The sequence below is a fragment of the Cricetulus griseus genome, assembly GCF_003668045.3.
Source record: "Cricetulus griseus strain 17A/GY chromosome 1 unlocalized genomic scaffold, alternate assembly CriGri-PICRH-1.0 chr1_0, whole genome shotgun sequence".
Lineage (NCBI taxonomy): Eukaryota > Metazoa > Chordata > Mammalia > Rodentia > Cricetidae > Cricetulus > Cricetulus griseus.
The window spans coordinates 112,023,467-112,473,293 of record NW_023276806.1 but is presented as its reverse complement, the minus strand read 5'-3'; the positions used below and the strand labels follow the sequence as shown (position 1 = coordinate 112,473,293).

Here is a 449,827-nt window from a genome sequence, read left to right as displayed (position 1 = left end):
TTTAAAAAAAAAAAAAAAAAAAAAAAAAAAAAAACGGTTCCTGCAGAAGAGTGGTTTCTGAAGATTGCTCTAGAACAAAATGTGGGTAGTTTCCTCCCCAGGAGCAGCTTGATCTGGGTAGTACATGCTATTAGCTTTTGTTAGCGGCAGAGGCAGTAAGGAAATTACTCACCATGGTTGTCCCACTGCTCATTAGAAGCAAAGAGAAGGATGGCCTTCAGGAGCCCTCTGTTCAGACAGCTGCAGTCAGCAGAGGTGTGGGCCTCGGCAGGGGAGGATGTGAGAGAGGAGGAGGGTATTGGTTGGCCTTCGCTTCTGGTGAAGCAGTAAAATTTATAATGCAAAAAGCCACCTAGCCTGGCAAGGGCAATTGGGTTCTTCTGTTGTAGATGAGAAGGGTCCCTGGTGAATGCTTCAAATGGAGACTGGCAACCCAGAGTTTGAATCCCGTGAAAATTTAACTTACAGAAGGAAAGTGATGTCTTAGGAATGCTATTTTTCATATTTTAAAAACACATGCAGAAAATAGATTGTGTTCCCTTTCCTCCTTTGAATCAGAATGACAGTCAATCACCTCCCGTAGATGAATGATTGTGTCTATCACCTCCCATGGATGAGTGACTGTGTCAATCATCTCCCATAAATGAGTGATTGTGTCTATCACCTCCCATAGATGAGTGATTGTGTCTATAACTTCCCATGGATGACTGATTTTGTTAATAACCTCCCGTGGATGAAGTGATTATATCCATTACATCCATGGATGAAGTGATTGTGTCTATTACCTCCCATGGATGACTTGGTACCATGAATTTGGACTCATTACACACTTGTGCATCCGTAGTATCTGGAGTCTTATGTGTCTGTGCATAGTGATAACAACTTTGTTTACTTAAGATTTATTCACTTGACAACTAACCGCCCTTATACCTGTGCTATGATTTTGCATGTGTGAAAAATAGGGTGCCTTTTAGCTGCTTTTCTTTAGACATAACTTGCAAGTTGTTTTTTTTAATATATAAAAAACTTGCAAGTTTTAGCAGGAACTGACTGCTATGTGTGGACATGTCTTCCATGAATCTTTACAAAAATAGTTTGAGTTTTACTCTGCTTGTAAGAGTTTGGACTAAGTGTGGGGAGAATACCTTCAAATCTCAGCTGAAAAGCATTTTAAAAATCTCTGGTTCTCACTGTTCCATGTGTCAAATCAGGGGGCTAGACAGTAGTTCATTTTTAGCCCAAATACAGAGTATTTGGGTTCTGTAGCACAGAGGTCAGGAGCCAAGGCTGTGGGCTCTGGCTACCTGATTTTGTGCCAAAGTGTATGATGTCATATTAATGCAACCTGGAAGACTTCCTGAGCTTTGACTTTATTTATTATATGGAGATAATGATTCTAATTGGTATCCAACTCATAAAATTATGATGGCCTATAGAAAGCATTCAGTACAAAGACTAGGTGAAGCTCAGCAGATTCTCAATGACCATCAACCATCATCATTGATCATGCAGTCACTGTGTGGCCAAGTGCTCAATAACTATCAGCCATCATTGTCATTGCCATTGCCATCATCATCACATAATCATTGTGCATCCCAGGGCTCAGTAACTGTTAGCTGACATCATCATCAATCCATACCCCATGTGATTTCAAGAGCTCAATAACCATCAGCCATTATGATTGTCATATTCATCATGCAGTCAATGTGAATCTAAATCTCCAGAGAACCAGCACGTCCAGCCCCACCCTCCAGATGATAGAGTTTTAGTATCACTCAACTCTGCTACCCAGTGTAGCTCGTCCACACATTCCACACCCCCACTCAGGTCTCATTCTTATAATAACATGATAATTCATCTTGTATTCTTTAACCAGGCTGTTCCTCCAGATACTACTATAATACCCTGGCAGACACTTGCTGCCTTTTTAAGTGAATCAAAAGATGGGTGCTTATACAGATGCCTCCATAAGCTCTTAACATAGCCTCTATGGATTCTTAAGAGATAGTTTTTCAGATATGCTTTCTATGGAAGACAGGGCATCAGCCAGCCTCTTCTCTGTAGCCAAATGGCTCCAAAACCTAGTGGTTAAAAGCAACTGTCCTGGATAGTTTTGTCAACTTGACAAAAGCTATAGTCATCTGAAAGGAAGGAACCTCAATTAAGAAAGTGTCTCCATAAGATCCAGCTGTAGGACATTTTCTTAATTAGTGCTTGATGTGGGAGGGCCCAGCCCATTGTGGGTGCTGTTATGCCCAGGCTGGTGGTCCTTGGTTCTATAAGAAAGCAGGCTGAACAAGCTATAATGAGCATGCTACTAAATAGCACCCCTTCATCAGCTCCTGCCTCCAAGTTGAATTCCTGGCCTGACTTCCTTCAATGATGAACAGTAATGTAGAAGTGTAAGCCAAATAAATTCTTCCCTCCCTAAGTTGCTTTGGTCATGGTTTTCTATCCCAGCAATAGTAACCCTAACTAGGACAGCAACCATCACAGGGTCTGTGTGTTTATCTCGGTGATAGAGGTCTTGATTAGCATGTACGAGTTCTTAGGTTTGTTCTCCAGCATTGAAAACAACAAGCAAAACCACCATTCACTCTCCTTTACCCCTCTGTAAGACTGTGGGTAGCTTGCTAATGCAACTGGCTGATCTCAGCTGGTTAGCTCATGTACCCATGGCCAGCGCTTGGCTCTCCCTCCTTCCTTGAGGGGGTGTTTCAAGGTGAAGGAAGTTGATATGTAATACCGAGTGGTAACCAAAACCTGTTGTGACTCTAACTATGTCAAAGCCAATGAGGAGATGCACCAGCTCTACTGGTGGCACTTCAGCCTGACTCAGTTTCCCTTTAGATCAGAGTCTACATTCAGCTTTGAGCTAACCAGCATCAGCTCTTTTTCTCCTTGTTTCTCTCTCTCTCTCTCTCTCTCTCTCTCTCTCTCTCTCTCTCTCTCTCTCTCTCTCTCTCTCTTCTCTCTCATGACTCAAACCTTAGTATTCTTTCACAAAAGTACCTTGGTGGTTTGGTTGCATGTAGAAGAGGTGTACCCAGTCCTATGTGTCATAACTCTCTTACTTCAGCCTGTTCTGTTGAATTTACACTTTCTGAAAGTATGTTGCAGAGAAAAGAGTGATCACAAAAGTTTTCTGTCATACTGTGAAAGTTGGTCTCATTTTGACAGGTTTTAGAATTAGACTAGGGTCATATTTTCTGTGGTGTTTCCAGAGAGGAGCAACTGGTGGTTGTGGGGTGGGGACCCACCCTCAAATTGAGTAGTACCTTTTAACTGTCAATTCCTAAGCAAGTGCTATCTTGGCTGCCCACATTTTCCTCCAGCACACTTGGGTCTACAGCTGCTGCCACATGCCACTGCATCTCTGTCTCTGCTCTCCCATTGTGGATTGAACACCAGAAGCTCTCCCTGGAGCTCCAGGTTTTCACTGCCAGGTTGGAACTGCTAAGTCTTTATGGACTGAGCAGCTGCCAGTTTCTTGGCTTCTCTAGCATCCAATGGCCATTATTAATCCACCCAACCCCTTTGTAATCCAAAATATATATTCTGTTGGTTCTGCTCCTGCATCAAGCCCTGCTCGATGCAGCTTCTTATGCTTGAGAAGAGGTTGAAGACAAATCTACTGAGGCCCTTTCCAGTCTGTTCAATGTGTTTTGTGCTGTTGTCTTTCCAAAGTGAGCATGTGACCCTACACAAGTTTCTCATGGAGCTGGAATGGGCAGAGTCCTAAGGAATCCATGCTGAGAACTGTGGTCCAACCAATGGTAGTCTCACCTCATCACAGACTACTTCCTCTCTTCAAGGGCCGATGTTCAACAGAACAAACTTTACCCAGTCAGGTCTCTTCCAGCCACTGGCTCTCAAGATCTCTTTAGCTTCTGTCACTCAAGGCAAGTGAGGAGGTTCTATAAGCACCTGTTCATTTCTCTGCTAGTAGTGATTATGCTGGCTGATCTCAGTTGTGGACTTGATGGGGCTAAGAAATACTTAGGAGGTTAATGAGGCACGATTCTGGGCTTGCCCATGAGGACTTTTCCAGAGAGGATCAACTGAAAGAGAAGATATCCCCTGAATGTGGGCAGCACCGTCTCATGGACTGAATTCCCAAACTGAATTTATTTAAGTAGAAATTGTGCTTCCTGGCTGCAGGTACAATGAGACTCCTGCTTCCATGCCTCCCCACCAACAGAGACTGTAATCCCTCATACTGTGAGCCACAATAAGCCCTCAATGCCCTTAATTGCTTATTAGGAGGAGTTCTGGTTACAACAAACAAGAGAAGTAACTAATATAGTTACCTAGCATGCAAGCACAAACACTTCTACACTTTCCCTTACTAATTTTCATAATCTAGTGTTTTACTTCATTCAGCAAATACATTCATTCAACAAATACTCACTAAATTCACACTTTGTGCCACAATAATAGACAAAGAATCCCAGCCCATTTGGAGCTTGTAGTCTGACTGGTAGAGACAGAAAATAAATCATTAATAATACAAAAAAGGAAGTATACCAGAAACTGTCGAATGGCACAGAGGCATAGGGAATGAGGAGTGGACTTGGGTCTATTTTCTAGTTGGATGAAGACAGGAAGTGAGAATGTGAAGTCTGCTAGAAAAACATTCCTGACAAAAGGATTGACAGTTGAGGCTCCGAGAAAGCAGCTAGATGCACAAGTCATAAGTCTGGGAGAATTTGGGGCCAGGAATGGAAATGTGACCAGACTGCATCTGCTGATCAAAGCTGAGTTGCTTTGACATTATCAGAGGGCTCAGTGTAGATGATGAACAGGGGAGGTGTTCACAACAAGCCTCAGAGTTTAAACATTTTCAAGTTGGGTCTGATGAGGAGCAATCAGCAAAGAAGATGAAAAATATTGCCCACAGACAGGAGAAAAATGAAGCAAGGAACCTAAGCAAAGCACTGAGTGAGCCATCGTATAACACTGGGAGATGAAGGACAATGATGGAAACTGAACTGGACACAAGAAGTCACCCAGGTGGCTACATCAGTGAGTTAGTGAGGACAAGACTCAGTGGGATAGTGGGGTCAAGAGAGAACAGAAGGAAAGGGATAGAGACAGCCGGGGAGGTGTTGGTTTGAAGAGTTTTCAGGAATGAGAGCATTGAAATAAAACAGAGAAGGTAGAGCAGTCAAAATTCTTCAAGTTGGCAAAATAGCACCTGTGTGCTAGTGGAAGTAACTGTAAGAAGTGAAGTTGAAGATAACAGAATGGCGGCAAGCTGTTGAAACATCTAAGGAAATGAAGAGGAAGTTGAGAGCATAGGTAATGGACAGCAATGACCACACAATGCTGGTGCAGCTATTGTGAGGACTCATGCCTGCAGTTCCAGGATTTAAGAGGCTGGGCAGGAAGACCACTGTGAGTTCAAGGCCTTTCTGGGTTCTATATAGCAACCCTATCTTGAACAATTTTTTTTTAACTAAAGACATTCTGGTTGCTTCTGTCTCCCAACAGAAAATGGAAGGAAGGAAGGAAGGAAGAGAGGGCCATATGATGGAATCATCAGTCCTCCCATCCATTTGAGGATGGTGGTTACATCATTTTATGAAGACCACTTGGTATGGCTGCGTATTTGTCTCCAGTCAAGCTCAGCTGTATGTGTGAGATAGATTTAACCATGGTTATGCTTTGACCAAGTAGAGAAAATGAGTTGAGAGTGAGTTGATAACAATGCTGGGGAGAGAGGGATGGGGTAAAGTGGCAACATGGGAAGGCGAGAACAACCCACAGGCAGGAGGATCACTTGAAAGCAGAATGAAGGGTGTTTGGAGATGGGATACTAGAGAAAAGAAGCTGTGAACATAGAAGGCAGCGGCAGATGAACTGAGTACCTGCAGCTGGGTTTTGAGGGACTAAGGCGATGGGTAAGAATATGTATCAGGCTCTGGCCTGGGAAGCATGGGAGTGCTTCCATGTGAGACACAGGATACTTAGGAATGGAGCTCAACACAGAATTGTAATCTCACTTAAACATGGGTTATTTTGCAATTTTTGGTAACTTGACTGCACAGTTCTCACATGTGAACTTTATAGATGACAGCATCATGTCCCAGTACCAAAAGGCTGGACAATCCTGTAGGTAGGCAAAACCTTTGAAAGAGACAAGGCTAGGGGACTGACAGGCTAGAACACCAGCATTGTGTGAACATTTGAGTCACCAACAATTGTCAAGAGCAATGTTATGGACAATAAGTGATAGCTAGGAACTAAACTTTCAAGGGAGGATGGAAAGGGACTTTGCTAGTGGGGCAATGTAATAGGAAAAGCGGTCATGCCTGAGCTTTGTAGCATCCAGTTCAAAGCAATTTAATTTTCCAAGCAAGGACAAGAAGAAGAATCTGGAGTCAGCAATCAGGTGCAAGCTGTTTGACATCTCCTTTGCTCTTCATCTCCTCCACTTTTAGAGTGCACTCCTTCTGTTGGGTGTTTGGGGATCAAAGTTGTTTATTCTCCCTTCTAATATTTCTCCACTGTGGCCCTTTATAGGCACCAAACCTCAGCCTTCACTGTGTATACAGTCACCATGACCTTTCCTCTTGGGAACCAAATTTAACTGACCTTTGTTGGGGTCCAGGAAACCAGGAGTTTTTAGATTCTCTAGGTTATTTTAATGAGCTGACTCAGGAAAGGTATGTCTGTATTTGAAAACATTCCTGACCCAAGAAAATTAGGCCCAAGCTTTTCCCTTTAAAATTATAATGTAACTTTAACAAGTTTTTTGGATTTCATTAGGGCATGGGGGTGAGTATTGGGAAAGAGTAAAATCTAGGAAGTAGAATGTCAAGTTAAGCAAAAATTGCTATCTTTTTTTATTGTCATCCAGGTTTTGAAACCTCCTGCTGCTGACTCCAGGGCTTGACCACTGCTCTGTGCATCCACCCTCTTCCTGCTCCTCCCTCCATAGCCTGTGGAGACCAGAATGTGCTGGCCTAGTTGACTGGGTTTGCTTCAGGGCTGGCTTCTGCGTAGGAGTGCAGCACACACCAGGCCCTTAGCACCTGCGTCCTTATGATGTGAAAACTGCATATCCACCATATCACCATATAAGCATCGCCTCAAATTGCATAATTTGCTCTCGTGAAGTGGAAAAAAGAAGTTTCAGAATGTGCAGTCAACCTCCACTGGCCTCCTGTAGTTCCCAGTTGGGTGAAGAAGTGGGTCGCTGGAGGTGGACAGCATTGAAGACAAAGCCCCACTGAAGAAGTGACAGGCTACTGGTGAAGATCCTGGCCTCTCCCTTGGCAATCTATGGGGCCTTGGGTAGTAGATCAGTATTTATCCCTGGTGCACAAATGGACTCTGGGAGCCCATTTCCCATGGAGGGATGCTCTCTCAGCCTGGACACATAGGGGAGGGCCTAAGCCCTGCCTGGGATGATATGACAGACTCTGGAGATCCCCCATGGAGAGCCTCAACCTCCCTGGGGAGCAGAGAGGGGATGGGGTGAGGGATTGGGGGGATTGGTGGGGCCAGGGGAAGAGGGAGAAGGACCTGGGATTGACATGTGAAGCAAGCTTGTTACTAATTTAAATAAAAAATAATAACAAAAAAAGATCCTGGCCTCTCTCTCACTTAGTCTATCATAGCAGAGAAAGAAAACATTTGATGAGTGTGGGGACCTGGTTGTAGATGTCTCAGAAAGCCATTTACTCTACCAAGTACTGAAGTTGCCCTCGCTCACTGGAATACCCAAGAGTCTCTAGGGCCAGTCAGCAGGGCTGGCATTGGCCTCTATCCCCAGCTAATACACACCCGTGCATGCTCTGTATGCTAACTCATTAGTTCTTGAGAATGTGTGTGAACCAATGAAGAGAGCAGAAAGGATTCTAATAGTTAATATGCAATGATATGTTGTATGTGGCAACTCAGAACGGCATCTCAGCATTTCATGAACTACTTCCACTTCACAAAAAGAAAACTCAAGTTGATAACAGCCAAGGAGATCACTCTGTTAAACTATTAGCAAGTAGTGGATCTTGGACTCAGACCCATGAGGATTTTCTCCACAAGTGGGTCCTTTGCAGATTGTACCAAAAAGTTCAAGACAGCACACAGTCTAGGTGATTCTTTCTTCCGGGTCTCATAACTACCAGCTGGGCTGGAAGCAATACAAATGCCCCCATGATATGCCCAGGAATCGTAAGTGCAAACAGGCAGGGAGCTGGGGTAAATGAGGGCAATGGGGATGCTGGGCACAGTAGCCAGTCATCACCTGGGCTCAATGCAGACAAAGTATTCCATGAAAGAGGCTGTGATATCTTCTAATAGTAAATGTTAGGCCAATATTTTTGTTAAATGTAGTGTGGCCCTAACAGTATGTTTGAGATGCTGTGGTCTAAACAGAACACTGACCACTGGCTTTAAAAGCCACTTCCAAACACTCTCCTTGTTTTTCTGTCATCACAGACTCCTCCAAATGTCCACCAAGTGCTAGGGCAGACTGATCACAAGTCAGCTTTGTCATGGGGTTGGTTTGACTTCTTTGGACTTGAAGGTGTATGCAGACCTGCAGATCATAGCTGAGAATGCTGAGAATGGAGAACCAAGCAAGAGGCAGCTAAGACACCTGTAGAGAGAGATAGGCATGTCAAGGGTATACAATGAGTAACTGTGTGGGTGACTGACTCAATGAATTACATGTGGGGGTGTAAACCTAGTGCACAGGTGAAGTTGGCGTACAAGAACGTGTGCAAGAGAGGAAATGTAGGGGAATGACCAATGTTTTAAGAGGGGGGAAAACCACATATACTTTTACCTAGTGCTGCTAATAGGTGCAGAGAAAACAGTGGCCCTTGCTCATGAAACCAGAGCTGGTTGGGTAAATGTCCAAGGGAGATTAATCCAGGAATTTTTTCCTGGTTTCTGGTTTCGTGTGTGTGTGTGTGTGTGTGTGTGTGTGTGTGTGTGTGTGTGTGTGTGTGTGAGAGAGAGAGAGAGAGAGAGAGAGAGAGAGAGAGAGAGAGAGAGAGAGAGAGAGAGAGAGAGAAGCTCTTTCACTGGTCAAGAACTCTCCAAGTTCTAGACTGACTGGGCAACAAACTCCAGGGCGGAATTCACCTCCTTCCATCTTCCCAGCGCTAAAGCACACCCAGCTGGTTTTGGTTTTGCTTGTTACATGGGTTCTATGGAACAAATTCAAGTCCTTGTGTTTGCAGGGCAAGCATTTTACCATCTGAGTACCACTCTGCCCTCACCAGGCTTTCTTTCATGACATGTTACTACAACACCAGAAAGTAACTTATGTAAACACAGTAAGAGACAGTAAATAATTATCATACAGATCCTCTTTTGACAACTGGGGGTCATTTCAATGTGATTCCATATAAATTATCCGTTTGCACCCCCAATATCTCATTTCCAAGCCTTCTAGTTCATTCTGGGGTTTATTGTCACAAAACCCTCAGGTGCGGATGCATTAACTTTTTCTTCTTTGCAGATGGGTAACATGGAAGATGATCTCCAAAAGCCAATGTGGGTGAATGACAGAGCAGGACCATCTCACCAGCTACTCTGTTCTACAAAGCCAGTCTCCACCATCACCAGCATCACTGATGTAGTCTGGACTATCTATATCATTTTTATATCTATATATTTTAAATTATATGATTGCAGGTGTATATTGAAGGAATTCTTAAACATAGAGAATCACAAATAAAACCACAGTTTAAATTTGGCCTTAGTGTAGCTTGGTACCTTTTACTGAGAATAATTGTCCTGTGTTTCCTACTCTGTTCCCCTTGGGAGAGATAGACAGACCAGTGTTAATGATAAATGCACTATTCTTTACAGAGTTCAGCTCTCTATATGTCTTCATGTGCACACAGTATTGTCAGAATTTAGTAGTAGCAAATGGATTAAATGATTCTGGGGCAATTTACTCATTTGAGAAGACAGGCTTATAGATGTCCCAGTTGTCTGGAGAACCTGAAAATTCTAATTCTCCAGAAGATGTCTCATGGCATAGACAAAGCACTTCATGTGGCTCTGTGCACAAACAGGTTATGTTAACTTCAAGGCACTCCGGAGTTCCTTTTCTGGGTATGCTAACCTACAAGCAGCCGTTACTGCCATCTGTTGGTAGTGTGTGGAAGTGATGCATTTCCTCCTAGGTGTATAAAATGGTTCATTCTAGGCAAGTCCTTAAGCATGGGATGCTCTGTGAGGAAAGGAAGGAAGGTCGGGGACAACAAGGAGAGAAGGAAGTGAAAGAAAACACCAAGTATATGCAGAATCAGAGCGATTCAAATAGCAGTACCAGTGTAACTAAACACTCATTGTGTCCCATCTTTAATGGGGATTCTGTCAAGTTCACAGATGATATAAGAATTAAATAACAACACATATCAATTTGACTAAATGCCAATCCAGATCTCAGTAGCTGATCACAGTGGAAGTCAATTCTCAGTCAGTTCTCTTCTGAGTTGTGACTTAAGACAAATGCCATTCTCTCCAATGACTATCATCTTCAACTTGAACTTTTCAGATTGCCTAGGATGCTAACATGCTAGCCAGGAGAGGAAAGGGTGTGGATGTTTGCAAAAGAGGCATTTGTGGGCCAGGCCTAGAAGCAATGCATTACTTCTACAGTACATGGTTAGCTAGATCTCAGTGGCAGAGTGGCATTGGCTACTGGAAAGGTTGGAGATGGCGGTGCAGCGTACCAGCCAATGAACATGTGAAATACAATTATTCCACACCTTGGTGGCCTGGTGGGTAAGCTTTCTATGTGAGGCATCTTTAGGCTTGTCTTTGAGGACCTAATGGCTGTTGCAAGTGGGAATGAGGTGTGGGATGCCACGCAGGGAGTGCTGAAAATCACCACAAACGAAAGGGCCTTGGGAGGAGAGAAGCCTGGCCAAGATGATGATGTATTGGATAGGGTAAAGAGTGAACTAAGATGAAGTTTGCCAGGTAGAGAAAAGAAAGAATTAATGAGAGGCTGCCAGTCTTGGAGAATGGTGCTAGATCCAAAGGACCCAGCAGAAAGCCAATGGCCCTGTGAAAATTGTAAGAGGAAATCTGAGTATGTCATAGTACTTGACATAACGATACCTTTTATCAAATTTCTGAACTTCAAAAATCTGAGTGTTGCATTAAACAGCCCTCTAAATAAATGTTTTCAAGATTCTATCACCATTCCAGGAGATGGGGGAAGGCTTTAAGTAGCGGTGGAGAAACAATGGGGAAATGGCAAGAACCAGTTGGTTACATTGAAGAAAAAAAAAAAAAGAGTCCTCCTGTCTCAGAATAAATAGGTGGCTAGGATGTGAGTCAGAAGCGGCTCAGAAAGCACCTAGAAGCCTTCGCCATTTGAAGCATGCCTGCCAGTTTCACGTGGGTGAAGTTTGGTTTTAAAGTAGACAAACTGAAAACACAACCTGTTTGTTTAGATTTTGCAACTCTCCAGGAGGCTTGAGTGGTTCAGTGGACCATGGGGAAGAATTTTCTTTTTGGTGGCTGACATAGTTCAGGGCTAGAGCACTGAGCTAACAGGTATAGGGTTGGGAAGTCCCTTCCTGGAAACAAAGTTTCTTGGAGAGAACATGGTCCCAGTGTGAATGATGCGCAGGGTACATTGTTTCCTGGTTCACATCTGGTGAAGTCTATGTTGAAGCAGGAACAAGCCAAAGTCCAGAACTGTAAATACCCCGTTCCAGTAAAGGTCTCTGGTGCCCCAGAACGCTAGAGCCTAGAGAACAAACCTTTGACCATCCTTCAACTCCCACCGCATTTAAGAGGCACAATGTTTGTCTTTATTTCTAAGGAAAATATCAGACTTTTGATGAGTGGTTCTTGTTGTGCGCTGCCTCTTTATTTACACAAATGAAATGTTCATTAAAAACTCATATGACCTTGGCAAGTCTCGAGTCTGCTCTGGGCTTCAGGCTTTCTTCTCTATCCAACGTAGGACTTGATTATATAATCTCTGATGTCTCTTTCTGACCTGAAACAACAAATTCTAGAATAACTTCCTGTTTCTGGCAAAGCGACATGAATCTTGAGGTTACTTTATCGCATCAGAGTAAATCTCTACCATTATTGAAAACCCTAGCACACCACGGAGGGAGCAGTCAGGCAGCACTCCTCAGGGGCAGCACCACACCTTAGTGGCTGAGCCCAGCCAGAGGTGCTTCCCTTCCACTCCAGACAGGAGAGGACAGGAACTTTGGTCACACCTTCCTGCTCCCTAAACACATGGAGTTCCCATCATGGCTCTGTAAGAGAGTTCTGATTGTATGTGCTTCCCAATTGGACACAAGTTTCTTTGCTGGTTCTCAGCACTGAAAAGTAATTTTTTAGAGCTGAATTCCTTGGTCTTACATCTCATCCTCCTCTGTTGTGGTCCCTTGTTTTATTATTATTATTATTCTCTCTCTCTCTCTCTCTCTCTCTCTCTCTCTCTCTCTCTCTCTCTCTCTCTCTCCTGAGCCATGCCCCCAGACCCGTTGTTTTATTGTTCTCTCCCTAAGAGTGTTCCTATGTCTTCTCCAGCAAAGCAACAATTATGTAGATTGTGTATCAGTGTACCAGAACCTAAAACACCCACCTTATCTTCTCCCCAGCTCCAAGAGCAGAAATATCTGAGTGGCTCACTTTAGTCTGACAGTTCAAAAGCATTTTGCAAGTAAAAGAGGAAATTCAAAGCCCTGAAGTGAATGACATACTTGAAAATGGTGTCCAGAAGTGAGGTTCTAGGTGTTGGGTTCCATGTGAAAAGGCATTCCTTTCACTTGGGTGATACAGTGTTAATACAGTGACACCACTTAGACCTTCAGGTCTGCTCAGCAGATGCCAGTGAGGTCTATTCTGGGGCAGCAGATAACCAAGATGTTGTTTTTATCCTGCAGTCACTTGCAAAGAGGCCAGGTTTTCCTTTGAAAACTTCGGACTAGAACCTAGATAGTTTCAGCCAACTTTGATAGTTCTGGGTACCACTGATAAACCAGCTGTCATGTTTACACACACAAGGACTACTGATACCCGACTCACTTCAACTTTAGCAAGTGATCAAAATCAATACCCCACCACTAACACCCAGTATTAAGTACAGTGAGATATCCACAGTTGACCACACACACACATACACACACACACATGTATACACATACAAACACATTCATACACACAAAATACACAGATACATACATTCAAACACACATATACACAATAGATATGTATGAATATACATGTATGATGTATATAAATGTATATAAATATATATATTTGACTGCATCCATGAAGTCAACAAACTACCAATCAAAAATATTTGAGAAGATACTGAGTATGTACTAAACACATGCAGATTTTAAAGATATACATATATTATTTGAGTGTATGTGTGTATATGACTGTGTGAATATATACCAACTGTATGCACACCTACAGAGCCCAGAAGATAGCATCAGATTCCCTGGAGCTGGAATAGGCAGTTGTGATCTGACTGAGATATGCTGGAAACTGAACTCAGAATCCTCTACAAGAACAACATGAACTTTTCACCATTGAAGTCCTTCTTGCCTTATCCCCTATGTGTAGCTCAATGCAATATAAGACAATACAACTGGTATAAATAATCCAGAGATGATTTCAACCACAAGAGGATGCACATAAATTATATGCAAATTATATGGCAATTATATGCAGGTATGTAAGGGACATGAGCATCTAGTCATCTGGAGGTATCTGAAAGGATAACAGTGATAGATGATGATGATAGATAGATAGATAGATAGATAGATAGATAGATAGATAGATATGATGCATACCAATATATACATACACATATGTATATATACACAGAGAGACCACATATAAATAAATTTTTATATTAAGTTATGTTTTATGTTTGGTATGGTAATAGTCTTATACTTTATATATAATGCATTTACAATATACCTATTTCTAGTTGCATAAACTTAAATATGCATTTTAATGTGACATGGATGTCTATGTACACACATAGATACTACGGATGGTTTTGGAAGGTACAGGGGAAATCTTTCACTGCAGACTTACAAGAGCAGGGATGGATTCTTGGGACCTAGGAAAGGACACATTTCGATTTCACATTACTATCTCTCTTATATTTTTAGTTTTTACTTTTAAAACAACAAAATAGTTTTATAATACTTGGTTGTCTATATTCCCTCGAAGATGAGTTATATGGTACAAAGTTACAATCTATTCCAGGCGGATTCGACTCAAATTCTATAGCATTTCCCCTGACATCTGCATAGTGTCGCTCTGCCTCCATCACAATGTCCAGCTCTGGGCCGGTGAGGTGTTTGTCCAGGCTGGGTATGCTTGTCCAGCTAGTCACTGTCAGCAGTAGATGAGCACATAGGTGTGAATGGCTGTAATCCAGTGTGTTAACTGTTACACACAGTGCAATGACAGCAACTGGCTCCACAACAGGAAGAAGAAACAGCAACAGGGAAAGCAGGAATTTGCCCAGCGAATGCTCTGAACAGTACAGTATTGTGCAAACATGAGTTTGAAAATGCACCAGACATGCAAGAGGATGTAAGTCCTTGGGTTTGGCTTAAATAGAGAGGGAAGGCCAAGTGTGTGTGTGTGTGTGTGTGTGTGTGTGTGTGTGTGTGTGTGTATGTATGGGTGTGTGTATGTATGTGTGTATACATGTGTGTATGGGTGTGTGTGTATGTGCATATGTATGTGTGCATCTGTGTGTGTGTGTGTGTGTGTGTGTGTGTGTGTGTGTGTGTAAGCCAGCTATGGGCAGTGAGTCCCTTAGATCTGCGGTCATCACATCCTAGCTGATAGGGACAATGAGCCCCTTAGATCTTCGGTCTCCAAGTTGCAGCTGGGATTATGCACGGTTTTTGTTTTTTATTTTTTAAGTGTGTTCTCAAGCTTAAAACAAGGCCTTCATATGTACAAGACAAATACCTTACCAACTAAGCTATTTCCCAGTTTTCATTTTTTTATTGCAAAGCAGAATTTTCTATGTATATCTACCTTGGTAAAATAATTTGCTACTCAGGAATTGAGCAGAAAATATAGAAGTAAATCAGGGGTTTGGGGAAATCAAAATCCCTTTTTTGGTAAGCTGATGAAAACTATAGATTTTTCTCCCATAAAAATGTATATATAGAGAGAGACCCATCAAGATGGCTCAGTGCATTAAAGTGTTTGTTGCCAAAGTGAAAAGCCAAATTCCATCTCTAAGACCTGTATGGTGGAAAAAGAAAATTGACTCCAACAAATTGTCGCCTGATCCACACACACACACACTGTGCATGTAAATAAATGTAAAAACTTTTATGTAGATATAAATTATCACATATAATTACAGGAAGTACACGGGACTCTTTTTTAAAAAAAATCCCTCAATTTAAAGGTTATAGAAGTAATCAATTGGTGGTTTTGTTTTGACAGATTTGGGCTTTTTTTTTCTTTTTCTTTTTGAAGGAAATTGTGTGCAGAGCCTTGGGGACTCACCTATAATCTACTGAGTTCTAAAGAACCTGTTTAGTCTCATTTTAGCATTGAGTTCTGAGCACACCTCCCAAATGCAGAGTGTGGTGCTGGGCCTTCTGAAGCCTTCTCAGTTATAAGAAATCTATGGCAAAATCAAGTGTGTGGTGCTGAATCTAGGTCAGAGGCTATTTAGGGGCATCCAAACAGGAAGTGAAAGGAAAGCAATCCCATAAAACACAGTGAAAAACAATTCCATCACATGGCAAAATTTCAAACCCTCCCCAGAGCCAAGACAAATGTATCAGAGTGAACACAAGCCATGTGTGGAGAGGGGTCCAACTTGAATAAGACTTGCTAATTTTCAAAATAAAATCTGATTCCTTTATTGCTTTTTTGGTCAAGAGGCTCTTAAAATGACACTGTGCAGGGGAATGGAAAAGATTAGATTAGGAATTCAGGTACAGAGGGCTAAGGTGAGAAAACCTGTTATTTGTAAACAAAACTGTGCTTTGAGTACCTTCTTGTCCTAAGTCATGAGGAGCCTTCTCTTGAGACTCGGCGTTAGAGAAGTGGACAGGAGTGGACAGAAACTGTCGAAGATGGAAAGGAGTGTGAACAGCGCTGGGTGGAGGGAGAGGGGGCCAGCAAGGAGGAGTCATGGCTCCCTGGCTGAAGTCCCAGAAAGGAAGGAGCTGCTGGCTCCACTGAATCTCAAACTGTCCTCGTGGCTTGCAGCCCCTGCTGGACTAGCTCTTTTGAGTTTCCCTTGGCACTCAAGCAGCACGAAGCTCAGAAATACCCGCTGGCAGAAAGAAGGCAGCTGTTGGTGCTGGCTGTCTAACAGGACTCTGAAGCCAGGCTGAAGTCAAATGTTAGGGGCCAAGCCACCATTGAGATGAGATCGCGCCAAGCTGAGAGAGCCCAGACCAGATAACCCAGCCTCAGACCTCAGACCAGGCACTTACCCAGGCAGCCCAGCCTCAGAGGACACTCTGGCGCCAGGATGCCCATCTCTCCGTGGTGGTACCTCGGAGCGCAGGAAAGTGCATCGTATCATCACCCCGAAGAGAGACATCCTGAAGAATGGGCATGTATCAAAGACTGAATTTACCAAAGCAACTGTCAGAACCAGATGGGGTTGTCATTTGTCACATATTTAATCAGACTGAGAGGTAAGCCACAGGGATACTGTGTTCGTGGTTAATCACTCACCGATGTGTCCAAACCTCCCTTGTTCCAGCAGAACCTGGGCTCACAGGAAGATGGGCTCCATCTGTGATGGAGAACTGAGCCGGCTGCATGTTCGGTGCATGTATGTGTAGACCTCTGTTATGTAATTCTACCACCAATTCAGGATTGAACCATCATTTATTACTTCCTTTGGAAAATTAGAAAATTGTCAAGGTTTATAATTTAAAATATACTAAATGTCCTTGGACATGTCTAATAAATGACTGGCTCTTCTATGTTCTGTGTGTGTGTGTGTGTGTGTGTGTGTGTGTGTGTGTGTGTGTGTGTAGTACACATGTGTATAACATTGTATTTTCTATTTCCTCTTTTTCTTACATTTCCTGTGTGCTGAGCTGGGTATTTGGTTTTTTTTTTTTTTTTTTTTTTTTTTTTTTTTTGAATGATGCAATGGGTTAACAAGATAATGTATCAGGAAGGAAATCTTTTAAGGTCCAAGGACCTCGACACTACCTTTTGTTTCGTTTTGATTAAGGAGCTGGGATTCCACGCAGTGGAAAGTTGAGCAGGTGGCTGTCTGGGAGCACACACCACCTCGATGAGCAAGTGGTGGGAAGTGATTGGATGAAAGTGGCCGGATGGTTTCTGGCATCTCACTCTTTACTTGCAATTCTCTTCTGCCCTGAGTCCTGATGCTCACAATCCAGGTTCTGTAACAATAAGAAAAAAGTGATGCTTTCACTTGTGAAATTGTAAACCTGCTAACCATCAGAGAAAGGAGTGGGTGATTGCCTGGAAAACAACTCATACATTCCTTGAACATTTCTTTCTGAAAGCAATTATTTTGTGAACCTCTAGGGCCCATCAGGACCTCCAGTAACTGTGGGAGGTTTTCTTTTCTGAATAAAAATGACTAAAAGTATTGATCAGGACTATTCTTCACTTTGTATATTAATGTTTTGGGGATGTCAACAGTCAAACAAAACTTCAAGTGTAATATTTTGGAAAGTTTGGCATGACCTAATTCTAGTTAACTAGAAATATTTCTAATTAAAGATGACTATATTTTGAACTGACAGGATGCTTAAATGATACTTTCCAACGAATTGTAGTATTGAAATGAGAATTAATAAAAAACTATAAGATATAAATTGAACATTTTCACTTTTAAAAAAGACATGTGTCTTACTGATTTAACTACAATGTTTTTCTGACTAGTTGCATTTTTAAAACACACAGAACTGGAGAGATTATTGACACTACAGTGGATATGATAACATCAAGTTAAGTTTGGATGATTCTTTCAAATGAAAGTTAATCCAACTTAATGAACAGGACATAGGCTATATGCTAATGTGTATATGACAGACATGCTAATGAGTATATGAGATAAATCTGCTTGTAATGAGACAGAGAAGATCGTGTCATATGAGAGTATCCACCACCCAGTAAGATTAGATGTTTTTGGTTTTCTGACTTTAACATCTGGGTCACAAATGTACTCTTGGTCTCCCTTTGTTCTCTCTCTTACAGAGAGGGAAGAGTGACCTGCAGCCATAGAAACACTGGTTAGGCCACTCTGTGCCAGTGACCACATTCAGAACTCTGACAGTGTGACTGGGAGCCAACAGTGAGTAGTCTCAAGAAAACCACTCCAAAAACTCAGGTCAGTCTTCCCAAGAGGACAATGTTACCCCAAAGCACCATGCAGAATAAAGTTTGCCTCCAAATAGGGGGTATTTAGGAAACATGGGTGCTTCATGAAGGGGTGTCACAGAAAGCTGTGACATGGTCAGAGCGATAAGGAGTGAGGACAAATGTGGAGACTAAGGGTGATACCTCGGGGTTTCCAACCCAGCTGGTTCAAGCCCCCCAAGTCTCTGTATCTGCCTGCTCAGGTAGGAGAGAGGAATGAGAATAGCACCAGGGAGGACTCAGGAAGAGAACTGAGTGTCAAGTCTTGCCCTGTCTTTGAGAGGACTCCTTAGCCCCCTTAGCTGGTATTTCTGGTAAAACACACTAATACATATGTGCATGCAGATACAATTCTTCAACAGAAACATCTAATTTAATGTGTACTGGGGATGCCCTCGAGCTTGGGAGTAGGTTGGAAGCCTCAGCTGTGCTAGCCTCACATCTTCACTTCCTTGTCCACTCCCACAGGTCACTGTTCAGAAGGTCCAGCAGAAGAGAACCCCAGGAACTATAGCAGCCTACGACTATGTTCCTCATATCCAGAGAAATTCTAATCCTCTCTAGAGTAATTCAGAAATAGCTCAGTTCCCTTTGTCCGTGACTTTAGCTTCCCCAGATTCTCCAACTTTGTGATTATTAATATAATGGTGGCAGAGCCCAGTGACGATGGTTTGCTACACACCCAGCACTGCACTGGGTCCTTTGTGCACATTTGTCCTTCCCATGATTGAGGGGAGCTGTATGTTTTGTAGTTTTATTCACATGTTTTGTGTGTGCTTGTGTGTTTGCTTGATTGATTGTTTTAGACAGATAGCACATAGCCCTGGCTATTCTGGAACTCACTCTGTAGACCAGGCTGGCCTCAAACTCCAGAGATCTGCCTGACTCTGCCTCCTGAGTGCTGGGATAAAGTCAGGCACTGCAGTGACTACCACTCAGCTCTGAGTGTTTCTTGATATCAAGAGCTCTCACTTCCATGACAAAGTTCTTGAAAAGCTGGGCCTCCCTCCAAGCAAGCCACCTAGAAGATCTGGATGTGCAGACCAGAGCTCCCTCCCCTGCTGTTCAGAGGCAGTTCCTGAACTCTTAGCAGCCATCTGCCACCAAAGGATCTGAACTGACCTGGAGGCTATGCAGTGAGTTTCACTTGGTTCAGCCACATCCTGTCCTTTCCTCCCACGCCCTTCCCAAGAGCTGACCTGATTCCTGGGCTTTCATTTTTGCCTAAAGGGACTATTGTTCTTCCTCATGAGGTCTCCTGGACAAGACTCTTGTGATGTCCTCTTGACCCTCTTGTGTCTTCCCCCACAAACTCTCTATGAATTCTGTGGCTGCCACACCCCTTAAGTCCCACTCATGCAAATACATCCTCAATGCTTGAAGACTACTCATAAAATACTCTCCTGATCACCAAGACAGTTGTCACTGTGGGTGATGATGGCTGAGTGTCAAAGACACTAAACAGCATTTCTTGAGATGATTTGGTGGCTATGTCTTAGACTGAGGTCTTGATCCTGTGACTCCAAATTAAGGATTTTTTTTATGTGTCATAGTAGACAGTATCCCTTTCTGTTCCATTCAGACATCACACAAGTCCATGGAAAATACTAATCTTGCTATGATTCTCAGCAGCATTCATGAGTAGCCACTTTTAGCCAATTTACTAGATGCTAAATGTCAAGGAACATTAAGGGCTTGAAAAGTTGAAGGAATGATTCATTTCCACTACTAAGAAAGCTTTCCATGGGAGAAGATCCACTTTAGAAAATTTAAATAAAGTTGAAATAGCCTGTGTACAAATTGTAAGGTGGCAATAGCAAGAGAGAATGAGAGGGGAAACAAAAAAACCTTTGTGGTTGCTTTTCTTTCTACAGAAGATCATTTTACTAGAAAAGGGCTTGATTCATCCTGGAGAGATGCCGCTTTTTGTTTTAGATTTTTCTTGAAGACCTATTGTTCATTTCATCACTTTTCTCTGTCTCCATCTTCTACTGCTTTCTCTGATTCCTTCCTTTCTCTACCCTCTCTTCCTCCTCTGTTTTCTTCCATTGGAGGGGACATTAAAGTTAGTTCTTACCCAAAGCTTCACATATTCCACTATGAAATTAAATCTATCAAAATGGATTTTATGCTTGGTTTAATTTATCCTTTTTCTTTGCCTATAAATGATGAGCTGTTACATTCACCCCAGAGTGATAGAACTATTGGGATGGGTTGTCTATAAAGAGCACGGGCATGTAAGAAAATGAGGAGAGTGGAACTGTGTCTGCCCTGTCCATGCCTACTCTCCTCCCTGGAGTTGGAGGTAGAGATGACAAAGACAAAGGGAGTGACTGGGGCTCAAGAGTGGATCAGTTCCACAAGCAGCTGGGGCTCTCTACTAGGGACTGGCCCCATAATGCCCTGTGTTGGAAATACAGAAATTAATGGCCTTAGTCAAGGCGCTCCCATTACGTTGAGTAAAGGTGGAGATGTAGACATCATTGTCTCTTTCCTGATTTTAGAGGGAGTGCTTTCAGTTTTTCCTCTGTTACTATAGAGTTGGCTATATGTTTCTTATATACAGCCTTCTTTATGTTAAGGTATGCTCCTTCTATTCCTGGTTTTGTCTGAACTTTTATCATGAAGGGAAGTTGGCCTTTTTGTATGAATGGAGATGACCATAGGATTTTGACAAAAACTCGTCCATCATTGATGGATATCCAATCAGTGAGCTTCTTAGGTAGTCCACGCTTGTCTTTCCCTTAGTGGAATTTGCTCACTGATGCTTCCTGTGTCTGAGCTTAGCACCCAATATTTCTGCTCCCACCTTTGAGTTCAGGGGAAAACCTGAGTTTGATCCTTGGCACCCTTGTAAAAAACCAGCATGGTAGTGCACATTAAAAATCTCAGCCCTGGTGGGGCAGGGGCAGTCCTTGGCTTACCAGTCAGCTAGCTTAGCCTAGTGGGTAAGCTCTGAGTTCCAGTAAAAGACATGTTCAAAAGAAGATGGCCATCCAACATCAAGGTTGACCTCTGACCTAAACACACACACACACACACACACACACACACTCACACACAAACACACACACACACAGACACACAAACATACATATACACATACAAACATACACATACACACAAACATACACACACAAACACACACATACACACAAACACACACACAAACATAACAAACAACATACACACACACAAACATAACAAACAGCATACACACACAAACATACATATACACATACAAACATACACATACATATACACACACAAGCATACACACAATCACACATACACACACAAACATGCACACACACAAACATACACATAAACACACAAACACATACACACACAAATATACACACACAAACATAACAAACAACATACACACACAAACATACATATCATACATAAATATACACACAAACATACAAGCATACACAAACATACAAACATATACATACATACACAGACATACACACGGTGGGAGGGGGGAGATAAAGTATGCAAAGCCCCAGGAAGCTTCTGAGCTTAGATTTCTTCACAAGAAGACAAAGCCTTTAAAGTTTTACCCACTTTAAAGAAATGCAGCTTCTGATAATAGGATGGTGCAGTCTGAGTGTGGTTAGACACCTCTCCATTGCACAGACACTGCTGCTGTTTCAGAATAGGCTGTGGCTCCAAGCACATGCATGGCAGCCAAATACACAATTTTGGGTGTTCATACAACATGTTTTATGATTCCTCACTTTGTTGACTTGTTTGTTCAGTCACTTCGGTGTAGGACAGTAAAGACTAACATATTTTGAAGCACTGAATTTTTTTTTGCTGTGTTGCATTCATTTTAATTTGCCTCTCAACATTTTTCAAGTGTTTTGATATGCCTGCATGAATACCTATTAACTTGAAGGATAATGAAAGTAGAATTTTCTCCACAGCTTGATTTGGCACAAAGTGCACTGCCATGACTTTAAAACGAACCACATTTCATGCCGGGAAAGTTGGGTGGTTAGTCTCTCTTTGCTTTCAGTTCCTCCTTGTAGAATAGTAGGACCTACCTAAGAGGGATGAGGTAAGTGTTGTTGCTATTAATATTATTTTGTTTTAAATTAGGACAATGTGTCTGCTGAACAGACTGGGGCAGAGATTAGAGAGTTTTATGCTAGAACACTTTGCCTGATGCCTTAGCTCAGTGTGTTTAAATCCATCCTCATGCAGTGTTAAGATGCAGCTGGAAACAGATAGATTTTGTTCCTAGAATGCCCCACAGCATTTTTCCTGCTCTCATTTCCGTCAGCCCTCTGGCTTTCCAAACTCCCACCAGCATGGCCCATTCAGTGGAAGCTGCAGCACTCTCAGGCTTCTCTAATCCAGGCTTCCAAGGCCTCTCACATCACTCCCACATGCCAGCTCAAGAGGTCTAAGAACCACGTGGTCCGTTTTGTCATGGTAATACCCACACTTCATTGTGCTGATTTTCCATTACATTTCACATCTTTGTGAACAAACACCTCATGGAAGCAACTTCAAGGAGAGGTTTATGTGGCTCACAGTGTGAGGGGCTCTACATCATCACAGTGAGGAGAATCATCACGGTGAATCCATTCTACCAGTGGCAGTAGAGGTATGAGGCACTGGACATGCACATGACATTGGACAGGGAAGCAAATAGAGTGGACTGAGACCAAGAACTTATTGCCCCCAAAGGCCCTCCCCAAAACCTACTTCCACCAGCTAGACTGACCTCCTAAAGCCTCCACAGCTCTCAAAATCATTCCACAAGCAGGGGTGGGATGGGAGAGGGGGAGCACTTAAAACATGAACCTATGGAAAGCATTCCAGATTCAATAATGTAGCTGAATGGGTTAGAAGTGTTTTATATAAATGAGAAGTTAGGTTAACTCTGTTTGAACCCAGCTTTAAAAGAAATGGGTGGTGGAGGAGTAGTGGTGGTGTATTCTTGGATCCGAGCAACTGAAGGCAGTTAGGTACCTGGGGCCTGCTGGTGAGCCATCCAGCCGACCTCTGATGTCCACACATATGTACCCAGGTGAACATCCACTCATTCAAACACACACACATACACACAAGCAACTTGTAAAGAGGAATGGTTCACAGTTTTTGAGGATTCATTCCATAGAGTTTACTGTTGCTTTGGGCTGTTGGCAGTGTGGTGCATCATAGTGGGAACACACAACAAAGGAAGATTGTTTATAACACTGAAGCCAGGAAGCAAGAGAGTCAGAATCCTAACTCCCCTCAAAGGCATGCCCCAGTGACCTAAGTTTCCACAATCCACCTGTGTGAGATTCCTCCCCTGCCCCTGTCAGACATATGTCTTTGGGAGACATTTAAGATACAAACTCTGCTGGGTGTTGGTGGCGCACGCCTTTAATCCCAGCCAGCACTCAGGAGGCAGAGGAAGGCAGATCTCTGTGAGTTCTAGACCAGCCTGGTCTACAAGAGGTAGTTCTAGGACAGCTCCAAAGTCACAGAGAAACTCTGTCTCGAAAAACCCCCAAAAGGAACAAACTATAATAGATATATTTTATAATTCTGGAACTATGGCATATATATGCATAGTTGTGCCATATATAATCTAGGATCATGATTCAATGCATTGTTTGTGATTTTTAGAAATTAGAAGACATAGCTAGAAAGCTGGTGAGGATGCAGAGAAGAGAGACCTTTGCATGGCCCGTCCCCTTCCACCCCTTTTGTTCCTCTGTCCTCCAGAGGAAAAGGACTTTATACAAGATGGCTTGCAGAGGTCGTGGCAGTAATTCTAATTCCTCCCAGCCCAGGGTTTTGACAACCTGATTCCAGTGAAGGAACCTTTTCTCCTTTTGTCTCACATTGCCACATACTTCCCCATCAGAGCTCTATGCAGGCTATGGACTGCAACTTCTGAACTTCTCTGCATTTAGTGGCCCTACAGCTTTCATTTTTCTCCTCTCCTGCTATGGAAGCTAGCTCAGACAAGGCCTGAGAGAAGGAGAGAAGGACACAGCCAACAGTTCCAACGAACCACCAGACAGACATAAGCAAGCCCCCGACACTGTCTGCAAGGCCCCCAAACTACAGGTGATTGTAGGCACAGATGTAACCCAGATAAAACCAGCAGAAGGGTTGCCAAGAGGGCCCGTGGCAGACTGTAGACCCACAGAACTTTGAACAGGTAAAATGGGGGTTGTGTGAAACCACCAAATTTTCAGGCGGTTTTAAGACAGCCAGCAATAGATAGTGATCCAGGCTTAATCTGATTGATGGGTCTCTAGAGATTGCAGGTGACTTTCCCGCCCCCTTCTCCCACTCTGCTCTCTGCAGGAAGAGGCCTGCTTATTCTCTTTCCTCCTCTGGACCATAATCCTTCAGGCCATTGTTTAGGTAGTGATGCATGCTTCTTCCCAAAGGCCAATTAAGCCAGGGTCAAATCCAAGCATCGTCTTGAAAGAAAATAACTCCCACGCATCAGTTTGAAATATAATACAACTTTCCCAAGTAATATAATTTTATTTTGTGATAATAGTTTAAAAGTTGACAGGGAAATTCAAACAGTGTATTCCACATTTCCTGTCAGAATCAAAAGCAATCTATTGAGATCCTGAATTTTTCACAATTTGTAACATTTTAAGACAGCAAAATAGTAATTTACTTAATCCTTACAAGATTTATAAAATGTCCAAATTTGGATATTTATTGAAAACACAGTGTCTACAAGTAGGATTTGGTCTTGACATAACATCTGCTGCTACCAAGGGCAGATGCTGTGTGAAGAGTTCAAAAAGACCTGCAGCAAATAACCTTTTTATTTTTCTCACCCTCTGATGCCCTTGTGTTTCTTCTTCATTAACATACCTCCAAAAGAGTATACTTTGTTGTAAAGAAATATAATTTTTCCTTAAGTCTTAAAAATTCATGATGGGTACAGATCACTATAACACAAGAATTAGAAAAAAAAGCAATGTAGTTCCTTGACCCCATACAGCACACACTCTGCACAGGAGACCCATCAGTGAAGGAGCTTTTAAGGCAGTGGCTTGGCAGGCACTCTGGCTGACAGGGGCTAGAGAGCCCGCTCAGCAGTTAACAGTGTTTTCTGCTCTTTGGAGAACCTGAGCTGGTTCCCAGCACCCACACCAGGTAGCTCACAACTGCCTGGAACTTCAGCTCCAGGAATCTGTCCTCCTCTGGCCTCTGCGGGCACCCACATATGTATGGCGTACAAAATGAACACATACATAACATAAAAATCTTATAGTGTAAAAACCCATTGGCACACAAATTTGTAGGGATAATAAGGCCAAAGGCAGGAAATGTGAGAAGGCAAATGTATTGAAGAACTAACAGTGTGGTCTGTTTGTGGATGCCCCTGCTGCACCCTTTGGGCTCGGTTGTCCCTAGAGAGAAGATTGTACAGTCTTCGGGTGCCATCTGCTGCATCTTGAATGCCTTTCACTCAGGTTTGCCTCTGTAAAATCAAAGAGGCCCCTTCCGCACGCACGGCCTCCTACTTTACTTCAGTGCTCACCTTGCACACAGTGCAGAGTCCCACTTCACACGCAGCGGACGACTCTGTAGTGGTGTCATGTTAGCAGAGCTGCAGACGACTCTGAGATAAACACGTAGAACTGGGTGTGGTAGCATGACTGTAATCCTAGCCCTTGGAGACTACCCCCTGCCCCCCAAGACTGTTCAAGGCCAGCCTGACCTGCATGGAAAGACTGTCCAAAAGTAATCAAAGAGGAGGGATGGAAGGAAGGAGGGAGGGAGGAAAGGAGGAAGGCAAGGAGGGAAGAAAGGGAGGGGAGGAGAAGGAAGAGAGGGAAGGAGGGAGGGAGGGAGGGGAGGGAGAGAGGGGGGAGAGGGAGGAGGGAGGGAGGGAGGGAGGGAGGGAGGGAGGGAGAGAGAATAGAGTAAAGAAGGGAGGGAGGAAATGAATATGTGTAGCACCTAGAAACATAGTAACACTTACAGGCAGTCTCAGCTTTGCCAGCCAGGGTCAACTCTCTGCATTTGTGTTGACATTAGGATGCTGCAGGTAATTTTTAAAGACTATTTTCTGATTATAAAGTTATTATTCTTGGACAAATATAAAATGAGAACGTGTTAGAGAGTTAACTCTCTCATTAGGGGGATGCCCTTTGTATGAACTCTCTCTCTCTCTCTCTCTCTCTCTCTCTCTCTCTCTCTCTCTCTCTCACACACACACACACACACACACACACACACACACACACACACACGCACACTCTTAAGTAATGCTAATGGAACTTCAAGCCAATGGAGAGGACTGTTCATTGTCCACGGCCCACAGCCTACTCCATATGGAAATACTTATTTCTTTCCTGGATTATTAAGCAGCTCAGAAATGGCAAGCCACTTAGAAACACCTGCTTGATGAGGCCTGCTGACCCCCCGCCCCGCTCCCACCAGTCGCCTTGAGAAAAATTGTCCTGATACATAGAACTACAATTCCTTGGTGAGCTAAGAGATTAGAATCAGTGATTGACAAGACCCTTGAGGTCCTACATGCTGTTTACCAGATTCCCTGGCTGTGTCTATGCATGGTGGCCTGCCAGAGCTGCAACACCCCTTTGTACAGGCTTAAATTAGGCATAACTATGAGAGAGGCTTGCTTCTTCTTATTCTTCACTTAAAAACAAAATAAAAATTCTGCCTCTCCTTGGATTCTTTTACGCTGTGGGCTGACTAGTTTTATGTCATTTTGACCCAGTTAAAGTCATCTGAGAGGAGGGGACATCAACGGAGAAAATGCCTCCACAAAACTGGGCTAGAGCATTTTCTTAGTGATTGATGTGGGAGGGCCTAGCTCATGGTAGGTGGTGCCGTCCCTGCAGTGGTATAGTCCTGGATTCTATAAGAAAGCAGGCTGAGCAAGCCATGAAGAACAAGTCAGTCCAGAGCATCCATCCATGGCCTCTGCATCGGCTCCTGTCTCCAGTTTCCTGCCCTGTTGATTTTCTGTTCTATCTGCTTTCAATGGTGAACTGTGATATGGAAGTGTGAGTGGAATAAACCCTTTCCTCCTGAAGTTGCTTTTGTGTTGTTTCACTACAGCAATAGTAACCCAAAAATAGGATGTTTGTGTATATACATGTGTGCACGTGTAGGGAAGCAGAAACTTAGCAGAAGTCACAGAGGCCTTCTTGCTTACCAATAACTTAATGCCAGGAACATACACTGCAGATCCTACAGAAAAATTGGGAGAAGACTTCCCTAATTCTTGGAGAACAAATACAGCAGACCTTTGTGAGATTGTTTGTAACCATGGACATAGTCATGGTAGTGGGTGCAGGACTGTGCTGGGCATGGTTTCCAGCTGGCCCATTATCTTTCTTGAGGTGTTCTTGAGAATAACAGAGGGTGCTCAGGACACTTAAATGCTGGGAAAAGGAGATGGTGAATGGAACAGCCAACCTCTTTCTGCCCTCCCCACCAACCATCCAGAGCAGGCTTTCTCGGATGCCTCAGCCCAACCAGTTACTTTGGCCTTGGTATTTAATCTCAGGCAGGCTGTTTTTGAGGTCCCTTCACTGGGGGGCAATTTAGGCACACATGGTTAAGACCATCTATCTAGGAAGTTTACATGCATGCGTCTTGGGAACCAGATCTCAGTGAGTCTCTGGCTTCTGCTGCCCTCGCTGTCCAGCTCTAAGTGAATCTCACTGCTCGAGTGAGTGAGTTCTGCACACTGTGCTCAGACAAGTTGGTGACCTCTGCCCAGTGAAGCTGCTTTACAGTTGGGGTGTTAAAAACTGGTGATGATGCTGAGACAGGCTAAGTTATGGAGTGGAGGAAGAAACTGAAAGTGGTGTGTGTGTGTGTGTGTGTGTGTGTGTGATTTTGTTTCTTCTCTACTAGACTTTAACCTCTAGACTTTAAGGCACTGAAACAGAAGGTCAGAAACTCTTTTACACAATTATTCTTCTGTATGTCCACTGAATGAAAAATTGAACTATGTTTTTCTTTCTATAACCATAGATTTTATGTAACTCAAAGACCTCTGAGTGTATTCAGGTCATAAAAAAAAAAATCTACCTTCTTTGAAGATGTGAAAATTCAAGAGATGAATATGCATGCATAGATGACAATTTTGAGGGTAAATATTCTGCTTTATAGATTTTTATCTCAACCCAGTTCAGTTTAGAAATCAGCATCAAAACTTTTATTTTTATTCAAATTTGTTTGTTCTCACTTCAATGATTCCTTTTTAACTCAAAGGGTGCTCTTGATGGCAAAATATAAAAACAATCACATTTCTTTGTTTCAGTCTTTCTTTTCTTTCATCCTAGTCATTTTTGGAGCAATGGAGACTGTTATGACTGGGCTGGGGAGGGTTTCTGGTAACTGTACACCTACACCATGCATCTCAGGAAGTGGAGCCCATACCTGGTGGCCAGGACAGCTTGCAACTTGATGAGTCATCTGAGAATGTAGGACTGTTGTTACTAATGCTAAAGATTTCGTCTCAACTGTGTTTGTTGCAGCAGTAACAGAATACATGGATCTAAGGAGGGGGGAGTATAGTAAGCCTAGCTTTCCTTGCACACGTGCACACACAGTTACATCTGTATGGGTGTGCACACACTCAGTGATGATAGTGAGTAACCCAAGGTAGGGTTGGAGTGAAGGACTGGGGTGGAGAAGATAATTAATAGTGATTACCACCTCTGGTGTGGATGCCAGGTGACATCCATTTATCCATCTCATGATTGAAATAACCCTGGAACAGTCACTAGTGACTGTTTCACAGGTGAGAAAAGTGAGTCTCAATAGGCAGTAGCAGAGCCCAGTTCTGAAGCAATGGAAGCCTAGAGTAGACAGGAGTTGTGACTGTCCTGTCAGGAATGAACACAATTTTGTTTGTTTGTTTTTCCTTTTGGGGGGTGTTTCTTTGTTAGTTTGTTATTTGAGACTGGGTTTCTCTGTGTAACAGCCCTGGCTGTCCTGGAACTCTGTAGACCAGGGTGGCCTCAAAGTCACAGAGATCCGCCTGCCTTTGCCTCCTTAGTGCTGGGATTAAAGATGTGCACCATCACTGCCCAGCAAATAGCCTATTTTTAAGAAACACTGGTACCCCTTCCTTTCATCGTTGAAACAGCAAACCTCACCCAACTGAATGCCTAGTTACGCATACTTCTTGCCTTTTGTTATAACCATACTCTAATCTAGAACCTGAAGATGGACTGGGAGTAGGAGGGATATCACCAGGTCTCTATGTCCCTCTTCCCAATGTGTCCACACTGAATACATCTTTTTTTCTGTTTCTCTCTAATACTTTTTCTCTTTACTTTGCCTATTGAGGACAAGTGTCTGGTTTGTTAGAACTGCCAGAGTTCAAGCTCTTACCCTAACTCTAGTAACAAGCATAAGACTTCCATTGTTGCCCTTGAGCTGCATCTAGAATCTCAAACTAAAGCTAAAATCCACCAAGTACCCTACATTTTAAAATCCAAGATCTGCCATACCCCAAGGCAAGTGCATCCCCCCCACCATTGCCATGGTGGAGACTTGCTTCCCAGATGATCTTGTTGCTTAGACCCACAAGATTTAAATGGGGAGCAGAGACAGCATCTTAAGGTCCAAGGGCAATGCTGTCCTTCATTTGTCATTTTTTAAATTGGAACATGGATTCTCTTGGCTGCTGAAGGATGAGGGTGGGACTACATTCTTGGGTGCTGTCTGCAATGAATGAATGTGTACAGTGAGAAGAAGGAAGGAGGATCCTGACAGTGAGACATGTGCATGGTAGGCTCAATACCACCAAATGGGAAACACCAAGAATAAATGGCCAAACCTCATTAAGTCAAGTCACTACTGAAATAGCTTGACTGGAATAAGCCCCTCATTCACAAAGGGCGTTGAACTTCCTCACCAGCATATTCAGACAATGAATCGAAGCCATAGTCAGTCAAGAAGAAGTCTAGATATCTGGCCTCCTTCGTTTCTATTTAAATGCACCTAGAACAGAGGAGAGAAGGAAAAGACAGATCCAGGGCAAGTTCCAGGCATTGGGACCCCCACGGCTGACCAGAAGGTATCTATTTCCCACTACCCCTAGCATGTTCCCTCAGTTTGACATCCATCCTCCCCTTAACCTGATGTGATGGGAGAATTCATGGTTTATTCTATTTGTTACAATTCTGAGATGAAGAGAGGGGACTCAATGGATCAAACTTTTTTCTGTTTTTGGTTTTTCAAAACAGGGTTTCTCTGTGTAGCCTCTCCCTCCCAAGTGCTATGATTAAAGACGTGCTCCACCACTGCCTGGTGGATCAAAAATTTTAAATCTGCATACTTCTGGGTCAGCAGAAGCTCTGTCTCTAGCCACACAGTTGCATGGTGTTAGCTCTCCATTCAGTCAGAGTAAAAGGTGCTGTGTAGACACAGCTCAACTTCCCTGCTGTGGGAGAGTGAAGGTGTCCCAAGAGGGCCAGGGACAAGGGAAGAAAAGAACACAGCAGAGTCTTATTGTAGCTGCATAACCCCAGTGCTCCAGCACTGAGGCAGGAGGCCAGCCTAGGATGCACAGTAAGGCACTGCTTCAAAAACTCAAGGACTGGTGGCAAAGCTCTTGCCTAGTGTGTAAGAAGAGTTGGATTTGATTCCCAGCATCACAGGAAGCAGACACAGAGAGACTGGTGTGGGGCGTGGATCTTAGTGAGTGTGGTTATAGCAGAAATACTTTGCATAACATAGTGAACTCACTTCCATTGTCTTAATAGAAATTGGAATTCAGTTTTACAAAGAAACTGTTAATTAATAAATGTTTCCATTAAACTAGGTCTTTCTTATGACTATCAACAAACAGTTGCAAACACTACGAAAACTAGTCAAATATTTGACATTTGGGGTTCTAAAGGCAGACAACACGTGCCCAAGTAAGCAAAACAACACCGGGAACATGAAGCAAAAACAGGTTGTTTCAGGGATATGTGCGTGTACACCTAGGTGCACACACATACATGCCAATATGTACACTAATCAATCAAAACATTCCAGGAGGATGAGATCTATAGGAAAACAATTCCATTTAAGTGGATGTATTCATTTCTTTTCTTGTCACCTTGGCCACATTCTTGACAAGAAGGAACTTAAGCAAGGGGTTGGGGCATTTTGGCTCATGGCTTGAGGTTACAGTTCATCATGGCCAGGAAGGCATGGGGCAGAAGCAGCTCTCAGTTGTGACAACAGGAATATGAATGAGACATCTCAAGCCTCCCAGGGACAAGGAGCAGGGCCTGACTACAAATCTCAAGGCTGGTGGGTTCCCCAGCAACCGACTTCCTCCAGGAAGGCTTCACCTCCAGAAGTCCCACAACCTTCTAAGACAGAGCCACCAGCTGTGGACCGAGTGCTCAATAAGTGATCCTGTGGGAACAGTTTGTGTGTGACACAACAGTGATTTAGCGTTTAAGAAAAATGCATCTACCAATTTAACTGCTTCATAAAAAATAACTTTGGGGAAGAATTTCCCCTACCTACGGGCATAATTTTGGTCCACTTATGTAGGAACTTCCCTTTGGGACTTAAAAGGGCAATTTATTCAGTGTTTCTAGAAAATTATCATAAACTAAGAAATGAAGTTAAGAGACGTAGTCAGTTTGTTCTAAGTAGTAACAGATAGAGGTTAAATCATATGTTAAAAATCAGCTGTGGAGGGAGAATCCACAAGCCTGCTTGGAGCAATTAGGTCCAAGCAGAACAAAATGGAGTCAAGCACACCTGCCCACAACTGCTTGCCTTGGTGAAAAAGAAACCATGGAACTACCTGGTGCCAGAAGGCAGCGGGCTGTTAGGTACCGTTATGGTGAGCAAATATATGGTGGGGTATGAGAGAGAGAGAGAGAGAGAGAGAGAGAGAGAGAGAGAGAGAGAGAGATGGCACATGTCCTGTAGAGAGAAATGTACGTGAAGAGGCAAAGGTGGTAAGGAACAGGCTAATGTGGGAGATCTGCTGGGGCCACAGTGACATCCTGGGTGGCTGCCAAGGGCTATGTCTGAGTCTGTAGCCCTGCCACAGCCAAGGTCTGTGTTGATATCCATGGCTCCTGGTATCATTGAAGGCTGTGCAGATCCCAGAGATCTGGGCTGCCACCTGGGGCCATGTTGTTGTTGGAGGGCCACCTTGCAGCTGTGCTGATGCTGATCTGAGGGCCCTGAACATCTTCCCTGGAGCTATGGTGACATTCAAGCACAGGGTGCTGCTGAGGACCATATCTGTGTCTATGATCCTACTTTATGTGTGTTGGGTGGGGGGATTGCCATCTGTGTTGATGTCCATGACCTGCATTGCCACCAAAGGCCACAAGGATGCTGGGCTTCTGGGATGACACCTGTGGCCATGTTGGGGTCTGAGGGATATGCTTCTGCCTGAGTGGCCTGCACTGGATCACAAGAATTCTTTTTACTACATTTCCCAGAATTCTCCTTGACTCCTAGTCCCACCTAACTTGCTTCCCTATTGACCAACAGTACTTTATTTGTCAACCAATAAGACAGACATATACACAGAAGGACCTCCCCCATCAATGATGTACCAAAATCCAGAGGCCTGGAACCTGACCAACAGCTCACTACATAAACATTTACAACTGAGCTGTGTGTTTACTTTTAATCTTATTTGTATTATTTGTTTTTTAGTCTTCCTTTTGGGGGGTGACACTACAAGAGTAAAGGGCTGACACATGGAGGGACTGGGAAATAAGTGGGATTGAGATGCATGATGTAAAATTCCTGAAGACTCATTTAGAAATTATATTAATAATAAAAAATCAACTGTGTTGTAATAATAAGTAACTTCACTCTAGCGGGCAACTGCCTTAATTCTCTATCTCTCGGACCTTCCCCTTGATAAAGGAAATGAAGAAGGGCCCAGATTTTAACTGACTTCTTGGAGATTTTGAAATAAATGTCTTAATCACAATTGTAACAAAAGTACCATATGTATTTCTTATGTTTAAATTTTCTTCAAAGCTTTGATATCTTTTTATAGTGTCATCTTGGCGTAGAGACCAAGATGCCACCAACAGCCAAACACCTAGAGTTCTACAAATGGTCCTATTTACCAGTTTTCCTCTGAAGGTACAACAGCCTAAATTCTTTTTGCCAGCACTACACATAATTGCCTGACAGTTTGGAACATCACTTCTCCCCCACTACCCAGAATAGGGCATTGTAGTGACATAGATTCTTCATGTCAAACATGATGGTGGGCTCTACAGAAGAGCACTATTTGATTTATCATCATGGTTCAACTATGTTTGAGTATGACAGAAGTGCTTTGAACTTCTAGGCAGGACCAGTGATTAAATCACGGAACTTCACAAAGGAACTGGAAGGAGACTTAGCTCCGGGTGCTAACTATGATGTGGGACACTTTTTCCCAGTTATCCCTAAGAAGCTGCATAGTGTAACTTAGCAGCATTTGTTGGTACCTCACTAAGATCATACATATGTGAATCACCCCAAACCAGCCTTACCTTTTAGCTGACAGATATTGAACCTGTTTCTGCCAACACAGAAAAATGTCATAGTGAGGGGCAGTGGGCTGGCAGGTATGAAGAGAGGCAGGAAGAGGGGAAGAGAGAAGAAATAGATACACTGTGACACACAAGTATTAAATTCCCTCCTTAAGAACACTCAAAGCCTTTTTTTTTTCTTTACATAAAACTACTATTGGGTACTTTTTCATTAAATTTTCAGAGGGCTTGACCTCTTCAAGAAAAGTTTCTGACTAAAAGGGGTTTTCCTCAGCCACTTGGTTCCTTCTCTGCCTGGACCTACATGAATCAATGATCCTGTATTTGGCCCCTCAGATAGTTGCCATGGACACGGGAGCAACACTTTCAACTTTCTAGCCTGGCTGTGGGAAATCCTGCACAGAGTCAGACCGCTGGCAGAGAACCTCCCTAAGTGTACCCTAGCAAGTAAGAGTTTCCAGGAAAATGGTGACACATGGGAATAAAAATAGATAGTTCAACTCATCTAAAAAAAATCCCTTTTGATTCATAGACTGTCTGCATGATTGAAACATAAGAAACCATCTTGTCTTGATTCATATACAAACACCTCGGAGGGCAAATAAACCCTCCCCATTGTCATGAGGAGAAATCATGTCAACCAAAGCAAAAACAAAGCTCTTGAGACCTAACAAAATGAGAAAACAAAATGTAAGCCAGAGAAAGGGGATCAGATGGTGTGAAGTGAGCCATTGTGGTTCACCTAACAGAATTCTGAACAGCAGTTTAGAGGAACTCTAATAGCACATATCCCTGTAAAGAAATCCTGAAACTATAAAATAAAGAAAAAGTAAAATGTAAGGGATTCTGAGATATGATTTGTGTAAAATTTGGCATGAATAAAACAATATACTTTTAGACATATACTTGTATAGGCAAAAAAAATACCACACAAGCAGTTTAAATACACTTACTAGTATAATACTTGCCCATCATGTCTAATACAGTTGACACAGCAGAATTTTGCTGTTAATTAGAATCAGCCATGTAAGATATCTGGTGGAACTCTTTAACTCAACTTCATGAAGTGAACGAGGCCTCAAAGAATGACTGATTAAGGCAAGAGGTTACATCTAAATATGTAGCTTATGTATAAGTTCATACTACAAATCTACTGAGAACATAACATTGAGAAGATGACCTTAGACATTACTATCTGTCGAGTATACTATACGCCTAGGCAATGAGGATTTAAAAAAAGGGGGGGGGCTCTTGCTCAAGTTAGATCACTATCTTTTTCCATTGTCCATATTTGACTGATTTTCTAGCATATCCCAAACTATTATCATAGGTTGCTTCCATCATCAGAATCTTTATTTGTGGGGGAAGAATAAAGTTTGTTTCCCTGCTTATATGACTACTTATTCAGACTTCATTTTAAAATCCCATCATGGTAAGTAGATGTTTTGAAGGCACACTCTTGTCCCAGGATCCCCTATGTTCTCCAGCCAGATGAGGCCATGATAAGCCCCTTCTGGCAAGATGGTTTAACTCCAGTTCTTTGGGAACAAAGGAGGTATGTCACTCGGGTTAGCAGTAATGTCAGTCAGGCAATATTACTTCTTGTATTCACATTAAATACTACTGTTGGATGTCTGTGGGTGGTATTATGGGGTAGCTATTTTCATTTGTAGATTTTTACGTCATCATTTTTATATGATTTGGCATTTAATATATTCATGATACATGTCTAAGAGAAGTTAAAAAGTACGTACAGGTTTCTAATAAAAAGTAATATAGTGGCTGGGTGGTGTTGATGTGCACTTTTAATCTCCAGCACTTGGGAGGCAGAGGCAAGTGGAGCTCTGTGAGATTGAGGCCAGCCTGGTCTACAGAGCTAGTTCTAGGACAGCTAGGGCTGTTACAAGAGAAACCCTGTCTCAAAAAAAAAAAGTAATGTAGTATATGTATATATTGTTCCACCATCTTAAAATTAACATAAAGAACCTTCTGTTGGACATAATGTATTTTGACTATAATTTTTATTTCTATATTGTTATATCTTTCGTATATGTTAGATTTCTCCAAATTGAGTTGTATTCTCTCTCTCTCTCTCTCTCTCTCTCTCTCTCTCTCTCTCTCTCTCTCTCTCTGTCTGTCTCTCCAAGACAGGGTTTTTCTGTGTAACAGCTTTGGCTGTCCTGGAATTCACTTTACAGACCAGGATGACCTTGAACTCACAGAGATCTGCCTCCTTCTGCCTCCCAAGTTCTGGGATTAAAGGTATGTGCCACCATACCCAGCTCTAATTCTTTCATTAAATGTGGAAAAACATGTTTAATTGTCAACTAAGCTGGAATAACACCAAATCAAATTTATTCCTTTTAAAATTTTATACTAAATAAATAGCTTATTTATTCAAAATAGTTCTCATCTTACTACCCATTTCAAGATTAGAATAAAAAATGAACAGTTCCTACTCTTTACCATTGTCATATAAAGTAAGAGAAAAGCCCTCTTTGAAGATGCAGTGTAACACTTACTTTTTGGGACTGAATGTTGAATGCCCACTGATGACACATTGATGCTGTATTTCTCCATACCTAGGCAGACTATATATTTAGACATTTAAAATTCACTTTAGTAAGTATTGCTTATTGTATATGCAATTGATTTTTTCTTTTTAATTTATAGTTTTAAAACTTATGTTCATAAAAATTCAAATAAAGCTCAGACATCTCCCTGCTTTCTCAAATCACGTTCTTGTCAACTGTTTGATGAGACTCTTTAAAAGCTACATTCATATCAAATAATTTAGTTACTCTTACTTACAGTCAGAGGAAACATCAGACATCTTTACAAGTGTGGCATTAGGGCAAGTCTTTCTCAAACTTTCAAATATTTTTCCCTGAAAACTCAGTGACTATAATTATAGGACAGGATTTTAAGAGAAACTGTTGACTTACGTTTGCATAAATGATATTAAGTAGGTTGAAGGATAATACAACTTACTAGATAAGCTACAGCTTTTGCATTGGTCTGTCTCTAAAACCATCACTTCTTTATGTAAAAGTCTCCTAATGAACACAAATCAGACCACACCCTCCTTAGGCAAACTGAGACACGACCTCAACGCCCTCTAGTGGGAGAGCTTGACCCCACTCCATGCACGACAGAGCCACTAATTGCAGTGATGAAACTTGTGAGCACCTAATTGCTGTTAGCATCACTCTCCATGGCTCATTCATTTGCTGGGCAAATATTAAATTTGCTTTTAATATAAATTAAGTCAAAAATGAACTATCCCTAGAAAATCAGATAAAATTGAGGAAGGATGTTCTGATACAAGATGTTAAGTAACTCATATTCTTCTGAGTGATTCACTGACTTCCTGAGTCATCTGTCTTGACTATTACTACTGACCACATCACACCCCCTACCCCTGATTACAACATGTATTTATGCTTAGTTTCTTTTTTTTTCACTAGTACTTTTCAGAAGTGTTCCTTCTTTTATTGCTCTAAATAACAAAAATTCTGTTTTTTCTTCCCTTGAAAATGTAAACAATCAGCATTTCTCTTTTGAAAGAAAACTTTAGTAGAGTTAGGAGCCTGAAGGCAGCAGGCCTGGGCTATGACAACTAGTCATTGAAACTCACAAACCTACCCGATTCCCTACACCCCAGCATTCTCCTCCTAAAATTAGAATGAAAACAGTATCCAAACAAGAAAGGAGATGAAACTTCAGCTACCCTGTCAACACTCACTCAACTCTGGCTTGATGGGAATTTTCCTCAGAGTAAATGAAAACAAGACAATGTGAGGGAAGCTTTGAATGGAAACTCATTCTCTAAGCAGAAGTGGCACAGGCCTGCCTCGCTCACTTGTTAGGACATGGTCCAAGAATGGAATCATGCAAGAATTCTGAGTGCTTCTGAGAAAACTCCAAGGAAACAAGAGTCTTGTGACCTCAGTTTCTTCAAAACATGGAATTGGTCTTGGAATGTGTTTCCATGCTCCTCCCAGCAGATAGGAGTGAGTCTACTTCAGATCATTCATTACAATTGACTATTGTGATCTGTTTATACGCCTCTATGGTAAAGGTTTTCATCCTGTGTGGCCTGCCAATCATGTTCAGCTTGCCCTTGAGATTGTACACTCTACTCATGTGAATCTTCTTTTTTCTAATGTTATTTAATTAATATTTTTTTTCATTCACTCCTACTCTGTCTCCATTCAGAAAGGGGCAGGCCTCTCGTGAGCTTGAATCAAGCATCAATTCCTGAGTTCCTCCCCCTGAATCAAGGCTGGGTGAGGTAATGCAGCATGGGAAACAGGCTCCCAAAATCCAGCTGAGTGCCAGAGACAGATCCTTATTTCACTGCTGGGAGCCTTACAAACAGAAAAAGCTACACAACTGTCACACATAGGCAGAGGGCCTTGGTCAGTTCCATTTAGGCTTCCTAACTGTTGGTTCAGAGTCCATGAGATCCCTTGAGCTCAGGTCATTTGTCTCAGTGGGCTCCCCCATCATGACCTTGACACCGCCCCCCAGGCTCATACAATCCCTCCTCCCCTTTTCCAGTAGGACTCCTGGAGCTCTGCCCAGTGCTTGGCTGTGGATCTCTGCATCTGCTTCCATCAGTTACTGGATGAAGGCTCTCTGATGACAGTTAGGGTAGTCATCAATCTGATTACAGGAGAAGGGCAGTTCAGGCACCTTCTCCACTATTTGCTAGGAGTCTTAGCTGGGGTCATCTTCATGAATTCCTGAGGGTTTTCCTGGCACCAGGTGTTACGATAAATCTTTCCACCAAAAGCTGCTTGAGCCCCATCGCCACATGTGAGCTTTACGCCAGCCGCCAGCCCGAGTTAGGCCCAAATGAATACACAGAGAGACTTGTATTAGTTACAAAGCTGCTTGGCCAATGACTAGGATTCTCATCTGTTAGCTCAGTCTCAATTATCATACATCTATATATTTTATGAGACTTATCTTATCGGACGCCTTATTGATGTCCCTCCTTGCTGGTGAATCACATCCCACCACTGGAGCAGGAACCGGAAAAGAGAGCGACACTTCCTTTTTCCTCTTCTTAAATATGAGTCTCCTTGCTATGTCACTTCCTGCCTGGAACACCACTTCTCTACTAAATTTCCCAGAATCATCTTTGAGTCCTAGTCCGGCCTAACTTGCTGTCTCATTGGCCAAGCAAGTACTTTATTTAACAATCAAAAGATAAACATACACAGAAGTATTTCCCCCATCATCTCCTCTTTTCTGTCTAAATAAAAAGGGTAATTTATGTTTTATAATAACTGAAGAAAACTATAACCATAACTATCTGTCTTCAATTCCATCAAAGACCATAGAAGGATACTATATATAAACTCTAGAATTGACAGAGACATCTTGCTACCTGGACAGTCACCCAAAGTTCCTCTGTGATGTTGAGGCATCTATCTTCAGCCTATAGGCCATAGTGTTAGTCTAGCACACTTCTCCATTTCAACAGGAACCCTTCAGTCCTGTCTTGTTTTGTAAGTTTAGCAGTCACTTTCTTGTGGGTCCTACATGTACAGCAACAAACAGTCCAGGCAAGAGCAGTTTCTTGCCCAAATGGCTAATCTTGCCACGAAGAAATGAGTTTCTTCGATGCCCATCCTCCTTTCTGACATAATTGGTGTGCCAGGAGCAGTTGTGTCTCACTGCCAAGAAAAACCCTAAACCATTTAAATGCCATATTTCTGTAGGTCTTTGAAAGGTTTGAAGAATACCTATCTATCTTAAATACATCTCTATATCTAGAAAACCTAGCTAACCTAATTATAAATTCTGACTATTATAGGTAAAAGATCTGTATAAACACAATACCTAAACAAGAGGAGACATATACATATCACAAAATTGACCTTAAAGTTGTATCAATAAATGAAAATCTATACCAATGCAAAGTATTCATTCCTATATCCTATTCCCCTTTTTTTTCTTTAAAAGGAGATTGACTCTGCTCATTATCATTTATAACTAACCTCATTTAAATGAAAACAAACATTTATAAACAATATTTGGGAATATGGGTGTTGTTTTTTCTAAACTGCTTCCTGTTGATTGGGGACGATGTTCATATACTATAGGGATCATGATAAAACATAGAAACCTGACCAAGTCCTTGTTTTTGTATTCTGTAAGGCTGTATCGTCTCATCTTTAGGGTGTCTTGCTTGATCAAACCATATTAGTCTGGAAGGAATCTACAGCTTTTGATTTTCTGTGGAAATACAAGAAAAACCTTTATTTCTAAGTAGCCTGTCCTTAAACTCAAATCCTGAAGTTAGAGCATTTTTAAAATGTATAAGTTGGATTAATTTAGCAACATTTATAATTAAATGTATTTTAGTAGCAGTAAGTCCTTTCTCAGCAATCAAACAATTTAAAGACAACAATATGGCATATAGTATCTAGATTCTCTGTGTATTTTTTATCTTTATGTGGCTTTTTTATTTATTTTTACTTTTATTTGTTTCTTTTTTCCCCGAGACAGGGTTTCTCTGTGGAAATACATCTGCCTCTGCTTTCTTTAGCAAATCCTACCGGTGTGTGCCATCATAACCAGCTATTCTATTTATTTTTAAATGTAATGTAAACCTTTAGAGGTTTTTCTTTATCTGGATCTGTCTTTATCATCTCGGGAGTGTCGAGTCCAACGCCCTAGAGCGCCGAGATGGTGCGAGCATATGGAAGCTGTTCCAATGCCTCTCCACAGCCCGACAGGGCAGGCTGTGGCGGCAGGTTTTTTTCTTTCTCTGGAAACCTTGGTGCATGGGGTTATCCCACTTCTGACACCATTCTGTTACGATAAATCTTTCCACCAAAAGCTGCTTGAGCCCCACCGCCACATGTGAGCTTTATGCCAGCCGCCAGCCCGAGTTAGGCCCAAATGAATACACAGAGAGACTTGTATTAGTTACAAAGCTGCTTGCCAATGACTAGGATTCTCATCTGTTAGCTCAGTCTCAATTATCATACATCTATATATTTTATGAGACCTATCTTATCAGACGCCTTATTGGCGTCCCTCCTTGCTGGTGAATCACATCCCGCCACTGGAGCAGGAACGGGAAAAGAGAGCGACAACCAGGTTTCTCCCTAACCCTGAAATGCTCCCCTAACAAGACATCTCTTTCATTGCTCTCCCCCTCCCTGAACCCACCTCTGGCACCCAGCCCTCCCAACTGGCTCCCTCAAGTTCTCCTCCCCCCATCAACCCCACCCCTTCTCCAGATCTCTATTTCCCCTTCCCAGGGAAATCCATGCATCCCTCTTTGGGTCCTCCTTGTTACCTAGCCTCTCTGGGGCTGTGGATTGTAGGTTGGTTATCCTATACTTTACTCCTAATATCCACTTAAGAGTGAGTACATACCATGTTTGTCTTTCTGGGTCTGGGTTACAGACTATGCTATGAGCATAGTTGAGCAAGTATCCTTGTGCTATGATTGAGTATCCTTTTGGTGTATGCCCAAGATAGCTGGGTTGAGGTAGATGGATTCCCAGTTTTCTGAAAAATAGCCGTATTGATTCCCAAAGTGGCTGTTCAAGTTTGCACTCCCACCAGCAGTGGAGGAATGTTCCCCTCACTCCACATCCTCTCGTTAGTTTTTTTATCTTAGCCTTTCTGACAGATATGAGATGGTATCTCAGAGTTGTTTTGATTTGCATTTCCCTGATGACTAAGGATGTTAAACAATTCTTTAAATATATTTCAGACTCTCTCAACAGAGAGTCTTCTGTTGAGAATTCTTTGTTTAGATCTGCACCCCAATTTTAAATTGGATTATTTGGTAATTTGATGTCTAGTTTCTTGAATATATATATATATATATATATATATATATATATATATCAATATCAGCCCTCTGTCAGATGTGGCATTGGTGAATCTTTGCCCATTCTGTAGGCTGCCATTTTGTCTTATTGACAGATCCTTTGTCCACATGACAGAGGGTAGATAAGGAATATAATTTAAATGTAAGAGTTAGCTAGTAACAAGCCTGAGCATTTGTAATTAATATAAAGCCTCAGTGTGTTTATTTGGGAGTTGCTGGCAGGACAGAAACTTCTGCTTACAGAACTCACCTGAGCAGTATTCAAAATAGTTCTCAAGTGATCCTAACTATGCTTGTCCTTCAGTTTTGTTCCCAAAGCAAAATATAACAAGGTGGGCAGTCTTGTGTCATGGGAGTCCTTGATAAAAAGACTACTGTTTTTCTGTGAAGAACTCACTGTGAGCACTCATAACAGAACATAAACGTGCAAGCCTCTCCCCCTTTTAAGTAGACTTAATTTTAATTGCATTTATGGTGATTGGACAGATGACTCAGCAGTTAAGAGCACAGGCTGTTCTTCCAGGGGCCTGGGGTTCAATTCTCAGCACCCACATAACAGATCACAATTTTCTGTAATTCCAAACCATCTTCTGGCTTCTGTGGGCACCAGACACTCAAGTGGTACAGAGACATACATGCAGGGAAAATACCCAACACATAATAGTAAATTTAAATTACATGTATGTATGTGTGTGACCCCACACACTGTAACAATCATGTAAAGATCAGAGGACAACTTGTGGGAGCTGGTTCTCAGTTCTCACTTTCCACTACATGGAACCAAATTCAGATTTTCAGGCTAGTGACAAGTGCCTGGCCTGCTGAGTCATTTCAAGCCTTGAAGACTCTTTAAAGGGGTCTTAACATCATTAATAAAGGAAGAACTCTAATGCCCTTATGTTTTAGAGAATCCATTACCATGTTGCCTGAATTGGGTTAGGGAGTCCTTCAAAACACAGTAGTAACTACCAGAAGAAAATTAGAAACACTGAATGTCAGTCAGTTTTATTAATACTTTACAAATTTGAAGAAATGATTAACAAAACAAGTTTGTCAGGTTTTTTTTTAAGTCATACAAAAGAAAATAATGGAACAATATTGTTTTCAGACTTTTTACAAACAATTTCGTTTGGATGTGGGAGCCAAGTTTATTAAACTGAAAAAAATTTTAAAATGTCTTTGGAATCTAGAGCCTTAAAAAATAGCACATGAAAATACTGTTTTGAAGTTCAAGGTTCAAATAAATCATGCTTGTTTTATTCCTGCTCTTACAGATTTAATAACATTGGTAGGGACACATAACTTCTTGCATGGATTAGACACCAACGGTAACCTAAGTGTATAAACTAAAAATGGAAATGAATGAGCTAAATAAAGTATTACATTATTGAACTGCTTAACATGCAAGCTGTGTAAACTTCCTAGAAGGCAGGAAGCAGAGCTAAGAAAGACTGGTCCTCTTCATCATCCTCAAAAACTCTTCCTCATTAATCTCTCCATCCCCATCACGATCTGCTTCATCTAGCATTTCCTGTAACACAAAACATAACATGATAGACTGAAACCATTAAAAATGTATAATGGTGGAAACCCAACAGGAATTTTTTGTTTTTACTGTGTAAATACAGCAAAGTTACATAAAACCATGTAAAATTATATGCACATTGTAATTATAAACAAAACCATTTACCTGCAATTCATCTTCTGTTAAGTTTTCCCCTAGTTCCTTGGCAACCCTCTTGATATTATTTAGTGATATGCTGCCAGTAGCATCATCATCAAATAATTTAAAAGCCTTCAGTATTTCTTCCTTCTCATCTTTTTCACTCTTTAGAAAAGAAAAATGTCATTGGTTTTTTTGTTTGTACTTGTTCTAGCAAGCTGAACTTAGATCTATTAATTCTAGAGCTCTCTGTGCATACTTGTAGCAAGAGTCAGAGTTCTCAGCCTCATGCCCTTTTAACAACTATTTCAACATGCTCACACCTGCCCTTGAGGTACATAAGACAGCAAGCTCTAAGAGCCAGGGGTATTCTCAGGGACAGTGGCAAAGCAGGCACTCAGTGATTGCTGGGTATAGGGCTTCAGGTTTGTGCTTCTTCCACCTTGCCAGATGTCAGTATGTCCTGACAACACGTCTCTACAGTCTTTACCACTCTGAAGACTTCTGTTCCTTCAGTGCTATCATATCCCAGCCACCCTTAGCTATTTCTCCATGAAATTCCTCCAGTTCCTCCATGAAATCTCTACACCCCAGGCCCAACCATGTACAAGGCTCTGAAGGCATTTCTTTGAAAAGTAGAGTGACTATACCATTTTCACACTCATAATGGCAAAAAAATCTTCAAAACCAATAGTGCCAGTCCCTTTGTCGATTTCCACTGTCATTTGTCTAACTTCGTCTTTCTTTGGCTCAAATCCTAAGGCCCGCATTGCAATCTGCAACAAGAAGGGAATATATTTTAATATGCCATGATCTCATTTTGAACTTTTAAATCACTAATAGCCTCTTGTTCTCTAACACCATCTGAGTATAGAGCCAATCCTACTGTGACAGAGTATGTAATCTTCATAATTCTGGGTCTTGACTTACCCATCAACCAAGGGCACAACTAAAATGTTAAAAGATAGTGTATTGTTTACTCAGGGTGGTATATGTGCATACCTTTCAGAATGTTAAAGATGTAAAAGGATATATAGTGGCTGTGGGCAAGCCTAGTGGTAGAGCCCTGGGTCCCATCCCCACAAACCCCCCCACACACACACACACAATGTGGTTTTTCAAATGTCTTAGAAATAATTTCAGAACCTTCAATTCTTTCACATCTATGGTTCCAGACCCATCAACATCGAACAAGTCAAAGGCCTCTTTTATTTCTTGTTTTTGGACATCATTCAACTCAACTTTTGCTGCTTTTTTCTTCCACTGCTCTAAAGTTGTTTGATGGCTGGATGCCTGCAATAAGTATACATGTGAGTGAAAAACTGTATTACTAGAATTCACAAATTCAAGTATCCCATTTCCTTCTATAGAACGAACTCATTCCCCGTTGTTAATGCTTTTGGTTACTACTATCTTTTTTTCCACCTGCCTTTTGAGACAGGGTCTTCCTATGGAGCCCCAACTGGCCTGCAACTCTCAGTCCTCCTGCCTCAGCCTCCTGAGTATGACTATTAATCTCTTGATTGAAAGTGTGTTGTTATTTTTTCCCTTAGATTTTCCTCATAAAACCAGTGTCTTTGAAGAAAGAAGCAGCTAAGGAAGATGGCATAGAACTGTGTGTTGTGTCAGAATGCAGTTAGTCTATGTAGTTAGTCTTGGTTTATCAGAGAAGTATTAACTTAAGGAATGTGTGCTTTTCATATGTGTATCACAGTGCATGCTGGGGGGAATGCTTACTAGAACACAATTGCTCTCTCCCATTCTCCACGAGCAAAAGAAGAGCAAAAGTGAAAAACCATGGTTTTGGTGAACAGTTACTCCACAGATCTGCATGAAAATGTTTGGCTTACTGTGTGGAAGATGAAGGTCCTCTCTGTTGTTTGCTTCTGTCTGTCACCAAGCTGGGCTGTGGATCTAAGTTGCCTGCTTTATATTAGTTATTGGCTGAGGTCGCTATGGATTCTTGGCTCTGGAGCTGCAAATTTTGATGCGTGGTCTTCCTAGACACTAGCGCAGCCATCTGAGTCTGCATTTTCTCAGCAAGAAGTCAGTGATCCCTTAGTTGTGAGTGGCCTGAATTGATGGACCCTGACCATCAGAACTGAGTCAGTGGCCCTTCCAGAGAAAGAGTTACTGACTCTCTAATCATCAGTGGCTAATCAGGTGCCCAGCTTCCTGTCAGCAGCTGAGTTGGTGGTCCCCTGACCCTCAGTGGTTGAGTCAGTGGCCCCTTCCAGTCAGCCGCTGAGTTGATAGCCGGCTGGCTGTAGGTGGCCCGCAGTTGAAGGCCTCTGTCGCCTTCTTGCATCCCTATCTTGAAGGTCCTCAGTTTGGACACGGATCCCCGAGGCTCCAGGGTGGTATCTTTATATAGACCCTCCCTCATAGACCGCTAGCGTCGATGGATAAAGGGAAAGGGAGACCCATCTCTGTCTCCTGGCTTAGTCACTAAAGGTATCCAGGGATCCTGACACGAAAGTCGGCAAATTGGGGCAAACACCTAGGTCCCACAGCACTCACCATGTTCCCAACCCTCTCCCCCGCCCGAGGCCGCGCCTCTCAACAGCTGCCCTCCCCTTCCTGGCTGGAGCTCGGGGCGGGCGGTTGCTAAGGCCACGCTCGGAGAACAAGCCCGCCCACCAGCTTCCGTGATTGATGGCCATTTCACCCAATGGAAGAAAGGACTGCTCTGACTGCGCGCAAGTTGCGGCCGGGCTAGCTGGGTCCTGGCGCTGCGTGGAGCGGCTCGCGGTGAGGAGGTTCGAGGGCCCCGCTGGCCGGAAGGGCAGGAGGGGTAGGAGCGAGAGCTGTCTCCTCAGACCATCCCCACTAGACCAACCGTCCTGCGGCCTTCCCGCCTCAGAGCCGCTCGAGGGCGGCGTGAAGCCCGAGGTGCTGCGTCGCGCTCGCAGACGGGGCGGAGGTGGGGGTTGCTCACCGCACGGTGTCCTCGCGGGGCGGAAGGTCCCTGTGGAGCGAGGATGGCTTGAGCCACTGGCTTCCTCCTAGGCAGCAAGAATGCAAAGCAGTCGTTTCCTAGTGTAGTGAGTAAAGCACGGCACATTCCCAAAGCCGCCGCCTCACCTCGCAGACACGTTGTAGTCCTTAAATCTCCTTAGGCTCCTGGAACAGGTAAGTTTATCCTTGCATTAGAAGCCGTTTTTCATGTCTTCAGTTTCCCAATGGGAATACAGATGATGCAAATTCAAAATATTTTGTGAAGTAGTGTTAAATCATTTAGCTATAATCTATTTATTTTTCAGGCAGCTCTGGCTGTCCTGGAACTCACTATGTAGACCAATTCCTCAGTTTGAGCACCGATCCCTGAGGCTCAAACTCAAGAGATCCACCTGCCACTAAGCCCATGTATGTATGTGTGTATATATATATATATATATATATATATATATATATATATATTTCAGATTCTAATATCTAGACGTTGTTTAGGATACGCCAGTCTTGAAAAGTGACTGTTGCTATTCTGTACATAAAACTTTAATAATAGCTAGCGAGATAGTAAAACCGTACACATTATTAAATTACCAAATTTATCCAGTGCATTCTACATGTCACACCGTGGCAGCTACTGGTGAGCTTGGAAGAAACTTAGTAAAAAGCAAATGTTTGATTTGGGGCACTTGACCATTTAGTTATGTTTTTTTTTTCAGTGATAATTCTAATTGTCATTTGAAGGAGGAGCAATTAAAAATTTAAAAGCAATTAAAGTGCCCCAACTAAGGGTCCAATGGTACTTGGAAGAGGAATAGTAACAACATCTCATTGCTTCTTTAATGTTTGTACTCAAATCGGGACAAGGTGGCCCTCAACAGGTATCTGTTGAATGCCTATAAGATGTCAGGTAGTGTTCTAGATACTTGGGATGTTTCAGTGACTAAAATTGTCATCTGGATAATTTTTTTCAACAGAAAATGATGGTCTGTAACTTAATAAAAGTACTGTGCTCATTTTGTGAAGTTTCAGAGGATAAAAAGAAAGTAGAGCAGATAAACAGTATCTAGCATCTGGAAGGAAAAGGGGTTTGTGGTTTGTAATAGGTTGAGCAGGGTAGACCTCCCTGAAAAGGAAATTTGGGGAAGTATTTAAAGATTGTTATGGCAGTAGATTTCTTGGAGTAGAGCATCCTAGAAAGAGGGACATGTACAAGTACTGAGGTAGGGAGCGTGCCCTGCATTTTCTAAAAGCACAAAGTAGGCCTGAGCAAAGCAGAATAAACAAGTCAGGAAGGAAGAATTTTGTGGGTTTTAGGATATCATGGTATTTACTTGGAGTGAGTTGGGGAGACTGTAAGATTCTGAGCATAGACACGAGAGGGAGTGACTCGCTTTTGTGAAAGCTCCTACTGCCAGACAAAGGAATGAAGACTTCTGAGAGGCTTCTGAGCATTGGAGTGGTGCAGCTTAGGTTATCTTGTCAGATGTACACTGGAGGTGAACAAACTTGATTCTGATGATAAAAATTCTAGTTATATCCATGAAGAAATATAACTGCTGGAAAGCATATCTAAGTGTTCTAACCTGAATATTTACCCAAGATAAGTTATGATCTTTGAAAAGAAAACTTCTGAAATCAACATCCCAATTAAGTAATCTGACTCTGCCCTCCCATTGCAGATAAAAAGTTAAGGAAACATTATTGGGACAAGCAACGACATTGACCTGTTTACCGAAAGTGCTGTGCCAGGTACTGCAAAACAAAAATCGGGTTGTGTTAGGACAATGCCGATAACAGTTACCAAAGGTATTTAATCACTTTTGAAATTACCCATTTTCCTATCCTCTTCACTGTCATTGCCTCTTTTATACCCAACCTCTTAGAAATTGAGGCATTCTTACTTTGAGTTTGTATCAGTGACTAGCCCATTGCAACCTCTTCAAAACCATTTAGGAATTCTTCCAAAGTTAGGAATGCTAAGACAGTTATTACTCAAACTTGAAGTAGATTCTTCAGCTGTTAAAAGATCTCTTTTGAGTATTAATTTTCATATCTGTTTCATATGACTTTTTCCTTGTAGATGGCTGAAATCCATCGTTTGTCTAGAAAAACCTTTTGTAATGTAATTCAATACAGACTGAATTTGAAATACCTATGGGTTTTTCCTATTGTTCCAGGTTGTGTTCCACTCACAGAGAGTGGTGTCTTTTAGTTTAATTATGATCTAGGAGGGAGACCATACTCAGAATTCTCATCACAGCCCCCACCCTCTGTAAAAGACATAGACATCTGCAAGTCAAGGGTCTCCACAGGGCTCAGAAGAGGGCAGAGGGTCTGAAAGAGGGAAATGAAGATGCTAAAGGAGAGAGAATAAGTTAGGGTCGAAGTGAAGCAAAATGTAGTTGATGCATTAATTAATACTATAAACTTGGGCAGTGGTTACACAGAGGTTTTACCTTTTTATGTAAAGTTAGGAGATTTTGTAATTTTTTTTTTTTTTTTTTTGAAATTTTGGGGCAGGGTTTCTCTGTGTAGCCCTAGCTGTCCTGGAACTATCTCTATAGGCCAGGCTAGCCTTTCACTCACAGAGATCCACCTGCCTCTTCCTGAGTGCTGGGATTAAAGGCATGTGTCATCACCGCCTGGCTAATGTTAGGAAATTTTGCACATGTTAATTATCATGCTTGATTTTCCACAAATAGATTAATTATTTTAGTATCAACCTTATATTTTTGTTGTTGATTGTATTTGTGATGTGTGTCAAGCATCTCATCTCATACAAGGTAAACTCAAATTTTGCTAGCCGTGGAAAATAGCCAGACTTTTAAACTTCACAATTATTTCTCCATCAACTAGATATTTGTGAAGGGAGAAATAGACCACTTTCTCCAAAAAATCAGCCTGTGGCAAATTATAAATATAAATGTAAAGAAGAGAACAGTATTTAAAACAGAAATTTCCTGGCTTCAGCACTTAACAGACAGTTACAGTTTTGCAACAATATGGTGTTGGCATAAAATGATTACATCCTCTAATGCAATTACATTGACAGCCCAGAAATAAACCCATTTTGTATAGCAAGTTCAATCTTGATAAAGATACTAAGAACATATAAGAGAAAGACTAGTTCATTTAACAGGAGGTGCAGAGACAGCTAGATAGCCACATGCAAAAGGACCTCCACCTCACACCATACGTAAAAGTTAGTCTCAAATCAATCAGTAAACTAAATAATGTATAGAATTCTGAAGAAAACACTGGGTAATAAATGTATGATTTGGCAATGCATTCTGCATGTACCACCAAGAGCATGAGCAACAGCACCAACAAATGTTAAATTTTACCAAAACTAAAAATTTTTATGAATCAAAATGCATTATCAAAACAGAAAAGACAGCCTATAGAACAATAGATTGTACTTGCAAATCAAATAGGGTAGCCCCTCAGCATCCATAGGGGAATGGTTTGATGACTCCACTATGGAAACTAAAGTCTACACATACATAAGTGCTTTACATAAAATGGTGGAATATTTAAATCTAGCCTACACACATGCTTAGGTATATATTATCCTTAAAATTACTATAATAATAAACTAAGAAAATGTAAATGCTAGGTTCATAGTTGTTATTATACATTGCTTAAGGAATGATGATAGAATATATGTTACATATTCAAAACAGATGCAGAGTTCATTTTTGTGTTTTTCAAATATTGTCTTATCAGTGGTTGGTTGGATCTGTGAGTGTGAGAATTGGCTGTTTCATAAGAGTTTACTATCTGAAAGGAGTAAAGAATACTTACAACTCAACCACATAAACCTTTAATAACCCACTCTTAAAATAGGCAGAAAACTTCAATAGATATTTCTCCAAAGAAGATATACAAATGTCCAGTTAGGCCCATAAAGACATGCTTAGATCATTAGTCATTAGGAAAATGGAAGTCAAAAAATGATGGGCTATCTTTTCACATCTCCTAGGGTGATTATAATTTTACAAAAGCAAAACATTAATGTTGAATGTACTAGTGACTGAATAGTGCGTTCTCTATCTCTCTCTCTCTCTCTCTCTCTCTCTCTCTCTCTCTCTCTCTCTCTCTCTCTCACACACACACACACACACACACACACACACACACATACACACACAATCAATTCATATCTACCCAGAATGTGATTTTATTGGAAAGTAGTCTTTGTAGATGGAATTAGTTAAGATGAAGTCATACTGGATTAGGGTAGGCCGTAAGTTCAATAACTGGTGTTGTAATTAACAAAAAGGACAATTGAAACAGGCAAAGATTAAAGTTATGCAACTAAAAGACAAAGAATGCCAGAAGCAACTAGGAATTGGAAGAGAAAAAAAGGATCCTTCCCTAGAGCCCTGAGAGGAAGCACTGCCCTGCAACATCATCATCTGGAGAATATGAAGATGTATTGTTTGAGCCTCCTGACAGTTGTAATTTTGAGTAGCAGCCCTGGAGAACTAACGCAGTAAGAATGTGGAGAAATCAAAACCTTTGTTCATTGCTACTGGCAATGCTCTACTGTTTGGGAAGACATCTGGGTAGTTCCCTAAGCTAAACATAGAATAACCATATGGTCCAGGAATTTTACTTCTAGATTTATAGCTAAAATATGTGGAAGTAGGTTCAGAAATGTACTTTTACAGAAATGTTCACAGCAGCACAAAGACAGAAGCTCAGTAGCTAAAAGGTGGAAACAACCTAAATGTCTAGCAGTAGACAGATATATAAAATGTGGTACCTACCTAGGAATATTATTCCACTAAGAAAAACAGTGAATTATTGTTAAATAATAAGTCTGAAAGAACTCTAAAAATAAGCTAAATAAAATGTAGAAAGATCTAAATAAAATGTAGAAAGATCATGTATTTCATGATTTCATTTATATAAAATACCAAGAATAGGTCAAAACAGATTAAAAGCAAATTAGCAATTACCATTTACAGAAAGAAACAGAGTTACTGCTTAGTAGAGTAGCTTTCAGGTTTTCTTTCATGGCTGTTAAATCTTTGGAGCAAGGTAGAGGTGGTTACATAACATTGTGAACGTGCTAAATCTAAATTGTATTCTTTAAATTAAAATCACTTCATTTCATCAAGATTAGTAGCCTTACAAGGTTAGTAAGAAGAAGTCAAAGAGAGGCAGAGGATTTGAGGATATGATGCATGGAGTGAGTGAAGCCATTGATAAGTAGAACTTAAAGTTTAGTGGGGAGATGGTATTGCAGGAGGAGGACAGAAAAGTAAGACCAGACAGATGTCACCTCCCAAGGCAGTAGTTTCATTATAGATGGTTTTTCATTTAAAAAGTACCATTGTTAGCCGGGTGTGGTGGCACACACCTTTAATCCTAGCTCTAATCCCAGCACTCAGGAGGCAGAGGCAGGAAGATCTCTATAAATTCAAGGCCAATCTGGTCTTCAGAGTGAGTTCCAAAGACAGCCAGGGCTACACAGAGAAACCCAGTCTCAAAAAACAAACAACAACAACAACAAAAAAAAAAGAATAAGAAAGTACCATTATTTGAAAGCTTTTTAGTATTGAAGTAATAGTCTTTCTCTTGGTGGTATTCATTTTGGATGTGACTTCTAAAATATTATCTTGAATAATTTTAATTGCCCTTGGATCTCCCTTTAAATAGAACCTTTTTTTCCTTCATAATGTAATCAATACCCAAATCTTTGTCCCCATTGTCTGACTTCATTTTTCTTAGACGATGAAGTGGCTGCTCTACTTCAGTCTGGTATTTAGCTGGTCAGTCCAAACTTACCAGAATGGTAATATATCTGAACACACAAAACTGTGTGCTAGGAACTGTTCTGAGCACTGTATTCCTCATACTAGCTGTGAAGTAGCCTATGTATTAGTCTCATTTTCCAGATGTGTAAAGTGAAGAGCTACCCACCTGTTAGCAGTGGAACAAAGTTGAAGCCCAGGCTTCTAGACTCAGAAGTACAAGCTTTCAAGCACTACAGGTCATTCTTAATCTCAACACGAGTGATTCCCATTGTAGGAGAGCATGAAATGTCCTCAATCCAACTCCTCCTCTGCTGGAGCCTTAGGTCCTTCTGCTCCTTTCCATGTATGCTATATTCCCATAATACCAGGCTTCTTGTACAACTCCTATTTTTGCTTTTCTTTTTCTTTTTCTTTTTTTAACATATTTGTACATTCACTACCACTCCTTCAGCTTGCTAGCTCAGCTTGCGCAGTTACTCTGCAGATGACATGATGGAATACTCCTGTAATTCCAGCACTCTCTAGGTGGAGACAGGGTGGTCACAGATTTAAGACTATCCTGAGCTATATTGTAAGATCCTGTCTCAAAAAAATCACAGCACAAGTATGTTTCAGGTCTCATTCTTCAGATTACCTTCTGGAAACCTTCTTGTTGCCTCGTGCTCCTCTCCATTTCCTCTGCCTTGTGGAGTGGTCAACCCTCTCTACACCACCCTGTCCCCCATGCCTTTATGTTACTCTTGTGTATCATCACACTGATCATAGTAATTGAAACTTTATCCAAAAGTGTGAGCTGTGTTTTCTTCATTTGTCATCATCAGTCACCCAGTAAAGTTTCAAGTATTTATTTATTTGCAGGTAATTACTTGTGATGGCTTGCAGAGTCATAAACAAAAGAAGACACTTGGGACTTCAACAACTTTCATCATTCGCACAAACCGGAAGGAGTTTCCTAGGCCCAGTAAAAGCCACCAAGTTTATTACAGATGCAGAGTGTCATGAAAGTTTGTTAATCAGCTCAACAGTCAGGCTTCTTGAAGGTTTGGATTTAACCTGTGCTGTGGGGCAGCTTCTCAATGAAGCAGTTCAAGCACAGAGTGGCACATATAGAATTGGAACCAGCACTCTCTTGTTTCTTGTTGGTGCATGGAGTAGAGCTGTTGAAGAATGTCTTCATCTGGGTGTTCCCACTCCAGTAATAGTGTCAGTAATGACCGAAGGCTTGAGTTCTTGCATTGAAGCAGTAGTTTCCCTTCAAGTACCCATATACAATGTGTTTGACCACATGGACAGCACAAGTACAGTTGATGTCAGCTTGTGTCCTTTTCTACAAGTCCCTTCAGATCCTGGGTTGTTAAAGGAAAAGCATGATTTCAAAGATGCTACGTCTCAGTTATTGTCCACTTACGGTCTTTCTGGGAGACATGCAGAATCACCCAAATTCTTCAAAACTCAGGCTAAGGTTGAAACAGAAAAAAAAACGCCACAAGCTCTGCAAAATAGCCTATATACATATTCCTTCTGCAGAAAGTCAGCATTAATTCACAGTAGGCATTTTAACAGGACAGATAATAGCCACTGGATAAACAGACCCAATGGATTTCTAGAACAATATGGATCGACTCCCAGAACTTCTGGATGTAATAATTTGGTGGAGTTAGCAGTTGGCTTGAGCCATGGAGACCACAGCAGCATGACATTGGCAGAGGCAGCTGTGCGGCTGCAGTGGCAGAGTGTGTTTCTGCAGCAAGCCAACTGTAAGGCACCATTTATGTTTGATATTTCAAGACTCCTCACTTGCTGTCTCCCGGGCTTACCGGAAACTTTTTCTTGTGTTTGTTTAGGATATGTCACTGCTGTACCCATGTCTAGTATTGCTCTGATAAAGGAATTGCAGCATCAGTCTTTCCGGATGATTCTCATCGAGGGTGATCTCACAGAGAGTTACCGCCACCTGGGATTTAATAAGTCCGTAAATATTAAGACCAAGTTAGATAGTGGGAAACCTCCAGAAGATAGTGCAGAAGAACTGTGGACTAAAAGTGTGTTGCAGGTGTTAATCCAGTTCAATGTGAATCTCGTCCTGGTACAAGGAAATGTATCTGAATACTTAACTGAGAGATGCATACACAGTAAGCGGCTGGTAATTGGTTCAGTAAATGGCAGTGTGCTGCAAGCGTTTGCAGAGGCTACAAGAGCAGTGCCAGTAACCTATATTACACAAGTGAATGAAGACTGTGTGGGCAGCAAGGTCTCTGTGACCTTCTGGACAAGTCCTCACGATATTAACAGGAGCAACAGAATGGCAATCTTGTTAAAAACAGAAGGAATTAATTTGATTACAGTAGTACTCACTAGCCCAGTGAGTGCTCAGATGGAAACCAAGGAAGACAGGTTTTGGTCTTGTGTATATCGTTTATATCATGCCCTAAAAGAGAAGAAGGTCTTCCTTGGAGGTGGTGCTGTTGAATTTTTATGTCTTAGCCATCTTCAAATTCTTGCTGAGAAATCTTTAAATAAAGAAAATCATGCTTGTTCAGGATGGCTTCCTGATTCTTCCTCTTGGATGGCCTCATCTCTGTCAGTCTACAGACCTACTGTGTTGAAGTACCTGGCAAGTGGGTGGCATGAATACCTGTCAGCTGTCATGTTTAACACTGCCACTCACCCATCGGCAATGGAAGCCAGCACATTCATTCAATATCATGTACAAAATGCTACCAACTCTGGCTCTCCTTCATCTTATATCTTGAGTAAATGTAGTAAACTAAGTAGTGGACTTTTTCATTCCGGTATTTCAGATAACCCGGAGGTAGTTCCAAGAGTTTATGATACTGTTACACCAAAGACTGAAGCATGGCGCCGAGCATTGGATTTAGTGCTCTTAGTGCTTCAGACAGACAGTGAAATAATTACTGGACTTGTCCACACACAGATAAATTCACAGGAATTAGATGGAGTTTTATTTTTATAGGGTTAGTTAAATCTTTGGGAAATAAGCAATATCATATTAATAAATTTTAAAGTATGTGTGTATATGTGTGTGCACATGCCCAAGGAGGTGGATCTCTTGGAGCTGTAATTATAGGTTTATAGATAGACACCCAACATGGGTGCTGGGCACCCAACTATGCAAAAGCAGCAATCACTCTTAATCTTTTAGCCATTTCTCCAGCCCTAATAAATGTTTATAGTCAAATCATAGTTTCTGAATTACTAGTGATTGCCAAGAATGAGTTGATGTCTATCAATAACTGAAATTCTGGAATTTACCCTTCTTATAAGCTAACAAATTAGCCTGTTATTGTTTTCAGAAGCAAAGAACTATTGCCGTTTGCAGCAGAATCTGCATTCAAAGTGTTGTGTTGGTTTTGTCAGTTCCTTGACCTGTGTGTCCCACAAGAGCAGCACAGAGGGCCAGTGGCAGGACCTGAAACAATGGGTGTTCTCTTGTAAAACAAACACTGAACTTGTGATATTTACTACTTGAGCATAAACAAACCCACTTATTTGTCCAACGGGAGTGATTACATCCTTCAACATTGCTTAAGTCAAACCAGCCATGGACATGGACTAGATAAAGGTTGTCCAAGGCCTTATATTCTTTACATGTACAATAAGTATAGAGATGCTGTCTCAGTTGCTTCTCTATTGCTATAATAAGACTGTGACCAAGGCAACTTATAAAAGAACGTTTAATTGGGTTTATGGTTTCAGAGGGGTAGAGCCTGTGATGGCAGAGCAAAGGCATGGTGGCAGTAATATCTGAGAGCTTGAATCTTGATTCACTAGTAGGAGGTGGGAGGTTGTGGTGGGGGGATGGTGCAAGTCTTCAAACCTCAAAGACCTCACCCATTGTAACACACCTCCAACAAGGCCGGCCACACCTCCTAGGCCATCCCAAATAGTTCCACCACGCCTGCCTTCTTTCCATTATTCTTCAAGCACATCTTTAGAGGAATGTCTTGGTCCTTTTTTTTTTGTCTTTCCTTTTCAATCCCTACAACCAATGTAGTCATTATTAACATTTAGGAGATGGTTTTCCAAGGCTTCTTAAATGTGTATGTCTGTGTAAATACATTTTGACCCCAAAGTGGCATCATTGGACATACCACCAAATTGTCTACTTCTGTAGATTAATCTATTCAGCAATTTACCTAATATTCTAAGAAGAGTTCAGTGGTGTTACCATCATACTCACCACCACCTATTTATGTGGGGTTCTCCACCTTACAGCCAGTTCCCATGTGGAAGATAGTAACAAGTCTTTCTGTCCCACCAGCCTGCTCCCAGATGATGACATGGAGACTTATTAGCTGTAAGAGCTCAGCCTATAGCTTAGGCTTGTTCCTAACTCTTATAATTTAAATTAACTCATGAATATTAATCTGTTCTGTCATGTGGCATTGCCTCTCTTCCATCTTGCACCTCTTGTTTCTTCTCTGTGTTCCCTGGCTTCACCTGTGTGCCTATATTCCTCCTCCTCTCCCTTTCTCTCCCTGGAAATTCCTCCTATACCTCCTGCCTAGTTATTGGCTGGTCAGCCTTGTATTACACCACTCACAGCAAATACATTCACACAGTGTACAAATATCCCACAACAGAAGATGAAGAAAGATCTTTGCAACTTTAAGACTTTGTTACAGTCGAGTAAAGGCTGTTAATTCTCCCAGGCTCGTATATACATAACTCATCTGGACTTTATCTTGGTAAACTATATGAATTAAGAACCTAAACTTTTTCTAAGTAAGTGTTACCCACAGTGTTAAGTTTTATCACTCATTCTGGTAATTTTTAGCAATGAGAAGGAAATACTAGGGGCGTGGAAGCTCATATTCTCATTTCTATTTTTTTTAGCTGGGGATTCATAGTGTTCAGCAGCACAGCACAAAACAATGCAGTGTGTTAATGAAATGTTAACAAAGCAGAAACATAAAGGCAGCACCTCTTAGCAAAAGCCTCTTCTTGTGTTGCACTTGGTTATTCTCCTAAAATTGTACTTGGAACACTTGATTCCATTGATCTTTACTTTGCTTAAAAAAAAAAAAAAACACTAGCGAGGCCTTCTTTCCTTTGACCTGTAGGTGGCAGAGTTCCTCTCTGTGATTCCCCAAATTTTCAGATCATATTTAAAACCCTCAAAATGAAAGATTGTTTCAGAGCAGGGTAACACCAGTCTGCAGGGCATTTCCTGCACAGGGGGCTCTGTGGGCAGTTCTTTCTTTGTTCTCTGCTCTAGAGGCCTTCCTCTGCTGTTACCAAGCATTGGCTTGGGAAAGTGATTCTAGTTCTCTCAAACTACTCCCAGGCCTTTAAATGACAGTTGAATAGCATGATCTCCAGCTCTAATGTTGGTGATTTAGTTATAGTAAAGCTCATTTAAAGGGATAAATATGTAGCTTTATTTTTCTTAAATAAAGCCAGACTTGAAAGTGTGAGTGAACTTAATGCTGACAGATTTGAAGGCTCGGGGGGCTGAACTTGGGACTTCTGAAAGAGCCAGAAGTACTCTTAACTGCTAAGACATATCTGCCCCTCCAGCAGGTACTGAATAACTGCATGATATATTCTTTACTATAAAATGGGCTTTTGTGTTAAATGGTTTTGCCTAGCTGTAGGCAAAACCTTCTGAGCATGGTTAGGCAGAGCTCAGTTATGATGGTTAGCAGGTTAGATTCTTAAATGCATACAAAGCTGCCAGTTGCCATAGTTCGTGGAAATGTAACCCACTGTAAGGTAAGGACATCCATACTGTGTAAAGAGCTAAACCTTACCCTTACTCCCATAGTAGAAAATGACAGGGCAGAGTGCCAGCTCTGACTTCCACGTGTCTGTATTAGTCAAAATGTGAAGTTGTGCCTATTAGTCTGCAATACCTCATTTAATTTGTTTCAGACTATTCTGATGTTTGTTTGCCTTTTCTGGATTTTTTTTCCCAGTCTTTCTTGGTAATTGCATTAGAAAAAATTCCAATATGTCTATCCGGTGTTCTGAAAAAAATAAAAAAACCTTTATGCACAGTCTATGAATTAAAGAAAATTGAGACACTCCTGACCTAGCAACTGTGTCTTGATGCCCCCAAACAGGTAGAACCCTTTCCTGTGTTGAGCAGGGGTAGAAAAAGCTACTTCCTAATAGGTTTCTACTTTGGAATAAATGCCAAATTAGAACTAAGACAAGCTAGGTGTAATAGTACAATCCCAGCTCTCTGAAGGCTGAGGCAGGGGACATATGGGCTATATGGAAAGATCTTGTATCCAAGAAAAAAAATGATATAATACATTTTCCTTTATCTCTTGATCAAATAAAATAATCACAGGTTTCCAAAGTGTCTCAAGAATAAGGATCTGGTAAGATGTCTGTCAAACTAAGGAGCCCCAGACCCAGAACCTGACTCTTGAACTGGAGCCTCCTGGTCAGGTAGGGTTTCTGCAGCAGTTCACACTTAACTGTGCAGCAGGGTTACCTGAGGAGCTTTGACAGCTGCTCATGTGCCATTGCTTTTCTTATTCTAGGGAGAGGATACACACCATTGATTTGGGGATTTTGTTTTTGTTTGCTTTTAAGACAGGGTCTTGGGTATCCAAGGCTTTTTAAACTTTGATGAGTAGGTATGGATGACCTCAAACTAATCTTCCTGTCTCCCACTCCCACTAAGTGCTGGGAGTGTAGATTAAGTCTCAAATTTATCTGACCAGCTGCCATAAGATCCTAAAAGAGAACTGATTTTGCAGAGCAGGCTGTTTATCTGAGTTCAAAGAGACATTCTGCAACCTTCTCTGTCAAACATTCCAATATCACATGTTATCTACTATGAAAAGTTGCCCTCATGTCTCATGAAACTTGTTGTGTTATACGTTAAGGTGGAATTTTGGTCAGTGTCTCCTTTGTTATCACAGGAAGGTTGAATTTCTTTTAACCATCTCGTCTTTCCAAAGCACAAATCATGAATATTTGGGCAAAATGATCTCAAAGTTAGTTCGTCTTGTACCCAACACTGGGTAAGGAGTCAGACTAGGCAGCTTCTAGAACTTGTCTTACTTTCCTAGTTTCTTCCACCCCAAGACAGCTACTAACCCGGTCTAGCCCTTGGCTGAGAAATGAAATTATAAAAATGGTATTAGTGTGTTTATTAAGATACTTTACATATACTATAGCATTCTCCAGTTTAAAAGCACAGTTGAGTGGCTTTTGGCACATCTAATGTTCAACAACCACCATCAATCCGTCTCCCTCCTCACCCCCTGGAAGCTCGTACTTATTAACAGGTGGCCATCATTACTGGGCACTCTTCTAGGTGTTTTTGCCCAGCCTGAGGCTAGTGCACTCCACATGCTGTGTCAGCAGCCAACGTGTTTCAGAGAAAGCCTACAGAGCCCAGAGAAGGTTTTTCTAATTGTGCTTCCAAACAAAATGCCAATGGTTTTTGATTCGTTGATTGGTTTTGTTGTTGTTGTTTGGGTTTGTTTAGATGCTTTTTTCTTCTTTTTGTTACACACTAGTCTTCGCCACAGACAGAGGAAAAAGGTACTGCTGTGAGGCTAAGGATGTGGCTCAGTTGGCAGAGAGCTTATCTGGTATATATGAAGTTCTGGTTTCCATTTCTACTTGTGTCTACTTCTTCAATTCTATAAATCAAAACAAGATAAAACTTGGTGATCTTTGGATTCCAATATCAGATATATGGCTTATTTCTCTCATTGCTGTGACCAAAAAGGCCTGACAAGAAGTATTTTGAGGGAGGGTTTGATTCGGCTCTACCAAGGTGGGGAAAATACAGTGGAGTTCATAGTGGTGGTGTAGGTGGCTGGAACTCATACCTTGCTGACTAACAACCAGAGATACTGGCTAGTGGTGGGGTGAAGTTGTAACCCTGCAGGCTGACTTCCCAACCAACTCACTTCCTCCAGATATGTTCCGTGTCCTAAAGGTTCCACAGCCTCCCAAAGAGCACTACCACCAGGGACCAAGTGTTAACAGACAAGCCTGTGAGGGCATCTCACATCCATAAAACATGGGTTTTTGCTGTAGAAACTCACAGCAAACTTTGTTGTGATTTAGTAGTATTAAACCACAAACTAATTTCCCCTAAGTGTGCTTTATTTTTATTTCTTTTATCTTATTGCCAATACCTTTTCCCACTTACTGCTAATTCAACAGTCCCACACTCTATCCGCCTCTTTCTTCACTGATTGCTTTTCCAGACGGTGTGACTGGTTCTTTCTACTTCCTTTCTTCTGTGCTTCAGGGTTTCCCGATTTAATACCGCCTTTTATATTTCTCTAGCTCTCCCGACATTCCTAAAACCTCCAGTTTCCAGAAATGACTATGATACTGAGTTCTGGAAAATAACTTCCTTCTACGGATGTATTTGTGAGCTAACAGTATGCTTCAGCATTGTTCAGTACTGACTCCTGCTTCCATCTGTGGAGCTGAATCTACTTAGCATTGCCTCTGATTTCATAATCTATCTTAAATGCAATCCATTCCCTTTGAAATGTCATGAGTTTCCAGAACTCTTTATTCTGTTAACAGCTTGTATACTATACCTTTATATTGTTATATGTAAGTTTTTATTTATTTGGTAAAAAAGCATGGCAATTTAAAACTTGCTCTGTTCCCCCTGTCCAGGATATTAACATAAGAACTAATGATATTAACTTTTTCTACCTGTTAATTGTTTCAATAGTTTTACCATTGATTGACAAAACTGTCAAATTTTTATTAATGATACATTTTTATTTTCATTTAAGGAAAACAAAATCACATAGAGAAGAGTACATCTTGTTTCTCAGATGCATGTAATGGATCAGATTGCCCCTGGTAGCCAGCCATACTTTTCTAGCTAAAAGAAACTATATTTCCTTCTTTAATCTCCCTACTTTACAGGTAAGAAAACTCAGGCTAGAAAAATCTGTAATTCCTAATTGGGTCATTTTTATCCACATTTTTGTATCCCTTAATTGTATCTTTATCTTTTTCTCTAAGGAATATTAATATGTTAACATATGTCTAACATGAGTAGCCTGAGGTTTTCTTAAACTTTTCTGTTATTTAAAACTTTTTAGCAAAGTGCTTCTCTTTTGGTACCAGTTGTTCAAGCTAAGCACATAAGTACTCTATAATATAATATTAACCTTCCTAATGTTCTGTATTTAAACACAGATCTTTGGCAGACCGAGTGTTTGTGAGTGAAAGAAGACAACAAAACCAGAGCATGTCAGATGACCACAAACACAGGGAGTAGTATCTTGTGTCTAATGCATAGAGCCCTGATTCTCAACCTCTGGGTAGCGACCCCTTTAGGAGCCACATATCACATATCCTGCACATCATATATTTAAGTTATTTGTAACAGTAGCAAAAAAAAAAAGAGTAATGAGGAGCTGTATTAAAGAGTTGAAGCCTAGGAACGTTGAAAACCCCAGCCCTAGAGGAATCTTAGAAGTAATTCCAGAAAACACACATAAACATGCGTAAGGAGAAAGCCAACATCTGAAATTGGCCTATTTCTCTATTGCTGGGCTATTTCAGTAATCCCAGGTTTGTTCTTTTCGTTCTGGTTCACAAAAAGAAAACTGTTTTACACTCTACTTGGCCTCTCTCCTGCTGCTTTCCTGGTGTATATTACTTCGAGAGAATTGAATAGTGCCAGAGTTCGAAAGCTATTGTTTGGTTGGGAAATATGCATAAAAAAGACCCAGCACAACATCAGCTCTGGGGCATCGGCTCATCTACACCCATATTCTGTTTAAGTATGGAAGAACTAAAGTGGGGTGCAAATAATGCATACCTCTAAGGAGTCAGACCAAGTTTGACGAACAGATGTTTTAATAGGAAAATACTCACGCAGCTAATCAGTCCTCTAAACCAGGGGAACTATGGAACAGAGAGAGAGCCGCCTGCGTGAGACCCTCATATTTAAGGTCTTGCTATGTTGCTACGTCACTGACCACGCCCTAGTGTGCCTGGCCTGCATCACCTGTGCCATCCCCCAAAAGGGCGTGGCTAACATTTCCCCTACAAAGAACAAAGCCAGTGTTCTCTTGCTTGTAATACTTTTTCCTGTAAAAGTCCTTTGGTTTTGTTTTATTGTTGTTTTCCTCAAGTCTTGCCATTTTGATCTCTTCAACTTTAAAAATCCATCAGTGTAATCTTACACAGAGTCCACACTGGAGGAAGCCTTGACACGATATAATGGCTCATATGTAAGAATTGGTTTAAAACATTTTTGGTTATGCTTTGGCATTCCTTAAGCCATCAGGAAGGCATTCTGGAAAGGCTGGGGTTGTGGTTATCAAGATCTCACCTTCTAGATGGCTCTGCTTTCTACTCTTGGTTTTTTGCTTTACTGCCTGCCTTGAATGGGATGTAAAGGGTGAGGGACTCTCCAGGAAATGAGATAAAGATGTTTAAAGACCACATAACAATAAAATGAAATACACATTTTCCATCTGGATATTATATAATCTGATAGCCAGATTTTCTGTTAGTAACCCATGCTCATCTGCTTAATATTTGCTATGTGAAAATCAATACTCTTGAAAAATCATTGGCAACATTTAAATAAAATGTAAAATGCATAGTATTCTCATATTTTAAACAAAAAGTTATTTTTATGGGCAGTTTTAATAATACCTTTAAATTTCTTAAATACCAGAACTTCTCTCTCTCTTTTGAAAATTCTCATTAAAAAGAACAGTTTGGGGACTGGGGAGATGGCTCTGTGGGTAAAGTGTTTGCTGTGCAAGCATGAGGACCTGAATTTGGATCCTTGGCACCCACGTAAAAGCTGAGCATGGTGTACATCTAACCCCAGTGCGGTGCTGGGGGAAAGGGGAGGGGCCACAGAGAGGGACCTGGGAGTCTCTGGCCACCCAGCCTAGCTAATCAGTGAAATCCAGGTTCAATGAAAGACCCTGTCTCAAAAAATAAGGTAGAGAGGAGTAGAGGAAGGGAGCATATGGCCTACCAGCCTCCACATACTCATGCACACAGGGACTTGTACACATGAAATAAAAATCACAAAACAAAGGCCAGTTTATCTTAAAATATGCTTCATAGGAGAGATAGAAAATCAGTATTGTGTGATTGATATAAAACCTCTGCATTCCTGTTCATCAGTTGTTGAACTGAACGTGTGTCAGCGATGCTAGCAGAAAATAGTCTAGAAGTTTGGGGGTCTTTAAAATAGACTTTTACTGAAAGCACAATTTGTTACTATTACTAAGGATTGTACATAATAAGCTAGAAAATATGCTGTATGTTACTTTTTAAAGTGGAGGTTTGAACTTTAAAGTTACAATACTTGATAAAAAATAAAACTCAGATTCCTGGAGGACAACTAAATTTGAGCTAAAGTTAAAAGAAAAAAATCCGATTCTCCTAGTGATGATAAATGGAGCTGCTGGAGGCCAAATTGGTATTGATAGTCAGCCTCAGTCTTCAAATAATGTGTGGTGTGGGTGTTAATTCAGTTCTTCAAATATGTGTGAAAGGTGTTTGTGAGAATATTAATCTTGCCCGCCCCCCTCTCCCACACTTAGGTTCCCTGTGTCCTGTGTACTTGAGGGTATTTCCTGATTCAATTACCTTCACCAGTGTGTCTCACAGTGACCTGAGTAGCCAGTTATGTAGAGGAAGAGGGTTATCAAGTTAATCAAGACGTTGCTTCCAAGAACTTGCAGGGTAGTGATGAAAATAAATAACTGAAACAGAAAGCTAGAATAGAATAGAAACCACAAGACCTTGGTGTGGGAGTTCAAGATGATGTCATTTTGTTGGAGAAGTGGAAAAACTCCGACAGATAAAGTATTGTTTAGTATGGACTCTGCAGGAGGCAGAAGTTGGGATACAAGTGGCAGAAAAATTGTGAGGCTTGGTGGGAAATCTGTATCATGGGCAATGACTATGGCTCCCAAGCATAGAAGAGTTACAAACAGTCCCTCTATTCAGCTGCAGTGTTAAAAGTGGCAAGTAACTGGCGGGCAGGAAGGGTGGGAGGAGTCAGAGATGTAGTGAAGCCCACTGTAGAGAGCTCCCCTTTATTCAGAAGACAGTGCAGATCCCTTGGGAAACCTTTAGCAGACAAATTCTTTGAAGGGATTGCTGCTCAGACATCATTTGGCTACAGACTGGCTAGCAGGTATATATATGCATCACCCAGAGAGTCAGGGCAGGGAATAGAAAGCTAAAAGGGCCCTCCAGCTAGAGAAACCCGATCGCTCGATCACTCGCAAGTACTTTTCTTCCCCTTAACCCTTCCTCTACATTGAAAGTCTCTGCTTCATACTGGCTTGTCCTGAAATAGTTTTCTACACTAAAGCCAAAGACTTGGTTCTGCATAAACTGAGGTCCCTAAAAAAATGATGGAAGTCCTCAGGCTGCTGTAAGCAACAGTGTAGAGTTGTGTCCCATTCCCTACCCTTGACAGTTCCATGTGTGTTTTCTCCTCCCTCTGGCTCTCTTGCTAGGCCCACAGCAGACCTGGGGCTCCAGTATTGCAAACCACCTTCTTCCTCTCCAGTTCTCCTCTTTCCTCCGCCACTCCCGCTCTACAAAGGTTTGCCAGCACCAGTGGCTCTTCTACTCTCTAGCCCTTTGCCACCAAGTTCAGCCGCTGTTGTAAAGAAAGGCCACCAAATTCCTCTCAGCTCTAGAAAGTTGGGTCAAAAAGACTTTGCCAACCCATTTCTACCTTAGCATTTTTGATTGCTTATAAACAAATGCTGTTTGCTTTTAGCATTTTGTCCTTTTAACTAATAGTTCATCTTCAGTAGGTTAGCTCTAAATTGGCTTTTAGTTGTTGATCATATTAGCATTTAGAGGGATTATAATGCTGACTGCAAATGTGGTAGTTCATTTAGTGTAGCATTCCCATTTCACAATGAGAAAAGTATGGAACTTTAAACACTGCACTCCAGGTACCAAGTGCCTTACTTGAAGGGTCTCAGTTATGCTGAAGATATACTGATATGTAAAAAATATAAGCAAAAAAAAAAAAAAACAAGTAACATGCCCATTTTCTTAGGAAAGAACATAGAAGCAAAGTTAAAATATGCTCTTGCTCAAAAATTAATTTCAAGATGGAGACAGCAAGCTGGTGTCTAATCTGATCACAGAGCCCTGTGAGGCTGTCTGTGTCTAAATAACTCTTAATGGAAGTTCTTCTTTTGTTTGTCACTATTACATGAATTGTGTATCTTGCTTTGGTAATAACAAAGCAACAGAGTAAAAGTTCTCAATAGGGTGGGAGCAGGTATCCACATGAGCACTGTTACTTTCTCCACTGCCTACCTCCTTTCTCCTTCCTCTCCTGCCTATTCCAGTGTGAATACTGCTAGTTCCTGCAGGGCCATATGCTGAGGACTTGGTACTGAGCGGCGGTAGAAACTTTAAGACCCAGTAGGACCTAGTGGGAGGAGATTGGGTTACCCTGGGAGAAATGAATGTCTTTCTGAGACATTAGTTCTTATGAGACTGGACTGCTTAGGAGAGAGCAGGCTGCTGAACAGAGGTGTGACTTTCTCACCCAATAAATTGTTGCTTCTTTCCAGACAACCTCTTTATCTCACGTACACAATTTTGCCACATATGTGGTTCCATCTGCCATGAAGCTCTCACCAAACACCGAAGTCAGTGTAATTAACTGTGAGCTTTTCAAATTATCCAGCCTTAGGTATTTTGTGACAGTATCACAAGGCAGACTTGTGCTTGTGATATGCTCCCCCAGGAACCCCCATGGAGGGTCTTACCCTCCCTGGGGAGCAGAGGGGGGATCAGGTGGGGGGCTGGTGGGGGAGGAGAGGGAGAGGGAGAAGGGATTGACATGTGAAACAAGCTTGTTTCTAATTTGAACTAATAAAATAAATAATAAAATAATAATAATAATAATAATATGCTCCCCCAGACTTTTTGGTGAGGGGTCACAAACAACCAGGAGCACTCCCACCCCCACCATGGCCCTGAATCAACAGAGGATACACACAGATGGTGCTCCCACATACTTTTTGGTCTGGGGGTGGGGGTCACAACCAGGAGCCATCATTCCAAGGTACCATCATACTAAGTGTTGCCTGGAGTTTCGAGGTCCAGGCATGGGAGAGAGGAAAGGAAACAGCTCCTCACCATCCCTCATGGTTGGGGCAGGAAGTAGTCAACCAAGCGCCACCTGTGACCCAATCTAGAGCCCTGGTATTGGGCTGTTGGGCACCATTGTGGTGAAAGAGTACAGGGTGAGGAGGTGGAAGAGAGGTAGAGGTGGAATGGTTTGTAGGCTAAGGAGAGAGGCAGATCTGGAGAGGTGAGGGTGGTGAGGAACAAGCTGACATGAATGGCCAGCTAGCCACCTGAGTCCAGGGAGATGTCTGGTCCTGGGCTATGACCAAGGCCAGGTCTTGGTCCTGGGCCCTGTAGCAGCTGAGAGGGCCTGCGTTGATGTTTGTGGCTCATGTCATCACTGGGGGCCATGCAGGGGCCTGTGGTCTGGGCCGACACCTGGGGCCATGTTGGTGTCTGAGGGCTGTGCTGCCACCAGGCCAATTTGGGTGGCCAGGGCTGTTAACTGGGGCCATGGTATTGTCCAGACCAGGGCTCTAGCCAAGGGTCATGTCAGGGTCTGTGTAGCCTTGCTGTAGCCAGGGTCTGTGTTGATGTCTGTGGCTCTTAAGACCTTGGGAAAGGGAGTCTGAGCCTCCACCTGGGGCCATGTTGGTGTCTGAGGGCCACACTGGGCCAGGGGAGGGTTTATACTCTGCACTGCCACCTGGAACCATGGTAACAACCAGGCCTGGGTTGTCACCTAGGACTATGTCTGGGTCCATGATCCTACCACAGCCGGGATCTGTATTGAAGTTAGTGGCCTATGTAGCCACCAAAGGCCACATAGATGCCCAATGTCCTGGCTGTAATGCCACAAGGTCTTCCAAGGGCCATGCTGCCACCAGGGACATCCTGACCTGAGGGGCCTGCACTGTCACCTGGGGCTATGGTGTCATCTGGGCCAAGCCTACTGCAGAGGGCATGTCTGGATCTGTGGACCTACAGCAGCCAGGGTCTGAGTTGATGTCCTGGGTTCCTGTTGTCACCAGGGTCATGTGGATGACTGGGGTCCAGTCGGCCATTTCAGACCATGAGTGTCCAAAAACAGTGCCACACCCGTGGCCATGCTGATCTGGGTATCTGGTGTTACCTCCTGGAGCCATGGAGATGTCCAGGTATGGGCCACTGCCTAGTGCATTGTCTGGGTCTGTGGCCTTGCAGAAGCTGGGGTCTGGGGTAGTGTCCATAGCTCTAGTTGCCACCAAGGGCTTTGCAGATGCTTGGGGTCTGGTTAGCCACCTAGGACCATATTGGTGCTCTGGGGCCATGGTGATATGGATGGCCCATGTCTGGGCCTGAGCTATTGCCTAGAGCCAAGTCTGGGTCCATGGTCCTACTGCAGCTTTGGTCTGTGATGATGTCCATGGCCCTTGTTAACATGGGGGTCATTGGAACCATGCCATGCTGAGTCAGCCCCACCCTTCATTGTCCCTGGGATGGCTGACTCCCATCCTTGCTGGATACTGTAGCAGGACAGCTGCCCCTACCCCTCAGGGGAGAACTTGACCTGGCACTTTGGAAAGATGGTCCCGCCTCTCACCATCGGTGTATATCTCACCTAGGAAGCATACTAGAACTGACCCTGTGGTTGGGGACACAGGTGAGCCAACCCTTGACAGCAGGAGATCTGAAGCACCCCCACCTCTGCCATGTGGTGGCATGGGTAAGGGAGCTACCCCTCCCATTTTCACCTGGGGCACATGAGAGAACTAGCTTTGGGATCATAAGAATGGGGGAGCTAGCCCTGACCCTCAGCAGCTGCAGCACAGGAGAAAGCAAGCTCTGTTCCCCATCTGGGCAGCACACTAGAATGAACCCTGTTGGGGGGATGCAGGTAAGCCAGCCCTGAGGACATGAGAGCACAGAGATGACCACCCCCATTCATCACCCATGAAGTGGCAAGCGTGAAGGAAAGACTGTCCGATCCAGCAGACTTGTCTGTTCATTGGTGCTTTAAAGGAGGAGTTAGGATTGAGAAAGAAACGGACAAGAGTTGGAGAGTGTTCAGTGAATACTGTGGTCAGCCCCAAGTTTATTACTCAATGTAATAAAGGCAAAAGACTTCCTTACCATGATACAAAGAACAAGCATAATTACCTCCTTAATACCCCAAAACATCAAGTAACCACACCCTAAACTAAATATCCTGTTTAGGCAAGGCATCCAGTTGCTACACCTTAGGCCAAACATCTGCTGTTTAACATTGAAGGAGTAAGAATAGACCATTTCTGTGGGCCTCCACAAAAGATGTCCTCCCTGCTCTGCCCCTATGGCAGATGAGAGAGCTATCCCTGGGGTCACAAGAGTGAGAGAACTAGCCTTGCCTCACACCAGCTGCAGCACACAGGAGAGAAGGCGCTCTACCCTGCCTGGGCACCACACTAGAGTTGACCCTGTTATTGGGGGCAGGTGCAGGTGACCCAGCCCTGAGGGCATGAAAGCAGGAGAGCCATCCCCTCATAGTCCCCCTAGAGCAAGCAGGACAGAGGGCCATGCCCCTTGCGTGGGCAAAACAGTAGAGCTAGCTGGGGGACTTGGATCTAAAGACCCAAGAGCAGAAGAACTGGCCCCGATCCTTGCTGCAGGCTTCATTGGGTGGGCTGGCTGAGGCAGTGCTGGAGAGCTCACCCAGATGGTGACAATTGGAGAAAGCTATCGAGGTGACAAACACAGCTACCACCCAGGCCCAGAACCAGGACTATGAGTTGGCCCACCCCAACATCCATCTCATCTATGAACTCTTGGAGCATGTGAGGAGGTCAAACCTACAGATCCAAAACAGCAGGATCTCCAAGACACAGGTCAACAACAGGATATCTAAGAGGAGCCCCAGTGAGAGCCCATTATCAGTGGTGTAGCAGAAGCCAGCGGCCTGGAGCCAGCCCAATGACTTGAGGCAATGAACACTTGCAAGTAAAGATGAATGGACAAAAGGGTAAACTGTGTGACTCAACAGGGCCACATTACAGCTTTCAGGACAAAATTCTTCTTTTTGCTTTGTTTCTTTGCTGTTTCGTTTTCTTTTAAATTTGGTTTTAATTTGGGAGGGAGGTTGCAAGGGCAGAGGGCAGACATGAGGAGACAGGAAGATAAGTAATATTGGAATGCATGATGTGAAATCCACAAAAAATAATAATAAATAAAATACAAAATAATCAGTAAAAGTAAAAATAATAGCAACAATAATTAAAGTCACTGCCTTAATAATTTGGTCCTAAAAACAGCAAGAGGGTCTGAGTGAAGCATTCATATCAGGGAATTGTGTGGGTAGTCATATTGGAGTTGGAGATGTATGTTATGATAAATCTTTCTGCCAAAGCTGCCTGAGCCCTTCCGCCATGTGGGTGGTCTTCGCCAGCTGCCCGAGTTCTGCCTGCCATGTGGCTCGGTCTAAATTATCATAAATCTATATATTTTGTAAGACTTATCTTATAGAGGATGGCTTTCGCTGGCGCCCGCTCTTGCTGGTGGAGACGAAGGGGGAAAGGGACACTTCCTGTTTCTTCTTGCTTAAATATGAGTCTCCTAGCTATGTCACTTCCTGCCTGGATCACCACTTCTCTACTACATTTCCTAGAATCTTCTTTGACTCCTAGTCCTGTCTAACTTGCTGTCTCTTTGGCCAAACAGTATTTTATTCAATAATCAATAATATGAACATACACAGTACATCCCCCATCAGATGTAGTAATATATTATTTATAATTTATTATTAAAGCTTGCCTGAGGATTCAGAAAGCAAAGTCAGTCACAAGCCATAGAAGCCAGGCACACACCTTTAATCCCAGCAGCCAGAAGCTAGGAGGTGGTGATACACATCTTTAATCCTAGGACTCAGGATTAAGAGATAGACAGATCTCTGTGAATCCAAGGCCACCCACATCTACACAAGAGTGAATCAGTCTAAAAGAGAATTATAGCTCATACCTTTAATCCCAGCATTAGGGAAGTATATAAGACAGAAGCAAGGTCTCAGAGAGGCCTTCGTTCTCCAGCCACACTGAGGAGAGGCAGCAGTTTGAGACTTGGTGAAGAGCTTGTGCATGGATCAGCTCTTTGAGCCTGAGCTAGAGGTGAGAGCTAGTGGCTGGCTGCTTTGCTTTTCTGATATTCAGCTTGAAGTTATGAACCCCAATATCAGTCTCTTGGTCACTTATTTATTTGTGTTACACTGAGAGGGGTGAGAAGGGTTTCTACATGGTGCAAGGGTGGCACAGTGATACCTGGCTAGATGAGGAAAGCACCCATAAAAAAGGCAGTCCCCAGCTAGCATGTGGAGGCACAATGAGGTGACGAAGAAGCACATTTGGGAGCAGTATTGAGGAGAAGAGACTGGTCACCTTGCAAGATAGATCCAAAGAGCAAATGCATAACAGCGGTGACATAAGGTTTCTCACAGTTATATACAACCACATGTATAGAAAGGGAGAACACTGCTAACAAGTCTCATGGCATGTAAGATCAGAATGGACATGTCACTTACCTAGTGTTTTCCTAGTGTGTGTGTGTGTGTGTGTGTGTGTGTGTGTGTGTGTGTGTGTGTGTGTGTAGGTGCATATACTCCCCATTAAGAAAGCTGAGAGCAAAATCTCTTCAATAGTGTAGAGCTGATCTTGCATGCAGATCTGTGTCTAAATTCTGTCCTGTGCAAACTTCCCCCAAATAAGTACAAACATATCTAGATCTCACGAACCCAAACTTTCAGGGTTGGGGCAGGATATGTGCTAAATAAATTTAGAGCAGTTTCATGGTGTCAGAAACTAGCAAATCATGTTAAATGGATGGCTGAGATGTGTTAACACAAAGCCAGCCTGAAGAGCTAGGCAATTCAGGCATAATTCAAGTATCTGTAAACAATGGTAGAAAAAGACATTGCCTAAGTGAATCAACAGCTATGAGTTTATTCCATATACAAGTGGATGAATGAATGGGTGAAGAAATGAAAGCTTTTCCGAGGAGGGATAAAGTTAGGAAATACTACTCAGCATCATGCAAAAACCTCATGCTTCTAAGCAAAGAGACCACTTCAAAGTAAACTGCCAGGAAAGACAAAGGGACTAGTCACAGACTTCTATATGCGACCTCATTGAGTAAGATCATTGCATTAATGTGACCAACACATAGATAGCTCTTAGCAATGCTCCTGTATCAGCAAATGTATCCTGAACATGTGGCTGCCAAATGAAGTTCTTGAACTTCTCATGTCCTCTGAAAATGCATGACCACATATCACTCTGAGAAATGATCCCATCAATTGAAAACAAATTTTATGATAAGAAAGATGAAAAGTTCCCAAAACACCAGTGAACAATGAAACTTGCAATGCTCTAAGTGGGTGATGATGGTTCACTGTGAATTACACTCTGACTTCCTGTGGAATCCTGTAATTGTGTCTGGGATTGAAGTCCTGTAATGAACTCCAAATTTGGTCAATAGAGAGGAAAATTGGGACATTCTAAGGTCTTATTTCAGCAGAAGCAGAGAAAGAAGCACAGAATGAGAAATACAGTCAAAAAACCAAAGTGGCCAACGCTGTTCCTTTGGCCAGAAGTACACAGATATAATCATGATTAGAACTGGAAGACATCATTAGCAGAAGAACTCACCAGCATGTGAGATTTGTCCTATTAGCTAAAAGTCATGGAATTTGTGTTGGGGTGGTGTTACTGAATATCCATTCACAAATAACCACTCCCAAGCCAAGCAGCCTCAGTAGACTGCTAGAATCTAGCAGCTAGACTGTTTGGGCACATTAACCAATACCCACTGACCAAGTTCAAAAGAAAGGAAAAATAGGGACATGATTTGTGGGCCTTAGTTAAATGGGTGCTTTGGGTGAGAGTCCCTTGAAGGAGTTCAGAAGTACCTGCAAGGTATGACTTGTATTGCTCTATGGCTGCATAATTGTTGAGGTGAGAATATGCAGCAGGTTCTACCAAGTGCTGCTTCCAAAGCAATGCTGGCCAGAGAGCTCTTGGGAGAGGACTATGGTCTCCCAAAGTGTGGGCCATGCAGGACCATGGACATGGTGACTGCCTCTGGTCTAGAGGCTCTTAGGGCAGAGACAGCAAGGTGAACCATGGTAGCAAGGCTGGGTCAGGAGAAAGTATGTAAGAAGACAGGGCAGCACTTCTCCTGGTGCTGGCTCCAGCTGTCTATGATATTATATAGGGTCCTCAAGTGAACTATTGGCTCTTACAGCTTAGGCACAAACCACTGTTTGAAAGATTCTAGGCTGGAGATATAGCTCCAGTGCCATGCACAAAGCCCTAGGTTTTATTTGCCAGTACTGCATAGACCAGGTGCCATAGAGCATCCCTGTAACCCCAGTTATAGGAGACAAAGGCAGGAGGATCAGAAGTTCAAGGCTACCCTGGGTCTATATTAGCAAGTTTGAGGCCAGTTTGGGATACATGAGGCCCTATCTAAAAAAGAAAACAAACCAAAATCAGTAAGACTCTGCTAAAATATGTGTGAAAAAGCAAATGCCACTTTACAAATTCTGTACCTAAAGTACATAAACATTGGGAAAAATAACTTAAATAGCCAGAAATAACAGGGTGGGGAAATGAGTTGTACACACACCCATTTGATGGCATTTAATGCTTAACAGAAAGTTCTACCAAAAATCTACTGTTTTCATTGTACACAGTACTGGGATAAATTAGGACATCTCCCACAAATACTCTGTGCTTTGCACATTCCTCCATTCTTGGCTATCCTGGCCTTTATCCCCACCTCCTGTTGGTCCCCTTTCTTCTCCGAGAGCCACTGTGGGGGTCTAATCACCCTTTAACAGGGGCTGCCTAAGATGGTGGGAAAAGACAGACATTTACATTACAATTCGTAACAGTAGCAAAATTACAGCTATGAAGTAGCAACAAAAATAATTTTATGGTTGGGGTCACCACAACATGAGGAGCTGTGGTAAGGGTCCCAGCATTGCTTTAAACAATCTCACTTACACTTTCATGTAACATGTACATATATAATCTCACACTTTCATATGACATGTACATATAATCTCACACTTTCATATGACATGTACATATATAATCTCACACTTTCATATAATATGTACATATATAATCTCACACTTTCATATGACATGTACATATATAATCTCACACTTTCATATGATACATACATATATGGTTTTATGTATTTGTACAAAGTCTAGAGACTACAAATGAGAGGCAACATGAGCTATTCATCTTTCTGAGACTCACTTAATTCACTTAATATCAATATCTCCAGTTGTATCCATCTTCCTGTAAGCAACCTAACTTAAAATTTGATCCTTAAAATACTAATTCTACAAATTATGTAGCAAGCTAGGAAACTATAAGGCTAAGTAGGAGGAATACCAAAATATTTGTATAAAAATAACCTTAACATTGGTTGCAGCAGTGTACAAACAAAACAAGAATAATTGGTGTCTTAGACCAGTGGACTGTGAGAGATTATTCATTGTATTCATTATTTTGTTCTCGTGAAGTTGCTTAAGCAATAAATTAAATCAAATACTTAAAAATAGGCGATAAGTGGGTGGAAGCAACAACAGCTATTAGAGAATGCTTAAGGAATTTTGCTGGAGAAGGAAGCAGAAAACCCTGGAATTGTCTGGAAAGGGGAGTGGGCTGCTGGAAGGGAAAGGCTGTTTTGAGATAAGCAACAAGGATACATATTTGAATGCCGACGAGAATAATCTGATAGGAGAGGAACCTGTTTTTAGAGAAAGCAGGAGCCAAGGGCTCCAGGAAGGGTCAGGGACAAAGCAGTTACAGGGGTAACTGTGGGTACTGTGGGTACTGAAGGGATCCATGGGGGTTGGCTCCTTGACAGCAGAAAGCTGAGGAAACTCTGCTCTGGTTGGTTCCATCGTCTCAGTGGCATAAGGGAAATAAGAACTTGACTGGGTTGTAGCTGCTGGAAGAGAGTCACAGTCTGAGGAGGGTGGGAAGGGTTCCAGAGAGAACCAAGCAACCTACCATGGCTGCTATGATGGATTATGTCTTCTTGAATTGTAAGCCAGAATAATTCCTTCCTCCCTTGAGTGGTTACAGCAATGAGAAAACAACCAATATAGTTCTCCTTTGGGTTTCCATGCTGTTCTTGAATATCCACCTCAGGGCCCATCTCTGTGCAGAACTGGCAGTCTTTCCCTTCAGACTTCAAGTTAACACTGAATGATTTCAGCCTGAAGTGATGCCTGTCTCTGGTGCCTTGCTTCAGACAGCACTGCTTTGCTCACTGATGTTTTAGGCCCTTCTGTGGGTAACAGAGCTGTTTCTTAGAACTAGCCAAACTTAAACGTAATAGATTACAAAACAAAAAATACACAAATGTGCAATTAAAATGTTTGTTTCAGTGGTAATTTAAAAATCTATATGAAACCAATAAAGAGCTGCCACTGTTTGTGTGTGAAGTTATTCAAAGATAGCTTCTAGACAACATCTAGTGTCAAAGGGAGACAGAGGAAGGCAACTTCACACTAACTTCACACTATGCGTTTGAATAAGACTTGAGGATACAGATTGCTACTAACTTGGTCAAATGTATTCCAAAGTCTTAAAGCATTCATTTATTTAATCAAAAGTATTTATTGAGGGCCAGGGAGAAGGCCCAGTGTGTAAAAGTGATTGATGCACAAGCCTGATGATCTGTATTTGGACCCCAGGGTCATGTAAAAAGCCAAACGTGGTACCAGTAATCTATAACCTCAGTGCCGGTTTGGTGAGATGGAGGTAGAGACAGAGTCATCTAGAAACTCACCGACCAGATAGCCTGGAGTGTGCAGCACAGCAGCAGAAACAGCGAGAGACCCTGTACAATCACCATGGAAACCAAAAATCAGCTTGTAAAAAAACTGTTCTTGACCTCCGTATACAGGCGTATACACACACACACATAAGAAATATACATATTTATTAAATCAATGAAACTGAGTAGATTCAATAATAAAGTTGTCCCAAACTGCTTCTTGAAAAGATTTATATTTATTTTTAATTATGTTTAAGTGTTTGTATGTGTGTGTGGGTGGGGGGGGTATCTGCATGTGAGTACAGGTGCCCACAGAGGCCAAAAGAGGGTATCAGATTCCCTGCTGTTATCAGTAGTTTTTGAGCTGTCTGATTTTAAGCTGGGAATCAAACTCTGGTCCTCTGAGAGTGGAAGGGCATCGTGTGCTTGCACCAATGAGCCAGCTCCACAACCCAGAAAACTACATTATAATGTAGAGGATATATTATCTTCATACTATATTGATAAGTGGAAAATAAGACTATAAAAATAGTTTCATGTGACTAAATTTTGTAGAAATAAAGCAAAAATAAAATATACATGTATATTTCTGTAATTTCCTATTCATCTATCTATGATGGGTTTACCAGAAAAATGTATCAATGACAATTTAAGACTAGAGGCATTTAGCTTATTTTCATGATCAATTCATTTATCAGGATAAAATGCCTATAACTGGACATAAGAAAGCCGACAGTGACAGGAACTGAGAGGCACATTAATCACCCTCCCCTTTAAGTTATCTGAAGTCTGTCTTCTTAGATTAGATCAACAGAAAGTAATGTTCTTCAAACATCATTTTAATCCCCTGAAGTAATTCTGTTGCATAGCTATGAGTAAATATTGAACCCTTGGCTTTTATTAAGATGAAATGAACATTTTCTTTCTCTTTTGCAAAATCACAGTTATCATTGCCCTTCCCACCACTCACTACTCTTGAAAAGAGCTGCTAACCAGGGTTCTGGGAGCACCAATACAAGAGATACCTGTAGTGAGCTTTCACCTTAGAGAGCGGATCTTAGCGCACATCTTACTTCCCTCATTGCCTGCCTGCCTGTGTTTGTAATTGTAAAGAGCTGGCTACAGATCTTGTATAATTAGGTGTTATCCTTTAGCTGATGCATTATCCTCACTCTTAATTTTACTTAAAATTAAATTGTGCATGTTGTGTGTGGGTATCCTTGGGTGGGGGGATATGCATATTTGGGTACGTGAAAGTTCAAGGCTAATATTGAAAGTCTTCATATTCACTTCCAGCTCACTAATATGGCTGATGTTGCTAGCCAGTCTGCTCCAGGGGTCCTCTTTTCACCTCCTCAAAGCTCAGGTGGGCCACCACAAACACCTCACATTCATGTAGGTGATGGGAATCTAACTTCAGTCCTCACACTTGCATGTACATGACAAGCAATTTATCCAGTTTGCCATTTCTCTAGTCCCTTGCTTTAAAATTTTGTCTTCTGTCATGTTTTTGATAGTTCCCCTCAAATTATTTCTCATACTAAAAGGTAAGTTCTGAGACCTCCAAATATCCTATAATAAATAATAAAATTGGAAAAGTAATGCTTTTACTAATTAAATAATTACATGTATTTCTAAGATCTGGGCTTAAACAGTTGTCCTTGAGGCCATCAGAATTTCCTGTGTATTTATTCTCTTATATGCATGAGCCTAGCCTATGGCTCTTATTGAACTTTCCCTACAATCACTGACGGAAACAGTAACTTTCCAAACAGTGCATTGTTTTGGACACTTTAGTGACATGTATTTTCCTACCTAAGAGTAATGTTCTAAAAAAATGAAATTTTCAAATCTAGCCAAATCTCATTCCAACTTTTAAAAAACTACCACCCATTTCTTCTGACACTTTGAGAGAAGACATGGACTCTCAGAACACCGCACTGAGCTGGAAATCTGTATTCTCCTGAGGACTGCAGGCTAAGGTGACTAAATGACCTTTTCCATTCCATTGGGGAGTGGGTGACTGCTGTAGGTCAGTATTGAGGTCACTGGCTGGAAAGTTACAAACAAAGTCATAATTTTGGCTAAGGGAAAGTAAACTTGGACTACAGACAAAGCCAATGCTTCCTCAGTGATGAAAGAAAAAGTTCCCATTTTTCTTGTGTCAACGCAAACACTGGGCATGCTCACCCGTCTGGATGGTCAGAGTTTGTCGTGTTCCTGAGCCTGGTGTGCATCACTGATTGCCCATGTGTGGTCAGGGTGAAGCTACTGATGTCTGGGATGTGTCTGGAAAAGCAGGAATATTTCTTAGGGAGCAGAACTTTGAGCTGTAGAGATGGAAGAAGCCTGTGGTGGCTGGACCTTTTGTCCAGAAAGGTCAAGTCCTGTAAGTGTCATGGTAACTGCATATTCTACCTGGTGATCTGAAGGAGGAGTGTTGCTTTCTCTTGCTCTGTGCAGCATCACTCAGTCTCTTAACAAGACCCTGCTGGTACATAAGAACCTGTGCATGTTCTTCATCCTGCATTGTGTCAGTGTGGCTCCTCTTTCTCTAAAACCATCTGTATTACTGTATTGACTGGGGGTGTTCCTTGGTCGGTAGAGTGCTCATCGAGCATGCCAGAGGCCATGAGTTCATCAGCTAGCACTACATCAACCTCAGAGTGATAGCTTATGCCTGTAATCTCAGCACTTGGGAGATGGAAACAGCAGGATCAGGAATTTAAGGTCAACTTCAGCAAGTTCATAAGCAGCCCTGGAAATATGAGATCTTGTCTGAAAACAACAGTAACGAAGCTGCTTCATGCACTTTGAGCAGTTAGGTGTGGCAGTTACTCTTGGTCTCTGCTTACCAGGTGTCTGTCATGTTCCACTGGCCAATTGTCTTTTAACCTTAGATGCACAACCTTTCTTAGATCTACACTGTTAATTTTAGTTTAACCTTCAATTTGTAGAATGGCCTTTTCAACTTTTTGTCATCTGTCTACTTATTAGCCTTCTCAGCTTCTTGCTTGGACAAGAATGACATAGTTGCCTTCACTGTTGGTGGGTCTATGGATCAACACAGATGTCTCAGGGCTAGACTTGACAGTGCCCTTAAGATTGAATGACTCTGTTGAGCAAAGTCTGGGGAAGAATATTCTACATACATGCACACAGAGACAAGTACCAAAAACATTATTGCAGCAAACACATGTGTAGCTTGCATGGGCATTAGCACTGGATCCTCAGTGTGTGGCCATGCTGTGTCCTAAGTACCTAAATGAGCCAAGTAGATGTTCTAGGACCACCATAGAACATCTAGGTCACAGCTGGAGTGATGACAGCTGCTAAGAGATGCCGACAGCACTGGACCATATCTTTCCAAATACACACAGTGCTGCTTCTTTCCTGTGGGAGCAGGCACATTTGCAAACACACAGAAAAAGGTGTGAGGGGAGCTTGAAAAATGAGTTCAACTAAAGAGAAGAGATAGATTTGGATAGATGGATTCCAAGGACATCCTCATTATTTGTTAACTCTTGGTTTTTTGCTGTTGTTTTGTTTTGAGTTTGTTTTTTGTTTTGTTTTGCCTGTGTGTTTTTTAAAGCAAAAATATTGTATCTTAAGTAACTAAAAGCACCGGGCGTTAGTGGCGCATGCCTTTAATCCCAGCACTTGAGAGGCAGAAGCAGGCAGATCTCTGTGAGTTTGAGGCCAGCCTGGTCTCCAGAGCGAGTGCCAGGATAGGCTCCAAAGCTAAATAGAGAAACCCTGTCTCGAAAAACCAAAAAAAAAAAAAAAAAAAAAAAAAAAAAAAAAAGTAACTAAAAGCTGGTTTAAAAAAACAAAAATAATGGGGGGTGGTAGGGGAGGACGGGAGGGACAAGGGAACTGGGACTGTCATGTAAAACAATCTTGTTTCTAATTCAAATAAAATAATTAACAAAAAAACAAATAAATCTACTTCAAGTTATCAACAAAGTATTTAAAAGGAACATGGCTTTAAACTTATATTTTAAATGGTTCCTTTAATTAAATACTAAATTCATGGGCTGCTGGAGAGCACTCAGTGGTTAAGCACATACTTCTCTTGCAGAGGACTCAAGTTTGGTTCCCAGCACCCACATACAGTGGCTTACAACTGCCTACCTGGATGCCAGGCATACACATCTTGCATAGACAGACATTCAGGCAAAGTACAGATGTACACAAAATAAAAGTAAATAAATTAAAAAAAAATAAGTACAATACTAAATTCAAAAACGAAAAACCCATGTTAGAATACTAGGGACATGAAAAAGGCTGAGGCACTGCCCACTTCAGGAGTCCCATATGCCCTTGTGAAGGTCTTAGGCTAGGCGCCAAGCCACGACACATTGTTTATTGTCTCTGAGTCTTCCTTGTATTGACTGAGCTCTGGATTCATGTGTATTTCTGTTTCACCTCTAATTATGGAACTGAACACCAAACACATGAACCTCGGATAAGCAAAGTGAAAAGCAAATCAAGAGATACACAAGTGCCTTGGAATATAAGGGAGACATTTTGTTTATCTAGTTGAAAGGATAAGATGAAGTGCAGAAGTGACAAGAGAGAGAGGGAGGGAGGGAAGACAAAGGGAGAGAGAGAGAGAGAGAGAGAGAGAGAGAGAGAGAGAGAGAGAGTCCCTGTCAATTTATAGGACATAGCCAGAGGTGACTCATGGTATGTGTTTTCTGGACCATCTACTTGTGCTCTTTTTCCCTCCCTAGCACACACACACACACACACACACACACACACACACACACACACACACACATACACACCCTTATTTCCTTTGCTATCCTTCCAAAGTGTCATTTTCTAACTTAGTCTTAAGTGACAGTGGTTGTGCCACCACACTCTCATGGAGCATGCTGGGTTCTGACGTACATACTGTCAGCCCACACAGGCTTCCCTCTGCATGCTATGTTTTTCTTTTCCTTTTAGACAACCCCATAAGTGTAGTAGGGCTCTTGGTAGACTCCTTCCAGCTTTTCCTGAGCCCAGGATATTTGAGGATCCTAGTACTCTCTAACCTTCCTGTGTATAATAAAGATTTCTGTAACCAATACATCCACTTGGCTTTTGTTGGAAGTTGTATTGTGTTGAGGTCGAGACTGGTCCTTTCTGAGTGTCTCTGTACACTGTCCCCTGGGTGGAGGGGGGCTTTATCTTTTTCTTGTGGATTTCATATCAGATTATGCTGTATATGCCCATGGGAGTATACAGCAAGATTATTATATCTCTTTATTATGTGTATTTTAAAATCAGCTGTGGAAGTAGAAAGCAATTGAATATGTATCTAGTGTAGCTTAAAAAAGTCAAACAGTATAAACACAGTTTGAAAAGACCTCTTCCTCTGACTACAGATGCCTAGAGGCAGGTGTTCCTGGAATACAGCATGGCTATGTTTGTTGAAGAAATGATCACTGCAAAAAACAATTGCAGGATACCTTATATTTTTCACTTGTTTCCCAGTTTCTCAGTACATACAGAAAATCATTTATTAAAAAAACAGCAATAGTTCATTGTAGAATTACATCTAGTAATGACAATCTCATAAATCTTTAAGTGAATTACTATACTCACTAATTAATATTTATTATTACCAGTCATTTTATTAAGCATGCTCCTACTGATAACCATTCATGCTTTAACTTTGAGTTGCTTTCAACTATAAGCCATTTATCTTGGAAATCTGGATTTTCATAGAATTGGTTTAACCATTTTCTACAATATGGTTGGGATTTTTAGGATGTGGAAAGATTTCAATAGATATCCCCCTCCTGACTTTTGAGGGAACTAGGTGTGGAATGGAATATAGTTCTGTAAATCCCTGGCCATGGCCAGTTAACTATTCATCATTGATGCTCCTCAAATTTGTGTGGTAGTTGCTATCCCTTATCTTGTATGCCCTGCAGATGTGGTGTTGGGCCTGTTACACCCTCCCTAGGCCATTCTCAGCATCTGGAAGGGAGCTGCTTGGCCCAGTGGATCCTCGGTGAAGATGAGAGTAATGTATTGCAGAGAACTGATGGGGTTGAGGGGATGTTGTCCCCAAAAGGCACCTCAACATTTAAGAAAAAAGCAAGGCCAGGCAGTGGTGGTGCAGGCCTTTAATCACAGCACTTGGAAGGAAAAGAAAAGAAAAGAAAAGGCTTCTCTTACTCAGGTCGTAAAAACCACATTTGAGAGGTGACCATCCTAAACCTACATTTACTATGAAAATCCAGATTTCCCCTCTGAGGAAAGGGACACAGAATCAGAACAACCAAGATTAATATTCCAAGCTTGTTATGGAATATTAGTTGAAGATGTGTTCCATTTGTTTATGCTGTGAAATATTTGTTTAATGATGAAAGGGTGTGTTGCATTCTTTTATGCTGCATTTGCTTAACTCTGTAAAGCTGTGTTGTTTTGCCTGTCTAAAACACCTGATTGGTCTAATAAAGAGCTGAACAGCCAGTAGCTAAGCAGGAGAGAGAAATAGACAGGGCTGCCAGGCCTAGAGAATAAATACAAGAAAGAGAAGAGAGGAGCAAGAAAAGGAGGAAAGGAGGACACCAGGGGCCAGCCACCCAGCCACCTAGCCAGCCACAGAGTAAGAAGGAAAGCAAGATACACAGAATGAAGAGAGGTAAAAAGCCCAGAGGCAAAACATAGTAAAGGGAAACGGGATGACTTAAGTTAATTTAGAAAAAGTTGGCAAGAAACAAGCCAAGCTAAGGCTGGGCACTCGCAAGTAAGACTAAGTCTCCTTGTAATTATTTGGGAGCTAGGTTGCAGGGCCTGTAAAGAGTTACAAACAAACAAAAACCCAACCACACCAGCTTATGCCCATTAGATGGCACCCCGTTCAATCATTCTTTTCCCTAATTATACACAACTTTGCCCAACCAAGAGACACACAGGTTCCTGTGTAGCTTCGGGCCTTTGTTTCTTTCCAAGATTCCAGATTTAAATTAAATAAGTTAGCATTTTTCTCATGTTAATTTGTAGCATGTCTTGGGGGCTTCAGCCATGAGCCTAGCAGGAGGCAAGGGAGAAATGAACATGCACACACTCCTCTGATTGCTGGAGAAGAGGCTTGGTCTTAAACTTTGAGGAATTTACTAAATCCCTTCACGTACTGAGTCAAGACCTCCCTGGTCACCCTTCAGGGTGACCTCTGACAGTGGCACTTCTAGAAGCTTCCCTAAGTCTACATTTCCCCAAGGCAGGGGCGGGGGGGGGAGGGAGTACTCTGCTGTGTCTGAGTCCTCAGAGAAGTTACTCGTGTTCACCCTCCTGGCCTTACCCTTTCTGTATCCGTGCCTCGGACCGCACATCTCCGATGCTTTGAGCATGGACACTTGATGTGTGCAGATTTTCCAACCGGTATTATGGTAGTCAGCCTCACTGGAGAACTGTGCCCCAGCAGAGAAGGACCTAAGGGAGAAAAGCACTTAGAACACAGAGGTGCGGAGAATCTGAATGTGCACCCTCTTGGGTGGGATCTACTGAAAATCACCAACCGCAATTAACTGCAATTTTGTGAGACTGTTCTTTCCAAGAAACATCTAACAACTGAGGCACGGCAAGCGCCAGCTCCGGGCTTTTACGTGCTGAGGACTCGAAGCCGTTTTTCATCTTCCCACGCTGTCTCGGGCTGGGCGCCCAGAAAGGAAACCCAGGCGCCCCCTTCTTGGCCTCTGTCTCCTGCACCCTGTCCTTCACAGCTCGCGCTCTGCGGGACTGGAGATTTCCAAAGTCTGACTCCATCCCTCCCCAGATCAAACCCTTTCTACTGTTTTGGGGTGGAAGGCGTGTCGCCTGCGTTAAAAGGCAGGCGTGTGGAAGGCAAGCGAGAAAGTTGCTTTTTAAACTTTAGCAGCTGCGTCACCGCAGTCGCCTGGAGAAAGCTCCGGAGCAGGACAGATTCCTTGCAGCTTCTCAGGCGCCGGGCGTGGGGAGGAGGCGGCGCGCGGGCGGGGGTGCACGGGGCTGGGGTGCAGGCGGGGACTTGGGGTGACGCGGTCCGGGGCCGCTGTGCCATACAGGGGTTCTGGGCTTCGGGCAGAGTCCTGCACGGGGCTGTGTGTGCGGCGGGACGCGGACCGGGAGGCTGGCTGCCCGCGGGCGAACCGCGCTGGGAGGCCGAGGCCGGGGTCGGGGCCGGGGAGCCCCGCGAGCCGCCACAGCTGGGTCCCGGGGACGCGGAGGGACCATGGCTGCTGGCAGCATCGCCACGCTTCCCGCACTGCCCGAGGACAGCGGCGCCGCCTTCCCGCCCGGCCACTTCAAGGACCCCAAGCGGCTCTACTGCAAGAACGGCGGCTTCTTCCTGCGCATCCACCCCGACGGCCGTGTGGACGGCGTCCGCGAGAAGAGCGACCCACACGGTGAGCCGTCACCTCCCACCCGCGCGCGTGGTCTAGACCGTCCCGCTTCCTCGCCCTCGGGGACCTGGGAACACTGACACGAGGCTCCCTTCAGCCCCTAGGCACCAGGGACCCAGGGACTCGGGAAGCAGCTCAATTCCCGTGCTGGCAGGAGTAGGGTCCCCGCCCTGGACCTCCTTCCGCAGCTCCAGGTGGCCTGGCTCCCTAGTCTCAGGTTCCTCACCGGTCCCCTGCTGCAGCCTGGATGCTAGGATGTTTGAGGCGATGGTTCAAGGCTCTTGGGGGATGGGGGTGGGAGGTGGGCGTGTCTCCTCCAGGGTTCTAGAACTCCTTGGCATTCTGCAGTCACCTAGGGAAACAGAGGCAAAACGAGAAGTTCCTCAGCTGAGCCCTGCACTTCAGTTCGGACTTGGTGACCAGAGGGATGTGGCCCTTACCTTCACAGCTGTCACACTCTTCCACCATCCAGCTTCCCCAGGTTATTCCAAAGAGGAAAGCTAAGGGAACCAAAACAGGCAAGAGACTAGCAAACCAACTTTGACTTCCTTAGTAAAGCTCGACAGACCTCGGTTCATTGTGGAGTCAGGAGCGATCCTTTGACAACGCTGAAGTTGGGGTACCTCTCTTGCGGTGGATTGAGGGTGAGAAAAGGATTACAGTTTTAATTTATGTAAAAAAAATATACGTGGTAGTGGATATAGAAACTGTCCTGAATCATTTGGCTCAACTTTAAGGGCTTGCAGATATCACCTGCAGCGTTTGCTGTAACAGGTTTAGCCCAGCTCTCGGAATCAGGGATGAAACACCTGCATTTCTGAGTTTGTATTCTCAGTAGTGTTCCTCCAGGAGCCACCCTTGGAGAGCCACTGGCTAGAAAAGGCCCAAGTGGGATTATCTAGGTATCTAAGGGTTGGAGGTGAGAGAGATGACCTGAGGTTAAAAATAAGTAGTTAAAACATCTGCTTAAAAGGCTGTATTCATCTTAAGGGGTCGAGTGAGGGGCCTGTTTTTTTTTTTTTTCTTTTTTTTCTTTTTTGCCTGAAAGAAGAGTGGTCGAGGGCCTGAGTTCCTGGGTCCGGAGGTTTTTCCATTCAGGAGTTCTATGTCTTAAGATGCCCAGGAAATTCTATTCACTATGTAAGGAGCAAAAGACCAGAATGCCCCATGAACAAAAGGAGCTGCCATGCAGTTAAGACATATACTTTCATATTTGCTGAGTATTTTTACAGCATAATAGAAAATTTAACTGACCTGTAAAATATAAAAGATGTGCATATTAATGAGATAGGGTGATTTTCCACACGCTGTATGATGTTTAAATGGATAAAACGAAACAACAGCAAAAAAACTACCTACCTCCTCACTTACATTTTTATGGTAAAACCTCATCTGGATGCTTTTTTCTCTCCCTTTAAACTGTGACACAATGTTTTCTGTCATCACTGCCTGCATCACTGCTGTGTCCACACAGAGAAGCATTTTGTTGCTACCTCTTGCTTCATAGGGACCACTAAGAGGTGGTATGTCTATTGTTTCGGGCCTAGTGTAATTTGAAAAGCCTTATCAATTGAAAAGATGTTTGAAAGCTATTATATGAGTTAGCACTGCTTCTCTATTTTAGTGTAGAGTAGATGTTTTAAAAAAAAGTATCTTTGTCTTTGAGATTTGTATGCTACTGGCTCAGCTGCTAGGACAAGCTGCCTATGTATCCCAAGTGGTTTTATTCTTTCCTGAAGCATATGTTGTTTGAAAAGCCTGTTTCATGACTAAGGGCAGTAGAAATATCTTCCAGTCTGGGTTCTGTTTGGCGCTCTTGTTTTTTAATGGTGTATTAGTTGCAGAATTAATTTTTTTCTTTGAAGCTGTTTGCCTTATAATAAGACAGAGGTGAATGGGGATAATTCTGAATTGCATAACATATTGCCACACTGTAAAAACAGCTGTGCATTCTTCCCAAGTATTGAGTGGGTTCTTGTGCTTTTTTTTTTTTTTTTTTTTTTTTTTTGGTAAGGCCTCCCTATGCTGCTTTCAAACTAGAGATTTTCCTGCCTTGACCTCTTGCCTCTTGAGTGCTTATAGGATTATAATTATGTCTTACAATCTTGGGATTGGCCTTGTGTCATGATGCCCAGCTCAGTCTGTAATTTTTCTTAAATTTTCCTTTTAGATTTATTTCACTTTATGTGTGTGAATGTTTTGCCTGCATGATTTATGAGCACCAACTGCATGCAGTACTCATGGAGGCCAGAAGAGGGCGTTGGATTTCCTGGAACTGGAGTTAGGATTACTGTGAACCATCATCACGTGGGTGCTGGGATCTGAACCCAGGTCCTTGTCAAGAGCAGCAAATGCTCTTAACTGCTGAGCCCATCTCTCCAGCACCCCCCCCCCCAGTTTTGTAGTCAATGATTCTCAAGTGGAATAATTTGGCAACTCTTTGAGACATTCGTAGACATCTTAACCTAAAATGACACTTCTGGTATTTATTGGGAGCATTCCTGGATGCTTAATGGAGGGCACTCCTGAGTGCTTACTGAGGGAGTACTCTGGGTTCGAATGTCACTCTTGAATGTTTAGTGAGGAGCATTCCTTGGTGTTTAGTGGGGGCGCTCCTGGGTCTTTGGTGGGTAGGGGCCCAAGATGTTAAGCATCCTGCTCCACTCAGGACATTCACACAACAAACAGATTCTACAACTAAGGTCCAGGATCTTCCTGACTTTATCATTAGCAAAGACATGATGCTCACAATCAAGAATAGAATAACTTATCCAGATGTGTGCCAACAACTAACTCTCCTAGAGGGCATCTTTCTCCTGACAAGAATACCAACCTAAAGGAAAACCAAATAGATCACTTTTGTATAGTCTCATGTGGACATAACCTTATGTACGGCATGTTTTCCTAGCATGTGCAAGGTACACTGATGGGTGAGCAGATCAGGATGAGGCTCACGGGGAAGATGCAGGAAAGCGTAAGGAAGGACAAATTGGTGGTATTTCCTCAACCGCACACTTCCCTAAACAAACCAAGAAATACAGGCAGCAGCTTTCCTACTGCAGTAATGGCTCAGAATCTCAGCTCTTTGTGGTCTCAAAGTGTCCAGTTGACACAGAACTCTATCACCCAAGATTTACTCCTTTCTGTTTATATCTCTTCCAATGTGCAGGAAGCTCTGAAAGGCAAGCATAATCCAATGGTGTCTCTGCTTGCTAGTGTTGACATGAGCTTAACAGAGGCTAGAATCAGCAGTGTTTTCCTCTTTGAGAAAATACCTCCATAAGACTGGGCTTTAGGCAGACATGAAGGCATTGTCTTAAGTAGTGATTGATGGCGGAGAGCCCAGCCCATGATAGGTGGTGCCATCCTGGGCTGGGGATCCTGGGTTCTATAAGAAAGTAGTCTGAATAAATCAGTAAACAGCACCCCTCCATGGCCTCTGCATCAGCTCCTGCCTCCAGGTTCCCTCCCAGTTTGAGTTCCTGCCTTGGCTTCCCATAGAGGACTGTGATCCAAGATATGTAAGCCAAATAAACCCTTTCCTCCCCAAGTTGTTTTTGGTCATGGCGTTTCATCACAGCAATAGGAAGCCTAACTAAGACCGTGACTCTGAATGAAATCATGAGTTCTGGGGAACAGACTTTGAAGACGATGGTCTACACAGTGGTTGCTGGCTAGTGAGTAGTACAGTTCTGCTCCAGAAGGAGCAAGGTGGGGGACAGGTGTGAAATGTCCTGGAAAGGAGGCCAGAGATGACGACCAAACATGGGTGTTTCCAGGTTTGAAGAGTTGCTGATGGTCAGGATGCCCCACTCAAATGGGCCTGTTTTCTGCACCTTTTCATTTGTAGGCCTAGCAGCTCTTTATTTGACATGGGAGGTGTGATAAAGGCAAGGTGCTGCAAGTGGTTGCAGTCTGCTTCTCCAGCACACATGTGTGCACTACTTCCTTTTGGTATCCTTGATCTTGATCTCAGTAAGCCTCTTCTAATGCCCCCGGAATGTATTGCATTGTGTCTGTTCTAAAGAACTGAGCAGGGGGTCATGTGAGATGTTCCAAGGGAAAGAACATTTTTATCCCGGGCGGCACGTACGGCATGTGGAGGAGTGTGAGGTGTGGGCTGCTTATGGGCATGCTCACATTAAATCTATTCCAGATGCTCTTTCTTAGGGGAAATGAAGGTAGTTAGAAATGCTGCCTCTACCCTGAGCTAATCCTGACTACTCATTGGTAACAATTCTTTGCTTCCAGTCATCGGGGAACTTGAGATTGGCAGAGGTTGATGGTTAGCCCACACCCATGAGGAGTGGGGATGATGGCCAGGAAGGGTTGCTTCCTGAACTCTTTGCCACTGCACACATTCTACACAGTGCCAAAAATAAAAACATGGATTGTGAAATTTACAGATCTCGTTTTATAGAAGCTTGGAGTAGTAGCCAATTGCCTGAGTTACTCTCTCCCCATCCCCCGCAGATTCACTGTCCTGACCCAGCTTCTTGCCCACCTGGCCGATGGCCTGCCAGGCCTGCTTCTACAGTCTCTTTGCTCTCTCCCATTCAGGAGTTGTGGTATCTTCTGGATGCCTGTGGCCAAGCTTCCTCAGGACACTGAAGACCAATTGCTTCTCAGGCTCCATGAGCCCAATATTGCTGTATTCTGAGGATTCTGGGCAAGGCAGTCTTAGCTTTTCCATTGCCCTGTGTAAATGCATCCATTCATTTAATGATTCTAGATGCTTTGGCCTTCCCCTCCTTTGGTCATATCTGGCAAGTAGTTCCTGCCAATTTGCCTTAATAAGCATGGTATTTACTGTAATGCTGTTTGTGTGCAGTAAACAAATGAGGTCAGACTCTCAGAGCTTATTAATCCTGGAAATCATGTAATCTTTACAGAGTGAAAGGACAATTCATGAGTCACAGATATTACCACACCTTAGGAGTCTTTAAAGATGCACTCAGTGCCAAGTGACTTCAGCCTGGGGAAGACAACATCCCCGTCTGATGTGCCCTGAGGGCTTTTGTTGGGTTTATAAAACATCCGTTATATAACCAGACCTCTGACACTATGACAATCTGAGTATTCTCTGATTATGTCATGCAACATGGACAGACATGGTTCTAAAGTTCAATTTGAAAATAACGTCTTGTAGATCCAGTAAACAAACCAGAACCAAGCTTAGTACATCACAAGTGAAAGCCCAGAGTGATGCTGGGAAGTTGTCATCAGCAAGGATAGCAGAGGCATTTAGGGTCCCTGCTACAGGAAACTGCCGTCCACTCACACGAGAGGCTGACAGTGGGATTGGTGGCTGCACATGTTGGAAGTCTTCTCATCTTTTCCCAATTCCTATCCTTGGTGATTTTTCCAACACTCTTCCTGGGCCTCTTTGTCCTGTAGCAAATTTGTAAGGCAGCTGGCCTGGGGTAAAAGCCTGTGACCATGAAATGATCACATCTGGGGCACACATCTTAACCTCATTAGCATAATTTGCCCAAACAAGTCTCTCTCTCCTTCTCTCTCTCTCTCTCTCCTTCCCTCCTCTCTCTCTCTCTCTCTCTCTCTCTCTCTCTCTCTCTCTCTCTCTGTGTGTGTGTGTGTTCTTATTTTTTTTTATCAAAACAATTAAGCTGAGAGTCTAGGCCAGTAGGCTGCTATGTGCTTGGTAATTAGGATGTCCACAGATTTGCCTGTCGATCATGTTTTACTTTATACCTTCTTCACACAAACAATACTATATTATTATAAAGGTTATGGTTATCTCGTGTAAACAAATATCTCATTAAGTAGGGAACTGTTGGTGGGTCAGGCAAACATACACACACACACACACACACAAAAAAAAAAAAAAAAAAAAAAAAAAAAAAAAAAAAAAAAAAAAAAAAAAAACCTGCAGGCTTTCACTGGGAAATCCTCTCCAGTAAGAATGGTTTGGGAGAAAGCCAAGCCACCACAAGGTCCTTGAGATGTAGCAGGCCAGGAGGATGGCACCATTGGAGGTCCCAGAAGGTCCTTGAGAGAGTGAAACAAGGGGCTAGTGCTGGTGGGTGGGCATGTGTGAACTAAGCAAGCCAGAGTCACACAGTGGCCAGTCATAAAGTCCCCTTGTTAATAGGAATCAGCACAGGGGCTTGAGATGTTGTGTCTCAGGAGCATGATAGTGCAATTCTGGGAGCTGTCTACAAAGCTCCAATTTTTGTATTATTCCAGTGAGTATTAGCTTCGGGGCTACTGAAGCTCCCAGCTTAGGGCTGGTTCATTAGCTTACATACCGAAGCCTGTCTTCCCTCATGTTGGAGCTGCTTTGTGGCTTTCTCCTATCTTGAAAGCATTACATTATTCCAATTCACACAAATGGTTTTCAAGTTACATAAAATGGCTTCACTTTTGTTACTAACAAGGAATTCTTATACCTGCAGGACTCCAATGAAGCATTAGACAGTAAGAATTAGCTGTGATTTTGGGGTGTTTCCTTCTTCTACCCACTGCTAGCTCAGCAACTAATTATCTTCCTGTCAAAGTGATTTTTAATAATTATGTCGGGACCCTATGTTATGGATGCTTAGGTACTTAGGGGTTGTGAGCAGATTATGACTTCCCTTTTGAGCCACAGACTGTGGCTCTTAGAAGTCACGGTGGACTGTTTTTAACCCTTGTCTGATATTTTTAGTCAGAAATGCAGCAGCAGTGAGCCAGTATCCAGTGTTTAACTTATGTCTCATGCTAGTCGACCTATTACCCTCCCTACACAAGGTGACTTGCCTGTGTAACCCTGCCTGCTTGTTTTTAGAAACCTGGAATGTGTGTGTGTGTGTGTTTTCAGAGGGTTATTGACCTTAAACTAACCTCTGTCTTATGTTATCCAGTAGAATTCCTCAGCAAAATTTCCAGGTTTTCAAGGTATTGTGGATATTAACAGTATAAAGGAACACAGGTCAAGAGTAAGGGTTACATCCCAGTTATAACTAAACTATTAAAAAGAATGATTTGATTTAATTAATACTCAATCTTATATTAATTTATAATGGAAGTTTATTAGTAATAATTAATATTACCTCCTAAAGAGGTAGTTTATCTAAGAGAAATATTTGCAAAGGAATAATTATCCAGCTGGGTTCCGTGAGTTTACTGTTCTTTGTTCATAACTGAGGCCTGGGAGAGGATTCTGGGACGGTGGAGGGGCCCTGCGAGATGAATCTGTGAGATGAATTTGATTCCATACACCCTGAGTGTTAGAGAATGGCAGAGGCATTCACCATGGACATCTGCTCAGCTGAGGGTTATAGTCTCTGGTGTACATTCAGATACTTGCTTAGACTTCACTTGAGGTAATTATATCTAACACTGTTATAGTTGGGGAATTTAGGGACTCTTGGAGGATAGTTTTTCTCAGGTAGTCACTGCTCAATGAAAATGAACCTTACAGCTTTTATTAGTTCTGATTTCTTTTAAAAGCATTTACTATTTTTGTTTTAGATTTGAAAAAATTTATGTGTGTCTGTCTGTGTCTGTGTCTGTCTGTCTGTCTGTCTGTCTGTCTGTCTGTCTTATAACTGCATGTCCATTGAGGCCAGAAGAGACAGAGTAAATCCCCTGGAGCTGGAGCTACAGATGTGAGCTGCCTATGCTGGGGCTGAGCTTTGGACTTGTAGCAGTACAAGTGCTCTTAGTCGCTCAGCTCTCTCTCCAGGCCCAGCATTTTGTTTTGTTTGAGACAACAGTCTTACCCTGTAGCACAAGCTGGTCTAGAACCCTTGATTATCTCCTTGCCTCAGTCTTCCCAAGTGCTGGGATTACAGCTATGAGCCACCATGGCCAGCTGCATTTAGAATTTTTTTAAAAAAACTATGTGCTGTAGGATTGATTTTCCTCAGGGTTCTGAGAGCTGTTAATGGTTTCTCAGTGGTTCAAATCCTGGAGTTCTATACTTACTTCCACTTTACCTGCTTTTCATTTTGTGAGCTCCTTTCGAGCTCATCCTGGCACTAGGATTCTATGTCAGTTATTGGGAGACTTGCTCCCAGTTCCTAGTTTGTCATCCTCCTATGGCATGTGGCACTATTGCCTGCCTCTGGCTTCTTGGGGTTCCTTTGCTTTTATTACCCCACACTAAGGGTGCTCCTGCCCAGATGGTTTCCCTGCATGCTCTCCTGTGTCTGGTCTTTTGCTTGCCTGTCTTTCTGCTTTAGGCTCTCGCTTTCTTCTTCTGTATATGTTCTAGAATTTCTTCAGCACATCATTTTTAGTCTCTTGTGGTACCCTGCTCCTTCCTGTCTAAGGACAGGCACCTCACCACAGCCTCAGTGTCACACATCACTAACTCAGACTGGCTCCTTTTCCCACCAAGTTTCCATGTCTAGTTAAGCTGCTTTTCCAGAGGCCAAAGTTTGATACCTTTCCCTTTCCCTTTGCTTTCCTCAGAGTGCATGTATGCATGTACACACCTGGGTCTCTGTGTTTCTTCTTTGCCCTACTCTTCGTTTCTCCTGCTACTTTCCTGAAGCATTAATTAGACCTGTTGATATTCTCAAATATGGCTGTGTTAGTCTCATTTCTGTTGCTATGCTAAAATACCTGATGAAAAGCAACATAAGGAGAAAAGGGTTAGTTTTGCCCACAATTCCAGGTTAGCAGGGAACTAAAGGAGGCAGGAACTTAGAGCAAATCACGTCCACAGTCCAACAGAGAGAGCCATGAAGACATGCAGGCTTAATGTCTTACTTTCCTGATAGTTTGATACAGTCCAGAACCTAGACCCAGAGAATGGTGACCCATCCTCTCATATCTGTTAACATAATCAAGGTAGTCCCACAGGCCACAGACATACCCACAGATACAACCACAGACATGCCCACAGACCTATCTGACCATGCTTGGTGCCTTGATTCCCCCCAACATGGTAGCTCCACCTCTTTCCATTGTTGGTCTTCCCTAATATAATTCTCATTTTCCAAAGACTTGTCTCAATTCCCCTCTCTTACCCTCTTTGCTCCCATTCTTTCTCTGGGAAAATCCTATATAAACTCAACAGTCCTCTGTGACCCTTCTATCTTCCATAGAATCTCTTTTCCCATAGTTCTCAGCTCCTTTTCTTTATCTGGTGGTTTGTGTGTCTGTCTATTGAACTGGGTCTCTGAGATCCTTGAGGGGAAGGAGTAGGTCAGATTTTCTTTATCCTCATACACAGTGGCCACTCAAAAATATTTGCTTGTGTTAACTGTTTTCCCAATAAACCAGCCAGAGTTTTTCACTGACCTTCCAGCCTCCTGGTCATGTCCCTTTCTTAGTTCAGTTAGGGTGATCTTTGGAGCTGGAACCTGGCTCCTTTCCCTCCCAGCCCAGGTCCCATGTATTGTGCACAACTCAGTCAGTTCACTGAGTTTCCATCCCATGTCCCAGTTGGATTGAGCTGATTTTTAAGACACAAAGGTAATCCTCGTTGTTCCCTAGGAGCTCCACATTTTCTGGGAGTCTGAGGTTCAATTATTCACTGGAGGCTCTCTGTGGCTCAACAGCTGAAGGTAGGGTCAATTTGAGGTGTATGAGGCTTCAACCCATCCTCTCCCTCCCTGTTGCCTTCCCTGCCTCTATTCTTATCTCCTTTCTTTATACTCCCTTTCTTTATCTTTCCCTGGTCTCTTCTTTTCACCTTTCACTTTCTTCTTTCTGTCTCATCTGTCTCTACCTTACGCTAGGCAAGTGTTTTGGCACAGAACTGTCTGAAGCACACTGTGGCATGTGAGGTATGTGAAATGTGAGTGGCCAGGACAGCCCCACCTTCCTCATTAGTCTGAGGAAGCAATGCAAGGACAGCAGTCCTTTGTCCTAGCCACTTGCTACTGAGGAAGACTTTCTCCCCAGCTCTGGATGAGAGATTCACTGTTTCTGTTTGATCTTGATACTCAGTTCACACTTGGAGTGCTTCCCCATAACCTTACCCAGGAGTTCCAGCCCCCGGGAGTGCACACTTGACTCAGGCACCTTAATGCCCAAGTCACTTTTCCTCCCAGTGGCAAACCAGAACCACATCATAAAGGAGGGCTGAGGACATCTGGCACTGTTGCTGGTACCCTTGGCTGTGAGGAAATGGCACAGAGGGCTTCATTCATATTTATGAGCCAGTGTTCATCATAACAATCTACAAACTCTTGGAGGGCCCGAGCTGGTGTTACAGTGAGTCAGGCTCTTTGTGATGGGATGTCTGCAGGGGAGGGTGGGGGAGAGAAGGCTGAATAACTGTCTCCTTTGCCTCCTCTCTAAGCTGAATCATTTTATAAACAGGAAACAATTCATAGGTTCTGCAATGGTCATTATACAAATAAGAACCCGAAGAGCATCAAAGAGTAGAACAGTACCTCCATTAAAAAGTTCCTTTTCAAGGGACAGTGACAGGGTGTTTGAACACAAGCCGGAAATGTATTTTGCATGCTTATTCAAATTAATGGAAGACAAAACTTACTTTAGGGAACATATTACCTGATGAGCAGACTTTGTATTGAGTTAGAGACAGAATTAACCCTATACATAAATATTAGGTATCTCACATATAGTATCTTCTAAAACAGTGTCTGGCACATGTCTTTTCCTCTTTGTTTATTTTTTTCTATTGTATTTTAATGCAGTTTAAAGTTTTTCTTATAGCTATTTCAAGCTTTGGTTTCATTTAAAGATGGAGTGTGCATGGGATGCACGTGGGTGTTGCATGTGCTTGTCTGTGTTGGGGAAGGTGTCATTTGCTCAGTGGATTGTGGGGACTCAAGGAGAGAAAGGCCCCTTTGACCTTGGAAGTTATGGTCCTCGGATGGTGTGTTCTTGCATTTTACATAGTTGGTGTCTTCTGTTACCTTTCAGCTAACTAGAAATAGATGTTGATAGATCCTTTGTATAAGCCATGTTTACAACTTCCATGAGACCTCTTAACCTTATATATGGAATTGGAATATAAGTCAAGTGGGATTGGAAAGGCAGCCTTTGCTTTGGTGGGGTTTACTAACATGTGAAGAAATAATCTACAGATGGTGCCAGCATTAAAAATAATTAACTGCAGTGATAATACCCTCAGCTATTAGAGGGCAGGGAAGTGGGGCACATGCTGTTTTCTGGAGAGGTTGATATGAAAGCCATGATGGATTCATGGATCCAGCCCTGTTCAGATAATGGAAATGAATTCCTACACTGAGTGGCAGATTCCCTACATCCTACAGGGAGAGGAAGAGCCAGGTATTCAGCTTTCTGAATCAGGACCATAACTGAGAAAACCTCATGTACAAACTTATAAGGCAAGGATCATCCCTCATTTTACAGGTAAGAAAAGTTTTGTTTTGTTTTTCTTACTTCATCCTTTTCAAGCTATAGTCTCGTCTATGATAGCAAGCAATGGATTGCACATTCTAGAATCTTCCTGTTTAGAATACAGGCTCATGTGGTCAGAAATGTGAACAGAAACTGGATTTGTGATAGTGAGATCCAACTTCTGATTTTTCTTGACATACTGAAAAATGCATCCACACTAAAGAGCATGGCAGGTAAGAATCCAGGCTCAGGGGCCGGCTGAGGAGCACTGCTGTCCTGAAGGCCTAGTGGCTGCCCGAGGAAGACCATGATGTGGGACGTAGGAACATCCCCAGAAGCAAAGACAGCCTTCTCTGTTGAAGAAAAGTTGTCCTGTTTTCGTTTAGATTGTCTGAGTTTGTAGGCATGGGTACCTGGATAATACATCCTTGGTCTTCAAAGTTTTGACATTTCTCTTTGGATGGGAGAAACTGTTAAACTAATTTAACTAGTGGCTCTATTTAAAAAAAAAAAATGGTTGGAAGTAGTTCCAAGGCTGTGTTATGCCAGAGTTAGAGAAGACGCCTGCCTTCCTCCCCATTTGGCTCTTGCACACTCCTTCTCTTAGGAAATAGTTCTGTTTTAGTTCTAAACATTTCTTCACTATTGAAGAGTTGTTTTCTAAAGAACTGCTTTTTTCTTTTGAAAATAAGATTTATTGTTTATTTAATGTGTGTGTCTGTGTCTGTGTGAGCGGATGCTCACATGTGTGTTCAGGTGCCTGCAGAAGGCACTTAGGATCTTTTGGAGCTGGAGTTAGACATTTGTGAGCTGTCCAGTGAGGGTGCTGGGATCCATACTCTGTTCCTCATCATAGAGCAGCAGGCACTCTTAACCCCAGGCCATCTCACCAACCCATGGAACTGAAGCTTTCAAATGGCATGTTAAAATTAGAAGTAATTCAATACTACAGAAGCATGGAGGGAACCCTGAAGTCAGGGTCTAGAAGATGAAAACACAGAGCAAGCTGGCCATGCAGAAATGTAGAGATAACTGGGTGGCTGTTTTAAAAGCATAATAAGGGTCTTTCAAGGAATTTGAGATTGGCTTACTATAAAAACATGATGTAAGATTTATAAACAATCCAAAATGACTTGAAAGTACAAACACACTTGGATCCATCATATTCGGTTTTCTGTACTACACTGGATTGCCAGTCAGTAAATGTGTTGAATGTGTTATGTGAGGAAGTGAAGATCAAGACGGAAGAACAGATCAAGAAAGTGCTCTGCTGCCTACACCCAGAAAACTGCCTGCAGACAAATTCCTTTGTTCAGAGTCTTCTGCCATCCACAATGTCATTGCTATCTTCCCTGTGGATGACCCTCAATGGTGGTGTTTCCACAGTCCTTGCTTTCTGCTTAAACCATCCATGTCTGGTCTGCATGGCCTTCACTCAGGCTGGCATCTGCCTGGTTGCCATGCTGGTTCTGTACTAGCCCCAAATACTGACTTCTATGCTGTCCAGCCTGCCCCATCTGTGCTAGCTTCTGAGGCCACAACACAACCCCAGCTTAAACAATGCACATTTATCTTCTCAAATTTTGTAAGCTTAAGGTTCACAGGGTGTTGGCTGAATTAGATTGCTCCCAGTCCACTCTCCTGGGTGTGGATCAGTGCCCTCTTGCCACCACCACACTTGGTGTACAGATCCCTTTGCCCCTTAGATGTCCCAATTTCCTGTTATCAGGACACCATTCATATGAAAACTGAAGACAAGTGTACATTCATATCTTCTGGACATGGAACCAGTCCATTCCTAGCTAGCATTCTATCCCTCAGACCCTGTGAACAAGGCTTCCTGCTATGTCTCTCTGTTCCACTTACTCAGGTGATGTCATCAGTAGCACGAGCGTTTGCTCACCTCAAAATTGTCAGTTTCATTAAGACAGGCAGGCACAGGCCTTCACACTCGGCTACTCCAGAAACAGACAGTTCAAGTTCCCCCGAGCTATGCAGCATCTTCAAGCCAGCCTGAGCCATGGAACAGAACCCTTGCTTCAACATTTAAGAACACAGAAAAAGGCTGGAAATGTAAAGCTTGGTGGTAGAGCACTTCTCACGTGCTGTTCTTTGAATGTGTAATGTCCCCACAGGCTCAAGTGCTGGAACACTTGGTTCCCATCTGGTGGTACTCTTTTGGGTGGTTCTAGAACCTTTATGGGATAGGGCCTTGGTGAAGGAGGCACGTCTCTGGGAAGTGGGCCCTCCACATTACTGCCAGCCCCAGTTATATCCTGACCTCTGTTTCTTGAGCCACCAAGATAAGCAAGTAGTTTCATATTCCTGTCACCACAACCTCATTTAAATGCAAGCCCTCCTTTAGAGGCCCTATCTTCAAATATAGTCACATGCTACAGTTGTGGGGGTCATTTGGGAATTAACATTTGAGCTCACAAATATAACTTGGCTCTTGGCATCTTAGCAGCAGGGCTTTATGCTTTGCTGGAGTATGTATTCGGATAGCTGTCAAGTACAGTTAGGCACGATTCGCTCCTGTTCAGAAGAACAAGATGAACTTCTCAAGGAAAACCCTGGCTCATAACCCCTTAGCCACTAGTGAGTCCACAGGAGGCTGAAAGCACAGGGTAGGAGACATGGTTTGTGGGTGGCAGTAGTAAGTAGCAACATGGTCTACAAACAGGATTGGGAATACTGAGGAAAGAACAGTAGCATGAGGAGTAACAGAGGCACTGTTGTGCAGGAGTGGTGACATCCATAAGCTGTAATGGGATAGTTGCCTTTCTCAGAGCTGTGCTCTGTAAGAGAACTATGTTTCTTCCAGGAGAGCTTCATGTGTTAGCTTCTGAGGCCAGGGCCCACCTCATTTGTTTAGATGTTGCCTGTGGCTGCCTTTTCATGGCAACAGCTGATACCTATCAAAGCCTAAAGTTTTTATTTTCTAACCCTTTACACCTGGCTTGGACTTTACTTATATTTTTATTTTTACTTCTTGATCATGGTGCTACTGCTGTTCCACTATTAAATCTGATATAATATGCTTATGGTTTTTGCTCCTAAGCCTTTTGTCCATGGGCAAATTGCTATCTCCAGGCTAACCCCTAATTTTTAATGTTTATTAATTATCTAATGTGATGTAATACAATGGAAGCACATTTCCCACTAAAGGACATAAAAGATAAAGCAGTGATACTAACTTATTTATCTATTTACTATACTAGGGTGTCTTAGGGTTTCTATTGCTGTGAAGAAACCCCATGGCAACTCTTTTATTATTAATTTATTTTTTACACTCCAATCCCAGATCCCACTAGCTCCTCTCCTCCTGCTGCCACCACCCACCACCACCACTTGGCATCTGCTCCAAGGAGAGGGTAAGGCCTCCCCTGGGAAGTCTACTAAGTCTTCTCATCCTCTCATTGAGGCAGGACCAAAGCACCTCCCCACCCCACACCCCTGTGTCTAGGCTGAGCAAGGTATCTCTCCATATAGAATGGACTCCACTAAGTCAGTTTGGACCATGGCAACTCTTATAAAGGAAAAACATTAAATTGAGGTGATGGCTTACAGTTTCAGAGGTTCAGTCCATTATCATTATGGTGGGGAGCATGGTGGCATACAGGCAGACATGGTGCTGAAGAAGGAGCTGAGATTCCTACATCTATTTTGATTTTTTTGAGTCAGAGTTTCTCTGTGTAGCAGCCCTAGTTGTCCTGGAACTCACTCTGTAGACCAGACTGTCCTCAAATTCACAGAGATCCGCCTGCCTCTGCTTCCCGAGTACTGAGATCCCTATATCTTGATCAGCAGGCAACAGGAAGTGAACTGAGGTACTGGGTGTGGCTTGAACATATATGAGACCTCAAGCCTGCCTCCACAGTGGCACCCTTCCTTCACCGTGCCACACCCACTTCAACAAAGCCACACCTCCTAATAGTGCCACTCCCTTTGGGGGCCATTTTCTTTAAACCACCACAGGGTGAATGATTTAATGCAAGGAAGCATTGTGGAGGGAGTGGCTTGTGGCTGTGGCAGCAAGACAGTGACGCTGTTTGCTTATTGAAGGCACATGGGGGAAACAGTGGTTAGGTTAAAATCCCTCATCCCAACCTGCCCCTAGCAACCAACATTGTCTAATGATGCTTCACCTGCTAAAGGCTGCCTAACTTCCCACCAGCGGTGTCACCAGCTGGAGACCAAATAGTTGAACACATGAGCCTGCAGGGGCATTCCACTTTCAAACCATAATCTCCTACCCGTGACTCCCACAGGCTCACAGTCATCTCATATCACAAAATGTATCCAGTCCAACTTAGTCATCACAGTCTTACTGTTCCAACAATGTTTAAAGACCCAAAGCCTAAAATGGAGGAATGGGCAGAGCAAGGAAAGACTGAGCTCAGACAAGATAAAACCCAGCAGAGAGTACAAGTTGTCTGGTTTGCCACCCCCTGTCTGGTGTCCAGGACTGCAACAGGCTTGGGTGGCCCCACCTGTCCTGCTCTGCTGCCCAAAGCATGTGACCTTTCTCTTGGCTACACGTAGTATCTCCTTGGCAGATGGCCCACACCCCTGGCATCTGTTACATCTGAGGCTCTCCACTACAACTAGTCTTCATCACACAGCTTTATACAGTGGCTACCCTCTGTAGCTTTCTAGACCTTTAGGTCTCTTGCATTGGCATCTCTGCAAAACTAGTACCATGTGGTTAAATTCTGCTGCCAGTCCTGTAGCATGAACTCCTTCACTACAGCTGTAGTAGACATTGTGTGCCCCGTTCGCTGAACACTACCTTGAGGCTGGTTTTTATCTTGGAACCTCTACTGCAGCACTAGCACTTGATGGGCATAGTCTTACCCTGAAGACATCTTTTTTTTTTTTGTCCCAGTGCTAACTGAACATATCACCTTTCATTAATTTTTTGTAGTGGCCACTGCTGCTGTATCTACAGCAATTTGCTCCCTGCCTTAAATCCACCCACCACCCTCTTTTTGGTGCCAAATTGCTACTTTTTCCTAAGTGTTCTTTCTTGATACAAATCTGGTTAAAAGCATTGAGTAATAACATATTAGAGCCTGGATGTTTTGCTGTTTTGAAATTATTTCCTCCAAACAAATTAACCTGCTACTTTTTTTTTTTACCTCATCCTCACTTAGACTTTTTTTACTTGGGCATAAGGTAGCAAAATACTTAGCCAGAATGTAAAAAAATAGCTTCTCATTTCCAGTAAGTCCTTGTTCCCTCTGAAAGCCCAGGAGCCTTTTCATGCCTACTTGGCATTCTGGTTTTCCTTATCCTCATTAGCATAGCCCACTTTCAGCACTCTGGGGCTTCTTGAATTTACAGCTTCAGAATGCCATTTCATTCTCACAAACTAGTTACAGAGGCTCGTGAACCACATGGCCAGGTTTATCACAATGAGGAGGACCCCCCCCCCCGCTTTTTTTTTTTAAACGGGACAGGATTTTACTATGCAACCCTGGCTTGCCTGGAGCTCACCAGCTTGCTAGGTATCCCAAACTGGCCTTGTACCCAAACTGCTCAGCAGTACCTCTGTGTCTGCCTTCTAGGTGCTAGGATTTCATATATGCCCCACCACATCTGGCTATTGATATATGCTTTACCACATCTGGCTAGGACCCTACTTATTAACATCAGCTTTTATATGAGTTACTTTTCTTATCACTGGGACCAAATATTTGACAAGAAAGACTGTAATGGAGGAGGGGTTTATTTTGACTCAAGGTTTGAAAGTATAGTTCACCATGGCAGGGAAGGGGGTGTCGCCAAGGGGGAAGTGAAGCTCAGAGGTGCTAATGTCAAGGCTTGAGTTCTTTCCCATGCTAGGTACACACACAGACTCTGGGAAGATGGTAGAAATCAGAAGTGGACTTTTCTCTTTTTCCTTGTTTTTTTCTTTTTCAGTTTGGGAGCAAATAGAGAGTGGAGAAAAAAAAAAAAAGAAAAAAAGAAAAAACCAGTTTGCTCCCAAACTGAAATTCTTCTTCCTAGGTTAGGCTTCCCGTATTTACACACTGGCTGTTGAGGTTGGTAGCAACCATTAACTCGATGCCTAGGAGGTAGGCCTCCAGCACAGTTCTGAGAATGTCTGTGAGGGATTGCCTTGATTGTTAGTTGATGTGAGGAGACCCACCTTAGTTGTGGGCAGGAGTATCCTTTGAGCGGGGGATCTCAGACTGTGAGGAATGGAGAGGGCAAGCTGAGTGTGAGCATGCCTGCTGATGCACGTGCACTTGCTCTTTCGTCTTCTGACTGGATTTGGTGCAACCAGCTTCTTCCAGCCCCTGCCTCTGCAACTCCCCTGCCACAATGGACTATAACCTAGGACTGTGAGCCACACATACCCTTTGTCTCTTAAGTTGTGTTTTGTTTTATCACAGCAACAAGAAAAGAAACCCAAACACTGGTGGAGGCTATCCACTCCTTGAGTGGAAGCCCTTCTCATTCCACCAATCAGAAACCTCAGACATCTAACTAGGAAGTCAATCTGCACCCCAACTCCCTTCCCTTTCATAGCTCATCCTTGACACTGTGTGTCAGGCCTTCTGGGTTACAGTGAGAGAGAAGAAATACTCTTTTCTGTGGGAGTCAAAGAGAATACAGGCTCAAAGCCCACCCCTTTGGACAATATGAAGATGGGTTCCAGCCTGGAAATGTCAAGGAGTCTGTTGAGCATGGGACAGCCGGCCTGTGGATACCTTGGAAGGAATGGGAATGCTAGGAGAGAAGAGACACTAGAATAAGAAACCTTGCTGTAGGAAGAGAAGACATCTGCAAACGTACTCCTTACACAGCAGTCTGAGAGCACTACAGTTTGCATCAGTTCACAGGGAACTGATGTTTTCCTGTTCTTGTTCTTACTGAGGATTGAACCTGGGTCTCCACACAGGCTTTAGGTTGCTATTACAAATCCAAGTTAGGGTTTTTGCTAGACTTTCCACCCAATTTTAGCAGCAAAGTATCTAATATTCCTATGTAGGACATTTCTTTAGTTACTTGTGTACTCATTTGTAATTCAACTCATTTTTCTTGGAAGGCACTGCAGGGGGTTGTGTTACCCAAGGTAGCTTTTCTCTCCATTTGTTCATGAAATTTAAAGGAAAAACAGTTGGGATATCTGTTTGGTTACACCTACTTTGAATATTTTCCAGACCTAAGTTACTTTTGGCTGTGTTTAATGATGTAGAACTGGAGAGCTTTTGTGTTTCAGAGTTCTGGAGAACCTGGGCCTGTGTGCCACTTCTACAAGGGAATGGGTGTTCCCAGAGCACTGTTTTTCTGGAAGAAGCTTAACACACCCCGGGCTGACAGGGAAGCTCACGATCTGCTTTCCAATGAGGCCAGAGAACATAGGGTGGTGTTGAAGGTGGCTTGCACCAGAGGCTACATCTTCTCATGGCCTCGAGGCCTTGAATCCAGGTGCAAGCTGTTTTTCTGAGCAGGTGCATAATATCTTACCAGGTTCTCATGGTCATCCGTAGTCGAAAATACAGTAAGAAGAGAGGGTCACAGATGTGGAAAAAGTGTCTTCTCACTAACCTGGCTAGCTGTCACTGAGAATCTTTGAACTGCATCACTCTGAAAATGGAGGAACTAGATTGTGTGTTGGTGTGAGCCTTCATGGTGATGAATCCATGAGAAACAGCTCCAGGAAACTTGCTTCTCTGTGAATTGTGAGATGTTTACTAGGAAGGGTATGTCAGGGCCTGACATACAGTGTGCAGTTTCATGGAGGAGCAACTTCTAGTGTACATAGTACATTAGGGTAATGATGGCTATGAACACATAGTGCCATCTTTCAGAATAGCTGGGAAATCAGAATTTTGTGATCTTTTTTTTTTTCGAGACAGGGTTTCTCTGTGTGTATTTCTGGCTGTACTGGAACTCAACTCTGTAGACCTGGCTGCCCTTGAACTCACAGAGATCCACCTGCCTTTGCCACCCAAGTGTTGGGATTAAAGGTGTGTACCATCACCTAGCAGAATTTTGCATTCTTAACACAAAGTGATGAAAGGTAGGTCAGGCCAATGGGTATACCAGTTACCCTGAGCTAATGCTACATGTTGCACTCATGAATAGAGACATCACTCTGCACAAGTCCACAAAAACTGAAAACATTTACAGCTGCTATTTCTTTCATAACATAGTAATGCCTCTCGAGGTTCCTGGGGAGAGATTTCTGTTTTATAACCAAATCATGTCTAGTTGCACTTCTAGCAGCCAGGGTCCTTTACCTGATGGTCTCTGAGAAGCGTCTGCTTTAGCTATTGACTGCCAGAAATCCAAGCATGTGGCTCATTCCCATCCAGCGTAATGATGACACCCCTGGCTCTCCCAGTCTCCAACCCTTCATTGCCTTATTTGAAAAATTACTTTTAAAAGTGTGTTATTGGTATAGTGTCAATATCTTTTTAAATTCACCTTGTATATTATTTGGGACCAAACAAGTCATGCCTCAATTAAAAAGTACAAAATCAATTAGTTATTGTAGCCATAAATTGTCCATTATATTATTGCATATATCACTGGGTATGGGATTTAAAAATGCTTGGGATTTGAAAATCAAAGTAAGAGCTTTATGACTTGTATGCATTGTCTGGCAGGGCAAGAAAGATGTAAATCAAGAACAGTGATAAAAATTTGGAGACAGTGTTGTGTTACATAGCCCAAGCTGACCTTGAACTTGAAATCTTCCTTCGTCAGCTTCCCAGGCACTGAGATTAAAAGTGCATGTTCGGCTAAAACGGTACCTTTCAGTAGGGAGAGTTAGGCATGGGTTCAGAAAGGAGCTCCCTCTGAGCGTTAGAAGTCAGCAGTTTGTTGCTAGGCATGCAGGGTAGATAACGGCATGAAGGCTCAGGAGGCAGGGTTAAGTGTGTTGTATTCTGGGAACTGTGATGCATTTGGGATGGTGAAGTCAGGTGAGAAGCAAGACCAGCCTCAGACTGAATTGGTATGGGTCCTGCAAGCCTTGCTGAGTGACTTGGCATTCATCTTAAAGCAGTAGCGATTCTTACAGTCTACAGTGAGGGGTCTAGTCAGAGGGGTGGCCAGTTAGATCTGGGCTTTTTGGGGCAGGGCAGGGGCAGCAGAGTTAGGAAGTTACTGAAGTTGTCCAGGTGAGACACATATGTCTTCCAGGCCATTGCTTAGTGCAGAGTAGTGTGTTTTCACATGTATCTGCTGTGGAATGGAAAGCTCTCCAGTTATGAAGGGAGGAAAGGAAATTGTTGATTAGCACTGAAAACACCACCCCATTATGAAATGCACATATGCCCCAGCTATATGCTCATGTGATAAATGCATAGATGGAGACATGTAAAGGGCACGTATTGGGCTGCAAACAAGGTCTGATAGCTTTGGAGTTAGCTGGGATTAGGGTGAAAGGGAATCTTCTGTGCTCACAGATGTGACTTAAGAAAGAACGTATCCACATATGTGTGGTATGTTCTGAGATGAACGAATGATGGGTGAGCGGTGGGGAGGTGTTATACACTAAACTCTGGAATACTGGAATATGCTGTGGAGAGCTAGGCAGTTGTGTTCCTGTCTTTGAACAAGTGGAGTTCTAGTCCAAGTCTTCTGTCCTCATTTGCCTGGTGAAGGGGACCAAGAAGTAGACAAGAAGCTGAACTCATGCTCCTTCATATCTCCCATGTCTGGGCACCCGATGCCCAAGCAGCTCAGCCTACAGGAAGTCTGTGTTAATTATAGTCCTGCAGAGAGACATGACCAGTAGGAGACTTGGACAATCAACAGATTAATGTATGGATAGGTTAATTTTAAGGAATGGTGGAAAGGAAACTAGAGGAAGTCTAATGTGGTCCAAGCCCAAAAGCCATACTGTCAGAGCCTGTCCTTCTATTCTGTTCTTTGACTGATTGAGGCCAGCCCACACAAGGTCAGAATGGACCTAGACCTGAGTGTCCCAAGAGGAAACTGAGTAAGCCCAGGCTCCTTGTGTTAGTCAGCTTCCTGTTCCTGTAACAATCAGACAGTCAACATAGGAGGGAAAACGTTGGCTTTGGCTGACAGTTTTAGAGGTTTTGGTCCATAATGGGTTGGTTGATGCTGTTGCTCCTGGTGCTGTGGCGGGCATGTGTGAGAAGCACCACTGTTTGCTTTAGACCAGGGTAAAGAGAGGGCAGATGAGCTGTGAAACCTTGATGCTGTCAAGGGCAAGGTACCTAATGGCCTGAAGACCTATCTCTCACATTGTTGATCACACCAGCCTGGACACTCTGTTACTATCCGTATGTTTCTACTATGCTCAACTGTATCAGTGTAGGACAGAAAAGGCCAGATAGCCTCATGGACCCAGAGTGATGATAGCTGGACATTGAAGTACTGAGAAGGAAAAGCAGAGGGAATTAGTGGCAGCCCACAGAGTTAGGTTGCAGGGATGGGAAAGATGGAACTGGCGTCACACTGAATGTGCAGGAGTGGGGAGCAGACACTTCCCCTTTGGAGTTAAGGGACACAGCTGTAGAAGGAGGCTCTGACCAGCAGCACCATGGATCTGCAGTGTCACAGGCAGGGGTGTGGCATGGATCCTATTGGAACAGGCAAATTGTAGATTGCTCCCTGGTTTACAGGTTCTTCCCATGAGTCTCAAAAGTGCAGATCAGGGGGTCTTGGCCCTGGTGCTCTGACATGTAGGCTCAGGCAACCATCTTTTTCACAGTTTTTATTTTATTCCTCAGGATTATTGGCCTCATTGTGACAATTTCATACATAAATATAATGTACTTTCATATCTCCTGCATTATCCCTCCTTACACAGGCACACACACACACACAGGCACACACACACACACACACACACACACACACACACACACAAACACATGTGCGCGCTCATGTGCTCACACAGCCATCCTTTCCTTCCATTACGGCCATTCTGCTTTCACATTATTTTTGTTTTTCCTAAATTCAGCAAATGAGAGAAAAATAATGCTCACCTTAAGGCTATATATGGACCCTGCCTTGGCTCAGCCCATGACAGTTCAGAGGAAAGAAACAATCTAGAAGAACTGAGGAGCCTTCAAGCAGTTCTGCCATGGTTCTACAAAAACCACTAGACAAAGAAAATCCAGCAGCCTTCTCCTATCCCCTCCCACTCAGGAGTTTTTCTCACTTTTCCTTTTTTTTTTTTCCTATAACTCTTTTTTTTTAAAAAAAAAAAAAAAAAACATTTATTTATTACATATGCAGTGTTCTGCCTACATGCCAGAAGAGGGCACCAGATTGAATTGTAGATGGTTGTGAGCCACTATGTGGTCGCTGGGAATTGAACTCAGGACCTCTGGAAGAGCAGCCAGTGTTCTTAAGCTCTGAGCCATCTCTCCAGCCCCCTCCTATAACTCTTAATAAAGCTTGTCCCCACTTTGCATATACCCATGTGAGCCCTTCTCTTTAATTTTCATTTGTATAAGAAAATGAACTTGGATCCACTGCCCCAGGTCAGTCTTTGGTGACCATCAGTGTCTGGCATCTTAGCTTAAGCTAAGCAGTCATCGATCCCCTTAGTCTCAGGGACCCTGCATCAGCAGCTTGGCTGTGCAGAGCTTTCTAAGGGTTGCTGGTGCTGATCCCTTTAGTTATCAAAGCATACAAACCTTAAAAAATAACTACTATATAACTAAAGGGATTTTTGTTTGATTTGCTTTCTTACTAGTCCCTGTACTTATCACCATCCTTTGTTATTTCATTTTCTTGGTTGCTTCTTTCTTCATGTGCAATGGTCCTTGCCTTAGACCCAGACAGTAGAATGCTCCAGACAGTCTTGGGAAAATAGGTATAGTAATACAAGGTGTGAGTTGAGCAACATTTTACGTTTGTGTATATTTGTTTCTGGTCTTAGGGTAAATATTTGCAGGGGTGAGATTTCCTTTCAGGCTTGAAATACTTCAACTCATAGTATCTCTGACAGAATGATTGGTGGGGGTGGGGGCAGGGTTGAGAGGCATTTTACAGACTGTAGACATATTGTTTGGAGGAACCAGAAAGGATAATTTAAACTGGGGATAAGCCAGTTAAGGGAAGTTGACTAGGGAGTTGATGGGGTTTGGGGACACAGAAAACAACCAAAGAACAAGCAAGAGAAATTTGGGTGGAAATGTGCATACTCAGGCTCCTGAGCCTTCAGTGTTTGGCACTGACTTCACAGTGGCTCCAAATGTGACTGTCAAGAGGAGAGCAGTGAAAGAAAACAGAATGATTTGTTCTTACAACAGGGGGAGAACACCCCTCCACCTCCACCCTCACCCCATCCCCAACCCACTGTGGTTTCAGGTTCCTCAGCTAGGGTGGAAGTGTCTGTACTGGAGCCAGAGGCTATTTGCCATTCTCCTGTGCCTATTTTATGGCATTTTAAGAACATTTTATAAGCTCCAGCAGTTACCTCTCCACTCTAGAAGTGGAAAGAGTCAGGTCAAGAAAGCTGCCTCGGTGGGAGGATGCCTCTCAAGTCTTGGTGTTCTCATCCATCCTCCCAAAGCCCAGGACAAACAATTGCTTGAGTCAAAGCACACTTTTATATTTCTTTGTAGTTCAATTCTTTTAAAAAATATATTGAAATTGATGCATAATTGTGCACATTTGTGGAGCAAACAGTGACATTTCAGTACATGTTCCCAGCATGAAAATAGGCAATGGTCATGAGACCTTGAAGAACACGGGAGATAAAAAGGATGGTGACAGGCTACTGAGGTAAAGCTGGGTGGAAGGAATAGCTTCTAGGATACCTGTGACTGGCACAAATTAACTGCATATTCCCAGTTGTCTGGCAAAGAAGACTTGACTGTTCCTAATAGAAAGGAATATTAACTTTGTGAGGTGATGGCTTCTCCAGCCACTACTCTCCATCTTTACATCTCTGGTGTGTCACCCGCCTTGCTGCATATGATTTTTTTCATTTGCTCTAAGGTTTACAAATGTCAGGATTTTGTTACCTGAATGTTTCATATATGTAGACTTTGCTCTTGATTTATCTTCATCCATTCATCTGCCAGTGAACCCTGAGGCGAGTCAGCATCCTGCTATTATAAACAGTGATGCAGTAATACAGTAAACAGTGATGTGGTAGTGATATCTCCAGCACATTGACTTTTCACAAAGACATAGGTCTAGTGGTGGGATTGCTGTGTCACATGGGGTTGTGGGTCTGGTGTTTTGGGAACTCCCAGGCAGTTGTCCATGTGGCTGAGCTCATTTTCGTTCCCTCCAGCAGTATAAGAGCTTTACTTTCTCTACATCCTTAACTATTTTTTAGCCTTTTGATAGAAGCCAAGGCACAATTTTTGCAATTTCTGTTGGCCTGATCCTTAATGGATGGCATGCCTCATACTCAGCTCTGGCCCCAGGACATATGGCCTTGGGCATGTCAATCTACCAAAGTGTTCCCTACTTCCTTGATAGTTGTGGAAAAACTCAAGACTGCATGACTGTCTGGGCTGGGACATAAGGACTTTTGACTCTAAAGGTTCCTAGGTATAGGGACAGAAATGAAGCATGAGCAACAAGGGGGATTCTTATGTTAGACAGGCACTGGTTTCTCTGAGTATATTAAGTGTGCTTCTGCATTGGAAAGCCATGAAGCTAACCATGATCTCAAATGTGGGTTCATGGGACTTGGGGAGCTGCTGCCTTTGACAGAGTTGGGGGAGGCAGAGGTGGAATGTTTTCCTTGGCTGCAGGTACTGCCTCTGCCCTACCCTCACTTCTGCCCACACTCCATCTGGCCTCATTGGCATTCCTCTGGTGAGGCTGTCACAACTCACCTCTTCATCTGTGCAGCTACTATATTGCTGTGGATGTCAGCCATTAATAACAGTGGTGGTTTGAATGAGAATGACCCCCAGAGGCTCATATATTTGAATGCTGTGTTGTCCCAGTTGGTGGAACTGTTTAGGAAGGACTAGGAGGTGTTAGCCTTATTGGAGGGGGCGTGTCACTAGGGGTAAGTTTGAGGTTTCAAAGGACTCACCATTCTCAGTTAGCTTTCTCTACTTCCTGGTTTTTGTCTTACAGTGTGAGCTCTTAGCTGCTGCTCCAGCACTACACCTGTTGTCTGCAGCCGTGCTCCCCACTGTGATGGTCAGGGACTCAGCTTCTGAAACCATAAGCCCTATATAAATTCTTTCTTCTATGAGTTGCCTTCATCATGGTGTCTCTTTATAGCAATAGAAAAGTAACTAAGATAATAACCCCAGCAAGTAGGTAGGCTGGTACTGTTGCATACTGCACACTTGATGGACTTTTATCCTGAAAGCTCCTTCTGAGTCTCATGTCTCATTGTTTCCAGTGCTGTATTTATGTATTGCTGTTAGCAGACATCTCTAATCCCAATGCCCTAAAGTAAGCATTTCATTGTTAAGCATGTTCCTCAGCTGTACAAAGTGCTTCTCTCACGCGCGTGCGTGCCCTCTCCTGTGACATGAGAAATGACTTTTCTTAGGTCTGGCCCTTAGCAGGGTAATGGGAGCCCGGCTCCTTGCTCACGAAGTCTTTTGCTGAGGTAGGTTTGAGTGTCTTTACAGTGAGCTCCTCACATGGCATCTGCCTTCATCCCTTTTGACTAAATCCTGCAGTATGTTAAGACCACATTAAGTGTGGGGAGGATCACAACAGTGGTTCTGGTTTGCAGCCACAGGGCAGGGCTGTGTGCCATTCAGAGGTCGCCTCCCCTGTCTGAAAGCATCTCTGTGTGGCTACACCTTAGCTCCATCACAGGCACTGCTAAATGCACAAAGGACAACGAGTATGCTGGCACTGTTCAGGCTGTTCCACAGCACTCTTGATGTGACCAGCCTGAACTCCCCTTTAGCCTTTTCAGTACCAAAATACAGACCTCATGAGGCTGGGCAATTCTTCCTGTGCTGGACACTCTCTGGCACCATCAAAATCATGTGTGTTATCTAAGACTCAAGAAGAACTGTTAAAATCCCCAATACTGATTCTTCAAACACTTTCAGTTCAATGTATTTCTTTCAAAGAGCCTGCCATGTCTTTATTGCTCTGATTACCTGAAACACACTCTTTTATACCTCATTTGTCTTTTTCTACTCCACTTACAGAACTCAAAACTAGAGCCGGTCATCCATGTACCTGGAGCCAGAATGAGGAGGTGATAGAGTACCTCAGCAAAATGCAATGTAGGGGAGAAAGGGTTTCTTGTGGAGTACAGTTTCAGAGGGAACACAGTCATCACGGGGGGAAAGGCAGAGCAGCAAGGGTGTGAGGCCTCACCTGGCAGTCAGGAAAGAGACATCATACCTCACCTGCACAGAAGAAGCAGAGCAGGAAGCAGGGCCAGACTGTAAAACCTCAAAGCCCACCTCTAGGGATGGGTTCCCCAAGTAAGGCTCCACCTCATTAATGTTCTATAACCTCCCAAACAGCGCCACCAGCTGGGAAACAAGTGTACAATGGGACACGGCACATTCAAATCACAACAGGAAGTTACTTAAGAACATGGAATATGCTAGAACACAGAGATACTGTGAGGCTGGCTGAAAACTCTGAAGGCTGGATGTGAAGAAGGTTCCCTTGTGGCTTTTCATGTATTGGGGCCTACGGAGGAAAATGAAGAAGGGGGCTAGAAGCAAGATGGCTCTGGCATTCCTGTAGCATCTTCTGCTGCCTGCCTGCCTCCTGCCTCCGTGGGTCTGTTTCTGCAGCTATCATTTCATGGGGGAGTATGCCTGGGTGTGCTGTGGTACCAAGCTAGGTACACAGAGAGCACTTCATGGATGCTGTGTGAAGAATCTAGGCAAAACCAAATTAGAGTCAAACTCTAATAAGCACAGTGGACAACACTAGGGGAAGTTTCCTTGTCTGTGAATTCTGAATTCTATTCATCTTCACACACCCTTGCTATGTACTGGGTGCTGAGGCTGTACCTGAGATCATGAAGGCTTAGCTAGTGATGCTGCAGACAGGAAGAAGTGCCTCTTCCTGGTGCTGTGGAACACAGGAAAGGAAATCTAGCATGACTCTTCTTTAGATCTCTGAGACTTTTGCACAGATAAGATATTAAATACAGGACAACACAAGAGGCTATATAGTAGACCCATAGAGGCTAGTGCGAGTAACCACCAGCTACTGGTCCTAGTCTGTGAGTGTTGGCTGTGTGTTCAGCTCAGGAGCAGCCAGTGGAAAGATGGCACCTATTTTAAAGATGTGACCATGAGGAGTCAGCCTGCTGACAGTCAGTCCTAGGCCACTGCAACAGAGGGAGAACTGTTATCTTAGCCCTGCCAAAGAAGGGACCATTTCTTCCTGGAGACTTTGAGGCAAGAAAGCAGTTTTCAAGCTCTCTCCTGTGTCTACACAGTGTCTCTTGGGAAAGGGAGAATGAAGGAGGTTTTCCCTGCAAGGCCCTCAGAAATCTTGGAGCTGGACCTTGGGCTCTTGGCAGGGAGCAGGGTTTTCCAGAGTAGAGCTCGTCAGTGATTGAGGGACGTGCTGCAGGGCTATTTTCATGAGACTCAAATAAAACTCTCTTGTCTCCAGGCTGCTTTGGAAGGTGTTTTCCTAATGATTTCCCCAGTCACACAGAATGGCTGTTTAGTTGCTGGAACACTTTGGGCGGCTTCCTGTCTATCCTGGGCTCTGCCTGCCTCCCGCACACACCACTCTGCTGTTCTGGAACTGCCTGCATTGAGTTTTGTAGATGAATGTTGACTCTTTAATCCAGAAAGAAGTGCCAGGAACACAAACAGCCTGGGTAACTGGCACTCACCCAAGGGGAGGTCCAGGGCCAGCCAAGTCGCTTGCATTATCTCTGCTGGGCCCTTACCTAACACTGAGAGAAGACTTGAGCACTGTGGAAGTGTCCAAGAGCATTTCAAAAGGGAAGAAAGAGCTGCCAGGAACAGGCTGGAGTTGGGAGGCAGTCCTCTCTTAGGTACATTGGATCGGATGCAGAAATACTTGCTTGCAGCTTATGTTTCTGGTTAATCTCTTTCTGAACCACTAGGAGTTGAAGATATTCTAACTTGGCTAATGACTGTTGTTGAAGGGTTTTCATATTGGTGACCACAAGCTAAATGCCAATTTAGCATATTGTGTGCATGTGAGTGTGTGTGTGTGTGTGTGTGTGTGTGTGTGTGGTGTGGTGTCTGTGTGTGTGTGTGTGTGTGTGTGTGTTTATGTGTGGTAGGACCCTGTCAGGGCTGTCTGCCAGTTGGGGATTGTTTTCTACAGTGTCACAGTCCCCACTATGCATTCCTACTTTTACTTTTTAACCATAAACATTCTTCACTATTAAATGTTTCCTGTGTGGCCCCATCTTTGATTTTGTTGCCCTATTTTAAATTTGTGAATTAAGAGCCATTGCTGTTTTAGGAAAGAGTTTGGTTTTACAAAATTAGGAGGAGCTAGAGACTTCCTCCAACTCCTCCCTCCATCCGTAGCCTCTCCATCATTAGTGTCCCTTGTACTTTTGTCTCAGTAAACCCACACTCACTCATCCCTGACACTGAGTCTGTCTTTCATGTTAGTGAAGGCGCTGTGCATTTCAGAGGTTTGGAAAGATGCAGTATGACAGCATTTCTGTAACTATGTCACACGCTGTCATCTCACTGCCCTGGGAATCCTGAGCTCTATACATCCACCCCTGCCTCCAATGGCCACAACTTCCTACCTTTCCTGCATGGTACTCATGTCTTTCCATAGTTGGTCACTCATTTGTTTTTAGTCCTGAGCTTTATTCCATTTCCTAGATCTACGGGTTTGTTCTGTGATTAATAGAAAGATAAATACTCACAGGCAAGTTGTAGCATAAATAAAGTTGCAGTGGGCATCCCAACATTTTCAACTTATTTTGGAGGTGCTATGCACTTTTTTTACAAGTCCTTAAATGCTGAAACAACCAAGGGAGTTGGCAAGGAATTTTCAAGAATTTATTTATATCATAAAATGAAACATTAGAAATACCAGCCATTGTTTTCAGTGAATATGTTCCTTAGCTGCTGGTATTTGCCAACCCTGACTAACATTCCAACTTCCTATGGCTTATTCCTGTTAGGACTACTGACTTGCTCAGGGCCTCCTGTTGCTGGTCTCCTCAGATAAGGGAGCTCATGTCCACCCACAGCTTCCTAAGGCCTCTTCCAGAGGACACAGCCTCTGGGTAGCACAGCGTGCTTCATGCAGCTTATGCGAAGAATGTGTAGGGATCAAATGTCTGGAGCCACCACAGAAGTTCTTGGAGTTGGTTACTAATAGGGAGTTTTAAACACTCAGCTTTCTGAGGCACAGAAAGTCTTCTTGTTCACCCTTAAGCCCCAACCCTGCACCTTCCGATGCTAACATAGCAACAGAGGCAGAGTATCTGAGCCACAGCTTCCCTCTGCCTGGCCCTCATTTGACTCAGGTGACAGCAGAGACGGAAGAACAGAGATGAAGGAAACTGAGAATCCCTAGTGAGTTCTGAATAATTGAGAGCTTATCGAGTAGAATAATAAGCTACCAGGGGAGATAAAAAAACACAATGACTCCTATTCATTTTGTACATATTCCTATGGTGGTAAGAACGATGAAATCATTAAGATTTATTTAATCAACCAAAACTTCTCTTCAGAGTTTTGTATCATATTGTGCTTTTATGACATAACACATATTCAACTTTAAGAAACTGCATTCAAATTGCACAATCTGCAGGAGCAGAAACCATCTATCTAAACAGAACCTGACTTAGGTCTTTGGGAAGCAATGATTATAAGATGAGGAAATCTACAGGCCCTGAGGGCAAAGCCTTTGGTCTGTGTGTGTGTGTGGCTTTGGCCCTGATTTCTTAGTTCCTTCCATTCTCATCCTACATGGAAACTGAAGCCAATAGAAAAATAGCACCTAGAGGAAAGTCCCTTTTTCATGTGACATAACTTCTCTCAAATAATTTGTAGAACTTGATGCACAGACTAAAAATGTTAATTTTTCAAACTAAGTACAGATTTTGAGTAGTTGACTAATTTTTGTGTTAAATTTTAATACTGGTAGAGCTGAAGATTAATTCAGATGCAGCAGTATGAAATAATGTAGATTTCATCTCCCTTCTTCCAGCTTCCCCCATGTTAACATCTTACAAAGTTATATGGTTCATTATCCCAGACATGATACTGACATCAACAGTGAAGACATAGACTACTCCTATCTTAATTATGTTCCTGTGGCCATGATAAAATACCCTGAAACAAGCAACTTAAAGGAGAAGTGGTTTATTTTGGCTCACAGTTTAAGGAGATACATGCCTATATGGCAGGGAAGACATGGCAGAAGATGGGGAAAGCATGGCGGCAGGACCAGAGGCTGGATGGTCGCATTGCAGCCACACTCAAGAAACAGAGGGTGAACAGGTAGTGTGGCCAGGCTCTAAAGTCTCAAGCCCCAACCCCAATGACCCACTTCCTTCAGTGAAGCTCCACCTCCCAAAGGTTCCACAAACTCAATAGCTAGAGACTGAGTGTTAAAAAAAAAAAAAAAACACATGAGCCCATGGGGACATTGCACTCAAACCACAGTTCTGCCATCACAGAGACCCTCTGCTCACTGTTAGGCACTTCTACTAACTCTCCAGCACCATGCCTGGCAGCTACAATCTGTTTTCCATTACAGTGATTCCCTGGCCATGTATTTATAGAAACACTTTAGGAACATTTCTCCATTGAATGCATACTTTTATAGGGGAAGCCAGGTGTTTATTTTTAGTTTCATGTGCTCAGTCCTGCCTTGTTTTGCCCTGCCAGAAGACAGTGTGGGGTCCTGAAGTCTAAATTCTTGAGGCATCACTATTGCAGCTATTTTTTCGGTAAAATGCCCCTGCCCAAGACTGACAACACTTTCTCACTTGAACTACATGACCGCCCCCCCCCCAAAAAAAAAACAGGCCAGAGAGAGTCCATGGTGGCTGTATTTGGGGCTCTTATGTCTCTGAACTAGTCACCAAAGAGAGATGGCCTGGTGGTTGAGAGCACTTGCTGCTCTCCCAGAAGACCTGAATTCTATCCCATGCTGGGAGGCTCACAACTTCCCGGAACTACAGCTTCAGGGAATCTGATGCCCTCTTCTGGACTTCGTGGACAACCGCATGCACATGCAAATCCCCTCTCTACCAATACCCATAATTTAAAAAACAAATTTTTGTAAATGACAGACAAAGAAAGGATTCTGTCAGCTCCTGACTGTTCACTGAGCAGGGACCAGGACTCTCTTGTCTATCTCTACACCGTGGCCGCTTGACTCCATGTTGCATCCAAAGCTTCAGAATGCCACAGTCTGACTTAGATGATGCCACTGGAGATCCAAGAGCCTTTGACACATACAGACAATGTGCTTATGGAGACCAGACAGGAGGATAGCCTTTGAGAGTCAGTTCTCTCCTTATACCAAGTATATATATTCAAGTATATGGGTCCTATACTTGAACTCAGGTCCCCAGCCTTGGTGGCAGGCAGCTTTGTCCTCTGAGTCGTCTCATTAGCCTGTTACCACTATCATTTTCCTAACAGCAGTCTGGGGTGTGTGCAGAGAATGGCCGTCACCTGCTGTTATGTTAGGCAGCTTTTCTAAATAACTCAGGTAGTGCTTGATCTTGAAAAGCTATACTTTGAAGTAATTTTGATTTTGGAGAGTCACATGACTTCACAGTTGCTCTGTACACTTTTCTAACCCTTTCCTTAGACTAATATCTTAGTTTTCAAGAGATAATAGTTATATAAGATATATCATGAACTATAAGCCACAGTTCATGATATATCTTATATAATCTTACTTGGATTTCACGTGGTCTAGGATCCAGGCCAGGCCATCATGTTGTATTGAGTTTTGATTTTTAACGTAGAAAATGGTCCCATCTGCAAATAATCACATGTTCCCTTAGTTTCCAAAGCTGTATACAAAGGTGTGATATATGTGTGTGGTGTGTGTGTGTGTATGTGTGTAAATGTGTGGTGTGATATGTGTGTGTGTATGTGTGTGTAAATGTGTGGTATGCATGTGTGTATGGTGTGTGTGTGTGTGTAAATGTGTGGTGTGTGTATGATACGTGAAGTATGTGTGTATGGTATTCATGGTATGTGTGTGTGTGATATGTATATGTGTATGTGGTGTGTGTGTGTGGTGTATGTGTATATGATTGTGTGTGTGTGTGGTGTGTACTATGTGTGTGTGGTATGGTGTGCACTGTGTGAATATGTGTGTGTGTGTTGTGTGCACTATACTCTTGCCCTGGATCATCTGAACAACTTTTCTCTTGTGGGTTCAGCTTGTTCTGTTCCGTGCACACACATAGCACCGTGGATTCTGCTCATGCCCTTTCATCAGTGACTGCTTACCCTTTCCTGGGAGGAGTCACCCACTTTACACTCCTGATCTGCTCTGGGTGCTGCCTGTGCTCCCCAGAAGCCCACTTCTGAGCATCTCCCTTCACTTATATGTAACATATCTTGTTTCTCTAACCTCTTCTGGAAATTGCAATTTGGATTTTCCATAGGCACTGTGATTTAGAATGTCCATTGGGAATATCTTCCTCCCTTCTCTAGTAGGCATAGCGCTTAGCCATCTCCTAGCTACCCAAGATGGACATGTACCTGCATTCCTCTTCTGAACTCTCTCTCTCCCCACTTCCCTGCCTCCCTTTTCCCTTCTTTACCTTTCCCTCTGTTTTCACTCCTGGTAGTTATGTCCTGAAGCCTCTCAAATGTGTTGACTACTGTCCAGCCTTACTGTTTCTTTTAAACTCTCTTTCTCTGGTCTCATGCCACACTTCCAGGCTCCTTGACACAGGACCCAGAGCAACCTAGTTTCCAGCATGCATCTTCTCATGTGGTCATAGCTGACTGCCTCATACTCCATCAGTGGACCAGGCCTTCCAGCTATGTCCTTTCTGCTATGGGTGTTATATAAAATGCTCTCTTGTTGCTCTCTTGTTAGTTGTCTCTTTTCTTGAGCAACTGTTACTTCCTTTTCCATCCAGTTTTCCCTGTTCCCAGGAAACCTCCGATCTCTCAGGCAAGGTTAGGTGCATCTTCTGATGTGCTATGTGCATATTTCTTATTAACATCATGGTTTGGATATCACCCCCTACCCCATTCCCCATCACTGTCAGCTCATCTATCAAACGCGTGATTGATTACCAGTTCATGGGCTCCAGGAAAGGTGAATGAATCCAAGGCTGAATGGACTGTTAGGATATCGGGGCCCAGTTACAGGAGGTGGGTCACATGTATCTTCTCACTCACCCACTTCACTGCCTCCAGCTTTCCATTGGCATGGGGTGAGCAGTTCTACTCTACATGATGGGTTCCCTCCTCTCTATGTCGACCTATGTGACTTAGTAGGGTCTGATTGGGATCCCTCTGACCAGGAACCATTCCCAGGGTACGGATGCCACCACCCTGGGGGAAGGATAGGAACAAGAAACAAGGATTTTTATGTTTGCCCCGGCCATAAACCAACTCATGGCTGCGGGGGGCCACAGGAAGGGTACTGTGCAAGCTGGGGATGTGAAACCACAGGGGAGGCTTACTGGAAACCCTCTTCCTCTTGGGATTTCATCACCCTCAAACGGAGGGAGATCCCAGGGTACGCAGGAAAAGGACCATGGAGATGTGGGCAAAGAGCCTGCGGACCCTGTTATGATAGTGCCGGAGGGGGAGGTTTTCAAGGTGCCACCCCTGGAGGAAAATGCAACCCTCTCATCCTAAGGTTCACAGATGCTGGAAAAAGGACTACTTGGGATAGTCCTAAAGTCTGGGGACTCCGGCTGTACCGAGCAGGGAAAGATCCGGTGACCTTATTCTCCCTGTACAGACAAATTACTCCCCTAAGCCAACAATCAGTCGGGCCAAACACAGTAATAGCGGACCAGAGAGCCCCAACCCAATTCCAAGTCCCTGAACCCCCTACCGTTCCTAAAGCTATCACTCCTACACCAGGTGCTGTCATCTTCTCCCCCACCCCAGACGCCCTAAACATCGAGATAACCAGAGACCCTCCAGGTACCGGAGATAGATTATTACAATTAATCCAAGGAGTTTACCAAGCCTTAAATTTTTCAGACCCCAACAAGACTCAGGAATGCTGGTTATGCCTAGTTTCCCGGCCCCCATATTATGAAGGCGTGGCAATACTGGGCAACTACTCCAACCAGACCTCAGCACCTACCAGTTGTGGAGCTGCTATGCAGCACAAGCTCACAATATCTGAGGTCTCAGGAAAGGGGCTATGCATAGGCAGGATTCCTCCCTCACATCAAGAATTATGTAACCAAGTAGAGCCATTATCTCAGGATAGCCGATACCTTGTTGCCCCTTACGGAACTTATTGGGCTTGCAGTACTGGGTTGACTCCCTGTGTCTCTACCACTGTTCTCAACACCACCATTGACTTTTGTATATTGATAGAACTTTGGCCCAAAGTCACATACCACCAACCTGAATATGTTTACAGCGTACTAGGGAAACCAACCCGATATAAGAGGGAGCCAATATCCTTTACCGTGGCCCTATTATTAGGAGGGATAACAGTGGGGGGCATAGCAGCCAGCATAGGGACCGGAACCATTGCCCTACAGGGAATTAATCATTTTAAGCTTCTACAACAAGCCATGCACACGGATATCCAGGTCCTAGAAGAGTCAGTCAGTGCACTCGAGAAATCCTTAACATCACTCTCTGAGGTGGTCCTGCAGAACAGACGAAGATTAGATTTATTATTTTTACAGGAAGGGGGGCTATGTGCTGCCCTCAAGGAAGAATGCTGTTTTTATGCAGATCATACAGGAATAGTTAGGGACAGCATGGCCAAACTTAGGGAAAGGCTAAAGCAGAGGCAACAGCTATTTGAGTCTCAACAAGGATGGTTCGAAGGATGGTTCGCTAAGTCCCCCTGGTTGACTACCCTTATATCCACGCTCATGGGACCTCTGGTTATTCTATTTTTGATCCTCATATTTGGTCCCTGCATTCTGAACAAACTGACTCAATTCATCAGAGAACGACTATCTGTTGTACAGGCCTTAGTCTTAACTCAACAATACCATCGGCTAAAGCAAATAGATCCAGAGTATCCAGAGACCTCTGAATGAAAGATTCCATTCAGTTACAAGAGAAATGGGGGAATGAAAGACCCCTGCCCCTTAGCCCTTTCTTTCTCAAGTTTGTCTCCTCTTCCTCCTGTCGGCGGCTTCCCCGATCCCCACCCCCGGCGGCCTTCCCCCGCCACCCGCCGCACGCCCGGCCCGAGAACGAGCACCGGGTGGGCCGGCCCGAGAACGAGCACCGTGTGGGCCGGCCCGTGAACAAACACCAAGTGAGCCGGCATGGAGCCCTGTCCCTGAGCCCCCGCCCGAAGAGAAACACTCCGCCCCCAAGGTCAGCCATCAGGAAGCGGAGGGGGCGGGGAATTGAGTCTGCTGTACCAGACACCAGACACCAGACCTTGAGAATATGCTGATCTGGAATGGCTCTGTGTCTCATTTGAACCATCCAATAGAAATGATTCTGTATTTCGCCTCATTTGAAAGACTCTATGTTTCACCTCATTTGAATAACTCTGTACTTTGCCTCATTTGAATAACCCTGTATAGCGCCTCATATACATTGACCAATGGGAATAGCTCTGTACAATGCCTCATTAGAATTATCCAATAGAATCCCTGCTCCTAGCTTGCGCCTTTTTCCCTATATAAGGACCCCTTTCCCTTGGCTCGGGGCGCTTAGCCACACAGAAGCTAAGTCGCCCCGGGTACCCGCGTCTCCAATAAAGCCTCTTGCTTTTGCATCCAAGTTCGTGGCCTCGCTGATTCCTGGGTGCGGGTCTCCTTCTACGAAAGTACCTCTTCGGGGGTCTTTCACTATGCCATGATATTCTGCCTCGCCACAGGCCCAAAGCAACAGAACTAACTGCTGGTCAGTTTTTGTTGACCTACTAGAAACTAGAGTTATCTGGGAGAGAGGACTTGTCTCCATTGGATTACTCTGTGGGACATTTTCTTATTAACGATTGACATGGGTGGTGCCATCCCTGGGAAGGCTGAGCAAGTCAGGGAGAGCAAGTCAGTAAGTAATGTTTCTCTGTAGTCCCTGCATCAGTTCCTGCCTCAGGTTCCTGCCCTGGCTTCCCTCAAGGATAGACTATAAGTTGTAAGCTGTAGTAAACCCTTTCCTTCCCAATGTTCTATTGCTGTGAAGAGATGCCATGGCTAAGGCAACTCTTATAAAAGAAAGCATTTCATTGGGGCTGGCTCACAATTTCAGAGGTTTAGATCATTATTGTCATGGAGGGAAGCATGGCAGCATGAAGGCAGACATGGTGCTGGAGAGGGAACTGAGAGTTTTCATCTTGATCCTCAGGCAGCAGGAAGAGAACTGTGAGCCACCAGGCCTAGCTTGAGCTTCTGAAACTCAAAGCCCACCCTCAGTGATACATTTCCTCCAACAAGGCCACACCTAATAACGCCACACCCTGGTGACCAAGCATTCAATTCTATGAGTCTAGGGGGCCCATTCTTATTCAAACTATCACACTTAAGTTGCTTCACACTGGGAAATCAACTGACTCAATCCTTTGACTCTATGAGTCAAATTGTAATCTTTTCTGCTGGGAGTTGTTTTCTCATCATTTTTTTGGAGACAGTCTTTCACTGGCTTGGATCTCACCAAATAGAGTAGGCTAGCTGGCTATGGAGCCCAGGGACCTGCTTGTCTCCCCAGGACTGGGATTATAAGGACACAACACCTTGCCCAGTTTATATGTGGGTTCTGGAGTTGGAGCATAGGTCTTTGTGTTAGATTAAACTCTTATTATTGACAGTGTCTCCTCAGCCTTCAATGTCACTGAATATCATGTTGATTTTAAGAATTGAACTTCTTGGGTAGGATCATTTATTTGGACCATGCAAGCACAGTGGGCACATCAGTAAGGATGGCATGCCATACTGGTGGGGTTAGACTTCTGCCATACACTACCTTGTGTAAAATGCCTGACCTTGTTCCATCGTGGACTGTGCTGATCATCTCTGGCTGGACCTCTTGCCTTGGTCTGAGTTGTCCTGTGTCGCCACACTAGCTTGTGTTAAGGAGTTCATTTCACATTTTCCACATCTATTCTCACTTTCAGCTTGCCTGCATCTTCTCACCCTCACCATAACAACAAAATAACAGGAGTAAGAAAATACTGCTTATAGATAACTCTCAATATTAACAGTCTCAGTTCCCTAATGCAAAGACACAGACTTAATTGATTGGATTAGAAAACAAGGTTCATCTTTCTGCTGCATCCAAGCAACACACCTCACCATCAAGAACAAAGGACTAAGATATCACTTTAGGGTAAAAAGGATGATCATGGCTGTGCATCAGCTTTTGTGAATGGATCATCTGTACATGGAATTAATATATTCTGGTTTGAATGCTTTTATGACATATCCAACTCTGGTTATTTTTTAAGCCTCTTCAATTAATGTCCACTTCTTAGTGGATAAATGGCTGACAGCATCCAGGCACATGTCACCTGAGAGGTTGGTAAAGGAAGCTGAGTGAGTGACCCTGAATGCAGACATTTAACCTGAGGCTAACACTGATCTATCCACACATTGATGCCCCAGTCACCACAGGGACTGGAAATGCACATTAGGAAGGGTAAGCTGAGACTGAGGGGAGAAGAGGTGACAGGCTGTGTAGCCCTGCCCATGGCCTTACACACAGCACAAGATAGAGTGGCCTACATCTTCACAGGTCACCTATTCTGGAGTACCTTGGATCTGGCCTGGTGACTGGCACATAATAGTACAGAAATCCAGCTTCTTTGTCTTCCCAGTGATAGGGTGAGATTCCCTGCTCCTGTTTATTTTTGTTCTGTGTTTTGAGTGTATTCTTTTCAATTTATATTATGTTTTAAGTTCAGCAAAAGAGTTTGGCCCAGGTAACTGTGTGCTTCATACAGCCAATGCTCTCTGTGAAAGTCCAGGGATGACTTTCACAGAGAGAGCTGGAAATGACATGCCCAGAAGAACTCTTATTTTTTAATATGAATTCTCAACATACACAAGATAGCATAGAATCATGGAATACCATGTTTCACATAGATCTGAAACATATCAGTTGTGTTTTATTTATCCTACCTACACCATACAGATGCTTGTACTGTACTGTCAGAGTATTTTAATGCTAATCTCATATAGTAGGTCTCATTTTATCTATATAATGATTCCCTGATAGGAAAAACAGCATGCTATCATCATTGCAACATAGTTTAATATCTAGCAATTTTAGTAATTATTTTAGGGTCTTTTGGAAGCTGTTCTGTGCTGTTTCCTTAGCTACTTGTAAACAGTAGGGAAATTAAATTCACATTACAATTATATTTCATTGGCTTCTAAAATTTTGAAATGTCATCAGGCTTTTCTACTCCTATGGGTAGTGCCCAGATGGACCCATGTGCAATTTGTACTGGAAGACTTATGACTTCCTTTTTTCTGGGACCAAACACATTTGATGAACACTCTGTACCCGACCCTGCTATAATGACTTACATCATAGGTTTTCCTGGGCAGAGTTGTAAGAAGTTTGGCAGTAAAGTCTGGTATTATTCTGAGTTTGAAATGGCCCCAATGGGCTTGCATAGTTGACTATCTTGTCCTCAGCCAGGTGCTGTTAGGGACTCTGCTGGACCTGGCTATAAGAGTGAGTCACTGGAGGAGATAGTCTGGCCCTGCTTCTGGTCCCATTGACCTATCAAGAAGGAAGGTGTGGTGTCACATTGTCCCCTCCCACTTAACTTCCCACAACACCTTCCCTGCTACCACAGAGAAAAACAACAAACAAACAAACAAACAAACAAACAAAAAACTATGACAGAATTGAAACCAGAAAACTTAGCCTCCTGTCCACTTTGGTGCCCCATGCATCCTTTGCCTGTGTTCTTCATTTCCTCATCACCTGGTGCCTCTCGTTCTCTGTAAATGCCATCCCCAGCTTGCTCTTGTTTGTACATGCACACAGTTATGGGCTAGGATCACCATGTGATGGAGAACATGAGAGTTTTGTTCTTTTTTGAGCTTGGGCCACTCACTTAATATTATACTTTAAAACTCCCCCTGTTTTCCTGACATCTTCCTGACTTTTTTCTTTACAGTGGAATAATACCCATTTATTTGTTGAGGACAGCTCGGCTGGGTCAGCTTCCTTGCTATAGTAAACACAGCAGCATTTGATGCAAGGGTGTGCCAGTCTCTCTGTGGTAGGGTGTAAAGCCTTCTGGGTATATGCCCAGGAATGGAATGGCCAGAGCGTACGGTAACTGTTCAAAGCCATGAATGGTTAACAAGGCCACATGAGGCCAGCAAGAGTACTTGTTCTCCATCCTCCTCTGTGGCTCTATGTGCATAGATGGGCATGGACTGAGGGCTCTGCATCTGCTCCTTCCTAGCTCAGCTCAAAAGATGTCCACCCAGCTCCTCCTATACCTTGCTGGTCTGCACACTAGATCAGCACCTTGATAGGTGGGGTGTGTGTGTGTGTGTGTGTGTGTGTGTGGTATGTGTGAGTTTGTGTGTGTGTATATGTGTGTGTGTGTGTGTGGTGTTGTATATGTGTTTGTATGTCATGTGTATATGATGTGTATGTGGTGTGTTATATGTGTGAGTTTCTGTGTGATGTGTATGGTGTGTATGTTTGTGTGTGTAGTGTTCTGTGTGTGTGGTGTGTGCATTGTGTTGCATGTGTGTAGTGTGATGTATGGTATGCTGTGTGTGTGTTTGTAGTGTGTTTGTGTGTGTGGTATGGTGTGTTTGTGTTTGTATATCGTGTATGTGTGTGGTATGGTGTGTGAGTGTGTGTTTGTGGTATGTGTGTGTGTATGTATAGTATGGTGTGTGTCGTGTGTGATGTGATGAATGTGTTGTATGGTGTGTGTGTGTGTGTGTGTGTGTTATGTGTTTGTGGTATGTGTATATATTCTGTGTATTGTGGGGCTGCCTCTCTGCTCAGGTGCCATAAAGATAATCTTTCTCTGTTACTTACAGTCAAACTACAACTCCAAGCAGAAGAGAGAGGGGTCGTGTCTATCAAGGGCGTGTGTGCAAACCGGTACCTTGCTATGAAGGAGGATGGACGGCTGCTGGCTTCTGTGAGTAGAGTCTCTCTAAGGGGTTTCTTTCCTTTGCTTTGTGCAGTTCTTTAGCAGCATTTACTGAGTCTGTCCGGGTTTTATGTGTATCACGTAACCTTCGTATTCCCCTAGGTAATAGCATTCTCTGTACTTCATAGACTTTAGGACTCAAATAGGGAGGGACACACAATGTACATAAGGCCATGGCCAGGCATTCTGTATTCACATTGGCTCCAAAATGCTCCAACATAGATAACTGACAAAGCTGGGTTCAGGACCCATAATTTTCATTTGGTATTTCATTTTAAGACCCTGTACAAGAGTAGCTCATACTCATAGTTAACAGTATTCGAGATGTGCTGGACAGCAGCCTTACAAAGCCGAGTATCATGTGTTCTCTGCCCCTAATAGGTCCACTGTGCAGGAAGGCAACCAAAGTATTAGTGTAGTGTGTGAGTACTTTATTGGCTTTCTTCTGTATTTCAAACATATATAGTATACATATATGAGAAGGTTAGAAGCATTGTGATATAGAGTAATTTAGGGAGGAAAGGGACCGGCTTGTATAGAACACAGGGAGGTGACTTCTACCTAGGTAACTCTATCCCAGGCAGAGGATAGAGCTGAAGCTGTGGATACAAGAAGCCACTTAGTACAGCTCTGGAATTATAAGCAACTTACCACAGCTGGAGTGTGACCTGGAAAGGACAGAATACAATAAAAGGGACGAGAGAAGGCTGGCCAGGCAAACAGCCAAGCCTGCCTTGTGAGGACACAGAGCTCCAGGGCCAGTAGGGTTTACCTCTGGGTGAGAGCACTCTGGCAGCAGTGCAGTGTGGCTTAGAGGAGTCAGGGAGTAGTGTGGAGTCTGATCACACGTGAGGGGAAACACGGCTGTGGCCAGAACAACCGTGGCCATCGCATGGACCTGGGAAGAAGGGTATTGGCAGACAGGGGCATACAACTCTGGGCTCACTTTAAGAACAAGTGCTGTTTGTTTCCCACTGCTGTTCACATATGGTGAAGCTAGTTGCTAGAGAGAGCACTGCAAGCAGGCTTGAGCAGACTCTTTTTTTTCCCCCTTTATCTGAATTCTTCCTTCTGTACTTCCCTGGCTTTGTGGCCTTATTTTGTGACGGAGGATGTCCCTCCTAGGCTTTTTCTGTAGTTTTCTACAGACACAGGGCTACATCTGCACCAGGGTTTGTGCCTGAGAAAGGAGCTATACACTGGGCCCTCCCAAAACACACACAGCATTTGCAGGGTTGGCCTCATTTTGGTCATAACTGTCTGTGGATTGCAGTAGCCCCGTAGCCTTGAGACTCTTTCCTTTCCTTTGTTTTACCCTGGCTCAGTGAATGCCTTACAGGCATGTGACTGGATCACAGTGAGCCTTTAGGAACTGTTCTCAAGAACATAGGCTGAATGGCTGGTTCATCTGCAATGATTAAAAAGCTCCAGAGACAGAAGCTGCCCACCTGCCCGCCACCATCTTTGTGTTTACAGGGTTACAAATGAGAGGAAACAAGTTAAAGATGATAGAGGTGAGAATAGAGCTGTCCAGGTCTTCGTAGAGCTCTAACCTTTTCTTTTGACAAATAGGTGTCAAGCTTCATAATGTACTAAAAACTAGGCAGTTTCTGGTCCCTTCCTCAATGAGGAAGACCATGTTGCAAGGTGAAGGCCATCCCATCCTGTCCTACTGAGTCTTACTGGATTTCTGTCCCCTCAGTACATGCCAACTCTTCATGATGTGACAGATTGCCACCAAGTTGATCAGAGTAAGCATCTGTTTAGTAAAGTTTAGAAATTTGTCACGAACTCACAGCTGGGACAAAGCCCAACTGTTACACAAACACACACATACACACACACACACACACACACACACACACACACACACACACACACCATGCAAGAGTTATCAGGCTCTTCCGAGGAGGGCACCAGCCAGATCAGCTGTGGTAACAGCTGGTGTGTATTCCAGCCCCCATCAGAGGGCCCAGTCCTGCCAAGTTATGAGCTAATCTCTGGACTCAGCATCTAGTTTGTATGGCTGGCTGACTGCCATGGATTCTCAGCAAGTCCCTCATTTCTGCTGGTCAGGGTGGACTGACAGTCTTCTAATGTAGGGGTAAGTGCTGTTCCTCACGGCAGAAGAGGTGCCTATGGCCTTACTAAGAGGCCTTTCTCTAAGTCAGATCTGCCAATATTGAGTTGTCAACAGTGGTGACTTCTGGAGTAACTGCAGTGTTCCAATCAGGAGCCATCATTTGGGGATGGAAATGTGCCTCATATCTGGAGAAGCTGTTTGTAAGCTTGTACTTGCCCAGGCTTAAATCTGCCCATCTTCTAGCTTATCCCACATCACCCCATGTATGATGGCAACACAGGATTTCTGTGACTGTTACCCAACTGAATCAAAATGAGGACACGACTGCTTCTAGGTATGGTTGAGGAGAAGGTTTATTGTAGATGTGAGGGAGAGAACGGCCAGAAGCATCTGGAAGGGTCCAGACTGAACATGGCTGGGAAAATAGACCAGGCCATTAGAGGAGGGAGGGCAGATAGCAAGCCAGGAAGAGGAGGGGAGCAAGTGAGGGGACCAGGAGCCAAGAGTGGAGGACCAAGAGTGGAGAACCAGGAGAACAAGGACAAAGAAAACCAAGAAGGAGGCCCAAGAGGCCAAGTGGACCAAGAGAGCCCATGGCTGAAATGGCTGGGTTTTATATAAAAGACAAACTAGGGGAAGGGGAAGGAAGCTCAGAGGCTGGGGAGGTTTAGAGTAGAGGTGACTGCTGAGTGGAGCCAGGACACTGTAAATGGGTACTTGTGGGCCTGGAGGCCAGGGTCCACTTAGATATGTCAATGGGCTCCTCAGCCTTTTGTCTTAAGTTTCTTTGGGACCTAACACCCACTCTGTGATTCCTGTAGTGGTACCCAAACACACTCATGCTCTTGGAGACAGCAGTACTTTAGAGAGTTGTGCTAGTTTTACTAGTAGTTGAAGGTACAAGAAAGGACCTGTGTGTAGCAACTTTACAGGACAGTGGTCTGAATACATTTGGCTTAAAGATTGCTCACGATTTAAAACCACGCACGCTCGTGTGTGTGTGTGTGTGTGTGTGTGTGTGTGTGTGTGTGTGTGTGTGTGTGTGTGTGTGTTCTCATTGGTGTGGACACACGTGCTGTTGAGGCCAGAGCTCAACCTTGGTATAGTTCCTCAGATGCTGTACACTTTACTTTCTTTTTCAAATTTCTATTTATTTATATGTGTGTGACTGTATGTACCACATGTGTGCAGTTCCTGTGGTGGCCACAAGAGGACAGAAGATCTCCTGGAACTGAATGGAGTCACTAGGCAGTTGTGCACAGGATCTCTTGCTAGAGCTTGCCAAGTAGGCTAAGCTGGCTGAATTGAAAGCCTCAGAGTCCTTGGTCTCCACTTTGCCAATGCTGGGATTGCAAGCATATGACAACATACCTTTTTTTTTCTTTTTTTCTTTTTTTTTTTTTAGATAGGGTCTTACTATGTAGCCTTGACTGGTCTGGTACTACCTATGTAGACCACGCTGGCCTTTGACTCACAAAAATCCACCTGCCTCTGCCTACTAAGTACTATGATAAAAGAAATGTGCTACCCTGCCCTGCAGTGACAGGCTTTTTAAATGTGAGCCTGGAGCTCAGACTCAGGTCTTCATGTTTGTGTGGCAAACACTTTGCCAGCATCTCCCCAGCCTTTGAAAACATTTTAAAAAGAGATGTTCCTCTTTTCAAAACTAGGGAATACAAGTGTTCAAACAGCGGTTGTACCTCACTGCAAAGGCTTGTGTTTGGAGGTTAGAGTTGTAGTTCTTTGATACATGACAGCCTTTTAATGCAGTTTCTTTTCTTTTGTTTTGTTTTTGTTTGTTTGCTTGTTATTTTGTTTGAGAGTGTTTCTGTGTAGCCCCAGCTGTTCCAGAACTTACTCTGTAGACCAGGCCTTGAATCACAGAGAACCATTTGCTGCTGCTGCTGCTGCTGCTTGAGTTCGGGGAATAAATGCCTGCACTACCACTGCCAAGCATATTTGAGGAGTTTTAACAGTGAGATGAATTCTATACTGTAGAAGAGTAGGGAAAGTAGTGTTTTAGGGTTCAGTATGCAGCTTTGAAAGCCTGCACTGATCAAATGTGTCAGAACAGAGTTTTAAGAGAAGTGGCCTCAGCCGGCATTGGTGGCGCACGCCTTTAATCCCAGCACTCGGGAGGCAGAGGCAGGTGGATCTCTGTGAGTTTGAGACCAGCCTGGTCTACAAGAGCTAGTTCCAGGACAGCCTCCAGAAGCCACAGAGGAAATCCTGTCTCAAAAAATCAAAAAAGAAAGAGAGAGAGAGAGAGAGGAGAGAGGAGAGAGAGGAGAAGAGAGAGAAGAGAGAGGAGAGGAGAGGAGAGGAGAGGGGAGGGGAGGGGAGGGGAGAGGAGAGGAGGAGAGACCAGGAGGGGAGAGGAGAGGAGGAGAGACCAGGAGGGGAGAGGAGAGGAGGAGAGACCAGGAGGGGAGAGGAGAGGAGGAGAGACCGGGAGGGGAGAGGAGAGGAGGAGAGACCGGGAGGGGAGAGGAGAGGAGGAGAGACCGGGAGGGGAGAGGAGAGGAGGAGAGACCGGGAGGGAGAGGAGAGGAGGAGAGGGGGGAGGAGGAGAGAGAGGAGGAGAGAGGGGGGAGGAGGAGAGAGAGGAGAGGAGGAGGAGAGGAGAGGAGAGGAGAGGAGAGGAGAGGAGAGGAGAGGAGAGGAGAGGTGGCCTCATGGTAAAATGATGAAATGCTAGATCGAATGCAGAAAGTATGGCCAAGTGAGAATTACTGCTCTTAGAAACCATTCCCAACAATTCTCCATAGCCTTTTTATAAGATTGAGACCACATTGGCTCTTAACTGTTCCCATTTGTGGTTTTTATTTAGTTCTGAAATGCTCAACATGGATACTTCCATCACATCTGTTTTTAATTCCCAGAAGGGGTACGATCAAATGCGTTTTGAGATTCCTATTGAGCAAACTCCTTCATAAGCCAAAACTGCAGAAATCAAAGTACTGTAAATGAGTAAACAACTCAGAGAACTGAGTGTGGGGAAGTGGCCATAAGGTTCAAACCTAAAACTGAGAAGAGGACCAGCGCCAGTGTGTACACAGGAGAGGTGCTGGGAAGCCGCAGGGCATCTTGCTGTGCCACAGACTTTTCTAACTGGTGGGGGTCATCTGATCCAGTGAGGCCTAGAGAAGGGATGGAACTTGGTCAGAAATCATGCGCAGTAGTTAGGGCTGAGGCAAAGCTGGAGCCCAGGCTGCCTGGCTGGCTGGAAGCCATGGTGGATGTCCTCCAGTCAGGGCAGTTAGACTCTTGGAAAGAGCCATCCAAGTTTCCTCAGAGTCTGTAGTCAGTACAGTTAAACCACAGACTATAGTTCACTCAAAGTTGGATTTCTCTGGCCCTGTTTCTCTTCTATTCAGATTCTGTAACATCAGTGTAGCTTTAGCATATCTAAAATATTTCATTTGCTCATTAATTTAGCAGATATTTATTGATCACTTACTATATCAAATTTTTCACATGAGATTTATAGGATGTCACCAAATCTTCTCTCTCTCTCTCTCTCTCTCTTTCCTCTCACTCTCTCTCTCTCTCTCTCTCTCTCTCTCTGTCTCTCTGTCTCTCTGTCTCTCTCTGATTTTTTGAGACACAGCTTCTCTGTGTAACAGCCCTGGCTGTCCTGGAACTCACTCTGTAGCCCAGGCTGGCCTCAAATTGACAGAGATCCGCCTGCCTCTGCCGCCTGAGTGCTGGGATTAAGGGTGTGCGCCACCCCTACCCAGCTAGTTTACACTCTTATTATACTAATTGTATTAATTCTTTGAGAATTCTTTATATTTTGATCATATTCAATGCCCATTCCCTTCCCCTAACTTCTCCAAGATCCATCCCCACCTCTCAACCCTCTCCCAAGTTCATATTGTATTTTTAAAAAACTTACTGAGTTCAATTTATGCTGCTCATATATACTCCTGGGTCTGGAGTCATAAAATGGGGCACATTTTATCAGATGCCTCGCCCTTTGGGAAAACTGGTCTCCCCCCTAGAAGCCATCAACTGTCAATTAGGGGTGGAGGCTGGGGAGCCCCTCCCACCTCCTGCCTTGAATGCTGACTGGCTTGATCTTGTCTGAATCTTGTGCAGGCAACAGAGCAGCTGGGAAAGCAGTTCACTCTCCAGGAATGATGCATTTTAAGGACACAGACCAAAGGGACATACATAGATAAGCTTGTGTCTGTGGGTGGTGGAGATGTAAAAAACAATCACTCAAAAACAGCTTAAAAGCCAGTAAGTTAGCTTTATTTTATAGCTAGAGATGATATTCAGCCCCCGGAGAAATTGTTTTCTGCATGTGAATGTGTGATGGAGGTGGTGGGGTGCAAGTGTGCACATGCACGTAGAGGCCCAAGGTTGACATCTGGTGTCTTCCTTGATCACTCTCCAAGTCAGTGTACCAAGGCAAGGTGCCCTGGCAGTTTTCTGTCAACTTGACACAAACTATAGTCATTTGGGAAGAGGAAACCTTAACTGAGAAAATGCCCCCCCCTCATTAGCCCATGGGCAACTTATGGTGTACTTTTTTGGTTGTTAATTGATAAGGGAGGACCCAGCTTATTGTGGGCAGTGCTACCTCTGGGCTGGTGGTCCCTGGTGCTCTATGAAAGGGACTTGAGCAAGCCATGAGGTGGCAAGTTAGTAAGCAGCTCCCTTCCATGGCTTCTGCATCAGCTCCTGCCTCTAGAGTCCTCTCCTGACTTCCCTTAGTGATGGACTCTGATGTGGTCATGGTGTGTTATCACAGCAATAAAAACAATAACTAAGACACAAGGTTTCTTGGGAATCTGGAGCAATTTTGGCTAGTTTGGCTAGACAGCCTGCTCTGGGGATTCTCTGTCTGTCTTCCATGAGCTAGGCTTACAGGTGGCTAAGACCCCAACCTGGCATTTATGTGGGTTCTGGGCATCTCAACTTTTGTCCCTCATACTTGCATAGCAGGTACCTTCTCCACTAAGCCATCTCTCCAGATGGAGGGGTTCTTTGCTTGTAACATTAGCAGTTCTAGGGTCTGTCTCTTTTTTTTGCATTACTTGTGTTTTATCTTTGTCATGCAATTTTACATATTTAAGGTGGGCAGTGTATGCATGGGGCAGATATACACTGTATAATGATAACATCAGGGTAAATTTTTCTTTTTCTTTTTTTTCCCCTTTTTTATTATTAATTCAAGTTAGGGAACAGGCTTGTTTCACATGTAAGTCCCCTCTCCCTCTCCCTCCCCTCACCCCCTTTCCTCTCTCCCACCTCCAACCTACCCCCCACCCCATCCACCCACCACTCCCCAGGCAGGGTAGGACCCCCAACAGGGGCTCCACAAAGTCCACCAAATCTTCCTGTGCTGGGCCTAGGCCCCTCCCCATGTGTCCAAAGACAGAGCGCATCCCTTCACGTGGGATGGGCTCTCAAAGTCCCCCACACACACCAGGGAAAAACGCCAGTCCACCTCCGGAGGCTCCCCGGAGTACAGGGGCCTCCCCATTGGCATCCATGATCAGGGGGCTGGATTAGTCCCGCACTAGCCTCTCAGACAGCATCTGGGGTCGATATGCTTTCCCCTTTTCAGGCCAACTGTTTCTGTGGGTTTCTCCAACTTCGTACAGACCCCTTCGATCTTCATTCATCCCTCTCTTCAACTAGGTTCCAGATTTCAGCTCAGTGTATTTCTGTGGATGTGTGTCTCTGCTTCCATCAGCCACTGGATGAGGACTCTAGGATAACATAGAGAGTAGTCATCAATCTCATTCTAGGGGAAGGGCTTCTAGGCCATCCTCTCCTCCACTGCCCGGACTGTCAGATCCTTGTAGGTCTGTCATCCTTGTAGGTCTCTGGAGATCTTCCTAGTTCCAGATCTCTTCTCAGACCTATAGTGGCTCCCTCTGATATGGTATCTCTCATCCTGCTCTCTCTCCTCTATTCTTCCCCCTACTCAATATCTCTGCTCCTCCATTTCCTCTCCTCTACTCTTCTTCTTGTGATCTTATTCTGGCAGCACCCTCTCCCCTACCCTCATGATCTCAATTAGCTCGGGAGTTCATGCCACTTCCCATTCCTGGGGTCTATTTATCCCTTAGAGTCCTTCATGGTTCCTAGTTTCTTTGGTGAAGAGGATTATAGGCTGGTAAACCTTTGCTCCATATCTAAAATTCATATATGAGTACATACCATGTTTGTCTTTTTGTGATTGGGTTACCTCACTCAGGATGGTTTCTTCTAGTTCCATCCATTTGCCTGAGAATTTCAAGATTCCATTGCTTTTTTCTGCTGAGTAGTACTCCATTGTATAAATGTACCACATTTTCTTTTTCCATTCTTCAGTTGAGGGGCATCTAGGTTGCTTCCAGGTTCTGGCTATTACAAACAATGCTGCTATGAACATGGTTGAACATATGTCCTTGTTGTATGAACATGCACTATTTGGGTATATACCCAAGAGAGGAATGGCTGGATCTTGAGGTAGATTGATTCCCATTTTTCTGAGCAACCACCATACTGATTTCCAGAATGGTCTTACAAGTTCACACTCCCACCAGCAATGGAGGAGTGTTCCTTCTTCTCCGCATCCTCTCCAGCATAGGTTGTCATTGGTATTTTTGATTTTAGCCATTCTGACAGGTGTGAGGTGGTATCTCAGAGTTGTTTTGAGTTGCATTTCTCTGATGGCTAAGGATTTTGAGCACTTTCTTAAACGTCTTTCAGCCATTTCAGATTCCTCTGTTGAAAAAAATCTCTGTTTAGTTCTGCACACCACTTTTTAATTTCATTGTTTGGTGTTTTGGTGGCTAGCTTCTTGAGCTCCTTGTATATTTTGGAAATCAGTCCTCTGTCAGATGTGGGGTTGGTGAAGATCTTTTCCCATTCTGTGGGTGGTCGTTTTGTCTTACTGACTGTATTCTTTGCCTTACAGAAGCTTCTCAGTTTCAGGAGGTCCCATTTATTGATTGCAGACCTCAGTGTCTGTGCTCCTGGCATGATGTCCAGGAATCGGTCTCCTGTGCCAATTTGTTCAAGGGTAATACCCACTTTCTCTTCTAGAAGATTCAGTGTGGCTGGATTTATGGAGAGATCTTTGATCCATTTGCACTTAGGTTTTGTGTATGGTGACAGGTATTCATCAATCTGCAATCTTCTGCATGTCCGAATCCAATTGTGCCAGCACCATTTGTTGAAGATGCTACCTTTTTTCCATTGTATAGATTTAGCACCTTTGTCAAAAATAAGGTGTTCGTAGGTCCGTGGGTTAATATCTGGGTCTTCAATTCGATTCCATTGGTCTGTCTGTCTATTCTTGTGCCAATACCAAGCTGTTTTCAGAACTATGGCTCTATAGTAAAGCTTGAAGTCAGGGATGGTGATGCCTCCAGAAGATCTTTTATTGTAAAGAGTTGTTTTGGCTATCCTGGGTTTTTTATTTTTCCATATAAAGTTGAGTATTGTTCTTTCAATGTCTGTGAAAAAGTGTGTTGGGATTTTGATGGGGATTGCATTGAATCTGTAGATTGCTTTTGGTAGGATTGCCATGTTTACTATGTTAATTCTGCCTATCCAAGAGCATGGGAGATCTTTCTTCTTTCTGGTATCTCCTTTAATTTCTTTCTTTAAAGTCTCAAAGTTCTTATTGTACAGGTCTTTCACTTTTTTGGTTAGTGTTACCCCCAGATATTTTATGTTGCTTGTGGATATTGTGAAAGGTGATGTTTCCATGATTTCTTTCTCATTGAGTTTATCATCTGTATACAGTAGGGCTACAGATTTTTTTGAGTTAATTTTGTATCCTGCTACCTTGCTGAAAGTGTTTATCAGCTGTAGGAGTTTCCTGGTAGAGTTTTTCGGGTCACTTATGTAGACTATCATGTCATCTGCAAATAGTGAAAGTTTGACTTCATCCTTTCCAATTTGTATCCCTTTGATCCCCTGTTCTTGTCTTATTGCTCTAGCTAGAACTTCAAGTACAATATTGAAGAGGTATGGAGAGAGTGGACAGCCTTGTCTTGTTCCTGATTTTAGAGGAAACACTTTGAGTTTCTCTCCATTTAGTTTGATGTTGGCTATTGGTTTGGTGTATATTGCGTTTATCATGTTTAAATATGTTCCTGTTATTCCTGTTCTCTCTAAGATCTTTATCATGAAGGGATGTTGGATTTTGTCAAAGGCTTTTTCAGCATCTAGTAAGATGATCATGTGGTTTTTCTTTCTCAGTTTGTTTCTATGGTAAATGACATTGATGGTTTTTCGTATGTTGAACCATCCTTGCATCCCTGGGATGAAGCCTACTTGATCGTGGTGGATGATTTTTCTGATATGTTCTTGGATTCGATTTGCCAATATTTTATTGAGTATTTTAGCATCGATGTTCATGAGGGATATCGGTCTGTAGTTCTCTTTCTTAGTCTTATCTTTGTGTGGCTTGGGTATCAAAGTGATTGTAGCCTCGTAGAAAGAGTTTGGCAATATCCCATCTGCTTCTATTGTGCAGAACAGTTTGAGGAGTACTGGTATCAGCTCTTGTTTGAATTTCTGGTAGAATTCTGCAGTGAAGCCATCTGGCCCTGGGCTTTTTTTGGTTGGGAGGCTTTTGATGACTGCTTCTATTTCATTAGGTCGATTTAAACTGTTTATTTGATCTTTGTTTAATTTTTGGTAAGTGATATTTATCCAGAAAACTGTCCATTTCCATTAGATTTTCGAATTTTGTGGAGTACAGGTTTTCAAAGTATGACCTGAAGATTCTCTGGATTTCCACAGTGTCCGTTATTATATCCCCCTTTTTGTTTCTGATTTTGTTAATTGGCATGCTCTCTCTCTGCCTTTTGGTTAGTTTGGCTAGAGGTTTGTCTATCTTGTTGATCTTATCAAAGAACCAAATCTTTGTTTCATTGATTCTTTGTAATGTTTTCCTAGTTTCTACTTTATTGATTTCAGCTCTCAGGTTGATTATTTCCTGGCGTCTACTCCTCCTTGGTGAGTTTGCTTCTTTTTGCTCTAGTGCTTTCAGTTGTTCTGTCAATTCTCTAATGTGACTTTTCTCCAGTTTCTTCATGTGGGCACTTAGTGCTATGAACTTCCCTCTTAGCACTGCTTTCAGAGTGTCCCATAAGTTTGGGTATGTTGTGTCTGCATTCTCATTAGATTCTAGGAAGTCTTTAATTTCTTTTTTTATTTCTTCCTCAACCCAGGAATGGTGCAATTGGGTGTTATTCATTTTCCAAGAGTTTGCAGGTTTTCTGCCATTTGTATTGTTGCTGAATTCTAGCTTTAATGCATGGTGGTCTGATAAGATACAGGGGTTATTTCAATTCTTTTGTAACTATGGAGGTTTGCTTTGTTGCCTACTATGTGGTCAACTTTAGAGAAGGTGCCATGTAGTGCTGAGAAGAAGGTATATTCTTTTGAGTTTGGATGGAATGCTCTATAGATATCCGTTAACCCCAGTTGGGTCATAACTTCTTTCAGATCCTTTGTTTCTTTGTTAAGTTTCTGTCTGGTGGTCCTGTCTAGTGGTGTAAGGGGGTGTTGAAGTCTCCTATTATAAGTGTGTGTGTGTGGTTTTATGTGTGGTTTGAGCTTTAGTAATGTTTCGCATAGATGTTCAGGATTGAGATTTCATCTTGATGGACTTTTCCTGTGATGAGTATGAAATGCCCTTCTTCATCTCTTTTGATTGATTTTAGTTTAAAGTCCAATTTGTTAGATATTAGGATTGCTACACCAGCTTGTTTCTTGAGCCCATTTGATTGGAAAATCTTTTCCCATCCTTTTACTCTGAGGTATCGCCTGTCTTTGAAGTTGAGGTGTGTTTCTTGTAAACAGCAGAAGGATGGATTCTGTCTTCATATCCATTCTGTTAGCCTATATCTTTTTATGGGTAAGTTAAGACCATTGACATTTAGGGATATTAATGTCCATTGTTCGTTGGTTCTTGTTTGTTTTGGATTTATTGTTGGTAGTGTCATTGTGTGTGGATTTTACCCTCCTGCTTCTTTTTGTGTTTGGTAAAATTAGATTATCTATTGCCTGTGTTTTTGTATGTTATGTTCCTTGGGTTGGAGTTTTCCTTCCAGAACCTTCTGTAGTGCTGGATTTGTGGATATGTATTGTTTAAATCTGTTTTTGTCATGAAATATCTTGTTTTCTCCATCTATAGTGATTGAAAGTTTTGCTGGATACAGTAGTCTGGGTTGACATCTATGCTCCCTTAGTGCTTGTAGGGTATCTATCCAAGACCTTCTGGCTTTCAGAGTTTCCATTGAGAATTCGGGTGTGATTCTGATTGGTTTGCCTTTATATGTTACTTGGCCTTTTTCCTTTGCTGCTCTTAATATTTTCTCTTTATTCTGTAGATTCGGAGTTTTGATTATTATGTGTCGGGGGACTTCTTTTTGTGGTCCAGTCTGTTTGGCGTCCTGTAAGCTTCTTGTACTTTCATAGGCATATCCTTCTGTAGGTTGGGGAAGTTTTCCTCTATGATTTTGTTGAAAATGTTTTCTGTACCTTTGAGCAGTGTTTCTTCACCTTCTTCTACACCTATTATTCTTAGGTTTGGTCGTCCCATATTTCCTGGATATTTTGTGTTAGGGATTTGTTGGACTTGAGGTTTTCTTTGGTTGATGAATGTATATCCTCTAGCGAGTCTTCAATAGCTGAGATTCTCTCTTCTGTCTCTTGGATTCTATTAGTTATACTCACGTCTTTAGTTCCTGATCATTTATCCAGTCTTTCCATTTCCAGCATCGCCTCATTCTGTGTTTTCTTTATTGTGTCTAATTCAGCTTTCATGCTTTGAACTGTTTCAAGAGCTTCCTTCACTTGTTTGGTTGTTTTATCTTGGGTTTCTTTAGATTCTTTAAGAGATTTGTTTATTTCTTGAATTTTTTGGTTTGTCTTTTCCTCCATTTCATGTAATTTTTTGCTTGCTTTTTCTTCTATTTAAGGGATTTTCTTGTTTCCTCTTTGAAGGTCTCTATCATCTTGCTGAGATAATTTTTGAGGTCCATCTCTTCTTCATGCACTGTGTTGGGCTTTTCAGATCTTGCTGGAGTGGAGTCCCTAGATTCTGGTGGTGTCATACTGGTCTTTCTGTTGTTGAGCAAGTTCTTATTCTGTCTTCTTCCCATATCTTTTTCCAGTGAGTGCAGGTGGGGTCTCTCTATCTCCTCTTGTTACACAGTAGTGTGTGTGGGCCAGGAATTCAATGTCCGAAGCTCTGATTGGTCTTGCCTCTCCTGGTAGTCTCCTCACTCTGAAGGAGTTAGGCCTCCATAGGGATCGGGTGTGTGGGGGCGGGACAGGAAGTAAGAGTGGGGTGTTTCCAGGCTCTGGGGGTTCCTCACTGCCTGGGCAGGTCTACCCCAAGCAGGAGCAGGCCCAGGGAGATCGGGGTGGATGGGGCTTTGAAAGGGAGTTGTGTAAGAGCAGTGGATCACTCACCTCCTTGCAGATCGGTTGGCGGGAAGGGAAGGAAGACTGGCCTGTACCCAGATTCAGGGAGCTCCTCCCTGCCTGGGAGTGTCTATTTCAAGCTTGGACAAGCCTGGGGGGATCTGGGTGAATGGCGCTTTGGAGAGGAGTTGGGTAAAAGCAGGGGGTCACTCACTTAGTTGCTGATGGGTCAGTGGAAAGGGAAGGAATCGGTAATTTTTTCTTAAAAATACAATTTGCTTCTATAATAGTTTTAGGTTTGCAGGAAGTCAGGAAGATAGCCACAGCTGGCTGCCTGTCACACTTGTGATACTAGTAGCTAAAGTCCACACTGACTTATAACACTAATTTTCCCCTGAAGATCCTATGCAAGACAAGCTTTGGTCATCCTGTCTCTGTAGTTTCCTCTAGACAGTGACCATTTCTTAGATTTCAGTACTTTGACATTCAGGCATTTTTTTCTTGTGGCTAGACAAGAGTTCTGAAAGTGTGAGAGGTCAACCATAGAAGTACAGCCTTCATTATTTGGCTGAGAGAGGGGTGTATCTACTCTGAAGTTTGTCTTTCCTCTCCTTGGAAAGGGAGTCACTGAGCAAGAGTTCACTGTTAAGGGATGGAGTATCATAAGGAAGGCATCATGCAACCGTTCACCTAGGGAATGTTGTATTGCAGGTTGAAAGTCACCATGCAGCTGTTCACACCTAGAGGATGGTGTGCTGCAGCTAGGATATCACTAAGTAGGAGATCACTCTTACATGGTGGAATATGGTAGTTTTGCTTTAAGTCTTGAGGGTGGGAGTGTTATCTAGATAAGTTATTTAAAATTTCTTTATGTAGGAAATTTGTCTATTCTCCATTTACTTCAGTTCAATCATGTTTTATAAGTATTTAGTCAAAGACTTATTTTGTGGTTGAAACATTTGAGAACTCATATTTGGCTCTGTGCTCTTGATACCTCTCAATATGTTTACTTTGAGTACTCTATCACTTCTTGGGCACCAAGACTCACATGTAAATCCTCCATGGTAGTCTGGAGTGATTCATTTCTCCAAGGAGTCTTATTCTTTTTATTAGAAAGTGGAATCATACATGATTTAGTGTGCTTGCTGTTTTTTGAACTGTTCCTTCCAAGTTCTGTCAGAGATTTGTACGTTACTAACCTTCTTACACACATACATATACATAGCTCTCTAGCCTCTTGAGTATGAGTTATGTCCTGAGGCCACCATCTCACCCATGATCTCTTGGTGTCCTGGAATATTTTTAGCCCTCCTCCTTGCTTGACTCTCATCTCCCATTCCAACAGTGCCTTGGTCATGGTGTCTCTTCACAGCAACAGAAAAATCACTAAGACAAATGGCTTCTTGGAATTATTGTACATAGTACACTGTAGCATTCCAAATTCACTAGTAATGAATGTATGTCAATCAAACGGACTTATATAGAAAGCCATATACCTACCATGTATGTTAATGGACAGGTGACTCCATTTTCTTCTTAGTTAACAATGTTAGACTGGTTCTTCCAGGTATATGGCTTTCTATATAAGCCCAGTTGGTTGACTTATTTATTAAGAAGTAGTGATTTTTTTTCTTGTTTTTGCTGATTCCCCATGGCTCACGGGTACCCTGTGAAGTCGACTTCTAAATATTTCCCTAAACAATGTGACAGCTTTTCAGACTCCATTACTTACAACATTATTTCCAGACCCAGCTATTTGAAAGCTATTTTGTTTTTCTCATACAGGCAAATAGAAACTGTTTAAAATGAGTATTGCAGAAACCAGATATTCTAGATTGCTTATTCCTCAGAAACCGGTACATCCAGCTGGGAAGTAGTGGCGCACACCTTTAATCCCAGCACTCAGGAGGCAAAGTAGGCAGATCTCTGTGAGTTCAAAGCCAGCCTGGTCTACAGAGTGAGTTCCAGGACAGCCAGTGCTACAGAGAGAAACCCTGTCTCGAAAAACAAACACCAAAACCCAACCAAACAAACAAAAAAGGAACCAGTACATCCTGGATTGCTTATTTTCCAGAAACCAGTGTTTCCAGATTGTAAATTCGTCAGAAACCAGTATGTTCTAGACTGCTTGTTCTTTGTTGCTAGCTGGCATTTGAAGATTATCAATTTCACACCATTCACTGTTTCAGAGTACTTTTGACATCAGGCAACCTTAGATGTTTCCTATAGAGCAAACTACAAGCAACTTTAGCCACTAGCCAACACTTGTAACTTCAGGGGACTTGCTCTGTCTCCTTTTTTTTTTTTTTTTTCCTGTGGGAAGAGTACTCAGGTTTATCTTTTGGACACTGTTTCCCTTAAACCCCATGAGAAATGTAAAAGTGAAAATGCTTAACTGTGAAGTTGCCCCAGGGATGGGGTGGGAGGTGGTGAATGAGCTGCACCTGGAGGAACTTCCCTCCATGTGGCTCTTGGTAAAGCATGTGGCCCTCTTGCAGGTCCCCGAACGGTTGGTTAGGTTGTGAAGCTGAGTCCAGGATAGTATGGGCCCTTTACCTCCATGTGGGCTACTGCCCACCCTGCTGTCTGATCACAGGGCTGGAATGGTCCTTGGGCTACTACTGTCCAGGAGGCACTGTGCAACTTTCTGGTCACATTTTGACCTATAGTCTTGTTCATTTGCTTATCTTGCTGTCTTCTCACCAGTGTCTGATACAAAAAACATAAAAACAAAATTTCCTTTCTTTTTCAGAAGTGTGTTACAGAAGAGTGTTTCTTTTTTGAACGCTTGGAATCTAATAACTACAATACTTACCGGTCAAGGAAATACTCCAGTTGGTATGTGGCACTGAAACGAACTGGGCAGTATAAACTCGGATCCAAAACGGGACCTGGGCAGAAGGCCATACTGTTTCTTCCGATGTCTGCTAAGAGCTGACTCACTTTAGAATCTGTTAATGAGAGAAAAGAATGTACACAACTAAGTTTGGATACCTGGTTTGATCACTCATTATGTAACAAGACACTTAACCATTACCTCAGTAAAGAAAAACAGCAAGTTTTGGAAAAAAAATTAAGACTTCCCCCTTTTATAGAGCTTTGGTTGTGACCCAGTAATGATTAGAGCCACAATCTTTTTCATTCATTTTCTTTATTTGAAAAGAGGATTTAAAAACATGTACATTCACACATTTCCATCATGCAAGTGAGAAAGCTGGTACCAGGTATCAACCACGGACTATGTCCATCTTTGGTTCACTTCAGTGTCTGCATTCAATCTACTCCCATTGTGGTTCTGTAACTCTCTGGCAGTCCCCTGTGATAGAGTTTGTAGAACAGGCCTGTGTACACTGCTGGGAGTTCCTCCATACTGAGGTCAATTTTATCGAACCCTTCCCTATGTCCATACAGCAATAGCCTAGCCACCCTGCTGGTGATAGGGGTGGTGTTTTCAGTCTTGGCAAGTTTTTCTAGATCCATCCATTCACACTTCAAGCATTCCTGCTGGCAGAAGTTGATAGTGAAGGAACGTGGCTGCAGGCGGCAGATAAGGTACATGTCCGACTTCCCGAAGGCTTCAGGGTTCCTGTGTTGCTGCCGGATGCTCAGCAGGGACCTGAATTCTGACTTCACACCAGTCTCTTCGAAAACCTCTCGGACTGCTGTGTCACCTATGTGAAAGAGAGAAACAAACATAGAGATTTTTGTTCTTAGAGATGCCATCAAAGGTTTTCAGCTAAAATCTGGAAGTTTAACAGCAAAGCTTTGTCTTCAAACAGCTTTCTGGATGTTGTACAATGCCCTTTGTATTTAAGATGCTTTTTGAGACACTGAGGTTCTCCTTGGAGGCCATGCATGTGTCACATGTGGGAGCCACATCTTCTTAACCCCTTTCTGTTCTATTTCCCAGAAGAACACATTTGCAAACAAAGCTGCAGTTAACATTCTGATCAAACCTTCCTTCACTTTTTATCTTGCCCCGAACATCCATTAAACTGCCTGACTTTGTGAACATTAGAACTGAGAAAAAGGACCCATCCTTGGTTACAGAAGGCTGTAATGCTGAACATACTTGAGTTAGCTGTGAAATGACCCTGGCTTCTTTGTGTTCTCAAGCCTCACAGGGCAAGATCCTTCACCATGGTTATGCTCCCTCCTAACTGCCAGTGGATCCTAGCCTGATTTTGGAAACTGCTTTTTTTTTGAGATCAGATTGTGCAGAACTTGGGATTCATTTCTTCAACATCAAAATGCAGTAGCTGCTTCAGCAAACATTTTCATAAGGCTGGAAATGCATATAATTTTATAATGTAACAAGGTTTTTCAAATTTTACACAAATTTCCACGGCAGGACTTTTATCACCATTAACACTGCATTTATGTCTAGTTTTTTCTAGACACCAAGGAAGACTGCCTGAATGGACTTTACTAATTCTGATCCTATATAGCTGCCTGTCTTGATCGATTTTCTGGTAATCTTTAGAATTGTTATAGATTGTTTAACACCTTCTAATGCCTCTCTGGATGTTTGCCAAATAGCACCTAAGTTTATCTTGCCAGTAATTCTACTGATAACACCTATGCATTGAAGAGCTAGCAAAGGCACATAGTTCCTGTGCACTCAAACCATAGACTGTCTTTCTTGCCCCACTGGACACATGCCAGCCCCTAAGACATGCTCTTGTTTCTAAGAAACAGTTCTGGAAAAGTTCACAGGAACAGTAAGTTGGTTTAAAACACATGTCATCTATCCATCGTTCTTTAATTGTATGCTGACTTCCCCTGTGGTTGAGATTTGTTCATAAGCTAAGCATGGCCAGAAATTACATTTCATAACTGAAAGCACCAAGACAAGACACACAGCTCACCATGTAGATGCCTGCCTCAGTATGCTGGGTTCAGTTCCTGGCACCACATAATGAGAGGGAGGGAACAGAGAACATTCTAGGCTCACAAAGTTTCTCTAGTAAGAAAATAGTTTTCATCTAGCCTACAATACATTATTAAATTTATTATTAAAAATTGTGGCACTAGTCTTAAACTTTTATATAGTGGCCTCTGATATATATATATATATATATATATATATATATATATATATATGACATGCGTGTATATAAAGAGAGAGAGTATATATATACTCTCTCTCTTTATATACTCTGGAAAATAACCTTGGGGATCTTGCTCAGTTCTTAGCACCACTAGTCTGACCAACTGTCTGTAAATTACAGAAACAGGACAGGGTACACAAGAGTGAGTGTTCTACTTAGCAGTCACTATAGTAGTGGTGATAGGATAAACACTGCCTGGGTAGACTGAATAGTTGAACAAATCAGTACATCGCCAACAAGCTGAAAGCAGAAAATGCAAGCTAGTGCTCTTGTTTCTGAAGTGTGGGACATCCTCCCCCTTCCACTTCAAATTTAAATTTCTCAAGATAAACTGCCCTTTCTTTCTAATTATTTTAACAGATTTTAAACTCAGCTGAAATAACAATTTCTGTGGGTGAAGAATCTAGAAGCTCAGTTTTTCTGCTAAAGAGGTATGCTTGAATGTCAGGCTGGATTGTTGAACAATAGGACAGTACAGGGGTCCCATGTTCTGTTTTGTAGGATGTCATGATAGGATGTCCTGAGATGGAACAAAGTGATGGGAGATGTTCAGCATGTGGGTTTCCTTACGCTCCCTCTGTCCCTGCTCAACATCTCTGGTTAGCAAGAGATGGTTTTCACCCATGGTAATGTCATATTTTAGGAAGTCATTTTGTTCCTTTGAACCATACAAGACACCTTTAGGCTCAAGCCTTCAGGACTTCAATTTGTTTTGCATTTCCCAAATGTAATTTCTTAGAAAAACTCTCAGCATATCAATGTTTCACCTACCTTGCATTATCAGAGATGAAAGATTCCCAACAAATGAGCTTTCAAATTAACTAGTATTTATTTACTGGTATTTAATAACAGGCTAATTAACAGCCAGTAAATATCCAACTGCTCAGGGTGGCAACATTCCAAAGTGTATTTCATGCTTTCCCAAACAAAGGTTTCATGAATATAATTTCCAGGTGGTCTAAACAATCTGGCTTCCTCATTAGAGTACTTTTATTTTGTACTGGCTATCAATAGAAACAGGCTGTAGAAGATAAAAGTTCAGTACTTATCCCTAGCATAGTTGTGGACTTTGGGAGCCCAATCCACATACAGGGATACTCCCTGAGCCAACACACATGGGGGTGGGCCTAAGCCCTATCCCAAAGGATATGATAGACTATGATGACCCCCTATGGAAGACCTCACCTTCCCTAGGGAGCAGAAAGGATATGTGATAGGTAGGGTATTAGTTGGGGGGTGGTGGTGCAGTAGGGGAGGAGGGGAGAGAGTGGGAAGTGGGATTGACATGTAAAACAATCTTGTTTCTAATTCAAATAAAAAAGAAACATACATATATATGTATGTATGTATGTATGTATGTATATAAAGAAGATAAGGTTCTAAAGCTATGGTGAATGCCAATGTCTGCTTTTTAGTTCAGATAAGTTATTTTGATAACCACAGATACTTAAAAAATTAGTAGTACATTTAAAATGATCTAGACTTAAAGGAAAGATTCTGGAATTATACTTAAAACAGAATTTATAAATAATTTACTTGAAAATGTGTTTCATTTACATCTAAGTGTGTCTGAAATTCTTAGGATTTATTGAAGTTCAAAGGAAAAACAAAAGCCACCTCAATTCATTTGAAAAGGTATGTCTCAGGAAGAAAAGTCACATGGGGCTGCAGATGGCTTCCCCTCAGTGAAGGGTGAGAAGGCTAGCCTTGAATTACCTTGTTCACACACCCTCACATATCACATAGGTAATGGGAGAAAATGCAGAAGTTGGCCTTAGAGAAAAAATGGCATCTACTCTCAGTATTTGGCACCCCTACAAAATACAGATGTTTTTGAAGACATGGTCTAAGTAGCACAGGGTAGCCTGAAACACCATCCTCTTGCCTCAACCTCCTTAGTACTGGGATAAACAGGCATATGCTATCACACCAAGGTCCCCAGAGTACACACTGTCAACAGACTACCCCCCCCCACCCCGAGAACTAAGCAAGCAATCAGTGAGAACATAAAACCAAGGTCTGTTTTACAGATAACAACGTCATCAGTGTGCTGATGGGTTGTTAGGAGCTGGCCACATAAATATAGACAGGGCATTTGGATCTGTGTAACATTTAAAAACTCAGACTTCATGAACATACACTCAAATATAAACACAGGAGACTGCTCTAATACAGTGCCTGGTTAAGGAGAAATAATGTTAAAAAAAAGGTCTTTGAGAAATAATATTGATATCTAATGTATTATTTATTGACCAGGATGATGTTGAATTTAACCTAATGGTTTAAGGAACAGCATAATTCTATACTTTGTAGATCAGTGACTAAGTCCTTAGCTCCCAGCCTTTCTCTCTATAAGCTGCTTTGGTGGGAGATGAGAAGCATGTCATTTCCCTCTTGAGACTTCTCATAAGGTATTTTACTAGGTTTCGGACTATTCGTAATAAATAGCAAAATCTTCAAAAGAGAATTAATTATATCACTATCTCCTTGTAGTTGGCTTTATTATGCTTCAAAGTTCATTTAAATTTTTTCTCCCATACATAACCATAATAGAGTCAGGAATTCAAAATTTAATAATTTTAGCCTTACTTGAAAAATATTTACAATGTTACTGGTGAACATCTCAAGTTGCTGCCTTTTAGACAACCTCAGAGCACCCCTGGAAAGGGGTGTTAACACTCCCTAGGGATGGCCTTTGCTAGAAAACTCATGCTCAGAGTTTTCATAAATATCAGCCCTCAGAATCTGTCGGATATTTTCTGACTTGATCTGAACAAATTAGAAAATTTAAATTCTTATTCTTAGCTATAAAATCAGAGAAGGAAACATGAATTTTTCATGTTTTCCAAAAATTTTCCAAAATTTTATAAAAATTTTCCAAACAGTTTCAAGCTTATCAGAAATATATAGATACATACCAATATCTTCTCCGGGTTCTGACAGGCCTCCTGGAAACTTCCACATATTTTTCAGCTGCAGTGCAAAATAAATAGTTGGTGTCGTGATTCACTTTCATTCTCTTGTTTCTGTCTGCTACCCTAGTCCACCCACAGCTGGCCAAAACTGTGGTAGCAAAAACTTGTTTTTAGTGATTCCACTCAATTTCCCCCAGCTTTCTTATCATTTCATCTTTTCCCTTTTGATGGAAATGGTGATTGAAGGAATCTTTTCCTCTTATTCTTCAGGAAATAGAAGTGGTGTTATTTAGCTAATGTGACACAACTTGTATTAATGAAACTTTGGAGGGAAGTATCTATTAATTTGTGTACTTTACAGAACCTGGCTGCTAGTTAAATATGAACACATAGGACCTTACACATGCTGCTATTAAGTAGAGTACAGAATAAATGTAATCACTGAGGTATGCTACTCTATAGAGTTTTACATGCATTTACTGGAGTTTGTTTCTAATCACAGATATTACTCAAATTTTCCTCATGTTAATAGTTTTATGTAAAATGTTATTGCTTTTTATGAGTAGTGTAAATAAAATTAATTTGGTTTCTTGGCTATCATTTCTTTGTATTCTTATCAATTATTTCTATATTTTGGGGGGTGGGTGGGAGGATGCTAAGGAGGTATACCTGATCTCTGGCAGAAATAAGAATACAGCAAAATAATTATGAGCTGGCACAAGACAGTTTTCTCATGGCTGACATGATCTGTCTCCTTGTAGAATTCTTCTGTATGTGTTCATCACACTATAACTCTCAAGAATGGTTAGGACCTCATAAACCAGCAGATCTCAGATCCTTCATTCATAAAACCTTTGTGGACCTTCTACTGTGCACTGTGGCCCTTTATCTTCCTGGACGTGTGCTGCTGGGAGCATGCATCCCCTCTCAGCTATGTGGACTTGGAGGCCAATCGTATGGTTCCATACTGTTGATTACTCAGTGCAGAATCCAGGCTTGCGACCCTTCTGTGTCCAACTCAGGCTTGACACTAATTTATGAAGCATATTATGCCTTACTTTACTAGTATAGAAAACTACCTCATCTGCAAGGATACAGTGTCTTTTGGGTTACACTTTGACATGGTTCTGAAAGCTTTGTTCCTCTGGAAACTGGTAAGATACTGGGCACTTCCATCATAAACTATGTAATAAAGTGGTGTAATAGGGCACTTGAGAAGTTGTTATCCTTATGACATTAACCCTGCCCAAACACCAGCATTCCATCATCACAGGCCTATCAATAGCTATGATTTACATTTCAAGCCGAAACTCATGTCTGGCTCCCAGGAATCCTCACAGTGGGTCCTAGCATGCCTGTCAAATCACATTCCATACTCTCTAGTCATTACCATTAAATGTATATGTTTATGTCCCAACACAAACATAAAACTTACTAAAGTCTAGGCACAGTATTACTTAGGCACTGCATAATTTTCTGTTGATGGTAGAAAGTTTGTTTGACTCAGAGATATGACCTTACTATAAGCCTCATAAGTTACTTAGAATAATTTTAGATAGTATATCTGAGAAGTTATGATGTTGTAAATATATATAATAAGGAAAATGTTTAATTTTGTCCAGCAGTATTTAACGAAGGGTCAGAAAGTGTAAAGATAATTACTCTTGCTGGGCTCTAGTGCAGAGACAGCACTAGCCCCAACTTGATTCCCAACACCAGAGTAGAAAAGGCATTCTCCTTCACTTTGACACAAATGCCAAGCATGAAAGCATCTCTAACTATGCTCTTCTCTTAATCTTTGCTGCTTCCTGGACTCTGCCTTTCCTTTATGTACTGTTGCCAGTCTCTCAGGTCAAATCCCACAGTGATGGTTCTGCTTGGTGGCCAGTGTAGCAGCCACGGGTTGAACTCTGTGCCTTCCCATAGTCAATTCCAGTTTCTCAGTTTATTTCTCTATCCTTTAAACTTTTAAAAATTATTTTTAATTTTTATTTATATGTACAAGTGAGTTTGTTTGTGTGTGTGTGTGTGTGTGTGTGTGTGTGTGTGTGTGTGTGTGTGCATGTGTGCATGCCATGTAGATGAGGGCACCTGCAGAGGTCAAAGAAGGCATCAGATTCCTGCAAGCCAGAGTTAGAGGTGGTTGTGAGCCTCCTGACATGGGTGCTATGAGCCGAACTCTCATTTGAGTAGCAAGTGCTTTTAACTGCTGAGCCATCTCTCTAGCACCTCTCCTCTCCTCTCCCATCCCCTCTCCCTTAATCCAGTAAGAAACTCTACTAGTCTGAGTTTGAAATGTCACTTCCTCAGAAGCATCACTGGAAGCTCTCATGGCAAAGGATCCATTCTATGACTATCCAGAGACTGAGCTGCAGGACTGTTGGGGTAGCATGCTTTCAATTTCTGTGCTCTCCATACTGGGAGCAGAGTGCCTGGCAACACTAAGAATGCTACCTCAGTAATGTGTCTTCCCAGTTAAACACTCATCTGTAATATTCTACAGTCAGAAAGTAAGCATGGCATTGAGGATCACACTGGTAGTTTCAGGCCTCTATCACAACTTTATTTAAAGAAGTATCTTAAGTGTCCCATAACTGCTTAGAAGTAACTACTAAAGTATCTTCTACATTCCCTTAGCTACCTAACATTTCTACATTTTATTTTTCTCTAGAGAAAATGTCTGGAAAGCAATCTATAAGGCAGGAATAACTTACTTTATTTCGATCTTGTACGACCAGCACTTTTCTGGTGCTATCATCAAATACAGCACCTTTTGTGGGGGGGAGATAATTGCAAAGTATTAATTTCACTCATCTTCAACTCCTTCCATAATTACCTGTGGTCATTAGAATCCCACACATATTTGAAGGCCTGGTCCAGAAATCTCCGCCAAGAAAACTGTAAAATACCTTTCCACTAAGGAGGGTATTGCTCAGTTGACCAGTTTTCTTTCCTTTTCTCTTCTCTTCTCTCCTCTTTCTTCCTTCTTTCTTTCCTTCCCTCCCACAGCAATTTGGCACTCCCAGGGTAGATACAACATATGTTAAAATCCTGTAAGAATCATGTGCATAAACCTTTTCTATAGATTGTCCATGCCTCACGACACAGATGAACACCTTTTTTATTTACATTTTCTTTGGTGTTCAAACAGTTGTGAGTGCTTGCTGCTGTCCGCGTGGCTCTCTAAAGAGAAACTGTCTATTGAGAGCTTAGACCATTTTATTCCTTACAGATCTAGAAGCTAAGAAGTCCAAAATCAAAATGCTGACCCATGCAGTGTCTTTGAGGGGCTAGTTCTCATAGAGAGCACCCCCACAGGGGGAAGGATGGACCTCTTGGGCCTCTGCAAATAGGGACACTAATGCCTTGTTAAAGACCAAGTCTTTAATCCCCAAACTAATAGGGGATTAGTTTCTAACATGATACAAACATTCATACCTCAGTGCTCAAAACACTAAAAACATAACTGGACTTCTTGTTAAAATTCTTACTCCTTGAAGCACAGTGCAGACTTCTGCTTCCTGACAGAGACCCCAACTATCTCAATATCCATTAAGACCCATCTGAGGCCAGCAACATTTCCTTACTGTGTATGCATGTATTTTACAGCACACTCAGACATTTGGAAGGCTTTATTTTGCATGTGCTTAAAGTGCCAATCCAACTCCTTCAAATACTCATTCATCATACATACTGCTCAGCACACCGTTAACTTTGCTAGACTTTAGGACCCAAACCAAATTTTTCTTTAGTATCTAAAAAAAACCAAAAACCAAAAAAAACTCCCCTTTTTATTTGTATGTATGCTTTGCCTGCATGTATGTCTGTACCATGAGCATGCAGCGCCTAAAGAGGCCAGAGCAGGCAGTGGATCCTCTGGGACTGCAGTTACAGATTGCTGTGAGCTACCATGTGCTTGTCAGGAATCAAACTCAGATCCTCTGGAGGAGCACCAAGTGCTTTTAACTGCTGAACTGCCAAGCTACCTCTCCAGCCTGTTTTTAGGTTTGCTTTTTGGGTTTTCAAGACAGGGTTTCTCTGTGTAGCCTTGCTTTCCTGGAACTCCCTCTGTAGACCAGGTTGGCCTCAAATGCACAGATACCCATGTGCCTGGGATTAAACGAGTGTACCACTACCACCCACCTAGCTTTTAGTATTTTTGTTTGGGCAATCCTGGGTCAAAAACATAAATAATATTTTAATGATTTGTACTAGATTCCTTGAAATGGGCTAACTTAAAACATCCATATGAGAAGATATTTTATATATTCATACCAATTCTTTCAATATTCATTGAGTCTTTTTATGTTACATATGGAAGTCCTTTATGTATTAACTGAGCTCCTTTTATGTATGAGGCATTTTACCAGATGCTGGGGATACAGTAGTAAACATAGCAAAACTTCCCATCTGAGATTCATATCCTGCTGTGTGTGTGTGGAGTGGAGACAAATTAAAGGTTAGTTACACAGAATGCCAGAAAGTAGTAAAAAAGAAATATAGAGACAATGAATGTGAAAGGAGCTTATTTGGAATTCAAGGGCTGGAGAGATGCTCACAGCTTAAGAACCTATACTGTCCTTGCAGAGGACCCAAGTTCAGTTCCCAGCACTCACTTCAGATGCCTTGCAACTACTTGTAACTCCAGCTCCCAGGATCTGAGGCCCTTCCCTGGTCTCCTTCCCTGGTCTCTATGGATACCTGCACACACATGGCAGACACACATACACACACATGCTCATAAACAAAATTTATTTTAAAATTTCAAACATTAGAGCCGGGTATTGGTGGCTCATGCCTTTAATCCCAGCACTTGGGAGGCAGAGGCAGGCAGATCTCTGGGAGTTTGAAGCCAGCCTGGTCTAGGACAGCGAGTTCCAGGACAACCTCCAAAGCAATACAGAGAAACCCTGTCTTGAAAAACAAAAATTCAAACGTTAAAAAGTACTGAAATGAAGCACTACACTTGGTACTCTGAAGCAGGAAAAGACACCTATAACTGTAACTCCAATAAAGGAGGTATAATAAGATGTAAGTCTAACTGGACTTTACAAGGGATTAGAATGCCAAGAAACCTATTTTTAGATTTGAAGGTTTAGTGATTACCTAGCATCTTTTTTCTTTAATGTGTTTGTTCACTAGCAGGATAAACTAAGTAAGAGTGAAAAGATATTAAGCATAATTGGAGCGACCCCTGCTGGTCACAGCAGAAAGCTAAAGCAACACAAAACTGGGAGGGAACTTAAACAGAAGTTCCTTTGCAGCACATTAGGCACTGAGTGGTTCCTGTGCAGTAGCCCATGTGTCTGTCATATAGTCATGTGAGTGTTATAAGGGGGGACTGAGTTCACACAGCCATCATTGAGAGAGCTGGACTTAATAGCCAGGGTTCAGTCCAAGTGGGCACTTAAGGACAGCACTGCCCCATCAAGACACAGCAACTGTTCCATACTTAAAGATGTCATCATCCATACATCTACCCACCCCACCCACCCACTCATCCATCCATCCATCCATCCATCCATCCATCCATCCATCCATCCATCCATCCATCCATCCCCCATGGTATACTGGGTGCCTATTTTGTACTTGGTTTTGTATTTAGCTTGAGGAAACAATGGTGAACAAGACACAAAACATCTGTCTTCAGGGAACTTGCATATTATCAAGGAGAGTTTATATATATATATAATCTTTGGGTTGTGTGGAGTGCTATAAAGAAAAACAGATCTGTATAAAGAATCATAGACTGGTCAAAAAGGCATGAAGGCAGTCCTTATCTTGATAGGAAGTTTGGGAGCTTCCTATCCAGTAAAGTCAGTAAAATGTTTCCCATGCAAGCATGTGGAACTGAGTTTAGATCCTTGGCTTCCACATAAAAAGCCAGACACAGTACATCTGTAGACCAGTGCAAGGAGGTGAAGAAGCCCATTGGCTTGCTACCTCACCAGCCTAGCCAAATCAGTCACTCGAAAGTTATAAAACACTAGGAAGATGGCACTTGAGGATGCCATACACAGTTGTGCTCTGGCTTACATATGCACCCCCCATACCCACACCCACACCCACGCACATGCACTCGGGCCATAGCCTTGCATAAGTCCTGATTGAAGCATCAGCCTATCATCAAATGACTGGGTAGAATCCTCTGAGGTGGAGCCCACAGAACACTTCTGAATGTCTACTTGTTGCAGGAGAAGAAGGCTAATGATAGAGCATAGTACTGGACATTCCCATTAGCTCATCTGTAACACTTTAGATATACAGAGCAGCCTAAAACCTCATATAAACTATATGAAACCCCCAAATTACTGAGGTAATAATTAGCCTGCATTGTTCTTTCACTTAAGGATTCCTTTCTATTTTAAGTGTGTGCTGTGTGTTTTCTGGAAACCTAAGAACTTCCTTAACCCTGGCTCTCAAAAGATGGCCCTGAGGGCAGCAGCAACAACAGCTGGCACAGAGAAAAGAGCAGGAATCAGAACTTGGGGATGGAAGTAGCTGCTCGTTTTGGCAAGCTCTCTAGGAGATTCCAATGCCCAAAGCAACGAGAATTTCCCGTTTTTGAAGGGTAGTGATATATTACTTATGACTTATTAAAGTTAGCCTGAGGATTCAGAAAAGCAAAGTCAGCCTCAAGCTATAGCTATCAGGCGGTGGTGATTCATACCTATAATCCCAGCAGCCAGAAACTAGGAGGTGGTAGTACACACCTTTAATCCCAACATTAGGAAAATATATAAGACAGAAGCAGGATCTCAGAGAGGAATTTGTTCTCCAGCCATGCAGAGGATAGGAAGACATTGAAGCCTTAGGATTCTCCAGCCACACTGAGGAGAGGCAGTAGACTGAGGTTTGGTGAAGCCAGGATCGCCTTTCAGTCTGAGGTACAGTAAGAGCTAGTAGCCAGCTGCTTTGCTTTTCTAATCTTCAGCTTGAAGCTTAAACCCCAATATCTGTCTCTGGGTCTTTTATTTATCATGCAACACTGAAGCTAACTGGGGAGATCAAGGCTCTACACTCATTATACTCTTCTATCTTAAACCACTACCATTTGGCACAATAACCATTTAAAGTCTTAGGAAGTAATAGTCAAATGATTAAATGATTAGTTTGCCTCATTTCAAGTTCAACCTAAAAGTTTTACAGTACAACTTTACACATTTAGTGCATATTTAGACTAGTATATGTGAAACAACCATGAACTTTGCCAGAATCAAAATGGGGTTCCTTGTGTGGGTCCCAACAAAAGGAAGTAAAGCTGGAAGATTATGAAGACAAATCCTTAATATGAATGCTTGATAATAATTACTACAAAGGACTCCTGAAACCACAGCTGGCCGAAGCCAGGACAAAGAGTACTCCATGAGGACAGGCTCAACCTTTGACTAATGCCACTATTGCCCTTAATGTCTGTCTCCAAGGATTACTCTTTTCAGAACCTATTCTAATATTCTGTTTTATCTTTTTAAATTTCTTATCTCTTGAATATATTTCAAGTTTACTATGACATATGTGTGCTGATTATAATACTCTTGAATCACCAAAACAACAACAACAAACTCTTACTTTCTGGAGATTCATTGTTAATTTTGGGTGACATGTGCTTTACTCCCTTATCCCAATTCAGTGCCACCACTGAGAGGTGGAGTTCAATCATCTGTGTGGAGCATGTTAAGTGTGACCTTTGGGAAGCCCACTTCTCCACTTGTTCTCTGTGCCACCCTGTGATCCACGGAACAGACAGCCTTTGTTTTTTACAGTTTGTGCAACTGTAGCACAGTGCTCACTGAACCAGCACCTATGGACAGACTAGTGGCTCAGATGCAAGAAGATATGGTAAACGTGTGAAAAGGTACTTCTGGTGGGCATGGGTCTGAAACTGACCTGCAACCCCTACTTGGTGTGTAGCATATCCTGGAAGTCTGCTAGGTCCTTCTCCCAGCCACAGAGTCAGCGTCGAGGAATGGGATTCTGCATGGTGGAAACAAAAGCCCAGGGAAGCAGCAGGGGCGATGAAGTGGCTTTGCAGGATGGGGATGTGCAGCCATGCAGCTACCCTTCCTTCAGATCGCCACCGTTTTATGGCAGCTAGAATACAGAGGGAGGAAGATAACAATCTGTAAACTTTTCTGTGAGATGAGCAGTCTATGCCTCTCTGCATTACTAGAGCCCAGTTAGGTAATTTCTCCGCCCATCACAGTGCTGGTTGTTTGTAACCATCCCTCCTATTCACAGGTCCAGCACATTGTGGAGTGGACAGAGGAACTGATTAAAAACAATCACAGGTTTAGTGTTTTCCTCTTTGCAGTGCTGAGGATCACAGCTTGGGTCCTGTATATGCTTTAGGGTGCTCTACCACTGACCACATCCCCAGCCCATTCTGTTTCTTTTAATGCCTTAGTTTTAACATTCATAATGATGATGAAAGTTTTTTTTAACTCTTCCAGTGAGAGTTCTGATGTTATTTTTGGTTTACAAACAGAAAGGTGATTAAAAAAAAGAAGTTAAAAAAAAGTCAATTCTCTATTACTAGCATGAAGAAACTTTTAGAATTTTAGAATCTTGTGATTTTGTCATTAACATGTCTACATCTTATATTATGCCTTTACTAATACATTGCATTTTAAACAGTCTATCATTATAATTCCTTCAATGAAAGTGTATTTCTCAATAGCAGCAGCATCCTTCATATTTCCTACATGCTACCCAGCCAGTTTTTACTCTAGACATTTATATTACTTAAACGTTTATTATAAACATCACTCTGAATATAAAGATAGGTTTTCTATCTTAGAAATCTTTACATCTTCTGAATTTTCTATGGGATTAAACCAGGGGGAAAGGTGCTCACTTATTTGAGCCTTAGATATTTCAGATACTTAACATTATTCAAGTGTTCACACTGTGAGAGACAGGTAAGCATTAACTTGCAGGTGGGTGAGAAATTCCACATCCCAGCTGAGACTTCAGCAAAGCCTCTCAGTCACTGATCACTCCCCCAACCTTTATCCCACCCTCTCTATCTTGGTGCCCAAGTATGCCATCATCCATTTCCTCGTCACCTGCCTTTCTCTTCTCTTACTTAGCCTTGCTTACGTAAGCTTCCCCCTGCTAAGGACCACGGGCTCCCCATCTTTGGAGGTCAATTTGCCTACCACAGTGACAAGTTGTTGGTCCTTAATAGACATTGATTTGATCCAGCATGCACTGTGGCTATAGGAGCAGATTCTTCCTACCTCACTTTCTCTAACTGAATCCTTCCTAGTTGAGGTATAATGACATAAAGCAGGATGCACAAGGTCACAAGTGTGCACTTGAAGACTTCTGACCTATGCAGATACCCACAACCAACACCTCCACTCAGACTCCAGAACATCTAAATTATGCAGGTCCTCTGTGCTCCTTCCCTGGCAGTCCTTTCAATCAAATGAGAAGGCTGCTTTCTAAAACACGGGATTTGATCTCCCCTTTAAACTCTCTCTACCTTGGACCATTCATGTTACCACGGTGCCAACGAAAGCATGAGGTTGCCCAGTTCTGACCTCACTTGATTATTAACCTCTCTTCTCCAGTTGCTACTGCAAACCATCTCAACACTGAATTCAGTGCCCATACTAGCTTCATCCAGAGACCCGCTGATGTTCATTCCATAATAATGGAATTATCTTAGACCCGATTCTATTAGGAATTTCTTCCTTCCCCTTTTCCCCTCTAAGAAATGTGGTCCCTCCCCACATCTTGTACCTGGTCCTGGAAGACCAGCTCCTGTACTACCTCATCAACAAGGCTCTTTTAACCACTGCACAGGTGCTACTAGTACATGAACTTAACATGTGCTGTCTGTGTGACTCACTGGAATGTGTCACACATCACCTAACCTGCTAGTAAAATGTCACGATTTTGCAGTCCTCTCACTAGAAGCAGGGCTATTTCACTTCCATTGTAAATCGTATGTGATGCCAGGCATGGCAATTATTGCTATAATTGGAGTGCTCTGGAGGCAGAGGTACGAGGGTCATGAGTGTGTAGCCAGCTTGAGCTATCTATAACATTTATCTGCCTCAAAGGCCCTCTGCCAAGAAATAGTATGTAGGGCTAGGTGCACTATAATCCTAATATCCGAGTTGTCAGTAACAAACAACAGTGAAGGACTAGTGACCTTCATGGGCAAACATGCTTTAACAGCCATTACTAACACATTACAATGTTTAATCTGGAAGAGACAGACATCCTATCAGGCTTTCTTCTCAGATTAGTTGTTCTTTACAGGCATTGCCAATTAATTTTGTTTGATCCCATCACACCAGAATTAGAAGTGGCTCGTAGAACAGTGTGAACAAAGTACAGACCCAGAGCCAGGGGAGGGTACTGCTGCCTCTGTGCCTTGGCGCCATCAATAACTGGATGAGCATGTATGTACTTTTCAGGTTATGAAGACAAAATAAATTCATATTTCTTAAAATGATCATTACAGTGAAATGTTTAATTAAGGATACGCAAAAAGCTGTAAGGGACTTCATTCAGGGTGGTTTTGATGATAATTATCCAGTAACTAGGGCTAGCATTATTCACCTAAGAAGTCTTTTCAGTGGTCATTTGGTTACTGCCTGGCCAAGCACGTGGCACAGTCTGGGACTTGAACCCTGGACACGTTTCTAAATCCACCACTTTCTGGAGTAGTGCTTAGATTAGCACTGGTCACTGGTATGACAAACACCTGTGCCCTCCACATGTGTACACATATCAGTGGGTGGATAGATTCTCCTACTGGTGACATTGCTGGGGTCTGGACAGGGCTTCTCAGCACTTATAAGCAGGAGAGATGATGTGAAGTAGACTGGTTTGAAGATGAAGATTAACAGCATTAGAGGCCCTAACTTGCCGTGTTGCTCACAGGGTAAAGATCGTTTGTAGTTTCCTGGTTATGTGAAAAGAACTTTCCATAGCTGAATTTCCACGCTATGTCTTCAGTTTGAGAAACAGACTGCTCTAATAAACCAGACACTTATCCTAAAGTCAGGGGTCCTTCACTCAAGCTTCCTTTTAGATAACTGGACTCAGCGTTCAAAGCTAGTGATGTGTTCCTATTGAAAATGCAAAGCTCTGTGGGTAGAAACAAGCACTGGTTCTTGACCTGCCAGCTCCTATCTGTCCCGATCAGGAGACAGTTTTGCCTCGCAAGGATTGTGGCAGACTCTAAGTGCCAACAAAACTAAGGCTGCAAGGTTATCAGCGTTTATTAAGAGTTAAACCGTGCTAGGAGCTGCGAACCCTCAGCAATACCAAGGGCGAGTATCCAGGTTTAGACCCGGACACCGCTGAGGGAACTTCCAGGTCACAGCTATTGAACCGCTCGCTGAGTGTCCTTTCAGCTTTCACCTCAGAGCCCGCACGCTCCGCCCTGGTTTCCGGGGCCCGAGACCCGCACTTGCCCTGCAAGAGCCTCCGGAAGGCGGCAGCGTCCAACCCGTGCAGCGCGCGGTGCCGAGCCAGATGCACCGAGACGCCCCCAAATCTGTCCAGCTCGCCTTGCAGCTCTCCCGCCTCTCGCGGGCTGCCCGAGGCTGTGCGTGCCTCTGTCCGGAACCCGGCTCCGCCTGCACGTAGCAGCGCCGCCTGCAAGCCAACCGGTCTCCACAGCCACCTCATTGCTGCACCTAGCTTTTCCGTCGCTCCTAACATTCCCGTTCGCCGCCCCCTCCCCTCCCCACCCCTCCTTTCGCCCCGCCCGCCCCATCTCGCGCCGCGTCCACGTCTCCTGGCTCCGCCCTGTCTCGCCCTCTGCGGAAGCCCCGCCCCTTCTCGTGCCGCCTCCTTGCAGTCGTCCCGCACAGAGCCTCGCCTCTCCTTCCGGCGATCGCCCCGCCCCGCCTCGCCGCAAACAATCTCGTGCAGTCTTCCGGCGCTCGCTCCGCCCCTCTTCGCCGTGAGGAGGGCTGACCGTAAACTCTCGAAAAGTGTCACCTCCGGCTAAAGTTGATCTGGGCTTTCCCATTTGGCCAGAGAGCTCAGTGGAGTTGACCGCGGAGTGTCTTCAGTGGCTCCGGACAGATTTGAGAAACTTCCGAATATTTTTCTTTTGCTATTTTTAAGTCAACCGACACTTGCTTCGGGTCTAGGCAAAGCGGCGTAGAAACCGAAGTTCACTTCTCAGGGGTTCGTGACGTAAACGGAGGTTCCTACGCCAAGCCCATCTTTCTTCACGGAAGCGTCTTGCGAGACCTTCGCGAACCACCTCAGACTCGCGGCCTGCGCTCTACGTGGGGCGTTACGGCGTGCGCGCCGAGCCGCTGACCTCTGACCCGGAAGTTTTCTCCCCGAGCCGCGCACGTTGAGCCGGCTTTGGGTCGGCTCTTTTTTTTCAGACCGCCTGCGGTCATGTCTTCCAAGAAGAACAGAAAGCGGCAGAAGGAGGGCGCCGAGGGCACCTCGCCCTCGCTGTCTGCTGCCTCGTCTCGCGCGGGGACTCCGGCTCCTCTTGCCCGGCCGGACGTGGCGGCGCCGGGGATGCTGGTGGTGACCAACTTCCTCGAGAAAGGTGAGGAAAGCGCGGGCAGCGGCGAGGCTGAGGCGCCGGAGGGGAGTGCGGCGTGTGGAGGTGGGCGTGACTCGGGAGCCCGCGGACCGCGGCGCGTCGGCGGCGCCCGACCCTCATTGCAAAATGCTCCGAGTTTTCCTTTTACTACTTATTCTTCCTTTCCTTACTCTGTCAGTTCTGGGGATCGAGTCCCCGGCCTTGCGTATGCCACGCACGACTCCCTACCGAGCTGTGGCCGCACTCGAGATGGCCTCGGCTCCTGGAAGATTTACCGCCTATCCAACACTGCAAAAAATGTTTCTTACCCAGCAGGCATAGCTCACGCTAAAAAGCTAAATACCGATTTCTGATGGCGAAACCGTGAGGCCTAGCAGACGGCGTTGCGGCTTTAGGAAGGACGGCGTTTCTTCATCCACCACACGGGTTCTGATATTTAGTTGTTGCTATTTAGTCAGTTGCACACTAGTGTTAATAGTGACTTAGCCTTGTCACATGCATAGCTCACTTAGTTTTCGCAGAAGCTGTGACAGGTGAGGCCGGTTTTACAGAGTAGAGAAAGCTAACGGGCTTTCATGTTTTGAGTTCAGATCCGTTTGATTCCAGAGCCGTTGTCTCACATCAGTTTTGTTGGCTTGGTTGACTTTATATCTGAAAAGTCGTTTTCTTGCTAAGTGTCTTAGCATGCTTGATGTGTAATTGTTTCAAAAAAAGGGAGGAGACTTAACTAGGGACATGTTTTTTAATGTCTAGTATGATTTGAAAGACAATTTTAGAGATAGCACAGTGCTTATATTCTGACTTAGAAACCAGACTACAACTTGTTCGTGTTGTGCTCTGAATACTCGACTCCCTTCAAGTAGATCCTTACCACTGTCATTTACATACGTTCATCTTACTTCTGTCTCAAACCCATCGAAAGTTCCACGACTTCTTACTGCCATTACCTTCTCTGCACCTGTTTATTGCCTACTCATTACATGGAGTGTCCGATGCCTGTTTGTCGATCACATACCCCTGGTCCTGTTGGACTTGCATGCCATCATCTACTGTGAACTGCTTTGTAATGGTCACAGTTTGTCTGTGTTGGCAAACCAGTGGATGGTTTTCATTACTCGACTTTTGATGCCCGTAGCCTTTGGCAATGTTGATCTTTTCTTCCTCAAAGCACTTTGCTACTTTATCATTAGGCTTTCATAATTTTCTCCATGTGCATTGGTAATCATTTTCTTTGCACGTTTGCCCTCTTCCATCTGATTCTGAAATATTGAAGTTTCTTAATTCTTAGTCTAATGCCCTCTTTTTTTTTCTCTAAATATAATTCATGGCAAGAATATCCAAAGCTAAGTTTCTCCTTTATATCATCTTCAATTTTGATTAATTTTTGTGAATTGTACTGTTTCTGAGGACGGGCATTGTTGGCGTATGCCTTTAATCCCAGCATTTGAGAGGCAGAGGTAGGTGGATCTCTTGTGAGTTCGAGACCAGCTTGGTCTACAGAATGGGTTCCAGGATAGGTTAGATCTACACAGAGAAACCCTGTCTAGAAAACAAAACAAAACAAAACAAAAAAACCCAAACAAATCAGAAATTTAGGGGTTAGGCATCATTCTCAAATCTGTGTCTGCTCCACTATCGTTTATTATCCAGATATTTTCAGTATTCCTTCTCACAGCATTCCTGCTGCTTCTGTTTCAAACTCAGACATCATTCTTACCTAAACTACTGCAGTGGCCATTATTTGATTTCCCTGCTTGCAGTTTTGTTCTCTTACTCTCTTTTCTACTTTATAGTCAGAATGACCTTGTAAAATGGAAACATACAGTGATACCACTATTCTTCCCTGTGAACTTCCATTGCTGCCAGGATTAGGACTGGTATCTTGGTACAGTACGCTGCCCTGCATGTTTTTTGCCTTCCGTAAGCATCTCTCTTGTTTCTCATCTGTCTTTTAGTCTCTGAAGGATGCATCATACACCCGTCTATCCACAGCATCTGTGCATGCTTTTTCTGTTAAGAAAAATATCTTTTCATATTATTTCTCTTTCTCCACACCTGAATTTTAACAGTACTTTCTTTTGAGTAGCATTCTCTAATTCTTCCAAATTAGGTCAGATCACATGGAAGAGACTTTGCTAGGTCTCAGTCATTTTGTTGTTACATAGTCTTAGTTGGTAACTGAACAGTTATTCCATACTGGTTGGATAACTCATCCTACTAGATTATAAACTCCATGAGGCAATGGAGCAAGGGTGGATGGTTGTTTGAAATTGGCCTGATGGGCTGGTGAAATGACTCAGTGGGTGAAGATCTTATGGCACTGACATTAGGACCAGAATTCAGATATCAAGCACCCATGTAAAAAGCTGGGTGTGGAGGAGGGGAAGATGATTCAGTGGGTAAGAGTGCTTGGTTTGCAAGCATGAGGACCTGAGTTTGAATCCTCAGCACCCATGTATTGTTGCGAGTTATGTAATCCGATAATTGGGAGCTAGAGACAGGTGTATCCTGAGAGCTCATTGGCCCAGAGTAGCCAAAAGGTATCAAGCTTCTTTCTGATTGAGTAAGGCACATAACACAGGGTTATGATGTGGTGATATATACCTGTGATGCATGGGGAGGGGAGACTGTTTTAGTTTCCTTTCCATTGCTGTAAAATACCCTGAAAAAGCAGCTTAAGGGAGAATGGATCACAATTTCAGGTTATAGTTCATCACAAGAAGTCACAATGGCAGGACCTTGAGCAATCTATCCACTTTACATTCACAGTCAGAGCAGAGAACAATAAGTTCTTGTATGAATTCATTGCTTCCTTTTGATTGTGAATGTCATGTGAGTAGCTGCTCTAAGTGCCTGTTGCTATGAGTTCGAGTTTGATCCTTGGAAACTGCATGGTATAAAGGAAAGAGTGGATTCCCTGAAATTGTCCTCCTACCACCATATACATGCATGCATACACTAAATGTACAGTCTTGAAAGAATGAGGACTTGTGGAATGCTTGAGTAGATTTGGATGTTATAAGCAGAGAACTGTATAATGGTGGTATATTGAGAAACAAGGATTTGGATGAAAATTTGTACAAGATCTCCATTAACTGGGAGGTGTGGGGTTTTTTTAGGGAAGGTTTTTAAAATCCTGAACTGTGTGGTTCAGAAGCGGAAACAAGCCTCTAGAGGCAGATAGATGTTCTAATTGTAGTCTTTGAAACCTAGCAGCTAACTTTCTGCAGAAAGTACAGAGACTGTTGGAAGTATAGTTTTTGTAGTTGGTGCTGTCTGTCACGGTGCTGAGGACAGAACCCAAGGCCTTGGCCATTCTAGGGAAGTGTTCTATTCTGACCTAACATACCTGATCCATAGTATGATCTTAATGAACCAAGAGATTTCTTTACTTTAAATTTTGTAGGTTATACACATTATACTCACACATTGTCAGTAAACATTCCAAAAGGTTTGGCTTTACCTTACTTTGTTTAAAAAGGAGTTTTTTTTTTTCAGAATATGATAAATTCCTATATGAATATAGGATTTTAATTTATTTAAAAATGTCTTAATTTCAATTATAAAATAGTATAAAATAAATTAATAAATTAAAATAAATTCTCTCTTCTTTTATAGTAGATGGCAAAGTTCCTAAGACATTCCAGAATTCCCTTGTTCATCTTGGACTTAATACTATGAAGTCTGCAAACATATGTATAGGCCGACCAGTGCTCCTTACCAGTTTGGATGGAAAGCAGGAGGTAAAATTCCTTATCCTTTTACTAGAAACATTGGAAATCGTTCTGATTTTAACTTTGAATACAAGCAGGAGTCAGTGAGCAGAAGTTTTTAATTGTGTATATAGATCAGGAGTTGGTTCTTACCTTCCATGATGTCCGTTTCAGGAGTCATACTCAGGTTATTTGGTCTTTACCTGTTGAACCATCTTACTGACTCCCAAAAATGTACTTTTAAAGATAGTTGTATGAGTGCTAGAGAGATGGCTCAGCAGTTAAGAATGTGCACTGTTTTTCCAAAAGGTCTGAGTTAGGTTCCTAGCACCCACATTGGGCAGTTCACAATTACCTGTAACTCCAGCTCCAGGGGAACCTGATGTCTTTGTGGACACCAGCACATGTCTTCACACCACACATGTACATACATACATACATACATATATTTAAATTAATATATATATTTAAAGTTATCTTTAGAAACTAGTAAGACTGCCATGTACATGGTAGTCACTTAGATATCATAGAGAAAGGACCATTGCTTTTTTGTTTTGTTTTTTTTATAGGGAGGTAGTAGCACATTTCCCTTTAAGCTTTGTTTGTTTTAGTTGTTAAATACATTTCTGTACAGAAATGTTACCTTAAGGTAAGAAGAGCATCTGCCCTCCATACAAATACTCACTTGTTTTCCCTGGATTTGGCTGTACTTCTTGATGCCATATGAAATCTGAAGACTTCCAAGAACAGAGCTTTTAACAGATTTTTAGAAACTTGTCTCTCTCCCTGTTGCCAATTCTGGCCTCTGCCATGGCAACCCCCCCCCCCCCCCCCCCGGCCTTCTTTCGTCCAGGGAAGATGCTTGTGTGTTCTTTTATGGGTATGTGTGTAAATGTGTTCTTATGCATGTAGAGACCTCAGATGTTTCTTAGGTTCCCCCCACCTCACTTTTTGAGACAGGGTCTGGAAGGAATAGATAAGTCTGTGCTGTTTGGCTTGTGTGCCCCAGAGACCTAGCCATCTCTGCCTCTCAGTAGTGAGATTACAAATGTGAGCCACCACACCTGGCTTATTTTCATGGGTTCTGGAGGTTGAACCCAGGTCCTCATGTTTGTGTAGCAAGTACTTTACAGACCGAGCCATCTCTCCAGCTCTAAGATCCAGGTATTAGAGACTCTTACACTATTTTGCAGTGCATCATGGATGGATAGGAAGTACCAGGTTGCATTCATTACAAGTTATCTTGCTTTTAATATTGTTCTCCTTTACTTCTTACCATCTATTAATGTCTTTGTCCTTTTTTTTTTTTAAATCTGCTTTCCATCTTCTCACTATGAGCTGCTTCCTGATCTTCACAGAAGATACAATATTCATTAAAATTAATTTGTGAACTTACATAGTATTTAATTTTATATTTTTGAACTGTAATTTATCCTAATACAGGTTGTGTCATATTATTTGGGAATAATGATTGTGTTTTGTGTGTTAGATATGCTTAACATATGTTCCTTATAAGTTGATGGTATTATATGTACTGATTTTCTGATATTGTTATTTTATTTCTCTTGAGTAGGTTTATACAGCCTGGCCAGTTGCAGGGTTTCCTGGAGGCAAGGTTGGCCTGAGTGAAATGGCACAGAAGAATGTGGGTGTAAGAGCTGGTGAGACCATCCAGGTTCAGCCTCTTTTGGGAGCCGTGCTTCAGGCTCAGGAAATGGACTTGGCACTGAGGTTTGGCTCTTTTCTTTGGCGACTGTCTATCTCAAAGCTTCTCAAAGGATATGTAATGATTGGGGATGGAGAAATGGCTCAGTGGTCAAGAGTCTAGGTTCTTGCAGAGACCCAGTTTTGGTTCCCAGCACCCACAGGACGCATCACAACCATCCATTACTCTAGTTTATTGAATCCAAAGCCCTCTTTTGATTTTGCTGAACACTAGGCACAAATGAGGTACACAGACATACATGCTAGCAAAACATGAAATAAAATAAATAGATCTTTTAAAATAAAAAGAGGTATAAACATTCAGTTTGGGTTTTCTAAATAGATGAAGAAATGTATTCTTATAAATTTTATTTAACTCATATATGAAATGTTATTTTAATATATAATTATAAAAAGTTACTAGTAAGGTACCCCTCCCTTTCCCCACATCAAATCTTTCAAATCCAGTGTGCCTGTTATACTTGTAGCATGTTTGTATCTTTGAGACAATGTCTTACTGTGTAGTCCAGGCTGGCCTTGAATTTATGATCCATTTACCACAGCCTATAGATACTGGAAAATTTGTCCTTTGTGTTTGGGGCGTAAACCAGGGTTTTGTGCATACTTGTACTCCCATTTCTAGCTACAATAGCCATATACATTAAATGAGTAATGATACAGTGTATATGATAGCATAAGCTAAATGAGTGAATATAATTTATGTATAAGGGACTCTGATAACCCTGTAGTTAAGTAACCCTGACATTTTAAATGAAGGGATAATAACTGATGAATACTTAGCAGTGTATTTCATCTTAACTTGCAGTTAAATCAGGATTCTTACAGCTTACTGTGAATAGCTAGGAAATAATTTTTTTTCTCTTTGCCACTGAAGAATATTTTTTCCAATATGAACATGTCAACTACTTTTTAATTAAGAATGCATAAAAATTAATTTCTTAATGAGAAATAACCCCCAGAAATATTTCAGCGAGATAAAGAACTAGGTCTACATTAAATCACAGTCTACATTAAATCACAGTCTGATGTTAAAGGCTTAATAAAACGTTGAAAGAATCAGTGTCTGACAGAGAAAAATAGCCTGGATGACTTTAGACTCAGTATTCATATTTCATAAACCAGAGAAAGAATAGTATTTTCCATTAAAAAGCTAGTACAGACCATTTTTCATTTTCAGTATCAGCAGTTTTCTAAAACATCTTAGCAGTTTGATAACTTTTAAAGATTTCTTTGTTGTTAATTCTTTTGAGAATTGAATACACTGTGTTTCAGCCATATTCACCTCCCCTCTACCAACTCTTCTCAGACCTAACCCTCATTCTCTACCCACCTAACTTAATGTTCCTTTTGTAAACCTATCAAGACTAATTTTTGCTGCCCACATGTCCATGTAGCTTTCTACTGGAGCAAGATCGACTAACCATAGTATACAATCTTAGGTAAAAGTGACTCTTCCTCTCTGAGCAGCTGACAGCTGTTCTCCCAATAGCTTCAGGTCTAGGGATGGGGTGGTCCCTTTTCTGGTGTTATCTCTGAGTAAGAGCTGCAACAAAAGGCAGAGCATCACTTAGTGTACCTCAGTTGGCAATATAGTTACTGGATGACCCAAACTTTGGGCCTGTGGTACAGCCCTAACAACCACAATTACTTTGTGGATTCTGGATGTAAAAATAATTTTTAGTGATATGAATTTGTAACACAGCATGCACAGATACGAGTTTCAATCATATAGAATTTATATTTTGATTAAATGAACTTGCTAGTAAATCTCCCCTGGTACAAAACTACCTCTGTTCTGTGGGTCATCGACAGAGCTGGACAGTTGTAGCTTCTTCTGTTTACACATTCCTGCTCACACATGGAAGAGGAAGAGTGTTTGAAGACTTTATTTACCTATTTAAAATGTTTTCTTTTGTGGGGTGTATGTGAATATGTATACAAATATATGTGGGGATGGAGGTATGCTCATTTGTGGACAAGTGTGGATGCCAGAGTTTGACCTCAAGATGTCTTTTTCAGTCATCTTTCTGTGTCTGTCTGTCTATTCATTTATTTCTCTCTCACTGAATCTGGAGTGTGCTATTTTGTCTAGACTTGCTGGCTAGTCATCTATTACATCGTCCTTCGAAGTGTTGGTGTTACAAGCTCAACTGGCTTTTATGTGGGTACTGGAGATCTGAAGTAGGGTCCTCTTGTTTGGGCAACAGACACCCTCTGAACCATCTCTCTAGCCCTTTGGAAACTGTTAAGCAGGCTTTTAGAAGTAGGTGCAGTGATGTTAGGTGTGCCTACTTCCTGTACTCCCTGAATACAGCTCTTCTGGTGGAGACAGTGATTACTAGGATGATCCCAAACAGTTCCACCAACCAGAGGCCAAGCATTCAAATACATGGGCCCTATTTTTTCCTTAGGCATATTCCTCAGAATCAGTTTCCATTACAGTCACTATTCTTTTCACCTCTTCAGGTAATGTAAGGGATTTGATTTTTCTAAGACCTAATGTGTATACAAAGGGAATGAAGTTGGCTATGGAGAGGAGCCTTTCTGCTAGGCAAGTTCAGAAGGGGGGTGATTAGGCAAGTGTGTTTTCACATGTATTTGGCTAATATCACACAGAAATACTCTTCTCATTGTGACTTAACATGTACAGTATGTGTATTCATGGGTGTTTCTAGATAGACAGATATCTATACATATGTATGTGTATTTATCTAAATATACATGAAGTATATGTGTATGAGACACTGTTTTACAAAGTATTTACCATTTCTATGCAGTATACATTGACATTTCTTTTTTTTCTTTTTTAAGATTTTATTTATTTATTATGTATACAACATTCTGCTTCCATGTACATCTGCATACCAGAACAGGGCACCAGATCTTATAAGGGATGGTTGTGAGCCACCATGTGGTTTCTGGGAATTGAACTCAGGACCTCTGGAAGAGCAGTCGGTGCTCTTAACCGCTGAGCCATCTCTCCAGCCCCTACATTGACATTTCATAAAGGATTAGTTCTTATGGTTTCATGGCCTCCTAATGTATAGTATCTTATGTTTTGAAGATCACCACCCAAGCCTCTGTAGCATCAAACTGAAGATACTTTCCTGCAAGAAATATGTATCTGGAAAGTGTAAATAGTTGCCAACATTGTTTTTTTTTTTTTTTTTTTTTTTTTTCAGATTTTAAACAAATTGTTCTTCTGGTCTATAATAGCTATGCATGGCACTTTTTCCATGGTTTAGTTTTTAGTCTACCTAATGCTGATTTCTGTTTGTTTTTCTTTTCTCTCCATAGTGACAAAGATAAAGAAATTAATGAAGAAGAACTGACTGGTTGTATTCTGAGAAAACTGGGTGAGACTAGTATTTTAAATTGTTTTCTTCAATTTTAAGCAGCAGCAAACAGTGCTTATGGATTTTTTTTTTTTAATAGCTAAGTGAATATTCTCTTATATTTTTGTTTGTGAGCCTAGCCTTTAATGGCTGAGCCATCTCTCTAGGCTACAATATTCTCATTCTTCAAATACCCATTTGAAGATAAAGATGGTGGTAGAAGTAAAGCTCTGTGTGTGCGCATGTGCATGCAAGCATGCATGCAGTGACACCCCCTCCATGCATACATTTTTGGGCGTGCATGTATTGTGCCTCAATGATTTGGGTCATGACACCCTAACTAGGGGTGAGGGAATGAAGAAAAGACAAACAGACGTACAGAAAAGCTGGGGTCAAATGGGAGTGGGCTCACTCTGATGACGTGGCACTTAATACTACCAACAACTAGGAACCTAAGCATTTTATTAGGTACAACAAAGAGGGAGGAGTTAGCTAATCTCAGGAGGAAGTGTCTGTATGTAGATAGTCTTTCAGGCTGTAAACCTCTGGGAGGAAGAGGAAGCTGCAGTTGCTAGTTTTTTATACACTGGTACCTGGACCTCCTAGGAAAGCTTTGCTCTCCTTCATTTGAACCTGGTCCATATGGTAAGTGGCTTTGCTTATTTGTAATGGGTTTGAAGCTTTGGAGTCCTTCTCATGCTATGCACATGTCTGCAATACACATTGACTGAATACACATTCAGTCACTCAGGACTTTCTCCTCTCCATACACGAGTGCATGCCTGTGTGTGCTTGAGTGTACATGGAGGCCAGAGGTTGACACTGGGTGCTTCATTCTCCACCTTCTTTATTTGTTTAGAATGAATCTTTGACTGAACTAGAAGTTGATGGGTTCAGCTAGACTAGCTCATCAGCAAGCTGAAGGCATCCTCCTGTCTGCTTCCCCAGGGCTGAAATTACAGGGCAGCATCAGTATGCCTGGGTTTTCATAAGGGTGCTAGGGATCTGTACTCAGGTCCTTGTGTTTGTTCAGCAAGCCCTTTACTACCTGAGCCATTGCCACAACCCAAGAACTGAGACCCTTTTTAATTAACTTATTTATTTTGATTGTATGTGTATGAATGTTTGTCTGCATATATGTGTGTATACCACATGAGTGACTAAATTGAGACTTTTTAATCTTTGTGCTTAACACATTTTCCACTAAGGAACATTGCAGTGTTGGTTTGAGTGTGCCATTTAAGTTTAGTTGGTAAAAATGGACTTTTGTTGCTATTGTTTATAGAATTTTAGAATTACTGACATACAGGATTTGAAAGAATGATCTTTTTTATATACTGCTGATACTGTGTCAGGGGAATGTGTCACCTCTATTTTTTTGTGATAGTTACTTTATTAGTGTTCTGGTTTTGTTAATAGCAAATAAATTGAAGTTAAAACTGTTAAATGGGAAAATTATGCTAATGCATATTTAATCAATTGTTTTTAGATGGCAAGATTGTTTTACCAGGCAACTTCCTGTACTGTACATTCTATGGACGACTCTGCAAGTTGCAAGTGTTGCAAGTAAAAGGGACAGATGGTACAACATTAGGAAAGCCTCAGAGTGCCTCTGGTACTGATACCCAAGGAATGGCCTCTGAACATTCTAGCGTGGAAAGCAGTGACGTGGATCTATCCTTCCAGCTAAGCCAGTTAGATCTGAAAGAGCCTCAGAGCCCAGCATTACAGAGTACTCCCTGTAAATCCGTTAAAGACAAAATTATGAATAAAGCTGGTGAAGTTTCATTGGATGTTACACAGAGTCCCAGGGATGGCAGTGGACTTGGACTAGAGGAAGTCACAGGTCTTAAGTGTAGTTTTGATTCATCCAGAGAAGGAAATACTCGACCTGTCAGTGAAGAGAAACTACTGAAGTCTATTAATGCAGGTGCAAAGAGCAATACTGATACTTTTTATTTTATTTCTTCAACAACAAGAATCAATCTTAAAAAAATTTGTACAAATTCAAAAGAACAAGACAACCAATTCAAAGTAACTTATGACATGATTGGAGGCTTAAACAGTCAGCTGAAAGCAATAAGAGAAATCATTGAACTGCCTCTCAAGCAGCCTGAACTTTTCAAGAGTTATGGTATGTTACCTTTAGTTTACTGTATTCATGTTACAATCAAACTGAACAGCAATTAATTAGTTATACTCTCTAATATAATTCCTCACCCTTCTGTCCTTATTTTCTATATCGTATGTTATAGTTGCTTTGGGAGATGGTAGTTAAACGGCTCTTCTCAGTGCTTGGTCTTTAAAGTTGTGATTTATTTGAGTGCAAGTATGTCTCTTATGATAGCATATTATCCACTGTTGGTGGACTGGATCTTCAGAAAGTCTCTTGTTATACTAGATAAGCTGTAATGTCTAAAGAAATAAGCCAAAGGTAGTCATGGTTTAGTTAAAGCTTGTTAGGAAATGTAGTTTGTGTGTCTACTTTGATTGAGTGGTTAAGGAAGTAACTTGACTTCTAGGAAACTCCTGTATGGTTGCTGTCCAAATCCTTTTCTTCTGTTTCTTATGTATTACAACCCCCCCATCCCCGTTTTCCCCTTTCTCATGGATCTTTATGTATAAGGAAGTCGTGGATTTATGTATTTGTTAGTAATTTTTTTGTATTCCTTAAGAGTATAAATTGGAAAAAATTATGTTGTGATCTGATTGTTGAACTGTGCTACCTTGATGGCACAAGACGGGCTCTTTTTAAAAAACAAACAAACAAAAACACCAAAAAATTATACATGCTTCCTTTGGTTTGTGATCTGTAGAGGTAAAGTCATTGGAGGGCTCACGATACCCCAAAACCATTGGGGTAGATAATACATCTTTCTGGGAAGTAGGGGAAAGGTAGAATTCTCACTTTGTACAAGGTAAGTTTTCATTTCTAACTTATGTTGGAAGTTGTATGCCAATGTACCAAAAATTTAATAATAATACTGACTGCAGTGGTTTCTTTGTTTGCTTTTTTTTTCTTGCAGGAATTCCAGCACCTAGAGGGTTGTTACTCTATGGTCCCCCAGGCACTGGAAAGACAATGATTGCTAGGGCTGTTGCTAATGAAGTTGGAGCTTTTGTTTCTGTAATTAATGGTCCTGAAATTATAAGCAAGTAGGTATTTGACTTAATAAGTTAACACTTATTACTAAATTTACATATCTTGGGTGTGTCTTCTTAAATGATTGTGTTATATTCTGCCTTAAATAATTTGGAGTATTTTAAATTTGCCCTTTTTGTCTGAGGCATGGTCTTTCTTACCTATGTAGCCAGCCTGACCTTTACTTTCAATCTTTATGCTGAGATTATATGTGTCCTTCTAAGTTTGCTTTATAAATATGTACAAAATTTGAAAATAAGTTTTGAAAATTAAGTATTTTTTTCTCTTATAGAAAAAGTTTTATAAACAATAAGAAGTGTAAAACAGTATGTGTTTTTTACTCATTGCAGATTCTATGGTGAGACTGAAGCAAGGTTACGTCAGATATTTGCTGAAGCCACTCTACGGTATTGTTAATATTTGATGATTTGGAATTAATAATTAAGGCTCTATTTAAGTGAAAAATAGTGGCGCTGTATGCAAAGCTAAGGAGTAACACAGAGTGATGGCCTTAGAGATTGATGGGAAATTTAAGGAAATATTACCTAATCTGGAAATTTGATAAGGAAGTTACTAAATGACATTAAGTAGAAGAATTAAGACATTAGTAGGAAACTTAGGCTGGGTGGAGATTCATCTCATGAGGATAGAATGCATTTGTCCGTTCTTGGAATCATTTTCCATGCTATGAGAGTCTTTTTCAGAAAGTCTTTGTACTGAATCTGAAAAGTGTTTGCCCATGATTTCCTCTAGCAGTTTCAGGCTTCAGGCCTAATACTAGTTTTAGAAACCTTTGTGTAAGTTTTGGTTTAGTGTGAGAAATATCTTCATTCTATCTGTGGATATTTACTTTTTCCAGCATTATTTGTTGAAGAAGCTTTCTCCACCAGTGACTGTTTTAGACACCTTTGCTAAAAATTAGGATGCTGTTGCTATGTCCTTTATTCCATTAGTCTTTGTGTCTGTTTTTGTATCAGTACTGTGCTGTTTTGTTTTGTTTTTTGTTTTTTTGCTTTGCTTTTCGAGATTTATTTTTATGTGTATGTACATTTTGCCTGCATGTATGTCTGTGCACTATAGGCCAGAAGAGAGTGTCTGATCCCCTGTAACCAGAATTACAGATGTGGGTACCAAGAATCAAATCCTGTTCATCTGTAAGAGTTACCAAGTGTTCTGAATTGCTGAGCAATTCTTCCCTTGGCTAGGGGAATGGTGACTGGAGCTGTGTATCTCCTGTCATTTTATCTGTGCTTCAACAAATACTTCTGTGAATTTTTGGGACCTTTTTTCTTTGAAATAGTCTGTATTTTTTGTTTTTCCCTTTTACTGTTACTCTTCCGCAAGTCACACACAGGCCTTTTATAAGCTAGAATGTGAGGTTGATAGCTTTGCACTAGAATTAATCTAGGATTTTTTTTTTGACTTAGCATTTTGTTCTTCATATTGATAAATAAAATCTAAATATAATACGTTTGTTTTTAGGCATCCATCAATTATTTTTATTGATGAGCTAGATGCACTTTGCCCTAAAAGAGAAGGAGCACAGAATGAAGTGGAAAAGAGAGTTGTAGCCTCACTCTTAACATTGATGGATGGCATTGGCTCAGTAAGTACAACACTAGCATTTAGAGTATGGAATAGCAAAACCTACCAAATGTGTCTGGGTCTGTGAGTATCTCAGGATAAGGGAAAATCATCAGGCATGAAACTGGGTTAATACTCAAAGTAATTTGCTTCTTTAATTGCTTAATAACTGAGAGATCCATATAGCTTGGCATGTTTTCCTGTTACACAAAATAATTTATCATATGGTATTTGTGTGTGTGTGTGTGTGTGTGTGTGTTTGACACATGATATTAATTTGAAGTCTGAGACATGTTAATAAGGAAGATTCCCTATTAAATTTTATTCAGTCTCCCTGAATATGATGGTATATGTTTGTAGTCCCAGTGCTTAGGAGGCTAAGGAAGGTGGATCATTTCAAGAATAGGTACATAGTGAATGAAAATGAGGCCACCCTTGGCTATGTGAGATCTTTGTCTCAGTAAACTAAATTTTAATAATTTTAATGAGGTTTTTTTTTTTTTTTTTTGCTTTGAGGTAGGTCTTAGTGTGTAACCCAGGGTGTCCTAAAAAACTCAGTTTTAATCTGAAAACATTTAAGGGACCTGGATGTGTACTTTTGAATTTATAAGTTCATAGTAGTTTACATATTTTCTGCTGGTATATTCATAATTGATGTTGTTTTAGTTGCCTTATGAAAAGTCACTAGATTCTATTAATGCTTATCTCTGAAATTACACTTGGATCATCTGATTGAAACATGGATAATGTCTGGAGGTTGCTAAAAATAGTCATAGTTCTTTATAATTTGCTACTCTTAACCTCATCTTTAGGGAGTAAAAAAATCTTTGTATTCAGAGATACTGGTTATGGTTTCATATTTTCTGGAATTTTAAAAATTCATTACAATAAAAAAAACAGGTATGTCAATATGGCTCAGCAGGTTAAGACTAGCCACCAAGTCTGACAGCCTGAATTCCATCCCCAAGACTTACGTGGTTGCAGGAAAGGACTCATTCTTGTAGGCTGGACTTTTCTGTGTCCTGGCAGCAGCTCCCAAGTAACCACACAGATTTAATATTAATTGTAAATGCTTGGATGATAGCTTAGGCTTGTTTTAGCTTGCTCTTACACCTTAAATTAACCCTTTTCTATTATCTGTGTATTGCTCCAAGGCTTGTGTACCTATGTTCATACTTCCCATCCTGTTTGCTCTGCATCTCATGGTATCTACTCCTGACTACCAAGACTTTGCCCCTCTTCTTTCCAGCATTCTCTCAGCCCCAAAAATCCTGCCTAGCCATTGGCCAATCAGCTCTTTATTAATCAATGAGAGTAATACATATTTACAGTGTACAAAATGATTATTGGCACAACACAGTCTTCTGTATGAATACTATTTAGGTTATAATCTTCACTTCTAAGTAGTGGAAAACAACTACTGGAAAGCTTTCTCAGGTAGAAAGCATTTAGGCTAAACTTTGAAATAGCTGTACTAAAATTAATGTTTAGTAAAAATGTGTTACAAAGAAAATTGATTAGTAGAAGTATAAGGATTAATGCTTAATAATCTAGTCCATCTATTCATTCTTTTATACAGAGTCAATTTTCACCTATATTTTTTAAAAACCAATATGTAATTTTATTTTGTTAGGAAGGAAGTGAAGGACGGGTACTAGTCCTTGGAGCCACAAATCGCCCTCAAGCACTAGATGCTGCACTCAGAAGACCAGGGCGATTTGATAAAGAGATTGAGATTGGCGTTCCTAATGCCCAGGACCGGCTTGATATTCTTCAGAAGCTGCTCCGAAGGGTGCCACACTTGCTCACTAAAGCTGAGCTTCTGAGACTGGCAAATAATGCCCATGGATATGTTGGTGCAGACTTGAAGGCCTTGTGTAATGAGGCAGGTGAGAATGACTGTTTCTGATGAGTCTGTATTGACAGTTTATGTATATACTGATAATTTTTGTTGCTTCTGAATAGAAGTAGCTTAATTTTGTTTAGTTATAAATTATGTATTAAAAATGTATGTAATTTAGAAAACTCTGAAGAAGGAAAACCACTCTATTTTTACCTTTTTAAAGGTAGAACATATTTTCAGATTTTTCTTTAGCACATGTGTGCATGCACAGGCAACCAGATGTGCAGGTGTCATTATTGATGACAGTGTTATTACTGTGTTGTGGAACTTAAGAAATTACAGTTTTATTTACAGAGTAGTTTGGTGTTTGTGTTGGAACCAACGTAGCAAAACTCAAGAATGTATGTTACAGTGACATTTTAACTGAAAATGTGTGAGGGCTTAAGAACATCATAAGGGCATAATGGAACATGTGTGTATACACATACCATAGTACATGTGAGGAGGTCAGAGGATGCCTTCAGGTGTCCTGAAGCAATAGCTCCTTGCTATTCTTGCTTGAGATAGTCTTTTTTTTGCCAGAGTACACCAGTCTAGACGGGCCTTGAGTTTCTGGTGAGCATTCTCCTTTCTCTGCCTCATGCTGCTGTAAGTCCTGAGATTATAAACACATGCTATAGCATCCAGCTATACACAGGTTTTAGGATCCAGACCTGGGTCTTCTTTCTTGCATGCCAAGGGCTTTACTGCACTTGGCCATCTTTGCAGCCCCTGTACTTAACTTTTGAAGCTCTTCTGGACAGTATTTCAGAGTATTTTCAACTATGGAAAGTATGTTTAAATCAAGATAGCTTTTATAAGCCATTGAAATAGTTGATTCAGCAAATAATTTATTGAAAGAAATCTATTTTGTTTTCCTGAAGGATCTTATCCTTTTAAACTTGATCAGGCATATCTGTAATCTTAGAAGTATCCCCAGGTCTTTGTATGATGTGTTTTCATGCCCTTTCATGTGCTGGGCTCTCTTGTTCTCTATTGTGGCATTATGTTGATTACAGTTTGTCATTCATCTTATATTTTCATATTACACTTTTTAGAAGGTTTAATTCTTGTGGTAATGGAAGAAATTTGTTTTTAAATACGAGATTTCATTATTTAGAGCCTTAATTTTGAATGGCAGGCAACTTTTGTGCCTAAATAACCAATTTACATTTGCATAGTTAAGTATGCTTTGAAGATTCCTTATTTCTTTCAACCCTTTTTAGGAAAGAATTTATTTTGTATTTAATTTTGTGTATGTGTGCTGGTGCCCTCAGAGGCCAGAGAGGGCATATGGTCCTTTGGGGCTTCAGTTATAGAGATACAGGTGGTGGTGAGCCACATGATGGGGTGCTGGGAGTAGAACTGAGGTCCTCTGTAACAGATGCAATGCTGAGCCATCTGTCCAGCTCCTTGTTCTATCCTTTTTATCTGCTCCCTGTAAGTATGGGAAAAGAAGGAAATACAGGAAAATAAATTTAGATTAGATACGTAAGAATGCTTGAATGTCCTTTGATAGGAAAATAATTTTCTTGTTTTCTCACAATCACCATAATTTCCAAGTTGGAGGACTACTGGGTGGAAGAGGTGGTAAATAGAAACATTTTTTAGTATAATAGCTCATAAGGATAGGTCATATATTTTTTGTGTTCTTTCTATGCTGCTTTTAGCTTCATAGGGAACGATGGGTCTTGATGTAGAAATACATTTCCTGTGATCCAAGAAACAGATATCAGTGGGTAACTTTGCTTCTTTCATCTATTAAGTGGTAATTAAGAGTCTGGATTACTGTGTTGATCTGTGGACTTGCCCATGATGCCCAGACAAGGATCTAGTCTTCAGTCCTTTAACAGATATTCTCTGACTTTATCCTATATTCTGCTGTACCGAGACGTTATGATTCTTGTTTTCCAGAAAGAGGCTAGCAAAGGAGAGAGATGTGTAAAAAGCTACTAGTTCAGTAATGAAGTGGTCATAAAAATGGGAGAAATATTGTGATTTTTCTAAAGGAAAGGAAATGTAGTTATATAGAAAAAGTGGCCTCCGTGAAGCCTAAAGAGGAAAGGAGGAGTTTCAGATGGATTGAGAAAGAGAAAATGTCTCTTCAACCCTCTCACCAGCCCTGTGAGACAAACATGTGGTATTTCCTCTGAAAGTCAAATAATAAAACACTTTTTTTTTTTTTTTTTTTTTTTTTTAGGATGGTATGGCTTTACAGTTTAATTACAGAATCTGTATAAAGTTAAAAAAAAAAAATACAAGCATTTTCTGGTATGTCCCAGGACCTGATCTGTTTCACTCTAGGCTATTACTTTCTCAATTGTGAGAAGATTTTAGAAAGATTGGTGGTAGAATTACAGTCCAGTATGTTAAAGTAATGGTTTGGGTATGTTGTCCTGAATGTTAATATATGTTGGTATCATTGTTTTATCTTTGTATAGCAGAATACACAAACTTTAAGAGCAGGGTGCCAGAATGTTTCTATAATAGCTCTTTAATTTTTAAGAATGTCTTTATTTTATATGTATGCATATTTTGCCTGCATGCATGTCTGTGCATCACATGTTGTCTGGTGCCTGTGGACCCCTGAAAAGGGTGTCGGATCCCTTGGGACTGGAGTTTGAGACAGTTGTGAGCTGCCATGTATGTGCTTCTGGAAAAGCAGCCAGTGCTCTACTGATGAGTTATCTCCAGCATTGTGAATAGGTTTTGAGGAAGCATTGAGTAGATTTGCATATAAAGTCAGGTTTGTAATCTTAGTCAAGTTTGAGCCTTATTCTTTTCCATTTGTGAATTAAGTAGTTTGGGGGAGATGGCATTGGATTACTGTTGCAGACATGACTTTGATTGGATAAAGGAAAGGGAGAAGATGACAGCAATTACCCAGTTACTCATCAAGCCTGTTGTGGCCTCATCATACAGAATCCCTTTACTGGATAGATATAGCTGGTTAGCTTTCCCAGAGTATGGATTTCTGGGCTGTCCCACAGTTTGTAGGACTGAGGCTGCATCTTTTATGGTGTCAGTATGCCACACTTGGTCTAGATCTCTGGTCTAGTTCTTCTCTGTATCCGTCTCTTAAGTTTGTTGCTATGCAAATATGAAAATTGGAAATAGTACTGTAGTATATCTTAGTATACTTATGAGATAGTATAACTTATCTCATAACAGCTGGATCTTTTGTTGTACATCCAGTTATAATACTTAATGTTGATAGTTGGGACTCAAACTTACTTCAATTTCAGATGTTAGATTTTGAGGTAGTGTGATGTGCTGGGTACAACTTATTTGGAGACTTCTGTTTTGTAGCATCTCACCTTTGTAAGCAAGGAGCAGCTTTTTGAAGTATTTTATCTCAAATGGATAGGTAAGCTGCTTACAACCTAGGCTGTCTTATCCTAACACTTACGTCAGTGTGTATCATCTATGCTTTGACTGCCTTTCTGGCTAACTAGTTGCATAGCCTTTTTATTCCTTCATTTTATGTTTTAAAGCAACAGCAAAACAAACAGAGTGAATTCTTTTGGAAAACATGAAATGTTAATTATGTAAGCTATGCTGAAAGTTGTAAGATGCTTAGCAATGTTTCCCAAATAGAGGAATTTATTATAAATTTACCTTCTAAGACTGCCTGACTATATTGTGAAATAGAATTTGATTTCTTCAAGGAGTGGGCTGTTTTTTTTTTTTTTTCTTCAGAGAAAGGAAGAATATGCTTTGTATTGCTGAGAACTTATCTCATAATTCATGTTAATTACACATTGTTTCAACATATTCATATCAAACTGTTTTTTCTAAGATAGCATTGTAGAACAGAAGAAATTCAAACTTGTTTACCTATTGATTTTATTGTTACAACACTTTAATTGGTTTAATAGCAATATTGAATCTGATTTTTGTGACTCAGAGAAATTCTTAACTTATTGTTACCATCTTTTTAAGCTATTTTACATCTCTCTAAATTTTATTTTCTTAAGGGTCCTTTAGGGTGTTGTTTAGTGCATTATTATTATGGTACTCTGTCTATTCCTGTTATTTCTTTCCTTAAAAACAAAAAACCAAACAAGTTCTCCAAACCATAAGCTTTCTTCAGCAATCCTTTTGCTTCATTTTTCCATCTTTAGTCTTCCTCAGTACTCTCATAAAAGTATTTCTTATTACAGACTGTGTGTGCATTTAACTCTCAGGTTATCTTCTCTTGTTTGTGTTCCATCTCCTTTCAGATCTCCTGGTCTCTAAACTCATGGCTTGGTTTTAGTGCATTCAGGCAAAGGGCAATTGCAAAAGCATGTTAGAGTTATACTTCTTTTAATGACACCCTATGAACACTTTTGATAAACTTTGATTTCTTTATAAGTTGTTTTATGTTTGCAAAATGCCTGTCTTCTAGTATGTAATTTCAGTTTGTCATCTTTCCACTGCCTAACTTAAGCACTTGAGTTGTGCTTTAATCTTCCATATATTTGTGTCCCCTTCATGTTTAATCCCTCTCTCCATTTCATACATACCTGTAAGTACAAAATACAGTAAATGATTTAATACCCACAGAGTTTGTGGTTAGTAGTATTGTTACCTAGTTGGTATTTATGGGATAAGTGATCAGTTTTTGTGTTATTTTACTCTTGTTAGGTCTGTATGCCTTGCGAAGAGTCCTGAGGAAACAGCCTAACCTCCCTGATAGCAAGGTGGCTGGCATGGTGAAAATTACCCTGAATGATTTCTTACAAGGGATGAATGACATCAGACCTAGTGCTATGAGAGAGGTAGCAATTGATGTCCCAAATGTAAGTAATTTATACTCTGTACCATCTTTACTATTTGAATAATGTTCTTAAGGAAACTGAGACTCCAAGATGACTGACTTGCTAGGCTAACCTTTTTAAAATATACATGTAAAGTAAAACATTCTACAGATAGTTATAAATTCAGTAAAGTTCTAAGGTAACTCAGAGACACCCTATGTTGTATATCCTTTGCCTGGTTTTCTCTGGTGGCAGGATCCTGCAAAACCAGATTGGGTATGCACATTGCTAAATTCTGCTTTGACTTGAACTTCTTCACTTTCAATTGGACTTTCAGTATTTGGTGTATTTAGGCATATGGAGTTTTGTCAGATGGAAAGACTTTATCATCATATTCAAATTATCACCACAGAGTTCTCACACTGTGTTTTCATTATCATACCCAACTCAGTCCTCATTCCACTTATAAAATTTTATTATTTTATATAAATGTAACCATATTGGATATAACGTTTTAGAATTAGCTTTTTTACTGAACATGATTACCTAGAAATTCATCTAAATGAGTAGTTCTCTACCTTTGACCTTTAGGGATCAAACTACCCTTTCACAGGGGTTGCATATCAGATACCCTGCATATCAAATATTTACATTATGGTTCATGACAATAGCAATGTAGCCTGAGTTTCTGTTCTGCCTGGTCCTGCAACTGTTTAGCCTCAAATAAACACACTAACGCTTATATAGTGTATTTCTTTGGGGCTAAATGGCTGCGGGATCAGGCGGGACAGGAAACTCCATTTACATAGCAAAATTACAGTTATGAAGTAGTGACACAAATAACTTTATGGTTGGGGTTCACCACAACATGAGAGACTGTATTAAGGGTCACAACATTAGGAAGGTTGAGAACTACTGCTTTAAATAGTTTTATTTTTCAGTTCGTTCTTTTATTATTTGAGTAGTTACGTCACAAGTGATGTCCAAACTCAGGTCCTCATGCTTATGTCATATACTTGATCTATGTAGCCAGTTCCTCATGCCTTGCCTCAGATTTTATGGTTTCATTTTTTTAGATCTGTGATGAGGCAGAGTGGTAGGAGTGCATGGCAGAGAATGTTTTTCACCTGTGTAAGTTGGGAATTGAAAGTAAGAAAGATGGGACCACAGTCTACCTTAAAGACACATCCCTTGTAACTTAAAATCTCTCATTAGGCTCTGTCTTGTAATGTTTCTGTAACTGCTCCAGATTGCTTAATTGGGAAAGAAGCCATCAATACATTGGCCTTTGAAGGCGGTTTTAAGATCCAAACTGTAGCAATGTTCTATAATATTTCTTCCTCATGATTTCTGTATCTGTTACAGATTTCTTTTTTTGTGATTATGCTTACCTCTGATTTCTAATAGCTCAAAGATTACTTTAAACAGATAAATGCAGCTTTCCACAAAACATACCTTTACATCTTTAGTAATGCTCATATCATACTTCACATCATTTATATATTTTCTGTCTTTAATGTTGTGCCCAAACTCTGAACCCCAAAATCACCAAAAGACCTGGTTTGTTGCAAAAGCCAAGAGTTTAATTTTTCGAGTTAACTTGGTTCACCCATCTATCTGAAACAGCGGGTGAAGCAGGCAGGGACCAGGATGGAACCCCAAGTAGCAGTGGAGCAGGGAATATATTGGGGTAGAACCAGGGGAGTATCTGGGTTCCGCTAGTTGCATAGCAACAGTTTCAAGATTGGTGCACCTCCTGGCTTGGGCGACCTGTCCTGTGTTGATTGGTCATCTGCAGCTGCAGGAAGGTTGCTATGTCTAGAGGCCCTCCCAGGGCAGTTGCTACACTTTTCATTCCACTGTTACCTTAAAGCACATCCAAAGCCTGCCAGCTAACATCTGATTGGTTCCTTGCCACATGGAGAGCAAGGTGGGAAGCTCAGCACATGTTGCTGAATCAGAGGCCTACATTTTACTGGATCTTTTCTGTAGCCTGTCATGGCTGCCAAAGCAGGGGCTTGCCTGAGGGTCTGGTCCCTTCATTTACAAGTAAGTATAGTTACATTTGTCCTTTAGTAAAGATGATGTATGTGCCATTGTTAACAGTTTATATTATCTGAATTTTAGTGTGTTGTTACTGTATTAGGGAGTATATATTTTATTGATAGCATCCTTTCACTTCAAATTGAAAAAATCTTGATTGCACAAGACAGACTTAATTATTTTTGCTTGTTTCATTAAGCCATTCATTGTCTTCAGTTTTGAAGGTTTTTTTTTTTTTTCCTTTTTTAAATATAGTATTCTTGGTGGACTAGTTTTTAAAATATATCTTCTAATTCTGGGCATCTGGTTTGTGATGTTCTACGAGTTCTATAGGCTTTTTTCACTGCTTTTCCCCACCAAGTTAGGCAATTTCAAGAGATCTAGTCTAGTGAGTCACCTGCTTATTGACATTTTTGAATTTTTACTTTAGTAACTGTTCTTCAGCATTAGAATCTGTTTTTAATTTTTTAATTGAAATAGATTCTTACACAGTATATCCTGATTATAATTTCCCTTCTTTCTACTCACAGTTCTTCTAGTCCCCCTCCTCTCTCGTCCTCTTCCCCCTCATCCCCTCCCCTCTGGATTCACTCCCTTTCTGTTTATCATTAGAAAAGAACAAGATTTTTAAGAGATAACAACCAAACATGACAAAAATAAAAAATAGTGAGATGAAGCAAAACTCATCATACCAAAGTTGGACAAGGCAGCCCAACCGAACAGTCCTAAGAGCAGGCACAAGAATCTACTCGGTCTCATACTCAGTAGTCCCATAATATATATGCAGAGGACTTGGTGCAGACTCCTGTAGATTCTGTGCTTGCTGCTTCAATGTCTGTGAGTTCTTATGTGCCTTGTAGAGAGACATCCCATTTAGACTTTCTAAAATATTTTGGCCGTGGGTCCCTGTATCTGTTCCTATTTTCTGTCATAGGAAGCTTCTCTGATGATTACTGTGTAAGGCACTGATTTATGAGTATAGTTGAATTTTTTTTTTTTTTTAAAGACCAGTAGTGTTTGGTTTTACCCTAGGTTTTTGGGATATCTAGTCTCTGGTTCTTGGTCACCCAAGAAGTGTTGGATATGGGTTTCATCTCATGGAGTCGGCCTTAAATCAAATCAGACATTGCTTACTTCACAAGTTCTATGCCACCATTGCCCTAATTTATTTCGCAAGCATAACAGATTGTAGTGAAAGACCCCCGGAGACTCAGGCCCCCAGGATATCTGCCCAGGACTTCAGCGATCCCAATCACCAGGTGGAGGCAAAAGCTTGATGCAAACAGCAAGAGGTTTTATTGCAGTTGTTTAACCAGCTAATCCCATGTTAGCTCGGGCCTTTCATCAATCCACCATGGCAGATGGCTGGGAAAAGATCCTGAGAAGACATAGGACCTAGATCTTATAGGGCAGCGAAAGGGAAGTGTCTAGGGGTACACACAGGCTCAGGATTGGTGTGCCTCCAGGCTTGGAGAACTTGTCCATAAAGCACACCCAGAGACGTAAAGCATAGCACCACCAGCTAACTTCTGATTGGTTCCTTGCCACGAGGCAGGCATCTGACCTCCTAGTGACCAAGGCAAGGTCAGGCAAGCACGTGTCTGGCTGTTATGGTTGCTGAAATGGGGAGCTGGTCCCTTACAGGGGATGCCAATATCACTCACTCCCTGATGGGGACGCCGGAGAGACAGCATTTCCATGATTGGAATCTCCAAAAAGAAAATGGGGGAATGAAGGGACCAGCTCCTCATTTCAGCAGTTGGCACTAGAAGGACTGGAAGGAGCCTCGAGGCAGGGAATTCATTGGGTGGAGCAAGGAGAGTGTCTAGGGTACATAACAATCTCATGATTGGTGCACTTCCTTGCTTGGACAACCTGTCCTGAGTTGATTGGTCAACTGGTTGCTATGGCCTATACGCCCTCCTGGGGCCGTTGCTATGCTCTGTATGCCACTGTTTGCCATTGTTACCATAAAGCATGTGCAGACCCCGCCAGCTAACTTCTGATTGGTTCCTTGCCACATGGAGGGTATCTGACTTCCTAGTGACTGGGGCAGGTCTGGTCAGGTCAGAAGGCTGGAAACTCAGCAACATGTGCTGAGTCAGAGGCCTATGTCTTGCTGGCTCTTTTCTGCAGCTTGTTATGGCTGCTAAAGCAGGGGCCTGGGTGAAGGTCTGGTCCCTTCATTCCTGATTTTGTGTAATTATGTAATTATTTGTCCTTTGTGATTCACTGATCTTTTAAAGGTGAATATTTTGAGGTTTTTGCTTATCAGTTTGTAGGTTCCCAATATTATTATTGTTGTTAAAGTTTTGTTTAATGTGCATTTGTTTGTGTAGAAGCACCTTTAACCATTGAGCCATCTTGTGATCCTTGATATCCAATTCTTTCAAATATATAGTACAAATGATTTAATTTGTCCCTTTGGTGGTATTGTTTTCCTAATTATTTGTGAGCATTTTGACCTTTTGCTGTTACATGTGTAAGTGAGGAAGTAGACATTTCTTTTGATTTTTATAGATTAGCTTCTTCAAAAAATGTCTGCATCAGTTATCCCTTTAGGAGGTCTCAGGTTCTGCATGCTGATTTGCTGCTCAAGGGTCACATGGTCTGGCCTGGTTCCTGGATCAGCAAATGAGTAAATCTAACATGTACTGTGAGTTCTAGCCTAGAACCTGGGTCTATGAGGCTTGGACTTGATGGTGGGTTAATAGGACTGGAGCCTGAACCCTGAAGACTGACCCAGTGCTAGGGTAGTCTAGAGTAAAGCTACAGGGAAAGACTGCCTGGGTCTGTGAGAGCTGTTTGAGGTATTCTTGTAACCCATCTTGGTGGGGCTTCAGTCGGATTCAGCCAACTTGCCCAGTTCATACCTGAGAGAGGGGGAGTATAGATTGAGAAATGGCAGATAAAGATGCTAAGAAAAAGACAAAGACCTGGGATAGAGTCAAGAGGGCAATCCAATGAATACTGGATGCCCCAAGTTTATTCTTCAACATTCTTAAATATCCCATCCAAAAGGGGTACTTGGCAAAAGACTTCTTTACCATGTTCAAGGAACAAACAAACTTTTAAAATTCTCCAGACATTTGGTAACCGCACCTTTGAGACTCAATTTCTTGTTATCTGGCCTTGAGGGTCAAGAGTAACCATACCTCAGACATGTTGTTATTTAGATAAGACATCCAAGACCAAGATCAAACATTCTACAGTAGCTACCACACCTTAGACTTAGGTCTTATGACTTTAACCTTGGAAGACTAAGGACAGTTTTGAACTCTCTGACCTTAAGATGAGGCAGAACCGTTTCTGTGGGCCCCAACAAGGTATGGGGCTGTGGTCATAATAAGCCCAATACATCAGTGCCTTTAGGCTAACTGGAACACCTCAATAAGTCCATATCAACTTGAGGGAGATGGCCATCTAATTACTGTCACTAAGCGAGTAAACTTTGGTGAGTCCTGTCTTACAGGTGACACACCACCTGTATAAACCATCAGAAGTCTGTTTCACTGATCAGATATTTAGAATGTCCTGCTGGGTTTTCTTCTGTCTCCTTTTCAGGTGAGCCTACCTCTGGATTTCACTTGTCAGTTACATTTCCTCAGATAAACTCATTAATAGCTCTTTCCTGCTGTAAGAGTTTGAGAGAAACAGATTAATTGACTGTCTTATGTTTCATTCTCCATATACCCTTAGAACAATTGTGAGGAATCTGACTTTCTATTTTTTAAATACCATGAACATTTTTTCTTTTTCTTTCTTTTTTTTTAAACAGACTCTATGGGTTGAAGATTTTTATGACACATTGCTAAGTAAGATTTGTTTTTCTTGGATCAGATGATAACAGTCTGTAGAAACTGTTAAGTCCATGTTGATTTTTCCCAGACCTTTTAATTTTAATTTCATTTGTTTTGACTTTGCTTCTTGTTGTCTAGACAGCAGAAAAGTGTTATCTATCACTTCCAAGATCCTAGTCTTCCTGGCAGTTTGTCTCGTACTTTTTTTGTGGTTTTAAGTAATAAAATTGAACAGGAGAGCACATTTGGGAAATAGATTAATTTTAATCAGGAACTATGCACTACGAAAAACAAAGTGATTTCAATCTTACGAAATATTTTAGAGTTTAACACCTTCATTCTGCTTTTTTTTTATATACCTTTTTAGATGAAATCAGAGACAATACAAAAGTAAGTTGAAAGATTGTTACTGTTGCTTGCAATCTTGGTTACTATGCTAAAATTAAATAGCTTTCCCTTTGTAAGTGGAAAACTTAAGTTTTTAATATCTGATAGTTAGTTATCCCTTATATTTGTATAAGTGTTGAAGGACAGGTGGCGTATACTACACCTGTATGTGTATTCACACAGTACTGCATGCACATTTTTAGTGACTGTTGCTAAGAGTGGGGAGAGTGTGTGTGTGTGTGTGTGTGTGTGTGTGTGTGTGTGTGTGTGTGTGTTTGTTTGTGTGTGTGTGAAGAGAGATACATAAGTCTGGCACCACAGTGAAACTAACACTCAGGCTCTTTTTAGGGATGCTTCATAGACATCTTTTTTGGAATAGAAAACTGAATTTGGGTGTGTGCTTTCCTTTCTTACCTTTTCCATTGATACCTAAGCTCACATTTTATCACCACCATTCCCTTGCTCTAAAGAAGTATCTGCAGATTCATTTGTTGTTGGTTTTTTCTTTTTTTTTTTTTTTTTCTTCACAAATAAGTGTATTTTACTGTTGCAAAGTTAATGTTGGCCCACTAAAAGCTTTGGAACAGGTGTGAACCCACTCACTGCCATTTACATTTATGTTAGCACTTTTAGTGCAATATCACTAATTGTGAAATACTTTTTGTCACTGTATTTCCTATAAATACCACCTTGAAGAGCATTTTTGTGCCTGGTATATAAAACTTGGCTCCTGGTTAAAGATTGGCTGACAGGGTCATTTCAGGAACCCCCAATGTTCTGAAGCCCCTTTTAAAGTTTTCATTTCCCCTTTGGAACTTGTCCTTTAAATGATTTTATTTATTTATTTATTCATTTTATGCTTTTAATCTGGTTATTGAGTTCTTGGACTTGTGTGGATATGTAACTAAAATGTTCTGCTGGAGTACTCATCTGGGAAGAAATATGTTGCATTTTCCTTGTGAAATTTTCTCCCACTTAATCTGCTTGTTTTACAACAGCTGTTTCTTCTAACTGTATTAGCATTAAAAAAAAAATTCTAAAGCCACGTGGACCAGGATAGGAACAAAAAAAAAAAAGGCCTCAGTCATAGAGCAAGCATCCATTTAGACTTGTAAGAGTTTTCTCCAAAGTAAGGTAGACTGTAACTTATAAAACAGTCCTAGAAAGTTTAACATTATTTATTGAAAGATGAAATATTGAAAACTAATACTGTCTGACGTTAAGGTGTAACCAGCCAGTACCATTACTTTATGATTTCATGGTGGCATTAATCTTCTAGCACAACCAACTTTTTCCACAACTTGCTTTTGTATCTAAGGACTTTGGCCCCTGCAAAAGTAAACTATGAAAGCTTATGTTAAGATTGTTTTCATTTTTAAATTATTTTCTTAGCACGTAGAAAGGCTAATCAATTTTTTGTTTTGAAGTGCTACATTCAAAAGATGAAACTGGTTTGCATTTAGTTTTAGGATTGTAGTTAATATATATAATGAACAAAGGAACAACACACAAAAAAGCCCCAAAGATGGAGAATAATTATAATATAAAATATTACTTATGAAATTACAAATGCAGTGAATTCTTTATCTTTTGCCAGTGCTCCTTTAAAACATAATGGTGATTGTCTCTCAGACTTCTAAATATAGGGGCACTTAGTAAATATTCCAGCATATGTAATTAATTTAATGTATACTATCCTTAAATCTCATAATGAGTCTGAGATGTTATTTTATAAATTAGGAAGACATTTAAATAGATAGAAAAATGATCCAGAGTCACACTGAGTAGTGTATCTGAGATTTAAACTCATATTTCACCATTCTGAATTTAAGAAAATTCTGTGTTTAAAAGTCACGAAACTAAAAAGAAACAAAAGCCAAAATTGTGACTGTGTACTGCACCCCGGTGCTGGCAATGACTACCACTTTTAAGACAGAAATACAGGTAATTCTTAGATTCTTTAGTAATTTATTTTGACTTTTTTATCGAGCTATATATTTGTTTCCCACTCCACTTCCTTCCTCCCCTCTACCTTCACACCCTCCCCCCACCCCCACGCTCCCAATTTACTCAGGAGATCTTGTCTTTTTTTACCCTTTGCTAGGCAAAACCTTGTGTGCCTCATATAGAGTCCTCTCTGTTAGCTAGGTTCTCTGGGGTTATGGTCTGTAGCCTGGCTGTCTTTTGCTTTATATCTAATATCCACTTATGAGTGAGTATATATTATAATTGCCTTTCTGGATGGGTTACCTCGCCCAAGATGACTTTTTCTAGTTCTGTCCATTTGCCTGCAAATTTTAAGATATCATCTTTTACCGCTGAGTAGTACTCCATTGTGTAAGTGTAATCCATTTTCCTTATCCATTCTTTTGTTGAAGGGCATCTAGGTTGTTTCCAGGTTCTGGCTACTATGAATAATGCTACTATGAAAATAGTTGAGCAAATGTTCTTGTGGTGTGAGTGTGCATCCTTTGGGTATATGCCCAAGAGAGGTATTGTTGGGTCATGAGGTAGATTGATTTCCAAAGTTTTGAGAATTGACCATACTGATTTCCAAAGCGGCTCCCACCAGCAATGGAGGAGTGTTCCTCTTGCTCCACATAGTGTCCAGCATAAGCTGTCATCAGAGTTTTTGATCTTGGCCATTCTGACAGGTATAAGATGGTATCTCAGTTGTTTTGATTTGCACTTCTCTGATGACTAAGGATATTGAGCATTTCCTTAATTGTCTTTTGGCCATTTGAGATTCCTCTGTTGAGAATTCTATTTAGATATGTACTCCTCCTCCCCTCTTTTTCCTTAGATTATTTGGTCTTCTGATATCTGATTTCTTGAGTTCTTTGTATATTTTGCAGATCTGTCAAATGTGGGGTTGGTAAAGATTTTTTCCCATTCTGTAGGCTACCATTTTGTCTTGTTGACTTGTGTGTGTCCTTTGCTTTACAGAAGCTTCTCAGTTTCAGGAAGTCCCATTGTTGTTCTCAGTGTCTGTGCTATTGGTATTATATTTAGGAAGTGGTCTCATGTGCCAGTGTGTTCAATGCTACTTCCCACTTTCTCTTCTGTGAGGTTCAGTATGGTTGGTTTTATGTTGAGGTCTATGATCCATTTGGACTTGAGTTTTATGCATTCTTCTACATGTTGACATCCAGTTAATGCTAGCACCATTTGTTGAGATGCTTTCATTTTTTCCACTTTATAATTTTAGCTTCTTTGTCAAAAATAAGTTATTCAGAGGTATGCGGATGGATATGAGGGCCTTTAGTTTGATACTGTTGATCTGTTTTTATGTCAGTATCAACCTGTTTTCATTACTGTAGCTCTTTAGTAGAGTTTGAAGTCATGTATGGTGATGCCTCCAGAAGTACCTTTATTATACGAGATTGTTTTGGCTATCTTGGGTTTTTTTGTTTTTCCATATGAAGTTGAGTATTTTCCTTTTGAGGTCTGTGAAGAATTTTACTGGGATTTTGATGGGTATTGCATTGAATCTGTAGATTACTTTTGGTAAGTTTGGCAATTTTGCTATGCTAATCTTACCTATCCAAGAGCGTGGGAGATCTTTCCATTTTCTGATGTCTTTTTAAAATTTCTTTCTTTAAAGACTTAAAGTTCTTGTCATACAGGTCTTTCTTTCACTTGTTTGGTTAGAGTTACCCCAAGATATTTTATGTTATTTGTGGCTACTTTTAAGGGTGTTGTTTCTCTGATTTCTCTCAGCCCATTTATCATCTACTGTTGTTTTTTGTTGTTGTTTGGTTTGGTTTGGCTTGGTTTTTGAGTTAATCTTGTATCCTGTTACATTACTTAAGTGTTTATTAGCTGTAGTAGTTCCTGGGTAGAATTTTGGAGGTCACTTAGGTATACTATTATATCATCAGCAAATAACGAAAGTTTGACTTCTTCTTTTCCAATTTGTATTCCCTTGATCTCCATTTGTTGTTATTGCTGTAGCTAGAACTTCGAGTACTATATTAAATAGATAAGGAGAGAGTGGACAGCTTTGTCTTGTTCCTGATTTCAGTGGGATCACTTTGAGTTTGTTTCCGTTTGGTTTGATATTGGCTGCTAGCTTGCTGTATATTGCCTTTATTATGTTTAGTTATGTTCCTTGTATTCCTGCTCTCTCCATGACCTTTATCATGAAGGGGTATTGAATTTTTTTGAAGGCTTTTTCAGCATCTAATGAGATGATCATGTGACTTTTTTTCTTTCAGTTTGTTTATATGGTGGATTACATTGATGGATTTTGGTATGTTGAACCATCCCTGCATTTCTGGGATGAAGCCTTCTTAGTTGTGGTGGATGATTTTTCTGATGTGTTCTTGAATTAGGTTTGCCAGTATTTTTGCAACAATGTTTGTGAGGGAGATTGGTCTGTAGTTCCCTATCTTAGTTGTGTCTTTGTGTGATTTGGGCATTGGGATATATGATATGTTCATTGGGGTATATGATTCAATACGAACTATAGATTCGTAAAAAGAGTTTGGCAATATTCTTTCTTTTTTTGAAGAGTATTGCTACTAGCTTTCTTTGAATTTCTGGTAGAATTCTGCACTGAAACTGTCTGGCCTTTTTTTTTCTTTCTTTCTTTTCTTTTTTTTTTTTTTTGTTGGGAGACTTTTGATGACTGTTTCTATTTCCATAGGGGTTATAGGTCTGTTTAATTTGTCTGGTCTTGATTTAATTTTGGTATGTGTATCTATCCAGAAAATTGTCCATTTTCTTTAAATTTTCCAATTTTGTGTAGTACAGAATTTTGAAGTATGACCTGATGATTCTCTGGATTTCCTCAGTGTCTGTTGCTATGTCCCCCTTTTCATTTCTGATTTTATTAATTTGGATATTCTCGGCCTTTTGGTTAGTTTAGGTAAAGGTTTATCTATCTTGTTGATTTTCTGGGAAGAGCCAATTTTTTATCTCATTGATTCTTTGTATTGTTTTCTTTGCTTCTATTTTATTGATTTCAGCCCTCAATATGATTATTTACTGTTGTCTATTCCTCCTGGGTGAGTTTGCTTCTTTTTGTCTTAGCTCTTCTAGTTGTTCTGTTAATTTGCTAGTGTGATATTTCTCTAGCTTCTTCATGTAGGTATTTAGTGCTGTGAACTTTCCTCTTATCACTGCTTTCATTGTGTTCCATAAGTTTTAGTGTGTTGTGCTGTAATTTTCATTGAGTTTTAGGAAGTCTTTAATTTCTTTATTTCTTCCTTGTCTCAGTGGTGATTTAGTTGTACATTGTTCATTTCCATGAGTTTATAATCTTTCTGCAGTTAGTATTGTTGTTGAATTCTAGTTTGTTTTTTTTTAATTTTTTGTTGTTGTTATTGGATTCTAACTTTAAGGCATGGTGATCAACAAGATATAGGAGGTTAATTCAAATTTTTTGTATCTGTTGAGGTTTGCTTTGTTACTTTAATTTTTTATAGCTTATTCTTATCAGCTATCTTTATAGACAGGCAAGAAAATGGACATTAGTATTATTTTTAATATTCTGATTTCTTATATAAAAGTCTTATACAGGTAGGTTTCATCTATATATTTTTTCATATTTTACATCGTGAAAAGTTTTAAGCTGGTTAGTACTAGAATTAAAACAGATGATTTATTTACTTAGACTGAGATTGTATCTTTAAGGGCACTTTCAGCTTTTGCTTTGCAGAGTATAGATTTATAAAGATATTGTGCTCCTGTGACCCTTAGCACATGTAACAGATAATTTTTAAAAATTGAATTATTTCACTTACAAGTTTCAGTCATAAATAGTATTTGGGAAAAATATTAAGGTGTAATAGGTGTGAAAATATTAGGGTGTATTGATAATTAATGGGAGGGTTAGGGTAATTTTATGTTTTCATTGATAGGTTTGGGTTATAAAATAAACCTCTAATCACTGTCATTTCATGATAATGTGACTTAATCATATGTGTGCTCAGTTATGTATAGGCAGAAGATAATAAATGGGATTTTCTTTAAAAGTTCACTTAGAGGACAGTTTGCCTTTCTGCACAGTATATATCCAAATCCTGTCCGGATTCATCAGTATATTGCTGATAGTCCCAATATGTGCTGTGATTTGTATTTGGCCATAAAAGGGGGAGTTCCTAAAGATTGCTAGGGAACTATAGGGTAGAGTAACAAATTGCTTAAGACTTTCTGGAAACCAAACATCCTGAGATTATATTGAATACAATGGTTTTACTGGAGACTATCAGGTTGTATTGCAAGGCAATTTAGGTTTACAGACAGGGGGACATAAACCCTCCCTATCCATTTATTAGTATAGAATTGAATTTTTTAAAAGTTATCCATTACATAGCCAGCTGTTCTGTTTTAACCTTTAATATCTTTTATCTATTTATGTGCTTCCTAAATTTGCATAAGCTGTTGTTTTGCTGCACTGCTAGGAATCTTAGTGTACAACTCCTGTGCTCCAAGGCATGGAAACCTGCTCCAGGGTATGTGTGTATAGTATGTTCTTACTGTGCACATGTAACTTTATAGAGTCAAAAGTGAATGACTTGCGGAGGGTTCAGAATCCATTATCATTTTTGTTCTTGAAAGCTAATGAAGTTGCTTCTGTGACTTCCACATCTATGCTACGCTACAGTGTTGCTAGTTACTTTTCCCACTCCAGAGGATCACCTCTCTACCAAGTGTGTGTACATATGAGCAGAGGCATACACAGATGGATGTATTTCACTGGTAAAGCATTGAACTGAAAAGCACTCTGATGAGGCCACCGTTTGGTGCCTTGCTACCATTTAACTGTCCGTTCTCCTGAATCCTCTGTAATTTGTGATCTCTAGTTCATTCCTTACTACCAAGAGATATGTTGTTAATGTAGCTAGGAAAAAAGGGGCATCTTTCTAGCTTACTGTTTAAAAAAATCAGCAGAAAACTCAAAAATGATTATGCCAGTATGCATACTGTCTACAGAGACAGTGTTCCTGCTGGAGAGATGGCTCAGCCGTTAAAGGCTAGGCTCACAACCAAAACTATAAGAGATGGTGTTTGCTAAATCAGATGTGGGAAACACTAAAGTTGGTGAATCCTTCACATTATAGCTTTTTTGTGTACTTGGTCATCTTTCCAACGTTATTAGAATACAATTAAAAAGAACAAATCAAAGAAATTAGAATGTACAAGAAAGAACTACCCTTTTGTGCTTCTGCCCAATGTACACTGTTATATTATTATTCTTGCCTTCTCTGGTAAACAGTAAGTATGATTCTGTCAGTCACTGGTCAATGGTTTAAGGTTCTAGGCTCATGTGCATCAATATCAAGGTTAATTTTAGTTTTAGTAATTGGTAAAATCAGATATCCGAAAACTGGTGGGGGGAGGCAAAAATAAGTCCATTGCATATAGTTTAATGAGTTTTCCAGAATTCTTAGTCACTGTTCTCTTTCTGTGAAGAGATGCCAAGACCAAGGCAACTCTTAAAAAAGAAAACATTTAATTGTGGACTGGCTTACAGTTGAGAGGGTTAGTTCTTTGTCATGGTGGGGAGTATGACTGCAACTCAGGTAAACACTGGAGCATATCTGAGAGCTATGTCATGATCTTTAGGCAGCAGGCACTGAAAGACTGGACCTGGCATAGATGTTTGAAACTTCAAAACCCACCCCCAGTGATATACTTCCTTCAACAAGGCCATATCCACTCCAACAAGGCCATACCTCCTAATCCTTCTCAAACAGTGACATTTCCTGGTGGCTGAGCTTTCAAATATATGAGCCTATAGGGGCCATTCGTATTCAAACCACCACATAGGGAGGCATAAAAGAAGTGCTTGCTTTTGAACTAGGAATGTGCAGATAGCCCAGAGGGTTGCTCATCCAAGTCTAGCCTCATGAATGAAATGAATTTGTTATGGATTGCTTATGGGACATTACATGCTAACATGGGCTACCAAATTTTTATTTTATATGGCTCTAGGTCTACAGCGGAATTTATGCAAACCTGCATTCTAGCACTACCTACTATATCTAGTAGAGACTACACACTCAGAAAACATAAGGCACAGATTATAAACAGACTCAGGCAGCTATGTCCTTGTTATTATTGAGGCTTTTACTGACCTCAGTAAATACTGTCCAAGTATGGGCAACATCACTTAGTTTGTTGAAATCTGGCATGCATATCAGCTGAGAGGTGGCATACTGCAGAAAGGCTAGGAGATCAATAGTCTCACCAAACTTAATGATACTGCAGGTAAAGTTACTCATTTTTGATGCCACTAAAAATGAGGAATCGGAAAACTTTTTATATATCAAGTACCCAAATAGTCAAGTTCAGACTGTTCTTTTTTTTTTTATTTTATCACCCCCATCCCACTGCACTTTGTTGCTTCATGAATGGATTTTGTAGTTTTCCTAAAGTGTAAATGAGACTACATCTACATCTGTGTGTTTGAAATATATTTATCGGCTTTATTTAGCCTTTAGGGTCCTCTGCTCTGTGGCTTTATTATTTCCTTCCTCCTCCATCTGAGCCTCTCCTTCCTTCCCTCCCTTCCTCCCTACCTCTCTCCCTCTATCATCCCTCTCTCTACCCTCCCTCCCTGTTTTCACAACTTGCTCCTCATTCAAGCGTTGGCTTTCAAATGATCTTCCATCTGGAATTAATGTTTTCTTTTTGGGAGCTCCTGAGGTTTCTGTTTCTTAGTACAATCCTTAGTATTGTACATATATATTTCCTAGTTTTCAAACTGTGTGTTTATATCTTATTCTCCTATTTCCTTTGTATATTTTCTTGTACATAGAGTGTTTTCTGAGCAGTATTTATATATAAGTTTATAAAGAATACTTTGTTCAGGTATGGTGGTATATGTCTTTAATTCCAGCACTCTGGAGGTAGAGGCAGAGGCAGACTGATTTTTATGGGTTCCAACCTAGCCTGGTCTATGTATTGAGTTCCAGAATGGCCAAGGCTTCATGGTGAGATCTGCTCCCTCCTATTCCCCTGCAAAAAAACCCAACTTTGTTCAAGAGGTATTTCTTAGTTGAGAAAAGAAGCAGGTCTGAAAATACTTTATTCCACAGGGAAAAGTCTTAAGGGTTTGCAAACTTTGTACTCGCTGGTTTTGTGTGTCTACTTGACACAAACTAGAGTCATCAGAGAGGAAGGCACTTCAGTTGAGGAAGTGCCTCCATGAAGTCCAGCTGTAAAACATTTTCTCAATTAGTGATCAGTTGGGGAGGGCCCAGCCCATGGTGGGTAGTACATTTCCAGGCTGGTGGTCTTGACTTCTATAAGAAAGCAGTCTGCCAGGAGAAGCAAGCCAGCAAGCAGCCTTCCTTCATGGCCTCTGTGTCAGGTCTTGCCTCCAGGAGCCTGCCCTGTTTGTGTTCCTATCCTGACTTCTTCTAAGTTGAACAGTGCTGTGGCACTATAAGCCCTTTCCCTCCCAACTTGCTTTTTAATCATGATGTTCATTGCAGCAATAGAAACCCTAACTAGGACAAAATTATTCTTTAAATTTTGTTAAATTTTTTAAAATTTAAAATTGTTGCTGCTTTGTGCAGTGACAGTACCAGTTGACAGGCTCTTATGGGTGGAGGAACTCTCACAAGGATCCACCCTTAGGTGAAGCGCTGCAATTAATGGCTCCTGAGAGAAGGGGAATCAGTCCACTTGGAGATAATCCCCCCATAGGCTATCTATTAAACGATCAGCCCTAAATAATATGTATATTACTCATACCAAATAAACTCAACAGGTTGTATTTATAAATTTGTGTATTTGTGTATAATGATAAATAAAGAATAAGAGGCCGTGAATTTGAGAAGTATTGGGCATGGGGTGGGGGAGAAGTTAGAGGGTGGAGAGGGAGGGGGGAAATGATACAACTCCAGTACTCGTGCAGAATTCCCGATAAATAAATAAGGTATTTTATTTTGAGCAGGAGTCCTGTGTTACCTTACTTGAGATGAGTATCATAATGGTCATGCTGTACTTACTGAGCACATTTTAACCTTATGTGGTGAACATAACACGTTTACTTAAAGAGGCTTCATTTGTCCTTCAAAGAAAAATTACAGTTAACGATAAGAAGGAAAAAAAAAACATTTTGTTTTGTAGGTATCTTGGTCAGATATTGGAGGACTGGAAAACATCAAACTGAAATTGAAACAGGCTGTGGAATGGCCCTTGAAACATCCTAAGTCTTTCATCAGAATGGGTATTCAGCCACCTAAAGGAGTTCTCTTGTATGGCCCTCCCGGATGCTCCAAAACAATGATAGCAAAGGCTTTGGCCAATGAAAGTGGCTTGAACTTTCTAGCTATAAAGGTAGGATATTGGAGTTTCAATGGTAACTCTCTCTTCTGACTTCTTCTGTTATATCCTGTATGATATCTCTCTCTAAGGAGCAGTTGATGTTTATTTCTTTATCTGAGGTAGATGACAGTAAAATATAGGTAGAGAAGTTTAAAAAAAATTAAGTTGGTGCAAATACCCAGTTAAATTAGAGCCAGCGTGGTACATTCAAAATTCTGAAGAGGCATGTCTTTCCCTGTCTCCTTCCCCCAAATGAATGGTTGGAAAGTATATTTTTTTCAGAGGAACTGTTTAAATTCCCTTTCCTTTCCTGCTAATCCCTCTTCTGTTTTGGAGCCTGCCTGCTTTAGACACTTGCCTACAGTGTGTCTGACTCATACTTCATAGTTTCCTGCTCTTTGAGATGTTTCTACAGAATGGCCTTCTTTGTGTGTGGATCCTGTACTTCTGATTTTCAAGATCCTTTCCTCACAGTGCCTAGGTGGAATTGTATTACTTGGGTGTTTTACTTTTAGTGTGCATAACCCTCATATTTGCCATAATCAGCACTTGGTCAACTTGCCTACTCCAGACAGTTTAGAACTTAAAACACTTGATTTGAATTGTAATAGCCCAGAATTACACCACCAGGCAGGTACCTGTTGGACACGTTTAAGCAGCCCCTAGGAAGACTGGAGAAATCCAAGAAATGATTCCAGAGCAGAATTGCAAGAGCAGGAACTGACAAGCCCAAACTTGAATTTGTGATTGTAAAGTAAGTAATAAAATATAGAGGGGTAAGTCAGGTTTAGTTCTCCCAGATTAATAAAACAGCTGGGCAAATACTTTTACATATTCCTTGTTATTTTGTTACTGTTCTGCAAATTTGAGCAGTAGAAATCTTGGCCATGGGTACTGGAAATAACATATGCCCAAATAAGGTAATAATTGTGTAGTTTTTCCTGTTCACACTTATCTGTGTAACACATGTTGTCTAGTGGGTAAAATGTGTCAGGACCAAGTTGCTGAGGTTATTTGGTAAGTAAAATTGTTAAACAAAACCTCCTGTGATCTTAACAGTATCCATTCTAGGGATTGGTGTATTGTTTTCAAAATATCATAAAACCCAGTAAATGTGAGACAGACTGTACTGTTTTCATCCCAAGTGTTTAGTTAGGTACAAATGGGTGTCTTATTTATAGCATAGGTTTTTGTTTTGTTTTGTTTTGTTTTGTTTTTCTTTTATCAAATTAGGCCAGGTAGTTATTTATTCAGAAAGATTTAGAAGTCATTCTTGCAACTTGATCTGTTCACTGCCTTTTAGTTTGCAGTGCTGGTACTTTATGCAGTAAAAGGGACATGACTTTTCTCCTTTCTGGATATGAAGAAAATAAAGGCAACACAATTACAGAAATAACAATCTGTGTAGAGCACAGCCCCACACCCTATCACTTTTAGCTGTTGCTAGGATTTTGAGCCTGTAACTTAGCTACTGTCCCCTTTTGTTTGCTTCAGTAAAACCTGCCTCAGTGAGGTTGAACTTCACCCTCAAAGTAGCCTTCCTTGGTGATAAAACTGCTCTGATATTTTGAATGGTAGAGCAGTGCAGTATAACAGTTTAACATTCTGTGTTGCATTGTACTGGCCACTCATCTGGCTGAAGTTCATGAGCATGTAGTTCAGTACAAAGTCACACATTCTTGGGCCTAACCATCTTCTATTACTGCCTTTACTTGTTAGTAATGCCTGATTTGAATTATTCCAGCCCAGTTTTTCTCATGATGTTAAATAATTAGTTTAACTTTTCAGATATGTGTTACTCACCTTCTCCTCTGCCCTTCTCCCTACCCCTTCTTCTCTCCTTTTCCTTTTGTTTCTTCCCTGGGCTTCTGTTGGTCTACTTCTAAATGGTAGGGGTATGAAGGATCCTTAGATGGTTCAACTATTTGGCATGCTTTCCCATTTCCTGTATGTCATAAATATGTTTGTACAGTGAATTTAAGTCATGTGTAAGTTTCTGCTAGCAATGCTATGTTTACTTAGCAGAGGATACATCACAAAATCACCATATTTTTCTTTCCATTAATGATACTGAAGTTGTCTTCCTTAGAACCCTTACCTATGAAAGAATGAAGACCTTTCTCCATATTATTCTCTAACTGCTCTTCCTTAAACTAGATGATTAAAAAGCTGTGTGTTATATGTCTGGATTTACATTGTGTTTTTTTTCTTTAAAAGTCTTCATTATATTAGTATTTTGTGTCATACCCTTCTGTTTTATGAATAGTTGTTACCAGAATAACAGTAATAATACTGACTTGGCATGTACATCCAATAAAAACCGTGACTCCAACAGTTTCCTTTCCAAACTTTGTCAGTACACAAGTTGCCTAATTAGTTGCCCTAAACTGAATAAAATCTGCATAAAAATCCCTTAACCATATCCTGCCTCCGACAAAAACCTGTTGTGCTCATTAAAGCTTGTTTTATTGTTTGGGGCTTGAAGCTCGTTCAATTCCTCTCCTAATGCCTTTCTGTGGTCCTGTTTAGAAAAGTCTAAAGTAGCACATGTTAATGAAAAGTACTCTTTGCCATATCCTGAAAGGACAGTCCTTATTCTTCATCATTTTGTGGAACTATGGAAATAATATTGCCAGATGAAACTGCAAAATGTTTTACTAATATGTGGGGAGATTAGGAATCATGCTATCCTTAAGTTTTCCGTCAGAACATTCTGAACACTCACTTCTTGCACATGTGCAAAGCAGCACTTCTTTGGTCTTCTAGCAGCTTCTTTGCTGACTCTACTTCTAATCTTTCTTTTCTGGTCCTCCATGCAGACCTCGACATCCTGATCTCCACTCAATGAGGACTTTACAAGTTTATTTACCCATTTTATATCATTACATTTTGAGATTGTTCGAGTTTTATTTTTGCTGTCATAATTAGTGTGTTAGTAATACTCTGTGTTTCCTTGCATGTATGTAAAGGTCTACTTAGAGCTCTGACCTAGAAGCTCTGACCATTGGATGTGAATGTCCTCAATAGTACTAGATAATTTAAAATTGCCTTTTTTTTTTATGTTACTGTTTTGTTTTGTTTTTTTCTCAAGTGTCTTATGAATCTTAATATATTGAAGTCTAGGTTTGCTCTCCAGCAATCAAATCCAATTTGCAACTTGTTTTGGTCCAACTTCTAACAATAAATTTCACATTTTTAAGAATTTTTTTTCAAAAATGAAGAGTAAGAATAATATGTAAGACTATTAATCTACAGGGCCAAAAATATATAAATAATTGTAACATTGTGTTATTATTAATGGGATTAATTTTTGCTTGCACAGGCAGGTTAGGAATTTTCTTGATGTAGCTGATTAGTACAATTTGATTTCTCTTACATAATACCTGGAGGGAAAGTATTAGACAGATAACCAAAAATAGGCAGTTCAGACAGGGCCAGCAGATTGTGACTATAGACACTATGGATGGAACTTTACCACAAGGGCGGTTATAAGAATGTGATCTGAGGTGGTTAACAGTGTGGATGGTCCTGAGACTCCTCTGGCAAGGGTAGTAGCTAAGAAGTACCTGCATGGCCTTGTCTTGTTGAGGGCAGTGTTGACATTGAAACATTCAAGGACTTTTTATAATAGATTGCATAAATCTTGTTCTATTTTCTTAGGTTTTAGGGTTTATCATGGACCTCTACGAAGAATATTTCTGAGGTCTTTACTTCTTGCCAGATAGGGCTATTCTAATAGATTTAGGTATAAACTAATAGACAGACGTAATTGGGTTTTTGGAATCTTCACATGTGACTTCTTTGTCGGTCTTCTAAATTAGCTTGTTCTAGCTTTGGTGCCTGCATTATGCCTGGTATATCGTAAAACTATCCATAGGTGGATAATCAGGTAGTAAGCAAATTGTTATAAAACCTGTTTAGTCACCACCTTTCCTTTGTATTGATTTGTAGCTTTAGAACATGCAGTGACTTTAATCTTTGAGGCTAAATAACATCCAGAGGAAATAAGCATGCTATAGAAACTAATTTAAATAAAATATTTTTTGGCTTACTTTCTCTTTTGTGTTTTTTTCCCCTCCTTATTAAAATATGGGTGACTATATGAAGATACCAAATCACTGATTTCTTTCGTTACAGGGACCTGAATTAATGAATAAATATGTTGGTGAATCTGAAAGAGCAGTTAGAGAGGTAAGAAGAGAATCACATTTCCATCCTTCTGTGTAGTTTCTACTTAATTTTGGGTTATGGAAAGTGACACAATTTTTCTTAAAGCAAATACTATGTTATGATTTAAAATGCAACTTTGAGTACTCTTTAATATTTTGTGTTTGTTCTTACCTATCATACTATCCTAACTTTTATTTTTACCCAAGATTAATTTTAATAACTACCATCCCTCCCCATTTTTGCAAAAGGAAGTGTCTGTCTATATGAAAGGCGTCAGTCTTCTATGGTTTTTTAAACTTTTACATTCGATACCTTTTTTCTTCTTATTATTTTTTATTTTTATTATTTATATACACTGCCATTTTCTCCTAACCAACTTCTCCCAGCCCCCCTCCCTTCTCTCTTAGATCCACTTTTCGCTCCATTTTTCCTTCCCCCAAAAGAACAGATCTTCAAGGAATATCACCTGAGCAAGGCATAACAAATTACAATAAGACTAGGCACAAACCCTCAGATCATAAAATATTTCCATAAAATTTTATTTGAAAATTTATTTTATAGTAAGAAACGCAATATGAATGTTTACAAGGGAGTCAAGCTTGGTATGTATAGCATTGATTCCAGCTTATCATTCATTAAGTATCTGTCACCAAAAAGTGAACTACAGATAAAAATTAAATAATACCTATTGATGTTTATGGGAGGAAATAATGGAGTCGTCTTCATGATAGAAATTTGTGAGTAGAGGTATGGTGGTGGGTCATGTAGAGACAATCATTTGAAGGTGGGGAAAGTGAAAGATAAGTAAAGTTCAGATATTTCTGCAGTCCTCTGAGATGGAAGAGATACTCTAGGAAGAGGAACAGGATAAATCCAAGGCCCTACCTAGCCTTTCAACACGTGGGCCTGCTTTCTAGATTAAAGCTTATAGCATTCAAATCTTGAAACATGGCTGTCACTACTTTGGAAAACTAAATTGTGCTTTAACTTAATATTAACTAAAACCCCTTAAAAACCAGTGTGTCTTCACTGTTCAAATCCATGACAATACAGGATGATTTTAGTGTGTGTGCATAGTGTGACTATGCAATGTGATCCTCGTGTGGATAAAAGTGTAGTGTGTGATCCTGTTGTAAGTGTAACTGTGTATTTTGAATGATCCTAGTGTGGGCATGACTATTCAGTGTGATCTTGGTGTAGTTGTGACTATACAGTATGAACCTGGTATGGGTGTCACTGTACAATGACATATTAGTGTAAGTTTTATTGTGAAGTATGATTGTAGTGTGGGAGTAACTCCAGAAGGGTCAGTGCCAAACTCTTTTTACAAGGCTTCAATAATGTTGGTACACAAGCCACATAAAGACACAACTAAGAAAGAAAACTACAGACCAATATTCTTCATGAACATTGATGCAAAAATACTCAATAAAATACTGGCAAACCAAATCCAAGAACACATCAGAGAAATCATCCATCCCGATCAAGTAGGCTTCATCCCAGGGATGCAAGGATGGTTCAACATACGAAAATCCATCAATGTCATTTACCATAGAAACAAACTGAGAAAGAAAAACCACATGATCATCTCACTAGATGCTGAGAAAGCCTTTGACAAAATCCAACACCCCTTCATGATAAAGGTCTTGGAGAGATCAGGGGTAACAGGAACATACCTAAACATAATAAAAGCAATATACAGCAAGCCAACAGCCAACATCAAACTAAAGTTAGGAACAAGACAAGGCTGTTCACTCTCTCCATACCTCTTCAATATTGTCCTTGAAGTTCTAGCTAGAGCAATAAGACAACAAAAGGAGATCAAGGGGATACAGATTGGAAAGGAAGAAGTCAAACTTTCACTATTTGCAGATGATATGATAGTCTATATAAGTGACCCGGAAAAACTCTATCAGGGAACTCCTACAGCTGATAAACACCTTCAGCAAAATAGCAGGATACAAAATTAACTCAAAAAATCAGTAACCCTACTATATACAAATGATAAACGCAATGAGAAAGAAATCAGAGAAACATCACCCTTCACAATATCCACAAACAACTTAAAATACCTTGGGGGAAACATTAACCAAACAAGTGAAAGACCTGTATCCCAAGAACTTTGAGTCTTTAAAGAAAGAAATGGAAGGATACCAGAAAATGGAAGCATCTCACAGGTTTTTGGATAGGTAGGATCAACATAGTAAAAATGGCAATCTTGCCAAAAGCAATCTACAGATTCGATGCAATCCCCACCAAAATCCCAGCACAATTCTTCACAGACTTTGAAAGAACAATTCTCAACTTTATAAGGAAAAACAAAAGACCCAGGATATCCAAAACAACCCTGTACAATAAAGAACTTCGGAGGCATCACTATCCCTGACTTCAAGCTCTATTATAGAGCTATAGTTCTGAAAACAATTTGGTATTGGCACAAAATAGACAGGTAGACCAATGGCATTCAGTAGCTTTTTATCTTGAATAAGCATCATATTTGAAATTTTCACCTTACTGACTTGGTCTTACTTCTGCCTGGTGGTTTAGACAGTGTATCTTCCTTCGGTCAGCTGACGTTTAAAGCCAGACCTTTAGTGCCAGCTCCTGACTGATAGTACTTCTTCATTCTAACTGTTAAAGTTGGGTCAAGTTGGGGCAACTAAAGTCACCGTTTGATCACATGCCATGACTTTCCTAAACAGATACTAAACCTGCCTCACACAGTGTCCCCATATGTTCATAGAACACAAAAATAGCAATAGGTATTGGCTCTTATTTGTGAAGATGTTAGTGCTAATCAGGACAAAGGGGTTTCGATTATTTTGTCACAAACTATTTAAAATTGTGTTTTGTCTTTTCTGCTTTAAAGTGTAGATGATGGTAGTTTTGTAAAGTTTTAGTTGGAACGGCAGTGTGAAAAATGGCAGTATCTACAAATACTGAGCTAGCCCCTATATCTTTATGATCATGTGACACATGAACAAAAAATTACAGCCTAAGTTATAAGAGACACATAGCTGGGTATTTTTCTGCCCATGCTGTTCTCTTCCAAGCTCATTTTCATACTTTGTTGTATTGGCTGTTCTGTTGGCTAAGACACTGACTTTCATGGTTTGTCTGGCTCATGTTTAGGCTAGTTTATGGTCCTATAATATCTGGACATTTTTCTTGCCTGGGTTTTATGTCAGTCATTTTTCTGTACATTCTGAAAAGAAAATGATTATGACTTTGAGATATATGAGTGTTTTATATGGCTTTCATTTAAATGTGTTTTACGATAGTATTATTTATTAAGTTCCAGGTATTGGGCCAAATGTTTTATGTCCTGTTTGTTACTCATTTCCCAATCTTCCGCAGTCTGTATGAATTATTACCATCATCCTTTCCTAGATGTGGAAATTGAGGCTGAAGAGGTAAATTAGCCTGTTCAAGTTCACACGACACTTGGTGGAGCTGATATTTAGCTGAATTTCTCTGATTACTTGACTGGTTTTCCTCCTTACTGTATTAAGTGGTAGTTTATTCACCACTACAGAAGTTACTTTTAAAACACTACAGTGTTTTGGGCATATGCTGTAGGTATAAATGAAGTGATCAGGCGATAGGTTTGTACATAATAGATTTGATTCTACATGGTTTTCAGAAGGAAGCAAACTTTGGAATTTTCTAGCATTTGTTAATCTTGTCTACTATGGTATTCTTTCTCCTAGATATTCCGTAAAGCAAGAGCAGTGGCACCTTCCATTATCTTCTTTGATGAACTTGATGCTTTGGCAGTTGAAAGGGGCAGGTAAGAAATGTTAATATTAGCATGTTAAATAATAGAAGTTAATATTTTATGCAAATTTATCTATTACTATATTTTTCTAGAAGAAACTATTTTTGAATCTGTGCAATTAATTTCTCCTTTACCCAGTTATTTCATCTAATTACTTTGTGTAATCATTTCCTGTACATTTGGAAAAAATAATAAAATTGAAGCATTTGAGTTAATTTTATTTATCTATAATGATCCCTTAGTACTATATTAGAATTAATAGTATTGATATAAAAATATAATTACAAGTGAATACAATTTAATTAAATATTATTTAGTATAGTAAAATCAAATTATAAAAGTTGTTACTATATTACCCACACAATGATCTTATTTTCATGTTTGTAGCTTTGTGTTGATTAAAAAAAATGATTTCATCTTTAGACAATGTCAAAATTTAAAAGGCTTAAAAGAGAAAAAATATATTACTATATAGATTTTAGGATGCTTCTAGAATAACCTCTTAGAATAAAAAGGAATGTAAATTATCTAAATTGATTGGACCAAAATGCTTTAAATTTTAGAATTTTTTTCTTTAAGTTTTGGGATGTTTTCTTAGACCTTGGTGACAAGATGCTCAAAGGGTTTTAAGTAGTCATGGAGCATTTCAGATGTAGTTTTATTGTGATGCTATCAGTTTTTCAAATACCAGCATAGTAATTATCATGACAGTGAGCTATTTTTGAAGGTAGATTTAATACATCATTTCTGCTCTTTTTCTTTTGGTTCTGGGGACCAAACACAAGACTTTAGCCTTGCTGTTCATGTGCTTTACCCTTGAATTAAATCTCACAAATGTTTTCTGTAATGGACCAGTTAGTAAATTTTTTAAATTTCTGTCACAGCTAGTTATCTGAGGCTGTAGTGCAAGGCGTCCACAACAGATACATAATAGTGGAAAAGTGGTTGGCTAGCCACATCATCTGTGTATAGTCTGCCAGTTTTTGTTTTGTTTTGTGTTTTAATATAACCCTTTGATTATATTAAGTGCCTCTTGGCATTGTGTGTCTTTTGAGAATAAGTTGGACAAGGGTCTTGACTTATGAAAAGAAAGAGGAATTACTATAAGTGTGTCTAACTAGTATTTTCTGTTGCTGAATGTTTGAATGCTCTGCTGCCTTTCTCTAGCAGATAGTAAAATTTTATGACATTTCATTATTTCAGTGATTTAAATAATTGTATTTAAGCTTTTTCTTAATGTTGTCTTTGATTTCCTGGGATGTCAGTTTTATGGTTTTTGTTTCCTACTGATGTTTTGAAAGTCAGCCAAGTTTTCTTGGCCTATGAAATGTTTTCACCAGGTCGTTTTAAAATTATTAGTTATATGGAAATAAAAGGCAAAAATGATACAGGTAATCAGAATGGAAGCATTCCCTTCTTAATGTTTAACCACCATTTTTTTTCTATATAAGTGACAAGAGATACCATGATAAGTTTCTAAATATATGAGCTTTAATTGAAAAAACTAAGTAATTTCCCATAGGTACTGTATAACAGCCCAGAGCCTCAAAAATTTTGAATCTGAAAGGACATTTAGTTTAAATCAACTCCTTAGATTATAATTGTTAAATCCTCAAGAGCCATAGTGTTTTAGCCTCTGGCTAAAACAAGAGCAGGTACTCAGAACAGTGCACACAGACATAGAATTGAATAATCAAAATATTGACTAATAAAAATGAGGGGCTAGAGGGTCAGAGGAGCTGATTTGTTTCAGTCTAGAACTTAGGAGCAAGCTCCCGAGTACAGCTTCTGCTTGTAAGTTTTCCATTCATTGGTAAATAGATTTTGTGTTGTATTTAAACAGACTGTCTTGTGAAATTTTATCATCAGCATTTCTGCTTATGATTTTTCCTCTTTCTTTCTTTCTTTCTTTCTTTCTTTCTTTCTTTCTTTCTTTCTTCTTTTTCTTCTTCCTCTTCCTCTTCCTCTTCCTCTTCCTCCTCCTTCTCCTTTCTTCTTTCTTCTTTTTTTTGTATAGATTCTTAGAAATTTTGCAATAGTTCACCCTGACAGAGGGCTCCAAAAAAAAAAAAAAGCACACCTTTAATCCCAGAACTGGGGATATAGAAGCAGGTGGATCTTAGTAAGTTCCAGGCTAGCCTGCTCTACAGAGCTAGTTCCAGAACAGCTAGGGCTGTTACACAGAGAAACCCTGTCTTGACCCCCCCCCCCAAAAAAAAGACTACTAAGCAAAGCTGAAAAACAAAACAAGAAGAGTGAAAAATCCCATGGTTTTTTTTTTTTTTTTTTTTTTTTTTTTTTTTTTTTTTTTGAGAAAAACTAAACTGAGAAGTGGGCCTTAACTGAAAACCTTTGTTGCTGGTGCTAAGAAGTGATTGGTGCTCTTTGCATGTCGCTACTAGCAACAGTAAAGAAAGGACAAAGGTTTACAAGGAAATGAGTTCTGTGCTCTTTTTAAAAACTTATTTATATTATTTTTACATTGTGTGTGTGTGTGTGCACAAGTTACAAGCAGTTCTGAGCCACCTGACGTGCACTGGGACCCGAACCCAGGTCTTCTGTAAGAGAATACACACTCTTAAATTCTGAGCCTCTCTTCAACCAGAGCACCAAGCTTCTTGGGCTGATGAGAAAACATTTCAAAAAAGATGGCTTCCAATCATGAACAGTACTAATTCATTTTGTAGGAAAGGCATTGTGTTACTTTCTACCCAAGGGTCATTCTTTTACGCTTAAAAATATTTTTGCTATAGAGAAACCTTATAGATTCCTTTTTTGTTTTTAAGTAGATAAGTGCCTAAGTTACTTGGTCCAAATGTTATGTATTAAACCAATCTAAAAGCTTATAGGTTATGATCCTGAATTTTCACATGCAAATGCTGGGTAGAATTTTCCTAAAAATCTAAGTTCCTTTTGAAAACACATTACCCCCCAATTGTTGGTTGTTTTTTTAAATGAAGAGAACTGTTGATTCAGATCCAAGAAGCTAAAGGATTCGGGATTTTTTTTTTTTTTTTTTTTTTTTTTTTTTGGTTTTTCGAGACAGGGTTTCTCTGTGTAGCTTTGGAGCCTATCCTGGCACTCGCTCTGGAGACCAGGCTGGCCTTGAACTCACAGAGATCCGCCTGCCTCTGCCTCCCGAATGCTGGGATTAAAGGTATGCACCACCAATGCCCCACCCGGGATTTTTTTATTATTATTATTATTTAGTTTATTTCCTGAGAGAATCATTTTTGTGTCTGAGTATACAGTTTTATAAAATGCTTTTGAAAATACTTTGCCAGTTTTGGAGGAATTTGCTTTTTAAAAATAACCACTTTTACATTGCAAAACTCTCTGGAAAGTATATTCTCTATGTACTGCTCAAAGTAAATCATTACTTGAGGACTCACAAGGCATTTGAGCACAAAACAAACTGTTGAAATGAAATGTAAGGAACTCTACAAGTATATGACAGTAGTCTTCTGAAGCACCTAGGAACAAAAGCCTTTTATTAATATATTGAATACAGGCTGATAATTTTGATCATGCATGATTGTACAAAGCAAGTCAAAGGAGCTATTCTTAGTACTGGATTAATAGTTTCCATAGCAAAATTAAGGGATGCTTTCTACTGTTTATAATGAAGACTGTGTAGGGAACTGGCAATTTGTTTTTGAGACAGGGTTTCTCTGTGTATCCGTGGGTGTCCTGGAATTCACCCTGTAGACCAGGCTGGTCTGGAACTCAAAAAGATCCACCTGCCTGCCTCTGGAGTGCTGGAATTAAAGGCATGCACCACCACTGCCTGGTGGGAACTGGCAATATTGATTTGAATGTATCTATCCCAAAGTGTTATTTCTAAGATTCTGAAAATCTTACATTATGTTCACCCCATTGATACTACCCCTTCTTGCTTTCCTTCTTTTTTTCTCATCCTCTTTTGCCTCTTCTATGTGTGTTTTCTGAAGATCAACCCAAGCTCTTGGGCATGCAAGACAAACACTCTAACTGAGCTGTATCTCCAGCCCATAGCCATTTTTTAAAATAAAGTAAATACTTATAGGTCACACTCCATTTCAGTTCCTTGGGGGTAATTTTAAAAGATGACATGTATCTTTATTAAGTTGTGAGAATGATAATTATAACGATGGTGGTTGTAACTACTACCTACTTGTACTTTGTGCTGAGTACTCTGCTAGAGCCCTTCGATGTTTTATTTAATTTTTAAGATACATTAATCTAGTTGGTGTGCTGTAACAGAATACCCAAATAGGTTTTGTTTTGTTACTAATTTATGAGTGTGGGTGTTGTTTATATTTTTAACTATGGATTTCATTGATTTTTCATTTGTTGATTTTTAATTTTATTGACTTACTCTTTAATTTTTTTTCTGTCTTGACTCTAATAATTATGAATTCTCAGAACTTTTGCTAATGTTGCTCTTTGATTGCTAAAGACTCCTGGAAATTGTGAAGGACATAGACTAGTTAAAATATTCATTTTACTTTTAGGCTGAGTTAGATAACAGCTACCTAATCGTTAGCTGACCCGAAAGGATTAGGACTCAGGCTTTCCACATAGTCTCTGATCTTTGAGTTCAAGGCCACCCAGGAATACTCGTGATTGAATCAGACTAAAAGAGTAACAGATTACACTCCTTTAATCTTAGCACTAGAGGGGTATAAAAGATAGAAGCAGGGTCTTCAGTATTCAGTATGGAGCATTCATTCTCCAGCCTCACTGAGTAGAGGTTACAGTCTGAGGCTTGGTGAGAGGTCATGGAGACGGGATCAGCCCATTCAGCCTGAGGTAGAGGTAAAAAGCTAGTTCCCGGCTGCTTTGCTTTTGTGATATTCAGCTTGAAGTTTGAAACCCAATATCAGTCTCTGGGTCATTGATTTTTCATGTTACAAAATCAACTTGACACTTAGCATCAACACTTACAAGTAATACTTCATGTCAGGTTTTAAGTTGTGGGTCAGAAGATTCTGTCCTGTGGATGGTCTGTCAAGGTTTTAAGCTTCTACTGTATGTTTAATCTGAGTTCTGTCAGTAACTCTATACATGGTGGTTATGCTAGGTGTCCTGTCACAAGTGCCAGTGTAAAGATAACATTCATCCTATGACAGAAACAGAACAGAAACCTTCTTTCTGTTCTTCTTTCCTGTTCTTCCCAAGTGCATTTGACTGGATATCTGTACGTTAATAGACAAACAATGCTATTTCATTCCATAGATTAGATAATTCATAGATCTGAAGAAATCAGCATGATTATGAATGAGAATTGTTATCTTGTGATCTTGATAAACTATTCTCTCAGAGTTTTCTTACTTGATTTAAGTGTGTCTGTAAGGAACTGGGTTTGTGAATGACTTTGTAGGTGAGCCAGTTTGTTCAGAAATGAGGGCTGTGGTGACTACCCACCTGCTGTTGTGTTTATAAAATACTTGATAATTTCCATGTATCTAGAGAGATTAGAGACATCCCCTTTGTTGGGAGATAGGCAGAATTTTTCAAGTAACTCAACCTTCCTCTGAGCAATGAGTCTATATCATAAAGTAACTTTCTTTCACTGCTTATCCCTGTCAGTATATGGCAGATGTAAATTTTGAGTGTCTTTAATTCTTTGTGTGTTTGAGGAACTGGTTGAAGTAATCTTATGTCTTGCTTCTTAATCCTAGTGTCATTTACCACTTTAGTGTTAGAAAGATTAACATATTTGATGATATAGGAAAGGAAATTATTTTAATAGAGTTTTTGATATAATTCAATTACTAATGACTTGCCAAGCACACATTTGCAAACAGATTTTTTTCTTGTCGAATAAAAACTTTTAAAGTAGTAAATAGTATTTAGAAAGATAGGAAAGAAGAATTTTTTAAAACCTGTTTTCATAATATCAGTTCTTCAGGTGCTGGGGATGTTGCAGACCGTGTTTTGGCTCAGCTGTTAACGGAGATGGATGGGATTGAACAGCTAAAAGATGTAACAGTTTTGGCAGCTACTAATCGCCCAGACAGAATAGACAAGGTAAGAACTAAGGTGGTGTGGGTGTTGCAGTCATAGTATTTATGTCTTTTTGTATTGTTATTGTTGAGGTGGTGTGGGTGTTGTAGTCATTGTATTTATGCCTTTTTGTTGAGCTTGTTTTGTCACATCACTCTTGAGTTTTTCATTAAGAGGATGTTGGGGGATGTTAAACAGGCTCACTGTTGTAGTTACTTGTTACAGATTTACTACTTCCTGTTAGTGGACAAGAGAAACCTAGTGTTTTTGGAGACCCAAAGTCTCCCAATGTTCAGGAAACTTCTGAATGCAGTATTGACTGTGCATGACCCATTTGTACTTCTGCTGAGGGTATTAGAAACAGGTTTATTCTCAGGTAGCTGGAATCGTTGCAGTGGAGTCTTTGAGTGCAGATGAACTGGAGTTGGAACAGAGTAGCCAGCCTCTTCCTAACTCAGAATGTCATACCCTTTTATTGAGAATTACAGTGAGAAATGGAGGCTAGGATGGCTAGGTCCAAGGCCACCCAGGGAACTATCCTGTTAATGAAAGTATTTTGTAACTTTCTGGAATCCCCTTCCCCATCACTGCTGCCAGAAGCTTTTATTGTATTTCACTAGAAAATTAAATATTCAAGATTTATGTTTTCTATTTAGTTTAGGCTTCTTGAGAATTTTTTAGCATTTTCATTTATGCCATGATAAACGACTAAGCTATTTCATACTTGAGAGAATAATATTACCTACCATAATGTTATAGAAGCGCTGTCCTAACCATCACTTTGACTGTATTAGAATGAAAATATTCTGTTCTCCCAGTATGTACCTTAGCTATAATTCTCTGTATGGATTTATGTGCACTTTTTAAATTCTAACATTTAGAAGATCCTTTTGAGAATAAGAAGGATTCTTTCTGTTAGAAGATAATTTCTGTTTAGTTCAATTAGGCGTTTGGCTGTGTGGTGAAGGATTCTTGGTCAAAAGCAGATGAGAGGACTTGCTTACCTTACTGCTGCCCTGCTGTCTCCACACAAGCCAGCTGGGGTCTGAACATTGGTAGGATGTGGGTCAGTGCTGAACATCTCACAGGTGTTGTGTGTGGAAAGTAGGAATAAATTTTATCAAGGAGTATAGAACATGATGATGAAACCCTCAAAGGTTACCTCATTCAAATCTACCCCCAGTCAGAATACTATATTTTTTGTTTATCCTGTTAAGGTTTCCATTTTTTCAATGCCAGCTCTTACGGATACTTTTGGTTCCCCGATGTTGAATGCCTTCAATGTTAACTTTGTTTCTTGAAGTACGATTTTGGGTGTGTGGTAAATTTTCTCTGTGTTCTTCTAAATCAAACTAAATGACTTAGCCTGGCAGCTTTCATAAAGATTTTGTTGTGTAACAAACTGCCAAAGACACAGTTTACCTTCCCTTTTTCTTTACCTCTGTCATTTCTATTTAGAAGTTATAAGTCTGACATTGAAGCCTTTAAAACATTTTATGTTGAATAAACCAGTTTTTTTTTTTTTTTGGTTTTTTTTTTTTTTTTTTTTTTTTTTGGTTTTTCAAGACAGGGTTTCTCTGTGTAGCTTTGGAGCCTATCCTGGCACTCACTCTGGAGACCAGGCTGGCCTCGAACTCACAGAGATCCGCCTCCCGAGTTCTGGGATTAAAGGCGTGCGCCACCAATGCCTGGCATGAATAAACCAGTTTTCTGTGAATTGTTTAAATGTATGTATTGTTTACGGTCTCTGGAGCTAAATCATGATTTATATGAGAAGTGATACACTGCTAAACTTGTAGTAAGCTATCACAGTAAAGTAGAGTGGCTGTGGTATGAGTCATTGATATGGTGCTATACTGGAAGGCTGAAATAGTTTCAAGTTCACTACACCACTTCTTGAAGTTCTCTTAGTTTTTCATCTTTTACAATCCAGTTTTTAAGGCTAGTTGTTCAACTGGGCAATTCCTCAAAATCCTTTTATCTATAATTTTATTATGTAACAGTATAAATATTTTTAATGGCATCCAATCTTAGAGTGGCATTGGGACTTAGTTTGGGAGTCAGTGGGATTTATTCTTTGATATTTGGGATCACTGAGATTTTGGCATTTAGATATATAAGTATAGAAATTGAGATTCCTTGTTGTCTTGTTTAGCAGTGTCTCCTGATGTCAACATATGAATAGAGGTATATTTAATGACAAGGTTAAGTGTAGCTAATCTGATGCACTGAGACCTGATGTAAAGTTCCAACTCATAGTCTCACCCTTCTTTTCTAATTTACATTGGTAGGTGTTCATTCTTCTATAGACTGCACCTCCTGGACTCAGACTACTATAACTATTAATTGTGCTTCTACTTGTGCAGAACCCATGCTGTTTAATGTCTGAGAGCTTCTGCGCATAAGACTGATTCTTTTTGAGAATTTGTTTTTGTCCTTGATTCATTTTGTGTGAATTGTTCTCATTCACTTTCTTCCTTTTCCCTTTCTCTTCCTAACTTATGAAAAATGTGTCTTTTCTTTAGACTGTCTCATTAACCAGTCTTTCCTTTCATATTTAACATTTTGGGTTATTTTATATGGCATTTGTATTCTGTCTTCAGCATTATTTTTTGAAATGCATATATAAGATTATTGAAATTGACTGCATTTGTTTTAATTAGCATGTAAGATAGTAGGTTTTATTATGTTGTTTTCCCATATGTGTGTTGAATACTTGTTCATGTTAACCCCTACTGCCCTATTTTGTTTCCTGCCCCCTACTCCCCCCCTCCCCCATTGTATTTAAGTTTTCATACCACATTGACATTTGTCTTTCTGAGTTTGGATTTTTTCATGTTACATCATGATCCCTAGTTCTGTCCATTGTCTTACAGATTACATTTCTTTTTTTATAGCTGAGTAAAACTCCCTTGTGTATGTAGACATGGTTTTCATTGTCCATTCATCTGTTGATAGATTGTTAAGGTGGGTCCATATCTTGATTAGCAGTAAGCATGGATATTGTTCTGTATAAGGATAGTTTATGTCAATTTTATACAAACTAAAGTCATCTGAGAGGAGGGGACTTCAATTAAGAAACTGTCCCACAAGATTGGACTGTAGCAAGCTTGTAGGACATTTTCTTAATGATTGATGGGGGAGGGCAGGGGCTCAGCCCATTGTTGGTAGTGCTACTATCCCTTGGCACTACCTAGGGTGGTCCTGGGTTCTGTAAGAAAGCAAGTTGAGTAAGCCAGAGGGAACAAGCTAATAAACAGCACTCCTCTATGGTTTCTGCATCAGCTCTTGCTTCGAGATTCCTCCCGTTTGAGTTTGTGTCCTGACTTTTCTTTAGTAAAGAACAGTAATTTGGAAGCATAAGCCAGATAAACCCATTCCTCCCCAAGTTGTTTTGATCATGTGTTTCACCACAGCAATAGAAACCTTAATGAACTAGGACAGAGTAGTGCTGGCTTGGGTGCCTTTAGGTATATTTCCAAGCGTGAAGCAAGTCATATGTTACTTCTGCTTTAGTTTTTTGAAGCCTGGATACTCATTTCCAAAGTGTCCTGTTTTATTTGTACATTCCCACCAGCAGGTTTAAGTGCCCTTTTGCCCTGTCCTTTCCAGCATTTGTCATTCTCCTAGGATTGTTATTCTGACTTGTGTGTGAGGTGGAAACCCCCCCTTAGTCTTTATGTCCATTTCCTCCAAATTAAGGATGCTTAAGATTATTTTCATATATTGGCTTTTTATACTGCTTTTGAGTACTATCTTTTCTACTCAGATTGGCCATTTATTGATTGGTTTGGAGCACAGATAATGTCTTGAATTCTTTATATTATGAATTTTATTCCGCTCTGTGATTTATAGTTGGCAAAGATTTTCTCTCACTTGACCCATCCTGATAATTTTTTTCTATGCAGAAACTTTTTAATTTTATGTAATTCTATTTGCTTATTTTTTGAGATTATAGTATAATTACATCATTTCCCCCTCCCTTTTCTCTTCCGAAACTCCCTTATGTCCATCTTTGCTCTATTTTGTTAATTGTTCATGATTTTATATACTTGTATATTCATATATTCTTAATTATAATCTGCTCAGTCTGTTTGATATTACTTATGTGTATGTCTTCAAGGCTGATCATTTGTTATTAGATAATCAATTGATGTGCTCTTCTCTGGGTAAGAGTCTCTCCTACTCTGTGTATTCCTTAGTTACCTGTAGTTCTTTGCAACTTGATTCATTTGCAGTCATATTTTGGGTAGTGTGAGGAATAAGAATCAGTTTCACTGTGCTACATTTGGATATTCAGGCTTGCCAGCATTATTTTTGACAAGAGTGCCTTTCCTCCAATAGAGGTTTTGGCACAAGCTTCAAAAGTCATGTGACTATAGTTGCATGAGTTTATTTGGGGCTCTTTATTCTCTTCTCTTGATCTGTTTGTCTGCTTTTTTCAGTACCATTGTTTTTGTTGTCTGAGATATAATTGAAGGTAGATATTCTGATAACTTTAGCAATTGCTCTTTTAGCTGAAGATTGCTTTGACTATTTGGAGTATTTTGTGCTTTTAGATGAATTTTGTTTTACTTTTCAGTTTTTGTAAATAATGTCATTAGAACTTTGACAGGGATTACTATATTGATTCTATAGATACCTATATGCTAATTTCAGTAAAACAGCCATTTTCAAAATACTAATTCAGACACCCTAAGCGTGGGGGATAGGGGGCATCTTTCCATCTTCTAGTATTTAGTTTTATAAAGGCATTATTAGGAAGGCTCTTACGCCATAGTCCCATACTCAACTGTGTAACGCATGCTGGCTTCACACTTCCTGTTTCAGTATTCCAAGTAATAAGATTACAGGTATAGATGTATCATTTTCTGTAAATTTTTTGCTATAGTTTTGGGTATAGCCCTTCCCAAACCTTAGTCTTTCTAGGTAAGATTTAGAAGATGTACAATGTCACCATAGTGCCTTTACATAATCAAACATCAAAATTCAGGTAATATATATGACTAAGATGGCCAGGATCACAACAGTGACTGCTGTAGATAGTAGAATAGCTTGAAATTGACAAGAGATACCAAAGGTAGAGGAATTTGAAGACATGCAGTGAATTTAACTTCTGGTATTGATGAAAATTATTAAGCCTATTAGTTTTCTGTGTCTTTTGAAAATGTAGTAGACAATCCGTTACATTATTAAAGTCTATAATTTCTTCTTCTTTCTGAAATAGATGATAATAAAGCGTTCCAAACACTACCCCAAAAGGTGCCGTATATCAAAGTTTGTGCTTTCAGTTTCATTGTAGTTATGGGTTGGTTGGTTGTTGTTTCATTTTGAATGCTACCTTTCTATTACTAGTTTCTTTTTGAACACATCACACAGAAAGCAATTATCCAGGGGTGAAAAGGTGGCTTCTTTTTTTTTAACTATGAGATTTTTCAGAGGCGGGGGACAATAAATTACCCTTAAGTTGGTGGTTGTATAATGCCCTTCCTCCCCCCCAAAAAACCATTCTTTGACAGTGTTTTGTCAAACTACATATTTTCTCTTTTCATGGTTGTTTGTTGAGCTTATAATATTTCAGTTCTGTTTAATATGCTTTCCTGAAAACTACAAATATAAAAACAATTGTTCTTTAGATTAAAAATATTTAGTTGTATAATTGTTTAAAGTTGAGTCACTTTTAAATTTGAATAAAACTCCTTTCCTTTTATTGCATACTTTTAGATTCCTGAATTTTAGAACTAATGTTGAAATTAGCCAGAAACCAAAGTTATGTATTGAATATTTTAGAAGCGTTAGTAGAATTAATTTGATAATGTTTTAAAACTTATTAGAATTTTAGTAGTAATACAGTGCTATTTTTCTGTGTGGTACTCACTGTGTGTGTGTGTGTGTGTGTAGTATTTTAAGTAGTAGAGGTTAGCATACAATTTAAAAAACTTCTTTTAATATGTACAGTTTAATTTAAGTATCTATACATTTTAATACACTAAAATCCTAAAATGTTAGGGATCCAGACTTGCAATATTTTAGTGATATAGTGCACCTGAACAGATCAGTCTGTTCCTGACAATGGATTTGGTGTTGTAGTTACTCTTTTTTGACACAAGATGGTGATACTCACCTGAATGCTTTAGTGGAAGCTGCTCTGCTTTCAGAATAGTTGATACTTCTGTGTTGTTGATGTGTGCATTGTGTAATTTATGTGACATAAAATGAGAAGTTTATGTTTAGATTTATGTGAATTAGAGATAAATGAGATGTGAGCTTTAGGAAAGGGGAAAGTTGAACAGTGAAGTGATTAATCAGTTAATCACATGTTGGCTAAATGAAAGATCTAAAAGGCACCAATGTGTTGATTTGTTTTATTTTACATTCTGAAACAGCAGAACTTTGGTGTCAAAAATTAGATAGGTATGGTGGAGCTGCAGAGATGGCTGTTCTTCCAGAGGACCCACATTCAATACCCAGTACCCACGTTGCAGTTCCCAGATCTGTAACTCCAGTTCCAGGGACTCCAAAGCCCTCTTCTGATCTCCAAGGGCTGTTGTATATGTGGTGCACATACATGAATGCAGGTAAAACACTCATGCATATAATATAAAAATAAGATCTGGGAGCTGGAGGTAGAGGCAGGTAGATCTCTGAGTTTGAGGCTATCCTGGTTTACAGAGTTAGTTCTAGGACAGCTGTGGTTACACAGTGAAACGCTGTCTCTAAAAACAAACAAACAAAAAATAGAACTTGGAGTCTTAGAGAATTTGTCACAAAGTGGTATACCAAACCTTTGTAAGATTATATAAATATCCTGTGACATGGTTATATAAAGATTATATAAATATCCAATGACTTTCAGGTGATGTATATATGTCAGTCCTTATTTTTGCACAAGAATGTGCAGAGTTTCTAATAGTATAAATTATATCAATAAATTTGATCAGTAAGAAAATGCTCTTGAACAAAAAATCTTGAATTGAACATCTAAAGAAAATTTTAGCAAGTTGGGTGGAGATGAGGCTCTGTACTCCTCAGCTCTCTCCAGTTCTTTGCTTATTTTTGGTAATTTGTTTACCAAGAAAGACCTCACATTTCCCCTGCCTTTTTGAGTTCAAAGCTACATCTACAAGAAGGGCGCTTTCTTTCAAATGATAGTACCTGGCATTTGCTCTCAAGTAGAAAGAATTGTCATGCTTCATTGTTAACACATGAACTGGACCTAGAGATTTTACCGGTCTTTCAGAGATGTTATTCACTATCATGAGTCAGTTTGTTTAGTTTTCTTTGGTTGTATTCTTGTGTGTTACATATGGTGTAATCTCTAAAGTATGTCTCTTTTCTCTCCCTCACTACCTTAACTGCAAGATTATCTAGTTTTATAGAACAGGTTGGATAGGTGAGGCAGAATAGTGAGTAACAGTGTCACCTTCCATGGCTTTGAGTCTGTGATCAAGAGTGAAGTGTGTGACCTAAAGTTACACAGTGAATAACTTGATACCGAGCTTACTCAGAGTGATGTTTTGTTTTTAGAAAAAAAAATTGTAAGCCAGTTGTAAGATTGCCTTTTAGATGTCTGTTCTTATCCTCTCTCCCACTTTTCACTTTGTTATAGTACAGGAAAGTATTTATGATCATGCATAAATAGATGTGTATTATCTAATTAGGAATGTGAATGCAATAGGAAGCACTGAGCAAAGTGAGCAAGATATTTTCAAGTATATTTATTGGAGTTTTTAAGTTTCTTTCATTAATACCATATTTGAGGGCTTGACATTCCATTTGCTTCCCCTTTAATGAAATCTCTGCCCCTTTTTCAGATGTTGGCCGAGGCATGGCATTTTATGAGTGTAATAACTTTGTAAGGCTTATTCTTAACTTCTATAAAATGTCTTATTATTTGCTTAATATTTCTCTTTTTGCTATCCATATCTGAAATTCATAATGTGATCTTTGATATTCACATTATAATACTTGATGACCTGCAAACAGTGTGAGGCAGAGGAGAGGATAGGGGGATAGGGAAGGCAGAGAAAAGGTAAAGTTGAGTGGGCATTTTTCTATTTCTGTGACTTCATGTGTTTGGCAATTAAAATAAATAGAGTAAGCATTTGCAAAATAGTTGATAAGTTTTCTTTATGCTCCCAAGGAAATTTAACAGAAGACTGAGGGCACATATAAAACAAGCTAAGTAGAAATTGGCACACCACTGTACTTGGTGCGTATGTTAGTGGTATTTTTGGAGCCCGGACACACCCATTCATATACCATTGTATCTGGTTTTCATTTATCATGACAGTGATGAGTAGTCATTTTTTAGAATATAGCTGATGACTAATGTTACGGAGTCTCTGGACCTTTAAGGGAAAAAAAAGTATCATTTACTGAACCAAAGAAAGTGAAGCCTTGTGGACCATAACTGTTTGGATGAACTGTTTAATTTTTGGTTATTATTAGGTCATTCACCAAATGTCTGTATGTGTATGTGCCATGCAATAAGTAAGGTTATAGAGAAGGAAGCCAAGCATACCCTACAAAAATGTCCAACTTTTTTACCAGTTATAGTAACTCACAGATAGCTGATACTTTGGAAAAGTCCTGGGGCATGCTTGCATAGTAGTGTTTCCTTATCTGAAGCACGGGAAGTGCCTGGCATTATGTAGATGCTGAAACATGTTTTTTCTCTCTTGTTCTCTTGATTTGTGTGTTTGCCTGTTTGTTTTTAAATGGTGTTTAGACATGTTTTCTTACACTGTTTGTTACTGTACAGGATATCTCACTCTATTGGAAAGACTGTCATCTCTTGTGTTCACTGATATGTCCAGTACCTTAGACACATAGCACTAGTTAGTATGAACATGCCTTTCATGCCTTCTCAGCTTATCATAGCATTTGGAAAGCATTTGCTTTCACACATCAACTATAATTATACCAAACTAAATTGTGTCAGGTTTTAATTTTTGTTATATATACTTCATTGGAAAAACTAGTGTTTCCTATTTTTTTTTAAATTTCTCCCTTTGTCAAGTTTTATGACATATATATAGTGAATTCCTTGGAGTTTGTTTGGTACATTATGCTTTGAGTAGTTCCGAAATACTGCTTTGAATGCTTGCGATTAAAGCTTATGTTAACTACCCTGATGGCTTTGAGGAAGTAATGTAGAGAAGAACCTTCTTTAGGTAAGAAGTGTCTCATGGAACTTAGTTTTCTTTCCATTACCTTTGTTACTATTTTCTGATGGTGATCCATCACTTTGTTTACAAAGCTTCAAAGTTGGTAAGGAGAACATTATTCTGCAGCCAGATTTTGATGAATTGATGTTTCATGTTCACCTTTGTGGTCTAAACCCATGTCCGTCAGATAGTGAGAAAAGCCAAGTGTGGTGTGCTGGTTAGTGTTTTGCCAACTTGAGACAAGCCAGAGTCATCTGGGAGGAGGACAGCTCAATTGAGAAAAACACCTCCATCAGATTGCCAGTAGGCAGATCTGTGGGCTTTTTCTCAATTAATAAATGATGTGGGAGGGCCCAGGCCACTGTGGACTTGGCTACCCCTGTGCAAATGGTTCTAGGTTGTAGAAAAAATCAAGCTGCACAAGGCCAGAGCAAGCAAGCCAGTAAGCAGTGTCTCTTCATGGCCTGCCTGAGTTCCTTCCCTGGGTTTGCTTCATGATCGACTATAAATTGAAATAAGCTCTTTCCTACTTACATTGCTTTTTGTCATGGTGTTTATTGTAGCAATAGAGTTCAAACTGAATATTATGTCCCATAAGCAATCAGAATTTTTTTTTGGAAAGCAAGAATGCAGTTTAAATAAAACTAAAGTGTATTATTATACATATATTAATATTAATTCTAACACGGCACATTGAATCCATGAAAAGAATCAAAACAATCTAGAGATATTACTCTAAGGTAATAACTTGTTACTACTTTCACTTGCACATCTACAATATACCAAGTAATGTACATTATATTGTATTATTTCTAATTCTGCTAATAATTCCAAAGTTGAACTTGTTTTTCAGTTTTGAAGATGAGAAAATTACTACTCAGAGAGATTAGTTTTCCATAGTTGAAAAACTAACAAGTAATGAAGATAGTGCTGTAAGGTGATTTCATGTCTCCAAATTTGCCTTATCTTTTAAATCATATGGAGTCAGTTTCTCATATAATTAATTACCTCCATGCTGCTTACACTTTTTAGCCTTCACTTGAAGATTGCTTTAAAATTTAAATTTCTATGCTGTATCATACTTTTGAACAAGATGAAAGTTGTACCGTAGAAATGAGTTACTAATTCCAGAGACTAATAAATTATTTTGAAGTTAGTACTTCTTAAGGTGAGGTTGCAGATCTCATTTGCTTTTGTCTTGCTTATCCCCTTAAGGAGCTTGCAGTTAGCCTTTAGCCATGTTTACACATGAAAAAATAATCAAAACTGATTTTTATTTTGGACTTTTTAATCAATATTTTGTTCATACCATTAACAGGGATTAGCTTGCTGTGTGAGCCAGGAGTTGGCCATTACTTCATTTTGTCTTCTCTCATATATGATTCCCTTGTTTTCTAATTCAGATGTTTTAGTTGAAATGCCACATTTAATGAAGTTTTGTTGTTTTAAGATATTGTTTAATGTGTTTCTTTTCATTGGGATTTACTGGTATGTGACCAGAGCACTTGAATTCTGATTTAGCCTGGAATTTGATGTTCTATGGTTGTTACAAGCATCCAAGTTTTTAACTCTTCCCAGATTTCACATTTAACAGGATAATAGAGAGGATTCGTTACTACTCATTAAGAAAATGAGGGAAAACCACAGAGCAAGATAGAAGCTAGGATTTCTGGTCATGAAGTTTGTGTATGAATGTCTGTCACAACATATGAAAATGATACAGTGGAAAAACTAGGAGTTTTTTTTTTTTTCAGTATTAACATGGCAGCCCAGACTGCTTTTTGTTGTTTTTCTCTTTCCTTTGCCCCTGAAGACACTTTTCCCCAAGATATTTTGTTTAGTTTTTTTGTAGCTTGTGTCCATTTAAACATCTTTATTTTCCTACTTGCAGTGACACCAGTGATTACAGAAAAATTCAGTTCTGCTTGCCACCCACCCCTAGAATTGTTGTTAGCTCCAGTGACACTGTTTTCTGTTCTGTTAACTCTGCCCTTTGATGTCAATTGAATTTATTATTAATCATTATGATGTAGGAATTAGACACAAATTTGAATCCAGTCAGGTCAGTCACTGGTTGTGCTTTTTAATTTAAAACATACCCAATTTTCCCCCCATTATGCTGCTGTTCTGGTTCAGTTCTTTCCCAGGGTTATTGTGGTTGCTCTGAATTGGTGTCTCTGACATTGGTTTCCTCCTCTTCTACTTTATCATGATTCTGTTTTGTACAGTTCTTTCTGAAAGAATGTCTACCATAACAGCAATTGCCTGCTGAAGAATTGAAAATCCTCCTTTTGACTGCTCAAGTGTAGCCCTCCTGGTTCTCACTGTTGACAGAAGTCCCACTACCCCTGTCCTTAACTGTACCTTAGCAGTTGTGTCTGGCAGTCAGGGGTCCTGTACCTGCTGTGCTTATCTATTTACTCCCCATTTACTTGAAGATGATTTTTACCAGCTGTGGCTCACACTTAATAACCTTGACATAGTTACCTAGTTTCTGTCCTGAGGTGGTGATGTGGCTTTGCTGTTTTTCCTACTTAGTGCATCTGTTTTACACCTTGCTTCTCTGCTGAGTTGTTTAGTCAGTGATTTTCTGAAGTTGTTCATCCCTTGCTGGTTTTTTTTTTCTCCTTGTGTCTGATAACTTGAAGTCAGAAGACATCAAATTACTTTGAATAACTCTCAGATAACAGCTGTTATGTGGCTATTTGCCCACTGAATGAAAATACATACAAACATTCAAATGGTATTACTATCATGTGATTTTTTTGACATGAAATATTTAACCTTTTTTGGTTTTCTTGGGAATTCTAACAAAACCAACAATTAAGAAGAAGACTTTCAAAAAAAGTCTCGTAACTTTATCTCTTTTATAGTTGTAGAAATTTTTGTATCAGCAGGGGGCAGTCATACCAAATTTCATCCTGCTAGCTTATGAAAACATTAAATTTTTATTTCTTTAAGAGTTTTTCTATGTAGGACATGGTCTGCATTTTATAATGCATTTATAAGCAGAATTCAAAGTTCTTTATTGGTGGGTCTGTTGGAATTGTAATAAATATGTTTAGTTGTAAATGGTAAATAATCTTTTGTTGTTGTTGTTAAATTTAAAAAGGAAATTGGCACATAAAGCCCATTATTTTTTGGGTTTTTATGTTGGTTGGGTTTTTTTATTTTTTGTTTGTTTTGGTTTTTTTGGTAGGTGGCCACTTTACTTAGAAAGTTGTTTTGTATGTAGCTTAGGAGCTTTTCTTTTATTAAACTTTTTAGTTAAAATTATTATAGAATTCCTTTATTTTGTACTGTGAATTTGGGGATAATCTTTCAGAGGCTGAGGCATAGTACTGTAAAATCTAGCTGATTGTTTGGTCACATTTGTTCTGTTCCAGAGGCTTTCCTGGCAATTGCTGCCTACATAGGTAACCTTACACAGTGTTAGCCTGGCTCTTCTGAGGGAAAGAGAGTCTATTCTAAACAGACTTTATCATATACTGAAGGTCTCACTGTATGTTCTCTTTTGTGTCCATAATAAGAAGATTCAGGAAAACTGCCTTGTGTAAACATTTGAGTGGCTCCCAGACAAGTGCAGTCCTGTCTGTAGTGGGCAGGAAAGAGCGGTGTCCTGGAATGTTGCTGAGAAGGAAATCTCTTTTGTGTTCCACAAATGATATCCTTAAACTTTTTAAGAATGTAATTTAAAAATGACAGGTCTGTGTTTGTGTTCCTTCTGTTTATTAACTTGGCATGCATGTAGTTACGAAGTGCATTTAATTGGGAAAATACATTGTGTTTGAAAACACATCTTCCTGGTAGTTTTTTGGAAATTGGTAGAGATATGTCAGGGTAAATATTAAAACATTTTAGAACATGATTGCCACTCTTTGTTCTTTTGGCATAAACACTTAATGAATCTCTGCAGACTTAAAGAATACAGCTTCTACTACTCCCTCTGAGAACTTGCACTGAAGAAATAACATGGAAAAGTGGTTTTAGCACAGATTATATTTTTTTCAAGTTAGATGTGATGGGGTTTTATTTTGTTATTAAAATGAGTTGTGTAAGCTTAACTTTGAATGTTTAATGACTGGCTTTTTATGTGTTTAATTATGATAGTCAATAATTCAGTTAGAATTATATTAAAGTTTCTTTTTAATGACTGAAAAATAGTTATGACTAAACTTTTTAAGCAATTAGCAAAAAAATTCATAGACTAGAATTATGTCTAGTTTTCTGTGTTTGTGGTTTCTTTTCTTCCTTATGAACTCTCATCATTAACTACCTCATTACTTGATAATGATTCTCTACTTCAACCCTTCCTCTAAAATCCAGCAAAATGTACCAGGCCTCGTGATGTTCCACATGCTGAGGCAGGAAAGATCTTGTCTCAAAAATAGAAAACAAAACAAAAGTACAGCAAAATAGAGAGTGATCTTTAATAATGTTCAAATACAGGATTTTTAAATGCTTGTTGATGATTTTAGAAAATTATTTCATACTTATTATGATTAGATAATTTTATTGATGCCTTACTTATTATGCCTTACTTCACACCAGTGGTTCTCAACCTTCCTAATTCTTCGACCCTTTAATACAGTTCGTCATGTTGTGGTAACCCCCAACCATAAAATTATTTTCATTGCTACTTCATAAGTATAATTTTGCTACTGTTATAAGTCATAATTAAATACTTTGGAGTTAGAGGTTTACCAAAGGAGTTGTTACCTACAGGCCTTACACCCTTTTATTTGCTTAAAATATGTTGAACATTATTCTTCATATTTTTTATGCCCATTCTCCTAAAACTGTTACAAAGAATCCCGAGTGTTGGGGCTGCAGTATTTTTCTTAAGTCTTTGAAAGAGAAGAGAAGATTTGTGCTACTACAAGGCTGCTAACACAAGTTGATAAGATGGTGTCAGGCTCTTGTTGCTGAGCTGAATTTTCATCCCCTCCCTTTGTGGCCATTTCCCATGAACCTGACTGCAAGGTCACTCTTCTGCTATAAGTAAGGTCTGTAAAACAGTATATTGAAATACATTTTCTCTTTTGAATGCTATCGTGACCATTGAAATATGGCACATTAAATTTAGGATTTTTTAAGTGATGCACCTATAATGCATTGTGTATCTTTTTGCTTATCTAGTTTTTAAGTTAGGTACTATTATCATACCTGATCCTATAAAGAAGAATATGTACACAGGAAAGAAACCTGATGAAGGTCACAGAGCCAAGAACTAGAGTTTTGACAAATGCAGAGTTTATGTGAGAGCTGCATGATTACAATTTACAATGATTTATTTACTCCAAAAGACTTCCTTTATGTCACCACCCGTTTTTCTTCCTGTTTGTGATAGCTAGTGGTCCATTCAGTTACCATTGCTGTCTTTGTAAAGTTTCAGAGATACATATGTGTAGTGTACATGCAGTATCTTGAGAATGGCTCCTTTCAAGTCATGAGGTTTGGTTGTTTGTATTGCTGTACATATAACAAGTTCAGTTTTTATAAAATACAACCCTGACCAGTGGTACTGTGTGATACACTTAATCTGTATACTTGTTCAAGTGCATTTGAAAGTGCTCTCAATTTTGCTATGAAGAATGATATTGTAAATGTTTATGGGCAGGATTTTGTGTAAACAAGTATTTATCACTGGGGTAATATTAAGTAGGGATGCATAGTCATAGACGAATCAACTTCACTTGACTTCCTAAGAAATTACTATGTTGCTTTTTAGATTACCTAAACTTTTGTTTTTGGTGGTTTTTTGAAACAGGGTTTCTCTGTGGCTTTGGGAGGGGGTCCTGGAACTAGTTCTGTAAACCAGGCTGGTCTCAAACTCACAGAGATCACCTGCCTCTGCCTCCTGAGTGCTGAGATTAAAGGTGTGTGCCACCAACGCCAGGCTAAATTACCTAAATCTTGATGTGTTCTTATGAAGAGCTTTTTATACTATTATACTTGCTAGCACTTGGCATTGTCAATTTGGATTTTTTGTGTGGATGGTTGACTGTTTTTTGTTGTTGTCTCTTCTTTGATAATCTATGCTATCTTTACTGTTGTAGCTTTATATGTATTCTCCAACTTTGATCTTCATTTTCAGTTTATGGTGTTGTTCCCACCCATTTGCTCTTGCATAGAAACATTTAAGATCATACTATTGATGTCTCTGAGCAATTCAGCTGGTACTTTGCGCGGGGGGGGGGGATTTTTATTTTAAATCAATTTGAGGAGAATTTTTAATATAATAATAAACTCATGAACATCACATGTTTATTGGATTTTTCTTTTATTTAGAGTTTATAGTTCGTAGTGTAGAAACCCTGTATCTATTTAAGTTTATACTATAATAGTAACTTTATGGGATTACAACATTAGTCTAGATTTTCATTCCAGTTGTTAATTGTTAGTATGTCATGATATAATTAATTCTTATCTGTTGACCACTTCTTACATGCACTGATTCAGGGAGTTCTTAGATATTTTGGAATTCATGGTATCCATGAATGAAAAGATTATTATTTTTATACTCTATATACCTTTTGTTATTTGTGCTGTTTTGTACTGGGAAGCATATCCAGTAACATGCTAAACGGAAGTTGAATATGGACATCTCTGTTTTGCTCCTTGTTTCAAGGAGTTAATTGAGGAACACTCAAGAGTTTAACGATTAACTCTGATGGTGGCTTAGGCTCTGTATATTAGTTGTTTACTAGATTGAATGCTCCTGGTTCGATGAGTTTTTGATCATAAGAGAATTTTGAATTTTGTCAAATGCTGCTTTATAAGTGTCAGATGATTGTGGAATTTTTCCTTTGAAGTCTACTAATAGACAATATTGATTGATCTTGAAATGTTAAATTATTCTGGAATTCTTCTCAGGACAAATATTACTTGTTTTATTATATAAAAATGAGTGTGTGCTTACAAATCAATTTGCTAATACTGAAGACTTTTGAATCTATTCTCAATATTTTTTATAGTTGTTTATTGCCTTCAGTAGAAAATAGACTATTATGGTTGTCTTTCTCTTATAAAATAGATTTTGTTAGATTGTGTATTTCAGGGAATTTTTAGCCACCTCATTAACTTGTCACACATATACCCAGACTTGTCTGTCATTGGCTGCTGTTGTTTAAGAGTCTCTGTGTTGTCTCCTTTCCTTACTCATATTTGCAGTTTATGTATGTTTCCTGTTGTGCCAATTTTATTAGACCATCCTCTCAAGGATCTTCCGTCATAGATTTCTTCTGTTGATCCTTTCAACACTATTCTGTGGTATCACTGATTTTTCTCTATTACCTTATTATATTTAATTTTAATTTCTTCCTTATTCCTTTGTATATACTTTGTTTTTATTCTCATTTTTGTGGCTGACACTTTGATTGTTGACTTTGAACTTTTCCTTTCAAATGCTATAGATTTCCCTCCAGGAACTACTTTCCTGACATTTCACAAACCCTTAGATATGTTTTTTTTTTTTTTGTCCAAGTGTTTAACCAATTATTTAGAAATATGTTGCTTAATTTTTAATTATTTGGAATTCTCCATATACCTTAGTTGTTTGGGGAATTAGTTTAATTGTTATGATTGGAGAGCAAGGGTTGTTCTAGAAAATGTACTGCACCAAAACCATCCCTGAAAGAGCTCTCTGAGTAAGTATCCTAGCAAGAAGAGCAATGTGTTCAGAAATTAGTGAGTAGTAATGTGAAGTAAACATTTAGTGTGTACATTTTCTTAACTAAATAGTGGGAGTTGATGACTAAATGATTCATCCACCTAGAGAGAAAACTCAGGGAGCTGTGGTGTTGTCCTTTACCTGCTGTGAGGACAGAAGGGTAAGAGTTTTGGTTAGTAACCTAGGAGACTCTGTCAGAGGAAATACATAAATAGTTATGTTAATGCACTTCAGCTACTGACAGTAAAAATATGCATAGTTACAAAACTCAAAGTAAGCTGTCTGTTTAATAACAGATGCCAACCAAATCAAAAAGGTCCTGGTAATTTGGGAAAGAACAGAATAAAGAATATTGGTTATTTGGCCCTGCGTCATCTGGCCATGATGACTTTCTGTGTCACTTTAATCAGGGCCTATCTCTTTGTTTTCATTGAGATGGCAGTTAATCACTGAGAGTTTTCTTCAATTAAAGTACACTCGTGGCTGGAAATATAGCTCGGTGGGGAGAATGCTTGCCTGGTATGCATGAATCTCTGAGTTTGGTCTCCAACACCTCTTAAGCCATGTGGTGGTCCATGCCTGTTATTCCAGTATTAGAGAGATGTTCAAGGTCATCGTTCCCTGTAAGGTGTATCAGAAGGTAGCCTGTGCTACATAAAAGTCCCCCCTCTTTTAAAGGGGAAACAACAACAAAAATATGTCTATTAAGAATAAAGGATTCACTTACCTCATTGTAAGACCCCAAGTTGAACAGCACAAGGTTGAAAATGAATGCCATTTTGTTCGGGCATAACTTTAGGGGAGCAGCTGACAGAGTCTGGACTATCATACAAAATTGTTTCTATGAGGGTTGTCTGTCAAAATGCCCTTAACACTATTTTAGCTTCAGACTTTGTTCCATTAGGAGCCATTTTTCCTTCCTTTCATCTGGTAATTCTAAGATCTATAATGGAATAAACTTGTTTTACTTCTAATGATATTTGTGTTACAGTTTCACTCCTTTGTTACCTTTATTCAGACAGTTTAATTTGTTTAAGCAAGGATGCTTTCTGTGTGAGGTATGCATGACACACATAAGAGTGATAGCTCAGAAAAATCCATTTCTAGATTTTTGGTACCTAAACTGACCTTACAGAACACCTGCTTGTGAGGAAGATGTCCTATAGACACACCTTTATTGCCTCTAACACTCCAGGTAGCAGGTGTGGGAAGGTTACAGGCCTGAAATTTGGAGTGTGGCCTGGAAGTTGGGATAATTGCTGTTTGCCCAATTTTCTCAGTAGTTACAGTGAAAACAGACTTTCAGTTGTCATATTTTCCAATATATGACTAAAGTTTCAAGGAAATAAGAGATATTATAATACTTTTTCTGATTCAATTGATGTTAACAAGGTCTTTTTGAACCTTATTTTACGATTTCAAAATGAAATAGAATTTTTAAATTGGCCATAGCAGTAAGTAGTAACATCTTACTTTTTACAAGAACTCACTAGGGAATACGCTCCTAGGTCATTCTTTTCTTCTTTAAAAATGAATTTCATTGTGCTCTTATCCTTAATGGTAGTTTTTTAGTCTTTAATATATTTATATAACTGTGTGATTAAGTCTAATGCTAACCCAGCCCAGTAAAAATAGAGCTCTTAGAGATCTGTGTTCATGTGACTGAAATTTAAAATTCTTTTCCAATATATTTGCCTTTAATTTTTTTTCTTCTTATTCTTTAGAATTATTATAAGATGATCAACAAAACAAGGAAGTCTTATTGGGGTACAAAAAAGTACAAATTCAAGGAAAAGATAAAAGGCAATTTAAAAATGTTCAAAGCCAGGTTTAAATGGATAATGCTAAGGTCTCTGTGGACTTAAATCTCCTGGGTGCATTGGAAAGACTATGTAAAAGCTCTTCCATTTAAATTGCCATGTTAAAACTAGGAATCAGGTTTTTTTTAGTTATTTAACCATTTATATAGATAAAGAAACAATCTCAATTTTCTTATTTAGGTGTGTACACTGTTCTTTCTCAGCACTACTAAAAATTACATGTACACAGTGATCACCAGTAGAATTGAGTTTCTGGAGAATGGAAGGGAGCAAAAGAAACTTTTTTTTTTTTTTTTTTTTGGTTTTTCGAGACAGGGTTTTTCTGTGTAGCTTTGGAGCCTATCCTGGCACTCACTCTGGAGACCAGGCTGGCCTGGAACTTCACAGAGATCGGCCTGCCTCTGCCTCCCGAGTGCTGGGATTAAAGGCGTATGCCACCAACTCCCAGCTGCAAAAGAAACTCTTAACAGTTAAGCAGCAGTGAGATTTTTTTTTTTTTCCGGAGAGTGGTACAGAATGAGTGGTTACAAAGTGAGTTTTGGAAGCAGATCTGCTGCAAAGGTGGATGTCTTGAAAACAGAACGTTGCAGACTAGAGCTGTATTCAGTTTTGGTACTGTATATGATATTAGTGTTTCTTGATTCTTTCTACTTTCTGTCAGAATGGCTGACTGTTGACTGAACTGCCTCACTGCTTTTATCCTGGCCTTTTCTAGTTTGCTGCTTTTCTAAAGTGGGAGAGGAGACTGACAGTCCTAATTTTCAGTAAAAAGTATGCCTTGGCAAAAGCTTATGATGTGCAGAACACACACACTTTTAAAAATAATGGTGGTTTACATTTTCCCCTAGTTAAAACAGATAGTAAGTCATGAAAATATATAGGTGTAGCTTAAAGTACATGGGGAAACAAATTGTGGGAACAGTAGAAAAATGAGTGCTTCCCAGGAGCTGAGGGAGGAGAGTCAGCAGCAGTCCGAATATGTTTAGTAGTACATTGTATGATGCCATGACTGGATATATGTCACTGTGTGTTCTCCACGCCTGTATACTACAGCTCTGAGAACATCCCATGTTAATGGCCACTTCTCTGGAAGAAACTGAAAATGGGGGAGATTGTGTGACTATGGAACCTAAAACTGCTCTGAAGGAAAAAAAAAAGCCCTAAATACCTCTCTTCTTGACAATTTTGGTAGTATTCATCTAACTGCAAGTCACATATGAAGAAAGAAACCTAGCACCATGTAAAATTAAGAAAAAATTTATTATATTTATTGGGAGAGGAATCTCAGTACACACACCCCACAATGGCACATGTAGGGGTCAGTGAACAAATTGCAGGAGTCAGTTTTTTTTTTTTTTCCTCTTTCCACAATGTGGGTGCCAAAGATCTAATTCTGGGTCATCAGGCTTCAGCAAAGCCCCTCAACCCACTGAACCATCTCCCTGGCCCAGATCTCCATCATTTTTAAAGGGAAGAGAAGGTAGGAGCTGGAATGCTTTGGGTGTGAACTGTTAGGTTGCATTTAGGCACATTTGAACAGAGAAAGCTTCTTTTGGCCAAATCACCCAGTAAGATAAGACACTGGCTGTCATTTCATAGATAAATAAATTTAAGGGATAATTTGAGAATTTTAAAAGCAGTTAATTATAAAAGCAGACATTTATTAAATATGCTGTCCTAAATAACTTACAAATGTTAGATTGTCTTCATAGTATTGACTATATTCCTGTCTTACTTTCTAAGATATTCCCAGTGTTCTTCCTGCTTGCTTTTATCTTTCAGAAAATGAATTGGCTTTATTTTTGTCTGAGTAATAAAGTGAGTCCTGTCTTAGCTTCCTTTTATATTTGTGTGTGTGTCTTACATTAATGTTCATATTGTATATGTTCACATATGTGGGTAAGTGGGTGCGCAGGGTCCGTTGTACATGTGCAGGCCTGAGATTGGTAACAGGTACCTTGCTCAGTCACTCTCTGTCTTAAATATTTAGCAGGGTTTCAGTTGAAACCAGGTTCACTGATTCAGCTAGTCTTAGCTAGCCAGCTTTCACTGGGGATCCAAGTGATTGTAGGTGCTCACCAAGCCTGTCTTAACCCTCATGCTTGGCTGCTAAATACTTTACCCAATGAACCTTTCCCTCAACTCCTGCTTCTTTTTAGTAGAAGCTGAGTGTGCTAAAATATCTGCCGTGATTTACCTTTGTGTCTATGTCAGGGTCCTTTTGGCAACTTCTGTTATACCTTGGAGCAAGCACATCTGAGTGACCTTTGTCCAGTTTGGGCTTCTTACGCATAGCAGCCAAGGTTCTCATATTAGGAAATTACCCCTCAGAGCGCTGGAGAGATGGCTGAGCAGTTAAGATCACTGGCTGCTCTTCTAGAGGACCCAGATTCAATTCCCAGCACCTACATGACAGCTCATAGCTCTTTGTCACTCCTGTTTCAGGGCATCTGATGCCCTGCCCTCATACAGATATACCTAGAGGTAAAATGCCAATGAACATAAAATAAAAATAAGTAATTTATTAAAAAAAAAAAAGAAATCACCCTGAAAGTTAGAATTATCCAGTTGTGCCATGTCCTATTGTGCATCTATGCTGTTATTTTGCCCATTTTTTGTCAAGTGTTTGATCACAAGACTAGACCACAGTGAATGAGAGATGAAGCAGCCTCTGATCAAGGAGAGATAAAAATCCCAAGTCTTATAATAGCTTCCTATACTGTCATTGTTGTTAGATTCTTTTAGAGGTCTCTTTACCTAGTTTACTTGTAATACAATCCTGTTTTCAATGTGTCCTGCCTATAGCAGTTTTTAAGGAGTATCTGGTAATGGGATAACATTTTAATACTGAGAGCATGGTAAGGCGTTGAAGAGAAAGTAAATGGGCTTGTGTGCAGTTTGGATTATTCAGGAGTCTTTTCTCTGTGTTGACATTAAAGTCACCTTTAATCCCAGAACTCAGGAGGCAGAGGCAGCTGCATCTCTGTGAGTTCAAGGCCACGAGCAAGTGCCAGGATAGGCTTCAGAGCTACACAGAGAAACCCTGTCTCCAAAAAAAAAAAAAAAAAAAGACCGCAAGCCAACCTAAGGAATGTGAGAGAAGGGAGGTTGCAGTTACCTCATTCCAGTGCTTTCCAGAGGCTTTCTGCTTTATCAAGTGAAACTTCTTTTAAAAAAAAAAAAAAAAAAAAAAAAGGCAAGAAACATCAAATGGGGAAAGGACACAAAGAAGGCAGGATTCCCCACTACTTCCCCCCTACTCTCCTTCTTTCCCTTTCCTGTCCTCCCCTACTCTCCTCCTTTCCTTTCTACCATGAGTTTTTATTGTATGAAATGAGCCAGTTTCTAGGTTTTTAGAGTTTGTTTCTCTTTATTTTTCTGAAATGTCATTGTCTCGAACTCTTGCTTTTTGAAAAGCAGCCATATGACAGACACTGTTAGATATCAAAAACCACAATTGGAAATGAAACATTCACTGTTTAATAGCAGTGCTAAATAAAGAATAGTAAGCAGATCAGCTGTTAGCAATGAACTTGTTTACAGTGGTGCACTTAGAGAAGAGGCAAACAGCAATAATAAAAGCAGGAGACCCCCTCCTCCAAAATACAAACAAGAAACCTCCAGAGCATTAGTGATACTTGGGACAGAGTTGGTGATTTAACAAAGATGGCATTAGATTTCTGTCACTGGAATGGGAATATGATCAAAGAACAAACTTAAAGACAGTAATGCCTCAAGTTTTCATGGAAATAGCAATGTAGTATATAACAGTAACTCAAACAATATGCGATTGAACAAACACAAAGGAAAACAAAGGATGCCATGACAGGAACCTCCTCTTAAATGCACCTCTGCATCTTGCTAGGACTTATGCTGCCAGACCTTCTCTTCTGAAATCATAAGCAAATAAATTCTTCCTGCCCTAAGGTGGGTTTTTGTTGTTTTGCAGTGTTAAAGTGCTCAGCCATACTTTTTGATCCCCCTTCCTGAGGTCTCTGACAGAACTTGCTCTAACTTTTTACTCCCTTTAACAACAGCAAACACCTATGTATCAGTGAGGTCACAGTAACAAGAAAAACTAAAGCAGAAATTAACAGGGAAATAAGGCCACTGTGATTAAACCGGTCCATGTGGATCTTGGGCCTTTGGAACTGGTTTTCAGGAGGCTCTTGGAAGGTTTTGCGGCATTAGGGTAGAGAATCAGCTCATTAGGAAATTCTGGTGGGGCTTCAGAAGATCAGAATTCTAGTAGATAGGCATGCAGAAAAGACTACACTCAGGACATTTAAGAAAGTAACAGTGACTCTTAGAGAGAATGTACTCAAAGCTATTCCTTTTAGATTCTGGCAAAGAATTGGTCTAGGTTTTATGTTCTGAAACCTCATGGGAGTCTTTTAAAGATGTGTCAGTTGGGCCGGGCGTTGGTGGCGCACGCCCTTAATCCCAGCACTCGGGAGGCAGAGACAGGCGGATCTCTGTGAGTTTGAGGCCAGCCTGGTCTCCAGAGTGAGTGCCAGGATAGGCTCCAAAGATAAATAGAGAAACCCTGTCTCGAAAAAACAAAAAAAAAAAAAAAAAAAAAAAAAAAAAAAAAAGATGTGTCAGTCGGATTTGCTAGAGGAACTTTGACATCAGCATAGCATTTAGACTGTGACATGGTTATTTTGGGTTAGGGTTATGGTGGAGACTAGGAGCACAAGGCAGAACATAGATAAAGCAAAATATAAAGTGATGCTGATGTGGGTGTTTGCTGTTATTAAAGGAAGTACAAAGTTAGAGCAATTTCTGTCAGAGACCTCAGGAATGAGGGTCAAAAAAGTATGGCTGAGCACTTTTAACACTGCATAGCCTGAATCTTTTTCTCTTCACTGATCTCCTCTGGCTGTATCCCTTCCCCATTCCCTTAGGCCCACTTGATGTATGGAACCCTAATCTGTGTCTTTTCTGTTAAAAATAAGTACTAATAGAGTGAGGCTCTTGAGTAGACTGCAGTATTCTGTTACTGGCTACACTTTTCAGTATTCAGGATTTTAAAAGGACATGTTACAATAAACAGGTGAAGAACTCCTGTGAAAGAATGTTCTGGAAAGAAGGAATAAAGAACCTTTTACAAGAGTCTTCTTTTTATTTTATTAGAAAGAGTTCTACTTTTCCTGCTTGATGGGCATAGTAATGAACTCATTGTTTTCTCAAGCTGCTGTTAAGATTAGGTCACCCTGAAAAGAATTCTAACTCCTGATTTATATAACAAACTATTACTCATGCATCCTATTAACATAAAACTAATTCCTAGTCAAGCTCACACATTCCAACATCACAGGCTATGTAGTTTTTAGTAAAAAGGAGAGCTTCCTTTATCTTCAAGTGAAAGTAAACACTACCCATCTATGAAGGAGCAAAACCCATTCATTTATTGTAAATAGTGAAGTATGCTGTTGTGGAAAGTCCTTCCCTGTCAGTCATGGGAAACTGGCCCTGGAGTAGTCCTCAGTGGTGGAAAAAGTAAGGAGTTTGAGGGACATTCACTACTCTAATTTTATCAGGTACACCTGGGTACTTCATAGACACACAATCCAGCCCTATCACAGCCTTCTCGTTCTCCACAGCACTGCTAGGCAAGTAACTCAACAGCAGTAGTGATGGGTGATGTTACTGGCATGTTACAGCAGAGAACAGGTTGAAATTGCTGCCAGTCTGAATCCTTGTTTTTACACGAATGTGACAATTACAGCTTTGAGAAGATGAAAGGACTTGTCTAAAACCACTTTGGCAAAGAAAATGACTAACCTGGATCATAGATTAATTTCTGTCCTTTATCTATCTCCATATCTGTCAACTTTTGACATTTCAATTTGGGGAGTCTCTTCAAAAGACCAGTCTTGGGTCTTGATACACTTTCATACAAACCTCCTATAAAAACACGGGTTTACCTGGGTAACTTAACTTCCATGTAGTATGATAACAGGTAAGTAAAGCATCCTTTCAGCTTTTCATCTTCAAATTCAAGGTGTGCTAATAACTATTGTGTAGTAACTTCCTAAAGATGGCTGGGTCAAGAAATACAGTACACAGGTAGAGCATAAACACGGTAAATGTTGCATCATGTCAGTGGAAGAAAACACAGACAACATTTTAGCACAGTAAACCTCCTAAAGAAAGCGCTGCCTATTATAACCTGCCTGCCACAATCAGGAAGGAAGTCAGTGAGGAAGAATGCCAGAATGTCTCAGCACTGCAGCACAAAAGAACCATATTCCTGTAGGAAAACAGACTTCAAGAAACTCACCTGCTGAAATTACAAAGGTGTAGGTTTCACAATCTGTTTTCTAACAATAAAGTAGACAATAGTGTTAAAAGAAACTTTAGAAATCCTATTTAGTCCTTCTGTTTTCAGTTGATGTTAATGTTGGGCCCAGGAGTGTTGTTTGTTTGCTCCCTGCTTCAGCATTCTGTCTATTACACTGTGGAAAGAAGAGTTGTTCTGACAGATTGTTTTCAGAATCCAGGCAGTTGATTCTCCAGTAAGATGCAAGTATCCTTGCCATTTACTCATAACTGTTCATGATTCTGAGGAGATAGTTCTTAACAGTTTACAAATAATTTGTTAGTAGGTGTTTTTGTTTTGTTTTGTTTTGTTTGGCTAGTTTTTAATCCAGTGTTCCAGTGTATTTGAAAACTACTAAATTCGTTAGTCACAAAGTCTCAATTGTCAGTGCCAAACAGCCTTGACCTCAAAGGGAATAAGTACAATGTATTTTTGAACCAGATGTTAGTAACCATGGCCCAGGAATATAGGGATTCAGGTTGCCCAAAGGGCATGTTCCACTATAAGAGTGGTTATATGAGATTTATTAGTTATATAACAAAGTCATAAATCTGGGCATTTACCAAATACATTGGTAGGGACCACCAGTATGGTGTTACAGCAGAGCAAACTCTTTAGGTTTCAGGTGCTACCTGATGGCATTCTTAGCTGGTAGATTGTCAAAAGCTCATGTTCTGCTAAGAATACATTTTATCGGTTTTGATAAGTCTCTAGAATGTTAGGTCAGACCCAGCAGGGGATAATGATTGGCCTTCATTAAGAAAATAAGATAGATAGCCAGAAGTAATTTGGCTTTTGTCTGCAGCTTTTTTTTTTTTCTTTTAAGATTTATTTATTATGTATACAATGTTCTGCCTGCATGTCAGCCTGCAGGCCAGAAGAGGGCACCAGATCTCATTACAGATGGTTATGAGCCACCATGTGTATGCTGGGAATTGAACTCAGGACCTCTGGAGAAGCAGCCAGTGCTCTTAACCTCTGAGCCATCTCTCCAGCCCTTGTCTACAGCATTTTAACTATTCATAATCTCCAAGTTCTGTCATTTGTGCAGTACCAGAGGTATTTTTTTAAATTTTTTTCTGGTAACTTCAGTGTATATGTTTCCCCCTCAATTCCAGGTTTGGTAAGCAGGCATGATTCTATAGGAAAATATTGTAAGAGCTACAGTCCAGTCAAGTTGATGTCACACGTTTTCAGTCATCATCTATTGCTTATAAGGTACACTGTTTATAGATTATAAGGAAAAAAGCCGCTTAACACCATTGATGTGTTGTGTTATTTATACAACACATGTGTATGTGTTGATTGCAAGACTGAGTCCCAAGTGCTCAGAGATGAAGAAATGTGCTCCATAGTTTCAGTGAGATACAGAACATAGCAGGCCAGATGGGATCAAATCCTTTCTGAAGGGAAAAGCAGCAGAGAAGCAACAAGAGCTCTCAATAGATAGAGCAACCTTTTCAGGGAACACAGTAAGATAAATGAAAGGTTAGACGGTGTTAGGCTAGGAGGTGCAGATGGTGAGGATGTGGTAATTTGAATGTATGTATTTGGCCCCCCATATCTCATAGGGAATGGCACTATTGGGAGGCATGCCTTTGTTGGAGTGGGTATGGCCTTGTTGGAGGATGTGTGCCACTGTGGGGGTGGGCTTTGAAGTCTCCTATGTTCAGGATAGTACCCTATGTCTCAGTTGACTCCTTGTTGTCTATAAAAAGTAGGACTCTAAGCCTCTTTTCCAGTACCAAGTTTTCCTGCATACCTCCATGCTCTGCACCATGATGATAATGGACTAAAACTGTAAGTGAGCTACCCCAATTAAATGTTTTCCTTTATAAGGCTTGCTGTGGTCATAGTGTCCTCACAGCAATAAAAACTCTAAGACAGAGGACAAGACGTTTGGAGCTTCAGCCTTCCGGTTCTGTTCAGCATTGAACACAGCCATGTCAGAAGTCAAGAGCTGGGACTGTAGTTGAATAGATTACTTACCTAGGCTCTGAGGTCCATTATTAATACTACTGCCACCACCCACATACACACAACAGAAATAGAATGAACAATATGAATGGGAGAACACTTATCAAAATCTTGAAGCCTAGAAGCGATGGGAAATGATTTAATGCCTGTGTAAAGCCTGTGTTTTAGATAACTCTGAGCTTCTAAAAGGAGTAAAATTAAGTAACGTCTTAAACTAGCAAACATGGGTATGTAATTGTCATTAGGTGATAATGCCAGCAGGTGTCTATAATATGTTGTGTTTTCAGGGAGAGGCATTGCATTTGCCTGTAGAAAAGTTGGTGGTCATGGGGCAGGTCTCTACTCACCCAAAGTGAGTCACTTATTTTTGAATGATGTAGCCAAATTCATCATGTTGTATATTAACACTGTGTCTACTAGTTAATGGTAAGATATAAAGAAAGAGAAAATAAAAGGTTAGCCATCATGCTATTACAAAAATAAGAAATGTATTTAGAGAGTGGTGTATATTCTTAGTTTTGTTGGTCAGAATTTTTACATATTAATAGCTGATAAATCTGAGAAATAACTGCAATCACATTGTGAAACAGTTCAGAATTTAGTAGGCCATGGGAAAAGAACTAAACTCACATTTTATTGAAACTATTCAGTATTTGTCCTAAACTAGAAGAGGCAGAAACTGATGGCTAAGAGGTAAGCCATTAGTAGTTAATTTAGAAGATGAAAAGAAGTTTATAAAGTTAGAAGTTAAATAAAAACAAGAGGATAAATTTGAGTAATATGTAGTGTCTCCTGTACTACATGCTGGTCAACTCACATTTCATGTCTGATTTTAAGGGAAACACTAGCAGCTCAGAGTAAAGACAAATAAAAGTCATCAGTATTTGAGTAGGAAAGAAATAGCATCTTTGCCCTGGTTAAATGTACAGTTCTTGGGTATCTAGGAGGGAGAAAACACTTGAAGAAAGGATTGACAGGCAGATTAGGTGTTAAGATAGTAAACTAGAAAAGATAGCACCCTCCTCAGTTAATTCCAGAGAGCCAAAATGTAACATGACAAGTGGTCTGTGTCAAACAGGAAGTATTTTGAGAGGTTTAGTTTCTGATAAAGCAAACCTGTAAGAAATTTGAATTCTTTAGTTACTTGGCAATATCTGCTATGTAGAAAAAGACTTAAATACACTAAACTAACTTCATACATAAAGAACTATTTGTAAGCTCTATGTAACTTACTTCCCTCTCTCTCCCTCCCTCCCTCCTATAAATCAGAGTATGTTGTGTGTGAATGTGGAGGTAGGATGTGGAATACCATGCACAGAGGCCAAAGGAGGATGTCCAATATCCTCCTTTATCCTTTGAGGCAGAGTCTCTCATTGGACGTGGATCTTGCCTTTTTATTTATTTCTTTTTAATGAGTCTGAGAAACAGCAAACACTTGGTTCCCTGTAGTCCCTGTTCCCCTCCCAGTGCTGAGGTAAGGTGTGCATGGGACTGTGTCCACCTTATTGTGTATGTGTTGGGGTAATTCTGATGCTCGTGCTTGCACAGCAAACTCTCTTAACTGTCAAGCTACCTCTCTTTCCACAACTTTTTAACATTAAGTATTCACCATCAATGTGAGATGGCTATCAGAAAGACAGGAGATGTATATTAGAAGAGAATGTTGACAGTACTAAATGTTTCAAAATGTTAAACCATGAATGTGTTGGATTTATTGGTAATCCTAAAAAGTATAAAAAGAAAGAAAGGTCAGTGGACCACTAATAGCTTTAAACTGACTTGTATTATTGCATGGGTATTTCAGATTTATAGTTCTCTAGTAAACATAATATAAAGACACATAGAATTTTAGATTCTTCTGCATTTAGTAGTAAATCTGTCTTAAAATGAATACCAAATAACAAACTCTTCATTTATAATTGGTCATCATGGCATAGTTTGTAAAACAGTTGGCTGCCCTCAGGCATACCTGAATTCAGACACAGCTCTGCCACTTAATCCTCTAATTTTGCCATGTTATTTGGCCAATCTTGCCCCTGCCATTGATAAAATAAGTCAACACAGGATACCCTCAGCTGACTTTGAAGGATACAGTTTGGTGTGATACTTTGAGGATATTGAAGGGGTTTCTGAACTACTGTTGCCAATTAAATAGATTATTTTAAAGATCAGCTGAATCATATAAGTAAAAAGACCACATTGAAACTGGAGAGGTCAGTTTGAATTGTATATATTACAGTTTTTCTGTGTTAAATCTGAAATGTCAGGCAGAGCAAATAATTATGCCTTAATATTCACCATCCCCAATCTAATACATCAGTCTTACTGGTGCCAAGCCTATTGCTTTATATGTGTCTTGGGCATTCCTATTGAACAATTGGTGAGCAAAAAATATCAAAATACCCCATGAAATAGTCTCCCCAAGAATGCTCAGGAAAGTATTTACAAAGAAACAAAGCTGGAAGGTGATTTAGTGGGAAAGTTGGTGAGTTCCTTTCAGCAGTTATGACACTTACTGTTTTTAGTAATCATAATATAGAGTTGCATCCGTTCCCTCTTCTAATTATAATGTGCAAAGACTGGTTGCATATGATCTGACCGAAGTTCTTGGCACTGAGAACCCTAAACAAAGCTGCAGGCACTAATTACCTTCTTTCCCTAATCTGCATTTGATGTGCCTTTGAACTAGTGATTCTTGTGGTATTCTGAGAAAACTTCCCAATCATTGGGAAGGCTTTTACTTCATAATGCAGGAGACTGGATCTTGAATTAATGTTTTTTTAGAGGTGTTTTGATGCTTGTAACTTTATAACCACACAAATAAATATTTTTATCAAACTCTAAACATTGCTTCTATATAAGGAAGCAAGATAAAGTGATTTGAAGATATTTGTGTAATTATTTAGAAAATGTAAACAATACAAAGAGGATTCGTTTTGTTAGATTCAAACTGCAAAAAAACAAATCATATTACCCCGGATCTCTTTGACATTCTGTTACTTGAGTTTTTGTGGCAATCCTAACAGAAAATGATAAAAATGAATTTTGATGAGAAAGTGAATCATTAAACTGTTGTACATCTGAAAAAGAACAAGTAACATAAGAAAACACCAGTTCTTTTGACTAATGACACTAAATTGATGAGATTTATTTTTCTCCAGAGTCTTGACCAGGAGAATGTCGTTGTCTAAAAATAAAGATAATATACTTTTATTTTTCTCTTCTTGAAATTGAATTTCTTACTTTTTTCACTCCTTTTCTAGCTGTTTTTCGAGGAGACATCTCTTAGCTTATTCAATTACTGTATACTTAGGCTGAGATTATCTCCTATTACCTGTCTATTTAATGAGTACATAGTGAAGTTTAAATGAGATCATGGAATAATGAGTGGTCAAGCTGAAATATGGTCTCAAGATAACCATAATGATAACATTGTAGCTTTCCCTTTTGTGACCGTAGGAACTTCTTTGTACTTCAGCTTCTCCATCTATCACATGGAAGTGGGATTGATATCTGTCTTGTAATTGTAATGTTCTGCACTACAGAGGTAAGAACATTGCAACAGCCAAAATCAAAAGCCAGTCTGCACTTCCAAAAAAAAGAAGGTTTCTGTAACCTAGTATCTACTGCCTTTATTGCCTCCTGCTTGGTAGCAAAGAGGAGCATGCTTTCAGCTTTCCTAAATCTCTCATTTCCCCTAGCAGGAATGAGCTGCAATAATGATAGCATGTTGGTGCTTGTTGAAATAAAACATGCCCACCAGTAAAAAATGAGAGCATTAATATTTCATGTGGGAACTTGACTTAGCTTCAACCATACTCAAAAGCTTTGAAAGTTCAAAATCAAATAAAGAGAGAAGAATAAACCAACTCAGCTTCAGAGAAACATAGTTTATTACAACCCAGCAAAGGATCTTTTCATAACACTTGAAATTAGTGCCGAGTAGTCATGTTAGGTCATCATTTACTTGTTAACTTTGGAAAAACTTGTCTAGTCTTAGGTGTGATTGTCTAAAACTAAGGTTCTAATGTCTCCAGTGAATTGCCTTTTGCTTCCTTCATAAGTAAGAGTCAGGGTTAAAGACAGTAATTGCATTGCTGCTTCAGGAAAGAAAGAAATCTTAACTTAAACACATCTGCTGAGTTCCTGCAAAGGTAATATGTAGTCTGCAGCACTGTGGCTCCTCATAGCCTTTCCTTTGGCTTTCTAGTGTCTCGGTCATGTTCACTGCTGGCCTCAGAGGAATAGTTCCCATTCACTACTAGCACTGCCTTCCTGGAGTATCTTGCTGTTATTCTTCATTGGCGGTGTTTTGCAAAGGGTATATTGGTACAGTTTATGTACGTGTGATGTGTGCATGACAAGGAGGGAGGTGTGCATACCTGTGAATGTTCATATACAAGCCAGAGGAGCATGTAGGGTGTTTTCTTTTATTGTTCTCTAATCAAGTTCCTGGATACTGTCTGTTCCCTTCAGACAGAACAGGGCCTGTCATTGAACCCAACACTTGCTAGTTTAGCTAGTTAGGCTGGCCAGTTAGTTCCTGGGCTATACCTGTGGTATATAACCCACAGTGCTGGGGTTATAAACACACACAGCCCCATCACAGCCTTCTTACATGAGTTCTGAGGACTCAAATCCATATCCTCATGCTTGCACAACTAGTACTCTGATCTACTAAACCATCTACCCAGTCCCATTTTAAACTTTTTTCCCTCTTAATTTGTATCATTTTATGCTTAGAGGAAAGTATACTCTATTAGTTTTTTTTTTTTTAAATCAAACCTTGCTTAATTGGTAATATTAGATAGAAGCAAATAACAGAACTTTCCCTGTGAGGATTAAAAACTATTTAGGGCTTGGAGAGATGACTCAGCAGGAATCCTGTTCCTACTATCTGCAGGGTAGCATACAACAATCTTATAACCCCTGTTCCAGGGAATCCATTTTACCTCTTCTGTTCTTTTTGAGCACCAACTATGCTCACAGTACTCACACATACATGTAGTCATACATACAAAACACTTATACACGTGAAGTAAAAAGAAATAAATCTTTAAAAGAAAAAATTAAATCTGTGTTCTATTTCACTCTTGTATATTTTCACATTCTTCAACAGTACTTTTGATTGGTAATTGGTGAATTACTCTGCGGTTTTGTCTGTTAAAATAAGAGCTATAATCTCTTGCTCTGTATGCACCCCCCCTCCCCCATTACAGGATCTCATATATTCCAGGTTGGCCTTCAACTTACAAACTCATTAGATGGCTGAGGATGACCTTGAACTACTTCTGCCATCCAAGTGTTGGGTTTACAGGCATGGCATGCTGGACAACTGAGACTAATTTTTTGTTTGTTTGTTTGTTTTTTTAAGGCTGTTGGAGATTAAAGTCAGGGCTTCATGAATGTAAGACAGGCACTCTCTTAACTAAGCTATGTCTTCAACCCAAGATACTGTTTTCTTGAGACATTTATATTGTTTCTTTAAAATTTATTCATTTACCAGCAAGATACCTCAGTAGGTAAAGACACAAACCTAATGACCTGAATTTAATCCCAGGGTCCTACATAAGGGGGATTTAACTGATTCCCAAAACTCATCCTCTGACCTCCACACTTGGCACAGTCATGCACAGACATGCAATCAGTATATATAAATTTTTAAATATAATAAAAAGGATGAAGCAGGAAGAGAGTAGGTGCTCATTAAATTTTTTAAAAGAACAGCCTATTCATTCTCACTTCACAGTTTGATCTCCAAAATAATTTTGTTTCATCTCTAAATACATGCTGTAAATTCTAGGTTTGTTTTGTATACTTAGGGTTAAAAAGGAATTGCATTCATAAAATTGGCTTGTGAATAAATTACCCAAGTTCACATTTTCTCAGAAACACTTTTAGGGGAAGTTATTGAGTGGAGTCTTCAGGATGGCCTAGAACCTAATGTGTAGTCCAACTAGCAGCAAACTTGCTATTCTCCTGCCTCAGCTTTTGAGTGCTCAGATTATATATGTAGTATGCCAGCATGTTTATCTCTTAAAATATTACAAAGAAGGTAGTTGTGGAGGTTTGAATGAGGTGCTCCTTAGTCTCAGAGGTTTGAATAGTTGGTCCCCAGTTGATGTTTTCAAAAGTCATGTTCCATCCCCAGTTTGCTTGTCATCTCCCTGCCACCTTTCTCTCTCTGCTTCCTGCTTGCAGATCAAGATGTGATCTCTCAACTTGCTTCTCCAATTGCCATGCCTGCCTGTTGCCACACTTCCCTACCATGATGGTGATAACCCTTATCCCTTTGAAACTGTAATCCCAAATAAATCCTTTTTTCAATTGTCCTGGTCATAGTGTTTTACCATCACAATACACACACACACACACACACACACACACACACACACACACACACACACACACCCACCCACCCATGACTAAGCTGAGCAAGGTATCACCCCATATAGAATAGACTCTACTAAGTCAGTTTATATATTAGAGATAGATGATCTTGGACCCATTGCCAGTGGCCTCATATATTGTCCCAGCTGCACCATTGTCACCTATATTAAGGGAGTCTATTTCAGTCCTATGCAGGTTCCCTATTTGTAAGACCAGACTCAGTGATCTCTCACTAGTGTGGGCCAGCTAATCCTGTGGGTTTCCCCATCATGGTCTTATCTCCTTTGTTCATATTATAGTTCTACCTATCCTTCGATTGTACTCCTGGGGCTCAGCCCAATGGTTCGTTGTGAATTTTCATCTGTTTCTGGAAAGAGGGTTCTAGCTTCTATGGGGTTGTAGATTATAGGCTGGGTATCATTTGCTTTATGTCTGGTCCACTTATGAGTGAGTACATACTAACTATATTTGTCTTTCTGGGTCTAGGTTACCTCACTCAGGATAGTTTTTTTCTACTTCTGTCCGTTTCCTTGCAAATTTTAGGATACCTTCCTTACCACTGAGTAGTAGTCCATTGTGTAAATGTACCACATTTTCTTTATCCATTCTTTGGTTGAGGGGCATCTAGGTTTTTTCCAAGATCTGGCTATTACGAATAATGGTGCTGTAAACATCGTTGAGCATTAGTCCTTGTGGTGTGAGTGTACCTCCTTTGGGCGTATGACCAGAAGTTGTATTGCAGTGTCATGAGGTACGTTGATTCTTAATTTTCTGAGAAATCACCATACTGATTTCCACAGTGCTGTACAAGTTTGCCTTCTCACCAGCAATGGAGGAATGTTCCAGTTACTCTACAGCTTCTCCAGCATAAGCTGTCTGTCTGTCATCAGTATTGTTTTTTTTTTTTTTAATTTTAGCCATTCTGATCAGTGTAAGATGGAATCTCAGAGTTGTTTTGATTTGCATTTCCTTAAGTGTCTTTCAGAATTTGAGATTGTTCTATTGAGAATCCTCTGTTTAAATCTGTACCACATTTTTTTAGTTGGACTATTTGGTAGTTGGATGACTAGTTTCTTGGGTTCTATGTGTATTTTGGAGTCAGCCCATTGTCAGATGTAGGGGTGGTGAAGGTGAAGATCTTTTCCCATTCTGTAGGGAGCTGTTTTGTCTTGTTGACCATGTTTTTTGCTTTACAGAAGCTTCTCAGTTTCAGGAGGTTCCATTTACTAATTGTTGCTCTCTGTCTGCTACTGGTGTTCTCTTTAGGAAGTGGTCTCCTGTGCCTATGTATTCAAGGGTGTTTCACACTTTCTCTTCTGTGAGATTCAGTATGGATGGATTTATATTGAAGTCTTTGATCCATTTTAACTTGAGTTTTGTGCATGGCAACAGATGTGGACCTATTTGCATTCTTCTACATGTCAATATCCAGTTATACCAGCACCATTTGTTTTGTGTTGTGTGTGTGTGTGTGTGTGTGTGAGAGAGAGAGAGAGAGAGAGAGAGAGAGAGAGAGAGAGAGAGAGAGAGAGAGAGAGAGAGAGCTTGAAGTCAGGGATGGTGATACCCCCAGATTATCCTTTATTTACAGGGTTGTTTTGGCTATCCTGGCTTTCTTTCTTTTTTTTTTTTTTTTTTTAAACCATATGAAGGTGACTATTGTTCTTTCAAGGTCTGTGAAAAATTGTGTGAGGTTTTGATGGGGATTGCACTGAATCTGTAGATTACTTCTGGCAGGATGATTGCCATTTTTACTATGTTTATCCTACCTATGCAAGAGCATGGGAGATCTTTCCATTTTTTGATATCTTCTTTAATTTCTTTCTTTAAAGACTTAAAGTTCTTGTCATACATGTCTTTCGCTTGTTTGGTTAGAGTTACCCCAAGATACTTTATGTTATTTGTGGCTATTATAAAGGGTGATGGTTCTCTGATTTCTTTCTAAATAGGAGGGCTACTGAGTTTTGTTTTTAGTTAATCTTGTATCCTGCTACATTGCTGAAGGTATTTATCAGTTGTAGGTGTTCCCTGATAGAATTTTGGGGACCCACTTATGTAAACTATCATATCATCTGCAAATAACCAATGTTTGGCTTCTTCTTTTCCAATTTGTATTCCCTTGATCTCCTTTTGTTGTATTATTGCTGTAGCTGTAACTTTGAGTACTATGTGAAATAGATACGCAGAGAGTGGACAGCCTTGTCTTGTTCCTGATTTCAGTAGGATCACTTTGAGTTTGTCTCCATTTAATTTGATGTTGGCTGCTGGCTTGCTGTATATTGCCTTTATTATGTTTAGGTATATTCTTTGTGTCCCTGCTTTGTCCACAACCTTTATCATGAAGGGGTATTAAATTTTGTTGAAGGGTTTTTCAGCATCTAATGAGATGATCATATTTTTTTTCCTTCAATTTGTTTATATGGTGGATTACATTGACTGATTTTCATGTTGAACCATCTCCACATCTTTAGGATGATGCCTACTTAGTCATGGTGTATGGTTTTTCTGATGTGTTCTTGAATTAGGTTTGCCAGCATTTTATTGAGTATTTTTGCATCAATGTTCATGAGGGAGATTGGTCTGTTGTTCCCTATCTTAGTTGTGTCTTTGTGTGGTTTGGGTATCAGGCTAACTATAGCCTCATAAAAAAGAGTTTGCCAGTGTTCTTCTTCTGTTTTGTATAACAATTTGAAGAGTATTGGTATTAGCTTTTCTTTGAATTTCTGGCAGAATTCTACACTGAAACCATCTTGCCTTGGGATCTTATTGGTTGGGAGACTTTTGATGATTGCTTCCATTTTAGTAGGGATTATAGGTTTATTTAATTTATCTGTCTTGATTTAATTATGGTATGTGTATCTATCCAGAAAATTGTCTATTTCCTTTAAACTTTCCAATTTTGTGGAGTACAGTTTTTGAAGTATGACATGATGATTCTCTGGATTTCCTCAGTGTTATGTCCTCCTTTTCATTTCTGATTTTGTTAATTTGGACATTCTCTGTGTGTCTTTTGGTTAGTTTGGATAAAGGTTTGTCTATCTTGTTGATTGTCTCTGAGAACCAACCATTCTTTGTTTTACTGATTCTTTGTATTGTTTTCTTTGTTTCTATTGATTTCAGCCCTCATTTTAATTCGTCCAGCCCTGTACTCCTCTTGTATGAGTTTGCCTCTTTTTGTTCTAGAGCTTTCATTTCTGTTAATTTGATAGTGTGGTATTTCTCTAGCTTCTTCATGTAGTCTATGAACTTTTCTTCTTATTACTGCTTTCATTGTGTCCCATAAGTTTGGGTATGTTATGCTGTTACTTGAAAGTCTTTAATTTCTTTCTTGCCCCAGTGATGATTTAGTTATGCATTATTCAATTTCCATACGTTTATGATCTTTCTGTAATTAATGGTGTTTTGAATTATAACTTTAAACCATGGAGATCTGATAAGATACAGGGGATTATTTCAGTTCTTTTGTTATCTGTTGAGGTTTGCTTTGTTACCGAGTATGTGGTCACTTTTAGAGAAGGTTCCATGGGGTGCTGAGAGGCAGGTATATTCTTTTGTGCTTCGGTGGAATATTCTACACATGTCTATTAAGCCCATTTGAGTCATAACATCTGTTAGTTCCTTTATTTCTCTGTTAAGATTTCAGTTTGGGAGACCTATCCAATGGTGAGAGTAGGGTGTTGAAGTCTCCCACTACTAGTGTATGAGGCTTGATGTGTGATTTCAGCTTTAGTAATGTTTCTTTTACAAATGAGGGTGCCCTTGTATTTGGGGCATAGATATTCAGAATTGATGGATTTTTTTTCCTCTGATGAACATGAAATGACCTTCTTCATCTCTTTTGACTAATTTAGTTTGAAATCTATTTTGTTAGATATTAGGATAGCTATACTAGCTTTTTTTCTTAGGTCCATTTGAATGAAAAATCTTTACTCTTTGGTAATATCTGTCTTTGTAGTTGAGTTATGTTTCTTTTATGTAGCGGAAGGATGGAGTCTATTCGTATCCATTCTGGGTAGCCTGTGTGTGTCTTTTTATAGGAAAATTGAGTCAATTGGTATTAAGGGATAATAATGACCAGTGATTGCTAGTTGCTGTTATTTTTGTTTTTGTTGGTGGTGGTGGTATTGTGTGTGTGTTTCTCTTAGGGATTTGCTGGTGTGGAATTTTTCTGTTGCCCGATTTTTTGTGGATGTAACAGACTTCCTTGAGTTGGAGGTTTCCTTCTATTTTTTTCTGTAGGGCTGGATTTGTGGAGATGTATTGTTTAAATCTGGTTTTGTCATGGGATATCTTGTTTTCTCCATCTATAGTGATTGAAAACTTTGCTGGATATACTAGTCTGGGCTCGCATTGTGGTCTCTTAGTGTCTGCATAACGCCTGATCAGGACCTTCTGGCTTTCATTGTTGCCATTGAGATGTCAGGTGCAATTCTGATAGGTCTGCCTTTATATTTTACTTGGTCCTTTTCCTTTGCAGCTCTTAATATTCTTTCCTTTGTTTCGTGATTTTTTACTCTTTGGTACTTTTGGCCTTTTCAGGGGGCCTGCCACCCAGATCCCACGTAAATTATACATGGAGGCTTATTCTTAATTTCAGTTGTCTCGGCTTGTTTCTAGTTAGCTTAAATTAACTTGTCTACCTTTTCCCTCTGGGCTTTTATCTTTCCTAATTTTGTATATCTTAAAGTTATATATCTTCTTAGCCCGTGGCTGGCCCCTGTCTTCCACTCCTTGTTCTCTTGCTCTCTCCCCCTTCTTCTCCTTCTGTTTATGCTCTTCCTGCCCACCCTGCTTATCCTTGCTTCTGCCTCGCTATTAGCCATTAGGTTCTTTATTAGGTGATCAGGTGTTTTAGACAAGCACAGTAATTAACCACGTGCAGCATAAACGAAAACATACCTTAAAATAATATCCTACTACATTATTCTATATTTTTAGTATTTTGATTATTATGTGGCAAGAGAACATGTTTTTTTTTTGGTGGGGGGGTTGGTCCAGTTTACTTGGTGTTCTGTAAGCTTCTTGTACTTTCACAGTAGGGCTGTTTTTCTTTAGGTTGGGAAAGTTTTCCTCTATGATTTTGTTGAATTTTTTTCTGTGCCTTTGAACTGGACGACTTCTCCTTCATCTATCTCTATTCTTCTTAGGTTCTTTCTTTTCAGGGTGCCCCAGATTTCCTGGAATTTTAAGGAATTAAGAATTTGTTGGATTTACCTTTTTTTTTTTTTTTTGACCAATGAATCTGTTTTCTCTATCGTATCTTCAATGCCTGAGATTCTGTCCTCCATCTCTTGTAGCCTGTTGTTTTTGCTTGCGTCTATAATTCCTGACCTTTTACCCAGATTTTCCATTTTCAGAGTTCTTTCGGTTTGTGTTTTTTTTATTGCTTCTATTTCAATTTTCAAGTCTTAAACCATTTCCTTCACATGTTTGATTGCTTTTTCTTGGTTTTATTTAAGGGATTCATTGCTCTCTTTTAGTGTTTTGTTTCTTTTCCTCCATTTCTTTAAAGGAATTTTTCACTTCCTCTTTAAGGGTCTCAATTGTCGTCATAAAGTTATTTTTAAGGTTGTTTTCGTTTGCTTCATCAGCATCGGGATGTTCAGGTACTGTTGCTATAGAACCACTACTTTCTGGTGTTGCTGTTAATGCTTTTTGTGTTGTTGAGTGTATTCTTACGTTATTGTTTACCCATCTCTTCCTCCAATTGGTACAAGTGGGATTTTTGCTTCAGGGAGTCCCTCTTCCTTCAATTGGTGTAGTTGGGGCCTGTGGATCTGTTGAATGCTCCCTTCAGAAGCAAGCAGGGCTGAGCCTCTGATGATTGCTACTCCAGGTGTAGATGGGCCCAAGGTTAGGATGGTCTCTCCCCAGTGTAGGTAGGCCTAAGACTTCAGTAGTCACTCCTCCAGGTGGAGGCAGTGTTGTGGCTTCCTTGATCGCTACTCTAGATAGGTGCAGGAGGGGCTGAGGCTCTGCTGGTTGGATAATTTCTGGAGGTTGAAGCTGTCGCTCTGATTCTGTTTCTCCTCTTCAGTGTTGATGCTGTCTCCAGGTGCTCTGGGCCTCTTGTTTTGTCACTGACTACCTACCCCCCTTCCTGACTGACTCATCTATTTTTTTTTTTTATAATCCTATACAATGGTGTCATTTTAAACTTGAGTATGCTATGTTTCCAGACACTCTTTGATACAGCTTTTCCCCAGACTGATTTTGAACATTTGGTATGATTGGCTTCAGCTTCACTAACAGGTTTTTGAAACTCTGTCTCTTCAGCATGAACATTATAATACTTATTTGTTTTCATCTCCATTCTTTTTTTTATCTCCATTTTTTAAATATGCACGGTATTATTAGTTGGTTTTCTCACAGCTGTTACCAAATTCTGAGAAATACTTGCACAAATCAGCCCACAATACATTTTGTCTCTGTAGTCATCTCAGTGTAGTTCACTTAAATGTAAAGAAAAAGTGAAACCTTTGGATAGAAGAGGTGATACAGGAAAGTATTAGAAATTGCTTGCCCAAGCATGCATAGCACAGGTCTGCACCAGATGGTGTCCCAGAGCTGAAAGATATCTCCCAGTTAATAACCACTTACAAATGAAAATTTAGTTTTCTCCAAGGGAGTCTTATTGGGGAAACAACTACTCTTAGGGTAGACTGCACGCCCAGTAGATGGCCAGCAGAAAACGAACTCAGCAGCATCTTTGGAGTTTCCTTGTCTTATAAGGTCATGTCAGAGGCTCTCCCTCTCTCCCTCCCTCCCTCCCTCCCTTCCTCCCTCCCTCCCTCCCTCCCTTCCTCTCTCTATCTTTTTTTCTTTTTTCTTTTATGGTCCTTCTCATATATATTACAGTTTCTGCTTTTGTGTTTTTAATGGGATTTCTGCGTGTGCAAACGAATGGGTGTCTGCATCTATAGCTGATTTTTAATTTTCTTGTGCTGTTTTCCTTCTGTTTGTTTTTGTCCTATTCCAGTGTTATTTGTTTTTTTATCTTATTTTATTATTAACTTAGATGCCTGTTTTCTGAGAGACAGAAAGGGAGTCAATCCAGGTGGAAAGTAGGTAAGGAGGAACTGGGAGCAAGAGTAGAAGGAGGGGAAACTGTATAAGAGTATAGTATATGAAAAAAATGTATTTTTCAATAAAAGAAAAAAATTGCTTGCCTGTACCCTAACTTGGTTTTTGAGCATAATCTAGTATAGACCCATAGTAAAAATAAAATAACAAAAAAAAATAATACTAACAGTTTCTGGTCATAGGTTTTCGTGCCTTGAGTTACATATTTATTTCTTGATAGAGATCCTGTTTCAGAGTCCAGGAGTTGCAGTGTTCTTTAGTTTGATGATTTTTTAAAAAATGTGAGTTCTAGAGAGCATTAATTAAACACTTAATTACTAGGAGTTAAAATTCAAAGCTTCCAAATACATCTTTAGTCTTCCTTGATTTTATTATTTCACGGAATAAAGTGGGTCTTAAAGCCTTCCAGAGCCGCATAAGAGAAATTAAATACTATATTCCCTGTCCTTGGGTTCATAAAACAACAGCAAATCCATCTTCCAGACTTTTCCTAAATTCACAGTATTACCCGTCCCTGGAAGACCCTGCCCCTCAGCTTGCCTAACAAGCCTCACCCATTTTATAAAACATGTTGTTGTTGTTGTTATTATTATTATTATTAGTGGTTTGAGACATGGTCTGTATATGTAGCCTTGGCTATGCTGGAACACACTATGTAGACCAAGCTGGCCTTTTTTTTCTCTAGTGCTGGGATTAAAGGTGCATGTCACCACTCCCAGCTCCCAAGTGTCATACTCCCTTCCCTTTTCATACCTTGTGAGTATATTTGTGATAACTTACTTTGTGCTGCTTATTGTCTTATCCATTTCTCTTACATGACTCAGTCACTAAGAGTGCATGCTCCCTGTGGGCAATGACCAAATCTGTCTTCAACTATTAACTTTAATACTTTGGCTTGCACGTAGGATGTGCTCAATTTAACATTGCCGTGCACAGGTAAATGAAGGGCTGTAAATGTGCTCCCCAGATTCTGAAACACATACTTTATGTTTACATGTGTGCTGTAGATGGTCGTTTAGTCATTGTTGTATAAAGTGTGTGCACTCAGCACAGCAGCATTATTGGCACAAACTCAGCAGAATAAGGTGAAGGGCAGTCAGAGCTGGTTTACTTTGAAATTGAAGTTTATGATACAGTAAGGTGTGTTTTAACACCTAGCTACCTTTTAAACTAAAAAAAAAAAAAAAATGTGCATCCTGTTATGCATGCCTACACATGCATACAGAGGGGAGGGAGGGAAAGGGGAGAAAAGGAGAATGATAATCTTAAAAATTAAAGCAAGTTCCAATGAAGTGGCTCAGCAAGTAAGGGCACTTGCCACCAAGCCTTAAAAACTGGAACCAGGGGCTGGAGAGATGGCTCAGCGGTTAAGAGCACTGCCTGCTCTTCGAAAGGTCCTGAGTTCAATTCCCAACAAACACTGTACACATAATTAATAAATAAATCTTTTTTTTTTTTTTTTTTTTTTTTAAAGCTGGAACCATTATGGTAGAACCAGCATGGTGGAAGGAGAGAACTATTTCCCACAAGTTGTCCTCTGGACTCCTGTGCACAAGTGTGTGTACATGTACACACACACTTACGTACACAGAGTAAATAAAATATTTTTAAATGAGTGAATTAAGAAAGTATTCTTTTAAAATGAAATACAACTACTTTTATTGAATATAAATCATTTTCAACCTGCAACTGTTTCTATTTTGATCAGGGTATTAATGTAAAGCTTACAGATGGGCTCTCTGTTGTGAAGAACCTTACATATTGGGTGAAGAAACAAAATGGGAAGTTATAGGGAATGGTTAAATGCTTGTGTCTCAGTTTATGACATAAGAGATCTGAAAGAAACTCGGATTGCTTGATACATCATTTTAAAACCAGAAGCAGAAGTAGTCTTGACTCTGGCTGACTGGTATTATTCTTATTGAATTACTACAAAAATAGTTCTTAAAAGCATCACCTCTGAGAGGAAGAGGTATCTAAAATTAGCATTTTTTCTTTTACTGAAATGGTTCTAACTGGGAGATGATTTGTCCCTCTAGAGATATCTAGAGATATTTTTAGCTATCAAAATAGAGTATTACCAGTACCTACTAAGCATCTTTCTATCCACTGGCAGGCTGGCCTCTCTCAAGGCAGATTATCAGACCCATGCAATGTTGTTGGATTGAGAAAGATAGCTCCCCAGTATTTCTGGTTTCTTACTTCACTGCCTCTTGGAGAAACTCACTCACTTGAATATTAGTGTCTGCTGCATTTGTGCTTTGTCGTCTTCTCAAGTTGTAGATTTTCTATAAGCATGCACGTAATAACTCAGTGCTTTCCCTGATTTGCTTTTCCAACCTAGTGACCAGCTTACTCTGTTCATATTCGTGTCTAGTTTTAAACTACAAGGTAGGGAGGAACCTTTGCTTAGTCCCTTAATATTGAGAAAGCCACTGTTCTGTTGGCTTCCTGTCCTCTGCCCAGATCCCTGATCGTGGCTGCTCTCCTGACCCCTCCTTCCTTTGGACTTCTAACTCTGCTCTCCCTTTTCTGCACTGATTTACTCTTAGGTGGCTTTTGTTAGTTTGATTTGAGTATGTGTTCTTCATTTACTAATATTATTGAATGTTATAAATAAATCGTTCTTAGTCCTAAGATTTTATCACCATATTAATTACTCATTCTCCATTCAAAAGCACATGTTGATTGAAATGTTTAATAGCAGTTCCAGGCATTGTTCTATGTAGCACTCTTGCTGTTAATGTGGGAGATTACACTTGGCTACACACCAGCATTAATATTAATTACAGAAAAGTAGATGTTACATTTTGTTTCATCTACTTTTTGTCTTAGCACTAATGGTAAGGCTTAAAAATAAAGCAATCTACTTTGTTTCTCTAAACTCACTTGATTTCATAGTCAGGCCAGATTTCACAGAGGTGAATAGAGGACTTTGAAGTATCACTTTCCTAGTTAGATTTCTATCTTTCCTTTGTTTAATAGAACAACAGAATGAGACAAGCCTGAGGGGTGTCTCTATCTTCTCTCTCCTCCGATGAAAGGACTTTCTCTCATAAGTGACCAGGTGGGGTTAATAATTCTGGTATGCACAGGAATAAAGGAGGAATTGATTTGAGTGAAAGGAAATTGGGTTCTTCAGATGAATTTATCACAAACAATGTCATGTTTTCTATAGTGATGGAAGAGTCTATTAAGATTTGTTTTTTGTTTTTTGTTTTTTTTTTTTTACACACAGTATCATTAGTAATGAGAAGAAAGTAAGCCAGTTTGCACATGAAGGCAGCTGGGTTTCTTGACGACCCATGGCTCATAAATCCACAATCCCTTCTCTGCCTGTTGCCAATAATTCTACTTAGTATTACCTGAAATCACCTAGGAAGTGAGATTTTAAAACCAGTTTCCCCAAAAGCAATGCTTTGCAGAAAAATTACACTAAGCGATGCCTTCACCTGGCAATCTCAGAAGTACTTTTCATCTAACTTCTCATGTAACTGCATCAATTGTAGGTAGCTCCATAGAGACTTAGATCAATATATACACTTTTCAAAGTGAGAGTACATTGTTGTAATTCATAAAAGTGGTACCATGCACAGGAAATACAGCCTGTCTTCACGTGTTAACTAGCTCCATTCTTTACCAAGTAAGAGAATAAGTGTTCAGCTAGGTGTATGTGATGGGACATGTCTGGCCAGCACTCAAAAGGCTGAAGCAGGAAGTTCCTACCTGGATTTGAGGCTAACCTGGACTACATAGCATAACAAATTGTTTTTAAAAGAACTTCTTAACTGATGGATTGGTCATGCCCATTTTGACCCATTGTTGGCTGTTTCTGGAGCTACCTAGAGGCAGAGAGGTTCTCTGTGTAGCCCCAGCTGTCCTTGAACTCGCTTTATAGACCAGACAGGCTTTAAACTCAGAGAGCCACCTGCCACAGTGGCCTGAGTGATAGGATTAAAGGCATGTACCACCACCACTTGGATGGTAAAATAGGATTATTTTTTGCTCCCTGTCCTCAAACATTACCCATTCTCTTTGTCATTTTTGTTTCCACCTTTCCAGTGACTTTTTTCTATCAATTTGTAATTTTTTATGTACTAATGGTTAGCAATTCTTTTTCAGCTGTATATATAGTAAATGTTTTCTTGTATGCTATTGCTTGTTTCTGTTCTTTGTTTAATGTGGTCTTTTATTATAGAATAACTCATTGCTATATTTAAATTTAGGAATCTTTTCCCTTATAGTTTGCATTTTGTCTTTATAAGGAATGTTTTTACTTTAAAATTATGCTTTTTAACAATTCTTTTTTACTTATGATTGTGTGTGTGTGTGTGTGTGTGTGTGTGTGTGTGTGTGTGTGTGTGTGTGTGTGTGTGTATGCACGCGAGCGCGCCCATGTGAATAGTGGTATTTCCATAGAGACCAGTAGAGGATATTGAATAATACCCTGGACCCAGAGATTCAGACAATTGTGAGCCCCTGGATGTGGATGCTGGGAATGGAACTCCAGTCCTCTGAAAGGAACAAACAGTTCCAGAGTTAGACTGCAAAGCAAAACAAAACAAAAATAACCTCCTTAAAGGTTATTTTTATGTTCTTAATCAGTCTGGAGATTTTTGCTACTTAGTCACACATCTTGCCATGAAAATCTGGACTGTGGAATATAGGGGTGTGCCTGCTTCTCAGTGCAGATCCTAAAGAGTCTTCTCTATGTCTGATTGGGAGGGGGGCTGTGATGTCCCTTTCTTCCTGGACCTGGAAATGTGTTGAAAGGGCAGCTAGTTTTCCATCTTTTAATAGCTTCTTTCAAAAATTAGAACTGCTGTCACACAAAAGGTATCCCTGAACTCTAGTCCTTGATACATGCTAGCTTGTTGTTTCTTTTTTATTTTTGTTTTGAAACAAGGTCTGGAGTAATCCAGGCTAATCTCCAAGTCCTGCAAATATAACTGAGAATGGCTTGAATGTATATGTTATCTTGCTCCATATCTGCAGGGCTAGGATTGCAGATATACACCACTACACTAGGTTTACTTGGTGCTGGGGATCCAACTAGGACATTTGAATGCTAGCTAAGCAATCTACTTAGAGTGCTTAGAGCCAGATCCTCAGCCTGAAGCTTAGATTCTTTAGGTAGTACTTAACATCATTAGCAATTTGAGTCTTTTTGTTTTTTGTTTTTGTTTTTTTAACTTACTCTAAATTAGCTTTTTAAGGGAATCTTAAATTCAAATCCAGTTTTTTACATTCTACCTTTGGTTTGGCTTATCTAAGAAAACATTTTAAACTGTTGAATTCAGCATTAACTTCAAACATAATTAGTAATGTTTGTCTTATTCGTGTTAGTAAATAAATAAATCTAGTCATTATCTGGAAAGTGCATACTTCATTTGTTTTTATATGCTTTGCTTGCTCAGTCTTCACTTCTTCCGAGAGTACCAATAAACTCCATGTGAATACAAGAGGTTGTGGAAACCTGAAGCTTTTAGTAAAACTTTGCTGAAACCTGATTCTGTGGGGAGAGTTATAAGATCTGCAGATAAACACAGTGTTGCTGATTTTTCAGTAAGGCTGTCATTGATGTAAATGCACTTAAGATTTTATTGTGCCTAGCAGTGTACTTCAGAGTGTAGATGGGCTTCTAGAGTGCTCTTCTAGCATGTGTTACACTGTAAGTTCAAGCTCAGTCAGTCATTGCATAAGCCAATAGTGTTGGTGCACTCTATAATCTGGCCCAAAGGAAATGGAGGCAGAATCAAGTTTGGATGAGACCTGGAGAACAAACTCACTAAAATCCCTGTGATAGATTTTCTAGTATCTTTTTTAGGGTACCTGAGCTTGTGTTCAGTTGAGCCATTTTGTAAAAGATATTTGCCCCTGTGAGGAAATGCATACCTAAGAGTTTTGGTTATATTTCATTACAGTCTCAGTTATTTGAATTTGTTGGTGATGTTTCATTTTTTTAATGTTTAATTCAAATTTTTATGATGGTGGCAAGACCAGTGTGTGTGTTCTGAGGACTAGTTGTGGAAGTAGTGAAATGGGAACCCTGAGCTCAGAAATGTTCTTTATTATCCATCTGCTTCCCCACCGTCTCTCAGGATACTTCCTGTAGCACAGTTATTTCTAAAGAGCAAATGGAGAAATAATCCAAAAGCAAGTACCTTTATCTTTTCTCATTCTTTTATTCATTTGCTACTTTCATTTATTTCTACTTTCTCATTTCTAAAACAGCATATGGTGGCTTGAGTTAAGAAGCTAAAAAATTTACGAACGGTTGGCACAGTTCTCTAAATCATGCCAATTAGTCAAGTAATACAAATAAATAAACATCACAAATTGCTAAGTATTTGATCAAAATTGTTCTTTTTTTCTTGCACTTGCTTTCTGTCCTCAGAGTGTAATCTCTGTTATTTGATGAGATTCACTCTACAGCTTGTCATAAAAACAAACTCTGTCAAGTCAGTAGTATAGATTTCTAATATTTTTCGAACATTAATATAAATTATTTAAAACTTCTATTAAAATTGTAGATTCAGCTCTTAAATAATTTTTGCTAGGTGAAAGAATATCAACAATAGATTTTAAATACAATATATGTAAAGAAAGGGATTATATGTTTACTGTGTCCAAACAGTTTTATCATCTATGTTACAAAACTGATAAAATTCAAACTGAATAATCTTAGTCCTCTGTGGAAAGAAAAACAAAGCAAAACCCTTCCAACAGGGCATTTAGAGTAGGATTTCCCTCTCTTGCTGCTCTCTCTGCATCCCTCCTCTTTGCTAGAGCATCATTCTGCTAACTCTTCCTGTCATTATTGGTGGCAGTCTAACCCGACATAAACCCACACTTCCTTCTCAGCCTGGAAATGCTGGTAATTTATCTCACCATCCCCAGCTCCTCTGTACCTATCTGAAACACATAGTACCTCTTACATGTACATGAGAGCTATTGGGAGTCCTTACAATAACTTAGTATAGTTTCCCTGAGCATGTCACACACACACACACACACACACACACACACACACACACACACACACACACACACACACACACACAAAAAAAAAAAAAAAAAAAAACGAAAAACATTTTTCCATTTAAGACCCTTATTTCTAAAATCCAAATATTTTCATGTGTGAATGCTGTAAATAGGATCAGTTTTGTTTGTTCAAGGAACAGTGTGGCAATTCCATGAGAATGAAACACAGGACTGGTTTTTCTGTTCCAGAAGGAAGGCTGGCATTGTCTTTATCAGCCCTGTTGGAAGCATTGCGTGTTGCACTGCATCATGAGGGGAGTTGCATTGCTTTCCCCAGCTTCCCTGAGTATCACCTGAGAGCCTGAGGGACTTGTGTGTGTCTGTTACTTAATGGCTCATAGTGTAAACAGATCCTGAGTTGATAGAACTGAGAGCATCTGAGGGGCTGATACATGGGCAATCTGTTAAAACATTTCTTGCAAATGTGTATGTGCCACTGGTTACTCAGCTGAGAGTGCTAGGCTCTCGTTCTGTTGTGACTCTGGGTTTGGAATGGCTCCTTCATTGTTTGACTTGGGTTGTGATGAGAAAGCAAGCCTGTTAGTTCATGTATGAAGAAAGTTCCTGCCCAAGCACGCTGCACTCTTGACAGAGTCTGCTCTTTGCCTGTCTGCAGCTTGGATAACTTGTTAACCTCTGCAAAGCAGGGGAGCTATGACAAGATGTCAGTTACTTTCAAAAGTAAATAAATCACAGGCTTTGAGTTTCATTCTAATAGCAATGATCCAATAACCTCACATGACTTTCTCATTCCATAATTTTGAATCATGTTTTTTGGTGAATGTCCTGCCTTCAATGTAGAACATTTTAAAAGTACAGTTTAGACAGGCCTAGTACCCAGAGGAAAAATATTAATTTACAGTAAAAGAACACTGAGCTATCTTTAACAAAATGAGCTGAAGGGTGGAGTGGGGGGATAAAGATATATTTGAAATTTTACCTTTTACCTATATTTTCTTTAACAGATCAGGAAATATGTCATAGTGTGAGAATTTTTTGTATTTGAGAAGTAAGTTTAAATGCTTGAAGAAACCCTGTTGTAAACAGTTTAACACTTGCCATGTGTTCACCCTCCAGTTAGAAATTTGGGGGAATTATGAGCAGTTCCTCACAAGTATAGACACACCTGCAGCTTAGCCTTATTAGTTACTAACATTTAACAATAATCTATATTTGGCTGATTCTATCACAAAATCATAAATTATACTTTTCATTAAAGCAATAGAATTACTCAATCACTGGTTAAATAAAAACTGTAAATATGTTGCACTTGAGTTTGCCAGTGTTTATTGATTAACTCAGGGCACTTAAAGCATGTTTTTGCAAACATGCTTTGCTGAGCAAAACCTAGGTCTTTCATTTTTTAGTTCCATGTGTTCTACTGATTTCCAGAACTGTTGGTTGCATTAATCCTGAGTCACACAGACTGCTTTAAAAAACAAACAAACAAACAAAAACAAAACCACGTGGTGGCTCAGGCCTTTAATCCCAGTTCCTACAAGGCTCAAACAAGAGCTTTGTCATGATTTGGATGCTAGTCTTGACTACTAAATGAAATCTATTTCCATAAACACACACACACACACCACATTATACTAATAGTACTCATAAATTTGTTGAGAGTGGAGCTTTTTGTTGTTTTTTAGTTTGTCCTTTGAAAATTTCATATAGTATATTTTTGTCAACTCTTCCTAGGTTCTCTCTAAATTCCACCCCCTCGACTTCATGTTCTATTTAAAAAAGGAAAAAAGAAAGGAAGAAGAAACCTCTAAAAAATAGTGAAGTCTGATTAGTATTGAACAAATACTCCTGAATTTGGAATATGCCCTAGAATATAGTTGATATATCCAGTGTACTCTGTTGAAGAAAACTGACTTTTCCCTCTCCCAGAAGCTATCATTTTCAAGTAGCATCTTCACTGTGGGTGGGACTTTATGTCTATTTCCCCTCCTCTTTATTGCAATTTTGTCTGGCTTAAGCAGGTCTTGTGCATGCTTTCACAGTCTGAGTTCACACATGAATGTGCCCTGTTGTTTCTGGAAAATGCTGTTTTCTTAAAATCATTCACCACCTCTTCCACATAGATATCTAAGCCTGAAAGAGAGAGGTGTGATAGGCACCAGACCACATATCTACCAGCTTAAACAGCACACTTCTTAGTTCACAACTTGGGATTTACTAGACTCTTAAGTTTTATTGAGACTTTGGCTAGACTATATACCTCTCTAGGGCTTCCGAGGAGACTCTGTTCTTTGCCTTTTCCTGCCCCTCCTGAATCCTGGACTAGAGGCTCCTTTCTCATCTTCAGAGCCAGCAAAATTGAATTTTTTTTTTGCATTTTTCTTCTTTCTATACATCTTTCTTTAATGAACTCCTGCCTTTCTTCCATTTAAGTTGCTTAATGTTATGTAAAATAGTAAATCTTAAAACTGAATTAACCCACCCAAAAGGATGAGCCACTGTTCCCACTTATATGCAGTATTAATTTCATCTCTAGCCTTCCTTCTTTTTTACTAGGTAAGGTAGCATTCCTAGGTTTTGGGAGACAGCGTGGTAGGATTAGGGAGTGCTATTTTTCCTAGTATGTGTTATAAATTTATGTTTAGTTGATTTTTTAAAAAAGACAATCTTCCAGAGTAGCTGATTAATTTCATATTTCTGCTAGTGATAAGAGAAATTTGGTTTCTTTCCTTGCCAGTATTTAAAGTTGTAATACATAAGCAGTGATACCTTATATTTTAGTTCCAGTGATTTCTCAAGTACCCATTTACCACTTATATTTCCTAGTTGTTTAAATGTCTTTATGGCTTTGGCCCATTTTCTAATTAAACTTTTCTTTTGTCTACTGTTGTTTTGAGAGTCCATTGTGCACTTTAAGCATATACCCTTGGCTGCATGCTTGCAGGTTTTGAATATTTCCATTGATAGCTTTGCCTTATCTTCTAAACCAGTGGTTTTCATCTTTCCTAACACTGTGACCCTTTAGTTTCTCATGTTATGGTGACATCCCACCATAAAATTATTTTAATTGCTATTTCATAACTGTAATTTTGGTACTGTTATGAATTGGAATGTAAACATCTTGATATGTGACCACTGGGAACGCGCCCCCCCCCCAAGAGGTCACAACCCACAGGTTAGGAACCACTGTTCTAAACAGTAAGAGCTCATTACTCATAAGTTATACTACATTACTACAATAGTGACTTTCTTATAGACCTTCTAGTTACATGGGACATAGTCATGACTAGAGCTGTTTGAGTTTTGTAAATATCTGGATGTATTTAAAATTGAACCCAATTAAGTGCTTAAACTGCTTCCTCTATATTGCAAGAGGCCCTTTTTAAACTTACAGAAATTCTACAAGTCTGTTTTTAAACAGTTAACCATGTTGGGAGTAGTATTGCACAATATGGGAGCTAGCATTCATTCTGAATCAGTGCTATCTTCCCTACAGTGAAAAAACATTATATAGTAAAATATTCATAGCCCTGTGCAAGTAGAAAGAGCCAAGAACTATGGAAGGAAAAAAAAAAGGAGGGGCTGCAGAGATTTCTCAGCAGTAAAGAACACTGGCTGCTCTTCCAGATGATCTTGGTTCAATTCCTAGCACCTACGTGGCAGTTTAGAACTGTCTGTAACTCCAATTCCAGGGGATCCAATTCCCACTTCTGGCCTCCAAGGGGACTACACACACATGGTATACAAGCATGAGGGTAAAATACCCATATACACAAAATATTAAAAAATAATTTTTAAAGACAGAAAGAAGGAAATTGGAGTTTCTTTTCCTTTGTCAGTGCCCCTTGAGGTAAATATCATGGATAATTTATTGCAGTATTCTCTTGCTTTGTGGTTTGATTGACTTGTATTTGTGTTTTTTCAGTTTTATTCAAGATAATAATTTTTTAGAATATAATACAGTTTAGTGATATCCTAAGTACTTTACTTTAGTGGTCTTTATTAGACCATGAACTTCATAATCAGATACTCTTGATTCAGTTTCCACAATAATTTGGTAGCTATGTGACACTGGCAATAATGTCTCAAATGTAAAATTGTGGTGGTGATAATGTACTCTTCATGGACCATGAGGTTTGTACAGGGGTGGTATTCATAAAGCATTTAACATACTTGGACTCACTGGAGTGCCCCTGTCATATTGATAGGAGCACCTTTGAGGTTGTGTAAAATATAGATCTTAACTGTAAAGGAACATTTGCTTGGTAGAATACCAGTGGCCCAACCTTTCTGATTTCATTGAGAAATTAACTTGAGATGTTTTTCCATATATCCTTTTAAAATGTTATATTAAATTTGAGGAATGTAAGTATAAAGTGTTACGTTAAGAGACATGGATTCTCTGGAATAAGTTCAGGTGGTTTTCTCTCCTGAGGATAACAGGACATATACTGCATGTAACTGTTTGTTGTATTTTTCACTTACTAGATGAAGTACAGTATAACTGAAAAAATGCCTGAATAATGTTGCACAATTTCTATATGCTGTGAATATATGTTTCTTTTATTGATTGATGAATAAAGCTGTATCAGTCAATGTACAGGCAGAATGTAGTGAGACAGGAAGTATAGGTGGGGTTACCAGCCTAGGACAATTCTGGGAAGAAGAACTCAGAGGGGTGAGTCCTGAGAGAAGATGCCACATAGCTGCCGAGGAAACAGAAAATCCAGGCATCACTGGTAAGCCCAAGACCACATGGAGATACACAGATTAATAGAAATGGGTTACTAATTAAAAAAGAGCTAGTTAGTAAGAAGCCTGAGACATCAACCAAGCAGTTTGTAATTAATATTAGTCTCTGTGTTTATTTGGATCTAAACTGCTGCGGGACTGGGCAGGACAGAAACTTCCATCTACCGTATAACTGAAAAAAAAAAAAAGCCTGAATAATGTTTGCACTATTTAAAAATGTACTTATTCTTATGAAGTCTTCAATGAGAAAATAGAAGCCAGTGACTTTTAATTTTGTAAAAGTTTGCACAGTTCTGTGTTGCTCTTGAAGTCTCCTGTAATGGTTGATAGTATGGAAGAGCTATTAGAAAACTTGAAACACCGCAAAGGCAACTTGCTGCAGTGTCTCAAACAGATCCAATATCATATACAATAGATTAGTGTCCTGCCTGCTCCTCTGCCCTAAAGGAGGCTTTTCTCCTTGTCTTGTCAGTGCCATTGTGTGACATAGTTAGCAAAATCTTACTCTCTAGTCTAACTTAAGCTTTCTTCTTTTATGGTGTGCAGTCATTTACCCCAATTATATATTTTTGCCCATTCTTTTATAAATGTTTCTGTATTTGCTGAAAAATGATGATGATGATGATGATGATGAATTAGATGAAGAAAAGTATTGAATAATTTGACAAATCATTTTTCTTTTACTGCTGATACATTTCATGTACTGAAGAACTTGACACAAAAGGAAGTCTACTTGTTGAGCCAAGCATGTCATCCTGCTGGAGGTATAGGTTACAATAGAAGTGAGTTTTTCAACATGTGTAAATGGGGAGATGAGGTGATAAGGGAAAGAAAGTGTGAATTAAGACAATGCATACCAGAGAGTTCTATTGAAAATTTGCTTCTATTTCACTTGTACATAAAAAGTTCTAGATTAAAAAAAAAGGCAAAACATTATTTTGTCCAGTATCAAGTCACATCAAGCCTTCAGGTTTCTTAGATAGCATTCACTCACGCTACTTTCATTTGTGTTTCTAGATGTAAGCAATGAATAATTTGAAAATACAATGCAGAAAACATGGGTTTCTAGAAGGACACTAAAGTTATTTTTGGGATTTTGTTTGTATCTTGCTTTGTTGTTGTTGAGAAATGGTAACATGTAGCCAAGGTTGGCCTCAAAGCTCCTACTTAGGAAACTGGGGTAGGAGGACTGCAGATTCAAGCTCAGCCTAGCAACTCAGTGAGACCTGGTCTGAAAGTTGTAAAAAGTCAAAAAGAGCTCTACAGAATATATATATATATACATATATATGTATATATATATATATTCAGTGATTAGTCACTTGCCTGATATGCATAAGGCCCTAGGTTAAATTCCAGTACTATCAATAAACAAAATAAATACCATTTATGGTAATAACAAAGAAGTAAAATATACAACAATAAATTTACCCAAGGAGATCAAAAGATACCTGTGCAGTGAGAACTATCAAAACATGCCTGAAAGAAGTTGTAGACTTAAATGGGAAAATGCCCCATAATCGTGGATTGTAAAACTTATTAATAAGATAAATGTACTTCCAAAATGATGATGCTTATTGCAGAAATAGGAAGGCTGATCCTCAAATTAGTATGGAATATAAAGGTACCCATATGATCAAATGATATGGAAAACAAAGATCAAAATTGGAGGATGTATACCTCCTAATAGTAAAATTATAACAGCACTACAGTGGTCTACTGACATAAAGATAAGAGTTTGTATGGACTAATGAAATAGAATTGAGTAGAATACTCAATTACGCCCATTAATTGCATTTTGAAAAGTGTTAAGGCCATTTAATGAGGAAATATTAAACAAGTGAATTTCCATGTGTGAAGAAAGTTCATACCCTTCTGTTACACCAAATATAAAACTAGCACTCAGAATAAAAGTGTGAGAATAAATCTTTTTTTGTTTTTGTTTTTCAAGACAGGGTTTCTCTGTGTAGCCCTGGCTGTCCTGGAACTCTCTATGGACCAGCCTGGACTCAAACTCAAAGAGATCTCTCTGCCTCCCCAGAGCTAGGATTAAAAGTGTGCACCATCACCACCTGACACAAGGATAAATCTTGATGACTTTGGGTTTTAGAGTGGATTGTTAGACATGACATCAAATGTACAGAAATGAATAGGTTAGATGGATCCTCATGGATCATAAACTGTAGACCTGGACCCACAGCGTTAAAACTATTATTTTTCAAAAACAGTCTAAGCTTTGCAAATTTTCTATAACTAATTCAAGTAAGTAATCTGAAATCAAAATTATAGCTATTGTTCTCATTAACTAACTCTGGGAATTGTTAGGCTTCACAGGACTAACCATTAGTGCTGTGGCTAACAGGTCCCAGAATATTTGGGACAAAGTACAGGTCAATGCAGCCTCTTGATTCTCCTGCCTCTGGCTACAAATTCTGAAATTACAGGCATGTGCCACTATGTATTACACCTACTTACTTTTATCAAATAATAGTAAGAGATACCCATTGTTTCATAGTTCACTGTGTTGTTCTCCTCCCACTCTCACATTTACACTTGCTTTTATGAATTTTACATGTGAATCTCTGTAAAAGTTCTCAAGGTTGGTTGGGGTAATCCTACAGATTATACAGTTTTGGATTCCATTATGTTAGGGTTAGCTAGTGGGAAGTATCAGAAGGAGACTAGAAGGTAACAAAATTTCTGGATGTGTCTTCCTGTGCATATAACCCTGTCTTGCGAATTCAATTCTGGCATTATCTGTGCCCTTTGTGACCTTGTCCTTAAAGCCCCCTCCTCATCTTTCCAATGACTTTTAACTGTCTTTGGATTTTGATAACACTGGCTCTTCCCCTTTATTCTTTAAAGCTCCTCAGCAATAAAAGCTTCTTGTAGTTGCTACACATTGTTTCTCTCCACATCCCTTTCTTCACAGTTCCAGTTTGTTCTGCCCAGCATGTCTTTTCCCTTGTTTGATTAATAATCTTCCTGTTTATTTCATCACCTGCTCACAACTCCCCCTATAGATTACCTTTTTTTCTCTTAACCATTCCAGTTTTCTTTTACTCTTGTTGAGTGCCCTTGGGTATTTATTGTTTACAAAGAACTCAGATCTCAAAAAAAGTACACCAGAAAGATGATAGGCAAAGTGAGCAACAAAGAGAAAAGCAAAATTCCACTGAAAGGAGTTTGCATAACAGAAACATTGGCTTCCAGTTTTAGCTTGGGAATGTTCATATTTTATGTTGACAGATATTTTTAATGTAATTGGAGAATAATTCAGCAAGAAGTCAAAGTTATAGGTTGCCGTTTTAGTCCCCAAAATAAAGTCTGAATACATAAATATGTATTTCTAAGATAATCTCTATGTTACATTAGGCAGGGGAATTATCACCCAGAGAGCCATTTGCAGGTAATAATACCATGGCCTCTGCAGCTGACTGCCTGCTTTGGATCCATGCTATTCCACTTAAGTGTTGACTACTGTAACCTTGAGTTCAGGATCCTGACTAGGGAAGCGAGGGAATGAAGAAAGGCACAGAAAGGCATGTACAGAAAAGCTGGGTGTGCTCACCCTGATGAAATGGCACCTGCTACCCCTGCTAGCAAACCCTAGCATGTTCATTAAGTATGGGGAGAGAGGTTGTCTGGTCTTAATAGGACATTATGTGTAAATAAACATTCTCCAGCTGTAAATGCAGGGAAAGGTAGAAGGTGCATTTGCTAGTTTTTGTACACAGTGGTCACTTGCTGGCTCTTAGACCCCCCCAGGAAAGTTTTGCCATCTCTTTTGAGCCTGGTCCATAACAGAAATGACTTTACCTATTTACTGTAAGTCCCAGCCTTTGGTCTTTGTTATGGCTGTGCCATAACATCTCATTCAAACTGTCACATGTCACATGTAAATTGTGTCAACAATATACATTTGTAGAGATCTTCAGTTACTCAGGGCTTTCTCAGTCCCATACACTTGACCTTGATCAAATCAAATTATACCTTTGAGCCTTAATTGTATCATATCATCTCTGGGTTCAGTGAGAGACCCTGTCTAAAATAAAGTGGTAAACAATTGAGAAAGCCACCCATCTGCCTTCCACATACAGCCACACACAAACATGTACAAACATATAGTCATAAATACATTCACGTAAAACCATGTTTAAATGGTTTGGAAAACTCTTTCTAAAAATATTAATGGAGCCATTTTTTACTGTTAACCCAGATGTGTTGATATTCTTTATGTTAAATATGAATTATCTTTATGTTCAGAGAAACTATGAACCTGTTTTCTTTTAAAGCCAAATGTTGTGTTAGTGAGATGACTCAGGGTTAAACGTGTTTACAGTACAAGCCCAACAACCTGGGTTTGATCCCTGAAACTCATAAAGGTGAAAGTAGAGATCTAATTCCACAAATTACCCTCTGACTCTATGTGCATACACTCACAAAAAGAATAAATAATTTTCCTGCACACATGTGAACATACACAAACACACATATAACTAAAATAGAACTTTAAAATAGAAATGGGGATGAAAAGATGGCTTAAGTGTAACGGTAACTCTTTCTGACAGCTGCCTCAGTTTTGCCGCCTTTTTAGGGCCCCCAAATAGCACATAGAGTCTTATATTAGTTACAATGCTGCTGGCCAATGACTAGGATTTCTTATTTGCTAGCTCAGTCTTAATTATCAACCATAACTACTAATCTATATGTTTTATAAGGACTTATCTTACCAAGGACGCCGTCCTTATGCATCCTCTCTTCCCTGGGATCACATGGTGACTCTCCCTTTTGTAGATTTCCCAGAATCCTCCTCTCCTAGACCCACCTATCTTGCTTCCCTATTGGCCAACAGTGTTTTATTCATTAACCAATAAGAGAGACATATACACAGAAGGATTTCCTCCATCACTTAATAACCTTATGGTTCTTTATGGGTTAGAATTCTTGATTGCAGAGCGAAAACATGGTCACCAATTAGGGACTAAGTATTCAAATGCAAGGGACATCTCATTCAAACTGTCACATGCACATAATTTTTTTTTAAAAAAAGTCTTTGTACAAGGATGATTTTTAAATAGATAAAATGCTTTTCTCTTAAAACTAAATGTGCATAGCTTTGCTGGTTGTTAACAATGTGACTTTTAACTTCCATGCATGTAAGAGGAAGGTAATGATAAACTCTTGAGTGTAAATGTCAGGCATATCTCCATTTTTCCATCATCCTCCATGCTTTCACAGAAGCCCAGACTTCTTGTCAGTAGTAAATGCTGACCAAGAGTGGAAAAGATCAAGGGACCCAAAAGGTGGACCAGGCTCGGTGAGAAGTAAAGTGTGATGATCAAAGCATTTTTGGTCATAAGGTAGAATTATACGACCACTGAGGACTATCCTTAGTCTTAGTTTTATTTTATGGTGTATATTCATAGTGACGGCTCGTCATGGGAGCCTGCTCCAGGAAGCCAGGTGACAACCCTGGGTGTCAATCCTCTCTTTCCTTACAAGCTTTCTGAGATTGTCTACCTCTGTCTCTATTAGATGCATGCTGGGCTTGCTGAAGTTTGCACTGCAGCATCCAGCTTAGTGGGTTCTGGGAGTCTGAACTCCGGTTTCCAACCCTGCATGGCAGTGCTTTATCCACTGAACCACCTCCTCAAGCCTGTCTTCAGTTCATCATCTCGATCTCAAGTTGCTGAGGTCAGGAAAGAAAAGTACTTACAGTTTTGTTTCCAGAAAGTTACAGAGGGAGAAAATCCCTTGCTTAAAAGTGAAGTAACAGTTTAAAAAAACAGATTGTGTACTCAGATTGTGTGCTGGCTAGTTTTATGTCAATTTGACACAAGCTATAGTCAGAGGAGGGAACCTCAATTGAGAAAATACCTTCATAAGAATGGGCTGTTAGCCAGCCTCTGAGGTATTTTCTTAGTGAATGATGGGGCAGGGCCTACCCAGCCCATTGTGGGTGGTGGTGTCCCTGGGCTGGTGATCCTAGGTGCTGTAAGAAAGCAGACTGAGCAAGCCATTAGGAACAAGCCAGTTAACAGCAACCTTCCATGGTCTCTGCACCAGCTCCATCTTCCACGTTCCTGCTCTGTTTGAGTTCCTGTCCTGATTTCCTTCTAAGTGGTGAACAGTGGTGTGGAAATGTAAGCCAAATAGATCCTTTAAATAACAAAAGAAAACCTTAACACAGTGAGCTGGCAGAAATGGTGTGTGTCCATGTGAGTCACATCCCTCTTGCTCACCCCAGAAACATTAAACAAAACTGATTTTCTCTGGTTATTCTTAGAAATCATCACATTTTTAAAGTAGTACATTGTCATTTACTCCAAGGGGTTTAAAAATGCTCTGGTATGCAGCATGTGATTTTGAGCATTTATTGCCTCCCACACCTCATTTTAGGCAATATGAAGCAATAAAAGTCTATTTCTGAATTACTAAGAAAGAAGTAGCATGTAATAGCTGGAGCTGCAGAGGTTGCCTAGGACTTAGTAAACCTGAATTGACACCAGACTTCTCTACCTAAGACAGTAAAATCTGAAGTACTCTGTAGGGTGGCATGCAGTATGTGTAAGTGTTTGAAGAAGTTTGTTTAAAGTGCCTCCTTTTCAAAAGCAAGGAATAAGAGAAATGGGAGGGGGGAGCAGGGTGTTGTGTTAGATCCTCAGCTAAGATTACCATCTCCACATCTGCCTCTGAAGATTTTAAACTTTCTGTAACATTTGTTATCAGGTACAGTAGTGAGTATTACAGGAAGAATTAAATAGATTTTCTGTATGATCTGGCTTCTGTGTAGGTATGATGAAAGTTGGCAACTAATACAAGAAAGCAAGAGTTCCACTATATTGAGTTATATGCTGGTCTATCTGTATATGCTTAGAAGTATCTAGAGGTGTTTGCTGTGTTACCTATTTTGTCTTGAAAAGCTAATTTCCAGCTTCTCTTAAGATGTTATCCTTCCGCTATTATCTCTTCTGGAGACAGGTAGTTTTATTACTCTAGTACCAGTTCATGCTAAATTTGGTTTATTGATTACTTTTTCTTTTGTATGTGTATGTACATGTTCATGTATGTATACATGTGGATGGAGTACATTTACACACTCCATCCACTCTCTAGTGTGTAGGCTAGAGATTAATGTCAGGAGTCTTCCTATGTTGTTTTTCCATCCTTTTTTTTTCCCAGTTGCTTTTATTTTAAAAAGAAAAACAATTTTTACTTTATTTTCCATATTATTTTTGAGATAGAGCCTCTCACTGAACCTGAAGCTCTCCCAGAGTCTCAGAGCACAGATTTATTGAATAAATTAACAGCTACAAAATCTCCAAGGATGGAGGTTCTTCAACAAACATTACACTGGACCTATATGAGGGAAGTATGGACACATTAGAATGAATTGTGCACAACCATTAAAAAAGAGAAATCTTTTTTTAGTTAACTTATTATAATCAAAATCACTTAATATGAAGTCTAACTTAAAATTTTTAAGGTTATGATATGGTGTTGATGGCTTCAGGGACAGTGAATGTTTTGTTTAACTGAAAGTTTGTGCCAGTTGATTATTCCGTGGTCCTTCCCTAGCCCTTGGTAACTGTGAGTCTCTTAAAGTGGCAGTTTGCCTTGTCTCACACAAGTGAAATATGTTACTATTTGTCCTTGTATCCTTATATACATAATTAGGAATACTTAAATGATTAAATGTTTGAACACACATTTTCAGGGGTTGATACTACTGTGGCTAGCCTCTGTCCTTTTAAAACCTGGAGTCCTCTAAACAGAGGGAAGACTTTCCCAATATATTTAAAGCAAAATCTGAAGTATAAATAAACTATTTACCAAGCTTAAAGTGTGGTACAGAATAACACTCTATTCAGAAGACTCCTGCTTTTAAAAACAACAGAGGTTATTACAGTGATATAAATCACTGGAAGTCTGCATTCAAATATTGTGTAAGCATTCTGAGCAGTCTAATGCGCAGAGAGATACTAAAATTTACAAAGTTTGGGTATGGAAAATGAAAACTTAAGATGCACAGTTCCTGATTGGGTTGATGGAAATGACAGCTTTCTGAAAGGGGAAAATGGAGATAGAAATGGCACCGATTTAGAGAGAAATTGTGAGCTGTGTGGTTATAGTAACTTTGTACAATATCAGATAGGCAGTTTGACACACAAGTCTACAATTTCCAAGGAGAAATTGCATTGGATGAGTGAAGAGTCTAGAGAAAGCTATCGCTTAATCACCTCTTCAGCTGTTAGTGGAAGAGTGGGTTGAGCAGTAGCTGAGACATGAAGAGGTGTTAGACCAAGGCTTCTAGTGAGTAGTAAACACCAATAGAGAACAATCTGGAAAGCTGAGAGCTGCACAGCTGAGGGAGCTGAGTACAATATCCATCTGGTAGTTGGTGGATATATAAAGGAATGCTTTTAATAGAAAATGTTCGCCTTTTGTAAAGATAGATAAATATTTAAAGCTGTAGTCTGGAGGCCAGTTTTGTTGTTGTTGTTATTTAATTAGTTCAAATTAAGAACAAGCTTGTTTAACATATCAATCCCTCCTCCCTCTCCCTCCCCTCACCCCCCTTCTCCCCCACCCCTGACCTACTCCACACCCCATCCACCCTCCACTCCCCAGGCAGGGTAGGGCCCTCAAAGGGGACTCCCCAAAGTCCACCACATCATCCAAGGTGGGGCGTAGACCCTTCCCCATGTGTCCAGGCCAAGAGTGCATCACTTCACGTGAGATGGGCTCTCAAAGTCCCTTCTTACATCAGGGAAAAATACTAACCCACTACCAGGGCCCTCCTAGAGTGCAGAGGCCTCCTCATTGAGATCCACTTTCAGGGGTCTCGATCAATCCTGTACTGGCCTCCCAGACAGCAGTCTGGGGTCGATGTGTGTAGGCCAAGCCAGTTTTTAATATTACACTGAAATTATAAAAACCTTATTTAAGCCAACCAAAAGAGTAAATGGGCACTGAACTGACATCAAGAAAAAGGACTGAATAATGGAAAACAAATCCATTCATGCATTTCAAATAAGTGAAGTCAAACTGTCTGATGGTAACTTTTATATCCTTAGTCCTATTAATTCTAATGCTCTAAGCAATGTTAATCTAATGGTTCACATGGAAGTGGTTTTAAATGCCTTTCGAGGAGAATATTTTAGGTTTGTAACACTTAAAATTTCAAAGCTTCCAAACCATTTTTAAGATTTGAAGTATTTGGCTGGAGTACACACACACACATACACACACACACACATACACACACACACACACACACTCCAAAAAAGAAAGAAAATCACTGTCTCCAACCTCAGATGATATTTAAATGCCACTACTTCTGTCAGAGTGGCGCTGGCCTCTAGCATCTGTCCCTTCGGGTAATACTTGTCTCCCTTTCTCACTCTGCTCTCTCTCTCTCCTGCTTTTCCTATTTTTTTTATTTTAAAATTATCTCTCCTTTCTCACTGAAATTAGGAGAAAAATAGTTATTAAAGATCATCTACCCACATAGCACCAGCATGCCAAGTTGAGTATTTAGTTTGGAAGCCATTCCTTCCTGACTGCTTTAAAAACAGGAAATGTCTCTGTTAAAGAGTAGATAGTTCCCTGTTGCTAGAAAGGAAAGATTCATTTTACTTCTGAGTACATTTTTATGCAATAAGATAATTTCTGCATTTTTATACACAGGCTGTGTTTCTGTATCTATTGCTATTGTACACACACACACACACACACACACACACACACACACACACACACACACATATTAAAATACTTAAAAAGAGCCAGGAGGTGGTTGCACACACCTTAAATCCCAGCACTCAGGAGGCAGAGGCAGTCGGATCTCTGAGTTCCAGGACAGTCAAAGCTACACAGCAAAACCCTGTCTCGAAACCACCCCTCCCCGCCAAAAAAAAAGCTTCAAAAGGATATAAACACAGACTCTTTTTAAGCCAGCCCAGGTACATGAAAGAAGCAGCCCATAGGTTTCCAGCAGGTGATCCATTGCCAGACACTTCTGGGTCTGTCTGTATTCCACACTTAGGGTTGTTGCCTTTCCTAAAAATGTTTTTTTTTTTTATTGGCTCCCACCTTTTAAAAGGGTGAAATATGAAACTCCTAATGTACAGCATTTCTTAGAAAAATCAGAAGAAGACAATCTACAGACAGTTCTTCTCCCCCCCCTTTTTTTTCTTTTTGAAAATCATATATTTTAAGTTATCTTACAGTCAGTCTAAGGTAATGGGGGCGGTACAGTTTAATAATCAAGGACTGAGGGCACAGAATCAAAGTGTATTCAGTGTCTTGCTCATATCCTTTTGACTTCCTGCAATGAACTTCCTCAGGCTTCCATTTCCTTTCTTATAAACTACTTCATAGTGTTGTGGAGAAAGGAGCATAAACACCACAGGAAAAGAACTTAACACAGTTGTAATATGCAGTAGAAGCTTGGTGGCATTATTATAATTATTGTTCATGTTTGATCTATCCACCCCTTAAATCAAGGCAGCACCCATTTTAATGTGTATCTCTGTGTTATGCATAGTATGTTAATATGGGGACATATCTGTGTGTTTTCTGAATAATTATAATAAAGCTAAGAAAAAAGCTCAAATTTTGCTAACATAACAAATGTTTGACATGAACATTAAAAACTTAAATTATTAAGATTTAGTTAGATCAAACTTTTCAGGCTGGAGACCAGCCAGTAAAGTGCTTGCCACAGATGTACAAGAGGCATGAGTTTTATATTCGAACCAACAACAACAACCAAATTTCAAGACATGGTGGTATTTGCTTGCAATCTCCATACTGGGAAGGCAGAGATAGGAAGATTCTTTGACTTGGTGGCCATCCAATCTAGCTGAATTTGTCAACTCCAGGCCATCAAGATAACCCTGCTTCAGAAAACAAAGTGGATGGCTGTAGTGAAGAACGTCAGTCATTTCTATCTCCAGCTATGTGTGCATATGGACACAGAAATCAAGAGACCCTGTAGGAATGCTGGTATTGCAGATGCATGTAACCTCATTCAAACATGTTCCTTGAATACATGTTCTCCAGTAGGGACCTTAGAACATGAACAAATACAGTTCTGTAACATGTACAGTAGAAATGTGACTAATGTGTAGAAGAGATTGAGAAAATGAAAAGCAATTTCTTCATGTATACATCAGTGGCTTAGAGGAGTAACTGGAGCCTGTCTGGAGTACAGGACATGGAGTATGGACAGTACTACTCTAGCAGAGGCTCCTGGAAAATAGCCCTGTCTTCCAAGAGCTGCAAGGAAATGGAGGGGACTGTGGACAACTAAGCTGAGTTCACCACCACTATTCACTCATTCCATTAACAGCCTGTGGATGTATTTATTTGGAATATCATAAAACATACAAACATGAGGAATTTTCCTTCTCCTTCCTACCTTCTGGAAATCCTTTTTACAAAGTGAAGTTTATAGGGCTACTTGAAAGATTAGTTGCATTGTTTTCCTCCTCCTTCTATAGCTTTTCACAAATCGGATTCCCATTTTATAAGGGGGGAATTAGAATAGTTCTAGATAAATGCTACCTTGTCTTTATAAAAGGACCTGTCCTTTCGATGTAGGTGAGGACGTTTCAGGCTAATAAAGGAAGGTAGGAGGCTGAGTTCTTGTTCAGTTTTCACCCTTAAGGCTGCAGTGCTCTGAGGTGCATTCCTTTTGAACACCTGCTCTCGAACGCATCAAGTCTTTTCTTGCACAGTACTATGGGGTTTTACAGACTTGAGCAAGCCCAGCATTAGATAGAAACCTGAAGATTGATTGATTTATTTGTTTTAATACAAATACATGCTCAGATGTTGGCACATAGAAATCCTTTTTTAAAAATTGTTTTTTCAAAAAACTCCATAACCCTATCTCTTGATGCTGTGCCTGGCACATTGTAGACACTCCACAGATCTGCTTTGGGAAGCTTCAGGCTGAACAGAGCTATTACCTGAAGTGCTTTGAGGCCAGTCATGAACTTAAGTACTGGTTAGAAGGAAGGAAGCTTCACTAACATTTGAAAGTGAAGTGGCTAGTAAGAGTTCAGGCTCTGATATGTAGGCATTGTTGTCTTTGCAGAATTAGAAGCCCATTTAACAGAAAAAAGGAAGGAACAGAGGCTTGTTGGTCTTTCTCTCCTTTTGGCACAGTGAAGAGGTATTGTCAGAAAGAGTCTCTGGTAATGAGTTAAGCCCTGTGCCCTGAAACGCTGTTGTGCTTCATTTCTGTATTTCTTTCTTTTTTGGTTTTTCGAGACAGAGTTTCTCTGTGTAGCTTTAGAGCCTATCCTGGCACTCGCTGTGGAGACCCGGCTGGCATCGAACTCACAGAGATCCGCCTGCCTCTGCCTCCTTAGTGCTGGGATTAAAGGCATACGCCACCAACGCCCTGCCCTCATTTCTGTATTTCTTGTATACTGCATCCAGAACCAAAAACCAGACCTGTCACCTGATTAGAAACCTCCACAGTTTTCTCTAAACTTCGAGATTGCCTACCATGTGCAATGCCACTCATGCCTGTGGATTTTTTTTTCACCTGCCTACAGCGTATCTCCATGTTCTTGAGGGTCCAGCACCAATATTTCCCAGATGTGTTCATCGTCATAGATAGAATAAAAATCAGATGAAATCACTGTCACTTACTGTCTTGGTATTCTTGAAGCTGGAGGAAGCAGTCTCTTGGGACTGGTCTGTCCCTGCTCTGACCAAAGTGTGGAATATCTCCCTGAGTGGGTTGCATGTTGCTGTACAAATTTGCTCACAGTATCCTCTCTGCTCCTCCTCATCGTCTTAACATGGTAAACTTGTGATTTAAGACCTAACTCCTTGGTATTGGAAATGTTTGTGGATATTTTAAATCTATTTGACAGTTTTGTTTGTGTGTTTGTTTCCAGACTACCTTAACAATATGGTTTTAATGTTAATTACTTACTATACCAGTAATGATTTTATGCTTGTTAAGTTTTTATTACCGTATTTATGTGGAGGTAGTGTGGGTGGTGGGGGTTTGAATAACAGTGATCCCTATAGACTCATATGTTTGAATACAATCCCCAATTAGTGGAATTATTTGTGGAGTGTTAGGAGGGGTAGGCTTGTTGGAGAACATGTGTCATTGGAGGTGGACTTTGAGGTTTCAAAAGACGACAGACATTCCCCGTATCTCTCTCAGCCTTGTAGTTGTGTCTCAAGATGTGAACTCTCACTATCTATATTCAGACTGCTCCAGTACTATGCCTGTTAACATGATGGTCATGAGCTCCAACCTTCTGAAACCATGAGCCTCAAATATTCTTTTTTTTTTGTTTTTTATAAGTTGCTTTGATGATGGCTGCAGCAATAGGAGGGAGGGAGGGAGGAAGGGGAGAATGTGGGCATACATGTGGAGGACAGAGGACAACTTACAGGAGTCAGTTCTCTCTTTCCACCTTGTAGGACTCGGGGATCCTCAGGTCCTTAGTCTTTACAATAAGCACCTTTTTTTGTTGTTGAGATGTCTGACCTAATTTTGGACTTTTAGAAAAGGCAAATAAAATTACAGTGCCTTGTTACAAGGAACATTTTTCTGTCACAGGTATTTCCCATTATTTTCAAATATATTCATCTCTAAAAAAAGTACAAACACATTCTGATGCTCTAAAGTTAGACTGCGGCCTCAACAGAAGGACTGCTGACCCAAAGGCTGTAAGTGAAGAATTAGAGGTTGGAATGAGTTTTCTGAACATATAGTTTAAATGATTCAACTAGATTGTTAGGTGGATCTTTTACCCTCACTTTTAATGTAGTGTGCCAAATTATAACTCCAAAGTTTCAGGAAAAATTTTTAAACCGGAGAACACTTACATTGAAAATTGAACTTTGAACAAGAGATGTGATTGCATGATATGGGGGAGGGGTGTCATTCTGAGTAGAGAAGTTTGTGTGAGAACAGGGAGGCAGAAAACCCCAAGGTGAATTGTGAATTTGGTATTTACATACAGTGGGAGCTTCAGTAGGAGAAAAGGAAAGGAGCTGCAGATTGTTAGATTGGTTAGAAACAGGAAATTTATGTTTTCAGTGAAAATGATTAAGCAGTGATGGATACAAAGAGAAGGGCACAGGGGGAAAAAACAAGACTGCAGGCAGAAAAGTATCCAGCAAGGCAGTTAGTGTTCCAGAAAACTTTATTGGCTTGCTTAACTAAGAGAGCATTTATTAAGTGGTTCATGTGTGTCATGGTTGAACACATGAGTGAATGTGGTTTTTGCCATTCCTTTCAGCCTGCTGTCTGTTGGAAATGGTCATAATTAAACACACACATATATAATGAAGGACCCTGCAGAAACCATAATGTCACTAGAGACTTGAGAGTAGTGGCATTTAACCACATATAGTAATCTGTTAGATTTAGAAGAAAAGAGAAATGACTGTTAACGCTAAGGTTTCTTTGAAACAGTCCAGATCTGTTACCAAACATTTACTTCTCCCCTGTTCTGGAAGTTTTCTCCGAATGGTGGTGACTCATTGGTCTGTTTTGATTGAAAGGTGAAGGCCTGGCTACCCTTCTGTACTAGGGGGAGTGCACACCCCATACTTACATGTACTTTTTCACATTCAGTAAACCCAAGCCAGTGGGTCCTGATTCTTTTGGGTTTTGGTTTGGTTTCATTTTGTTTCACTTTTTCAAGACAGGGTCTCCACATGTAGCCCTGGCTGCTATATCTTCACATGGATCTTCCTGTCTCAGCATCCTGAGTACTGAGATTACAGATGTAATAACACCCTTCTTGTTTCAGAGTGTCTATTTTTAATGCTTTGAACTACATGCATATTTCTATACTGGTTAAATGAAATTTGAATGTTTGATAAAATCCAAACTTGCAAGTGTTAAATTTTAGAACCTGTGAAACAGAAATAGAAGCCCTGTAACTGCCACTAGGCTTCACAAAAATACTTGCAGTGCTTTGAATTCTTTATGTACAAGTCATCAATGGAAGGAGTATTGGTTTTATAAGGAACATGTTGTCTTTACTGGTCATGTAATGTAAGCTACATAGGATGCCTTATAGACCCTTAGAACTGGGGTCTTTAAAGATCATCTGGCTCTGGCAGAGAACCATTGCTTAACATACAAAAGTGAGGCTTTGCATATCTGAATAATTTGAGGATGCCTGTCAGACACACATTACCCCTCTGATTGGTGCCCCTTTTTTCTCTCTCATACATAAAGACACCAGGGCTGTTAGAGATGTACAGACTTGCTCCAAAACTTGAATGAATTCTCAGAAAATGCAGTTAGGGACTGGTGAGATGGGCCAGCAGTTAAAGCAAGGTTGTCTTGTTCTGAGCTCCAGAAACCCATGTAAATGCTGGGTTGTTGTGATAGCCCTCCTGTCACTGTATCTATCGAGAGTAGAGACTTGAAATCCCCAGAGAAAGCTGGCCAGCAAAACTAACCATATCAGCAAAGCTCTGGGTTTGAGTGGAAGAACCTTCCATAAAGACTACACCCTTGAAAAACACATACGCACACATACACGTGCAAAGTGGAAAAAGAAAGAAAAAGCAGCTTGCCCTGTAATTGTTTTTTAATGCTGTTGGATGAAGATACTACAGTATCCAATGTGACTTTACATCAGGAAGGGTTTTCAGTATTAGAAAAGACCTGGTCAGCTTCTTTAAGTACCATGCTGATTGTACTTACCATTCTCAATATATCTACCCTCATATCCTAGAACATTACTTTAAAAAAAAAAAAAAATCTAGGAAGGGTGTTAACTCATTTGTAGTTCTACAGGAAGGAAGGCTCTTTCCTGATCTTTTTAAAGCATGACTTTCACTGACAAGATCAGACCAGAAAAGTCCTCTCTGGCTGTAGGCCCAGAGGATTTCACATATACTCAGCCTGCATTGCCACTGACCCACACACATTAGCAGACTCTGAGCATTAGCTTTGTGGGTTAGTTGAAAATTAAGAAGTGCTTCCTATGGAATTGAAACAGTCATTTAGAGCCAAATCATAGTAATTGCTCTGTGGCAGCTTAGAAGTTGCCATCTCTCATATGATTCTTATATAAATTTTGAAACTGCTTAGTTAAAAAAAAATAGTCTTTCCAAAGAAAGGAAGAAAAAAAATTTTTACTCAAAATCATTTTATTTAATGAAAATGATAACTGATGAGAAGTTAGTTCAGAAAACTTCACAGTAACACAGGCCTTTAACACACATTTGCTGTCTGGGCACTCAGGAAGCAGGAAATATACTGCCAGCACCTGAGGCACAGCCTGGGCTACATAAGATAACACTATATAGTTTCTTCTGATAAGCTGAGGCAGGATAGGGTATGTGGTGTCTCTTCAGGGATCTTTCTGGTCTCATTGAGTATGCTGGTAAGAGAAGCATCTGTTTCAGTGGCCATGTCCTTCAACACATCTGGGACAGTTCCATCTTCTTCCACATCTTCAGGAAGTTCTACTGCATATCCTTTGCGAACTAATTCTAGCCCACTATCAAGTTTCTTCCTATTACTGGTATCATATAAATGGATTTTTGGCCAAGTTGAGACTCCAGTCTGGACATAGCTAGAGATCTTGGCCACCAGTGGCTTCGAGTCAGCAAAGTGAGTCTTTCAAACTCATCTAGAGCTTCCTCTTCCCACTGTTCATCTGAGGGGGCGATTCGTGCCAGACTGCATTCTATTGCTTGAAAGGGAAGGCTCAGGAAGTCACTCCTGAGAGCCCTGAGATCCTTCAGTGGGCAATCTCCATTATTTCCAAAGTCCACAAAATAGAGGTCCAAGTTCCCATTGTCCAAGGTACCAAGAATCTGGGCTCAATACCAGGAACCATCTGCAGAATAAGGTGCTGCTAAAATGTCTCCTACGTGCAAAGTCAAGTCTTCAGCCAGACTATTTTCATAGTGCTGGGTCATCTCAATGATAAGTTGATCCAATTGGAGGCAGTGGGATCCAATGATTTGGATCCAGAAGTGGTTAGGGTGTTCATAAGGAGAAATGTAGATGTTTAGGTATGCATCCTTATGGAAACTGAAGTCAGGACTGGGAACTTCAATCATGAATGTTTATGGACTGGGCACCAGAATTCTCAAGACTGTCATCATTAGGTTTTTCCCAGGAACTTTCTTTTGGTTGAAAGGAAGAAGATTTGACAGTATCTCTATTGCCGTGAAGTTCATTAATTTGTAAATACTGAGCATCTAGCAAATGTAACAGTTCCTGTCTTTACATCAATTTTACTTTGTTATAATGTGCATAGAATAAACTGATTTTTTTATTGTGCCTGGTTCAATTTATGTGTAAACTTGTAAAACCATCTCTAACCAAGTTAGAGAACATTTCACTTACACTCACCAAAAAGATTGTCTAGTTGGCAATCCATTTTTCCCTTTACCAATTGGCATCAATCTTGCTTCGCTTTTTGTTACTTGAGATTAGATTTTATTTGGATGGTTAATATTGTCAACTCAACAAGATATAGAGTCGTCCAGAAGACAAACCTCTGGGCATGCCTGAGCTTTTGTAGATTTGGTTAATTAGGATGGGAAGACCCACCTTAAATTCCAGACAAAGAAAAGGATGAAAGAGCTAAGTATTACATCTCTGCTTCCTGACTAGGGCTGTAATGTGACAACTCTCTCAGTTCCTGCTACCAGGATATGTCATGTAAATGTAATCATATAAATAGTATGTGATTTGGATGGTTAATATTGTAAACTGTAAAATCAGTTTCTTACTACAATCTTACTTATATTGAAATTGCATGCAATCTATTAGATAAATGTGGAATAATTATCTTAGTAATACTGAGTATTCTAATCTACAAACATGGTATAGTTGTCTAGATCTTCAATTTCTCTCAAAAGTGTTATGTGTTTTTCAGTGAAAACTCTTTGCTTAGTTTTATTTCCTTTTGAGTTCTATACTGTATTTCAAGTAAGAGAGCTTTTGCTGTTTATTATCTAGTAGCAATTGATTTTTAAATATTAAACTTGTACTATGTGGTCTTGGTATAGGTATTCAAATGTACTGTTTCACTTTACATGTTCTCCACTCCCTCTTTGTTCCTTACTGCTTGCTCTTTTAGAATCTCCAGTATAAGAGATGGTAGATAGCATTCAATATTTCAGTGTTAAATATGTTGCTGGCTACAAATGTTCAGTAAGTATACTTTTTGTCATATTGAAGAAGATCCCTTCTCTCAGTTTTCTGAGAGTTTAGCATCATGAGTAGGTCTTGAATTGATTGTCAAGGCTTTTTTCTGCACATATCAAAATTATCGTAGTTTTTTTACTTTTTTATTTAAATTCTTTAATTACTATTCATATTTACATATTCATCCCCCCCCATTCCCTCGCCCTCCCATCCTCCTGGGTTCCCAACCAACCCATCCCCCCAACTCCTCCCCAGGGATAGTGAGACCCTCCAACAGGGACCTCCAAAGTCTGTCACGTAATTTGGGGGAGGGCCTAGGCCCTCCTTGCTGTATCAGGGCTACAGTAGTATCCCTCCATAGGGTATGGGCTCTCAAAGTCCATTTGTGCTCTAGTGTTAAATACTGGCTCCACTGTTAGAGGTCCCATAGACTGTCTTGGCCTCCCAGCTGGCACCCACATTCAGAGGGCTTGGTTCAGTCCAATGCTGTTTCCCCAGCTTTATGACTAGGGTCTCCATGCTCTTACTAGGTCAGATCAACTGTTTCTGCGGGTTTCTGCAGCACCATCTTGGCTCCTTTTCTCATCCCTCCTCCCTCTCTGCAACTGGATTCCAGGAGTATGGTTCAGTGCTTAGCTGTGGGTGCCTGTTTCTGCTTCAAACAGGTACTGGATGAAGGCTCTAGGAATGGTAACCAAGGTAGACATCAATCTCATTATAGGGGAAGGACATCAATGGCATCTTCACCACCACTGCTTGGATTCTTAGTTGGGGTCATCCCTGTGGATCCTGTAACATTTCCCCTGTGACAGACCTCTCTCCATACCTGTACTGTCTCCCTCTATCAAGGCATCTCCTTTCTTGCCCTCCTCTACTCCTGCCCTGTCTCAAGCCTCTTGTTCTCCTCCCCACTCCTCTTCTTCCCTCACCTCCTTTCTCTCCAGACCCCCCATCTCCGTGCTCTCTCTTTGTTCATGGGTTCTTGTCCCCCTTCCCCTTCTTCAAGGGACTATGCAATCTTCTTTTGGGGTCTTCTACGTTTCCTAGCTTCTCTGGCAGTGTGGATTATAGACTGGTAATCCTTTGCTCTATGTCTAAAAATCATGTATGAGTGAGTACATACCATGTTTATCTTTTTGTGACCGGGTTACCTCACTCAGGATGGTTTCTTCTAGTTCCATTTATTTGCCTGTGAATTTCAAGATCCCATTGTTTTTGTCTACTGAGTAGTACTCCATTGTGTGAATGTACCACATTTTCTCTATCCATTCTTCAGTTGAGAGGCATCTAGGTTGCTTCCAGGTTCTGGCTATTACAAATAGTGCTGCTATGAACATAGTTGAACAGATGTCCTTATTGTATGAATGTGCATTCTTTGGGTATATGCCCAAGAGAGGAATGGCTGGATTTTGAGGTAGACTGATTCCCATTTTCCTGAGAAACTGCCATACTGATTTCCAAAGTGGTTGTACAGGTTTTACTCCCACCAGCAATGAAGGAGTGTTCCTCTTTCTCCACATCCTCTCCAGCATAGACTGTCATTGGTGTTACAGATTTTAACCATTCTGATAGGAGTAAGGTGGTATCTCAGAGTGGTTTTGAGCTGCATTTCCCTGATGGCCAAGGATTTTGAGCACTTTCTCAAGTGTCTTTCAGCCATTTTAGACTCCTCTGTTGAGAATTCTCTATTTAGTTTCATACTCCACTTTTTAATTGCATTGTTTGTTGTTTTGGTCTAAATAAAGAGAAACTCAAAGCTATTCCTCTAAAATCAGGAACAAGACAAGGCTGCCCACTATCTCCATATCTCTTCAGTATTGTACTTGAAGTTCTGCCTAGAGCAATAAGACAACAAAAGGAGATCAAGGGGATACAAATTGGAAAGGAACTCAAATTTACTATTTGCACATGATATGATAGTTTACATAAGTGACCTGAAAAACTCTACCAGGGAACTCCTACAGCTGATAAACAAACACCTTCAGCAAAGTGGCAGGATACAGATTAACTCAAAAAAAAAAAAAAACATCAGTAGCCCTACTATATACAAATGATAAATGCGCTGAGAAAGAAGTCAGAGAAGCATCATGCTTTTCAATAGTTTTTCTTCGTTTTAAATCAATAATGTGAAGTACTTCGATTAAATTTTAAATACTTGTTTCCAGAGATAACTCTTGGTTTTTATTATTCATCCATTTTGTAAGTCAGATTCTGTTTGCCAGTATTTTGAGGATTTGGGGGGAGGTGGTTGTCTGTATTTATGAATGCCATTTTTCTGTAATTTTCATTCTTTGCTGAGTTTGAGGTTAATAGCCTAACCTTATAAAACAATTTAATGAGTATGCCTTTTTCTATGTTCTGAAGTGATTGTATTTTAATGTTTTATTTTTGGTTTTAGTTTTTATTTGTTTGTTTTTGTTGTTTTGTTCTGGGCATTGAAGCTCCCTTTCAGTTCACTTAACATGGGGCTTACTAAGTTATCCTGGCTATTTTTAAACTTCTTTAACTATGTGGGCCTTTATATTTTGTGTGCTGCCTTGGCTCCCATTGCTGGGATGACTGGCATTCATCAGAAGACTAGCTTTAACATTGTCGTTTCTGATTATACCAGCAGTATGAGTGATTTTTTTTTTTTTTTTAGTGGTTTTGAAGGAGGAGTCTGAATTTTTTTTTTGAAATATTTAATTTCCAATGCTTTTCATTTCTTGCTGATTTTGTTTTCTACTTTGTATCATTTGCTTTTACTCTGAAAGCTTCTTGGCCATTTTTGTGACATAAGTCTCCTGAAACCTTTCTTGTTGTTTTTTCTTTTATCTGAAAATAACCTTGTTTATTCTTCATTATTGAAGGCTACTTTTTGTTACAGGATTTTGTGTTACATATTTTTGTTTTAGCACTTTAAAAATGTTACTCTCCTGATAACTACCAATTGGGGAAACTTTGAGGCCCTTAGTTCTACAGATATTTTTTGTGCTAAATTTCTTTTCCTTCTAGAACTCTGATTATGACATACTAGTTGAGATATATATATATATAGTTCCACAAGAAGGCTTTTTATGTAAATTTTATCACTTCATTTTTCTTCTTCCAAGCTTCAGCAGTAGAATACTTTTTGCTGTGTTTTTGTGTGTCTTGCCTCAATTGTTACTGCTTGCTTTCTTTATTCACTATGCTTCATCCCTGTTGGGTTTCTTTGTTTCCCACCTTGCGCCACTTGTTTTCCTTTGTACTTTATCTTTTCTGTACCTTGAGTGGTCCTCCCACATCACTTTGTTAGGCTGTTTCGGGTATCTGTTTAAATTACCTTCTGTGCAAGGTTTTTCTGATTTTCCCATTTACCCCATTCCCTCAAAAGACATACATCTATTTCGGTTTTTTTATTGAAATAAGTCGTATGCCATGAAATCCATTCATTTAAAACATCTTTATTGGTTTTTATTCATAGGCATATGTAGTCATTGCCACATTAGTTTTACACATGTATGCTTTATACATTTGTTATTTTTCCTAATACCAAAGCTGTCTGGTGAGTATCATGTACTCAGTAAACTTTCTGAATAAGTTAATTCATTAGGTCTGGCATAATATATTGGAGGCACTAGTCTCGAATAAAATGCTTAAAAATAAAATTCAACTGACTAAATCTCTGGACCTATTCCTTTATGATAGCTGTGCTATTTTTAGGGCTCTCTGAAACAGCAAATAGCCTAATAATGTATTTTTAAGAGTTATTGAAGGACATTTTTAAAAATGTGGGTTGCTTTTCATATAAGTACAAGTCATACATATATTTCCTTAAATGTTACCATTTTCTGCCATTTTCTGGCAGTTCTACAGAGTTTCCCAGAACTACTGTTTTCCTATCTATAAACTAGACACAGTTTATATCTTGAAATAGATTGTAGAGTAGCTAGTACTTTTCTTTGTTAATTGAGGATACTGGTTACATGGTTATCCCTGGAAAAAAAAAAAAAACGAGGTGTTCTTTTTCCCTGACTGCTTTTGATATGAAATGTCAGTTCTGAGCCTTGCTGTTCCATCTGTATAGGCTTTGATGAGGCCTGGAAGAATCGACAGGATCATTTACGTGCCATTACCAGATGCAGCAACAAGAAGGGAAATACTGAATCTGCAGTTCCACTCAATGCCTATTAGTAATGAGGTTGACCTGGATGAACTCGTCCTCCAAACTGACACTTACTCGGGAGCAGAGGTAAGATAATTCCCCCAATGTAGGTGTAGCTCAGAGGTAGAACACATGTTTAGAATGCAATGGGTCCTGTGTTCAACCCTCAAGCATGCACCAATGTCCCACACCCCCCACATACCCAAAAAGAAAAAAATTGGGGTGGAAGGTAAGCAATGACTCATAAACAGAAGCTGCTTGCTAACACCTGTTTTAAATTACTGTAAACAATCAAATCTTAAAACAAGAAACCACTAAGTCATATTACACTAGATCTCTGTTGAATCTCATTGCTTGTTATCTGGCTCTGATTTTTCAGACTAGTCTTCAGTATGCCATATAATATAGTGGGAGGACCACTGTACTGGAAGAAGCTCCATTAGGCTTCCTGACTCCATTTTCTAGCTAGTCACCTAACATACTTTACTGAATTTTGGTTCCTTTTGTTACATTGCCAATTAGAAGAGTAGGGTAGATTTTTCAGCAATTTTCTTGTAGATATTAGGATATCATAAACATAAAGTACTTTGCATAGAGATAGTATTATTTTTTATCATTGTTCCAGTTTTAACTATTCTCATCTACTTTTGATCCCAAATATTATCTCAAAAAAAAAAAAAAAAAAAAAAAAAAACAGTGAAAGGGACCATCTGCCCTTCCTTAGCCATAAAGAACTCTTGGCAATAACTGTAAGACCTCTAAAACCCTAAGATCACTTTTATGTATGGAAGATAAGCATTTTTTTTTCCTCTCCTTAGAAAATTTTCCACTTAGCCTATTTTTGTTAAAAAATAAAATTCCATAAAGTAATTGTGTAACTTTCTACATGCACCACCCTCAATACTGGGAATTGAACCCAGGTCCTCACACATGCTAGGCAAGGACTTTACCACTGAACCACAACTCACATTTATACATACATACATACATACATACATACATACATACAATCTTATGAAAAGTATATCCCATATACTATAGCACAGAATTAGCTTCAAAATACCACTGAAGTTGATTTTACTGATAATTTAATATTTTAAATAAGAAATTGTATATTCTTTTGATTGTGGGTTGCTAGTACCAGGGTCCCCATACTCTGTTTTACCCTTTGTTTTTATTCAACTTCTGTAAAAACCAAAGCGATAAACTCATATAATCAAGCAAATTTCCATAGAGTTGTCTTCAGTATGTCATGCAGCCATAGCAAATATCACCACAAATGTCACGTCTGCTTACCACTTTGTCTTACGAGCTTTGGAAAGCAGCTTAGGAGGCAGACGGAGTGCACTGACCTTTAGTCCCATTTGAAACAGCAGTCTTTATGATCATCTCTTTGGCATGTTCATAAAGTCAGAGTGAGTGAACATGTAGTTAATATGATGGAGTATTGCAGCATTTCTAAAATGGGCTTTTGATGTGAGTATAGGGGCTGTCATTGAGTATATAACATGTCAAGTTACAAAAAAAAGAACAAGAAGAAACTATAAATCCCTCATTTGAGCAAAGTGGAAGAGTTGTTACCAGGGTGTTAATGTGCCTTTCATATTGAACTAATTCATGATATTCACACTTTAGTACAAAATAGAAATAAATGTCAGTGAGATTTAATCTGGCTGGAAAGAGAAAACTCATTTAGTGCCAGCAATTACACCAGGTAGCAAGTTCTCATACAGTACATGTCTTATTCTATATAAAATATAAGCACATTTATGATCAGTTTTTATATCCAATTTTCTATAAATTGCCACAGAAAAACAGTAGTAAATTATGTTTCCTAAGTTATATTATATCCCACAGTGCTCAGGCTTTGGGAAGGCCACTGTGACCTCATAAGTGTACAATTATAACTTCTGACAATTAGGAATTTCACCTCACAGCTGTGCCCTTCTGGCTCTGAGGTATCTGATTTGGAAGAGACAGGCTTCTTCCACATGGGTGTTTGTTGGGATGGGAAGGTAGGATTTCTGGTTGGGTGGTTAAATAGTTAAACAGCTCACAGACATACTTAAAAAGAAATGTTGTTTTTAAGTTTTAAAACTGATAAACAGGAAATGTAACAGTCAAAACTTAAATTTAGACCAAAATGTAAGATCTCATCTTTCTCTTTCTCTCTTTTTTTGTCTGTCTTTTCATCAGAATGACAACAGTGCTACAGTGTTTGAAGGCCAAAATTAGGTTTGATTTTTTTTTTATAGTAAAATGAATTTAAGATGATAACTTCAGTCATCTGATACTGCAGACAGTACTTTGTGAACTCTGTTGTGATTGATTTTCTCCTTAGGGTAAGGCCATGTCCTTCAGTACAGAATGTGTTTACAGATGCTTGTTAAAGTGGGAGGGGGGAATAGCAAAGGTTTAACTTACAGTTGGGGAAAACAGGCTTCTACTTGTCAACAGGAGCTGCCCAATGAATTTTAACTTACAAAAGATTTTATTTTATTGTATTTGTCTATGTTATCAGCCACATGAGAGGTAGCGATGAGAAAATTCCTGACACTTAAGTTGCATTTTTTTTTTAAATGTTGAAGTATTGTTAACATTTTCTTCTTTTCATTTCTTTTTATTAATGGAGCGGGGCTCAAGACAGGTTTCTCTGTGTGGCTTTTGCAGCTTGTCCTGGAACTTGCTCTGTAGACCAAACTGGCCTCGAACTCACATAGTTCTTTTCATTTCCAATTAAAACAGTATAGCTGTGGTTGAAGTGAAGATGATTATCTTTTAATGGCTGGGATTGAATGGGGTTACTTCTAAACAAGTGTCTTCATTTGCCCAATCTGTTGTTCCATGAAAGCCTTGTCATGAAGCAGACCCTGTAACTCCTCTGAGACACCATTTTCCCTCCTGGAGAGGACATATTGTAAACACCAGGAGTATCCTAGAAGAAGTGCTAGCACAGCAGTTCTCAACCTTCTGGGGTTGAATGATGCTTTCACAGGGGTCCCCTAAGACCATCAGAAAATACAGATATTTACATTACAATTCATGACAGTGGCAAAATTGCACTTATGAAGTAGCAACAAAAGTAATTTTATGGTTGAGGGTTACCACATGAGAAGCTATGTTAAAGGGTCACACCATTTGGAAGGTTGAAAATTACTGTGCTAACAGAAGGAAATGGGGAAGTGATCAACTGTTTGGGGTTCCTCCAGAAGGGTGTGTTTTTTGAGTGCTGGCTGCTCTGGTTAATGGGAGTGTTTCCTTAAACAGATGAAAATTAAGCTTGGGAAGAAAGTCCTTTTTTTCGTGTGTGTGTGTGTGTGTGTGTGTGTGTGTGTGTGTGTCTGTCTGTCTGTCTGTCTGTCTGTCTGTCTGTCTGTCTCTGTCTGTCTGGAGTGGGGAGTTTTGTTTTCTTTTGGTTTGATTTTGTTTAAAGTTGTTTCACAGTCAGCCATTTTTTTATGAAGTTATTCTGGCTACCTTTGGAAACCTTTTTATTTCTGACATGTAAACTAGAGCTAACCTCTTTGCTGTTTATGATAAGAGAAGATTTCCTCTGTTTTGTAGAAATTACTAGTGCAGGCCAAAAGCCATTGGCTCTGTGGCATTTAGGTTGAATTTATATTTGCATTTAGATGTCACCTTCTTGTCAGTGGTGATCTTTATAAAGGGGCATTTGTAAAAATGGTTCTCCAAGATAGAATGGCTTCTCAAGCTTTTTCAGCTTGATTGATGGGGAAAAATGATGAGTGCTTGGTAGAAGCCACAAACCATGCTGTCAGTCTTATGTTTTGGTTATTTATTCATTTGCTTATTTGCTATGGGGTTTTGGTCCTTTGAGAAAGGTTGGTCTGGCCTGGAACTCATTATTTAGCCCAGGCTAGCTCCAGGGCATAATAATTCTGCCTTGCCGGGCGGTGGTGACACACGCCTTTAATCCCAGCACTCGGGAGGCAGAGGCAGGCGGATCTCTGAGTTCGAGACCAGCCTGGTCTACAAGAGCTAGTTACAGGACAGCCTCCAAAGCCACAGAGAAACCCTGTCTCGAAAAAAACTAAAAACTAATAATAATTCTGCCTCTGCCTCCCAGTGCTTAAAATGTAAGTGTGAGCCATCACTCTGGGCTTGACATGGTCTTTTCCAAGCTACAGTTACCCTCTTTAAAGTGCTGAGCTCCCAGTCATCCATTCAGATCATAGGTTTAAACTGGTGGTCCATAGAGTATCCAGCTGTTAACAGGCAGCAGATTAGGTGGACTGTGGGGGCAAACATTTTTTTCAACCTTATCAGGTGTGACCCTGTAATAAGTCAAGGAGCATCTGTATTTCTTAGAGTCAGGTATCAGCTATTGGTTGTGTGAATACTATGACAGACAGTGTTTATCAAGATTTTACAGATTCAGCTTTCCTCAGAGATGATAAAGTGGCAGTATGGCTTGTGGATGTTGCATATGAGTTGACCCTGGCTTTTCCAGTGGATGTTATTAACTCTTTGTTCCCTCATATATAAAACTTTTATGTGATTGAAATTGTTTTGTGGGTTAAATGGGATAACAAATATAAGAGCACCAAGAAGCACTCACTAGAGGGCTTCCTTTTGCTCATTCTCATTCCTTTTGCTGCTTCTCAGTTTAGTATGTGTATTGACCACTAAATGTTAAATGATGTTACTAAGTGGTAGTATATTTTGTGTTGACACAATAGCTAGATAAACTTTTCTGAATACAGAATAATTATTTGCATCATTTACATCATAGTTTTTTAAAGCTTTAACATCTTGTAAACTTAAGCTATTATTCTTATTTCAGTATTTAAATGATATGTCTTATCTCAAAATTTGTTTCAAAGTTTCCATACCTACTTGACATGGGTGGGAGCCTCAATGGGCCTCATTACTTCAAGAAAGTTCTGTTCACCTTGCATGAACTGTGGTAGCTGCCAAAAGGAGCACCTTGAGTTACTTTCTGTTTCACTAATGTTCCCGTTAGCATCTTTCCCATAGAGTGAAAATAGGAACAGTTAACTGCCAGTCAGACTATCCAAAGTCTCCTGTAGTCACACTGCTTACGCCACACTAAGTCAAAACTTTACGTCTTTACTGTTCATCATTTACTGACCATCTGACCAGTCTGCCTAAAACACATATAAGACTGAAACAAGAATTGAGCATCAGGATATGTTTATCTCACGCTCTCCATTTGTGCTAGGAGAAAGCAGCTGACATCAGAGCCCATCTCCACAAATGTGCAAAACACATCACTACAGTAACCCTCAGCCCTCTGAGTTTTTCCAAGCCCTGGGAAAGAACCCTGTGAAGATCCAATCCCAGGTCCAGCTAGCTTTCCTTTCACATTTGAGATCTCCTTTAATCCTCTCTGCTTTTCCTGGAGCTTTTGTCCTAAAGCGCCATATTACGAGGCCATCCGTAGTCTGTATGGTTAAGATATCTTTATTTAGATACACACCAGCCAAACACAAGCCAGGGTGTGCCAGGGGCAGCAAGGCAGCAAGGCAGGCCAGAGAGAGGGAGCTCCCATGTGACTTGCAGCCCCTTAAAAACCTATTACGCATCATCCTGACCTCACCTTGACTACGCCCTGACAGGCGTGGTCAGGCACACTGTAGCCAGCTTCTAGCAGGAGTGGCTTTCTGTTCCCTTCAGCCCAACACCAGAATTACAATGTTCCTTCCTTGCTTGGTCTACTAACATCACTAGTATGTATGTCTTCAGAGCATTGTGAGTACCTGCTCCAGAGTGGCCTTTCCTCTAAGCTGCTGTACTCCTGTTTCTCTTTGACTTTTATACTCTTAGCTCATTGTTCACAGCCTCGTATGAGCTGCTACCTCACCTCCCCTGGACTCTCTGGACAGAGGCTAGGTCTATACTTCTTATGATTCTTACCTCATTTTCCAACCAAAAAATACTGTTTGGTTTCATCACTCATTAAAATGGTGCTCTGTGGTTTGTCTTTTCTCACACATGGAATACCCTGACTCCATGTAAGCAATCTGAAGAGATGGCTCAGTGGTTAAGAGCATTGGCTGTTCTAACAGAGGACCTAGGTTCAATTGCCAACACCCACATGGCAGTACTCTACTGTCTATAACTTCAGTTCCAGAGCATCTGACACCCTCATACAGACATACATGCAGGCAAAACACCAATAAATAAAATAAATAAATGTTTAGAAGAGAACCAGAGCACCGGGCGTTGGTGACGCACACCTTTAATCCCAGCACTCAGGAGACAGAGGCAGGCGGATCTCTGTGAGTTCCAGGCCAGCCTGGTCTCCAGAGCGAGTGCCAGATTAGACTCCAAAGCTACACAAAGAAACCCTGTCTCGAAAAACCAGAGGGGGGGGGGACCTCAAAAGAAAAATCTCTGCAGCTCTTTGGTTCCCTTTTAACCTTTCCAAACATTAGCTGAAGTTTTGCCTATTATTGTGATAGCAATTTAACAAACTAAACATATATAACATGGATTTACTATATACTATATGAACTTATGTTTCTCTTTCTAGTAATTGTCTTTACCTTTTTTAAGCTTTCCCAAACAAATGTATACCCTATTTGAAGTTGAGGATCTATGTGTTTTAATTCGTTTATTTAATTTCCCAATTATTGTGAATAATATATGCAGATTAGAGAAAGGGGGATATAAAACTAAATTCTGTACTGACATGTTTGTGTGGCCATATCTCATGATGTGCACAGTGAGTGCTATAGGAGTAAAGAAGGGGGGACTCATAAGCTGGGAATGAAAGAGACAATTGGTGCCCCGTGGGGGCATTTGTTCTGATTCCTACTGTCAGTTTCTAGTGTTTCCTTCAGTGATTCTGGCAGATAGAAGGCAGAAATGCATGAAAGTATAGTGTGGCTAACAGTGTAGGTTGAACACAAATGGAAGAAAGAATTATATGCAAGGAATAGGAGATGGAGCAGAAAAAGTGGGTTGTTCTTAGAAGTGAACTTAGATGTCGTCTGCCTGGTGGAGGGCCTTGGGGAAATGTGGTGAGTATTATCAGATGTGTGTTACTGTTAGACTGGTAGCATAAGTAGCTAGCTGGCCAAGCATCTTTATGTAAATATAGGGGTTGTTTGTTCTGTTTGTTTTGTTTTGGGTGACAGCTTCCTTTAAAAACAGAAAGCTTACCTATCACTTAGCATACTTAAGTGTATTTCAATTCTTTTCACCCCTTTGCTGACTTTTTTGTATAATCACAACTTTCATGTGTAGAGAAACCTGTCCTTTTTGTCTCATTCAATTTCATGTCAGTCATATTGCTGAGCACACTACTTTGTATAAAAATGATATTAGCACTTCAAACCTACCATGGGTACACAGTACCCCCAATGGATTGCCAGATTATTGTAGAACATGCATATAGAATGTGTATAGAACACAACTTTGAGTATAACTCCTAGGGCAAAGGCTTTATTTGCAGCCTTAATGTAAAACAATAACAAAAATATCCTTCAGAGCAGGAAGGCAGCACTTCGGTGTACTTTCATACTAAAGATAGATATGTCAGATTGACTTTCAGTCAGCTCCCTCCTCTCCTCACTCTTCTGTCATACTTTATTATGGTCTACATGTTACGCGAACAAACATGGAAAAAATTAAGACCCATTTTAGCTGTTATCTATGAGTTTAAATAATTTCTTCTAAGACTCACTTCTCATCTTTTAATGAGAGTATGATGTGGTCTGTATGATCTTCTTTAGTATTAAAAATATGATCTCATAATTGTTATAGATTATCATTCTTGTGTAGGAATCCATTATGAGTTTGACTGAGGAATGTTTGACATGGCTGTGCTTTTCTTAAGATGCTTTTGGAAACCAATGCCCTAAATACTTCTTGTGTGGTTTATAGATCTCCTTCATGGCACCAGAGGAGTGAAAGCCTCAAGATGCAGTGCTCTACACTCAGATTTCAATGAAAGTCTCCTTAGGAAACTTAAGCACTGCTACACTAAGGAGAAATGGCTCTCACCTGCCCAGGGACCAGTTCCTTTTTTGAATGAGCAGAGTGGTTTTGTTCATTTTGTGTCCTGAGTTCTTTGGTGGTTCTGCTTTTCAGCATCCTTCAGTACCTGCTTATCAGTTTCATAGCTATGGTTTGGAAGATACTGAAATAAACTATGTTCTAAAATGGAAATAATGCAGCAGGCAACTTTTTGCTTTACAGTCTCTTAGTTAGGAAGTAAATGAAAGTTATGATACTGTTCATTATAACTTTGTTTTAAAACTTAATATATTGTGATATATGCTCAGTTCTCAGAGGCATTTTTTGTATTTCCACACCTCAGTATTTACTTGATTTGGAAAGAACACATCAGGGGCTTTCTTGGGACTGTTCTAGATATATGATTGTTTACACCACAGCAAGTCAACTGCCAGAACACTTTGTGCTGCCATACCTGTACTGTGGACTGCTTGGCAGGTGTTTAAAACTGCTGTCATCTTTCAAGAAGCATTAGTCATAAAGGAAGTGTATGCAGAATGAACTTAAAACAGCATTTTATAACCAAATATAGAAACCCAACTGTAGCAAAATCTATCCTAGCAACAAATTAGTTAGGTCCTACCTGACAGGCTGGTATCTACCTCAAGGCTTGTATCCAAGGTAAACCTGTATCTGTAGAGGATTAAACTTGTGGTGATAATGGCTTAGCTTTTGAATACTCACCCTTGTTTATTTTGTGACAAATTTTCTATTTCTTTAGGCTAGGTCTTCCAAATTCTCAAACAAACCACTTAATGCATACTTGCTTCTCCATTTCCAGAGGAATTGTAAAATTTGGTAATTCTTTCAACTTAAGAGACCCTGTGTTCTTTTTACTTGGTTTTCTGAGGTGATGGGAAGCTAACTTCCAACTATATTTCTAATCTTTTTATATGAATAGCAAGCCCCTATTTCATATGAAAACTGATCCTTGAGTTAACATTTTTTTGCTATGTGAAATTGCATGATGTGTAAATACATAGATTATGGAATGGAGAAGTTGTAAGAACAGATATCAGCCATGCCCACAGGGTCAGATTCAACAGCACGGTTCATATAGATGTACTTTTCTTTGTAAGCACAGGATAAGTGATTTCAGGAATAATGTTTTTATAATCAAATCACATTTGATCACTATAATATTAAGCATTTGCAACTTACCTAAGTTAGAATTTTTTAATATCAATAATTTTATTTTTTTTGTTTTGTTTTTCGAGACAGGGTTTCTCTGTGTAATTTTGGAACCTATCCTGGCACTCACTCTGGAGACCACGCTGGCCTCGAACTCACAGAGATCCGCCTGCCTCTGCCTCCCGAGTGCTGGGATTAAAGGCATGTGCCACCAACGCCCGGCAATTTTATTTTTTATTTAAGTCATTAAGCTTCTATTTCATAGTTTTATGCAGTATTTATTTCAGCTGTCTTATCAATACTTGTGATGTCTAGTTTATTCTTTCCTTATTAAAGATGTGTAATACTTTATTTCTCAAAAGTAAAGGTTAATGTTTCTTTACACACCATTAAATATCCTCCTTTCAGCATATTTTCAGGATTTCCATTTTCCTAATTTGGAGCTTAATCTTACTCTCTTTTCATGTAAGTCTTTCTAAATTAAGAAAATTATTAAAACTAGTAACTTTAGAAAACTGAGGATTTTTTCTGTTTCTATTAAAATAGTTGTTTAGAAAATAAGCATTCAGTTACAACACCCTTCCTTTAGACTGGGATTGAACCAGGGGCGGGCACAGAATTCTGATGCTGAGGGGAGAAAGCATCCCATTGTGTCAGTTGTCCACTGTATGTGGGGCAGGTCTCATGTTTGATCTCCAACAGGGTTGAGCTTTCATCCCATCAGAGTGTAGTGAAGCTCTTACAGTGGGTATTTGAAGTTTAAATTATTTCTTATGTTCTTTAACACAGGTTGGGTATCCTTGTTCTTAAATGCTTGGGGAGCCTTGGAAATTTCAAACATTATTTATGTTTGCAATAGTTTCTGTATATTAACTAGACCATTAGATTCAGTGCACATGCTACTTTGCTGATATGAGAAGTTTTCATGAATGAGGTATTTCGCTCTATTTTCAGAATGCAAAAGTTGTTACACTTTTGGCATTTGAACAAGGTATTCTTTTAGTTGTAGAAAAAGTTACCCCTTCACATAATCTCACTCACTTGAAAGGAGCCACAGGAACTGCACACAGGGACTTGGTGATAGGGCACTTCTGTACTAAGCACAAGGCCCAGTCTGATCCAGTTCTAAGAAAATGAAAAATAGATGGCTTTCTTTTTTAAGAAAAACGGAACAAAGATTTGTTGTTTACATGTAAAAATTGACAAAAAGCTATACTATGATCCATGCACTGTGATCTGTAGTATGTTGGATTGTTTTTGTTATTCAGTGATGACCTGAAACATAATTGTAGATGTGGAGAAATCCATACATTTACTGAAATCTTATCTGTCTGTACAGCTCCGTCTACATATAGTTCTGTAAGTCAACTGTCCTTATAAACTAATTACCCAGGAAGAATGTATGTTTCCTTCTTTGGCAGTGAATACTTAGATATATGTCCTTTGTGTTTATAGTTATGTTATAGACACACAAAAGTAAAATGAAAGAGAATGTTTTTGTAGTACTTTGCTGCGAAAGCCACATGGTGAGTAAAAAGAGGTCTCAGTACCTAATTATGAAGTTGTCCTTACCTTTTTTCTTCCTAATGGTAATTGCTTCTAGGAATTCTCTATTGGCTGAATTGAACCCTCACAGAATTCATCCTGAAGCCCTTCTCCCCTCTCTTAATTGTGTTTAAACATAGGACCTATAGAGAGGTACCAAAGTTAAATAAAGCCATACGAGATATCAAAGCAGCACTTGGGAGAACACAGTGAGTTAGTAGCTCTCTACAAGCCATACAAAAAGGCCTGACCAGAGGTTGATCATACTCACACTTGATCTCAGTGTTCCAGCCCCAAGAAAGAAATTAAAATTCATGCTGCAGAAATCACCTTGGCAATGATAGGCAGCCCTTGGTATCTGCAATTTGGAAAAATACTTGAATTCACTGTGCTCCAAGCACTGTGCTCACTCTAAATGGAGTGATAGAACCTGCTACAATCTGCCCCTTCACAGAGCTTCAGTCTTCCTCTAGCATTTGCTTGAGTATTGGTTTCTGGTGTCCTGTGTGTGTCATGTGTTGTTAGGCTTATGATAATTGTGTCTATACTGAACATATACAAACTTTTTTCTTGTAATTTTCCTCTAAAATAGCATCATATTAACAATTTTGTGTATCATGCTAGATATTGTAACTTAGAAAGAACTTATCCAAGATATGCATAGAGTATGTATAAACAGTATGCTTTTCTAAGGACCTTAAGGATCTGTGGACCTCAAAGTCTCCCCAGCTTCTGGTAGTACAAGCTAAGAGAATTACAGCACACGTCATTGTGGTGATCATGGGCTGGCATATAACCTTTGACGGACTACCCTAGGTAACCTATTATCTGAAGCTGACTTCACTTCATAGAGGATGCATAACCTTTCAAAACAGTGTCACCAATAGAGAAATGTACCTTTAAAACATGAGCTTGTGGGTAACAGGTTCATACTATAGCATTCTGCCACTAGCCAAATGATTATGACTCTCATATTCCAAATGTATTCAGTCCAACTTCAAAAATTCACACAGTCTAAACAGTTCCAATAGTGTCCAAAAGCTTAAAGTTTAAAGTCTCTCTTGTGATTCAAGGCAAACTTAGCTTTGAGCCTCTGTAAAATTAATAAATACCTGCTTCCAGTGTACACTGGTATGGAATAAGCATTTCATTTCGATAATGACAAACAGGAAAGTAGCAAGGGAAGTCTAAATCAAAGCAAGACTGAAACAGCAAGAAAAACATTAAATCTGAATTTTCATGTCATCCAGAGAATGTGATGGCATTAAGACCTTTGACAGGCTTGGGCAGCCATATCCCTACAGCTCTGGCATTTGTAGCACATGTGGGCACTATCCCAGGACAGCCCCACTCAATGCAGACAGTTTTTCTTTGAAAGCATTCCAAATTCAATAGGGTCTCCATTGCAATTTTGGCTTTACTTTATAATCATAGCTTTGTGTGTAACTTACAGGTTTCCTGTAAGGATTCTAATCTTGTTCCATATTTTCTGAGCTCCTAAGTTTTTCTTGTGTCTTCATAACCCTGTGTGTATGTATGCTTACATGATGCCTACAAAACCAGTACTGTAGGAATGGCATCAGCTCCAGAAGTAACTCAGTCCTCTAGGACCACAGTTGGAATACTTGTGTAACTGGACCTGGGAAAGTACTTCCCTGAGCACCCCCCTCCCTGACTTTTTTTCAAGACAGGGTTTCTCTGTGTAACTTTGGTTGTCCTGGAACTCACTCTGTTACCAGGCTGGACTCAAAAATTCGAGAGATCCACCTGCCTCTGCCTCTTGAGTGATGGGATTAAAGGTGTGCACAACCACTACACAACAAAACTCTCTTTTTAAAGCAGTTAAATGAGTTTTCTACCTTACCACCCTGCAGTCTTTTGGGGTATCTAACTTTCAAGGCTTTTGTCCACAATTGTTTTGACACAACTTTAAATGTTTTCATGGTGCTTGTCTAGCCAAATAGCATTGTTTCCCCCACATCTGATTACTTCTGATATTAACAGTAAACCTTCGTAGAAGCTGCAAAAAAAATTAACTATTCTGTGGGTTTGAATTTTCTTCCCAATGTCAGTTAGTCCATTATTGTTTACTTTAGCCTCATTCAAATTTTCAGAAAACAGGCAAAACATAAATTACTAGCCATAATATAAGATTCCATGGACCTCTGATTTCCACCAGACATTTAATGAGCATGTTTGCTGTCCACATTTCTTCAGCACTCTGCTGTAACAAGCTCCCATCATAGTGGCCCACAAAGCTCTGGAGGGATTAGTCCACATGTACAAACAGTTCTAAATTTTTCCTATGGGTTAATTCTAAAGGCTAAGAACCATGGTCAGGTTTACTGACCATCACAACCCCGCTTCTCTGTTACTGATTTTCTGTAATAGTTAACTTTTTGTGCCACTGATTGCAGTACCCATCAGAGTCAACATAAGCAGGGAGAGGATTAGTGTAGCTCACTCAGTGAGAAAGCAGAGTGACTAGAGGGAGAGGCTGGGTCCTCCAGCAACCTGCTTCCCCAGCAAAGCTCCCACCCCTTAAAAGTCATACCTACAGCCTCCTAGTAAAGCACTAGCTGGGAACAAGAGCACCAGATTCCAACTCTCACCATGCTATTCATTATTAGTAAAAGAACCCCCCTCCAGTTTTCCACTGATATGCTTTTGTGAAGTTGCTCTGAATGCTTGTTCTTGAATCTACAGTTTTGACTCTTGGGAGTAGATGCTAAGGAGTTCCTGGGTTATATGATAGAGTAGGTTGATTGGTTCCTGTTAAAACTGTCCTCCAAAATTCCTGCACCATTTTGCATTTTCAGCAGCAGTGATTGCTGCTGTTGCTCAAGGTCTTGACAGCTTTGCTGTTGTGGTGACTTGGATTGTAAGTGTCAGAGTAGTGCTATGGCATTGTTGGCTGTAGTTCTCCAGTGACATATGCTTTGAAGCATCTTTGTATTTACCTGCTTCCCATCTGTGTGTCTTCTTGGGTTAAGTGTTGCTTCAGAGATTTTTGCCTGTTTTTTAAATTAGGTTTTTTTTTTCTTGTTGAGTTTTAGATTTTATATTTCATATTCCAGTTCTTTATCAGGTATTTATGATATACAGATTCTATCCTAGTCTGACTTCCTTTATTATCTGGTCTTTCACAGAGGGGAAGTTAATTTTAGTATCACTGTAGTTAGTTACTCCATAGTTTTTTTCTTCATTTATAAATGTGATAATTAAAGCTTTTAAGGTCAAGGAGACTGAGAAGTAAACCTTCACACCTCCCTCTTCCCCCTTTTAACTAACATTATGCTACTGTATAGAGCAAGCATTTCTACCTACCTAAGTCACTGGGTCTCTAAATTAGGCAAATGATATGCTTTGTGTGTAGATCACATCCTGCACAAGAGCAACCATGTTTAAAATACAGGATAATTGTTCTGGTGGGCAACAGAAAGAGTATTTTAAATTAAGTACATTATTGGGGTGGGGAGACAGAGAGAGCTTTAGAGCTGAGAACCATGTTGTGGTGACACAGTGGAAACTGGCACTCTAAGCTCTACTGGTTCATAGCTGCATAGCTGTTAAGACCTGGTTAACTCTTAACACTGTATTTCAGCTTCTCTGTCTTAAATGAAATCATCCCTGAGAACCATTAAAATTCTCATGGTTTTATTTTTAATCTGAATTTTTATTGCTACTTTTTTCAAATTTCCTATGGGAGTATTTATATTGTTTTAATCCCTCCCATTCTCCCCTCTAAGTCCTCTAGCTTACCCATTCTTGAATTCATGACCTCTTTGACAACTATTGTTACATATATATAATATTTTCTATACAATATTTGATTCTTACATTGTGCATTGCTTATTTTTGTAATAATTTCAGAGCTAATGTTAGGGGAATTGTCTACAGAAATTCTAGCTATGCCCTTTTTTAAGATAATAAAGTCAAGCCAAGTGTGGCAGTGCATACTTACAATCCTAGCATTCAAGAAGAATGAAGCAGGAAGAACATGAATTCAAGTTCAATTAGGCATATAGTGAGTTTGAGGCCAGTCTCTCTCTCTCTCTCTTTTTTTTTTTTTTAAGGAATAATACTAGTAAGAAAGAAAGGAAAGTGGGTGCTGGTATTTAAAGGAAGTACTTTATCCTCTACTAACTGAAACCTAAAGGAGAGTTGAGAAGTTTTTAGTGACAGCACCTCTTACAGACTTTTTATGGGTTTGACACAGGGGTCTCATTATCTGAGGTTGGACTCAAATACATGATCCTCCTACCTTAGTCTTCTGAGAACTTGGACTACATGCATGAACCACCACAAAGCCCTTTAAACATGTGATAGACTATATCTCTGTAGGTATAAAGAAGCAAAACTCATTTTCCTTGAATACTGTACCCACATTAGAAGGCCTTACATCAGGATTCTTCATTGCCTCCATGAGCAAAAGAGCAGATTTAATAGCCAAGAAGCAAAAAGAGAAGCAGCATCCAGCAGGGATAAAAACATGCTCTAACTGTTGGATTCGATTGGATTCATGTCCTGATGTAACACATTGTTCTTTTTTTGGTTTTAGCTGGAAAACTATACTAATTATACAACTTTTGTAACTAGAGCTGAAGTTCAATTCATATACACAGTGACCCAGACATTCATCAAGTAAAAAATCCTTGTTACTTATGGTACCCTAAGATGCTATCTCTACAAACCTTTAATAAGTATGTGATACCCTAACATCCTTCCCACCCCAGCACTCTTCCATTTTCTCTGGAGGCTTGATAACGACTTTAACTGGTCCTTCTCTGATTAACTTTGTCTAGGATTTTCAAATTTCAGTTACCACCTTAAAAAGATAGCTTTCTCTCACATGAGCATATTAAAGGTTGAAACTTCATTCTGCTGGTCTTACTTTTAAGGCAGTCCACATTGCTATCTTCATTGTGGATGAGCGTCATGTTACACTGTTTTCGTGCAACACTTTAAATAATGTGTACCACCACCCTAATCCACATATGGTTAGGTTTTTAATTGGGTGGGGAATACAGGGATATTTAGAAACATTGCAGCTTCATGGAACTCTGATTTTGAATTCCCCACCCTTCCACCCCGCCCCATATCATCCCTCCCAGAAAGTGGTATGTGTTCATCTCCAGTGCAGAATAGGTACCAACACTCATCATTCTTTAATGCTTCCATGATGTTTCCTGAGCCATAGATGCAGGAGCTGTACTACAGGTGTATCCATGAGGGTCACAGGTGTGTCCATGAGGGCCGGGCTCCCCATTGTTGTCCAGTTGTGGTTTTCTACAGTGGTCTCCATTTGCTGTAGAGAATAGATCCTTTGACAAGATTTGATAACTACATTTACTTGTGGGTATAAGGATAAAATTTAGAATGTAGTTAAGGAATTATACTGATCTAGCAGAGTGGTAGAAGTAAATTCTCTTCTAAGATCCATGGCCTCACTAGCCCTGAAGAGCTGGCTATATTTCTATGGCAAGGCACAGTTTCCTTCCTTTTGAGTGGGCCTTAAAATTTTAAGTCTACTTGGACAGTTGGTGGTTACGACCAACATGTGAGTGCCTCTGTTGTACTTTAGTGGATATCTTGCCATACTGGTCATTGTAGTTGTTTATAGTTATCACAACTGGGTAGAACTATTAGTCCCCTTCCTCTCCCCCCCTCGCCGCCCCGGTACAGTGGAGGCTATACCACAGAAAGGAGGCTTTCATGTTAGATAGAATTCTAATAATCCAAGTCCTATTTTCTAAGTCTGTGGTGTCTTCAGCAATAGGGACTTCTCAACCTCTGAGGGGCATCTAAAGACTACATCCAAAAGCCCTATCTTTTTTTAGGAGTCATTCATTGTTGTTCTTTATACATACTAGATACTAATCCTTTGTTAGATATGTAGCTGACAAAGATTCTCCCCCATTCTGTGAGTTGCTTCTTTGCTCATCTGGTTTCTTAGCTATGTGGCAGCCTTTTAGTTTTATGAGGTCCTACTTGTCAATTGTTGACCTAAATTCCTGTTCAAAAGTCATTTCCTAAACCTATATCTTATAGGGTACTACCTATGTTTTCATATAGCAGTTTTAGTGTTTCAGGTTTCAAATTGAGGTATTTTATACATTTGTAGCTAATTTTTGTGTGGTGTGATAAATGTGGGTCAAATGTCATTAATCTGCCATGTGTAAATTTTCTGCACTGTTGATTATCTTCTTAATTTTCTCCGTGAATGCAATAGAAACAAAGTAATACAAATATCAATAAATCCAAGAGCTGGTTCTTTGAGAAAATAATATATTTTATAAGGAGATATTGAGGAATCTGCTTTGGTCAAGTGAAGCCTTGCCCCGTGCTGCATTACTTGTCTTCCCCCTGCAGTGACCTCCAAAAACATAACTGTTCGGGTGCCTAGAAATATGCGTCAGCAGTTAAGAGCACTGAGGACATGGCATGTAACAGCCATCTGTTAATTCCAGGAGATCATGCATGTGATACAACATTTATACACTCAGACACATAACATACATAAAATTCAATAACTGTTTTTAAGCATTGATTAGCCTATAGCTTCTCTTGCTGTTTCTCAGAATCATAACAGGAGTATGTATTAGTCCCATGAATTCATAAAATCAAATATTGTGGTATTGTATAACTGGTGAGTTTACCTGTCATGTGAAACATACATTTAAGTTGCATTTTAACAAACTTTCATTTTCTAGGAATAATGAAATAGATTTGCCAAATTTTAGATAAAAGATACCTTAATCTAAAGTTAGTGATCCACTTTCCCTTTTAAGACTGACCTAAAATGAATACAGAACACCCAAATAGCACTGTATTGGGGTGAAAGAACCTGAGTTTTCAGTATCTCTTATAATATGTCCTTTAATCTCTAATTGCCACCCCCCATGACACTTTTGAAAAAGCTACATTTAAAAGTTGGATAGTTAGAAGTAGTTTCCAGTTACAATCTTCTCTGGTAAATAAAACATGCAGTTAAAGAATTAAAAAATGATAACTTAATGCTTTGAAAACTTGTTTTTGTGCTGTGATCATTTGGAGATGTCTTTCATATTCTAATAAAACCTGCCTCTACACCTTGGCAATACAAAGGCCACAGTAGTAGATACTTGGCCATGCTGTTTAGTATAAAAAGTGTTCTGTCATTTATATTAAAAATGCCAACCTTTATCACCTCCACTGTCTGTAAAGAACTTAGTGAGAAGTAGGCTACCCAACAATTTTGTCAACTGGTTAATAGCTAATATTTCTTTAATAGGCATCAAATTTAAGTTAAATCTTTTTCTTGCTTACCCATTTCTCCTTAGAGCCTTTAAATAAATTTTTTACAACACATTTTTCATGAAGTTACAGAGGAAAAGAACATTTGGAACACTTTCATGTCCCTACTTGAAATCTTTGAGAATTACAACCTTGAGCAAGTGTGTATCTTGGCAAGCAAATTACTTTAGCCTTAAGTTTGGTCCAAGTACATTGAGAACAATGAATCATAGCTTGAGATGTTACTTTCTATGTTAAAGTGAAAAGTGGAAGTACAGATTAACATTTCAGCTGAGGATATAACTTATTTTGAATACCATAGGAACACATAGGAAAAACAACCAGCATTTTTTTTTTCTTTCAGTCTTTCTGGGGCTGAATATTTGGGGAGACACCAACGAAGGAATTATATCAGAAAGCAACCTTCTGTCCTAGCATCCGCATGAGTTCTTTAGGGATCTCCACAGAACCCTCTGGGCCAACAACCCAACCAAATGCAAACCAGTCTCAACCACTGGAAGCCTTGCCAGGCTACAAAAGATGGCCAGTTCAAACTGTATTCTCTATTACTAGGAGTCCTCACTAGGGTCTCCCTCATCCTTCCAGGAAGTTCCCACTGCACTAGGTATCCTCATCACTCCCGCAATGCTCCTCAATTCCAGCTCCCTATACTCGCCCCCTCCACCCCTTCCCATCTGATTTTTCCCACTCCTGTCCCCACCAGTGCCCAGTCTTCCTGCAAAATTTATTCTATTTCCTATTGCCAGTAAGATCCATGTATCCCCCCTACAGCCCTCCTCTTTGCCTAACCCTCTGGGTCTATGGATTGTAGTTTGATTATCATTACTTAATAGCAAAAGTACATTTATAAGTGAGTATATACCATTATATACCATATTTGTCTTTCTGACAAATTAGGGTTTTTTTATATCTAATTTCTTGAGTTCTTTATATATTTTGAATGTTAAACCTCTATTAGATGTGGAGTTGTTGCTAAAATCTTTTTCTGTTCGTTAGGCTGCCTCTTTGTCCAATTGATAATGCCCTTTGCCTTACAGAAGCTTTTCAGTTTCATGAGGTTTCACTTATTAATCATTGATCTTAGTGCCTGTGCTATCGATGTTGATGTTCAGATAGTTGTCTCCTGTGCCGATACATTCTAGGCTATTTCTACTTTCTCTTCTGTCATGTTCAGTGTGTCTGATTTTATGTTGAGGTCTTTGATCCACTTGGACATGAGTTTTGTGCAGGGTGATAAATACAGATCTAGTTATATTCTACATAGAGCCATCCAGTTTGACCAGCACCATTTGTTGAAGATGCTTTCTTTTTTTCCAATGTGTATTTCTGGCTTCTTTATGAAAAATCAGGTGTCTTTATATGTGTGAATTTATGTCTGGGTCTTCAATTCCATTGATCAATGTGTCTGTTTATGCCAATACTTTGCAGTTTTTATTACTATAGCTCTGTAGCACAACTTGAAATCATAAATAACTCAAGTGGTTCTTTTATTGTTTTATTGTTCAGGATTATTTTAACTGGTAATTATCTTTCTCTGTTGAGTCTTTATGTGGTTTGGGTATCATGGTAACTAGCCTCTCTCCATTCCATGTTTTTATTTATTGTTTCTAGTATTGCTCATTCTCCATTCCCACCATTACATTATGTAACTACAAAACTGGTTTGGTGTTGCTGTGCTCTTAACTCAGAACTTCCACTTAGCAGTTTCTATCATTCTCTAGTCGGGAAAGGGCTTCAGCAGATCCTGAACTTCAGGAATAAGAGACAAGTACAAACAGAGCATATCCACCTGCCAGGTCTTAAAATAGCTCATGAGATAAAAACATCCTACATGAGTCACAGTGACATCCACTTGAATTCACTTATCTGATTTTTGTTGGAAAACGCTGTAGGCAATCCCACAGCCACTGAGCTTCATGTTTGTATTGATGATAGATACTACTGATGTTTATTGCAATCTTAATGTACACTTATGTGCATTTTGTAAATTATCCAACTTACTATATTGGGATTCTCATTTTATAGAACAGGAAACTACAGCTTAGAGTAGCTTTCTCAAGTTCCCATAGCTTACTAGTAGAACCAGGATGTAAGCTAAGGTCTAATTACAAAGCCTGTGTCCAGAAGTCCAAATTTTCTTGGCATGCATTATGTATTTAGAGTGGTTATGTCTTCAGGTGGCAAAGGTGCTAACAGTGGAAACTTCCCTTCAAAATCTTGGAAGACAATGATTCCTAACATAGTATTAGATTAACTAGCTCTCTGGTTCACATGACAATTGGAAAATGTTGTGTTCTAAATATTCTTACGGGACAAGATTATACCTTACAGATGAGAGTTTCTAGAATACTATCTCTAATGGCATATCTGAGCAAGAAAATTTATTGTCAGACAGGCTCTATCTAATTGATTCAGTGTGGCCGGGCGTTGGTGGCGCACACCTTTAATCCCAGCACTCAGGAGGCAGAGGCAGACGGATCTCTGTGAGTTCGAGGCCAGCCTGGTCTCCAGAGCGAGTGCCAGGATAGGATCCAAAGCTACACACTCCTGTCTCCAAAAAAAAAAAAGTTCTAATTGATTCAGTGTGTGTGTGTGTGTGTGTGTGTTCTCTGAACTCACAAGTTCAATGCAGTCCCTGCATGAAAGCCCTGAGAGACCTTTATATGGAGTGACAGTGAAACATGGATTTGGAGTAGAAACATCTAAATGCTGGAGATAATAGAACAATGGGGTATTTGCCATGGAGAGCTGCATCAGGGAGTAAAATCAACCATAGAGAGAAATGGATGTTGGCAGGCAGCAAAGCTGGAAGAGCAAAGACATCTTAAGTCCTTTAAATACCCAACATGAAGCTACAGGGTTTAATGTTTTCCCTGATATGTTTTGGTCTTGCCTTGGTCCAATATTCCTCACTATGCCCACTTTCCTAACTTTTGGAATGGTAATAAACATTCTGTACCTTTGTATGTTGGAAGAAATAGTTTTTGGTTTTGGTTTTACAGGACAAAGGGAGCACAATTAGGAAATTGCCTTGAGTCTCAGAAGAGTCTTTAGACTTTTAAACCATGTTGATACTGTGAAAGACTGATAAAGACTTTTGAAGTTGGATTGAATGTGTTAGTTTTGCATATCATTTTGCATCATGATATGGCTAAGAGATTATAGGATACAGGAAGTAAAAAGTGGAGATTTGAATGAGGAGTTCCCCACAGGCTTGAGTATTCCCAGTTGATGGTGCTGTATAGGAAGGTTTAGGTCATGCAGGCTTCTTGGAAGAAGTACATCATTGGGATCAGGCTTTGGTATTGAAGCCTCAAGCCCTTTTCAGAAAAATTGTTCTCTGCCTTTTGTTTGCATTTGAAGCTGTGGACTCAGAGCTTCCTGTTTCTGCTGCCATACCTGCAGCTAGCTCTTTTGGCTCCCTGCTATGGTAGACTCTTATTCCTCTGCAACCAAAGAAAGCCAAAATAACTGCCTTCCCTAAGCTGCTTTGGCCCTGGTGTCTTATCACAGCAACAAAATGTAATACACACTACATCTTTAATTTCCCCTTCCTTGAGTTATATTTAGTCAGAGTAGCAAGAAAAGTAACTAAATACACTTGTTACTCAATAAGTAGCCATAATATTCTTCTCCCCAGCTAAGGAATAACATCCCATAGTGATATCACAGGACTGTTGTTCTCCAGGTCAGTAATGTCCTGGTGGTTCTCATTTGTTCCATAACTCTGCTGATTCCCTCTTGCCTTGGAAGTTGCTGTTGAAACTGTAAATTTAACCATCACTAGTACTGTTTAATAGGAAAGAAAATCAAGTGGAAGAAAATGTCAAAGGGAATAGTTTTTAAGGAGAAGAAGGGAAGGGAAAGGGGTTTAAGGAAAAGAAAGTAAAAGATAGGGTTTAAGATTTGTTGGTACTCAGGCTACAAAGCAAGAACGAAGTGGTAGAGACTATGCTTGAAAGCGCTGGCAATGGGTCTATAGGATTTAAGATGTGCTTCCTCCATTGACAATCAGTGGATCTCTGCCTTTGGTGAATATTTCACCAAGTCTTAGAAAAGAGTTTTTGTGCTATGGGTGGAGCTGTTTTTAGTGTCATGATAGTTGCTACTAATCCCAAATCTAGGCATAGTCCGTGCTTAGTAACCTGGCATGTTTTATGGTTCCACTCACAGCCCTCCCAGTTATATGCATTCTCCTCTTCCTTCTTCCTTTTTCCCTTTCTTAATGGTCTTGTAGCATTCTCAGCTTCCTTTTAAGTTAAGTCTTATGTATCAAAGTAGAAACATAAGAGTCAAGATTTAAAAAAAAAATACTTAGCATTAAGATGAGCAACAAAAATTCAGAGACTGAATCTTTAGATGTAATATGTCTCCAGATGTAAAATTCTGGCCTGAACCTTAGATGAGGCCCTCAATTCAGTCTCTAGCCTCACATATTCCCTCCCTTGGGTGGGTGGTGGCCAGAAGTTAAAGATCATCCTATGCTACATCTTAAGTAAAAGGTCAGCCTAGGATACATGAGACCCTGTCTCCAAATTTAAAAAAAAAAAAAATCCTCACCCATTGAGCCATCAAGCACATACTCTGACTGTTGGAGTGAACATTGTTGGTATCACCAACTTTGCTCTCTTAGCTGGAAATTGATGTTACAGAACATGAGCACTACTCATACATATGTCAACCCAGTGTGATGAATTCAGAGACTATCATTACAGAACATGAGCATTACTCATGTATATATGTCATCCAAGTGCGATGATTTCAGAGATCAACAGAGTGTTCAGTATCAGGCAAAGCAGATTAAAATCCAAAATCACTGTTCTTTGTAATAATGGAAAGGACTCGGTGTGAATGAATTACCCTTGCTGTTGGTTAGTTCTCTGCAGTACTAACATTGAAACCTCTAGGTCTGTTGTAACCCATCTTTGTGGGGCTTCAGTCGGATCCAGCCGACTTGCCAGGTTTGTACATGAGAGGGGAAGTGTGGTTTAAGAAACAGCAAATAAAGACACTTAGAAAAGGAGACAAAGAATAGAGGCTTATTACCAGCTAGCTCTTATACTTAAATTAACCCGATAGTTCTTAACTATGTTTAGCCCCGTGGCTTAGCCATGTACCTTTTCTCAGTACGGCATTCTCATCTTGGTTCCTCTGCATCTTGCTGGCAATTCCTGATTCTGCCCTTCTTCCCAGCATTCTTAGTTTGGTCACCCCACCTATACTTCCTACCTGGCTACTGGCCAATCAGCATTTTATTAAACCAATTCAGGTGCCAAATCTTTACATTGTCCAAGAGGATTATTCCACAGCATTCAATGATTATAGATCCTGTCAAGTTGGCTATAATAGCTGTCACTCTCAGCTTTAGCACATGAACAGATCTTGCAGTCAAGGATTACCCAGCACAACACAATGAACACAGTACTTGTTCATTATGATCTATAAACTTTATGTTATACTTAGGAAATATGGTAATATTTTAATAAGTTATCCAGAAATTCTTTCACGGATATATACATGGTTTTACCTTCATTTGTAATTGTTTCAATAGATAAACAGTTCTAGAAATAATCACATTTAATCTAAGATTATGTTTCTTAAACTTTCATAAGTACTATGCCTTTTTGTAGTTGGTTGTTTTTACTCCTTACTACTTTTTACTCTTTTGAGGGGCCTGCCACCCAGCTCCCAAATAAATTACTTATAAATGCCCCACCTTAGCTTGGCTTGTTTCTTGACAGATTTTCTTAAATTAACCCATCAACCTTTTGTTTCTAGGCTTTTAACTCTTTGCCTCTGGGCTCTTAACTTTCTCTTAACTTCTGTAAATCTTACTTTCACTCTTATTCCATGGCTGCCCCCCCCCCTTGTCCTCCTCTCCTTGTTTTCTTACTCCTTCCTTTTTCCCAGATTTCTCCTATTTCTCTGCCTGCCACCCCACCTATCCTTTTTCCTCCCTCGCTGTTGGCTTTTCAGCTCTTTATTAGACTATCAGGTGTCTATTAGACAGGTAGAGAATCACAGCTTCACAGAGTTAAACAAATGTAACACAAACACAAGGAACACATCTTTACATCATTAAACAAGTGCTCCACAGCATAAAATAATATTCCACAACACCTCTTAAAAGAAAAATAGAATGGAGAAAGAATATAATCAAGCTTTATGAAAAAATAAATTTCATATTTTTTCATAAAATAAAAACATTTTCATCAGTTCACAATACTGCCTATTTTTTGGTATAATTACCAAAATTTGTAGAATACAATATTAGCATCAAATTCCCTCTTTATATATAGTTCTTACATAACCATAAAATGAATCTAATTTGCAGTTAATCAACAAACACTGTAACTTTTTGCCCATAAATATAATGCAATGGATGTTACTCCTTTCCTAAATGAACTTCTTTATATGAGAATAGAACGAATGCAGTAATTCCTGTGACTTGTAAATTTGCTTTGACCAATAGTTACATAGCAAAAATGGTATCATAGAGTACTTTTAGAGTGCTGTATAAAATAAAAAGAGTCGTTGACCCAAGAAGGACACTTTAGAAGTAACTGGAGAAGGCAGACACCCACAACTAAACACTGAACTGAACTCCTGGAACCCAGTTGCAGAGATCAAGGAGTGATGAGCTAAGGGGTCAAGACTGGGCTGGTGAAACCCTCAGAAACAGCTGACTTGAACAAGGAGGAACTCAGGGACCCCAGACTGATGGCTGAGAGGCCAGCGTGGGACTGATCCAGACCCCCTGAATATGGGTGCCAGTGAGGAGGCCTTGGCAATCTATGGGGCCTCAGGTAGTAAATTAGTATTTATCCCTAGCATATGAATGGACTTTGGGAGCTCATTCCACATGGAGCGATGCTCTCCTAGCATGGACACATGGGGGAGGGCCTAGGCCCTGCCTGGGATATGTCAGACTTTGGAGATTCCCCCAGGGAGGGTGAGGGCGATGGGGTAGGGAGTTGTGGGGGGGCTGGTGTGATAGTGGGGTGGAGGGGAGGGAGAGGGAGCTGTGATTGACATGTGAAGCAAGCTTGTTTCTAATTTAAATAAAACACACACACACACAAAGAAGTAACTGGAGAAAGATCTCTAGAAGTGAATGAGGTAAAACCTGTTAAGCATGTAGCTAGAAGATTGGAGTCTGGTGTACTAATCAGTCTGCAGGTAGTTAATGTCTTTACTGAAAGTTGTTCCTGTGGTGCAGTGAAGGGAAAGTCTGGACTGTAGAGAAATGAAGTGAGCACAGAAGGTCTTTGCTCAAGAATCTTAAGTGAATAGGCTTGGAGAAATGGCTCAGTTAGTAAATGCCTGTTACCTGAGAGTGAGAATCTGAGCTGAGATGCCAGCACTCATTTACAAAGCTGGGCATATGGTCCTATGAATCTCTACTGTAGCCTTTGGAGAGGGGTGTGGAAGTTGGAGCTCTGGCACATGCTCACCAACCATCTTGCCAGTCAGTGAACAACTGACCTTTGACCTTCTCTCTCTCTCTATCTCTCTCTCTCTCTCTCTCTCTCTCTCTCTCTCTCTCTCTCTCTCTTCTCTCTCTCTCTCACACACACACACACACACACACACACACACACACACACACACACGAACTACATGCACACACACTTATAAACAAAAAGAAAATTTTAAACTAATTTTTAAAAAAAAAATTAAGAGGGAAGAGTTTGATTAGAAGCTACAGGGGTAATGGTAACAGAAGAGAGCATGCTCAGAGACTGAAGAGGAGTAGGGTAACATAAAAGGAATGAAGTACCCAAGAAAAGGATAACGAATAAAGATCACAGGATCGGGGTCATTGTGAAAAAGAAGGATTTGCTTTCAGCTCAGAGTGTGGCTCTATTCTTTCATATTATAAAAGAAAAATTGCTATAAAGTTGAAGGGTGTCAGGATTGGACTTAGTTATCTCCTCTCAACCTGAAGGTCTACTCAATAAGTCCTATTTGACCCCATATTGATACTGAATCCATGTACAGTGAGCAGCCTCTAGATGTTTACTCTGAATTTTGCATACTACAGTACATACAGTGTGATCTATCTTTTTTAATAGTAGAAGTCAAAAGTAGAAGGGTAATCATTTGAGTCTGGGGTACCTGTGAGTCATCTAGAGATGATTTCCATACTCTGTGTATATACATGTGTCTGTACAGGTGTGTGCGTGTGTGTGTGTGTGTGTGTGTGTGTGTGTGTGTGTGTGTGTGTGTGTGTTGAGGAAGGGCTTAAGGATTGTATTCATGACTTTACACAATCATTCTACTGCGATTATATCCCCAGCTGTCCAAATATTTGTTTCATTTTCCCCCATTCCTTTGTAAATAAAATCTATGGGATTTATTCCATGAAGAGAAGTAGAAAGTAGTCCTGTGTATGTTGGTGTCAATCTACTGGTGGGAGTTGTTCAAGTAAATGTATACTGTGTTTATGGTTAATTAGGAGTGGATGATGTACTAAGTTGAGGGCCAGACATGGGCTTTATTTAATTACTAGTTCCTCAGGGCACCCTGTGCTAGAGCCCTTGTCTGTGTAATGCTTCTGCTGAATTTAAACTCATCCTTAGCTTGTCATTGTTTTCTTTTTGTTTGTTTGTTTTTTGTTTGTTTTATTTTTCAAGGCAGGGTTTCTCTGTGGCTTTGGAGGCCATCCTGGAACTAGCTCTTGTAGACCAGGCTGGTCTCAAACTCACAGAGATCTGCCTGCCTCTTCCTCCTGAGTGCTGGGATTAAAGGCGTGCACCACCACCGCCTGACTTTGTCATTGTTTTCTAACCTGTTATGATATAGATAGATAGATAGATAGATAGATAGATAGATAGATAGATAGATAGATAGATAGATAGATATATCAATCAAAGAATGTTTTTAAATTGTCTAATTGTTTTAATGATTGACCTTCTGCAGTCATCTGAGAACCATTTTCACATTCCAGACCTGTTGTCTTTGTAATACAATGCTAATGCCTCAGAATCTTCAAAGAAAGTTGATTGATAAAAGTAGTGGAGCTGTAATTCAATGTGGTAGAATGTGTAGTTGGCATTCTAGACCTGTGTGCGGCCTCCCTAGCTCCACATAAACCAGTCATGGTGGCTCAACACTTGTACTCCCAGCAAGATGCGTCTTTAGTTACATAGCAAGTTTAGTGCTGGATACAAGACCTTGTCTTTTAAAAGGAAGAGGAGACAAGAAGAGAGTCTAGCCCATATTTTGCATTTCATGAATGTTTGATGGTGGGTGGGTGGGTGGATGCAGTTTCTTTTTTTGTGAAAGTTTCTCATTAAAAATTACAATTTTGGGGAAAAAATTGCAATTTTAACAGATGTGGTGGTACACTTGAGAGGCAGAGGCAGGTAGATGTCTGTGAGTTCAAGGCCAGTCTGATCTACATAATGAGTATCAGGACTATGTAGAGAGACCCTGTCTTAAAAAATAATAATTAATTAATTAAAAAGAAAAGTTTTTGAACTTCATTTGGGAAGAAATACCACATGCTCTTTTTAGAACATCTACAGCCATTCACTTTAGCTTTCTGTCATTACAAATACCTGAGGTGTTGAGCTAAACAGACAGGCTTATTTGCATTCACAGCATAGTAGTTTCAGTCTGTTTGGCCATATCACTTTGGGGCCTGTAATGAGACAGGAAATCATGGCAGAAACGTGGCAAAGCCAAGCTCCTTTACCTCGTGACCATGAAGCAAAAGAGAGGAAGAGACAGGCTTTTACTCTTCCTGTTACTGACATATCTTCACGGACTTTATGGCCTCCTACTAGACCCAACCTTTTAACCATGCTGCTGCCTCTTAATGCCTTTCTACAGACCATGCCACTAATACTGGGGCCTTGTCAGATACTTGGCATCCACATACAACACCCTTGCATGTTTACTTATTTTTTTGTGACATCTGGGTACTCACCAAGGCTGGAGAGGTTTTAAAAAAATAAAATAAAATAAAGCATAGTCACTTCCTTTTACCTTGGTTATAAGTTCTGAAGATTGATTATAACAAGTTTGGGTAATTGCTGGTTTGAGCAAGTTTCAGATCAGTTAGTTATTTAGAAGAATTCGTCATTTGTTAAGCCCTGGTGTGTCCTGTTACTCAGTTCTCTGGCCCAAAGCTTTAGATACTGATTTAATCTGGAAATGGTAATTAGACTCCCAGTAAATAGTCCATGTTCTAAGTGGCTGTCTGGTAATGAGAGGATACCATTCCTTTATGAATGACTGTGACACAAGAATTCAGAATGTAGATCCATCTGTTTGAGCAGAGTTCAGGAGGCACTGATCTAAAACAGTGGTCAAAGTCAAGTTTACTAATGGTCTTAATTTTTAGTAAGGAAGAAAGAGGCCATCAAATGGATAGGAATAAAAACACATTTCATACACTACTGCAAAGTAATCAGACCAGCTGTGGCGGGGGCAGGTTTAGTTGCTGTTGTTTTATGTTGTACAGATATGTGCCTCACAACCAAGTGTACTAGAAACCATTTGTGTTTTAGTCGAGTAGTGTTCATCTTTCTGTGCAGTACTTCTTGTTTAGATGAGCCTTTGGATGGTTATTTCTTCTTCTTTAACCCCCTCCAGTTTCCATGCTTTCTTGTTACATGTTTCAGGTAAGTGTGTACAAATTAGCTGCACTCTGTACAATTTTCTTCTTCCATAGAGTTATGCTCATTAATTTGCAGAGAAACCAAATATTGAGTGTGGCAGAAGTGGTTGCAGGCACTCTTTCCACAAAATCCTTATATCTTTTCCATTAGTGTGTTCTGTTTGTTTGAGCCTTTCTAAGTTTTCTATGCATGTGTGTTTTACCTGCTTGTATGTCTGTGTATCTGTGTCCAGAGAGGCCAGAAGCTGGAGTTATAGGTAGTTATGAGAGCCACCATGTTGGTTGGAGCTTAGCCCTTATCCTATGGAAGAGCAGCCAGTGCTAAGCCATCTCTCCAGCCCTAGTTGCTCTTTTCAGCATGCATCACTTTGATCTCTTTGGAATCAAAAAACTGAGTAAGAAGGAAAGTCATGTGTGGTTCAGTGCTGAGTCATACTGTCTGGCTAGACAAGGAAGTTCTGTGCTAGTCTTTTGTCTGGTGGAAGTGTGGACAGTGGCATTTCATGTACTGCATTCCGGTCCTAGCTCTGCTGCTTACAAGCTGTAATGTGTTTAATTCTGTGAGTTATTGCTAACACTGTAAAATTGAAATAGTATTACTTTCACAGGTTTTAAAGATTGTAAATAATATATAGGATGTCTAATGAAAAACATGTTTTTTATGATTAGTCCCATTGTTGAGAAATGCTACTGCTTTCATTTAATAAAGTCATATTCTCACGTATATGAACTTTTCCTATTCCTGCTATAACAAGTTATACAAAATAGCACCTCAGACAATACAGGTGTTTTGATTGATGTAGTTCTGGAAGTTGAAAGTCAGGTGTTTAGGGTGCCACTGAACTAAATGTGGTAAATCTGCAAGCCTGTGCTTTCTGTAGGTTATAGAACAATCTATTTCGGTGTTTTTGTTTTTGTTTTTGCTGTTACTATTTAAGAGTCTTGAGGCCCCTTGCATTTGCTTGGCTGGCATTGTTCTTACATCCCTCCCTTTCTGACTTGTGCCTCCCTGTCACACTCAGAGGACCTTTCTAATTATAGAAATATATCCACATAAGCTGGACTAGTCCTCCTATCAGATCAGATGATGACCAACCTTAGTTCCCACCTGTAACCAGGAGCCCCTTGTCTTGGACAAAAACACAGTTCACAGGCCCTAACTCTTGGGAGCTGTTTGTGGGCAAAGGCCATATACTCTTTCTCAATAGTCAAAGAAGGCAACTGTTGAGCTGGCCATCTTGAGAGACTTGTAAATACAGTTCATCTGGTGCAACATATCTTCAGGCCTCAGTGTTTGTATTTTCATCTTTGTTCTTTCTTTATGTTGCTATCATTGTAAAAAAATCACTCTCTTGGTCACAGTAGCTCTTACTTGCTTTTTAGTGCCATCTTTAAAGACTTAAAGATACAATTACATAAGTATGTATGAGCAAAACTTTGAACATTTATAGATAAAGGCAAGATTTGGATCTTGTGTTTAGCATCAGTTACAAAGCTAATAGGGAATGCATCTATTAAAAGACACAAGTCGGGGTTGGAGAGATGGCTCAGAGGTTAAGAGCACTGACTACTTTTCCAGAGGTCCTGAGTTCAGTTTCCAGCAACCACATGGTGGCTCACAACCATCTACAATTCAATCTGGTACCCTCTTCTGGCATGTAGGTACAACAGTGTATGTGTAATAAATAAATAAATCTTTTTTAAAAAAGATGATTAAAGAGATGGGGTCTTATTATGTAATCTTGGTTGGCCCAAAGCTTGTTATGTAGACCAAGCTGTCTCTACCTCCACCTCCCAAGTGCTGTATTAAAGGTTGACGTTACCACACCTAGTCTCTTAACTTATTCTTATAACACTGGATGCAGGAAAAACAGTCACATGTCAGAACTCAGACACTAGTAGGCCTTTAGGCTTACCAGCAAAGATAGAGGAATGACATGAATGTGGTTAGGCCCAGCTGTGAAGAGAGCAGTTCTGTGGGCCAGTCACTTAGCTGGCTGGACTTGTTTCCTCAGACTTGCTCTAAAGGTTATTAAGACTCATTAAGACTGTATCTACATGATGCCCCTTGATTACACTGATGACAAAGCAAGAACAACGCTAAAAACAGAGTGGAAGCCACAAAGATGTCCTTTAGCAGGTGAACAGGTATATAACCTGTGATGTGTACAAACAGTCCAATATCATTGTACATTATAAGTAGGTAAATTATTATGCCAGGAAAATACACAGAAGAACCTCATGGGCACTAAGTAAGAGAAGCCAATCTGAAGAGGCTATACTGCATGATTCCAAATATATGGCATTCTGGAAAAGATGCAGAGTGTGAAAAAGTTAGGGAAGGGAAGGGATAAGAAGCTAGTTTAAATATGAAATGCCTCCACCCCCAAACTCAGATGTACTCAGTCATTGGAGCCAATCAGTGAGAGATGATTGGGTTTTGTTTTTAATCTATGGGCAGGTTTATAGTCTGATGACATGGGAGGGGAAAGGATAGGGAGTGGAGTCTGGTTGGAAGAAGGACATCACCTATTGGTCTCTCTGCTTCCTGGCTACCATGAGGTTTGTAGCCTCCAGTCACATGCCCTTAGCACCACGATGATATGCCTTGCACAGGCCTGCCTCAGTATTTACTGAACCTTCCAAAACTAGGTGACAAAACAAATGATTCCTTCTTTAAATGATTTCTCTTAGGTGTTTTGCACAGGGTAAAAAGCTGACTAATAGAAATAATGAAACTAATGCTATAAAATAGTGAACCCTGGTGTAAGCCATGGGCCTGGGGAGAGAGTCAGTATAGCCTCAGATAACAGCCAGTGTACTAATCGAGCAGAGTAGATGATGTAGAGTGCTATGTGTATAGGGCAGAGGATACATGAGGATTCTGCATTTAGTGATTAAACTGTAGCCTTGAAACTACTCTAAAAAGCACTTTTTTGTTTTAATGTAGGGCACGGGTGAGAGAGAAAATTAAAGACATCTCTGAGCCTGTCCACATCTCTACTGCCAGTTTCCCACAGTCTTCTCATTCAGGTTTATCTCTTCAGTGTAGTTGATTAAGCCAACTTTTTCCTGCCCTTTGGGTTCTTAGTGCCACAAGGCAGATAGATGACTGAAAAATTGACTCTGATGAAATCATATCTTTTTATAATTGCTATTTCATAACTGAGAACTGCATTCCTGAGGAAGAACTTGCTATCATTTGAATGTATGGTCTACTTCCTCTGGAATGCAAGTATGCTCTACACATGGAGGTCCAGTACACCATGAGTGATTGGCCTATAAAAACAGCTCAGGAAAGTCAATCTTCATTGTTACCCTTCAGATGCCATCAGCCTGGGACAGAGGCTGATCTTTAAGAAAGATTGGAGTAGCTGAGGACAGTTTCTTAAAGAAGGCAGCCTCATTTGTTCAGTAGCTAAAAATTACAAGGCTTATTTACAAATAAATGAGTGGAGGGTCAGAACAGAAAGGGTTGGGGAAAGGAGGAAAGAGAGGAGAAAAGGATGAAAGAAGGATACCATGTTTTCTGTAGCATGGTTTTGAGGCACCTACTGGAGTGTTTTACCAGATTTTCTACTTTGTCAGAGTAAGAAAAACAGTGTTATGGGTTTTTTGTTTGGTTGGTTGGTTGGGGGTATTGAGGGATTGTTTTGTTTTTGTTTTTTCGAGACAGGGTTTCTCTGTATTGCTTTGGAGCCTGTCCTGGAACTCACTGTGTAGACCAGGCTGGCCTCCAGCTCACGGAGATCCGCCTGCCTCTGCCTCCCAAGTGCTGGGATTAAAGGCGTGTACCACCAACGCCTGGAGTGTTAGGTTTTTTTTTAAATCAGAGACAATGTATAAAAATTATTTACTTCCTAAGAACCATAGCCACATAGGTGTGTCACAGTCTTATGTTTGCTTGGTTTCTGAAGCCAGGCCAGGTAATCCATAAAGGTTTTACCACCCTATAATTGGCACAGCATTTGCTCAAGAAAATCCTTCTGAGCACCAGCTTTCTGGTTTCTATAGAGTGAGACACGGGGTATTATTCCTGCCCAGCACTGGGCTACAAAGAATGCCAGAGCATCGAGCAACATGAGATTCTGCTCAAGGCAGGATCATTTTTACATCTGTCTTAGTCCGGGAATGATGCCATGGTGTTAATGGTTAAGTAGTAGTTCACTTCATAATTATCCATACACTCTAATGTTTATGTTAGTGTGTAGAGATGCTAAAAAAGGAACTCATATCTTTCAAATAATCCTTTCCTCCTATTACTGCAATCTTTTCATTTAGCTAATTTAGAAGAATTCAAAGAACAATTTTTCTTATGCAGAATCCCAAATGAAGATCAAGCCACTTTCATAGGGAGATTTTACTACATCCTGAGGAGGTAACTACAGTCTGAGGAGCAAATATGGCCCAAAACCTGTTTTTGTACAGCCCAAAAGCTATAAACAGACTTACATTTTTAAATAGATGGAGAAAAATCATAAGATTTTGTGACTCGTCTTGATTAGAGTTTCTATTGCTGCAACCAAACACCATGACCATAAAACAAGTTGGGAAGGAAAGGTTTATTAGGCTTAAACTTTCACATTGTTGTTCTTCACCAAAGGAAGTCAGGACAGGAACTCAAACAGGGCTGGATCCTGGAGGCAGGAGCTGATGCAGAAACCATGGAGGGTGCTGTTTATTGGCTTGCTCCACCTGCTTGCTCAGCCTGCTTTCTTATAGAACATAGGACCACCAGCCCAGGAGTGGCACTACCCACCATGGGCTGGGCCCTCTCCCATTGATCTCTGAGAAAATGCTATGTAGCTGGATCTCAACTGAGACTCCTTCCTCTCTGGTGGCTCTAGCTTGTGTCAAGTTGACACACAAAACCAGCTAGGACACACACTTAAAAATATGTGAAATTCAAATTTCAGTATTGTATTGAATTGTATTGTATTGAGCCCCATTCAGTGTCATTGGGAACACATCACATTTGGTGTTTGCATCCTCACCATTCAGCTGTGACACACCAAAAGGGCAGATTTAAGTGCCTGCCTTCAGGAGACACTGGTTTCTTCCCAGATCTTCCCTATGGAAAAATCACAGTCATTTTGCTATCCACTGATCTAATCCTTTGCGCCATTCCCTACTGTCACCTACACACTGGATTATCCTTCTCCCTCCCTTTGGCTTCACGTGTGTGCACACATGAACATGTCTCATTCTTTTTGCATTGTTTACAATTACAGTGAAATCCTTTTGTGAGTGAGTCTGCAGTACGTGCTCAGGGAAGTAGTTGTCTGCCTCCCTCCCTGTGGTTTTCCTTCCCTTTATCTTTATGGAGAATTTCTAAGGTGGCTCCTCTTTCCCCCATCGTGTTTTTGTTTTCAAGGTGGGAGTTAGATCCGGATACAGTCTTTCACTTCCATGGAAAGTTCTGTTAGTATGTGGTCTCACTTGCAGACATCCTAGTTATCTGAGATCGCTTTCACATGGGCTGAGGTTAAGCTTTATTTCTTTTGGCTTGTCCCTCCCTCAGCAGACACTTCCTCTTTGCCTTGAAAGGACAAAACGATGTTCAGCTGTCTGGGCTTGGGCCCAGTATTTGATTTATACATTATTTAATTTCCTCCTGAAAATTGGAAGCAGGGCTCTCAGGAATGGAAGTGAGTAGTTTTCGTTTGTTTAAGAACACTTTTAGATGTAATGTAATCAGTAGTAGATGTCAGCATGATTGGGGGCGACTTAAGGTGAAACAAATACAAGTTAATACAAAGGAAAAGTACATGACAATAGAGAAGAACTGAGATTTCTGAATCACTGTGCTGTGTTGTCTCTACCACACTTGGGGTATGATCATTGCTCTGGCCTGGATTAAGTTGCAGTTCCAAAGCATTTCCTCAGAACCACTGCTGCCTCTACTTCCACAACTGCACATGCCAGTATGCATGTGGGTGCCAACATGATTGGAAATTTTTATATTAGTGAATTCAGGAATTTAAAAATTAACTAGAAATAATATTTTGTGCTTCATAAGGATTTGGGGTGGTATATTCCTTTTGACATGTTCCTCTGAAATTACAGTCTATTTCTTCTTTGCCACCTACACTCCTAAGGATCTTGCACGCCTGCTGCCTGCAACTCCTTCTGGGGACTGTTTGCTCACACCTCCCTCCCATACTACTGATCTGATCTCACTGGAGCTCTTTCCTCCTGGTAATGAGCCCTAACTAACTAGTATTAGTTTCCCTGTTCTTCTCACCCCATCTGCCACATAACCCTTCTGAAGACCTTTAGGCTTCATGTTTCTTTGTTTCCTCTTTTCATACAGACCCCCATTCCCTTGTATGGAGATGAGCTTAAATGTTCCCAAGGTTGTTTCTTGGACCTCTTCTCTCCCCAGAGTGCTCAAACTTTTGACATTGTATCATGGTGTTGTCATCTACAAAGTTCACACTTGTGAACTGCTTGGTCACTTAGAAAAAAAAAATGATAGAAACTGGGGAGATGGTTCAGTCAGTAAAGTACTTGCCATGCAAATATGAGAACCTGAGTTCAGTTCCCTGGCACCCATGTAAAAACTAGGTTCAGTAATGATATGTAAGATGTAGTGCTAGCTCAGTCAGTAGAGCATGGAACTATTAGTCCCAGGGTTGTGGGTTGGAGCCCCACGTTGGTTGCCAATTGAAGGCAGGTTTTAAATGAGTCCACCAGACCCAAGATAAATGATAAATGGTATTTATTAGGGAAGCACTTAACACAGGAAGGAGTAAATAACCGCCATGGTCTTCCTGCTCTAGAAAATGCAGTCTCTGCACTTGCAATGCTCTCTGCAACCAAGAGAGCATGAGCCAGCCCTTCCTCTACCTTATAATGGGTCATGTCTGTACCTGAAACCACACCCAAAGGGTGTGGCCACCACTGCCAGTTCACTGGCAAGGCAAGATGCTTCTGCAGTGGTACAAATCTCTAACCCTAGCACTGGGGAGGCAGCAACAAGCAGAGATGATTGGCCAACCTGATTAGCTAATTGGTGAGCTCCAGGTTCATTGAAAGTTCCTACCTCAAAAGATAAAGGAGAGAACTGAGGAAGACACATGCATTATGTACATACTTACACAAGCATGTATACACCATACATACAGAATGGAAATATTTTAAGGCTTACAAGTTTGTATTGAGCCCCATTCGTAGCGGTCTTTGGCAGCATGTGGCCTATCACCCACAGATTGGATGGACACACCAGTGTGACTGCTCATCTTTTCTGAGTGCCAGCACCTTAGAAGGTTAGAGGGCTGCAGACAAGCATAGTTGGGAAACTACTCCAGTCCTAGCAGGCTGTTTCTGACTGCCTTGAAATTGGTCTATCCTCTACTACTTCTGTGTCTTTGCACAGACCAACCTCTTGGGAGTGAATGCCACCTGAACATCATCTTGGTTCTTTAAAGCTCAGGCCCTAAAGAGCTCCAAGAAAGTTGCTTAGCTCCCAGCACATGTTCTCTACTCTACCTCAGGGCAGTCTGATGGGCTAGATAAAGAACAGTTATTGTAGTTGGGCATATGTACATCTAAGCCTGGAGCTACACTTAGCTTTTGTATGATTTGGGGCATCTGCTTAAATACATTAAAATCTGGTTTGTTGGTTTTTGTTTGGAGATGATGTCTGCTTGGTGGATTGTTAGAAAGCCTAAATAAAGGCCCAGGGCCCTTGAGACTCCTCAGCCCTGTGTACTCCATGGTGGTGCTATCCGTAGTCCTAACTGTCATCAGTACTGTTCTCCCCTGCCAGCACTCTTATGTTTCTCTTATCAGTTACATCACTGCATATTTTAAACAGGCATGGGTGGCTTATTTTCCCATCTGCATTCCACAAATGTTAAAGTTTTCCTTCTAATCCGTTTCCTGTGAGTGTAACACAATGACTTGTCCCAAAAATTTTTGTAAGTTAGGTAAGTTAGAATAACTCTTCTTCACCCCTAAGGGAAATGCTGGCTCTCTATGGTGTTCGTAGAATTCAGAGATGCAAAGTTTACAGTTATATCTTCAAGTCATTTTTCTCATATGTTAGTACACTAAAGCTTGATACAAATCAGCTTTGTAGTTTACTACTCTGTAGTTCCTGAGACTAAAGGACTTGTATATTTATATCTGCTCTGAGTAATTTTTTTGTTTTCTTTTGAGACAGACTTAAGGTGAAGCTCCAGCTGTCCTGGAACTTCTCTGTAGACCAGTCCAGCCTCAAACTCACAGAGATCCTCCTGCCTCTGCCTCACAAGTGTTGGAATTAAAGTGTGTGCCACCATGCCCAACTGGTCATTCTTTCCTTTAAAATAACTACTTTGGTACCTGTTAGATGGCTCAGAAGGTAAAGGCGCCTGCTGCCAAGCCTGAGCACCTAAATTTAATTCCTGGGACCCACAAGGTTGAAGAAGAGAACCAGTTCCAGCAAGTTGTCCTCCAATCTCCACTAGTGTGAGTCTATTCCCCACCCTAACACACACACACACACACACACACACACACACACACACACACACGTAATTTTTTAAAATAACTACTTTGTAGTTTATTTATAAATGCTACCAGAAGTAAAATATTTGAGATAAGGCATAGTCAAGCATTATGTTACTTTTTAGGGTTTTTTTTTTTTTTAACTTTATAAGGTCAGCCAACTGCAAAGTTTTTCACTTAAAATACCAGTAGCTTTTCCATCTATGTATTTTTTCTTAAACAAATATCCTCTTTAGCATATTTCTGAGACATAACTTTTCTGAGAAGTAATGCTTCTTCAGAAATCACACATGGCCAGCTAGCCTGTCATCCTAAAAGCTAAGTCTGTAGATTTGTCTCTCCTGTTAGTTTGAAGACTCATATAGTGAAAGCATGGCTCTGTTCCCCACAGTCTGAATTTTTGTCTCAGGACAGAGGCAATCTTGGATTTGGCTTCCAGACCAGACAGAAGTTCAGAGCCTTAGCAAACAGTACCTCTTCCCATGGAGTACCTTCTAGTACCAGCATGCCAGCTACTGAGAACTGCCCTGATCAGTGCCCAGAAAGGCTGCTGCCCTCAGGGAAGTGATGGGTCAGGACATGGGGCCTACTCAAGGCTCACACTGAATCCACACTGGAACACTTTGAGAAATATTTATACCCACTGTGGATTATAAAATGGTGTCAAAGTTGAGATCTTTATTTAACATTCATTTAGTCTAATCCTGTTTAATCACTAGAATTTTTATTTGGTTTCTATGTTTAATGCAACCCAACTTTTTAGAACTCTTGCCAACCACAAGCATCCAGTTAGTCACAGGCAGCTAGCTCTTTTTAACCTAAATCTGCACACCGTTGTACAGTTTGGTGGTACTAAAGGCTGTGGGTAGTTGTTTTAGTTTTTTGCCAAATCTCTCATTTTAAATTACTTTTATTATTTTGTGTGTATGGGTGTTTTGTCTGTATGTCTGCTGTGCCCCACATGCCTACCTGTGGTTGTTCACATCTGTGGTACATAACTACCACATCTGGGAATTAGAAGATACACCTGCACATTACTGTGTTCATGATAAGTTAATGTAGTAGTATCACACTGGTTCTAATAACCTAAACAAGTCTGTGCTGACCTGAGACAAACCTGAGCCTCATTAGCACGGCTCCTGCAGCAGAGCATTTGCAGCCATGGTGAGCCCCAGAAGACTGACTAAACTCTAGTAGCTGTGCTAGGAAAAAGGCCAAGTCAGTGCCACACATACATGCAACTTTGTGGAGAAATGTAGAGACAAGCTGTGCCTAGGTGGCAAAGGCATGGAGCCTTGGAAAAGTGGTGACAATAAGAGGAGAATGAAAGAACAGAAGCAAGTTGGGAGGGTTATGGTTTTTTAAATTTACCTTTTCTGATATTTTGGATGAACAGTGGTTTAAAAAAGAATGCAGGTTGGAAGGCTTCTGTGAAAACCCCAGCATCCTCCCCCCCAAAAAAAAGTAACAGCCTAGACAGGAAGCCACCTTCGAGAACTTTTAAAATGTATAATGGAGATGCTGAAGAGTAGCACTCCATAGATGATGGCCTCTGGCAGAGGTATGGGAGAGGAAGGACTCAGTTCTGTTTAAAGAGCAGCCACTAAGAATTTGACCATGCTCCAGCAAGTATATAGACAGCACAAAGTGGGCTTTTTTTTTTTTTTTACATCATTTGGGGGGGGGCGTCAGACATGAAAGGACTGAAGGAATTGTGATGGGGGGTGTGATGTGAAACTCCCAGAGAATCAATAAAAATGTTATGGGGGGAGGTGCAGGTTGCAGGGTGGTGATGGTGCAAGCCTTCAATCCCAACACTCAGGAGGCAGATCTTTGAGTTCTTGGCCAGACTGGTCCACAGAGCTAGTTCCAGGATAGCTAGTGTTGCACAGAGAAATCCTGGGGAGGTGGGGGTGTTGTATAGTCATACTCATGTTAGGTGAAAGAGAACATTTAACTAGGTTTGGCTCTTTGTCCTGTTTAACTGTCTTGACACTTTGGCATTTTAGTAAAGTGTTAAGATAAAAGGGAAACAGTACAAATACCTTTTGCATGGGACTGGGTTGAATAAACTGCAACTGTGAAGGGAATGAGAAACAGTTTTACATATAATGTGAAGTGGGCTCTTGGATATGTTGTTATCTGAAGAGGGCAAGGCAGGGGAAAGTGTAGATAGTGTGCTAACATTTACCTAAGGAGTTAGGAGTAGGAAAGTTTCCCTTTAGAGACATGGCCAAAAGCTAGGCATAGTGGCATACACCTGTAATTCCAGTACTTGGACAGTGGAGGCAGAATCTGTACAATGCAAGAAGAGAAGTAACTCCCAAAAGTTGTTCTCTATATGTTTGCACAAAACACACATGTAAAAATAAATAAATAAATCCAAAAAAGTGGTGAAAACATGAGAAAATACATAGGCTGTGAACCAGTCCCTTTAACACAGTGATAAGAGAAAGATGTGAACTGTGCTAACTGAATGCAGTATGGTATAACTATTTTAATCCCAACTTAAACGTTTGTTGCTAATTGGCAAGATTTTAGCACTGACTAATTGTTGATAATATTAAGGACCTTTTATGGTTTTTTAATGTGGAAAAGTATTGTTTTAATTATTTTAAAGGTATATACTAAAGTATTTAGTAATTAGATATTCTGATTCTGGATTTTTTTTTCCTAACACGGTGTATTTCTAGGGATTAGGAGAATAAAAACCAGTAGTGTGTATATCAATGTAAAAGCTGCTCGAAGGTGAATGAGTGTTCTCTCTGTGTGTCCTCCTCAACAAGCATTTTTAGACCTCCTCACTGTTGGACCTCACACCAAACCTTTCATTAGGATTGTTGCAGAGTTTGAGGAGGCAGTCAGGAAAGACTGGTTAGTTTGGTGTTCATTAAGTAGCTAAAAGAGAAAAGTGTTTTGGTTCAGGCTTTGGTGAGGACTGTATTGGAAATTTCCCTGAATCTTGTTATTATGATCTTTGAAATTATGTCATAGCTGTCATTTTTATTGTTAAAAGCAAGAACTGGGTTCACTGTTAGTTTCTACTCAGTGAAATTGGAGACTTCCTTTTTCCTTTCCAGTGGACATTTAGAAAATAGAGTTTAAAGTTTATTTGTCCTCTTAAGAGTTTCAGATGAGACTCTTAGTAACTCTGAGTTACTAAATGTGTATCATGTTACCAGTTGGCAAGACAGGAATATGTGTGTCTTCCCCCGAAGGTTATCTTTAATTACACATAGTTAATGCCTGCCACTTGTAAATTCTAATCTTATCTTGGCCATTTAGTTTTACAGTTCCTTTTCTATATATAATTTGTAGTCTTAATGTCTTATTGCTCTAGCATTTTTTATTTGAATAAAGATTCAAATTAAATGCACTAAGATGCAGTAAAAATCCAAGTTCTATGTATGGACACAAAAAGTAGAAATTACAAAAGGAAAAACTACTCAATAAACTTTTTTACTCTGTACTCCCTGACCTTGATAATTAAAGATATGTGGATTCTCGCCCCAATGGGGTAGAGAGGTCTTATGAGTCAGGGCAGCAGAGACAAGACATGGATGGTGCACTCAGGACAAGTTGATATGAAGCAGAGTTGGTGTTTATTAAGAGAAATTTTAAGGGACTGGGAAGATGTTTTAATCTGTAAAGTGCTGGCCAGGTAAGAATAAGCTACTATATTCAGATCCCCAGCAACCTTGTAAAAGCTGAGTACAACAGCACATATTTGCAACCCTGGTGTTGTGGAATAGAAAGAACTGTCTGAGCTCACTAACAAACCAGCTTAGCTGAATTGATGAGCTCCAAATTACATGAGAAGAACTTGTCTTAAAATAAATGTATGTATGTATGTATGTATGTATGTATGTTGAGGAGTTGGAGAATTAGCTTGATGGTTAAGATCACTGGCTGTTCCTTCTGGGAACCCAGGGTCAATTCCCAGCTCCCACATGTTGGCTGGCTCACACCTGTCTGCAACTCCAGCTCCAGGGATGATGCCCTCTTCTGACTTTCATGAATACTGCATGTGTGTGGTACATAGCCATACATACAGGCAAAACACCCATTCACATAAACTATAACTTTAAAATTTTGGGTTGAATTGTAGTGTAAACAGATTTAGGGGGGCTGCCAGCTCCATAAAATAAAAGACACAGAGACTTATTATTAATAATGAAAGCTGGGCCTATAGCTTAGGCTTGTCCCACTAGCTTAAATTAACCCATTTTGTCTCATGGCTTTTTACCTCTCTTCCATCTTGCACCTGTTGTTTCCTCTCTGTATCCTCTGGCATCTCTCCCCTGCACCTAGATTCATCTCCCCTCCTTCTCTTTTTCTCTTTCTGTAAGTCCCATCTAACCTCTTCCTGCCTAGCTATTAGCCATTCGACTCTTTATTAAACCAACCAGAAGGCACCTTGGCAAAGACACATATTCCCAGTGTACACCCAATGTCAACCTCCGCCTCCATGGGCACATGCATGTACAAACACTCACATGAATACATACATCATTCATCCATACACACAAAGAAGTTCCAGTATAGATTTTAAGAACAAGGGTTAAGAGAAAGAGGGATGCTCTGAAAGAAAATAAGACACACCCCAGAGCATGTTTGTTGGTCTCTCAATGATGAGTCTCACTTCAATGTCTTTACAGTAGTCACATACAGGATTTTGGGTGATTTTTGTTGGTTGGTTTTGAAATAGATATCTTCAAAGGGTTGCTGAGGAATCACAAAGTGGTCCCTGTGGTATACTTGACAGGATTACAGGTGACAAATCAAAAGTCTAGACCAAGAGGAAGGAAACATTAGGGGTCTTCACTGTGAGCCAAGTACATAGCCTTGTGGGAGATTCCGAAGAATGGCTAGGAGAGGAGTAAGGTCATACTTGAAGGTCATGTAGGCTTAGGCCTTAAGTGTGGTTCACTGATATGAAATGGCTAGTATATGAAATCACTATTTTATCTCAATGTCAGCAGCCTTCACAGCAAATTTTCATTCTCTTAGCTGGAGAAAGGCTCCAACCAGACTCTAGGATGATGGGTTCCTTTTCTTTCCTGTGTCCCCATAATTCTCCCTGACTTTCTGGTGTGACTCAGTGAGGTTTAAGGAGGTTTGAAATGTAGTTATTATAAAATAGTGTAGTAGTTCTTAATCTTTTTAGATCATGAGACCCTTTTATTCTGTAATGATCGCTTTGAACACAACGGAGTGTAGACAAGTAGCAATGTTTATTGCTAGTGGGTGTTTTCACAGGCTTCAGCTATATGCTACCATCTAGATAGTCATGAATCCTAGAAGACTTCAGTATATGGTCAACAGTAGTACACAGAACTGGTGAGATACCAATTGAAATACTGATAAGTGTATTTTAAAAAGAAGAATGTTTATTATTTGAATTTTAAGCAGCATGGTGTCAGCTTCTTTATAAATGTCTTGTAAAACAGTATAAGCATTACCAGAGTAAAAACACCTCGAAGTCCAAAAGAGAAGGTATATGGATATTTGAGACTGTCTTATCTAATGAAAAGTGTATACCTTCACATAATTTAGCTGTATTTCTATGCCAGGAGTGCATCCTTTCTTTCGGAAGACTACACTGTCAACTAGAGTGACACATAAAGTATGAGGAGGTGGTATTGTCTCTAGCTCCCCCTTAGCTGACTGTGAGAGTTATCCAGCCTCTCTCTTCCTGCTGTTTAGCACAAATAGCCATAAATATTATACCATGCTAAAACTGATTTCAGGATAGGCAACATAGCCTTCTGACCTCAACACTCAGGATGCTGGGGCAACACTCAGGATGCTGGGCGGAAAGATCACTATAAAATTGAGGCCAGCCTGGGCTATATAGCAAAGCTGTCTTGAGTGTGTGTGATGAGTGATGTCCAGCCAGTTGCTGATCATCAGGCCAGCTCACAGGCAAGAGAATGACAACAAAGATGAGAACACAGCACACACAAAAACTCCCTCAACAGCAGCCCCTGCCATGCACACTTCCAGAACAGTGGCATGGAGAGGATCAGACCCTCCAGATTTATAAAGGTGTCCTGGAGCTACATACAGAGACCCTGTCTCAAAAACAGCAAAAACTGGTGCCTATTTCAGGGTTCTCCCAGCTAGTAAGGTCTCATAAATGACACAGCATCACAGCGTTGTGCTCAGGATGGTGGTGTTTTACTCTAAGTAATGAGTTATCTTGGCAGTTCCAACAAGTAAGGGGCAACTAAAAAGGCAGGCAAAAGCTAGCTCATGTGTGTCTTCAGAGATAATTAGCTTCAACAGACAGTCTAAACGTGCTGACCTAGTGTATCTGAGAAGTAGAACAGGACTAAGCCTGCAAAGCCTTCACAGAACTTGTAGGGAATAGCCATTTAGCACAGATAACTCTAAACTTGGACGATTGTGATAATTGAAACAGTGCAAGCAGCAGGCAGTTAGTTAGACTCTGAAACTAAATGTAAGTATGGGCCATGAAACACGTGCCAGTGAGACACCAATACTACCCTGACAGAAGACTAGAGAAGAGTCCCTGTGCACACCTGTGCATTAACATGAGCTTTGGGCTTTACTGCTGGGTTCCTGGAGCCTTGTACCTTTTAGGCAGTCAGATTCCTTGAGTGACCAGAGAATGGGGCTCCTGCCATCTTAGCACTGCACTGGAGTGGTTCCTGCCCTGTTCATTTCCAATAGTTTTCTTTTTAAAACCAATAATACCACCTTTTTATCTTGTTATGATGGTTCCATTGAAGCATTAAAAGAAAAATAAAACTTAAAAATTCCATAGAAAACTCCATCTAAAATAAGACATGCCTGAGTTTGGAAAGAAGAGGCAAACATGAGACCATTAATGATTGATCCACACCAATGAAGAAGTTGTAACTAACGTAGCATGCTGCATAGACACTGGTCTAACATGCCCTGGGTATACTAACACTCAATGCTCCCTTCCTTTCATTTCCTTTTCTTTTGGCAGTTGACAAGAAGTTCATTTGCTTTAGTGAAAACTCCCTCGTTGAGCCTCTCTCACTAGCTCTTTTACACACTATAGCCTTACAAGCCCCATAGACCTGCACTGTTCTAACTACAGTTGCTGACTTGGTCTTATTTGCAGTTTCTGTGTCATGTTTGCTTCTTGAGTCTGACTGACTAGAGTATTTCTCCTCCACCATTAGTGTGTGATGTCACCACATGGTCCTCATTTCTGCGCAGGATTAAAGGTGCACGACACCATTTGTCTTCAGTGCCACACATATGAGGTGTACTTTGTGTGCAGAGTGTGTCTTTCTTCTGGCCTATAATTTCCTTCACATGGAAGATTAATAAGGGAAATTTTTATATTCTGTATAAAAACAAAATCAAATTTATATACTAAAATTATTTGTCTAAAAATTTAAGTTGTTTTCAAATAAAAGTTGAAATGCAAAAAAAAAAAAATTCCATAGGAACAAATAATATTCCAGATCTTTCACTTCTACAGGATAGTTGATCTGTGTGTAAGTGTTCTTTTGTCTTGAGATAGGGGTCGCTACTGTAGCTCAAGCTCACCTATTCACTGTGTAGTCCAGGCTGGCCTCAGCCTTCCCAAGTGCCCAGATTATGTGTAAACTTGAAAAGGCAAAAACTATTGTAGGCATTTCCTCGTGAAAAATAATGGAAGGTTGTGCTCCAAATGCAAAGGTATTTATTTAACCATGTCCCAAAGACCTCAGCGTAACTTTTAATCAGCAAAATTAAACCACCAAATGTTCTCCCCATCTCTATCATAGGGCATGAATGTGTATTTGCAGAAATTTTTGTTTTATGTGAATGGAGTGCTATACATGGCATTCTAGAGTGTATGACTTTAAGCCCAGATGGAGTAACTGGTGAAGATTGTTTTGCAATGGAATTAAGCCTAAGAGCATAGTTAGGTAATAAAAGCTCTAAACTTCAGTTCTTGCCTCACCACTTACAAGTTTTTCAGTGAAGAAACATTTTAAAGGATAAGTGCTTCGAGCAACCCTTAATTGATTAATTCCCTTCTGCAACGCAGTGTGGCTCCCTGAGCTGCTGGTGGCAGTGCCGGGCTCGCCTCCCTGTGTCTGTAAAGGTCCCACTTCATCTGCCCCTACTCCCGCCGAGCCTGCTGCACTGCCCTAGACCCATCTTTCAAGCTCGCTTTTCAGCTGCGGTTCAGCAGCTCAATGGCCCTCCCTCCCTCCCATCCACAGGAGCATAGTCTCCCAGGTAGCCTCCTTGAAGCACCTCCAGAGCATGCTGTTCACAAACAGCAAGACACCACTCTCACTGGGTTCCTAATCCCTCCAACACACAGGGGAAGGAGGTCGCAGGGCTGTGAAAGTGAAAAGAAAAGAGAAGGGGGCGGGCAGGCCAGGACAGCACAATGTCCACGCTGGGTGCTCCAGCGGCTGCACCACAATTGGCGCCAGCTGCAGCCCAATTAAGCTCAACAGGTCACAGGTGTTCCAGACAGAAGACTCTTTTAACAAAACCATTTTCTGAGACTACCTAAGAATTTTTTAAGCACCACAGCCTGATTCTTTTGGTGGATTTTTTTAAAAAGCTATTTACTACACTTGAAATACAAAGAAGCTGAGATTAGGCCTCCTGGATGGTGTGCTTTCTTCCTGCCAAACAGCAGGAGCAGCACAGACAGCTTCTGGGCCATTGTAGGTTTAATGTGCAGCTGCAAGGAAGGAAGAGGTCTGTCTTCAGTGCAGTCCAAAGACTGAGTGGGCAGCTCACCAGCTCCAGCAAGGAGCAACAGTAATATTTCTGTACCTTTGCACTCTGAAATCACCACCTCACAGATGCACAGGTAGGTGAACTATAACGTTTTAAGCCAGCCTGGGGAGTACTGTTAAGCAGGATATGAATTCAGTTCTCAAGAAATACTTTACAAAAGAGAAGGGCAGTGAGATGTAGCTCAGTTGGTACAGTGCTTACACAGTATGAAGGAATCGCAGAGTTTGGCCCCCAGCACAACTGAACATGATGGGGTTTGCCTGTGATCCCAGCATTGGGCAGGTGGAAGCAAGTGAATCAGCATCACCCTCAGCTACCTGCAAGTTCAAAGCCAGCTATGATACATAAGCCCCTCATAGTTGGTGGTTCATTTTTGATGGACTAGAGATGTGTAGCTTGGTGGTAGAACACATGAAACGAAACACATACACTCCGTTCCACCACCAAAATAAGTTAAAAAAAAAAAAACAACAACAACAACAAAGCAAGGGCTGGAGAGATGGCTCAGAGGTTAAGAGCACTAACTGCTCTTCCAGAGGTCCTAAATTTGGTTTCTAGCAACCACATGGTGGCTCACAACCATCGTTATAAGATTTGGTGCCCTCTTCTGGTGTGCAGATATACATGGAAGCAGAATGTTGTATACATAATAAATAAATAAATAAAATTAGAAAAAAATAACAAAGGAACTGGAGAGATGGCTCAGTGGTTAAGAGCACTTGCTGCCATGTTTGGTTCCCAGCACCCACAGAGATCCAGAACTCCAGTTCAGGGGATTCCACTCCCTCATCAGACTTCTCAGGCACGTGGTGCATATACATTCATGCAGGCAAAACTCTTAGGCATAAAATAAACCTTAAAAAAAAAGCAGCTGGGCATGCCTTTTATTAATCCTAGCACTGGAGAGGCAGAGGTATTTAGATCTCTGTGAGTTTCAAGCCAGCCTGGGTGTTATTCAGAGAAACCCTGTCTCAAAAGAGACAAACTTGGAGGGAGGGGGGACTTTCCCCATCTAAACTCACCTTGTCCTCTACTGGCCCATTTGAACCTGGCTCTATTATCTGTGCATCTATCTACCTATTCTCTGTCCAGTCTAAGGTCTGCAGGGTGACTTACCTATTGATTGTGTCACTTTGAGGATAGCAGTGCTCTCTGAGGTAGTTTACCAGAAAAGTTAGCTAGAACTTAATGCTTGTAGGCAGGAAGCAGCTCTTTGCCCCCAGCCCCCAAGGTGTTTGCAACAGCCTCCCAACTCCAAGCTTCTAACCACTTGTAAGCATGTTTCCCTCTTGTCACTGTCACTATGCTTGTCTGGTAGCAGAGTCACCCAGGCCATGCCTAGAAATGGAAGCAACTAACTTAAATTACTGTTTCTAATACTAAATGCACCAGAAAAGAAACCAGTTCCACTGTGAAGCTGAAACAAAAAAAGGAAATGCTGTAGCACACAGAGGATAAAGTCCAGGAAATTTCCAAGCATGGCCGAGTTTTCCTTCCTATTGACTACTTTTTACTAGACAGTGATGGTCTTAACTTACTCCTTGTTACGTTTTTTAAAAAAACATTGCCGTCTGCTTAGAAGCTATGTTGGTTTTAATTTTTGCTATGTCGAAATACCTGTTCAAACCCTGCTTCTCTGGTGCAGGAAGCTATATAGGCTATATAGAAGAGGTTTCCTCCCCCCCCCCCCATGGTGAAGTGCAACATTGTTCTTCATGGCTTTCAGAATTTCATACAATTGCCTTTTTGCCCTTTTGCATTTAGAAGTGAAGTGATTAGATTTCCCAAGGCTCAGTGGTCAACAGCCTTCTCATCCTGGAGCATTGCTTCCCCATGCAGCTTGCTGTAAAGAATACACGAAAAATGAAATTCACACTCATATGAGCCTCTGTCTCCATTACTGACTACCTTCCTCACTTACAAAGACTCACTGTTAAGTGAACCTAGTGATTTGTAGATGTTTTTAGTAACAGACTCGTCCTCTTAGGTGTCCATCTCAAATTCATATGTTCCTGTTGATCTGGTGTTTTTGTTAAGTAACTAACTGGTCAGTAGATATATATTTAACTGCTGAATGAATGGAAAGAAAAATGTGTGATGTAGAGACACCAAATAAAGTGTGTGGTAACCACTACAGTAAACACATCTTGTCTGGATCTGACAGTAAGATCTTGGCACAGTTTGATAGTTTTTATCTCATTTTCTTATTCCCATAACCATGTTTTCAACCTCGAAGCAAGGCACATATGAAAGTGTAGGTATCAATTGTTTAGTCAACTGAATAAGAATATAACACACTTGCATTTGTAGCCTATTGGCAACTCCCCCTCCCCCCCATTCTGACAGCTTGCTGATAAAAATTCCTTTAAAATACATAACCTTCACTATCAGGAGAAAGGGCAGGATGCTGAAGAAATTAAGGCTGACTCCTAAAGTCCTCTTTGCTAAAGAAGTTTAAAAAAAAAATCAAGTGGCCAAGGATTTTCTTTCTGAGCAGGTTAATCTTATATTCTTGACTGTCTGTGAATTAAAATCATCCATTTATCTACACATCATCTCAGCAGAGTTCTTCTGTGGCCTCATGGAAAAGGAGGAAATTGAAATGATTCCCCATGCTGAAATAGTCCTAGACATAGTTTGGTTTAAGGCATGATGAGTGGTGCATGTGTGCTTTGTAGAAACAGGTGGTCAATCCAGACCTCAAACACAAGCTTATCACATGGGCTTTCTTTTTATAGGCTTTATTATATAAGCTACCAGACAGTCATAATTTAGATCGAAGGCCTTTCCTCATCATTTCTCATTCCCAGAGAGGCATGTGGGCAGCTTTATCTAAGACGACCTCACCTTCCCAATGCTTACTGCAGAGAAGAGGGCCAAGGACAGGTTCCCTGGTTACAGGATTCTTTGCCCAGGGGCACTACCCATTTGCATGTTTTGTTTTTAACAAACTTCCTTTTAAGTCCTCCAAAGTAATATATAGTACTTCACCTGTCCTCAGCCCCTTTCCTTTTGTCTCTATTCTGAAATACAAGAGAGCAGAGTATAAAATGCTATAAAATGGGAAAGAACCACACTATCAACCATGAGTAAGTTTTCTGGTATAGTTTTGCTGAAGATCACCAATAAGGACCAGCAGGATGGCTCATTGGGTAAAGGTGCTTGTTGCTAATCCTGGCAACCTGAGTTCTCTCCCCAGGGTACATACAATAGGAGGAAAGAACTGGCTTCTACCCTTCATTTTTGACTCCACACTTAGGCATACACACCCTCCAGAAATAATCAAATATAATAAGTATTTTCCAAAGGAAAAAAGAAAAAGTCAGTAATAAAACACTTTATTGGTGGTCTATTAAAATTAGGAGGGCAGAAGAGTTTTGTGGGAAACATTGGGTATCCCAGGTACTGTGTCAGATTGACTGGCTAATTGATGGGCAGTACTCAGGAGCTGCTCACAGATTGGGTGCCTGTGGAACCCCAAACCAGGCACATGGGTTTGTTCCTCCAAGATGGAACTTTCTCACTGTGTCTTCATGTAGCAGAGGGGTCTAACCAACTCCAAGACTTTCCATAAAGGTACCAGGCCTATCCATTCAGGTGGAGATTGAGTGTAGTTCCAATGCTTAGGCTCCAATGTATGAGTCTTGGTGACTTAGAGTTCTATTGCTATAAAGAGACACTATGACTACAGCAATTCTTATAAAGGAAAACATTTTATTGGAACTGACTTACAGTTTAGAGGGTTAGTCCATTATCATCTTGGCTGGAAGCATGGTAGCATGCAGGCAGATATGGTGCTGGAGAGGTAGATGAGAGCTCTACATCTGGATCCACAGTCAGCAGGAGGAGAGCTACACTGGACCTGGCTTGAGCATTTGAAACCCCCCAGTGACACACTTCTTCCAACAAGGCCACACTTCCTAATTGTGCCACTCCCTGTGGGCCTATTGGGACCATTTTCATTAAGACCACCACACTTGGGGGCAAAACACTAAGATAAATGGGTTAGAGCAGACTGAGCAACTGTCATTGCTAGACTGAAAAGTCCATCAGCTTCCTTTCTTCTACTTGTTCCCTGAGTGGAACACAATGTGTTTTATGTTGGTCTAAACTTCTTTGATCATGGAATACTGACCATTGCTATCACCCAAGGAAATGTTGACCTGGTCCATGGGAGCTGCATTTTTTTTCTTCAGAAATATGCTGTCTTAGAAGTCTTTCCAGAGTGATGCCTAGAACATAAGGAAACCCCTGGTCATGAAGTACAGCCGTTTCCAGACCCATCCTTTTGTTAGGGTTAGAAGAAAAGAGCCAGTAGGTCTCTTGTGAGGAACAAGTGGAAACAAAGAGGACCTTAGTGCTTGCTCTGTCAGCAGGTTGGGTTCAGGGCTTCAGGGGACTGATATCAGCAATTTTGCTCCTGTTCAGAAACCCTTGTCAAAATCTTCCTAATTATCATTTTTGTTTCCTGAGGCCAAGCATACATGTGGAAGTCAGGACAAATTTTAGAAGTCAGTTCTGTCTTTCCACCATGGGCTCTAGAAAGGGTGATCAGGCTTGTGCAGCTAGACCTCTCCAGCTCTCTTTGCTCACTTTTATTCTGTATAATCAGATGGTATGTGTGTGTGAGAGAGAGACAGAGACAGACAGTGAGAGAGAATGAGAATTCTGTTCTTCACACTTAGCAATGTCTTCCTTCTCTCCACACAAACACTATGGTTTTCCTTCCTGGCAATCAACCTATGTCCATCCCCTGCTAGTGTGTGGGGACAGAAAGACATACAATTTTCACACCTCCTAATCTTATAGTTGACCTTCTGCACTCACTGCACAGAGCACCTAGCCCACTGGTATTTACTGAAGAGTGGAAGCTTGGCTAAGAAATCCATATTGTCCTACTTTTGGTTGTATATTACTAAGTAGATTTGGAAGGAAAGCAAAATATAATTTTTGACAGAAAGGATTGTATAATTGCTCCTTTCCAGCATTCCCTAACGTGATAGACAAGGTAAAGTCTGTTGAAGTAAATGCTAAAGTTATCAGTAGGAAATATAACAGCAATTCCTTCCAGCAGTGGGTGTCTAGTTGGTGACATTGTGGCAGTATTTTATCTAGAGATGAACTGAGAATCATGAGTTGAATTATCAGAACATCTCATAAAGCTTGCAGTTTACAATTCTGTTTTGGGCCACATTCCTGGTTCTCTATGGCAACATGTGGCCTGTCGGCTGCATGCAGGTTGGATACAGCTGTGAGAAGGGCTCTGACATGAGGCCATCAGGCCCAGTATTCAGCACCTGTCTCACATTTGCCTTCCTTCAAAGGTTCTACAGAACATATCATCTAATCCAGATATTCCCACTGTTCTGTCTCAAAGTTCTATGCCACAATATAAATTATTTTACTAAATTCAAGGGCACTCACAGATGTTGAAAGAGACACAGGAAAGAAATGCTTCACACGCTGTCATACAGCAAAGGTTGAAAGGAATGTGTAAACTCTGCTATGGCAGGGGTACTGATTATTGATTAGCAGGACCTCACTGTGCATCATAGTACCTCTGCTTAGGGCTCCTCCCTCCAAAACTCACAGGAAGCCAGTCCTTGGCAGTGTTGGGAGTGGGAATGGAAGTTGGGTGGCATATCAGATCCACACACTTAACAGCACATGCTCTGAAGAGTGAGCATGCTTGTCGTGCATCTTTGTGCTGGTTCTGGTTTGCTCTGGAAAGATCAGACAGTTCTGTATATGGTTTCCATTTGTAAGCTCAAAGTAGAGGGTTTGCCTAGCATATGTAAGACCCTGGGTCCATGTATGCACCACTAAAAAACCAAACTTTAAGTTGAGTAACTCCCACAGGGATGTGCTCATAATGCAGAAGTCATACTACTTGTCAGAAGTTACACTCAGTGTGAAGTCTCACCATCATAGCTTCCTTAAAAAGGACAACACCTATAAACATGTTTACATGGAAAGCCCACAAGGCATCAACCCTACATACCAGCTAAATAATGTTGACAGCACACCAATTGGTCATCCAGTTCCAAATGGTCAACCCTGAAAACATACATACAAATAAAACTATACAGACTGAGCAAATTGTACGTACATATTTAGAACCACACCTCTACTCCCAACACACACACACACACACACACACACACACACACACACACACACACGCGCGCGCGCGCGCGCGCGCGCGCGCGCCGACACCAATGAAATAGAGACTGTGAACTTGAAAGGGGGTAGTGGGGCACATGGAAGGTTTTAGACAAAGGAAAGAGAAGGGGGAAAGATGTAATTACAATCTCAAAAATAAGGGATTTTTTAAAATGTCACACCACAGATAAATATGTTGAAAATAAGTTGTTGACAAAAAATGCTAACTGCTTTCTCCCCCCTTTTACTTGTTCAATTTCAGATCATAGCCGTCTGCAAGGAGGCTGCTCTCTTGGCCCTAGAAGAAGACATTAAAGCTGACCGAATTATGAAGAGGCATTTCACTCAAGCCTTGAGCATCGTGACACCTAGAATCCCAGAGTCGCTGATGCGTTTTTATGAAGATTACCAAGAAAAGAGCGGGCTACACACAGTCTAAGAAATACATGCTTATATGCATATATTTTGTAGAGAAAAGTTTGTTTGCAAATTTTGTCTTGAGGGTGTTTACAGTTTCTTAATAGGTAAATGTTTGAAATATCCTCACTGGAGTTGAAGAGCCTCACCTAAATGTTTCTGAATCATTCAAGTACAATAAACATATGTCTGGGCATCAGTTCAAACCAGTTTTACATTTGATTTTCAACAATATATATTCACTGCTTGTATTATTTCCTTACTCCATAATTCACTGGGTATTTGCTTTAAAGATAGGGTTTTATGATTCCTAGCTTAGCCTCTAACTCTGTATAGCTGGAGTTGACCTTAAACTTCTGGTTCTGCTGCCTATGCTTCCCAAGTGTTGGGATTACAGGTATATTCTGCTGTACTATTTATGCAGTGCTGGACCTTGAACCTGGGGCTTGCTAGGCAAGTTCTATCAGTCCTCTCCCAAAATTGCACTCTGAAAGGCCAGCCAGGTTTAGTTCCAAATGTGTAGCTCTCATTGCTGTTGGCATTGCATTTATGGCCAGAAAGTATGAAATTATCACACACAGTGATGGGCTTGGAAAATTTAAAATGTTGGATCAGTTTGAGCCCAGAACAAGACCCTCAGCATTTGCTACAATACTGTAAGGAAAACAGAGTGTATGTCATTTTTAATGTGTACCTATGTACAGGTTGTCAGTTAATCTTTTCAGTTAAAAAAGAAAACCTAAAAACCAAACAGGACTATTGTGATGGTTTAAGAGATAAAAACATTTACCACCAATACTAACAACCTGAGTTTGGTCTCTGGTGGACAGAGAGAACCCATCAAGTTGTCCTTCAACCTTCTGAATAAATGTAGTTTAAAAATTAACAAAAAACACAAATTTTACCTTCTGCTATATCATGTTGTATTCTAAATATTTATGTTTATGCCTCTAACTGTATATCGTTGAAATTCCTTGATACTTTAATTTAATTGAAAAAATTGGCCCAGCAGTAGTGGTGTGATGTTAGTGAAAAGAAAGGAGTTGGAAGGTAAGAGTTTAAAAAGATTTTAGAGCCAGGCAGTGGTAGCACACACCTTTAATGCCAGCACTCAGGAAGCAGAAATAAGAAGATCTCTGAGTTTGAAGCCTGCCTGGTCTACAGAGCTACTTCCAGAACGGCTAGAGCCACACAGAGAAGCCCTGTGTTATAAAGGAAAAAAAAAAAAAAAAACCTGTGCCCAGGTGATCCCCTGACCAGTGAGAACCTAGCAGCTAATGTTTGAGAATCAGAAAGCCAAACAGTTCTGTGGCTGAAAATAAACTGAAGATGTGAAGAGGTCACATCACAGCTCTTCATCCTGCAAGACTACATTGGTAACCAGTTCATAACACCACTTAAGGAATGAAAAATATACTATTTAATACTGTGCTGTCATATTTATTTAAATGAAATAATACCAAAATGTTTTAGGCACACTTCAAGTGTAACCCTATAGAAAATTCCATCATTCAAATAGTTTGACTGGATACTAATAACTTACAAATTACCTTTATAATTGGGCAGAGTGGTACATGCCTACAATCCCAGCATTTGGGAGGTAGAAGTAGAAGATTATGAGCTCAAGGCCAACCCAGGCTACATAGTAAGTTTGAAGCCAGCCTGAACAGAGAAATTGGCTTACACACTGAGATAAACAAGACCTCAAAACTACTTTTGTGTTCCCCACTTTCATTTTTAGTTATTTGTAAATAAAATTATGAAAAGGAAGAACCTCACCTTCTGCCCATATATGACACAGAATACAAGAAAATAAGAGAAGCTAGGCAAGAACTGGGCAAGAATCCTAAGAGAACACCTTTCCTCGTGGAATACAAACCAGAACTTGAGTCAGGTGGGAGAAAGAATGGTGTTGATGTTAGCCAACAAAAGAGATTGGGTGTTGTCACCACATGGGAAGCTGTCATTGAGTCTCAGCTTTACGTGCTGCCCAGTTCTAAGCTGACCCCACACACACCTTCAGTGCAAGAGTAGACTAGAAGTACTTCCCCTGGCAGAGGGGCCCACAGGAACTTCATACTTACCCTGTGCTTTGGATATTTGAAAAAGGCCTGCTAGGAATTATACCCACAGACTTATCCACATTATTGAGTTTTGAATTTACACTACTTCAAATTCCCACAAAAGCATGAATCCATGCAATAACTGTCTTAGGGCAGCTAGCAGCCCCACTAGTGAACATACCTACACCCCCAGCTACTGGAGATTTTAAGCAGCTGACATCCCACAGAAAAGCATCTGTAATCCCCAAGGATGAGGAGCAGGGGAACCTCCGACAATGGCATGTAAGGAGCTACCACCACCTCAGAAAGCAGCTCAGGAATCCTAGATCTCTGGGTATGCACAGTGACTAAGTTCAAAGACCTTTAGACAAGTTGAACTGCTTCTCAACATTTAAGAGCTGTTGAGAAGACATAAGGGAAGTCATGCACTAGAACAGTTGAGAATACATATGAGATGGATTTAATCCAAATCTGAAATGAAGAAGCGTCTTAGAAGACTGTTAAAGCATGAAGCTGATTGTAAGCTTAAGCTTACACAGCAAGACCCTGTCTCAAATAGAGTTATTTTTTGCTTATGGGGACTATACAAGTGAAAATGAGAGATACCAATAGGGATTTGGGAGATGCCAAAGCTGCAGTTCTTAACTGAGTGACGGGAATCCAGGTGTCATTTTTTTTTTGTAGGTGTGCCTGCATATATGTGCTGATTTTATAAGTAGGCCTTAATGAACATCACAATCATTTAATCGAATGGACTTGCATCTTGATCCAGGGTGCCTACACCCTGTCCAAAGACTCAGGAGCACTATGTTTAAAGATAAAATGCAAAGTAAATAAGATGCAAGACGAGATGGAAACCTAGGAAACCAATGGAAGGAAATGTGTTGATGGAAGTTAATGCATTGCAGCTTCAAACTTTCTGGAGTTGGAAGGTAAGAGTTGAAAAAGATTTTTAGAGCCAGGCAGTGGTAGTGTATGCCCTCAAGATTTTAGAGCACCAGTTGTAGAAAACAGAAAGTTCTGAGTGGTAAAGTTCTGAGTGACTGTATATTGTTGACATGGCCATGGCCGTGACAAAGATTGCTAAGCTTCGCACCCATAGTAAATTGGCAAAGCCATTCCCCATATAGGCCAGGCTCACGAGGAGTGGCAAAACTTTACTGGGGGTTCTAGTATCAGCTAGTGACCAGTGTGTACAAAAGCTAGCAACTGCAGGTTCCTCCTCCCTGATGTGTACAGCCTGAGCCTGCTCGCCTGCTAGATGCCTCCTACCAAGACTAGCCAACCCTCCCCCTTGTGCTGTACATAATAAACACAATGAAGTTCTGGGTTGCTGGCAGTAGTAGGTGCCCTCCATCAGTGTGCAACCCCTACCTAGCCCAGCTTTCCTGCACAAGTGTCTATTGGTCTGTCATTGCTTCATTCTCTCTCCACCCTTAGTCAAGGTTCCAGGACCCCCAAGCTGCACACAGGTTGCAGTAACCTACCCCAAAGCTCTAGTCCTAACAAAGATCAAGCTGTTCTCTTATTTGACTTGTGCCCTACTTTGTTTTGTTTTGTTTTGTTTTTTGAGACAGGGTTTCTCTGTGTAGCTTTGGAGCCTATCCTGACACTCGCTCTGGAGACCAGGCTGGCCTCGAACTCACAGCGATCCGCCTGCCTCTGCCTCCCGAGTGCTGGGACTTGTGCCTTTTTTATACCAATACTGTTACAAAGCACACAAAAGACCAGGCCAGGAATCAACACTATTGGTTTATGCCAGCTTTGTCTTAAGGGTTTCATTTCTGATCCCAAAGGCTCATGTTTATGGACGAGTGCTATGTGATTCTACTATCTGTGTTTGTTGTGATGGAACACATACATAGTATAGGCCATGGCCTATTTAACAATGAAAAGACCAGCTTCTTGTCTCCATATGGTTTATTTTTTGGCATCTGGTCAGGAGTTTGTCTTTGTTCTACTTTTTTTTTTTTTTTTTTTTTTTTTTTTTTTTTTTTTTTGTCATTTCAGGGACATTGATACTGATGTCATCCTAGTGTTCCAAAAGGTTTAAATAATTCAGATTTTGTCTTTTTTTTTTCTAACATTGAAATTTTGAAGAACGGCTTCCACCTTTCATCTCTTCATGGCTGATAACTCACCCTTATCTTTTTTGAAAATGTTTGTTTTATCTCTAATGTGTGAAACAGTTTTCAAAGGAAATGTATAGTTTTGTTTTGTTTTTTTATGCTTAGTTTAAGACTAGGTCTCACTCTGTACCCAAGCTGGTCTTGAACTCAAGCAAGCAAGGCAAGCCTCTTGTCTCGGGCTCCCAGGTCCTGAGATTACAGGCTTGAGTATCTGCTGATTAGAAAGCTAGAATGAAATTGTCTTCTGACCTGTCACTATGTAAATTTCTGAAAGTGTAGCCATGGGGTCTTTGCTTATTTCTCCTCCTTCAGGAGTCCTGCCTGGAAGTGCAAACACAAAAGAGTGAGTTCAGGGATATTTGACAGCTTAATGCTCTGTTTTCCTGCTTGCTCCTCCCAAGCCAACCTGGGTGTTTCTCAGAAAACACAAATAAATTCCTTATTTGAAAACCATGGAGGACTGATAACTTCTGTAGTAGTGATATACATCTCTTGAGAGCAGAAGCATTAAAGCCTAATATTAAAAGTGCATATTAAAAGTCAGCTGAGTGTTATTTAAGTGAGTAGAGGGAATACCGGAAGGATGGAGCTTTGGAGTAGACTCAAGATAGTAATTAAAGTACCAGTACAACCTCATGAAGAGAGGTGTGACTTACAGAGTTACGATTATCTTTGACATGGGGAATAATTCCACGGACTGAAATCCCCCATATGGACAGAGACTATGCCAGTAATCTAGTAGGGACAAAAAAAATCTGTAACACGGGGGTGGGTGTGCATTTTCTGATAACAGGAAAAAAATAGACTAAGGATGGGAATTAACAGATAAACCCTTCAGGCACTACCCTTTGATTCTGCCGATCCTTGGGGAGGAATGGCTGAGGGAAAGCTTCCAGACTTATTTGCATAATAACAGTATTCTAAATAGCTCAATTGCCTAACATTAAAGGGTGATTAAAATCTATATCTTATCCATACAGTAAATATTACACTGCTATTTACAAAGGGAAGAAAAGTTCTCTGACTTGATACCTTGTCCCGAGATAGAATAACACTCTGTGGTTTGAATTGCCGACACAGTATCTCACAGTTAAGTGCAATCTCTAGCATGGTTGCTAGCAGAAATTGTGTGATTCAGAAACCATGTGATTCATGCTTTCTAACTACATAGTTGATAAACTGAAACCCAGTATAGGAACAATACATAAACAATTTTAATGACTCCTTGGTCAATGAAAAAGCATGTAGTTGGGAAAAACCATGTGAAGATCAATGGGTTCAGTGAGCACCGCACAGTGGATGACACAATTAGCTGAATTAAGCATTCCACTGAAAAAAGAAAAGAAAAAGGAACCCCAAATTAGCCTCAGGGAAAATATGAACTTTAAAGTAAAAATTACACGTGAAAAACAATAGAAATGACAACCTTCAGTTCAGTCTTTGTAAGACAAAAACCCAAAACATGCGTCTTTGTGAGTTAGAATGAGCTCCTTACATAATATGTCTGCCTTCTTACCCCTAAACTGGATGTGTGGCATCACTTTCACATGGCCTAAGTGGCAACCCTGGACTGCTTAGGTAGACCTACTGTAATCACAAGGGTCCGAAGATGTGTGAAGAAGCACCACTGGCTGTGTGCTTGAAAGAAGGGCTGCAAGCCAAAGAGAACAGGACTCCGGAAAAGGCAAGAAAGTTCTAGAGTCTCCAGATTGCCTTAGTAACCTGTCAGTTAATCACAACTCCACTTAAACAACCCATTTCAGATCCTGTGAGCTAACAGTCTGTGTCGCTTAAATACACTGAAGTAGTAATACAAAAGAGAAGAAACAGAAAACAATACAACTTCCAGCTGGATCTTTAAAAGATGACATAAAATTAGAAGAAAAGTGAACCACAGTAAAAAGAAAATGTAAAATTAGGAAGTTGTATAGGTTTGAGCCGGTATGTGAAAACAAACAGCCAGCAATGTGAACCTGCAGCTCCAGCACAAAGGCCTGCTCACAATTCTTGCTTCATCAGGTCTCAGAGACCTGGTGGATGCTTGTCACAAGCTCTGTCATAACAAGGCTTGCCACATGATACACACCCCTAGACTTGACTGTTGGCTTCAACAAAATAAGGTCATGTTTTGGTTCATACATAAGTCACATCTTTTCTCCCAACACTACCCAGGGATCTATTCTGCAAATTTTAGCTCAAGTTCTTTCCCAGACTCCCCAGTGAGTCCTGTAATGGATTCCTCCTGTAATCGATTTGTCCTATAATTGATTTGTCCATCTTGGCTACCAGAGCCCATACATCTGTGTGTGTTCCTCCAAGTCCCTGCCTCTCTGCTGCAAGAACCAGTCTGTGACTTTAACTGGTACCCCTGAGCCCATTGTGCCCTCCATTATAATGTCACTTCATTCCATTGTTTAAAAAACTGCAAGTTACTAGTTAAGTGTTTGTACCTGTGTAGTGCAAGCATGCTTGTGCCACAGTGGGCACATGGAGTTCAGAGGACAACGTTCTGGAGGATTCTGTTGTCTCCTTTGTCGGGAGTTCCCCCATAATTGAACTCAGGTCATCAGGCTTGCACAACAAAGGTTTTCACCAGCTGAGCCATCTTGTCATCCTTGTACTAAGTTCTTTATCCAACTATCCTTGCCCACAAAAGAATTTTTCCTCTATCATGAGAAAAGTCAACAGCATCGGTACATTTCACATGACCAGGGTTTTAGAACCACCTTGGAAGAGCCTACCAATGGGAACAGGAGGTATCAACTGCTGTGATAGGGCAAAGACCCTGAAGAAGCAGTTCCCAAAATGTCCTGGCTGGAGGCTGGGAATGCAAGAAGTCTTTCTGACTCCTGCTTCTTTGTTAGTGTTAAGGAGCACCTTGTCTACCATTGTTCCCAGCCGGTGCTCTGCTCTGGTCTGGGGTAATGGGAGGTCTGTATGTCCCTCTTCTCTTACTTCCCGGTGCATCCATGAAGAAGTCAGGGGGACCGCACAACCTGCACCCTGTGTGCCAGCAGCCTAGCCCTCTTCCTGACAGTGTGCTTCACATTCCTCTTTTCTTTCATTTTACTCTGGTTCCTGCCTTCCCTGTGGATTTAACGAGCCAGTCGAGCACTGAGGATGAATTCCATTCGGAAACACACTGGAGAAGAAGGCAAAAGAATTTTGGCAAAATCACAAAATGGGAATAATAATACAGAGATCGGAATGGAACCCTCACCCATCTCACCCGGGTGCTGGGAGAATTAATTAACGTCTGTGAAGGCCTTTGAGTTCCTTGGGGGGACGTGCCACCAGACAGCTATCGTTATTGTGGAGGGATTATGTGCACAAACACAATACCAGGAGCCAGGATATTACTAAAAATAAAGCAGACTTTTCTGTGAGGACCTCAAGGAAGGAAATGCCTCACTGGAAAAGCTTAGCTGTCCTTTAATACCATCACTTGGACTGCCGGGGGTAGAACAGCAAAGCTCAGATTCCATTGTAAGGGGAGGATTATGTTTTCTGAGCATTGTCAAGGTGCTGGGGAACAAAATAAAATCACTGCTTTGCCAAAAGAAGGTTATAGTCTTTGGAAAAGAGATTAAGGGACTGTTTGGCTAGTGCTCTTCGTAGCCTGTCTGCAGGGGTAAAAGGCAAGGGGAAGCAAATGTTTGTTTGTATTTGAGGGAAAAGAGTTTTGTTTTGCTTTTTGTTTTTTTTTGTTGTTGTTTTGTTTTGTTTTCTTTTACAAACTGGCAAGAAAGGGAACTGCCTCAAATGGAAGCCACCATTAGCAGTCCTCTGTAAATCTCACAGAATTCTCCGTGTATTTTTCCATCTGCTTGTCTTATCACACAGGCACTTCCAAATCCTAGTTTTTAAAACAAGAAGTAGCCGCCTTGCTTATGTGTTTACAGAGGAACACCAGGTTAAAGAACAAGAAAGAACAAGCAAACTCCTTTGTCCATCTTATAAACAGTCACGGGGCCCCAGTCAGGCATGGTTCCTATGGCGTTTGAGAGGTCGGGCCTCCTGGGTTAACAAAACTGCCTGCCCAACGGGGAAGAAACCCTGTCCTGTTCCCAGCCCCTCCTCCCAGTCCTTTTCCTTCTCCTTCCGCCCCCTTATTTTGTAACAAGGCCTCTGGGGCCTGAAGCAGATTAGCAAACAAATAAATCCTTTAATGTCCTGGAATACTTTCCCAGTATAAATGTGATTAATCTGCCAACCCAGCAAATTCGGAACATCAAATACCCCAGCTGTAGAAAGCCATTTCTCCAGCCCCCTAATTTATGGCAGAAAGGACGTGTTATTTTGATGTTTGTATTCGTCAGACTTTCTTCCTCCATTTCCTATCTCTCAAAATGCACTTTACGAAACCTTTGGAAAACAACACCCAGTGACACTCAGAGTAGGGACAGCCTTCCCAGGACTCCTGGGTATACAGGCAGCATATGTGGGCCAATGCAGCCACAGTGAGTATTCACCCACCATCAACATGGTAGTCATGGGAATCTGTCCTTCTCGGCAGACGCCACTGGCTCATTTTAAGAACTGGAATGGACCTGGGTTTGAGGTGAATAGAAAGGGCAGGGTGTGTGGTCTCTGACTCTAGCGTTAGAATTCAAGGCTCTCTGAACACACATCATACCATGACTTGCCCACCCCACCCTTCTATCCCCTAATTTGTGACCTTAAAAAAAATAATCCTTAGACTCCAATTTGTACTGACCTTACACCCCTGGGGGTTGGACCACCCATGCATGGGAGTGTGGTAGACCTACTAGGAGTATATTCTTCAAAACATTCTTCCTGGACTGTGGTAGCACATACCTTTAATCCCAACACTCAGAGGAGGATCACTGAGTTCAAGGCTAGTCTACTCTACAGAGTGAGTCCCAGGATACTGAGGACTACACAGAGAAACTCTGTATGTGTGCGTGTGTGTGTGTGTGTGTGTGTGTGTGTGTGTGTGTGTGTGTGTGTAGGGGGCAATCTCCCCCAAGAGGCCATCAACTGTCCTCAGTAGGCTAGCTCCCTGTACTGTTTTAGGGGTTTGTGGATCACCTCTGACCACAAGTTCTAAGAGGTATTCCACACCTGGCACCGGGATTTTTATTTTTGGCTTCTGGGGTGAGCACAACCCGAGTGCAGGGAACTCCAATTAAACTCCTCTATGAATATAATCTTATTTACCAAAGACAAACAGAATGAGAGAGAAACCTTGGATTTAATCTAATCTAGGAAGTGAAAGACCTATATGATTTTAAAACACTGAAGAGAGAAAGTGGGAAAACACCAGGAGATAGGGAAGCCTTCTGTGCACATGGATTGATAGAATTAATAATTATGAAAATGGATGCCCTACCAAAAAGAGTTTATAAATTCAATGTAATCCTCATAAAATTCCAACCCAATTCACAGAAACTGAAAAACTATTATGCTTCATATAGAAGCATAAAGACACAGATAGCCAAAACAATCCTGAACAACAAAAGCACTTCTGTAGGTATCTCCACATCTGATTTCCAGATGACTACAGAGCCATAGTGGTAAAATAGCACAGAACATACAAAAACAGGCACACCAATCGATGGAGTAGACTCAGGGACCCAGATGAAAGCCCAGAAACACCTGATTTTGTTTGTTGGTTTGGTTTGGTTTTTCAAGAAAGGGTAGAACCCTGGCTGTCCTGAAACTTGCTTTGTTTTTCTTTTGGTTTTGTTTTGTTGTTGTTGTTTTGTTTGGTTTTTGGATTTTTCGAGACAGGGTTTCTCTGTTTTGCTTTGTATACCAGGCCGGCCAAAATCCGCCTGTCTTTGCCTCTGGAGTGCTGGAATTAAAAGTGTACACCACCACTGCCTGGCTGTCACCTGTTTTTGACATGTGTGAAAAGCATACACAAGAGAAAAGACAACATCTTTAACAATGGTGCTGGTGAAACTGGATCTCAATGTGTATGCTTTGGCCTCTTACCCTGAACACAAGTCAATTCCAAATGCATCAAAGACTTCAGTTTTAGCACTGAAACTCTGAAACTTCTAGAAGAAAGAGAAGGGATTATACTTCAGGTTATAGGTTCAGGTAAGGGCTTTCTGAATACATCTCTGGTCACCTAGGAAACTTCAATTGCTTATAGATCTGTTTACAGGTCTTTAAGACAATGTGGAGTCTCCCCTTCCTCGCAGCAATCACTGTGTCCTGTCTTTCCTATTGTGAATCTCTGTTCACACTTAAAATGTGCTGAATTCAGGGTCTGGGACATGGCTTAGTAGGTGAAAGTGCTTGCCACGCAAGTGTTAGGACTGCAGTTCAGATCCTCAGAACTCATATAAATGCAAGGCGAGCATGGAGCTCCACATACAATTCCAGCCTGAAAAGGCAGAAAAGGGTTTTTTTCTGGCCAAAATGGTAAGCTCTGGGTTTGACTGAAAAACCCTACCTTGATAAATGAGGTAGAATCAATGGAAGATTATTCTGAACCTAGGCCCCCACATGCATGTGTCCACACACATGCAAATACACACATACTCGAATACCATGCACATATGAAAACAGAAAAAGAAAAATGTACCACAGCCATGGCACTACTCTTTTCTTCCCTACCTTAAGAATACAATATTTTTTTAAGTTCGGTAAACAAGACTGCATATAGCATTGTTTTAGTAAGGATGAAATAATATTGCAAACTTCTTGGGTGTGTATCCAGAAGAAGCAAGCAGTTAGAATAGGGTATGTCCAATGCTGTGTGAGCATTTTCAGAGTAATGCAGAATTAAAAAAAAGATGCATGTACTCAGAGAAGTAATGTAAGTTGTAGCGTTTGTTTTAAATGAAGTGGATAGTACTGTGAAACAAGCTAAGGAAAGTGGGGTTTGGGAGGCTTGAGAGGTAAAGTGATTTTACCTCTTATGATTTTATGTAGTCCAAAGACTACATAACTGGTAAAGTAGCAGAGCTGGGAGTCAAACCTGAAACCTAGGAGAGAGAAAAACCAATGTGCACACCACCAAGATGTGAGCTCAGCTGTGAGTTAAAGCAGCAGGAATGTGGTTGATTCCGAAAGAAAGGAGGGGGTGGGCCGGGGATGGAAGGAAAGGCAAAGGAGAGGAGCAGGAAGGAAAAAGATGGGGAAATGAAAGAGAAAGAAAGCTCTGTCTCCCTGCACATCCTTCCCCTGCTTTTTGCCCCCATTACTTCCAGTTAAATCCAGTTTCATTTCTGTTAAAAAAATTTTTTTTAAAGGATAACTACCTGAAAGTAAGATCCTGTGTTCATTACTTTTCTGTTCTGTGATAAAACACTGTGACCCAAAGCATCCTCCAAAAGGGCACTTGCTTTGGCTTAGTTGTCCAGAGTCAGGAGTCTGGAATGGTAGGGGAGGCGTGGCATCAGGCAGCCGGATCAGGAAGAAGAGCAGTCCATCTTCAAGAAAGCAGAGTGGCCAAGGCTATGAACTCCCAAAGCCGGCCCCCACTGACATACTTCCTCCAGCTAGGCTCCACCTCCTGAAGGTTTCATAACCTTCCTAAACAGTGCCATCAACTGAGGACCAAGTGTTCAAATGCCTGAGCCCATGAGGACGTTGGCCTGAGGTGGATTTACAAGGTGATGAACTTCCTTCAGTATTAATGTGGTGGTACTCAGAAGCTGTCCTGAGTAGAGGGAGCAGATGGCCAGGTTAGCAACCCAAAGCAGTTGTATCCTGCTGACTTTGACATCCCTGGTGTCTCCTATATCCATCCTCTTTTCTTTCCAAGGAGCATTCTTCTTGACCAGTCTCCCAGGCCAAAACCTTCACCTCTAGGGCTGACCAGGCAGAAGGTGCCAACACTACTCTCTGACCTTCTCAGCAAGTGTTTAGGGCACAAGGAGGACACCAGCCAAGTCACAGGAACAGTGGAGTCCCAGCATCAGAAACACTCCTGACCTCTGCTCCAAACCTTTGGGCTCAAGGTCACCCCTGCTGAGCATCAGGGACACCATGAGGACTCTGGATTCGAATCCTGCCCTAATGGTGCTTTGTGTGGTTCTCGGGAAGTTACAAGTGCGATTAGCATACATTTCTTACTCCGAAAATGTGAAACTTGTAACATCCACTTTGTGTGTGCATGTGTATACACCTGTGTCGCCGCCAGAGGTCAACTCCAACTGCGGTTTTCAGGTGCCATCTTCTCTTTTTGTCTGTTTGAAAAAGGGTCATTGCTTTGCTGGAGCTCACTGATTTGCCTAGTCTGGCTGGCCAGAGTCCTAGGATCCTCCTGCCTCTCCCACTCCAGCACCATGATTACAAGCACATGTCACTACACCAGGCTTGACTTTTTTCAGTTCTAGCCATTGAATCAAGTCTGCTTGCTCCCAAAACAAGCACTTTACTGAGTGTACTATCTCCCCAGCCCAACCTGGTTCTTTTTTTTTAAAGTATCATTAATATTTTCTAGTTATATGTGTGTATATATGGGGGTACGTAAATGTGAGCACAGGTGCCCTGGAGACCAGAGGCATCAGAAACCCTCCCCCCTCCCTGTAGTTGATGTCACAGGCAGTTGTGAGCTACCCGAGAGCACCTGCCATGGGAACTGGGAACTGAACTCAGGTTCTCTGCTAAAGCAGTATGCACTCGAGCATCTACTTCTTGTTTGCTTGTTTGTTTCAGAGTTTCCATCCACTGTGAACTGTGTTCCAGGCAGAGGCGTCCAAGTGCTCATTTCTCTGAATCTTTTGAAGTTCGTCCAGACCTCAGGTCCATTTGGCCTGACAGAAGTCCCCTTCATCACCAGACTCACAGAGACCTGCTCATTTCTCCTCCAAGTTCCTGGAAGTAGTGCAGGGCCCATCAGTTTCTTTTTCGTCAGAACCAGTCAAGAATAGAAGTTCCTGTTGTTCACTTTGCCGCCTTGGTGACGAGAGTATCATGAAACTGGCAAGGACTGTGTTTCCTTTACAGAAGGCCAGTGAAATCTGGACCTCTGAAGCTTGTCCCATCACACCTGTCTTGCTTGTTTGTGTCTAGCACTGGTGAAGTGTTTCCTGAGTTCCCTTAGAGTGAGAAAACAGCACTACCCACACTGGCCCCCTTTACCCTGGGGCATTGACAGTAAAGCCCTTCCTTTTCCATTGTCAAACCACAGGAGGCAAGTGCTGTCATCAGCTCCAGCTTTACAGACAGGGAATCTAAGCACACAAAGATGATGTGATTGACACTAGGTGCTGGTAGGAAGACAATGGTCCTGACCCCAGAGCCTGGCTCCCAAGCGCGGGCTCACTGATGGATCAGCCCTCTGACCTGGGGAAGTTGCTTCAGGCCTGACCTTAAGGTTTGCATCTGTGAAGATGGGAATAACAGCAGCACCATCCTAGGTGTGCTATGGAGACTACGGGACCACATGAACAGGCCACTGTCAGAAGCATCAGCTTGTCACTATAGTCACTACAGCTGGGCTTTGCAGATACCCCTGGTCCCCTGGGGCATTGCTGGAGTCTATCTCCTGGTCCATGCACTTGGTGGGATTCAGCTCCCTGCACCCCTGCAATGTTCCATACTAGAAGATCTGTCTTTCTATAACAGCACTGGAATCTAGAAAATATGTCACTCCCACTAGTCTCTGCATTCTCTGGTCCACCCAGATTGTTTGAAAGTTGAGGATAGGATCATTACTTGGCTGCCCCAAGTCCCCCAAAACTCACCCCAGCCCCCTAGTCTCTTAGGACCAGAACAGCCCCTGGGAGCCATGGGTCTTCAGTTAGCAAGCACGTTCAGCCCTCCTGGGCTGTACTCAGTAAAAGATGAATTTTCCTTCATCCAGGCATTGGGTGGCCTAGGGTTGGCAGGCAGCCATGATGGGTGGTGTATTTTACCTTCCTTGTGAAGACAAGGGTAGAGGAAGCAGTCAGCCACCCCTTCGCCACGTTGCTCCCTCCACAGCTCTGCAGAGATGTGTCCCTGGAGGCAAAGGAAACATTCACTTGTCTGGGCCACTATGCCTCACTCCCACTGAGGAGTCCCCAGGGAGAAAAGGAAAACTGGTTTGGACCTGTTCTTCAGATTCTTCATCCCTGGTTTGGGGGTGAACATGTGTGAGCGTGCACACTTCCACACCTGGCTAGCCACTAGGACATGCCTATGCACATATCCGGGTGGCACTTTATAAGACAGTCAGTGAGTTCAGGAAGCTTGCCCTAGCTGTACTGACCAAATGAAGGTCAAGTTGGGAAGAAGTTGCTCTGGTCAAGGGCAGAGACACGGCTTGGGTACACTTGACCAGTTTCTCCAACACCCTGCCTATGGCCAGAAAGCAAACAAATGCATAAGAAACGGTTGGCCTAAAAGTATGCAAAACAGCCTGGAGATCATGGTTTTTTCTGAAATTAGGAATTCCTCTATGAATGGCCTATAAACAAGTGTGGTGGGTCTTATCGAGGAGACACTTTTACTTGCAACTTTCCACAAGTGTTTCCTTGTCCAGGCATCGTTTCACTCTGGGTGCCCAGCTGGGCCATGGGACATATGAAGAGATGAGAGACCACAGGTCTAGGGCACACACATTCACTTCCCTGCAAGTGCCTTTGCCTAGTTGCTTCCACTTCCTGGTAATTCACAGAAATCAAGGTGTGTCTGTCAAGTCCTTTGACTTGTAAGGTAGTAGCTTATACTGCAAAGGAGGCTTGGAAGCAGCTGGGGACTCAGATGCCTATTTCAAGGCTCTGTTGATTTCCTGAACTTACTAATTCAGATGGCCTCCAAGCTTACAGTGATTTAACTATTTCCCAGCTTCCCCAGGGCTGGACAGTCAGTAAGAACTGTACTATGAGTTTTGATCTTTTCCTCGGTGAGTGCCATATACTATGTAATGACTTTTTTGTCACTGAAGAAACACTGTTTAGGCTCATGATTTCAAAGTTTTCAGTCCATGGTCACCTGGCTCTGTTGCTACTCAGTTGTTGGGAGAGAGAACAGCATGGCTGAAGGGGGTAAGGAGCAGAGTTGCTCACTTCAGGGCATCCAGAAAGGGAGAGGGCAGAGAGGAAGGGAGAGGGTTGGGGAGGGGGAGAGAGATCGTGGTCACAGGGACAAGAAACCACTTAATGGCACATTCCCAAGTAACCACTTCTCCAGTCAGGCCCCACCTCCTAAGCCTCCAATACCTCAAAAACAGCAGGGCCAGGTGGGGACCAAGCCTTAAACACACGTGTCTTTGAGAGGTGTTTCATGTTTAAACCCAATATGCTACTATCTCACATTGCTAGGCAATGGAACCGAGTTGAAGCTTCCAGTCAACCAGGTGATCACAGGGTACAGTGCTGGAAGAGTTTATTTGGACACAAACCCTCAATGAATTCCATGACATACTTGGAAGTTTACTATAAAGTAGACCATATGTAGTGATTTTTCAAGTCATGGGCCAGTGTAGACATTCTGCATACATTTAAGGTAGGCTGCATTTATAAGCTGTATGCCCCCAATTCTATCTACCCTATCAAAGGACAAGTGCTCAACACACTCACATGTCACATACCCATAGAATAGTCCTCTGTAGAAACAAATCAGGGTTTGTTTTGTTTTGTTTTGTTTTTTGGTGGTAGGGAGTGATGCACACACTGGGTAGAGGTGTTGGCTTGGAACTTGATTTATAGACCAGGCTGGCCTCAGACTCAGAGATCTGCCTGCCTCTCCCTCCCAAGTGCTGCATTAAAGGTGTGTGCTACCACTCCCAGTAACAAACAGATCTTGATTCATGTGAATCTAGTGGGGACACTGAGTACTTGCCTTGACTTTGCTCAAGGATGGAACAAACAAAGAGAAGGAAGCGTTGCAGTAAGTAACAGACAACAGATCAGGATGACATCATCCTGTAGAAACTATTTAAATCATTTCTGTTAGTTATATCATTTACCCATTTTCTTTCCTCCCTCAAAATCCTCCCATATATTTCTCCTTGTTCTCTTTCAAATCCATGGCCTCTTTTTTCATTAATTGTTGTTACATACATACATACTCCTAAAACATAAATACAACCTACTTAGCCTGTATAGTGTTACTTGTATGTATGTTTTCAAGGCTGATCATTTGGTATTGAATAGCCAGTTGGTGCACTCTTCCCTGGAGACTATTTCTCCCCATCTCAATATTCTTTAATTGCCTGTAGTTCTTTGTGTAGAGTTGAGGCCTTGTGGGCTTTCCCTGTCCGTGGTAACACCTCTGTTGTCCTATTTCAGGTAGTCATGTTGTTGAGACTTTATGGATGTATCTTTTGAAATTCTGTACTGGATCTGTGCAAATGGAGCAATGTGCTTCCTCTTGCCACTTTATGGACCCTCTATTGTTCTCCAGAGCTCATCAGACCATTAGTCGCCTTGTGTCGAGTTAATTTACTACATAGTCTCACAACTGTGGTGATTTAAAGCAAATAAGAGTATGTATGCATGAATATGCACACACACAACACCATTTCACATAGATTCTCCAGTGTTCATTGACTTTGGTATCCACACAGGGCCTAGAACCAATACTCTGCAGGTGCCAGGGGGTGGCTGTATCCTTCATATATCATGACACTCCCTCCCCTTTCTATATTAACCTTAAAGTTTCATGACAACATTCCAGGTTGAGTGAACCAGAACCGACACAAGGGGATGGTGTCACATCTTGCTTTTGTTAGAGATGCTTGAGTGAGCTAACAAGCTGCCCCCTTCTGTCTGTGTAGCTGTCTTGGATTTTGCCTGAACTGCTGCTCAGTGGTGAGCTGATGAGCAAGCACTTCACAGTCTCTTCACATCCGGGTGCCATGATAGTTCATGATTGTCATCACCACTGATAAATTCAAGCTATCCGAGGAAGTCTCTGGTCAAGGGTTTAGGGAGAGCTGTACACATCTCAGAGTCAGCTGCCTCACACCACTGGCCTCCTCCAAGCGGGCCTGACTCCCACACAGGTGCCGGTACCCTCTATTCTCTGTGGAACATTGCCTAGGAGAATGGAGGCACTTCCCTCATGTCAATGCTGACGTTCCCATTTAAAAGCAGAGCTCTGCAAACCAGAGAGGGGAGGAAGGAAGCTATAAGACCTCTTCAGGTCTGTGACCTGCTTCTCCTTAGGCCTGGAGGTACATTCCTGTCTTCATGGCTTTTCTAGAGCTCATGCAGCTTATCCAAATTACTCATTTTCTTCCTTAGGACCAAGTCAGCAGGCCAAGGGAATTAGGTCTTTGTTGCTGGTTCTGTTTCTTTATTTCACTACATTCCTTTATTTTTTTTCTCTCCCGAAGCTTTCCTTAGGGTGGTTGGGCACCTTCCCAGAACTCTTCAGTGAAAGCCTGGTGTCTTGTAGGAGGCTGTGATGTCATTTGAATGGCAGGTTTGTGGTGGTGTTTTGTTTTTTAGTGTGCCCTTCAAAGCTGTGATGCATCTACTATGTTTTATTTGGGTCAGTAGAAAGGACAAGCAGCTAGCTATTTTGGCAAAGGCTCAGTGGAGTCTGGAAAAGGAGCATGTGCTTAACATGTTACACGATCACTCCTGACCCACTTGAAGGAAGCTCTCCAGCGCATGTTCAGCCTCCACCATGCTTGTCCAGACACAGCCCTGCAGGAATTGCTATTTTAGAAGGCGTGGTGGGGAAATGCCTAGAGACAGTGAGAGCCGAGGTTAATTGCAAGGTTGACTTGTTTTGAGGAAGCTAAAGGAAGAGCTTTTGTCCTGAAATCCAGGGCAAGGGCAGGCTACAGATGCCTGGGGTCCATGCGGCACATGATTTTATTTCAGAATTGAATTACGTCCATAAGTATTTATTTCTGTGGGGTAAGCATTTTATTGTAGTACTACATGAATGGAAGAAAGCTCTCAAGTTATCAGTGTCCGAGTTGGTAGACTGACACAGAACACCAGAAATGATCCCTGGAGGTACCCCTTTCCAGGTCCAGAGATGGACAGTGGTAGAAGGATTCCCTTCCTGAATCTGGAAGGACCTCCTATGCATCCCCAAGTTTACTCTCCTGTCCCTATGAGGACTTTGGCACTTACTTCTCCAGTTCTAAACAAGTTCTGGTTTTGTTTTTTTTTTTTTTTTTCTCACTAATCTAGTTTAACCTATTCATGCTTTTGGTTTAGTTTCCAGTGATTGAACCCAAGACCTCACACTTACAAGGCAAGTCCAGCTCCAACTTTGTTTATGTTTTGAAACAAAGACTGAAAACTGTGGAGCACCAATGTGCTTGGGGACATTACTGTGTCAGACACTGACATCTGTGTGGCCAGGTCCTCTGTCTATGTAAACAGTTTGGCTAAAAATAATAGTATGAGAAACTCACAGTGTTGCATATAGTGACATCACAGAGCTTTGTCATGGTTGCGAGAGGCGGAGTACTTCCGTGCTGGCACATTGTTGCGTGGGAGCACCTGCACACTCCTGGTGTCTGGGCACCATCTCTTCCTTCCCAGGCCCAGGAAGTATTTCTTCCTGTTCCTTATTGATAAATGTCCCACGTTTGGCTAATTCTACTTTCCAACAGCAAGAAAAGGGAGAAATGCTATTATTTATAACCCACCATGACCCTTCTGAATCATGAGACAATGGGGCTGTTTATATGTGTCCCTAATGGCCGGTGACTAATTCACTTGTGACATCAAGTCACACAGTGTGCTCTCTGTGAGCACCAGCAAAGAACTGAGGACTGTTAACCACCCACAAGGGACAAAAATCCTGCTAGCATCCACAGTGGCTCCTTCCTTGGTTAAGTCTCCTGAGGACACTTGGGTACATGCACAGGGAAGACTCTCAGGTGTGTGTGAGTTAGCTTCCTGTGCATGGATGACGTAAGATTTGTCAGGGTTTTCCTTCTTGCTGTGCAAGTTGTGCATCAGTATATGGAAAGTGTTCCTCATGTGCTACTCTGTATGAAAAATAAATCAGGCAAGTGCTTCACCAACATTAGAATGTGCTGGGCACTCCGCACATGGGCCTTATGCGTCCATTTCCCAGATGGAAGAATCTGAACTTTAAAAGTAATTCTGAGTTTGGTGATCATGGCTGAGTGCAGCCTGATCAGCATTAAGAGCCGGTTTAAGTCAGTCACACCCAAGACTCATCTTTCCTTTATTAATGGGGATGGTGGGCACTTCATTTCCCAGCACTGCTTGGGCATGCTTTTCTGGGGAAAATACACGTAGCTGATTTAGTCCAATGTTCTAGGAAAGAGTTACAGCAAAAGGTCACATGGATGCATTTTCATGGGGAGTGCGGTGCTGGGAAGCATGAGTACAGGTTAGAGGACTACAAGGTGGGCAGGAAGATACAGATGTCCAGTATACCACCAGGAAGTCACAGCTTTGCATCAGCATGGCTGACTGCCCCCATCCCCCATTCCGGCTTTCCAAGGCCTGTTTTCTCTGGTGCTCTCTATGTCTCTCTGGGAGGAGATAGCATTAACTGGTTCCCACTTCACCCCATCATGGCATACCCATACATATCTGCATTTCCTGGAGCCTGCCTGGCCCTACTGGAAACTGGTACTACAAGCTCTGCAGTTCGAGAGACATAGGACATCATCCTCATCCCTCACTGCCCACTTGCAGATCACAGAGGATGGGTGGACACACGAACTCTGGCAAGAGTAAGTACACAGGGACTTCACAGAATCTCACACACAGGTAGCAAGAAGGCCTAAGTAGGAAAGGAGAGGCTGAGCAGTGAGGTACTAGAGCATGGAGTGTAGAGGTCATGTCTACCAGTGACAGGAAAGTCTGTGCAGAATGTTGCCATGGAGCCCATAGCTAGACATGTGGAGTACCATGATACAGCACGCTCCTCCTACCAAGCAAAAAATCATTTTCTCTCTGGCCCACAGGAATACAGCCTAGACCATGAGCAGGAGCAGAAACCCATGGCACACACATGTAGAATCCTCTGACCTGGGCTGAGTGTCCTGATACTCACTTCCTCCTTCCCTCAGCAGCTATAGATGTTTATGGGATGTCTGTAGCTCTGACGTGATTATAACAAGGTTGTGTCAAGTCCAAGCCATGTCTTCCAGGTGGTGCTGGCACAGGCCTTGAATACCAGCACTCAAGATGCGGATCTCTGTGAGTTCGAGGACAGCCTGGTTTACAGAGCAAGTTTCAGGACAGCCAGGACTCCACAGAGAAACCAAAACCAAACAAAAAGAACAAGCCATGCAAGGTGGCTTCAGTTGGCAGTGGTTGTTAGCTCTAAAAACCAAGTGAAACCACATTAGTGAAATACATGTGACTTTGTGGGATGAAATCCCTCAATGGAGTGACATAAGTAGTATTTGTTTTCATCAGTTTTTTCCTTAATTTTGCAAATCAAGTGTGGATGCCACACACTTGCCAACATCCCCCTTCTAACACCAATGGTGTCAGAGCTTTTCCACCTGTGCTCTGTGTTTCTTAGACCTATAACTTTGGGGTCTATCAGGCATTCGTGTGTTTCTGAGTTTGATAATGGCCAGGAGTGTCTTGGCTTTTTTTCCTACCCAGACTTTATAAGGCTTCCTAACTCTCCTTCCTCAGGAGGAGGGGAGGCACTTTCCAAGAACAGGGTCCAGGAAGCATAGAAGCAGGCTGCTAGTACAACTCTATTAAAACATCTAGAATTTAAAGCCCCCTTATAGGAACTGGGGAGATGGTTCAGTGTGTAAAGATGCTGTATAGGCATGAGGATAGATTTCCCCTAGTACCCATGGAAAAGCCAGGCATGGCAGTCCAGTGTGTAACCTCATGCTGGGAGGTAGAGACAGATGGATTCCAAGGGCCATCTCGCCAAACAGCCTAGGCAAATCTGTAATCGTCATCCTAAGTGGGAGATCATGTCTCAGAAATCAAGATAGATAGCAATTGAAGAAGACACCTGACAGCAACCCCTAGCCTCCACTTGTGCATACACACACACACACACACACACACACACAGAGAGAGAGAGAGAGAGAGAGAGAGAGAGAGAGAGAGAGAGAGAGAGACTTGACAGAGGATCATATGGACAGCAGCGCCTGCTATCTGATGTGTCCTTTGCATTATCGATGCTGGGCATTCAGCAGTCCTCGTCCAAATTAACAATTTCCCAAAGCAATTCCACAGGAGAGACCCGAAGTCTAGCCAAGAGCCAGATAGGTGAGGGACCAGCATTTCCTAAACTGGGGTCATTTGCAAATGGCCTGCCTCAATCTGTGAATTTCCTTGGATTAAAAGAAAAAAACAAAACAAAACAAAAAAACCCAGGACTTAAAAGTTCCAGCTGTCTGAACATTTTCTACTTAAAAACAAACAAACAAAAAAATGAATTGGACAGGAACCTAATGGTACATGACTCACAATAAACAAACGCCAAACACATGTTATCATAATTACATTGTACAAAAGCCAGGAAATTGTGTGAATCTGAAAAAGAACTGACCAGAAAGGACCAAATGAAGACTTCAGAATACAAATTTGAAGGCTGGTCTCACTCATTGTCAATTATCTAACTTTAGACAATCACATGGACTGCAATCACTCAGAGCATGGATGTAAGACTATTTAGAAGGTCTATCCTAGCTGTCAGCCTGACTAGACGAAGAAAAAGCTAGAGCAGTAATGCTCAGCTCTGCCTGTGTGTAGGAGTTTCCATTCACCTTCAGACGCTGAGGCTGTGATCTAAAGAAGCTTCAGCGAAGAGCTGGAAACCAAAACAGACTGTTGGAACAGGCCGAGCTGGAGAAAGTGGAGGCTGCTTGGAGAAGTTACTGAGGACTCCCACCAGCTCCCTGTTGCCATGGTGTTAGGCACTTCCTTCACCACAATGTTCTGCCATGACACAAGGCCAGAATGAATGGAGCCAAGGACTTTGGGGAAAAAAAAAATCCCTGAAACTGTGAGCAAAAGTAAATCGTCTTTGGGCCACTTTCCTCAGTCATTTGTCATACAGTGTGACACTGACACAGAAAGTTTATGTGAGCTACATTCTGCTAGGTGTTAGTTAATGAATATGGCTCAACCTCATCAACCTTTTTCTTTTTAGAAAAACATTCACTTTTGCAGTCATAATCTGAATGGCCATGATCATAACCTTGTGATCTAATCAGAAGCAAAGTCTGAAACTACATTAGTACCATCCAGGAAGCATGTGCTCTGTTCTGCACTACAGCATGCCAAACATCCCATCACTAACATCCTAGCAGAAGGATCCCTTGCTCTGAAATTAGGTAAAGACATCCCAGCAGACGCTGGGCTACAGATCGTGCTGGCCCCACATACCGTGCTGGAGCTGAAGCACACCTGTTGCATAGTGAATAACATCACAGTACAGTTCACTGCTTGCATGTCTGTGATACTGACATAATTGAGTCTGTGCAGCCCATCCCATGACAGCACAGTGTGTGCAGTTACATAGAATCCACAGTACAGGGTACTGAGACTGAACAGCTACTGGCTCTCCATTTCCTGTGCTGTTCTTCTGACGGCTGTTCAGAGTATACTGTGAAACTGTGCCCACTCCCAGCTTCGTCAGAATGATGAACAAGTTTATGTAAGTACACACTAGGTTGATTGTACAGTGATGAACCCAGTCCACAGAGTATGTCTCTGGCCCTGACACACAATGATAAGGGGGCATTGTGTGTGTGTGTGTGTTGTGACTTATTTGACACGTCTACTGGACTGGGCTGGGGAATGCCCAGATAGCTGCTAGAACATTCTTTTTGGGTGTGTCTGTGACAGTGTTTCAGGAAGAGATAAGCACTTGAAGCAGTAGACAGAGTAAGCAAGACCTGTCCTCCACCTGTGGGTGAGTCTTATCCAGATTACTAAAGGCTTGCTTATAACAAAAACATGGAGGAAGGACACATTCTCTGTGTTCTGATGGTGCGTTGGTCTCTTTGTGTCCATGGTTCTGTCTTGCCTCTCAAGCTCTTGGATTTGGACTGATCTTTAGCACCAAATTCTGAAGCCCATGGCTTGCCAGTAAATGGTGGGCCACTGGACCCCTCAGCCTCCAAGATCATGGCAGCCTCATGAGAAGTCTTTCTGTATCTCCCACTGGCTCCCTTTGTCTGGAGGATGAACAAATACTTTGTTTCATTAGCTGCCAGAAGCTAGTTTGGAATAGACAGGGAATTCTATATACGCAGCTGTCTGAATGAGAATGGTCCCCATAGGCTTATATATTTGGATGTTTGGTCCCCAGCTGGAGGAACTCTTTGAGGATGATTATGAGCTATGGACTTGTGGGAGGAGGTTTGTCATTGGGGGCAGGCTTTGAGGTTTCAAAAGCCCACACCATTCCCAATTAGCTCCCTCTGCCTTCTACTTACAGAGGACAGTCTCTCTCAGTTACTGGTCCAACACCATATCTGCCTGCTGCCTTGTTTGCCACCGTGGTGGTCATGAACTCACCCTCTGGAGCTGTGAGCCCCAAATTAAATGCTTTTTTCCTATAAATTACCTTGGTCACAGTCTTTTGTCACAGCAATAAAACAATAACTAAGACACAATGTAACCTGAGTTACCTTGGTGATGTCCATGGTGACATCACTTATAACTAGTAAAATGCAGGACCTGGGAGATGGCTCAGTGACTTAATAACACTTGCAGCTCTTCCATAGGACTAGAATTTGGTTCTCATCATCCATGTTGGGCAGCTCACAAACACCTGTAGCCCCAGATACTGGGGACACATGTCTTCTTCTGGCCTCCAATCTGCATCCTGAGTATCTCCCGGTGTTCAACCTGTCTCTGTCCCACACACTGACTGCCCTCTCCGCCCCACCCTTCCTTACCCTGTCCGTATTTGCTATTTCCCACTGTGCAAGTTTCAGATGTGGTGGAGAAACCTGTTGAAGTATGAGGGAAAGGAAGGTGCCCCTTAGGAGCAAAAGTTTTAAAGACCCACCCTGTGGCTCTAGCATCACTTTTCCTCTGCCCTGGAAGAGCTGTGATCCCAAGAGAAGTTCTCGAATAGAGAAGCCTTAGTGCAAATCTACTGTCAACCCACATGTCACCTTCAGCAGCTGAAACAGGTGAGAAAGAAAAGCCAGCAAGATTTGGGGGTGACACCCTGTGTGGAGTGATCTATGTGTTTGCAGTGAGAAGAGGCAGTGACAGCGATGAATTGCTTTGCAGCTAGAGCCTCTGCATTTGGGCTGAATCCGAGCAGCAAGGGAGATGGGTCTGTACAGAGGCCATGTGAGCAGGGAGCGATCGGTGCAGAGAGATGTGGAGACTGAGTTTTTGTTGGTAGCATGCTGTAGATTCCTTTTGCCAATGCACACTTCCCTAACATGGCGTGCTCAAAGGGGAGGGCTCTGGGACTGCTGCTGAGCATTTTAAGAGGGAAACTTGACAGTCCTAAATACTTATTATTAATAAGCAAAAGGGAGCAAATACAAATGCACAAGAAAGGGATATATAATTTCAATTAAAATTTAAAAGTGCAAAACAGAAAAATAACAAGTATATAATGTGCACAAGTTCTATAAAAACTCAATAAAATGATGGGTGGTGGTGGCATACCCCTTTAATCCTGGCACTCAAGAGGCGGAAGCAGGCAAATCTCTGTGAGTTTGAGGCCAGACTGGTCAATAGAGTGAGTTCCAAGACAACCAGAGCTACACAGAGAAACCCTGTCTCAAAAAAAAAAAAAAAAAAAGCAAACAAAAAAACAATAAAAATGAACAGTCAGGTCAGCCAAAAGGAAATGTTTATGATCTATAATACAAACTCTTCTCCTACAAATAGAAAAATGTAAACTAAAAAACAATGGGTGTTTGGAGGAGATTCAAATCTTTGACTGTGCTGCAAGTTGAGGTGAGGGATTGGTCTTCCCCTGCCACATACACAATCCTAATGAGCATGAAAGGTTGCTGTGGCTATGAGTCTGGAAAGAGCTAGAAAAATGTCATTTGTAAATATTTGTCAATCCACTGCCTGAACTTTATCCCACACTTCTGTCCAGAGAGTAAGCATGTTCATTCCCTGAAGCATTGCTCTTCCCAGAGAAGACCCTACGTGTATGTAAGTTGGGGACCAGGTCACTTGAGACTGTAATCATTGAGGAAACAGCATTTGAGGTTGAGGAGGTTATGTGATAATAAAAGGTACACCTAAGTAATGATGCTGCCTTACAAGGGAGGTAAAGAGTGATGTGTGATATGTGACCACGTCATAAGATGGTATACAACAGGCAGGAGCGTACATTCATCATAATTCCTTCTGTGTGCAAGAGCCCAGCTAGTAAACCTATGTGTAGAATGACAGTACCTACAAGGACACGGAAGGTGTGCACATTTGCACTCTGAAACTTTATTTTTATTTTATATATATGAGTGTTTGCCTGCACATGTATATATGCACCACATGCATGCAGTTCCCAAAGAGACCAGAAGAGGGCACAAGATCCCCTGGAACTGGAGTCTGTGTTACAATAAATCTTTCCGCCAAAAGCTGCCTGAGCCCCACTGCCACGTGTGAGCTTTATGCCAGCCGCCTGCCCAAGTTAGGCCTAAATAAATACACAGAAACTTGTATTAGGTTTAAAGCTGCTTGGCCTATGACTAGGATTCCTCATCTGTTAGCTCAATCTTAACTATCATAAATCTATATATGTTATAAGACTTATCTTATCGGACGCCTTATTGGCGTCCCTCCTTGTTGGTGGATCATATCCTGCCGCTGGAGGAGGCGAACGGGAAAAGAGAGCGACACTTCCTTTTTCCTCTTCTTAAATATGAGTCTCCTTGCTATGTCATTTCCTGCCTGGAACACCACTTCTCTACCACATTTCCCAGAATCCTCTTTGAATCCTAGTCCAGCCTAACTTGCTGTCTCATTGGCCAAGCAAGTACTTTATTTAACAATCAATAAGATAAACATACACAGAAGTATTTCCCTCATCATCTCCTCTTTTCTGTCTAAATAAAAAGGATAACTTATCTTTTATAATAACTGAAGAAAACTATAACCATAACTATCTGTCTTCAACTCTATCAAAGACCATAGAAGGAAAATATATAAACTCTAGAATTGACAGGACATCTCGCTACCTGGACAGTCACCCAAAGTTCCTCTGTAATGTTGGGGCATCCATCTTCAGCCTATAGGCCACAGTGTGTCTGGAACACTTCTCCATTTCAACAGGAACCCTTCAGTACTGTCTTGTTTTGTAAGTTCAGCAGTCATTTTCTTGTGGGTCCTGCATGTTCAGTTTATTCAGCAACAAACAGTCCAGGCAACAGCAGTTTCTTGCCTAAATGGATAATCTTGCCATGTTGAAAGCAAACTCCATAATGAGTTTCTTCAATGCTCATCCTCCTTTCTGACATAATTGGTGTGCCAGGAGCAGTTATTTCTCACTGCAAAGATAAACCCTAAAATATTTAAATGCCATATTTCTGTAGGTCTTTGAAAGGTTTGAAGAATACCTAACCATCTCAAATACATCTCTGTAAATCTAGAAAACCTAACTAACCTAATTATAAGTTCTGACTATTATAGGTAAAAGATCTGTATAAACACAATACCTAAACAAGAGGAGACATATACCTATCACAAAATTGACCTTAAAGTTGTATCAATAAATGAAAATCTATACCAATGCAAAGTATTCATTCCTATATCCTACTTCCCTTTTTTTCTTTAAAAAGAGATTGACTATGCTCATTATCATTTATAACTAACCCCATTTAAATGAAAACAAATATTTATAAACAATATTTGGGAATATGGGCGTTGTTCTTTCTAAACTGCTTCCTGCTGACTGGGGACAATGTTCATATACCATAGGGATCATGATAAAACATAGAAACCTGACCAAGGTCTTGTTTTTGTAATTGTAAGGCTGTATCATCTCTGCTTTAGGGGGTCTTGCTTGATCAAACCATATTAGTCTGGAAGGAATCCACAGCTTTTTATTTTCTGTGGAAATATAAGCAAAACCTTTATTTTTAAGTAGCCTGTCCTTAAACTTAAAATTTGAAGTCAAAGCATTTTTAAAATGTATAAGTTGGATTAATTTAGCAGCATTTATAATCAAATGTATTTTAGTAGCAGTAAGTCTTTCCTTGGCAATCAAAGAATTTAAAGACAACAATATGGCATATAGTATCCAGATTCTCTGTGTATTTTCCATCTTTATGTGGCTTTTTTATTACTTTATTTTTGCTTTCTTTTGTTTCTTTTTTTTCCAAGACAGGGTTTCTCTGTGGAAGTCCGCCTGCCTCTGCTTCCTTTAGCAAATCCTACCGGCATGTGCTACCACAACCGGCTATTCTATTTCCTCCTGTTATTTTTCCTCTCATAAGCCTACACATATTTTTAATGTAGTGTAGACCTTTAGAGGTTTTTCTTTATCTGGATCTAAAGGTCACTGACACTGCTCCCAAATCCTAAAGCTGTGTGTTCGGGCTTCTCTGTTCTTTTCATTGCTCTTGGCCTGGGAATTCTTCTTGTATTTTCAACCATCTGTTCTGCAGACTGGACTCGAGTATCCAGATCACATGTTATTCCTCTCTCAAGTCTTTTGTGTCTCCTGGAATTCACCACAGAACTTACCATGTGCAAATACTCTATGGTCTTGCCAAATGAGCACCATTTAGGACTTAGAATATATATTTTTAAACAATTATTTAAATTCTAAGCTAACAATTTTAATTCTACCTTCACCTGCTGTTTGCTCTAATGTCCTAGACCTAAATCATCTATTCATTCAATTCCCTGTTCAACTCCTTGGTCCCCCTTCTTTATTTCCTCTGGCATGTCAGGCCTTCATCACCTGTTGCCTGGCTACTTCAACACCCTCCAGTGTTTTTCCTTTTAGTCCAACCTATGATCATAATAACCTCGAATTACCAACACCCCTAGCCTGCACACTGAGATATGGAGATGAGCTCACTGTGAAACATTCACTCCTCGAAGCCAGTCTGATTTAGTGATCATCTCTCTGATGATCAGCTCTACCCAAGATTTCTGACACAAACCTCAAGTTTGAGGGACACAAGAAGCAACGGGTAGGGGTAGCCAGCTGCAATGACAATGTTTAGTTATGTGGACAGGGACGGCAGATGCTGGCTAGGTATGCTGCATGCCCAGGCCAAGGGCCACTTCAGGTGGTCACATTCTGTGAGGGAAAGGGAAGTGAGCTGCCTAAGAAGCAGATCTAGGGAGACAGGCAGGAGAAGCCTGCATTGCTGGGATGCAGTGTGGGAGGGCACTAGGCTACTGGCTGTGAGCAGAGGTGGGTGGCTACCTGGGGAATGTAATGAGACTACCAGTGGCTGTCCCTGTGCTGCATGGCTGGTCAGAGGGTGCAGATGGTTCATGACCAGGCTGAGGGCACCTATTTTTGCAGCAGCAGAGTTGAAGGTGCACAGTGTACAAGCACATGGGATGATCTGAATGACAGAGCTACCTGGTGGTGTGCTTTTGACTGGGGCCCAGCCACCTGTGGTGTTTGAGACCAGAGGTAATGGTGTACTCTAACAAATAAAGCCTGTCTGAAGATCAGAGGTTGGAGCTAGCCACTAGTTAACAATAGAGTCCTGGAGGTCTGTACAGACAGACAGGAAGTGATATGGCTGGGCGGGGAGAGGAATACAAGGCAAGAGGTGACAGGAGCTTGGCCACTTTTCAGTCTGAGGATTCTGTAGAGGTAAACACTCCAGTGGTTGGCTGCTCTGCTTCTCTGAGCTTTCACCTCCTAATATCTGACTCTGGGTCTTTATTATTAAGATCAATTAGAACTTGTGCTACAACTGGCACCCAACTTTTGAGGCACAAATTTGTGGAAAAGCCACTTGCCCATGGCTTTGCAGCCACTGGCACAGGCCGGAGCTGCACCACCTCCCAAACAAATTTGAATGAGATCTGATGAAGCTGTGTTCCTGACCTTCTGATGTCATCATTCTACAGTCTGAGAAAGGAAGGAGACTATGACTGGAGATTTCTAATTTCTCAACAAGCCTGCTGCACCAACTTTCCAAACCTTTGTGAGTTTTTATCCTGGATCTGGACAGAGATTGAATGTGCCAATATTTTGTATAGCAGCTGTTGGAATGATATGTAAGCAATTTCCTCAATCTATAGTTTACCATTAATAGATGGCCTCTTACTAGCTGACTCAAGAATGTTTGAAGAAGTAAAGAAAAATTTACCTTTTTGAGAACTAAAAAATTGCTCCTGAAAAAATACAAATAGGATGTTCTATTAAGTATTTAGGATATAAAACATGTCTACAAAAAATTAGACCCCAAAAGGTGCAAATTAGGAGAGATTGATTGCATCTTAATGACTTTCAAAGTTTGCTAGGAAGTATTTCCAGTCGTTGTCCCACTATTGGGGTAAAAACAATGAACTGAGTAATTTGTTCAAAAGCTTAGATGGTGATAAGGACTTAAATAGTCCAGAGAACTATCAGCTGAAGCTGAGAGAAAATTGGCTTTGGTGGAAAAGAAAACTACAAGATGCATATGTGGATTGTTTGTATCAAGAGTTTATTGCATTCTGGTTATTTTGCCCTCTACACATTCTCTTACAGGAATATTAATGCAGAAGGAAGATATTATCTTAGTATGGATCTTTAAACCACATAAACAGAGTAACAAATTAAAAACTTATACGGAAAAGAACTCTAAGCTGATTTTAAAAGGAAAATTGAGACTTTGTCAATTAGCAGGAATAGATTCAGCAGAAATTATAGTACCTTTTACTAATGATGAAATTGACAAATTATGGGCAGAAAGTGAACCTTGGCAAAGAGCTTGCTGTGATTTTTTGGGGGAGAGATTAACAACAAATATCCCAAAAGCAAAAGAATTCAATTCATAAAGAGAACTAACTAAATCCTTCCTCACATTGTACAGGGAACACCAATAACTGGAGCCCCTACATTCTACACTGATGCAAATAAATCAGGAAAGGTTATAAATTAGAAAATTTAAATAAAATGTCTCAAAGAGCTTATGATTCTGTCCAAAAGTCAGAATTATTATGCTATTCTCATGGTATTAATGGATTTTATGGAACCTCTTAACATAGTTACTAATTCTCAATATGCAGAAAAAGTTGTTTTACACATTAAAACTGATGAATTTATACCAGATGATACAGTAATTGACTTCATTATTTATTCAGTCACAACAAATATTCAGGAATAGGAATCATCCCATATATATATATATATATATATATATATATATATATATATGAGTCTGCCAGTCCCTCTACTCTCTAGCACAAGGTAAAATAAGATTGACCAACTATTGATAGGAAATGTGCTAGTGGCCTCAGAAATTCATAAAAAAACATTGTGTCAATAGCAAAGTTTTGGAAAAAGGTTTTTCCATTGGCAACAAACCAAGGAAATTATAAGGAAATGTCCTACTTGTTCTTTATGCAACCAAACTCCAGGTAGGTAGTAACCCAAAGGATACTCAAAGGAGTAAAATCTGGCACATGGATGTTTCATTTTATAGAATTTGGGAAATTAAAATATGTACACTACACCATTGGTACCTATTCAGGATTTCAATGGGCAGCTGTGTTGAGTTCTAAAAGGGCTGATTCTGTAATCACACATTTGCTAAAAGTTATGGCCATCATGTATATACCTGTACCAATTAAGACTGACAATACTCCATCATATGTCTCTAGTAAAATGAAACAGGTTTTTTTGCTTATTACAATATAAAGCATATTACAGGTATACCACACAATCCTAACAGGGCAAGCAGTTGTAGAAAGATCAAATCAAACTCTAAATTTTATGCTAAATAAACAGAAAGGGGTAATAAAGATCGCCAGAGACAGATAACACAATGCTTTATTAACTTCGAATTTTTGAATGCTAATGAGAAAGGAATGACAGCTGAAAAGAGACATTGAATAATAGAAAAAAAAAACTATGGAATTAAATCAGCCTGTGTACTTTAAAGATGTGCTGACCTCAGAATGGAAACCATGGTATGTGTTACATTGGGGAAGAGGTTTTGCTTTTGTTTCCACAGGAGAAGAAAAGCTATGGATACCATTGAGATTGATAAGATTAGATTTGAACAAGAGAGACCTCTTAACTAGTAGTGATGATAATTCATCAAGCAGCATAGCTGTTCAATCTAAACTAACCTATAAAACTAGCAAATGCTTTTCATGTGATCAGATATTACTAGCCATAAGGGAACCTTTACAAAGTTAGGGTTGGGGCAGGGTTTTGTTTTTGTCTTTTTGGGAGAATGAAAGCATCCAGCTAAGGAATCTGAAGACCGCTGGACAAAGGAGACACGTGAAGAAAAAGGACAAATTATCCAGAAAAACTGTCCCAAGAAAAAGAGTAATTTGGCCTATTAGCATATCACATCTCCAACAGAATAAAATTTCATAAATCTTCCCAAATGTTTGCTTCAGCTTTTCTCTACAGACATAATGCAAATGGTCTTCGTATAATCCTAGTCCAATTAAAGATTAAAGCTGGCTTTGGAGTTGGAGTGTGACACCCTCCTTCTCTAAACCCAAGCATGCTTGTTAAAGTAAAATCCAAAATCTCTATCTCATGTCAGAAGAGCCACCTGATATGAGACAGAAGAAAAGCAAAAGTTAGCCAGGCAGTGGTGGTGCATGCCTTTAATCCCAGCATTAGGGAGGCAGAGGCAGGTGGATCTTTATGAGTTCAAGGCTAGCCTGGTCTACATAGCGAGGTCCAGGACAACCTCCAAAGCAATACAGAGAAACCCTGTCTAGAAAAACAAACAAACAACAAAAAAGAAAGAGAGAAAGAAAGAAAGAAAGAGAGGAAGAAAGAAAGAAAAGAAAGAAATTAAGGGACTATTGTTTTGCCACTAATCTTATAATCCTTTGGTGTTATTTTTGATGCTTTAAAGCTTTTCATAAGGTATAAATATCTCAAAATTTATAAGATTAATATATATATATATATTAAACTTTTTGTCATGATATTAATGGTCATATAGAGTACTAACTAAAGGCTTCGTCTAGCATCCTGTACATGACTTCAGGTTTGAGTCTCTTTCAGGTAACTAGTATTTAAGTTTTTGTACTCTGGATGTACATAACAAATATTAATCCTTTAACCTCTTTGATCTGCTGCATATGACATTTAAAATGTTTAAGTTTTCTGCAGTAAACCATGGCCAAGCCTAACAGTGACCTTGGAAATCGCCAATAGAATGATGAGGCCCCACAATAATGATTCCACCAGGACTATGATAACACCACTAAGCTGAAAAAATACCACCTACAGATCAGCTTTGGACTAAAAACAGCTCAGGACAATTTGGAGGTGGCTAGCTGAGATGATCTAGTCTCACAGACTACTCTAGCCAGGACTTGGGACAAGCCTTGCATTTTCCCATTATGAAGAGATTGGATAACAAATGATACAGCTGCCTCTTCCAGGACTTGACAATTAACCCATTTTTTTTCTTTTTAGGGATCTCCTCAAGATTCTGTCACCTCCAGACAGAAGGAAGTAAATTTAAGAACACAATGCCCACATTTCCAAGAGGTGGAGTGGGTGGGTTTTTTATCATTCATTGGGTTATGGATATTTGTTATCATTTAGGGTGATTGGTTACAAGTTGTTATTGATAATGGTCAGGAAAAAAGTTTAACAAATGTGATTAAGATTCAGAGTTCTTGTTCTGAAAAGAAAAGGGGGGATATAGATATGGTAGGATATAAGGGTAGATTGTTGAGTACACTCTGAAAAGAAAAAGGGAGGATATAGAAATTTGAAATTATTTTTGTTAGATCATACTGCACCTACATTTCTAATCTTGCTCAAGGTATTATACCTATGTAATTCATTTAACAATGTAATGCAAATTTTTAACCCTTGAAAGTTATTATTACCAACTATTTCGGATAATAAGGAAACGAAGTTTAGTAGTTAGTTACTTATTACAATTGAACTTGTAGTCATATTAGGTATATTTTCAAGGTCAGATATATTTTTGGTAGACAGGTAGTCTTCAAACACTTCAGAGATCTGCAGAATATGGCATTTAAGATGTTGTAATAACATAGCTTCTTTTTTTATGACAATGAGACATGCCTTCTCCTGGCAGCACCAATCTACTGCAGAGAAGGTAATGGAAATCAAAGGAACTCCACAAGGAGTTTACTTTCTTTGTGACAAAAGTTAGACACTGGGCAAGAAAGTGCTTTTGCCTTGACTGATGACAGTATACTGTCCAAATTAGACAAGTAGGACACAAAAGAAAGTGATGCTAAACTTTGCCAAAGACAAGGTAGGACAGTCCTTCAGAATATCCTGCTTCACAGAAATCTGTCAGATATGTTAGAACTGTAGGCTGAAGATGGATGCTCCAACATTACAGAGAAACCTTGAGTGACTGTCCAGGCAACTAGCTCTTTTTGTCATTTCTCACATTTTTTGGGAAGTTGCTTGCACTTCCTATTTACTTAGGTAATATTATTTCCTTCTAGGGTCTCTGGTGGAGTTGAAGACATTATAGTTACAGTTGTAGTTACAGGTATAGTAATAGTTATAGTTTTCCTTGCTATCAGATTCAGAGAAGAAATTCACTAAAGAGATGAAAAGTGTATAAGGTTGAGAGACATTAAAAGATAGTTTTGGTAATACAAGTCAGAATAGAAAGTGAATTAAGTACAACCTTTTGGACTCACCAAGATAGGATAGATATGGAGTATTTGCTCTTAGATTTATCAATTGCTAATGGACTAGATATTGTTGATGTTTTTATTGCCTGTATGTACTGTATATAGTTATTCTACTTACTGTATATAGTTTTTCTCATGTTAGTTATAACCTTTTCAAATTTTAGACAAAAAAAGGGGAAATGTGGTGATAGCCTGTTTGTACTGTAACAAATAAAGCTTGCCTGAAGATCAGAGGATAGAGCTAGTCACTATAGAGTTCTGAATGTCTGTGCAGACAGACAGGAACTGATATGGCTGGGCAGAGAGTTCAGCCTCTTTTCAATCTGAGGATTTTGTAGAGGTAAGAACTCCAGTGGCCGGCTGCTCTGCTTCTTTGATCTTTCAGCTTCACCCTCCATTATCTGGCTCTGGGCCTTTATTATTAATACCAACTAGAACTCATGCTACAGGGGCCAGAAATTGGCAGAGACTGCTGCAAAGATACTGCAAAGAGAAAGGCCCATGACTCACTGGGAGGGTCTGGGGTGATACGGGGGAAAGCTGGCCGTGGTGGTGATGGAAAGGTGGTGGTTCCACTGCCTTGGCTTGATCTAAGGCCATGTATTAGATGCTAGATTAAGTGACTACTTTTATTATACAAGTCAGATATTAGGGTATAAACCTGATAGATCCACAGAGAGATGGAGAAGTACTCAACTGACCCTCCTCTCCACCTTCCCAGATCAAAATGGGCAATCTTTCTAATCCTCCCCTTCATTCCCTCCTGTGTCTCTCTATTCTCATCTGGGTCCACCAAAAAACTATGGTTTATTCTGGCCAGCTGAACATGGACTCCGCCCTCTGAATCAAAGCTTAACTATACTGGCAGTCTTGGAGTGATAACACAAACAAATTTCCCACAATAAAATATAGGTCTCTTTACCTCTTGAAAATTAAACATTTTAATTAAGAGTTTCTTGTTCTGGATTCTGTATTTAACCTAGAATATAAAGGGGGTTTTGTTTTGATTTTGAGACCAGGTCTCACTCTGTAGTCCAGGCTAGTGTCAAACTTGCATTAATCCTTTTCCCCAGCCTCCTGAGCTATAGCCCCAAAGTCTTTTTATGAAGGTAATATAGTCACTAATAGAAAGTAAGTCATTATAAAATGTTCAAATGGAGACCCATCCTTGTATGGTGTACCACCCATGTGTTCAGGCTTCAAGGATAACATGTGAGGAAGCTTGAGCCACTGACTTCCATTTCTTCTTTCTGTTTCTTCAGTCATGGGAACAGACTGGTTTATTGACACCACAAGCATCATAGTGACTGCCATGCTGCTGTTCTCAGCCTTTGGATAGATACAGAGCCTTACTCCCAAGGGGAGTAAGAGAAAGCATGTACTCCTTTACATAACTTCAGATTTACAGAAGCCTAAGTCGGAAGGAAGAGCCTCAGATTCTTCTTTTGGGAAGAACTCAAGATGTTAAGTCAACTTAGAGGTGGGAAGTCTGTGGTTTGGAGCAATGTGGACAAACAAGTGGTTACAGGCTCCTGCCTAAATGTATTTTTGTTGTGCTTTAGGCAAAAAATTGTTGCCATACGATTAATAGTTTTAAAAAAGTAATCATACTTTTTAACAAAGAATTGGAAAGATTTCCTAACAGTCAAGACCCAGGGAGAACACTCACTGATGCAGAATTCAGAGACTTGAGCATTCTCCTCCAGCAGCATTACAGGAAGCTAGCCTTGTGAGTGAACAACAGGGTAGGACACAGAGCATGAGCCCCACACCTCCACGGCTACCTCAGCCTGTGTGTGTCCTTCCAAGACACAGGAACCTGATTCCAGAATATCAAAATGGGAACTGATTTTTGCAAATGATTGCAACTGCTTTATAATTAAACATCTAGAGACTGTATATGTAAAATCAGTATCTATGTATGGAACAAGGGTTTAATTACATCCTGGATTAAATGAAATTTTGACCCAAGATTGAAAACAGATGTTCAGTTACTTCACGTCCCAATGGTCGCTTTGTGAGCAAGTGGCATTGGATTCTCTGACTGCAAGACGTCTCCTCTACCACATTGTTTTGCCAAATACTCATTAAAGAAGAAATACAAAGGGCTTCACTGTTAGGTTTTTTGAATCTAGCAATCAATGGGATTAGCAATGTTTGATTGGAAATTTTTCTCGGGCATTTATTCCTGTGATGTGTCTCTGTTCTGAAAAGAAACAGCCGATGTAAATCACTGAGTTAAGTCTACTTCTTCCTGTTCATGAAAGTCCAGAACCCAGACTTTGATGCAGTGGTTTGCTTCACTTCTGTTTCTCTGTTTTCACTTTATTTATTACTATTTTTAATTATATTTTTTATTTGTGGCTCACACATGAGCAGACAGTGTGTGAACTAAAATGCATTGAACTTCCCTGTTTATCTCCGGTGGGAACATGAGCCCACACTAAAAGTAAGACACAAAAATATGCTTGAATAGAAAAACCATCCTTATTTTGAGCTTATTGAATTGACTGCTACAAAAGATATGTAATTTGAATTTTCCCACTTTGGTGGCATGTAAGTTTTTCCTTAGAGAGGGGGAGGGGAAAAGAGCTAGCAATCCATACACTGAGCCTCAGGTTGGTGCCATGCACTTAGGGTGGACTGTAGGGATTAGCAGATGCATCCGTGCATCCTGGAACTCTAGATAGACCAGAAAGGAAGGGGAATTTTCTTTTTTTCTTTCTTCCTTTTTTTCTTTTTTTTTTGTTTTTTTTTGTTTTTGTTTGTTTGTTTGTTTGTTTGTTTTTTTGAGACAGCCCTGGCTGTCCTGCAACTCACTCTTATAGACCAGGCTGGCCTGAAACTCACAGAGATTGGCCTGCCTCTGCCTCTCAAGTACTGAGATTGAAGGCATGTGCCATCACCGCCCAGCTTTAGGAAGGAGAATCTTAAACAAATTGCTTTAAATAAGTAATTACAATTGTGTACAGAAGTACAGAGTGATTGAAAAAAAAACACATAATTGAGGAAGGAATAACGTATAAACATTCAGAGGTAACAAAACCTAAGGAGTAACTTCCAGGTGGCTACAGCACTGAGGGTTGGGAAATGACTGGAAACCAGGGTAGGGGCCCGTTCCAAGAACACAGCTGTGGTCAGCATTGGGATCAGACACTGTGCAGAGGGACACGTAGTGGGGAGACAGGACAGAACTGGACAGGCTGGCACTGATAACTGTTACTGAAAACAATTAAGCACACAGAACTTCAACACTTAAAAACAAGAAGACCTTCTGCTCTTGGCAAATTGAGATGCTAATGCCACCTGAGCCTGGTGTGTCCTTTTTTTTTTGTTTTGTTTTTTTTGTTTTGCAAATGCACAAGGTTTATTCAATTGTCCATCCTTCCGTGGGAGGGACCTCATCTTGCAAACTGACAAAGCAGCCTCCAGAGGGGTGAAGTTCCCTGTCTACTGCTAGGTTTTAAAGACAAAATTTCAGAATTACACCAGTAAGTATGGGTTGGTTTCTGATTGGTTGACATTTGGGGAACAATCAAGAAATTTTTGTCATATTTTGTCATGACATGTCATGACATGTCATATTTTGGCATGAAATACCTGTGTATCAATTATTCTCATTGGTCAGTGCTGAGAGGGAACATTTTGTGTTTTTTTTTCTTTTTCCCCATTTTTTATTTAAATTAGAAACAAGATTATTTTACATGTTGATCCCAGTTCCCTCTGCCTCCCCTCCACCTCCCCCCTCCCCCAACGAACACCCTTCCTCTCCCATACCCTTTCTACTTCTCAGGGAGGGTGAGGTCTTCCATAGGGGATCTTCAGAGTCTGTCATAGCCTTTGGGATAGGGCCTAGGCTCACTCCTTTGTGTCTAGGCTCAGGGAGTATCCTTCTATGTGGAATGGGCTCCAAAAATCTATTCCTACGCTAGGGATAATTACTGATCTACTACAAAAGGCCCCATAGATTTCTGAGGTCTCCTCACTGACACCCACGTTCCTGGGGTCTGGATCAGTCCCATTCTGGTTTCCCAGTTATCAGTCTGGGAACCAAGAACTCCCTCTTCTTCAGGACAGCTGTTTCTGTGGGTTTCACCAGCCTTGTCTTGACTCCTTTGCTCATCACTCTTCCTTCTCTGCAACTGGATTCCAGTTCAGTTCAGTGTTTAGCTGTGGGTGTCTGCTTCTACTTCCACCAGCTTCTGGGTAAAGGCTCTAGGATGGCATTTAAGTCAGTCATCAATCTCATTATCAGGGGAGGGCATTTAAGGTAGCCTCTCCTCTGTTGCTTAGATTATTAGTTGGTGTCATCATTGTGGATCTACAAACATTTCCCTAGTGCCTGATTTCTCTTTAAACCTATACTGACTCTCTGTATTATGGTATCTCTCATCTTGCTCTCCTCTATTCTTTCCCCCGTCCCAGCATTTGGGAGGCAGAGGTGGGTGGGTCTCTGTTTTCAAGACCAGCCTGGTCTACAGAGTGAGACTCTGCCTTAAAGCAGCAACAGCAAACAACAACCACAGCAAAACCCCAACCATGTTAGCATCACGTGCCAGAACAATGCACACTTGCTTCTGGTTCCTCAGCCAAGCTGTGGCAGGTTTGAGCTTTGTGCTTTCACCTGTTTTCCCAGTCTTTCTATCTTCTCCTCCACTTTCAGGGGAAGGTTCTGAGTCACCTTCCCTACGTGCCTCCTCTAAGACCCTTTCTGAGGTTGGTGCCCCTCCCCTGCCTCACATGCCACATTCACAGGCTATAAAGCTTCCTTCCTGCACTTTTGAAAGTCCTGAATGTTGGAGAGATTGTCTGTCATTTGTATGTATTTTGAACTCTTTAAGTGCTGGGTTAGAAAAATATAGGAGAGAAGTTGGATCTATTTCTTTTTCATTTAAAATTACGTTTATTAATTTGTGTGTGGTGGCACATTAACAGACACATTACACACAATAAATAACAGAAAGTTAATATATGTAGGTATGAACTTTGATTCCCCCCCCTCCTTGTGGTCTCTTGGCTGGCTGGCTTGTGTCCCCACCTTCCTAGTGGTCTCTTGGCTGGCTGGCTTGAGCAGATTTAGCAAAACTAGCATTATGAAGTAGCTACTCTTTATTTCCATTTGTCTGATGGACATGTGCAATTTTTATGAATTTATTATTACATGTAATGTGAGAGAGGAAAGATTTACTTGGGCAGACAATATCAGGGGCTTGCAGTTTATCACAGAGAGGAAACCCTGGTGGCAGCAGATATTTGCTACGTTGTTACTGACTGGAAGCTGCTATCCAGGGCTCAGAAGCAGATGCAACCTCCAAGACCCATGGCCAGAGACAAACTTCCTCCATGAAGGCCACACCTTTAGAGAAAAAAAAGTCCTCCCAAAACACCACCACCAGTATTCAATACTTTGTACCAGGTACCAAGTATTCAAACATATGAGACTGTAAAGGATTTCCCACATCCATACCTCAACACCATTTATATATTCTTTATACTAGGTTAAGTCTTTGGTCCATTTAAACATTTGGTTATTGGTTTGTTACGGATTTATGGCTACTTTTAATTCTGGGTGTAAGCATGTGTCCAATTCATGCATGTCACATGTATTTCCAGTGCCTGGCTGTGCTTTTGTCCCAAAGGTCAGGATGCTGGTTTAGTCAGCTTACTTCAAAGAGCTGGAATAGCCAGGTTGACAATCATATGGTCTGGTTTGTTTGTTTATTTAGAGAAAGGGTCTTTCTATGACACTATGCCTGACCTAGAACTTACTTTGTAAACCAGGCTGGCCTCAAAACCACCAGAGATTACCACCTACTGGGATTAAAGTGTGCACCACCAAGCCTGGCCTTGTTTGTTTATTTTTAATTACATTTACTTATTTATTGGGGGGAAGGCAAGTGTACAATAGTGTGTGTGTGTGTGTGTGTGTGTGTGTGTGTGTGTGTGTGTAGTCCAGAGAACAACTTTCAGGAATTAGTTCTCTCCTTCCACCCAGTGGGATCCAGTGATTAAACTCAGCTTGTCGGGCATGGTGGTAGGTGCCAATGAGCCATTTCATAAGCCTTCACATAGTCTCTGAAATATCAAATTGTATTGTAAATCTGAACAGGTAATGGTGATAAATTGTTCAACTCTGTTCATGAATTAGAAAACTGTTTTGTGCTGTGTGTCTCTTAGGACTTCATCATAGATTAATCATATCTTTTAAACAGAGCCCTGCACACTCTCCATGGTATCAACACATAATGAACAGTTCTACCCATACTCATGTGTAATGACTAGGATTGTTGTAGTGATGTATGCCCATGGTATTTACTGTCTCTGTGAACCAAGGGAGAACCCAATTAGTAATTTTGCACAGGGTCTTACAAAAATAGACCCATCAAATGGCATATTGCCATTGAGAGTGGAGCAGCTCATTAATAAAGCTCCTATCCCAGGATCAAATTCCTCATGTAGTTTTTTAAAAATCTCATTAATCTCATTAATTCAGAGCCAACTTTGCAAGTTCACAGTTCACAGGAGAAGATGCAGCTTAGAAGAAGTGTTAGTTAGGCAGCAATAGCATCTGTAGGTTAGCCGGGATCTGGAGTTTTTGCATAGGTAGCAAACTTTACATGAACCTGAATTTTGTTTTCCTCAGGTTCCTTTCCCCCTGTTCTAGCCTTGCTTTCCCTCTTTCTTGCCATTCTCACTTTCTTCACCTCTGAACCTAAAGCCACAGAGACACACACTCTCCTGCACCCACAGAGTTAGTTATACAGCAGGAGCCACACCATATTCATGAGGCCTTCTGTGAAAAATTCAAGACTGACCAAGAAACAAAGGTGTTAAAAAATAGACCTACACACTACTCACTTAAAAGCACCCTGACACTTGCTTTGCTCTGTTTTTTAATAGGCATTTCTACTTGGTAAATACTCAACTGTTGAACATTAGGTCTCATAGAGACAGGAAATGTTTACTATTTGACAGATCCTAGAATAAAAAGCATTTCAAGGGCAATGCTTGGATTTGGCTTCTGTTGAGGACACCAAGTTGGGAAAGGATGATTCTGCTCTAGAGGCTGCTGGACACATTTCCTCAGTTACACATGCATAGAAAGAAACTCCACTGGTAAGGCAGAAGAAAGTGGCTTGGTGTAGGATGTGTTTTAATGAAAACAGAAAGAGGTTTCTTGTGTATTTTGGTGCTGTTGCCCAGCTTTCAGATGGCTAGCTTGGTTATGTCCATTGCTCCCCTGGCTGCATCCATTAATGGTGAGAGAGCAGGTGTCTTCATTTCTTTCCTGTTGCTATGATGAAATGTCTTGACAAAAGTAACAAGACAGAAGGGGCTTGTTTTGGTTCACAGTTCATGGTTTTAGTCTACCACAGTGGGAAGGTCCTGGTGATAGGAGACAGCTGGTCACATTGTCTCTGGAGCTAGAAGCAGAGAACAGTGAATGTCCCTACTCAGTCCCTACTCAGTCCCTACTCAGTCCAGGACTTGAACCTAGAGAATAGCGCCGCTCTGTGATTACAGATCCCGTCCAGTTGATAACCAACATGTACCATCCCAACCAGCAAATCAATTGCCTATGGGAGTCTCATACTCACTCAGTATCTAATGTATAGTTTAGGTTTCAAATTTCATTTCCTATATCTGTTTGCATTGGTTAGCATTTGCACTGCTGTAATCAAAATACTGACAGAAACGACTTGGGGAAGTAAAGCTTGTTTTAGCTCACAGTCTCAGGGAGATTTCAGTCAAACAAGGTTTGGAGATATGGCAGCAGCATTCGCAATCACAGGAGTGTGTTGAGGCTGTTTGCATGATGGTAGACTGGGAAGCAGCAGCCGTTGATCACTTGCTTCTTCTTATTAGGCTCTATGTCCCTTCCACCAGCTTTTAAATTCTTCTTTCAATACAGCCTGACCACAATTTCTCTTCCCTCCACTCTTCCTAGTTCCTCTCCCCTCCACCTTTCCTCTCCCCCAGATCTACTGCTCCTCTGTTTCCCTTCAGAAAAGAGAAAGCCTTCCAGGGTTAGCAACCAAACATGGCATAACAAGATACAATACAACAAGGCAAAACCCTCATATCAGCGCTGAGCAGGCAAGCCAGTAGGAGGAAAAGGGCCCCAGAGCAGGCAAAAGAGTCAGAGATACCCCAACTCCCACTGTGAGGAGTCCCACAAGACACCAAGCTAATAACCATAACACATAGTTGTTATGCAGAAGACAGAGCACAGGCCCATGTAGGCTCCATGATTGCTGATTCAGTCTCTGTGAGCCCCTATGAGCCCTGCTTAGTTGATTCTGTGGACCATGTTCTCCTGGAGTCCTGAACTCTCTGGTTCCTTTAGTTCATTCTCCCCCACTTCCTGTGGGGTTCCCTGAGCTCTGAGGGGAGGGACCCAATGGAGATCTCCAATTTGGACTCTCTCTTTGCCTAATGTTTGGCTGTGGGTCTCTGCATCTGCTCCCATCAGCTGCCAGAGGAAGCCTGTCTGATGATTGAACTGATCTATGAGTATAACAGAATAGCGTTAGGAATAATTTCATGGATTTTTTTTTCTACTCTCAGTCTCTAGGCCTTCTATTTCTGGTCGTGCAGGCAGTGCCAAGCATGGGCTCCTTCTCATGGCGGGCTCTGAAATTATCATGATAGTTATTGTATATCCAGGGCTGAGGTGCACAGTGCCATCCTCCTTTCAGGCCTTTGACACTGGCTGCCTGGCAGTCAGGTTGTTATTGTCTGTCTAAGTGTGACCATTCATCCAGGCTATGTGGACAATATGAATTCAGGATGATATCTAAAAGCCTTCTGCTTACACTTTTTGTTAACAAGACATCTTGACATTAAAACTTAGAGGTTTGGAAAGAAAACCAAGTACAGTCCCCTGAAGAACTGCTGTCTTTGCTCAGAATTCTGGCCCAGCACTCTGTCTGGGCCAAATCTGAACTTGGGGTTTGATTTTGAAGGGTGTGGATCCTTTAGGAGATGGGGCCTGGCTCAGGGTTGGGGTTTAAAAATACACCTGCCCTGGTTCCTGTTTAACATTCACATAAGAAGGTCTCTGTTCCACACTCCTGCCACCACAGAGAGCTGTGGACAACATTGCTTCCCCACGATGATGGCCTAAACCCCTCTGAAACTATGAGCCAGAAGAATCCTTCTCTCCCTTAAGCCTTGGGTGAGACATTCCTGTCCCAGCATAAGTAATAATGCAATGATACTATCATACCTTGCCCCAAAGATAATCCAGATGGGCCAGACTCTGAGTGTGAGGGCCTGCCTGTAGGAACCTTGATCAATCAGCTTTACCTATAGTTTCCTTTTTAGACATGCACATAGCAATGATATATAGTGAAATTATGCCTAAGTCAGCATTAGAAAGTCATTTCAAGGAACTAAAGAGATACACCTCAACAGTTGAGGGTGCACACTGCTCTTGAAGAAGACCCAAGTTTGGGTCCCAACACCCATGTTGGACAGCTCATGACACATCAATCCAGCTCCAGGGGATTAATTTCCTTCTTTTGACCTTTGCAGGCACCTATACTCATGTGTCGTGCTCGTGCGTGTGCACACACACACACACACACACACACACACACACACACACACACACACTTTCTCTCTCTCTCTCTCTAATTAATTAAAATATTTTAAAAGTAATTTCAGAAAAAGTGTAATTAGAATAAGTGACTGTTGTATGGGAAGAGAACATCTCCTCATAGGTTAGTCACTGGCATGGAAAATGTCATCCTGCTTACAAAGTGAAAGTATGCTATACAATCAAAGTCTTAGACTACTATTTATTTATTTTACTTAGCATGGTTTGTTTGCTCCAAGCATTCAATTACTCTTGTTCCTTGCAACATTTTTAAATAGCAAAAACACTTATTTACTAACTAAAGGAACCATCCTTACTAAACCAGCACAGGAAAAACTTGCATGTTAAATAATTGTGGTAAAGATACTCGATCCCGATAACAAAAGTAAGCAGCAGTGTGGAATGGAACACGTTCAGAGTTATTTCTGCCTCATATCATGATGGCAGAGACTGCTTTTACAGACTCATGGACAGGTGACATTGTTCATTCATTCTCCTCCATTTCTTAGTTACAGCCTTTCTTTCCTGGCCCACTGTCTTAGTTAGGGTTTCTATTGCTGTAAAAAGACACCATGGCCATGACGACTCTTATTAAGGAAAACATTTAATTGGGTGGCTATAGATTCATAGGTTTAGTTCATTGTCATCGTGGTGGGACATGGTGGGATGCAGGCAGATATGATGCTGAAGAAGTAGCTGAGTGTCCTACATCTTGACTTGCAAGCAACAGGAAGTGGTCTGAAACACTGGGCATGACTTGAGCATATATGAGACTTCAAAGACCACTTCCACAGTGACATACTTCCTCCAACAAGGCCACACCTACTCCAACAAGGCCATGCCTCCTAATAGTGCCATTCCCTTTGGAAGCCATTTTCTGTCAAACTACCACACCCACTCTAGGTGTCCATCCAGCACAAGGCCTGAACAGCTGCCTGCCATCAGCTACAAGTTCTTCAAACTTGTCTCCCCAAGAACAGGTGCTCCCAGTCCTGAAGTGAAGTTTCTATGGTGGTAAGTCATAACATGATCTTGTTCCTTCCTGTGTGCATTCTCGAAAACCTTGGTGGTTCATGAGTAACACCAGCAGTTCCATGGTGGCCATGGGAGTCCCGGTGTGAGACACCAGGGTAGAGCTCAGTGAAGAAGCCTGTCCTGCCTCCTGATTACTACTCGGTGGCTCCAGATTGATACAGTAGTTGCCTATTCTTTATATAATTTTCCTGCCTGGACCAGTTAATTCTCTCTATTCTCCCCCTTTCCCCTCCCCCACATGTGCCCATAAATCAACAGCTGTGGGATGGAGCAGTATGCTATAGTTTGGCATTTCTTGTTTGTTTTGTTTTCTTTTCTTCTCTCTTTGTCTCCCTGTCATGTCTTACTTCCCCTCCTTTCATCTGAAATATGATGCCATGTAGCCCAGGCTAGCATTGAACTCAATGTGTAGCCAAGGATTGAAAGGTTCAGGTATTATGCTGGCCTGCCTCAGTTACCTGGCAGAATCTACTCAGGCAGTATCCTGGTCAGCCCAGGGTTCCATGGGAACTAAGTCTGCACGCAGGTGTAGAGGACCCCTTTAAAAGACACCCCTGCCCATTTATGTTCTCTCTGCTCCTTCGCTCTCCCTCTGCCCCCCTTCTCTTCTCTCTGACTCTTTCTTTCCCGACCAGCCATGGCGGTCAGCCATTAACCCTGTTTCTCTTCTCTCTTAGTCTCTCTACCCTGCTGGGCCTATAATAAACTGGTTAATATATTCTCTCAGTCTCATGTCTCATCCTGTGCCTTTTTCTTCTTCATTTCTAGTTTAAACAAAAGAATAACAAGAATGACCTTGAGTTCCTGATCATCCTGCATTCACTTTCTGAGTACTAGGATTACAGGCCTGCCCACTGTGAGGTTTATGAGTTTATGTGGTGCTGGGGACTTGAACCCAGGGCTTTGAACATGCCGAGCAAGTGTTGTACCAATAGAGCTGCACCTCTAGGCCAGGAGTTTGTTTTCATGTTTGTATCTCCAGTGCTACACACACACACACACACACACACACACAGAACCCAGCAAGTAAGCAAGGACCATGACTCTCCCACACAATTTGACAATGAATTGTAAAGTTTAAAAAGAAGTTTAGGAGCTGGAGAGGGATTCAGTGAATAAAGGAGCTTGCTTTAAGGCTGATGACCTGAGATGGAGCCCTGGGAACTACATGGCAGAAGGACTTTCTCCGGGAAACAATCCACAAATTATCCTCTGATCCCCACATGTACTCTGGGTCACACATGGACATGAGTGCATGCACCACATATGTAATAAAATTTTTAAAAATTTCACCACAATACTATCTCTTAATTTACTGAATATGTATCAGTGTGACTCTGACTTCCTGTAAATGTGGGACTTTAGTTATCTTATTGCTAAAGGCTTCCTACAATCTCATGCTGTCCTGACTCAGAGAATTTGGGGTAACCATTTTGATGCCCTGACTAACTCCACTGAAACATCAGCACTGCTTGACTAGTGCAGTATAACAGCCTGATACGTTCAACTTTGACCTTGAAGTGGGTAGATACAGCTGCAAACCTTAGGGGCTCTCATCACCACCAATCTCCCTGCAAACATTGACGGGTGGATTCAAGAGACAAACAGTATCCTTCTCTTTGATGGGGAGTCTTCTTATCATTCTAAAGACCCCAGTGCCAAGTCATCTCTGTGTGTTCAAGTCTCCTTCATGACTGGTTACTTCCAGTCAGGACCCTTAGTGTGACTGAGTAAGATAGGTTAACCTTCCATTTCTTTTAGGTTTTGCTAAGGCCTGTGAGGAAGACTTCAATCTTCTGCCATGCCATCATTTGGGAAGGGACAGTTAAATTGGACATGACCCTTTCCTCCCTTTTGCACGGCCACTCCAGGCTGCTCCAAAGTCTTCCCTCCAACTCACTCGGGTTACCACCACATCCTTCAGCCAGCCCCAGGACAGCAGCCTCCTCTTGGTGCAATCGTGTGGTCAGATGAATTTTCTGGGAAGAGACCCTTGCGCAGGCTAACTCCCTTGTACTATACTGAAATTTCATTGTCTTTGGGATGGAGCCCAAATCTTCACTGTAGCATTGAAATTCTGGTGTAATTTGTCCTTAGCTTACTTATCCAATTTTGACAATTATAACCTTACAAAAGGAAATTTCCGGTGCCCTTGAGTTGCTCTGGCAAACTGGCTGCAATCCTAAAGTGACTACAGCCTGCTAACGAGTTGTCCTTTTCTTTTCCTATTCCATAAGCCCTACTTTTTTCTGCAATGAGGCTCAAGACCTTTGTCCTAAAGAATACCTTATATTTTACAGTAATATGCAACTTGTATTCTGTTCTATCTTAGAAAATGGTATCAGATCTAAAACTGAAATCGTGGGTAGTTGTGAGCCACCATGTAGGTAGTGGGGTCTGATCGTGGGTCCTAGAGAAGAGCAGTCAGTGCTCTTACCTGCTGAGCCATCTCAGAACTAATGAATGAGCACCCACAGTAGCTTCCAATCACCTGTAAATCCAATGCCTTCCATTCTCTGTGGGTACCATGTACACACATGGTGCATAGATATACATGCAGCCATGCACATTAGATAAATAAATGAGTAAAGTATATTAGTTAATTGATTAAAATGTGTGTATGTGTTCATGTGCACATGTGCACATGCAAGTGTGCTTGGGGTTCCTTCCCAAGGTGCTGTCCCTGTTTTTGGAGACAGGGTCTCTATGCTGTGCCCTATGTTGACTGGTCAGTGGATCCTAGGGATCTGCCTGTCTCTGACTCTCTAGTATGGGGATTACAGTCACACACTAGGCCCAGCATTTAAAAACAAAACAAAAAAACAAAACCATGGGTTCTGGGCTTTAACTTGGGCTCTCTTGCTTAAAAAGCAAGAACTTTACTGAACCATCTCCCCAGTCCCTGAATTTTGAGTTTGAAATATAAGTCACAAATTTGGTATTCAAGGAGGGGGATTTGAAGAAGTAATTCAGCCCGGGGAGGAGAAAATCTGAAAGAGAGGTTTGCCCTTCCAAGCTGCCTTGTTTCCCTGTCCACCACTGTTCTCCTGGTGGGGAGGCACATTAAGGAAAATGAACCCTATGATAACCTGCATTCCAGCTCCCCTCCTGTCCTCCAGGGTGCAGCATGCATACTTCAGGACACTGCCATTACTTCAAAGTTCAGTGTGTGTGTGTGTGTGTGTGTGTGTGTGTGTGTGTGTGTGTACATCTACATGCCAATGTGTATGTGTGTGTGAGAGCAGAGGACAACTTGTGAGAGTTGATTCTTTCCTTCTATTATTCTTTTGAGAGATCTTAACACTTTTGGTCCTGGGGAATTGAACTCAGGTCATCAGGCTTGGTGGCCAGTGCCTTTACCCACTGAGCCCTCTCACCATCCCACAGAAAGCATTTTGGAACCCTCTGTCTCAAAAGTGCCTTCATTTGATTTAGAGTAATCAAAGTAACAATCCAGATCTTGTTATTTTTCTGTTGACATGTTCCCAAACTGTTTCTCAGTATACTTGGCGTTATTGAATTCATTAACAAAACCCAAACTCAGCCTCAGAAGGAGATGTAATTCCAATACTGAAGTTATTCAGTCCATACAACACCCCATATAGAAGGTATTGTTCTTTTGTTTCAGTTACGAGAGATGGAACACAAACCAAGAGACTCAACAAACCCATATGGAGTTTATTGGGGGAAGGGGTGGTGGGGCGAAGGGGAAGGGGACAAGGAGGAAGAGGAAGAAGGAGGAAAGGGGAAGAAGGGGCAAACATGTGGAAGGCGCTTACTTAAAAGGGGAAGCTTGCATATGCATACTGAGTCCTTACGCAGCCCCATAACGTGTGACAAAGCCATGACATGGCCACGTAACAAAGGGCCCTTTGAACTGTCTAAGTATCTGCCCAAATGCTGGTATGCATGTCCTACCCATTGTCAGGGGGCAGGGTCAGCATAATGCCAGAGTTCCAACAAAGGTATTAGATCTGTGATGTCAGCCCAATTGATACAAGGATTGTAAAGAAAGTTGTTGCCTCAGGTTTCTATTGCTGTGATAAAGCACCATGACCAAAAGCAACTTGGGGAGGAAAGGGTTTATTTCATCTTACAATTTGTAGTCCATTACCCAGGGAGGTCAGAGCAGGAATTCAAGCCAGGAACCTGGAGGCAGGAGCCGATACAGAAGCTATGGAGGAAATGCCCCACAGATTCTGCCTACAGGTAATCTGATGGAAGCATCTCTGCAATTGAGGCTTCTTCTTCTTATGTAGGTTTGGGTCAAGCTGACAGTACCCAGTCAGGTATAACTAGGTCACGGTTGGAAAAAGTGCATACATTTTCTGGGAAATCCTTTTCTTGGTTACATTGGTTCTCATGTGTTAGTTAAAAGTCGCATGCTACCTTAATTTCTTTATATCAATCTAGTAACTTTCTGTGAATGCAGTGTTTCACACAAATTCCTTTAAAAGCAGTTGGTGTACACAGATTGCATTTTGTAACTTCACTGAAGACTGACACCCAAAGTTATATGGTGATCTGTAAAAGAAAGAGTAAAAAACACTTTTTTAAAAACTGAAGTCCAAGCCACAAGCTCTTTCCATTGTCACTGAAATGTGAAATGACTTGTTTCCAACAATAGGTGGCGCTTCAAGAAGCTTTTGTTCATTGATGTGCACCGCCTACGACCTTTGCTTTCAGTTTTCAAAATCAACACAAAAATTCATGATGCTAAAATACTTCCATAGTTGATGGAATGCATCTACTACTAACTCTGATATTTGTTATGGAGGACCAAAACTATTGTAAAAGTCCCTAACAAACATCTTCAGGCTTTAAAAAATTATTTTTTGACTTTTAAAGTTCTTCAATTTATTTTTAAAATGTTTATTTGCTTTTCAAATGCTTAAAAGAACATCCTCCATAAGAAAGGCCACTAGAGGATAATAGAACATTCTGGAAGCCAGGAAGCTAGCTGTCTGTTCACCTTCATGCATAGGAAATGTGTTAGAGTCATATTTTCAAATGTAAAATTTTACAGTGAGGATTTAAATTTTTCTATTTTTATTTTAAATCATGTTTATGTGCATTTTTCTATGTGGGTTTGTGCACACTAGCACAGGTGCCCAGGGAGGCCAGAGGCTTCAGATCTCCTGGAGGTGGAGTTATAGGAGGTGTGGACCATGTAACATGTGTGCTGGGAATCAAACCTGGGTCCTCTGGAAGAAGAGCAAGCACTCATAACCACTGAGCTGTCTTTTCAGCCCCTGTGAGGAATTTAATGTTTACAATGTTCATTGTCTTAACTGGAAATAAAAGTTAAATCATTACAAACCTCCAGACAAATGTTAAAGTTACTTGTCTTAACCTGAACTTAATGGACAGCTGCTGCAAAATTCTAGTCAAAATATGCATGTGCACATGTAAACACACACACACACACACACACACACACACACACACACACACACACACACACATTCACATGTGAATATGGCAAAACAGTTGGTCAAACCTAGAAAATTGTCTTAGAACGAAAATGAAACCCAACTGACATGAAAAGTTATAAGGCAAATTAAGCTTATTCTTTAGGGATGAAACTCTAGGAAAGGGGAGTCCTCACATTTCTTCTTTATACAGTATGTTGACACAACATCAACTAATTACTTATAGGTTTTCCCAGCTCACAAAACATTTGTATGTGTTTTACTCCATCTGGAGCCTACAGTGTTTCTATTAGCTTCAGGAGAAAACAAAGATCACTTAGCTACAAGGCAGAGCTGGGACTTCTCCCAGTAGGGTCCTCCATCCAGCTTGCTTCAGGACACAGTGTTCTCCCTACCTGCCTGTCTGTAATACTGGACAGAGGGCCTATGGGTAAACAGGACACATTCGAGATGTGATACCATGGAGCAGAAGGAGGATACAGTCAGAACTCAGACCTTTGTATGTGCTTGTACGTGATTAGTCACTATAGAGAAACTGAGTTTTTTAATGGGATTACTTTAAATGTCTTGACAATTACAAAGGAAATTAAGTATATACTGTTAGACTTCTGTCCTTTGTCTATAGTGACCTAAATAAAGGACAAACTGTGGTTCCTGACAATTATTTCATTAGGAAACAAACATTAAAGTAGGCAAGCCCTGGGAGATGTTTCAAATCTGATGTGTTTTAATGAAAAGATAATTTGGTTTTCCTTACTGCTCTGTCTTGATGAGATTCTTATGCACATCTGTAATGATGAAGGTGGTAGGAAGAGCTCAGGTTAGGAACTGTTGCTGACCAGAACTGAAGAATTAAGTTCATTAATTTAAGGGACCTTTTGCTCCTCATCCCAAGTCAAAAGGGCAGAAGAAATGGCTCCTTTTGCTTTCTTAGGAAAATGAAGAGGGAGTCAGGGCCAGGATCAGGAATTAGTGTCCTGTTGACTAGGTAAGACATGCCTGTTTTGTATTGAGGCAGAGCTGCTTCCTTGTACGGACTTAAGGCTCTTGTGCATGCACAGCAGTGTTTGTGTGAACCTTACCACACCTGCACATTAGGGGAGAGGTGCTAGCGAAGAATAACCAAGTCACTGGAGACCACGCACACAGTGGGGCTGAGAGTTTAGAGCATTCAGTTTCATTTACTCAGCAAAGCACGTCATCTCTCCCATTTGCAGAACTTAAAACTGTGCAGAATATTAGAGGGTGAGAACTGTGCTTCTGAAAATGAGAGGGATGTTTATGGAAGTCTCACAGAATAGGTTAGTCTACTTCTGTCTTCTGCAAAGGCTGTTCACAAAAGGAAACTGAAAATAACATGGCCCATCCTTGCAGCTTTTCTGAGGACTCTCAGTAATACAGTGATTATTGCCCTAAAAGGAAAGGAAGGAAAATTCCCATTGCTGGCTCCTTATCGATGGATCCAACTCCGCTGATGCACAACTTCTGTGGTGTTTTGGTTTCAAGTTTGTTTCTCAACAGGATGCAAAGCTATGAATGATAATATAGTTAATTTCACCATTAATAATGTAACTTATGACTAAATACTAGGAAATGTAGAAGGTATTGCTTGTCAGCCTGGAAGCACACACACAATGGCTCTGATGTTTTTATTTGGGTAAATAAATAAATCAACAAGTCTTTGAGTCCTTTAATTTCTTTTAAGTCACAAGCACTTCTGAAGCATTTCCCAAATGAGTTTGTCACTTTATTCTCTTTCAACAAAGGAGATGGCTAATTGTGTTTTCCCGTGAAACTGAAAAACAAATTGAGCCTCCCTTCCCACCCCACTGTATTTAGACAGATCTTGATATAGGGAACTAGAAATTACTGTGATTTCCCCACTGACCCTTACATCCTCTTTTTCAAAAGTGTTTCCTACACCAGTTGTTTATTCCTAGACTAAACTCACTGCAATTAAGTTTACTAAACAAAAAGGAAGCTCTGTTTTGAGCTAAAAATTTATAAATTCTGTCAAATCTTATGACTGCAGGAAATAAAAAGGTGAAGCAGACTTCATTAAATGTCTTCCAGATTCAAGGCGCAAGACTACCCTGATCCTAAGTAGGATTGTGGCATCTAAGGAAACACAAGGAGGAGGCATAGAAGAGAATCACTTTTGTGCAACATATTCGGTTTTGAAATAGAACATAACCATGTTTGATAGCATTTCCGACAAAAATTCATGGATTGTTATTATAATTTTTAAAACTTAGGAATTTTTTTTAGCACATCTCTGGCTGAAATACTCTGAAGTGTATTTTAGTAAGAATCTTTGAAATTGTATTTTATTAGTGTCGAGTAATTAAAGCTGTTCATTGCTCCCTGTCCTCGTTTTATCACTGACCTCCCTGCTAAATTTATGCAGACAACTGAGAAGTGCCAAAAAAGATACTCTGGTATGATACTGCATTAGCGATTGGACCCTTCCAATCCAGTCCTAAGAAACAGATCCACAGCTGTCAGGCCTTATTACATTGCTACCTCTGTGGGAAAATAGACAAGATACAAAAGCCCCACCAGCTTTACATTTGAAACTATGACTTTAACACATTTCCTAGCATGAAGGTGAACAGACAGCTAGCTTCCTGGCTTCTAGAATGTTCTATTATCCTCTAGTGGCCTTTCTTATGGAGGATGTTCTTTGCAGGAGTGTCCTGGATGTCTCCCATGCAATTCCACACACAACTGTGAGTTCTAAAAGCATTTAGATACTTGAAAATGAAGTATGCAAAAACCAACATCAACAAAAAGCTTTTAAAAAAAAAACCTGCTGTTATTGTTAACACTTTAAAAAACTACTTTGAGCCCAAAACATCCAAACTCACATTGATGGATGATTTAGACCCTGGAGATCTGTTGTTTATCAAAACTATTCCTGATACAGTTCCCTGGGAAAATATTTCCTATTAACAATTTTTGGGGTCTTAGGTTATTTTAAAAACCCTCTATGGAATTTTTAGTTCCACATATAGTTCTTTTCACTTTGTCCTGAGCTACATCATCCCAATAATAAATGTCCAAAATCCCAGAGTTTGTAAGGAAACAAAAAGCATTCCCCACTTACTAGAGTCCCCCTACCCTGTGACAGACATGTAACTAAAACTAAAGCTTCTTCATGAGTTATTCTTATTTTACTTGCTTTTTGTTGATTAAAAAAAAGTTTGTGTTTTTTTGACAAAATTATACAAACATTACAAAATAGCAAGGACTTACTTGGGTTTGTTTTTTTTTTTTTTTTCCGAGTAATTTTTGGGATCATACCATAAACCGAAACGGAACAATCACTAAAATCCCACAGCAGGAGGGATTTCCTGCTGTGGATCATTATATTACATTTGCAAAAGTGACTGTCCTTTCGGGAACTTTCATACTGTATCAGCACACATTTTCCCTGGGGCACGGTGGAGAGGTGTACAAGTGTTTTTGTTGTTGTTGTTGTTTTGTTTTTGCCTACTGTTCTTCACAACTCTTTTCTAACTCATAAGGGTGAACGCATCGGTTTCCTTAAATCGGAGGCTGACAGCTCACTGACTATCAGGGGCCCTGGAACATGTGTTGCTGCCCAGTTGAGCTCAGAGGCAGTTTTTTCGGAGCGTCCTCGAGTCCACATCCACGATCGCTAAAATCCTGCTCCGGGTTTTGGCTCAGCCCGCGTGATTGACACATGATATCACCGGGGGCGGGTCCCAGCGTGGAGGTGGAGGTGGCGGCGACGCTGAAATGCTGCGGAGCCCGCGCGCGAGTGCTCAGCACGCAGGAGTTTGCGGCGGCCCCGCAGCCAGAGCTCTGCGGGCTAAGAAGCAGCTGCGCGCGACGTGCATGTGCCGGGAAGGCCGGCCCCGGGCTCTGCACTAGGCAAGAGCCTTGCCCTCCCGCCCAGGACCTGGCGAGATCAGGTGAGAATGGTGCTTTTTTTTTTTTTTTTTTTTTTTTCAAGGACCGGACGTTTTCGGATCTGGCTCTAGCTTGGTGCCCCGCGCTGGGCGCCCGGCCCTGCAGCTGGAGAGCTGGCTCCTTTCGCTTTCCCGTAGCCGGGCAGCGAGTTCCGCGTGTGCGGACGCGGGCTGGCATCGCCGCGCACCCGCGTGTCTGTGCGCATTGTTGGCGACCGAGCCGCCGGGCGCTCGTGCCAGACCTGACTTTGCAGTCCCCGAGTGCGGGCTTGCCGCGAGCAGACGCGCCGTTCGGACGCGCTTTTCACTGCAGGGCATTCCGTGGGGGCAAAACGTGCACGGCCGCGTGTGTCCCGGGCTCGTGGCTGCCCATCACCGCGAGGAGGACAGCGTCCCGGGCTGGCGAGGGACTCACGTGTTTCTGTCTCTGCTCGTCTGCAGCCGGCGTGGCGACTGCGGGGACGCGGACCTGCGGGGACCCGAGCGCCCGGGACGACGCCGGGCCGCGCGCCTGACGACCGGGACGGGACGGTGCTGTGGAGCGGGCGCCGCGCGCACCCGGCGGATGTCCCGGAGCCGCCCTCGGCCGCCGCCAACCGCGGAGAAGCGCCCCTGCCCCGGGGCCGCCGAGGCCGCAGCGCGGGCTATGAGCGCCCGGCCGCCCCGCCGCGCTTGATGCGGCGCGCATCCCGCCCGTTCGGCGCCCCGGGCCGGCGCCGCGGAGGCCGAGGTGAGTGCGGGCGGCAGGTGCGGGCCGGGGCGGGCCGGGCGATCCTGGCGGTCGTCGCGCAGCCCGTGCCAAGCGCGCGGCACCCGATGGCGCTGGGGAGCCAGCGGCCGCCTATGCTCGGAGCGCAGTGCCTCGCGACGCGGGGAGAGGGCGCTGCCTCCTCCCGCCCGCGAGCTGTTTTCATTCATAACTTTCCCCAGCCCGAGCCGCTGCGGCTCGGTGTCCCTGAGGCCTATGTGCGGGCTCACAGAATTGTCCGCGCGCACCCGGCTGCTCTCCGGGCGGGTGCGGGCGCCGAGGTGCTCCGCCAGAGCGAACTTGCTTGGGAATGCCCTGTAAAATGCGAATTAAAGCTATGCCTGGGGGTTTCATTACTCAAGCCATTCCCACGTCTTCCTTTCTTGTGGATGAAACTTGGCACATTTAAAGTCTTCGTTTTGGAGTTTTAAGTTTTTTAAAATAGATAGGGCACGGGAGTAACGACTGGCTGTTTCCCATTGTCATTTAGGGGTTCGGTACTAAGACGTGCTGTTACAGATGTGTTTCTCGTGTTTGGGGAAGGTAGAATAAACTAGAGGGGCCCCCAAGAAGCTAAACATGTAGTCTAGGAGCATCCGTAGCAAACTGCTTTTCCTTGAGACGTTTTGTTTTCTTTTGGCACCTAATTCAAGTGCCGTCTTGAATTAGGGTGCATCTGTGGGTTTGGAGAGCATTTGTGTGAAAAATATCCTAGATACCTACTGCCCGGAAACGGGAAAGTCAACTTTTGCTCTGTTTTAGGACGAATGCATTATAAATTGTAAATTATTTCTTGACGTGAAAACGTGTTTGTTGTGACGAGATATTAGTGTGTTTACCTTATTACAAAAAGCAGCTCGATTCAGGGCTTGTTGAAAATCAAGGTCTGTGGTGTAGATGAATGAAAGGAAATAAAGATAATGCAGAGACTAGGGCTCCTCTCCCTGCTCTGTAGGTTTGACACTTGTGCATAGAAGTTATTCATGTTGGTGAGTGAGCCTTGTTTAACCTTTAAAGAACCTTCTATCCAGAGTTTGTGTGCATGCTCTAGCGCCAGCAAGACAGCTAGAGCCGCTGCCTTCTCCATTCCTTGTAGATTCTTTTTCTCATCTCACAGATGAGCTTTAGATCCGGACTTGTGCCCAAAACGGCCTATTGAGATTCACGTGAGCTTGGAATATCCAGTGTTTTGGAAATTGCCTTGATTAATTTTCTCATTAATCTAAAGCTCTTAACAGCGAACAAATGGCCAAGAGGCCACAGCACTAAAGCCATTCTTAATCTTTAAAAAGTAGCTGACATTTTCCTTACGTGAACTGCCAGTGAACTGATAGTGAACTCTCTGAGAACAGTTCCAGGGCGCGCACTGAATGCTCCCTTCGAAGGCATATTTCATTTTAATTATTTGTTAGGTTTGCAAACAGGAAGACATGACTTCCTCTGCTTTTTAGAAGCTGGAGAGCAACTTCTAATTTTTGTGGCATGAGGTCTTGCTTGCTTTCTTCCTGTGATGTGGCCCTCCACAATCCTTGTTTTTGGAGTTGGACTCCTGCCAGGATTCTGCATCATTGAAATCAGCCGATGGAGGCGATCATTGCCAGGTGGTTTGGGCAATTTGTTACTTACAGGCGCCCCCCTCCCCAAAATGCTTTCTCATTTATTTTCTCTCTCACTCTTCTTTAGGATTTCCGATGCATGCCAGGTTTCTGCTGACTGCCGGAACCGGAGATCACTCCACATGGATCCCCCAAGTCAGCATGGCAGCCACACTTCCCTAGTGGTGATTCAGCCACCGCCTCTGGAAGGCCGTCAGAGGTTAGACTATGACAGGGACACTCAGCCTGCTGCAATTCTGTCCTTAGACCAGATCAAGGCCATCAGAGGCAGCAATGAATACACAGAGGGACCTTCAGTAGTGCGAAGACCCGCTCCTCGCACTGCACCAAGACCCGAAAAGCAGGAAAGGACTCATGAAATCATACCAGTCAATGTGAATAACAGCAACGAACACCGACCTGCCAGCCACTCCGGCAATGCCAGGGGCTCGGTGTTAAGCAGGTCAACTAGCACCGGAAGCGCAGCCAGTTCAGGGAGCAGCAGTAGTGCATCTTCCGAGCAGGGCCTGTTGGGAAGATCTCCGCCCACCAGGCCCATCCCCGGTCATAGGTCAGATAGGGTCATCCGGACCCAACCCAAGCAGCTGCTTGTGGATGACTTGAAGGGTTCCTTGAAAGAGGACCCCACCCAGCACAAGTTCATCTGTGAACAGTGTGGCAAGTGCAAGTGTGGAGAGTGTACAGCCCCCCGGGCTCTGCCCTCCTGTCTGGCCTGTGACCGGCAGTGCCTTTGCTCCGCAGAGAGCATGGTGGAGTACGGGACCTGCATGTGCCTGGTCAAGGGCATTTTCTACCACTGCTCCAATGATGACGACGGGGGCTCTTACTCGGATAACCCATGCTCCTGTTCACAGTCCCACTGCTGCTTCAGATACCTATGCATGGGAGCCCTGTCTTTATGCCTACCCTGCCTGCTCTGCTACCCTCCTGCCAAGGGCTGCCTAAAGCTATGCCGGGGCTGTTATGACTGGACCCACCGCCCTGGTTGCAGGTGTAGGAACTCCAACACTGTCTATTGTAAGCTGGAGAGCTGCCCCTCAAGGGCTCAGGGCAAGCCGTCATGATTTCTGGAGGTGGGTTAGACCTCCTGAATGTCTTGCTTCCGAACTGTGGCTGTTAAGAAACGTGGTATTTCTTCTCGAGTCTCTCCTGTCTCTGACGATCCTCAGAAGGAGTGGACTGTGAAACTGTGCCCAGCTTGCTCTCACCCCACCTCAAGGGTTCTGGGAGCTGGGAGTCCTATGGAGCCTTGTGCTCCATCAGGTTTCCAGCTGTGTCGTGAGGATGTGTGCACACCCAGACTTGGCTGAGAGATGTTTGGGGCCAGGTACTGTGGGATCAGGGACTTGGTGTGGTTTATTAAAAAGTAACCATGTAAGTGCTTACATAAGCTATATATTAATCTGCCTCTGATGAGAGCTATCTTAGCCTCCCACCCCCAAGTTGAATGGGAGGATCTACTCCTTAGAACACAGTTTGCTCTGCAACAGCTCGCTGCCCTCTCCCTCCAACCCTCAGATTCTCCCCCACAGTGTGCTGGGGAGATGCCAGTGGGTCATCCCCTTACACAGCCTTTTTGTCATAGTTCTGTATTCATTCTGCAATGTCGTCTAAACAGTAGAGATGATGTTGGCTAATCCTCCTTGTTCCTCCTCTAGTGCCCCGTGTCTGTGAAGGACTTCCCTTCCCACCCGCACTACACTGAGGGCAGTTGGTAACTAGTTGAAATTCCTGTCTGATCTGCCCCTAGGCTGCTCAGAGCTACAGTGCCCTAAGGTGCCATTGGCCTCTGACTGGCCTTTTGACTCTTAACAGCTGGGTGTTTCCAATCCTTCCTGTGTTTCCATTGCCTTAACCACAAATTGTGGTGCTTTTTTGTATAGTATATGTATAAATCACAAAGTTGAATCCTGGCTATTTTTAAGACAAAAGTCTGTTAAACTTTTTTATTGTAAAGAATATTTATTATGCGAATCTCTATTATTTTATGATATTTATTGCAAAAGACTGTTGAAATGTACTCATGTCTGAATATAACATATCACTACTTCATGAAAAACAAGGTGACTCGAAGAAAGTACATAAAGTACATATATGTTAACTACAATGCAGAAAATATATTAATTAATGAAACTGTCTCTTGAGTTCATCTTTTATTTTTCAGCCTGTGCTGCTGTGGAATTGTTACTTGATTTAAGCTCTTCAGGCTTTAAGTTACAAAGTGTAGGCACAGGAGACCTCAAGTTTTAAACAGAATGTTTGCTAAGAAGTCAAAAATCTATGGTCTGGATTGTTTCATCAAACACCCAAGTGTTACTTTGTAAAGTGAAGTTTTTTTTTTTTTTAAGATTAATGTTCCCACTTTATTTCATAAATATGAGTTTTGTTCATATCATAGTTATTTGAGATGAGGCGAAACTACGTTTTTTAAAAGTGTTTATCTTAACTCTATGGCCTTCAGAGATTAGTTTCCAACCATAGTGCTTAAATGATTTAGTAAGGTAAACATGCTAAGAACCTCTGGAACTGTCACTTTAACAAGTATTTTCATAATTAGGAATTAGGATTGCCAAAGAAAGCTCATAATATGCCAGAGAGCTGTCCAGGAACCTTCCTGTGGCAGCCTTGCCTTTTCCTTTGGTGGATGTCACCCAGCTGCTCTCCGTGTCCTATAAGCCTGAAGCTTCACATGGGAAAACAAAATTTTGATGCCTTACTATTGGGGCCAGTCAAGTGACTGTGGACCTGGAATAGTGAGGTCTGGTAGACTTTTGCATCTTAGATTTTTTTTTTTTTTTCAGACCTCTGTTTCCCCAGGTCACTGACCTGGTCTTCTGCATTAGATAGGAGAATGGTGCTAATTCAAGTCCAGGTACCGGAAGCCACCCACCCAGCTTCCTGTCAGGTGGTTCCTTGTGTGTTCTTCATAGCTAAGCTTTCCTGTTTTATCAGTCAGGGTATAATGGGGAAAAAACTTGAAGTAGTTTTCTGTTAGGTCACTAAAGCTTCTGGTTGGCATTATGATATTTTGTAGTTAAATATTTTCTCAGCTCAGCCCCCAAGGGGAATTTTTAAATGAATATCTGTGTTCAAAGACTACTTTGAAATATGTAGTATTTCAAAATACCAACTTGAATATTTGTTTCACTGGTGTCTTAGTGTTTAGCATTTTCCTGAGCTGGTGCTTTACTGGAGCCTGTGAGCAGCAGGCTGTTCAAAGCTCTGGCTTTTTCAGTTGCTGTCAGACACTATGTAGTTAGGGACTTTGAGCTGTAGTAACCAAGCTAAGCAGCATTGGCTTAGTCTAAAAGCAGTCGAGACCTTTTCAGGGGAAAACATGCTGTATGTAGGGTTTTAGCACCAGCAGTATATACTGTGGGGTTTTACCACCAGCTGTATATTGTAGGGCTTTAGTACCAGCTGTAGACAGAGAGCTCATTGCAAGCCTGGTATTCATTCTCTGGTAACTTCAGTCTGCTCAGAAGTGACATAGGTTCAAAGCTGGGCCCTCCAGACAAGTCTGTCAGATTGGTAAAGAAAGATCTGATTCTTCGTAGATCAGAGAGCCTCTCTGTGATATTGTCGCTTGTAAGTTCTGGAGACTTGGGCTTTTGCACCTAACTAATACTGAGCACTGCCATGAACTTGACATTGTTGGCAGGAAGGGCACACAGGGCAAATGGCCTATGCTTTTCATTCTTACACTTGGCCATTCTACCTTTAGCTGGAACCCATGGCAGACAGGATGTCTTTAAAAAAAAAAAACAAAAAGCAAACAAAACACCTAGCTCAGGCTAGCCTTGAGCTTCCAGTCCTCCTGCCTCAGCCCCAAATGTGCTAGTATCGTAGCTGCACCGACCACTCATGATGCTGGCTTGGAACTGAGCAAATGGTTCATTTCTGGTGTATTTTCCTAATGTCAATTTTTTTTTCAATTCTAAAGACTTATTATTTACTTAGATAATTTAACTGAAGAGTAGAAGCCATGTGGGATTTCTGAATTGAGTAATACCCTGTACTAAAGCTTGTAAGATGTAACCCAGAAGGAAGGGGAAATAGCTAAAATAGACAAGTTCCATTCAATGAGGGCCTAAGGTGAATCTTTAAATATAGTTCTAGCTGGTACTTAAAAACAATGAGTGATCTTTAATGGGAAAGGAAATGAATTGAAAGCTAATCACCTAGGATGTTTTAAAATTTTTATTTGGAGTTGAACACAAATACTCAAATTGAAAAATTCTTTCTGAGCATAGAGGGAAAATTATTTATCAAGGAACATTAAAACAAGAGGCTTTATTTTATTTTGAAATTATCTTTCCATTAAAAAAAAGTGATGAAGTTTGTGGCAGATTTTATATAAAGAAAGCTATGTAAGAACACTGACTCCTTTCGGAATATACCAATTACTGAATCAGAAGTGTTTAGATGGGCCTTCAGTTAACACATTCCCACTGTGCTTTTGTTTTGTTTTGTTTTGTTTCTTTTCAGGTGCATGAAGATTTTTAAACATAAGCTTAAATTCTTCTTTGGGCTAAATGATAGTCGAGATCTGTCCTCCACTTACTCATGAGTATAGTACAATTAAAATGCCCATGAATATACCTGGCAGTTACTGTCATAGGCTCTCATTGCCAAGCTGTATTCATACACAGTAGACTGTTAGAGCTACAGATGGATCCCAGCATATACCTCTTCAAAAGTTGTTTATTTTGCTGTGTGTTTGATGGGGGAGAGGCATGGACATGCTGCAGTGCACAGGATGAAGGCACCAAGGCAACACCGTGGAGTCATTCTCTGTCCACTATGTAGGTTCCAGAGACTGAACTCAGAACACGGAGCATGGAGGCCAGTGTCAGCCAGTATATTTTAATGTTTTTCTATCAGGCATAAAAACAGGTTGCTGGTTAAACATTTTAAAATTCACAGGTATAGGTCAGACCTGTTCTGAAGATTCTCCAGAGAAGGGACCTGCACTGTTTCAAAAGGTTTCTGGGGTGACCATCAGGCAGTTTTGGAATGAACTCGGCTAGATTGCTGTCTTCATTTTGAGATGAAGCAAAGCCCTGGTTTCAGGAGGTGAAAGCCTGTGGTGTCTGGGGACTGGCCATGGCTCTTTCATACAGTATAGAGTTTTCCCCTCATTTTGCAGCCAACTCTGCCTTCTGGCTGTACATCACTTTTACTGTCTCAATCTTATTATCAGTCTTTGCTTCATAGTTAATACGCTTGACTGTGAGTTAAGAAGTGGACCCGTCTTCTCCATGTGTTTGCTCAGGTGCCAGGGACAAGAGGCAAATGGCTTTGTTGCTGTGGTTATTTTTCATGTGTTAACATTAAAATCAGCTTCAAGCTGATCCTGTGTTTGTCCTGTTATGTCTCGGTGATAATAGACCAGACAAGTTCATATGTTTGGCAAGAAGCAACAGCAACTTGGTGTATAGGTGTGAACTTGGATGTGGGTTCTTACCATTTTTTTTTTTCTGAGTGTTTTGGGACAACAGTGATCAAAAAGCTTCATTAAGGGTCCTTTGCTGCACCCTTAAAAGGATTGGTGTTACCAGTCAGGTAATTTCATGCTAGGCATGCTAATAATTCTAACTGCAAAAGCCAGTAGAGAGCTGACTGTTGAACTGGCTATTTAGTAAGATGTCCTGGCAGCACCACTTCCTGGGAATCTGAGAACTATTCGGAAAAAGTCATCACGGAATCATAATTTTTGTGTAGAAAGATACTGAGCAGTCATGTAAGCCAGTCTTTATCTAGGGAACAAGAAGCCCAGTGCCAGATGGCTATTTACCTATAGTCATCATCTAATAGCCAAAATAAACTTTACTGCAAGACAAGTAAGCATAGCCATGTCTTCTGCATTTGTCTTCATAGCAAATAGCTGGAAGGAAGGTGAGAGGCCAGTGCTGGATGGGGAGATGGGGGTGCTGTATGGATGTTCCAGGTTAATTTACAATAAAATTGAGCAAATTTGTTAAAATAGCAGTAGTTCAAGAAAGACAAGCACTGGAAGCTAGACATAAAGGATAGAAGAAAACCCAACTCTTTGATTGCCAGCCAAAGATGCTAGTGTTACAGTCTCCTGAGAAGACATACCAGCAGCTGTATCACTGATGGGCAAAACCCTTCTACCCAAAATCTCTGAGAGGGAGCTTGGCTTTTGACTAAGAAACAGCCCCCATCACCCTAACACCGAGTGTGCAAATGTTCTAGAGATAGCTTATAGGCGTGTGTCTAGAAATTGTGAATGGAAAAGTAGAGGTCAGGTGAGGAGAGCAGCCCAGAGAAGGAAGGACTGGAATTGGTAGTTGAAATGAATGGAACTGGAAAAGCAAGGATATGAAGAACAGAAAGCCACAGGGCTAGGAGGCTGTTTATATGCGGGCTTTTGATGGAGACAATTGGGAATGATGGGAAGGTTTGGGGTCTTGGCAAGTGGGAGAATGGTGGCTCTGTTGAATGGATGTGATTCACTGTGGGTGGACTCCTAGAAGCTTTGAGAGATAGTCATGAAGCATGCAGGGAGAATGGCCAGTGGAGGCCATGGGAGAGGCCTGGTGACAGTGGGGGTGATAGGCTGAGAGGTATTCTGTTTTGGGGTTTTTTTGTTTGTTTGTTTTGTTTTTTGAAGCAGAGTCTCATGTAGTCCAATCTGACCTGGAGCTTACTGTGTAGCCGGCAATGACCTTGACTGTCTGATCCTCCTGCCTTTACTCCAGAGTGCTGGGGGTGTGTGCCCCTACTCTCTGCTTATGCAGTGCTGGGGGCTGAACCCAGAGCTTCCAGCCTGGGATGCAAGCACTCTCTGGACTGAGCTATCTTTAGCTTCAAGAGTTTTGGGAACTACCTACAGTTTAGGTGTCAGAGGGTGGTACAAAGCCAACAGGGAGAAGGTGGGGTACAGCCTTCGTGGCAGTGGTACAGCCACGAAGATCTGAAGACCAGACTTTCGAAGGAAAGTAGTAATAGATGTCAAAATCTGGCAACCAAACTAATGAAGAGTAATGATAAATAGTATAGTAAACTAATTAAAGAGTAACTTGCAAGCCCAAAGAAAGAAGAAAGGAAAGAACAAATGGATACCAAGAGGGAAGAGAGGAAGGCTATGGAAAAGTTGAGAAGACACAGACCTGTTATGGTGCTTCAGGGACTGGCCAGACACTCGGAGGAGCGGCACCTCAGCTCACATGGAGCAGGAGTGTTTGAGGGTCTGAGGGCCTTCAGTGGCACTGAGGCACAGGTTAGAGAACAGCTAGGCAGAGTGTCACCTGGGGCAGTGAGAAGTGCTAACTCTCTAAGGGCTCAGGACATTTTGGACAGTGCTCAAGGGTGTGCCTGGTCAAAAGACTGGGTGGTTCCAGTGAGGGTGGCACAGGTGGACTGAGGGAGGAGCAGGAAAGACAGAGCCAGCCCTGGGCCCAGCAGCCTGAGTCAGGATCCTGGCTGGCCGCCAAGCTGGTGCTGAGGAAGTCTGAGGAGGAGGAACAGCAGGAGAAAGGGGAGGCTGAGGCTCTGGAAGGGCATGTAAGCAATGCAGTTCCACAAGTGGGGATGGAGGAGCCAGCTGGCTCTCCTGTTTGGAAAATATAGGTGCTCTGACTTTTTTAATAATTATTTTTAGATTTATGTGTTTTATGTGTACGAGTGGTTTGCCCGTGTATATATTTAACAGCCCTGCTCCTGGTTCCCTTCAGAGGCCAGAAGAAGGCATCAGATTTCCTGGAACTGGAGTTGGTTATGGTTGTGATGGGTGCTGGAAACTAAACTCAGGTCCTCTAAAAGAACAAGTGTTCCTAACCAGTGAGCCACCTCACCAGCCTGCTTTAACTTGCTTTAAGGCTGGTGGCTATAAGTTCAGTAATATGGTCATTGGAATGTGAGGTATTTGAACCCTGGTCCCCAGTTGTTGGTGGTGTTTGGTGAGATTTAGGTCCCTGGGGGATCTCTCACTCTGTCTGCTCTTATGCTTGCAGATTGAAGGTGTGTGCTCTCAGCTTCCTGCTCACGCCTGCCCATAACTGCTGATCTTCCCTGACATCATGAATTCTTGCTCTTCTTGAACCCTAAACCCAAAGAAACCCTTCTATGAGTTGCCTTGGTGGTATATCACAGCAACAGAGAAGTAACTATGATCTGATAAAATGTAGGACTCTTGTTTTAGATGGGGTCTCTTGGAGTCCGGGTTGGCTAGAGCTCAACATAGAGTTGAGAATGACCTTGCACTTCTGATCCTCCTGCTTCGACCTTCTAAACACAGGAACTGCAGGTATATGATCTACTTCTAGGTTTTTGTAGTTTTGAGGATGGAGACCAGGGCTTCATCCATGCTAAGCAAACATAATGAGCTTTACCTCCAGCCCCAGATGGACGATTTCTTAAAGAATATCAGGAGTAAACCAGGGAGAATTTATGGCAAGTAGGGTGTGCCTTATTTACAGAAATGTTCTTTGCATAAAATCCTTACTGAATAGAGAATACCTTCATGAAAATTGATAGAGCAGTAGGTTTACTTGAGGAGTAGGCAGCAGCAAAAGATCTATTTCTCAATTTCCTATACTGGCAGAGAGTGGGAGAGGGTGGCAGAGAGTGGCATAGTGTGGCAGAGAGTGGCAGAGGATGTGGTACCTACATCTGAATTCTATCCTCCCAGCTAGGTTTGTTTGTTTGTTTTGGTCTTTGGTGATGGAAATATAATTCAGTAGGAGATTAAAAGGAAGTTGAAATGATGTTAAAAATTTTGCAGTCAAACTTCTAGGACCCAGAACTTGTTCTTACTGTTGAGAAGGAGCTAGTAGGGACCGGGACATGGTTCAGTCTGTCAAGTGCTGATCCCCAAAAACCATAGAGGAAGCAAGGCATGGTGGGTGCATATTACTGATTGTAGGGAGACAGATGATGTTGGCCTCTGACATCCACATATACAGACACACATGTGCACTCACACATATGTGAGCATACACAAATCAAGAAATATTTATTGTTTCAAATTCACTCCTAAAAGCTTCAGTGTAAGGAAACAAGCCAAGACTAAAGACCAAACTGAATATGTTCCTGATATTAACAACAGGAACAATGTTTCTAACAACAACAGTTTTTAGAAAAATAATGATAGTTTGGCTTTGTTGACAGTGAGTTCATTTATCCAAAGACCACAAGCTTATGTCAGGATCCCAGCATCTGAGCCGTGATTGGTAAGGTTTTAGCATCACCATTGGTGCTGTTGCAATAGGAAAGTAGGGTGATGTGAACAGCCTGGGGGAAAGGATATCAGGCTTCCCTGAGAAGATGTATGTGAGGTATAGAGTGAGTGAGCTGTAGAGTATACCAGGGTAGTGGAGAAGTGAGCTGCAGAGAAGAACCTTAGCATGATGGGAAATCACAAACAGTTTGGTGTTTGGACTGAAAGTTGCCTGGTGTCTTAGGTTTATGTTGCTGTGATAAACACCATGACCCAAAACAACTTGGAAGGAAAGGGTTTATTTTAGCTTATAATTCTCAGGTCACAGTCAGGGCAGGAACTCAAGGCAGGAACCTGGAGACAGGAGCTGAAGCAGAAGCCATGGAGGAGTGCTGCTTATTGGCTTGCTCCCCATGGCTTGCTCAGCCTGCTTTCTCATACAATCTAGGACCACCTTCCTAGGGTTGGCACCACTCACAATATCCTGGACCTGTCACATCAATCATCAACCAAGAAAAAGCCGTTCAGACTTGCCTACAGGCAATCTGGTGAATTTCTCGGTTGAAGTTCCTCTTCCCAGATAATGCTAGCTTGTGTCATGAGCACACACACAAACAACAATGACAAAACCCAAACCAAACTAAACCAAAAACTCAAAAGACCAACCGGGATACCTGAGAAGGACTCAGCTTTGGCAGTGGCAAGATCTGAAAATGAGCTCTGTCCTATGGGAAGTCAGAGCCACTTCCAGCACAATGGGACCAGACTATAGAGTTTCAGGTTGGGTTCTCAGCTAGTGGTGGAGAAAGCTGCAGGGGAAAGCTGAGGCACTAGAGTCTAAGGGGAGTCCCAGTGGATGGTTAACACAACAGTGTGGTGAGTTCTTTGCAGAGACCAGATGATGGTGGACAGTGGAGAAGGCATCTGTACAGCTGCTCCCTGTAGAGACAGGCACTTCCAGGAAGGAATGAAGAGAAGGAAAGGTCAACACTCGTCTCCCCACTGTTCTGATGAACTGCACTACTCTCTCCTAGAACTGTTAATAAGTAATCCAGTGGCCAGGAAGCAAGAAGGCAGAGGAGAGCTGCCAACACTAACAGAAACAAAATTATCAATTCATTCTTCCATCCGAGCTCTCCGGGGTTCCCTGCCTTGTCCTCAAAAAAGTGTATTGAGTATGTGAGCCCTGTTGTCAGAATCAAATCCTAGAATTTTAACATTCCAAGCCAACCACACCCTCCCAGTTTCCTAAAACCACTCCTTCTCCTTCCCTGGGAGCCCCATCCCCACGGGCTTCACCCAGCCTTCACTTCACATCATTGGAGAATCATAAAAACCAGTTTTTCAGGGTCCTGAAAAAGGGGAGGGCAGTGCTGCCTGCAAAACAGGACTATAAGGCCTGTGGAAGTTAGGATCCTAAGACAGTGTGAAGCCAGTCAAACTTAAACCAGGGAGGGATTTTAAATGAACTTGGTTTCTTCAGTGTTCAAACAGCTGGTCAGAAAGAGAGCCGACTGAAAGGTACACAGTGACAAAAGCTGCTGTTGAGAGGTCTTGCTGGGCCAGAAGCTGGCTCAGTGGGACTGCTGGGTAAGCATGAGAACTTGAGTTTGTATTCCCAGAAGCCATGGAAAAGCCAAGTGGTAGTATGTGCTTGTAACCCTATCACCGGTCAGGCAACCTGGCTGAACTGGTGAGTTCCAAGTTCAGTTAGAGGCCTTGTCTCCCAAAATAATGTGGAGAGCTAGAGAGGAAGACATCCAACATTGATCTCTGGCTTCCACCCTCAGGTGGCTGATTTTATCGTACAGACATGCCCATACTTGGAATCTGGAAGCTTTAATTGACAATTCCTGAGGGGTACACCATGGCATAGTAAGCGGACCAGTAGAGTCGTGTGTGTGTCTGTGTGTGTGTGTGTGTGTGTGTGTGTGTGTGTGTGTGTGTGTGTGTGTATGCTATAATTGAAAGCAAAATACTTTGTGGGTTAGAACTGGTCACTTTTTTCTTTGAGTTTGAAATGCTGGGACTGGGATGGAGTGAGGCCCATGTGGGGAACTGGAAAGCCCCATTCGGAAGGTGTTCATTAGAAAGAGGGATGATGATCTCAAAGTCTGAGGGTCAGCCCTTCCTCCTCAGCCCAGACAGTGGCAGCTCGTTCCTCCCTACTGCATGGGATCGAGGTCTCAGGTGGATGTTTTGATGGGGTAGGGATCCTCTTCTAGGGCGGGTGTCCTTGTGTGGATTGTAAAAGACAGCAAATTCTGGGAAGAAGAAAAAGCTGGCAGAGCTCTTGAAAAAAAAAAGTCTGTTCCAACTTGCCTGTCTTGAAAAAAGAAACCCCAACATTCCTTGAGAAGCAGTTTTTTCAAAGTATTTGCCCTGGAGCCCTCCTTCCTACTCACCCAAGCTTACCTTTCAAAACAAACATTTATTCCTTTCTACTACAGTGTGAGGAAGTTCCCCTGAGCTAGTGGCCTACAAACAGATCCCAGAGGCAACTGTCACCCCCACCCTCAGGGCAGGACAAATGACTAATGCAACCACAGCCCTGGGGAGCCCACAGATTCTGTGACAGGCTCAGATGTTACTGAGGGGAAAACACACACACACACACACACACACACACACACACACACACACACACACACACACCCGCGTAAGGCTGTGTGCAAATAAAACCTTGGGTCCCTTTGACCCTGTGGAAAATGTGTGCCCATGGAAAGAGATGAGTGACACCTGGAAAGCTTGTGTCATTTATCATAAGATGTTCCCGGCTCAAGGCATGACTGCAAGACAAATAACTGTATTAAAGTCAGTCTTTTCCAGTTCATCACACCACCAGCTGTTTTCTCTGCCTCCTGCCCTGCCCTGTTCAGCCCTGCTCTGAGTTGGTGGCTGGGCTCAAAGGCTCCCAGTCTGTGCTTTCTGTTTTCTCTCCCACTTCTTTGACACATAAATCTATTGGAATTGTTTCACTCCTAATCCCTACAACACACCTTCAAATCCAGTGCTTGGAGGCCATCTCTGCCTCTTTAATCTTATTAGTTTATAAGCCTCTCTTATAGCTAAATCTAAGCCACTCCAAATGGAATCATGAGAAAGCAGTTTCTCCCAGAAATTCTCCACTAATGGCTACTTTTTGTGAACTGTTCATTACTCTTGGTGCTTACTTATGTGTTTGAGAGTGGCAGGTGTGCACCAGTGCATGTGGGCACCTGTGAACTTGCAGAGGCTGGAGGAGGTGTCCTGTTCTAGAACTCTCTGCATTATTTCCTGGACACTCACACTGATCCTCTGGTCTCCAGCTCTCACAGCGATGGGTTACAGGCATTTCTGAGATCATACACTTCTTTTTGGATGGGTGGTGGGGTCCAAGCTTACAGTGAGGTTCTCCTGCATGCATAGCAACACCCTTACCCACAGAGCCATCTCTCCAGCCCCTTCATACTTAAATTTTGTCTCCATCTTGCATTAGGACAGTCTGGCATTACAGGGACAATCCTCCTGTGCCCTCAGACACTCGGTTCATGGTAGGCATTCAATACATATTCACTGATATTTTTCTTACATTTTATAATTGAATCATAATGGCAAATTTGATTCCTGTTTTTTTCTCATCAGAAGGCTATTTGCTACATATATCTGATATGATATATAACCAACTTAAAGTCAGCTTGATCTTACAAATATAAACAGAACTCTAATATTAATTATCTAATTTCTGCTGTAGAGAATTTTTGTCATATCATCAGTCACATCAAATGTTTTAGGGGAGGATAATTAAGGGAAGTGGCAGTAGCTTTATGGACACCTTGCCTGGGACTCCTCTGTGAGACCGGCCTGCATAGGCTGGCCAGCCACTACCTGAAACTATCCACTACTTCCCTTTTTTCTGGTCCCAGTTATTCACAGAACAAACCACTTGGTCTTTGCTGTGAAGGGTGTAGGTATTTTTGAGTGATAGATACTGAGCTGAAGTATCATTTGGGAACCCAGAAATCTTGGGAATGGCCCATGCCATCTGAGCAGTTCAGCTGCTGGTTTGCCGTGGCTCAGCACAGCTCCTCAGATACCCATTTCACCAAGTGAACTATCAACACTTTGCTTCTTGGATAGAACACATCTCCAAGTGTCTGGTGGTCCCTCCATATCTGCCAGGCAGGTAGCCCCTGTGATCTAAGACGGCATCGTCTTAGAATAAGGAAGACTATGGGGCTGAACATACAATTTCCCCTAAATTTTAGCTTTCCAACATGCTTTCAAGTTAATGAGGGGCCACGAGGTTGGCATAGTCTTAGAGATAAGGCAGTTTCACAGGAATAAAACAGTTTTCCCCTTGAGAACACTGGGGCTAGACATGGCTTCCTGGCGCCCCGGTGGAGGTGAAGCGGTGGCTCAGAGCTGCTCCTGACACTTGAGCACATGACTTGGGCAGTGAGGGGACATTGTGTGGAAAAAACAATCCCTGGGCTGGAAAGATGGCTTAGTCAGTAACATGCTTGGTTTACAAGCCTGAGGTCCTGGGTTCAGTCCTCAGAACCCAGGTGTGACAGTATGCCCTTGCCCAGCATGGGGGAGGCAGGTGGATTCCTGGGGTTCACTGGCCGGGCAGTTGTGGAGGTGGCACCAAAAACAACACCAGCTATTGTCCTCTGGCCTCCAAGTGTCTGCACATCTGCACATATCCACACACTTGCACACACATGATTCCTATTCACATTTGAATTTTACAAAGAGTTCGAATTTACCTTAAACCTGAAAGAAAATCTGAGCAGTTTTTGCATCACATTCCACTCCTATGGCTTAGAATCAATGTTATTATAGGGAGTGTAAAACAAATATACAAAGGTAAGTTTAAATTGCTTTAGATTTTTTTTATTATTTTAGTTTATCATAACTCAGCTAACTCCACTGCACAGCTGATATCTTGTAAAACTGTCCTCTCCTGCCCTATCTTTGCCCAAATTACTAAGCCGGAAGAGTCTAATTGTATAGTTTTATCATGGGGGAAAATTGGGAAGTTCAGGAAGAAGTCTAAATGGCATGTAGCAGGAAGAGAGAGCCACTCTAATGACGAACTTGCCTTCTTTGATTTTGTCCGCAGTCCAGCACAGGTCGGAGGTGTTCTGCAGGAGTTTCTCTGCTGGAATGTGGGCTTTGTTTCTTTGAATAGTTGAGTACAGATTAGTGCTAGACCAATTTCCTGTGCCTTTCACAGCTGCAATTTGAGCCCTGTTTGCTCCTGGCCCTTGCACCAACGAAAACAATGGGTAGCTTCTTTTGGGTTTCACTTCAGGGCTCTTAGGAACAGGGGAGGGGCTAAGGCCTGACTTTACAGGTAATTAACAATAGATAATGTTTGTTCTGTGTTTTTTGTTTTTTGTTTTTTTAATAGCTGATAAAAAGTGGAAAGCATTAGGTGCCTGATTTAGACTCTGAGATGGTTTTATACATACAAGAACTGTCTTAGCAAGATGACATCAATTGTCTGGGTCACATAGGTGACTGATCTTTTAAAAACAGAAAAAAAAAAAAATAGGTGACAACTAAGGAAGCTTATGCGCCAGAAAGGTAGCTAAGAAATTGTCCCTTAAGCCATGTGTTTTGTTTCAAGGTGCCTTGAGTACCTTTGTTTCTGTTTTAGGTGGTGAACAATTGCCATAACCTGTTGACATTTATTCAGGGTAACTTTGTGTTTTGTGAATGTTTGGTCATGGTGGCTTTAGCTTTTTAATATCCCATGTCGTTTAACTATCCAATATTGTCATCTGTTTTGTGTATTTGTGGTAATTGGGTAGCAATGTTCTGAGTAAATAATATTTTGTTGACAGTCTCCCTCAGATATAATGTCCCTGCTTTTGGCAAGGTAGGTATAGGGTGTGTGGCCACACTGGTGGCTCAACACATTCTCCTTCAGCACCACTGGGTGTCTGCTCTACCAGAGATCAGTGCTGATGGCCTCAGAAATCGGGGAGGAGAGGGAGTAGGCAGATGACAGGCTGGGCCTTAGGGCAAATACAGCTCTTCATTTCAGAAAATAACCACCATTTAAATCTACCCCCATTTGAAATGTGTAGGTGACATTCTTGGTATTCTTGGTAAAATGTCAAGACTGGGTCATGTCTGCCACGCTGGCATAATTTATTTTTGTAGTTGAACATAAGTAGAAGTTAGCAGTCTTCTTGTACTAAGCCACTCTCTCTCTCTCTCTCTCTCTCTCTCTCTCTCTCTCTCTCTCTCTCGTGTGTGTGTGTGTGTGTGTGTGTGTGTGTGTGTGTGTGTGTGTGTGTGTGTGAGTGAGTGAGTGAACAAGGTTTCTCTGCATAGCTTTTACTGTCCTGGAACTCATCCTGTAGACCAGGCTGGGCTCACAGAGATTCACCTGCCTCTGCTTCCCCATCCCTGGGATTAAAGGCCTGCACCATCACTGCCCGCTTCCAGGCCACTTCTTTTGTTTGTTACTTTGTTTGTTTTGTTTTTCAGAACAGGGTTTCTCTGTGTAGCTTTGGAGCCTATCCTGGCACTTGATCTGGAGACCAGGCTGGCCTTGAACTCACAGAGATCTGCCTGCCTCTGCTCCTGAGTGCTGGGATTAAAGGTGTGTGCCACCAATGCCCGGCTTCCAGGCCACTTCTAACTGGCCTTACCCATCAGCTCTTGAGAGAAGATGAGCTGATGCAGGTACTTCAGCAGAGAATTTATAGATTGTTTAGAGCTGGAACGGTTCCTGCCAAGTGTGTTTGGATACCATGGAGAGCAGTGTTTTAAGAGCAGGGGTGCATGGAGGTGAAGGCTTTATGTTATTTCCTCTGTGGTCCACACTGACTGCCAGCCTGGGGAGCTCCATAGACAGCTGGGTCAGGAGGTTTAATCCACAACCAGAGTGGAAGACTTCAGTCCCCTCTCTGCTGATAAAAGTCTGCTGGTGACTCTAATATTACTTTGGAGAGACACAGAAAAACACAAAGGATGACAAGAAACGCTCATGGGGTGTGACTACAAGTTTCTGTTCATGTGACGCTCCTGGGTATGTACCTCACCTCTGCTAAAGCCTTTACTTTCAAACAATGCAATGGGCAAACAGAATACTCTGTCATTTGTCCTTTCCTCTTCTGTAGCCCACAGAACCTTCCAGAACAGAGGTATTTCTTCCTGTTTGGTCTCAGTCCTTCTGTTACTATGCAATCTTGCAGGTGGACTTTTAGAGAACAGTCACTCTGGAAATATGAGTTAGTGTTTATTTCTTCACTTTTTCCCTTCTCTCCTCTCTGGTCACATTGATTCAGTTGAGAAGGTGGAGACTCCATTTGTACCCTTTCCAGTTCTCATTTAGCTAATCACAGGTATTGGTGGAGAACTATATGTTGATATAGTTGATATAGTGATGATAAATGATAACGCAGGCATGTGGACTGGTAGCAAGTATGTAAGAGCTCAGTGGCAAGAATATACTTTTTTGTTCATCCCTCAGAAGTGATCTTATGTTTCAAAAGCTGGCCTTGAACTTGCTACATTGTCAAGTCTTGAACTTCTGCTCCTCCTGCCTCTACCCCAAGATTATAGACATGAGTGGCCACTTGCCTTTTGTTCAGGGTGGGGGATCAAACCCAGAGTTTCTAGCTGACTTTGAGTACTGTTTTTTTGCTGGCTGAATTACAGCACCAGCTACAATGTACAATTTTTACTTTAAACAAACTACAACTATTTGGCATTCCCATTGATTATCATGCAATAATCCCCAAAAGACTTTAAAAGAAGTCATGATACCAGGTTTAGCTGTTAGTGCCTGGGGTTGTTTGGTCCTATCCCCCACTTTATGCTAACCACATTAGGAAACACTATCTCTGTCATTACTTTACACAGGGCAACTGGCTTAGAATTACCTAACCAGCTTTCTCATCACTGTCATTAAAATTACCATCAGCCCATGCCAGTTGCACAGGAAGCAATTGCTGAAAGCACCCATTTGAAATAGGACTTAGACAGTGAACATTTGTTTATCATGTTAAAGCCTCAAGGGATACTCCTTTCGCCTTAACTGCTCTGACTGGTTTTGTGGTCACACATACATTGAGTTATCAGTTCAGAACGATGCTCTCCCCTCCTGTGATGCTTAGAGATCAAATTCTGTTATTTCTGTTCATATATGAAGGGATTTTTTTTTTAGCTGTAAGCAAATCGACCTTTCCATGTGTTCAACAGTCTTTTACTGAAACAATGACATTGTTCCTCTTTTCCAGTGTGTGTGTGTGTGTGTGTGTATGGGGGGGGGGGGACAACAACAGCACCTCATTTCCTAAATAAGAATCCCTTTGGAGGCAGGGAAGCCCCATTCTGACTTTATTTAATGAACCTTTACTGCTAGGCAGACAGGTTTTTGTTCTGCTAGAAATGAGTGTATTGTAAAGTAGCAATGAATGAGCTCACCGAGTTTCTGTTTTAAACAGAGAATGCCCGAGGGCTTACAGACAGGACATCACTTTCCTGTTTCATACTCAGATTAAGCAAGTTGGAGAAAAACAGGGATGTCAAACCAAGGTAGGGTTTTGAGGCTGTAAAAGAGAATTAATGCCACAATGATGAGGAACCAAAGATAACCTCCCTTTTCTTCTTTTCCTCAATGAAGGAGAAAAGCTGAAACAGATGATCTAATGATGGGAAGAATTATGTAAACTTGTCACTCAGAAGAGCTAGTGAGCTGCTGTTTACAGACCTTGCTTCCTAATCGCAACTAGCTTGGCCTTTTAGGTCTTGGCTAACTTGTGTTTCATAGTCTCCGTAAGAAGGGAGATTTGGGGCTCCTTCAGGCCCTAAGGCTGCTTGATCTCTTGCAGTTAGAGTCTAGTGGTGGTTGTGCCTATGGATCTCCAGTGTTCACTATGAGGGAATTTTAAAAATTACCCATCATTGTTTATCTGCATGTGTGTGTGTGTGTGTGTGTGTGTGTGTGTGTGTGTGTGTGTGTGTGTGTGAATACTTGTGCCACACTGTGCATGTACAAATCAGATGACAAGTGAAGGACTCAGTTCTTGCTTCCACCTCTGCGATTTCTCTTGATGCATGTGGAACACAGTTGTTTACTCCAGGCTAGCTGATCCTCGGATTCCATCTCCCCCTCCCATCTCACCTTAGAAGTTCTGGCATTACTATGTGTGCCACTGGATCCAACTTTTGACATGAGTTCCAGGGATCAAACTTGGGTCACTGGACATGAGTGGCTAGTGCTTTTACCAGCCAAGCCATCTCCCTGACCAGCATTTAACTCTTTTACATAAAAAACAAACAACAAAACAAAGCCTTTTTACAAAAGCAACCAATTAGACCTGATTCGTGGGAAGTCACTAACTCAGTCCTGAGAGAGGAAGCACTAATACATGATGATTTGAAGGGACCAGACCCTCACCCAGCTCCCTGCTTTAGCAGCCATGACAGGCTGCAGAAAAGACCCAGCAAGACAAAGGCCCCTGACTCAGCAACATGTGCTGAGCTTCCAACCTTGCCCATTACTAGGAAGCCAGATACCCTCCATGTGGCAAGGAACCAATCAGAAGTTAGCTGGTGGGCTCTGGATGTGCTTTATGATAACAGTGGGATGCAGAGCATGGTGACCACTCTGGGAGAGGCTATAGGCCATAGCAACCTATTGGCTGGTCAATCAACACAGGACAGGTTGTCTAAACCTAGAAGTACACTAATCCTGAGGCTTGTGGATCCCCAGACACTCCCTTTGCTCACCCCAATAAATTCCCCATCCCCTCGGTCCCTCCAGGTCCTTCTCACCCCATTGGCTGTGTTGGATGGACGGAGGAACCAAATTAATACAGTTAACTCATTAATTAATTAAAGACTCTTTGCTTTTGCATCGAATCAAGTCTCTTGGTGATTTTGTGGTTCAGAATTTGGGCATAACAGATTGAAGTTGTTGGTTGCAATATTTTAGTTTTGGGGTGTGTGTACATGCTTATGTGCATGTTTGTGTATTCATGTTTGTGTGTGTTCATAAGGGTATGTATGGTTCCTTAGGGTGATATCCACCTTGCTTTTAAAAATGAATTTATTAACTGTACATTTACACGTTTATTTTGTTAATGTATGTGGGCAGGTGTATGCCATGGAAGTAAGAGGGCAATTTAGAGAAGCTGGGTTTCTTTTCCTAACATTTGGCCTCTGAGCATCACTCTTGGGTTGTCAGGGTTGGTGGCAGGAGCATCTTGTTAGCTCCGCCTGCCCTGTTCTTTTGAGACAGGGCCTCAAGCTGTTTTGGACTTTAGGATCCACTTATTTTCATCCCCCCTTCCAACCGCCCCCCAGAGGAAACCAAACCATTATGCCTGGCTTTTATTATGTGGATTCAATGTCAGGCCTTCAAGCTTGCAAGGCAAGCACTTATCACCTGGACTATCCCTCTGCCTTTTAAATCTCTTTTATTGCTACAAAAGACTAATATCCTGATATCAATATAAACAATATCTCCCCCCTTCATTTTGTAACACCAGAGACATATGGACTCTCAATCATACTAGTTAGCTCTCTACCACTGAGCTATATCCCCTCCTATGATCTTTTATAAGGTTTTTGAATCTGAGAAACTGTTCTTGATCGCAATGAAGGATTAGCCAGACAATGCCCCATCTTTCCAGCCAGCAATCACCAGGAAAGGGCTTGAACAGTTTCCTGATATACATTTGTGCTGCAGTGGGTTCTATGGCCTGTGTTTCTTATTTCTGACTGTATGCCAGTGTCTTGAATCAGGCCATATCCATACATAATGTGTGCATATGCATTTTTATATATCTCTATAAAATGTATACTTGTATTTATTCACCACACTTGTGTTAATTCTGGCACTGACTTTCCCGAAAGCCTAACAAGCTAGGTGCTGCACTTATTCATAGATCTTGTACCTAGCCTACGGGGTGACTGGGGTGAGGCAGCTGCAGAGGTAGGGCATTTCTCCTCATTGCCTCTGGGTTAGTCTCTCCATGTTGTTCACTATGAGTCCCTGCTCAGGGTGACCCAGGAGAGCTGTGGCCCCTCCCTCACAGGGCTGCTTCATAGGAAACACCATGGCTGTAGGTGGGATGCTGAATACATGAGCCATGGCTTTTCCTCATTCTGTCTTTCATGTCATAACATACAAGGAAAATGTGGGAGCCATTGGGAGATACTGGCTCTTCTATTTCCATAGCACTGACTTCTGGGTGCCTTGTATCCTTGGGTGATGGGAATACAGGGAACACTTGGATACTATTTCTTCACTGGTGCTCAGATGGTATGTCTATCCAAACATACCTGATTTTTTGTTTGTAAAATTTATTGAAATTTCATTATAAAGAACTTGCAAATAAAAAAATCATACAATAAAATTAACTCAGGTCTATACAACTCAGTGAGCAGAATAGCTGATTTTTCTTGAAGTGATGGGATGCTGATAATTGACCCTTCTTTGTCTCCCATGGTCCATCTGGAGTTACTCGAAAGGTGCTCCTGTCCTCTGAGGAGAGGTCTTACTCCCCCAGCCTCCATTCCCCACAGCACCTGCTTCTTACAGAGAGCAGGGCAGAGGACTGAGGGCTGGCTCAGCCAGGCTCATTTGTCACTTCCTAGCAACTAGTGCTAACTAAGATGCAGGCTCACTTGCAAAACTACAGGATGATCTGAAAGTTCATTTGCATGCAATGGCTCCAGCTATCTACTTACTGTGATGGAATTTTTGTCTTTGCAGTGGGCTTTGCTGCCTTCCAAGCTTTATTGTTAAGCTGATTTTATATCATGAGGCTGTGGAGTTTGGTCTTACAGTCTTCAGGTGTGGCCACAAGATTTGGATTCGGAACCACAAAAAAGGCAGGTATGAGAAAGTGTCTGGCTTGTGTGGAAGTCACATCCTTCCTGTGGCTCAGGAGATTAAAGCTCCAATATGATTTTGCAATGGAGCAATAGTTACTGAACGACAGTCATGACAAGCAAAGACTGGTTTCAAAATAAGTTTATTTTCATATTTGCTATCGGGTTACTAGGAGTCTTCATTTTAGAGGTAACTCAAAATTTATTTATTTATTTTGGTTTTTCAAGACATGGTTTCTCTGTGTAGCTTTGGAGCCTATCCTGGCACTCGCTCTGGAGACTAGGCTGGCCTCAAACTCACAGAGATCCACCTGCCTCTGCCTCCCGAGTTCAAAATTTTATTATATAGGCATCAGTTCACAGAACTAAATAACTGACACCTGATTTTTAAATATCAGGTTTAATCTTGTGAAGGACTTCTATTTAGGATTCACTTGATTTGCTTTATCACTGTCTTATAGAAGGTGTTTCTGAGTAGCTGAAACCATTAACAATAACTATTACCAAGGTGGAAGCAGAGGATCAGAAAGGCATGAGGGGCCAGTACATACACCTCTGGACAGGTAACACATCTGCTGCATTGCATTTCCAATGTGATCCAAAATTTCTGCCAGGCTAAGTAAAAATAATAAAACACCCATTCAGACTTAAAACTAAATGCATGAAGTCTGGCAAAATTGAGGCTAATTCAAGAATTCTAGAAGAAAAAAAATCCACTAACCAAATGAATTCTTGTACTCTAGACACTGCTTTGGGACTCTGTGTCTGGTGTGGCTCTTAGGACACAAGAGCTCTTTGGCTGCCTTACTGATTTTGAGACAGGGTCTCAGATGCAATTCCAACTATCATCAAATTTGCAATCTTCTTGCCTCTACCTTCTGTGTCTGCATCACTATATCTCATAGCATTTCTAAAGAATATTTACTTTTAGGGCTAGAGAAATGGTCAGGGGTTTTTAAACCCTGAGTAAGATATTACTCTTACAGAAGATATCAGTTCTTAGCCCCCATGTCACGTGCCTCACCACCTGAACTCCAGCCCCAGGGGATCTGATGTCCTCTTCTGCCTCCATATACCCCCCTGCATAGACACACGCATACACATAAATAATATAATAAATCTTAGTTATTGTTATTATTCGTGTGTCTATGGAGGGTCCTGAAGAGGCCAGAAAAGGTTGCTGGATCCCTTCGAACTGGAGTTACAGGCAGTGTGTGTTGCCGTAACTCTTCAGTTCAGAGCCTCCAATTTGACTGTCCTTCTGTATGCCTTGGTGATGCCAGACTGATGCCCTCTTTACTCTTGGTCAGAGCATGTTTGACATTCATCTCAGCATTAAACTGTCCCTGAAGTAACTTGACAAGAGTCTGAGTATGTTTTCTCCAGTGTCCCTTGAGTTCTTAGGAGCAGCCAGCATTGGACTTATCGGACCTTCTTGTCTCCCTCAAACAAACTCCTTGATAAAATGGACCCATCTGTGGCAACCCCACCACACCTCTGGCTTAGCTACTGATGAGTGGTGGCACTTACTGTGCATAAGATGTGTTGATTGATTTCTAAAGTACTTCACTAATTTTCGCATATCTCTTCCATGACAGTCAGAAAGGAAGCTTTGGTCTCCGTGCCTCTGTTTCCTCCTCAAATGAAGCCTTCTTTGCCCAGCCTTCTGTCAATATGTTCTATGGGGACAAAGGTGCAGCTGTCCTGAGAATAACATTTGAATGCTGTTTACTTCCTACCAAGGATACTAGGTGACCAGATGGACATTCAAACCAAATCCCAATAATTTTCAAAAGTATTTATATTTAGAGATAGTACTTCCCCTGTGTCCCACCAGCTGGTGTGCCAATGTGACAGGGCAAGACAGTGCAGAGGTTCCTCCATCTTGATTTCTTCATTTTCTTTGTTTTGTTTTGTTTTGTTTTGCTTTTCAAGACAGGGTTTCTCTGTGTAACAGTCCTGGTTGTCCTGGAACTCACTTTGTAGATGAGGCTGGCCTTGAACTCACAGAGATCCACCTGTATCTTTCTCCTGAGTGCTGGGTTTAAAGGTTTAAAGGTGTGTAACACCACTGCCCAGCTCCATCTTGTATTCTTGCTAAGGCCATTTCAGGTTTAACTAGTTTGGCTTCCTTCATGCAGAATCCCATGGAAAATTACCCAACACTATACTAGAAACCCAAGATCAAGATGCCCCAGCTAACTTATATTAGCTTCTGTTAAACTACCTGCTTGTGCATCCCACCCCCCTAAAGCTAGCCACTTATCTTAGCTTCTGTTGAGCTGCTTGCTTGTGCCGAGCAAGACTCGGGGATGTGGTTTCTGCTTCAAAAATCCTGTGCTCTGGACACTTGGGGCTACACTTATGCCTGAGTACCTGCGTGCAGTCATACTGGCTATAAACTGTTTCGGAGTGGTCATCTCTGGTGGACTCCCTGTAGCACCACCCTCCCACCACCCCTAAAAAAAGAGAAACAGAAAAGTCTGAAGAGGGCCAGGCTTCCTGACTTGTGGATTCCGGATTACTGTAATTAGGGTCTTTGGTTTACAGCCCTGTGGCCAGCCACGGTCTCAAGCCTGGGCACTTGTTACTGCAGTTGGTAATTACACAGCATGCAGAAGTGAGGACAGAGTTACTTGGGAACAACTTGTATGGGGTCAGACAGGAAGGAGAGGTGGCGAGAACAGGACAAACTGGCTGCAATTCCATCTTTCCCCATACCAAAGCACCTCCCCTAGCTGATACCTAAGGGCATTTTACTTCCTTCTTCTTCCCAGGAATGCAAGGTGCTGTATAATATCAGGTGAGAAGACTCTGGAAGCTAGGCGACTGGAGATGGGGGAAGGGTGGGTGGATGAGCAGTGACTCCTGGGGGGGGACCTAGGAAGATATCTACACAGTGTTATTTAAAAAGAAAATATTATTCCTTAAAAACTATGTGAGTGTGCTCATGTGTGCATGCTAGTGTGTTAACTGAAGGTCGACTTCAAATGACAGCTAACAGTCACTGTCAGCTCCTCTTCAAAATGTTATTTACCGATCTGATCCCCCCAAACATTAGCTTCTGCTAAGCGCTCCCCCCCCTCATTTTTCTCTGCCTGGGAAAGCTAGTTTTATGTTATTCAAGTTTGAGTCGCACAGCCCCGAGTCACTGGCCCCTTAAAAGGGGTTTTCTCTCTTGTTTTCAGCATAGGTCTGAAGGGAGGCAGATGGTTCCCGTCTGTTGCCCAGAGTCAATGCGCTTCCTCCAGAGACTGGCCCCTTCACCCTCCCTCTCCCTCCCTCCCTCAGTCCCTCCCAGCACTCCTCCCTGCCACCGGGCCTCTCTGTTTTGTCGCTGGAAATAATCTTTTATTGCCCAGTAGTTCGGAAGTGACCTTCTGCCCTTGATTAGATAGGGCCAGGCTGTGTCCTGACTGCTGTGGGGCCGGCAGTTGCTTCTTTCTTTGTGTGGGCTGCTGTGATAGGGAGAACAATGCCGGCTAGGGGACCTGTGGGGGTGGAGATGTGGGGTGAGAGTAAGCAGGCTGTAAAAACAAATGACATATTTAAAAATGCACTTGTCCTTATTAAAGGTTGACTTAGAAGGCTGTTCAGAGGGAGAGGAGCTCACACACACCAGGATGTCAGCAGTGTTACACAAGCACACAAACTGTAAACTTGCATGGCTCTATATCACAATGTTAATCAAAAGGACTATTGGATTTCTCCAGGAACAAGTATTCTAAGTAAATGTGTACAAAGCTATGGAATGGGAGCATGTTTAAACTTAGAAAGATGACTCAAAATTTTTTATTATTATATATTATATTATTATTATAGATGTGTCTTTCAGAATAGTTCATAGATGCCCCTGATGTCAAATTCATGGGGATGTCTGTCAGAACTGGTAGAGGGGATGATGGGAAAGTTGGGTTTTCCTGCTCTAAACTGTACTGTACAAGTGGATAGATAGACTGCAATTCGGTAATAGTCAAGTTCAAGGACTACAAAGTTGATTATCCTCCTGACATCTTAACTTTGACATTTCCTAATCTGGGGGTAAACTGTCATCTTGGCTCCCAGCTTCTGGGAAATCTTGTATTTTTGTTATGATTTTACTGTCCCTTGTGGTGGCTTAAAAAGAAAGTGGCTTTTCTACCTTACCTCAGGTGTGTGCGGCTGTCTCAGGTCACCTAGGTTTGTGTATGGAGAGGGGCCTGTTATAAAGGTGAGGCAGCTGGAAAGTATGTGAATGGAGGAAGCTAAAGATGGAAGGGTGAGTGCATTGTTCCGGCTTTGCTCCGGAGACAGGGCAGTGTTCCAGAAGGATTTAGAACAGCACCAGCCTCCTCAATTGTCTACCTATCCTCTCTTAAGGATGGATATTTTCATTAATGTTACACAGGGGTGGAGGTTACAAACGAAAATGATTCTTGTTCTCTACCTTTTCCAGGTTTTATCATTTGTGCTTTGTTGAATAAATATATATCTTCCAAAGATCCACATGAAACGTGAAAAAATTACACAACAATTTTGAGAGTGTACTGGCACATAAATATGTGTACCTGTCTATTATTATCTGTCAATCAGTCTATCGCCTGTCTATTATCTATCTTTCTATCCTCTGTCATGTGCCTTAAGTGGTGGATACTGTTTTTATTAGGGTAGATTTTACTAGCAAGCAAGATAAACAGTATGAAGCAAACTTGCCATTTGCTGATTCCTTGAGTTGTGTTCCAGTTTGGCAATGGCCTGGGAAGACGAATGTTGACCTGCCACTGAGCGGCGTGAAAACATAACAAACGTGAGTGATTGAGTTTCTCCTCTTTCAATCTGGTTTCTCATGCACCAGCAGAGGTAGAATGCTGTACATTTTTAGAAAAGCAACGGTGAGTGCTGGCGTTTGAGGTTATTTTATCTTTCGCATATTAGTGCTTGCCCTTGGGTGTCTCTTCACCATGTGCATGCAGTGTCTGTGGCGGCCAGAAGAGGGTGCCAGACCCTCTGGAACTGGAGTTACAGAAGGTTGTGAGCCACCTTGCAGGTGCTAGGAATCAAACATGGGATCCTCCGAAAGAGTAGCAAGTGCTCCTAACTACTGAGACATCTCTCCAGCCCTGTCATTGGAGGTTTGTTTTTTGTTTTTTGTTTTTTTTTTGTTTTTGTTTTTTTGTTTTTTAAAGTCAGAGAATGGTTCTGAGTTCTTCTACTGTTTGCTTTTTCTTTCTCCTCCCAAAACAGCCTCAACTCTGGCTGTGTACTGAGAACTGTCTGAGCTACAGTAGTGACAGGGTGGGTTCCTGTGGGACCTTGGCAGGTGCAGCAGTGGTTACAGGTGTCAGACACTGGATCACAGCAGAGCTTTCTTATTTCCCTTAGACTCTTCAGTGTGCAGTGAAGACACTGTTAGATGTGTGGTGGTTTGAAAAAGAGCAACCTTCCTTGGCTCCAGAGGTGTTTGGTCCCGAGTGAGTAGAAATGTCGGGAAGGAGTAGGAGATGTGGCCTTGTTGGAGGAACTGTGTCACTAGGTGTGGGCTTAGATGTTTCAAAAGCCCACACCAGGCTCAGTTTCTCTCTCTCGGCTTGCTGCCTGCAGGCAGGGGTGTAAAGCTGTCAGTAATTGCTCCAGCACCATGCCAGCCTGTCTGCTTCCTTCCATTATGGTTACAGATTAACTCCCTAAAATGAAAAGCAAGTTCCCAATTAAATGTCTTCTTTTATAAGAGTTGCATTGGTCATGATGTCTCTCCATAGTAATAGAACAGTGACCTAGACAAATGGTAAATTGTTTTCAAGAAGAATATTTGCTTTATAGGTGAGCTGGAGAAAGAGCAGAAAGACTGAGCACTTGGGAAATTAAGATTTGTTAGTTAATACTTTCTAAAAAAGCTTCAGATTTTCCCTGAATTTACAGTTGTGGTGGATGGACTGTGTGTTGCTTCTGGCTGGCAACCACCATTGCTTCAGCAAAAACAACAACCAAGCAAGCAAACAGGTAGTCGTTCAAAGTCAACATTTGTTATTGCAGCTCTTCCCATGTGAGCACATAGTGCTATTAAAAAGTCCATGTTGCTGGGCATGGTGGCTTACACAATCAGGAGGCAAAAGCAGACATAGGTCTTCGAGTTCAAGGCCAGCCTAGTCTACATAGTTGTTTCCAGGCCAGCCAGGACAGCATAGTGAGATCCTGACTCAAAGAACAAAACAAACAAAAAAATCCATGTTGAGGGATTTGAGAGATGGTTCAGTGGTTATGTTAACTTGTTCCCATCAACCATATGGCAGCCCACAACCTTCTATAACTCTAGTTTCAGGGGATCTGGCATCTCTTTTGACCTTCACATATATGGTGCACATATATAGATCTAGGCACACAAACAGTTAAGCAAATATTTTTGAAAGCCTATGTTGAAAATGAATACTGTAGTATTTTTTTCTGTTACCGTGGTCAGACAGCTGACTTTCTAGAGATTTAACATTTCCGTTTTTGTTTCATTTTTGTGGGGAATAACACAAATGAAGAGATAATGATCTCTCACCAGACAGAGCATATTATCAAGGACGTTCATCTCAAGATGGAGACGGGTAGTGGAGGCCTCAGCACTGACATGATTATGGTCAGCACACCTAGGTTCTTTTGATTGGGAAGAAATGAAAATCTACTCTTTAAAGTTTACCCAAAGTAAAAGGCTGAGTGAAAATACAAAGGCACAGTGAAATATCATGTGGAAATGCTGTCCTCAGTTGATCAACCAGATATTAATTGGTTCTGTCGTAAACTATACAAGCAATTTGTTGAATTATTATTTCTGCCAATATTTCTTAATATTCGGTTTCATGCATACCTCCTTAAAACTTGAATTTCTCCCCGACAGTAGGCTCTCTGTGGTCCCTAAAAGTCCTATTGCTGGCACAACACAAACACCTTCATCTTTAGAATCACAATCTGGTCTCAGGTCTAGAAAGTTCTGTGTGTCTCTGTAACTCCCCTCACAGACTTAAAGAAGTCTTGTGTTTTCTTTTCATCTGCTGGGGATTGAACCTAGGGCTTCATGCATGCTAGGCAAGTGCTCTACCACAGAACTGTATCTCAGTCCAGCACTGCATTTCTCTTCCCTCTTTCTGGGAAAACCTCATCTACACCGGGTGAAAGCTTTCCAGTGTAGTTGTATGTGAGTCGGTCATGTTCTGTAAGAAGGCCCCATATGCCTCTATGGGGAACATTTGGGGAAGAACATTTTGGTTTCTTGTGCTGGATGGTTCACTGTCAATTTGGCAGAAGTTAGAGTTATCTGAAAGGAAGAAACCTTAATTGAGGAAATGCCTCCATAACATACAGCTTTAGGGCATTTGCTTAATTAGTGATGATGGGGGAGGGCCCAGCCAATGGTGGGTAGTGCCACCCCTGGGGCTAGTGGTTCTAGGTTCTATAAGAAAGCAGGCTGAGCAAGCCATGAGGAACAAGCCAGCATCCCTCCATGGCCTCTGCATCAGCTCCTGCCTCCAGGTTCCTGCCCTGTTTGAGTTCTGTCCTGACTTCCTTTTCGTGATGAAGTGTGACATGGAAATGTAAGCTGAATAAACTCTTCCAGCCCCTCCCCCACCACCAAGTTGCTTTTGGTTATGTGTTTTATTGCAGCAATAGGACCCCTGACTAAGATGTTTGTCTGTCTTCACAGGCTAGAGTACCACACCATAGCTTCTATAAGAGAAAGGCTCCAGAAAGAGGAGTGTTAGACATAGCTGGGTGTGGAAGGCTTGATGTTTCCAATGTGTCTGTGGATTGGGACAGGGTGTGCGAAAGAGAGGTAGGCTCATCACTAGTGTGATGGTTGCAGAACTATGCAGCTGAAGAAATGTTTGTGATGTTCAATTAGCTAACTATGTAAGACAGCCAGCACGGATTAGTAGAGTGGGGGCAGTAAGTGAGATGTTTTGTATGAGCTTCCAAGTGCTGAAACTTCCTGTCTGCCACATCGGTCCTGAGCTTCATTTGTGCGTGGTTAGCCTCAGTTATATAAAAAACATGGAGGGTTTTTTAAAAATAGTATTATAGTTTATTTTTATTTTTTGCATTTTTATTAATTTATTTTTTTACATTCCAATCCCAGTTCCCCTCCCTCCTCTCCTCCTGCACCCTCCTCCTCCCCCCTCCTCCCATCTGCTCCACAGAGAGGGTAAGGCCTCCCCTAGGAACTCTACTAGCTCTGTTCCATCATCTTGTTGAGGCAGAACCAAGGCACCTCTCCACCCCAACAACCCTGTGTCTAGGCTGGGCAAGGTATCTCTCCATATAGAATGGGCTCCACTAAGTCAGTTTGTGCATTAGAGTTAGATCTTGAACCCACTGCCAGTGGCCTCATATATTGTCCCAGTCACACCATTGCACCTATATTAAGGGAGTCTAGTTCCTTCTTATGCAGGTTCCCCATTTGTCAGACCTGTGTCAATGATCTCTCACTAGCTCAGATCAGCTGATTCTGTGGGTTTCCCCATCATAAAACCCTGGAGTTTTAAAACAGGGAGTCTTGGGCCTGCTTCTGTTCAGGTGGTAGAGTTAGAGATCTTGGAGTGAATGTTGCCTGATACCACAGACTGATTTCCCTGAGTTTCAGAGCCCTTAGTGATAAGAGGCCACAGTCAAGCTAAAACTCAAGAATGGAATCAGATGGTGGTTGCTTCTGGAGCTCATTTAACTTAGCGGTACTTTGATTTTATATACGTATTTATTTATACATAAATGCATAACTTAGTGGTGCTTTAATTTTATATATGTGTTTCTCTCTCTATTTGGAGAGTAAGGAGGTGAACTTTGAAGCACTTTTTATAGAAAAGTGACCAGACACTAGATCAATCTCAAAGTTGGCAGCTTTCTAACTTGGCAGGAATAGTCACCACAAAAGGCATGACATAGGAAAAGATGTAGCCCAAAATAGTAACAAGGCTGGGGCATGACTCAGGGGTAAAGCATCTACTTGACATGGATGAACAGTGAAAAAATGTGTAGTAATAATAAATTCACCAAGCTTGATGGAACATGCCTTTAATCCCAGTACTCAGAGGCAGAGACAGGCAGATCTTTAAATTCAAGGCCAGCCTGGTCTACAGAGCAAGTTCCAGGTCAGCCAGGGTCACATAATAAGACCTTGTCTTAAAAAAAAAAAAAAAGCAGATGCTTTACTTCTGGATGGACACACTGACACTGAGAACATGCTGATTGTTTTTAAATCAATGTACAGAGCAAGTGTGTTTCTAATAGCAGTCCCTGTTCTTAAGGAACTTGACCAAAGTTTTCTGAAATGTGTCTAAACATATTATCTTACTGTTTTGAAGAATGGTTATGGACATATTTTTCCATGAGAAGTAAGAAAATTCAAAATTTTCCTGTGAGAAGTAAGAAAAAAATGAACGTGAGACAGGATTCAGGAACAAGATAGAGAGAGAACCTTAGAATCTCTTTATGTATAGCAAAGGCAATAGCTCTTTGTTCCTAAAGTGCATATGCATATATAGTCAAATATGTCTGCAATAAAGCATCTAACATAGTATTGGCGACTACACTTATGGCTTGAGGTGCAGCACAGTAACTGCAATGGTGCAGTACACTGCAGGTGTTCATAAACCCCATCACAGTAAAACCCTGCTCCCAAGAGCGTCATGGGAAATGGGCTGAAAAGGTTTGAGGAAGGAAGCAGAGTCCTCAAATGGTAATCCCCTGTAAGAGCAAATAGGCATAATGGAAGCACCAGAAGGCAAAATTTCAAGTCTGTGTATTTCAAGTTTTGTATATTCAATATGCCTTGCTTCTATAATAGGAAAAAATGGCTGGTTGTGATATCTGGAGAGAAGATTCCCTTTCCTTGATCTAAGAGTCATGGCTACATGATCTAACCTTCTCCCGGCCTTTTTCTTCTTATCTCCCAGGGTACATTTCAGTTCTCTCCTCAAGTCACCTATCTCCTCCTCGAAGAAGGATAAGTGTACCCTTGCAATGTTTCTTTTAACTGCTCTATATAATATGGCCATCCAAAGCTCACAGCTCCTGCTTGGTTAACATCGAATCCTTGCCAAGCTTCCTGTAGTCCCAGGTCCACAGAGAGGCAAGGATCCGAAGGTAATAACAAAGTCACACTTCCCTATCAGAATGTTCTAGGAGGTAGGTCACATAAACTCTCTCTCTAGAATGGTGGATTTCAATTTCAGAAGAGTTTTCCAAATGCAGCTTAATCCAAAGTCCACTTAGTACTGTCCAGGGTTTCCATGTGTTAATATGCATCAGTTCTGAAGATCATGTGGCTAAGCAAAAAGTCTCTGCTACTGCTGGGACCCTGTGACTGGCATCTCCTAAAAGCCATTTTCAGTGAGATCCTTATTCACTCTTTAGCCAGAACGTGAGAAAATGTGTTCCCAGTATTGTATTTTGCCTAGCTCTGTGTGGGTGTTCTTCCAGGTTAAGGGATTAGTCACTGGCTTTTAGCTAAGGTATTAATGACTGTCTTTGAATTGATTTGTACAATTTCAGATCATGTAACAAACCCATACATTTTGCCACAGGCTGCTAGTTTTGTGTAATTTTTCCTTCTGGTTGAAACTCAAGATAATTACATAGCATATCCACTGGCATATTTGCATGTTGTTTTGGCTAGTTTACATCATCTTGACATAAACTAGCATCATTGGCAAGGAGGGAGCCTCAGCTTAGAAAAGCCTCCCTGAGATCAGGCTGTAGACAAGCCTATGAGGCATTTTCTTAAGTAGTGATTGATGGGGGTGGTGCCATCCCTGGGCTGGTGGTTCTGGTTTCTATAGGAAAGCAGGTTGAGCAAGCCATGGAGAGCAAGCCAGTAAACAGCACCCCTCCATAGCCTCTACACCAGCTCCTGCCTTTGTTCTCAACATGTGGGTTGTGACCCCTGTTTCAAAAGACCCTTTTACAGGGGTTGCCTAAGACCATTGAAAAACATAGGTACTTGCATTATGATTCATAACAGTAGCAAAATTACAATTATGAAGTAGCAACAAAAATAATTTTATGGTTGGGGTCACCATAACATGTAATAGGGTTGTAGTGTTAGGAAAGCTGAGAACCACTGTTTGTGTTCCAGCCCTGGTTGAGGTTTCTGTCCTGACTTTCCTCAGAGATGGACTGTGAAAGCTAAAATAAAACCTTTTTCTCCAAGTTGCTTTGGTCATGGAATTTCATTATAGCAATAGTAACCCTAACTAGAATACATGTCTTTGAACAAAAGACTATAAATATGCCATTTCAGCTTGACAGACAGTTTCAAGCATGAGGTTTGGACACACTGACCTCACCCCAACTCTATGTCCCACTATTCCAAGTAGTCAGCATTCTTCAAGAAGGGAATTTTGCTTTCTTTATGATAGACTTGACTGCCTCCCCGCAAGCAGGGCCTTATTCTGTAGCCCAGGTTGGTTGGGATTCATTCTATAGCTCAGATTGGCTCCAAGCTCATGATCTTGCCTCAGTCTTCTAAGGACTAGGATTATAAGCATGTGTGCCACCATGCTAAACTAGACATATTTTTCCACAGTCAATGCTCAAGAACTTTAATAATTTATGGATATAGAATATATATCTCATATATTCTTAATGTTTTAAAATCTAAGCCTAGGAGCATGTATTTTGTTGGGACTTTTTCATATGACTATTCATGTATATCTCTAGAATATCCCAATTTCTTCTGCAATTTTTCATGTTAGAAGCAAACCTCCATTGGTCTGGTGTACTTAGGCACAGTGCTGATGGGCACTCACCTCAGTCATACTGATAAAGAGATACACATCGGCAAGTGAAATAATTCTCAGAATTGGTTCCCAACTTTTCAGTCAGCCAGGGACCTGGTCTTCCTTCCCCGTGGATTTTGAAGCCACAGGAGAGGGTTTCTCTTCAGGGTACCTCCAGGTTTGACCCAGAGCCTTTGGTCTGCTGCCTTAGAACAGGATGCAGACCAGGAGACACAGTGCCTTTCTGTCATCTGTTGCAGAGAGGCAGGTGGAAAATGTGTGCAATAAGAGGCGGGGTTTATAGTGAGATGGACCAAGGTTTTAAAAATAGGTTGAGAATGTGTACATGATACAGAGTTTCCTTTATTTCTTTATATCTTTGGGTCTTCCCCCACAGCAAGATAAGAAATAATAGTAAAGGACTTGCTCAAGTGATGACTTGGCCTTGTCACTGCCAGGCTTTGTTTCCAATAGCTGCTTTATTGAGCTTTTGAGAAACAGTTCGTTGGAATTTATCATTTCTTTTTCTCTTAAATCAGTGAGGTGGGGGCAGGCTATGAGATTCACCTAGGTTCAGTTCTATCTGTGTTGGCATTTCCACTGGAAATTCGGAGTGTGGCCTTTTCTTGTTTGGGTGTCTAATCCCATTTTAAAGCCCTGTCACGCTCCTGCTGGGGGTCAGCACCCTGGGAACAGACCCTGCTGCACCTGCTCCCCTTTCTTTCTCATCCCCCTCTGAGGAGAACCAGAGGGTGTTCCGGATGGCAAACAATACCACGCTTCACTGGCTGCAGTGACAGAAAACCATCCCAGACCTGGGAATTTAGTACACTTTAAAGGCCTAAAGAATACCATAAAAACAAGCAAGTCTGAAAGGGCTGGGGGGGGGGGAAGGGACACAAGAACATTGCATTTGAAGACTACAGAAACCAGGGTGAGCATGCCCTTGAGTTTCTTAGCTGACAGGGTTTAGGCACTGAAGAAAGAGCTGCACAGAAAATACAAGATGCCTGCCTCATAGGCACCTCACTGAGAAGTTACCGTGAGGCAGCAGTGGGAAAGCTCAAAGTACTTTAAATGACCACCGTGACTAGATACGGTTGCCCTGTTTCCCAGAGTAAAATTCTGAATTTTTATTCTTCCTGGGTCTGAGTAAGTATGCCTCTGAGCATATTGAAAATGGGAGTGACCTAGAATTGGGAGCAAGTGAGACCCAAACAAGTCTCATAGACTTGGCCACATTTGGCTAGAAGAGAGTTGTCAAGGCAGCTGGTGACAAAGCTCATATTTGGGCATATGGCTAGCCACGGAAGTTTGATTGGCAAGCAGGGTCAGAGGGAGAGAATTGTGATTGTGGCTGGGCTGTGACTGTCATCTTTGTCTCCCAGATCTGGAGAGTCAAATGGAGCTGTTTGGACAGGGTAGAGATATCCAGCAAGACTTGCTCCTTGGAAATGCACAAGGCAGATTGGGTGGGGTAGCTGGGCAGAGATCCCTCAGAGAGAGCAGAGAAACTGGTTAGCAGATAGGAGTTACAATCTAGGTCTTGATTATGGTGAAGGGAGTGAGAAGCTGATTACAAGGAGATACCGAAAAGGGAGGACGTGCAGGATTTGGAAACCAACTGGCTAGGCACCAGACAGGATTCACAAATCACCCCTGATTTCACACTGGACAGCTAGCAGAAGCTGGAGTAGATGCTTTTAGATACATGCTGAGGGCTTAGGTTTATCTCACTGAAAATGTCCCACGGAGTGTGTTAGGATGGATATTTGAGTTCTAAACTAGACACGTACATTTGAAATTGTAGCGGTGCTGGTAAAAGCCTTGGACATATGAAAGCTACAAAATGGTACAGATTCAGGTAGTTCTTGTATTTATGAGTTAAGAAAAATGAGAAGAAGCAATGAGAAGACTAGGAAGCAGAGTAAAAGAAGGTAGGGTCTGAGGGATGGCTGCCTCTGAGATGGGGATGGGCATGGAAGAAAGGAGGCCAGAAGCGTACATGAAAGTATATACAGTGTTCAGGCTGTGGGTGGGCTTAGGACTGGTTTGGAAAGCCTGGGGAAAGAAGTCACATCACAGGTGACAGGAGAAAATGAGTTTTGCAAAAGCAAAGTCACCAGTGTTTATGGGAAATAGGAAATGGGGTGTGTGGGCTGGGGATTTCACACAGCATCATAGGCTCAGAGAGAAGGCCCGAGATGCAGAGGAAGAATGAAGCTGGACAGCAGAAGGGAAGGGACTTGGGGATGAGTCATAGGAGGGCTCTGGTGGCAGGAACACCTGGCCTGAGCTTAGGAAGGCCAAGAGGCTGTATGGCTAGAGAGAAAGAGCAGTCACTGCCTCCCTGTCACCTCTACAGGTGTATGCAGACATCCTGCTGATAGCCAGCCCTCATTTGCCTTCCAGGTACAACTGCATTGAATGTCCCTGGGACACAATAAACAACTGATCAATTAGGGAGGGTGCAGAAGAGTCTCTAGATAGACAGGGACAGCATCTTCATGCTGGAAGAGAACAGAGAAGCAGAGACATCAAAAGAAGCTTCCACCCTTGTGTGACAATTTCTATCACCTTAGGAATGTGAGAACTTTCCCCAGACAGAGCAGTGGCAGGGCCTGGAGGACTCAAGTGTTTTCTGTGAGTGAGTTTACCCAGTAGTTACTTTACCACACTCCCTTTAAGCTCATGGTAGCACCAGGGGCCATTGCTTTTCTGACTAAAATAGATGTGAACACAGACGACCATAGTAAAATTCCAGATCTCTTGACTGAAACTATCCAATATCCCATGCTCTGCTGCTAGAGAAGGTGAGGGGCTCAGAGGAAAATATTGAGCAGAGTCAAGAGTCTAATCAGGGTGATGAACTTGAGCTTGTTTAATACCCAGGCAGTAAGCTTCCATGACTTCTAGAAGCCTAGAGAATGCTGAGACTGTGGAAATCCAGGCTTTGCCTCTCTTTAGAGAGAGGAGAAAAGTTTAAGGAGGGAGGGTGTGACCAAAGAGGGTGTTGAGGGCCAATTCAGTAATTACTTCAGGAAGCTAGATTTAGTCTCCCATGAGACTTTGTAGCTCTCAAACCTTTCCCTTACTAAAGCCTCACAGATCTACAAGGGTGGGGCCAACTTTTTCTGTTTGATGGTGCAGGCAGTGTCCTTGGGTTTGTAGAGAAATGTGACAGGCTTTCCAAAAGGCCCACAGTTCATCTTTCCTCCAAGGTCAGATAAATTCCCTTTCACTCAACACCTGTACTGTCAATTGTGTTTTGAAGGAAATCCTTTTTCTTACCCAGGGTGTGATGTTTGTGTCTCAGTGGCTCCTTGGGGAAAATGTTCAAAACTGCAAAGACTGTTTTCCTGTCTTCCCATAAATACCAGAGACGCTGAGCCAAACTGATGACCACAGTGAAGTAATTCTTAATGAGAAGAACAATGAAGTTCATCATACCCAGAGCACAAGTTGGAAGGGAGACCCCACTGGGTGTATGCACTGAAAACACAAAACCTGGAGGGAACAGTTCCAGGGAGGTAGCCTGTCTCCCATGACTCTTAGACCAACAGCTAGAGAGAGTAATGGCTTCCCCATGTCCTAAATGGTTCACTCAGAGACAACTAAGAGAAAATTAGATTCTGTTTTGAAGTAAAAGTAAAAAGTTTGTCTTCTAAGAGTCTGTTCTTCTAGACTGTGGCGGCATGCTCCTCAAGATAACTATGAATCAAACCCCAAATCATACACTTACCACAATATAAGGGTGCTGCTGAGAGCTCAGGGGTAAGTGCTTGAGGAGCTGATGTTGACTTCCTTGTACTCACATTTAAGACAGACAAAGGAACAAGCAGCATCGTGGAGGTTTTGTGATTTTTTTTTTTTTTTTTTTGCAAAAGTTTGTGATTCTCAAGTGTGACCTTGGCAGATGGCAATGTCTTGTGATATCAAAGTTCAAATGCCTGGAAAGGGCATAATTAATCAAGCTGATCTGGAAGAATACTTTTCTAGGGTTTTTTTAAAACCAGAGTGCAAGTTCTTGCTACTAGTTCAGCCATCACTAAAGATTCAGTTTATTCTCATCTACAGAACAAGTTGCTCAAACTATAGCACAGAACCATCAATACATGCAACAAAATTATCTCTAATGGGAAATCACTTACTGAGTTTCCAGAGCAGAGGATCATGTCTGCTATCCTTCAGGGTCTGTCTGTCTGTTATCTAGGTAAGATATGACAGCACACACACACACACGCACACACACACACACACACACACACACACTCGAGAGTCAGCTCATCTGGCATCTAATAGAAAAGCATGGTTCACTTTCAAGATGGTGTAAAATTTCTACTGTGTTTGCTTTGCTCACCTACATTTCTTCCTTCTAGAGGAATAATCCAAGACAGAGTCTCATAGCAAAGTATCTCCACAGCTGTCTGTGCATGTGTGCCTGTGGCCGGGCTTCCCCAGGGCCATGTGCACAAGCACTAATGCTCATATTTTGTTAACACATTCCTCTTTGCCTGGGTCCTGACAGTCTCAAAGTGTAACTGGTTGATAGCCTCTGCATGCTGCAGTATTATAATGTGCACTTTCAGGTTTAATGTGTAATTAAAACTCTTGTTTTAATTGTCTAGAGTCCAAATGTTTGACAAATGGCACCAAGTACTACATGAATAAAGTAAACATTGACTCACCCAGCAAGTAGGAGTTCCCCACCTCAAGTTCTGAATTTTCTACTAGCATTATTTTAGACATGTGAGGCTATATGCTTATCAGATTTCCCAAAATGAACTTCCTATAAAAACCATACTGGCCTGTCAGCTGGGTTTTCTTTTATTGCTTATAGATAAATAGAAAACAAATGTTCTAAAAAAGAAAAAAAAAGCCTAGTGAACTGCAAGCAGGCTGCCAGGGTGCATGCTTTTCTCTAGGATTAGTATACAGAAGTGTGTGACCAGAGTCACTGAAGTCATGCTTTCCTTAATGGTGGCTTTCATAATGTGCAAAAACCCATTGGCAGCCTCCATTCCCTATGGGGGTGGCTCAGATTAAAACAGGAGGCACATTTTATTGTGGGTGTCACTGCACTGCAAATAGAGAACTTTGGGAAAGTTTTAAGTGTTTTAGTGAATATTGTACATGGGGTTATGGATATTTTGCTCATCTACTTATGCCTGGAGTGAATCCTTGACCAAAACACAAGATCACAGACAATATAATTAGCAGAAAACCTCAGAACACATGCATGGGTTATTGGATGACTTACTTGCTTTAAAAACAAACAAAAAAAAGTCAGGCAGTGGTGGCACACATCTTTAATCTCAGCACTCAGGAGGCAGAGGCAGGTGGATCATGAGTTCTAGGCCAGCCTGGTCTCCAGAGCGAGTTCCAGGACAGTAAGGGCTACACAGAGAAACCCTGTCTCCAAAAAAAAAAAAAAAAAAAAAAAGAAAAGAAAAGAAAAAGAAAACAACAACAAAAACCAAAACCACAAAAAATTTAATTTAACAAAAATCCTTAATTTAGAAAAAGCATATTAAGCTACTAAATGTTCAGACTATTAAAATACCTTGGGATTTTTGTTTTGTTTTATTTGACTGTAAAAATATTATGGCTAAAAGCTCCTCTGAGTTTTACACTGAGGATAAAGAAAGGGAGGAGGGGGAGAGGGAGTGGGGAAGGAGACAGAGACAGAAACAGACAGACAAGTAGAAAAAGCATCTACTTTGATGTCTAATTAAGGTTGAGTGAACTAAAAGGGCTCCCAAGTTTGTTCACTAGAGCTTGTATTCCAATGTTTACAGTTTAATAATATTAATAATGATTATTTCTTATTATTGAACATTTGTAGTTCATTTAAGATTTTTAACTTTTCAAAAACAATTACTTTATTAGGATGCTGTTTAAGTTTAAATAATGTACTCTCTAGGCTATTTTGTCTGTTTTGCTCATTAATTGGTTTAGAAATATTTTAAAACGAAAAATAACCATTTTTGATTAAACAGTTTGTTTCAATTTATCCATACCAAGAAACTACCACAGTTCTATGAAATTTCATAGAATGCTGTTAGAGGATAAAAAGAGTGGTTTGTAATTTGCATGTGTTTTTCCCTGGAAGCTGTCAATGGCTGTGGACAGTCCAAGGCTACTACATTTGATTCTGTTATGAACAGATGGTGCTTGGGGTTGGGAAAGTGGCTCAATGGACAAAGTGCTTGCTGTGCACTTTAGATCACCAGCCCCTGGTAGGGAAAGCCTGTAACCCCAACACCAGGGGAGCAGAGGCAGGCAGGTCCCTGAAGCTCCTTGGCTGGCTAGCCTAGCTGAATCTGTAAGCTCCAGGTTCAGGGAGAGAGCCTGTCTCAAAAAATAAAGATGGAGAATGATGGAAGAAGATACTCATTGTTAATGTTGACCTCTGGTCTACATGCACACATGCACGAACACAGACACATAGACACACACACACACACACACACACACACACACACACACACACACACACAGAATTGCAGAGTGTGTAAGTGCTGTATGTTGGAACTGAGTAAGCTGAAGCTCTCTCTCCCATCAGATGTTGTTCCCCATTGCCCATGGGGACAAGAGATATGTAGTTTCCCTTTTTACAGAGAACTGGGTTACTTCCTGGTATGGATCTAGTGCGGAATATTTTTAATTGTATTAATAAGTAACTGCCTAACTTTGATCTCTAACACAATTGCTTCCAAGTCTCTTTAGAAGGCTTGCTAGGGAATGACAGCTTGTCCATACTAGGGGTGACAGCTTGTCCATACTAGGGAATGGCAGCTTGTCCATACTTTTTCTCAAGGCAAAACAGCACCTCACTTCAACCCATAAATAATCTAGACCTGCCTGCCAGGACCAAGGTGGAATATATCATTCCTGCTAACCCAGGAGGCAGGAAGAGTTTGCCTTTGAATGTGCAAGCTGCTCAGGTGGGAGTGACATGGTGTCTGTTTCCTGCCACAGAAGGTTCCTTGAAGCACTTCTGCCTCTCTGTATAAAGATATGTAAATATTGTGAGGGAACACAATATTTTCAGAAAATTATACAGGAAAATAGTTTTGATACAACAATGAGGAAGAAAAGCAATGTCCCCAAAGGACACATTTAGAATTAGAACTTGGAGGCCCAGCAAGATGGTTCCATGGGTAAAGGCTTTTGCCACCAGACCTGATTACCTGAGTTCAGAGGCAAGTGTCCAAGAATGAACATCCCTTGTCTGAAACACTTGGCAGAACAGTATTTTGAATATTAAGTTCCCTCTACCTGAAATTTAGGCAAGTTTGAATGTGTATCATGAGGTGTCTTGGGAATGGGACCCGAGTGTAAGCAGTCCTGTTTGTTCATTAGTTCTCCATTTGCCTTACATATGTAGCCTAGACACATTCTGAAAGAACATATTCAGTGTGTATTTCAGCTGCAGTCTACCACAAAGACAGGTGAGGAATCTGACCCCAAGAGACTTCACGAAGGTGCAGGTGCTCAGGAAATTTCTGATTTTGCAGCTTTTAGGACTTCAGTTTCGGATCTGGACGGTGTAATAATCTGAATTATCATTCCCACGTTGCCCATAAGGAAACTGGCACTTTAGAAGATGGATCAATCTTTCCAAATGTCCATGAGAGCCATGAGTAAGCTTGGATTCTCACTCAAGATGAGCTTGAAGACAAAGCTTGTGATTTTCAAACGCTTCTGCAGCATCTAGTGTAGCTCCAATGGGAGAACTCTGTCCATCTCTTTACTTTCATAAAGTGATGTCTTGGGGCATAACCAGCCACTGGGCAGGAAAACAACTGTCCAGGCTGAGCTAAATATGACCAGAAGACGGGTGACCACTGTGCATGCCAGCAGTCCAGAGAAAGAAAGAAAGAAATACGGATTCCCGGACAGACACCCCAGAAATACAGTGTCTGTGTTGACTTACAAAGAAAAACAGTGTGAAGCCTGTGGCTTGCTGCAGGAGCTGAGACTTGTGAATGATAGCCACAGATGACAGGCAGAGGGAAAGGCTGACCATGTCATTCAGAAGCTGGGGACATGCCACCTCTGCAATGGATTGAGGGTTAAGGGTGCAGGCGGCACCAGTGAGCAGTGAGTACCTAGTGTCCCCGCTCACAATTGCTGCTGTTCTCAGTGGCCACAGTCCCCAGATGAAAAAAGCAACAGCCACTGAGGGGAAGGTAGGAACTTCACTGAGAAGCCCTCCCCACTCGGTGGTGGTAGAGTCTAAGTTCATCTAACCCCACCTTCAAATGAACTGGGATGGTATGTGCAGACTGTGACTGCAATGGACATTATATTGAGTTGCCATGCACTATTTGAACTCATCAAGAAGCTGGCTCTGGAGGTGCTGTTACCTGCCCCATTTCAGACCTAAACATGTGTGTCTTAGTGTCTCCCAAAGTCTAGGGATTGGCTACCCCCGACTCTGTCACAGGGAGGAAAGAAAACAGCCCAATAGCCCAGGAGTGAAGACATTGTGTCCTCGACAATAATTGGAACACAAGGATATGCTAATCCCCTAATGTAAAAATGTCTGCAGTGGGGAGGAAAAGCCAGTGCAGCAGTGGGGAGCTCATCCAGGGGAAAAGATCATTGGGCAACACTAGCTGATGCCTCCCTGTGTCATTTCTCCCCCCCCCCCCGTCCATTTCTGCTGGTTGTGTTCTACACCCAGTTTGACTATGTTTTGCTCACTCATGCATTCACTCTCTCCTCTTTTCTTCTGGCTTCTATACTTAATAAACACACCCATTCAAAACCAAAAATATGGCTAATGTAGGCAACTCTCTGGACTGTACAAGACAATGACTTTTTAAAGGTTTTACGGCATGGATTGTATTTGTTTTTTCACTCCATAACAGGCTGGAAGGATGATTTGGCTTTCATTTGAGGCATGCCCATTAGTAGCTTTCAAGGAGTGAAGGTGTGTTTCTGACCAGGAACTCACAAATGTGGCCCAGGCTGACCTAAAACTCATGATCCTCTTGTCTTTGCCTCCTGAGTGCTGAAATTGCAGACATGCTACCTTGTCCTGCTGAGTATCTGTACTAAGTGTGGGAATACAACCCAGAGAAAGCCAAGTCTTTACCCTTCTTCTTTCAGTCTTCCCTCTGTTCAGCCTCACTGGGGTTACTTCCTCCAAATGTTCTGAGGAATCACAGATTTAGAGACAGGAGTGGAGGCAAGGTATGCTTCCACACAGCCCAGCTTCCCTGTCACACCAGGGGCATAAGGGCTGCCAGGCTCCACTTTGATGTGGGTCAGTGCCCTGCACTGAGCACAGTGAGAGCTGGGGGTAGGGTGTGGTAATGGATTCCAGGGAGGGTTGTGCAAGACAGGCATACTGCCAACCCAGCTTGGACAAACATTCTCACCCCTGGCTGTCTCCCTCAGGTTTGTGAAGCTTGTGTGGGGCATTCCTGAAAGACAGGCACATTTGTTTGACTTATATAACGTCTTACATCAGAAGACTAAAGCCGTCCTTCCGGGCTCGTGTCCTGTTGAACCAGGTCCAATCGAAACTTCTTTCCTTTCCTTTCCATAGGCAGAAACCTGACTACCTGTGTAAGTGCCGCCTGCCAGTCGCACAGCTGCCTGCCGCCCTCTGCCCTCCTCACACGTGTCTTGGTGATACCACTCCTTCCTCTTGTAATTTCGATGATTCCCTAAGTCCTTAAAAGGATTCTTTCAGTCCTCCTCCGTGAGGGACTTCTCACACATATACATAGACTGAGCATGCATTAAGTGTGCACACTTTTAGAGCAGAGGAGATACAGGAGATTCTGAACTGCAAGGGAGCTTGGGGATTATTATTATTATTATTATTATTATTATTATTATTATTATTATTATGGATAAAGAGACTGCAGTTTGGGGCATGAACTCGCACTCATTCTCTGCTTGCACCAGTGAAGGAGGTTAATAAACACATGCTGTGGTACTTGATTTGGCTTCTGTTTCCTGCTGAGTCTTTGGTCATAGGTACCTCACTCTCTTCCTCCCTACTTCCCTCCCTCCCTCCCTCCTTCCCTCTCTCCTTTCCTCCCTTTCATTCTTCCTCCTTTCACTATGTATCAGAGGATGACTTTGAGCTGTGATCTTCCTACCTCCACCTTCTGAGTGCTGGGATCTAGTTATTGAGCACGAAGCCAAGTTTAATCTTCATTTATTTTTAGTTTGAAGTCCTTATTAAGTTGTTTAAAGCTCTGTGATTGAATATACCTTGGATGGTCACTGTTCCCTGCTGAGCCCCTCACTGCTTCTTTTGCTACAGCCCCACCTGAAGACAGAAACAGACCTGAGGTCAGAGATGACTTAAATACAGGCTCTCTGTTTTGGGGTGTATGTATACCTTCTTCTAGGTCTTTCCATTTAACTTCCAGTATGAACCATGAGGGAACAGCACAGACACTGTGAAGGATAGTGGGTAGGTAAGGCCACAGCACTCAGAAAGGAAGGGCTTCTGCCCAAGTGTTCCTTCAACTATAGGACACCAGGGCCAGTAACCTGTTGTCTCCACAACCTCCTTCCCATGTCACCTGCTAAGATGGGCCCAGGCTCAGGACAAAGGAGAAGAGAGGGAGGGAGGAACAGAGAGAGGGAAAGGTAGAAAGAGGGAAGTGTGTGGCACATTGGTGGTGGTATGACTGTCACAGGACTGTCCATATGAGGCTAAGAGTCATACACAATCATTCCATGCAGCTGGGGCAAGGTGAGAGGACATGAATTATTTGGAGTGAGCACAGTGGCTCTCCAGAGAAGAGGTCAGTATTGCTATGACTCCAGAGAAAGCAGATTCTCAGCATGCTGCCTGTGTGACAATCTTGACAGCCTGACTGGGGAAGTCTGCTCATCCTAGTTAGCTTTACCTGTCAGCCTGGCACAGCCTAGATTTACCAGAGAAGGGAATCATCAATTGTGGGATTGCACAGATCCAACTGGTCTGTGGGCTTGTCTGTGGAAAATTGTCTTAACTGTTGATTGATGTAGGCATGTCCAGCCCACTGTGGGTGGTACCATCCCTGGACAGGAGGTCTAGGCTGTGTAAGGAAGCTGGCTGAACGTGAGCCTGAGAACAAGCCAACAAGCAGAGTACTCCATGGTTTCTGCTTCAAGTTCTTGCTTGAGTTCCTGGCCTGACCTCCCTTCCTGATGGACTGTGCCCTGGAAGTGTAAGACAAATAAACATTTTTCCCCCCTAAGTTGCTTTTTGGTTAGTGATTTATCACAGCAACAGAAAGAAAACCAGAACACCCAGGAAAGAAAGCTTTCAGCGCAACATGAGCCCACCCCTATTGTCTCCCCCAGTCTCTCTCCCAATCAATCAATCCCCTCCCCATTATCTATTAGTGTCTTTAGAGGGTTTGACAAAGACTGGACACACAGTGGGAAAAGCCAGAAGTGGAAAATTTGAGTAAAAATCTTCGGGAAAATACAATAAAAATGTTCCTAAGAATTATAATTAATCACTTGAATATGTGTGGCTTGTATTTTTAAGTTAGAAATGAAGTTTTAAGGTGTGGCTCCTTATCCCCTTATAACATTCATGAGGCTGGCTATAAAATCTTGCCATTATTTTTGAAACTTTCTGTTTCAAATGGTGGTGGATTAAAAAAAAAATTCTGAAGTAAAAACTGTATGATCAGCCAGAGCTACTCAGTCAGCCTTTCCACTTGTAAATGGGAATTTCAGATACCTGCTAAGAGATACAGATTCGTTTTCAGTTATTGGAGATGCCAACAAAAGTGTGATTATAAAACTAAGATGTATGATTCTTTACAAGAGCAGAATAATTGTAAAGTGCCAGCTAGTTTGATATCATAAAGAATAATTGGCTGAAATTCTCCTGGCTTAATGTGGGGCTACAAAGACTTGTCTGTGTAGTCTGGCTCCTTTTGTACAGTAGGAACAGCCATTTGAAACCACAGAGATGGGGACTTTTTACCTGAGCATGACCATTTGTAGAGGCTAGGTGACTGACACTCCTTAAACAAATGGCCAGTGGCCAGGAAGATAGAGTCCACCCATGTATGATAGGTTTTAATCTAGAATTAGGTACTCAGGAAAGGGATATCCCAGTGTGAGGTTCAAAAAGCTGGCCCTCAAGGTCAGGGAACTCCCCAAAATGTCAGCAGAGGGATGCTAAGACTACAACCCAAAACATTCAGAGCAGTTTTCAAGACCTTGGTGGCAGCAAATGAACTCTGGGAGATACTAGGAAGCCTTCTTTCATGGTCCTGGACCGCTGAGTGACAGTCATGACTCCTACACATCTGCCTGCATATATGCAGAGCCATCTGCTCTCAGCACCCATTTGTGCCACATTTCTTCATTTGGATCCACACAAGGCAGTTCCCAGGGAGTTCTACACCCAACACTGTGACAGATAATGGCAAGTTGTTAGATAACCAAGTTCCGAAGGCCAAATTCTCTAAACTAATGAAAACTATCAAGGAAAAGGATCCTTGGACGGTGGAGAGTATAGCGCAGTGCTTTTTTTTTTTTTTTTTTTTTTTGTGCATGCTTGAAACCCTGGTTCTATACCCAGCATCCATCCACCCATCCATCCATCCATCCATCCATCCATCCATCCATCCATTCATCCCCCATCCATTCCCCCATCAATATCTCCATCCATACATTCATCCATCCAGCTGGCCAACAATAAAATGAAAAATACCATTGACTCTGGCATGAGTTCATGTTTTCACTTCATCTGTTTCTTACTTTAAGTAGCAAGGTTCAACATTTCTCACCAGGGAAGACAAATCCTCAACCGTTCTGGTTGGTGAGACAGTTTATTTGTGGGCAACACTCAAAAGAGACACTTGAGCTTGTGGTTGTATGCAGGAAATAAATGGTGTAGTGGTATTTCATGATGATGGGAAGGTCTCTCCTAGAAATTAGACATAACTAGGGGGAAATTGATGCTTGATCTGAATTGCATGGGTTCTGTTATTTGAGGATTTGGGGGGAGGTTTCCACAGTTTGAACAAACCAGATGAATTGCATGACCTAGAAACAGAAAAAATAATTGAGTTAGATGTGTTATAATTATACAAAATATATGTAGCTATAAAAAGAGTCTATTTTGTGACTATCATAAAATACACATAAAAAGTTGAAATTGACAGATACAGTTAGACCAGATGGGAGAAATGTAAACAAGTGCCAAGATGCAGATTAGCTGAGGTGCCCAGCTGCAGACATTTTCCCCAGGTGTTGCCCCACCTTTAATTCTGTGGGTGCTGCAGCCACATGACTGGCCTACTCCCTAGCACGTTGCTCATCTCAGTAATAAGGAAGCTGTCATGGCTCTCTTGTAATTCTCCACATGCATGCATGTGACAAATAGAGCATATCTACCGTTTGCACCCTCGAAGGCTTCAGGTCAACATCATACTGTTTGTTTGCTTTGGGGAGAGCCAAGTCTCATGGACCTTTTATGACATCCTAATCCCCATGCTGTTCAAAGTCAATCATATTTCTCATGTTCTCTGCATGGCTTGGGGAACAGGACAGTTAGGTCACTTCTTTTCCTTACAAGTCTTGTGCTAAGTAGGAAAGCAGAGATAAAAACAAAACAAAAAAAAGTCTGAGCTGGACCCCATGGCTGGAGCTCAGACTTGGCAGTGCACGGAGTGCAGTTTCCTTTTTACACAATGTGGCTCATTTGTGTGGCCAGGCTTCCCAACTGCTCATGCGTTCCTCGATTCATTTGTTGGCACCTGGGGCCTCAGCCTGGATCCTAGTTTTTAGAGTTGTAATCAAATCACTCACCTTTGAGGGTGCAGAGGGCTGGGTCACAGGTTAGTCATCCCTAGCAGAGAGTCAGTCAGTGCAGACACTGGTGTCTGGTTATCCCACAGAGACATTATCTTCCTAGAGAGGTTTCTCCACCATGGATTCTGCTTCCTAAAGAGGTAAATAGGAAAAAAAAAATACAGCTCTCTAAACTCAGAACAGACTTTTGGCTTGGATTTATCAGAATAAATAGTTGGAATGAATGTGGTGATATCTGGTTTGTACTCAAACAAATAAAACCTGCCGAGAGATCAGAGGAGCTAGCCACTAGTTAACCATAGTGGCCAGGAGGTGGTGGCACACACCTTTAATCCTTGCGCTTGGGATCTCATGCCTTTGATCCTAGTACTGGGAGACACATGCCTTTAATCCCAGCACTAGGAAGGAGAAAACAGGAAGTGATATGGTTGGGTGGAAAGAGGAATAAAAGGCGGGCAGAGATAGGAGCATGCCCCTTTCAGTCTGGGTTTCATAGTGGCTGGCTGCTGTGCTTCTCTGATCTTTCAGTTTTCACCCCCTCATATCTGACTCTGGGTTTTTATTATTAAGACCAATTAGAACTCGTGTTACAAACCAAAGCAATAATTGATGCTGCAGAGCAAACCTTCATGATTTATGAGCAGTAGGGGAATGCCCGAGTGTTCAGAGTTGAAACAATGTCAGAGAGAAGTGTATGTCTTGGGGCTGGAGAGGTGGCTGAATTGGGAAAGTGCTTGCTATGCAAGAATGAAGATTGAAGTTTGATTCCCAGAACCCATTTTTTCACCATATGATGTCTCTCTTTTATTTTATGTTGATTTTTATTCCATTTTTTAAATTTAAATTAGAAACAAGCTTGTTTTACATGTCAATCCCAGTTCCCTCTTCCTCCCCTTCTCCCCTGTCTCCCCCCAACACCCTGTCCCATACCCTTTCTGATCCCCAGGGAGGGTGAGGCCTTCCATGGGACATCTTCAGAGTCTGTTTTATCTTTTGGGGCAGGGCCTAGTTCCTTTCCTGTGTGTCTAGACTGAGAGAGTATCCCTCTTTGTGGAGTGGGCTCCCAATGTCCATTGGTATGCTAGGCATAAGTACTGATCTACTACCAGAGGCCCCATAGATTTGCGATGCCTCCTCTTTGACATCCTCTTTCAGGGGGTCTGGATCAGTCATATGCTGGTTTCCCAGCTATCAGTCTGGGGTCCATGAGCTCCCCCTTGTTCAGATCAGCTGTTTCTGTGGGTTTCACCAGCCTGGTCTTGACACCTTTGCTTATCATTCCTCCCTTTCTGCAACTGGATTCCAGAGTTCAGCTCAGTGTTTAGCTGTGGTGTCTGCTTCTGCTTCCATCAGCTACTGGATGAAGGTTCTAGGATGGCATATAAGGTAGTCATCAATCTCATTATAAAGGGAGGACATTTAAGGTAGCCTCTCCATTGTTGCTTAGATTGTTAGTTAATGTCATCCTGTGGATCTCTGGACATTTCCCTAGTGACAGATTTCTCTTTAAACCTATAATGGCTCCCTCTACTATGGTATCTCTTACCTTGCTCTCCTCTATTCTTCCCCTGACTCAACCTTCCTGCTCCCTAATGTCCTCTTCTCCCTTTCTCTTTCTCCTAGCTCCCTCTCCCTTCCCCCATGCTCCCAATTTGCTCAGGAGATCTTGTCCCTTTCCCCTTCTCCGGGAACCATGTATGTCTCTCTTAGGGTCTTCTTTGTTTCCTAGCTTCTCTGGTGGTGTGGATTGTAGGCTGGTAATCCTTTGCTCTATGTGTAAAATCCATATATGAGTGAGTACATACCATGTTCATCTTTTTGTGACTGGGTTATCTCGCTCAGAATGGTTTTTTCTAGTTCCATCCATTTGCCTTCAAATTTCAAGATTCCATTGTGTAAAAGTACCACATTTTCTCTATCCATTCTTCAGTTGAGAGGCATCTAGGTTGCTTCCAGGTTCTGGCTATTACAAATAATGCTGCTATGAACATGGTTGAACAGATGTCCTTGTTATATGAATGTGCATCTTTTGAGTATATGCCTAAGAGTGAAATTGCTGGATCTTGTGGTAGACTAATTCCCATTTTCCTGAGGAATCTCCATACTGATTTCCAAAGTGGTTGTATGAGTTGGCACTACCATCAGCAGTGGAGGAGTGTTCCCCTTTCTCCACATCCTCTCCAGCATAAACTATCATTGGTGTTTTTTATTTTAGCCATTCTGACAGGAGTAAGATGGTATCTCAGAGTTATTTTACGTTTCCCTGATGGCTAAGGATGTTGAACACTTTCTTAAGTGTCTTTCAGCCATTTTAGACTCCTCTATTGAAAATTGTCTATTTAGTTCTGTACCCCATTTTTGAATTGGATTATTTGGTGTTTTGGTGACTAGCTTCTTAAGTTCTTTGTAAATTTTGGAGATCATCCCTCTGTTGAATGTGGGCTTGGTGAATATCTTTTCCCATTCTGTGGGCTTCCATTTTGTCTTGTTGATTGTGTCTTTTGCCTTACAGAAGCTTCTCAGTTTCAGGAGGTCCCGTTTCTTAATTGTCGACCTCAGTGTCTGTGCTACTAGTGTTATGTTCAGGAAGTGGTCTCCTGTACCAATTCGTTCAATGGTACCTCCCACTTTCTCTTCTAAGAGGTTCAATGTGGCTGGATTTTTGTTAAGGTCTTTGATCCCTTTGGACTTAAGTTTTATGCATGGTGATAGACATGGATCTATCTGCAGTCTTCTACATGCCAGCATCCAGTTATGCCAGCACCATTTGTTGAAGATGCTTTCTTTTTTTCCATTGTATAGTTTTAGCTTCCTTGTCAAAAATCAGTTGTTCGTAGGTGTGTGGGTTAATATTAGGGTTTTCAATTTAATTCCATTGGTCTACCTGTCAACTTTTGTGCCAATACCATGCTGATTTCAGGACTATAGCTCTGTAATAGATGTCAGGGATGTGTCTTGGTGTTGCCTTAAATTCTAGCACTGGGGCATCAGGAACAGGGAATCCCTGACACTTGCTGCTTGTCAGCTTAGCCAACAGACTAGCTCCAAGTTCTGTGGAAGTTCCTATCTTAAAAAAATAAAGTAGGGGGTGACAGAGGAGGACATTCAAGGTTGACTTCTGGTCTCTAAGTGTGTCACATCCAAGTGTGCCCAACACATGAACAGTACATGTGCACTTATGTGTACGTCCATATCTTTCTGAAAACCAGATCTTGCTGCGATTACATTTCTTCTTGTTGATTGTTTACAAATTGGGATTTATAGTCTTTTATTCTTCTTCATATGTTATCAGAACTGTGGTATCTGAAGGGGAACTATGTTGAGTGAAGTTTCTAGTCTTTTAGAACAAGTCTCAGTGGAAATCTGTTGAAACCATCTCTGCTTTCGTGGTGGAGCTCCCTGGTAAGAAGCTGTCTGCGCATCTGGAAGTGGCCAGAAAGACCACCATAGACTTGACTAGTGTGTGGGAAAAACACTTCAGGTCAGGTGAGAAGCTTATTCTCAGTCCTGGGCCTTCCAGTGCTTTGCTGCCTTGCTGGCCTCTTCCCTCACCTCTCCCTGCCTGTTAAGTGCACAGGCGGGTCCCCACAGAAGTCGAAAGATGGACCACTGTGAGCAAGTGGTTGTGTCCTCCTCAGTCCTCTGCTTTCTTTCTATCCAAACCTGTAAAAATTCAGGGCTTACTGTAATCCAGGAGGTGTGTTCTTGCTTCCCTTCCCTTCCTTTCCCCTCCCTTCTCTCTCTCACCGTCCCTCCCCTCCTGACCCCTCTCCCCACCTTGTTTCCTGCGATTACTATCAACTATTTTCCCAGTAGTGATTTTTGTAATGTCTCCAAGGAAGAAAATTATCACAGCAAAGATCTGGGAGAGCCACTACAGTGGCCTCCAATGTCGCAGCTTAGGGGACTTGAAATGGTAGTTTTCCTTGACTTTTTAACTGTTAAAAAAAGATCTTATTCCCTCTCCTACATCCTGCACCCCACATCAGTCCAATGTGACCTGTGTTGTGTCACAGGTCATGATGGGATGTTCTGAAGGCTGACAAGGACTGTGAGCACACTCTGGCAGACCTTGCAGGTCTTCAAAGCCACAGGGCTCACATTCCACCTATCCTGTTGGCTTATCAGCTTCTGCCAGGCTTAAGGGAGAGCAATGCACTAGGGAAAGGGTTCTGGAAAAGTTTTAAACCCTCAAACTATGCATCATTGTGATTGTCATATGTGGATTATAATCTGTGGTTTTTTTAATCTGTGGAAACCACCAAAATATTGATCATTCATCTCCTCTGGGCAAAGCTCACTGCCATATGCCAAGTAATCCTGTGAAAATAGCACCATCCCCCAAATCCACACAATAGCACTCAGGTATCTTGGGCGGGGGCTCGCCTTTTTCTGAAATGTGTGTGGAAACCCCAGTGCCTGGCTCTCCAAGTGGGGGCAGAGTGTATAGCATAGGTTAAGTCAGTGGTTCTCAATCTTCCTAATACTGTGACCCCTTAATACAGTTTCTCATGTTGTGGTGACACTCAGCTATAAAATTGTTTTTGCTGCTACTTCACAACTGTAATATTGCTATTGTTATGAATCATAATGTAAATATCTGTGTTTTCCAACAGTCTTAGGTGACCTCTGAAGGGCTGTTTGATCCCCAAGCAGCCCTAAATGCTGCTAGTTAAGTGGTTTCAATTGGGGATATATCACACAGGCTGAAGTGGTATCTTCATGTAGGTCAATATGGTGTAACGATAAATCTTTCTGCCAGCCACCCAAGTTCCTCCTGCTGTCACATTAAGGACCCAAGTAACACACAGAGACTTATATTAGATACAATGCTGCTGGCCAATGACCAGGATTTCTTACTTGCTAGCTCAGTCTTAAGTATCAACCATAATTATTAATCTATACATTTTATAAGACTTATCTGATCGAGGATGATGGCGGCATGCATCCTCTCTTGTCGGGCTCACATGGCGGCTCCCAGAGAGGAGAGGAGAAGGAAGAGGAAGAGAGTGACTTCCTGCTTGTCCCTGCTTATATTCTGAGTCTGCCTGATATGTGACTTCCTGCCTGGATCACAAGTCTTCTTTTTACTACATTTCCCAGAATCCTCCTTGACTCCTACTCCTGCCTAACTTGCTTCCCTATTGGCCAACAGTACTTTATTTATCAACCAATAAGACAAACATATACACAGAAGGACCTCCCCCATCAATATGGGAATTCACCTTTTAAATCAGGGGATCAGTGGGTAAACACAGAAGAATGGGAGGGAAATGGATGTAAAATGGAAGGACTCAAATGTGGCAGGGAAGGCCTGCCACCTTTGAGAGCTGATGTCCTGGCTTCGTAGATAATATGAGTTGACTTTCACGAGTCCCACCATTTGACCTTGTAAGGTTAGAACCTAACTTCATCCTAGAGTGAAATGCTATCTTCTGTAGAAACCAGCACATTCATGTCCTAGCGACTGGTGTATAATTACAGTGTCAGGTTCTTTATTTACATTAAAAATGATTGACAGTCAGGTGGTGGTGCTGCATGCCTTTAACCCCAGCACTGGGGAGGCAAAGATGGTTGGATCTCTGAGTTCGAGTCCAGCCTGGTCTACAAAGTGAGTTGCAGGACAGCCAGGACTGTTACATAGACTGTTACTGTCTCAAAAAAAAAAAAAAAAAGAAAAAGAAAAAGAAAAAAGAAAAAGAAAAAAGAAAAAGAAAAGAAAGAAAGAGAAGAAAAGATTGGCAGGGGCCTAGAGTTGGAAGGATTGACTTATCCTGCACTAAGTGTCCATACCTTATGTATGAGCCTGGACTATATAATTGTGAGCAATGGGGAAAATTGCTTTGACCTTTCCACCAACTTCTCTTCCTATTTTGCTCACAAGTCCCATGTTTGCTGTCTAGGTTTGTTAGAATCTGCGATTATGTTCAGGGATTCTCCCCTGCTTTCTAGATCTTTCTACATCTTTCTGAATATTTAGATGTCCTGAGTGAGTGTTGAATCATGTAGAATACTTGCCTGGATCTGTTGAAGTGGCTTTCTTCTCTAACCTGTTCTATGACCAGAAGTTTTTTAATGTTAAACTCCTCTTGCCACGAGTCAGTAAACTGTGCTCACTGACATTTCTTTATAATTTCTGGCTGAATTCAGTGGACTCATATTTCATTTAGAACATTGGAATCTGGATTTGTAAGTGGGATTGGTCTGTGATTTTCCTTTCTTGCTCTGTGTGGGTCTGAGTTTTATATTGCAGTTATATTAGCTTTATAAAATACTATTCCGTCTTAGATCCCTTTTCTTCCTTCTGGGAAAAGTTGGTATAACTTTGGAATCATGAGCTTTTTAACTGTCTGGTGGAAGTACTCTATAAGACCATGTGAATTTGGGGTTTGTTTTGTGTAAGAATACTAAATGTCTCCATTCCCTTCACAGATCTTGTTTGAGCTTCTCTTTCATATAACATCTAGACAGTTTCCATTATGTCTAAGTTTTGAAGTAGGTTCAATTCATATTTTCTCTACCACACCTACAGTTCTGCCTCCTTGTCTGTTCTAAATATCAACACTTAGCTCTCATCTCTCCTTTCAGCATCTGCAGTTTATCCCAGTTGCTTCTGGTATTAAAGTACTGTTTCTCTTTCAGTACTAAATCAACTCATTTGTCTTGGTACTTTTTCTTAAGCCCATGAGTTAGTGTTTATTTTTAGGCTCTCAAACAAGCATTTTAAAATGTTTTATTGCCAGCATATATTGTTGGTACAGAATTCTGGCTTTCCTTTTGTCACGTCTCTGTACTCACTCACACCCCCTCGTGACTCCTGCTTTCCTCTTCCCTGTCCCCATTCTTCTTATTTTCCCCAAATAGCTCTCCTTCCACTTCCACACTGTATAAATGGCATGCATGTATATGTAAATACGAACAGATGTGCTTTGTTTTAAATCTAAATTCTGCTTATGATACAAACCAGACAACATTTGTCTGGCGAGTCTGGTTTATTTCACATCACATGATCTCCAGTTCCATATTCTTCTCTGCAAATGAAATAATTTCATTTTTATGGCTGAATGCAACTCCATTGGGCATATGTGCCACACTTCCTTTATCCGTTCATCTGTTCGTGGATGTTTAGGCAGATGCCATATCCTAGCTATTAGAAATATGTGACAATCAACATGGCAACCCTCGGTACATCGATAGATTCCTTCTTGTGTCTGCCAAAGAAAGGGATAACAGTTTGTATGGCAAGTTTAACTAATTAATTAATTAGAGACAAAGTGTCATTATGTAGCTCAGACTATTCTTGAACTTGCAGTGCCCACTCTGCCTTGACTTCCTAATTGCCGGGATTGTATGTTTAATAAAGCCTTATTGCCCAATCTCACTTAGAGCTTTTAGGAACACCATGCTGATTGCCACAGTGGTTACACCAACTTGCAGTCCCACGGGGTGGGTCCAGTGGGAACGGCCCCCATTGGTTCATGTATTTGAATGTATGGTCCCCATCTTGTGGAACTGTTTGGGAAGGTTTGGAACTGTAGCCTTTTTGGAGGAAGTGTGTCACTTTGTGGGTAGGCTTTGAGGTTTCAAAAGTCCTCATCATTCCCAGTTAACTCTTCCTCGTGCTTATGCATCAGAAATAAGCTCTGAGCTACTGCTCCAGCGCCATGCCTCCCTACCTGCGGTATGCTTTCTACCTCCTGGAACTGCGAACCCCCAATTAAATACTTTCTGAGTTGCCTTGTCCATGGTGTCTCTTTACAGCAATGGAAAAACTAAGGCAGACATTTTAAGTAGAGTGAGTGAGATGAGGTCTCAGTGTGTGTGTTTTCTATTTTTATTTTGTGTGTATGTGTGTTTGCCTGTATCCATGTATATACATCCCATGTATGCTGTGCCCACACAGGCCAGATAAGGATGGAGTTACAAGTTGTGAGCCACTGTATGGATACCAAGAACCAAATCTTAATCCTCCGGAAGAGTAGCCAGTACTCTTAACCACTGAGTCATTCTTCCAGCACCCCTGGAGTGTAGTTTTGATTGGCATTTCCATGTTGGTTAAGGATGTTAAACATTTTTTTTCATATATTTATTGGTTATTTGTATTTCATTTGAGAACTGTCTGTTCAATTTATTTTTCCATTTACTGATTTGGATTATTTGTTTTTGGGGTGTTTAAGTATTTGAGTTCCTTATAAATTCTAGACATTAATTCTTTTGGTATGTACCTAGCAAAGTTCTGCCCTTCCCATCCTGTAGGCTGTCTCCTCATCCTGCTACTGTTTCCTTTGCTGTGCAGAGTCTTTAACTTCCATGCAACCCCATCTGCTCTTGGGGGTTCCCCCAACCTGGTGAAATCTCCTAGGAAGCCCTTTCTATACTTACACCTTGAAGTGTTTCATCTTCAAACATCAGAGTTTCAGGTCTTACATTAAGAGCTTTGGTCCATTTTGGGTTGATTTTTGTGCAGAGTGAGAGAGATGGGTTGAATTTCACTCTTTAACATGTAGATATTCAGTTTGCCCAGCACCATTTGTTGAAGATGCTGTCCTTTCTCTGGTGTTTGTTTTTGTCACCTTCCTTGAAAACCAGGCAGACTGCGTGGATTTGCTTCTGGATCCTCCATTATATTTCTGTGGTTTTCGTGTCTGCTTTTGAGACAGTACCATGGTGGTTTTGTTGCTGTGACTCTGTGGTATAAGCTGGACTCAAGTGTGTGATCCTTCCAGCATTGCTCCTTTTTGCTCAGAATGCCTTTGGCTAGTCAGAGTTGTAATGAATTTTAGTTTTGTTTATATATTTTCCCACTTCTGTGAAGAAAGTCATTGGAATTTTGGTGGAAATTGAATGCATTGAATCTGTAGGTAGTTTTTGGTACATTAGCTGATTTTACTATCTTAACTTTAGGATAAATGAGTTTGAGAGATGTTTCCATCTTCTAGTGTCTTTAATTCCTTTCATTGTCTTATAATTGTGTTGTTCTAAGGAGACTTTCACCCCCTTGGTTAGAATTATTCCTGGTTCTTGTTGTTATGCCATGAAGAATGGGGTCATTTAGCATGTTCCATATTGGTATGTAGAAACTGCTGATTTTTGAATTCTGATTTTGTACTTTGCTGAGAGTACTTACAGGCTCTAAGCACTCAGTGGCAGAATCTTCTGGTGTTTTAAATGTAGAATCTTAGTGCCTGAAAGTTAGTAGAGCTGGACTTTTCCTATATCTTCAACTTAAAAAAATGATTTCTTTGTCTTTACTGTGTGTACATTAGTGTTTTGCCTTCATGTATGTCTGTGTGAGGGTGTCAGATCCCCCAGAACTGGAATTACAGACAGTTGTGGGCAGCCATGTGGGTGCTGGGAATTGAACCCAGGTGGTTTGGAAGATTTGTACCTCTTTTAAAAATAATTTTTAACTTTCTCTTTGTTTGTGTTTAGTATATATGACCTATCTGTTATCAGTTCTTTATTAATTTAGATGTACTTGGTGACCTCTATTTAGAACTTTCTAAATAGTTAATTTGTGTTTAAGTTGAATTTTTTTCTCTTAATTGGCCAGTGCAGACTACTGTGTAGATTCACATGTTTTTCATAATCATGTTGAATTGTTTTTAGCATCTTTGTTGAAGTCTAACTTTTAAATATAAAATTCACTTAAGAACATATAGTTTCAAGTTTTAGCAAATTGAAAGAACTGTGTAAATCTCACTGTAGTCAGATTTAGAACATTTTGCTACAAAACTACTTCCTGTTTATTTATTTATTTTGTGGTAAACCTGGTTTTGTTTTTGAGACAGGGTCTCATGATTTCCGGCTGGACTCAAATTCTATGTAGCTAGAGATGCCCTCGAGCTTTTGTTGCTCTGCCTCCACCTTCAGAGTCTTGTAATCACAGATATGTGCCTTGTTTGTGTTGTGCTGGGCACTTAATCCATGGTGTCATGCATGTTAGTCAGACACTACTGACTGACCTACATCCTGGCCCTCTCAATGGCTCTTGTATGATTGATTCACCAGTTTGAAAGGGTATACACATTTTTCTGTGTATATGTTTCTCTTATTGGTTGATGAATAAAACACTGTTGGCCAATAAGGCAGGAAGATAGGTGGGACTAGGAGATGAGGAGAATTCTGGGAAAGGTAGGCAGGAGAGCCCTCCAGAGCAGACACCATGTGAGACCAGGAAGATAGGACATGTCAGACTCTTCTCCAGTAAGATAAGACCATGTGGAAATACTCAAATTAATAGAAATGGGTTAATAATTAAGACAGAGCTAGCTAATAAGAAGCCCTAATCATTGGCCAATAGTTTCATAATTAATATAGCATCTGTGTATTTATTTGGAGCTCAAGGGAGGTGGGACCTGAAGGGCCATAATGCTTAGGTTACAGGTGTATATGTGAATATACCAGTTTCATTAAGTGGTGGGTTTGTTGATTTCTCTTTGAAATACTTTATTCTTCCTATGACTGACTACTAAGGACATACAAGTTTAAAATTACCATCCAAATCAAATGTTAAAATGATGTTTATTATTACATAGCATCTGTCTTTATTTCCAAGAATTCCTTTTGTCTTCAAGTCTCTTTGTTTACTATAAATGGGGCTGTGTTAATGTTTACTTGTCTTAGTGTTTCCACAAAGTAACATTAAGTTCCTTAACTTATAGGCATAACTATTGGAATGGATATACTGTATGTAGGCTTTTCTGAAACCTGACAGTCTCCACATTTTAATAGATGGACTTAATATATTTGCCTTTAGTGATTGTTGTCACATTTAAATTTAAAAGTAGTTCTTTATTTTAAAATTATGTTTATCTGTGTGTATGTGTGGTAGTGGGTATGTATGTATGAATGCAGTGCCTTCAGAGTCCAGAAGGGGGCACTGGATTTCACGGAGCTGGAGTCACAGGTGGTTGTGAAGTGCAGGTGTTGGGAACTGAACCTGGGTCCTGTGCAGAGCAGTATGTATTATTAAGCACTAAGCCGTCTTTCCAACCCAGTCATATCTATCTTTATCAGGGCTTTATTTGTTGATGTCTTTTATGGTTTCTTCTCTTAAGTTGTCTTCTTACTTTTCTACATCTCTCCTGCCCTGATTCTCCATCAACACTAGAATTATTGCCTTTATAAACTCCCTGTTTCTACTGGAGGCAGAGACCCTTTTCCATGTGGCCTTCCAAGGACAATGACGTGTTGGTAGCCCATAGCAGTGCCCCAGCAGGTCAATCACTGGGTGGATTGACCTTTTCCCTAACTCTACAAGCATGAGGAGGCTATACATCAAGCTTGAGCCTGCAGTGGTGTTCCAACCTGGGGCTTCCTTCTTTCTAGATGCTTGCTTATTCACTGTGAGCTTCTCTTAGAATCCAATCATTTGCTGGTGATGTTTATATGAAATATATTTCATGTGTTTTCTGGGGACTGATAAAGGGGTTCAAATATTCCATATGTACATCTCTTATGTAGCAGATACCTGTGTTTTCTTTTTACATTTTGGAATAATCACTGCAGCCATTAGGATATGAAAAATATATGTGTTAATCCTGGTGTTTAGAAGACCCAGTAGCAAAGTTAACTTCTAGTTTGATAGAGAATTGTTTCCCCCTAGAATAAAATATGTTATCATTGACTAATAAATCCTATAAACTAGTAGAGATAAAGAAAATTAAGCTGGAAACAAATTTAACAGAGAAAGCCTGCTTTTTCAATTCTTTTGCTAGTGGACCCAGGTGTC

At 41.0% G+C, this 449,827-nt stretch overlaps 6 protein-coding genes and 1 pseudogene across 16 annotated transcripts; 4 read left to right on the top strand and 3 right to left on the bottom strand.

The window, feature by feature from the left end:
• Positions 1-42,719: 42,719 nt before the first annotated feature.
• On the bottom strand, positions 42,720-46,487 carry Centrin-2 (centrin-4). 2 transcript variants are annotated; one of them, XM_027391964.2, is made up of 5 exons: positions 46,332-46,487; positions 44,540-44,686; positions 44,044-44,169; positions 43,421-43,558; positions 42,720-43,261 (listed from the first exon to the last, which is right to left on the bottom strand). In XM_027391964.2, exons 1-5 carry the CDS (start codon positions 46,455-46,457, stop codon positions 43,172-43,174), a joined length of 627 nt encoding a protein of 208 aa, XP_027247765.1. In that variant the 5' UTR covers positions 46,458-46,487; the 3' UTR covers positions 42,720-43,171. The 2 variants fall into 2 exon arrangements, with proteins under 2 accessions (XP_027247765.1, XP_027247766.1); XM_027391965.2 differs by lacking the exon at positions 46,332-46,487 and adding an exon at positions 45,914-46,048.
• On the top strand, positions 46,391-57,164 carry Bbs12 (Bardet-Biedl syndrome 12). Of its 4 annotated transcripts, none has more exons than XM_027391963.2 (3): positions 46,391-46,525; positions 48,028-48,097; positions 52,972-57,164. In XM_027391963.2, exon 3 carries the CDS (start codon positions 52,985-52,987, stop codon positions 55,085-55,087), a length of 2,103 nt encoding a protein of 700 aa, XP_027247764.1. In that variant the 5' UTR covers positions 46,391-46,525; positions 48,028-48,097; positions 52,972-52,984; the 3' UTR covers positions 55,088-57,164. The 4 variants fall into 4 exon arrangements, with proteins under 4 accessions (XP_027247764.1, XP_027247763.1, XP_035307106.1 ...); XM_027391962.2 differs by having other exon boundaries at positions 48,028-48,154; XM_035451215.1 differs by lacking the exon at positions 48,028-48,097 and having other exon boundaries at positions 46,396-46,525.
• A 26,012-nt stretch (positions 57,165-83,176) lies between these two features.
• Positions 83,177-140,430, top strand: Fgf2 (fibroblast growth factor 2). Its single transcript, XM_027391961.2, has 3 exons — positions 83,177-83,366; positions 123,700-123,803; positions 140,042-140,430. Exons 1-3 carry the CDS (start codon positions 83,192-83,194, stop codon positions 140,225-140,227), a joined length of 465 nt encoding a protein of 154 aa, XP_027247762.1. The 5' UTR covers positions 83,177-83,191; the 3' UTR covers positions 140,228-140,430.
• On the bottom strand, positions 140,422-157,549 carry Nudt6 (nudix hydrolase 6). Of its 3 annotated transcripts, none has more exons than XM_027391959.2 (5): positions 157,283-157,549; positions 153,203-153,406; positions 148,030-148,085; positions 145,319-145,373; positions 140,422-140,960 (listed from the first exon to the last, which is right to left on the bottom strand). In XM_027391959.2, the coding sequence occupies exons 1-5, from the start codon at positions 157,311-157,313 to the stop codon at positions 140,563-140,565; spliced, it is 744 nt and encodes a 247-aa protein (XP_027247760.1). In that variant the 5' UTR covers positions 157,314-157,549; the 3' UTR covers positions 140,422-140,562. The 3 variants fall into 3 exon arrangements, with proteins under 3 accessions (XP_027247760.1, XP_027247759.1, XP_035306308.1); XM_027391958.2 differs by lacking the exon at positions 157,283-157,549 and adding an exon at positions 156,751-157,008; XM_035450417.1 differs by lacking the exons at positions 148,030-148,085; positions 157,283-157,549 and having other exon boundaries at positions 153,203-153,341.
• Positions 157,550-157,558: 9 nt separating this feature from the next.
• Spata5 (spermatogenesis associated 5) lies at positions 157,559-335,559 on the top strand. Of its 4 annotated transcripts, XM_027391952.2 has the most exons (17): positions 157,559-157,856; positions 161,472-161,596; positions 163,140-163,297; positions 166,589-166,647; positions 168,116-168,760; positions 169,653-169,782; positions 170,119-170,175; positions 171,251-171,374; positions 172,986-173,241; positions 177,864-178,018; positions 194,293-194,502; positions 198,628-198,681; positions 202,371-202,450; positions 208,324-208,450; positions 282,847-283,011; positions 285,121-285,159; positions 335,196-335,327. In XM_027391952.2, the coding sequence occupies exons 1-16, from the start codon at positions 157,697-157,699 to the stop codon at positions 285,157-285,159; spliced, it is 2,544 nt and encodes an 847-aa protein (XP_027247753.1). In that variant the 5' UTR covers positions 157,559-157,696; the 3' UTR covers positions 335,196-335,327. The 4 variants fall into 4 exon arrangements, with proteins under 4 accessions (XP_027247753.1, XP_027247752.1, XP_027247751.1 ...); XM_027391951.2 differs by lacking the exon at positions 285,121-285,159 and having other exon boundaries at positions 161,475-161,596; positions 335,196-335,559; XM_027391950.2 differs by lacking the exon at positions 285,121-285,159 and having other exon boundaries at positions 335,196-335,559.
• On the bottom strand, positions 276,933-278,025 carry LOC118239459 (annotated as a pseudogene).
• A 53,369-nt stretch (positions 335,560-388,928) lies between the features above and the next one.
• Spry1 (sprouty RTK signaling antagonist 1) lies at positions 388,929-393,668 on the top strand. Of its 2 annotated transcripts, none has more exons than XM_027391949.2 (2): positions 388,929-389,169; positions 391,598-393,668. In XM_027391949.2, the coding sequence occupies exon 2, from the start codon at positions 391,653-391,655 to the stop codon at positions 392,592-392,594; it is 942 nt and encodes a 313-aa protein (XP_027247750.1). In that variant the 5' UTR covers positions 388,929-389,169; positions 391,598-391,652; the 3' UTR covers positions 392,595-393,668. The 2 variants fall into 2 exon arrangements, with proteins under 2 accessions (XP_027247750.1, XP_027247749.1); XM_027391948.2 differs by lacking the exon at positions 388,929-389,169 and adding an exon at positions 389,787-389,896.
• Positions 393,669-449,827: the final 56,159 nt, after the last annotated feature.

What these genes read in the sequence shown, in the direction of transcription:
- Centrin-2 (XM_027391964.2), bottom strand. Translation starts at nt 46,457, where the DNA reads ATGTGCCGTGCTTTACTCACTACACTAGGAAACGACTGCTTTGCATTC. An exon ending in CCCCGCGAGGACACCGTGCG is followed by an intron (nt 44,687 to 46,331) that starts GTGAGCAACCCC and finishes TACTTATTGCAG; the next exon opens with GCATCCAGCCATCAAACAAC. An exon ending in TAGATGTGAAAGAATTGAAG is followed by an intron (nt 44,170 to 44,539) that starts GTTCTGAAATTA and finishes TTCTTGTTGCAG; the next exon opens with ATTGCAATGCGGGCCTTAGG.
- Bbs12 (XM_027391963.2), top strand. Translation starts at nt 52,985, where the DNA reads ATGGCTTGCAGAGTCATAAACAAAAGAAGACACTTGGGACTTCAACAA.
- Fgf2 (XM_027391961.2), top strand. Translation starts at nt 83,192, where the DNA reads ATGGCTGCTGGCAGCATCGCCACGCTTCCCGCACTGCCCGAGGACAGC. An exon ending in CGAGAAGAGCGACCCACACG is followed by an intron (nt 83,367 to 123,699) that starts GTGAGCCGTCAC and finishes TGTTACTTACAG; the next exon opens with TCAAACTACAACTCCAAGCA. An exon ending in ATGGACGGCTGCTGGCTTCT is followed by an intron (nt 123,804 to 140,041) that starts GTGAGTAGAGTC and finishes TTTCTTTTTCAG; the next exon opens with AAGTGTGTTACAGAAGAGTG.
- Nudt6 (XM_027391958.2), bottom strand. Translation starts at nt 157,000, where the DNA reads ATGTTAGGAGCGACGGAAAAGCTAGGTGCAGCAATGAGGTGGCTGTGG. An exon ending in CTTCCGGAGGCTCTTGCAGG is followed by an intron (nt 153,407 to 156,750) that starts GCAAGTGCGGGT and finishes TCTGTATTCTAG; the next exon opens with CTGCCATAAAACGGTGGCGA. An exon ending in ACACCAAGTAGGGGTTGCAG is followed by an intron (nt 148,086 to 153,202) that starts GTCAGTTTCAGA and finishes CCCCCACAAAAG; the next exon opens with GTGCTGTATTTGATGATAGC.
- Spata5 (XM_027391950.2), top strand. Translation starts at nt 157,697, where the DNA reads ATGTCTTCCAAGAAGAACAGAAAGCGGCAGAAGGAGGGCGCCGAGGGC. An exon ending in GAAATGGACTTGGCACTGAG is followed by an intron (nt 163,298 to 166,588) that starts GTTTGGCTCTTT and finishes TTCTCTCCATAG; the next exon opens with TGACAAAGATAAAGAAATTA. An exon ending in ACACTTACTCGGGAGCAGAG is followed by an intron (nt 283,012 to 335,195) that starts GTAAGATAATTC and finishes GTTCAATTTCAG; the next exon opens with ATCATAGCCGTCTGCAAGGA.
- Spry1 (XM_027391949.2), top strand. Translation starts at nt 391,653, where the DNA reads ATGGATCCCCCAAGTCAGCATGGCAGCCACACTTCCCTAGTGGTGATT.